The 576,716-nt window shown below is 36.8% G+C and overlaps 1 protein-coding gene across 2 annotated transcripts; it reads left to right on the plus strand.

Annotated features, from left to right (window-relative positions):
* Positions 1 to 63,679: 63,679 nt before the first annotated feature.
* PDZRN4 (PDZ domain containing ring finger 4) lies at positions 63,680 to 435,275 on the plus strand (the record flags this gene model as incomplete). Of its 2 annotated transcripts, XM_079715656.1 has the most annotated exons (10): positions 63,680 to 64,315; positions 66,665 to 66,751; positions 69,526 to 69,633; positions 362,088 to 362,344; positions 366,259 to 366,361; positions 415,841 to 415,939; positions 418,792 to 418,854; positions 425,688 to 425,789; positions 430,069 to 430,185; positions 433,755 to 435,275. In XM_079715656.1, 10 exons carry the CDS (start codon positions 63,680 to 63,682, stop codon positions 435,273 to 435,275), a joined length of 3,093 nt encoding a protein of 1,030 aa, XP_079571782.1. The 2 variants fall into 2 exon arrangements, with proteins under 2 accessions (XP_079571782.1, XP_079571783.1); XM_079715657.1 differs by lacking the exons at positions 63,680 to 64,315; positions 66,665 to 66,751; positions 69,526 to 69,633 and adding an exon at positions 285,367 to 285,435.
* Positions 435,276 to 576,716: the final 141,441 nt, after the last annotated feature.

Below are 576,716 nucleotides of genomic sequence, written 5' to 3' on the forward strand. Positions count from 1 at the left end.
AATGGTTTATCAATTTTGTTTATCTTCTCAAAGAACCAGCTTTTAGTTTTATTGATCTTTGCTATTGTTTTCTGTGTTTCTGTTTCATTTATTTCTGCTCTGATCTTTATGATTTCTTTCCTTCTCCTAACTTTGGGTTTTGTTTGTTCTTTTTTCTCTAGTTCTTTTAGGTGTAATGTTAGATTGTTTATTTGAGATTTTTCTTTTTTCTTGAGGTAGGATTGTATTGCTGTAGACTTCCCTCTTAGAACTGCTTTTGCTATATCCCATAGGTCTTGGATCATCATGTTTTCTTTGTCATTTGTCTCTAGGTATTTTTTTTATTTCTTCTTTGATTTCTTCAGTGATCTCTTGGTCATTTAGTAACGTATTGTTTAGCTTCCATGTTTTTTTTTTCCTGTAATTTATTTCTAATCTCATCACGTTGTGGTTGGAAATGATGCTTGATATGATTTCAATTTTCTTAAATTTACCAAGGCTTGATTTGTGACCCAAGATATGATCTATCCTGAAGAATGTTCCCTGTGCACTTGAGAAGAAAGTGTAATCTGGTGCTTTTGGATGGAATGTCTTATAATGTCAATTAAACCTACCTGGTCTATTGTGTCACTTAAAGCTTGCATTTCCTTATTAATTTTCTGTCTTGATGATCTTTCCATTGTGCTAATGTCAGTTTCCTCTTTTATAGCTATTAGCATTTACCATATGTACTGCGGTGCTCCTATGTTGGGTGCATATATATTTATAATTGTTTTATCTTCTTCTTGGATTGATCCCTTGATCATTATGTAGGGTCCTTCCTTGGCTCTTGTAACATTCTTTATTTTAAAGTCTATTTTATCTGATATGAGTATTGTTACTCCAGCTTTCTTTTGATTTCTGTTTGCATGGAATATCTTTTTCCATGCCCTCACTTTCAGTCTGTATGTGTCCCTAGGTCTGAAGTGGGTCTCTTGTAGACAGCATATATATGGGTTTTGTTTTTGTATCCATGCAGCAAGCCTGTGTCTTTTGGTTGGAGCATTTAATCTATTCACATTTAAGGTAATTAGTGATATGTATGTTCCTATTACCATTTTCTTAATTGTTTGTGTTTGTTTTTGTATGTCCTTCCTTCTCTGTGTTTCCAATTTAGAGAAGTTCCTTCAGCATTTGTTGTAGAGCTGGTTTAGTGGTGCTGAATTCTCTTAGCTTTTGCCTGTCTGTAAAGCTTTTGATTTCTCCACTGAATCAGAATGAGATCCTTGCCAGGTAGAGTAATCTTGCTTGTTGGTTCTTCCCTTTCATCACTTTAAGTATATCATGGCACTCTCTTCTGGCTTGTAGTGTTTCTGATCAAAAATCAGCTGTTAACCTTATGTGAGTTCCTTTGTATGTTATTTGTCATTTATCTCTTGTGGCTTTTAATAATTTTTCTTTGTTTTTAATTTTTGTCAATTTGATTACTATATGTCTCAGCCTGTTTCTCCTTGCGTTTATCTTGCCTGGGACTCTGTAAGTTTCCTGGACTTGGGTGGCTATTTCCTTTCCCATGTTAGGGAATTTTTCAACTGTAATGTCTTCAAATATTTTCTCAGGTACTTTCTCTCTCTCTTCTCCTTCGGGACCCTATAATGAGAATGTTGGTGCGGTTAATGTTGTGCTAGAGGTCTCTTAGGCTGTCTTCATTTCTTTTCATTCTTTTTTCTTTATTCTGTTCCATGGCAGTGAATTCCACCATTTTGTCTTCCAGGTTACTTATCCGTTCTTCTATCTCAGTTATTCTGCTAGTGATTCATTCTAGTGTATTTTTCATTTCAATTATTTTATTGTTCACCTATGTTTGTCTGTTCTTTAATTCTTCTAAGTGTTTGTTCTTTAGTTCTTCTTTGTCTTTCTTAAACATTTCTTGCCTCTTTTTAATCTTTGCCTCCATCCTTTCTCTGAGGTCTTGAATCATCTTCCCTATTATTATTCTGAATTCTTTTTCTGGAGGTTGCCTATCTTCACTTTGTTTAGTTTTTTTTCCTGGGGTTTTATCTTGTTCCTTCATCTGGTACATAGCCCTCTGCTTTTTCATTTTCCTATCTTTCTGTGAATGCAGTTTTCATTATACAGACTGCAGAATTGTCGTACTTCTTGCTTCTGCTGTCTGCCCTCTGGTGGATGAGGCTGTCTAAGAGGCTTGTGCAAGCTTCCTGATGGGAGGGACTCCTGGTGGGTAGAGCTGTGTGTTGCTCTGGTAGACAGAGCTCAGTAAAACTTTAATCTGCTTCTCTGCTGATGGGTGGGCCTGGGTTCCCTCCCTGTTGGTTGTTTGGCCTGAGGTGACCCAGCACTGGAGCCTAATGGGGTTAATGGTGGAGTCTGGGAGGGCTCACACCAAGGAGTGTTTCCCAGAACTTCTGCTGTCTGTGTCCATGTCCCTGCAGTGAGTCACAGCCACTCCCTGTCTCTGCAGGTGGCCCTCTAACACTAGCAGGTAGGTCACCTTCAGTGTCTCATGGGGTCATTCCCTCCCCAGGGTCCTAATGTTAGGACCTCCCTGGGGTCCTAATGCACACTACTTTGTGCGTGCCCTCCAAGAGTGGAGTCTCCACTTCCCCGAGTCCTGTGAAAGTCCTGCAATCAAATCCCACCAGGCTTCAAAGTCTGATTCTCTAGGAATTCCTCCTCCCTTTGCTGGACCCCCAGGTTTGGAAACCTGACATGGAGCTCAGAACCTTCAATCCAGTGGGTGGACCTCTGTGTTATAAGTGCTCTCCAGTTTTTGAGTCACCCACTCAGTGGCCATGGGATTTGATTTTATTGTTATTGTGCCCCTCCTACCATCTCATTGTGGCTTCTCCCCTGTCCTTGGATGTGGAGCATCTTTCTTGGTGAGTCCCAGTGTCTGCCTACTGATGATTGTTCAGAAGTTAATAGTGACTTTGGTGTTCTTGCAATAGGGAGTGAACGTACGTCCTTCTACTCTGCTGTCTTGAACCAATCTCCCTAATAGACTTAAAGAAAGACAAAGAAAAGAGACAGAAAAACATTACATAATTATCAGGGATCAATTCAAGAACAAGATATAACAATTATAAATATATATTCACCCAACATAAGAGCATCTAAATACCTAAAGCAAATATTAACAGAAAACAAATATTAACAGACATAATGGGAAATTGACAATAACACAATAATAGCAGGGGACTTTAACACTCCACTTACAACAATGGACAGCTTGTTCAGACAGTAAATCAATAAGAAAACTCTGGCCTTGAATGACATACCAGACTAAATGAATGGATGCACATATATATATATGTGCATATGACATTCCATCCAAATGCAGTAGAATACACATTCTTTCAAGTGCATATGGAACATTCTCCAGCACATGCTGGGCTAAAAAATAAGTCTCAGTAAATTTAGGAAAATTGAAATCATATCTAGCATATTTTCAGCCACAGTACTATGAGACTAGAAATTAATTACAAGGAAAACACTGCAGAAAACCACAACCACATGGAGGCTTATCAGTATACTGCTAAACAACAAATGAAGAAATCAAAGAAGAAATTTAAAAATACCTGGAAACTATTGCAAATGTAAACATAATAATCAAAAGTCTATGGAATGGACTGACAGAAAAACAAATACTGTGTGTTATCACTAATATGTGGAATCTGAAAAAAAAACAAAGGAATGAATACAACAAAACAGCAGACTCACAGATGTAGAGAACAAACTAGTGGTTACCAGTGGGGAGAGGGGAGGGGGAGGGCCAAGATTGGAGTAGGGGATTAAGAGGTACAAACTACTTTCTGTAAAATCAACAAGCTACAAGCTACAAGGATGCATTGCACAACACAGGGAATATAGCCAATATTTTATAATAACTTTAAATGGAGTATAATCTATAAAAATTTGAATCAGTATGCTATGCACATGAAACTAATATATTGTAAATCAACTTTGCCTTAGTTTTTTAAACAATAAGTCTTCAGGCCCCTACTCATTACCCAGTTCCAAAGCTGCTTCCACATTTTTAGGTAAATGTTACGCAGCATTCCCACATTTTGGTATCAATTTCTGGCTTAGTTCAGACTGCTATGACACAGCACAATAGACTGGGTGGTTTATAAACAATTGAAATTTATTTCTCACAGTTTTAGAGCATAGAAGTCCAAGATCAGGTTACTAGCATTTTCAAGTTCTGGTGAGTGCCCTCTTCCTGGTTTCATCCTGCCAACATCTTATTGTATCCTTACATGGCAAGAGCAGAGAGAGGAAGCAAGGTCTCACAGGACTCTTATAAAGGCACTAATCCCACTCATGAGGGCTCCACCCTCATGACTTCATCTAATCCTAATCCCTTCCCAAAAACCTCACCTTCTTATACCACCACATTGAGGGGTAGGGTAGGGTTTCAACACACCAATTTGGGACAGACGCAGTAAATCCATTACACCCTCACATGGAACTGTCCAGAAGAAATTATGAATCCTTTTGAATAACATACAATATGTTACCTTGCCCTTGCCTACCAGTTTCAACCATTGCTGCTATCTTTCCATTTCCCACTATCTTACAAAACACAAGACACCTTCTATCTCCCAATGTGTCTCACTTTATTGAAAGCCCATTTACTTTTACAAATAGCTCATTGTGACCATCACTTGCTTTCTCCCCTTCCCCTGATTAAACTTCTACTAATCTTGGCATCCACAGTAGTATCTCTCACAGTGCCATAAATAGCAAAATAAAAATTCTATAAGTTTTAATTGATACAAGTCACCAAAAAATGTACCTTCTTCTATTGATTCATAATAGTAGAGGGGGCACCTTCATCTAAGTGGGACTGTTTCATCATACTTTTTCTGTTAAGTTACTACTGAATACATATTTTTATTTAGGTAATTTATAGCCAACCATGGCAAGAATAGAAGAGAAAGGTAAAAGTCTCTCTGTCTCTCTCTCACAGACACACCACACAAATAATACTTTTCACCCATTATTACATGAAGCATGTTAACTGAATGTAAGCCACATGTCGCAAGCTGTTCTACAACCAACAAATTATTGAAAAATCACTTGAAATAAAATCTGGCAAAAAACCCCACAATTGGAATATTGTTGCTAGCCCATGAATCCAATTTTTTCTTATTTTTCCCACATTTTTGTTATGCCAGGTGTTGTCATTGCAACATGTGTGAACCTCAGAAAGGCTCTTTTCCTCAGTGTAGCCCCACAGCAGTCAGGAAATGTTCTTGTATGAATGGAAGAGCATAAAAATCTCAGAATTACAAATTTTATCCAATTGCAGATATACATCCATTCCCTGTCTTAAAATGACATTGCTCCTTTTACAGAACAGTAAGCCAAATGTGAATGTATTCACAAAGCAGTAGGCTGAAGAGCATGTGGAATGCTGAACAAATAATAAATAAGAATGTAAATGAAACTGGACTTTCTGCCTAGAAAACATAATCTATGTGCAAATAACAGTATTCAGTGCCAAATTTTAGACCATTTGAGAGGCTGTTCAACTATGTTCTCTCTAAGCATAGGGCCAAAGAGGAAACAGGTGAATTTTCCATCAATACACAGTATGGAGGTATAAGGTGTAAAGATCATAAATCTACTCTAGGAAAGACTGAACAAAAGGATGAAAAGTCAACCAATCATCCCTAATTTGACAAGTTGACATGTCAACATACTAATAGCTACCATCACCCATAGCAAGTCCTAGGAATCTCTTCATAGTTGAGCTCCATGTTTTATAATTTATTTAGGCTCATTAGAGGTTATATTTTTGTAGCACTATTAGATACCTCAAAGGCTAATACTGGTATCAAATGGCATGCATCTTATCTCAGATTACATGATAGGACAAATCACTTTATTCTGGTCACATCTTTAAAGCAAAGCTAACCATTTCCCAAACTCATAAGTATAAAACACTCTACAGGGTTTCCCTGGTGGCGCAGTGGTTAAAAATCCACCTGACAATGCAGGGGACACAGCTTCGAGCCCTGGTTCAGGAAGATCCCACATGCCGCGGAGCAACTAAGCCTGTGTGCCACAACTACTGAGGCTGCACTCTAGAGCCCACGAGCCACAACTACTGAGTCCACGTGCCACAACTACTGAAGCCTGCATGCCTAGAGCCCATGTTCCCCAACAAGAGAAGCCACTGCAATGAGAAGACCGTGCACCACAATGAAGAGTAGTCCCCACTTGCCACAACTAGAGAAAGCCCTCACACAGCAATGAAGAACCAACGCAGCCAAAAATAAATAAATTAATTAAAAAATAAACCACTCTGTAAATATCAGGTGCTATTATTTTTATAGATAACAAGGAAGAGTAAGTGCATTCCAAAGAAAATAATGCTCAATCAGTTTGCAGATCTTAAATATGGCAGTAGGAAGTAGCCAGGCCACATTTGGGAAACAGTATACATCTCTGGTTGGCTGATAAATTCCACAAATATTTTTGAAGCTTCCACTAGTCTGTAACTATTAGTTCAGAATAACTATACCTTCCTTTGATTTTGATGGCTTTTCCAACTTATCTCTCCGCAGGCAGTTAATTCTTTGCTATGATTATTATCTGAAAATTAGAAAAAAAACCCCAAGCTTCTACCTGATTTTAGGTCTTATGACCACAGTTTCTCTCCATTCCAATCCATGTCAAAATTTCTCATATAGTTTTCAGGTACCTGCTGAAAATTCTACAAAAATTGAGTGTAAAAAGCCCACTATTTTAGGTACATTCCCTACCAAGATTTCAAAGTCCTTTATTATCTACCTTCACTCAAACAGTCTAATTTCATTTTCTGTCAAATTCTGGTCAGAGAAATTCCTTCCATTCCTGGAGGATGTTCTTAACCAGATCCACCTCTCCTCCAAGGCTTAGTGTCTTTCTCCTGAAATCTCTTCCTTGTCTTCCTGCATCTTCATTCTTTGCCCACTCATCAAGGGCAGGCAGCCTTGAATTCTCTACCAATGTTGGCAGCCTGTTTACTCCTATGAATTCATTTAGCCCCTTCCAATTATATCACACCCCTTAACACTTGATTATATTTTGTCACATTTCAAGATGGCCCAATTAGATTATAATTAGGCACAGGAAATTTTGCTTTTCCCATACATTGTACATGCCTCAAAAGGGGGGCTGTTTGATGTATTAACTGATTAGAAGTGAATCTGGAAAGTGATTCACAGGTCTGAAAATACAACAAAACCGTTCCTATTTAACATTAAATTCATACACTTGCCCACTATCTCCCTTGACAAAAGGCTATTGGACTTGGGACTGTACCTCAAAATTACAATGAATGTCCATGGACATAAAGGAAAGTTTTTTGAATCAAATTCATAGGCTTAAGCCGCCAGTACAAAGGAAAGAATGCTTTGTTTAGAATAACAAATTGTCTCTTTTGAGTTTCATGACAGGATGTGCAATAAGTTTCCTCTAAGTGTTAAGATATGATTTAAATGTATTAGTGATACATACTACTCTAAAATCAGAAATGTACCTTTCTGAGATGGAAATTATCTGTTAAAGTGTAAACTATACGGTCAGCATTATTTATATTTAGTATTTAGATTTTACAAGGAATGAAAAAATGTCATACCACAGCTAGAAAGGGTGTGCACATTGAATGCAACACTCATGGAAAGGTCTGTGTCTTGACAGTATTTTGGTTTATTTTTGGTGGTGTTGTGTCTTCATTGCTGTATGCGGACGTTCTCTAGTTGAGGCGAGTGGGGGCTACTCTTCATTGCAGTGCACGGGCTTGTCACTGCGGTGGCTTCTCTTGTTGTGGAGCACGGGTGCTAGGTGTGTGGGCTTCAGTAGTTGTGGCACGCAGGCTTAGTTGCTCTGCAGCATGTGGGATCTTCCCGGACCAGGGCTCAAACCCATGTCCCCTGAATTGACAGGCGGATTCTTAACCACTGTGCCACCAGGGAAGCCCTTGACAGTGTTTTTGATCAAAGCTGTTTCCATAGTTACAATACTATTACCCAAATCACACACTGTGTGATAAGCCACTGTATTTTTTAATGTTACTTGGTTACTAAAATATGAAATTCAATTTAAATGATTGTTTAAAATTTATATGGACTATATGTCTAAATATAAAGGGGACAAATCTTCTATGCTTTTATCTGTTAATGAGGAAGACATTTTAAGGTTTCATATAATTTAGTCTTTTGGAGATAGATATGGCTAGATCTACTCTCAGAAATTATCCCTTCTATACAGCTTGATTTGAGGGACTACATTTATTATTAGTATTTGATTTTACTATTAACCTATTAAGTAAAATAATACTGTGCTTCAAAAGAATGAATCCATTCTCTGGATATGCAGAGTACATACTACTTACTGCCTCTTTCAAAGACAAATTAGGCCTAGTTTTTTATGGAGAAATACAGGGAGAAGATGAATAGAGGCTTCAGCCATGGACAGGAGTGACGTACTATTCCTTCTGACAGTTTCCAGTTTTACAGCTCTAATTTGATCTATTTTAAAGAGCTGTGGCCTGAAGTCAGACTAACAACTTTTATTATGTAACTGAAATATTGCATGCCTTGTGCCTTAAGTTTGGAGAATTCCTTCCTCAGATAAAATAATCTGAGTCTCAGCCTGGAGGAGTGCAACAGTTTGGGCAAGATCACATGGCATGCAGAGGTTCGCAAAAGGGAAGGGATAGGTGTTGGGGGAAGGAAAGGACAATATGGAAGAGCAGAGGGAAGAAGTGCTGGGAAGGCATGTTCTCTCTGAAGCCCCCACTCCCTGCAGGAGCTCTCCTGGGGAAGCCGGAAGATTCATCACATCCTGAAGCTGTCCCCTGGATTAGAGTTTCCTTGGTTATTTCCTCCTGCAAAGGACTTTTGTTACCATAGAGAAACGAAAGCACATTTATATCCAGAAGCTTCCAATACTCAAACCTCCCTGCATTTTATCTACTGACTGCATATTTACAGATTAAATATGATGGGTGTGAATATCAGGAAGTGGTTGAAATAACAGCAGCAGTGTAATATAAGTTAACACTAACTTCATCTCATCCATCTATCCATGCCAAGAACACCAAAGTAATTGCCATTTAACAATCCCTGCACCTGGGTTCTGTATTATATTTCAGGTGGGTTTTTATACAAATTTCACCTTAATTTAATACCAAAACCCTGAAAAGAAGTCACCCTAAATGCACTGGTGGACTCAGTCAAGTTAGATCCTTTGATATGATAGCTACAGTTACATATTATAAAAAGAAGTTTAGAGCTATTATATTTCCATGTTTATTCTCCAATTAGTCATATAAAATTTTAATGTTCACATAATTTTCCCAAAGGAAACTTGAATATCTCTTCATGGCATTATGATAGTCATGGCACTATTAGAAAAATAATGGTAATTGTACCTCTGATTTATGGATTTGGGTGAGTCATATATATATGATATTAATGGAACAGGATGAAATCCAGAAGAAAATACTAGTTTTCCCATCTCTGTACAAAAGTTCTGAATTCTGATCTGCCAGAAGCATTATTTATTAGCCCAGTAGATGCTTCAAGCTCTGAAATGCTCACAAGTCTGTCAGCACATTCTGCTTAAACATTTGAATGTCCCTATCCACTTTTGCTCTTTTGCCCTGTTTCTCTGTCTCTCTCTCTCTCTGTCTCTCTCTCTCTCTTTGTCTCTCTCTCTCTCCCTCTCTCTCACACACACACACACACACACACACACCACAGCTTACACTTCCTTTCTCAGTTTGTGATGCATTTGCTTTTGTAAATTTGAATACTCAAGGGAATTTGGAGACTGTTGATCATATTTATTTTTTACTATTTCATAAAAAAAAAAAGTTTGAATCAACAAACTTCCCACCAGCACTTTGTCTTTTCATAGAGCTAAATATCCCCCTCTCAATTTCTTTTAACACTAAGGGGAGAAGAAAGAAACTTTTAGCCAGTCCCTATGATGAAACAAGCACTGTTTTAGGTACTTGCTGTACTTATGTCATGTAATCCTCAAACTGCTCTAAAAGATTCACTCATTTTATTTCTATTTCTGTTCAAACATCACTCTATAAGGAAAGCCATACAGATAAAGTCTTTATAAACCTACCTAAATAGAAATTCCTCCTATCATCTCAGTCCCCTTTTCCTAAGTTGTTTTTCTTCTTAGCATTTATTATCATCTGACATATTATATAGATCTTGTTTGTTTTGTTCCCCCCCTACATCATAAGCATCATGTGACCATTTTTCCTGCTTTCATTCTGATCTCTGTCCTCATTTTAACTTACACTTAATAGATGTAAATAAATATCTGTAGAATGAATGATTAGATAAGTGATTGAACTAGGGGTAAATAACAAAGACAGTAATCTTAATGTCTGGGCTCAACTCCCCATAGAGTCAATGTAGGGTAGCTGTTAAAGCGTGTAACTTTGGAGTCAGACTGCTTGGGTTGGAAGCCCAGCTTTACCATTTACTTTACCATTCTTTGCTATGTGACCTTGGATGAGGTACTTCACTGCAACTGATTTCAACGTTCCTCATCTGAAAGACGGTGATCATAGTAGCAACCATCTCATAGGGTTATGTGAGAATTGTATTAATGAACACAATATACTTAGAAAAGTATCCGGTATTCCACGTTAAAAGTTGTCATTAACTTCAGTTCACAGATGAAGAAACAGAAGTTCAGAGAAGTCATAGTACATATTAGGTGAGAGGGTTTCAAACAGAGCTTCTGATGCCACAGATGACTTTTTAAACTATAGATAGTTATTCTTTTCCTCTAAACTGGATATTTTCTCCTCTTCTTCCTCTTTTTTCTTTATAATTTTAATAACACGATTATTAAAAGTAATAATTGGATTTTGAGGTATTACCCAAATGTAAGCATTGTATGTCATAAATAAAGTGTTCTTCTCTCTTTAAGGAAATAATCATGGAAAAAGATAATAGGGTGAGAAAAATACACTTATATATGTAAGAGGAATAATAACGCATGGTCTCATTTTTTTCTAAAATCTTTGAATACTAAATTTTCTACCTACAGAGATAGCTTTGACTTGTTATTTAAAAAATGCTTGACCATGAAGTGTTATGCTGTAACAGCACCACAAATATAGGTTCTTTTAAGTGTTAATAAGGCTCTTTGATTGCTAATTTTAGTAATTTTGTCTTAGGTATTTCATATGATGAAAGATATTTTTGGCTTTGCAGATTTTAAAAAATATGTAGTAGCATCTACCTTTTATCCTATCATAACAGTCATTTCTCTGATACTCTACAGTAGTTTTTTTTTTTTTTGTTTGTTTGTTTGTTTTAATACGCTTCTTTTCTCTTTTGTTCGGTGAATCCTTTCTTCATAAAGCAATTTACCAGGAATCCAATATGAAAGTAGAGTCACTCTTATTGAAATAAGATTGGGCATTGCAGAGTCCAGCTCACTCAATCCCTTCTCTACCTCAGCACAGAAATGCCCTAAAACACAGAGAAGATTCCAGGGTAGACTGTCATTTCAAAAGAAATACTGTGAAGCAGAACATATTTTCCAGACCCCACTTTGTCCTTTGGGAAACTAATCTAGACATTGCAATACCCAACTGGCCTTCAGGACAACGAACCCCTGGCCAGGCTATTCCATCCAGACCCCACCCTGGGTGCTGAATGACAGTCACCTCAGCTCAGGGGCTGTCTGCCTGCTTGGAAAATGATCATCTGTGAGATTATATTTAGGGACATTTCCCAGACAGGGAAGACACCAAAAGTTCTTAGATGTTGCCTACAATAATGATTAAACATCCATTTTTCACAGTTTCAATAGCATGGGAGTTTATTTAAAGCAGGTCAAGAAACTGATTTTTTTTCAGTGTTGTCTAAAATATATCTCAGCAACAAATAATTTAGATGTATTTCTTTAATTTTGGAATATTATTTCTAATAACTTCTAAATGTACAAAAATTATTTCATGTGATTTGGGTGTATAATTGTTTTTTGGATTTTGTTTTTCCCAAGGTGGGATATTAACTTGATGTGTTTGCCTAATAATATTTCCAAGTAGAACAGAGAGTCATCAAAAACTGATATTGAGTGAATGGTGATGGGATTGATTGCCTCTGACTGCACACCATATATGAGTGAATATTTTAAATTGCCTTGAGTGAATAGAGTCTCTTAAATATATTCAAGTTCCAACCTGATACTTGGGTTATAGTATTAATTTGCTAGCAAATACTTTTTAAGAATAAAATACTCAAGTTTGTTAAACACTAGTCCAGCTACAATCATATGGTGAATTATTACAAACTGTATTAAAGCTTTGTTGTATTGACAAAGCTGAGATTTCAACAACACAAAAGACACTGTTTAGCTCATGCATGTGAATAACAAAAAAACAAACAACCCAATTCAAAAATGGGCAGAAGACCTAAATAGACATTTCTCCAAAGAAGATATACAGATTGCCAACAAACACATGAAAGAATGCTCAACATCATTAATCATTAGAGAAATGCAAATCAAAACTACAATGAGATGTCATCTCACACCAGTCAGAATGGCCATCATCAAAAAATCTAGAAACAATAAATGCTGGAGAGGGTGTGCAGAAAAGGGAACACTCTTGCACTGCTGGTGGGAATGTGAATTGGTATAGCCACTATGGAGAACAGTATGGAGGTTCCTTAAAAAACTGCAAATAGAACTACCATATGACCCAGCAATCCCACTACTGGGCATATAACCTGAGAAAACCATAATTCAAAAAGAGTTATGTACCAAAATATTCATTGCATCTCTATTTACAATAGCCAGGAGATGGAAACAACCTAAGTGTCCATCATCAGATGAATGGATAAAGATGTGGCACATATATACAATGGAATATTACTCAGCCATAAAAAAGAAATGGAATTGAGGTATTTGTAGTGAGGTGGATGGACCTAGAGTCTGTCATACAGAGTGAAGTAAGTCAGAAAGAGAAAGAAAATACCGTATGTTAACACATATATATGGAATGTAAGAAAAACAAATGTCATGAAGAACCTAGGGGTAAGATGGGAATAAAGACACAGACCTACTAGAGAATGGATTTGAGGATATGGGGAGGGGGAAACGTAAGCTGTGCCAAAGTGAGAGAGTGGCATGGACATATATACACTACCAAACATAAAATAGCTAGCTAGTGGGAAGCAGCCGCATAGCACAGGGGGATCAGCTCAGTGCTTTGTGACCACCTGGATGGGTGGGATAGGGAGGGTGGGAGGGAGGGAGATGCACGAGGGAGGAGATATGGGAACATATGTATATGTATAACTAATTCACTTTGTTATAAAGCAGAAACTAACACACCATTGTAAAGCAATTATACCCCAATAAAGATGTAAAAAAATATATATGCTAAACAAAAGGACAAATACTGTATGATCCCACTTATATGAAGTACCTAGAGTAGTTGAACTCATGGAGACAGAAAGTTGAAGAGTGGTTGCCAAGGGATTGGTAGGGAAGCAAATGGGGAGTTGTTGCTTAATGTGCATAGGATTTCAGATTTGCAAGAAGAAAAAGATCTGGAGATTGGTTGTACAACAGTGTGAATATATTTACCACTACTGGACTGTGCACTTAGAAATGGTTAAGATGGTAAACTTTATATGTTTTTATTTTAATCACAATTTAATTTAAAATAAAAAATTTTTAAAACCTAAAAAAAAGACACTGTTTAACACTGATAGCAACAATTTTAATTTTATAAAAATTGAGAAAAGACAAACACAATGGAATGTCTGCACATCCTTTTAGAGGTATGTAATTTTCTTTCTAAGCATATCTCATGTTCTAATATAAGGCACAATCCTTTACTCAGCCCTACAAGTAAGGGCTTAATAACTGTTTTTTGTTGATGAGGGGGTGGAGAATGATTAATAATGGGGAGAATTTAACTTAATAAATATTCTGTATACTTTGTATTAAGAAGAATTAAACTAGTTGTGATCACTAGTTTTGCAGACGTCTGCAACTACAAAGTTCACCAGGTGACCAATAGCTTCAGTGCAGCCTCATAAAGATCACCCCTTGACTGGGATTAGAGCTGATAAATAGCTCTTTAAAAAAAAAAAAAGAAAAGAAAAGCTCCATTTTCTGCTTGGCTTCACTTCAGGTCCTTTTGTTACCACCTCATCCATCATAAAGCCTGGGCTGTCTCTTGTGATAGCAATTTCCCAAAGGGTTGTAATATGGCACACCATGTGGAATTTCCTTCTCTAGGTTCTTGAAGAATGTCTTTGGTCCGTCCCTCTTGTTTAGAGGTGCTCTATACCAGCTGTACCCTATTAGCTATTCTCTCAATAAAATATATTATTATATTAAAGTGGAGCTTAACATATATTGGATAATTAATATGCAAGGCATTTGCACTAAGCATCTTATGATCCCTAGCTTATCCCAATTATACAGATGTTGAAACTGAGAAAGATAAGGTCATTTTTCCATGGTTAATATTAGTTAATCAGTATCAAAAATGGAATTCCAATCTAGATCTGATTCTTCCATCTTGACAATATATTGCCTCTAAATACCCAGCTTGTATTATTGTGTTAGTTCATTCATTCATTGGTTTAACAAACATTTATTAAGTACCAACAGTAAGGTGTTGGAATATAAAATGCATAAAACAGAGTGCCTGGCCTCTTAGGTTTCTCCATATGATGAGAAATTTTAAAACTTCTAAATAATAATATAAATAAATAAATAATTGTCAAATGGGTAGGGAGGAAAACACAATTCAATAATTGTGGAAGCCAAGGATGAAGTTCTCAAATGGGGGTGATATTGGAATTGACTCTTGACAACTGAATAGGTATTGGGATATAAAAAAAGTAGGTTGAGGGCTTCCCTGGTGGCACAGTGGTTGAGAGTCCACCTGCTGATGCAGAGGACACGGGTTCGTGTCCCGGTCTGGGAAGATCCCACATGTCACGGAGCAGCTGGGCCCATGAGCCATGGTTGCTGAGCCTGCGCATCTGGAGCCTGTGCTTCGCAACAGGAGAGGCCACAACATGAGAGGGCCACGTACCGCAAAAAAAAAAAAAAAAAAGTAGGTTGACTTTGAAGAAGAACATCAAGGCTAAAGCACAAAAGTGGCAAAACTTGAGAGACAGACAAAGTCATAACTTGTTTACATTCTAATAAAAATAAATATTATTCTAGATGTAGATATAGAGTAAACATGAGAGTATTTTAAGCATCTCTATGACTATAGGGTATGCTCTCTAAGGATTCTCATCTCGGCATTCAGCACTGATCCTAGCCTTTTAGTAGGTGCTCAGTAAATGTTTTCTGATCCACTTAAATGGGTTACAAGAAAGGGATGTAAGGAAATTAAGTAAAAAATAATTTAAGGAAAAGCCTATGAAAGAGAAACATACAGGTAGCCTGGGTTGAGAAGAGCTTGAGCAAAAATGCACTAATTATTGAAAATTTGAAGAAAGTGGAAATTTGAATATGTGAATGTGAGAAAGCACTGTGGAGAGAGTAAGTGATCACACATAAAACTACATATGGATACAAAATATATAAGAGGATGTAAAACCTGCCACACAGTAAGCATTCAATATGCATTGGCTTAAAAAAAAATAAATGGATGAATATTTATCAGGTAACTGGAGGAAAAGTGAAAGGATAGGCAGTAGAGTGAATAGAAAGTTAGAAATACTAAGGATAAATTGAAGAGTGAATGGGTAAACCAATAATGAGAAAATGTTGCTGATTCTCCATATGATGAATTTCCAAATGATTACTCCCAGTGATAGATTTCTTAGACAGTATAATACTAGTATCTGGCTCTTCTGAATGATTTCCTGTTTTACTCCTCTTTAATAATAACTTACATTTGAATAGATTTCTATTTTGTAAAGTGCTTTCTTACCCATAATCCCACTTAATTGTACAATAATTATGTAAGGCACTCAAGGCAGTTATTACTCCCATTTTACAAATGAAGAAACAGAGGATAGGCTCAATCATTTGTCCAATGATACTTTCCAGTCCATGTAGGAACCAGAGCAGACTTGCAGATCATGGCAGCTGGACCCTTATTTTGCAGATAAAGAACATCCTAAGGTACATGTCTGGACAAGCTCCAGGGTAAAGAGGTGTCAGCCAGGCCTGCCTATCTCATATCTTCCAGTCAAGCACATTTCTAATTTATCCAAATTGTTTCTTTATTATTGTCTATATCATAGGCTTTTAAAATGTCAGAAATTTTCATTTATCTTTGTGCTACATTTTGAGATTGATAATATCCCTGTATTAAAAGATTGTACCTCATAACTTTGTGTCAAAGCAGTTTTAACTGCAGAAGCACTGACAGATAAGATTTTGTGAAGATTGTCTATCTAAGAAAGTGAGGTGATCCTGTTCTTTTTTGGTTCCTTAGCTGAACGAAGACAATGGGTAAGAATTTGCAAAAAAAAAAAAAAAAAAAGTATATAATACGTCATTCTTCCTGGCATGGCCCCAGTTTTGAAGCCCTTCCCTGTGGCTGCTAGTATCTGCCTTATTAAGGAGAAGGTGCAGAGAAAGGAATCAACATGCTCCCCAGATTTTATACAAACATATTTGAACAGCCACCAACCCCAGTACCATCCAACCACACACAGAAATCTAAGATTAGAATTCCTTCTGTTTATTGACTACCAGTATTTTATCTTTAAATATCTGAAGAAAGTCCTTGCTGATTATTCAGCAGAGATAATTCCATATCTAACAGTTTATTTTATTAAAAGGTTTATTTTATGAGTATTGCATGCAAAAAATATCCAGAAACAATGGGGAAAAAATGCACTTCAAGTCTGGGGGGTAAATATAGACTTCATAGAAGATAGAAAAACAAGAAAAAATTAAAAACCTTTCCTCAAAGGGCTTTTGTGATGGATAACAAGCTAATGTTTATATTCAATTAATGATGAGAATCTGTCTTACATTGCAAGCAAAAAGCTTTAATAATGTTGTCAGGTATTCCCGTATTACAAAGATTTAAAATTATAGGTTTAGGTCTGCACAGTGGAATGTTTACTGCTCAGTTTGAAGAGTTCTCAAGTAATACTCTTCCAGTTAAGGTCAAACTCAAGATGCCTAGTTCAATTCAGACAACATGCTCTTAGATCAGTCAGAAAAGAGCAAAAATCCCTGCTTCTGCTTTGCTTAATTTTGTCTTTTAGATCCAATAATCTCTAAATATTTTAAAGAGACAAATTATTGTAATGATTTCCCACCTAGCTGCTGGATTAAAGCAGGGATATTTGTAAATGTTAACACTATGACTATTGTGAGAAGAAATTATATTTATTAAACTTGACTTGTTTGGCTTCTGCAACTCAATTTCAGTTTTCCAGATACAAAGATGTGAATGCACCACAGAGATTTACCTCACCATCCTACTCCACAACTAGAATCACCATAACATTTCAGCCAGGATTTCATTTATCAAAGTTTGCCATAGAGAGATACGGAAGTAAAATGATTTCTCCGTAAAATGCAGTTTGACTAGAATAACCCAAGAGAAAATTTTGGAGAGTAGATAGAGGCAGGAAAGGAGAGGAGAAAGAGGGAAGAGGGGGAGAGAGAAAGAATGGTAATATTTTCTCCCTACTTGATATACATCCTCACTTAAAAGTCCTTTTTTTTTCTCATCGATAAGGCAATTTATTAAGTGGTGAATATTTTTGGTCTACCTTAGCACTTCCTTTAGGGAACCATCTTTTCTCTCTCCATATGTTCTTTGTGGAACTATCAGTTATCATGCTCCACCCATCCCTAAAGACATGTATAAGACTATTTAACCCACAGTTCTCTATTCTTCAGGATATAGTGATTAGTATAGGAGCAGGCATGTGACCTAGGCTAATCAGAATCTTTCTGAAAACTAATAGAGAAAATCTCAACTCTCTTTGGACTATGAGATATAAGAAGACAAGTTGGAGTCTGCCAGCATCCCTCTTTTTCATCCACGCAGAAAGAGGTTGCCTGAGGTTTAAGTTCACAGACAAACCGAGGGAATATTTTTCAAGTCTCTGGTTCTAACTGTGTCTAGACTTCCCAGTAACATGAGTCAGTATGTTCTTTTCTTTCCTCCTCTTTTCTTTTATTTTTTAATTAGGTTAACTTTATCGAGTTTGTTACAACCTCCCAAATTTGACAACTACAGTCTTTATATGATTTTTCCTCAATTAATCCTCTCAAAACCTAATTTTACAGATGAGAGGCTTAGCGAGGTTAAATAAACTATCCAAGTTCAAAAGTAGAAAATGTCACAGCTAGATTCAAATCCACATAGTCTGACTGGAGTTTCCTTGAACACACTTCCAGTGCCATTAAAAGGCTGGACCTTGTGGACCTGACATTCATGAGGGTCATATTTTTTCACTTTTCTTGGTTTTTATTTTTCATTTATTCTAGTATTTATTTTAATTAACATGACTTTATTTCTTTTTATTCTAATATATATCTCATAGATGTTCAACGTTTTTCAACAATTTGTCCTCTGCCAGTAGAAAAAACTCACTGTTAGCAAATATGAGAGCATGTTGCAAATATAACTTGATAATTTAGAATAATTTGCAGCAATGAAGAACAAATAAAACAATGGCTTATGATTCTCATTTTATATTATTTATATTGTGCACATTTTATAGTTCAACCTCATTTCTGGTATTTTTTCTAAGGTGTTTAAGGTAGATATTGAGAGAGAATTGCTAGGCAGCAAAAGATTGTCATGTCTCCTATATGTCCCTTTCTTCTGTCACTAAATCCAGCTTATTCTTCTCTATTCCACCCATGAAGTCTCTTTTCCAATGTCATGGTCACTAAATCTTTGCATACATAAATCAAAACTTCCTTTTCCTAGCCCTCTCTTATTCCTCCTTCCTTGGTCTCACTGTTCCATTCGCTGCTACCAAAATTATATGTAATTAATTTTCTACCTTCCTACTTGCTCTGTCACATGTGAAAAAATTGTATTAATTAGGGACTTTCACTCTGCTCAGCCATGAATATGCAAAACTTATGACATGATCTATTGCCTTAGAAGCAGTATGTTTAGTTGCAAAGATAGACATGTTAATAACATTCTATAGAGAAGCCATTAGTCTTATGTAATGGGTATATATAACTTTCAAAGGCAGTCCAGATATCAGACCAACTAACACAAACAAGACCCAGTGAGAATTTTAGATCTCAGTCATCAGGGTCAGACAAGGCTGTAGAGACATAGTTGGAGAAGGAGAAGTTGTGTCAAACAGAGGCATGCCAGACAGATGACACAACAGGCACAGAGACATGAGCCATAAAGGAATTTGCTTAGGTCACAGAGACATTTTTGGGATGTCTACCCTATTTATAATGCATCCTTTATCAGCAACTTCCTTCCCTGACACTTCTCATCTATAGTAGTTGGTGCTCTAGCAGCCATATTTATACTCTATGTCTGTAACTACACACTCCTGATTACAGTTCATTAGACCAGAGTGCTGCCTGATCCAAGTTGAATACATAAGCATGCCTCCCACCAGAATTTAGAATTTGGCTTAAAGAGAAAGAGAGATTTTAAGCTATTAAATCTATACTTTGTGAGTTTCTCTAGTAGACCTGCTATGTGGACGAGAGAGGCAAAAAAAGACGTGAAGCCATGAAGAGAACACAGATTAGACTGGAACAGGGAAAGTCTTGATCCATTCATTCATACAACAAAATATACTACAGAATTATGATATGGGAGACATTGTGAAGGTTCAGAGGGCAAAAGGGTAAGAAAAGAAATGCAGGCTCTGCTCTCATGAAACCAGAAGCCTAATGCAAAAAATAGCCAATCACTAAACAAGAAGACATCAGACAGTGATTAAGGCTGTAGTGCAATAAATCAAGGGAATGTGGAAAAGAATGTCTTGGGGACTAATTTAGACTGGAGGGTTTAGAGAAGATGTCTATGAGGAAGTTTAATCTAAACTAAGATTTAGTGACAAGAAAAACTCATGAAACTATGTGGAGGAACTTTCCAAGCTGAGAATACAGGAGAGAGTAAATTTAGCATGTTAAAGGCACAGAAAGAAGGTCAGTGTGATTGGAGCTTAGAGACTGAAGTCAAGAATATTAACAGTGAGATAGAGAAGAAACGGGGACCAGAGAAGGTAGGATTTTTTTTGACAGGTTAAGGATTTGGAATTCTATTTTAAATTCAATCATAACCCATTAAAGCATAGTAAGCAGGCCAATGGCATGCTCTGATTTAAGTGCTAAAAAATCAATTTAACTTGCAAAGTGGATTTTAGTAAGGAAAGAGGAAAGCAAGGAAGTCAGGTCATAGACAACCTGAAGAAACTCAAGTTAAAGAAAATGGAAACTCTTACCACCAAGCTAGGACTACTGTAGATGTAAGAAAGGGTGCACAGGGAGATAGAGAAAAGGCTTGTTAATAGAATAGAGATAGAAGATGGAGAAAAAGGAGAAAGCAAGAATAATTTCTTGACTTTTGGATTAAGCATTTAAGTAGATGAAGATGCAATTTTCTGAGATGGGTATGACTGTGAGGAAAACAAATTTGGAGTTTAGTGGGGTGACTTAAGAGCTCTGTTTCGACCATTCTGAATTTGAGTTGCCTATGATACATCAAGGTGGATAGGTCAAATGGGCAATTAGATATTTGAGCCTGCAGTCCAGAACAGTCTGCAGTAAAGATATAAATTGAGCGTCAATCATCAAATAGATAGTATTTAAAGTCCTGAGCTGGAGGATATCACCTAGATAAAAAGTATAGATAGAAGAAAAACCCCTAGCCAGTTATAGATTAGGACAAGGAGAAAAGTCTTCAAAGAAAACTGAGAAATTTGCCAGTGTGGTAGAATGAAAACACTGGAGTGTGATATTTCAGAATCCAAGAAAAGAAAGGGTTTCAGGAAGGATGGAGTATGTCCCTATGCTGAATAGTCTGGGAAGTTGAGTAAGATGAGGATGTGAGTCTGGAAATGCTGAAGACTCTGATTTGTTGACAGTATCAGTGTCAGGATAGTGATGGGGAGAGAGGCTGTACTGGGGCAAGTTGAGGAGAGAATCAGAAATGATTTAGTGGAGGAATTGAATTGACACAACTCTTTCAAGATTCTCTTGTGAAGGCCAGAAATATTCAGTAGGCTAGAGGAACTAAAGGAGTAAATTCCCACAATATGACTGCACTGTTGAGACAGTGGTAGGGGGTGGGACCAGGGAGTGAGTGAAGGAGGGACCTTTGTTTGAGTGAGAGCATCTCATCTATTGTAACGGGGGAACAAGCACAGGGTGCTGGTGTCCAGACCAGGAAAGTGGTAGAGTTGGGGCTATGAATGTGTGGGAGTCCCTGCCTCATTCTATTCTCTCCATGAGGACATTAGCTAAGAGTAGGAAAAGAAGGTAGTTTGAAATAACTGTTTTAGAGAACCGGAGACCAAACCATCTAGGGTAGAATGTAGGATTCCTGACCAAAGTTGAGTGCTAACTTGAGATCTGTGGTCATGAATATAAGGTGAGACCAACTGATTCAGTTGTCCAGCAACACTTATTGCGCAAGTATTAATAGCTTGGATTTATCAAAGGTAGAGCTTTCTCACCCAGGAATTAAATGAACGAGAGAGATGCACGATAGTTATGGGTTTTTTCAAGAAAGTGATTTTAATTATTGGACATGAAATCTACAGTGTATACCACAGCAATGAGAATTAGAGGGGTATGGTTGATATAAGAAAAAGAAGTAAGGAATTAAAAGTCTCAATAAGGACAAAGAATTACTGGAGTAGAAGAACTAGAATAAACAAGTTAAATGGGTAGGATGTGCTAGGTAGATTCTAGAGACTGAAAGAGAAATTCTGGCAGCGTTTGAGTTTTCGAAAATTAGAAATGTCAAGGGTAAAACTGTGGGTGTTGGTAAATGAGATAAGTTAAAGAAAAAAAAAGTGGAAGTGAGGCCAAAGAATTAAGAAGCCAAGGGATTAGATAGATATGTAAACAGATACTGAGTCAGCAAGAACTACCCCAGAGTAAATGTGGTGAAGATGAAAGGGAGCAAGGGCTCAAGTCATCTTGAATGAAAGGGGAGTGGCTGGAGGTTGGCAGGTGAAACTCAAAAGGAGGGTAAAGTTGATAAAATTTGTTGGCATAAACTTCAAAAAACCTGTGCATTTGAAAGGGAAGGATGAAGGCATTTTGGAAGCAGCATGAGGCAGGGCAAGTAAGATTCAGTCCTTCCTCTTCTCTGAGCTCCGAGGTATATGGAGGGAAAACACAACCTGTCCACTCTTGAGTTCTGCCTGGAGTACAGCATCAGTAGGAGATGGCCAGTTTCATTTAGGACAAGAAAGGAGAAAGAATGTTCAGAAAAGAAGTAACTGAAAAAGAGGAGTTGGCTACTAATCTGCCACATGCTCCAAAAGGCACAACGGAAGGTATCGGTGGGTGGAAGTTGGTGACAGACTGGGTCACATTAGCCTCTGCAGTGTTAGCTTGTAATCCATGTAGGGATAGAATTTAATGAAAGACCCAGCCCACATATGGGCCTGCATATGTGTAACTAAAAGCAGTTTCACAAAACAACACTTTCCTATTTAGTATGTGTGGTACACTGTGACCAGTTGCAATCAGTTATAAATGAAAATAATTCCATTTTGGAGCCACTAACTCACTTTCACAAGTGGCTGATCACCTGTACCTACCCAAGGTTGGAAAACACTGCATTGGGTCCTGCTTTTCCTTCAGGTTCTCTGAGAGGTTTCCCTGTGGTTTTCTAAAGTGGTTCAGTTATTCTCTATCTTCTTTCCTTGCTTATTTGCTTTGTGATGCTTCTAATTTTCCCGTTTATCTTTCTCGTTATTATTGCCCACATTCTCTAAAAAAGTAATGGGGGACAGGGGCCTGTCTGTCTTGTCTGTCTTTTCACCACCAGCACAGTACCTAGTACATAACACACTCCACATAAATACTGAATGGATGAATTCTTAAGCATACCAATTTTACATGTTCTGGACTAGAAAATATCTAAGTTGTCTCTAGCACTATGTTTTAGTCCTCAGCTATGCTCACTAAATAAATATCCTCTAGAAGGTGCCTAAAATGTTTTTCTTCATCCTTTTGCTTAGCCTATACATCAAACAATAAAGAAGAAAACTCAGGTAGGTATTGACCTCCTGTCCCTCCATATTCACTTTCTTGCCCTTTTCACTCTGTTCTGTGACCCTCTGTTGACTGCATGTCCTCTGGCTTCCAGCTGGCTCTGGCCTGTAAAGGCCCCAACAGTAGATCCAGAAGTAAGGGAGCGGGAGGCCAGGTGTTTCTTCACCAGACTCTCTGACTCTCTTCCTCCATGGACGCAGGTTGCAATGGCTGTGTTCCTTCCTGTGCCCCTTCTCTTTGTCCCTTGAGGCCTGGATGCGACAACCGTCCTCTCCCCACCCCAACCACAAACAAGCCAAAAAACCTTGTTTCATTCTCTTACCTCTGTCCAAGGTTTTCTAAATGCTTTCTTCTTTAAACTCTCCCCACTCATCTCATTTGAGTGTACCATTTGTCTCCTGCCTGGACCCTGATTGAAACAGAAATATATTCTATTTAAAATGTGACAGAACCATCCTAGGTGCCTCTGGGTTTAAAAGTCATGCCAAGGGCATTTCTGAACAAGTCTATAGATGCCTAGGAACACACATTCTGCACACCCCACATCTAAACTCATAGAATTAAGAGGGTGTTTTGTAGCTACAGGCAAACATTCCATTATAACCACAGTAGTGTCATTCCTTCAAACGAAAAACATTTACTAACCACCTACTATGTGCTGGCTATTGACACAACAACAAATAGGTCACAGTGCCTGCTGCCAAGGAACTCAAAATGTTCTTGTGGAAATCCTAACCTATGCTTGGTATTCAAAGTAAAACAAGGGTTGAGGGTAAGCGTTGAGAGCAATATTATGAAATATAAAATATTCAATGTGAAAGCTCAGGAAAGAGCAACTAAATATATCAATATTATAACATCTCAATTTGATAATTAGATACTTAGTGTTTTGACAGATAAGAAGTAAAAATACTAACTCTTTTTCTAACTAACACTTAGGTGTTATTTGATATGAATTTTAAAAATCAGGAAGAATATATGCACATGTATATTTCTTCCTTTGAGAAACAAAAGAGTAAAACACAGTTATAAAGCAGAAAGGAGTTACTTAGCTAAATTGAGACTAATTTTTTTAGGTTAGGTAAGAGGCTATCTTCAGTGTAACATTCAAATATGAAGCACTTGCACTTCTGTATTAAGATCTGTTACACAAAGAGATTTTTATTAGGGTCCATTGAATTTATTCTGTTGTATGCACATCATTTTGGTCTCAACCACTTAGCTGTAATAGACATTTTCATCCCACCTCAAGGGGATACTGAGAGTGACTCATGAATTGGGTTTTGAGATAAAAAGGTATTAGTGGGAGTCTCCAAAGTAAACCTTAGATTCAGTCCTTAGCAACCACCTTAGTTTTCATCATGAGTAAAGAAGTATAGATTGGTAATTTAGAGCTCTCTAACACATGTTAAAAGGTTTCTCCATATTTCTTTTCTGTAAAGTGAGGAGCCATTATTGATCCTTTGATACTTGTTCATAAATTGTTAACATAAATGAATCGACAAAATCAAAAAAGTACTCATGAAAATTAGTTAATATTCAATATCATGAAAAAAAGAAAAATCCTTTAAAAGTCACATTCAGATGACAGTAATGTTGGGTTTATTGAATTTCTGTTGACACTTTACAAAACCTTTTCTTTCCCTTACTTTTTTCTGGAAGTTAGAAAAACATACCAATTAAAATAAAATAGGAAGCTTGAAGTTAATTGTACAATATCTCAGGGAGGCTGAAATGCTTGGTATGAGATGTGTGTGAATTGTTTACCCCCAAAGATATGCTGAAGGTATCTGTGAATGTGACCTTATTTGGATACATGGGGTCTTTGCAGATGTCATCAAGTTAAGATGAGGTCATACTGGATTAGTCTGAGTCCTAAATCCAATGACTAGTTACTTTATAAGAAAAGATAAGTTTGGACACAGACACACACAGATTTCTATCATTTTAAACCACGCAGCTTGTGGTATTTTGCTATGGCTGCCTTAGGAAACTAACACGGTATATAAGGTTTTCACAAGTGATCAGATGTTTCTCATTCATAGATAAAAGCCAAATACACACATTAAGTTAAAACAACAAAGCAGAATGTAAATAATTATGAGAAAACCATAAATAAAACATGAAATCATAGTAGCTACAGTAAAGACTTTGGAAGTTCCAAGGCAAAACCTTTATTTCACATTCAGCAGAGACCTAAGGCTAAAATGATAAGAAACACACAATTCATCTTAAAATTTTATTATTATATATATATATAATAAAGATATATATATATATATATATATATATATATATATATATATGTACATCCTTGAAATCGACATACCATCAGAGACAACACTCAGAAGTAACTAGTGTATTGGCATCTCATTCATACTTCTGACATGTGAGGTATATTTTACTAATTACATTTTCCCTGATGTTTGCCAAACTTGAATAAAGGCATTGGTATGAACTCACAGAATGTATATATCAACTGAAAAAAAAATGTACAACATGAGTGTTGTGAGTTAAGTTTTATCTGGGGCCAAATGAGGACTATAGTCCAAGAGACAGCCTCTCAGAGAGCTCTGAGAACTGCTCTGAAGAGGTAGGGGGGAAGTCAGTATATATGTGATTTTAGTGCAGGGAGATATGTGCAATCAAGCACACATATTGGCAGAAGGTTGCTGCTAGTCACGAGGAGCAGATGTCTCTGTTAATGATTTCAGTGCCTTTTTAAATATGAGGAGATATAAGAAAGTGGACTCATAAAGACTCCTGAAAACATCTAACTATCTGAAGGCCTATTCTGCCAGTTTTTCCCAGAGCACAGACTGCCTCATTCCTGACCTCCACCCTGAACTCCTATCGGGGTGCGTTGAAGGTCAGCAACTGCAATGGCTAGTGACCTAATCCTTGTAGAGGCAGATGGCAAGTGACAATATTTAGTTGGCATGTAGAAAATGTTTTTGGCTTGAAAAATACACAAATATTTTATGACATACCACAACATACTCTGTCCAAACCAGCACCTTATCTATCTTTTCTGTTCTTTACGTCCCTATTGTCCACAACTTCTGCTTCATTTTTTTTGTTGTTGTTGTTGTAGCACAAATCTTCTGTAGCAACATTACAATTGCAACTCTATGACAACTGGACAATTAAAGCTTGGAAATTAACTGATATTAATAGCGTAGTAGTCACTAGTGTGCTACATTTACATTAGTAAATGCAAAATATACATTTTATAAAGGAAAAATTTTGTGTTATGTTTTTATTTTCATTGCACTGTATAATATTGTAAGATTATTGTATGTCTTAATTTGCATTGTAATTTTTTACTACATAAAAGGATCAATATAGCAACTTTGTATAAAAATCGTTTATTAGATTTTTAGGGTTTTTTTGTAAAAAATTAACAGTGGGACTACCACTGCCAATTGTATATGAAATACTAATTTTACTCCCTATGGATAATTTATTTTATAAACATTCCATATTTGTCTAATAAAAGACATGTGATACTGTACTATGCATAATTGTTATTCTAATTCTGTTTCATACCAGCATTTTAAACTTTGGACATTTTTAATATTGGAAAAATTTCCCACTGTTGACTAAAGTTTGTTGCATTTGTAACAACATCTTTTGCCTTCTATCTCTCCCCACTCTTGTTCTTTCTCCCTGTCAGTGCCAAATTCAAACACTTTGTAGCACGGAAATAAGAAAGTGAGTTACCTATGTACTAGTAAGCTATAGGGCTAGAATCTGAACCTACATCTAAGGTCAGATTTAGGTTTTATGGGCCTAAAGCTTATACAATATGTGGTGGTAGTTGTTATTTAAGCAAAAGTAAACAATATTATGAATACAAAATGCCTGCCTGGGGCAAGCAAGAGGTCCTGAAGCTTAAACTCATTTTGTCAGTTCTTGTCTGGGAATCTCTGACTTTAGGCATTTTCTTCCAGGTATTAGACACCTAATACAAGTTAGTTAAAGAAAAAATTTAAATACAAGCAATTATTTTTTACTCAAAATTCAACCACCCAAAGTTAACTACTGTTAACTAAAAATATTTATATATCCTTCCAGAGCTCTTTCCATACATATGCATTTATAAGTCTGCTTTTTTCCACTTAATATATTATTGATATTTAAAATGTAAACCAGATCACAACAGTCCCTGTTCATAACCATCTAATGGCTTCCATATACATTTGTATTACTTTTGTTTGTATCAAAATGACATGAGTTCTTAATTTAGAAAAGAAAACACAGCTAGAAAGCTTAAAGCTAATAACAAGAACTCCTTGTCACACTATCATCAAATTCCACATCTTAAATGCAACCCCTTTAAATTCTTTAGCTATTTTTTGTGGTTTATCTAAAATATAAATAACATATTTGTACAGACACCATTTAAGATATTATCTACTGAACTTCTGACATGGAATATATGAATTTAGTATTTTTAGAATCCCCTTCACCAATTTTCTCTCCTCTCACTTTCCAAGCTATTTTGGTCAACTCAATATTCAGGATACACCTTATGATGATTTTGTTAATGTTATTCATTGTAGAGATACAATGAAGAGATACATATTTTCTCCTTGTGCAACTGCACCTTTTCTTATGGAGTTAATAATTGTCTTTATTATTTGTTATTCCCTTATTACTGCAGATCAAAAATATTTGAAAAAAATACCAGAAATTTTAAAAAAACAAAACTTGAATTTGCTGCGCACAAGCAACAATTTACATAGCATTTACATTACATTTACAACTATTTACATAACATTTGCATTGTATTAGGTATTATAAGTAATCTAGAGATGAATTGAAGTATAAGGGAGAATGTATTATATCCAAATACTATGCCATTTTATATAAAGTACTTGAACATCTATGGATTTTGGTATCTGAGAGAGGTTCTGGAACCAATTCCCTGAGGATAGCAAGGGAAGACTGTATTCCTTCTGGAGTTCCAAACACACTGCTGTCCTCTTGACCTGCAACACAGCTGCTTCCCTGACATCTCTCAGGGCTTCTCTCATAGGCTGATCCCAACGTTTTCTTTATCTCATTATCTAACTTCAAGGTGGTTCTTTCTTATTTCTGCTCTCATAACAAGGCTCTTGCTTGTTTCTGCATATCCCCTTTCTCCCTTCAAGTCTCTTTTTTAAGGCATCATGCTCTTTGTTCAAGTATACAAAGTATTATCTTATTTTTCTGAGGATATTACCTACAGTGTTTTTTTTCTACTGCCTGCATCGTTTCTGTTTCCTCTAATATTTCTTTTTCTCTAATATTCTCAGAAAGCTTGTTTTGTTCTTTGTGTTTCATGTGAAAATCTCTCCACAAATATCTGAAAATCCTTGTCTATCTATTCAAAGTATTTAAGTGTGGGGCACTAAAATGCTAATTGAACGTTCTGTGTGCATGGGGGTAAACCTTATCAGTTGATAGGTTTCTCAGAGAGCGATTGAGTATTTCAATGTTTGGAGAGTGAGGGTGAAAGCAGGTTTAGTGGTGTGTATGCTTGTCTGTATTCTTCTTGAAGCCTTGTAATTATTTGTTTACTTTTACACAATTTCCTTGTTTCAGTACAAGAGCTGAGTTCCCAATTAAGTACTGCAAGTTATTTCACATGTTCCATGAGATATTGATTTCCTAAGTCTTTAAATGCCCAGTTGGAGCCTGGGTAGGGTCATTGTAAGGTAATCATATTTCCCATTAGGCTCAACAGCCTTGTTTACACCTGTTGCCCCAGTGTAATTAAATAGCACCCCCTTGTACACTTAAATGTGTCCTGGTTTGGATGATAAATTATAACTTGGTGTTTTTCCTAACAATTTACATTTTTAATTAAAAAATTCATGAAGTCATTTTAATGAAAAAAACTGATATAAAAATAGTCATTCAGAGTGAAAACCTCATTATTAAAAAATAAGATATTTTCTATGAAATCTTTATACAAATTTAATATTTAATATTTCCCAAACACTTTGTTTTCCTTATGATTATTAAATACAAGTAAAGATATTGATTGTTTCACCAAACTCATGTAGATGTTTTCCAGCCACTCTGAGGGCCATATACATTTTTATTTTATATCTTTAGCAAGATATATTAAAGGTATGAGAAGCACTTTCTAGCATCACTTGGTTTGTTAGCATGCTCATAACAAATTTCAACTTTTCCCATTTTTGTCCCTCAACTCACCCTGCTTCCTGGTACCTCCAATTCTAGAGCCTTTCCAGGGTTCTGTGGTGTTAATCAATTTGCTTTTCATTGACATTTGTACTCAACTTTCTTCTCCCTGGAAACAATTCCATCCTCTTTTAAATTTTAAAAATGTGTTCACATCTTTATATCACCGTTTCACTGTACCTTTCTCTCTGTATTGTGTGCTTGTACATTTTTATTACTTCACCTTAATTTTAGTGAAGTCTTTTATGAGAAAATAAAAGAGGTAAACATATATATTCATTGTGTGGTGCTTGACTGGATAGTCAATCCATTTTAAGTGTCTATACTTTCCATACAAAAAATAGCATAGCACTTGAGATCATTATTTGAAATCATACAGCCTGTTTGGCATTCCAGCTTCTTCTCTTTTTGGGTGATTCTAGGAAGGTTGCTTCAAATCTCTAAACCTCAGTCTCCTCATCTATAAATATTAATTCTTTCTTCTTAAGAATGTCATGAGAATTAAATAGTATAATGTATGTAACATACTTAGCACAGTGCTTGATAGCATAATAGGAACATAACATGTACAAGAATGCTAGTGGCTTTGCACTGCTTCATACTCTATTTTATTCCACATTAGTTGCTATTTGCCTTATGTTCTTTTGGGCATATTATGCTGTTTAACTCAGACACCTAGTTAATGCAGCTGACAATTTAAAATACACAACTAACTTTATGATTAAAATCTCAGGTAGCATATAGAATTATTTTTTGGTTAACTAAAACACTGCTTTCTTTCTATCTGTAAGCTTGATGCCAAGGAGAGAAAATGAAGAAAGATAATATAAGAATATATGAAAGAGAACGTAAGAAAAAGAACAGAGAGTAAGTGTGAGAGAGTATACCAAATAATCTACGCCAGTGGTTCTCAAATTTTAGTTGAATTTGTTCAACTTACATACAATATACTAGCTTATACAAATAATATTTTTTTCTGTTCCAACTCTGATAAATTATGATTAGACAGCTCTATGGGAGGACCCAGGAATGCATACAGTTAATAAGCACCATATATGGGCAGCAGGTGGCTAGTGGACCAAATTTTGAGACACAATAATCTTCCAAGAGCAAGGTATGAAAACTGAGGACAAAACACTACTGGACTTTTATTACATAACAATGTAGTGCATATGCTCCAAGTTGTGGATGAGAGAACATGGCCCCATAATACAAACACTGAAAGATAAAGATATATGAAAAAATGATATAGCAGTCCAAAATAAATTTAACACAATTATGTACTAACACCTCTCAGAAATAACATCACGACCTCATAAAATCATTTGGGAAACTTGGACTCAGTAAAAAGAAACAAGTAGAATGACAAACACTTTGAACTTTCAGTTTGTGCCAATAACTGATTTAAAAACTTAAGTGAGTTAGTCCTCACAACAACACTAAGAGGTAGGTGCTTTTAATAGTCTAAAGATGAGGGAACTGAGGCACAAAGAGTTATGCAATTAATTAGCTTGAGGACACACAGCTATTAAGTGGCAAATGTAGGCACTCTGTCTCCAGAGATATGTTCATGACGACATTATAACTAGCAAAAGGAATAAGGTACACTGACTCCAACTCTAATAGTTAGTCTTGAGCATTATATAGCTTTATGTATTTTACTGAAATTAAACTTTAGTTTTCCTTTAAATATCTTGTAATATTTTTTTCTGTTTCTTTCCGAACATTTCAAGTTTGCATATTTGAGTTCACGATGAACATCGAGGAACAAGTTAACAGAGGTTAACAAGGGGGAATGGATAAAGTTTGCTGCTTACGTAGATATTACAGCAAGAAAAACCCATGATATCCTAAGCTTTTTTTTTTTTTTTTTTGCGGTACGCGGGCCTCTCACTGTTGTGGCCTCTCCTGTTGCGGAGCACAGGCTCCGGACGCGCAGGTTCAGCGACCATGGCTCACGGGCCCAGCCACTCTGCGGCATGTGGGATCTTCCCAGACCGGGGCACGAACCTGTATCCCCTACATCAGCAGGCGGACTCTCAACCACTGCGCCACCAGGGAAGCCCTCTACTTTTTAATGGGAGAAAAAAGTTTTTATTTTTTGAAGATGTTTATCTCTATTATGATATACCAAAATAGTCACCAAACAATGATATCTGCAATGGTCATCTTTGTTTTAGAAAGAATAGGAGTGCTATCTGAATGCTTCCAGAATGTTCTAGATAATATGCAAACTCTCTTTTTATTCCACTATCCAACTTTTCCAAAGATTGATGATACTTTTAATTTCAACATATCCACTCATTCTGATCTTTGTTTCCTTTTCTAAAATGATACCAATGACTTACTGTTTGCTGATCCAATGTTACTTCCTATCTTGCTTAAGCTGCCTTGATAGTGTTAACGACTTACTACTTTTGGCACCTAAGATGAATGATTTTTCTGCATCTCTCAAAATCTATTGTTATATTTTACACAGGACTCCATCCTGGGTTCTCTGTTCCTGCCTGTGGGTCCTGTTATTTAAGTTTGTGTTGATAATTTCACAATTATCAATTATGTTCATAATTGTGTTCATAATTTCAATTGCCATTTAAGTGCTAATGGTTACAAAATGCATGACTACTTATATACTTTTTCATTGCATTGAACTTTTGTGTCCTAAACAGTTGGTGGGATACACAGCTGAATTTTTATATGCTTGTTTACCTAAGTTTTTATGTGCTCATTTAGAAAGTCAGCTTGTAGGGACAAAATGGACCACTGAAATGCCTTCCATTCACATGTCCTCTTGAAGTTTACCTTCTATGCAATGTTATTTTCTGATAATTCCAGCTCACAAAGTTCTGCTTATCCTTAGATGGCCTATTAACACTTCATTTTCAGCCATTGAGCTTTTGCTTTTTGTTCATTTTCTTTACCCAATCATATTGTAAATTCATGGGGAACAGAGATTATATCCTCTACCATTATATCTCCTCCAGTGTCCTTTATGGTCACTGTGTAGGTACTCATTAAATACTCATTGAAAGCTTTTTAATCATATTGGTGAGATTTTTAACCATACTTTGGAGTCAACTCTAACATAATTTAATACATATCTTTTCTTATTAAAAAAATTACTAACTAAGACATTTTATCTGGTTACTGGCCTTTAATTATGCTAACTGCCACTATTAAGTTGCATAACTGATCCAAAGAAAATACTGATTGTTGGTAATTTTCTGACTTGTGATCGATGAAATGTTATTGAGTAACATTAGTCATATTCTTTGTCAGAATATCACTTGGTATTTGGCAGCTATACCATCAATTAGCATTATGCTGATAACCTCTATTTATATAGCAAGTAATTTGTTTTCCCATATGAGCTGGGAGAAGGGGAGAGGAAATGATAGTGCTCATTGCCACAAGTAATCTGCAGTAAGAACAATAAATTAAAAATATTTTTTAAGCTTTTGTAAAAATCTCTTAAAATCTATGTTGTTAAGTACATGCAGCCATGCACACATGGTCATCTTGGTAGGATTTCTGTCTACCATTAAGTATTAGTTTATTTTTATTTCCCACTTTTAATCCAGCACTTTGATGCTTCATTTCTTACCTAGATTTTTGGATAAGTCAAATAATCCAAGTCTCCATACCAAGGTTCCACAAGCATTCACAATGCCAAACCAAAGAGTTTTTAACTTAGCTTATTTTTTCCCCTTTTCTGAAATGCATTTTAATGAAGCAAACTCAGATCTCAATGCTTTTACTCCACATTCCAAAAAAGGCGATAGGTATTTATTTAATGTCTACTATGTGCCAACCAATGTGGTAGGCATTTCTCATAAGTTTATAAGTGAGAAAATAATAAGCCCTGAATAACTTAGACCAAAATAAAGCATAGCTCTTTAGGTGCCAATCTGGCTTTTAATCTTCAATCTTTTTCACTCCCAAGTCCAATTTCCAACTATTGCTCTACCACTAACACAGACACAATCTTCCTTCTATACAATTCTGGAATAAAAATTGATATTGATATTCTAGGGAATGTATTAAGTAATAACTTTTATGATCTTGAACTAGTACAAGGCCATATTCTGTAATGTTGATTGACTAATATTACATTGGCATAGAGTTAACTTAAAAAGTTAATTTTCAGTGTGTTAAGTACCTTACAATTGACATGCAACCAATAAGAAGAATCATCTAGTTTGGAATTAGACAATCAAAATCATCTGCATTAGTAGTATTTTCTTAGTTCCTATTTTCCCTTAAAAATAAGAATTTTAGAGAGTTTTCCACAAATCCAACCTCTTTTTTATATTTACCAAGACTATCAGTTGGTGTGGGGAAATATAAATTCAAAATGGATTTCTAAAAAATGTAAAAACAAAACAATTCATTCTAAGCTCCATATATACATATATATACACATATGGAAACTGAAACACTACTTTGGGTAAGTAGTAAACACCAACAGTTTTTATCTAAGGAGCCATTATTTTTCAGATTTCCAAACTAAGTGAAAAGAAAATAAGGGATTAATAGCTTAAATTCAAATTTACAAAATCTAACACACTGTTCTAACTGATTTAATGCTTTCTACATACAAGTTAGCACATTTTAAAGATAAAGTTAAGCATTATTCCCACTAGCCTTCACTTCTTCATGCACTGTAGCCAATCAGTAAATACTGACTGACCGTTATAAGACCCATCCTTATCAGTAGCCCCCGCCTGCCATGCCTATAGATTCATATGTATTTTTATTGGTAATCTAGATATACATCCAACACATGGTGAGGTATATTCAGGCACACATGAATGTACAGAATATAAGTGCAAACTCTAAAGAGCAATGAGTATAAAGTGGAATGGAAACCAAGGCATTCTATGTAATTTGGAAAGCAAAGAACCACATTTTTCTGAATTATATCTGTGTTTAAATTCTAAATAATAATAGTTCTAAGAGTTATTTGAGAGTGGCAGTGAAAAACCACACCCAAACAGTAACATTTAAGAATGATGTGGAGACCTTTGCTGCATTTATTTCTAAACGAGCCCTTTATACAAGTACACCTATTTCTTTCTCAATAATTTTAATTTGTTCCTGAAAGCTCTTCTGCTAGGTGAAAAATTAGTAAATGAAAAAATGTTTTATTAATTTTAGTGGGAAAAATTATTAGATATTTCATTCCACCCAAAATACCCCAAACAACTTTCATAGATAGAATTATGTATCAGTTAACTGAAAACAAATTTGTATCATAAAAAATTGAAGTAAATAAATATATTTTGTGCATAAAAGTAAAGACAATAGAGGTTTGTTGTATTTGCCAAAGAAAAGAACATTAGTGGATTAAGGTTGGTGAAATTAGTGGAAGAAGGGTACAAAGAAGTCATTCTGTGGAAGATTGTGGACATCAGGTGATCACCTCCTGAGCAGGTCTTCAATATTAGAGTCACAAGTGTTTGATGATAACCATAGAGTAAACAGGCCCCTTGAAACACATGAAAATAGCATGCAGTCAAATAAACTGAAAGATTTAGAGGATGCTATCTTTTTATCTTTCTTATTGGTGTACATTTGCAAAGAAAAACATTTTAGTTTCATCCAATTATGACATTCAATCCAAATTTGTTCCAAATACAGGCATTGACTAGAAACTCTGTTTCATGTTAAATGATGAAAATAACATATTATAACATATTTAGTGTGTGTTTGAGTGAAAATAAAAAAGCATATATGGAATTATTGTCTAAAAAGTTTTTTCAAGATTGGACAAAAAATAATTAACTGAACAGCCCTTATGTGGAATAAGTCTATATAACTTACAGAGAAAAGATACAACAATCCAGATAAGAGGTGATAGGGCTCAAATCAGACTGGCAACTATGGCAATGTTGAGAAATGGCTGATTTTGAGTGTATTTTGATGTTATACCCAGTATTTCTGAAGAAGTTAAAATAGAGTATGAGAGAGAGAAATCAAGGATAACTACATGTTTTTTTAGCCTGAGCAACTGGAAGGATGATACTGAATGTTGGGAGTAGAGCAGATTCAGGTGAGAAAATAAGGAACTCTGATATGAGTTTGAAATGTTCTTTAGATACCCAATCGGAGATGCTGAAGATTGAGGAAGAGGCTTAGCCTGGAGATACAGATCTAGTAGTCTTTGGAAGGTAGATGCTATTTAAAGGTATGAGACTGAGCCCTGGGGTACTCAACCAATGAAGTCAGGGAGAAGAGAAGGAACCAACAGAGGAGATTGGGAAGATGCGACTAGCATGACAGAAAGACAATTTGGTGAGTGCATGATCTTGGAGGGAACCAAAACAACAAGGGAAAAAAAAGAGGAAGTGACCTACAGTGTCAAATGCTGATGATAAGTCAAGAAATATGAGGAATTAGAGCTAATCTTTGAATTTACCAACATGGGAGTCATAGATGACCTTTAAAGTATCAGTTCCTATGGAGATTAATAAAGTCTTATTTATTTATCTTTTTATTAATTTATTTTTGGTAGGTTCAAATTGTTCTTCTGGAGTATAACGAGTTAGGTTAATTATTTCAAATAAAATAAGCAAGATCCTTATTCAAAATAACTTGAGATATTGAATTTTACTGCTTTAGCACCAATATTTAACTACAAATTATTTTCCCTATTTCAACTAATTATTATTCATCTCCTCTATAAATTATTCACTTTTTAACATACAAAATTAAATTAGTTACATGTAAATAATGTTAGATCATAAATTTATTAAAATATTTTACTTAGTTCTTTGTCGTGATTAAATTTAAAATTATTTGTATTTAATCTTACTCTGAAAATATATTTTAAAATTATTTAGTAAATAAATAAAAACTCCTGCTTACAAGGCTAGATTTCTCATTGTATAATTCCTTCCATTAGACCCAAACACATATTCCTCTGCAATTTTCTTCATTCTACTATTCTACATCTGAGAAACATTTAAAATTCTACCTTCTGCTCTGTGATATATCATGGACCCTGGGTTGACTTTCTTTTTTTTAAGAAACACTGTTGCTTCCTTCTTTAAAACATTTTTACAATTTTTTAATGTGCACTGCTTACTTTTCTGAGCTATGTAGCTGACAAAAATAATACATTCAGTTGATTTGTAAGGTATTAATGGGTTATATAAGAATTTGAAAATAGAAATAATCTTCTGATAAGGATAATGAGGTATATGGCAATGTTGATGTAATTATATGATATTCTAGAGCATTTTCTGTAAAGAGCCTATAGGTGGTAAATATTTTAGGTCTTGGGAGACAGACAGTCTCTGCTGCCATTGTAGTGTGAAAGCATAGACAATACAAACACAAATGAGTGGAGCTTTATTCCAATAAAACTGTATTTACAAAATTGGTGGCAGGTCAAATTTGACCTAAGGCCATAATTTGCCAAAACTTCTCTAGAAAATCAAATTTTCAGCTATGCTATGACCTCCACATTAGATTGAGCGATTTTAGTGACACGTGCTCTTTTAACATTAATAGGTTTGAAACTGGAAGAATACAGGAAGTATATTCAACCTTATCCTCGAAGTGCATGTGGTAGATTATCTCATGAGTGTAAAACTATCTTATTAAAAGCTATTTTGGACTCCAAAAAACTAAACTAATTTGGATGTAATTCAAGAAATGTTTGCCTATAAAGAATTCTGTAGGGAGCAAAATTAAAACTTCATTTCACTATGAATCAGATAAGTTTAGTTTCACATCCTCATAAATTAATATATTTTATTTTAAATATTAAAATACTTGCGGTTTTGTTCAATTCAGGGTTATATAGGGAAGGAAAGGTGGCATGCAGAATTTTGAAGTTGCTGAGATATGATTTATTCAGGGATGTTTGTGAGATTGATTAAAAACATAATTTTAAAACGGCATTTTAGAAATGGAGTAGGGAGTATCTGTTTAAAAATAAATTATTCTACTAAAATGTAGGAATTAATGACTCATTTTAAAAACTAAAGGGAATGAGTGCATTCAGATATTTGAAAAATGATACAAAACCTATAGGTCTTGGGGAGAGATAAAAAGTTTAGTGCTGGAGTTGGGACATAAAGCAGAGGAATATATTCTCAAATAGTTAATAATGATATTTTGTTTTTATTATCAGTTATAGAAATTTGAGTGCAATTTAATGCCAACACAGAAAGAGTGTGCTATTGACCAATTTGCACATCAGAATAATCTATTTGAGAAAAAGGAGGTAGTGAGGTTTCCCTCCAAAATGTTCTCTGTTGTAAATCTGCTTCAGACAGGGTTATTAGATTAGGCTTTAAGCTCAAGCTGAACACTGCCAACTATAATATATAGAGAACAATTAAATTTGAGAGATATTATGAGGCAATGGACAAAAAGGCTACACAATTAAAACCATTCTGGTGTATTATTTTCTGAATACTAAATAATTTAAAGTATGTTTATCCACAAAGGCATAAAATGCATATTTTAATATGACTATTTAACCAATTTTTCTCTTTGATAATTTCCATAATTCATTTAGACATTGGAAAAAACTAAAGAACATTAATTTTGGAAAGTGCATACCAGTAGAACAAGACCTATGGAAATTTAGATGCTGAAGTTCACCAGACAGCAGCTTAAGTTTGCATACAAATGAGAACAGAATTTTTCAGAAACACAAAAGTTAACTTTCTTTTGGCAATTTGTTCGACATAATTAAATAAAGTAGAATTGCTAATATCTAGCAAAGAATGTTAACGTGAAGTTTAACAATAGGTATTCTGTTGTGATTGATATTTTATTGCATGTTATTTTTCATTTTAGATCATGTATATTAATTTAATATTTTGATAATTTCCTTGCAATTTTCACAAGACTGCTGCTAACTTTAGTAGCAGCTGTTCTAGAGAAATATGCCTGTCGGGGGTCCAACTGTTTACAGGAGGTAATGCAGTAAGTGCTTAGCTGACAAGAAGTCAATGTTAGTGTTTATCAGATTAATGGAAGGCAGTTAGAATAGGTGGTAGAAAAACGCCATCAGAGGTTAGTGAAAAGATGAAAGACTATGGAAAAGATAGGATTCCATCCTCACCTGACTACATCACTGAGTTTGAAGGCAGTAGGGATTATGCCAAATAAGTGGAGGCATCAGAGTTGAGGATAGGGTGAAGAACAGATGAGGAATAGATTTTAAAACTGCTATCGATGACCCAAATCCTGCCTACATATCCATGTTATTTAAAAGTAGATGGGAAACCAATTTCTTTACTAAATCTTTGCCTATGAATTTTCTTCATTTGTTCAACAAATATATGTAGAATATCTACCATGTGCCAGACATTGTTTTAGACATCAGAGTTACAACAGTGAACAAAGTTAGATAAAAATCTCCACCGTCATTCAGGCTTTTTATAGAATAGGTTAAATAATGAAAATGCATATTTTATGAAACAAAATATTTTTTAGAGGTCAAGATTCTCACAGGCTAGAACACAGGTATTTTATTAAATAGAAAGTTATACCCCTTCTTTACTTCCTAACTGAAGCTGAATTTATACACAGAGTCTAAGAATCGTTGGTAAGAGGATTGCAGGTGACTTGTTTCTGAATTAAACCCAATGGTCCAGTTTATTGTTCTGGCTGAAATGTTCCATCTCACTGAGTTGACTTAACTTTTTTACCTAGCACTGATATTAAAGAGAGACCAAGAGGTTTCTGGTCAAACGTATTTGAGTAAGTGGGGTTTTTTTGTTGGTTTTTATTTTTAATATTAGGGTGGGGAAAAAGTGTTTTAATAGTCTAATTGACATTTATATAAAAATAGGCTTTGTGAAAAAATAAGGTCAATAGGTATTATAAAGTTTTAAAATATAGCTATTTTGTGTAAAACCTCAACTTTGAGAAGATATTTAAGAAGCAGAAAGGCAATAGTTCTTGGTGCCAACCTTTTTAAAACTAAGGAGGGGGAAAGCTAAATAGTTTAAATATGGGAAAAAAAGCATCAATCAAATTCTAAAATTAGATGACCCCGGTTCAAATTCCAGCATGATTTTGAGCAATGCATTTAAAGGTCTGGCACTCAGTTTTCTCATCTCTATAACAGTGATAATAATAACTGTCCTTCCTTGTACAGTTGAGGTTAGAGAAGATCAATGACATATTGGATGTAAATGTGCTTTGTAAAAACTCAAATCCTACAGAAATTAGAAGAATCATTGTTACTAATCTATATAATACTATTGAGAATAATGTAATGAGACCAGTTTTAATTTATTCATTTTAAGAGTCAGATATTAAATGTATTGATTCCTTTAACTTTTATCACTTCCTCATTTCTTATGTCTAATGTGACTCCTGTCTAAACAGAAGAGAAAAATAAATATTATAAAATAAGGTCAAATTGACATTTCTCTCTCAAACACAGTTTTTCGTTTTTAACTTTTTTCTATTTTGCTTTTAAGAAGACATGCTGGATTATTTTCCCTGATTTTTAGGAATACATCTTGTGCCTAGGTCAAGCAGTAACACTTACTATGATTCTCTTCACAGATTCTTTTTTGCTTAAATTGAAGTATAGTTGATTTACAATATTGGTTAAGTTTCAGGTATGTAGGATGGTGATTCAGCATTTTGTAGATTATATTCCATTATAGGTTTTTAGAAGATATTGGGTATAATTCCCTATGTTATATAAAAAATCCTTTTGGCTTATCTATTTTATGTATAGCGGTTTGTATCTGTTAATCCCACAGCCCTGATTTGTCCCTCCCCCCTCCCTTTTAGTAGCCATAAGTTTGTCTCCTACTAATATAGTATTATTGCCAATTTCTCTATTTACATTTGTTAGTATTTACTTTATATATTTAAGTGCTCCTGTACTGAGTGCATATGTGTTAACAAGTGTAATATCTTCTTCTTGTATTGATCCCTTTATCAGTAAACAATAGTATTCTTTGTCTTTTGTTATAGCCTTTGTTTAAAGTCTATATTGTCTGGTATAAGTATTGCTACCCCAGCTTTCTCATCATTTACATTTGCACGAAATATCTTATTCCATTTCTTCACTTTCAGTTTGTGTCTTTTGCCTTGAAGTGAGTCTCTTGAGGGCAGCATATTGAAGAGTCTTGTTTTTTTTTAATCCAATTAGCCACCCTGTGTCTTTTTTTTAAATTTATTTATTTATTTTTTTTTTTGCGGTATGCGGGCCTCTCACTGTTGTGGCCTCTCCCATTGCGGAGCACAGGCTCCGGACGCACAGGCTCAGCGGCCATGGCTCACGGGCCCAGCCGCTCCACGGCATGTGGGAATCTTCCCAGACCGGGGCACAAACCCGCATCCCCTGCATCGGCAGGTGGACTCTCAACCACTGCGCCACCAGGGAAGCCCCACCCTGTGTCTTTTGATCAGAGCATTTAGTCCATTGATATTTAAAGTAATTTTTGATAGGCATGTACTTATTGCCATTCTTCCTTGTTTTCCAGTTGTTTTTTTTTTTAGTTCTTCTTTGTGCATTTCTTCTTCTTTTTGTTTTTCCTGTTGTGGTTTGATGATTTTCTTTTGTAGTATGCTTGAGTTTCTTTCTTTTTGGTTTTTACAAATCCATATTAGGTTTTTGATTTGTGGTTACCATGGGGCTCATGTATGCTGACTGATGATTATATCTACTTGTTTTAAACTGATAATTATTTAAGCTTAAACACGTTCTAAAGATCTACATTTTTTATTTCCCTCCCCAACATTTTGGGTTTTTGAGGTACTATTTTACATCTTCAAGCTTACCCTTTTACTCTTTATTGTAGTTATAGTCACTTTTATAATATGGTTTGGTTTTTTAATCTACATATTATCTTATTTAAGTGATCGTCAATCCTTACTATATATTTGCCTTTTCTGTTGCTATTTTTGCTTCCCTATAGATTCTTGTAGTATAGGCATTTTGACAATATTGAGTCTTCCAATCCAAAAACATGGTATATCTTTCCATCTGTTTATGTTGTCTTCGATTTTTTTCATCAGTGTCTCATAGTTTTCAGAGTACAGGTCTTTTGTTTCCTTAGGTATGTTTATTTCTAGGTTTGTCATATATGGCCTTTGTTATGTTGAGATATTTTCCCCCTATGCTCACTTTCTGGAGAATTTTTTCATGAATGGTGCTGAATTTTGTCAAAAGCTTTTTCTACATCTTTTGAGATGATCATATGGTTTTTATTCTTCAATCTGTTGATGTGGTGTATCACACTGATTGATTTGTGGATATTGAAAAATGCTTGCATCCTGGGATAAATCCTACTTGATCATGGTGTATGATCCTTTTAATGTGTTGCAGGATTCAGATTGCTATTTTGTTGAAGATTTTGCATCTATTTTCATTAGTGATTTTGGCCTGTAATTTTCTTTTTTGTGGTATCATTGTCTGGTTTTGATATCAGGGTGATGGCAGCCTCGTAAAATGAGTTTGGGAGTGTTCTATAAAATGAGTTTGGGAGTGTTCTTTCCTCTGCAATTTTTTTGGAATAATTTCAGGAGGATAGGTGTGAACTCTCCTGTAAATGTTTGATAGAATTCACCTGTGAAGCCATCTGGTCTGGGACTTTCATTTGTTGGGAGCTTTTAAATCATAGTTTCAATTCCAGTACTTGTGATTGATCTGTTCATATTTTCTATTTCTTCCTGGTTCAGACTTGGGAGATTGTACTTTTCTAAGAATTTGTTCTTTTCTTCCAGGTTGTCCATTTTATTGGTCTATAGTTACTTGTAGTAGTCTCTTAAGATCCTTTGTATTTCTGTGGTGTAAATTCTTTTTCATTTCTAATTTTATTGATTTGAGCCCTCTCCCTTATTTTTCTGATGAGTCTGACTTAGGGTTTATCAATTTTCTTTACCTTTTCAAAGAACCAGTTTTAGTTTCATTGATCTTTTCTATTGTTTGCTTTGTTTCTGTTTCTATTTCTATTTATTTCTGCTCTGATATTTATGATTTCTTTCCTCCTACTAACTTTGGGTTTTGTTTGTTCTTCTTTCTCTAGTTGCTTTAGGTGCAAGGTCAGTTTGTTCATTTGTGATTTTTCTTGTTTCCTGAGGTAAGACTGTACTGATATAAACTTCCCTCTTAGCAATGCTTTTGTTACTGAGTCCAAGCTCGCTTTGCTCACTGCATGACAGGCCAATGAATTGGAAGATGAGGTGTTGAGGCAAGGAATATGACTTTATTCAGAAAGCCGGCAGACCAAGAAGATGGCAGACTAGTGTCTCCAAAAAACCTTTTTATTGGGGTTTGGATCACAGTTTCTTTTATAGAACAGAGAGGGGGAAGAGATGAGGAAGTAAAGTAAAAAGGCCATAAGATTTTCAAATGTCCCCTGGAATGGCCAGCCTTGGGGAGGGGATGTGTTTATTTCTTCTTTCTTGCAACCATCCACACGTGGACAGGGTCAGGATGTTTCCCTGAACAAAGGCACTTTGGTTTAATATTCAGGCAGAGGGGCAGTGCTCCCTGAGGCAGGTCATTGTGTATAGACAGTATCCTTTTAGTGAATAAAAGCAACAGGAAGCAAAGGTTAAAGTAAAAGAAACAGATCCAACATGTAGTCAGATTTGGCTCTTCCCTGTTACAATTCCCCACTGTCAATGTCCATTCCACAATCTTGTGGAAAAAGGGGTGACAACTGTTCTAATTGCTTTGTCAGATGGATGTTTCTGGGAGTGTCCACCATCTGTAGCAGCGTTCCAAACGTTGTTTCTTTTGTTCCTCTCTGGAAAGTGTCTCCTTTACACCTGTAGACTTAAAAAAACATTCACAACCTAAAAGATGGAGTTATGATTTATTTGGCGGGAATTTTGAGGGCTTCAAGCCCAAGAGGCAGCATCTCAAGTTAAGGAGTTTAGTGCTTTTCTATGTATGGGAAGTTGCAAGAGTCTGGGCTCACTGAAATCATTCCCTTGATATGCATCTCAGCTATCTGGGACCTATATCCTGTATTCTCATATCCTGAGTTTCCCCAGGGCTCACCATAGGGAGTGGCTGCCGTCTGATGGCTACTAGATGGCAGATATTCTTCTCCTTCCTGAGTTTCCTCAGGGCTTTCTTCACATTGGAAGGCTATAATCTCTGATGACTGATATGCAGGAAATATTCCATTTCTCAGATCCTCTCCTCTTGATCAGGAATTTGACCAATATTTGGGAGACATTTCATGATCAAATTTTGTCCCATGGTTCTAGGAGGCTCATCCCAGATCAGTTGAAAATTCTTGATATGCCACTCCAGGTGCTAGTTTTTGGATTAGGCCTTATTGACAATTAAAAATTCTCTGTATCCTCTATCTAATTATAGTCCAGGAGACATTTTCCCTTGTTTCTTCTTCCCATACCTAGAATCAGACTATTGCAATTATTTTATGTTATAAAAGTGATCTATTTTCTCAAAATGTTTAGCCATAGAAGTTTTGTTGGAGGCCTGGTTACACATTAGGTACTGTAAGAGACAACAATCTTATAGAATAGACAGGATACAAGTAATATATCTAGTAATATTGACAAAGACATAGTGCAGCAGGGAGACACAAACAACTTGGAAACAAAGAACAAATTAAAACAATGATGAGTATAACTAGTTATAATCCAGTTGCAATAACGAGTGACCAAAGGTACCATAACTGATGTAATGAGCCATCTGCAGTTTTACTATACTGGCCATGCATACTTAGACATGCATGGCTTAATCTTCCAGACAAGCATATGCTACTGGCAGGATCAACCAGGAAGAGAGAAAAAGATAAATGTTTCAATTCTGCTTATGAAGGTATAATTTACCAAATTACTGTAAGTCATAATTAGTTTAAGGGGAAGGTTTTCCGTACACCTGGAAAACCCAGATTTAAACCAGTCATTTTTCAGATAGAAACCATAAAAATTATAACCATATTCATCATATCACTCAGTCCTATGTAACTAATTCTTTTTGTTAATAGCTTTATGAAGCCATCAGGTTTCCCACTAGAATTTTTCAATTTCTTACCCCATTCAACATTATGGTCTGAAAGTCAGAAACTTATATTTAGACAAAAGTCCTTTCTATAAATCTTCTTGAAGACGAAGCATTTTTGAAACCATAAAGGCATCAGAGTGAAACCATAACTTGTCTATAATGACAAAAGACTTAAGAAGGCACATTTAATTCTGATTACAATAGAATTGACAAAGTAACTTGGTTACTGCTGTGACATACAAAATTTTCAGATAATAACCAGAATTATGACTGATAACATTTTACCAGGACATATCAAATTTTAGGAACTGCATATAATCCCTCGAATACCTATATCATTTGCCATACTATATAACCTAAGAAGATTTATTACTTATTTGACAACATTTCCCATGTAATTCAATACATCAAGTCAACCTAATTAGTTAATATCTCTCTTTGGGGTGTTTCAGGGGCCCTTTGAATCATCCCAACGTTAGCTAGAGGTCAAAGGAACTTCATTAAAATTTGATTTGGGAAGATTTGTCCAAAAAAAAAGTCAAAAGTGTTTAAAACAATCAGTCAGATAGGATAACAGGTCACTGTGAAACAAGTTATTCACTTAGCCAAAGTAACAATAAAAGATTTCAAAGGCAAATACAGAACAGATCACTTAAAAGGTAAAGAAACTTAAAATCTGTTATCAAAGGCAGATCAACATCTTAAGAAAACGTGTCTTCTTAACAGAGATAAAAGCCAAATTCAAGTTTTGCATTGGCTTACTTTTAAAATTCACTTACTTGATTAAACTTATTTTAAACTTAGTCAATCCTGACCATGCACAAAACTCTTTTCTTGGGATCTACTTTCCATAAACCTTCCATCACATAATTTACTTTAGCACAGTTCTAACTTTCAAGTTGTCAAATATCTGGAGAGATTAATTTTAGGTAGACATTCCTAAAATATAATTATTTTTAAAAGTTCACTTAAAGCTCTTATCTCATTTGTATTTTCTTTCCTTAGAATTTTCTTCACATCAAGTTACTTTCCTTGCTGACAAATTTGCAACAGATACAACAAGATTTTATTTAGCTTATGTTAAACTTAGGCATAATAAAAGTTTTATACTTAATGTTGATGACTTTAAAGACATGTCTAGGTTAAACAATCATCGACAGGAAGACATTGGAACTCACCAAGAAAGATACCCCACATCCAAATACAAAGGAGAAGCTGCAATGAGATGGCAGGAGGGGGGCAATCACAATAAAATCAAATCCCATAACTGCTGGGTGGATGACTCACAAACTGGAGAACACTTATACCACAGAAGTCCACCCACTGGAGTGAAGGTTCTGAGCCCTACATCAGTCTTCCCAAACTGGGGGTCCAGCAACAGGAGGAGGAATTCCTAGAGAATCAGACTTTGAAGGCTAGCGGGATTTGATTGTGGTACTTCAACAGGACTGGGAGTACTGTGGTACTTCAACAGAAACAGAGATTCCACTCTTGGAGGGCACACACAAAGTAGTGTGCACACCAGGACCCAGAGGGGAAGGAGCAGTGACCCCAGAGGAGACTGAACCAGACCTACCTGCTGGTGTTGGAGGCTCTCCTGCCAAGGCAGGGGGTGGCTGTGGCTCACCACAGAGACAAGGACACTGGCAGCAGAAGTTCTGGGAAGTATTATATGGTGTGAGCCTTCCTGGAGTCCACCACTAGCCCCACCAACGAGAGTGTGGGCTCTGGTTCTGGGTCACCTCAGGCAAAACAACCAACAGGGAGGGAACTCATACCCACCCATCAGCAGACAAACAGATTAAAGTTTTACTGAGCTCTGTCTGCCAGAGCAACACTCAGCTCTACCCACCACCAGTCCCTCCCATCAGGAAGCTTGCAAAAGCCTCTTAGACAGCCTCATCCACCAGAGGACAGATAGACTAAGTAAGAAGAACTACAAACTTGCAGCCTGTGGAATGAAAAGCACATTCACAGAAAGATAGACAAAATGAAAAGGCAGAGGACTATGTACCAGACAAAGGAAGAAGATAAAACCCCAGGAAAACAGCTAAATGAAGTGGAGATAGGCAAACTTCCAGAAAAAGAATTCAGAATAACGATAGGCAAGATGATCCAGGACCTCAGAAAAAGGATGGAGGCAAAGATGGCGAAGATGCAAGAAATGTTTAACAAAGACATAGAAGAATTAAAGAACAAACACCTAGGAGAATTAAAGAATAAACAAACAGAGATGAACAATGCAATAACTGAAATGAAAAATACACTAGAGGGAATCAATAGCAGAATAACTGAGGCAGAAGAATGGATAAGTGACCTAGAAGACAGAATGGTGGAATTCACTGCTGTGGAACAGAATAAAGAAAAAAGAATGAAAAGAAATGAAGACAGCGTAAGAGACCTCTAGTGCAACATTAAATGTACCAACATTCGCATTATAGGGTCCCAGAAGGGGAAGAGAGAGAGAAACGACCCGAGAAAATATTTAAAGAGATTATAGTCTAAAACTCCCCTAACACGGGAAAGAAAATAGCCACCCAAGTCCAGGAAATGCACAGAGTCCCAGGCAGGATACACCCAAGGAGAAACACACTGAGACACATAGTAATCGAATTGACAAAAATGAAAAAAAAAAGAAAAATTATTAAAAGCCACAAAGGAAAAGCTACAAATAACATACAAGGAAACTCCCCTAAGGTTAACAGCAGCTTTCTCAGCAGAAACTCTACAAGCCAGAAGGCAGAGGCATGATATATTTAAAATGATGAAAGGGAAGAACCTATAACAAAGATTACTCTACCCAGAAAGGATCTCATTCGGATTTGATGGAGAAATCAAAAGCTTTTCAGGGAAGCAAAAGCTAAGAGAATTCAGCACCACCAAACCAGCTCTACAACAAATGCTAAAATAACTTTTCTAAGTGGGAAGCACAAGAAAAGAAAAGGGCCTACAAAAACAAACCCAAAACAATTAAGAAAATGGTAATAGGAACATACATATCAATAATTACCTTAAATGTGAATGATTTAAATGCCCCAACCAAAAGACACCTACACAGGCATGCTGAATGGGTACAAAAACAAATCTATACATATGCTGTCTACAAGTGATCCACTTCAGAACTAGGGACACATACAGACTGAAAGTGAAAGAATGGAAAAAGATATCCCATGCAAATGGAAATCAAAAGAAAGCTGGAGTAGCAATACTCATATCAGATAAAATAGACTTTAAGGGCTTCCCTGGTGGCACAGTGGTTGAGAGTCCACCTGCCGATGCAGGGGACACGAGTTCGTGCCCCTGTCTGGGAGGATCCCACATGCCGCAGAGCAGCTGGGCCCGTGAGCCATGGCCGCTGAGCCTGCACGTCCGGAGCCTGTGCTCCACAATGGGAGAGGCCACAACAGTGAGAGGCCCACGTACTGCAAAAGAAAGAAAAAAGACTTTAAAATAAAAATGTTACAAGAGCCAAGGAAGGACACTATATAATAATCAAGGGATCAATCCAAGAAGAAGACATAACAATTATAAATATATATGCACCCAACATAGGAGCACCTCAATACATATGGCAAATGCTAACAGCTATAAAAGAGGAATTTGACAGTAACACAGTAATAGTGGGGGACTTTTAATACCTCACTTACACCAATGGACAGACCATCCAGACAGAATATTAATAAGGAAACACAAGTTTTAAATGACAAAATAGACCAGATAGATTTAATTGATATTTATAGGACATTCTATCCCAAAACAGCAGATTACACTTTCTTCTTATGAGCACATGGAACATTCTCCAGGATAGGTCACACCTTGGGTCACATATGAAGCCTCAGTAACTTTAAGAAAATTGAAATCATATCAAGCATCTTTTCTGACCACAACACTATGAGGTTAGAAATAAATTACAAGGAAAAACATATAAAAAACACATACATATGGAAGCTAAAAGATACGCTACTAAATAACCAAGAGATCACTGAAGAAATCAAAGAGGAAATAAAAAAATACCTAGAGACAAATAACAAAGAAAAAACAACAATCCAAAACATTTGGGATGTAGCAAAAGCAGTTCTAAGAGGGAAGTTTAGAGCAATACAATCCTACCTCAAGAAACAAGAAAAATCTCAAACAATCTATCCTTACACCTAAAGGAACTAGAGAAAGAAGAACAAACAAAACCCAAAGTTAGCAGAAGGAAAGAAATCATAAAGATCAAAGCAGAAATAAATGAAATAGAAACGAGACTTGGAGAAGATGGAAGAAGAGTGAGACATGGAGATCACCTTCCTCCCCACAGATACATCAGAAATAAATCTACATGTTGAACAACTTCTACAGAACACCCACTGAATGCTGGCAGAAGACCTCAGACCTCCCAAAAGGCAAGAAACTCCCCACGTACCTGAGTAGGGCAAAAGAAAAAAGAAATAACAGAGAAAAAAGAAAAGGGATGGGACTTGCACCTCTGGGAGGGAGATGTGAAGGAGGAAAGGTTTCCACATACTAGTAAGCCCCTTCATGGGCGGAGACTGCGGGCAGCGGAGGGGGTAAGCTTTGGAGCCATGGAGGAGAGCACAGCCACCGGGGTGCGGAGGGCAAAACGGAGAGATTCCCACACAGAGGACTGGTGTTGACCAGCACTCACCAGCCCGAGAGGCTTGTCTGCTCACCTGCTGGGGCGGGCGGGGGGTAGGAGCTGAGGTTCGGGCTTCGGAGCTTAGATCCAAGGGAGAGAACTAGGGTTGTCAGCATGAACGCAGACTGAAGGGGGCTAGTGAGCCACGGCTAGCCGGGAGGGATTCCGGGAAAAGGTCTGGAGCTGCAGAAGAGGCAAGAGACTTTTTCTTCCATCTTTGTTTCCTGGTGAGCAAGGAGAGGGGATTAAGAGAGCCACTTAAAGGAGCTCCAGAGACAGGCGCGAGCCGTAGCTAACAGCGTGGACCCCAGAGACAGGCATGAGACGCTAAGGCTGCTGCTGCCACCACCAAGAAGCCTGTGTGCAAGCACAGGTCACTATCCACACCTCCCCTCCCGGGAGCCTGTGCAGCCTGCCACTGCCATGGTCCCGTGATCCAGGGACAACTTCCGTGGGAAAACACATGGTGCATCAGGCTAGTGCAATGTCACGCCGGCCTCTGCCACTGCAGGCTCGCATCACACTACGTACCCCTCCCTGCCTCCTGTCCTGAGTGAGCCAGAGCCGCCAAATCAGCTGCTCCTTTAACCCTGCCCTGTCTGAGCGAAGAACAGATGCCCTCAGGTGACCTACACGCAGAGGCAGGGCCAAATCCAAAGCTGAACCCCGAGAGTTGTGCGAACAAAGAAGAGAAAGGGAAATTTCTCCCAGCAGCCTCAGAAACAGTGGATTGAACCTCCACAATCAACGTGATGTACCCTGCATCTGTGGAATAAATGAGTAGACAATGAATCATCCCAAATTGAGGAGGTGGACTTTGGGAGCAGGATAGATTAATTTTTCCCCTTTCCTTCATTTTTGTGAGAGGGTATGTATATGCATGTGTGTGAGATTTTGTATGTATACCTTTGCTTTCACCATTTGTCCTAGGGTTCTGTCCATCCATTTTTTTTTTCTTTTTTTTTCTTGTTTTTTACTTTTCAAACTTTTATCTTAATAATTATTTTTTTATTTTAATACCTTTATTTTATTTTATCTTACTTTATTTTACTTTATTTTATCCTCTTTCTTTCTATTTTTTCTCCTTTTTATTTGGAGCCAGGTGGATGATAGGCTCTTGGTGCTCCAGCCAGGAGTCAGGGTTGTGCCTCTGAGGTAGGAGAGCCAACTTCAGAACACTGGTCCACAGGAGACCTCCCAGCTCCACATAATATCAAAAGGCAAAAATCTCCCAGAGATCTCCATCTCAACACCAAGACCCAGCTTCACTCAACGACCAGCAAGCTACAGTGCTGCACACCCTATGCCAAACAACTAGCAAGAAAGGAACACAGACCCATCCATTAGCAGAGAGGCTGCCTAAAACAATAATAAGACCACAGACACCACAAAACACACCACCAGACGTGGACCTGCCCACCAGGAAGACAAGATCCAGCCTCATCCACCAGAACAAAAGCACTAGTCCCCTCCACCAGGAAGCCTACACAACCCACTGAACCAAACTTAGGCACTGGGGACAGACACCAAAAACAACAGGAATTACGAACCTGCAGCCTGTGAAAAGGAGACCCCAAACACAGTAAGATAAGCAAAATGAGAAGACAGAAAAACACAAAGCAGATTAAGGAGCAAGGTAAAAACCCACCAGACCTAACAAATGAAGAGGTAATAGGTGGTCTACCTGAAAAAGAATTCAGAATAATGGTAGTAAAGACGATCCAAAATCTTGGAAATAGAAAAGAGAAAATGCAAGAAACATTTAACAAGGACCTAGAAGAACTAAAGCTGAAACAAGCAATGATGAACAACACAATAAATGAAATTAAAAATACTCTAGAAGGGATCAAGAGCAGAATAACTGAGGCAGAAGAACAGATAAGTGACCTGGAAGATGAAATAGTGGAAATAACTACTGCAGAGCAGAATAAAGAAAAAAAGAAAGAAAACAACTGAGGACAGTCTCAGAGACCTCTGACTCAACTTTAAATGCACCAGCATTCGAATTATAGGGGTCCCAGAAGAAGAAGAGAAAAAGAAAGGGACTGAGAAAATATTTGAAGAGATTATAGTTGAAAACTTCCCTAATATGGGAAAGGAAATAGTTAGTCAAGTCCAGGAGGCACAGAGAGTCCCACACAGGATAAATCCACAGAGAAACACACCAAGAAACATATTGATGAAACTAGCAAAAATTAAATACCAAGAAAACACATTAAAAGCAGCAAGGGAAAAACAACAAATAACACACAAGGGAATCCCCATAAGGTTAACAGGTGATTTTTCAGAAGAAACTCTGCAAGCCAGAAGGGAGTGGCAGGACATATTTAAAGTGATGAAGGAGAAAAACCTACAATCAAGATTACTCTACCCGGCAAGGATCTCATTCAGATTTGATGGAGAAATTAAAAACCTTACAGACAAGCAAAAGCTGAGAGAGTTCAGCATCACAAAACCAGCTTTACAACAAATGTTAAAGGAACTTCTCTAATCAAGAAACACAACGAAGGAAAAGACCTACAATAACAAACCCAAAACAATTAAGAAAATGGGAATAGGAACATACATATCGATAATTACCTTAAATGTAAATGGATTAAATGCTCCCATCAAAAGACACAGACTGCCTGAATGGATACAAAAACAAGACCCATATATATGCTGTCTACAAGAGACCCACTTCAGACCTAGGGACACATACAGACTAAAACTGAGGGGACGGAAAAAGATATGCCATGCAAATGGAAATCAGAAGAAAGCTGGAGTAGCAATTCTCATATGAGACAAAATAGACTTTAAAATAAAGATTATTACAAGAGACAAAGAAGGACACTACATAATGACCAAGGGATCTATCCAAGAAGAAGATATAACAATTGTAAATATTTATGCACCCAACATAGGAGCACCTCAATACATAAGGCAAATACTAACAGCCATAAAAGGGGAAATCGACAGTAACACACTCATAGTAGGGGACTCTAACACCCCACTTTCACCAATGGACAGATCATCCAAAATGAAAATAAATAAGAAAACACAAGCTTTAAATGATACATTAAACAAGATGGACTTAAATGATATTTATAGGACATTCCATCCAAAAACAACAGAATACACACTTTTTTCAAGTGCTCATGGAACATTCTCCAGGATAGATCATATCTTGGGTCACAAATCTAGCTTTGGTAAATATAAGAAAATTGAAATCATATCAAGTATCTTTTCTGACCACAACACTATGAGACTAGATGTCAATTACAGGAAAATATCTGTAAAAAATACAAACAAATGGAGGCTAAACAATACACTATTTAATAAGGAAGTGATCACTGAAGAAATCAAAGAGGAAATCAAAAAATACCTAGAAACAAATGACAATGGAGACACGACGACCCAAAACCTATGGGATGCAGCAAGAGCAGGGGGAAGTTTATAGCAATACAATCCTACCTTAAGAAACAGGAAACATCTTTAATAACAAACGTAACCTTGCACCTAAAGCAATTAGAGAAAGAAGAACAACAAAACAAAAAAAACCTCAAAGTTAGCAGAAGGAAAGAAATCATAAAGATCAGATCAGAAGTAAATTAAAAAGAAAGGAAGGAAGTGATAGCAAAGATCAGCAAAAGTAAAATCTGGTTCTTTGAGAAGATAAACAAAATTGATAAACCATTAGCCAGACTCATCAAGAAAAAAAGGGAGAAGACAGAAATCAATAGAAGTAGAAATGATAAAGGAGAAGTAACAACTGACACTGCAGAAATACAAAGGATCATGAGAGATTACTACAGGCAACTCTATGCCAATAAAATGGACAAACTGGAAGAAATGGACAAATTCTTAGAAATGCACAGCTTGCTGAGCCTGAACAGGGAAGAAATAGAAAATATGAACAGACTAATCACAAGCACTGAAATTGAAACTGTGATTAAAAATCCTCCAACAAACAGAAGCCCAGGACCAGATAGCTTCACAGGTGAATTCTATCAAACATTTAGTGAAGAGCTAACACCTATCCTTCTCAAACACTTCCAACATATAGCAGAGGGTGGAACATTCCCAAACTAATACTAAGAGACCACCATCACCCTGATACCAAACCCAGACAAAGATGTCACAAAGAAAGAAAACTACAGGCCAATATCACTGATGAACATAGATGCAAAAATCCTCAACAAAATACTAACAAACAGAATCCAACAGTACATTAAAAGGATCATACACCATGATCAAGTGGGGTTTATTCCAGGAATGCAAGGATTCTTCAATATATGCAAATCAATCAACGTGATACACCATATTAACAAATTGAAGGAGAAAAACTATATGATCATCTCAATACATGCAAAAAAAGCTTTCAACAAAATTCAACACCCATTTATGATAAAAGCCCTGCAGAAAGTAGGCATAGAGGGAAATTACGTCAACATAGTAAAGACCATATATGACAAACCCACAGCCAACATCGTCCTCAATGGTGAAAAACTGAAACCATTTCCACTAAGATCAGGAATAAGACAAGGCTGCCCACTCTCACCACTATTATTCAACATAGTTTTAGAAGTTTTAGCCACAGCAATCAGAGAAAATAGAGAAGAAAAAGATATAAAAGGAATCCAAATCGGAAAAGAAGAAGTAAAGCTGTCACTGTTTGCAGATGATATGAAACTATTCTTAGAGAATCCTAAAAATGCTACCAGAAAACTACAAGGACTAATCAATGAATTTGCTAAAGTAGCAGGATACAAAATTAATGCACAGAAGTCTCTTGCTTTCCTATACACTAATGATGAAAAATCTGAAAGTGAAATTAAGAAAGCACTCCCATTTACCATTGCAACAAAAAGAATAAAATATCTAGGAATAAACCTACCTAAGGAGACAAAAGACCTATATGCAGAAAATTATAAGACACTGATGAAAGAAATTAAAGATGAGAGAAATAGATGGACAGATATACTATGTTCTTGGATTGGATGAATCAATATTGTGAAAATGACTCTACTACCCAAAGCAATCTACAGATTCAATGCAATCCCTATCAAACTACCACTGGCATTTTTCACAGAACTAGAGCAAAAAATTTCACAATTTGTATGGAAACACAAAAGACCCTGAATAGCCAAAGCAATCTTGAGAACAAAAACTGTAGCTGTAAGAATCAGGCTCCCTTACTTCAGACTATTCAACAAAGCTACAGTAATCAAGACAGTATGGTACTGGCACAAAAATAGAAATATAGAGCAATGGAAGAGGATAGAAAGCCCAGAGATGAACCCACGCACATATGGTCACCTTATCTTTGATAAAGGAGGCAAGTATATACAGTGGAGAAAGGACAGCCTCTTCAATAAGTGGTGCTGTGAAAACTGGATAGGTACATATAAAAGTATGAAATTAGAAGACTCCCTAACACCATACACAAAAATAAACTCAAAATGGATTAAAAACCTAAATTGTCAATTCTAGCAAACATTTAGAGAACAGTTAACACCTATCCTTCTCAAAGTCTTCCAAAAAATTGTAAAGGAAAGAACACTCCCAAACTCATTCTATGAAGCCACCATCACCCGGATACCAAAACCAGACAAAGATACTACAAAAAAAGAAAATTACAGACCAATATCACTGGTGAATATAGATGCAAAAATCCTCAACAAAAGACTAGGAAACAGAATCCAACAACACATTAAAAGGATCATACAACATGATCAAGTGGGATTTATCCCAGGGCTGAAAGGATGGTTCAATATATGCAAATCAATCAATGTGATACCTCATATTAGCAAATTGAAGAATGAAAAACACATGATCATCTCAATAGATGCAGGAAAAGCTTTTGACAAAATTCAACAGCCATTTATGAAAAAAACTCTCCAGAAATTGGGCATAGAGGGAACCTACCTCAACATATTAAAGGCCATATATAACAAACCCAGAGCAAACATATTCTCAATGGTGAAAAACTGAAAACATTTCCTCTAAGATCAGAAACAAGACAAGGATGTCCATCCTCACCACAATTATTCAACATAGTTTTGGAAGTCCTAGCCATGGCAATCACAGAAGAAAAAGAAATAAAGGGAATACAAATTGGAAAAGAAGAAGTGAAACTGTCACTTTGGAGATGACATGATACTATACATAGGGAATCCTAAAGATGCCACCAGAAAACAACTAGAGCTAATCAATAAATTTGGTGAAGTTTCAGGATACAAAATTTATGCACAGAAATCTCTTGCATTCCTATACACTAACAACAAAAGACCAGAAAGTGAAATTAAGGGAAAAAACTCATTTACCATTGAAACAAAAAAATAATAAAATACTTACGAGTAAACCTACCTGAGGTGATAAAAGACCTACACTCAGAAAACTATAAAACACTGGTGAAAGAAATCAATGATGACACAAACAGATGGAGAGATATACCATGTTCTTGGCTTGGAAGAATCAATATTGTGAAAATGATTATGCTACCCAAAGCAATCTACTGATTCAATGTAATCTCTATCAAATTACCAATGACATTTTTCAGAGAACTGGAACTAAAATCTTAAAATTTGTATGGAGACACAAAAGACCCCAAATAGCCAAAACAATCTTGAGGGAAAAAAAACGGAGCTGGAGTAATCAGACTCCCTGACTTCAGACTATACTACAAAGCTACAGTAAGCAAGACAATATGGTGCTGACACAAAGACCGAAATATAGATCAATGGGACAGGATAGAAAGCCCAGAGGTAAACCCACACACCTATGTTCAACTAAGCTATGACAAAGGAGGCAAGGATATACAATGGAAAAAAGACCCCCTCTTCAATAAGTGGTGCTGGGAAAACTGGACAGCTACATGTAAAAGAATGGAATTAGAACACTCCCTAACACCATTCACAAAAATAAACTCAAAATGGATTAGAGACCTAAATGAAAGACTGGACACTATAAAACACTTAGAGGAAAGCAAAGGAAGAACACTCTGACATAAATCACAGCAAGATCTTTTTTGACCCACCTCCTAGAGTAATGGATATAAAAACAAAAATAAATAAATGGGACCTAATGAAACTTAAAAGCTTTTGCACAACAAAGGAAACTATAAACAAGATGAAAAGACAAACCCTCAGAATTGGAGAAAATACTTGCAAACAAATCAATGGACAAAGGAGTAATCTCCAAAATATATAAACAGCTCATGCAGCTCAATATTAAAAAAGCATACAACCCAATCCAAAAATGGGCAAAAGACCTAAATAGACATTTCTCCAAAGAAGACATACAGATGGCCAAGGAGCACATGAAAAGCTGCTCAACATCACTAATTATTAGAGAAATGTAGGTCAAAACTACAGTGAGGTATCACCTCACACCAGTTAGAATGGGCATCATCAGAAAATCTAGAACAAACAAATGCTGTATAGGATATGGAGAAAAGGGAACCCTTCTGCACTGTTGGTGGGAATGTAAATTGATACCACCACCATGGAGAACAGTATGGAAGTTCCTTAAAAAACTAAAAATAGAATTATGATATGATCCAGCAATCTGACTACTGGGCATATACCCAGAGAAAGCCATAATTCAAAAATACACATGCACCGCAGTGTTCATTGCAGCACTGTTTACAATAGCCAGGTCATGGGAGCAACCTAAATGCCCATCAACAGATAAGCAGATAAAGAAAATGTGGTAAGTATATACAATGGAATATTACTCAGCCATAAAAAGGAATGAAACTGGGTCATTTGTAGAGAGTGGATGGACCTAGAGACTGTCATACAGAGTGAAGTAAGTCAGAAAGAGAAAAATAAATGCCATATATTAACACATGTATGTGGAATCTAGAAAAATGGTACAGATGAACTGGTTTGCAAGGCAGAAATAGAGACACAGATGTAGAGAACAAACGTATGGACACAAAAAGGGGAAAGCAGGGGTCAGGGTGATGGTGGTGGCATGAATTGGGAGATTGGGATTGACCTATATACACTAATATGTATAAAATAGATAACTAATAAGAATGTGCTGTATAAAAAATAAATTAAAAAATTATGTTATCTGGTAATAAATTATTAATAGATAATATTAACTACTTATGGATTACCTTTGAGTTGTGGAAAATATGCAAACAAGTGGTTTCAGAAACCCAAAGGAGAGTTACAGTGGTCCCTCTTATCCACTGGGGATATGTTCCAAGATGCCCAGTGGATGCCTGAATGTGCAGATAGTACTGAATCTTGTATATATATCGCTTATAATTAGGCCCAGTAAGAGACTAACAATAATAACTAATAATAAAATAGAACAATTATGAGAATATACTGTAATAAAAGTTATGTAAATGTGGTCTGTCAAAATATCTTATTTTAATCATCCTTCTTTTCGTGATGATGTGAGATGATAAAAAGCCTATGTGGGCTTCCCTGGTGACGCAGTGGTTGGGAATCTGCCTGCTAATGCAGGAGACATGGGTTCGAGCCCTGGTCTGGGAGGATCCCACATGCCGCGGAGCAACTAGGCCCGTGAGCCACAACTACTGAGCCTGCGCGTCTGGAGCCTGTGCTCCGCAAAAAGAGAGGCCGCGATAGTGAGAGGCCCGCGCACTGTGATGAAGAGTGGCCCCCGCTTGCCACAACTAGGGAAAGCCCTTGCACAGAAACGAAGACGCAACACAGCAAAAAAAATAATTAATTAATAAACTACCCGCAACATCTAAAAAAAAAAAAAAAAAAAAGCCTACGTGATGAGATGAATGACATAAGCATTGTGATGTAGCATTAGGCTGCTATTGACCTTCTGATGACACCTCAGATGGAGGATCATCTGTTTCTGGTTAACGTGAATCATCAAGCCATGATGATGTTGATGGTTGGGGATTCCGAGTGGGTTAGAGTGGAATGCTGCTACACAGAATGCTGTGCAATTTATAATCTATGAATTGTTGATTTCCGGAATTTTCCATTTAGTATTTTCAGAATGCAGTTGACCATGGGTAACTGAAACCGTGCAAAGCAAAACCTCAGATAAAGGGGAGCTACTGTATGAGGGTAAATGTGATTAGTGACATTTTTCCTAGTGTTGTCTTCAAACCCTACTTACATTATTAATTTTACACTCTGGTCCCCACATCATTATAACAAGTAGTAAAAAACCAAAAATGACATTCAACAAAATAAGTTGTTGGCTTTCACTAAGCAACAAGTTTATTTAATGAATTTACCATATTTCAAAATTTTGCAACTTTGTGGAGAAACCACTAGAAGATATTCAGTTACAGAAAATTTTCACTGAAGAACTAAACAGAAAATAAGAGTTCAGTCAAAATATATAATGATTGATTAAGCTGGAATTTAAGGAACTGGGACAATGGATTATTATATAGAGAACTCCCAGCTATTTGAGACCAGTTATATAGGACAAAGTGATCTAAAAATAAAACCACATTGGTATTACACAGAACAGCTAATAACATAAATATTCCCATTCATGTCAATTACTTAAAGACCTCTAATACATATGACCCTAGGTTTTCCCTCCTTAAAGAAAGGAAAACAAAAAAGTGGTAGCCTTTGAACAATGGAATTCAAATAGACACAGTTATAGCTTCAATTCACAATCAGGTTTGATATGCACATTTTATCCTAAAATAACTCAGCAGTCAAGATGAAAAAAAAAAAAAGTCATTAAAGTGTAGTGTTTGAGTGAAAGGTCTTTAATGAGGCAGATCTTGGTTTAATCCCAGGTTCTGCCACTTTCTATTTGTGTAAACTTGGGCAACTTGTGGGAATAATAATAGTATATACCCAAAATGGTCATTGAGAGAATTGAAAGAGACTTTGCATGTAAAGATTGCCTGTCCTATAGTAAAGAGTTATTACACATTACCTCTTATAATTGTTTTTGATAACTTCCCTCTTTGTCAGTGACTGTGACTCACAGAGATATAGCAAAAATATCAAGGTTAATTAAATACAGGATTTATATATTTTCCTGTACAAACCATCTCTCACAACAGACCTCTCTTAAATAGGATAATAACATTACCTTAACTAATGTCTCAGTGATTTTAGAAAGTTAGGCCATAAGTGAATTGAAAGTTGCCAAAATTTTTAATTTAATATATCACTTTAACTCGGTTTTCTTTAAATTCTCCATTTCACTTTGTCTGACAATTCGTTTCCACAGAGACTGCACAGTTACTGTAAATCATTTACTGCACTTGGTGAGCATAACAGTTTTGTTCATATCACTTTATTCGTCTTAAAAATAGCATTCTGGGATTTCCCTGGTGGTGCAGTGGTTAAGAATTGGCCTGCCAATGTAGGGAACATGGGTTCGAGCCCTGGTCTGGGAAGATCCCACATGCTGTGGAGCAACTAAGCTCATGCACCACAACTACTGAGCCTGCGTGCCACAACTACTGAATCCCGTGTGCCTAGAGCCTGTGCTCCGCAACAAGAGAAGCCACCACAATGAGAAGCCCACAACCAAGAGTAGACTCTGCTTGCTGCAACTAGAGAAAGCCCGTGCACAGCAATGAAGACCCAACACAGACAAAAATAAGTAAGTAAATAAATAAATAAATTCATAAAAAAATAGCATTCTGTACTGTCATGATGCCCCTTCTAACTCTTCATTTTGCCAAAGGCAGTCAAACAGCAAGATAATAGCAAATAACTCCTAAAGACAGGGATTGTAAGGGGTGATACTGCTCTCTGTTCTCTGGGTGTAAGCACTTCGCTATTTGCCAAAGAGTAAAACACAAATCCTAAAGTGTCTCTTATTTGGCATAGTATGTTATCAACCTATCTTATAAAAATACCGCCTTGTTTTTAATAGGCTTTCAAAAACTCAACTTTAAAGCATCTTTCATTGTTTTTATCAAGTTTGGAATTTTTAAATAGTCTCAAGTTGACCTCCTTATTATCTTATGCTTTCTGAACATATTTATTTATGCTACTAGGTACAATTCTGATTCTAGATTATGATGCAAAAACTGTCAAGATAAGAACAAAAGTGAATGTTAGTTTCAATCATACAGATAAATATATTCCACAGGAACTATTTTAACCTGAAGCAGCTGGCTGTTTTTGTCTTACCTATCAGAGTAATATTGTATAGTTGTAGCTTAAATTTAGGGCACTTTGGGAAAATGTACTTGATTATAGCCCATAACATTAATTCATGATAAATGGTCAGGGAATCAGAGAAAAGAAAATATAAATGATATTTCAAGTTCTTATAACAAAAGATTTAAAAATTACTCTTGTATTAAAAGTACCAAATTATGCTATATGAACATATATGAAATAAAGAAATGACTTTTTTAAAGTCTTCTTTGAAAAAATTTCCCCAAGCTTCCTGATCTTATGATTCTTAATCAAATGCATGAGACAACATGACACAAATAACAAATGAGTTGGTTTAAAGTACTATCTATGCATGGGGTGGAAAAAAATATCTCTTCCTTATTTTTCATGTCTCCATTCATCATTTGTGAGTCTTGGAATATAGTATTTCAGTATTTGGTCTTTTAACATTTGACTTTTAGCAATAAGTAACTCTCTGATTCCCTATTCATCCTTGGCAGTAGGGATGACTCAGAACTGGGTTGGAACCCTGCCTCTTCTCACTCAAAACACACACAGGCATACTTCAGTTTCATTACTGCTTTAGAAATTAGCCCAAAGAATATAGCAAGTTAATTTTTAAATTTGTTTTCATGAATATATGATTCCTGACAGTGAATTGAAGCAAAAACTAGTTCCCAAGCTGAAAATTCCCACCCAAATACTGACTACTTAAAGATATTTTGAGTCAAGCCAGAGTCCGTGGCTTGGAGACGAACTAAGTCTATGTACCGTCTTTCTCTTGCCTCTCAGTTGGCCACGCATATTCTCAAGTTCAGTCTGAAGGAAAGCTTATAAGAAAGGGGACAGGCATGGTCTTGGCCACAACCAGCAGGACAGCTAGACAAGAACAAGAAGGAAGACAGCAGCTTACCTTTCAGCTCTTCCTCCAATATTGCTATTCAGCCTGAAAACTTCACTAACCAGGCATTCTTAAAAGAAAATTATGATCAGTGAAAACATAAGGATATGCCCAAGCTAATGATGCAAGGCGCTAATTTGTCTCATTTGACAAAAGACATTCAAATGTTACTGGATCTGTTTTGCTGAAATATTTTGCATATTTAAAACTTATTCCAAGTGCTTACATCAGCTAATTACCTCAATCTAATTAGGCTTCAAGTTTCCAGCTCACCCAAGCTTTTCCTAGATATTACTATTTTTTCCTTATACATAGAATAATATTTTATAGTCTGGCAAGTGAAATCAGACTATTTGGCTCAACTGATGTCACAGATTTTCAGATGGGAAGAGTCCATGGGGTTCACTTTAAGTGTGTCCATTCCCTTAGGGTTCAACTGTTGTAATATTTTTCTCCTGGTACTTAACTCTTTTGGACACGCTCAGGCTTGCATTTTCTCAGAATTAAACGATTTTTCCCTAGATCCTTTTGGCCTACTTCATTACTTGGCTTCACTTCACATGTTCTCATTTTTGAACTTGTTATTCTTTTTGGACAAGGTCTTTGACATCCATCTTCTCTTTAACAATCAAAATGTTATATATCCTGGAATAACTCATACCATAATCTGCTCACATTCCTAACTTTTGCTACAAGAATTGCATGGCTGGACCAAGGGCATCACACAACCCCTGGTTTATGTTTTCTTTTCAAGTAACTGCAAGTCTCATTTTCCTAATATCTCACTAGAATATTTTTAGATTCCATCTCTTCATGCTCTCTTTTAAAAAATGTTCTCACTGCCATTGCTTTTATTGTGAAACAATAATTGCCAAGCTCCATCTATAAAGTCATAGCTGTAAGTCGTAGCTTTTTCCAACAGCCTAAAAAGATGGAATAGATGCCTCTGGCTCCGAACTATTTGAATAAATTCAATAAGGTTCTGCTTTTCCTGATTTACCCAATTCCCAAGTATATGTACATGCTGTTCTTGTTAATGATTTCTTATTTATTCAGGAATTTATTGTTTATTTAGTTGGCCAAAGGGGAGGGTGAAATGTAGAGCATTGTGGCAAATGTTACTTTATCATATATCTGTATGTATCAAATATGAAATATAGCTTTTTCTTTTGAAACAAGTTTAAAAACATATCAAATATTTGGCAAGCCACCCCAGGATCCTCACTTGCTATTGAACTACTCTAATGAAATCTCCTCTTTCAAACAGAAAAAAGGCTCAGAAGATTCTTATTATCCTCTACTATTAGCGTCTGCTAATTCTTCAGTTAGTGCCAAGGATTTAAAGAACAAAGTCTGGAGCCTCTTTCATGTGTTTCAACTGATACATTTTGGCACTGCACCAAAGTACTTGATTTTCTGGGAACAATGAGGAATCTTCAATGACTAATTTAGGAAGCTCATCCTAAGTTATGTGGAAGTAGCTTCAGGATAATGGCAATAAGTGGTGTGTAGCCTGGCCATAGGGTTGCTTTGCATCCCTAAGGTTCAGAAGATGGTGAAGGAAGCTGGGGCCGGAGGGCTTGGAGGGTTCCCTTACTGCATGTTTTCTGTAAGGCCTGGCTGCTACACACTTTGAAGAGTCAAACTGGAGGGAGGGGCACTTTGACCTAAATTGTATATTCAAGACAAATAGAGGGAAGCGGTTCATTATTTTATTGCTATTATTTCACTTCTTTCTTTTATCATCCTTTCCTTTAATTCTCCTTTCCAGGTGCCCAAATGATCACATTCCCATTCCCAGTGGTAAAATGCCTTTGGAGGTAGAAGACGGATGGTGTGGCGATTGAACCTGCAGCCAGACTGCCAGGTAACAGAATCCTAGCGTCCTCCCGCCGTAGGAGATCTTGAAGGGAGGTTCAAGTTCTCCCTAAGAGGGTGGTGTCCTAAGGCGAGCACCTGGCCTTTTCCCGGTCTTTGCTGTCAGTCATCATCCCGCCTCGCTTACACTCACCCGATTTCTGGATCGTGATTTGAGAAGCCTGGCTCTGTAGATACCTCACAGTGATTTCCTTCGGTCGCAGACGCTTAGCTGATGATTTTGTAGTTGATTTGAAAAAACAGAAGTGCATCGATTTCAAACACGTTTATTGAAGAACGACTGAGTGCGGGACGATGATGATTCAGAGGAAAACCGAACAAAGATCCTGCTCTTCCGGAGAGAGCTTTCATTCTGGTGGAGTTGTGTTGTTTCTCAACACCCGCGCTGTGCCCATTACCAGCTCTGCCCAAGGACTGCTTGAATCTCACTGTTCAGGCAAACGGGCACACAGCTTTCCAAAGGACCACTGTAAGCTGCCCTCAGCTCTCCGCAGACAAAATTTGAAAGAACATAAATTGCAGAGCAGGAAGGTGTGGGCAGGTTGGGAGTGGGGGGGTTGGGGGGGAGGGAGGCCACCGGAGGTGGCGTCTATTCGTGTCAATACGGCAGAGTCAGGGGACTTAGTAGGAGCCAGAAAACTTCAAGCCAAACAAACTCTGAGATCACAGTCCCTCACCCTTCTCCTCCCCTCCGACGAGCTATCGCAGCGGGTGCACTGTCCCTGGGGTAGTTCGTGGGGGGACAAGGGGCTCGGAGAAAGTGGACTCCTCGTTCGCTCCCTTTCTCCCCCATCCCTACCATGGGCTTTGCCCTGGAGCGCTTCGCCGAAGCGGTGGACCCGGATTTCCAGTGCAGGCTGTGCGGCCAGGTGCTGGAGGAGCCCCTGTGCACGCCGTGTGGGCACGTCTTCTGCGCCCGCTGCCTGCTGCCCTGGGCGGCGCGGCGGCGCCGGTGCCCGCTGCAGTGCCAGCCCCTGGCGCCGCGCGATCTGTACCGGGTGCTGCCTCTGCGCAGCCTCGTCCAGAAGCTGCGCACCCAGTGCGACTACCGCGCCCGCAGCTGCGGCCACTCGGTCGGGCTGCGCGAGCTGGCGGCGCACGTCGAGCGCTGCGACTTTGGCCCTGCCCGCCGCCGCCGCCGGGGCTGCGTCTCCGGGCCGGGCGGCCGGGGCGGCGGGGACGCGTCCGCGCGGGGGGACTGCGGCTCAGCTCCCGGGGTCCGACGCGGCGGGACGCCGGGAGTCCGTGACGGGAGCGGGCGGGCGCCAGGGCCTCAAGTCCTTGCCTGGAGGCGGCGCGAGAAGGCGCTGCTGGCGCAGCTCTGGGCGCTGCAGGGGGAGGTGCTGCTCAAGGCCCGCAGGTACCAGGAGAAGTTCACCCAGTACATGGCTCACGTCCGCAACTTCGCCAGGGACCCAGGCGGCGGCCGCGGCCGGGTAAGCGCTGAGGGGTCGGCACCCGGGGAATTGTCGATCGGGGTGGAAAGGGGAACGGTTCTTTCTGGCACTTCAGAATTCCTTCGCAAGGTGACATCCTTCTTTATGTGGTAGGAAGAAGCATCCACCGCCCTGATCATCCTATACTATTACTGTCTTTCGAGTGTATTAGTATTGCAGTTTACAAGGATTGTCCCCTTTCCACTTATACTGGGATTGGAAAAGAGTTAAACAGATTAAATTCCAACTTTTCGTCGGAGAAGGAGGAATTAGGAAAACTCCTTTTCCCACCCAGACCCTTGCTTCCCATCTTTCACTCTCCTGCCTACCCTCTCTGCATATTTTTTGTACCTTCGGCCTCGGCCTGAAGCCAGAGAAGGAAAGCCAGGTAGCGAGGACCTCTCCTACCCTGCCTCCCCTCTCCCGCTGGCTAGCATCCCGGGGCGTGTCATTCCCACACCTTTAGCTCTGCATGACTTAGTTTCCCTACCAAATCACCCGTATCAGCCACTTTGTCCTCAGCACAGGGACTCAGGGATACGGGAAACCAGGATAACTTGGAGTTAAGAAATTAAGAGATGGGATTTCTTAGACCTGCAGGGTTCTTTTCATCACCCTGACCTTCCCTAAATAGTCCTTAAGTGCTTCCAGATGTCATTATTAGTGGAACGTGAGTGGGTGAGTGTGAGGCTTGGGGAACCTAGTCTGAGAGCTCACATCTATCTGTGCTCAGACTAGCTGTGTGAGCTCCTGGGATGTTTCCCTTCTTTGTCGAGGTTGCTGGCCCTGAACTGTGTTCCTGGACTGCCGGCTTTCTGACGGAATAAACAAGCCTCTTTGCAGCGGCTCGTGACAAGAGGCTTGTTTATAAAGATGTTCCTTCTCTTCTGAAGGACTTCTGCACAGTGTTTGACATTGTTGGCCGCTGCCATGGTGAGCAGGGATTTAGCAGAACTTACACTCCGTTCAAGGAGCTGTTTTCATTCCCCTGCCTCCTGGGGAGGAGCAACCCCGGGTGATGCCCATTTGGAACTGCTTTGCATTGCCTCCAACTCAGGCACCGAATTTAGAAGCTTCTGTCCTTGAACCTAAAAAGGATAATTGAAGTGTGAGGGGCTGAACTGTTTCTACTCTGATAAACGGAAGCACATGCTTATTAAAAGTTTGGATGCTCTCTATGATTCTTTCCCTCTCATATTTACATCCACATAAAGTTACAAAATGGGAGGACCAGAGAGAAGCACAGAAATATGGTCTGTAACACCAGGTCAGGGTTCAAGGTCTTGGGGAAGCAATGGTTGGTGGAAAGGAGCAAGGCTAGATTATATGACAGAGAAGTCCATGCAACAAGTCAAGAAGTCAAGCTGTGGTTCTGAGAAGTGAGGCAAAACTGGCCATGATCTGCAGACTGCTTAACAAGAGGCTTCTCCGTGCTGCTCAGAAATGTTTTCCCACTACCAGCAGGGGCTGCTGTGCACACTGCCTGGGAAAAGTTCCTGGGAAAAGGTGGTGATGATGGTAGCAGTGGTGATGATGTTTATGGAAATTTATCATTCTGAAGTAATTGCCAAATATGTAATTTCCTAGGATAGTTAATAATATGAATAACCATGAATAAAATTCATATAGCCTTGCACTGTTTCATCTTATGTTTAAATTGGTCTTTTTTAACAAGGAGGTTTGTAGATATAATTCCTGTTTGTTTAATTGTTATTTGGCCATCAGGAAAGCAATACATACTGATTTAGTTAGCATAAATCCTCTCTTTTTAAAATTCTGCAGAAATTATGGAAAACCAAATAAAAATACTATTTAAAACTATGATTACTGTAACCTACAAAAGCCTGTATTTCAGTAGCAATGTGAATATTAATGTTGAAATAAATTTATAAATAGCTCACTATTATTTGCATCCCTTAAGGTTTTCCAAAGTGAAATTATTACATAAAATAATTCTTAGATTCTTTAACAATTTATTTTACTCATCTGTATTGGAGGGAAAAAATAAGGATACCTGCATGGTTGAATCAGAAATCTGTTTAAGTTACAGTGGAGTCAGAATCAGATGCTGAGTTAGGATAAAAGCTGCATGTATAAACATGTAAAGCCATTTAGTCATTTTTGAAAATAGTTATTTTTCTCACATGCATGGTTGTTCCTTCAAATACATACTTTCAAAGTAAATTCAGGAAGAAATTAACCTCCCAAATTCAGCCATCCTTAATTTTAAGATTTTAAGGTTTTCTCTTTTTCAAATCAATGTACTTACCATTAAAAAACACCTTTGTTGTAGCATTTTTTTCTTTTATATTTTTTAACTAGTCAGTTATTTTATCCCTTTTCTTCTAGGATGGAGAACATAAGCCATTCACTATTGTGTTAGAAAGAGAAAATGACACTTTGGGATTCAATATTATAGGAGGTCGACCAAATCAGGTAACCCACCCTATTAATGCATAACTCACTCTTTGCTTAAAATAATAGAAGACTTAGCTTTCATTTGTGGATTTTAAGTAAAAAAATAAACAACAAAAAAAGAAGGTTTAATCTTTAAAATAGTGCTTGTCATCAAAATGCAAATGTTCCAGTATAAATATTCCAGAACAAACCGAGAATTTTTTTGAGAAAAATAAAACAAAACAACAGCTAACAAACTTTGCTACTTTAAAAAAAAGAGTACATTTCACACTTTACCTACATCATACAGTCCTGTTGGCAAATTTCTTAAATAAACCTATTTCACAATAACACATATAGGCAATTTCTACTTAATAATCTTAGACAGGTGTATTGCTTGCTTGTACCTCTTATTTATTATGTCAAATTGGTCAGTTTTCAGATGCTAACACAGACCAGGCAGTTTATAAAATATCTTGAATGAATGAATGAAGAGTTAAAATAAGTTGAAATGAGGGATAATTGTTTTCACAACTACATAGGTAATACCATGTCTAAAAAAGATAGTTGATTTGATAAATTTTTGGCTCCCCAAATCAAATTTTTTATTAAATTGAATGAATAATTTTTCTACATTGATGCCAATTGTTTCAAAATGCATGAGTTAATAAACTTATACCAAATACTGTAGTTGCAATGTTCTTTCATATCCTTCAAATAGTACATCAACTTAATTTTCATCCTAACTAGGAAAGGTAGTGAAGTTTTTAAAAAATCATGTTCTTTCATTTTCCAATCAGCTGCCATGAAAGTTTTGCATCCTGCATTGCAGATATTGGTCACACAAACTGTCTGAGTGTTGTTGGATGTATTGCTGTGTTCAGGCCAGGATGGCAATGACATATTTCCTCTTTGTATTTAGCATTTTGAAAACCTAGCAACTTATCAAGCATTTAGAGAAGAGCTAACACCTGTCCTTCTCAAACTCTTCCAAAATATAGCAGAGGGAGGAACACTCCCAAACTCATTCTATGAGGCCACCATCACCTTGATACCAAAACCAGACAAGGATGTCACAAAGAAAGAAAACTACAGGCCAATATCACTGATGAACATAGATGCAAAAATCCTCAACAAAATACTAGCAAACAGAATCCAACAGCACATTAATAGGATCATACACCATGATCAAGTGGGGTTTATTCCAGGAATGCAAGGATTCTTCAATATACGCAAATCAATCAACGTTATACACCATATTAACAAATTGAAGGAGAAAAACCATATGATCATCTCAATAGATGCAGAGAAAGCTTTCAACAAAATTCAACACCCATTTATGATAAAAACCCTGCAGAAAGTAGGCATAGAGGGAACTTTCCTCAACATAATAAAGGCCATATATGACAAACCCACAGCCAGCATCGTCCTCAAAGGTGAAAAACTGAAACCATTCCCACTAAGATCAGGAACAAGACAAGGTTGCCCACTCTCACCATTCTTATTCAACATAGTTTTGGAAGTTTTAGCCACAGCAATCAGAGAAGAAAAGGAAATAAAAGGAATCCAAATCGGAAAAGAAGAAGTAAAGCTGTCACTGTTTGCAGATGACATGATACTATACATAGAGAATCCTAAAGATGCTACCAGAAAACTACTAGAGCTAATCAATGAATTTGGTAAAGTAGCAGGATGCAAAATTAATGCACAGAAATCTCTGGCATTCCTATATACTAATGATGAAAAAGCTGAAAGTGAAATCAAGGAAACACTCCCATTTACCATTGCAACAAAAAGAATAAAATATCTAGGAATGAACCTACCTAAGGAGAAAACCTAGGAACTAATGACTGCTGTATTCTGTTTCTAGAACAGTTGCCATTTATTATGAAAAGATAAAAGTCTTTTCAGCATATATTTTTGTTTTCTTTTCCCCTAAGGAATATTTTTATAAATGCTAGTAGGGTGTTTGACATTTAGATGACACTAGACACTTTTAAGAGCCTCTTAAAATTCATGATAAAGAAGGATGATTAAGGAGAAATAATTTTGTTTAACTTGCTATAAAGCAAAGTGACATTTAAAATTATACAGTGTATTATTATAGAATGTTGGCCATTTTCCCAAAATAAGTTTTGCAGGGTAATTGGTTTTCTGTGACTTGCTAAAATGTCCTATATGTATGGTATTGGCTATGTGTTTGAGGTTTAATTAATCATTAGTCTCATTGTACCTGGAACTGTGTAAAGATTAGCTTCGAATGGGTTCTCCTACAATTTGGAGTTGATCTTTTGGGATTTTACACTTGAGTAAGCTCCTAGTCTCCCCTGTGAAGATATACAGTTAGAGCTATATTTCCAGATCTGTCACATCGTGAGGCTAAGTTATATTTTCAGAACTATGACCACATTTCAAACCAATTATATAGTTAGGCTGGATATGCTTTTTGTTTTCTTTAACTTATAGCCCTTTTTAATTGCTATACCTCTTTATACATGAGATGTTTTATAAATAGTACTTAGAAGCCCATTGTTATTACCTCGTTCATGCCCTTTCCCCATAGCTTTTATGTATACTGAAAAACATGAGGTAACTAGATAATCTTGTCAAAGATGTTCATTCATTAAAGCTGCCATCTTGATTAATGACTATTTGGTGTTAAGTAAGTTAAAATTCAGTACCAAATCTCCAGCTAAGAAAGAGAATTGCATGTTTAGAGAGGCTTGGCAATGTTACATTTACTAAATTGTTTTTTATCCAACTTAAAATTTTGTTTACATCTTTCTTACTGCTAAAGGTTTTATTTTTTAAAGGATAATCAAGAAGAAACACCAATGGAAGGAGTTTATGTTTCAAAGATTTTGGAAAATGGACCTGCTGATAGAGCAGATGGCTTGGAGATTCATGACAAAATCATTGAGGTAAGACAATAATAAAGCACAAATAGGATCTGTGGAAGAAATATTTGGACATTTAAATTTTCCAAACTTATTGCTTTTCCTTGGTGTGGTACTTATTAGAGTGTATATCTAACTAGAGTGTATAACTAACCTGTTTTAATGATTAGATATTGGAATAGAAGAATGAATCACCCAAAGTTTCCAAATGTGTTAATGAATATCTCCATTTTAATAAATTGCCTCTCCCCATGAATTATAAAGATAATTGTGTGATTATTAAGGGATTGATTTGTTATAACATCTCAAAAAAGGATGATAAATCTCTGCTGAAGAACATTTTGGACAAGTAAATATTACTATCTTTAAACTTGTAATTAGTATGTTATATGTAGAATTATTTATACATTCCCTTTTTACCATTTCTTAGTTTAATGTGGATATCTTGTTCATGTATCTTTCACATAAAAAAAAAAAAGAAGCAGCTATTGCAAAAACTTGGTGGGAACTCTTCATTTTCTCTAATGTACATCATGGCTGTATTGTTTGTATTTAGGGTTGACAAAGTAAATACTCACAAGTTAGTGAAACTTGAGCTGTGATAATAGAATTTTGGGTCACTGCCATTTACTGCCTCAGTGCTTTTGAAATTTTAACTGGTTGAGATAGTATTATTTGGCGTAACTGAAAATTAGGTTAGTTTTGTCAATGGAGTTATTTCCAACGTATTAGTAAAGACATAAATAGAAATTTGGAAGGTATACTTGACTCCACTATTCTTTTGGAAAAATTCTGTTTATTCTAGATTATATAATCATTTACACTATCTTTCTGAATGTCTATATAAACTATCTGGATGGAGACTGTTTTTCTTTATTAAACTTTGAATAAAGTTTTAGATGTTCATTTATCATTTGTGCATTAAAAAAGTCGAATTTCGAATAATTTGACCTAGGATGAGAGTAAAGAGCAGAGAAGAGCCTATAGTTTGTTGTTGACTCATAAGATTTAGAAATTAGCTGATTAGGCACTTTGGGCAAGAGAGAGGAGTCGACTTCGGGTGAAAAACTGTGGTTTTTATCTGAAGGGGTCTCTTGCATCAAGGTTTTCTCTTTCCATTTTTGTAGCCAAGAAAGTATGGGGCTACTTTCACTGATACTATCCAGTTTGTCACGACAATTTGCCTGGTGGAAACATTTACATGCCACAGTTTCTAAAGTTAGAATTTTTCTGTTTCTACTCATGTTTGTGCAGTATGATATAAAGGACATGATAACTTAAACAAAAAATTGTTCTTTTTACTTTCTGCCTTATTGCTAGCATTTTGGTTTTTCCAGTTAAATGGAAAACAAATGCCTACATATGCTACTATTAGAAGGGCTGATGGAACTGGATATGTATATTCAGCTAGCACACACACTCACATATACTCATAACAGAAACACATACTGGGGATTTAAAAATAATTTATTCCAGCTAGGTAACAATGTTATGTATGTTTCATTAATGTTGCATGGAAAACGAGGAAGAAGAATTTGTCTTTTATATTGTGATATAGCATATTTGTTAAAAATTTACTGGTTTTGTTAATGTATAGATGTACTTTTATAAAACTATGGTTGATTAATCAAGTGCATCTTTATATCTAATACTGTTACAAATATATGTTAAAATAACCTTATTTAAATAATATAAGATAAAGAGCAAAGAGATCAACCATGGAAATCTAAATTATAATTTATAACCAGCTGCAGTATTATTATTTCACCTTGATGTGCATATATTAGCTGCTAATGACAAGAGCTTGAAATTTGCCTCAATGATAGAGATTTATCAATGTATTCTTTATGCCAAGGTAAATTGGTATTATGCATATTTTTATTATAGTTCTGTAATGGATTCATGTGACCACATTTGCAGTTAAGAAATGAGTTAGGTGGTATACATATTTCTGGAATGTTGCCTGTTAAACAGCATGAAATATTTTGCAAGGAAGATTATTAGAAATAAATCTCTTATATTTAGTTGCTCAGGGACGCCATCAACTTCTTTAAAGTGATAGATATTTGTGTGACCTTATTTCATATATATATGTAAATAAGCATGCTTGTTCTTATGCATATATATGTGTAAATATCCCTATGTACCAATTAAAGTAAGAAATATTTGATTCTTGTCAATTATTTTAGTTCATCTACCATTATGGTACCAGTCAACTTTACAGAGTTTATAATAATGGGAAACTGATAAGAAATATACTGATTAATTTTAAATGTGCAGAGACAGAAAAACAGATTCTATATTAGAGGAATTTCTTTTCCATTTTTTTGTTCTCAGTGATTTGTTTAGTGAACTAATTTGATGGACTGTTTTTTTTTTTTTTCAGTTTTTGAATTTCAAATGGCCATGCTGATTAAAACCTAGTGCAACAAATAAATTTGTTTGCAGAATAAAGTACACAAATAGTTCAGATATTATAAACTATCCATATGACTTAACTCCCACAGTCTGACATATTACTAATGCCTTGAATTCAGTGATATGTAACTTAAATAAAAAATAGAAACTGTTAGATAATTTATTATTTACTTAAGTCAAGATATACTAAAATATTTTGTGTAGTTAATTGCTTAAAGCACTCATTACAGCAGGTTTATGAAATAAATTTATAAAATAAATTTTCATAAATCATTCATTTGAAGGAGGAAATAGATATGTTAAAAGTTTGGTTCTACTAATACTTAAAGAAATTTTTCTAATCCTAATAAAAATATTAGCTATAACAATTTTGTTAACATTTAACAGAAGACAAAAACTCCTAAAGTACTGCTTTTAGGTATTGCACATTCTACTGAAGCTGAATTCAAGAATTATAAAAGCAAAAAATCATAGTCATGAGGTAAATCCATGTCATATTTTTCACATAATACAAGGCAAATTTATTTTTGGAGCCAGTCTCCATGAGCAGTCATGTTTACCAGTTTCTAGATGTTTACACGTCCACATTTGTTAAAATATTTATGTGTGTAGATTCAGAAAAGACATCAGTTGTGATATTTCAGTTACATTAGGTGTCAAAGTATCACCGGAGACTAAAAGACAGAAGATGTTGCTAAAGACATTTTGAAACATCACAGAAGTTCACATAGACGAGGAATTCACCAGAGTGTACATCTGAATAAAAGCATCTTTTACAAGCTGTTTTTCACCCTTTCAAGGCTCAAAGGACCACAGAAGATCTTTGATACTATCAGAGACTTTGGCACAATTCTCTGCAGGCAATACCATTACAATCCTTATCATCATGTTAGGATGCCTGAAGGGTATGTGGGAGGGAGTTGAGAGTCAAAGTTCACTGCTACCGTCAGCAACTATTCCTCTATTATTATTTCTGTGATGCTGATAGTGGGCTACACAAGTATAACCCCTAAGTGAGAAAGTGAATAGAGGGGAGGGTAGTCATTCATGGCTCTTTGTTTACATTTTCTTCTCCCTCCCCCAACCCCCTTCCCGAGTTCCTACCAATGCCCTGTGACGGTGACAGGAAAGTCCATCTTTCTTTCAGCCTCTGGAGACCAGGGAGTCAGGGTGGAGTGCTGTGAAGTCTCTGAGAACAGTTTGGAGCAGAAAGCAGAGTTTTCTTTAGTGTATACATTAAAATCTATTCTGTTTATTTAGTTTGAAATTCATTATGAAATGCAACACACAAGACATTTCCATTTACTTTAGAAACAATTTCCACATGGAATAATGTCAGTGTAGCACTTTCTAGAAAGTGCTGAGTTTAGTACTAGCAGAAAGAACTTTACAAATGTCTCTACAAGAACTTCTTAACTATTCCAGACTGCCAACTACAATTTCTTTTAGTTCTGTAATTGTCGACATTCTGCATTCTCTATCACTACTTTCTCCTCCACTAAAGTGAAAATCTTTGGTGGTTATCATGTCTATTTGCCCAAGACTCTGCATAGTTTTGTTGTAACTATTAACACAGGAAATTTAAATGCAGATCAGAGCTAAACATTCAGGAATGCTTTTGAATCAGTTCTTCAGTGTGGCACCCCTGTATGTGCCTGATGGCACAGTGTAATTTACCACTTCATAAAGCAGCCATGCTAATTTGTTTATGCATTAGAAGCATTTACAAGTTTTGTAGGTCACTTGTAAATCTGGTGGGCAATTAGAATTTTTGACAAATTGCTATTTAATTCAAACATATTACTGAATTTGTCAATAAAATATTATCATCCTCACACATCTTTAAAGTGTATTTTAACTGTTCAAATAACATTGACTGATTGTCTGAAAGAATTAGGAAAGAAATAAAGCAATCCTGTTAATGCAAGTAAAGAAGTACATTGTAATGAGTTTTGTAATCATGATTACATTTGTAATACATGATTGTCATTATATAAATTGTATAATTTAATGTATCTTGAAAAGTACTGTGGTGCAGTAAGAGCATGAATTCTGAAATCAAGGAGATCTGGCTGGAATCCCTGTCCTGCCTTTTAAATTGTGTGGCCTTGAATAAGCCAGCTGTGCCTCAGTTTCTATGCCATTAATACTTATTGTGTGCACGTAGTGCCTGGCACAGGGCAGATTCTTGGAACCCACTATCAGGGCCTGATGATTCAGCTTATGCAAGTAGTTTGCTCTCCAAAGCAGATAGACAATACAGGGAGAGGAAGGGGAGTTGTATTTTTCTTTTTTGGAGAATTCAGATCACTCTCTCCAGCTCTCAGTCTTTCCCATTTCCATAGGCACCACAGTTTGAATGAGTAAATGTAGAAAGTTTTAAGTTGTATATAAAGTTGTATGTATATCTCACAGTTTCTTTATCCATTCATATATCCTTGGACATATAGATTGTTTACATGTCTTGGCCATTGTAAGTAATGCTGCAGTAAACATGGGGGTGCATACATCTTTTTGAATTAGTGTTTTTATTTTCTTTGGATAAATACCCAGAAGTGGAATTGTTGGATCATATGGTAGTTCTATTTTTAATTTTTTGAGGAAACTTCATAATGTTTTTCATAGTGACTGCACCATTTGCATTCCCATCAATAGTGCACAAGAGTTCACTTTCCTCTACATTTTGGCCAACATTTGTTATCTCTTATCTTTTTGATAACAGATGTGAGGTGATATCTCATTGTGGTTTGATTTACATTTCCCTGTTGTTTAGTGATGTTGAGCATCTTTTCATGTACTTGTTGGCTATCTGTATGTCTTCTTTGTAAAAAAACTGTGTTTACTTCTTCTGCCCATATTTTAATCAGATTGTTTGATTTTTAGCTGAGCTGTAGGCGTTTTATATATGTTTTGGATATTAACCCCTTATCAAGTATATGATTTGCAAATATTTTCTCCCATTCAGTAAGTTGCCTTTTTGCTTTTTCTTCTTTGCTGTGCAGAAGCATTTTAGTTTGATGTATTCCCACTTGTTTATTTTCACTTTTGTTCCCTTTGCTTTTGGTGTCAAATCCCCCAAAAATTGTTGCCAAGACCAGCATCAAGAACCATATTGCCTATGTTTTTGTCCTGGAGTTTTATGGTTTAAGATTTTACATTCAAGTCTTTACTCCATTTTGCATTAATCTGTGTGTATAGTGTAAGACAGTGGTCCAATTTTATACTTTTGCATGTGCTGTCCAGTTTTCCCAGAACCATTTACTGAAGAGACTGTCCTTTTCCCATTATATATTCTTGGCTCCTTTGTTGTAGAGTAATTGATTATATATGCATGGGTTTATTTCTGGGCTTTCTATTCCGTTAATCAATGTGACTGTTTTTTTGTTTGTTTGTTTATTTGTTTGTTTTTTTCTTTTGCGGTACGTGGGCCTCTCACTGTTGTGGCCTCTCCCATTGCGGAGCGCAGGCTCAGCGGCCATGGCTCACGGGCCCAGCCGCTCCACGGCATGTGGGATCTTCCTGGACTGGGGCACAAACCCATGTCCCCTGCATCGACAGGCGGACTCTCAACCACTGAGCCACCAGGGAAGCCCGTGACTGTTTTTTATATCAGTACCATACTGTTTTGATTACTATAGCTTTGTCATAGAGTTTTTAATCAGCAAGTGTGATGTCTTCACCTTTGCTCAAGCAAAGGTTAAGATCACTTAAGATTACTTTGGCTATTTGAGGTCTTTTGTGGTTCCATACAAATTTTAGGATTGATTTTTCTTTTTCTCTGAAAAATGCTGTTTGAATCTGTAGATTGCTTTGGGTAGTATGGACATTTTAATAACAGTAATTCTTCCAGTCCATGAGCACAGAATATCTTTCCATTTATTTGTGTTCTTCAATTTCTTTTCTCAATGTCTTATAGTTTTCAGTGTACAGGCCTTTCACTTGTTCAGTTAAATTTATTTCTAGGTATTTTATTCTTTTTGATGTAATTGTAAATAGGATTGTCTTCTTCATTTGTCTTTCAGATAGTTCATTAATACTGTGTAGAAATGCAACTGATTTCTTTGTATTGATTTTGTATCCTGCAACTTTAGTGAATTTATTTATTAGTTCTAACAATTTTTGGTGGTGTCTTTAGAATTTTCTATATACAATTGACTGTCTGTATACACCAGTTCTGTATCTGCTGATTCAACTGTGGATTGAAAATAAAAGAAAAAAAAAAAAGAAAATTCCAAAAAGCAAAGCTTAAGTGCGTCATGCACCCGCAACTATTTACATAGCATTTACATCATACTTAGAAGTATTTACATAGCATTTACATCATACTTAGAATTATTTACATAGCATTTACATTGTATTAGGTATTGTAAGTAATCTAGAGATGATTTAAATTATATGGGAGAATGTACATAGTTTACATGAAAATACCATGCCATTTTATATATGGGACTTGAGCAATCACAGATTTTTGTGAGGGCTGGAGCCTAGAACCAATGCTGCATGGATACCAAAAGATGACTGTATAAAATTATGTCATCTGAATATAGTGAGAGTTTTACTTTTTCCTTTCCAATTTGCATGCTTTTTATTTAATTTTCTTGTCTGATTGCTTTCTGATTAAATCTTCCAATACTATGTTGTACAAGAGGGGTGAGAGTGGGCATGCTTGTCTTGTTCCTGATCTTAGAAGAAAAGCTTTCCTGTTTTTACCATTGAATATGCCATTAGCTGTGGAATTGTCATATGTGATATTTATTATGTTGAGGTAGGTTCCCTCTGTACCTACTTGCTTGAGAGCTTTTATCATAAATATATGTTACATTTTGTCAAATGCTTTTTCTGCATTTACTGAGCTGATCATATGCTTTTATCCTTCATTTTGTTAAAGTGGTTTATCACATTGATTGACTTGTGGATACTGAATCATCCTTGCACCTCTGGAATTAAGTCCCACTTGATTATGGTGTATGATCCTTTTTTTTTTTTTTTTTTGCGGTACGTGGGCCTCTCACTGTTGTGGCCTCTCCCGTTGTGGAGCACAGGCTCTGGACATGCAGGCTCAGTGGCCATGGCTCATGGGTCTAGCCGCTCCGCGGCATGTGGGATCTTCCTGGACCAGGGCACAAACCCGTGTCCCCTGCATCGGCAGGCGGACTCTCAACCACTGCACCACCAGGGAAGCCCATGTATGATCCTTTCAATGTGTTGTTGAATTCAGTTTGCAAGTATTTTGTTGAGGATTTTTAGATCTGTGTTTATCAGGGATATTAGCCTATAATTTTCCTTTCTTTTGGTGTCTTTGTCTGGTTTTAGTATCAGGGTAATATTCTCCTCATGAAATGAGTTTAGAAGTGTTCCCTCCACTTCTGTTTTTTGGAAGAGTTTGAGAAAAATTAGTATTAATTTTTCTTTGAACATTTGTTAGAATTCACCAGTGAAGCAACCTGGTCCTGGACTTTTGTTTGTTGGGAGATTTTTGATTACTGATTCAATCTCCTTACTGGTAATCAGTCTTTTCAGATGTTCCATTTCTTTGTGATTCAGTCTTAGATGGTTGTATTTTAGGAATTTATCCATGACTTCTAGGTTATCCAGTTTGTTGGTATATAATTGTTCATAGTAGTCCCTTATAATACTTTGTTTTTCTGTGGTATCAGTTGTAATATCACCTCTTTCATTTCTGATTTTATATATTTGAGTCCTCTCAGTTTTAACTTTTCAAGAACTAATTCTTTGTTTCATTGATATTTTATATTGTCTTTTTGCTCTCTATTTTATTTATTTCTGCTCTGACTTTTGTTATTTCTTTCCTTCTGCTAAATTTTGTCCTTTTTCTAGTTTCTTGATTTGTAAAGTTAGGTTGTCTATTTAGGATATTTATTCTTTCTTGAGATGGGCATTTTTTGCTATGACCTTCATTTTAAAAACTTCTTTTGCTGCATCCCATAAGTTTTGGTATGTTGTATTTCCATTTTCATTTGTCTCAAGATATTTTTTTTAAATTTCTCTTTTGATTTCTTTTTTGACCCATTGATTGTTCAGTAGCTCGTTTTGTAATTTACACATATTTTTGAAATTTCTAGTTTTCTTCTTGTAATTGGTTTCTACTTCAATACCATTTTGGCGAGAAAAGATCCTTGATGTAATTTCAGTCTTCTTAAATTAGTTGACTTGTTGTGTGGCCCAATGTGATCTATCCTGGAGAATGTTCCATGTGCACTTGAGAGAATGGCTATTCTGCTGCTTTTGGATGTACTGTTCTGTGTAGATTTGTTAAGTTCATCTGATCTAATATGCCACTTAAGGCCAATGTTTCCTCATTGATTTTCTGTCTGGATGATCTTCCATTGTTGTAAGTGGGGTATTAAAGTTGCCTATTATTATTTTCTTCCTTTAGGTTTGTTAATATTTGCTTTATATATTTAGATGTTTCTAAGTTGGGTGCATAAATATTTACAAATATTTAATCCTCTTTGTGTGATTGACCCCTTTATCATTATCTAATGCCTTTCTTTTTTTTTTTTTTTTTTTTTTTTTTTTTTTTTTGCATTACGTGGGCTTCTCACTGCTGTGGCCTCTCCCGTTGCGGAGCACAGGCTCTGGACGCGCAGGCCCAGCAGCCATGGCTCACGGGCCTAGCCGCTCCGCGGCATGTGGGATCTTCCCAGACCGGGGCACGAACCCGTGTCCCCTGCATCGGCAGGCGGACTCTCAACCACTGCGCCACCAGGGAAGCCCTAATGCCTTTCTTTGTCTTTTATTTTAAAGTACATTTTGTCTGATATAAGTATAACTACCTTAGCTTTCTTTTGGTTTCCATTTGCATGGAATATCTTTTTCCATTCCTTCAGTTTCAGTTTGTGTGTTCTTAAGTGTGAAGTGAGTCTCTTGTAGGCAGGATACAGATAAGTCTTGTTTTTTAAATTTATTTTATTGAAGTATAGTTGATTTACAAAGTTGTATTAATTTCTACTGCACAGCAAAGTGATTCAGTTTTATACACACACACACACACACACACACACACACATTCATTTTCATATTCTTTTCCATTATGTTTTATCAGAGGGTGAGTCTTGTTTTTTTATTCATTTAACCACTCTATGTCTTTGATTGGAAAATCTAGTTCATTTACATTTAAAGTAATTATTGATAGTTATGTACCTATTTCCATTTTGTTAATTGGTTTCTGGCTGTTTTGTAGTTCCTCTGTTCCTTTTTTCTTCTCTTGCTCTCTTCCTTTGTGGTTTGATGACCTTCTTTAGTGTTATACTTTGATTACTTTCTAATTATCTTTTGTAAATTTACAATAGCTTTTTCCTTTGTGGTTACCATGAAGCTTAAATATAACAATTTATACTTACAACAGTTTATTTTAAGTTGATAAAAACTTGAGTTTGAATGCATTCTAAAGTTCTATATTTTTACACTCCCCCCACCCATGTTTTATATTTTTGATGTCACATCTTACATCTTTTTCTCTGGTGAATTCCTTAACAAATTATCATAGATAATTATAGTTATTTTTAGTACTTTGTCTTTTAAACTTCATACTAGTTTTACAGGTGATTAATTCACTATCTTTACTATATATTTACCTTTACCAGTGAGATTTATATTTTCATATTTTTTCTTGTTACTAATTAACACCTTTTTCTTTCAGTTTAAAGAAGTCACTTTAACATTTCCTGTAATTCCAGTTTAATGGTGATGAACTCATTTAGCTTTTGCTTGTCTGTGAAGCTATTTATTTCTCCTCTAATTCTGATTGATCATTTTGTTGGGTAAAGTATTCTTGGTTTGAAGTACTTTTTCTTTCAGCACTTTTAATATATCACATGACTCCCTTCTGGCCTGCAAAGTTTCTGCAGAAAAATCTGCTGATAGTCTTGTGTGTGTAACAAATTGTTTTTCTCTTGCTGCTTTTAAGATTCTCTGGTTGTCCTTAACATTTGACATTTTTAATTATAATGTTTCTTGGTGTAAGTCTGTTGGGGTTCATCTTATTTGGTACCATCTGGGTTTCCTGGATCTAGATGTCTGCTTCTTCACCAGATTAGGGAAGTTTTCAGCCATGATTTCATCCAATAAGTGTTCTGCTCTTTTCTCTCTCTTCTCCTCCTGGGACTCCTATAATACAAATGTCATTTCACTTGCTGTTGTCCCATAGGTCCCTTAAACTATCTTCACTTTCTTTCATTCTTTTTCCTTTTTGCTCCTCTGATTGTGTGAGTTTGTTTGTCCTGTCTTCAAGTTCATTGATTTTTTTCTTCTGTTTTATCTAGTCTGCTGTTGAACCATTCTAATGTATTTTTCAGTTCACTTATGGTATTCTTCAGTTCTTTTTAGTACTTGTATTTTCTATTTTTTTATCTGTTTGTGAATTTTTCACTGTGTTCCATCCAGTCTGCTCCCAAGTTTGCTAAGTGTCTTTATGATCATTACTTTGAACTCTTTATCTAGTAAGTTACTTATGTCTGTTTCATTAAGGGTTTTTTTTAGGTTTTATCTTATTCTTTCATTCTCTCTTTCTTCATTTTGCTTGATTCTCTGTGTTGGTTTCTGTGCATTAGATGAAACAGCCACCTCTCTCATTTTTGAAGTGTTGGCCTTGTGTAGATAAAACTTAGTGTTCAACTTTGCCGTAGCTCTTGGCTGTCTCCCAAACCTTTGTGATTGTCCAAGCATCCTATTTTATTTTTAATAGCTCCCAGTGTTGTGGGTGTGCCAAGACCAGTTATTGTCCCAAAGGGGAAGCTCTCAGTCATCACTTAGATTCAGGCTGATTGGAAGCCAGACCCTCAGGCAGCAGTTTTGAGAGTGCACAAATATATACAGTTCTGTTGGATGACAAGTGTAAACTCTGCTGGCCATCAATTTCAGGTGATGTATAGGTGTCCTTCGGCAGCAGCAGCAAAAATCAAGGCACCATACAAGGATATAAGCCCCTTTCTGGAAGATACCAGTGAACTGAAATGAAGCAGAGGGAGAGTGCAAAGATTACATCCACAGAATCAGTTCCCTGACAACATCGCCATTGGCCCCTTTAAGTATGCCAAACCAGAAGCCTGCCTCACAAGCCAAACTTCTGGATACACAACTAGGCCTCTTTCTCAGAAAGACTGGGCATGTTTCAGTCTGCTATCTGTGCAGTGCCCTGGGAATGGCAGCTTGCCAAGAACTGTCTCTCCAATTGTTACAGTCCCATGGGACCCAGGAACACAAGGCTCCCCGAGTCTCTAGAGCCAGGCAATCAAGAGGTGTTCTCTGGATGATAGCCACAAAAACTAGGTTACCTGATATAAAAACTGGGGCACCAAACATGTGTAGAAGCTTTCCTTCAGGAGTTATGGGCACCCCGGTGTGTTTCAGAAGGACAGTACAAAAATGGCACCCTCTGAAAAAAAAATAAATAAAGATGGCTCCCGCTGTTTTCAGTATAAAGATGGCACCTGCTCAAAAGGAAAAGAAAATAAGATGGCAACTGCTGGCTTTAGTGAGGCAGAAGGAGAGCAGAAGGATGGCACACACAACCTCTGTCCCTGGATAGTATCCCAGCAGGTCTCTGCCACTCAGACCAACATTTTAAAATTAGCAAATGAGTCTCTTTTAAATAAAAGCTGGGCATCTTTTTGCACAACAAAGGAAACCATAAACAAAATGAAAAGACAAACAATGGAATGGGAGAAAATATTTGCAAATTTTGAATGATAAAAGTTTGCCCTACTCAGGATATCTGAAATTAATGCAGATATAATGCCATCATGATTCTCAAGTGTTTATCATTTTCACCTGGACCAGCACAGTAGCTTGTTGAGTAAACTTTGCCCACACCCAGTCTCTACCATGTCAGCTCAACTTGCTTACTACTGGCAGAGTTGTTAATTTTTTACTCCTTTGCTGCAGGCCCTTCATTATCATTCTATTGTCAATAGGATAAAATCCTAATTTATCAGTGAAACAAAAATGGACCTTCAAAATCTTTACTTTTTTTTTCAATTTTCTTTCTTAGATGCTCTACTGTAGTGACATGAAACTCCTCCCATTTTTTCAGGTCTCTCTGCCTTTATTCCTTCTTTCCCTTTTACCTGGTATTCTGGACTTTCCCCCACTCCACATCTCTTCTTTCTCTGGCAAATTTCTGAGTATCTTCAAGAATCCTCCACTCCTTGAAGCCCTTCACAATTCACTAAGGGGAATTATTTTCTTCTCTCCATTGCCAGTAGATTTTTATACCTCTCACTTTCGTAGCACTCTTCATAGGCTTTGCTGTTTATTTATTATTCGGTGTTCTTCCCTGACAAATGTATGGATTTCTTACAAGTGGTTTAGAATTTTATTGGACTTAATAGTTCTAGCACCCTTCCTGCTCTCAGTATTGTGTCTGGCAAACCAAAGGTTCTTTGTTATTTATCTTTGAATTATGCATTATGGTCTAGATCTAAGGATTTTTCAGGTGCCAGGTGGGCAGCCCCTGAAGGCTATCCCTGTTACACCCTGTTCCTTCTCTTTGCATCTTTATCACAAGGTCAATTAGAAGTTGAAAGATTCACTGTTTCTTAAGTTTTAAAATCCCTAAGAACTAGTGTAAGTGGATTGAAGCAATTTTATTTTTCTAGACTGTTTTGTCTAGCCTGTAAATAGGAAAGAACTCAAGTCTGCAACACAATGTTTCAAATTCTGTTTATGTAAATGCTTGAATTGGATCTGAAGATGTGTATGTTTGCCTTCAGATGTTTTTGTCATTGAACTTGAAGAACACTGGTAAAGCTTACTAAATTCACATGCTTGCCTACAAAGCAGGTTTGCAGAAAATGGTACTGGACTGAACATGGACTCGAACAAAAACATGATTAACCACAGAGGAATTGAAAAGATGAAAGGTGTTATCAACGTTTCCAAACCTTGTAAATGGCTTGGTGAAAAGACAGACTTTGGAGCTTCCTAGAGTACTGGGGAGTGGCTGTCGAGACTCTCTGAAGTTCTCCTGATGAGAGCTGCTTGGAATAACTAACAGTAGCCCCAGCTGTGAGCTGCTCTGAGGAAGCTTAAGGAACAACTCACTAAGCTTGTTGTTCGGAACTATTTAAGGCAACTTTTATAAAGTTGTGCTTTTGTAGAATATGTGCTGTTGTACTCCTTGTAGATTCTGGTGCTTTTACAGAATTTTATACATATTTCTCCATATTTTTTCTAAAATTTTGTTTTTCCTACTTCCTTGAGAAAGCATCACAGAAGAGCAAAGGGCAGCTGGCATGTGTTGGGTGGATTTGATCCTCTTAACCTATGAATTACTGTGGCCACATCACAGTCCAATGGCTGTATGGACAGTTCCTTTAATCAGCTTCCCTCCTCTTAAGCAGTTAATAGTGTTCTTATGAAGCTTATCACTCCTTTAATAATAGCATCTCACAGGTGATTCATTATTATCTTCAAACAAAAAGTGCCCCAAAGGATAGACATTATTCATTATGTTTAAAATATTTTATATAATTCTATCTTGCTATAAAAGATGTAAGAATAAATCTCCAACTCATGAGATTAAGTGAGCAATTTAAATGAGCAATTGACTATTCTGCTCACTTTATAGGGAAATGATTATATTTCATGATATAGATTAGGATAAAATTTAGCACTGTATAGTTGGAAAATATATATAATTTTAAATTAAATTTTAAAGGGATTTTTTAGGTAAAATTAGGTAATTCAATATTATACTTACATAATCTGTCATAATGAAGTAAAAGAAAATAAATTTTCTTTATGAAATCATATTTAGAAAAGAAATCATTAGTTAACAAAAATTTGTTAGTGATATGAAAGATAATCTGTTTTCTACTCTGTTTCTATAAGTTTGACTTTTTTTTTAATATTCCATAAATAAGTGATACCATTCAGTATTTGTCTTTGTCTGGCCTATTTCACTTAGCATAATGCCCTCAAGGTCATCCATGTTGTCACAAATGCCACATTTTTTTCTTTTTCGTAGCTGAATAATATTCGTGTGTGTGTGTGTGTGTGTGTGTGCATTATATGTTCTTTATCCAGTCATCTGTTGATGGACACTTAGATTGTTTCCATATCTTGGCTATTGTGAGTAATGCTGAAGTGAACATGTGGGTACAGATGTTCACTCTTCAGTATCCTATTTTCAGTTTATTTTTGGATGTATATCCAGTAGTGGGATTGCTGGATCATATGGTAGTCCTATATTTATTTTTTTAGAAACTTCTATATTGTTTTCCATAGTAGCTACAGCAATTAACATTCCTACCAACAGTACACAGAGATTCCCTTTTTTCCACATCCTTACCAACATCTCTTACCTTTATGGTGATAGCCATTCTAACATGTGTGATGTCATATTTCACTGTGGATTTGATTTGCATTTCCTTGATGGTTAGTGATGTTGAGCACTTTTTCATGTACCTGTTTTTCTATTCAGTTCCTCTGACTATTTTTTTAATCAGATGGTTTGGGGATTTTTTCCTATTGAGTTATATAAGTTATATATTTTGGATATTAATCTTTTTTCATATATATGATTTTAAATATTTTTTCCATTCTATAGGTTGCCTTTTCATTTTGTTGATGGTTTCCTTTGCTGTGCAGAAGATTTTTAGTTTGATGTAGTTCCACCTGTTTATTTTTGCTGTTGTTGCCTTTGCTTTTAGTGTCAAATCCAAAAAATGATTCTCAATACTGATGTCAAGGAGCTTAACCCCTATGTTTTTTTTGGTGTTGTTGTTGTTTTTTCCTAGGAGTTTTGTGGTTTCAGGGCTTACTTTCAAATCTAATTCATTTTGAGTTTATTTTTCTGAGTGGTGTATGATAGGGGTGCAGTTTCATTCTTTTGTTTGTGGCTATTTGTTTTTCTTAACACCATATTGAAGAGACTGTCCTTTCCCCATTTAATATTCTTGGCTTTTTTGCCATAAATTAATTGACCATATATGTGTGGCTTTATTTTTGAGCTCTCTACTCTGTTCCATTGATCTGTTTTTATTCTAATGCCATACTGTTTTGATTACTGTAGCTTTGTAATATAGTTTGTAATCAGGAAATGTGATGCATCTAGCTTTGTCCTTCTGTTTTCAATATTTCTTTAGCTATTCAGAGGTCTTTTATGGTTCCATACAAATTTTAGTATTAATTTTTCTCTTTCTGTGAAAAACGCCTTTGGAATTTTGATAGGAATTGCATTAAATCTGTAGATAGCTTTGGGTAGTATGGACATTTTAGCAATAGTAATTCTTCCAAGCCATAAACACAGAATATCTGTCCATTTATTTGGGTCTTCTTCAATTTCTTTCATCAATGTTTTTTTATAATTTGTCTTTCACCTGTTCAGTTAAATTTATTCCTAGGTATTTTATCCTTTTTAATGTAACTGTAAGTGGAATTGTTTTCTTAATTTCTCTTTCTGATAGTTCGTTATTTATAGAAGTGCAGCTGATTTTTGTATATTGATTTTGGGGGTGGGGGTAATAGGGAAAGGTTGCCAAAAGGATATAAACTTTCATAGCTAAGGTGAATGAAGTATGAGGATCTAACATAGAACATGATGATTACAGTTGAAAACACTGTATTAAATAAGTGAAATTTGCTAAGAGAATAGAACTTAAGTGTTCTAAATAAATAAATAAATAAGGTGACAGATGTGTTAATTAACTAGATGGTGGGAATCATTTTACAATGTATACATATATCAAATCATCACAATGTACACTTTGTCTTACAATTTTCTTTTCAATTATAATTCAATAAAGTTGATTAAAAAAAGATAATCAGTTTTTACAGTGAAATTTACTATACACGTGATTTACTGAGTAATTAAACACACTTGAATCTCAATAGGCTTTTGTTACTGGAGGTAAAAAGACCAGTTAGTGATTGTACTTACTTCAAATACCTTAAAATCAAGACACAAAGACAGTGTATATTAAAAAACAAAAGCAAAAGAACACGTGATGAATGACTGGCACAGAGGGACTTCTAAAAAGACCTCCCTTTTATTATGGTGGCCAGAAGCTTTAAGAATGAAATGATAGTTTAAAGGAAATATGAGAGATTGGGAGGAAAGAGAGGATGGAGCAAGGGCTTTCCATATTTAGGAAGAATGCCATGAGTCAAGTGACAAGGCAGGATTGACTATGTCTTGTTTGGCAGCCATTTTGGCTGATTACATAATGAAAAAATAATAGTCAATAGCTATTGATTACTGTATGTCAAATACTCTTCAGATGCTCTATAGGTATTAACTCATTTCATCCCCACAAAAACTCTATGAGGTTGGTGTTATAGGTACTTGTAGTGTCCCCATTTTGCAGACAAGGAAACTGAGGCACAGAGAGATCAAGTAATTTGCCAAGGTCACAGAGTAAGATTTCTTGGGTCTGTGCCCTTAACCATAATTTGATACTGCTATTATTGAGTTATATAGGTGATTCAAGGTAGATAATGTATGAGAAGTCATTTGAATTCAGATTTTGGTGAAATTAATGGAAGGCATTTTATGTTTGGCTAAGGAGTTAGAGTTTACAGTACAGGCAATGAGGAGTAAGCAATCATTTTCGAACAGGGGGATGACATGTGTAAAGCAATGATTAAAAGATTAATCAAAAATAGGTTTCACCAGGATGTGTAAATAGATTGAAAAGTTAAGGAACTTGATCAGAAAGAGTAGGTGAGTACCACAGTTGTCCATATATGAAGTAATGAGGGCCTGTGGCAAACACAGTAGAAAACTGCCAGAAGGTAGGGACAACCTCATTACTCTATTCATCATACTTATTGTAATGTTTCCCCTTGTCTTCACTTGCCTACAGTATGCTCCTCTTCAATCAAAAATGGGGGCGCTCAGTGCAATTTACAAATTTTTAAGTAAATTTGTCACAGAAGAGTCACAAGTGATGTGTCTAGTGCAATAAAAGATCAGACAGTGAAGTCATCCATGTAGCCAGCTTCCTGATCAAGACACAGATCATTCCAAGCACACCAGGAGTCTCCTGTATTCCTCTCTTCCACCATTGCCTTCCTCCTAGTTTGCCTATTTTTGAATTGTGTTTAAATAGAATCACACAATAGGTATTCTTTAGAGTATAGCTTCTTTTTTATTTAACATTATGTTAATGAAATTCACTGATGTTGTTGCATCTGTCATTTGTTCATTCTCATGGCTGTTTAGCATTTCACTAAAGCACAATTTAGTTATCAATTGCATCATTAGTGGAATTGCTAACTCTGTGTTATTACAGTAACTTACTCTGAGTATTCTTGTGTGCATCTTTTGGTGAATATATGCCTGCATTTCTGACACACATGCCCCCCCCCACCCCATACATTTGTATGTTACAGAGTCAGAGGATGGACACACACACACACATACATGCCCACACACACACCAGGAGTACATTTGTATAATACATCACAGAGTCAGAGGATATATATGCGCTCAGCTTTAGTTACTACTGCCGAATAGATTTGTTAAAATGGTTGTAACAATTTACATTCTTACCAGCAGTGTCAGAGCTCCAATTACTCCACATCCTTGCAAGGACTTGGAATCCTGTGTCTTTTTAAATTTAATCCATCTAGTGAACTGGTATATGTACAATTCCTTGATGTCTTATGAAGTTAAACAAGTTTATATGTTTTTGGCCATTTCAATATCCTTTTTTGTGAAACACCTGTTGGCATTATGGTGAACACAGAAATCCTACCTTTTCCTGCACCTTTAACACCTTGCACACTGCCTGTAATGCAGTTGTTTGATGAATGGATTAATACATACAAGATTATAAGGGTAAAGCCAATCTAACGTTGCTATTAAATCCCTATGCTTAACATATATGAGGCATCCAATAAATATATACTAAATAGATGAAAAAAGCTTTCCTGTTTCTTTTAAACATATCTATCACAAAGCAATTATACTCTTCCTATTATACCCTTCTTCCTCTATTTTAGAAGAAGAAGTAATAATTGTGTTTCCTTTGACGTTATCACATTTGATCATCTTGGCATGCTCAATTTTTTTTTTTTTTTTTTTTGCATTACTTGGGCTTCTCACTGCCGTGGCCTCTCCCGTTGTGGAGCACAGGCTCCGGACGCGCAGGCCCAGCAGCCATGGCTCACGGGCCCAGCCTCTCTGCGGCATGTGGGATCTTCCCAGACCGGGCCACGAACCCGTGTCCCCTGCATCGGCAGGCGGACTCTCAACCACTGCGCCACCAGGGAAGCCCACATGCTCAATTTTTAATGTTACTCTTTTTGTAGAGCCAGTCTTAGATTCTTTGTTACAGTGTCACAAAGATTAATATGATCCTTAAATAAATACTTTTGGCCAAGATACACTGTGTTGCAAACTCTTTCACCTTGCTGAATGTGTGGGTGTTGTTTTTTCAGAGGCATAATCCTTTCCAACAGATAAGAATGATCAAAGAAAAGTCTTTGTTTTTCTGCTTACCCAAGCTTTCACCTAGAAGAGATTTCTTTTTATAATACAGAACTTTACAATGCATATCTCCTCCTAGAGAGGTATAATTTTTCTTTGAATCCAAATTAGAACTCTGGGACTGTCAGAGCCTACTGATTCAGAATTAGGTCATTGAGGCATACTATGTCAGCCCTAAGATAAAAGTAGGTTCCCGGACATACAGATGGTAATACTATAGAATCTTAGAGCTGAAAGAAATGGTTAGTTGAGGGTTGTTAAGTGAACAATTGAAAAGTGATTTTTATATAAAAGTAAACAATGCTGAATACTCTAGTGATATTTTATATATCTAAATATTTTATAAGGTAGACACATGAGCTGTCAAATAAATTATCTGACTATAATTTATACATATAAGTCCGATACAGAGAAAACTCATAAAATATATCTCAACACATAATTTAAATTATGTACAAAATGTCTATTTATACCTATCTAATAATGATAATTATAATGATTATAAAGGTTAACAATAGCCCTCACATTTTTAGAGTCCTTATTGTGTGCCAAATGCTCTGTTAACAGTAATATGTAATAAATATATTGGTGCTATTAAAGAATACCAGTGAATAATGATTTAAACTTGATAAGGTTCAGTTTTATCATAATCAACTTTATTACATCCAAGTTTATTTGGAGGACTATTAACCATGAACTAACATGTAATGGAGACCTGTGCAGTTGATAGTTCCAACAATTCTTTAAACCAGGAAATAAAGTTCAAGGTAATTATGATATTAACCAAGGTTATTGCTTAACAAAAAAATCAAGGAAATACAATGATCATTATGTCTTTCCTGTGTAATATATAAAGTTTTTAATAGCTTTTATTATTAAAAGATCCCAAAACATTTAGTGGAGCAGGTTACAGATAATTTTATACTTAGCTCTGAATTTCCTGTTTTTTGTTGGTTTTAAGCTTTGTACGCATTAAACTGATGTCCACAATTTTCTCTGTTCCCAAGATCCAACTGTTAAATCCCCAAATTCATAATGTATTAGAGATACCTGGCCTACTAAAATAAAGGTCTTTAAGTATGAGCTTTACAATAAAGATTTGACTATTTGGTTCAAGAGAAATGTTTTAATTCAATTCCAGGAATAACTTGAAGAGAGTTTTCTGCTTTGAAAATGTGATTCCCAAAGTTTAATATTCCTAATGCCTTTCCATATGAATTTTTTTCACTAAAGAAATGTCTGTTCCAATATATATGCCATTACATTTTTTCTAAGAGATTTGTACTGAATACGTCAGAAATATTTGTTTGAATCTTTTTAGGGATTTAGCTTTTGATCTTTGTCACTTACTTGACCAGTAGCAGCTGATGAAATTTGACCTTTCAGAATGATCACAGCCTAAGGTGTTTATCATTCTTCACCATATTCGGATTAATTCTTGACATGGAGGTGGTTTTGTAATGTAAAAAACTAAGAAGGATATATGATTTTTGTTGTTGTTTAATAAAAGCTTGAGCCTTGGATCTGTAGGAAACATGCTCTGTAATTCATTTTCCTCCTTAAAAAGAATTTGATAGTAAGATGCTTATTGTTTATTCTCTGGAAAAGAGGCCATATTACAAAAAGGAAGTGAACATTATTAATTTTTACAAATATATTTTCTTTTTTTTGTTTGTTTGTTTTTTTTTTGGGTTTTTTTTTTTTTTGCGGTACGCGGGCCTCTCACTGTTGTGGCCTCTCCCGTTGTGGAGCACAGGCTCCGGACGCGCAGGCTCAGCGGCCATGGCTCATGGGCCCAGCCGCTCCGCGCCATGTGGGATCCTCCTGGACCGGGGCACGAACCTGTGTCCCCTGCATCGGCAGGCGGACTCTCAACCACTGCGCCACCAGGGAAGCCCATACAAATATTTTTTCTTATTCTTTATGTTGTTGGAAAAAAATTTTTCAAAAGGTTTACATGTATAAGATCATGAATTCTTCACCTTCATTTTTCATACTCTAGATGTTTAGGAGTGTGAAGCTTAAATTACAGGAGGTTAAGAAGGTGTGTAAACCCTGTGAATTTCCCTAAGTTCATTTATTAGGGTCTGCATGCACATTTGTGTGTTTCCTCTCTCTTTGCCAAGTCTGAAAGTAATATGTCAGCACTTTGATTTATTATAAGGATAATTTTTTATCCTTATTTTGCAAAGAGCTCCAGGGATACAAATGAGTGTCTGAGTTAATGAACCATAAGAAGTAGTGGTTTATTTTGAGTGAGAATGAGCTAAAAAAAAAAAATCAGCAGTCACTTTGTTAGGCTTCTCAAAGGTTATTTGGATACAGATGAAAGACATCTTAAAATTAGACATCATTTTATCAACAAGCAAGTTATTAGTAGCAAGTTATCTGTTGAAAGTGTTCAGGAAACAATATTGTTTTACATTAGTATTGGTATCTTTTGAGGGGAAGTATTAAAATATACTTAAAATCTTACAACATTCTTAAAAATGCAATAAAAGCATTATACTTTGTATCTATTCCTCATTTCCAGCAATTGGTGGATTTTTTAAAATATTAACTATGTGTAAGAAATATTTCATAATATTTTATTTGTATACAGTTGTTGGAAAATGAAACCAGAGTGTAAAAAATGCACTTAAAATTACTTTTTTTTTTTTTTTGGAGGAGTATTCTTGGGAATTCAGAAAACCAAGTAGAAATGTGAACTTACAGAGTGCTCAAAATGGAAGGCTTATCATGTTCTTTGTGTAGTTCTTGGTATTGATTGGTACAGTGAATTTTGCTGAAGGTTTGAAGTCCCAGAACTGCTTAAATCATTTAAAGATTTCTAACTCTTTTTTTAAGAAGAAACTAAAGTCCAAAAATTAGTTAACTAATTTTCATTCTGAAACATTGAAATCTATTTCTTCTAATTATGTATAGTTCCTCTCTCTGTGCCAAGCTGTTATTCAAATATAATCTCGAAAACATTGTAAGTTTTATAGATAAGTTATGTTTGCACAATGTCAGGTAGTACAAACAATTCATAATTTAAAAGTAAGCCAACATTTTATTCCCTTAGCAAATACATACAATGTCATTGTCAATAGTCCCAACTGCCAGAGTTTTCACACAAGGGTACTTTACAGTCACTTTATTGAAAGAATTGTCAGTAGCCCTTTGGTTCTTGAGGGGAAAAAAATCACAGGGTGTAGAAAGCTTTTTGGATTCCAGATTGGGATTTATTACTATTTAAATTATTCAGAAGCCAGCCCAGTCCTGGGATTTTTCTTAGAAGTTAACTTCAGATTCTATTGCTTTGGTTCATTTTAGGAGAAAATCTGTTGTAGAGTATAAGAAGGTTGTTATGTCTTTTGTATTTGTCTATTATTTTTCTTTCTTTCTCTATGGTACTTATATCAACAGAAAGCCTGGGTAGATCTGTTTTCTCTAGTAATTCCTGCATTGTTGAAGAATCTTCTCTGACGTGCTTGTGTAATACCATTAGCATGAGAAGTGCCAATCATTTAAACAGAGAGAGATAATCTTAATAAAAAAAAACTATTATCCTGAAACTGCAACCCTAACAAAATCAAAAGAAATATACAAAGAAGGCCACCTGTGGATTCTTTCCACTGATTTGATAATTGGATGGTTTAGGCAGTAGACACAGAAGCCTGGATATGTGAAAATGCAATTGAATTTGATGAGCTGTTGGAAAATCAATGTAGGCAGAGTAAAAGCCATTTATTTCAGCCCAAATCAAAATGAAAATATAGTTTCAGGATTATAGTTTTTCATGAGACCAAAAACCCATAAGAATTACTTTAATCGTTTTTCTGTCAGGGCCTCGCTTTTTATTAATCTTTTTTTTTTAATTTGTATGTGACTCCTAAAATCAGTATATATGCCTTAAGTCTTTACGTTTTCTTTAAAGAAAACTTTATTTGCACTTTTTCTATTTTCTTGTATACTGCTGTATGCTGGAATAGAATAAACCTTTACTGGGCACTGTGTCAGTCCTCCTAATGTTGAGAGAAGCCCTATCTGATATTAATTGGATTTTGCCTTAAACCAGTATATGTTCCAGAATCTCTGTGGGTTGTAACTAGATTACACAGTTATGATGGGAACATAAGCTCCTTTATAGATATTTAAGCATTTGTGTTGTTCAGACCAAAATATTGCTGTCATGTAGATTTATTATGGTATCAGTGCAATGGTGTTTTTCTACCACCTATTTTTAGTGTTTTGCTTGCTTTTTGTTCTGTTTTGTTTTTTTTTCTTTGTTTGTTTTGGTGAACTAGTAGTTCTACAAGAAGGTTCTTGTTTAGGTTGGTGGATTTTTTCCTACTATGTGTATTTATTTTGTATCATTCCAAGTAGAGTACCTATGCCCTTTAAATATGGAAAGATTGGCATTCCCATGCTATTTTTGATGTGTTTTATATAAAAATAGTTGTCTGAAATCAAACCAATGCTTTCTGTGACAGTATTTATTCTATAATTCTCTTTTTTAAAATATTCATTTTCTCATTCATTCAATAAATATTTACTTAGCTTTTCCTATAAGCCAGCTCCTATGCTAGGTACTAGTTATACTGCACCTAAGGAACTGTAATTATGGTAAAAAGATAGAGGCAGAAGTTACAGATTACAAATTGTAGCAATATATAAAAGAAAAGTTTGAGCTGTCATCTGAGGAAATAATGATGGTAAGGTGAAGTTGGTTTTTATTTGAAGAATCAAGGAAATCTTCTTTGAGGAGTGTTATTTATTGCATAACTTGAAACATGAATAAGTGTTAGGCAAAGATTTGGAGACAGAGTTTTTTAAACAGACAGATGGGTATGCACAAAAGCTCTGAGGTGGGAAAAAACACAGTGTATTATAGGAATTGAAAGAAAACTGGGTAGAATAATGGCTCTTAGTGAGGGCTGGAGCATTTTGAGGGGGCTACTTCATGCAACATCTCTCAAGCAGGGTGACCATACATCTGGGTTGCCCTGGAAAGCCCTGTTGATCTGGCAAAATGATTAATAATGCCCCTACTGTCCAAAGTGCCCAAATTTGATGCAAAATTATATGGTCACCCTATTTATAAATCAGAGTTTCTTTTAATCCTAAGAAAAATAAGAACCTTTTAAGTATTTAAGTAGTGAAGTAAAAATATCATATTCACATTTTAAGAAAATTATTCTGGCTGCAAAGTTGTAGGTAGATTTGAAGAATCAAGATGGAGCTAGGGAGACCAGTTGGTCAGCCAGTGCAGTAGTTCAGATGTCAGATGGCAGTGGTTTGGATTAGGGGTTTAGCAGTGGAGGCAAAGAAAATTCATGGACTCAACATATATTTCAGGTCAGGCTCAGGAGGGCCATAAGCAGCAGGCATCCCCCATTGGTCTAGGTATAACAATACTACTTTTCTTCATTTCAGTAAGAATTCATAAGGGAATGCAGTGCCCACATTGAAATTACATTTGTTTATTGGGAGATTTTTGATTACTGATTCAATCTCCTTACTGGTAATGAGTCTCAGATTTTCTGTTTCTTCATGATTAGTCTTAGTATATGTTTCTAGGAATTTATCCCTGTCCTCTAGATTGTCAAATTTATCGGCAAAACAAATTCAGTTATTTTGAATAAAAATTTTATCTCTGGTACTAATAAGTGAGATCCATTTCCATGGGCCAGATTAATTAGATACAACTAATAATTATTAAGCATCTAGTATATGCAAAGTATTGTTCTGGACAATACTGGAGAAATAATGAAAAATTAAAAAGCAGTTCTTGATACTGTCATAGAGATTTTCTAAAGGAGGAAATAAGAAGAAATACAAACAACCATGATGCAAGTTACTATATAATCAGTAATAAGATAGAAAGTGCTGAGGATGGGAGTTTTTACAGAAAAAAGTAAAAGATGGAGTTTAAAGGACTCACAAATGACTCCATATGGACCTTAAAAAGATGGGTAGGATTTCAGAAGATTTTATCAGTGTTTGACTTGAATATAAGGTAGAAATAATTTCTGAAGTACATTTTAGCTTCAAATTTTTGAGATTTGAAACCAGGAAAAACTTTGAGTATATTTTTCTTTCATCTTTTTTTTTTAATTTTAAAAAATGCATTTTGCTAGATCACAAACCTGCATATTCAGAACTTTAAATTTATGTTGTGCCTTGCATTGAATTTTTTAATAGTAGACAATAACTGAGTAATTATTCTGGGTCTGCTAATCTTATCTGCCCATTTATGGGAAATATGGAATCATCAAGCATGAAATTTTTTAAAAAGTCATTGAGTCAACATGTTAAGTTTAAATTAATGCCCTTTTATTATTCATAAAAAGGAGTCACCAGCCTTACTAATATTCATGGTAAATGCTTTGCATGGAGGAGCCTGACTCAAATGGAAATCCATCTTTATATCATGAGGAAATTAACTCCCCAACATCCTCTCCTTCCCCAAACAAATAGGCTAATTTCAGTTTCTTCCCTTTGCCATGAATGATCCTTGCATTTTCCTTTCTCATTTACCTGGGCAAAATCTGCTGTATTGAAGCTAGTTTAAGTAGCAGATGAGGCACAGTGTTTCTCAGAGCTGTGCCTTGGCTTTCAGCTTAAGCTCAAGTGGCTCCCAAAGTCGAGGTCATTGACCCAAATCAGAGCAATTCAACGAATCATATTCTGTCTTTGTTTAAAGTTTATGCAGAGACGAGCAAGCCGCTCCGGCTGGGCTGGTGTCCTGGGCATGCACCTGTGCAATCACACAGGCCCTGCCTCAAAGGGCCCTGCACTCATTTCAGTGCTTTGCTGTCACCATCTTGAGATTCTGAACACTTTTGAGCTGGGAGCCCCATATTGTCAGGTTGTACTGGGTTCTGCTCTAAGACTTCTACCCCTGGGCTTCCCTGGTGGCGCAGTGGTTGAGAGTCCGCCTACCGTTGCAGAGGACACGGGTTCGTGCCCCGGTCCGGGAAGATCCCACATGCCGCGGGGCGGCTGGGCCCGTGAGCCATGGCCGCTAAGCCTGCGCGTCCGGAGCCTGTGCTCCGCAACGGGAGAGGCCACGACAGTGAGAGGCCCGCGTACCGCAAAAAAAAAAAAAAAAAAAAAATAGACTTCTACCCCTTACTATGGTGGCAATCTCAAAACTAGATGAAACTCCCAAATAGGTACCATCATTTTTTAACATGAAGAGGAAAATAACAGAATTTTGGAGACCCAATCAGTTGGCATGCCAAATGTTCCCTAGCCCATTCTAATTAAAAGAAAACCTTTACATGTGCAATAGTCAAGGAAGATACAGGTAAGCTTGATCAGTTTAACTTCTGGCAGCCTGAAGGAAAACTATTCTGTAAAACAAAGACCATTTTCCCAGCCCTACTCCAGGGTCCCCTTTTCTCTTGCTGTTTTTTATTTCATTTGCTTCTCTTTGATGATACACACAGGCCCCAGCCATCCTGGACATTCTTAGCATGGGCTGCCAAGAAGACAATCTGCGTATTAGCCTGTTTCCCAGTTTTCAGAGTTCATCTCCATGCCCCCAAGACTCTTCTAAATCCCATCCTCAACTTCCCTGAAGAAATGATGAAGGGGAACACCACATTATTTCTATAAACTTCCCACAGAGCACCACCTTCCCAGCCCAGATGAGAAAGGACTTGGGCAAGTCAGCTCCTGAAGGGCTGACATGCTGTGAAAAAGGATTCATTCCCCACCTTGAAACTTTTGATAGGGGTGAGTTTTAGAAGCAACTACCTTATCTTCCCACAATTCAGTTTGCTCCTCTGGCATAAGGAAGCTGTTGAAAGGATTAAGTCAGTTTTAGAAGAACAATCTTTCTTTTGTCTGAATTGTAGGAATAATTAGAACAAAAGCCTAATTTCCTTCTGTGTTGTTATATGAATCTACACTGTTTTGCTCTCTCACTGCTTCATTTGATTTGTACTTCAATTGATAGCTTTCCGCTTCATCAGAGGAGGGTAGGATGAAGTAGATGGGACACAGAAGAGAAATATGTTCTAAGAGAATTAAAACATGTCAAAGGCAGAACAGGAGTATTCTTTCAGAGCAGACCTGATCTCTGATTTTGAAAATGTTAAAGGTAGAAAAGTTCAGTCCACAGCATAAATCTGCTGTAGTCACAGATGGGGCACTTACTTCTGATGTTTGTCTGGCATCAAGGCACATTTGTTTCAACATATTTTTAAAGGGCTAGATAACAGCTTACAATACAAAAATCTGATACAGTAGTAGGTTTGAAAAACCTGACACACCCTCTGTATGGAACATTGTGCTCTCTCAGTAATAAGGATTCGAAGTAGGAGATCATTCCTCAACAAGGACTCACTCTCAGATGATTTGGTTGTGTATGCTGAAGTAAAATAATATAAAATGAATTTACTTTTATCATTAACTACAGCTCATTTCCAGCAAACATGTATCACATATAAAGTTTGAAGTATGCTCAAATATCTCTCATCCGCTGCTCCTTACGCATTTTAATTTAATTTCTACCCTTTTATGGCAAATTCAAATATTTGACTAAACAGTGAATAAACCTTAAATTAACTGTAGAAATATTTCTTAAACCTTAAGCAGGTATCTAGGAATAATAATACTATTCTGATGGGTGAAAATAAATGCTGCTTTATTCAGCGTACATTTACAGAGACTGCTTTGTATACCCAGATACAGCCTGTGGCTTGCAGGAGTCGAGGCCATCATAGAATTATAACGCTGCATCGTCAATGCTGTTATGGAAGCTGAGAGAGGGTGAAAACATTCCCTAGTTCTACTGGAAATAATGCAAAGAAGCTGGGAGAAGACTGAGGAAAGTTCCCGGAAGATGTGACCCCTGACCTGCATTTCCATGATTAAGTAGGAGTTCAGTCCAGGTTAGAGGGGGGAATGGCAAGGAGAAGAAAGCTGGGTAGTCTCAAAGCTCAGATCAGATTTATTCCAAATGGTATTTGTTTGTAGATATTTTACTTTTAAAGTAGAGATCAAGGAGAAGAAATAATCTAGTGGGATGCACTAGATGTTGAAACATGGTACTCTCAACAGTGGGAGTATAACTTCTTTGCTAATCAGTTGTAGCCTTGACAATGTCCTTGATAATCTGAATCTTAGATGGTGCAAATGCTTAAGAGAAATTAGTTTATATGTTAGGTGGGGTGTTAAAGTTGCTAACTGACAAACCTGAACTTGCCTTGAGGAGAGACAAGTTTACTGCTAGATAAGATATACAGTAATGCTTCAGGAGTTTACCAGTCTGGAAGTGACCTTGACATGATATTTAAAAATTAGCTGTAGGTATATGCTGTTTTTGCAGCAAATGGAATTTTTTTCTTTAAATGAATATTTGAAAGCTGTATAATGCCTTCCAAAAATTAGGAATTCCATATATGTCAGCACATTTTTAGACGCTGTTGTTAGCTGCTAATATAACCTACAACATTGACTGGGAAAATTTTAGAGGCTCTTCTGTGTCAGTTTGACCTAGACACCTGTCTGACTCTGCTCTCAAAGGGTGGATAAACCAGGGTGGGTACTTTCCTGAAAGGCTGCAAATACGGATCCTAAGGGACAGGACTAGTTGGGGGGGTGGGTGTTGCTGAGTGGAGGAGGAGTAATAAAGGAGAGCCACGAAGCCAAGCTCCAAGAATGCACAGGATTTTTATCTGTTTTTTTTCCTAGGTGAAATCTGTATAAGTTTGCTAGGGCTGCCATAACAAGGTACCACAGTCTGGGTGGCTTACAGACGAAATTTACCTTCTCACAGTTCTGTGGGCCAGAAGCCCAAAATCAAGGTATTAGCAAGATTATAGTTTTCTGAGGGTCTCTCCTCTTGGCTTGTAAATGGCCATCCTCCTTCTGTGTCTTCTTGTGGTCTTTCTTCTGTGTGTGTCTTTGTGTCCTGAACTCGTCTTCTTAGGACGCCAGCCATATTGAATAAGGGCCCTCACTAATGACCTTATTTAACCTCTGTTATCTCTTTAAACACCTTATCTCCAAATACATTCACTTTCTGAGGTACTATGGTTCAGGGTTTCAACATATGATTTAGAAGGGGAAGCAATTCAGCCCGTAACAGAATCCTTAGTGTCTAGAACAAGGATCTGGCACTCAGTAAACTTTGTTTTGAATAAATGTTTGAAAGAATAAATAAATAGCCAGAGAGAAGCTGATGTCAGAAGCTGACTGGGATCTTGTGTCCTAGACTATGGCAAGGAAATACGTAATACATTGGTCATCACTTCTGTAGTGCCCAAAGGTTAAGAGAGTGGAATGAGGAGGTAATGGACTACACCACGAGGTTCAGAAAAAAGTTGGGCTTGAGTCAAGAAAGTTGATCTGTAATGTTTCGGTCTTGACACTTTATATTTGAGTATTTTGGGCCACTATAACCATAATTTGGAAGGAAAACAAAATACTATCGAGAAAAGCATCTTTTTACCCAGCGGGTCCATCTTCCTTCATACTCTGCCTGGAACCTAATTATGGCTGCGGCAGTAGTGTGCATTTTCACATTGTTTTGCTTGTGGGTGCACTCGAAGCCTACATTTCACCACTTCCCTTGCATACAGGTGGACAATATGACCAAGGTGTAGCCAAAGGAATTTAAATGGGAGTAATACTACTTCTCGACCTGGCCATAAAACATCCATACCATGTTTGCCTTGTTCTCTCTCTCTCTCTCTCCCCACCCCCACCCCCCACCCCCGAGTTTGTGTTTAATTTAACCAGTCACACAGGAGAAAGAAAGATGAATAACCTCTTCCTCTCTAGAGGCTCACCCTCAATTTATAGAATATAGTACATGTGTGGTACTCTGTTTATTTTTAAAAGTATATATTTTTTGTATTCCATAAACTCCAAATCAGAACACTTTTTTGTTGTTAAAGTAAATGGTAAAAGTAAAATAATATTGACTCTGGGAGTTATTGAGCAATTAGATGTAGAGGTAGTCAATTCGGACAATGAGTCAAAGTAAGAATCAAACCTTTATTCATTTACTGCCACAGTACAAGCAAGAGGCAAGAAGAGCTGTCTGCCCCCCAGTGTCCCATGTTTTTCCGATGGAATGGCACTGGGTGAAGGTCAGTGGGTGCAGTGGTAGGGGAATCATCTCACTGTTGAGCAGCCCAGATAAGACTCCTGCCTCTTTATGGACCGGTGGGTCCCCAGGGCAAGGAGAGGGTGAAGGGCTATGGTCGGAAAGGTACTGAGTCAAAGTAGAGGAAAGTGCCTCAGCCAAGGCCCTCCAATAAGAAGGCCTCTGAGGAGGTCCCAGGGCTCGGGATGCAGATTTTTATATACACGTGGCTGGTCTGGGAGGAGGACTGAGTCCTTCACTGCAACTCTCCCCCAAAAACTACTAATTCTGATGTGATGAGGACAGTCCTCTCACCCTTACCCCTGCCATAAGGCCTGCTAGGCAAAGTTGTGGGTTTTTTTTTTTTCCTGAATATTTATTTATTTATTTGACTGTGCCGGGTCTTTGTTGCGGCGTGCAGGATCTTCTGTCTTCGTTGGGGCATGCGGGATCTTTAGTTGCGGCATGTGGGATCTTTTAGGTGTGGCACGCAGGATCTTTTTTTAGTTGCTGTATGCGGGGTCTTTTAGTTGTTGCATGTGGGATCTTTTTTTAGTTGTAGCACACAGGATCTTTAGTTGCACTATGCAAACTCTTAATTGCGGCATATGGGATCTAGTTCCCTGACCAGGGATGGAACCCGGGCCCCCTGCATTGTGAGCACGGAGACTTAGCCACTGGACCCCCAGAGAAGTCCCCGGCGAAGGTTTGCAGTTGGCTATGATTGGACCTGAAGGATCATTCATAGGGTTTTGGATGAGAGCTGGGGTCTTTGGGTGCCCACTATGTGCCAGACATTGAGGCATTCAGTTCCCATGAAAGTACATGGGAACTGAATGCCTTACTCCTAACTGATGGGTAAACTGATGTTCTGAAGATTAAGTTACTTACCCAGTATTGTGCCTTCGAATTTGTCAGCTAAAGTGTGCCAGGTTATACTTCATCTATTGACATATTCATAACATTATGTTTTGTTACCCTCTTCAAAGTTTATTGTATTAAATATTAATGCCAAGATTAATGAGTCAGTTATTTTCTGGGGGTGTGGTGGAACTCTTCCTAAGCAGGCACACAATAAAATTATAGGCTCAGATGGTTTTAATGAAGAGGTGACCAAGTGATAGTGCTTTCATTGGGATTAAAGAACAAAAGAAAGAGAAAGTCAAGAGAATTTCTGTTCCATGAAGCATAGAATTGCAGATCTTTTATGGTTATGGAGATCATCCCAATTTTATTGGTGAAGAGGATTTACGTTTGTTTCTTAGAGCAATATATCTAATAGTAAAGATGGGACAAGAGGTCAGAATTTCTGACTTAGCTCAATTCACATTTTACTATGTAATAATTTAATTCCCCTGTCTCTTCTTTCTGGATCAATATGGATGATTCCATGTTGTAGGGTGTTAAGAGACCACCGAGTATGGAATGGGGGACCTAGAAACTTCACCCCTTACCTCTGAGTCAGGAGTCAGTGCAAGCCCTTGCCATTCCTCTTATTGATTTTACTGGATCCATTGTCTCAGCTTGTTTTGCGTGTTAGGTGTAACAGCTCTTAAGGTGTTCTAGGATTTGGCATCTCATCTTCATTTGCATCATATGCCTTCTTCTCCTTTTCTGGGCTATAGCAGAGGCAGGTGACCCTTGTCAACAGCATACACATGCTTCCACTTGGATTCTTCTTCTGCTACTTTCACCTCTCCAGGCATTCCTGCTGGTCCTCAGTTTACCTGTTCTGGGTCTCTTTCTCTTAGGACCTGGTTAAATGCTGCCTTCAAATGCTCGAGCTGATCATTTGACATTATGGTTCTTAACATGAAAACCTTGAAATTTTCTGGAAAACACTGTGTGTTGTATGCCGTTATGTGCATTATGAAATGAAAACCTTTCTGTGGTCCACTCACTCATGAGCTTCATGGCTTTACTCAAATAGCATTTTCTTGGTGAGCACGTGTCTGACCACCTCCTTAATTGCAGCATCTCTCTACGCCAGACACTCCCTGCCCCCCTTACCTACTGATTCTCCCCAGAACACTAGCACCTCCTAATGGATTACATAATGTACTTTGCTATTTATCTTCTGTCTATTCCCTACTGGATCTAAAGTTCCTTGAAGGCATGTTTTGTTTTGTTTTGTTTTTTGTCCACTGCTAAGAACTCCAGAGCCTGAACCAGAGACTGTTACTTAGTAGCTGTTCAATAAAATTTGTTGAGGTAACTATATAATGATGGGGGCATGTAGCTTTCATTAGATTCCAAAGAGGGTCCATGGACTTAAAATAAAGGTAAAGAAACCTTGACTTAAGGTGTTATCTCATAAAGTAAAGCATAGACCTGCCTGATTTTAAGTGTTGTTTCAATGTATAAAACAGTGCAAGTCATAAAAATTTTGTCCATGTCTCAAATATTGGCCATGAGATTCCAGTTTGCAACCTATAGCTTGAAGTGTTACTCTTGCCAGGCATATTGGTATTTTGATAATGCTGAGGTTAGAAAAGTTAAGTTCCAAAAAAATACCAAATCATGAGTGGCTGACTACCATAATATCATGCACTGTGACTGACGAGGAAGGACCTTTGCCCTCCCTCACCCATCCTCCCAGACCTGTCTCCCTGTGGTGAAATCATCTCCTGCCTTTCAATCACACCATTTACCCCCGAAAGGCCTATGTATAGCATTCTTTCTCATTCTTCTTGTGTCAGTCAAACCAATCTTCCCTTGACCATTTTGTATTTGCTGTTTTGCTATTTTATACACAAGTAGCTTGCCTGTTTGTTATCATGCAGGTATAAAATATCCCAAATTGTAGATAGGTAGATGCATCTTAACTTTTCTCTATCCAAATTTGTAGATTCAAAACCTATAGACCATCTACATATTTAGAATGAGAGCTATTGTTATAGTAGTGTCAGATTACTTTTCATAGTTCGTTAATAAAATAAGCAAAATGGTGGATTTAAGAGATATCTGTGAGAAGTTTAGAGTATGAGATCCTTGTTCAGTAGTGGTAGAAGTAATTTTGATTTTGTATGTGGTTTGTTCTCTTTATCTCTCATCAAAGAGCTAGGATCCCTAGTGATTTTGAATAATCCTATTGCTTCTCCTTGTTTTGTCAAGACCAATATGGAATTTGCAAATGACCCATCAAGCTACAAATTGGTATATCAAAGTCAGCTAGATCTATAGTGTGAACATATGAGATATATGCTGTGTGGTGTTTAATGAACTATAACCTACTTCTCTTCTATGCAAAATATGATAATGAGAAACAAAATATCCAGAAGTAGAGACAAAAGGGAAAAGCAAAAATTATGTATTAAAAAAATAAACACAAATTATATCTTAAATAAGCAAAAATAATTCACACACACATACATACACAACATATATATATATCACATCATGTATTCATCACAAGAGTTGATTCTGTGTATTATCATACACTAAAAATATAGTAGCTTTCAGAGAAGATATTTACTACTAGTACTATTTAGATGACTGATTAAACTATACAAGAAAGGTATTTGATATTATTTATGATATAAATAAAATGATACAAGGAATGAGAGTCATCTAGATTGAATTAACATGGAGCCAGAAAGACTGAGCTCTATATCTACTTATTACCAACAGTTATGAACAGCTGTCTTCAGAATCTGCCAGAGCCCAGTGAAGATGTTTTCAAGTGTTTCTCCAATCTGATGAACAGTGGTAGACATTCATCAGTACCTCACCATTTATGTCATCATAATTATCTGAAAGCACAGAAGGGAAATTCATAAGGGTTTCTTTAGGCTGAAGGTTAATTTTAATTAAGTATTGGGGCATAAGTCAGACTTACTGACTACAAATAATTTTTGTACTACTCTGAGAATTTGTGAGTACCCAAGAAAGTTCACAACAGCATTAGTATTATATGAATAGCCTGTTTAACTTGGATATGATAGGTCAAAAAAAAACACAACAACAACAACAACAAAAGAAAACAAAAAACCTGACTCTAACCATACATTTTGAAAAGACTTTTGCCAGGAAAAGAAAAATAAAAGATTGTGCAGTGGGTTAGACTGTTAATTGAGGGGGTTAAAAAACCCCAGGAGAATTTTATCATCTTCCTAAATTAAAAGGCTACCTTTGTTCAGGCTCTGTCACACTCAAGGAACTATGATGCTCTGATTTTTATGAATCAAGCAACTGTAATGTCGTTGACAAGTATAAGCCCGAGTTTTCTTAAAGGGAAAACAAAGTTCCGGTTGAACTGCCTTTGAGTATGTCAACAAAACAATGTTCCTTAATGCTTCCTTGAACTCTTCCTACAAAAGTCAACGTATAAAATGAGATGATGTGATTTTCTTACTACCTGTGCTTTTATATGTAGAACAAATGAAATATTACCATGGAGATAATTTTATAGAGTTTAAAAATTATACAGAAGGACTGTTATGCTGGACTATCACCCCGATGGGATTTTTTTTTTAAACACCTTTATTGGAGTATAATTGCTTTACAATGTTGTGTTAGTTTCTGCTACATAACAAAGTAAATCAGCTATATGTATACATATATCCCCATGTCCTCTCCCTCTTGAGCCTCCCTATCCCACCCCTCTAGGTGCTCAAGAGCACCAAGCTGATCTCCTTGTGCTGTGCAGCTGCTTCCCACTAGCTATCTATTTTACATTTGGTAGTGTATATATGTCCATGCCACTCTCTCACTTCATCCCAGCTTACCCTTCCCCCATCCCATGTCCTCAACTCCAAACTCTACGTCTGCATCTTTATTCCTGTCCTGCACCTAGGTTCCTCAGAACCACTTTTTTTTTTTTTTAGATTCCATATATATGTGTTAGAATACAGTATTTGTTTTTCTCTTTCTGACTTACTTCACTCTGTATGAAAGACTCTAGGTCCACTCACCTCATTATAAATAACTCAATTTTGTTTCTTTTTATGGCTGAGTAATATTCCATTGTATATATATATATATATATATATGTCACATCTTCTTTATCCATTCATCTGTCAATGAACACAGGGTGCTTCCATGTCCTGGCTATTGTAAATAGTGCTGCAATGAACATTGTGGTGCATGACTCTTTTTGAATTATGGTTTTCTCTGGGTATATGCCCAGTAGTGGGATTGCTGGGTCATATGGTAGTTCTATTTTTAGTTTTTTCAGGAACCTCCATACTATTCTCCACAGTGACTGTATCAATTTACATTCCCACCAACAGTGCAAGAGGGTTCCCTTTTCTCCACACCCTCTCCAGCATTTATTGTTTGTAGACTTTTGATGATGGCCATTCTGATTGGTGTGAGGTGATACCTCATTGTAGTTTTGATTTGCATTTCTCTAATGATTAGTGATGTTGAGCATCCTTTCATGTGTTTGTTGGCAATCTGTATATCTTCTTTGGAGAAATGTCTATTTAGGTCTTCTGCCTATTTTTGGATTGGGTTGTTTGTTTTTTTGATATTGAGCTGCATGAGCTACTTGTAAATTTTGGAGATTAATGCTCTGTCAGTTGCTTCATTTACCAATATTTTCTCCCATTCTGAGGGTTGTATTTTCGTCTTGTTTATGGTTTCCTTTGCTGTGCAAAAGTTTTTAAGTTTCATTAGGTCCCATTTGTTTATCTTTGTTTTTATTTCCATTTCTCTAGGAGGTGGGTCAGAAAGGATATTGCTGTGATTTATGTGTTCTGCCTATGTTTTTCTCTAAGAGTTTTAGAGTGTCTGGCCTTATATTTAGGTCTTTAATCCATTTTGATTTTATTTTTGAGTATGGTTTTAGGAAGTCTTCTAATTCCATTCTTTTACATGTAGTTTTCCAGTTTACCCAGCACCACTTATTGAAGAGGCTGTCTTTTCTCCATTGTATAGTCTTCCCTCCTTTATCTCTCCATTTTTATCATCTTTAATTTCTTTCATCAGTGTCTTATAGTTTTCTGCATACAGGTCTTTTGTCTCCTTAGGTAGATTTATTCCTAGGTATTTTATTCTTTTTGTTGCAATGGTAAATGGGAGTGTTTCCTTAATTTTCCTTTCAGATATTTCATCATTAGTGTATACAAATGCAAGAGATTTCTGTGCATTAATTTTGTATCCTGCTACTTTACCAAATTCATTGATTAGTCCTTGTAGTTTTCTGGTAGCATCTATAGGATTCTCTATGTGTAGTATCATGTCATCTGCAAACAGTGACAATTTTATTTCTTCTTTTCCAATTTGGATTCCTTTTATTTCTTCTTCTTATCTGATTGCTCTGGCTAAAATTTCCAAAATTATGTTGAATAATAGTGGTGAGAGTGGGCAACCTTGTCTTATTCCTGATCTTAGTGGAAATGGTTTCAGTTTTTCACCACTGAGAACATGCTGGATGTGGGTTTGCCATATATGGCCTTTTTTATGTTGAGGTAAGTTCCCTCTATGCCTATTTTCTATAGGGTTTTTATCATAAATGGGTATTGAATTTTGTTGAAAGCTTTTTCTGTATCTATTGAGATTATCATATGGTTTTTATCCTTCAATTTGTTAATTTGGTCTATCACATTGATTGATTTGCATATATTGAAGAATCCTTGCATTCCTGGGAAAAAACCCACTTAATCATGGTGTATCATCCTTTTAATGTGCTGTTAGATTCTCTTTGCTAGTATTTTGTTGAGGATTTTACATCTATGTTCATTAGTGATATTGGCCTATAGTTTTCTTTTTTTGTGACATCTTTGTCTGGTTTTGGTGTCAGGGTGACTGTGGCCTCATAGAATGATTTTGGGAGTGTTCCCCTCTCTGCTATATTTTGGAAGAGTTTGAGAAAGATAGGTGTTAGCTCTTCTCTAAATGTTTGATAGAATCCCCTCTGTGAAGCCATCTGGTCCTGGGCTTTGTTTGTTGGAAGATTTTTAATCACCGTTTCAATTTCAGTGCTTGTGATTGGTCTGTTCATATTTTCTATTTCTTCCTGGTTCAGTCTCGGAAGGTTGTCCTTTTCTAAGAATTTGCCCATTTCTTCCAGGTTGTCCATTTTATTGCATAGAGTTCCTTGTAGTAATCTCTCATGATCCTTTGTATTTCTGCAATGTCAGTTGTTACTTCTCCTTTTTCATTTCTAATTCTGTTGATTTGAGTCATTTCCCTTTTTTCTTGATGAGTCTGGCTAATGGTTTATCAATTTTGTTTATCTTCTCAAAGAACCAGCTTTAGTTTATTGAGCTTTGCTATCATTTCCTTCATTTCTTTTTCATTTATTTCTGATCTGACTTTTATGATTTCTTTCCTTCTGCTAACTTTGGGTTTTTTTTTTCTTCTTCTTTCTCTAATTGCTTTAGTGTAAGGTTAGGTTGTTTATTTGAGATTTTTCTTGTTTCTTTAGGTAGGATTGTATTGCTATAGTCTTCCCTCTTAGAACTGCTTTTGCTGCAACCCATAGGTTTTGGGTCGTCGTGTTTTGATTGTCATTTGTTTCTTGGTATTTTTTTATTTCCTCTTTGGTTCCTTCAGTGATCTCTTGGTTATTCAGCAGTGTATTCTTTAGCCTCCAAGTGTTTGTATTTTTTCAGATTTTTTCCTGGAATTGATATCTAGTCTCATAGTGTTGTGGTTAGGAAACATACTTGATATGATTTTAATTTTTTTTAATTTATGAAGGCTTGATTTGTGACCCAAGATATGATCTATCCTGGAGAATGTTCCATGAGCACTTGGGAAGAAAATGTATTCTGTTGTTTTTGGATGGAATGTCCTATAAATATCAATTAAATCCATTTTGTTTAATGTATCATTTAAAGCTTGTGTTTCCGTATTTATTTTCACTTTGGGTGATCTGTCCATTGGTGAAAGTGGGGTGTTAAAGTCCCCTACTATTATTGTGTTACTGTTGATTTCCCCTTTTATGGCTGTTAACATTTGCCTCATGTATTGTGGTGCTTCTATGTTGGGTGCATAAATATTTACAATTGTTATATCTTCTTCTTTGATTGATGCTTTGATCATTATTTAGTGTCCTTCTTTGTCTCTTGTAATAGTCTTTATTTTAAAGTCTATCTTGTCTGATATGAGAATTGCTACTCCAACTTTCTTTTGATTTCCATTTGCATGGAATATCTTTTTCCATCCCTTTACTTTCAGTCTGTATGTGTCCCTAGGTCTGAAGCGGTCTCTTGTAGACAGCATATACATGGGTCTTGTTTTTGTATCCATTAAACCAGTCTGTCTTTTGGTTGGAGCATTCAAATCATTTACATTTAAGGTAATTATCAATATGTATGTTCCCATTACCATTTTCTTAATTGTTTTGGGTTTGTTTTTGTGGGTTTTTTTCTCCTCTTGTGTGTCCTGCCTAGAGATGCTCCCTGCGCGTTTGTTGTAGAGCTGGTTTGGTGGTGCTGAATTCTCTTAGCTTTTGCCTGTCTATAAAGGTTTTAATTTCTCCGTTGAATCTGAATGAGATCCTTGCTGGTTAGAGTAATCTTTGTTGTAGGTTTTTCCCTTTCATCAGTTTAAAGATGTCCTGCTACACCCTTCTGGCTGGCAGCATTTCTGGTGAAAAATCAGCTGTTATCTTTATGGGGATGCCCTTGTATGTTATTTGTTGCTTTTCCCTTGCTGCTTTTAATATTTTTTCTTTGTATTTAAGTTTTGATAGTTTGATTAATATGTGTCTTTGTGTGTTTCTTCTTGGATTTATCCTGTATGGGACTCTCTGTGCTTCCTTGTCTTGATTGACTATATCCTTTCCCATATTAGGGAAGTTTTCAACTATAGTCTCTTCAAATATTTTCTGTCCCTTTCTTTTTCTCTTCTTCTTCTGGGACCCCTATAAGTTGAATGTTGGTGTGTTTAATGTTGTCCCAGAGGTCTCTGAGACTGTCCTATAGTCTTTTCATTCCTTTTTCTTTGTTCTGTTCTGTGGTAGTTATTTCCACTATTTTATCTTCCAGGTCACTTATCCCTTCTTCTGCCTCAGTTATTCTCCTATTGATTCCTTCTAGAGAACTTTTAATTTCATTTATTGTGTTGGTCATCATTGTTTGTTTGCTCTTTAGTTCTTCTAGGTCCTTGTTAATCATTTCTTGTATTTACTCCATTCTATTTCCAAGATATTGGATCGTCTTTACCATCATTACTCTGAATTCTTTTTCAGGTAGACTGCCTATTTCCTCTTCATTTGTTTGGTCTGGTGGGTTTTTACTTTGCTCCTTCATCTGCTGCATATTTCTGCCTTCTCATTTTGCTTAACTTACTGTGTTTGGGGTCTCCTTTTCTCAGCCTGCATGTTCGTAGTTCCTGTTGTTTTTGATGTCTGCCCCCAGTGGTTGAGGTTGGTTCAGTGGGTTGTGTAAGCTTCCTGGTGGAGGGGACTGATTCCTGTGTTCTGGTGGATGAGGCTGGATCTTGCTTTCTGGTGGGTATGTTTTGGGTTCTCTGTGAACTTATTATCATTTTAGGCAGCCTCTCTGGTAATGGGTGGGTTTGTGTTCCTGTTTTGTCAGTTGTTTGGCATGGGTTGTCCAGCACTGGAGCTTGCTGGTCGTGGAGTGGAGCTGGGTCTTAGCGTTGAGATGGAGATCTCTGGGAGACCTCTTGCCAATTGATGTTATGTGGGGCCGGGAGGTCTCTGGTGGTCCAATGTCCTGAACTTGGCTCTCCCACCTCAGAGGTTCAGGCCTGACACCTTGCCGGAGTACCAAGACTCTATCAGCCACATGGCTTTGGGGAAGTCTGAGGTCTTCTGCTAGTGTTCAGTAGGTGTTCTGTTGGAGTTTTTCCATATGTAGATGTATTTTTGATGTATCTGTGGGTGGAAGGTGGTCTCCACATCTTACTTGTCTGCCATATTGAAGGTCCTCCTCAAGATATTTTAGACATGCCCATCTTTTTGGGCCGCCAACATAGGTGAATGTAAAGGTGGAGTCTGAGTATCTGAAATTGTGCAGGGTGCAGTCATGGCAGGGCCAAAGGTGCTTGAGGCATGGGGCAGCCCTACCACTTGGAGGAGATTTAATTCTTTAGAGTTCTGAACAATTTGGTATGACATTCTTCTCCTTTACAAAATATAATTTTCTACCCTGAATTGGAAATAAACCTATTACCTCAATCAACTACTGTGTCATGCAGGGCTTTATAATTTCCCCTACAGTATCTCATTTAATGTTTACCCTGATAAACTAAGAGAGATAATGTGTATTATTGTGCTCATTCAACTTGAAGATTATCACCTTGGGGTGAGTACTCAGAAATTTGTTCAATGAAAGATTGAAAAATTTGTGGTCACAGATCAAACAAGGAGTACCAACCAGGATTCTTAGACTGTTTCATAAACAAAAATGTCAGCAGCTTCAAGATCAGGAAATTCTGGTGCTTCGTAATTTCTATTATATCTGCTTTCCTATTTCAGAGCAGATCTTCTTTTCAAATAAGTGTGAGGTGTCTGTTAAGGTTGTACACTTTGTTAATATTGCTGGAACTAGGTTCCACTCTTTCAGATTGTGACCTTTTCCTTGTCTTATTTCCTACCTACTATATCAGAGCATAGGAATAGATGCAGCGCTGGTATCTACTTTCATCCAGTTTCACATCATTCTTTAAAAGAACTCCATGACCACTAGCACCATTGTTTTATTGGAATTTTCATTTGTGACCTTTCTTGTGCTGGCTTTAGAAGCCTTGGGAACTCTCAGAGCTTGAGGCCTGAGAGACTTCCCATTTTATTCACCAACTTTCTTTTCCTCAGGGTCCTAGGTGAGGTCAGTGACAGTCTTTGCATTTCTCACTAGGAGGATTGCTTTTTTTTTCAGACTGGATGTTCAGGCATGACCCAATTTACACTTTTATGCAAAGTTGGTGCACTTTGTGATTTTTCCCATTTCCACAAGTAGTTCTTGGCAATAACAGTTAGTGACTTGATTTTGATTGCTATGTCAGGGTTCCTCTATAACTGGACTGTAACTGATTTCAAAACCATCCCTCTCTCTTGTGGAGGCCAGAAATCGCAAACCTGATAATATTTTTAACAGAGTGGACATTGCTGCTGGTGATGCCGAATGCTAGGCCTCTGTGCACTGGTGCCAAATTGAATCTTGGAGACAGAGTTTTAGCTGAAGGAGAAATGAATAGCTTTATTGATTCGCCAGGCAAAGGGGGATACAGTGGGTTCCTGCCATCTGAAAACTTTGTGTCCCAACCCCGGGAGGATTTGATGAGGAGTTTTATAGCAAGGGTTCAAGGATGGTGTTGTTGTTAAGATTAGGGTGTGTACAGGGTCTGCACTCCTTTAATCTGGTCTCAGGTAATCTTCTTGCTGGCCTCAGGTGGTTTCTTAGCTGCTCCTCCCTTGATTAGCAACTGTTCGAATCTGCCCTTTGGAACTCAAGGAAGGTCATGGAGGCTGGATTCTGTTCCCTAAAATGAGAAAATGGGGGACAGAAAGGCTTCTGTGCCCTGAAGCCCCACAGGCTCCTGCTTGGTTTCACTGGGAAGACCATTATGTTGCACAGTTTAAAGTGGGAACCCCTCTGCTTTAATTTGACCAGGTAAAGTACATATGCCCAGCGTCCCTGGTGGCACAGTGGTTAAGAATCTGCCCGCCAATGCAGGGGACACGGGTTTGAGCCCTGGCCCGGGAAGATCCCACATGCCATGGAGCAGCTAAGCCTGTGCACCACAACTACTGAGCCTGTGCTTTAGAGCCCGGGAGCCACAACTACTGAGCCCGTGTGCCACAACTACTGAAACCTGCATACCTAGAGCCCGTGCTCCACAGCAAGAGAAGCCACCACAATGAGAAGGCTGGGCACCGCAATGAAGCGTAGCCCCCACTCACAACTACAACTAGAGAAAGCCCATGTGCAGCAACGAAGACCCATCACAGCCAAAAATTAATTAATTAATTAATTAATTTTAAAAAAATGTACATATGCCCTTCCAGTGTTTGTTAAGGGATGGTGCATCCCATGTACAAGTAGAAAGATTTATGCCATGTTGTGTTAAAGGACGCATGTATCTATGATTTTATCAACTGTGGATTTTTTTACCCCTGCCTGTCTTCTCAAACCCTCTCTTTATCACTGGATTTGTCCAGGCAATAGAGCTATAATAAATATTAATTAGCCTGAAGAAAGCATAGTTCGGAAGATGCATCTTCTGCTAAAATGTAAATCAAGATCATACAGTGCATTCCAAAGGAATTATTTGTGATTTCTGGGTTACCACTACACTGGATTATTTTTATTTCTGCTTCCCTCCATTGGCATATAGTCAAAATATTGACTGTATCATTACTAATAAGTTATAAATGCAGGCTATTATGAATTAGGATGGCATATTGTAATAATATGGTGGAATAAATAATGTCCTATTCTGCCATCCTTGGAAATGGTAGATTGCAAGTAAAGTATGTTTCATCTGTATCAGTATACTTGAAAATCCTTCATCTTTTTCAAAGTTATTTGTTACTTAAACAGTGTTTTGATTATTTTAGACATTTTCAGAAAAGTAAATTTTTGTCTTTCATTTCCAACTCTTGTACCTGGTTTTATTCGTAACAGCCGCATACATGGTAGTTCTTTTATTTTTACACACAGCTAATCTGTTTTCACCCAGGAGACAGGAAAACCTGTATTTCAGCCACATTAAAAGATAACAGTATACTCTTTGTTTTGTCTTTGAGCTGTCTAGGGTAAGATTAAAGTAATTTCTGACACCTCCTCCATGGTTTAATGGAGTGTGTAGGTGCCTGTGTGTTTTCAAAAAAAAATACTGAAGAGAATAGAACAGAAATCCATTCATGAGCTTGCATTGCTTCCATTAGTTGCACATTCATCTTAAAGGAAAAACACTGATTAGGGCTGAGTAGATACAGAGAATTGGGAGCTGATTTGCACTTGATAAGCCCTTGAGCAACCAGACTGCTCTATTATCATTAATGGGTTTTGTAAATTTCTCAATTGCTTTTTTCAAGGTTTTTATTAAGAAAAAAATATATGGACGTTGAAATTGCCTTTGTGTCATCACCTTTAAAAACTCACTTGTTGGCATGTACATTGCCTTATTTCCCAATGACACTACTTGTTGTAGAAAGAATTGGATTTACTCTGTTATGATCTAAATATAATAGCAAAAAAAAAAAAATGGCAAGGTAGTTAACTTGCTGATCTATTTAATTTGACTCATCTGATGTCAGAGTTATGGTGGCATGCAAATAGGTTTCCCTGGAGGTATAATTATTCCAGAGTGATGGTTTTTCCTGATCACGTACTGAAAGGTATGACATCTTTTCTTAGACTTTATAAGAATTTACTTAGTCATATTTCTGTTTAAAATTTTATTATTATTTTTTACTTGATAGTGTATGATGGAGAAGCCTGAAGCTATGATTACATGGACCCCCCAACCCTAGCTTTGCTGCATGACAATGAGCAATTCTCACAGTTTCTGAGCTGTGATTCCTTATTTGTCAATTGTAGTTGCTAGAATAAATTTTGAGTTATTCTACCAAAAAATTTATGATTCCATGAAAGGAAATGGAAAGTCTTAGTGTTGAAGTTATTCTGCAAAATGCAGGGTAATTTTATAGAAATGTTTTCAAAATACTGTGGTACTGCTTATCACTGAGTTAAAGAAGTTTATTACATTTGAAACTGTGGGAATTATAATTGTTTTAATAAGATATTTATTGAAAGGTGTATCTATATTAATTCTTTTTTTCTTAACATAGACATAAACATTTTGACTGTTTGTAAGAGGACGTTTTTAGAAAAACCCAGAGGGGTGTTATGTATCTGTAGCAGCAAGCCCACTTAGATTACAAATCTGCTCGAAAATTGCATTTTAAGAAGCATGTGTTCCAATTTAAATTCCTAGGTTTTGATGAAGTGCTGTCTTTACCTACTATTGCTAAATATTTACTTTTATAATAAAGCAGGTATAAATTGATGCCCACATAGCCTCTCCTGCCTCTCTGCATAAGGATGAGAAAGAGGGGGAGGGTGCATTATTATATACTCCTTGATGAACATTCAGTGTGAAAAAGATCCCTATGCAATTTTCCCATATACTGTGTTTGAATATGTAAGAGTGTGTTCAATAACTGTGTTATCAAGGCCTAGAATTTAGTAACACCTTACTACTAATTTAGTAAGCAATTTGCTTAGCTTCTAAATAAAGGTACTCCTGTCCTTACATGTTTGGCACATGAAGAGATTCATAGCCAAGAAATAATTTCAAGATCAAGCAAAGAACCCTTCTTGACTGGACTCCATGACAGAGCAATATTGGCCCTATGAAGAATATTCACTTTAGTGAAGTTGCTCCTCCTTTATTAATAGAATCCTCAAGAAGCCAAATATGGAACACCATAGGAAAGCATTTTAGATAATATATCCTATTAAAACTCCAGAATTCTAGGGCTGTCTGTAATTTCATAATATAATTAAACAAGTATTTTTAAATATTTTAAACAATATTAATAATTTTAATATTTGAATGAGAGGAAATGTGAATGAGCACAAGTGGATAAATATGAGTAAATATTTTAAACAAATTACATGAACATGTAATATAATATTAATTATGTTATAGATATCAATATTATAATTTTATTATTTAGGGGGACTTATAAGATCATGGTATTTTACAAAATTATTTTGGCAAGTATTTTGGCAAGTATTGAGACCTGTAATCTTCTTTATCTTCAAATGATGTAGAAAGAGAGTAACTTCTCTGAATTCATTCAGTTTGGATTCTTATGTAAATTATGAATATGAGCAGCCAGGATTAAGAGAGAAACTCAAGGGCTTCCCTGGTGGTGCAGTGTTTGAGAGTCCGCCTGCCGATGCAGGGGACACGGGTTTGTGCCCCAGTCCAGGAAGATCCCACATGCCGCAGAGCGGCTGGGCCCGTGACCCATGGCCGCTGAGCCTGCGCGTCCGGAGCCTGTGCTCCGCAACAGGAGGGGCCACAACAGTGAGAGGCCCGCGTACCGCAAAAAAAAAAAAAAAAAAAAAAAATCTAAAAAAAAAAAGAAAAAAAGAGAGAAACTCAAAACCTTTGGTCAGAAAACCATCTTAGAAAAGTTTAAATATACTTTTCAGAGCTTCAAAACAGAATCCCAGGTCCATGGCATAGGATATCAGTGAATATCATTCATGAAGTAGGACTTTCATAATCACAGTGTAAAAGAACTCTTGCAGAAAATAGTAAATTTCCATTTTATCCAACAAACGTAGGCATCTTACAAGAGAGTTCCTATAATGGTGGTTTCTGGATTGCTGGGATGAGGGAGTTGTAGTCACACATGAGTACATAGGAAGTCTTTGAGGTTCACCTGTACATGCATCTGTGTCTTAGACAAGATGGAATAATCACAACCACAAAAACCCTAATGGACAATGTTTTCTTTTCTGGATTCTTCTTTAGTTGTTATATAAATGTGTCCTTTAAAAGTTTCTTGGATCAGAGCTGTATTTTCTAGCTCATTGAATCTCCTGAAATTGGAGATGGTTATTTAACCCTATGACAGATGGAGACAGCCTGTCTCAGCCTTCAAAGATGAAATGTGAATGAGCACAAGTGAGTAAATATGAGACTAATCGAAGTGGACCGACTGAGAGACCAAGGAAGGGTGCATTCCTGGCACTCCTCAGACCCCAGCTTTGAAGCCAGCCACCAGTCTGTGTAAATGACCCCACTAACCTACAACGGAAGGGGTTAGAAGGTTACCTAAACACACAGTCCTTTATAAGTCTATTAGAAACACCTTTAGGCATTAGTATTCCTAAATATGTCTGGTCTGTCTTATCAATTATAAAGTAAGAATTAGAAGTACTGATTTTAAGAAGATCACTACAATTTTATGTTGTTCAGATAAAAACTTTTAGTGTAGTACAATTGAATATTAACTCTTTGACTTGACAACAATGGTAGTATTTCAGGCCCTACCACCTTCTCACCAGAAGTATCAATACACCATTTTGTTCCTTTTGCAACAATATTCCCTTCTTGGGAAAATAAGAAAATAGCCAAATAACGAAACAAAGTTGCCAGCAGTATGACTCAAAGTCTAACTTATAAATTGTAGCATTTCATAAATATGTGTTAAACCAATGAAGAAGAGAAACAGTTATGTTAACCAGGGCCACAAATTCAAAATGCCTAGAAGGGTCAGGAAGATTCCACTCAGGGAGTAAGTTGATTTGAACACACTGTGCATATGAATCGTGAGGACTGTGAGAAAGTGGACATGTACATTACTTTATATGTATGTGGGCCCAGAAATGCTAGACTTTCTGTTCTTTATCTAAATTTGTGTATAAAACATATCAGCTGTTAAATGTTGGTTCAGAATTTTTAAAAAACCCTCTGTGGGTCAAACCACACACGCACTTATATATATATGTATGTATATATATGTTTTCAAGGGCCATTTGACTCTGAGGCCACCAGCTTGCAAGCTCTGATCAGTGTATAAACACACACAGACATAAAGCTCTATGGGTAGCAGGCATGTGAGAGATACATGTTTAACTGAGTGGAGCATAATCCAGCATCAGAGGTACAGACTTTCATTTTCAAATGCATAATACTCATTTTTTCATTACTGAATTTTCAAAAGTCAAGTTAAAGCTATGTTAGATATATTCAACTATGTAAATTAGTAACTTAGCCATTTCAGGAATCAACATTGATCCTAGAGATAATAAACTCTAAATTAGTCTGAAATATTTTTTCACAGTCCAATTAAACTGCGTTTATTGAGTATTCAGATTAAAAGGCACTGAGGAGGTGATTGAAATAGAGTTCCTAACCAAAGTAGTTTGCAATCCAATGAATGAGAAAAACTAGTTTTAATATGGCACAGATAAAAGCAAATGTACAGATGTCATGAAAGAGAGAAAAAATTATCTTCTTTGTGCCTTCATAGTACAAAGAAAGGAAAGATCAATTCCTTGCAGAGGTCAAAGATCAAGGAAAGCATCCTGAAGGAGGTGGCATTTCAGATGCATCTGAGAGTATATCATTGTAAATGTCCAAATTCTTGGGCTGAGTGATGGTAAATGGTCTGGCCTGGCTGGAGCACTGAGGAACCAGAGTGGGGGGGGGGAGTGGGAGGCTAACTTGGAACAGGACTGCAGAGGGCCTTGAGTATCATATTGGCACGTTTGGGGATTTTATGCTGTAGAAAGAAGAGACCTAAGGACTTTTAGTAGGTACAGTCTCTGTGTTACAAGCTAGTGCTGGTACATTGTAAAACATGGATTAGAGAAGAAAGAAGAGACTGACAACAGAACTATCAGTTAGGAGGCTACTTCAATAGAGTAGACAACAGATAATGAGGACTTGAGCTGTGTGGGGACAGCAGGACCTGAGGGACCATGGATGTGGTGTCAAACTCTATGACAGTCCAGGGACTGTTTTTCTTTCTTGACAACACTGTCATTGAAATAATTTGACCTAGATATTAATTTTTTTTCTTCTCACTGTCAGCCCACCATTCTTTCTGAATTTCAGCATACCCAACTAAATAAGGAAGAAATGATAAGACTGTGGGTATTTGGATTTTCCTACATAGTCAAAAACAAGCTCTATTTTCAGCTTCTGGGCATATATTCTTTTATAAATGGGATTTATTGAGAAGGGTGGACAAAAAGAAAGTATTTTGTCCTCCTTTTATTATAGGCTCTAAAGTTGGAGAACTGATATTTTAAATGCACACACAGGTAAAAGTTAAAACACATAATATAGATTACAAAAACAAAGACAAGGATTAGAATTTCCAGAACTAACTTACATCATCAACAAAATGAAACATGAAAATGATTGCACAATAAGGCAATATCATTTTCTAATCACTATACCTTCTTGGTGATGGTTTCCCCTTGTAGATACTTCTTAGGAAAACTAGAAATCAAGACCTTACACATGAACAGAGTATACAGTCCAGAGACCGTTGAAGAAATGAAATATTATTTATAATAGTTTAAAAAGAAATCTAGTCCCTCCTTTTTCTTTATGAAATGGAAGTATAAATCACCTGGTAAAATTAAGATCACTAAATATAGTCATATTCAGAGTGAATATCTTTATGGAGCATGCTATAATTTGGCCATATTAATTGCTGTAGGTGTTCAAATAAATGTCTGAACTAAAATGTTTCATAACTTTATTACTGTTATTAGTATGTGTTGCTTTGTTATGAGTGGTAAAATAGTTTAATGCTTCAGGGCACAAAACTGTCACCTGTTGTTTCCCAATTTTGAAATAGTGTGATGACACAGGGAAATAGTTGCTTTATTTATCTACTGTGTTCAACTCATGCACCAAAAATTAATTTGAGCACATTTTAGGTAAAAGGTGCCACATGCTATTGAGGTTATGAAGGTGACAAAAGAAATACTGAATATGTGATTTTCAAGAATTTTGTGTTTCTTTGAAGCTTTAGAAAGTCAGGCTAGCCTCTCTTATAGCTTTTTGTTTTCTGCTAATTCACTGGGCAGCAAGGGTACTGGAAAGGCTACAGGAGTAAAAAGAGAAGGTTATATAACTTAGGATTTTGAAGAATATAAAGACATTCTTAAAAGGACAAATCTTAAAAATAAAGAACAATCATAAAGCTTATTATTGAGCTTAGAAGTTTCCAGAGGAAAAGACATCCAATAGTATTTTAAACCTCTATAAATCCATTATGGGGCTAATTTTTCCCTTTTAGAAAATTCTAAAGTGTATATTTGGGAGAAGGCACACACTGCACGCTAGCACACTGAGCAGGTGACAATTCCTCTTGCTGAAAATGTGGCAAATTGTACTTCACATTCTGTTCTTGCTCACTGCTTTGAAAATTTGTAAGTATTGCGATGATAGTTGAATTCAAATTAATTGAAAGCATCTGACAAGTTTCTAGCAGATGGTTGCAAGAGTATTTTTGTGGGTGATCATTCCTAAATATTTGTTTCTTGTTACCCCATCAGCAACATATAGAGATGCGATTCTCACATGTGCATCTGAGGACCATACCAGGCTGTGTTTCAAAAGTTAAGGGATATAATAACTGCAGTTCGTCAGCACCATCCTAAAAAGTAAGAAGCTAAAATCTAAATGTTGGAGGTGCTTTAACTGGAAGTAGCTAAAGAGCCAACTAATTCACATGTCGACTGTAGCTGCTTTAGGCTGCCAAGGGGCTGTAGTTATAGTGAAGACAGTAGTAACATCAACACAGGCTGCAGAGTCAACTAATTGCTCACCTACCAATTCTGTATAGATTATAGAGTGTTAGAATGGATGAAATTCAGTGTCTATGCCCTCGTCTCCCTCCCCAGTGCTTTTAATTCTTTCCTTTACATTATGCAGGTAGATGATATCTGGGTAGAGATCTGGAGCTCTCAAATATTCTACTTGGTTCTTATGACCTGCTTTTGCTCGCCACGCTTCTGACACCAAATATGTGCGTTTTTTCCTCACACCAACCAGCTCTTCAACTGTATGGACACCAACTGGGTGTCCTACACTAGAAATCAGTTCTAGACACTAACTTCCTGGAGTTAGTGCAGACCTCACAGGTTAAAGGCTCAGTTCCATGAGACTGCCCCCATTTCAAATGCCAATCGCAAGTCCAAGCCACCCTTACTTCTGACTGACCGATTATAAAGTCTTGGGGGATTCCCACAATCCCCTCCTCAGACTCAGTGATTTACTAAAATGGTTCACAGAACTCAAGAAGGTGCTTTATTTACTATTACTGGTTTATTATACAGGGTACAACTCAGGAACAGCCAAATGGAAGAGAGGCCATTGTCAAGGTAAGGGGCTGGGGTGGGGGGGAAGGGGGGCAGAAGCAGAGCTTCCATGCCTTCTCTGGGTGTGCCACTCCCCCTGCACCTCGATGATTCACCAATCTGGAAGTTCCCTGAACCCCATCCTTTAAGGTTTTTTAATGGAGATCTCACTTTTTAGGCATGATTGATTAAATCGTTGGTCATTGGTCACTAACTCAATCTCTTGCTCCTCTCCCCTCTCCAGAGATCCTGGGGGTAGGACCGAAAGTTCCAACCTTCTAATTGTCTAGTTTGTTCCTTTGGCGACCAACTCCCATCCTGAAACTATTTAGGGGCCCACCAGGAGTCACCTAATTAGCGTAATTTCACATGGTTGAAAGGGGCTTGTTATGAATAACAAAATAATGCTTCTACTACTCCTATCACTAAGGAAACTTCAAGAGGTTTAGAAACTGTGTGTCAGGAACCAGGATAAAGACCAAATATATATTTCTTATTATGCCAGTTGTTGATTTTGTTGTGCATCTGGATTTTGGATTCATTTAAAGAGGTTAAACTACTAAAACATATTAAAATCAAACTGTCTTAAAAATCAATGCTCAGTAGAAAGAGAATGGGCTTTTGTTAGCAGATTGGCTTGAATTGACCCTTTGGTAGCTAGTTCTACCACCTACTAGCTCAGTAATTATGGGTAAGTTACTTATCTTCTCTGAGTCTCAGTTTCCTCAACTGTAAAATGGGGGTAATAACTACATTGCAGTGTTGTTGTGAGGATTAAGTGATAAATAATAAGACACTTAGTATAGTCCAGGACATATACTAGGAGTTCCAGAAATTTCCTTTTTCTACTCTTATAAACTATTGGTGGTAAAAGCTTGTGTTTCACAAGACAAATGAAATAAGTATTTATTAGCATTCACTGACTTTACATCTTTGTATCTTGCTCAGATTTTTATAAGTAATATTTTCAGTTTTAAACATTTATATAGATATTACTCTTTAGGTTTGGATTAATTGTTAACATCTGGGTCAGCTTGCCTTATTGTTATGGTACTACAGTAAATAATTGTAATTTTAAAAATGAATAAGTACAGTTTTTGGTAAACTAAGAAAAAATATAGATCTTAAAATGTTTTAAATTTATGACCACATCTCCTGAGTCATGACAAAATCATGACAAAGCAACTAGTTCAAAAAAAAAAAAATCGTTCAAGCAAGTTATGTTACAGAATATGAGAAAATTAAAAATATTTTGACTTAGAGTTTACACTTAAAGCTAAATAGATTTATTGAAGCCACTTTATATTTACAACTGTGATCCAAGTAAAATTATCTTTCAGACTTTCATTTGGGGGGATGATTTTTCTTACTATGTGTTGCAGATTTAGTGCTTTTTAAATTTCCATATTGGATAGCATTGCCTTATATTTGACTCAAAAGAGAATAGAATAGAAATAGAATATGTTTTTATTTTGGTACATTAGATTATAGTATGGGATTTTACATGTAGAGAATATATCCCTATAACTGACAAAAAAGAAAGTATCTAATGTTCCCATTTTGTAACTTTAACTAAAATATCTACTCAAACATCGTACATTCCAATCTCATATTCTCGATCTATAATTGCACTCCTCAGTAATCTGACCAGAGGAGACCTTTTTTTATTTCGTCTCTAGCTTTAGATGATCTCAGCCAGGCCCAAGGCTGAAGGAGCCTTAATGGCTACTAATATTTTATATGCAGTTCTGACCTGTAACCTGGACTCCATCTGCTTTCCCAGCATTTCCAGTTGGACAGCTAATAGGCATCAAATTTTCCATATCTCAAAGCAAACTTTTGATTTCCAACTCTTGGTCCCCAAGCCATCTCAGTAAATAACAATTCTTTTCTTCTAGTTGCTGAGATCAAACGACTGGAGTCACTGTTGTCTCCTTTTCCCATACCTTACATGAAATTCTGTCTCACCATCTACACTAAGCCACTGTATCTCTCTCCTAGAGTATTGCAATAGCCTTCTAACTGGTCTTTCTCCTTCCTCTTCTGCCCCAGTATACTATATTCTCCATACCACAGCCAGAGTGATGCTCTTGATGTCAGAGGATCGTGATACTCCTCTGCTTGATGTTCTTCAATGAGTCCCATCCCAGTAAAATCCAGAGTTCTTTCCATGGCCATAGCGCTACATGATCCACATTCCACACCCCCACCACCACTGTTGCCTCTCTGATGTCATCTCCTACCCCTTGGCTTACTCTGCCTCTAGCAAACCAGCACCTTTCCCATTCCTTTCAGGTCAGGTCAACTCCCATCTCAGACCTGTGCTTGTCCTTCCCCTGGAAGGCTTTTTTCCCAGGTATACTTTTGACCTGACCCTCACTTTATATTGGTTTCTGATCAAATGTCTCCTTATCAAAGAGGTTTTCCTGGGTCATTCCATATAAAACAGCATCCCTACTTTCCACCTTGGGCACTCTCCTGCCTTGTGGCCTGTGTTATTTTATATCATAGCATCGTCACCACTTTAGCTATTATATATTTATCAATTTAGTACACCTCCCCAGGTTAGAGGAGAAGATTTCTGAGCACAGGAACTTGACCTGTTTTGTTCACTGCTATTTCCAGGACACAGAACAGTGCTGCCTCCTATTAAGTGTTTAATAAAAATTTGTTGAATGAATGAATGAACAAATGTATTATTTTGTCAAAAAGCATATTGACTGTATGCCTGGCACTATTTTAATTGGTTAGTATTCAAATATGACTACAGTATGGGCTCTGCCTTCAAGAGGGAGAGACAGACATGCAAAAAATTACTTCGGGTATGATGTGACAACTGTAGTAGAGCCTTGTGAGAAGTTCTGTGCACACTGAAATATTTATGGGTAACATGATAGTATATCTAGGATTAGCTTCAAAATGGTATGGAGGGAAGGGTTTGTTTATATATAGAACAATGTGTTCATAATTGTTAAACCTGGGTAGTGGATACGTGTGGATTCATTACACTATTCTCTCTACTTTAAAAAATACTTTACATTTTCAATAAGAAAATATTTTTTAATCCTGTGGTAATACAGTGGATGAGACAGTAACTTTTCCTATGGGGACAGGGAGTCTTTAAAGGGAAAATGCTATTTTGGCTGGCCTCTAAAGGAGATGATACAAAAAGAACTCATGAAAGTGGTGAGCAGACAGTTGGAAAGGCACTGCGCACCTTTGCCACCATCTGCTCTGCAAAAGAGAAGAAGAATGCAAGGGCTTGATGTTTTTGGGTGTGGCTCAAATCAAACAAGATGGATGATAAAGTGAATTAGAGGAGTGCTTGAGGGAAAATAGCCAAGGACTTTGTTTGCAATATGAAGGGATGTGGAATTATCCCATAAGGAGTCAAAAGCCAGCTGAGATTGTAAGACTTCAAAATTTAGGGAGGTAAATTTTAATTTAATACCACGCACTTTGAGCAGTGATTGGTAGCCAGAAGACATTTTACCAACTGCAGAGTTCATCCTCTGTCTAATAGAACGTCTTTGACAGTTTGCTTTGAGTGTTACTTGCCTGCTTCATTGCAATAGCTCTGTCTACAGAGAAATTTTAAAAATATAATAGCTGTTTTGTCACACTGGACATGTCAAAGTTTTAAAAGAATTTACAATTGGTAATGTATTTTGAAATTCACTCTAGATTGAAAAGCTTTCAAGACATGATAGCTAAGTTTTTGCAAAGAGATTGTTCTGTGTGGATAGATATGGATGGCTATTGATCTAAGTCTGATCCTCTTGAGGAAATTCTTTATATTCTGCATGGTATTGGGTTCTTTCCTTTTCAAAGGAAGTTTTCATCCTAAATATTTGGGGCGTGTTGTCTTGCTACATTTTATGATGTCAAGACTATATCTAAGCTTTTCGGTTTGTTCCTGTGTGGTTGGCTGATAGGTAGATCAGGTAACAAGATGCAGGCATTAGAATCACAACGAATTTCACTATGACGCTTGTTTCTCTTCTTATTTTAATCTTTACTCTGTAAACCTTCTCATTCAGTGAGGATTATAAAGCAGCAAGTTTGACTTGAACCCTACCCTATTATTTTTAATGCCTTGGGGCGTTGGCATAATCAGTCCCATTATGCCATTGAATGTGAAATACAGTGAGGATAATGACTTCTAAATTGCTTAAGAAGCTAGCAGCCTCGGTCTGTACAGAGATCCTACACAATTTCCCCTTTTACTCTGAAACATAAGTAGATAATTTTACATGGAGTGTTCAGCTAAGATATTTTGCCACACTTTGTTTGCATTCCTTCTGGAATGAATATGCCCTTCATCCATTCCTTCCTAAATTTAAAAAATTTTAACAAATATATTGAAAGCTAATATATCCAATGGTCTGTTCAAAGTACTATGAGGAATGTAATGTTGGTGAAACCCTAACCTCAAAGAATTTAAATTTAGTAAAGGGATTAACAGGTTCCCAAGTAATTATGGCCCAAGGTAGAATATGATAAGCAACAATGCTTTGAAAACACAGAGGAAGGATGTATCACGTCTGGTTGAGAGCTCTAGAAAGAAGATGCTAAACATATTGCCTTCTATCATTTCTAAGTGTGGTATGTGGATTTTCAGAATCAGCATTCTGTGAGAACTTGCTAGATATGCAAATTCTCAGGCCTCAACCACACTCATTGACTTAATCACAGTCTTCGGAAGTGCAGACTTGAAATCTGTGTCTTAACAAGCTGATTTTTACATAAATATAAGTAGATGAACTGTTGAATTTTGGGGGAGGTGGGGATTTCATTTAAGTATTTTGCATAATAAGCAAATGCCCCTTCTGTGAGGCAGAGTTCACTGAGCACTGCCTTTTGTCTTACTCTGGCCTTGGACTTGGCTTTGTTAATGACTAGTTTGCACAGTGTGATAAATCTCTAACATACTGATTGTTATGTGTTTCTTGACATAGTAGGCTTGCAGAGAAGATAGAAAGTAAATCGATGGAACAGATTTAAAACAAAATGTCCACTCATCTTCTATCCTTTTAAAAAATATATTTTTTTTTGAAAAATATTTTTAAAGATTTTAAAAAAGGAAACAAAATACCCTTTGTGCTCAGAATAGGCAATTTAAAATACTGGTATTGGAAACTGTTTTTAAAAGATCTAGTCTCAAACTAAGATTTTTAAAGATTCAGGTTTATTTTAGGATGATTAGGACATTTGTACAGTCATCAGGCATTTCAGCTACAGAAAGCACTGGCATTAGGCCATGTGCTGGGAGAGTTTATAGATGTGAAATTTACTGGACTGTTGTTATAGTCAGTCAGGGTGAAACAGGACAGGAACTGCACACAGCAGGCTGCAATGAATTGAAATGACGCTAGTTCCTGCAGGTTTACTTCACCAACTCATTATGATATTTAAAGTGATGTTGCCCAGAGGGTTAGCAACTATATTGGGTTTTGGTTTGTTTGTTTTGCTCCAGCAAATAATAGTTTGTGAAAATTATGGATGTGCTTCCAAAGGCATTTTGATGAGTTCTTTTAGAGTCCAGTGAGACAAAACCCAAAGTGCTGGATAAAATATATAAACCTAAGTCATGCGTTATCAAGGCTTTCTATAAGAGGATCAGAAATGTTTTGGCTTAGATTTCATCATCATGCACATGCACTATAGGTTTTATGAATTGCCCATGCTATGCTGAAAATTGGGATTTAATGCAAATGGCAAGAAAAGTAACATTTTCATTGCTTGAAAAGAAAAAAGTTTACTTAACATTCAGTGGCTAAATTCAGTAAGTTAGTGTATAATAGACAGTAATCGCTGAGATTTTATCCTCCTGCTCAGGAAATCCACTGTGAAATTGTGAGCTTAGAATGGCAGTAATTAATCATTATGGTAGACTGTCAAAAAAAAAGAGTTTTGGTCGTTTATGTTAATAATTGCAGTATGCAGTGTTTGACGTTTACTGTGCGGCCTAACATACTTCATATATAACAATTAACCATAAAGGCAAACATCTGGAAAGCAGTCTGAATTCTTAGAAGAAGTGGTTTAAAAAAATATATATATATATATATATATATATATATATATATATATATATATATATATGCACACACATGCCATTAGAAGATACCTTAGTGTAAATAATTGTAATATAAAAGAACATTTTTAAAATAAAGTGAAACACAGATAATTTACCTAACATAAAGTAATTTGCCCCAGAGCAATTTAAATAATGTTGCAGTAACTACAACACAGATTACATAGCAGTATTTGTTTGGTAATAACCAGAGAGCATTCATATACCTAGGTTATCACAGGAACCATGTATGCATTGCACTCTGGCAGATGAGTGAGCATTTCCAATTCCCCAATATTTGTTTTAGATTGCTTTGAAGTAAAAACTTCTTGGTTATTACCAAACAAAAATGACTATGTAATCCATTTTATACATGCGTACATGCAGAGAAACACTCACGCAGAATCAATTCCAAAAAAGGATAATTATTTTATAAGATTATATGCCTGAACACACAGATAGATATGAAAAGAGGGACTGTGAAATGTGTTATACCAGGAAAAGTACAACTCCACTGTTAGTATGGTGGGTACTAGGCACATTTCATGAAGAAGTACTTTGCTACCAGTTAAGAAATGTTTCTGTGTTGAGGGTGACTTTTCAAAATTGTATATAACATGTCAAAATAAGTTGTTTGGGGAAAAATAACTTTGTACATACACCCATTGAAGGCCCCTGGCAGATGGCAGTACTCCTATAAAACCTGTGGTCTGTCTTTAGTACCAAATTGTGGGGCCTTGGGTTAAAAGGGAGATGAATGAGTAGTTTTAAGGCTGGAGAGGTCATTAGAATTGTGACAGGAGCATAAATATGATGCTTTGAACACACGATTCCCTTGCTCATCCAGGTTCCTTTTAGCCTAAACTAAGAAACATAGCAGTGGACTCACCATCGTCCAAGAGTGCTTTATAGATGGGCTGCCTGAAGTAGTATGCAGCCTCCCTTTGCTTCTAAGACTTCTCACTTTTTGACATGTTCTATGATTTAGTCTGCACAAAGCTAAGAACAGCACAGGATAGTAAGGAGGTAAAGAGGAAGTAGAGGTCACCCACAGATACAGTATTTGTATTTGGTAACTGAAGCCCTTTCTTTATGTATAGGATAGGTGTGTGTGTGTGTGTGTGTGTCTAAATTTCCCCAACAAGTTTTATGGGGAATCAGCCAAATTTCCCCACAGTTTACCCCCAGCAAGCATAGTTGTGAGATATAAAGCTCATTTAAGGACAATTTTATTTAGACTAATCCCTTATAAAATTCTTCTAGATGGTATAGATAACAGTGGAGAAAATGGGTAGTGTGATGTGCATAATTTACTTACTTGCTTTTGACTCAGTTGTTCAGATTGTTATAGAAACGTTACAAAACAGCCTTCTAGCCACCCAAAACCCATAAAGCATTTTTTTGCAACTAGATTCTATTTCTGATTCATTCCATGTTCCAGCAAAGATGAACAACTGATTTTCAGTGAAATAGTTGGGTGGGATGGAAAGACAGTTGTTATCAGTATAGCCTTGGCCATTTGTTCACTTCCAAAAAACTTTTTCAGAGAAACTAGGATTTCTGTTTGAAATCCTGTGCTTAGAACATACTAAGATATTTCTTGATTATTTCACCATTAATTGTTTTCTTTTTACATAAATGCTGTATGATAAATCACTCAGAACTCCCCCCACCCCATTACCTGAGCTATTTATAACTGTCTTGTGTGGTCAGATTACAACATAGAGCAACAAATCCTTAAACAAAATTGTAAAATTTAGAAAACAAAGTAATTATAAATGTTATATTTAAGATAAGCATTGCAGTGCAACCACTTTGGAAACTTTTGGCAGTGTCTTATAAAGTTATGCATATGCTACTGTATGACCAGTAATTTCACCCTTAGGTATTTACCAGGAAAAAAAGGGATAAAAAAAAAAAAACAGGAGTTTTTTCCTAATAACAAAAACCTTGAAGTAATTCTAATGTTCACCAACAGGTAAATGGATAGGCACATTTTAGTATGTCCAAACAATGAAATAATACTCAACAATAAAAAAGAATGAACCACTGACACAGACCAATCATAAACACTAACCTAAATGAAAGAAGGCAGACGTGGAAGCTTTGTTTCATGAAACACTTAAACAAGCAAAACAAATCTGTAACAGAAAGCAGATCAGTGATTGCCTGGGGCTGGGAAGCAGGTAGGAAGTGTTTACTACAAAGGAGCATGAAGAAACCCTCTGGGGAGCTGGAAATATTTCAGATCTTGATTCTGGGTTGGTTACAGGGGTGTCTACATTTGACAGACTCATCAAACTATATACTTAAAATGGATGTATTTACTGTATGTAAATTTTACCTCAGTAAAGTTGATTTTGAAAGGAAAAATGGAAAATTGACATTGAATGTGTAAGAACAAATGAATACGTGGTGGAAGTCATGTTGCAATACAAAATGGTAGGAAATAACACCCCTAAAAGAGCTAGACCTGAAATTGTTTTGAAGTAGAGTAGAATTGAGATAAAAAAAATGAAAATTGAGTGCTGACTGTAGAAGTCAGCATTTTCTTTAAAACTGCCAGAGAGATCAGAAGAAGAAAAAGCACAGTGCAGACATTATACTGAGCGCTTTATAAGCCTAACATTATTTAATCCTCCCCAACCCCCCATGAGATAGATTGTAAAAAACAAAGCTTAGGGAAACAGTAAAGTACTCAAGGTCACATGGCTGATGAGTGGGAGGGCTAGGATTCAATCAGACTGACTCAAAACTGTACATGCTTAACAGTTATACTCAACTAAAACTTTCCAAATCATAGATTCTTACATCATTATGGACATACTAGTATTTAGGATTGTTCAAATGAGACATATAAAAAAGCATGTAGCAAACAAAGAGTAAACCATTATACTCATTTATTCAATAAATATTTGACTATCTGCTATGTGCCAGAAATTGTGCTATGTACTGGGCACATGACAGATCCCCTGTCCTTGTGAGTTTAAAGATGATAGCAAACAGAAAAGGTAAAATACTCTTCAAAGAGGGAGTCACAGTGCTGTGAGACCACGTTAGAAGTATGATACCTGAGCTGATGGATGAATGAGTTTGTTCTCTTGGTGTGGGAAGGGGGCAGGGTAGTAATTGCCCCAGAAGAGATTAATGGTATTGTCTAGAGGAGAGAAAAGTTCAGTAAGACAGGTTTAGTGGGCTGTAGTATAGAGTGCAAAGTGAGGAAATGGTGAAGGAGAGGGTTGAAGTGATCAGCACGGGCCAAACCTTTCAGATCCTTAATCTGTGATCCAAACCAGAATACTTGAGGGGGAAAAGGGCACTGTTGATAAGTATACTAAGACAACAGATCTGAACTGGGGCTGTCCATGGCCAGTGAGATACTCCACATGCCTTGAAAGGAAGTTCGAAGTTTTTAAGGGTAGTTGGCACAATTGGAGGGTTTTAAGCAGAGAAGTAAATGATTAGATGAAATTCTACCTTGCCTCGTGTCTATTGCTGTGCTTTGGGGAGGGGTTGAAGTACATTTTAACTTCCTGAAGTGTATGTATGATGCCTTTTATTTTATTTTATTTATTTATTTTTTATTGAAGTAGAGTTGATTTATGATGTTTTGTTAGTTTCAGGTGTACAGCAAACTGATTCAGCTTTTTTATGTGTGTGTGTGTGTGTATATTTTTTTTTCAGATTATTTTCCCATATAGGTTATTACAAATTAATGAGTATAGTTACCTGTGCTATACAGTATGATGCCTTTTAAATCTTCACATTCTCAAAGGAAATTATAGTCACTCAAGAAATAGTTAAGGAAAAAGAAATACTGAATTTAAAAAATGCATTAATAGCCAAAAGTGTAAAAATAATTTAAAAAATAAAATTATTTATTATTTCCTTTCCTAGTCATGTAAAAGGGCCTGAAAAATATTTTATATTTTTATTTGCTTAAAAATATTTATTTATTTTTATTTGCTTAAAAATATTTAAGCAAATATTCTAAATAAAAGGGCCTGAAAAATTAAAGAGAAAATAATTTTCCATAATGACATTTAAAAATGGGTAAAAGTTTGTTTCTTTTGTTTTGTTTTGTTTTGTTTTGTTTTGTTTTGCGGTACGCGGGCCTCTCACTGTTGTGGCCTCTCCCACTGCGGAGCACAGGCTCCGGACGCGCAGGCTCAGCGGCCATGGCTCACGTGCCCAGCCGCTCCGTGGCATGTGGGATCTTCCCGGACCTGGGCACGGACCCGTGTTCCCTGCATTGGCAGGCGGACTCTCAACCACTGCGCCACCAGGGAAGCCCCTGTCATGTTCTGTTTTGACTTGTATATTGGAGGTGTGAATTTCACACACCCTGTTTTCTAGGAGAACTTTGGTATAATTTCCAGCATGACAGCAGAGATGAGGATGTGTGTGTCTATTCTGCTACAATTTATATGAAAAAAATTAGTTTTGATTCCCTTTAAACAAAGGTCATAAGAAGTGTCTTATTCTGGTTGGTCTCTGATTAAACAAGCTAATGCTATTGAGTGGAATTGCCGTAGTTTATTTAATTTTGAATAAGGTAAACTCAAGCCTTAAGGAAATTCAGAATGTAGCAGATCCAAGTTATGACGTCAGTTATACACAAGTTCATGTAAGATTATATGTTTCCATTTTTATATAATAGCAATATGTAGCCATTGTTAGCTCATGTAATTATTGATAATTATAATTATCAATAATTCCTTAATACTAAAAATTACTATCTGCTACATTGTCAACAAATAGGAAGGAATAGTCAAGTATATTAGTTCCATCAAAATTTAACTGAAGGCCTGTTATATGAATTATGAGGCTAGACAAGGTGATACCATTATATTTTTTTTAAAGTAAGCCAGAGAATCTTACCAGAACTTGTGAACAGTTGAAGTTATAACTTGGATCTTCTGTAGTCTGCCTTTCCTTTGCTTCACCCACAGAGAAGCATTAGTATTTCTTATACTTTTCCACTTGAAATACCTCTAAGGACAGAAAATAATGAGTTTCTAATCCCAGGGTTCTGCCAATCTACAAAGTAGCCCCCTGCCATCAAGATATTTTTTAAATCTTGTGTTTTTTTTTTTAAATTAAACTCCATGGTATATCTCCTTTCTAATTACAAAAGCAATATGTTTCTATTGAGTAAAATTGATGATCCAGAACGATGCATCATGTTTTTGTTGCTTCAAGGATTCCATGGCATATCCTAGTTTGAACAGATAAATAATTCTCCTGTAGACTCATTAGAGCTGTACATAATGTCTAGTGGTTCTGGAATTCCCTAGAATTCCTCACACTAATTTAGGTGGTTTTTTAATCACAAACTAACTTTTTTTTAGCTTTTGAAAAAAAAATGTATTTGATATACTTGTGAAGAATGTAAATTGCAGTACTTAGCAAGGAACAATTACAGCTTTCTTTAGAAAACATCCAGGGAAAACTGGGCAAATCCCATTCCACATGGATTGTTTGCTGGAAATCTAATGACTTGTGATAAATTAATTATGCTACATCAAAAGTCATAGGCTTGATTAATCAAGATTTAGGAATTAAAGGAATCAGATCCCATTCTTCTACAAAAGCAGTCATAGCAGTTATATTTCCTTTGTTATTGTTTTGAAATCTCAGTTTGAGGAAACAACAAATTATAGTGAAGTGTAATGTGAGAAAGACAAACACGTACATGCATTAGCACATCCAAGGCAGACAGCATGAGAATGGGGAGGGCAGTATTTATTATGGTGGTGAGCAAGGGTGATAGGGTACAGTGATAAGGAGGGGCAGACTTCAGTGTTGAAGATGGACCTAATGGCTCCTCATTGAAATCTGTGTATTTATCCTGTAATTGCAGTTTCTTTTCCCGTCTTAATCCTCCCATTGTCACATCCCATGATTCCATTTGCGCTTCTTCAATTTTCTTAGATGTTTGGTCTGGTTCCCTAAATTAGTGTCTTTTCCAACTTCAGGACTTCTGTAACACTTTTTTTTTTTTTTGCTTCCAAATGGCACTGATGACACAGTGCTATAAGATGTAACAATTATTCCAGTTCTGCCTGCTGAAAACCATAGCCACACTCCATCCTATGGCAGAGCCTTGAGATAACCAGTCACCTGCATGTGCACAAAGCCATCTTGAGGTCCCTGTCAGATGTGCTCGTATATATTTGGTTCTGTTTAAGGAGATTCTATTGAGTGTCTTTATGAAATGTCCATGGGCTGGGTATACAAAATGAGTAAGATAAGGTTTGATCTTTAGGAATTCTTAGGTTAGTGAGAGAGAGGGACAAAAACAAAACAAAAAAACAATTTCAATATATTGTAACATGTACAATTCTTACAATAATATTTATGTAATAGAATGATAGTGGTCTTAGAACTGCTGGCTAGTACACATAGAAATAGATAGTAGATTGGTAGAAGGGATGAAGGGTGAGGTAAATGGGTAGATGTTGGTCTAAGTTTACAAAATCCCAGCTATATGATTAACAATATGATATTATATATTTGAAAGTTGTTAATAGAGTACACCTTAAATGTTATCACCACACACACATGCAAATGGTAATCGTATGAAAGGATAGAGGTATTAATTAACTTTATTGTGGTAATCATTTTGCAATGTATACATGTATCAAATCATCACTTTTTATACCTTAAACTTATATGTCATATGTCAATAATATCTCAATAAAGCTGGAAAAAGAAAGAATTACTAGCTAGAGCGTACTGGAGCTACACCTTTCCTTGAGGAAGTGGAATTTGAGATGGTTTTTGAAGGCTGCATTAGATTCTGAAAGAATGAAATTGCTGCTAGTTAATAACCAGCATTGAGTAAAACCGTAAGTGATCACTGGCATAAGAAACACAAGGGGAAACTCGTTCATAGACCGAATACTATTTTTTAGATGTTCTAAATCAAAGTAAAAACAAAGAAAAATAAGAGTAACTGAGAGAGCAGGGATAACAGAGACTACTTCACATGCTAGCTCGAATTGATAAGTAGTAACTGCTCAAAGCATTGCACAAGGTCTTAGGCTTCCTCCAGACCCTGTGAAAGGAACTCTTTCAATTTTCGAGGCCTGCCTTGGGCTTGAAACTCAGATGGAATGGCATTCACGCTATGGATGTTTAATCCCCGGTTTAGAGTGAAATTACCCTCCTAGACATGTGCTAAACATGTGCTAGATTATCTCAGTAATTAAACCTCATTTTAGATTGATTCTAGGTGAAACTGGTAGGAGGGAAATGTAGATCACTAAAGTAAGTAAGATAAAATGCTAGGGTTTTAGAATTAAAGACAAATCTTAAAGATTAATAAGTAAGTCAATTGAGTTGCTGTTATTAGCCTGATTTTTGAAGCAAGGATAAAAAGCACTATATAGGGCTTCCCTGGTGGTGCAGTGGTTGCGAGTCCGCCTGCCGATGGAGTAGATACAGGTCATGCCCCAGTCTGGGAGGATCCCACATGCCGCGGAGCGGCTGGGCCCGTGAGCCATGGCTGCTGAGCCTGCGCGTCCGGAGCCTGTGCTCCGCAACAGGAGGGGCCGCAACAGTGAGAGGCCTGAGTACCGAAAGAAAAAAAAAAAAAGCACTATATAGATATAGTGTATATATATATATATATATATATATATATATATATATATATATATACACACACACACACATTTAGCATTTTCTATTTCAGTAAAATTTACATAGTATTAGACGGTAACTTCATGTTACCAATGATAAACCACAAGGAACTATTGTTGTTTGTGAATATTGGGTAAATAAAATCATGGAAAGGGCTAATTTATTCAGTTTAACTATTCCTCAAAATTATAACTGATTTCTGTTAGTGACTCCCAAAAGCAAAAGGAATATGTATGTGTGTGTTTGCACACATAGGTATATCAATGAGACATATAAAGTAATTCAACCATCCTAATTCTTTTTTGAATGTACTAAAATAATCATCTTTATTGAGTTATATCTTATATTCATTTAAAAAAAGTGAAAATAGAGTCCATCAACTAGGTAAAAGCAAACTGCTGATGGAGAAGAAGAATTGGCAATCATATTAATTTTTGTGCCTATATTAAATTTTAAAACTATTAGTTCAAATTATACAAGACAAATGTTTGCCATATATAATCTCATATCTTAAAATACACGAAGGAGACTCCACCCCTCCCCCAGTACTGATAATAGGTTGCATGGATCCATAAACATGCTTTTACATGTGTGATCAAGGCCTATCCTGCATGGCAAGTCAAGCTGTAGCCCAAGAAATTAACTGCCCCTTTAAAACCTACACCTTTGGCGTAGCATCCTACTCCTTTGAATTCTCAGAACTATTTAAAAATACAGAACTATACTTAACAAGTGTCCATACTTACAAATATCCTGATTTAGAAGAAGGGAAAAAATCTAATTTAAGTTCTATCATTTCTCTGCTATATAACTATTTGAGGCTGTAGGTACAATGAATACATTAAATTTTTATATGATATAAAATAATGAAAAGATTTTATTTGCAAGACTAATCATAATCTCTAACTGCAAAGATCAAGTGACTGTGGCCTTACAAAAGTAAACCTCAAACTGAGCGCATATAATTTACAAGGTGACTATATTAATTGGCTTTAAATCATCATGAATAAAATATCATACCAAAGGGGGTAAGGCCACCCTATATTGGTTATAGCTCTTGGAAATTTGCTTATCACCAGTAAAATATATTCTTTGTGCCATTTCTTTTTATCCGCATAGTGGTTTGTAGTGGTTCAAAAAACCCATTAGAGGGCGATATAATATTACTCTGAAGCTGAGAAAGTAATGAAAGGGCAAAATTGCCTTGCCTCTCAGCATGAGAGTTTTGAAAATGGGCTTCTTAATAACAAAATAAATTACTTTTAGTCTTCCTTTATTAGTGTTTTATTTATCTGAAACACAAAGCCTCAGCTGATTTTAAGCTTTTTTAAAAAATTTAGTTTAATAAGATATTATTCTAAATTTGTATTTCTATCTGTGCGTTTTGATAGATAAAATAGCACAGTAAATGTCCTCAAGTTTTATTTTAAAAGATTTTTCACATAACATAATGTAAATTTTTTCTTAAAATTGAATAAAAAACTTGTTTGCAATTTTAAAACTCAGGTGTGTATATATATATATATATATACATACATACATACACACACACATATATATATGCATTCATATATATGTGAATAATGAAACAATTCTGGGCCTTTTAAAATTGATTATTTATATTAAGGAACATATATTTTACATATATGGTTTATAAATAAAGTTTAAACTTGTACTCAATTATGAATGCAAGTTGTATCTGTAAGTTTGAAAATACAGTCTTAACTCATGTAACCAAATAGTCTATATAATTTAATATATCTTTGTTTTAATTAATTGAAATGTAATTATGAGTATGTCATGAATTTGATTTTACTTTAAAAAACTGTTCTATGTGGCACCAGAGCACAGCAGGGACCTATCTCAAATCCTGTCTTAAATCCCATTGATTAAAGTGTATTGCACCAAAAAAAAAAAAAAAGAGAGACATTTAAAGAAAACACTAGGCATTAATTAAAGAACTATATTAGGACTTTTGTTTTCTTCTGAAACTGTAATGAATCAGTTCTGGATTCTTCTCGGCATAGGGGTAGTTGATGACTGGGCCAAGGGTGAGCATCTGAGTGACACAGACAGCCCTTTCGTATAAAGGCTGGTGACAGTCTGAACTTGATGAAGGAGGATGGTAATTAAGTAATCATTTAGACTGTTTTGGGGACTTAGACTAGACCAGTGCCCCTCAAACTTTTAGCTGTATCCATGTACGTCTTGTACTGTTTACTTCATTGAACCACTTTTTAAACTTAAATCAATGTATTGTAAAGGATGCCATTAGCATAAATTGAAAACCAAAATGATATGCCATAAATACCAGAGAGCAAGATAATTCTTTTTTTTTCCTTTGTGTTGATATTAAATGGAACTGAGATTCCCATTTCACTTGTGCACCTAGTTGGATATAATGGGCCAGATTGCAATTTACATTTTTAATTACAGACACAGGACCTGCGAGCCGTGGGAAGCAGGTGTGAAGCAGGAAGCTAGATCTCAGGCTACTATTTGACCCAGGTGAGATGCCCATATCAGGAATAGATATTTCAAGACTGAAATTATACAGCTTCCGTTTCACTCTACCCATTGCCAATACTCATTCTGTGCCCGAAGTGGAGAAGTCCCCGAATGGGGAAGGGCCTGTGGCTCACCTAGTACTCCTTTGTTCTCTGCATGGTCCAAGGCCCAGGAAATTATAAAAATCTGCATGCCTCCATCACCTTGCTGTGTATGAATCCACAGCAATCAGGCTACTAGCCTGAGATCCGAGGAGAAAAAAGTCCCCTCCAGCCTTCTCATCAATCTTAGGAAAAGGACAAATATTCATCCTTGTACCATTTAAAATTATTTTATTGGCATATATGTTCATATATGGAAGTTATGAGTCAGAGAAGAATCTTGCAAAGACCAACACTGGTGAAAAGAGAATTGTAAGTAGTGGGTGGTCCCTGTGACATTTCAGCTTTCTAGATCAGTTCATCCATCACCTTAGGCTGATCAGGTCTTTTCATCAGTGTTACCTGGGTAAATATCTAAAAATGTGCTTATTTGTTGGAAAAGAAAAGTTTCTTGATCAAAAATAGTAAAATAGTTTTGAGGGATGTATTCAAATCTTATATCATTAATAAATGATGTCATATTTTAATAATAATGTATCAGTAGTTTACGAATAGTTTTTAATATAATTCCATACAGCTGTGTTCTTTTGAATACGGTCACAAAATTTTTTATTAAGTGTTGTCAGAAATCTGTTAGTTTGTCCATCCATCTGTCCATCCGTACATTTAGACAAGCAGCCTGACATCTCCATGCATTAAAGCATTGTTGGCTCAAGGCATTCTTCAGCTGAGGTGCCAGACAAGCTGTTAATTAAAAATAATTCAGTGCTGGTCTATGAACTCTCTGAGACAAAGCTATCTAGCCTTTGGCTGTCATTTTAAGTAGATAATGTAAAAACTGCTTATGACTTTCAGCATATAATGAAGCAGAAATATAGCTGTAGTAGGATTCAGATAGAAATGACAAGTACTTGGCACGCATAATTTATTTGCCCCCTCCTGTGCCTTTAGCAGATATTGCTAATTGATCATTCCTACTGAACTTGATCAGAATCCATCTCTAGACAGCCATTACCAACCAACTGTAACAAACATGTTATTTGAAACCTTGATGCCATTCCTATATTTGGAGGAAGAAAAAGAAAAAAAGACAAAGCTAAGGATATGGAATGGAAGAAAGAGGAAAGGGAACCAGGGTTTCCCATTGAATCAGAAATTAGTAATGTCCTTTCTATGTGCTGCTCATAAAAATTGGAGTTGAGGCAAAGGGAAAGAAAAGAGATGGCTAAGAAAGTTATTCTGTCAATCCCTTTCAACAAAGAAAAAGAAGCCTACACAAAGTAGCCAGTTACCATGGTGAGCTGGGGGAAGCTAGAGACCTTTACTCTCCACTTCTCTGACTTTGTTAAATTAAACTTTTTTCTTTTTAAATTTTTTTTATTGAAATATAGTTGATGTACAAACTATGTTATATGTGTGCAATATAATGATTCACAATTTTTAAAGCCTATACTCCATTTATAGTTATTATAAAATATTGGCCATATTCCCTGTGTTGTACAATATATCCTTGTAACTTATTTTGGTTTATTTATTTAATAAATAAATTTATTTATTTTTAACATCTTTATTGGAGTATATTTGCTTTACAGTGGTGTGTTAGTTTCTGCTTTAAAACAAAGTGAATCAGCTATACATATACATATATCCCCATATCTCCTCCGTCTTGCGGCTCCCTCCCACCCTCCCTATCCCACCATGTTAAATTAAATTTAACAAATATTTGCTAAGGGACATTATGTATTCTATGCATATGTTCTTACTATGCTAGGTTCTATGGTAGATACAAAAAAGGAATTTTAAAAATTAGCTCCAGTTATGTGCTAGGCACCACGTCAGGTCATTAACATATGTTATTTTATTTAAATCCCCAAACATCTTTGAGGCCAAGTAGTATTGTATCAGCTTTACAGATGAGTAGACTTTAGGGGAAGTTAAGCCAACTTCCAAAAGTCAAACAGCTACCAAGTGAGGCCAGACCTTGCACAAAAATTCAGTCTTTTCACATGTGTTGCCTTGCATGGCCAGTAAGATAGTTGTACTGTTTTTACATATCTCTGGATTCACTGAAACAGCAGAGGAAGCAAAAGAACAGAGATGGCATCATTTTGCTTTCTGCATTATTTCCTTGGCCAAACCATATAGATTTTAAAGGATAAACGTAAAAGAAAAAATATCAGTTACCAGTGATAGACTTCCTATTCTGGTCTCGTTACTTGTGGTCTTTAATTTTTTCTAGGTTTGAAAAACTTTGATTTTTTTTTCCCTCAAAAACAGCCGCCTATTAAACTTTATTGTAAATAAGATTTAGTAACTTAAAGATAGCCACCACATTGGGAAATCACACTGTGATTTCCAGTTAAACACATCATTCTTTTCCAAAATAGTGTGAAGAATTTTGGAGTCAAAAATCATCTTTTAAGAAATGTTAATGTTTTAATGGAGCCATCCTTTATTTGAAGAGATTGGGTTATTTTAAAAAATCCAAATTAAATTGGAAGAATACACATAAGAGGAACATGATAAACGAATCATTGAGGGATAAAAACATGGGAAACTGCATGATTGAAACTAAGGCATTCCACTTTGTACTCTGCCTTATAAATTATCAACTGGATAATACAATTCAGTACAGGAACCCTCGGTCATTAATTTTTCATTTAAAATGTATTGTCTGCTTCGCCTAGCTGCTTGCCTTGAGCTTGGAGAGGACAAACAAGAATATTTGGGTTTAGCCTAGAGCAACATAAAAAGAAATGGAATAAAATCTTCTCCAGGTCTCTGTGTAGCTAGTGGCCTACAGCATACAGAGTTGGGGATATAATGGTTCCTAAGCTAAGAACAGTATTGCTGGTGTCCACGAAAATGGAGAGCAACTATAAAAATGATTGACACGTTCTATAAAGTAGACTTTCACTGTCAATCATCTAAATATGATTCATTAATCATACTATAAGCATTTGACAGCTGACTGACAGTAACAAATTCTCCCCAGAGAAAGCTATATAGAAACTTAAGAGCAGCTTATTAATGTTGATACTATTTAAGCCGGATGTTATGCATCGTACAGGAAGCAGATAGCTTCTTGCAGCCCAGCATAATTGATTCCAGCAGAACTTTTATTACCAGAGTGTGCATTACATGGCTTCTGATGCATTCTCAATTACAGAGGATTGATTGGTTTTATGAAAATCTTTTTTCAAAGAGAAGAAGAAAAGAGAGAGAGGGAGAGAAAACATCTCTGATCTAAATTAAACAAATTATTCAAAATACACTTTTTCTAAAAAGTGTGTTTTCCATTTATTTTAGCCATTTGAGAGTCTTAGTATTAACAAAACAAACATCATGTCAGGCCAGTGTCACTTCCTTCACGTAGCCTCACAGTGTGCCAGAGTTCAGGGCTTCATATGCTGTATGTTGAAATTTTTTAGGAACCAAAGGCTGTTTGCATCAGACTGTTGTTTCCTGATGACTGCAAAGAAAGATGCAAAGTCAAACTTTAAATCAAGTGCAAGATAGGAAGATTAAGGGTATAATAATAAAGACTTGCTATGCTTAGACCCAGGGGTTGTCCTTGGAGAAAACATCAGTTAACATTAGATTTTGAACCATGATAAGCATGCTGACACACACAAACACACACACACACATGCGCGCACACACACAACATTGCTATAAAATTTCTAGAAAGTTAATTAAATGTCTCGTAGAGGATAAAAAGCCTCTTTTTCTCCTCCCTTGCCGCCACCCACCTCTGCTCCATCTCTCTCTGGGGTTTTTTGAATGACTTCTCATGGGGCATTGTTGGAGAGTGGAAAGACAGGCATCACACAAACCTGGATGAATTCATGTTTCAGGTTTTGTCCATTTAATAGATATGGGTGAGTCAGTTATTCATCTCCAAAGTAGAAGTAATTATTTCTCCATCGCCAAGATTGTTATAAATTAAATGAGCTCATAGATGTAACAGCACCTAAGCTACTGTTCAGTTAATATTGCTATTATCCAGGTTAATTTTTTAATTGTAACTATTGTTTGTATGCATGAGTATGTGTTTGGAATTAAATTTTCAATGCATATAACCTGGCCATAATTTAAGCAATTTATAAAAATTTAGACTCAATAAATTTTCCAGCTAAATGAGTTGTTGAGATAATCTAATTCTCTAAGGGCAAGGAGAACTAAGTCACAAAAATACTTAAATCGTTTGCCTAACAAAAGGCTTATCTCTTTAATTTTTTTCAAAGGAATTGTGTCCTAGAGTTTTTGACTCTCTCAACGTCACAGCTTGTTTTCAGTAAAGATATGAGATCGGAATCTTTTCATTTGCTTCCATCTTGCCATCGTTGCAGTTTAAGGATTCATCATTCCAAACTAATCAATTCACTTCATAATAAATTCATTCACTTCTGTGGTAACTACTTCTTGATATTTTAGATCCTAATAGTATAGAATAAAGATGAATCTCATTGCAAAAAATGATACAGATTCCATGCAAAACTCAATCACTCTTTCATTCATTTGTTCAGATTAAGAAATCTCAAAATATTTGTTGTGTGCATACCACAACGAGGGTATAAAAACTCAGTATGTGCAGTGGGGAAGTAATATTTTTAATGAGAAGGGCTCATTAAAGTGTGACACACTAAAGTGTGTCTCATATTTTTCTTTAGATTTAGAGACAACTCTGTATTTAAAAACAATGCATATAGTAAAATTGATCATTAAAAGGTCAAACTGTGTTTATTATTTCAGGTTGAAATTATTATCATTTTAGAAATCTGAAATATAAAGCCTTTAAAACATCACATGTAGTTTCCCAGTACTATAAATAATTCTATTTGACTTACAGAATTTGCTTTTATATTATTTTTCCTCTTGTGTTTTATATTATTTATACTTCAAGGTATAAGATATAGTCTCATCTCATCAGATTAAAATAATATAGTTATTTGTTCTTGAGTAACTATATTTAGAGATTTTTTTATTAAAAAAGTGACATAATAAATCCACTCCCTCCTTCCCCAACAAACAGAAAGTAGAGACAGGACACATTAAATATCTTCAAAGTTTATTGTTTTGTGAATAGCTGATTCTCATTATACTTAGCTACTTTCCCTTGGGTATAAAAAATATGGGTCAAGTTCCATTTTCATGGCCTTATTAAATCACAACTGCAGGTAGCATTTTTCAGTATCCATGGAATTGTTTCAAAGATATCTTTCACATAAATATGTTTATTTTTAAGTCTGTCTTCTTCGTGTTTTGCATAATTGTTTTCTCTTCTTCCCAAACTCAGATTTTTCAGCCTATTCTGTTTTAAATATTTTGCATCTTGCCAATTAAAATGCTAGCCTCTTGGCCTTAACTTCCTTTCCCTTATTCCCAGCAAGCATCTGTTTTTCCACATTCTTTATAGTTTAGCTCAAAATGCCAGTCAGCGATGATTGATCACATTTTCAGACAACAGTCTGGACCCTGGTTCTGCACTCCACGTGCATTTGCCATTTTGATTAATGAACATAAATCAGGGGTGACAATTCACATTTGCAAGTGGATGCAAAGAATTATTAGAATACAGCATGTTAGTAAGCTAAAGCGTCCCTTCATTCTATTACAAGTGCATTGAAAACAAATACATACCCCTCAGAGAACCTTGTGGTTATCATTAGGGAATATCTGAAATATGGAAATAAAACACATGAGCCCAGCCTGTTTTCATTGTTTTGATCTCATAAAATATCTTATGGCATAAGCACCAAATGATCTTTAAAAATTTCTGTATCTACTTAAGCCTCTATTATTTAGAAAGTCTCCAAAAGGCAGTTTTTTTCTCTACTGTTTAATGAGTCCATAATTTTTTTGGTATGAAAGAGAGTATTAAGCAGACATTTAAACTTGTTGTCTTAACTCACGTAAACAATAAAAATTAATGATTTTTAAATGTCCATTCAGTGAATTATTTGCTTCTTTTTTTCTCTACCAATATTAACTTTCAAAACACAAAATTTGTAATAAACAGCCCCTTTTAAAGCCAAAGTGCCAATGGTATATGAAGAGACCTAAAATTATCTGGTGAAAGTACTTTGTTTTCTTTGACTATAAAAATTTCTGATCTAATTGCAAATTGCCAGTCTGAATCTTCACATAAAATATTCCTAAGTGGCAGACTTATAACGTGTAATTCACAGACCATATGTATCGATTCTAATAGTGACCTGAATGACATAATAATTTTAAAGCATTGTAACTATAATGGCTCATTCATGGTATTAAATGAGTATTAAATCTTTACAACTACTTAAACTCATTTTAAAGGGCCATGGATCTAATTACCTCACCAAACAGATACCTACACCAGTGGTTATTCCCATCTCCTCAAAAGGTGAAAGCACTACAGAGTTCAATAAAAAGTAACCCACTCTTCTGGTTAAAAAATTGATATGCTTTTAAAGCACATGTACCAGTTTGAATTTTTACAAACTTCATCACTGTTGGGAAAGTTTAAAAATATTTGTCATATTTGGATTGTCTCTATCTTTTATCACAACATATAATGTTTACTTAGGAAATACTCTGTTTTTATTCTCCTTTGTGGCAGTCAAATTTTCTTTTGAAGGCCTCTGGAGTAGACATGGTAAGAATTAGTTAAATTGTTATACATGTGAGGGAACAGCAAAATAGGTGCTGTTGAGTGTTAATCTCAATTTCCAGAAGTTACATTAAAGTCCTACTAATCAAAGCTTGTAGGAGGAAATAACTTCTGCAACCAGTGAGAACTATAGTCTTGGGAGTCCCTGAAAGCCTCACTTTCTTGGCATCTTACTTAAACTCATCTGGCTTAGTAGTAAGTGGTCTTTCATGTTAAATTTATATAATAATTGGCATGAAAAATTGAAGTGCCGAGTGTCCATTGGATTAATTTTATTCATGCAAAAGTATATATTTTATGAGGGAATGCGTTAAGTACTGCAGATAGAAATATCAAAGAGATTCAGTTTCTGCTTTCAAAGTATCTTAATCTAGAGAGGAAATATTCATGTAAGGAAAATGAGTTGTAGTCCAGTTTGATAAGTATGGTAATGAAAGTATGCTTAAGACAGAGTGCTAACAAGAGGAACAATGATCAAACCTGAAGGGGGGTGGGTCATGAAAGACATTACAGCTAAACCCTGAAAATGCAGTTCCCCTGACATATCAAGAAGGAAAGGGTATTATGAGAAGAAGAAATAGTGAATTCAAAACAGAGAAGAATGAAGTATGCGGATTCTTAGAAAACTACAAGTAGTCGTAACTACAAATTAAACATGGGGCATGAGGCAGAGATGGAGGAAATGATAAGGGATGATACTAGCAAAGAGCTTCAGAGTTTAGACATTATTGTAAAAGTGATGCAGAAACAAATGTATGAGGTATTTCACTGAAGAAAAACTGTGTTGAACCAGAAGTAGTCATTTTAGGACTTTTTGGAATACCTAAAAACAAAGACTGAATATAAAAGCATATTTTTAATTGATAAAATATTTTGTCAGTTCCACCAACAAAAATCTGGCTAATCTTAAGACATGTCTAATTGCAGTGAAAAACCACGAAAGGCATGCAATTTATCATTAAATTTACCTTCACTGCAGCAGATGCCAGAGAACTAGTTCAGCAGTTATTCCTAATGTCATTCCATTATCATTTATCATTTTTCTTAATGCATCTAGACCTAAAGTGTAAGTCCATGAAGGCAAAGCTTGGTCAGCAGCCACAGAAATATGGGGTTCTCTTTGCTTTTCCTCTCCTTTGTCATAAAAGGGGTCTTGCCTTCTTCTACATGAGAATGGCATTTAAGTTCATATAACCTTTTAATTGAGTACATTATTTTTTTTTCTCATTGTGAACTGGGATAACTACATCACCAGTAAGTGGTAGAATAAATTGTAACCACATGTCAAAAAGTAGGTCATCCTAATGAGTATGGCTAAAACTGGTGTTTTCCTTTAGGAAAAGTTGGTTTTATTCTTTCACAGAATATATTTTATTAATAACTGTTCTGTGTATTGTGTAGTTAAAATTATTGACTTTATACTCCCTTAATGTCAAATATTATTTAAAATAATCCATTAAACATTAAATTGACATGGCATCAAAGTGCAATTTGAATTAAAATATGTAGATCTGATATCTATAAATGGAAAACCTTTTAAGTGTTGAGCTTGTTTCTGTGTTTGTGAATACTTTGTAGTTGAAACTAGAAAGAAAGAAAGATTGCTTTGAATTAGTAAAAGGTCTGAATTAGAGAATACTTAGGAAGAAAATATAGTTGACCCTTGAACAATTCGGGAGTTGGAGATGCTGACCCTCCACACAGTCGAAAATTCATGTATAATCTACAGTCAGCCCTCCAAATCTGAAATTCCTCTGGATCTGAGGTTTCACATCCACGGATTCAAACAACCATGGATCGTGCAGTACCGTAGTATTAACCATTAAAAAAATTCTCTTATAAGTGTCAGTGCACAGTTCAAACCTGTGTTGTTCAAGGGTCAACTGTATAGTACCATAGTTTTTCGGGACATTAGAGATCATTTTTTAAACCACCACCTGAAGTCTATATGACATCCACATCATCTCTGCCTGTTGGCTCCCTGGACCTCATTCAAGCACCTGAGTCAGTGATGGAGCACAGATTTCCCCAGGCAGCCTGTTGCTTCTTCAGATGTCTCCATTAGAAAATGCTTCCTTATATGATTCCAAAACTGTTTCCCTGCAACCAGAATTCCCTGGCCTGAGTTCTGCCTGCTGGAGCCATATAGCTGTATAAATACCTGAAGACAACTGAAGATGAATTTCCTTTCCTTTTTATTAACTCACTAGATTGACTGGCCACCAGTGAAATATGGTAGACAAAATACTCTGAAATCAGCCAAATATTTGCAAAATCTCTCACTGGGTTGTTATAGACAGAAAAATATTGGCTGACAGTACAATTAAGTAGATTTGTAACTAGAAGCTAATGAATGGGTTGGCGTCAGCCTGGAGAGCTGAAGTACCCATGGAGCTTGGATGCTGAATGATCTGTGCTTAGACTAAGATGCTCAACATCTGAACTCATGACTAAGCTTGAGGACCTTGATTGACATAGGATCAAATAGACTTTTGAGGCAACTCTGAAAGGGAGAGTGATGTGCTTACGGACAGTTATCCCTGAGAACTGTGTGTCTCATTTCCTCATTTTATTCAAGTCCCTGATAAAAAAGTCCACATTTCCCATAGACCCTGTCTGATCACCTTATAGAAATTAGCATTCTCCCCTGATCATAAATCTGCACCTGCTTTATTTTTCTTCACTGTACTTATTACCACTTGATGTGTTGTGTATTTAGTAGTTGACTGGAAATTCTTCCACTAGAATGTAAGTTCCAAAATTTTTTAGTTTTCATCGCCAACAGTGCAAACATTCAGTTCTTTCCCATAAAATGGCTTAATGGTCAAGTCATTGGCATGAGCTGTGCAGTAGACTGAACAATAAAACTGGGAAAAGCAAGCTCACGGAGTGACACAGAAGGGAAGAGGAAACAGATTCCCTCTGGTACACATCCTTACCCAGTGCATGCTAGGGTCTATGCTAGAGTCTATGTTATTTATCTCCTCTGATAAAGGGCATGTTGTAGACATTTAAAAAAAAACAGAACCTGAGATATTATTTTATTTTATACAAGGCTATGGATATATAGTAAGTAAAGGAGAGAGCATTCAAACTCAGATATGATTGATCACAAAAGAGAGTTTTTAAATGTCTGACTATAAGGGTCACAGTGATATGTGTAAAGGGGGTTTTGTAGAACAAAAAGTGGAGCATAATTTATCCTCAGGAAATCATTTAGGAAAAAGGTAAGGCTTGATGTAAAGAATAAAGGTGATTCTGAGGGATGTGAGAGTAGGGAATGCTGAGAGCACTGTGGGTTTCAGAGTTGAGTAAAGTTTAGGTTACAGTCACGGGAAGCTCCAGATTTTATACCTCTATCTTGGTGAATGTAGTTGACCAGCAGTGATTTCATAGTTACTAAGAGGGTGAATGGTGTGATAGGCCCAAAATATTCTCAGTGGAGATGATTATCAGTCCCAAAGGAGCAAAATTGGTTCTTAGAGGACAAAAAACCAAAACAAAACCCAAAAAAACAGATGTTACGATGGTTCATGGCCCTCCAAAGGATCAGGATATATAAACAGATGTGTACCTCTGTATACCTGTGCTATTAAAATATTAGGGGGGAAGGAGGAATGATAATGAAAACAAGAGAGAGAGAGAAACACAGACCTACTGCAAGAGAGTAAGAGAGTAGAAACCGTAAGAGAAAATAGTTTATACAAAGGGAAAGCCAAGTAGGCAGTTATACAGTGTTTTAAGGACTCTCCTTAGTATATTATAGTGGCTTAAAGAGTAAAGTCTGTACTCAGGTAGACCTGGGGATCATGTTATACTTAATCTGCGCTATAGACTCTTCTAAATGTTTCCCATGTATTCACTGATTTAAAGCCTTGCAATAAATTTATAAAAAGTTCTATGAATAAAATTTGCCCACGGTCAAGTGTTACAATATTAGGGCTAGCATCACCACCAGCTTTACTTTCCTGATTAGAAAAATGGAGATAACAGGATAGTAATAGCTATTTTGTAGGTTGCTATGAGAATGACATGGGATAATGTATGTAAAGCAGTTAGCACAGTGCCAGGCAGGAGTGGTAGCTACTCTTATTACCCATCTGTGGTTGGTACCCTGCATCTGTCTGGATAACCACAGTCAGCAGCATTTGCTATTTTTAAAGATCCATTTCTACTTTAGTTAATAATAATGTACCAATATTCTTAGGTAGTGTGACAAATGTATCACACCAATTAATGTAGTATGTTAACAATGGGGGAAACTGGGCATGGGCGTGTGGGAAATCTTTGTACTATATTTACAACTTTTCTCTAAATCTAAATCTATTTGAAAATAAAAACTTATTTAAAATATTCACTTCTAGCAATGAATTGAGTATTTCTTTTAACTTGCAATTAAAAAAAATTCAACTTGATAAGTCCAGCTGAACAATGAAAAAGTCTGAAAAATCCTGTAATGAGAGCGCCCAAGAATTTTAAACATTCCGTATGTAAGCCAGCAGATGGCAGAGTACCCAAGCATCTGAATTTTGACCTAAAACTCTACTTCCCATCAGATGAAACCTTTGCTTTTTCCAGAGTTTTCGTTAATTTGTAATGTCAAAATATAAAACCTTATTGCCTGGAAATACAGGGCTGTTGCTGAAATGGGCATGAGTGGTGGGTGGACACTTTAGCTCAGAGATAGGACAAGAGAGTGGTGGTAAATTCCCCACTAAGGGGAGAGGCAGCTTGGATGCTGAACGATGTGAACTCAGGTGCTTATTCACAGTCGGATGTGATGTCCACAAACAGATGGTGAGCCTTCTTGTCCCAGTCTCTTCTTCACCTTATGTTAACTGTGGTGATTTCTCACCTGGTCCAGGTGGGTGGATGATCAACTCAGTAGACTAGAACAACTGGACTCATCAGTGATCTCCAGCTGTGCCGAAGCTAATCTAGTTACTGCTGGAACAAAAGTGTAACCTCCAGCTGAAATAAGGTTGGGGAATGGCTCTGGTTGCAACGACGGAGGATACTCCGCTGCTCTTCAGTGTGTAGGGAAAGCAATGTTTGTTATAAGAAATCAGTTTCTCTTTGGCAGATTAGTGACTATGGATGGAATTCACACACACAGGTTCACACACATATGGATATAAATGCATTTTTCTTATGTCTGAGAGAGAGGAAGATAATTTATGTGAGCAAGTGAAAGGTAATGTAGAATAAAAGGGATATTAGTTAGACATTTTAGTCCTCAGCAAAGAATTTAAGGCTAATGGCCTCCATCTGATCCAAAAGCCAATTATGTTAATGGCTCTCTTAGATGTAAAAGCCGTGGCCATAAGTCAGCAAGACCTTTGACACTCAGTATGTTTGCATGGACACTTGGGTGATTCTTTTCCTCCCTTTCCCTGGCTGTACACAGAGTTAAAATAATTTTTACCCTTTGATATATGCATGACCTGTAAGGGTAATAGGACTGAATGGAGTGGAGGCTTTAATAAGGCCGTGAATGAATACATCCTGCAAACTGAGTCTTATGGGATATTCAAAAGCCATGGAAGAAAAAATAGGCACAAGATGCAGTGAAAAGAAAAGTTGTCATCTTTCTATCCAGGATGATGTTTTTCACTAAATGCAAGGAGACTTTTTAATTTCTTTTGTGTAGAAGGTTAATTGTTGAGGTGGGTTAATGTACAGGCACTAGTTAATCTTAGCAGTCTGTTAAATGAACAGGTTTATTGACTTTACAAAAGGTTACTTTGTGTGACGATTACACTGAAAGAGCAGAACTCAATAGAGTGCAGTAGAAAGCAGTATTTTTCCTTCTGCTGTCCCTAAAACTGCTAGGTGGGCCAGTTATTTCCAGGAAATGTCAAAGCAGTCCCACAGCTTCAGCACTTCTAATTACAAAAATGGTCTCTTAATAATCAAAACTCCCCACTTTACTCAAAGTTAAACCTTCTCCACTGTGGTTCCCTTAAGATTCCTTTTACTCAGCTAGAAGTGAGGGAACGGCGGAGGCACTGCAGTGCCTAAGAAATTCTATCCCAAAGCATCCCATTTCCTGGCTTTTCTAATTCTAAATATCTTTAAAGCGTGGATTGAATTAAGGGTCTCAGTATTTGTTGTTGGAAATCATTTTTGCCAGTCCTGCCTGGTGATCTAGCATTCACTTGGGTTATGGGGATAATGGCTCTTATCTCAGCTGTTGGGCCTTCAGCCAAAAATGGAGAACAGGTCCCATTTAAATATAAAATAATAAATGTTATACTGGTAACTCTGGAGGTTTTCTGGGACATGAAAAATATGGCAGTGCAAATGTGAAAATAGTGATGTGCTAGGATTTTTGTTTAGTGAATTTAAAGGGGAGAAATCAGAGTCTCCTGCAGGGTTTGGGTACACACTGTTTTTCAAGTGTTTGGGTTGATAAAGTTTGAACCACTTTTCTTGTCACACTTTAAGCAAATCAAACATTCTTGACATAAAATAAGAATGTTGAACTAAAGAAACTTTTAAGGTTTCCTTTAGCTCAAAATTACTTATGAATGACAAATCAAACAATAAAAAAAAGAAATAAAACTGTCAAAATGTTGTCTAGTTATCTTAACTTTGATTTTATTTATACAAAGTAGGCAGTTATTAAACCTAAAAAGCTAAAACACCTTGGCACAATTTATGAACCTAAATGAGAAGCAACAAATCTTCATTGTGTAACAAATGATGGCTGTGGTGGTTAAAGATAAGGGCTAATTCCCAGTAATAGGTAGGAGCAACTATTATTGAATTAATTAGTTTCTATTTGGATTTCTCTAGAGAAAGCTTGTAATATTTTTTCTTAAGTCTTTATATCCTCAGGTGAGAATATAACTGAACCAGGGTCCAGTCTGTGTGAAAGGTGAATTTTTAAAACTGAAAATGTGGAAATCAAACATATTACCATGATATGTGAACACTAATGCTTTTGATGGAAGAAAAAGAGATGTGTTGAAACAAAGAAACAGAGTTGAAGATTATCTAATAGTGTTGAGGAGAGACTATAAAGAGATTATAATGATTCATAAAAGGGCACCTGCAGGGCTTCCCTGGTGGCGCAGTGGTTGAGAGTCTGCCTGCCGATGCAGGGGACACGGGTTCGTGCCCCGGGCCGGGAAGATCCCACATGCTGCGGAGCGGCTGGGCCCGTGAGCCATGGCCGCTGAGCCTGCGCGTCTGGAGCCTGTGCTCCGCAACGGGAGAGGCCACAACAGTGAGAGGCCCGCGTACCGCAATAAATAAATAAATAAATAAATAAATAAGGCACCTGCAAGGAACATACAAAAGTTTTTTAAAAAATTTGAAGACTTCCTCTATCACTGCGCAGGGCTAAGCATCCTACCTGGTAGAAAATAGCAACATAAAATCTGACTTAGGTCCAAGGTAGATACTAAATAAGGAATTTGATAGCTCAGAAGGCCCAATTCTCCTTTACAGGTAATGTTTTGTTTGCTGGGAGCTCATTGTAAACTTCAGCAGCCGTGGGAGAACTGCCTTTCCCCACTCCAACCCCCTTAGGAACTCTCTTTTTTTCCCAAAAGTTTCCCCAGCTTGTCCCTGACCTGTCTGATGATAAACTGGGCACAAATTCTAAGTTCTATAATGTACAGTAGCTGTTCTACGATTCCATTTCATTAAATGAAGGCAGGCTCTGTTTAAATAGTTTCTGGTTCTCTGTTCTTGGAGGCGAGTGGCTGGCTGGGTGTGCGCATGCGTCTTTGTAAATGTTTGGGCATCCAATAGGAGTCTGTTTTGGGGCATTGCTGTTGTTTGCAGAAGGCCCACAGGGCAGTGAGAGAGCACTGTGAGAGCGCCGATTTCATTGCAGCAGTTTAGGATTTCATGGTAAATGAGTCTGGTGATATATGATGAGACACCCCATATACACAAAACAATGACAATTTCCTTTTTTTCAAAAGATGTATTATTTATTTATTTTATTTTTGGCTGCATCGGGTCTTAGTTGTGGCACACGAGATCTTCCTTGAGGCATGCAGGCTCTACATTGTGGCGCACGGCTTCTCTCTAGTTGCAACGTGCAGGTTTTCTCTTCTCTAACTATGGCACGCAGGTTCCAGGCTGTGTGGGCTCTGTAGTAGTGGCACGGGTTTCAGAGAGCGTGGACTCTGTAGTTTGCGGCACATGGGCTCTCTAGTTGAGGCACCTGAGCTCAGTAGTTGTGGTGCGTGGGCTCAGTTGCCCTGTGGGCATGTGGGAATCTTGATTCCCTGACCAGTGATCGAACCTGCGTCCTCTGCATTGGAAGGCAGGTTCTTTACCACTGGACCACCAGGGAAGTCTGACAATTTACTTTTTAAAATATATGGCACATTGTTCCATATTAATCATTTAATGTTTTATACCTACTCTCTGTGGTCTTTATGTCATCTAGGTTTGGAAATAATGCATTTGTTTTTACTTTTCCAATCAGTAAAATGTTTCTCAGACGTAAAAACACATCTAAGGTAGCTTTTGTAGTCTCAGTCTAGCTAGCCTCTGCAGAAAACCCCAGGCAGCAACATAATTTGATGTTGTGATATGTAGAAATATATAATTGTATTCAAACATTATTTAAATCATTTAATAATATTATATATAAAATAGCATTTTAAACTCCAGTAAGGCCACTTGGAATAATAGAAAGACTAAATTAGAAGGAGACAAACTTGTGTTCTAATCTTAGCTCTGCTAGAGAAATAACCCAGAGAAGATCACTTGACTTATGACTTCAGATTTCTAATTTGTAAAATGAACTAAACTGATGAGCTCTAAGATCATTTTCAGCTCAAAACTGTATCAGTTGAATGCTTGATGTGTAAAAGTAACTTGCCCTTATTGAAAGTATCAGTTATCCCAAATTAGCTTTTATTCATTACATTTAAATTATTTCTTCATACATGGAACAAAAGAGGAAATTACTAAACTTATTTGCAAAGATCCAAATACCATTTGGCTATGCAGTCTAACTATTTTGAAAAAAACCTTGAAAACTTGAAAACTGCTAAGGAAGTCTGAGTTATTGGAAAATCTCTAGTCTTTTTTAAGAACCTCCTCAGAATGTGTTTTAGAATTAGGCACTTTACCATTTGAAGCAAGGAAAGAAAGATAAAGAAGCCAAGTAAAATAATAGCAAACTCTGATAGGAACTCTTCTTCATAAAGTAGACCTTCTGTTTTTTACTTGAGGACCTGCATTTCCCACAGAAGCCTTACTGTTTAACATAGAAGACCCTGTCCCCCCACAACCACAGTGAATTTGGGTAGAAAATTACAAATATCTCTCAGGCTTTTGCCAAATTTCTCCCTTATGTAGCGCTGACATTTCTGCAAATCCCCTCTAAATATTGTGAGAGAAAGAAGTGGCTTTTTATTTGGAATGCACGTTGTGACTCTGGATTATTGGTGAAGCCCCTTTGTTTGGGCTTTATTGAAGCATGTCAGCAGCTGTCAGCAATAATACTCCCTCCGCCTGCTGTAATGTGATGTATTGATATGTATACAACAATATGTTATAAATTGAAATAAAATATGCATTTTTTCATAATTTATCAGCATTATGATGGCACAAAAAAGGCAGTCTTATGAATAATACAAACTCTTCAGCAGGCATTATGCACTGTAGGTAATAAACGCAGCCTCTCCCCTCGACTGCCAGGAGAGTTCTAAAGCACAATGCATTAGTTCGGCTCTGTGATAATAAATCATTTTAGTGTGTCAGGAGGCTCTGGCTAACTTTTACTCCTGAGATCTGAAAGAATAGTGTGCCATACGGCTCTGGATGGTTTCTGAAGTGTTTAGACTGGCTCCGATTCTCCTGGGTAATGTTTTGAGTGAGCGATATGGTTAGATAACAAGTGGCAGTATTTCTCAGGTATCGATATTGTGATGCCTCCTGTTGTTTTATTGCCTGCAGTGGCTGATTTTGTCCTAATTGGAACTGTAGTTCTTCTTTGTGTCTCTATTTGCAATATGGCGCAATGTTTCTTTAGAAAATAAAAGTTGTTCTGTAATACGGTGGAGCCACTCTAAGTGGGACCACCTGGCCTCTCAGTTATCTTTGCATGGATAAGAAGTCAGTAAGGCCTTACTGTTCTTATTTATCCTCTTAAAAATATAAATACCCTTATGGGAACTGTTTTTCTTGGAGCTACAATGGCCATCAGTTCATCATTACTTCATGTCATTTGAAAGATGACAACCCAGCTTAGTTGGTAGCAAATCTTGATAGTATATGATTTCAGGAATCATGTTTATACAGACTTTGTTAGAATACCCAAGCCTTCGGTATGTATTAATTTCTTCTAGAATAACAGCAGAGGTGATGGTTGTTATACATATACAGATGATCCAATTTGAAATCATTCTTTTGGCTGAGAATATACACCTTTTTAAAAACATGTTACAATTTTCTCATACGGTAACAAAGTTCTGAAAAAAATTATAAGAAACACTAGATGGAAATTAACAGCTATTCTGAAGGAGGTTAGACTTATATTTTATTTTGCCATTATTTTCTTATGTTACAACTGTGTAAAGTAATTCTGAAAAGTACTTTAGCTCTTTTTGATGCATATGATTGCTTACCAAGCCTCTGCTGTCTTGATCTAAGCATCCATACATTAAGGTCATGATGATCTCTGAACAGTTAAGGAAACAGTGATTTGATGCATCCACACAGTACCATTTACTGCAGTGTAATAACATGGTTTATAACGTGTCTGTTTTGAACATTCAAACTAATTAGAGTCATAAAACTATAATAAAGGTGTATTTTAATCCGCTACCATATTCACCAATGTGGAGGGGACATGTTTTTCATACAAAAGATCATGAACTAGTCCTAAAGAGTATTTGGATTGAAACAGGTGGGAAATAAGAGTGCAGGCCCACTGCTCCTTCATATTCTGAAATAAAAATGCAGACACTATGAGCCGCAGCATACCAGCTGAGCTGCAGAGAGATGGCCAATCCCTAAGGAAACCAGCGTTTATGGAATACAAGGCCTTTTAGAACACATCAACTTGACTTCATTTGGAAGCAAATATGTAACTGGTGCAGCTTACAAGGCACGGCATGGCTCTCTCCTGTTTCAAATGGTTTCCGCAGCCTCTGTTCTGCACTAACATGTCCTCAAACCCGGCTCCCACAGTAAAGATTACTGCAGTCCAATATAGGAATTAGGAAAGCATGGAACACTATGGTGACAGCAATTTTGAAGACAGTTGCCTTCTGTCTGTCTCCCGATTGGGGATAGTAAAGAAAATACCTGGGCAAAGTCCTTTCCCATCAACTTGCCTCTTCCTTTTGCTTTGTGAGTGTACCCTAGAGAAGAAAGTGGAATTCTGGCTGCATGATGGAAGCTGGATTTCCAGTGATTGTTAAGAAATAGTTAAAAATTTTGACACCAAATAGGACATGCCTTCAAATATTAAGCTTAAGAGTGTCTACTTATTTGTGAAAAGCCACTGTAGTGTGTGGGAAAGGCTCATGAGGGGGCTTTCCTTTCAGTTCATGGGTAGCCAGAGATTTATTTGATGTTTGAGATCCACTGTACTTTGGAATAGAATCCTCTTAGCATCCATACCATTAGCTCAGATAAAAGATGATTTAAGTGCTGTGGTTGGCTAAGATGCATTATTGCTTCTACTTATGGGAGACATTTGTTTTTGATAAAAAAATTCAAAGCAAAATATCAAATATGCTTTAGTAGGGATATTTATACATCATGAACGGAGGCTTTTCTTAAAATGCTTTTACTCAAAAACATCTTTTTTTTAGAAAATAGAAATCCTGAAGCTGGTTACCCTGTGTCGTGACGCTTTAAAATAAAAGTAAATACATCACTGATCTATCACATTTTCTGTTAAATTCCTTTTTTGCCATTTTATTTCGGAAAATGTAAAAGAAACAGAAAATCCCTGCACATATACATGAAATAAATCACCCTTAGGGAAAAAGGCATATGCATTCATACACATGTGTTCTAGAACACAGACACACATTCTGACATATGGAGAAGCACTTTAACTGGGGGGAAAGATTTGAAAAATACAAAATCCAATATTGATATTATTTAATTAATTTTCATGAAATGGTAATTCTGAAGTAGCTCAAGACTAAATCTTTGAGGGATAATTTCATATACTTACCCTAATCCCAGGGAAATAGGCATCAAAATCTTTCAAAGAAATTATTACCTGTTGTTCCTTGTGGTCTTATCAGGGTCTTGCAAGGATGCCTCCTCTTGTACTTTCAGACTTTTCACCTTCATTTCTAAAAATTCATAATTTTCTAATTCTAAGTAATTTGATTCACTTCTTAAAGTTTTTTTAAATCCTATTTTTATCTCTCTCTAAATTTGACAACTCATAAAGCATAAATTTAAATGAGAGAATAAAAGACTTTTTTTAAGAAATGGGGTATATTTTGCTCTTTGCCAAAGTTGCTTTTTTTTTTTTTAACAAGCTAAAATTAACCCTGGGTAATGTAAATTCTGAGAGAATTTAGAGAATATTTTCAAGATATCCAAATATTGTTATCTATTGGATTATAAATCTTTTTGTACAGATCTAATTTGAAGACATTAAAGTTCCATTTTATTTGGTTACTAGGAATATTATGGACATTAAAAGTGTTGATTGATTTTTGAGATATTGGTGATCAGCGAAACTATAATTTGGTTTTTTTAATATTTATTTATTTTTATTGGGGTATAATTGCTTTACAATGTTGTGTTAGTTCCTGCTGCACAGAGAAGTGAACCAGCCATATGTATACACATATCCCCTCCCTTTTGGGTTTCCCTCACATCCAGGTCACCACAGAGCACTGGGTAGAGTTCCCCGTACTATATGGCAGGTCCTCACTGGTTATCTGTTTCATACCCATCGGCGTATGTAAGTCAATCCCAATCTCCCAATGTTCTAATTAAAAAATGCTTCTAAAGCATAAGGTTTAAATGGAAGAAACCAAGAAAGTCATAGCCTTGCCTTATTTGTTTTCCTAGGTGGGGGACTTTGTGAACCTTGCAAAATTTCTTGGACTATTGAACCCCCAGTCTTCTCATTTAGTAGCTATGCAAACCTGGTTATGTTGCCTAGACTCTGAATCTCGATTTTGTCACCTGTAAATTGAGAATAATGATTCTCAGAGTTTTCATAAGATTAAAAATGCTCAATAAATATTCTTTTCTCTATATATTGTGTAATTTAAAATATAGCACATCCTGATTCTGCCAAAGCCAAAAGTCAGCCTTGAAACACTGGAGGTGCTCCAAACATGGTAGTCATGTATGTTGATAGTTTTTGAGTAGGGCCAGATCTATATATGAGCATTGGTTTGTATGAACAATGGCTGTGGATGGAATAAAGAAATAGGTGACTTTGTGTACACCATGAGGAAGATCTGGTGCAGCGTAGGCAAATACTGGGATTACTCTTTCTCCATGGAGACCCCACTACATCAAACCTGGTACGTTAGATGCAGCCTCTCTAACAGTCTCATCGTGGGAACCCTGAGCACCAGTTGTGAGAGGAAGCCAGGGTTGGGATAGTCAGAAATCTGCTGGCATTGGGGAAATAAGCCAAAGAGGTCAGTATCAACTTAAGTGGTATTTGGTAGTCTTCAGCATATGTGAAACAATCAGCAGGCAGACAAGCAGAAATCAAAGCATGAGTACCAAGGGTTAGAGAAAAAAGTGGATCAGGTATAATGGTTCTTAGATAAAGAAGAGATGTCATCCATAATTGTGACCATGAAGTTATGAATTGCAATGAACAAAGGAACAGAGAAAATTGGGCAGAACAACAGATTTAAGGAACCAACCACAGAGAGTTGTTAATTCCTACCACAAGGCTCAAACATTCTTACCAAAGGGGCAAAAAACTGTTCCAGAGCTTGGCCTTCCTGGGGACCATATGTACAAAGAGCTAGTTCCATGTTGCTGGAGATTATGTATGTGTAGGAAGTGAGAATATCAAGTGCACAAGGGTCAGAAAGGAAGCAATAAATAGCCTAGTGAGAGATGCTCACTTACAACATTTCATTATATTTCTGAGGCCATCTGAGGGATTTTTTTTATGATTTGATTCTTACATTTCAGGATACCTTCTGACTGTGTTTGGGCTTCCTTTTGCCACTACTTTAATAGAATTATTAGTTCAAACCCCAAATGGTCCAGAAATTCACTTTTTAAGTGTACATGATAGCACCTTGGCTATCACTGGAAGCATGAGACTCCTTTTCAATTCTTAAAATGACTTTCCAAGTATGGAAGCATGATGCTTCCCTGTTACCTTCATTCCTTAAGGAGTTTGGAGAAGAATGTGGTACATTAAGTGTGACTTTAATTAGGTTCAACAACCTTGGAAAAAATGTCCCAGAGAGCTGTGGTTTGACAAGATCAGCTACAGGTTGGAATAAGCAACCTCCAAATCTCTGTGACTTACCCCAGTAAATGTTTATTTCTTGCTCATGAAAAGTCCAGTGTGAATGTTTCCAGTCAAACAGCTCTCCTTGGTGGCTCTTTACTGAGATATGGCTCAGAACTCTGAGGTCCTTGCATCTTGTGTCTCCACTACCATCTTGGAGTCTCTTGCTTCCAGCTGCTTAGTCTGGGTGGGTGGTGAGTGGGATATGGGAGAGACAGTGGAAAATGGAGGTTCACTTTGAATATTTTATGGCCAGGCCTGAAGAAAGCATTTATGACTTTCATCCACATTCAGTCACAGAAGTAAATGATGAGGTCCCATCAAGATGTAAAGTGTCCTGGGAAAGGTAGTCTTCCTAGTGCCGTCAAGGAAAAGAAACTGGTTCAGGGCACACATAGTGCTGTATATGTCATAGCCTCCACTCAAGTGACCAATCTGTTGTTCTTTCCCCCTCTCCATCACCTACAGTTTCTCCCCTACTGCCTGTGCTTCTGCTCTATAGCAGTTGAGAGCTATCACCAGGGATGTCTATGAAGCCAGAAGCTGATGGCCACTCTCTGCTACTATTTAGAATAAGTATCATGGCAAGGTGCTGGCATTTGGGGGAATTTCCTTAGAATTTTAAACTGCTCCCCTCCTGTTTTGAAAAAGTAAACTCACCATTAACACATATCCCTAGTATGTTGTACTCCATGTAGTAGCAGAAATAATTCATCCTGGCAAAAGGAAATCACCCTGGAAATTACCAGAGGATGCGACATGGATTATTTAGTGTAATGGCTGAAGGTGTTTTCAGTAAAATTCAGTGTATGCTGTGTTCCCTTATCCCATTTGTCCTCTTAAAATTAATTTCTGTAGTGTTTCACAGTTACCTGTTTAATTATTCATTCTGAATGTCATGAAGAATGATACAGTACTGCAAAATAAAGCCAATAAAACAAGTTTCTAATGCTAAATATTGAAGCTGGAAAATATGACCATTGCAGATAAGCAAGGATCTGTCTTCCCTTTTCATAAGTATTCTACAAAGATGTGCCATGCAATAAACAATAGTGTTGCTTGGATTAATTTGAAGATGTTTGTATAAATATGCTCAGAGTTTTATAGTTTTTTCCCCCACTACAGTTTGTATCACAAGAGTATGTGTTTCCAGGGCAAAATATTCACCTTAATCTTTCATGCCATTGAAACTTCCACTTCTTTCTGCAGTGTAGTGTTATGGGGAGAGGCATGAGGTTTTGGATTCAGACAGATCTGGGTGTGAGTCCTGGTTTTATCACACTTGATGTGTAGGTAACTTGCCATCTCTCAGACTATTCTCATTTGCAAAATATACTTTGCAAAGTTGTTGTGTGTATTAAACTGAATGGTAGCAAACAAAACCTGAATTTAATATCCTGACTTGCCTCTCTCTTAAAAAAGGATTAATTTCCACTAATAATTTTATATGAATTATAAATAACATGATTGATTTCAAAGGATAAGTATATAAATAAGAACAGTAGGAGAACTGTTATGACTTTATGAAGATTATTAAATGGTAAAGGGATTACTTTATTTTGAATATTTAACATTTAAAATTATTAAAAATGTTATGATATCAAATAGGGTGACTTTGAAACTAAATTTTTCAGTAAATAGAGATGATCAAAACTTAAATATTATATTGTTTCTAATATGAGCCTAAAGAATCACATTTCGCCAGGAGGAAATCTCAGAAATTAAAGCAGAGCCCTTGTGTATCAAAAACAGGATAACAAAAACATTTTTTAAAGTCTGTTATACCTGGAAGATAAAGTTGAAGAGATCTCTAAGAGCAAAAAGACAAACATAGATAATCTCAGGAGGTCAAATATCCTTAACAATAATTCTAAAAGTAGAGAAATGAGAAAACGGGAGGGAAGAACTTATCAAAGAAATGATAGAAGATGATTTCCTATAGCAGTACAAAGACATGAATTTTTTTCAAAGAGCTTCAAGTCTTCCAGAAAGGAAAAAGCGGACATCATCAAAAAGGTGTAAAAATCACAGTAGCATCTGATTTCTCATTAGTAACACTGCAAAGACAATGGAGCAAACCTTTAGAATTTTGAGAGGTAATGAGTTGCAAAGTAGAATCCCACACCCAATCAAACCTTTCATAAACTGTGAGGTCAAAATAAAGACAGCTGGGGCTTCCCTGGTGGCGCAGTGGTTGAGAGTCCGCCTGCCGATGCAGGGTACACGGGTTCGTGCCTCGGTCTGGGAAGATCCTACGTGCTGCGGAGCGGCTGGGCCCGTGAGCCATGGCCACTGAGCCTGTGCGTCCAGAGCCTGTGTTCCGCAACGGGAGAGGCCAAAACAGTGAGAGGCCCACATACCGCAAAACAAACAAACAAACAAACAAATAAATAAAAATAAATAAAGACAGCTGCCAAAATGCAAGAATCAAAAAGTTTACCTTCCACTCACCCTTCCTGAGGAAATTACTTCAATGTGTACTCTATCCAAACAGCCATGGAAACCAAAAAAGAGGAAAGTATGAAATATAAGAAGCATTGGAACCAACCCATTGAATTCAATTACCAAAAACATTCCTGTTTTGTCATCCATAAATCAAAAAATAGTCCTCAAGTCAACCAGAAAGCATAAAACAGAAGAGTAGAAACTGATTTAATTCAAAGATAAAATGACTAAGAAGCTAGAATCTGTTCACTCTAAAGGCATATGTTTTTTTTTTTCTCAGCAAGACAAAGAAAAAATGTACTTAGGAAAGCCAGAAAGAGCAAAAGAACAAATAAACAGAAATGTGGTACTCCTACACCCCTTGAAAACTAAAACACACAAACAAAAATATCAAAATCTCTATAAGAAAAGCATGGCCCAAAATATGTTAAAAAAACAAAGTGTAGCATACTTTTGAGTAGTTGATAGAATGTAAGAAAAAATTTGATCATAATGTTAGAATATTTGAATTCTAAACAGCACAGAAGTAGTAACATTGGAATAGAAGAAAAAAAAAATCCTTAGCCCAGGGGATAATGCATCCCAGTCCCTTGGTTCTGGCCCTGGCCTTGTCCTCACTCCAGATTCACTGTAGTGAAGTCTGTCATAGTGCCTTTGCTGTTGTTGTGACTTTTTGCCAACAAATGTACAAATTAAAGCCTGTTGTCTGAAGCTTATTTTAAACTCGTTCTCACACCATTAAAATTTGGGGCAGACAGTAAACTAGTGCTGGCTGGCTTAAAAGGTGGTAAGACATTGAAAAAATAATTTGTTAAGATGTACACTATTTACCCAGTGCCATTGGTGGGACACACAAAATAGTCCTCTTTAATGGGGAGGAAGGAATCCTTCCTTCCCCCTCATCCTCAAGCCAACCTCAATGGAAAACTGTGCCCCTGTAACTTGTGCCCTAAGCCATGTTCATGTGATACACAAATACAGCCATTTATTGGGAGTAAAACAATACAAAAGTTTTGACTAAATAGGTTAAAAAGGAAAATGTGATATTTAATTATAGTCAAACTTCAAGAGACATGGGAATCCGGAATGAGGAGGAAATTCCAAGAAGCATCTTCTAGGCAGCCTGGAAAATGCCCCACATTAGACTTCCTGCCACAATGAGATGATATGGTGACATCTTTGCAATCCCCCTAAAGTAGATTTGTTGCTGTTTTCCACTACACTTTCAGATGCTATTCCTGGTCTATCCTATAGAGCAGAGAAACCCAATACATATTTTCTAGTTCAAATATATATTTTAAACTTTAATGATTATTTTTATAATGTAGGAAATTAAAATTGCCAATAATTTCACCCCAGAGAACAGTACTGTTAACAGATGTATTCAAATGTAATTTTAAGAATTGAATTTCAAGATTGTTTCCAGTGACCATTTGGAGCTTAAAGGTTCTTTTTGTGTATTCACAGACTTTTACTATTTGTATCTTATACATTACTGTTTTCCTGGCTAAGAATGTGCTATTGTGGTTGAATAATCCTGAGTTAATATATTTGAAATTTTAACAATGTCATAGCTACATTGCCACTCAAGTTCATGTTTTAATTTGCTGTTTGCACGAACTATTGTATACATTTTAAGCTTAATATTATCTGTTGTCTTATGAATTTTTTTAAATGATGATATGTTTTTTTGTAGCAGATTTCTTTACAAATTACCTGATAAGAATTGTATGAGAAATGGTATCTCATGGAGCTAGAATATAAGTTAGAATGAGGTTTGAAAGATATTCAAATTGAACCAAACCAGTGAAATAGACTAGTATAATGTCTTCCAGAAAGGAACATAAATGTGTCAGATTAACATTTGAATTTCTATTATTTTTCAATTAAAAAGATAAGATTTGGGGGGAAATGTTTCTTTTTCTTTAAGAAGGCAGTCTATACCCCTCTGTCCTTTGAACTGCTTTAGTGGAGCTCAGTTCTCTGAGTGCCCATTCCTCACTCCCTTTCGAGCCCTACCAGTCGTTGTGTGATCATGCATCCCCCACCCTTCAGCCTTGATCCTAATTCCTGTTGTTTTGCAGCACTTTTTTTTTCTGACAATATCCAAATAGCATTCTCTCAGAGGTTAGTGCCAGATGATCCATGCATCCTTCAGTAAGAGCAATAAGCAGTTAATGGTACTGGATTTTTGGAGGAATTCTTCATTTTATATACCCGTCTAGGGCAAATGACCATTAAAATTGGATAAGCAGAGCTTGCCATCTTCTGTAGCTGCTTAAACCTCTAAATATAATTAAGCAAAAACTTTCTCTGAAATTTTCTTTGAGTTGGTTTCACAGTGGAAAAGTTTTAAAAATGAGAGAGAGATTGAAATTTTCTGCAATTAAAAAGTCTTGACCTGTACACTCATTTCTCAAGGCTTTTTGCTTGGGAGTCAATATTTTTCTCCTCTTTTGTAATCTATTAACCATCAAGATTTTTTGAATTTCAGGATGCTCCTGTTTGACACATATTTAACTTGTGAAGTTATTTTTGTTTGTTTGTTTTGTTTTGGAGTTTGATGAGTAGGTCTTTATTTTTTTTAACATCTTTATTGGAGTATAATTGCTTTACAATGGTGTGTTAGTTTCTGCTTTATAACAAAGTGCAGCAGCTATACATATACATACATCCCCATATCGCCTCCCTCTTGCGTCTCCCTCCCACCCTCCCCATCCCACCCCTCTAGATGGTCTCAAAGCACCGAGCTGATCTCCCTGTGCTATGTGGCTGCTTCCCACTAGCTATTTATTTTACATTCGGTAGTGTATATATGTCCATGCCACTCTCTCACTTTGTCCCAGTTTACCCTTCCCCCTCCCCGTGTCCTCAAGTCCATTCTCTACGTCTGCTTGTGAAGTTATTTTAATTATTGGTTCTGACTTCAGATTCAAACTGAATTTCCCAGAATTTGTTTACATATTTTATAATCCTCATGTTTTTGAGGTTTAGATGATATCCTTATAATCTCTGTTAGTAGCATATTATGCTTCATTATTCAGTGACAGATTTGCTATATTCTTTTATACGCTGGTTCTTAAAGAGTATAACTTTTAGAGCATATTTTCAGGTAATAAAATTATTTAATTTAATCTTATGGGAAACAATTATAAATAATCTTATTGTGCTTTTACATTTTCAAATTGAATTTGTTTTCAAAGCATATTTCACTGTGTATTTGTGTTTCATAATAACAGAGTCAGCAAGTTCAGCCACTAAAAGCCACTTAAGTATTTTTATATATTAAGATCTTGTACAATTTATAGTTTTCATCTTTATGAAGCAAGAATAATATTTGATAGAAAATACTATTTTATGATGCTTTCTTGAACAAAAGTATCTTTCAAAAATAGGTACACATCACCATACCTGTTAAAAACAGACTTGACGCATATATTTTGTTGAATTGTTTTGTCTATTTTGACCTCTGAGTAACCTCTACCAGTCTTATTCCAAGATAAAGTGTATATTATCTATTAATTTATATGTTTATTTGTATCATATTTTATATATTACATATTATGATATCATTTTTATATATGCATTACTAATAATATATTCCAGAAAGGAAAATACAATATAACAATAATAGCAATGCCACATTACTTTTGCATAGCTCTTTTAACTACTGTTTTATATGTATTTTCTTTTATCTTTTTAAAATCTTTTGAAATAAGTAGATATATAATCACATATATTAGTTTTAAGAAACGGAGATAGTATAACAAGAAATGATATGCCTGATAAACTCAGTACTAGAGTTCACATACAGTTTTCCTGAATCATATTTCAATAATGTTTCAAGTACAGATGGTCAACAGTAAGGATTAAAATAACTTTAACAATTCTATCTGAAGATATGTGTGTCTGTATGATATATTTATGTGAAATGGTTCAATAAGCTGCCTGGCACACCCAGAAATGCCTCTAATTAAAATCGAACATATACTAGAAATATTTCATAATATGTAGGTTTTATTTTTTCCCTTGTGATCATTATCTCTTCTTTGAGAAATGGCCTCTAATAAAGATATTCATTTGGCCCCAGGATATGTGTACATTAAGGAAATAAAACCCTCAAGAGTTCTCCTTTTCCTATTAAATCCATAAGATATTTGTCAAATATCCCTAGGGCCTTTCACATACCGGTCAGCTGTACACAGAGATCATTATGAAAACTTCATGTAGTTTTGCAGTACAACTTTGTGATCCTTCAGAGCTATTATGTCTTCTAAGACTTCCTTGTGCTTTATTGAAAGCTTCAGGGGAAATAAATATGTCTTTCTAGACCCAGTGGTCTAGAGACATTGGACTCAAGAGATCAAGGTTATGAAAACATGAGTTCTGTGTTATGGCTTCTGTTTATCTGAAGGAAAGCTGCCAAGGTGAAAGGGGTTGTTGTTTGTTATTTTTAAAGTATTGAATTATGTGGAAGAGGAATTTCTTATCAGTAGAGATGATTTTTGTTGCCAATTTTAAATGTTGACCTTATTTTTGATATAATCTCTGTCCTTTGACAGTTATTAGCTTATAGATGATCGCTGCAAAATAACTCCCAAACTTGTTCACCCAGGAGTTTACTGGGGATGTTGGGCTATGTGTTTGCTTTCAAAGAGGGGGAAAGAAAGGAGGTTGAAATGATGAGAAAGGAAACACGGACAGACATTATACCTGTCAGAATACACTGCCTTGCTTTCTAGACATCCACTTTCAGGATTTCTACTGTTTTGTATTTTATATACTTAGCTGTTCTCAAATCTTCAATATTTGTGGAGTTCCCTTTGTTCTGTGCAAGGGTGGAATCATTGTTTTAGTGCCACAATGAGGATTGTTGTTTCTGTCTTAGATATGATAAAAGAAAAATCTGACTATATATAGACTGCAGGATATTTATATCATTCTTATATAAAAGTGAAATCAAGTTATTTGGGCTCTATTCCTTCCTTACATAATTCAGAAGTTTTCAGTATCTCACTTAATCCAAGGGCTTATTGTAGTCATTCATGCTAAATACAATAGCAGTGCTATCAGTGATGGTTACCAAAATTCTTTTTTTTTTCTTTTTCACTGCAGCATAGCAATAGAAAACAAGGTTAAATAATGGTTAGCAGAATTTAGATATTAGGAGTTCTAACACCAAAATGTGGGTGGAAAGAGCCTGGGGTTAGTTTTGGCACCTAAGATACTAGGTTTGAAATCAAGCTTTGATATTTAGTAGCCATGTGGTCTTAGGCAAGTTATTTAACCTACTTAAAGCTCACATGGCTCATTTCTAAAAGTGGTCTACTACTAATTTTCAAATTAGTTGGCATCATTACTTGAAATGATGTATTTAAGATGCCCAACACAAGACTGTAGCACACTAAGTAACAATATCTGCTCGATGATTTTAGAACTTATTCTCTTTTCATTTTTTTCTTGTTTTGATTTTTAAATTTATAGACTGTTTCACATGATGTATGTGTGTTTATATGTGTATATATGTACATATATGTGTATATATGTTTGTGTATGAATATATGTTTGTGCATATACACGTAAATATTTGTTTATATATGTATATGTGTGTATGTTTTTGTGTGTACATATGGATATATATGAATATAATATATCTTATTCAGAATATTTGGACTAACCTCAAGAGTAATATTTCTTTGACGTTTCTTGTTTAATCTTAAAAATCCATATAAATTATATATTCCTTACATTACTATATATTTAATGTTAAAATAATATCTTTCATATTCATCACATTTTAAAGTAAAATTGTCTCCTCCAAAAGATACTCAATATTGATTTTGTGGTTTCTTTTGCCTTTTGTTCATCAGTGTATATCCAAGAGAAAGGATATATACTCCAGTTTTCAAAGCACAGCATTAGATGATATTTTGAGGATGATTTGTATGCAAAGCATTTTTAAAAGATGTAAGGATTAAAGATGTAAGAATGCTGTTAAGAGCTACTTGATCACTGCAGACCTCTTATGGACACTTAATTATCCCATAGGTAGTGAGTTTTTATAGGATCAGATTCATAATCCTCAAAGGAAGTTAAATCTGTTTCACTCCTGCTGACTTTTACACTGTGGGTTTTGGAAAAATTTCCTTTACAAAGTTAAAAGTTTTCCATGCATTCAGTGAGATATCACAGCCTTGCAGAAATAGTTTCTGTCTACAATTTTTATAACCCTGAGGTTATTAATTGTTCAGTTTCTGTCCTACCCCCATCCATAATGGATGACATAGGGTGCAGCTGAACTGAGTGAACCTTCATGTGTGTCCTAAAGGGTAAGCCATGTGTTTAGATATATTATAAATGTTCCTTCTCAAGGGGATGCTGCTTTATTGGGCCCAGAAGAATTATGGGCCTTGGCTTATTTATGTGAATCAGTATAATATGTATATAATTTTGTTTACTGAAAATTGAAAAGCTGTAAGTATTTAGCCCATGACACTGGCCTTGGTGCTGACAGTCATTGAGCCGTAACATACATGATCTGAGGAATTATCCACTGGAAGCACATGAACTCATGGCAACATAAAGGCGATCTTCAGGGAGACCTCCACGGTAGTTAGAATTACTGCTCCAAGTCTTCTATTTTCATAATGTTGTCAGTGTTGGCCAGTAAATCAGTAAAACAACCAGTCAGACCATGCCTTTGGCAAAATATGATACAGCATAATTACAAAGGAGATTTTTAGAGAAAACTCCCCAGGGTTCTTTGTGCTGAGTGCCAAAGGGGGTTTTCCTGCTGGCCTGCGATTTGATCACAGTCATGGGTGCATCACGTGCCTCCAGGCTTCCTAGGAGTTCTCTTTATCCACTAACCATATTCCAAAATTTTTACATCTCTACATAAGACAAAGGCTATATACATCCAAGTATAAAAAAGATGCTTATAAATAAAAATAGTAAAGAACCCACCTGTTTCCTCTGGAAATCTTACATTCAGTTAGGTTTCAACAAGAATTTGATCTAACTAATCACTTAAAATATTGTTTTTTATTTGAATGTTAGAGGAACCATGTGTAATTTCTCATCATCCTGCTTACTTGAAAATAATGCTAATACTGATATTATTTGAGCATTTGATTCAAAAGATTTTTGCAGAATTGTGACATGCATCTAGAATACCACACATCCGCTAAAGGCAGGTTTTATTAGGGGATGTGCTTTTGCTTTTTCAGATCAGCTCTTATTGAGCTTGGGGTTCTGGATAAGTTAGCTGGCAGGTTCTTTATTATCACTCTGTGTAGCAATGACAGGAGGACAGACATGCAAGTGCCTAACTTCACATTCTCTCATCAGCTTTTAGAATTCATATGGGTTTCATTTTGGTACCTACGATGAATAAGACACAAACTCTGCACTCAGAATTCTTTTACTCTAGGTAAGGAACAGGCATAAGGACATTATGTATATACATTAGAGCAGTCTTCCCTTAAAAAAATCAGGGCATACTTCACAAAAAAAATGAAAAATTCTGTTTTGAGGACTTGCTGGGTAGAGAAGAAAAAAATAAGGAATTTTGGTGACATAGTTCTGAAGCATGAAAGCGTACACTATTTACATATTTTTGAGTTTATGAATATATTATATGCTTTCATCTTTCACCAGCCTTGTATGATAGTAATACGTCAAGAGAAGTTAAATGACTTAGGCAAAGTCACCCAGATAAAAAGAATCAGAACTAGAGTTTGAATTTAATTTATTTCTTCATTTACTCAAAAATATTTACTGAATATTAACAAAAATAAAAATAAACCTTAACTTAGTGCTTACTTCAAAGAAGTATTTCTCAATTCTACCTTAGGAGACATTTTTAGACTTTTTTTTAAACCTAATTGCCCTTTCCCTAAGAAATTTTAATACCTTGGATATACTGTATATCCATTATGTATTGGAGCTCTTTGGAGAGCCACAAAGCATTGTAAGAGCTAAAGTTTTTTCAACCCCCTTCCTAAGTTTTGCCCCCTTGAACGTGATATCTTCCCCATTGAAAATGCATGTTTTAGAGACATTCTTCTAAATACTAAAGATATAAAAATGAATATGATAGGATCCTTTCTCTGGGTCACTTCAATACTAATGGATAAGTACAAGCAAACAAATAATTTCTACAGAAAGTAGTGAGTGCCACAACAGAAAAATGTACAAGGTACAGTAAACACACAGTAGAGTCTGTCTGCAACTTTGGCTGGGAGCAGTTATAACAAACTTCACAAACTCCCTTCATGGTTATGGCTTACTATAGGAAAAAGTGACCATCAGGCAGAAAAAAGGAGAAGGATTTTGCAGACAGACCAGAAACACAAAGGCAAAAGGGGTAAAACAACGTGGGCAGTTTTGGGGTCTTCAAAAACCTTAGGAGAAGAGGAGAGAGCTGTAGAAATGTCAGGATCATGTCATAAACTGGGAGCCTAAACTTTCTCATGGAAGCAGTGGAGGGGTGACATGATCAGTTCTGTGTCTTAGAAAGATCATTCGGGTGTTTCACGTCTGGTTCAGGGTGGCTGAGGAAAGCCAGAAAGTTTCTCTCTTCTCCTTACCACAAAAATCCCACTGAAATCACATGCACACATGAAAATCCACTGAATCATTGGAAATCTGGAAGGATGCCATCAGTAAACCAGAAATGGTGAGAAAATTTTGGAAGACTTGGGAGGATAAGTGGATTAAAGTACATGAACAGTGCCTGACATACAATAGTACTATTGTTAGCTATGATTTAATGGTAACAGCTAAGTGGCCATAGTTAAAGCAAGATATGATGAGATTTTTACCTGAGGCAGGAACTTAGGCCAGGGCAGAGGGGCTGGGTTTTTTAAAAAATAGCTTTTTGCATTGTACCATAGCTGCTTAACACAGTCCAGGAACTCATCTGTATTGTCTTTCTTATCATATTTCTTCCACAATAGCCTTTCCATGATATCTTAGAAATCCCCTCTTGGTTACATATTAAAACATCGTTTGTCAATATGTAACCATAATAGTTTACATGTATTGACAGGTTATGATGTGTCAAGCACTGGGGTAATTATTTTATAGACATAATTTCATTTAATCCATACAGTACTTCTGTAAGGTTATCACTGTTATTATGCCCACTTATATACGGAAAAACAAAATGGAAACAAAAAAAAAACTACCTAGGACTCTGGCAGGTTAAGTAATTTTCTCAAGTACCTGCAGTTATTAAGTGGTTAAATTTAAGATCGTGACTCCATAACCCCAGCTCTTAAACATCTGCTGTTCTGCTTTATGTATTATTATGTTCTGATAACATTCTTGTCTTAATCAGTTTGAGCTGCAGTAACAAAATACCACAAACTTGGTGGCTTATAAGCAGCATAAGTTTATTTCTCACAGCTCTGGATACCAGAACATCAAGATCAAGGCACCAGCAGATTTGGTGTCGGATGAGAGATCACTTCCTCGATGGCCATCTTTTTGGTGTAACCTCACCTGGCAGAAGGGCCTCAGAAACTCTCTCTGAGGCCTCTTTTATCAGGGCATTAATTCCATTTATGAGACCTCTGCCCACGTGATCTAATCACCCCAAAGGGCCCCACCTCCTAATACTATCATTTGGGATCTAGGATTCCAACGTATGAATTTTGAGGGAACACAGACATTCAAACAATAGCAACTCTCATGACTTTTTTAAAATAAGAATTTTCTACTTAAAAATTGACAATATTTCTAAATTCTTTTTAATTATTCATGTCATTATTTCAGTTTACTTTTCATTAAGCTCGAATTAAAGAGTATTTCTGGCCCATGTGAAATGTATGTGTTTTCAGGAAATGGAAAATATAAGGCATTAATATTTATTGTCTTTACTATGTACGAGACCCTATAATGGACCCTTTCTCATTTCCTCTCATTTCAGTCTCACCTTGATTTATGATGTAACATTAGGATACTCAAGTATCAGATGAGGAACCTTGAGATTTGGAGATTGATTATTCTCACTTCTTGTATACCACAGTATTTACATGTGCAAAAGGAAAATGCTTACCTTTAGTACTCACAGTTCAAAAAAGTGAATCATTTGTAAATTAGATTTTAATATCAGAAGCAGGAAATCTCAGGAAGTAATATCAAAGATGAAATTCTAAGGCAATCTTAAATTCCAAGCTAAGAACTAGAAATGAATCCCATATTGTCACCTTGATTGTCCTTATAAATGGGAGAAAGCAGAAGTTTAGACAATTTCAAATAGTAAATAATCCAAGTATATATCCATGTGATTTTAAAAGTTTTTGGGTGGGTGTTTGTGTTCTATAAAGAGCATCTACTTATATTTGAATATTTAAGTGACACATATTACAGATAATTTTCAAAGAAGAAAGTTGACCTAGTGAAATTAGATTCATATTCTCTTTTTATATTTCACACAATATTCTGGGAATAGAGAATGCGACTCATTAGTTTCTTTGTAAAAAAGCTGCTATACAGAATATGATTTGTCAGCCCATGAGCACATTTATAATAAAGCATTTCAAGGTATTTTAATGTTGACATTTTAATTGGGGGAAAAAGTTTATATTCTTATTTAAAGTGATACATAAGATTAAATTCCAGAAGGATTAAAGACCTAAATTTAACTGAAAAAACTCTCCTTAAAACAATACTATAAAAGTACTAAAAGAAAATATAGAATGTAATGTTTCATATTCTTTGAATAGGAATCTTTAAGCACCACAAGAAATCCGATTTAAAACTTGAAAATGAAAAAAATAACTATAAGCAAAATAAAGTTAAAAATATGGAAATATTTGCATCACGAGTAACAGAAAAGGTTAATGTCCTTAATATACAAAGAGCTGATACAAATAAGTAAAGTTAAAACAATCTTATAGAAAGATGAGCTAGGGCTAAGATCAGGTAACACTGCATAATGGTAAACATGCTTTTAAAAAATACCTCATACTGGGCTTCCCTGGTGGCGCAGTGGTTGAGAGTCCGCCTGCCGATGCAGGGGACACGGGTTCGTGCCCCGGTCCGGGAAAAGCCCGCATGCCGTGGAGAGGCTGGGCCCGTGAACCATAGCCGATGAGCCTGCGCGTCCGGAGCCTGTGCTCCGCAATGGGAGAGGCCACAACAGTGAGAGGCCCGCGTACAGCAAAAAAAAAAAAAAAAAAAAAAAAAAAAACCCTCATACTAATGATCAAGTAACTGCAAATTTTCCGTTATCAAACTGACAAACGTGTAAAAGAATGATAATATCCAACATTGCTGAAGATGCAAAGAAAAAGTAAGAGCTCCCTTTTCACTGTTTGAGAGACTATGAGGAACTTTCCTGCATATGTGTGTGTGTGTGTTTGAAGTGTTATTAAAATTTAACTGTCTGCCTATGGATTAAAAATAATACAGTGATGGACTTTACATATTAACGATATCTAGCATTTTTTAAAGATTGTGTCATGCTTTTAACCTCATCTTCCTTTTCCTCACCCTGTGACTTGCTGTTTTAAAGAGCTCTGTTCAGTGGCTCTTAACCCTTCCAGACTGGCAAAGAGGATTTAGCCTGGATCATAGTTACATTTGCAACCGCCATCCTCAGGACCTAAGTACATTATAACTGCATTGATGGTTCCATTATCACAGCTTGACCGTGCTAGGCTTTATATGGTTGCTAAGTAATCAGTGTCAATTGTTGCTCTTGAGGATGGAGGACAAAATATTTCTTAAGATAAGAAATAAATCTTAAGGTAAGCGTTATGAAAAAGCAAATGCTACTTTTCCCCCACAATATCCTATTTCTAAAGCACTACCATGTTTTAATGTTCTATTCATTAGACAAATTCTTAAAAATATCTTGTCACTTTCTTTAGCAACTTTACCTTGGAAACCATTTACATTTAGGGCACGTGGTTCTACAAACATAAAAGGTTTTTTGCATGTTCACAAAGTTCATATAGGATTAAGGGAAACAGAGATCTAGTGTTGAATCTCATGAGCATATGACTGTTCTACTACGAACTTCCTCTGATCTGGAATGTAAATGAGGCCTCCTGCTAATAATATATTTACTTCAGCACACATAACAACTATTTAAAATTCTTTTCATACATCTACAAAAGTTCTTATTGCACTGAATCATCAAAATTAGATGAAAGCATTGAAAAGTTTAAATATTCTTGTCAACAATTTAGGATGCTATATGACTTGGCTCCAAAACTAACTCTCCAATACATCATTGTATAGCTAAATATGGTTTCAGTAAATCTTTAAAAAATCACATCAGTTGACAAATATACATATTGAGTCTGCTGTACTCTGTTACAGGCAAGGAGAGATTTAAAAAAAGGCAAGACCCCTGTTATGTGGGGAAATTATACTCTTGCCTATGAAAGGTAATTAGCAACACAAAAGATATTATATTAGTTGTTTAGAATGGGTGGCAGGGCAGTGTTGTGTGCTGGCATTTTCAGGATATAGTAACACCTGTTTGGCTTCAGTAATTTGAGATGGATTTGAATATCTGAAATTTTAAAGGTCCACAGGTGATTTTGATATGCATCTGGGGTTGAGAACTACTTCACTAAAGCGTGTTAATACTGAAATATTAGGTATCACTGTGAAGGAATTATAATGATACATTAAACTTTTAGTGCTTCAGAGGCTTGACTTCCCAATTTACTACCTAGTCTTATAGAATACACGATGCCCTAATAAAAATTCAAAATTCATTGATTCTCTGGAAGCTTGTACAACCAATATTCAGATTCAGGAATTTGGATGAAACATTCCCTGATTTGTTTTACTTGTTATATGGGATATTTATGTCCTATAGTACCAGCAAATCTTTATCAGTTATCCAAGTCTTCTCATTAGACAAAGCCTCAAAAAGTATAGAGTGAATTTTAAAAGAAAATATATTAGGAAATGATTGTGTTCATTACAAAGGAATACTTAGCTTTATAAACATATTTCAATTTCTTTTAAACATAATACATATAAGAATATTTGATTTGAAAAAAATTGGCAGTTTTTATATTTGAAGAAGACATTTACTGCCCCTGATTCAGCATCGCACTTTTTATAGCACTCAGCCAGTCAGGTGAGAGCCACACTTGGGTTTATCCTGAAAATCAGATTTCCCTCAAACAGCATTAGGGTTCTTCTTCTACCGCATTCAAATACTAACAACTTAAATAGTATTACTTTAAATACAGTTGTTGTACAGTGCATCCAATTTTGTGTAAAATGTCTTCATAAACATGATACTTCATTTGTCATTTTTAACTTTTTCTGAGTATTTTCATATTATGGGCAATCTCTCCTCTATGTCAAATGTTTTTATGGAAAAATACACATACATACACACATACATTTTACATTTCTCTGTAGCAAAAAAGAACTTCCAAAGTCAAAGTTTAGGCTTTTTTTTTTTTTTTGAACAAATTCAGGTCTTGTCTGACCTTGTCAGCATCTTCGTCTACCTGCCTGTAAATACTTTGCCCTCTGTACATACTCTAACCCTGAGGCCAGGCATATGGCTCCTTTTCTTCTTCCTCTCTGTTCTGTTCCTGGGCAATTTAATTCATTCCTACAGCCCCTAGAGACAGGTGACTGCAGTGTGCATTACTGCCAAATCACACTGCTTTCTTTCATGTTAGACCCAGATACTCTGACTGCCTACCAGACATCTCCCAACTGGACGCCCCAAAGGCAAAGTAAATTCAGGGTATTAAAAAGGAAAAGTACTGCTTTATTTCCAGACATTTCCTCCCTCCTGTGTTATCCATCTAGGTAGACTAGACCACCACCTACACTCACTTCCAAATCAGAAATATGAAAATCATCCTATTAATTAAGGATTCCAGTCCTTAAATGCCTGTTGTATCCCCCATCTCGTATTCAATACTAACTCCCAAACCTTTCTTGAATATTCTTTCCTCATTATTCCCATTGTGCTACTACATTAGTTCACACTATCAGCAGCCTTTGTCTATTACAAAGGATTCAAAATTCTCCTTCCCAACTCCAGTTCTCCACCCCTCTGTTGCCAGAATGATCATAATACATGCAAATGTGTTTTTGTGATTTCCTTGCTTAAATTAAAGAACCCTCCTGCCTCAGACAATGTTCAAGCTCATGAGTTGGTCGTGTTCATAGGCCCTTCTTATCGCCAGTGGAGTCTCACCGTTGATAAGACCTGTATGGGTTCTTAATTCTACCTCTACCTTTGCTCATTCTGTTCCCTGTGCTGAGAAGGCCCTTTCTCTTTTACTGTCTTTATTTATCTTTGTTTATTGGGAAAAGAATCCTCTGAGACCACTCGCTACTTCTTGTCTCAGAAATTGCCATCTATTTTTCATAATTTGAAGGCCTTAAAATCAGGAAAATGACAATACAAATTACAATATAGCATAAGTAGTACAATTTAAGAATGTAGACTGTGGTGGTAACATAGTCAAGGAGGTGGTTATTTCTTGAGCAGTGAGGGTCTTTCACCAAAGAAGTGACGTTTTAACTGAATGTTGAGTGGGAATATTCCAAGTAGAAAGAAGGAAGAGGGCATTCCATGCATGAACAAAGACTTAGACATCAGAAAGAATGTGAAACATTTGGGGAAGACCGGAAAGTTTTTGTGGCTAAGAAGTTGTGCTTTGTAAAGATTTTGTTTGTGGGTTAGTTGCTCTCTGTATTGTGTCAATTACTTTTTTTGCATAAGATATTTTTTTGTTTATATTTCCCTTATTCAGATTCTCCCAGTATTGAGACACCCAGACTCTGTACTTTGTTTCATGTCTTTAAGTTTCATATGGTACTTGTCCAGGCTAAATCTTCTGAAAAGAAATAAAGTGCTTCATGGGAGATTTTACAGCTTAGATATCCATGAAAAATAGTTGAACACTACCATTAAGTCATTAAGAATGGTAGCTCATGCAGGCAGAGGTCACGAGGCAGAAATGATGATTCTCAGTGATCTCATTTGCTTGGTACCCAGTGGTGTACACCAAGCCAAAGCTGTGTTCCTGAGCGTTTGGGAGAATTCACACAATTCTTCACTCCTTTCTGAACACCATTCTGTTATATTATCCATATTTTTAGTCTGAAAGCATATGAAGCCAAACCCACAAGAAATGAGAGAGCATATATTTCATTGTGATCTGACATTCTATGAACTCTCCGTGTCCTTGTTCTCATGCATGCCTACTTCCTAACAATGAAAACCTCTTCTGCTGACCAGTATATAAAACCTAGTTTAGTTTATTCTTTCTACTGTCATGATCATGATAGTGAAAAAGCCAAATGACATTTGGTTTTTTTTCCACTCTTGTTTAATACATTTGATCCACACCACTGGCATTTGACCTTTGAATTAAATGAAAATGTATATGAAAGTTGTGAGAGCAAGTGAACATTATAACCCCTTTGCTTGAAGTGAAATATAAGCAATGAAATAAATATAAACATAAAGATTTCAATATTATGTGTTACCATTACCATTTGATTTTTAATCTTGGTTAATAAAGAGCTCTAATTTGTATGCTTTTCTTTATTTAATACATTGTAAGTGAAGTTTTCATGTGAATAAGTTTGTGATACTGGGAAAAATAAAGATCATCTAGTGATAGGATTTATAACAGTACTATGCAGGAGTTGTAAAATACAGTAATTATCCTGTAACCATATAAAGTCCTATTTAGGTAGATTGCCCTTATTCTAAGGTATTGTACTCATTTATATTACATTGCAGGTTGTTTTTCTTTTGTTGTAGTTCTTGCTTTTCGGATTGGAAAGGTAGAAAAGCCCTGGTCAGAACTTAAATTTGCAACCCAACATAAATCAAAGCTCCATTCCCCAGGCTGAAAACTCCTTCCCCTGCCTTCACTCCCGGTGACCCTGTGAATGTAATCTTTTCAGAGTCAACCTTGAATCTGGTCTAGACAGCATGTGACTTATGAAGTGAGGTAGGGTGAGGTGTCCAGGGAGAGAGGCAAATCCTTTAGAAATGAGTCTCAAAATAATGTATTTTCTTTCTTGGAACCCAAAAATAGGTAAACTGTAACCCACTTTCTGTTTTTCATAAGAAAGCTGTTTACTCAGATTTGAATGCTTTCTTTTCCTTCCAATATTCATGCCTATTGTTTGTAATCCATATTCCATTGTTTCTGTTTTTCATTTACTAACCCTGCTGGGTTAGAGAACAAGTCAATAAAAATAAGTACTCTTGGATAAGACTCAAGTTTTATTAAAAGTGAGATAAGATAGCAACGACTAAGAGAATTTGCTTTTTCCTTCCTAATAGTTTGAATGGTGCTTTCATTGTATACTAAGTAGCCACCATAAGGAGATAATCTGGGAAACATTTCTAATGAGAGTTCTGAGGCCAGTCTGAATCCTGGAGAAAAAAGGTAAAAAATATAAACTGTAATTCAGGACAGTGAATTTTCTACAAGGATAGGCTATACCTAAATAATACTTATTTCAACTTATGAAAGTAATGCAAATGTCAATTTCAAGAGTATTCCAACTACACGCCTCAATGAAAGTGATAGAATCACAAGAGCAGCTATATTTGTATGGCTCATAAGATCTCTAATATTCTATCTTTGTTAGTATTCTTTTTTTCTTTTTTTTTTTTTTGCGGTACGCGGGCCTCTCACTGTTGTGGCCTCTCCCGTTGCGTGGAGCACAGGCTCCGGACGCGCAGGCTCAGCGGCCATGGTTCACGCATGCCCAGCCTCTCCACAGCGTGTGGGATCCTCCCGGACCGGGGCACAAACCCGTGTCCCCTGCATCGGCAGGCGGACTCTCAACCACTGCGCCACCAGGGAAGCTCTTTGTTAGTATTCTTAAACAATTGAATCCAGTTGGTTCCTATAAAAGAGGTTGAAATCTTATTCCACGTGGCATTCAGGAATCCCGATTTGGCAATGTCATTTTAAATTCTGGAACCTTCAACCATTCATTAAGGTTCATTCATTGTTTAACCTTTGCCAGAAACACGGCTATCCACCTCGCCACCCTCCACAGGGTCTCTGTTAGTGCTGAGTGCTCTGCTACTGCAGCATATAAGGTCCAAAGCAGAAGCAATGACCATCTTACTACGGTGGAAAAACTTTTGTCATCCAACATCCAATATCATTTGTTCATTTTCTTTCTTTTGTTTGGGGACTGGAAGGTGGGTTGGAGAAGGTGGGCTTTTCCTTTGAGAAACAAAAGCAAAGCAAAGCAGAATAAACAAAAATACCTCTGAGATTTATACATATTGTCCCTAGTTGGCAGATAAACTGTCTCTCTCATGTTTTCAGTGTGACCCATTTGGACAGCTCTGCACAGCATCTGGGCTGGTGCTTCTCCACCGTTCTCAAATCTCACACACTGAGAGAATCAAACACATGAACATCAGGAACAGTGCCTCCCTATCAGAGATTTTTCAACCAAGTTTCCCATTTCAACCACTGGTTTATCTGAATCTAGGAAAAGATAGTAGCAGGTGGTGCAAAACGTTCATGCAAGTTTGTGGGTTTAAAATACTCCACAGGTGATTTTGATGTCCCCCATGGAGGCAGATATAACCCCTTTACCCTTCTTTTCCTCTTTCCCTTAAAACAATAAGTGGTTTGTTCATTAATGTATTTTTCATGGCATTGCTTTTTTTTTTTTGCGTGTATGCGGGCCTCTCACTGTTGTGGCCTCTCCCGTTGTGGAGCACAGGCTCCGGACGTGCAGGCTCAGCGACCATGGCTCACGGGCCTAGCCACTCCACGGCATGTGGGATCTTCCTGGACTGGGGCACGAACCTGTGTCCCCTGCATCGGCAGGAGGACTCTCAACCACTGTGCCACCAGGGAAGCCCTGGCATTGCTTATTTAATAAATATTGAATGTCCAAAAAGTTGATATAGCTGCAAGAAAACGATTGTTTAGATGGCTTATTAATACCTAGATTTGGGTACTGGGGGCAGTTTTTAAAGGACAATCAAAATGAGTTGGGATTTAGTGTATTTTCCTTCATTGTTTTTCTTATAGACATGTTTATGTAATTACCTATATATACTGCTGTTTACTACCTTTTCACTATGACTACTCAAAAATCATTTCCATATTATAATAAAGGTCTTAAATTTAAAAATTGAATCTGCATTTAATAACTGTTTTTATGATTAGGAAAGATGTAAGTTTATTGTGGAAAAATGGGAAAACAAAGAAGAAAATAAAAATCACCCATTATCCCAGTACCAAAAGAGAAATAAAAATGAACATTTTGATGTTCTCATTGTGCTGGGTCCCCTGGTAAGTCAGTGTGGGGAGATGTAGGGATTCACCAGCCATGTATCCCTGCAGTGTTTCTCAGGCTGTCGTTCAGGATCCCCACCAGCCAAGAGCATTTGTATTCAGCTTTAGTTTATTTTATTATTTTCTTGTTGAATATCATTTTATTTATTTATTTATTTATTTTTATTGAGTTATAGTTGATTTACAATGTTGTGTTAATTTTAGGTGTACAACAAAGTGATTCAGCTACATATACATATATATATATATTTTTTTTTCAGATTCTTTTCCCTTATAAGTTATTACAAAATATTGATTATAGTTTCCTGTGCTATACAGTAGGTCCTTGTTGGTTATCTATTTTATACATAGTAGAGTGTATACATTAATTCCAAACTCCTAGTTTACCCTTCCCCCAGCCTTACCCCTTTGGTAACTATAAGTTTGTTTTCTATGTCTGTGGGTCTGTTTCTGTTTTGTATATAAGTTCATTTGTATCTTTAAAAAAATGAAGCTTTACTTTCTATAATGTGTATAATGAAAACAACAGATGTATCGGTTATGCTTTCTCAAACTATGCAGACCCAGTTTCTAATTACCTCCTCCCTTACCTCCCCTCCCACTTCCATTTGTGAATTAGAACTCTAATCTGAAAAAAAAATAAATAAAAACAAAAACCCAGAAAAACAGGGAAACCTCTGATTGTTCTGACTTCATTACTTACAATTGTGTGATGTTGGGTAGATTACTACTTCCATGAAATTTATGTCAGAGACGTTAGTAATCATTATTTAATAATTTGTAAAGTGGCTATGAAGATTAAATTGGAAAATGCATGTAGAGCTCCTTGCAGTGCTTCTTGGAAAATATTAAGTAACTTCTTTATTCCAGGGCCTGCTTTGGGCCCTATCACATATTTTGTGTAATTAATCTCAGAACAACTATGACCTAGAACAAGTAAATGAATTTTTTAAAAAAATTATTAGAGTATAGTTGATTTACAGTGTTGTGTTAGTTTCAGGTGTACAGCAAAGTAAATCAATTTTATATATATATATATCTCCATTCTTTTTCAGATTCTTTTCCCATATGAGTTATTACAGTACATTGAGTAGAGTTCCCTGTCCTATACAGGAGGTCCTTGTTAGTTACCTATTTTATATATAGTAGTATTATATGTTAATCCCAATCTCCTAATTTACCACTTCCCCTCACGTTTCCCCTTTAGTAACTATAAATTTGATTTTGAGATCAGTGAGTCTGTTTCTGTTTTGCAAAAAAGTTCATTTGTGTCATTTTTATTAGATTCCACATATAAGTGATATCATATGATATTTGTCTTTCTCTGTCTGACTTACTTCACTTAATATGATAATCTCTAGGTCCATCCGCATTGCTGCAAAAGGCACTGTTTTGTTCTTTTATATGGCTGAGTAATATTCCATTGTATATATGTACCACATCATCTTTATCCATTCATCTGTCGATGGACATTTAGGTTGCTTCTATGTCTAGGCTATTGTCAATAGTGCTGCAGTGAAGAGTGGGGGTGTATGTATCTTTTAGAATTACGATTTTCTCTGGATATATGCCCAGGAGTTGGATTGCTGGATCATATGGTACTTCTATATTTAGTTTTTTAAGGAACCTCCATACTGTTCTCCATAATGGTTGTACCAATTTACATTCCCACCCACAGTGCAGGAGGGTTCCCTTTTCTCCCAGCACCCTCTCCAGCACTTATTGTTTGCAGATTTTTTGATGACAGCCATTCTGACTGGTGTGAGGTGATACTTCATTGTAGTTTTGATTTGTATTTCTCTAAAAATTAGTCATGTTAAACAAAACGGACCTAATTAAATTTTAAACCTTTTGCACAGTAAAGGAAAGCATAAACAAAACAAAAAGACAACCCGCAGAATGGGAGAAAATATTTGCAAAATAAATGACCAACAAGGGATTAATTTCCAAAATATACAAAAAGTTTATGCATCTCTTTTTAAAAAAAAAATCCAAACAACTCAATCAAAAAATGGGCAGGGGCTTCCCTGGTGGCACAGTGGTTGAGAGTCCGCCTGCCGGTGCAGGGGACACGGGTTTGTGCCCCGGTCCGGGAAGATCCCACATGCCATGGAGCGGCTGGACCCGTGAGCCATGGCTGCTGAGCCTGCACGTCCAGAGCCCGTGCTCCACAACAGGAGAGGCCACAACAGTGAGAGGCCCGCGTACAGCAAAAAAAAAAAAAAAAAAAAAAAAAGGGCAGACTATCTAAGTAGACATTTCTCCAAAGAAGACAGACAACTGGGCAAAAAGCACATGAAGCATTTGAATGTTTACATGTAAGCAGGATGCCCCAGGACTCACCATTCTATGAGAGCAAGTGAGATCACAGTCACATTACTGCCTAAATTAGGACATTTCTTCCAGCAGCCCGCATTCACAGAGCATCTCAGCCTCCCTTCCAAATCTTCCTAGTTACTCTGAGTCTGGAAGGTTATTCATGTTCACCAAAGTCGCCTTTGATGCTTTCCGTGGAAATCTACATCTCCCAGTGGAGGCTATAACAGTGAACGCCCAGGATGTTCACTATTATACTGCTCACTGTTATACTGCCGGCTGTGTTGGCTTGCAGAAAGGAGAGAGAGGAGGGCCCGTGATCTGCTCTCACTCTGCGATGAGCTAGGTCTCTGGGGCCTGGGTTCCCAGTGTATGTGGCCACGGTCCCACAGCCTCACATGAATACAGTCCCTTCCTCATCATTCTGCACAAACCACTTGCTCCAGGGCCACTCAAAATCAGCCACTTTCCTTCCTCAATGCCCACATCTGCTGTCTTTCCCCAGCAATGTGCCACAATTCTCTTTCCTCCTCCTTCCATCTAAAGACAAAAACCCAGAAGCATCTGTGCAGACCCTCCCATGAATAACCAGCCCATCAATTCCACAGTCAGCTGGCCTTTAAATTCCTGTTTTGTTTTCCTCTCAGATAGGACATGTTGATTCATTCAGAGAAGGAAACTGAGGCTGAAAAATAATTCCTAAGTATGTCTAAAGGTAAAAACAAATTCATCTCCCATGCGAGCCCATGATTCATTTGCAGGAGTCTGGCCCCTGCTTTTCAATCTGATGGTTGCCCTCCCCTTTTCTGCAAAAAGAGCCACTCAATCGTTGATGCTTGTCTCAGGTGGGTCCCTCCTGTTGCTTCCCAGCATCTGGCAGCTCTGCAGCATGGCTTTGGACTGTATGTCTGCATGTCCTTAGGCATAGACTCTGCCTCCTGGGCTTTGCAGCCACCCTACTCTCGCCTGTTGTACAGCTGCCGCCCGGGTGCCTAGGCATCTTCAGCAGTCCCACCTGGGGCCTGAGGTAGGGAGAACATCATTTCAGCACCAGGGCCTTGGCCGTGGTCCAGGGACTCACTGGTGGGTATTTCCATTGACACTTCCTGCGGCTCAAAGAGGATTCCGAGGAGGCTGCTCAATGCCCAGACCTGTGTGGTATGCTACCAGTTTCCTTAGATGTGTCACTGGAGCAAAATCAGATACAGTGTTGACACTACACTGTCATTTCATGTCCCATAATGTGTGCTGACTAAATAGATTCCAATTTTTCATTACATCTATCAACAAATACTCAGATTTCTTGCTGCTGAAAGCCAGTTATGGTTATCAGCTTTATATCAGAAATATTCAGGAAAAGCTTTTTTATCCAGGATGTTGTGGAAATGGAGGGTATCAGTTAGGCAAAAAATGCCATTCATGCTGCCTTGAGGTGTCTCCTTATCACTCCTTGCTTTCTCTGTGGTGACCAATAAATGGGTACCTGGTCAGAAGGGAGCAATGCTTATTTGCAGCTGACTCCAGGCTATCCTGCAGTCAGAGGCAGGTAGATATCAACAGTGAGATGGCTGGCTTTGACAGACTGAACGTGTGAAAATTTCGTTAAGTTGGAAGTGACACCACAAGGGAGAAATATCATCTCTCCACTTGAATGACAATCTGTGAATTAAAATTCGTAGGAGTATATGAGTAAAGTTCATTAGAATAAATAATCCTATAACTATGGAAGTGTCAAGAAGATATCGTACCAAAAAATTAACAATGGTTATTGCTAGGTGATTTAATTATATGTAATTTTAAATTTTCTTCTTATTCCTTGCATTTTCTAGCATTTCCACTATATATATGTGTATATATATATATATATATATATATATATATATATATATAATTTCCACTATATATTTACACATATATATGTCACTTCTGTAATATATATATATACATTTGTAATAAAAATGATATATATATATTAAAACTTTTAAAAGTTTAAATAATCATACCCAAAAAACTTAAAAATAAAAAAAATCCTCTTCACTTTTTGGCATGTTTCTAAGATTTTTCTCACATACTAGAAAATGTAGCATGAACAAAACAAACTCTCACATGTACCTTTCAAAAATAGTGTCTGCCATTATGAAAACCTAAACTTAGAAATTGTGTGAGTAGATCCCATATTTTAACATTTCTAAAATACACAAGAGGCTTTAAAAAAAAATAGTGTCTGCTGTTTATGTGACAAATGCTGTGCTATGCAGATATACAATAAATTGCCCTCCAGTGTTTGAGTTACCCAGAAAGCCATGTCCCTGGACCACATCACCTCAATGGCACAGAAACACCTTTACTGAGGGATGATTTAGTGGCATATTCTCTGCTTCTAAACTTAGAATCCTTTCAACATTATCTCTGGGTGAAATTTTTATACTCTAATTTAAAATATTGCCCAGACTCATCGTTCTTTACATTGCCCAGTCCTACCCAGAAATCTCTTTTGTGACATTAGTCTCAGGAAACAGTTCTTTTCTATAGACAGATTTTGTGTATCTTCTTATGGCAAAATGAAAACTACCTAACCCAAATCTGCTTTGCTTTAGTTCCTAAAAATCCAAGCCAATTCACTGTTCACTTATTTATCTGTATATTCACCTAATAGCATCTACTCCTTTGCTTTGTTTGCCTCTTTACTTGTTTTGGTTTTGGTATTTTGGATGGAGTCTAATATGCTTTAAGCACTGTGTTTTAAATAAATAGACTGTCATATTTTCTTAGAAGATAAATACATAGGAAGGCAGTGGTCACATGTATAAATGTGACATATTAACCTTTAATTTCTTTGAACAGATACAGTCTCATCACCAAGAACACTTTAGAATTGTTATAATTTTCTAATTTGAATAATTATATTGGGATTACTGGTTGGAAAGCTTACAATTTTATCTTCACATGGGTGGATATGGTTATAAACCAATTGAACTGCCTCTTCCTCCTGCAAGAGAATCCAAATTTATATATTTAAAACTGGTTCGTTGTAACATGCCTCATGGATGGGTTGGTCCACCAATGCTACCATTTACCAAAAACTTTTGTAACTAAACTTTGGGGATTGCATATTGGGCAATTTTATACTCATACTAGAAATGTACTCCAAAATGTATAGCTGAAGCTTATTTTATAAAAAGAAATGCATTTGTGAAATGTGTAAAAGTAATTTTGGTAATGTTAACTCTATGAGAGTCATTAGAAACATACTTATTTAAAGGAATCTGGCGTCTGATCACTTTCTTTTTCTTCTTTTGTAAATCTTGAAAAAAAAGGTTATTTTTTAAATCTTGAAAATAGTTATCTACTGCATTGCTAGGATAATGAAAAACATGGCAGAGGAAAAATAATGCCAGTCCAGTAAAGAAACGTGTTTCCTCATTCCGCTGTCTGAGTAGTGATGAAGGTGGCTAGATTAGTGGTTACATTACTTTTGTTTAGGACTTTCTGGATCTTATCAAAATATTGCATTTCTTTTAAGCCCAGCAGGATAAAGCACTATCCTTTACTCTCAACGTTTGCATCTCAGTTGCAGCTTCAAATTAACAAGAGTTAGATGATGCTCTTTTATGGATGGAGTATGCCTTAAAAAGGAAACATCTAAATAAAATAATTCCTCATTGTTATTAGAATGAAAGATCAAATTCAGTTTTTAAAATACAAATATTTTAGCTTCTTAGTATTATATGAAAATATTGATCCCATTCTTGAAATTTACATAAGACCTTTAGTTGAGTTTGATAGGCATCTAAAAAAGCATATGATAAAAGAACAGTAAAATAGAATAAAGTCAAAAGTAATGAAGCTATTGAAATTGAATGCTCCTAAGGTAAACAGAAGATGAAAAAGTAATATTTTTGGTCAGATGAAGAGATAGGTCTTCTTATTGTATTGTTCAGACAAATGAAAGCAAGAAATAATCATAACCAAGCTGTAGAATAAGATAAATTTTCATACAAATTGAAATGATAATATACTTTAAATCAGTCATAAAATTATTTGTTATCCAAAAAATGTCACTGATTCAGAAACAAATGTTATAGTTTATACATTTAAATTTTTCTTTTTCTAGTAAAGAGTTATAAAATGTCAGAATATTATCTGCACATTTTTATAGTGATACACATTAGTTTTATTTTATTAATAAATCTAGCTATAAAATGTCTCATAGAGGTGGATTTATATTAATTTATATTAATTTATTTTAATTTTCTAAAATTTTAAAGATAATACACTAAATGACAAGTTAACCTGTTACATTATAGCATATTATTAATCTTAAAGAGAAAGCATGCTGTAAAAACACTATGCAAAAATTTAGCTGCATGGCTGTTTACAAAACAAAACTGCTTGGGTTTATTTCTTTTGAATTCTAGGTATTTAGCTATTTTAGATATCCATATCCTTGTAATTAAACTTCCATGAATTATTTATTTATAAGACTACACTTTCAGTAATATATGAAAAATGATTTTTTTTTGGTTACAGCTAATGTTTTTAAAATGATGTCATAATATACTATAACATAGAAAGGTTGTTTAAATAAAAGTTGTCTCTAAATAGAAATGATCTAATTTTTCCTTCTTTTATTCATCAGCATGAGATTTTGCAAGTATCAGCATGTACTTATATATTTCTTTAATCATTATACTATTTATATCTCACTTTACACATATATTTTACAAAAAATATAGCTGTGCAAATTTATATATAAAACAATTTTTGAAAATTAGGCCATATTTTAAACTCAAGAAAGAGGTTACTGTTTAATCAGTAGTTGTTCAGTATGTTGGGCTCTTGAAATAACTGGATGCTCTAGAGCTTTTTGTGAAACAGGAAAGAACAGAAATGTTACAAATTATATGAAAAATACATTTTAATTGAGAAACAGTATATCCATTAACTACATTTTTTGTCTTATGACTTCATAAAGGTATTATTATTTTTCCATTGTAGACACCTGTTACTATAATCCAGCCACCAGTTTTCATAGGTACATCCATCAAGAATAGCTGGTTAAAGGAACTTTATGGTAAATATTCCTATAAATCAAAACATGTAGTCACCTTCCGGATCTGTAGTTTCTAATATGGTAGCATTAGCTACACATGGCTGTTTGCCTAATTAAAATAGTGCAGGTCTGAACTGAGATTTGCTGGATTTCAAGACATTAATTTTTATATTGATTACATATTGATATGACAATATTTTGAGTTAAATAAAATATATTGTTAGAATTAACTTCAACGTGTTCCTCTTTTTTTAATGTGGAAACTAGAAAATTTAACATTTGAAATTATATAATATGACTCTCACCTGTGCTCATATTATTTCTATTGGACAGCACTGGTCTAGGTACTCATCTCCAGTATATCTATTTTATAAATTAATATAGTAGAGCAAATATCTCTCTTTAAAGTGAGGATCAGCTGTGGGGATATTTAAATGTACTTTATTAATATTTGTGAAATGTTTCAAATATTATAACATGATCATTATTTTTATTTCTCTACTACATAGTAATCTTAAAAACTAAATATTTCAGTGTAAGATTAATATTTAATCTTAAAAATAAATAAATATATGCCATATAATGTGATGTTTCAGTGGCATTTGAATCCTTACTTTAAAAAATTAGAAAAACTAATGCTAGAAATTAACATTCCTTTGAGAGTTGTTTGTACCAATGTGTTTAAGCATGGTACAGTTTGGAGATTTTTCTGAAAAGGGAAGGATCCAAAATTAGTTTGTATGCATCAATGGTTATGATATCTTTATACATATTATTTTCTTTAACTGAAACCTCAGAAACAGTATAATAGTTGATTTTAAAAGTATATAACAATGACTCTCTGAGGAAATAAGATGAGATGGGCTGTACTAGGGAAGAGGAGATCAGGACTTGGTAAGTCATATTAACAAACTCATGTCAACAGGAGAAGGTTGACTGCTATGCTGAGCCAGAGAGGATAGAGGCTCCTTCTAGAGAAATTAGCTAAGGTTAGCTGATGAGCAATACTAAAGATACAAAATTTAGAGTTTCAGCCAAAGATCATTTGCAAGAGAGTCTAACCATTGATCTGTCTCAGTTAATGTTATTTTTGGAGTTTAGGTATTGTACATACAAATTGTCCAAGTGATCCAAAAAAAGATTTTAGCAAATGTTATCATTCCTAATACGGGACATAGACTATGATAATAAATAAGCAGTTTTAAAGTGTATGTGTCTTAGAGAAATTGAATACAGTATTTATTATTATCAGATAAATTGAAAAAGCTTTCTAAGATAATTCTATTGGGATGTTTTTGACGTTTTAGTTTCGTGGATAAGTATTCTTCTACCGTAGTGATTTTCAAAGTTTTTTGACAATTACCAACAGTAATACATTTACCACACAGCATACACACACAGTTTACCTAACCATATTTTGCCATTATTACAGCTGATAGACTTTAACATCTTCTATCTAGTCTATTCAATTTCATTTTCTGGTTATGATCCACTAAATTGACCTCACAACCACAACTCCTCATTTAAAACACCCCTCAATTTTGAAAAAAAAAAAATGTTCTATGTGTAGATGTCAGGCAACTGGAATAATACAGTCAAGCTGCAAGACTGAGCAGCAAAGGATTAAAAAGCAAGTAGAAGGTTTAAAATCAACAGACCCCATCCACAGCAAGGGCAAGGGCATCAGAAGGTTCTGATCACCAAACACCTGTGATTAGAGTCAAGCATAATTCTGATGCAGTTATCTTTTACCCAGTATTTTTTCCTTGGTGAAACCAAAACATCCCTAACAAGATGCATCAGTAAGGCAATATACCTTCCTGCCCTAGAGTTGAAAAATGAGAATGAAAAGAATTTCTCACAAAAGCAGGTTATAATTGAAAATTTTAAAGAAAGAACAGAATATCAATTGCTCAAATGAATGGCATTATATAATACTACAATTTACGATATTTAGGCACTCATAAAATACATGAAAAATAATTTTAATGTTTTAATTACATTCTGATTATAAGTGGGAAAATGAAAACAAATAAGACTGAATGATGTATTACTTGGTTATGAGTGTCTGAATTGAATTATTTATCTTCTCATCTTTTCAATCAGTTTCTTTCCAAAGGCATATGGTCATTTACAATTTCTATTTCTCTTAAAGGTGCAATCCCACTTTATTTTTTCTGCTTTCTTTCTATTAAAGAGAAGGCTTTTTTCCTTTCCAATTTTAGTACATATTCCACTTTGCTAAATTGGGGTGGTAGGTGCAGTATTGCTCTTGCATCATTCAGACTATTTTTAAATTTCTCTCTATTCCTAGCACCCCTGCTTTTTCCTCACTTTGGGGAAGTGGTTGTAGCTGTGAGCATCAATCAAACGGAGAGGTCTGTTCAATTTGAATAAAACCTTTGTGCAGCTTGTGAAGGAGAAGGGTAAACAGTGAAAAGCCTGTGAGTTCTTAGCCCATCCCTGAACCAGTGGATAAGGCCAGGGGTTTAAGGTTGAAATGGCCACTATCTTTTAGCTCCCTGTTGGTATGGAGCTCAAAATCTTTTCAATAACTACTACCTCTCAGTGGTATCATTTATGAAAATGAAAATCACATGGTATATAACTGGGATATAAAATAATGGTAAACTGCTCTCACTATATGTTGATATATATATATATATATATATATATATATATATATACACACACATACACACAATACCAATAAACATACATGCGTATATATGATACTTTACATATCCATTTTTATACATAGTTATGCATTCAGATATATTCGTTTAAGCTTACTGAAATAACCAAAATGCCTTTTCTTTTCTGTCTATGCTGGGGCATGGTTGATATTAAAAACAAACAAACAAACAAAAAAACCTATCCTATACAAGTCAAATATGAAAAAATCGGGTAAATATCATTATGAATCCAAACTGCATTTAATCTGGCTCAGAGGACAGGAAGAGAGTTTATCCAACTGTATTAACCATGCATTTAAAAAGAATACTGGAAAGTAAATCTAAATACAAAATCTAATTTCCAGTTATAAATATGGTTGTTTTTAATCTTTTATCAGAGCCACTAGTATTGTACACAATGCAGAGTAAGATTGCTTTGTGTTCCTTGACATTTGATGGTTGTGTGCTAGCTGAAATGTGTTTGGAAAAATATATTTGATATAGACACACACACATCATTTAAAAATATAGAACTACAGGTTTGGGGAGTTTGCTATAAAACAGCTCAACTTGTTTAAAAGGTTAGCTGTCAAACTTCTGCATATACCTAGCTGGATCTCCTCTAAAAAGCAGTGTCCAAGATGTTTCTAAAAGCCCACCAGCATAGAGAATGGGGCTTCTTTCACTGATGTACTTACTATTTCCATATAGCTATCCTCCCTCCAGGGAAAGGTAAAACGTATCTGGGATTGAAAACAGGCAAATGTTAGGAGTCTTATGAGACCCAGGAAGGTAAGAGACCATCATGGGGAGCATTAGGTAGAGCCAAGCGGATTTTATTTTGGAACTGAAAGTGAGGCTTTTCTTCTTTGTTACCTTATTTAGCCAGGAGGTGAAGACTTAGGGTATTATCACCAGTACCCCAGGGAGCAGCATTCATGGAAAGTTCACTAATGGTTGCAGCTCAAACAAATTTGGACACAGTAACACAGAATGGAACCACCTTGATGAACTTGAGATGACTGTTTTCCTTTTAGATACTGGACTTGCTCCTTACCTCCATTTCACCTTTCAAGTTCTTCATCCCAAGTAAATACATGGGATCTATTGCATATTCTTGATAGCACCCTCTGCTAGTTATTTAGTAGTACAGCTTGATGTTCATTCATTTAGGAGGCATCAGAGATGGGAACCTCCCTTGAAGCAATCCTAGTCGCCTATGTTTTGCCTATTCATTCTCCCAAAGCAGGTGGGAGTATATTTAATAGAGGATGGTGTTTTCAGTGTGCTCTTCCTTGACTAAAGCCAATGTTAACACCTACACATGCTATGCTAATACTTCATGTATGCTAATACACTAATACGTTTTTTCCACTTTGTACTTTTAAAAAGGAAAGTTCATCAAAGAGTATCTATTTGTTAGAGCATATATATACAAATCCCATGGTAGCTAGTGGAATGAATTCAGCCATCATAGTCACTTTTAATCAATCCTCTAATCATGTTTTTAAAAGTCAGTTCAGCATATTGTTCATGGCAATAAATATATCTGTTGTTATTTTTGGTGTGAGTATGTGTAGTAATGTAGTGTTGATGTGCTTTTTTTTTTCCTTTAATGTCATCATGGAGTAATGCTAACATAATGACTACTAAGAATAGGAAAAATGAGATTCTTAATTGCTGATTAAATTTCTTTTCTAGTTTCTTTAAGTAAATGTTGTTTCATCTGGCATTGTTTATACAAATTCAGTCCATTAAACTTATGAGAAAATATAACATAAATCATCATGCAAAGAAAATATTTTAGTAGATTAAAGTATCACTTAAGCTAAATACTGTTTGTACTCAAGTTGCTCAGACCTGACTCCTAAAGGTGAACCCACACTCCTTCCCTGAAATTTTTTATACCTGATTCTCTCCTGATAGCAACTGGCCAGTCCTTGCCTAGAGGCCAGAACTTTGATTAATCTTAGAATTATAGCACACAGAGACATAATGTGCTTTTTCATGTTTCCTCAGGAGATAAGCTAGACCATTTAAGGATCCTTTGTTATGTGATTTTCAGTAACAATGAATAATTTAGGATTAGTATGTATTGTTTAAAGAACTATTTTCCTTTCATGCTTCTAAGTTAGCATAGTGAGTATTATCAGGATGAGAAAGTATGAAGAATTATCTGATAAAATCTGAACAAGTTGAACCATTGATAACCCAATGTTGCAGAATTCTAGTTACATTGATGAAAGTTTCCCATTGTAAGAAAAAAAGGGTTATCTTGACGTTTCAAGTGTTGCTAAGATACCATTCTGAGTGTTAAGTCCAGTTCTTGAGCCATACAGACCTGGGTGTGACACAGGCCTTGAGTGATCAACTTCACCTCTCTGTACCTCAGTATCCTCATCTGTAAAATAGGGTAGTAAAGTTAGGTTAAATCATATAAAATTTCAAGTGTATAGGTCATATATGGTAAAAACAATAACACCAGACACTATGGTTTGCCCTAATAGTACCTATTTTATAAGGTTGATGAGAGAATTAAAAGAGCTAAAGCGTGTAAGCTCTTAGCACAATGCTAAGTATGCTGGAGTAAACTTCCATTTGTTCTAGTTACTATTCTTATTATTAGAAGAAGAAAAGCCAAGAAGCATTTGGTCCATCTGGGAGTGAAAAAAAAAAAAAAATATATATATATATATATATATATATATATATATATATTCAGGGTAATACTGTCTAATAAAAATGCTTATGATATGGTCATAGTTTTAATTTTAAGGGCTGCATATGATCTGTCATAATACACTAAACTCTTTCCTCATTTTGAATAGTTTCTAGTTTTTCCTCTCTATTTTGAGAAATACTACAATAAACATCTTGATGCAAAAAAAAAAAAAAAAAAAAAAGGTAATACTGCCAGCAGTCCAGAGTAATTCAGAATACATTCTTTTCTTACATTTCTCAAAGTAGGGATGATTAATGTCTGTATTTGCATTTCTAGAAAGGAAGTGTTGTTGCAGAGTATGCATCCACATGACTTGGTATGCATTCGGTGCAATCATCTTTCAACAAGTCACCTACCAAAATATTTTTGATACTGCATTTAGCTCATGTCATCAAAAGGTTTTAAGTATCCAGCTTTATATCATAGCATATTGTGTAGTTTTAAGGTAGCTATTTTCTTCCATTACAACTGTGACCAAAAAACTTGAAACAATTACTAAAGTGAAGTCAAACTTAAAACATCTGAAAACTGAATAGTCTTTGGGAAAGACCAATTCACATCACAAATTGCAAATTACCCCCAGTTGATGTGAGAAGTAAATCAATGCAGTGAACTAATTAGAGTGAATATAGGGGATATTTAGACTTTGAGAAATTGAATTTGATGATTATTAAAAGTAGAGAAGCAGCAGGTATGTTCGTACCATATTTCTTTTATTTTGCTTCATGAAGACCTGTCTCATAGTTTTAGAAATGTTAAATATTCTTAATTATTTCATATACTTTAGTTAGGATTATATATCTGTTTACAGATGAACATGACTCAATACAAATATATCAATGACCACATAAACCCAGAAGTAATTATACCCCACAAATCTCTGTGGACTTGAAGCGTGAAAACTATTGGATCTAAGTTAGAAGTGGGACTGAAAAGCTTGAAAGAGAAGCCAAAATTGAATCCGAGCATTTAAGAAAGGATTGGCCTTTATATTTCTTAGATATAACAGATGGGAAAAAGAGAAGGTATGTGGGTATGTAAGTGATATTAACAAAAATAATCAGTACACAACCTATAATAAGAGTAGGAAAAAGTTTTATTTGAGCCAGAGAGAGGACTGTAGCCCAGAAGTCAGCTTCCCAGATTACCCTGAGGAACTGCTCTGAAGAATCATGGTTTTCAGCACAGTTTCATATCTTGTCAGAAGAAAGAACATTAAACAAGTCAGGGACACATTTCTTCAAGATTTCAAACAAACAAACAAACATACCAGCACATACATAGCTAATCAATATGGCCTTGGCACCTAGTAAGGGAGTCTTATCATCAAAGAAGTACCAGCATTGGCGTCCCAGGAAGGGAGGCATTTAATCTTTATTTTTAACATGGGCATTCTTTACTTCTAGTCAATGTTCCCTTTTCTTTAATAACTAAAACAGATGTACTATGTATGTTTGATAGGCCACACACAGGCTGTTCTAATTCACATAAAATTCAAGTTAACTCATGTATAAGTCAGAATGACTTCCCCATACCTCAATAAGTGAAAATTTCTTTTATCAGTGAGTTTGCAGATATGTTTATAAGGAACTCTGCTCTGGTAATTATTATTTTCACAGTAAAATATGAGGTGGGGCCATTAGCTATGAGTGATTCAGAGTGAGTTTGGAAAGGAGAGAGGATAATATATAAAATAGTCATCTCAGGTATTGGAAAGTGAGCTGAATTGATAAACATCGAAGAATTGCTGAGTAGTATCGAGTCCATTTGAGATGTGAGGTCATGAAGTTAAAGTAAAAACAGTATGCCTGGAGACAGGAGAAGATGGCGCAAGAGTAGGACACAGAGATCACCTTCCTCCCCACAGATACGTCAGAAATACATCTACACGTGGAACTGCTCCTATAGAACACCCACTGAACACTGGCAGAAGACCTCTGACCTCCCAAAAGGCAAGAAACTCCCCATGTACCTGGGTAGGGCAAAAGAAAAAAGAATAAACAGAGAAAAAAGAATATGGATGGGACCTGTGCCAGTAGGAGGGAGCTGTGAAGGAGTAAAGGTTTCCACACACTAGGAAGCCCCTTCATGGGCGGAGACTGCGGGTGGACGAGGGGGGAAGCTTTGGAGCCACGGAGGAGAGCACAGCAACAGGGGTGCGGAGGGCAAAGCGAAGAGATTACCGCACAGAAGATCGGCGCCGACCGGCACTCACCAACCTGAGTCTTGTCTGCTCACCCGCCAGGTCGGGCGGGGGATGGGATCTGAGGCTTCGGCTTCGGAGCTTAGATCCCAGGGAGAGGACTGGGGTTGGCGGCATGAACACAACCTGAAGGGGTTAGTGCACCACAGCTAGCCGGGAGGGAGTCCAGGAAAATGTCTGGACCTGCCGAAGAGGCAAGAGACTTTTTCTTGCCTCTTTGTTTCCTGGTGCGCGAGGAGAGGGGATTAAGAGCGCCGCATAAAGGAGATCCAGAGATGGGCGCAAGCCGCGGCTAACAGCACGGACCCCAGAGATGGGCATGAGACGATAAGGCTGCTGCTGCCGCCACCAAGAAGCCTGTGTGTGAGCATAAGTCACTATCCCCACCTCCCCTCCCATAGCCTGTGCAGCCTGCCATTTCCAGGCTCCCGTGATCCAGGGAAAACTTTCCCGGGAGAACACACGCTGGCCTGTGCCACTGCAGGCCCACCCTGCATCCATACCCCGCCTTCCACCCGGCTTGAGTGAGCCAGAGGCCCCAAATCAGCGGCTCCTTTAACCCCGTCCTGTCTGAGCGAAGAACAGACGCCCTAAGGCGACCTACACATAGAGGCAGGGCCAAATCCAAGGCTGAACCCCGGGAGCTGTGTGAACAAAGAAGAGAAAGGGAAATCTCTCCCAGCAGCCTCAAAAGCAGCTGATTAAAGCTCCACAATCAACTTGATGTACCCTGCATCTGTGGAATACCTGAATAGAAAACAAATCATCCCAAATTGAGGGGGTGGACTTTGGCAGCAAGATAGATTATTTTTTCCCCTTTTACTCTTTTTGTGAGTATGTATGTGTATGCTTCTGTGTGAGACTTTGTCTGTGTAGCTTTGCTTTCACCATTTGTCCTAGGGCTCTGTCCATCCGTTTTTCTTTGTTTTTGTTTTTTGGGGTTTTTTTTTACTTTTTAAATTTTTTTTCTTAATAATTATTTTTTATTTTAATAACTTTATTTTATTTTATCTTTATTTTATCCTTTCTTTCTTCCTTCCTTCCTTTCTTTTTCTTTCTTTCTTTCTTTTTTTTTTATTTCTTTCTTTCTTTCTATTTTTTCTCCCTTTTATTCTGAGCTGTGTGGAGGACAGGCTCTTGGTGTTCCAGCCAGGAGTCAGTGCTGTGCCTCTGAGGTGGGAGAGCCAACAACAGGACACTGGTCCACAAGAGACCTCCCAGCTCCACATAATATCAAATGGTGAAAATCTCCCAGAGATCTACATCTCAACACCAACACCCAGCTTCACTCAACGACCAGCAAGGTACAGTGCTGGACACCCTATGCCAAACAACTAGCAAGACAGGAACACAGCCCCATCCATTAGCAGAGAGGCTGCCTAAAATCAAAATAAGGCCACAGACAACCCAAAACACACCACCAGACGTGGACCTGTCCACCAGAAAGACAAGATCCAGCCTCATCCACCAGAACACAGACACTAGTCCCCTCCACCAGGAAACCTACACAACCCACTGAACAAACCTTAGCCACTGGGCACAGACACCAAAAACAACGGGAACTACGAACCTGCAGCCTGCGAAAAGGGGACCCCAAACACAGTAAGATAAACAAAATGAGAAGACAGAAAAACACACAGCAGATGAAGGAGCAAGGTAAAAACCCACCAGAACTAACAAATGAAGAGGAAATAGGTAGTCTACCTAAAAAAGAATTCAGGATAATAATAGTAAAGATGATCCAAAATCTTGGAAATAGAATAGAGAAAATAAAAGAAACATTTGCCAAGGACCTAGAAGAACTAAAGAGGAAATAAACAATGATGAACAACACAATAAATGAAATTAAAAATACTCTAGAAGGGATCAATAACAGAATAACTGAGGCAGAAGAAGGGATAACTGACCTGGAAGATAAAATAGTGGAAATAACTACTTCAGAGCAGAATAAAGAAAAAAGAATGAAAAGAACTGAGGACAGTCTCAGAGACCTCTGACCAACATTAAATGCACCAGCATTCGAATTATAGGGGTTCCAGAAGAAGAAGAGAAAAAGAAAGGGACTGAGAAAATATTTGAAGAGATTATAGTTGAAAACTTCCCTAATATAGGAAAGGAAATAGTTAATCAAGTCCAGGAAGCACAGAGAGTCCCACACAGGATAAATCCAAGGAGAAACACACCAAGACACATATTAATGAAACTATCAAAAATTAAATACCAAGAAAACATATTAAAAGAAGCAAGGGAAAAACAACAAATAACACACAACGGAATCCCCATAAGGATAAAAGCTGATTTTTCAGCAGAAAATCTGCAAGCCAGGAGGGAGTGGCAGGACATATTTAAAGTGATGAAGGAGAAAAACCTACAACCAAGATCACTCTACCCAGCAAGGATCTCATTCAGATTTGATGGAGAAATTAAAACCTTTACAGACAAGCAAAAGCTGAGAGAGTTCAGCATCACCAAACCAGCTTTACAACAAATGTTAAAGGAACTTCTCTAGGCAAGAAACACAAGAGAAGGAAAAGACCTACAATAACAAACCCAAAAGAATTAAGAAAATGGGAATAGGAACATACATATCGATAATTACCTTAAATGTAAATGGATTAAATGCTCCCACCAAAAGACACAGACTGGCTGAATGGATACAAAAACAAGACCCGTATATATGCTGTCTACAAGAGACCCACTTCAGACCTACGGAAACATACAGACTAAAACTGAGGGGATGGAAAAAGATATTCCATGCAAATTGAAATCAGAAGAAAGCTGGAGTAACAATTCTCATATCAGACAAAATAGACTTTAAAATAAAGACTCTTAGAAGAGACAATGAAGGACACTACATAATGATCAAGGGATTGATCAAAGAAGAAGATATAACAATTGTAAATATTTATGCACCAAACATAGGAGCACCTCAATACATAAGGCAAATACTAACAGCCATAAAACGGGAAATCGACAGTAACACATTCATAGTAGGGGACTTTAACACCCCACTTTCACCAACAGACCATCCAAAATGAAAATAAATAAGGAAACACAAGCTTTAAATGATACATTAAACAAGACGAACTTAATTGATATTTACAGGATATTCCATCCAAAAACAACAGAATACACATTTTTCTCAAGTGCTCATGCAACATTCTCCAGGATAGGTCATATCTTGGGTCACAAATCTAACCTTGATAAACTTAAGAAAATTGAAATTGTATCAAGTATCTTTTCTGACCACAATACTATGAGACTAGATATGAATTACAGGCAAATATGTAAGAAATACAAACACATGGAGGCTAAACAATACACTACTTAATAAGGAAGTGATCACTAAGAAATCAAAGAGGAAATAAAAAAATACCTAGAAACAAATGACAATGGAGACATGTAGACCCAAAACCTATGGGATGCAGTAAAAGCAGTTCTAAGAGGGAAGTTTATAGCAATACAATCCTACCTTAAGGAACAGGAAACATCTCGAATAAACAACCTAACCTTGCCCCTAAAGCAATTAGAGAAAGAAGAACAAAAAAACCCCAAAGTTAGCATAAGGAAAGAAATCATAAAGTTCAGACCAGAAATAAATGAAAAAGAAATGAAGGAAACAATAGCAAAGATCAATAAAACTAAAAGTTGGTTCTTTGAGAAGATAAACTCATCAAGAAAAAAAGGGAGGGGACTCAAATCAATAGAATTAGAAATGAAAAAGGAGAAGTAACAACTGACACTGCAGAAATACAAAGGATCATGAGAGATTACTACAATCAACTCTATGCCAATAAAATGGACATCCTGGAAGAAATGGACAAATTCTTAGAAATGCGCAACCTGCATTTAGGTTAGACTGAACCAGGAAGAAATAGAAAATATCAACAGGCCAATCACAAGCACTGAAATTGAAACTGTGATTTAAAATCTTCCAACAAACAAAAGCCTGGGACCAGATGGCTTCACAGATGAATTCTATCAAACACTTAGAGAAGAGCTAACACCTATCCTTTTCAAACTCTTCCAAAATATAGCAGAGGGTGGAACACTCCCAAACTCATTCTATGAGGCCACCATCACCTTGATACCAAAACCAGACAAATATGTCACAAAGAAATAAAACTATGGCCAATATCACTGGTAAACATAGATGCAAAAATCCTCAACAAAATACTAGAAAACAGAATCCAACAGCACATTAACAGGATCATACACCATGATCAATTGGGGTTTATTCTAAGAATGCAAGGATTCTTCAATATACGCAAATCAATCAACGTGATACACCATATTAACAAACTGAAGGAGAAAAACCATATGATCATCTCAATAGATGCAGAGAAAGCTTTCAACAAAATTCAACACCCATTTATGATAAAAACCCTGCAGAAAGTAGGCATAGAGAGAACTTTCCTCAACATAATAAAGGCCATATGTGACAAACCCACAGCCAACATCATCCTCGATGGTGAAAAACTGAAACCATTCCCACTAAGATCAGGAACAAGACAAAGTTGCCCACTCTCACCACTCTTATTCAACATAGTTTTGGAAGTTCTAGCCACAGCAATCAGAGAAGAAAAGGAAATAAAAGGAATCCAAATCAGAAAAGATGAAGTAAAGCTGTTGCTGTTTGCAGCTGACATGATACTCTACATAGAGAATCCTAAAGATGCTACCAGAAAACTACTAGAGCTAATCAGTGAATTTGGTAATGTAGCAGGATACAAAATTAATGCACAGAAATCTCTGGCATTCTTACACACTAGTGATGAGAAATCTGAAAGTGAAATTTAGAAAACACTCTCATTTACCATTGCAACACAAAGAATAAAATATCTTGGAATAAACCTACCTAAGGGACAAAAGACCTGTGTGCAGAAAATTATAAGACACTGATGAAAGTGTCTTATAAGAAATTAAAGATGATACAAATAGATGGAGAGATATACCATGTTCTTGGATTGGAAGAATCAACATTGTGAAAATGACTCTACTACCCAAAGCAATCTACAGATTCAGTGCAATCCCTATCAAACTACCACTGGCATTTTTCACAGAACTAGAACAAAAAATTTCACAATTTGTATGGAAACACAAAAGATCCCGAATAGCCAAAGCAATCTTGAGAATGAAAAATGGAGCTGGAGGAATCAGGCTCCCTGACTTCAGACTATACTACAAAGCTACAGTAATCAAGACAGTATGGTACTGGCACAAACAGAAATATAGATCAAGGGAACAGGATAGAAAGCCCAGAGAAAAATCCACGCACATATGGTCACCTTATCTTTGATAAAGGAGGCAGGAATGTACAGTGGAGAAAGGACAGCCTCTTCAATAAGTGGTGTTGGGAAAACTGGACAGGGACATATAAAAGTATGAGATTAGATCACTCCCTAACACCATACACAAAAATAAGCTCAAAATGGATTAAAGACCTAAATGTAAGGCCAGAAACTATCAAACTCTTAGAGGAAAACATAAGCAGAACACTCTATGACATAAATCACAGCAAGATCCTTTTTGACCCATCTCCTAGAGAAAGGGAAATAAAAGCAAAAATAAACAAATGGGACCTAATGAAACTTCAAAGCTTTTGCACAGCAAAGGAAAACATAAACAAGACCAAAAGACAACCCTCAGAATGGGAGAAAATATTTGCAAATGAAGCAACTGACAAAAGACTCATCTCCAAAATTTACAAGCAGCTCATGCAGCTCAATAACTAAAAACCAAACAACCCAATCCAAAAATGGGCAGAAGGCCTAAATAGACATTTCTCCAAAGAAGATATACAGATTGCCAGCAAACACATGAAAGAATGCTCAACATTGTTCATCATTAGAGAAATGCAAATCCAAACTACAATGAGATATCATCTCACACTGGTCAGAATGGCCATCATCAAAAAATCTAGAAACAATAAATGCTGGAAAGGGTGTGGAGAAAAGTGAACACTCTTGCACTGCTGGTGGGAATGTGAATTGTTATAGCCACTATGGAGAACAGTATGGAGATTCCTTTAAAAACTACAAATAGAATTGCCATACGACCCAGCAATCTCACTACTGGGCATATACCCTGAGAAAACCATAATTCAAAAAGAGTCATGCACCAAAATATTCATTGCAGCTCTATTTACAATAGCCAGGATATGGAAGCAACCTTAGTGTCCATCAACAGATGAATGGATAAAGAAGATGTGGCACATATATACAATGGAATATTACTCAGCCATAAAAAGAAACACAATTGAATTATTTGTAGTGAGATGGATGGACCTAGAGTCTGTCATACAGAGTGAAGTCAGAAAGAGAAAAACAAATACTGTATGCTAACACATATATATGGAATGTAAGGGGAAAAAAAGTCATGAAGAACCTAGGGGTAAGATGGGAATAAAGACACAGACCTACTAGAGCATGGACTTGAGGATATGGGGAGGGGGAAGGGTAAGCTGTGAGAAAGTGAGAGAGTGTAATGGACATATATACACTACCAAAAGAAAAATAGATATCTAGTGGGAAGCAGCCGCATTGCACAGGGAGATCAGCTAGGTGGGTTGTGACCACCTAGAGGGGTGGGTTTCGGAGGGTGAGAGGGAGGGAGACACAAGAGGGAAGTGATATGGGAACATATGTATATGTATAACTGATTCACTTTGTTATAAACCAGAAACTAACACGCCATTGTAAAGTAATTATACTACAATAAAGATGTTAAAACAAACAAACAAACAAACAAAACAGTATGCCTGGTTATATAATTTTCTCCACCTACATTCAACTACTCAGGAAGGAATATTAAGAAAGCAGATGGTTGTGTTCATCTGGAATTTGAGTTTTGCAAAGAGAGTACAATCAAGGAGGAGAGAAACCATGTAGCTGAAAGTATGATTTTAACAATAAACTTTGGCTTGTAAGTTGGAGAATGAAGCCAGGGGGAAGTTGAGAGGAGATGAAAACTTGGTGAGTCCAGTACCCTGGGGACCATAACATTGTAAAGAGAGTACTATTTGAATAAGGAAGAGAAACGTATGGGAAGCTGTAATTCCACAGTGGAATGTTTGCATTTCAGAGGTGGAGACGGTGCAGATTCTGTTGATGATGAAATCTCGGGTATGATCCAGAGAAAGTATACTGAGGTACTGTGAAGGACAAGATCATCTGAGACAAGGAGGCCAAGAACTCGAGAGTCTATTAAATTGGATGGATAAGCCTGATTGCTGATCAAGTTATCAAGACTGAATAAAGTTTGTATGACAAGGAAGACAAGGCCCAGAGCTAAATACGTGAATCAAGGGAAATGACCAAGAAATGAGTAACAATGGCTCCAAAGAAGTGGTTAGGGCAGAATAGCAAATTTTGCAAGAGGCAGATGAAGAAATGGTCTGGAAGTGGAAATTGGAGTGGGTAGGGCTAAGAAGGAAAATTTCTCTACCTCATTGACCTGAAGTACATGAAATAACAACAACAACAAAAAATAACAACAATGAAATAGCTATCGAGAAGTTACTGTGAGTCAAGTTCCTGTTCGAAATGCTTTATGTGGATTCACTCATTTAATCATTACATAACCCTTTGAGAAGTAAGGGCTGTTAATAATATCCCCTTTTTAGTAAACTGAGGCAACAAAATTTTAAGTAACTTTGCCAAAGACAGACAACTAGTAAGTGAGGTAACCAGGGTTCGAATACTGGCAGCCTGACTTCAAAGCTAGTGCCTCTAAACCACTACATGGCTGCCTTAGTCCTTAATTGGGAAGGGAGAGAATTAACATTTCTGAAGGAGAATGTGTTCATTGGGTTTCAGGTTGCTCTGGGACCATTTGGTATCAGTAAGGTAAAGCTCTGAGATAGGAAAGCCTACGTCTCAGAGCCATGCTGCAGTCCAGGCCTCCCTGTAACCCTTTCTTTCTCGGCAGCCACAGGCTCCAGCGTCTCACACCCCCTCATCTACCGCCACCCAACCTTGAACCTGGGTGGGACTCCATCTGAACTTCTGCTTTGCCAGTTGTTGGAGCAGGCTGTTTGGTCCATGACTAGGGAGAGCTCTGCCCCTCAGTGGTCTGACAGCAGTTTCTGCCACTTGGTTCTCAGACCATTGCTTGTTGCTTGCATGCTGGATCCTGTTTTCCAGTCTTCCACTCTGCCTCCTGTCCTGTCTTCAGTCGATTCAGACTTTCTTCACTCTCATTCTTCTTTTACTCTGTCCTCCATGGCAAATCCCCAGTATGGCTTGCAATTTGATAAAAGACAAAAATAATTATGGAATATCTTGTTATCTTTTATTCCCATAGCATTCCACCAGAAAATCTCTCCAGTTCTCACTGGCTATTGAACATAAATTGTTTCCAAGTCCTATTAAATAGTTAATATTTGAGAAGAGCTATGTGAATGAAAGCATATCATTATTTGCGTAGTTTATAATATTTTACTTTGCTTTGATCTGACTATCATGGTACCCCAACAATCTTTGTTAGCTCAAGCTGGATACACTTCTCATATCTAGTTATTTTTCTGTAAGGTGCAAACTGACTGACAATTTGGACAATTAAGCATTCTACAACACTAGTCCAAAGTGAAATTTCCCTCTTTCTAATTCCACTGGGCTTTCAAGTTGCTGACAGGGACCTCTATTACTTAGCTTCATGTCTACCCTTCTATGGATAGTGTTTTTGTTATTGTTTTCACTTATGCACACCTCTTGGGCAGAGGCCATCCTTTCTCTGGAAGACTTCAGTAAACCTTTGCCTCTTAATTAGCATGTGAGTCTCTGGGAGCCTGTAATGCAGACTTTGCTAGCATTTCACCAATCTGAATCCACCAGAATAGTATCTTTCACAGACCTTCTTGCTGCTGCATTTTCATTATTCTCAGATCTTTTCCATGTTTTTGTTTGGTTTGGTTTTCTTTGCTCTTTAATACTGAGAGTCTGTGTTTGGTAGCACACAAAATGTAATGAAGCTTTGGAAGTATTCAGTGAAAAGTTAAAAAAAGAAAGAGAGAGAGGAAGAAAGAAAGAAGCCAAATTGATGAGTGTTGTTCTAAATGCAGATGGCACTGATTAGTTTGCTGAGATCCTTCTCTGAAATAAGCTCAGTATCATCACCTTCTTATCTCCGAATCAGCCTTCCTGCCAGAAGTGATGGCTGGGACAATGCAGATGGCTCTCAAATAGGAGCTTCTCTCAGAACCCAGTCCTTATCACAGCTTTGACTGGCAAAGGCTGTCATTCATGCTGTCACTCACAGTGGGTACACAATAGATCCTGTCTGCCTTGCACATCATAGATAACTAGACTAACAGGGGCTGTATTTAATTCCTTGGTTAAAGAAGAAGCGAAAAGATAAATCACTGATTATAGAACATCTGATTTTCCTTTAATTTACTTGTCACTGAAACTGTAACCTTGTGTTCTAGATCAGTTAAATTGGTCAGCATCCCTAATAGAAACCACCATTTTAATAAATTTTTCTCAAACTACCACATATTTAAAAGTCCATGTATGTGACTCTTTCAACCCTGTGTCTGTGTAACAGTCTTTCCTTGGAAAAACAGCACCGTCACTTTGATGTGCTTTGGAATTCTTATCCTAACGTTTTAAAATACAATGAGCACTAATGATCTTGATAGAGCATTCTTGAAAAAAAAATTGGTTAAGTAAAAACGAAAATATGAAGGTATTAAACATAAAGGTATTTTGTGTGAAAGTCTACTGTCTATACAGTACTCTGAATGGTGACAGCAGAGGATTCATTTACACATCTAAAGCAGCTTTGTATATTGACAAAGAAGGTGCTCAAGAAAGAACCATAAAATAAAAACTATGCCCATTTGCTACCATGTTATGTTATATGTCACAAATGTTGTACTCCTTATACTATATTAAAATAGTCTGATAAAAGGAGCAGTAACTCTTAGCTAGGTTAATTATGGAGTTTTTGAAAAACTAATTAATGATGTCTGACCTGATTTGTTTTTCTGTTGAAAGAAGGTATTGAAGATTTTAAGATAGGCAAACACTCCGTAGTATACAGTAAAATATATTTATAATGTTTGCCCAGGATATTAGTTTTTCACTGGATTACTACACTGAGAATGAAGAGGCTAATATTACTTTATGGATATTTCTTTGCTCAATGGTGGGAAAATAGCCACCATATTCAGGAAGATACATGAAGTTAATGTGCCCAAAATGTAGACATATGAATTTTACTGGAGAGCATGACTATGAACATGACTCTTGATATCCTAACCAAACTAATGTGGTAGCTTTACCTGGGTATCTAATTTCTAGTCATATTATTATAGCTTTATGCTTATGTTCATTTTTTTTCTTTCTTTTTTTCTTATGTTCATTTATACAGAGAATTTTAACTAAAAAAAAAAAGGCATTGCATGGTTTATTAAAATGTTAACTGGAATAAGAGTTCTTTTCGGAAATAGCATACACAAAACTACTTATTGGATAAGGCATTTTAAAAAGTATTCTTTTAGAAAGAATCATAGCTCTTTCAAAGATTTAAATATCTGCATGCAAATTAAGGAGAAATTTCTCCTTATTTAACAGTTCTCATTCAGAAATATTTATTGTGTGCCTATGAAAGACAAAATCTATTGCTCTTACTATTCAACAAATGTGGCCAATAATATGCTTGATTCTACACATTATCGCCTAGAATAATGTGTGTGTCAACTAAAGCCTGGTTCATTTTGGCATGTGAGATAGAGAGAAGAGGAAGAAAGAGTTGAAAAATAGAAGCTTTGGGAAAGGAGAATAATGCTCTTACAAGTGTATCAGCACTTGTAAAATCAAAAATGAAAAAAATGGTGTTATTCTGCCTGAAGCCCAGTAGTGCTCTTATACTGCTCTTGCGGTGACCATTATAGCTTACTGGTCAGCTCAGGGATTGGTTACCCTTGAGTCAAATACCACACCAATCCCCACCTAGTCCAATCAGTGTTCAACTCCACATAAAGACCAGGCTGGTACTACTTCCCAGGAAACAGGGCTATGTACAGGGAAGTGGCAGCCAGAAGAAGAATTTGAACTTGATAGTCATGTGACTAATATGTCCAGAGCATCATCTCTCTTATATATGTGAATCTGACTCTGAGAGAATTTGAGAATTTGTAAATTTGTACTCACTTCTGCACTGGAGAAATGTGATCTCTACTCTGCTTCTCTATCCCTGTCAAGTGTTTTCAGTTCCTTAACCAGTACCCAAAGTAGAGGCGGTCCAGGTCAGAGCTGCATCCCTCAAAGAAGAAGGGCAATATTACCAAAAATGGGTAAGGTGACTGGACTACCTAAAGCTAAGAAGTATGTGGTCTCCAACCTGGCCATGTCCTAGTTCTGTATAGTAACTTGCGAATTTAGGGATGGCATGTAGCATTCAGAACTCCAAGGGTGGGCAGGCTGCAGGAACAATGGAACCTTGCCCCTGGATTTTGATTTTATATGTAGGTGAGTTCTTCAGAGGAAGCTCAGAGGATTTTCATAGCCTGTCCAGTTTATCATATTACAATAATTATCATCTTGTGTCAGTTTTTACAGTTTCTGCTGTTCTTTGTCTGAGCCATGTCTTTGTTTACGTGAAAACCTCTCAGATGACCTTGATCCCAGGATTAAGCTTCCTTGGTTACCTGCCAGGATGAAAATGAAGTCATTCCTTGGAATCCAATAGAGTTAAATAATCTTTGACCCTGTCCTCTCCTGGAATAGACAATACCAAGACTATAATGGATGCTGGGCTACCAACATAGATGACTTAGTTGAGGCCTCAGGATTCATTCTCTTCCTAATGAATTCACTTTCTTACTAATATGACGTGTATGACTATTCACAATAAGAAAATAACTGGAGGAAAGGTTTTCTATAACCTTGTTCTCTTAGACATATACCATATCTAGATATGTGGCTACAGCCAGCATATAATTTTGTTATTTAAACAGGACTGATTGATGTTTGTTCTGATCATTTGTTTCCACATTCTACTTCAATAATAAAATAGAACCTAGTAGTACAGTAAATTAATCCATTCATTTATTCATCTAGTGTTTATCTAGTGCCAACTATTCCAGTTCTCATAAATCTCAAAATTATGAGGTCCACAAGCAATGTATGTAGGTTAGCGTTTTGAACTTATTTTAACAGAATGAAAATGTTAATGTGAAACTCTTATAGCATTAATTTTCCATTTTGAATATTATTCAAAGGATTCTTTGTAGTGTATGCAGCAAAAATGCCATGGGTCACAATAGATCAGTCATTTTTGTTTTGTTTTCTTTTGGTTTTAGTTATATAACTTATGCAGGCATAGTCCTGCATTGGGAAAAGGAGGGAATTATCCATACCCTGGCTCTATTAACCAGGTTGGACAAATTTTAGAGCACTAGACAGATAACATATCTTTGGCAATGGAAATGTATCATTCTCTTTAGCACTATACCTGTTCTTTTTGGTTGCAGAATGCTAGCAGGAACTGTGTTAGTTATCAATCACTGCATAACAAACTTAAAACAACAAAGACTTATTTATCTCACACAGTTCCTTAGGGTCAGGAATCTGAGAGCAGTTTAGCTGGGTAGTTCTGGTTCATTGTCTCCCGTGAGGCTGCAGTCAAGGTGTAGGCCAAGGCCGCAGTCATCTAAAGGCTTGACTGGGGGTAGAGAATCTGCTTTCTACCTCACTCCTACAGCTCTTGGCAGGATGCTTCTGTTCCTTCCTGGCTGTTGGTTGGAGGGCTCAGTTCCTTGCCACAAGTTCCTCTCCATAGGGCTGCTCATCACATGGAAACTGGCTCCACCCAGAGTAAATAATCCAAGAAAGAGAGTGATTGATTAGACAAATAAGAGCTACAGTGTTTTCATAAACCCATCTCAGAAAGCATATATCATCACTTCTGCCATATTCTGTGGTTAACACAGACAACCCTGGTACAGCGTGGGAAGAGATTACATAGGAGCTCACATACCAGGAGGCAGGGACCATTGGGGGCCATACTGGAGGCTGGGATCAAAGATTTCTGATCCAATTCCCAACTGTTTTCTGGAGAAGTCTGACCAAATTAGGCCTCTCTTTAAAGCAGTGATTCTCAAAAGAGATGATGAGGTACAGAGTTGGAAAAGCATGTTCACATTATAGTGTAATTTTATATTTTAAAGTGAGAAAACACACTGTTTTTAATATGGGCTACAGAAAATTAAATTTAACTATTATTCTTTGTTTGTGGAAATACACAAGTACATGCATGTTAGTGATTTTTTTAGGGGAAAAACTTGACTTAGAATCTTAGTGTGTGGAGGGGATTTTTATTTTTATTTCAAGGAGCAAGGTATTTTTGTAATGCTGAAACTAAAGCAAAATTGGAAACTCATGGTGAAAACATAGACCAATTATTAGACTTGTTATCAATTACTCTTATTAATCAATCATTTCATAGTGCTTTGGTTAATAAAGATTTGTTCAGGTTTATTAAAGAAGTTAAAATATTTGTATCAAGTCATGTAAAGATATCAAGGATTTCTGGGAGCCTTATGGTATATAGATCTAAAAATAAATTTTAAAATATTATTGTAAAATTTAATTATTCAGTCCTAAAATACACAAATACTGTAAGATAGTACATGTCTACTCATTATTAACACAGCCATTTTATATGTGATTGCTTCATGCTAAAGCAGCTTCCGTGAGTTGGAATCTATACCACAGATCAAGGAAGCTGATTATATTATTCTGTTATAGTAGAACAGCAGGAAGAGTTCAATGAGGCTTTTTATCTTAAATTATATTTTCAACTTGACCTCATTAAATGTTTTTCCTTCTGTTTGTCATTGTTAGGCTTACTATTTTTCATATTTCCTCTTGGCCCCTTATTAAATTGTCCTTTAGAAATATTTCTGCAATGGAGAGTTCATTATTTCTCTAGTGACAACATATTGAATGCCCTAATGCACTGATTTCATTGTGCCTCATGAACTACATTTAGAAAAATTCAGGTAGATTTCTTATTTGCTGACTATTTCTTAGAAAATCATTAAATGTCAAAAGCTATTTTTCTGTTTATTCATGTCTATTTTCAAATTTATTTGTAAAGTGTCCTTAGGAGAAAAGTTGCTGTCGTCTAACAAGTGAAAAAAGCTCTACTTTTTTGCATAGATTTTGTTTCTTAGAGTGGAAAAATAAATAGGAGATGGGGGAATTTATTTCTCTAACAGATGACCTAAATTTCTGTTGCAATGAAGCTGATCTGTTTTCTGTGAATTTTTGTAGTAATTAATCTATTTTTCAACTATTGTGTATGTAACATGGGAGTAAATATACACTTTAAATATTTCAAGTAAGTATCAATATGGGTATAATTTTGATTTGAAAATAAAGTTGATCTAAATGAAATGCAGTTTTCAAGCATCCCTAAAAAAGAAGGGAAACAATGAAATGTAATCAAATGAGCCAATGTTATTAGACACAATGACTGGAAAGACTAAAGCAACTCATAATGAATTAAAAAGAAAAGGGCCATTAAACTGGAGAATCCCAACAATCAAGTGGAGACATTTCAGGCTCTTCAGGTATCACTGCTGGAATAAGTACGTTATCACACTAAGCTTTTATGAAAGGCTGTTACATTTTACCAACTTTAATCTGTTTCATATTTGTGTTTAAAGGATGGGAGTTGCATTAAAATAAAAATTCCATTTGGGTTATTATCTCCCCAGCTGTCTGTACAGACCACGGGGCTGGCCAAAGAATATTCTCATTATGTGTGTGGAGCAGTTATCCAGTGATTGATGCTGCATTAATGCACAGTGCAGACGAGGTCCTTTTGTTACTGAATATTAGACAAATTAGTTCTTACAAATTCATGACCCACCATCCCCCTCCTGGTCGGTGTGTCTTCCTCCTCCTTCTCTCAGTTCCCTACCCATCTCCCCTGCCTTGCTGCTGGGCACCTGACTTGACTGCCATGGAGAGTTAATATTGTTAGTAACCTTCAGTGGAAATGAACCGAGGCAGCAGGAGGTGGAGTTTGACAAAGGAAGGGGAAGAAAACAGACGTTGGTCCTTCCAGTCACACAATGTACAACAAGGTTCTAGTCATTTTCCAAGATACCTCAATGTAGTCATGACAAATAGTGTTTTACTGTCATATTCCCAAATTAGTTTTCCTTCCCCCACTTTATGTGAGGAACCATTTATCTTCTCAATTGCTTTAAATTTACTTTTGTCAGGATAGGAAGAGAGGGGTCAAAAAAATTTTTAGACAGTTTTTTTTAACCATGAAACACAGTATGGGAATGGGTATACCTTCCTTCCTTTTGCCCAAAATGTTTGTATTGGAATTCTTCCTGGAATTGTTTTAAAAAGCAGTCCAGATACTAAAACTGAAAAGTAGATTTCTGGGCATGATCAATAGTTTCCCATTGGATTATGTGTCATATATATGTGTTTTGTTTTGAAAAGGTATGCCATTGATTATCAAATGTTTAGAGTTCTAAAAATATATCATCACATGTGTATTACTAGAAGAAAATATTTTGTGCTAAAGCTTACTGTTTTCACATTAAGTCTTGAACATGGCAAATTTCCAGTTGTTCAGATGATGAATCAAGCACAGAAAAGTTAACTTAGCCAATGTTACCTAGTTAAAATAGATCCTGAACCTGTCTCCTGAAAAAGTGGTCTATAGACTATATTTGATTTATGAATGAAAATGAATTAAAATTTATTTTATTTTCAGCTCAACAGTTTAGCTATCTCTGAGAATTTGTTTATGCAGCTTCTTAATGTTCTAAATTTTAGTTTCTAATACAGTAAATACCGATATGTAAATATTGTTATATTTATTTGATAAACATTGATTATAGTCCACTAACCAAAAGCTTGATGGGTCCTGCATGAATAATTTTTTTAAGTATACAATTCAGTGGTTTTTGGTATATTTAAAGGATTGTGCAATAACCTCTGCAATCTAATTATAGAACACTTTTGTTTTCCTAAAGGAAACCCCACACTGTTAGCAGTCATTCCCCACGTCCCTCCAACATCCTCCTACTAACCTACATTCTGTCTCTATAGATTTGCTTATTCTGCACATTTCATATCAATGGAATTACAAAACTCATACAGTATGTGGTCGTTTGTGTGTGGTTTCCTTCACTTAGCGTAATACTTTTAAGGTTTACCCATTTTCTTGCACATATTAGTACTTTATTTTTTTAATTGCAAAATAGTATTCCATTGTATGGATATATCACATGTTGTTTATTCACTTATTGGTTGATGAACATTTGGGTTGTTCCTACTTTTTGGCTATTATGAATTTTGCTACAGTGAATATATATGTATAAGGTTTTATATGGACATTTGATTTCATTTTTCTTTGGTATATACCTAGGAGTAGAATTTCTAGATCATATGGTATCTCTATATTTAACCTTTTGAGCAAATGCTAACCTGTTTCCCGTGGTAGCTGCACCATTTTACATTCACACCAACAGTGTGTGAGGATTTCAATTTCTCTATATCCTACCAATACTTGTTTTTGTGTGTCTTTCTGATTATAGCCATCCTAGTGAGTATCAACTTGTGTCTCATTGGAGTTTTGATTTGTATTTCCCCAATGATTAATGATGTTGAGCATTTTTCATGTGCCTATTTGCCATATGCATATCTTCTTTGGAGAAATGCCTATTCAAATCCTTGACATATGTTTAAATTAGGTTATTTTTCTTTTTATTGTTGAGATGTAAACTTCTTTATATATTTTGGATATAAGTATCTTATCAGATATATACTTTGCAAATATTTTGTTTCATTCTATGGATTGTCTTTCATTTTCTTGAAGGTATTGTTTGCAGCACAAAAGTTTTAAATTTTGAGTAGTCCAATTATATTATATTTGATCTTTTGCTGTTTGTACTTTAAACATTATTTCTAAGAAACTATTACCTAACTCAAGGTCACAAAGATATACTCCTCTTTTATTCTAAGTAGTTTTAGCTCTTAAATATATTGCCAAATTTTATTTGAAACACTCTTTAAAGGACACCTTGTGGTGTAGGCCTAATTCTTTTTGGCTTTTGGTTATTTTTTTTTTTCTCCGTGCAGCACAACTTGTGGGATTTTAGTTCCCCCACCAGGGATTGAACCCAGGCTCCCAGCTGTGAGAGCACGAAATCTTAACCACTGGACCACCAAGGAATTCCCTAATTCTTTTTGGCTTTGCCAATTACATAAGTCAATTCAAAAAACAAATATATGTGAGTGACTCTTATGTATTCAAGGCATGTAGTCAGAATTATTTCCTAGAATCTCATAAGTCTGTACTGAAGGTATTCTGCCTAACAAAGAGTAACAGACCTAACACAAATAACTAAAATTTAGGGTAAAATATGACAAGGACTACATGAAAGGGATTGAGTCCATATGTTGGGAATTCAAGGAAGATCATCTGTGGTTGTGGGAAATGATATTATTCATGTTTAACTTAAATTTTGAAATAAAAATTAAGATAAAGTTTTGACAGATTTTTCCTGATTTAATAAAGATCAGGGACATTACTGATTAGTCTCACTGGCATGGGGTTTCCAGAGTGGACTGTCTTGAGATCTTACCTGCTCTGTGTCATAGAGCAGTAGTTCTAAAAGCATTGACCCTTCTAGGTGGCCTGCCAAGTCAAGACAATTTCCCTAATAATATTCAGACATTATTTGCCTTTTTCATTGTATTGACATCGTGCTGATTATGCAGAAGCAATGGTGGATGAAACTGCTGTGCATTAACAGGAATCAAGGCAGTGGCACCAAACTGTGCTAATAGTCAATGTGTTCCTACTGCTACAGACTTGCAGTGAAAGCTAAAACTAAGTCAGTAAATAAATAAAATGCCAGTTTCACTTAAGAACATCCTTGATGAAGCATTAAAATTATTAATTTTATTAGATCTTGACCTTTGATTGCATGTCTTTTTAGCAGTCTGTATGATGAGAAGGAAAACCCACGGAAAGCACCCTGCTGTATGCTTAGATCACCAGGTGTGCTCCAAACCTTACTAATATAATTACTCTTAGTCGCTAATAGTATGGGCAACTGAAGCAATTCCAGAGTTTATTTTCAACAAACCTGCGATTGCTGTGACTTTGGTGCCTAGATAAGATGGCACAGAGAGTAAAAATTGTTCATAATTTATCTTGATTGGAAAACTAGATAGATAAGAAGTCCTTAAAGTGCTCAAAATAGATTAAAGATACTCTCAAGGGTTCAAAATAACATTATTTATATAAACTTACAAATTTGATAAATTTAATTGGAAAAATGCTACACAATGACAAAAATAATAGGATTCTGGAACAAATACATTTTAGTTTAATTTGAGCATAACTACCTAATTTTTTTTTACTTAATAAGTAGCCCCCAAAAGGAGATTTAGATAAAACATGGTTTTCTGGAAAGCATATAGGCAACAGTAATAACTTTTTAAAATGTAGTGTTAATAGCTTAGAACATTGTATACATTTTTGGAATCTATTCCCCCAGTCAGGTTAGATATGTTGTTATTATATCTACTTTATGAATGTGGGAGCAGAAGAACTGAAGCCAGCCCCAAACTGGGTCTGAGTTTGTCTGACCCAGAGCAGGTTAACTTCTCATCAGGGTGGAGACAGTGGTGCCACCTTCATCCCTTCATCTGCACCATACCTGGGATGGATCTATATGTATCACAACCATAATTTGGGGAGTGTCAAATCTTTATTCTGATTCTGGGAGGGATTCAATATTTGACAAAATTCCAATCTAAAGGAGGTGAAATAGGTGTATTTCTTCTGGAGTTTCGGATCTTGGACAAGATTCTGGTTGTCAACGGGCATTAAGCTTTTAACCAGGAATCAGCTGAATATATGATTCGGGCTCTAGAGAGAAATCTGGGCTAGAGATGTAGACCTGAGTCATTACACTACAGGTGATAGTCACTGTAAGACATGGCATTATATCAGAAATTCCAGAGAAGGGTAGTTATCAATTTCATTTTAACAAAACAAAACAAGTGAGGAGTGTTTTATGTTAGGTAGCAGTAAGCCTTGTAGGTAAACTAGCTGGAAATGAGTGGGGGATTGGGATATATAAATAGATGGGAAAGTACGAGGGGAAAAGGTGAGGAACAATAATTTGGGAAACATCCAATATTTGTATTCCATTGTTCCAGATTTACTGAGATATAATTGGCCTAGAGCATTTTGAAAGTTTAAGGTCTACAATGTGTTTATTTGACATGCTTATAAGATGAACAATTTGGGGGGACCTCATGGACATGATGGAGAACATCCACTATTAAACAGGTGGATTGAAGTAGGGGAGGTCTCTTAAAACTTTTTCAAGGAAGAGAGATGAAGAAAGAGAGCTGGGAAATAAATAGTATGAAAGCTAAGGAGGAGGCTTTTTTCAAAACAGTGGGGGTGGCCATTGGATCTGGTTACACATAATGGTCACGTTAACGGAAATTCTGAAAAAGGTGCACTGAGGTTAACAAATGAAAGCTACACGGTGAAGTCAATGTTAGCTTAACTGGAGTAGTGTTGCTAACTTGCACACTTTTGAGGATACAAAGACAGTGAGCACGGGCTCCACGTCTAAGAAGCATGGCTATGAAAGGAAAGAGGATGAGGGAGAGCGTCATCCTGCAAAAGGACAGACAGTCAAGAAAGAGCACTTGTTGATTTATACGGGACAGACTTAAGCATGTCAGAAGCTAACGGTAAGAGCCAGTAGCAAGGGAGTGATGGGTGATTTATTTGGGTGACTGGTAGCTCCTATTCTATTCGGGATAAGAGACCTTGAGTTCTTTTTATTTAAATAACATGGCATTTCTGCCCTGGATAAACTTATTTTTCTCAGTTCTTTACCTTTATGTCTTACAGAACTTTTGTTACATGGTTTAAAGTAAAAAAAAAAAAATTATTCGAGAACAAAATAAATTATTCTAGAGGCTTATTATGATAATGCCTCGATTAACAAAAAAATCAGTTAACTTATTAACCCATATTTTTTTTACACATTTCCTTTTATAGAATAGAAGTATGTGGAGGTGGGTGATTAAAATTTTAATTGAAAACCTACTTCAGCTGCAGACCAGCAATCAGTAAGCATTTATTATGTGCTTCTCTCCTCAAAATATGATGATGTGTTCAGAGCGCTGCAAAGTATTATAACACATGGTCTTATTTTCATGAAAGTTGTAATCTGTAGATATAAAACTACACACATGAGCATATAGTGAACAGTGTGACAGTATGAATGATAAACACCAAAATGAATGATACAGATTAAATGCAGTAGGAATTTAGAAAAAGCAGCTAACACTGAATTGAGTGTTCAGAGATAACTCCTTGGACAAGATGGAATTCACATAAATCCTTAGGTTAGGTAGATGTGAAGATAGAGAAAAAGGCATTTTGGTTGGAATGGAAGTAGTACTTATTCATGAATTAGGAACTACTATTTTTTTGTGATATACTAGATGTTTTAATCTGCAGAATCATAATTAATTCAATGATTTGTGAAGGTGAGGAGGAATAGGACTGAATATACCATAGATTAGTGGGTTAATGGTTTGGTTAGGACATTGGTTAGCCAAAAAGTTCTCTTGTCCTCTCTCTCTTTAATAATTTATTTTCTGTTCTCCTTGCCATCTGAGTTCCCGGTTGGGGAATTCCCCCCACATAAGCATTGGTAGCAAGCAGACTTACTTCTCACTCTATAACTTGGAAAGTCCAGATACTTGCACCTTACCCTTATGCCAAAAGATTGGGCACAGACATAGGTTTGTCGAAGCAGAAGGCTTGTCTGGGACTTGGGATCAGAAACGGGGCACCTTTGTAATGAGGTATCTATTCTGGTAGTAGAAGCGGCCACATCCATTTTCTGTGGCAGCAATGGCAGTGTACACAGTGTTGACGTCAGCAATGTTGGTGACAGGAGTGGCAAGCTATGGCATCCAGTGGTCAATGGTGGAAGCAGCAGTGTCCTCACCAGAATAGTTCGGTGGCATGATTTGGAGCTGGTTTGGGCTGCCTGGCCTCTCTTCTTCATTTCCGTTTTTTGACTCAGGTTCTTAGGTCTCCTCAACTATTACGTGAGCAACCCAATGAGTCTTCTAACAAACGCCTTTCTACTTTAAGTAGGTAGAGTAGATTTTGTGATGCTTAAAACTAAGAATTACGACAAGTGGAAGAGTTTAGGGTAAAATTATGAGAACTCTTAATGTCAGCCTAAGGAATTTAAACTTTATAGGAAATTCCCAGTGTCAAATGGTTTTGAGCAGTAGGATGGCATTACCTACTAAATGATGCTTTATGAAGATTAATGTCAGTGTTACGTAGGTTGAATAATTTGAGAGAGAGAGACTATAGTTGGAAAGGTAATATAGGAGAGATGGGTCATATTAACAGGGGAGCTGGTTTTCAGGGGAAGAAGTTAAACAGGTTGAATTTGAGTAGATGCAACAAATACATATTTAGGCAATAACAATATGGGACTGGGCATAGATTAGAAAAGTGAGTCAAAAGTTTAATAGTATAATAATGTGTATGTTACTGTTCTAAGTAAAGAGATTATTGCTCTGATAAAGAATTATAGAGCATTGGGCTTCTGTATAAGCTACTCTGACATGCCTGAGGGCTAACACATGGACCACACACAGGGACAGTGGTTCATTCTGACAGTGGTTCTCTGTTTTCGGCTTTGCCTCACTTGCAATATGTATTTGAATCTGGGGGCAGGAGACACGTGTCCATTAAGAAAGATCCAAAGATGAGTAAATAAGCCCCTCCCCCTGCAGTCCCCTACACTACTCCAAATGAGTTTACGTAGGAGTCTCTTTTTTAGACAGTGAAAAAAGAAAAAAAAAAGACAGAAACAAATACTGGCTATCCTTATGTTATGGGCTGATAGAAAGAAAATGAATTCATAAAAAAAGAATAAGAAGAATCATCCAAGAAGCATCAGGATTGCCAGAACCCTTGGCAGTCATATTCCACCTGTTTTCATATCTAGAAGTCTACTCAGAAAGTGAGACAGAGTTTTATAAAGAGTATGAAATATCAGGCTTAAAGTGATTTATTTATTTTGCATCTAAAATCCTTGCACTACTGAATAGGAGCTTTAACCCCTTTCAGTTAGGATATTAAAGGATGATACTGCTCATAAAGTATACTCTTCCATAGCACTCTAGTTAAAAAAAAAATTCAAAACACAACTTTCTGGCTCTTCCAGAACAAAGGGCAAGTGACCAGCATACCATTAAAAAGACTTCAAGATGTATTCCCCCATTACTGTAATATAGTAAATTGAAAACTAGATAAATTCCATGTTAGTAGATACAAAGCACAGAGAGTGGTGGGAAAAAGCATCATACTATTTAGTCAAGAGTCTTGTTTTCTACCAGTTGTTTGCTCTGAAGATTTTCTTGCCTTTTCTCTGCCTCAGTTTTCTTCTCTCATAAGTGATGAGGTCACAGAGGATCCTTGGGGAAAAGATTGAGAAATTGAAAGAAAATAAAATTGGCTACAAGAGGGAATGAACAGATGATGCTGCAAGATGAAACTGCAGCCTTCAGAGCAGAAGTTGAGAACAGTTGCTACTTTGCTTAAAGGTCATTGCTCACATTCCAATAGGAATGGGTGGCGATGGCACATCGAGAACCTGTCTTTGTCTAGGGTGGGCCCTACCCTTTTCTAGCAGTTATCTGTTTACCTTTTAATATAATTAGGCAGACCAGATTGGTATTTAGTCTTGTCCTGACAACAGCAAATTAGGCTTAACTCTTTAATTACGATGAGAAGGAAATCACCTTTCTGATATCCTTCAATTAGTTCAAGCAGCTGTTAAGTTATAATTAAAATTTCACATGGATCATTTGAGTTCTTGGAATGTTTCTATTTAACAACAAAACGTTTGCGTATATGCATTCAGTTTTCAACAACGTTTTCAAATCTGTCAATGGTAAACCAAGAACATTGATACAGTATTAAACAAAATCTTTGTAGTCTTTTAAGCAGACAGCTTGGGTCCTACAAAATGAAGAATGGAAATGGAAGAAGGTGATCAAAATATATTAGTTCCTCCAAGTTTTCTGGAGCTTGTTCAGGGAATTAAACTTTTGCTTAATTCATAGTTATCCAAGAGGGGAGAAAAACGCTAACCAGGAGAGTGTGGTTATTTGGTGCTTAACAAATGAATTTGCATTACATGCATCCCATAATTCAGTACAACAGTCATCCCACGATGTCTTTACAACTGGATTCTTGCCTCCATAGACTTTCAAAAATATAAATGTGAGGGGGAAGATTACATGTGAAAATTCAAATATCTCTTTTGTTTTGTTTCTATTCTGAGAATTTAGTTCACTAAAATAATTACTCTCTTTGAGTTGCTCTGGCCAATATCTCTGATACAGCTATGGATTCAACTATGTATGTAAGAAGAAGATGGAAGAATAAACATATATCACACATGTTTAGAAATTACATTTTAGATATCTTTGAAACACTAAATGCTGGATAAATTAAACTGAATCCAGTTGAAGCATCATAGGAATATTTTTTAAATTATGTTTAGAAATTTGAATTTATGACAATTGAATGGCAGAAAACTAATTAAAACAAGAGGACATAAAACTTTTCTCTATTTTTTTAGATATAATTTGTATTTTCTATTCTCTAACATTGGTAGGAGGAAGTGATAAAAAATTTTGTAGGCTAATAACAATGTTGGGCAGTGATAGCTTTTAGAATCTATGTCCAAGGCCCAAAAGCTATTTTTAATACGCCAGGATTCTATTCATGCTTACTCATTGATAACCTATATCAACAAGTAGAATTCTATATTGGTTAAGGACCTAATGATGTCTTCCCAACCATCAGTCTGTAATGTATATGATTGAATTTCTACCACCAAGATAACTGTGTCCCTGGGAATTAAAGAATGCATGTAGAGAAAGCAAAGAGATGAAAGAGCAATGTCTGCTATCACAATTGTACCAGTGTGAACACTGGGGGCTACCAGCTGTTATCTGCACATTTTCCATCTGCCTTTACTAATTTTATTATGACCTTTTAGAACTGACTTCATCTGGTAGAAAGTCGGCTCTAACACCTTAAGTTAGCCAATTTTATCCTTGAGCAACTAAAGGGAAGAATGAGTAAAAAGTGGGAGTCTATTCAGGAAAATGTCCCAAAGTAATATCTCATTATTCTTTTGTTAGGAAATAATGTTGTTGAGTGATTTTAAGATTCAGCTCAAATACTTACGATTACCAATCGGCAAATCCACAGGTTACCTTAGGGAGTCAGGGTGAGAGCTAAACTCTCAAGAAGTTTTCTGTTCAGGATTCTTTGGAAAATGTTTGTTAAAGGGTTTTTACATTTTATGCAGATGAAAAACAGAACCCTACAAGGTAATTTCATTTATTCTGACTCCAAATCTAGAAAGATTTACATTAACTTTTCTCTCCCCAACTTCTCCCTCTCATACATACACACACACACACACAAACACACACACACACACCCTCTAGACTAATATCAAGGTGTTTAGAGCACTTACTATGTGCTCTAGTTCACTTACTGTGAACAAACCACTTTATTCATCCCAACAACCCAACAAGCTAGTTTATATTACTGTACACATCATACATAAGAGAAAACCGAAGCCATAAAAGGTTGAATCTATGAACTTAAATCTACATGTGTTTTATTCTAAAGCCCATTCTCTGTTCTCCTAACCAGAATGGTATTATATTCATTTACTCATTATTTTGACAAGTTCGCATCTACTTGATCTCAAACTTTTCTAGAATCTAGGAATACAAAGGTGAGTGAAATGTACATGGACCCTGTCCTCAAGGTTTGACAATATGTGAATAGTATTCTCCTTGTAAATTGATCATATGTTAATGAGTAATTTCTGCACATTCATAGGCTTTAGTCCTAAACACATGCTGCATGTGGTGTTTAAGGATGACTCTGAGGCCGGCAACAGTGCTGGGAACTTTCTGAATTCTGTAAGGCAATATGTAGAGTCCACTCTTTGGTGGCTGTTTTTAGCCTTGGCTAGCTGTTTGGGTAGCAGCAATAGCCATGCAACCATAGAAATGTTTCAGGACCCAGCCATTAGACACAGGATCCGTTTCTAAGCTGCTCTTGGGATTTCCCTCAGTTGTCTAACAATCTGCATTCCACCTAGCCACCCTTTAAGGGAGGAATATCCTCTCTAGTTCCTGGTAAACTAAAGGCTGCATGAAACCCAAGAGGAAAGTTTTGATGTCTTTTGCTCCCACCAAGATAAAGGATGATACTTTTACCCTGACCCACGCCTTGGGGGCAATCAGGAGGAAGAGAAGATGTGAAACACCAGGGATCCAGATCTGAAAAAGTTCTGTTCTGAACAATGTGAATTTGCTGATTTGTGGTAATGTCTCAGATGGAGGCATGGTAAGCTCAGAGGAGCTCCATCGGTAGGATTTGATAATGAAGAGTCTGGGGAATAGCACAAAGAGGCAAAAAGCATAGCCTCTGAATTATAACTGTTTGCATACCATTTTTATTCCAGCTATTTGATACCAGCTGCCACTTCCATCCAGTTATATATGCTGAATAGAAGAATTATATTTAGGATTGCCAGAACTCATATACAATTCCGTGGCATAGGAAGAGTCTTCTGATTAAACACTATATTCCAGTGTGTAACCAATAATTTTCCTAATTATTCTTCTTATTAAAAACATCATTATTGTTATTATTCTTTTATTGAGGTTTTAAAATGTGCCAGGTAGTATCCCAGGCAGTCCCCATACACTCCATCCTCACTCACTTTTCTCCATTGTGTGGATGAGGAAACTCAAGCTGGGAGAGGTTGACTGGCTTGCAAATCTCCCTCTCAGGAAGGCTGTCCTGTCCCAGCTGCTGTAGGTCACCCATATGTGGAAACTGCATGTTCTTATTTATGGATTTTCTTATGTTTTTGTTAAGTTATATTTCTTTTTTTTTTTGATCAGCATATAGGTTTACTTTTATTTTTTTTATTAGTTTCTGCTTTATAACAAAGTGAATCAGTCATACATATACATCTGTTCCCACATCCCTTCCCTCATGCATCTCCCTCCCTCACACCCTCCCCATCCCACCCCTCCAGGCGGTCACAAAGCACCGAGCTGATCTCCCTGTGCTATGCGGCTGCTTCCCACTATCTATCTACCTTATGTTTGGTAGTGTATATATGTCCATGCCTCTCTTTCGCTTTGTCACAGCTTACCCTTCCCCCTCCCCATATCCTCAAGTCCATTCTCAAATAGGTCTGTATCTTTATTCCCGTTTTACCCCTAGGTTCTTCATGACATTTTTTTTTTTAATTCCATATATATGTGTTAGCATACGGTATTTGTCTTTCTCTTTCTGACTTACTTCACTCTGTATGACAGACTCTAGGTCTATCCACCTCATTACAAATAGCTCCGTTTCGTTTCTTTTTATGGCTGAGTAATATTCCATTGTATATATGTGCCACATCTTCTTTATCCATTCATCCGATGATGGACACTTAGGTTGTTTTCATCTCCAGGCTATTGTAAATAGAGCTGCAATGGACATTTTGGTACATGACTCTTTTTGAATTATGGTTTTCTCAGGGTATATGCCCAGTAGTGGTATTTCTGGGTCATATGGTAGTTCTATTTGTAGTTTTTTAAGGAACCTCCATACTGTTCTCCATAGTGTCTGTACCAGTTCACATTCCCACCAGCAGTGCAAGAGTGTTGCCTTTTCTGCACACCCTCTCCAGCATTTATTGTTTCTAGATTTCTTGATGATGGCCATTCTGACTGGTGTGAGATGATATCTCATTGTAGTTTTGATTTGCATTTCTCTAATGATTAATGATGTTGAGCATTCTTTCATGTGTTTGTTGGCAGTCTGGATATCTTCTTTGGAGAAATGCCTATTTAAGTCTTCTGCCCATTTTTGGATTGGGTTGTTTGTTTTTTTGCTATTGAGCTGCATGAGCTGTTAATAAATTTTGGAGATTAATCCTTTGTCAGTTGCTTCATTTGCAAATATTTTCTCCCATTCTGAGGGTTGTCTTTTGGTCTTCTTTATGGTTTCCTTTGCTGTGCAAAAGATTTGAGGTTTCATTAGGTCCCATTTGTTTATCTTTGTTTTTAGTTCCATTTCTCTAGGAGGTGGGTCCAAAGGATCTTGCTGTGATTTGTGTCATAGAGTGTTCTGCTTATGTTTTCCTCTAAGAGTTTGATAGTTTCTGGCCTTACATTTAGGTCTTTAATCCATTTTGAGCTTATTTTTGTGTATGGTGTCAGGGAATGATCTAATCTCATACTTTTACATGTCCCTGTCCAGTTTTCCCAGCACCACTTATTGAAAAGGCTGCCCTTTCTCCACTGTACATTCCTGCCTCCTTTATCAAAGATAAGTTGACCATATGTGCGTGGGTTTATCTCTGGGCTTTCTATCCTGTTCCATTGATCTATCTTTCTGTTTTTGTGCCAGTACCACACTGTCTTGATTACTGTAGCTTTGTAGTATAGTCTGAAGTCAGGGAGCCTGATTCCTCCAGCTCCGTTTTTCATTCTCAAGATTGCTTTGGCTATTTGGGGTCTTTTGTATTTCCAAACAAATTTTGAAATTTTTTGTTCTAGTTCTGTGAAAAATGCCAGTGGTAGTTTGATAAGGATTGCACTGAATCTGTAGATTGCTTTGGGTAGTAGAGTCATTTTCACAATATTGATTCTTCCAATCCAGGAGCATGGTATATCTCTCCATCTATTTGTATCATCTTTAATTTCTTTCATCAGTGTCTTATAATTTTCTGCATACAGGTCTTTTGTCTCCTTAGGTAGGTTTATTCCTAGATATTTTATTCTTTTTGTTGCAGTGGTAAATGGGAGTGTTTACTTGATTTCATTTTCAGATTTTTCATCATTAGGGTACAGGAATGCCAGAGATTTCTGTGCATTAATTTTGTATCCTGCTACTTTACCAAATTCATTGATTAGCTCTAGTAGTTTTCTGGTAGCATCTTTAGTATTCTCTATGTATAGTATCATGTCATCTGCAAACAGTGACAGCTTTACTTCTTCTTTTCCAATTTGGATTCCTTTTATTTCCTTTTCTTCTCTGATTGCTGTGGCTAAAACTTCCAAAACTAAGTTGAATAAGAGTGGTGAGAGTGGGCAGCCTTGTCTTGTTCCTGATCTTAGTGGAAATGGTTTCAGTTTTTCACCATTGAGGACGATGCTGGCTGTGGGTTTGTCATATATGGCCTTTATTATGTTGAGGAAAGTTCCCTCTATGCCTACTTTCTGCAGGGTTTTTATCATAAATGGGTGTTGAATTTTGTCGAAAGCTTTCTCTGCATCAATTGAGATGATCATATGGTTTTTCTCCTTCAACTTGTTAATATGGTGTATCACATTGATTGATTTGCGTATATTGAAGAATCCTTGCATTCCTGGAATAAACCCCACTTGATCATGGTGTATGATCGTTTTAATGTGTTGTTGGATTCTGTTTGCTAGTATTTTGTTGAGGATTTTTGCATCTATGTTCATCAGTGATATTGGCCTGTAGTTTTCTTTCTTTGTGACATCCTTGCCTGGTTTTGGTATCAAGGTGATGGTGGCCTCATAGAATGAGTTTGGGAGTGTTCCTTCCTCTGAAATTGTTTGGAAGAGTTTGAGAAGGATGGGTGTTAGCTCTTCTCTAAATGTTTGATAGAATTCGCCTTTGAAGCCATCTGGTCCTGGGCTTTTGTTTGTTGGAAGATTTTAAATCACAGTTTCAATTTCAGTGCTTGTGATTGGTCTATTCATATTTTCTATTTCTTCCTGATTCAGTCTTGGCAGGTTGTGAATTTCTAAGAATTTGTCCATTTCTTCCAGGTTGTCCATTTTATCGGCATAGAGTTTCTTGTAGTAATGTCTCATGATCTTTTGTATTTCTGCAGTGTCAGTTGTTACTTCTCCTTTTTCATTTCTATTTCTATTGATTTGAGTCTTCTCCCTTTTTTTCTTGATGAGTCTGGCTAATGGTTTGTCTATTTTGTTTATCTTCTCAAAGAACCAGCTTTTAGTTTTATTGATCTTTGCTATCGTTTCCTTCATTTCTTTTTCATTTCTTTCTGATCTGATCTTTATGATTTCTTTCCTTCTGCTAGCATTGGGGGTTTTTTGTTCTTCTTTCTCTAATTGCTTTAGATGCAGGGTCAGGTTGTTTGCTCAAGATGTTTCCTGTTTCTTAAGGTGGGATTGTATTGCTATAAACTTCCCCCTTAGAACTGCTTTTGCTGCGTCCCATAGGTTTTGGGTCGTCGTGTCTTCTCCATTGTCATTTGTTTCTAGGTATTTTTTAATTTCCTTTTTGATTTCTTCAGTGATCACTTCGTTATTAAGTAGTGTATTGTTTAGCCTCCATGTGTTTGTATTTTTTACAGCTCTTTTCCTGTAATTGATATCTAGTCTCATAGCATTGTGGTCAGAAAAGATACTTGATACAATTTCAATTTTCTTAAATTTACCAAGGCTTGATTTGTGACCCAAGATATGATCTATCCTGGAGAATGTTCCATGAGCACTTGAGAAAAATGTGTATTCTGTTGTTTTTGGATGGAATGTCCTATAAATATCAATTAAGTCCATCTTGTTTAATGTATCATTTAAAGCTTGTGTTTCCTTATTTATTTTCATTTTGGATGATCTGTCCATTGGTGAAAGTGGGGTGTTAAAGTCCCCTACTATGATTGTGTTACTGTCGATTTCCCCTTTTATGGCTGTTAGTATTTGCCTTATGTATTGAGGTGCTCCTATGTTTGGTGCATAAATATTTACAATTGTTATATCTTCTTCTGGGATCGATCCCTTGATCATTATGTAGTGTCCTTCTTTGTCTCTTCTAATAGTCTTTATTTTAAAGTCTATTTTGTCTGATATAAGAGTTGCTACTCCAGCTTTCTTTTGGTTTCCATTTGCATGGAATATCTTTTTCCATCCCCTTACTTTCAATCTGTATGTGTCTCTAGGTCTGAAGTGGGTCTCTTGTAGACAGCATATATATGGGTCTTGTTTTTGTATCCATTCAGCCAATCTGTGTCTTTTGGTGGGAGCATTTAGTCCATTTACATTTAAGGTAATTTTCAATATGTATGTTCCTATTCCCATTTCCTTAATTGCTTTGGTTTTTTTATTGTAGGTATATTCCTTCTGTTGTGTTTCTTGCCTAGAGAAGTTCCTTTAGCATTTGTTGTAAAGCTGGTTTGGTGGTGCTGAACTCTCTCAGCTTTTGCTTGTCTGTAAAGGTTTTAATTTCTCCATCAAATCTGAATGAGATCCTTGCTGGGTAGAGTAATCTTGGTTGCAGGTTTTTCTCCTTCATCACTTTAATTATGTCCTGCCACTCCCTTCTGGCTTGTAGAGTTTCTGCTGAGAGATCAGCTTTTAACCTGATGGGGATTCCCTTGTGTGTTATTTGTTTTTTTTTCCCTTGCTGCTTTTAATATGATTTCTTTGTGTTTAATTTTTGACAGTTTGATTAATATGTGTCTTGCTGTATTTCTCCTTGGATTTATTCTGTATGGGACTCTGTGCCTCCTGGACTTGATTAACTATTTCCTTTCCCATATTAGGGAAGTTTTCAACTATAATCTCTTCAAATATTTTCTCAGTCCCTTTCTTTTTCTCTTCTTCTTCTGGAACCCCTATAATTCGAATGTTGGTGCGTTTAATGTTGTCCCAGAGGTCTCTGAGACTGTCCTCTGTTCGTTTCATTCTTTTTTCTTTATTTTGCTCTGCATCACTTATTTCCACTATTTTATCTTCCACTTCACTTATCCGTTCTTCTGCCTCAGTTATTCTGCTATTGATCCCATCTAGAGTATTTTTCATTTCATTTATTGTGTTTTTAATCGATGCTTGATTCATCTTTAGTTCTTCTAGGTCCTTGTTAACTGTTTCTTGCATTTTGTCTATTCTATTTCCAAGATTTTGGATCTTGGAAATAGAATCTTGGATCATCTTTACCATCATTATTCTGAATTCTTTTTCAGGTAGACTGCCTATTACTTCTTCATTTGTTAGGTCTGGTGGGTTTTTATCTTGCTCCTTCTCCTGCTGTGTGTTTTTCTGTCTTCTCATTTTGCTTATGTTACTGTGTTTGGGATCTCCTTTTTGCAGGCTGCAGATTCGTAGTTCCCGTTGTTTTTAGTGTCTGTCCCCAGTGGCTAAGGTTGTTTCAGTAGGTTGTGTAGGCTTCCTGGTGGGGGGGACTAGAGGCTGTTTTCTGGTGGTTGAGGTTCGATCTTGTCTTTCTGGTGGACAGGTTCACGTCTGGTGGTGTGTTTTGGGGTGCCTGTGCCCTTATTATGTTTTTAGGCAGCCTCTCTGTTAATGGGTGGGGTTGTGTTCCTGCCTTGCTAGTTGCTTGGCATATGGTGTCCAGCACTGTAGCTTGCTGGTCGTTGACTGAAGCTGGGTGCTGGTGTTGAGATAGAGATCTCTGGGAGATTTTCGCTGCTTGATATTATGTGGAGCTGGGAGTTCTCTTGTGGACCAGTGTCCTGAAGTTGGCTCTCCCACTTCAGAGGCACAGCACTGACTCCTGGCTGCAGCACCAAGAACCTTTCATCTACCGAGCTCAGAATAAAAGGGAGAAAAGGTAGAAAGAAAGAATTAGTAGAAGAAAGAAAGAAAGAAAGAAAGAAAGGAAGAAGGAAAGAAAGGAAGGAAGGAAGAAAGAAAGAAAGAAAGGAGGGAGGGAGGGAGGAAGGATAGAAAGAAAGAAAGAAAGAAAGAAAGGAGGGAGAGAGGGAGGAATGAAAGAAAAAGGAAGAGTGAATGCAAGAAGGGAGGGAGGAAGGGAAGAAAGAAAGAAAGGAGGGAGGGAGGGAGGAAGGAAAGAAAAAGAAAGTGAAAGGAAGAGGGTTGGGAGGGAGGGAGGAAGGAAACAAAGACAGGAGGGAGGGAGGAAGGAAAGAAAAAGAAAGAGTGAAAGGAAGAAGGGAGGGAGGGAGGGAGGAAGGAAAGAAAGAGAGAAAGAAGGAAAGGAGGGGCGGAGGGAGGGAGGGAGGAAGGGAAGGTAGGAAAAAAAGAAAGAGCAGGTAAAGTAAAATAGAATAAAGTATGAAATATAGTAGCATTATTAAAATTAAAAAGTAATTATTGAAAAAAAAAAACGGACAGATAGAACCCTGGGACATATGGTGGAAGCAAAGCTATACAGAGAGAATCTTACACAGAACAATACACATACACATTCACAAAAAGAGAGCAGGGGGAAAAATCAAAAATCTTGCTCTCCAAGTCCACCTTCTCAATTTGGGATACTTCGTTGTAAAAAGAGGAAAAGGGCGAGAAGTCTGAAATCTTGCTCTCTACGTCCACCTCCTTAATTTGGGATAATTCGTTGTAAAAAGAGGAAACGGGGGGAAAGTCTTAAATCTTGTCCTCAAAGTCCACTTCCTCAATTTGGGATGATTCGCTGTCCATTCATGCACTCCACAGACGCAGGCACATCAAGTGGACCGTGGAGCTTTAATCCGCTGCCTCCGAGGCTGCACAGAGAGATTTCCCTGTCTCTTCTCTGCTCTCACAGCTCCCGGGTCTCAGCCTTGGACCTGGCCCCACCTTTGCGCGTAGGTCGCCGGAGGGCGTCCGTTCTTCGCTCAAACAGGACGGGTTTAAAGGAGCCGCTGATTCGGGGGCTCTGGCTCACTCAGGCAGAGGGTGGGGAGGGGCACGCAATGTGGGGCGGGCCTGCGGCGGCAGAGGCCAGCGTGACATTGCACCAGCCCGAGGCGCTCCGTGCGCTTTCCCGGGAAAGCCGTCCCCGGGTTCCGGGACCCCGGCAGTGGCGGGGTGCACAGGCCCCTCGGAAGGTGGGGCGGACAGTGACCCGCGCTCGCACACAGGCCCCGCGGCGGCGGCAGCAGCAGCAGCCCCAGCGTCCCACGCCCGTCTCCGGGGTCCGCGCCTTTAGCCGCAGCTCGCGCCCGCCTCCGGCGCTTCCCAAAGCAGCCCTCTTAATGCCCTCTCCTCGCGCACCAGGAAACAAAAGGGAAGAAAAAGCCTCTTGCCTCTTCGGCAGCTCCCGACCCTTTTCCCGGACTCCCTCCGGGCTAGCCGTGGTGCACTAACCCCTTCAGGCTCTCTTCCTGCCGCCAGCCCCAGTCCTCTCCCTGCGCTCCGACTGAAAGCCGATACCCGAGCCTCAGCTCCCAGCCCCGCCCGCCCCGGCGGCCGAGCAGACAAGCCTCTCGGGCTGGTGTGTGCCTGAGGGCACCGATCCTCTGTGCCGGAATCTCTCCGCTTTGCCCTCCACACCCCTGTTGCTGTGCTCTCCTCCACTACTCAGAAGCTTTCCCCCTCCGCCACCTGCAGTCTCTGCCCGCGAAGGGGCTTGTAGTGTGTGGAAACCTTTCCTCCTTCACGGCTCCCTCCCACTGGTGCAGGTCCCGTCCCTATCCTTTTGTCTCTGTTTATTCTTTTTTCTTTTGCCCTATCCAGGTATGTGGGGAGTTTCTTGCCTTTTGGGGGGTCTGAGGTCTTCTGTCAGCGTTCAGTAGGTGTTCTGTAGGAGTTGTTCCACGTGTAGATGAATTTCTGATGTATCTGTGGGGAGGAAGGTGATCTCCGCGTCTTACTCTTCCGCCATCTTCCCAGGGTCCCTCAAGTTATATTTCTATGTTATATGTTTCTTATGTTTTTCTTTGACTCTAAAGCACAAATCCATGGGTTAGCGTATTTTGTGTAGGTATTTTTATCTTATAGTTGTATGAGGGATTTTAATGCTAATTTACAGATTGTGAGCACATATCAAAGTGAGGTTATAATTTTGTCTTTTACAAATAGCCACTCAGTAGAGATTTTTTTCTTCTGGGTTTCATTACTTAATAGTTCTCAAATAACTATGCCTTTAATTATTTAATTTATTTAAATCATTTAATTTAATAATGGAGGCTCTGGGATTGATTTTTCTAAAAAAGTTTAGAGCATTGAACTAAATGGTGGTCCTTTAATGATACTGCCTAAAACATTTCTATCCCTCTCTAGTAGTTATTTATATTTTACTGATAACTAGGTGACATCACAAATCTGTCAATATCTCTGAGCTACATTTCTTATACAAAATAATGTTCCTGCTACTTTCTTCAAAGGCATTTTCAATCACCAAATCTCTGAAGTATTTTTTTAATTCTTTGAAGGAAAGACTGGTTAACTGTATTTTGGTGGAGAAGAGTTTGGAAATAAAATTGGAAGACTAGAAATGTATTAAATATCTACTTTAGGTTAGAAACGGGACACTTCCATATTCAAATTACTACATTTATATCTTAAATAAATAAATAAATAAATACACACACACACACAGACACACACACACACACACACACACGTTCCTAATACCTTTTTAGTTCTGTCTTCAAAAAGGCAATCTGTTATAAGCAATTCTCATTTGGGGTTAATAAACCAAACTTTTATCAAGCTAGGACCTATTGCAACTTAAGACTAACAGTTAAAATATAATTGATAAGGTATCTTGCTTTGTGCGATAGGTTTCTCCCAGAAGTTTTGTGTGACAAAAAAAAAAAAAAAAAATCATTTCTAAGAAGCAGCAGTGGATTTTGCTCTCTAAAGGAATATTTGATAAAGATTTCCATGGGCAATAATCAACACATGCCTGCACACTGGTACTTTCTAGGTCTACTGCCTTTTGGCATTTATTGTAAACATCATTCAATATGACAATTACTATATTTAGTTAATACTTAATATGGTGTATGTTTCCTACTGAGATGATTAACTCAATAAACATAAAAACTATGTCATACTTCTTTATATTACTATACAATACCTAGTATAGAGCTAAACATATCATAACATTATAATAAATATTTACAGGATTGTATAAATTTATATTAGAAATGTGATATCTTTTGCTTAAAGCAAGAAATGTCTGTAAATAATACAGTTATTCTAACGGTGCTGTATATTTCATATAGCTGCTAAATAATACATTTAAGGCAATGTTTAGATATAGGCCTCCATCTTTCATGTTCATTAGCTATCATCTGGGGAACCTTATAGCAGAATCTTATGCAGAAGTCTGGGCCCCAGTCTCAGAGATTCAGTTCCAGCATATTGGGGGTAAGTCATAGGCATCTTTATTTTTTTATTTTTTATTTTTTTGTGGTACGCGGGCCTCTCACTGTTGTGGCCTCTCCCGTTGCGGAGCACAGGCTCCGGATGCGCAGGCTCAGCAGCCATGGCTCACGGGCCCAGCCGCTCCGCGGCATATGGGATCCTCCCAGACCGGGGCACGAACCCGTATCCCCTGCATCGGCAGGCGGACTCTCAACCACTGCGCCACCAGGGAGGCCCAGGCATCTTTATTTTTAAAAACACCACAAGTGATACTAAGGTACAGCCAAAGTCGAAAGCCACTAGTATAAGGTGACTACAAAGAATTCTATAGAAATTGTCCTAAGACAGCATAGTGAGTTATAAGCTTATTTGGTTAAAAAATTAATGAATAACTGACTTGCTTTTTATACATTTTTCATAAACTGAATAGACTAAAGGCATAATTGTCACATTAGTAGACTACTTGAAAGAGGCTTGCTTAAAAATTACTCTTATGCATATGATAGACCATCAAAGACAGGGAAAGTGTGCAAAAGGCGACATCTGAAATATCTCATGTCCATTGATGATTATCTCCCTTATGTTACACAAGGTCTTCTACCTAACTTCAGGGTCAGAAAATTAATACAACAACAAAAAACCTGTCGATTTTTCCAAAGAATTATTTATATACCTAAATATGTATGTAACATATATCTACATATATGTAGATATATAATATGTACAAACACATATATTTATATGTTAAGGACTTTCAAGCATCTTACACAGGTTTTTCTTTGACTATAAAGTATAGGATATTTTGTTTGGTGTGAATACTTTCCTCTTTCAGTTGCATGAGAAATTTGCATGCTAGTTTACAGGTTTGCATACTAGTGTACGGTTTATTAAGTTTTTTATAAATTTATTTATTTTTTATTTTATTTTATATATTTTTGGCTGCGTTGGGTCTTCATTGCTGCACACAGATTTTCTCATTGCGGTGGCTTCTTTTGTTGCTGAGCATGAACTCTAGGCACACGGGCTTCAGTAGTTGTGACACACAGGCTTCAGTAGTTGTGGATCGCAGGCTTAGTGGCTCCACAGCATGTGAGATCTTCCTGGACCAGGGCTTGAACCGGTGTCCCCTGCATTGGCAGGCAGATTCTTAATCACTGCAACACCAGGGAAGCCCTGGTTTATTAATTTTGTCTTTTAAGAATAATCACTCAGGTGATTATTCACCTGAGTAAATAATTGCCTGGTGGCGCAGTGGTTGAGAGTCCTCCTGCCGATGCAGGGGACACGGGTTCGTGCCCCGGTCCGGGAAGATCCCACATGCCGTGGAACAGCTGGGCCCGTGAGCCATGGCCGCTGAGACTGCGCGTCCAGAGCCTGTGCTCCACAACGGGAGAGGCCACAACAGTGACAGGCCCGTGTAACGCAAAAAAAAAAAAAAAAAAAAAAAGAATAATCACTCAGTAGGGAAAAAGGTACATAACAAAAGTGTATAAATAATGAACAAATTATAGAATTCACTTTAAGTAACCTCATTCTGAAATTTAGGTGTTATTCCATTTAATTTTTTTTATTCCATTTAATGTTAATGGAAAGTCATTGGACATGCTAATGAAATATATTGGCAAGGTTTCCTTCTAATATAATAGAGCAAAACGGCAAAATTTTTGCACAAACTTCACTTTTCATTTTTACTAAAGACAGGTAAAAGAGGTGACTTGTCTGTGAATTGGTATTGAGCTTGCTTGTTATGAGTTATGGATGTTTTAGCAATAAAATTTGGCTCTCTGGAACGAATGGATGTTCAAACCTGATTTTATTAGTGTGGTTGAACATTGTGGAACTAAAACAAGGAAATTTCTGCATATTGCCACAATTTGAGGCCTCATGGATCATAAACTTTTCTATTTATATTTCACTCATGGACATAAATGGCATTTTCTCATCAGGAAAAGAAGGGAAGCAAGGAACACACAACTTTAGTTTAAAAACTGTACATCTTGTTGCTGAATGTCAGATAAGGGTGAAACTTTTAAATCAGAGGCTCCTTGATTTAGTATCTTTAATGTGCAGAGGAAGGGATGTACAGGGTGCATCATTAATGTGACAGGGTGAAGGGGCAACACGTTTCTTCTGTTGCTCTGGGAAGAGGATGGATCTGGCTCAGCTCTGATGTCAGAACCTCCATCACCTTTCTCACAGATGATGTAGATTTTAATTGTATTCGGGGCTGACTCACATCACACCAGCTCCTGCGTGACATTGAGATAGATGAAGCCATTTGTTGGCATTATCAGAGCCAGCTGTGTGCTTGGCTGCAGCTACAGTAGCATTTTATCTCATGCATAATCCTCTCATTGAGAGGGGATCACAAGCATCTGAACCATATGGCAAATAATTTTATTATGATCAAAAAAGGACTCTTGAAGCTAGTTAAACAGAAGAGTCCTTGAAATTCAATCAGAAGTTTTATTTTCATGCCGTGCCATCTTCCTAAATTAATTGTTAGTACTGCCACAGTAAAATAGTACCAAGACTCCCCCCAGTCCCTGCAAAGTGAGAATAAACTTAAAAATTACTTTATTTCACCTGCAATTTTTTTAGTCTTCTCAATCTTGGAGAATTTATTTGGATTTAGAGAATAGAATCTGAATTTCTAAAAGTGAAGGCAGCTTCTGATTTAAAATAATAATAAAAGTAGTAATGATTATAATAATACTAGCTCTTCAAATACGAGAACCTCATACCAAATGAGACAAGCTTGAATTCATAACCTCAGTGCTGCTATCCTAACAGCCACATAAGATGGAGTTTAATTATTTTTTCTTTAGGGGAAGTAAAGTTTTAAAAGAAAGAAAATCTGTTCTTTCTCAGGGTTGCCTAATGATCCCGTAAGTTTAGCGTACATCTTCAAAGGAAAGAAGCAAACTTGTCTTTTCCACATGGTGGGATTTCCTGCACATTGTCAAGGAGATGCATGGGTCTCCATAGCGAAGGCGTGTCCTCCACTGCCCTTATGTCTGGGGAAGTGAGGGGAAGCAGCTGTTACAGTCCAGGCTGGGCTCTGCTTATAGGGGGAACTGTGTGAGGCTGTGGGAAGCAGCTTAGCTGTTGCATCAAGAACCAGAACTGCTTCCAGCTGTCATATTCCTACGTTAATTGTGACTTTTATTAATCACAAAGGATGTTTCAGAACTCTAGTTCAAATGTTACAAAGCCATAAAACAGCTACTTGCCTAATCTTACCTTGTGTATAGTATGTATGTTCTGTTCTTTTATTATGGTCTTCCTTTCCAGAGGAAAGTGTGTAAGGTTTGGGCCTTAGGGCACCTGTTAGTGATGTAAAGGTATTATCAGCAACTGCCACACCACAGTCTGAGAACATAAAATATCACAAGGTCCAAATGGCAACAGCTGCCTTATCTGGAGACTAGTCTTTTATCTGGTATTTTATTGACAAACAATAAAGCTAGTGATTGGACTGGGAGAGGAATAGAGCCACCTAATTTACAGGAACCTTAATTTTCTACTACTACATGCCTGAAGCAGCTTTTTGTTCTTATCACCCCTTCATGACTAAATCAGAGTATCTGTCTGAACTGTTCAAGTGGTTTAAAATATGTCTTTTCCTCTTCATTGTTTAAGAGCATGTTTCAAAAAAATACAATTATTGTGAATTATGACAGAAATTCCTTAAAAAGACAAAAAACAAAAACAAAAAACAACAACATGTGATCCTGATTGTAAAGCCAGGATACATTTGTTTGGGAAGCTTTCCTAAGTCCCTGTTCCCAACTAAGGGATGTGCACCGGAGCTGGTAGAAAAAGCCGGCAGAAAAGCAAGACTACGAGTTTCCAGTAACTGCCAGAGGCAGGCTTTCCACACCAAGAAAGTGGTCAAGATGTACATCTCCTCATTCTTCCAACTTCTTTATCAACTTAGCAATTTAAAAAAAGAGGGAAAAAGAAAAAATGATTACATTGGGCCCTTAATCCACTTGCCTACTATTGAAGTGATGTTGTTATGAGCTCAGGCTTGCATTTTTGGAGGTCTCCCCAGTCCCTGTCACGATACAAGGAAGATCATGGAGATTTGATTGCTCTACAGCAAAGAAAAGGCATTTGGGGCCTTATGGTTTCACCCAAATGAACTTTGTTAGTATGGAACATCCACTGTATTCTCTGGCTAAATGAAATGTATGATTTTGTCTGGGATAATCCTGGTGCTTTTTAAATGTTTTGTTTTTTTCCCCCTCAGAAACAATTTACATGGTGTTGAACGATCATTATCCACTACACACTTTCCAAAAGTTTTCGCTAAGTATGTAGTGAAAATACTACATACTTCACAGAGATTTCGCTGGCAATGAAGGCTGTGGATAAATAATGGATGAAGAGGGGTGACAGGGCCTGAGCACTGGGGACTTGACAGATTATCCTGTGATGTATTACAATTAGATATGCATCTGTGTCACTTCATTTATTCAACTAGGAAGAGTGCATAACTCTTTGAAGGTAGATTTATTAAAAACTTTAGTCATGCCTTTTTAAAATTTAGAACTGATTTCTGAGCATCTCTAACAGCTTTCTAAATCACCTACCTTTTATGTTTTTTTTAAGTTGGAATTTTTTGAAAATCTTTACTAACTAGGTCAAATTTTTGATTGTGTATTTTATTTGTGCTCAAGGCAGTTGTTGATGACAGATCACCTTGTCACCAGCTGGTCAACAGACCGAATGGGCCTTTGGGAAGAGAGAGAATAGGATTGTTGTATGGGAATCATAGGTGCTGATCGATGGCAAAAAACAGACATCATAATAAAGAGCAGTTTTTTCCATTAGAAATTTTGTATGCATGCTTTCCAAGTAGACATTGGCTTATTCTTTTTGCAAAAGAGATGCCAGCGGGGGGAAAAATATATAAATCCTGGATGTTAAGAAGCCCTTTTAAATGGAACCCTCTTTCTAAATTATACAAATGAAGTTTTTCTAGCCCCCTAGGGTGAATTACGTAAATTAACAATGACCCACGTGTTTAGGCCCTGAAATTGTGAGGGCAGTTGAAACTGATCAGGATTTTAAATGTGTTACTTCTTGTCTCTGTTTCACATATTTTTTGCTTGAAAACTTAGATCTGTGACAGATGCTTCTGTTCTCTTAGAGCTCAGTGATATGAGAAATAGCAGAAGATATTGGGAATGGCTAACAAGAGAAAAATTGCTATTTTTAAATGTGAGTGAGGCCCATGATGATTTACAGTTATGGACCCAAAGTTTCTAGCAAACCGTTTTTCTACTTTATCCTAGATCATGTTAAATCAGGTCATTGAGAACTTAAGTATGCATAAGCACACATCATTTCTGCTACTACAATGTATTTTTAAATTGCATTTAAATAGACATTTCTAAAATAATCTATGATTGCAAAAACTCCCAACCTCTTTGTCCAGATTGAACCTCACCTTTGAGAAATTTAACTCTTAAATTCTTAACTTGATGAGGCCTCTTGGATAATCTATCATTAAAAAATAAATTATGTGGATGCCCTCTGAATGTTTATTTTTTGGCAAAGTGCATTGTGTGACAGACAGTAAGTGGTTAGAAAAACAGAAGGAACCCAGAATTATCAAAACTTCCCCTTCCCCCTTTTAGCTCAAATCAGTCTCTCCAGGGGGTCTGAATAAACAAACATCCTTGTCACTGTAGGACAACTTTTTCATTCTTCAGATAAGGGCAGCTCGGTTTGTGCTCAAATTATACTAGTAGCAAAACTGATCAGAGCAAACAAGGTTTCTGAGGATTCACTCACTCTTGTAAAACCTGATTATAATTGATGAACGACCAGCTTGCTAGACCCTGACAGGCTGGTTGCCTGGCCTTTGCTCTCTGCCAGTCCAAGCCTTACAAGTGTGAAATAGCCAATTACTGGAATACCTATTGAAAGTAATAGGCCAATGAGCAAATTGCTACTGTGGGACACCGTGGCAGTGTAGATGGAAGGAGGCCAAAATAAAGTTCTGCTCTGAGCAGCTGCTCCCAAGACAGATTGCTAATACTATTGGATGACCAAGAGATGAGAGCAAGGTATTTTCCCATTCAAACTGCAAGTGTCCTGCCTTGTATTGACTTAAAGTTTATGATGCATGATATCATCTTGTTACCCAGGTCCTAATTTGCTGAAATAAATCCTCCTTTTAAAAGGTAGTTAAATAGGTAATAAGGATAGTCATGGCCATAGATTTTGTGCAAAAACATTAAATACAATTTTTGCAGGGAATGAAAAGTCATATAGTGTGCAGAGTGTTAATACTTGCCAGCCATTTGCTATTGACAGAACAATTTATCTTGATAAAGGACAGTGAAAAATTCCAATCTATTCACTGACATCACATTATCAGCAGTAATATATGACTGCATCTAAATATAAGGTTGAGATCTGATACAGTTGAGAAGTTCCTGGTAATTTTCCTGTAAATATATTGTGTACTGGACAATGAACCAATGACATATTTACCATGTAATTCGATAACCTATTTTTATGTGAAATTTTAAGTTTTTCTGTGTTTAATAGAATATATGATAATATTTCCTTTTCAAGGTAACCTGTTTCCTTAGTAAGACTTTAGCAATAAAATGGGTATTACTGAGTTTGATAGAGAAGAAAGGATAGGCAAAGAAAAGTTAATTCTAAACATCTGCACAAGACAATAAGCCCTTTCAGTATTTACTACCATAAGAAAATTACCTTAATATTTATTATAATTTTAATTACATTGCAATTATTACTATATATATGTATATCTTTTGTGATATTAGGAAATTATGAACTGTTTTTGAAATAAATGTTTCTTTTCAAAATGCTCTAGCATAAGTCTGAATTATTTGAAATGTGCCTGAGTGGGTCAGAATGCAGTAAGGTCAAGGTGGGGTGACATGGAGCGTGAATGGTGTTGGGAAAGGTGATTTAGACCTATGTGGAGCTATTTGAGCTCCATTTCTCCCTAGGTTAGAGGGCATGCAAATTCAGCTCAGCAAGATGAGAAGAGGCCGAAACGTAGACACACACAAATCACCTCTATGTTCCTACGTACAACTTTGCCCCTACATCCCTGAGTACACAGGAGTCTCAAATAAGGAAGACTCAAGTCCATCATTGCTTAAAATATGAATCTTGAATTTATTGGTAAAAAATGCTACATTTGCTCGCTAGCCTGTGTAAACTTCCACAGTGTCTCATCATTGCCTTTTCCTCTTTCTATTTGTCTTTTACGAACACTTTCACAGAAGTAATGAAAATTTGCTGTTATTGACATAAAATAGCTTGGGTGTATGTAATATGTGTGAATATGTGTCTTCCTTTCCTCATCACTGTGGGAAAATCCAAAGAGTTTACTATTTTTAATATATGTCTTGCCTGTTTTCAAGAGGAACCTACAAACTATTGTGTTGGCCCAAAAGTTCATTCCGGTTTTTCTGTAGGATGTTACAGAAAAACCCAAACGAACTTTTTGGCCAACCCAATAAATTAAATTATAATATAAAATCTCTTATTTGGGTATTGAAAACAAGAAAAAAAAATCCCAAAGCAAGTCCATGAGGCAGAAGGGATGAGTGATACCAAGCCATTGAGAGAAATGTTTCACCATAATTGGCAGTGAGTTTGTGCTTGCTAAGACAAGAGAAGAAACCTGTACACACCATAGTGCAGGGAAAAAGTAAGGTGTCCTCTTTTTCTAATATTCTAATATAATATTCTAATAGTCACTGTAAGCACTTAAACTGCCTCCTGATCTAATAAACAAGACACTCAGTTTCCCACTTTCTCTCTCTCCTCTTGAAAAAAAAAAAAAGTCAAAAAGCCCAATCCTACTTTTAAAAAGAAGGTGAGGGAGGAAGGGAGATCTGAAGAGTCAGATCCACACTCACCATTTGACTGCTTTTATTTCTGTCTGCCACAAGGTGTCACTGTTGAAAACAGGACCTGCACAGTTTGTTGTCTCCCTGTCCACAGCTGTGGTTACATTCTTGTCGGTCCATATCCCTGCGCAGGACACAATGGCTTCCCTGGAAAAGATAGTCTCACTCCATCCAGCACTTTCCACTCTTGAGTTTATGCTTCTAACTCAACCATTTCCCCCCAAGCACACCAACAGTGCCCAAAGACAGGATAAGAAAGGGCTTCAGACTCATGCTACATGAGACAGCTAGAATATCGTACCTTCCTCAATGAGTTGTACAAGGGTAAGTATTTGGTGAGGTCTAATGAGTTATATGCACACACATACACTTGCACACTTAGAACAGAGTCTACTAGCTGTTATAATTATTATTCAAAGAACTCAATGCAAGACCACCTTGAAGTTGAGCACAGGGCCCAGTCCAGCCTTCTTTCTTTCCTTACCTGCAAGTTTTCTTTAGAGTCTTTTGGCATCTTTCTGGTCTGCAGATTTCAGTTGTATTATCTCAAGCCATTCAAAAGATTTTAATAATATTAGTCCTTAAAAAGGAAGGTTAGCTGTTTACATTTTCCATCCAGGTGCTTCTGTATTTTCTCATCTTCTCTCCAGTGGATGGCAATATAATTGAGGGCAAGGGGCTGCTCTTGTCCAGAATGTAGAGCCCCCTTTTCCTGGGTGTTTTTCTGGGACATAGAAGCCAGCTGGCATATATTTATATAACTGAGAGAGGTTATTCCAGATTGAATTACCAATCTCTCAGGTAACTTTCTATCTTGACTTTAAAGAAAGCCAGCTAACTGATTTCAAGTATCAGTGTCTCTGGCTAAAAAAAATACTACCCATATTGTATTCAATTCCTGTTATGACAAAATTTTCTGTAAAGATAATTCTTTTCTTGTAGTTAGATAATTATTAACGTGTCATATAAAAAGGATATTGAGTACTCTAATGACTCTATTTTTATTATGGCCCATGATATGAAATTTGTAGAGAAGGGAAAATAATGTTTCTAGATATTATAAACAAGATTTCATTTTATCTTCACAACCCTCAAGGGAAGTTGTATTATCTTAGTATTTCAGTTAGGAATCCATGTTCAAAGAGTTTGTTAAATGCTCAGAAATCACATGACCAAAGTAGCTTGTACTTATGGAAACCAGAACTTAAACACAGGTCACTGAATAATTTTCATAAATGGATTTTATATACAATGAATTTTGCTGAAATCTTTTAATAATCTGTGAATTTATAGATTCTTTTGGATTTTTCATTCATACAATTATACTGTCTGCAAATAATGACATTTTTGTTTCTCCCTTTCCAATTATTTTCCCTCTTATATATTTTTCTTTTTTACTGCACTGGCTAGGGCTTCTAGTGCAGTGTTAAATACTTTACAATTACAAAAGTAATGGCAAACATCCCTTTTTTATTCTTTTTTTTTTTTTTTTTTTTTTGTGGTACGTGGACCTCTCACTGTTGTGGCCTCTCCCGTTGCAGAGCACAGGCTCTGGACGTGCAGGCTCAGCAGCCATGGCTCACGGGCCCAGCCGCTCTGCGGCATGTGGGATCTTCCCAGACCGGGGCACAAACCTGTGTCCCCTGCATCGGCAGGCGGACTCCCAACCACTGTGCCACCAGGGAAGCCCCCTTTTTTATTCTTGATTTTAAAGAAAAACCGTTCAGCTTTCAACACTTTAATTCTAAGAATATGTGCTATTTATTTTCACAGCTAAGGAACTTATATTTTTTCCTCTTTTTAAAAGATTTTTTAATACAAATGAACATTGATTTTTATTTAAAGAATTTTATTATCCATTGAAATTAGCATGTAGTTTTACAATATTAACTTGCTAATAGTGGATATCATGTTAAAAGATCATTCTAATGTTAAATCAATTTGCATTTCAAGGGTAGACACTACTTGTTCATAATCTATAACTCTTTATGCATGACCAGGCTTGCTTTTTTTTTCTTGAATTTTATTTATTATTTTTTGTACAGCAGGATCTTATTAGTTATCTATTTTATACATATTAGTGTATATATGTCAATCCCAATGTCCAGGCTTGCTTTTGGTATCAGGTTGTACTAGACTATTTATCTATTTTCTGCACCAGTTTGTTAGAGATGGAGATTACCATCTTTGGTAAAAAAAGAAAAAAAAAATGCTCATGTAAAACCGGGGCTGGTGATGTTTGAGAGATTTTTTCTACCTACTGATTCGATTTTCTCATCTTTATAGTCTTAGTTAACATTTCTTCTTGCTGTTAAGCTAATCTAAGTGATTCATAGTTTCATTTCTTCAAGAATATGTCCACTATTTACAGTGTCTATACTGAACTGGTGTTTGTAAAATACCTACTCTATTAATTGCAAATAGAAATGTCCCCATCTTCCTTTCTACCATTCTGTATATATTTTTCTTTTTTTCTAGTCCAATGTCATCAACAGCTTGCTAGTCTCTTCATATTATTTTTATTGACTACTTGTAATCTTTCTTTGTTTCCTGTTTCAATAATTTCTACTCTTTATTTTCCACTAATTCTGTTTCTTTCAGGTTTACTTAGTGGTGTTTTCCTTAATTCATAAGTTAAATACTTATTCACGTATCAATTTTCCTTTCTTTTTCTCTGCCATCTATATATGCCTTTTAGACTATATATTTCCTTTTATATACTGCATTACCTTCATATCACATGCTTTAATATACAGAATTGTCATTGCTATGACAAGCAAATATTTATAATTTTTATAATTATTTCTTCATCATGAAGTTTTAAGAAGTATGCTTTTCTTGTCTCAAACATATGAATTGTGCCCTCATCTATTCAGATTTATCACATTTTTGTCAAAAAACCTGTTATATGCTCTGTTGATTCCTCTATATTTATTGATAACTACTTAATCACGAATGTAATGTACTTATAATCATTTGTGATTTTTTTAGTAAGTTTTAAAAGAATGTTTCTATAATTTGAGGGTACAAAGTTATTTCTTTTTCCTTCTCATTTGTGTACATGTGAACATAAATATGTGTGTATGTGTATATAATATACATGCATATTCATATATATACATGTGTACATTCACACATACACACTTACACATGCACTAATATGCACACACATATGGTAGCTCAAGCTTGTTAATTATGTAATTCTACTTTGTATTATTCACACTACTTCTCTGTTTTCAGCTTCTTAGAATGGTATGGTAAGGTCTTACAGTATGATTGTGGATTTATTAATTCTTCCTTGCAATTCCCTTAAAATTTTCCTTTATGCCTAGTGAGGAGATGTGGTTAAGTGCACATATGATCAATATGGTTACCTTTTACTCTTGCACTGTTCATTTAATTTATAAATCAAATTGCCCTTTTTTGTTAATGACCTTTTACTTTAAAGTCTATTTTGTATGCAATCAATACTGTTGTATCAGTTCCCTTTCAGTTTTTATTTCACTCATATCTCTTTATTATTTCCTTTTCAGTCAAACTTCTTATATCATTGAGTCTTTAAATGTGTATGTTCTAAACAATATATAGCTGGATTCTTATTTATTTTAAATGTAATTTTAGAATCCTCGTCTTTATTTTTTTATACTGTTTTAAAATTAAGTAAACCAAATGTCCAAAGCACAATTCTCAATGCTTTACATGTACTCACTCATTGAATATAGCTATCTGTCTTTTACAAATGATAAAATTTAAGACCTAGAGAAGATAAGCAACTTGATTATCATCACACAGCTAATTAGTGGTAGATGCTCCCTGCTCTAATCTCCTATGCTTTGAACTAGAGAATGGCACAAGCAAATGGGCAACCGAGGTAAGGAATTGCAAATTCAGGGAAGAGAAACTCATTGAGTTTTGCTGAAACAGAAGGTTATTTCATTCATTTGTCAAATATTTATTAAAGTCCAGTCCATATTCTCACCAAAATCTTGATTCTTCTTGGAGACCTACCTTGCAAATTAGGCTTAGCCCTTATACAGAAGAGAATAGTGAGACTTTAAATTACCTGGTAAAGTTCACATAGGGAGTATCAGCAGTCTCTTTACTTTTCAAAAGTGTACTTTTTCTGTTGTACTATTTGGCAGGTTTTTGGAAGCCTGGGCCAAAAATGGGGGAATTTATGTGTAAATATACTGTGTTTTTTTTTTTAATACAAGCAATGTTTTTCTACAACTGGCCTTTTAATTCATATCTTCATTTATAGCTTTATGTCACAAGAGCATGTTAAGAAAAGGCGAACACTAAAGAATAGTAAAAAGTACACAGTTCATTTGCTAACAAATACATTTATCCTGACACTGAATGAAACTCTTCTTGTTTTATCGGTTGTCATTTTGTAAACAAACAAAAAAAAGTGATTCATAACCTTTTCTTCTCATCTTTCCTCACTGGAGTTTCCCCCCAGAAAGACAGTAAATGAGCACAATATATTCACTTAGTTCCAACCTAAGTGAATTCCATTTTAATGTAGTGATTTTGTAACTCATTGAGTGTAATGCATTGAGCCTCAAATATGACTCCTTAGACACCTGATTATGCCTTCAGACCCTCAGATGTGTGGGGCCAATCAAACAGAGCCTTCTGTGCCCTTCTGCTCTTTACAGCACCAAATGAGGACTTTTGGCACCCAGCTTGGAAATTTGGAGCACACTATTTATTCAGCTTTTTCCATGTGGATACTCCAGAAATTTTCCTCCCTTCTGCCAAGGAAATAACTCCAGCAAAGCTGTTCTGTGGAGGCACTCCAGGGGAAAAAGGCAGAAAAGTGGGCTCTGAAAATATGCTGAGCATTTTAAAGTAGTTAGCTGATAGAAATAAACATTCTATATTTTATGATTAAAGCACCAACTGAAATATTTATGACTGTTCAGAATGCATTCATAAACACCAAGTCACACTGAGTTTTCATGATTAGCAAAGATACATATTCCAGAAAACTTTGGAGCCCAAAAAGATCTGGGAAAACTCCTTCTCTTCCTTCAAGATCAGCTCAAATAATCCCTGCTCTATAAAATTTTCTCTTTTCCCATGGATTAACCACTCTTTTATCAGTGTTTGCTATTACTTTGTGCATGTTTGTATTATAATACTTGTTGTGTTGTATTATAGGTAAATATCTCCTCATAGATTTTAATTTTGCCTAGAATATATTGAGCTGATTAATGCTAGCTCAGTTTTAAAAGACTGATACATTCACCAAGATGATACTTTATTTTCTGAAGGGTATTGGAGATGCATGGAAAAGGCTTTTTATGAAATGTGGTACTCAATTTCCAGTCATCAAAGTACCTCCTGGGAGGGTCCCTTAATAAACAGTGTTTCAAGCTGATGGAAGAATCAGAATTTTAAGTTATTAATATCAGTTTCAGCATGGGGACAGTTTTAAGGGATATTTTTTCCAAGCTGTGGAAAGACATGGTAAGAATTTCCTGTGCTACTCACACCAGAATAAACAATTTTATTAATCCCAGAAGTAACCTTCTACTGACAGTGTTTTTCTCCCTTTAACAAGGTTGGATTTAACACTGCCAAAAACTTTCTTTTGGAGACTTCCTATTTTTTTTGATTAAATGTAGGTGAAATCAATACTGGCTTCAGAAAGAATTGAATAGTTCTGGATAATTTTAAGTTGTTAAATATATTTTTCTAACTGTGTAAAATTAGTCTTGGAGGGGCCCTTATGTCCTGTGCTCTTGGAGTAAGCTACTCCTGAAGACAGCTCATCCTAGCTACTGTTTATTACAACAGTTGACCCTTATTTCTTGGCTTGAGGGGCTTTTCCTTAGCACCTAAAATAGTTTATAGTAAAGGTAAAGAGAACAGAGACTCCTAAGTGGATTAGAATCATACATCAAATTCAATTTTCTCACCTAGAAAAGGGAAATAGTAATACTAGAAGTAATAGCAACACTCAGCTGTAAAAGTTTCAGGAAGACTAAAGATGATGTGATATATCTAAGGACCTAAAACCCTGCCTGGTAAGTGTTCTTGTCATGTAACATACACCTGATTGCTTTAGAACATCATTATGCATCTTACATTGATTGATTCATTCATTCAGTCAGTCAGTCAGTCAGTCAGTCAATAGTGCCTATTTGATGCCAGACAAGATTATAACATTGATACTACAGCATTTAAAAAATAAAAAGTACATTCTGTCAAAGAATTGTGCCCTACACTCTCTAAGAAAAATAGATATTTTTTGCTGGTAACCTGGGGATTGTTAAGAGTTTCTGAGCCAAAAAAGGAAAAGCTTTTTTCATATTTCCAAATGGATGATTCATGAGGCTCAGACCACACACATCCTTCTAATTGAGCTAAGTAACATGTCGTTATCCCTTTGATACTTGGGATACTCTTATCTCCCAGTAAGTTGTTTGATAAGAATAATATAACAGTGGTCTACAGTTGGTGAAAATTTACAAACCCCTGTGGTGTAAGCAATTTCAGAAGCCTGTAAAACCAAGTAAATGACACAATCAGCTTGGCAATAATATTTATTGTCATTTATTTTAAAACAAGAGAACAAGATACCATGGACAGTCTTATTTTTTCTAATGCTAAACGTAAGTCACAGATGCAGAGAGGAAATATGATTCCATCATGAACAATAAAACAAACTTTGCAAGTTCTACACTGTAGCTACAATTATGGTTGTTCCCCAATATCAGCCCATAACTTGATGTGCAATTTCAAATGTTCTAGGACTATTGCAACTTCCATCCCTTCAAAAAGTCGAAAGACTTGGTTTCTTATTAAAGTTCCATACTTATATGCTTCATATTTCTTATGACTTCACCTGTTATGTCACCCTCACTCTTGATAGAAACTTATTTGGATAATGTCTGGAAGCAAAGCATTCCTCCACTGAAAATGGTTAGGGATGGAGGCACTCTGTCAATACCTGACAGGTGTAAATTTTTTAATGTATGAGCAGTATATGAAAATACAAATCACCACGGAGAGCCAGCCTAAAGCAGACTGAAAAGTTGTCATAAGCAATTTTCAAAAAGCATGACTTATTTGGTTCCCTTCCAGGGGGGAACAACTCCACAGGCATAAATTTGTGAATGGTACTTGACAATCTTAACAAGTCCTCCTCTCTCCCAGCTTACTGTATGGCAAGTATGTGATGTGGATGTTTTGCTCACCTGAATTCTAAGATCAAGGGAGAATTGACACGATAACTGGGAAGGGCTTGAGCCACCTTACGTACTTGAAACACATGTCAGGGAACAGATTAAATAACCTCATAATCTGGGACATTTTGAAGCAATTTATTTGCCTGCAGATTATTTGTGGGCCCTCCTGATAACATCAATTCACTGAGTTTCATAACACTGGGGGGAATGATAGCGTCTGGGAAATGGACCCCTCCCCCAATCACTAGTTTATAAGCTCTAACATTGTAAGATTTTTTTTTTTTTTTTTTTTGGCCCTGGGTTCATTGAAAAATCTTTACTAACTGAATAGCCTTCTCCTTGGTGTGAAAAGGCTGACTTTAGCAAAGGAGTGCATGATGGGCGAGTCACTTCTAATTGAATAAGTGTCAAGGTCAAAAACCAACAAGTGATGAAGATGAGGAAGCCCTGGAGTGATGTTTGTTTCAAATCATATTATATCTTTTATAGTAGCACAGGGCTTTAGGGAGAATATGTAAAATTGAAAAAATGGGAAAGTTATAGTACAGATTTATGTTATAGATCTTATATCCACTAAAATAAAGAAACCTGTATTATGTGATTCTTAATAAAATTAGGCCATATAAAATGTACTGATATCAGAATTCTTGAGAATTTAATGCTTAGGGATGAATTAAATCATGAATATGTCCTGAAGGATTTGCTTTGATTAAAGAGTAGAATAAAAGCTTTGGTTCCATAATTCCAGATCCCCCAGTAGCTTCTGCTGATGTTCCCCCTAGGACAGTGGTTCTCAAACTACTTCGATCATGACCCAGAGAAGGAAAGATTATTCACTGCAACTCAGTATACACAGAGATATATCATACACCCACAACTTAAATATTATTCAAAAAAGACCTACTCCTATTTTCTGTGATGCTCTTTGATACTTTATTCTATTTCAGTATTTCATTTAAAAGACTGGTTATATCACACTAACTTGATGGCACAGCTTGCCAATGGTTCACAAAAAGCTATTTGAAATGCATTGTACCTAAAGCCTCCTCATTCCCAAAATGTTCTCTGTGTGTTCCTCTCGTTGGATCTATGTTCACACCATTATTCCTTCCAGAATGCCCTCCCTTTACATAAATCCTAATCATCTTGGAAGTTACCAAGAAAGAGAACTATCTATCACCCTTTGAATAGTTGTAAGATTAATGGTGTATGGTCAGAAAATCCAGGAACACTGGAGCCTTATCCTTTACCAGCCATTTCTTTCAGCAAGATTCCTAATGGAGCTACAGGAATTGCAAAAGAAGAGTTTACTATTAGCTGTGGCTTTAACACCAAACCACAAGATGAGGTAGCCCGGATTGTGTAAAAAAATCCCTTTATGTATCTTTAGAGTTAGCCTGTAAACAAGAATCAAGGCAATACACTTAGTCACTGAATTCTACTAGCATGTGCTATATGCATTCATTCAAAATTCATTCAGATGTATTGAGTGCCTGCAGTGCCCTGGGCATCCTGTATTTACTGTGATAATACTAGGATAGTGGTTTCCTTACAACCAGTAACTGTGGAATGAAAACACTCTCTATTCTACTAAATCCTTTCAGCTCCTCTCTTTGGTTCCTTCACTGAGTGCTTATCTTAATTGATAGGATTTACCATATAGTAAGTAGCACTTTCCCTCTTTTTAAATCATGTTAGATTCTTGTAGTTGTATACAACACCTAGCACAAGTAATGGTTATGTAACAATTATTTTCTTTTCAACACTATAATTGGTCTGAGGCTAATAATTGTTTGTGGGGTAAATTCATGAACATATTAGATTCATTTAAAAGGCTTACTTCATTGTCATGGCTATTTGTAACTGTGGTGTAACCCAATTAGTTGTAGTAAGTATTACATATTTGGAAAACTGAATAGTGGGATGCCTACTCCTAATTAAAAAAGAAAAGTGGGGGCTTCCCTGGTGGTGCAGTGGTTGAGAGTCCGCCTGCCAATGCATGGGACGTGGGTTCGTGCCCCGGTCCGGGAAGATCCCACATGTCGTGGAGCGGCTGGGCCCGTGAGCCATGGCCGCTGAGCCTGTGCGTCCGGAGCCTGTGCTCCTCAACGGGAGAGGCCACAACAGTGAGAGACCCGTGTACTGCAAAAAGAAAAAAAAAAAAGAAAGAAAGAAAAAAAGAAAAAGAAAAGTGGGCTTCCAAGGGTCTAGGAGCTCAGCAAAGTGTTTGGAACTCTTCTGGTATGGAAATGGTGGCTTTTCTGATTATGTGTCACTGTGTAACTGAATGCTTATCCTAGAATAGAAATGGTAACTATACAGGTAGTTATATAGTAAGTCCTCCAAGCTTAGTGGCTTACCACAGCAACCATTTTATTATATGTCATGATTTTGTTGGGCTAAGAATTCACGCAAGGCCTGAAGAGTGAATGTTCTCTTTCTACTGGGTTAAGTAAGATTATGTAGTGATATTTGGATGGAAGATGGGCTGATCTGGAGGACCTAAGACCGCTTCCCTCCCATGTCTGGTGCCTTAGTGGGGGTGGTCATTTGGCTGGGCTCAGCTAGGACTGATAAACAGGCACCTACATGTGGCATCTTTATAGTGACAGTTTTAGGGCAGCCACATTTCTTATGTAGCAGATCAGGAGACTCCCAAAGACAGTGTTCCAAGAGTAAGCCTTCTGAGGGGAATAAGTGGAAGCTGTAAGACTTTATATAATCTTGACTCAGAGATCCCTGAATATACTGTCTCCATCTTCTAAGAACAGTGTATTGTTTTACTGTTATTATTATTATTAAACAACAAATTTCTCCAAAATGTAGCAGCTTAAAACTACAAGAATTATTTTCTCACTGTTTCTGTAGGTCAGGAATCTGGCAGTATTTTAGCTGGCTGATTCTGGTTTGGGGTCTCTTGAGATTGCAGCCAAGCTCTTGGCCAAAGCTGCAGTCTCACCTGAAGACTCAACTCGGGAGATTTTGCTTCCAATGTCACTCGCATGGTTGTTGGCAGGCCTTAGTTCCTCACTGACTGATGACCAAGCACTTCACTTCCTTACCAATGGGCTTCACTACAGGTTGCCTGAGTGACTTCATGATGTGGCAGCTGACTTCCCCCAGAGCAAGTGATCTGAAAGAGAGAGAGAGAGAGAGAGATGCACCCAAACCAGTAGCTATGGTCTTTTGTGACCTAATTTAAGAGTGGCATAACATCAGTTCTGCCATATTCTACCCATTAGAAGTGAATTAGTAAATTTGGCCCACACCCAAGGGGAGGTATAATACACTCCACCTCTTGAAGGGAAGAGTATCAAAAAATGTTTGTAACCACCACAGTCCACTTTCTGGATGTAAGTTTATTCACATTGCTCCCACAAGCAAAATACACTCACTTCTCCCAAGGCCCCCCAAGTGCTTCAAAGCATCAGCTCTAAATCCAGAATCTCATCATCTAAATCAAGTCTAGGTATGGATGAATCTCCTCCACTATGGATCTTAAACAAAGCTTCTTGAGTACAGTTCCTCTCAATATGTAGATCTATGAAACTAAAGAGACAAGTTATCTGCTCCCCACACATCCAATGTACAATAGTATCACAAGTATTAAGTAACTGACAGAGACATTCCTGTTCAAAAAATGGGGAAAATGGGAGACATAAAGGAGTCACTGGTCCATATCAATTCCAAAGTGCCTTGATTAGGTCTCAAGGTCTGGGAATGAGTCTTCATAGCTCTCAGCTCCACTTTCGGGCTCTGAGTCATCCTTCATTTTTCATGCAAGTTAGTACATGGCTGCAGCTGAGTAGTTTTCCTTGCCTGATTCCAGCAAACAGAACTTTGGAGGTCAAAAAGTCATATTCTATTTTGAACTATCTCTTTGTCCCTTTCAGTCTAAGCTGATGATGTATCCAAATATATAATTATTTCAAAACTTTGTGAATCTTACTGGTGTCTACTCTGTTAGACAAAGGTTACACTCAAAATTATCTTTGAGGTAAACCCTCCTTTACTTTGTGAACACTGAGGCACAACACTACACCCTTATCTTTCTAGAAGTCTTGTTTAGTTGGAAGAGTGGACACATCCCTGCTCTCTTTAGAGGCCTTTTGCTTGACTGAATAGTACATTGAGGCAATATCTCACAAGGATATCCTTTGCTTCATCTTTGGACCAGGTTTTCTTGGCAGTACCCTGGATTTCATCTTTTCTCAGAAGACTTCTCTTAATTTTAGTATCATGTGCCATATGGAAATGGTAAGAATTCTCAAAACTATCAATTCCCACCTCCTTTTTTTTTTTTTTTTTTTTTTTTTTGCGATACGAGGGCCTCTCACTGTTGTGGCCTCTCCCGTTTCAGAGCACAGGCTCCAGATGCGCAGGCTCAATGGCCATGGCTCACGGGCCCAGCCGCTCCATGGCATGTGGGATCCTCCTGGACCAGGGCACGAACCCGCGTCCCCTGCATGGGCAGGCGGACTCTCAACCACTGCACCACCAGGGAAGCCCCAATTCCCATCTCTTTTTAACAGTCCTTCCTTTAGTTCATCTTTATACTTTTGCAATTTACTCTAAGCAGGAATAAGAAACCAGAAAGCAACTTTAACACTTTGCTTGGACATGCCTTTAACTAGACCACCTAGTTTATTGGATAATTCATTTATTTCCAAGCTACTGAAGGTAACAGGGTTGCTACACTTTACTGCCACTACATAACAAGGATCTCCTTTTCTCCAATTTCCAGTAACATTTACTTCACTTTGCTGCAAATCCTCCCCTACAGTCCTATCAAAGACCACGAGACAGTTTTTTTAAGGCACTTTAGGCTCTTACTAGTACCCTCCTAAAAGCTCACTGCACGGTCTCAGTGCTGCCTCCACATTTGAGTTTGCTTTTCATGGCAGCACTCCACCTCCAGGCACCAAAATCTGTATTAGTTTTCTATTGTTATGTAAAAAAATAAACCCCAAATCTAGGGACTTCCCTGGTGGTGCAGTGGTTGAGAATCTGCCTGCCAATGCAGGGGACGAGGGTTCAAGCCTTGTATCCGGGAAGATCCCACATGCCGCAGAGAAAGTAAGCCCGTGTGCCACAACTGCTGAAGCCCATGCACCACAACTACTGAAGCCCACGTGCCTAGAGCCCGTGCTCCGCAACAAGAGAAGCCACAGCAATGAGAAGCACGTGCACCACAACGAAGAGTAACCTCTGCTCGCCTCAACTAGAGAAAGCTCACAGGCAGGAATGAAGACCCAACACAGTCATAAATAAATAAATAAATTTATTTATTTATTTATTTAAAAAACCCCCAAATCTTATCAGTTAAAAACAACAAACAAACAAAAAAATAAATAAATTCTAAAGAGACCTAAAAAAAAAAATACCAACAAACATTTATTATCTTACAGTCTTTGTGGGTCAAGAATTCAGAAGCAACATAGCTGGCTGTTTTCTGGCCCAAAGTCTCTTGTGAGGTTACAGTCATGGAGTTGGCAGGGCTGCAGTGTCATCAGAAAGCTGTCCTGGGGAAGATCTACTTCCCAGCTCGCCTCTGTAAGTAAATGAAAAAGTTCTTTACGTCCATGGCATTTTCCATTGTCTATTCATATGTTATCCTAGAGAATCTAGGACATATTTTAAGAAAGTTACAAAATAGAGTGCTCAGTGAGAAAGTCAGGTAATTAAGAGCAAGTTTTAGGGTCAGTCTTACTAATGTTATTTTATGAAGCATACTAATTAGAAAGCATTACAGTGTAATATAAATAAAAACTGCACAAATACAGTTTTTATGATAATTAGTTTTTACTCTTTTGCTCATGTGAGTCAGTTTTAAAGTGGCATGTGTAATTTGGCAGGTATATACATTCTACTGTAAGCAATAAATGCTTGTTTTAAAGTACCTTTTTTTTTGGCAAGTTCTACTTTTAAATCACTCTCATATTTGATTTTGTTAATTGAATGACTTTGTGGTAAAGTAACACACTCAGGAAATGTTAGAATCACTTTATTATCTTTCTTCTTCCTTCACCTTAGATAGAGCTGTGATTTCTAAGGGTGTGTTTAGCTTTGTACTCTACTGTATCTTCATCCTATTTTCAATCCCCAAATAGGCACAACAAAGGATTCTTTCTTTGTTCCATGCTTATAAATGACTGGCAAAATGAGTATATCTTCTGAAAGCAATTTCTACTATTATAACAAGCTAGAATCAAAATGGCCAATCAATAATAAGCCAACCCTTATTAACTTGCACTAAATTATTTTCATTTGGCAGATAAAATGACCACTTTTCTTAATTAGACTTTGGTCTAATAGGATTGACAATTCAAGCTGGGGGAAAAATGCTGTGTTTAATTATTTTAGAATTCAGTAATTTTTAATAGATTCAGTTTTGAGAAAGTGCCAGAGAAACTTGAAGAATCCACATTTTGTTTTCCAGGTTACTGCCACTCTTAAAAACCAAAACAACTCTAGCTGACGGACATTTTAAAATTCTGCTATTATATATTGATCTTTATGCCCTTACAGAATTTCGATTATTATTAAAAAGTGGTAGTTTATTTCATAAGCCACTTATATTCTCTTTTTACTCCTTTATTACATGAATATAAGTTATTCTGTCCCTTTGGACTGTGTCTTATGGTTAAGAGGTACACAAAATGGCCACTTAGAGAAAAGATGTGTATAGTAAAAAAAAACACACAAAAAACACAAGCTTTAGAGCCATAAATACTCAAATTCAAATCCTAACTCAGCTGCCAACTAGCTGGGTGACCTTGGGTATGTTATTAACCATGTCTGTGCCTCAGAGATGATGTAAAGAGTGGAGGTATAAATATAATGCTTCTAGCAAAGTACCTGGTACATAAGATATGATCTGTGAATTTAGATTTTTATTATCAACACTATTACTCTTCTGTTCTTAATATGACACTGAATTTTAAAATATACCCATGTTGGCGAAACCCCTTTGGTTCCCACATCAGGTCGCCCAAGGTCCCAAGTCTGGCTGGCATTGAGAAACAGTGAGTTAAGCAGTCATGAGACTAGAGATTTAAATTAGGTTAAATAGAACTTTTAATAACAGAAGGTGACTGGGAAACTACAGGATTTGCTGAAGGTGTCATAAAGGGTGGGATAGTGGGAGAAAGAATATGTGAAGTCAGTGATTGGGGAAAAATAACTATTTCAAATTTGGGAAGGAAGTAAAGGGAGAGAAATAAGAAGAACCTAGATCTGTTGTTCCTTTTCTAAGAAAATCTTAGACCACCATGTGAAGAATTGAACAGATCAAATCATAACAAAAAGATGCGTGATGTCTTGAGCTGTTCTAATTTGAATCAAGAATTATAATGAATTACAAATACCATAAGCTATAACTTTTGTATAACTTCCAGTTAGTAAACTTTTTGTGCTTTTATCAAATATCAAATGTTATATACTAGTTTAATTTATATTGAAATTGAAGCCTAGTCAATTTCCCTGGGGGTTAGTAATTCAAAGATATAGAGTTTTCTCCCCATTTATTTCATACAAATAAATTACAATATGAAAGTATTTATTCCAGAAATTACAACAGTGTCTGACACATAAGGTACTCAGTAAGTATTTTTTGGTTGCATGAAAGTTGACTTAACTAGTTTGAGAATCTTCCTTTACTGTCCTAATTCTAAGGTAATTTTATTAAGTTAAACTCAAAGAGACTATTTTCATCTCATCTGCACAAATATATCCATAAAACATTCTCAGCTATAAAACAAACAGTTGCAAAGACAAGCTCTTTCAGTATTTTTCCTTATTTGCATTATGTTTAAGGATTTGAGTCATTAGGTCTTAGGAAAAAGTAGAAAACAAGAAAGGTGCAAAAATAAAGTGTTTATTATATGTACTAGTATATATAATATATCTACTATAATAGTATTATATATAGTACATATAATGTTATGTAATATATATAATATATATCAGTATATACAAGAATACAGATATTTTATTTGATCTGTTAAAACTTATGAATTGTTTTTAGTACACAAATAAAGCTTTTCGATTGTCAAAAATAAAATTGACCAAGGTATGTAAAAAGAAGAAAGAAAAAACTATCATCATTAAAAAAAATTACTGTTAACAGTTGTTATAATGTAAAAACGTAGGCTCACATGAGAATGATAAAAGAATATCAAAATTCAAATGTTAAATTGTGTCCCTTTATTCTGTTTCTTATTTCTTCTGCCTATTTTACTAACTTTGGACAGTCATCTTCCTGGTTTTTTTCAATGCTATACACTTAAATTTTTACAGATCTGTAGGTTTTAAAATTATTCCAGCCCATGGTGATATACGATATTAATATCAACAGAAGAGGTAAAAAAGCAATAATTTCCCCCTTGCATTCCTTTCTTAATTGTTCCGTGGGCCTTTCAGTTTTAGGGTAAAATCCATTTATTCCTGTTTGGGTAGATGCTTCAGCTCCTTCAGCCTAAAAATGCAGATTCCGTGCATCCTAAAAAGGACCCGGCAAAGAGGAGGAGGCAAGCAGGGTAGAGGAATAGAAGGTCCTGGCGTCCTGTGTCAGCTTCATATGTAAAATGCCGCTCTCTTTTAAACTGGAGCTATTGTGCAACTTCTCTAAAGGGATATTGGAGCAGCCTTCAGTTATGAAGCTGTTACCAGATAACTCAGGTTCTGGTTGCAAGACTCTGAGAGCAATACACAGATACATTCTCTTTGTTTCTATATCTACTGAATCTGCTGTTTTCTGGCAGCCATTTTCCCCCCTGTTGTGCATTTAACTTAAATCTGACAGAAACCATAGATGAATTTTGTAATAGACACTGTTGGTACCTAAGTCCCAGAAAGACATTTTGGATAGGTTAATATCAGCAAAATTTTAGTGGGTAGTCAGGGAATGATATAGAAAACATGTAATTGGCCTTCATGTGAAATAGTTGACCAACACTCTTCTGATGAGCCTTCAGAGTCATCTAAATCTGAATAATTGGTCTTAAGTGATTTGCAACACATTCGAGGCACTGTCAAGGGTGTGCTCTGGGCAGAAGGCATACTTTAGAAATTAAGACCTCATGGGTTGTTTTTTTTTTTTCCATTTGAAAATATATTATTATATGTTCTGTTTTGTTCTGGGACTGTCACACAGCCCTAAAATGTTTACAGCTTTCAACCGGAGGTAGAGATTGGGGGGGGGGGGTGAGGGAGGGGTGTAGCCAGGGGAAGATAACTTCATAAGAGTTCCCTAGTGCATCATTTTATCCTTTCTTACAGTGAAATCTAAACTAATCCTCACTGAAAAATAATTTTATTAAGACCTGTTCTATAAAAGTGTCTTTAGGAACAGATGTTGCTTTACAAGTAGTATAAAACGATTTTTTAATAAAACTGTCTGAGAAGCTAAAATAGTTCTGAAGAAATATAGCTTCTTGGTTAAAATTATGCCTTCTTTGATTTACTTGCATCTATATCTTTTGTGTTTTTGAGGTAGATCTAAACCTGACCGTAGTTAGGCTTCTTTTTTATTGCGTTTTTGAGATTCTGGATTCTATAATAGAGTTTGCTTTCACATTTATTTAGGATATAAGCATTTAAAAAAATTCTCCCTAAGGACTTAAATGTGTACATTTGAAAAAGGTAGCTAGCCATAATGTGCTTTGGGTGTAGCAAAAATCCACTTACTGGCAATTCAGATTTTCTATGTAAATGATAAAAGTTTGTCCTTATAATTACTTGGATCTGCTTGCTAGATAAATTTAAAATGTCGATGAAGCCATAGATTGTCATCAACTTAACACTTTGCATGCTTATAGCCAAACAAATAAATATACAATTTCCCTTATTCAGGAAACATTTCATGAATGTCTACTGAGAACTAAGGGAAGCTGTTTGAAATGGAAAGCTTCTCTCCAGTAGCTCGTGGTAATAACATCAGTTTCTCTAACATCTGTAATAACCACGTTTCAGTTGTTTCTTTAACTTGCCCTTATATTGTGCCATGTGCTAAACTGATTAGTTTTATTATGAATGTGTAACTTACAAAATGCTTTCTTTACATGCATTCACTCTCCATTAGTCATCCCATCAGAAATCTCAGACTGTCCCTCAGCTTCTTCCTCCTTTGACTCAGCTTTCTTTACTGAGACAGATTGTTGCCTTCACCGGGCTTCTTAAATCCATCCCCACTTTGCCACTCCCTCTCCCCACTGTTAGGCAGGCTCTCCTCATACTTTATCTAGCTTGTTCTAGTAGCCTCTTTATGGATTATGTCCTCCAGTCTCTTCAGTATGGCAAGAATTTCTCCTTGCCAGCATAAACCCAAGCATGTTACTTTCCTTAATACCAACTGCATTATCTGCAAGATGAAGTCCAAAGTCTATAGGCTATCACAAAATGACTCTGTCTCTGATTTTCATCTTAAATCTAATCTCCTAAAGTTCACCCCAAACTATGCTTCAACCAGAAACAGTCCACCCTCTTCACTTTTTGAAACCTTAAATTCCTCAGGGCCCTTGCACATTTTGTGCCCTTCATCTATGGGGCCTATTCCTCCTTTCTCTCTCATGTAAAAAATTCTCTGCACCCCTTGAGGTCAGTATATAAGTTTTATGCCCAGTGGATGGGCCCCTCCATTATTACTACAGTCCTAGCTTCTTCCCATTCCTCTCACCCTGGGGCATCAAAAGTATTTGAACTTACTGAGCACTAATACTCTCTCAAAAATCAGAATTGTCGATGATTTTGATCACCAGGGATTAATCAGAGATGAAAAGATTATATTCTATTTTGTATAAGAAAAACATTAACAGAAAATACGAAGCCCTTTGAGGGCAGGGTCAGTATCTTATGTATTACTTATCTTTGCCCATTACAGCATTATTCACAGTAACCAAGGTATGGAAACAACCTAAGTGTCTGTCAATGGATGAATGGATCAAGAAAATGTGAGATAGATTAGATAGATAGATAGATAGATAGATAGATAGATACATACATACATACATACATATACACACACAGGGATATTATTCAACATTTAAAAAGAAGGAAATCCTTTCATTTGCCACAATATGGATGAACCTGGAGGGCATTATGCTAACTGAAATAAGCCAGACAGAAAAAGATAAATAATGCATGGTATCACTTACACATGGAATCTAAAGACAAAATCCAGCTCATAGAAACAGAGAGTAGAAAAAGAGTTGCCAGGGGATGGGGGAGTGAGGGAAATAGAAAGAATTTGGTAAAAGAGTACAGACTTTAAGCTCTAAGATTAATAAGGTCTCAGGATCTAATGTATAACATGGGGACTATGGTTTGTAATATTTAATTGAAATTTGTTAAGAGGGTAAAACTTAAATGTTCTCACCAAAGAAGATTTTTAAACGGTAAATATGTGAGGTGATAGATGTGTTAATTAACTTGATGGGGGAAATCCTTTCATAATCCTTTCATAATGTTTACATATTTAAATCATCATGTACACTTTAAATACCTTACAATTTTATTTGTCAATTATATTTCAATAAAACTGAAAAAAAAAAAGGGCTTCCCTGGTGGCGCAGTGGTTGAGAGTCCGCCTGCCGATGCAGGGGACACGGGTTCATGCCCCGGTCCGGGAAGATCCCACATGCCGCGGAGCCCGTGAGCCATGGATGCTGAGCCTGCACGTCCGGAGCCTGTGCTCCGCAACGGGAGGGGCCAAAGCAGTGAGAGGCCCCCGTGCCGCAAAAAAAAAAAAAAAAAAAAAAAAAAAACTGAAAAAAAAGAAAGTGGTATCGGATCTGATCTTCCATGTGTTCTTCTATCTACCTGTGATCTGCTGAGCACTCCTCATTCTGACCTGGTTTTCAGTTGACAGTTTAGGTGAGTCGTCGTTCCTAATATCCTCATTCGATGTGATGGACCATTTCAGGTGTAGCTCTCTTTCATTTACTTCTCTGCTGCTCTTCAAAGAATTCTCTTAAAATGCATTGTCTAGTTTATGACTTTTCCCCCACTGTTTACTGTCTGTCACATCCCCAAGATTAAACTTTTGAAATTTAAATGCCAAGAATATATTCTTTAATTTTTTTTAACTTCTTGACCTACTACTGTATCATTCCTTCCTAGAATAAAAAAAGGGAGCTCCCCACATTAATTGAAAGGTGGGGGCAACAAAGAGGTACAAGGGGTTGAGTATGCAAAGACCTCAAGAGTAAGCAAACTCTTGAGTATGCAAATAATATTTTGATATTTTAAAATATCCTACACCACAAAGAAAACAATACATGAAAAGGCTTGGAGGAAAAGAACTCATGTACTAATCAGGAACCTAAAAAATAGTTCAATTGGCCACTCATATGTCTACTTTGGAGAAATGTCTATTCCAGTCCTTTGCCCTTTTAAGTTGAGTTGTTTTATCTTTTTGTTGTTGAGTTGTAAGAGCGCTTTATATATTCTAGATACTAGACCTTGTCAAATATATGATTTTCCACACACACACACAAAAAAAGTTCAATCTTACCAGAGTTTAGAGAAAATACATTCTGAAGTGACCAAGAATAAGACTGAAATGTTAGTGAAATTTGGATCATGAAGGGTCTTGCATGCTATTTAAGATGATTAAACTGTGTCTTGAAGGCAATGGAGAAGCATTAGAATGTTTAAAGCAGAGAAGTGATGACCTGACCAGATTTATGCTTTATAAAGATTAATTTGATTGCCTTATAGAGTCTGTATTGGACAGTGAGACTGAGTCTATCATGACCTACCATGATCTAGGAAAGATCATGAAGGCCTTGGACTAGGATAGAAGAATTGAGAAATATGAGAGATTTTAATTCGATGGTATGATGGTAACTGATTGAATGTAGAGAGTGAGGCAAGGAGAGGTAACACAGATGACACCCCAGTTCTAGGATGGGCAGTTGGGTGAATGATGTTACCTTTTTTTAGGTTTAAAAAAGATGGTTTTTATTTCTTTCAAAGTACACGTTTATGGCTAAAAAATTGAAATATATGACAAGGTTTGTAGTGAAATAGAGGAGTCCCATGGTCTATCTCATCCCCACATCCCAGACCTCTACACATTTCTTCTGAGATTTACCTCCATGTTCCTAAATACTTTGCTTATATTGCTGCACATTGGTTTTTCTTGGGGGAAAATCTTGGGGGAAATCTATTGATTGCATACTGTGAGAGGCCAGGATTTAACCTCTTTGACGTATTCATGTACCAGCCCAAACCCCACCAGCTCTACACATAGAGAAACTTTGTTTTCTCCATCTTCTGAGAGTTATCACAATTTTCAGATAAACCAAAGTAAATAAAATGCAACAAAATACAATAGTCATCATACTATAAACCTACCATTTTGTAGTATAAAAGACAACTATTGGTATGGGGAAATGGTAAGGGCAAGGAAGAGAAATTCAATTAATTCAATGAGTTCAGGATGGAACATATTAAATTTGAAGTGTCTTTTTGGTCATCCCAGTAGAAATCCCAATAGAAACACCCAGTAGACCATTGGCTATGTTGGTTTGGAGCTCTGAGTAGAAATCTGTAGAGAGAGAGATTTGTTTGTTATCAGCATTTATGAATATAAAATTGAATTTCCTGTGATTCAGGTTAATTGAAATTTGTAATAGCAAACACTTTACCTAAATTGTGGTTTATTTAGACTTCTATTTTATTTTAAATCTCTACTGTAGATTAATAAATTTGATTAAAACTAATTAGTACAAAATGATCAGAAACATGACATACTATCATTACTTGCTTAAGTTTCCTCCATATAAGAAAAAAATGTTGAATGTGGCATTTTTTCTTAGCTTAAGATGAATTAAAATTAATTTTGTTTTGGATCTCTCTCCTTAAGATTATAAAATGTCATAAAACCAGTGTTGGGCATCTCTGGAGAATTTGGATAGGAACTTGAAGATGAGTTGCTACTACGTGTGAAGAATGTGATCTTTGGTATCCATTCCTGTGGAATTTTACCTATAAAACATTGAATGGATGTAAAATTCAATCTAACTGCTGTTCCCTTTGAGTGATGATACATTCTTCAGAAAAACTAAAATACAAGTGTTAGATAAGTCTAACAAAGTATTCCGGAGTAAGAATACTAAAGCTCCACATTTCCAGAATGTCTTTTTGAGAGCAAAGTTATATTTAGCAAGAAGAAAAGAAAATGAGGAAATGGAGCAGTTGAAAAGAAAAAAATCAAAGTTTACTTGTGGCAGCAGGGTAGCTCCCTTCATTTTGACCAAGCTATTATGATGTCCTTAATTTGTTGTTTTGATATGAAATTATGGTTTTACACTCACCCCGGGTAACTCATCTTAAAAATACCAGCATGTAAACCTCTCATGGCCAAAATGCCAAGTGTAAAGCCAAAAGTTAAGAAGAGACATGTCAACTAGAAAAATTACCTTTTAAAATATTTTCTTTAGAAAGACTATTTTCATCCGAAAATGTTATTTTATTTTATTTTCTGTATGTGTGACAACAAAAAAATAAAAGAGAAAAATGCAACCCCTACTCTGTCTTCACAGTGTGAATATTGCACTGACAAGAAATGCTACAACCTTTAGATGATGCAAAACTGCGTGATTTGTGAGCCTCGTTCCTCCTAATGAGTTGTGTGTTGTGATGCAGAACTTATATTCCCCATGGACCCTGTATTCTCAGAACCATTAATTTATCTTCTATGAATTAACACTGCCTTTGTTAATGGTACAGTGTCCAGCCCTTGGCAAAGTCCTCATCCACTTGGGAAAAAAAAACTGGGCTAAAATATCTCAGCTTGGTTTTAGGTTAGTACTTTGGACCAGAGTGGACTCACCCGGCAAGAAAAGCCTTCTTTTCTTTATATGAAAGCTTCTAAGTTCTGTGATATAACAGGAGCCTGTAGTAAGCGGAGAGCTATTTGATGCTGAATTCTGAGCAAAGGGTTCTTTGTGGGAAGGTCTGTCAAATAGCAGAGTTACCATGGCAACCCTGGCTAGATAACCCATTTGGGAAAATACTTGTAGGACCTAACACTCTATCATCTGTCATTCAATAATTTCATGTTCATAATAACTAGGAAATCAATGGCTGTCCTCTGAGACAGTTTGTGGAAAGGGCAGGCATGCTATTGGCAGCACACAGCTTACATCTGCGTCTACTTTGCGTCTACTTACATTTGTGATTCTCGTGCCAGGTTAGGAGTGTGAGAAAGAACTTGTTTGTTTGGCCTGGCACAAAGATTAAAGACAGGCTCAGTTTTGCAATCTAATTACCACTGTAGTGTTTAAATATACAAAAGAGAAAGAACCAATGACATACTAACAAAGCCTTTGCTAGACTATTAGGAAGTAAGGTTCATCTAATATTAACATTTTACATTTTAAAATTCTGCAAGAAAAGATGAGTCCAAGTTATCACGTGACTGGCATGAACAAATTCGTTAATGTAAAAGGCATTTTTCTTATCTTAGCTTTCTAATTAAACCGCTTATCATTGTAGAAGCTGTGTTACCTGGCTCTTATGTACAGAATACAAAGTGATATAGAAAAGTAATTAAAATTCTTAAACATGCAGCCCGTTGGCTTTACATACAATTAGTTTTTAGAGTGTGAGGTTTAATAATAAGGCCAGTTAGCTGAGTAAAGAAAAATACCCTTAATAATTACCTTGACAGTATTTATCAACTGGAAAAATACAGGAATAATTTTAGTAAATGGATATTATAAACAAGAAAGCATGATGAACTGAGACCATAAAGTGAGTAGAAGAGAAGAATTAAGCATTTTGTATTCTATGACGAAAGGGATATTTCACATTCACGGAAACTTTTGGAAGATACTGATTTGCACATATGAAAAACTGAGTGTTTTCAACTTAGAAGAATTTCAAAATATAAAGATAAAGCTGTTTGTAAATTGCTTTCTTTTCAGCACAACAGGTTTTTATTTTAAGCCATTTCCAGTGAAGTACTGTTATCATATGGGGAGCTGTGGTTCTGTAAGTTTACAGAGTTCAAGTTTTGTCAAAGTGGAAGTATGGGAGCTGATTAAAACATCATCTTTTCAACATAAGAGGTGAAGTCTTTGAAAGTGAACATGGTATTTTATCCAAAGGAGGAGTACTTCCCTAAAGAGCTGTGCTGAATATGAGCACATAAAATGGAAAGATTATAAGACCCTTTTAAGGTTTACTGAAGACTTTTTAAGTCAGAATTTTATACATTTTTCCCCATAAGCAATCTGGTATCTTTTGGAATTTTCAAAGATCTATTGAGCAAATTTACTGTTTGCTTCTCTTTTTCTCTTCCTTCCTTCTCACTCTTTCCTCCCTCATTCTATGTCTCCATATTTTCTCTCATTATTACTTTTGGGATGGAAGAATATTCATTTCTATTATTGATGCTTGCTTAATTTAAAACTGAAAACTTATGGTAGCTTTACTCGAAAAACTTCTGCAAATAAATGTTCCAAGCTACTTGAGTACATGAATGGAATCCAAGTGGTATCAAAAACAAACTATTTATGTTATGCAATAAATTTTGACTTCAAATAGTTTTCCTTTTAAAGGGGAATGGACATGTGGACACAGCGGGGTAAAGGGAGGGTGGGATGAACTGGGAGATTAGGATTGGCATATATACAATACCATGTGTAAAATAGATAGCTAGTGGGAACCTGCTGTATAGCACAGGGAGCTCAGCTTGCTGCTCTGTGATGACCTAGATGGGTGGGGGTGGGGGGAGAGGTCCAAGAGGGAGAGGATATACGTATACATATAGCTGATTCACTTCACTGTACAGCAGAAACTAACACAACATTGTAAAGCAATTATACTCCAATAAAGATGTTAAAAAAAAAAAAGTGGTACATATATACAATGGAATATTACGCAGCCATAAAAAAGAACAAAATAATGCAATTTGCAGCAACATGGATGGACCTAGAGATCGTCATACTGAGTGAAGTAAGTCAAAGACAGACGAATATCATATGATATCGCTTATATGTGGAATCTAAAAAAAATGGTACAAGTGAACTTATTTAAGAAACAGAAATAGAGTCACAGATGTAGAAAACAAATTTATGGTTACCAAGGAGGGAGAGGGATAAATTGGGAGATTGGGACTGACATATACACACTACTATATATAAAATTGATAACTAATAAGAACTTACTGTATAGCACAGGGAAATCTACTCAATACTCTGTAATGACCTATATGGGAAAAGAATCAAAAAAGAGTGGATATATGTATAACTCATTCACTTTGCTATATAGCAGAAACTAACACACATTGTAAATTAACTATACTCCAATAAAAATTAATTTAAAAAAGAAATATAATAAAAGTTGAAATTAGTAATATTAAGAAGAATCATCATTAACCTTTATATAAAGGGATTTACCATGCTTTTGTTTTAGGAAATACATTTTAAATACCTCTTATTTTTTTTAAAAATGTTAAAGTCTATGCTATTTTGTTATTTCTTTATTCATTTGTTTAGTACATCTGTTGAGTACTAAACTCAGGTCCCCAGGCACCTGGCTGAGTGCAGAAGTTACCAATAAACAAGACTTCTATCCTCAAGTACTTCTCAGTCCATTGGGGAACAAGAGAAGTAGACAGGGATTCATAGGGTGCTATGGGAGCACTGAGGAAAAGTGTTCCTTCTATTATTCTTAGACATATTTATTCCCCTTACTGTAGAAGTTATTTATATGATGTCATTCTGACAATTTTTTTTGGCATTTCAATTATTTACCACCTTATAAATGAGGATTCAGAAATATCAATATGTGAAAAGTTCCTTGATATTCCCAGTAAGATTCAGATATTTAAAAGGATATTTTTCAATATTCTCAATGAAACTCAGAGACAACCAGTATTAACATATGTATTAATTTTATAGGGCTGTCTTCACAAAATAATACCAATTGGGTGGTTTAAAACAACAGAAGTTTGTTGCCTCCTAGTTTTGGAGGCCAAAAGTCTGAAGTCAGGCTGTCAGCTTAGCCATGTTCTTACTGAAGCCTCCGAGGAAGGAACCTTCCTTGCCTCTTCTAGCTTTTGGTAGAGCCTCGTAATTCCTTAGCTTGTCGCAGCATAACTCCAATCTCCACCTCCGTCTTCACATGCTTTCTCCCTGTGTCTTTACATGACTGTCTTCTCCTCAGGACACCAGTCGTATTGGATTAGGGACCCACTCTACCCGATCTTAACTGATTACATCTGCAATGATCCTATCTCCAAATAAGGTCACATTCTGAGGTACTGGGGGCTAGGACTTCAACATAGTTTTGGGGGGGGACACAATTCAACCCATAACAGTGTAAAAACTTCCACTTCAACTTTCTACTTTCTTGAGAAAATTAAACACTGTAAAAATGTGAACAATGACACGTTTTCTTTCAGAAGAATTTCTAATCCTCTTTTTTCATGTTTTGTTGGGCATGATAATGTACAGCCTTCTTTAGTGTTTTTGCTTGAAAACCATAATCATAAGACTTCCTAAAAACCCTCTATATTCTCATATCCTGGAAAATACATACACACACACATAATTAAAAAGATAAAAATGGCTACTCTGAAACTTCTGCCTAATAACTCAGCCTTTATATACAAGCCACTACTTGGAATTCTTTATCATAGGCAGATATAGTTAACATATCTAGTGCTACACCATTTTACTATTGAGCATTCTGATGTATTCTTGGCCTAGCCTGAAGTGAAATGCTAAAATGTTGTCATATTCGTAATTTAATTGATACAGACTTTTCTTTAGCATTTAGGAGGTTAGAAAGTGTATTCTCTTTGGTACCCTAACTAGGAGGAAGAATGCTGCAGTGAGATGTAAAGGAAGACTGATTTAACTTGGAATCCTGTTTTGGCTTAAAGGCTCTGACTGTTGAATCTCTCTTGGCCTTAGTTTCCTCATCTTTAAAGAAGAGAAGGCTGTTGTCAGGATTAAATGATATAACATGAGAAAGTGCCTCTTTCACTGTTGCCCATAGAAGCTACCTGGGAAAGGGTTGGTCATATCCGGTTGGAAATGTCATGCAAGGGGAGCCTATGCTATCCCAATGTAACGCCTAGAAAATGACAACAAACAAAACCAGTGTTACCCCCTGATGTAAGTACAGCTATCCTATCTGCAGCACCAGTCTTCCTTTCTAGCCCCACTTCCTTCATCTTCCCATTTAAGACAGAAACGTGAAGATGAAGTAGAAAGATGGCAGTCCCACATGCCACATTAGAGATACACTACCTCCCCTGGTGTTTCTCTATTTTTAGTCATGGGTCAGATTAGTAAAACTCACACCTGTGAATGAGAAATAACATTGATCAGAATAACTTCTCTCACTGGCTGACAAAAAATCAATTGATTCCTCATTTATTGGGCACTCATCAACCAAAGCACAGACATTGCATCATGGTGTTGACTTTTTAGCATGTTAAAGAATTTGGAGGGTAAGCAAATTCTGGCTTATTTTATTCTCTTGGTTTATTGCTTCACTGGATACTGCTTCATTGAAGCAGGAATGCTATTTCAAGTAAAATACATCAAAAGACATTTATTTAAACCTAGTTAATTCTTCACAAGGCCCTATAGGTAAACAAAATAGAGTAGCTATGTTCTTCTAGTTTCACTTTCTTCCCCTATTAATTTCAGTTCTTAATGGGATCAACAGCTTTTCTCTCAGGTTATAATAGCTCAGAGGAACTCTGCTGGTTAACAGGAGACAAAGAAGTTGAGGAGAAAGTTAGAAAAGAAGGCCAAGAGCCTAAGATCTCAAGCTAGTCCAATACCTGCTATTTGTTTCTCTATGATCTTTTGGTAAGACAAGTTATCTCTCTGGGGGAGTTTCTTTAGTTGTAAAATAAAAAAGATTGCATTATACCAACTTTAATTGATATCTCTAGGGTTATAGTTCCCTCACTGAAAATCTAATAATTCCTACAGATATTTCCCACCATATCTGGGTATACAAAAATACAATTTTATGTGTAATGTAGCAATCACAGCAGACCCCCTTGAACCACATATATGGGCATACCTGGCTTCCATTCCCAAGGTCTTGTTATGGTTCAAATGACTGCTTCATCTCCAGTCATCATGTCCACTTTATTTCTGCTGGAAAGATGGCAGGAAGGAGAAAGGGATGATGAAGAAAAATGAACAAAGGGTATGAGCCAGCAGTGATTTTAGGAAGGTTCCTGGGAATTGCCATATGACATGTCACATACATAGCATTGATCAGAAACATGGCTACCCTTGAGAAATGGCTTTTGGGTAATCATGTACCAAGTTAGAAGTTGGAAGTTATTTTACTTTGGAAGAAGTGATGTGTGATAGCAAATGATAGCTAGCAGCCTCTGTTGTAGAGATTATATAGATACATACTAAGTAAACAAACAAAAAAGAGGAAAAACAAGACATTGTGTAAGAAAGGAAATGTAATCAGAATATACCACATGGCTCAGCTGTGATATATATGTGAAGTAATGACTAAATATTGACTTAAACAAAGAATGTGATATAACAATTAATATCAGAGAGTTGGAAGGGGAGTAAAGAGCTAAATATTCATTGTTCATTGTAAAATATTAAAACATAATATCTAAAACTTAAAAATCTAGAAGTAAGAGCTTACTTAGTTAGGAAGATAAGTATTAATTAAATTTCCACAAAAGTAACTAAAACTATGATAACTTCCATGGTGGAAAAATACAGAATGCTACAGTGATGTCTAATTGACAATAATCTCATTTTGAGCCTAAGGAGGTGTGTCCCAGAAGACATTGTGAGATGAGTAGGTATTCATGAGACAAAGAAAAGGGGTTTTCATTCAGGACTGGCAGAGTCAAAGGTCCTGAGGTTGCAGGGAACAGGGCAGAGCACTTGAAGACTTGAATGAAGGCTATGACTGAAGAGAACAGCAAGAACTGAGAATGTAAAAGCATAGAGTTAATCATGCTGGGCCTTGCAAAACACTGTTATGGATTTAGATATTTAGCCTTAAGACACCAGGCATTTACTGAAGTCTTAAGGTAAGGATGTGGTTTGATCCAGTTTGTATTTTAAAATCTACCTGTATTACAGATGAACTATGGAAGTTGTGTGAACTCTTGGAGTCAGGGCGTATGCAATGGGGCCAGTTTTGTACAGTTCAGATGATGATAATTTCATCTTTGTTGGTTGCAGTAAAAAGTGTAGACATGACATGTACCACAATGTTCATTGCAGTTCTATTTACAATAGCCAGGACATGGAAGCAACCTAAGTGTCCTTCGACAGATGAATGGATAAAAAAGATGTGGCACATATATACAATGGAATATTACTCAGCCATAGAAAGAAACAAAATTAAGTTATTTGTAGTGAGGTGGATGGACATAGAGTCTGTCATACAGAGTGAAGTAATTCAGAAAGAGAAAAAGCAAATACCGTATGCTAACACATATATATGGAATCTTAAAAAAAAATCAAAAGGTTATGAAGAACCTAGGGGCAGGACAGGAATAAAGACGCAGGTGTAGAGAATGGACTTGAGGACACGGGGAGGGGGAACGGTAAGCTGGGATGAAGTGAGAGAGTGGCATGGACGTATACACACTACCAAATGTAAAATAGATAGCTAGTGGGAAGCAGCTGCATAGCACAGGGAGATCAGCTCAGTGCTTTGTGACCACCTAGAGGGGTGGGATAGGGAGTGTGGGAGGGAGATGCAAGAGGAAAGAGATATGGGGATATATGTATATGTATAGCTGATTCACTTTGTTATAAAGCAGAAACTAGCACACCATTATAAAGCAATTATACTCCAATAAGGATGTTAAAAAAAAAAAAGAAAGAAAAATGTCGACATGAGAGTGGAACTGAGAGATATTCAGAAGGAAAAGTCAATGGGACTTTCTTCATATATATATGAAGAAAACTGTAAAATTTAGTTACTGGTTTGGAACTTTGCCTTTTCTTCCTAGAGTCCAGCAGTATACACAGTCCACATACAAATAAAAGTTAAATGAATAAATATCTTAGCCTGTATATAGGAAAATATAGACAACCACCAAATTTGTAAAAGCTAACATCCTTTGTTGTAAAGCATCCAACATTTCTGGTGAAATTTCAACTTTGCGAAAGTGTAGTTAAGTATAGATATGCTTTTTTTTTAAATGTATTTAAAGGAAGAAATTGGCTACCTTGTGGTAGATAAAACACAGTTATTTGGAAATGAGGAATTGTGTCCAGAAGGCATGCTTTACCATAGCAACATTAACACTGAGTTACAGTATGTCTTTCAGTTTTACAAAGGGTTATTTATCATGGGAGGAATTTGCTGAAAATGTCACATTTTACTATCTGCTTAGATAATCAAGATCTTGACTCTCAAAATAGAATTATTCTAAGTTTTGTCTATTTTCATGCTTGCAAGTATAATATGTGTATACTTTATATTCATTTTAAATTTTAAGTAGATTGAAAGGGACTAAGTCTGGCTGGCAGACATGGGACCTAGAAGCAAAGCCATTATTTTAGTTTTCTGCTAAGACTTTACAACTGTATGACTGATGGAGACCCAAATATTTCCTCTGAGATTGACAAATATATTTTTCCTAAGCTAAGCCATTAAAATTTGAGAGTTTAAACATAGTATAAATTGGAAAAGATTTGAATTTAAAATGCAAACAAATGTACTGCATTTATTTTCATAGTTACCCCTGCTTCTTCCACATACTTATATATCCCTATAGTTTAAAGTTTGGTAACTAAGTTTTTATTTTAGAGACACATTTTTCTTCTGTTGAAAATGAGAGAATCTTTGTCTTCTTTCTGAAGACCAAGAATGGCAAAAGAGGGAATTTCTTTCTGATTAAAAGCATTTTTTTGGTTTTTTTTTTCTTTTACTTTTCCAACATGTTTTTTTTTTTTTTTTAATATATATACAACTAGAAATTTGGACAGATTTAGCAACCGGAGAGGGTTACAATGCCTGGAATGAATTGTTTTTCTTCCCTGGGTAAATGTTCTAACTGGTCTGAAGGTGTGTGTTGGATTAGGCCTGCTCTTTTATATTGTAGCAGCTCTAGAAGTTGAGTCCAAATACGTGCAAACTTTTCCCAAAACACTACCATAATACCCTTACCTAAAAGCATCCTGTGCCTTGATGTTTAAACTTACTGATAAAAGTATCCTTCTTAGTCTGTTCTGGACTGCTGTAACAGAATACCATAGACTAAGTGGCTTAAAAACAACAGAAATTTATTTCTTACATTTCTGGAGGCTGGGAAGTCCAAGATCAAGACACCGACAGATTTGGTGTCTGGTAAAGCCCACTTCCTGGTTCACAGATGCTGTCTTCTCCCTGTGTCCTTACATGGTGGACTAGCTCTCTGGGATCTCTTTTACAAGGAACAGATCCCTCTCATGAGAGTTCTGCCCTCATGACCTAATCACCTCCCAAATGCCCCCATCACCAAATTCCAACACTTTGCACTTAGGTTTCAACATGTGAATTTGGGGGGATGGTAGAAACATTCAGCATCTAAAGAATGTGTTCTAAAAGAAACTGGGGGCTTCCCTGGTGGCGCAGTGGTTGAGAGTCCGCTTGCCGATGCAGCGGACACGGGTTCGTGCCCCGGTCTGGGAAGATCCCACATACCGCGGAGCGGCTAGGCCAGTGAGCCATGGCCGCTGAGCCTGCGCGTTCGGAGCCTGTGCTCTGCAACGGGAGAGGCCACACCAGTGAGAGGCCCGCGTACCGCAGAAAAATACAAATAAATAAATAAATAAAAGAAACTGGAATTTGACTTCTTGCCCTATAACCTTGTTTTGTCGTTTGATAAAAACAAGCGAGGATGCAACCTCTTTATCGCTTTCAGAGACAGAATATCAAGACGAATGCTATAGCCCAACCAAGGACGAGTTCCAAATATTCTTACTTGGAAAAGAAACTGCCATATTTACTTAATTCTAAAGACACACAATTTTTAAATGTTTTAACGTTTTTAAAAATGGTAAACAGGCCTGTAATTCATACATGCCTTTAACATTGTAGTATTTCCTTTCCTCCCCACACCAAAAATAAGCTGATGTTAAATTAGTGGTTATTTTATAGGCAATGCCATCTTTGACCACAAGAAATTTGGTAAGTGACATTGTCAACACAAACTGAATAACATTGGCTACTTTCATGGAAAGCAACTGGCAAAACATTGACAAGGCTAATAGTTTAAGAGATTTATGTATGATGTTCTTGCTTAATTTGGCCACTATTTTAGTTTCACACACTTCATTCAATCATGCATTAGTACATATTGTGTATCTGTTACGTGCCAGACGGTATTCAAGATGCCAGAAAGGCGGAGACGGTGTTTGTCCTCCAAGATGTCACAACCCAACAGGCAAGTAAGGAGGTAATGTTAGAATTCCTAGAATAGCAATAATTACAACATGGTATGGAGATACAGAGATAGAGGTACTGCGCTCAGCTTCAGAAAGAAGTAAAAAGCTCACAGAAGGGATAAAATTTGAATTCTCAGATGAGTAATTGTAATCAAGGTAGAGGAAATAATATCATCAAAAGTACACAGGGATAAAGGTACAGGAGAATGTTGTAGAATGGCAAGACTGTACAGTATTTGTTGAGTAAGTAAAGAGGGTTGAAAGTTGAAGCTGGATGGCACATTGTGTGGGTCTTAAGATTTAGCCACACTTTCAGATAATGTGTATGTGTGTGTGTACATGTATATATATATGTGTGTGTTTGTGTATATAAAAATACATATACATATATACATATACATATGTATATGTGTGTGTATATAGAAACATATATATATATATATATATATATAATGACAAGCTTAGTCCAACATGTTAACTCCCTTGATAGTTATTTAACACAAAACTCTATTGTTTAATTTCCTAATTATTCATCCTTGCAACAGATAATAAGCAGCCTTTGTCTTATATGTGTGACATATAACTTGTATAATTACAGGTTTGTGTATTTTTATTTAAAAACTAAACAATAAATGACAAAGTAGAATGTATACAGTTCTAATAAGGTTATTTTTTCCCTGCTTCTAGGAGCATCCTTCTGCAGCAGATTATCATTTATTTGAATTTTTAACTGACATTGACAAACAACAAAAGTACATTGATGTTTGCATGTATGAAATTTTTAAAAATAGAAACATGCTTTCAAATCTAAATTGAAAAACTTGGAAACATCGCTTTCATTCTATGGAACAGTAATGAAAGTGGAATGTCATCCTAAATGAAATGTTGGTATCATTTCTGCTGGTATATTATCAGGAAAGAGTAACTGGAAGAAAGATACTGTGGTATACACCTTCAAACACTAACAATTCTAGCTTGCATCAAAACAAGGAAGTAACTGTAGTTACTACATATGGATACCAACTTGGAAACTGCCCTTAAGGAATTTTATTCCTAGTAAAAAATCCTTGACTTTTAAAAAATTGTGTGATCATCGTTCATGCAGATCCAAAAGTAAGCTCTATAAATAGTCATGACTTTGTGCTATTTAAAATGGTTAAACCGAAGATTCTGTGAGATTCACTACATTTTGCCTGTGGTTACTTTTCTACCCCGAAATTTCAGAGTTGGCTGTTAGGTAAAACAAAGCAATTTCACTGCAGTCCACCTTGGAGGACAGCTCTGATATATGAAGGAAGCATTGATCTATTGCTGCTTCCCTGAGTGGATACAGCAGCAGCCAAAGGAAAAGGGCTTGGCTGGAGAAGAATAGTCGGGTGACCAGTGTAAGACGTAGGTGTCATTGGCAGGGTGACTGCTGTCTCTGATCAGCATCCAGCTGACAACCCACAGTCTGAGAACCAGTCAAATGTGACAAATTTCCCCTTGCAATTTGTTGGGATACCCTGCTTGGCTTCTTGTAGCCAGAAGAAAAGCAGATTTCAGATTAAGGCTATGTAACTCCATTCAGAGATAAAGCAGGATTTTCCATGCTAATTTGTACTCTTTTCCATAGGAAATGAGAATAAAAGAGAAACCCTTTGTTAAATGGGCTTGAGCAATAACCCTGTCATAAGAGCCTTTCTTTTCTCCTTGTCTTCTTGTCCTGAATGCTGGTTTTATATCTGGTGTTTTGGTTTTACGCTTTTTTAAAAAGTAGGATGGCTTCTGTGAGAGTCGCCATAAAGCTGTCATTGGAAGACAAAGTGCTCACTGCCAAACTAGTAGCTCCGTGTGCTGTAATCCTGTTAAGTACCTGTACAATCGTGGAACAGCTGGTGCAGGCTGCAGTCGGTGTGTTAGTGTGCTATGTTGGGACTTGGGATCCACACAGACGATGAGCCAGGTCAGCTTAGAACAGACCTAAGCACCCCTCAGACAGCTGGCCCAGTAACTATACACTAGCCAATCCTGGGAGAGAGACTCAGGGAATAACATTAATTTTCTTCTCTAGCAGACGGTGAGGTAACTGAAGGCAGGTTGATTATGCTGCCTTGGGATTTTTACCTAATGATCTTCTGGAAAGCAGGTGCATTGGCAGGGATTTTAAGCTTCTGAAAACTCAACTAGTATTACAGAGTAAACCTTTGCTGCCATGGGGGTTTTATAGGAGCGGGGTGCATTAATGTGAGATCATTACAAAGCATTTTGCTGACTACTACAGAATTAATGGCACTTTTATGACTTGCGGTTAATGACTGTCAAGAAATAAGAGTTTATATCTGTTCAAATTGTAATTTTAAATCAAACTAGCCAGCCGTCAGATGCATCCAGCATATGAGGACTCCTTCTTGGTAATATTTGGTGTTTCTCTACATCCGTCACAATTTTAGATCATTGCTTGGAACCTCAGTTGTTCTGCATATGCTTGATGTAAGTTTTATCATGACAAAAGCAAAGCAAGTTGTCACTTCTAAGAGGACAGTTTACATGTTCCTGTGGAAACTTAGTTTTCTTCGCATTGAAGTATGTTAAATTATTGCTATTTGTTGAGTACCTCCTGATTTTGTAAGTTAAGCTTACTATTTTTTTATGTTAAGTGCAAGAAAACTCTAACCTCACTTCCTACATCACCGAATGCAAAGGCATCTGCTGTGAACTTGTTCAACTCTTTTCCCTTCTCACACTTCTAAATTATCTAATCTTTACTCATCTCTGTCTTCTGCCTGAGGAAAAAAAAATCTTCCTCCAATCAATACCTATTGCTCTTACCATGCTCTCATCCTATTTACTCTGACTTCCTCTACTTTTGTATTCCATCTCTCTTTAGCATCTTCAATCTCTTCTTTCTTCCATTCATCCCTATTTTAAAACAAGCAAACAAACAAATCCTTTCTTCATCCTACCGTCTCCTACAATAACATTTTAGCTTCCTCTTCTTTCCATTACAAACTTCTTGAAAGAATAGTCTTCATCCACTATCAACACTGCATCACTTGCCCCATTCCTCATTCAACTCTCTGCAGATCCCTCTGACTTCCTCTAATCAGCCTCTCAAGAATGACTGATGCATTCCAATCCACCACACCCTGCACTGCACCCCTACCTGGAATCCTCAGCCATACTTGACCTATTAATGAGCCCGTCATTTTTGAAACTGTATTTCTGTGGATTCTCGACTCCCTTGACTCTTGACTTTCTTCTCTGTCCCGTCCTCTTCTGATTTCTTTAGAGGTTCAGTTCTGGACCCTTTTTGTTTTTTCTATATCTTTTTCTTTGATATTTTCCCAACTCACTACCTTCAGATACATATTGGTGACCTTCACATCTGTATCAGTATCATTATCTTTGTCCTCTCTAATCAAAATTTCAACTCCATTGAGGACATCTTATTCTAAGAAGTACCTCAATATCATCATATCCAACTCCAATCTGTTTCCACAGTAACTCTTCCTCCTGACCTCCTTATCTCTATCAGTGACATAGCCTTGGAATCAAACACCCAATCTTACACATGTATTCATTGTTGATTCCTTCCTATCCCTTGCCAATCACTTGGCAAAACAGCTTGGAACCTATGTCTGTAGCATTCCTCTCATTTACTCAGTATATCCCTTCTTTCCATTCCCATTTTTCATGACCATTTACATACTATTGTAAAAGGTTTATTTTTTATTATTAATACTGTTATTAGATTCCTCTTTGTTTCTTCCAGGTCAAGACTCTTGAGAGACTGAAATAATGGCCTATATGTTGGCACTCCCTTACACAAAATCTTCAGTAGCTCTTCATTACCCACTGTAGAAAGAACAAACACAGACCCTCAAGACTTTTCACCCAATAGTCAAGTTCATCTCTCCTGAGGAGTTTCCAAACTTTACCCTGCAGACTATATTATATGTCATTCCTTTAATGTTCCCATGCTTTCTTAAATATTCACCTTTTCACCGTTCCTTCCACTGACAATTTTTCTACAACTCCTCCATCTCTCCTCGCTAAATATATCCTACCTTATGTTTTTCTGAGAAATACTCAAAAATTACCAACAATGAAATACATATACATGCATCATATATTTATAAGTAAATAATATATATAAAATAGACCACTCAACCAGCTAATATCCCACAGTGATTATTATACTATATCTCTACTGAGAATTCTGTTTTAATGATTTATTTATTTAATTATTTAAGCTTAACAGAGGACCCATGTGTGTCAATAAATACTTGTTGAATGAATAAATGAACTTAACTGATGGTTTTTAATTAGAATCTCTTGGCTCATTACCTTGGTATTTCTTGAGCCTGACAGAGTTATTAATTTGCTTTTATTTGTACTTTTATTATACACCATTTTATGTGCTACACCTATGGAAATAGTTAAATAGGTTTATCATTAAACCAAAAAAAAAGAATCAACACAAATATAACTAACTTTCATTTTACTAATTAGTATTAGAAGAGAATATTGTATATCTGCCATTGCATGGCAAAAATTATGAAATAAATTCTCAAAGGAGCTATGTCTCACAGATACCTAACAGATTGTCTGGCACTTCAATGAACTTTTGCTGATTATCATTATTGTAATAAATTTCCAGTAATAAACTCCATTAGAAATCATTACTAGTGTCCAAAATTTTATGAATATACACATACACACAAAATATACATATACATCTCATTCTCCATCTCTGTGCATGTGTGCACACATAGTACATGCATAATGGGAATTTCATTTGTCAATATGACATTTATTCAAGTCATGATTAGCTAAGCTCCTATCCTCCAGTAGCTTCCCTCTTTTTACGTATGCTTATTCTGGTTTTCCTGAACTATTCCTCATTTCATTTGTTCAACAACTCCTCTTTGTTCACTAAAAATTAGCAACATAGGCTCAACTCTGGGCTTTGTTTTTTTTTGTTGTTTTGTTTTTTGCACTGCTCGGCAGTGAGTTAAGTTAGATAAATCTTTAAGCTTCATTCTACTACAAAAATTTTCCCAAAATTGTACTGAATTTGTGTAATCCTGTACCTCTGATCTTTTGCACATAATACTGTATATTCTTAAGAGACGTACTGCCATGAAAATGTTGCCTAACTTCTAACATTAGTTTCATAACATGAGTCTTTCCCAAAATCATAGGATTTTACTTTATCTTGCCATTAGATCCTCTCCACCCTCAGCAGTTAAAAAGTCGATATTTTAACATCCTTACCTGTTAAGATTTTGAACAAGTTAGTAATTGTAACCCATCCAAATCATTCAGAAAGCAGTAAGACCCTTAGGAGTTGTGATAGGAAAAGATGGTCTTATATGAGGAACAAGTTTTTCATGTAGTACTATCAACAATGCCACAAGGCAAAAGCTATTAACTCTGCTTCCCAAAGGGAAACTGAGACTCAGAAAGTTAAACATGCTACTGCAGCTCAAATTGTAGGGCTGGGCCTTAAGCCCATGATTTTTTGGTTTTGAAGCCCATGTTGTTTCATTACTCTCTGTTGAGAAGTTCATCATGCTCTGGAAATTCCTATTCCATACTAAAACCATTCTATCCTGTATCTGGTTTTCTTCAGGTCCTACTCTCCTTTATTCAAAAATAATTCATCACTTGATTAGAAATGAGCTTAACTTACTTATGCTACATTTGTTTGGTAATACAAAGTCGCTGTCTTAATGCAGTTAAGACGCAAAGCCACTCTGAACATCAGTATTTCTAAAATGGGCAGGGTTTTGCTCCAAGGGGTAATTAGTGCTGTATGATCACACTGTGCATATATTTAGTCTGCTTATATAAGACTGTCCTTATGTTGAATTTATTCTCCCTTCCTTCCAAAAAAAATATAGCTTATCTTTATGGTTAAGCAAATGATCTGATTAAAATCTGGATGGCTTATTGAGAAACCTGGCAATTTTTATACTGATATTTCTGAATATTCATTCAATTGTGCTAGGTAATGTTGCTATATTTCTTTACACAAAATTGCTTAAGAGGTCCCCAGAAGCCATCATGATTTGTTATTGAGTCATGATGAGTTGAGCTTTTTCATGCTAACTGTATTTATTTAAATACATGAACTCATTCGTGCTGTCTCTGAGTCTTAGTCATACTAAGCTATTTTGGGGTAACAAACAGTTTTCAAATCTTTAATGGTTTAATGAAGTAAAGATGCATCTCTCCTTCATACAGAGTTGGATGCAGGTCTGTAAGATCATCTGAATGTCTTTCTCCAAGTAGTGAGTCTGGGATCTAGGCTATATTCACCATGTGACTCCACTACACTGGTGAGTTTTGCTTGCAGGCATGTGGTGGATACACGTCGTCCCTTCTCACTGGATTTAATCATTAGACTCGTGGGTCTAATTCAGGCAAGCTAAGAAGGAGGCTTACACATAGCTGGATTAAAAACAAAAACAATTTTAAGAATTCCAACCTGAAACCACAATTTCCAAGGTATACCCTTCATTATCTTCTGATACCATTAGCTTTATAACCTCAGTAACCTTAAGTGTTTTGTCATCACTCTTTGAAAGAGATTTCAAATATGGAGCAACTAAGCTCCAGACAGGTTGAACTTGTTTTCTAGAGATACTGAAAATCAAAGAAGACTCATATCTTTCAGAAGAGTATATGGATTCATACTTTTACTTAATCGATTATGGTGCATGATGGAAAATCATCTCATTAACATAGAATCCAATAAGCAGTCACTTAATTCCCTTTGCCTGGAACCAATATCTCTAATTTGGGTCACTCACTGTCCCTCTAGGGGGTGGTGAGTTCTTCATGTTTAACCACATACCTGATTCCCAGAAGCTAAAACCCAGCCTTGCCACAGGTCTGGTAAGAATTGCTCATAGGCATAGCCCATAGTTAGGACATGTCTGGTAAACTGCAAAAAGAGGCAATGACTTTGATTCAAGCCTACTTCCCACAGCTCTTCATTCACAGCACATTCATCAAAGACACTGCACTATAGGAAGTGGGCTCTATTGCCTTACTTCCTGAAGGAAGTGAAATATCTTATTGGAAAAGACACAGTCTTAGAGTAAAGCCCATCTTGATTTAAATCTCAGCTTTGCCACTTACCAGCTGTGTGACTTTCATCAAATCACATAATATTCTGAGCCTGAGGTTTCTATGTAAAAAAATACCATATATATCTCATAAAATTTTTGTGAGACTTAAAGCACATTTGCCACAGTAGGTGCTTTGGAAATGTTAGTTACTTTTTAAAATTAGTAACAAAGCCCCAAAGATCTTCATAATCACATGAGTAACCATAATAGAAATTCTCCTGATGGAGGTATTCAAGAGAGTGTCTGGTTTAACACCTTACTTCTAGGTTTTGAGGAGGGAAAGGGATGCATATAACTGAATTTTCTGTGGATTGTTTGCAAATGTGTATTTCTAGGTCTCATCCCAGATTTGCTGACTCGAAGCCCTGGGACTAGAGCTTGTGCATGTGTCACTTGAGAAAGTCTCACAAAGGAGCCTACTTAAGTATAACACATTCTAGAGGCCTGCACAGGGCATGGTAAAGAGGAAGTGCTCAGCAAATATTTGTGGAACTCAGAGGGTCCACGTTTTGGCCCAGGTCCTACCTCCCATAACCAGGTAGTTCTTTTCTGCTCCTTCTTGGCTTCCAGACACTATGATATCAACCATTTTTTAATGGTAGAGGAATCCAACTTTTCCCCAGTGAAAACTGATGTTTCAAAGTGTCCTTCTAGTCATAGGCAAAAACAGTAGACAAAACAAAAATATAGCTGCCTCTCTTTTGGATATCTTCACAATAACAGAATTTAGACACTTCAGCAAGACGATATTGTAAGCTATAATAATGTTAGCCAATATTTATTGAGCAGCTACATGAAGCAGGCTGCAGGTAAAACACATGTTCACACAATCCCTTTGTGGTAGGTACTGTGAATATCCCTATTTCATAGTGAGGGCATCAAGGCATCTAAAGGGTATGTAACTTGTTCAAGTTTGTACCAGGAAGCTTTTTAGAGTGAGGTTGAAAGACATTTCTAGGTAAGTTCAAAGTATTAAAAGAACTCAGGTACTCATTCTTATGATAGGTGTTCTGAGCCAGAATTGTTATACAATCAAGCATGCTATATTATCAGTTTGACAGAAATTGATGTGGTATTAACATATTGATTTGTAATGCTAATGTTTTAAATAGCCATATTAAGGCCATTTTCATGATAGAAAAAGTGGCAATGGGATGAAGTAGGTCTGAAAATACCAGGACCACAATAGATAACTGATTTCCTAGGGTCCTGAAGGTGGAGAAAACTTCACACCCTGAAAATCCTATTAAAAGAACCTATCTCTTTACTTGCTATTCCCTTACCTGCCTTATTTTTCTTAATTTACATTTACTTGATTATATGTATGCATATATGTCAGCATGCAGTGAATAAAAGAGATATTCCAGGCTCTAGTGTAGCCAAGAAGGATGACCCAATTACTCACCATCACATCACTTTGTGATAACCCTTTTACTTGCCTGGATATTTTATGTAATGATTATCTATTTATTTATTTACTGCTTCCTCTCACTATAAAGTTTACTCCATGAGATCCAGAAGTAAAATTTACATATCTTGAATATTATTAAATGACTGAATAGGTGAGCAGAATCCAAGGATGAGAGAGTATATATCACAGTACTAGATAGAAAAGTAGAGTCTATAATCTGTTAAAGTCAAAAAAGAGAGATACCAAAAAGACCTAAAGAGTGGTGTTGACAGAATTGTACTCTCCACCCCTAGAGCAGCAATATTCTATTTTATACTTTCTTTTGTGTATGTGTGTGCATGTTGGAGGGGGAGAGAGAGATAGGTAGGTTAGGGTCCAGGGAACTGAGGGTAGCTCAATATCAAAAAAAAAAAAAAAAGAATCAAAAAATGGGCAGTAGATCTTAATAGACATTTCTCCAAAGAAGACATACAGATGGCCAAAAAGCACATGAAAAGATGCTCAACAACACTAATTATCAGAGAAATGTAAATCAAAACTACAATGAAGTATCACCTCATACCAGTCAGACTGGCCATCATCAAAAAGTCTACAAATAATAAATGCTAGAGAGGGTGTGGAGAAAAGGGAACCCTCTTGCACTGTTGGTGGGAATGTAAATTGGTACAGCCACTATGGAGAACAGTATGGAGGTTCCTTGAACAACTAAAAATAGAGTTACCATATGATCCTGCAATCACACTCCTGGGCATATATCCAAAGAAAACCATAATTCGAAAAAAGACAAGCACCCCAATGTTCATTACTCCGCCATAAAAATGAATGAAATAACGCCATTTGCAGCAACATGGATGGACCTGGAGATTATCATACTGAGAGAAGTAAGCCAGACAGAGAAAGACAAATATATGATATTGCTTATACGTGGAATCTACAAAAATGATACAGATGAACTTATATACAAAACAGAAACAGACCCACAGACATGGCAAACAAACTTATGGTTACCAAAGGGAAAGGGGGGAGGAGAGATAAATTAGGAGTTTGGGATCAACATCTACACACTACTATATATAAAGGAGATAACCAACAAGGACCTACTGTATAGCAGAGTGAACTATATTCAGTGTTTTGTAATAACCTATAAGGGAAAAGAAGCTGAAAAAAATATGTATGTATGTATAACGGAATTACTTTGCTGTACATCTGAAACTAACACAGCATTGTAAATCAACTATACTTCAATTTTTTAAAAAATTAATTAAAAATGAAGGGCTTATATATGTGTGTTTGCAGGCAGAGAGAAGCAAAAACCCATCAGGTCATTCCTTATATGATTCTAAACTCCAAATGCTCTTGAGTGAATGAAGGACCCAGCTGAGAAAAGGTAGTAGCCTGAACCTGGGAGAGTGGTCTGGGAAGGAAGGAAGAGAGATGTAGCAGTTAAAGTTGACAGTGCTTGGTCATTAGGTGTAGGGAGAGAGAAGAGCCAAGGCAGATGCTCAGACCTCAGACTTGAGCCCCTGGAGATGGTCAGGCCATTCTTTGATTCAGAGCACTTGTAAAGCAGCAGTTTTGGAGGGAGAGGATTATGGCTTAAGTTTTGATAAATTGAATTTAATGTGCTATGGACAACCCATATGTTAAGGTATTAGTCAATGAATAAGGGGTTCTGAAGCTTAAGAGAGAAATTAAACCTGGAGATTCAAATTTGGGGGTCATCAGCAAATCTGTATACCTTCACTTTTCTCAAAACCTCCAAATTTACTTAAGCAACTGTTGATAATTTTTAATATAGAGATATGACTGCCCTACTATTAATGCATTTAATATTTATTTATATTTATTACAGAAGGAAAGATATTCTACAGTTTTTGGTACATATTCAGTGCATCAATCCTCCATCACCAGTGGAGTGGAGTAAGGTTATGAAATTGCTTAGATTTATTCAATCTATTTTATGCAGCCATGCTTGAGGATACAACTTGGAACATGGGAGTTAAGTTTAGACTACACTTCTGGTCCTTGGGGAAATTATTCCATCTCAGTGTGCTACAAGCATCATCAGAATGCCTTGTTCTAACCATCTAGGAATTTGTCATAATGATGATTATCTCTGAGTGACAATCAGTATAAACTACTGATTAAGCAGTGGACCCAGACTGCTTGGGTTTGACTCCTAGCTCCCCCATTTACTACTAACGTGACCCATTTTCTACCCATGTCAAGAGGAGATATTAATAGTACTCACCTATGAGGGTTGACATGAGGATTAAACCAAATTAATAACAGTAGTGTCAGAATTATGACTGGTATATAAAAAATGCTATATAAGTGCTAAATGCTAAATGCTAAATGAGTGCTAGCTCTTATTTTCAAAAATGTGTAAGAATTATCACCATTCTCTACCCATCATGGTGTTCAAAAAATTCTGGTAAATGAAAGGATTTGCTGAGCATTTACTAGGTCACTTCTGTAGAACTAAAAACAGTGATGGTAGTGTGCTGGGAAACCCTACATACTATCCATGACGTTGCTAAACAGTGTGACATTACCAAAACATGATACCCTGGAATGTACATAGCCAATTGGCCTATAGATGATCAAATCAAGAAAGCCAATATTATACTGGGCTAGATTAGTCGTCGTTAAATTTCAAAGAACTACCTATTTCACAGTTATATGAATCTTGCTTCAGATGTGATCATCAGTTTCTTGTACACTTATGTTCACATTATTTACACATTATGCATTAAAAGAAGTAAATATAACATCAGGGTTATTACTCTGAATGTATTACATTACATTCTTTACACAGAAAAATTTTTTATGCATTTACAAAATGCACCACTATTTCTGTTATACAAGGGGCTGGGAAACAGCCTTTCAGAAGTTGTTGAATGACAAACATGCAAGTGTACAATAGCAAACAAGGTGGACAGAAGTATGGCTATGATGTTTCCATGAAGTAAGTTTGAACTAATGTAATAGGGATTTATTATGATAGAAAAATTAGAAATAGATAACCTGGAAATTGGAAACCGAGATCATTATTATCATTACCACACTACTTGTATGATTACTAGTAGCCAGTAGGGATGGGGGTACATCCTATGTGCCAGGTATACATGACACATTATCATCACAGTAACTTTAACTCTTGCAGTAATTGTTTGGTAGATGCTATTATTATCTTTGCTTTAGAGATGAGAAACAAAGAAACAGAGAAAGTTAAAAAATAATAACTTGCCTAACATCACATAGATAGAAATTAGGGGAGCTGGGACTTGACCCAGGGCAGAATGATTCTAGAACACATGTCGAGCCATTGCCCCAATATGGACCAAAAACTTCACAGTTAATGAATCCCTTCTCATGTATTTTATCTCATTCCATCTTCACAATCAGCCTGCAAATTAAGTATTATTTCAGAGTATGTAAGTTGCACAAAGTGACACAGGTAATAGTAACAAAGCTCAAATGGAACCCTAGTCCTATTCCTTGCAATCCACACCCTTCTTTCCATTGGAGTCTAGTCTAATAACTTGACATTCTTAGGAGTCCATAAGTTGGTAAAGCCCTCTTAGTTCTGCAAGCAGTAATTGTAGATACAAAATGAAGATGGTCACTTAGTGATTACAGTGTGAAAAGGATGATCCATTACACACTGGTCCTTGGAGCTGTAACTAAGCAAATGGATGTCACATGTGTACTATCAACAGGAGAATTTTTGTAAATTCATGATATTAGTTGATATTGCATAGTATTCTGGAGAAAACACTGGTTTAGAGCCAAAAGACAAAGGCTCTAGGTCTCCTGGCATTGGGAATTTCAATATCTAATAATTTCTTCATTAATAAATAAGGGATAATATCTGACATGTTTGCTTCAGAGAAATTGTAAACATCAAATGAGATGATGTATAATTTCAAACGCCTTACATTATTATACCACCAGACATAAGTGCCCAATAAACATTTGGGGAATAAATAGATGAATATGTGACTAATATGTGGAACAAAGTATAACTTGAAATGTATACATAGTATATATATATATTAAATAACTGATAAAACACATGTGATCATACTTTACTTATTTGTGTACCTGGCACAAAAAATTCTGTTTCATGGATTCCCGAATTTATGTTTATAGAATTGAACCAGATTAAATCTATCTTAATGCTTATGATTCTTCAGTCCTTTCACTTAATGTTCTTGAACCAGCCCTAATGGGGGAAAAATGTCACCTGGAAATTAGGTATAGAGTAGAAACACAAATATATGTCACTTTGCCAGAATCAGGTCTGTTCTCATATCCCAATAACTGTCACTCATTCACTATGCCTCTATTGCAGTGTGAAAGGCACCAGGCTAGTATTTTGAGGAAGTCAAAGATCAATTGACCAACTCATTTCAGGTTGCCCAGGACTTATGTTACTGCTGTCCTCACATGTCTCATAGTCCAATAAGAGGGGTAAGTTGTGTATGTAAAAATGATGTAAAGTAACAGTGTTATGTGTCTTGAGATGGATACAGATAAAATGCACTGAGAATTCACAAGTTGAAGAGATCACTACTTCAACTCCAAGAGTCCAGGAAGGAGAGAGCATTTAAACTGAACCACAATAGCTTGATTTGTGTTTCTGAAGAATAAGCAGGATGAAGTAAAATCTGGGCCAACAGTAGGAAGAGATGGGGACCCGTATACAGCTGTTTGGCTTTGCTGGAGCCTGAAAAAAGAGGTGTGCATTCCAGGGACCAGTTTGCCGAAACTGTAGGCCTTCCAGGATAGGGAACTTTGAGCTAAGAGCCAGGGAAATCCCAGGCAAACCGGGATGAGTTGTCCTTTCTTCTACTTTCTACTGCACACTCAGGGACCACATGCAATGAAAGCTGTGGAGGGGTTTTAGCCAACTGAAGTGATTTAGCTGTGACATATTAAAATTTTTTCAGTAGTTTGATAAAGTTTACATTTTTAACTACAAATCACTTTCATTATTTCAGGCTATATCTATCTTTTTAAAGGTTTGTTCATTCTCTCTCTCTCTCTCTCTCCTCTCTCTCTCTCACACTTCATTTCAGCACTTTGAAGGGCTAGCCTTCATTTCCTGTCATCAGGATCATGTAAAGGCATATTGATGTAGCTCTAGCTTCCTCTACAAGAGAGATAGCTCAGCAAACTAGCTATCAAATTCAACCACAGAATTTGTAATTGGAGAACTGAGTTCAGATCTCTTTACTCACTTTAACCTTGAGCAAATCCCTGTCTCTCTGAGCCTCAGTTCTTTGTGATTGAATATAAGATATTAACTTTAGAAAATGTTAGGCAGCTAAGTGTCTACTCAAAAGTGCCCAGATATATCCCTAAAATGAATTCAAGTTTGAGACTAAGGTGGAAATTTGTATACTAGGTGTCAAGATAGGTAGTCACAGCCTACTTAGAAGATCCACACATGACTGTGGCAAAGATAGAGAGAGGGTCAGAGAGTGGAGTTACTTACCGAACATCCACACCCACATAGGAGAAACAGCCCCAGTCATTGCAAAGGCAATAGAGAAAGAATCATATGCAACTGATGGCAGCTGTCACAGACTCAAGGAGATCAGTGGCTCAAAATAGGCATATTTGGACTGTTCATCTCTCTCTAGTAGGGCCTGCAACTGTGTACTGTATTGACCACCAGGGATGGAACCCAGGTACACCCTCTTTGTTAATTAGTTTTTAAAATATTTTCTTGTAAATGTAGCAAAAATATAGAAAACACATAAAACAAAGCTCAATTAAATGAATTATCACATGACCACCTAGTAAAACCACTACCCAGATCAGGAGTTAGAACTTTGTTAGCCACGCTGAAACTTTCTGGTGTCCCCTCCTAAACACAGCTCCCTCTCTACCCCTAAGGAGTAACCATCCTCTTGACTTTTTTGGTAATCATTTTCTTAGGTTTATTTATCATTTTATCACCCAAATGATTTGCATACCCAAACATATAGCTTAGTAATGTCTGTTTATAAAATGTCATTAAAGTCTCTTTTAATCTGTAGACTTTCTAGCCATCATATCTCCCTCTCTCTAGCTCCCTTCCCCTCTTCCCTCTCTCTTCCTTTCTCTGCCTCTCTCCCTCTCTCTCAGAAACTGGAATGTGTATCTATCGATGTTGAGTTGCCCACAGTCTGAATTTGGCTGACTGCATCTCCATGGCATAATTTAACATGCTCCTTGGTCCTCCACATTCCATGTAATTTGCTCAACTTTGGGAAAGACTCATTTTTGGAAAGGTGTCGTTTTCTTCTGTCAGGTGATACACAATGTCCAGTTATCTCCTGTGTGTGTGCATGAGTGTGTCATGTCAGCAGCCATTAATTCTCACTACTAGGTCCATTAAATAATTAAGGGCTGCTGGCATGGGCATGCTCTATCATTCCTTTTTTTTGTTTGTTAGCTGGCATAATTCTATAAAGAGAAACTTCCTCTCATCTACTATTTGGTTAGTCTAGCAGTACTGTTTATATAGGAAAAGCAAGATAAATGCTGGATTCCTTTCTTTCATTTACTTCTCACTGAGCCCTCTTATATAGCAGTCCAGATCTTGATGAACATCTCCTATTTTGAATGCCACTACGTTTGAGGGGAGTAAACTAACATAAATTAAAAGCAATTAAAATAAACAACTATATATTGAAATATATACCCAACCCAACATATGTTTTTACACTTTGATGAATTTGTTCCTAAGGATATTTGGGAAGATAAACATCTATTCTCTGTTTATTTTCAACTTATCTTAAAAATTTTTAAGAGTGTTTTTAATACTCTTCCATATTATTACTGTCCAAAACAGATAATATCTAATCTATTTGCATTGTTAAAACATTGTTCAGGTTAACTCATTTGTCTCTATTTGCTTCAAACTTTATATTCTAATACAAGATTTCACAGTTTAGTCATTGGAAAAATCTAACCCTCATTCTCTATTGAAATTTAGAGAAATTTGGAATTATAGTTCTTTTTTTTCAAATCACCTTTCAATTCTCCAGGATGAACCCATTAGGAGCAAAAGATGGAATCTTTCCAAGGTGCATGGGCCAAGGGCAGCATTTGATAAATGATTGGAGAAGCTGCCCTTGCTTCCTGAGATAGAAATTAGAGAATAGCAGAAATAGTAATGAGTAAAGAAAACAGCCAAGAAAACTATTGCTGAAAGAATAGCTTTAATTTGAAATTTCTTACTTCACTGTTCGTTCTTTACTTTTTTATGACTAAGAAAATATTTTAAAGCTGTGATTATTTAATTTTTCTTTACAAGCCAACTACAAAATATTATAAGAAAGCCCCAATAAGCAACCATAGCCTCAATAATTGTTTCCTACTTAGCTTTCAAAACCTGTTGCATAAAGACTTTTATCAGTGAGGGAAGCAAACACTTTCATTGATAGATGAGTGAACCATCCTTGCCTTACTGCATTCTAATTCCTTGATCTGACTTTTTAAAGCACAGAATTTAAACATCTGAGAGTCATTAATTCTATCACAGCTCAGCAATATAGAATCCTTCAAAAAACAGTCAATGCTTGCTTTGAGGATGTGATCTCTAGCATAAGAACACTTCATGGGAAGTGGGGTAGAGACTCAAAGAAAATTAAAATTTTAAAAAGCATCAAACATATATATTTTACAGCTGCACCTAAGGAGATTGCATCTGTTTGTAGCCACAACTGGTTTTCACAAAGGTCCCCTCAAATACTTCCTTGAAAATATCCTTTTCATAAAGGAATCAAAATAATTAATATTTACTACAAGTGGTTTCTAATTTGCAGGAAGTCCTGGTAAACTTTGTTCACATCAGGTCCTCAATTATGATGCCGCTTTCATCTAGTTCTCTTAGCTTGGCTTACATCCAGGCTGTTAGGTGAAATTAGGCCCAGAAAATCGGATTATTACATCCCAAGGGAAATGACTGATAAGCAGCAGATGATTGCTTATCTCCTGGCTCCTTGCTGGTGTTGAGGTGTTGCTAGTTGCAAAGCCAATTTGCTAACAATTAGTACTCATTAGAATCATTTCCTGTTATCGATTCTAAACATTTGACAAAGCACTTTTAGGAAATTGGACCCCCAAAATAGCTATCCATAAGTGTTGAGCAATTAAAAATCTTCAGGATCCAATGTAATTCCTAACCAGAGTCATCAGTTTCCAAGTCATTATTTTTGCTTTGGAACCCACCTGCTATCCTGTCCAGTTTAAAGATGTGCTGGTACAAGCACATACTTCTTAATTAGCAGAGGTTGTGGATAAGTCAGTACAGGAACAAAAGGAATTTTCTTTTATTATCTGCTTTAGCTGTTTGCAGCATATTTTTAAGGGACAAAAAATGCCAGCTTGCAATACAATATATATATTGCTAGAGTATGAAATTAAATTCATTACTTCTGTTATCTAAACATTTAAGTTTAGTTTTTAAGTCTGTGTTCACCTTTGTATATTATGAACTCTAAGTTTAGAATCATAAATGGAGTCAATGTGCATTACATTAGAATTTAAATATTACCAGTGTCAGCTTTCTGAAATATTATATATGACTTTAATAAAATTAGCATAAATACTATATGCATTTGAAATTTTTCTCAGAAAAGGCATTGTGTTTATCTAATTTTTAAATATAGACCTGCATGTATTACAGGGCTGCAAATTTACATTCAATAGGTATGCTCCATTATCTAATTAAAATATTTATTATCTGTACAAGTATATCTACTGATACTTGCTTAAATGTTCTTTATTTAGATTAAGAAAATATGCCTTATTTCCTCCCTAGTAAGTAATGGTCTTTACATATGAACTATTCAGTTATTTTTGAAGGATCAGGATTAAAACTCTGAATGACACCCCCCATCTTCTGTTCCTTTCCCACATCACTCCCCAAATTTTCCTTTGCCTCTGTGTTTATTTTATAGATTTAAATAATTGCTCCTATCCATATTCCCCTAGACTTAATAATACTGAAAATATTTCTTCTAATTGTGACAAAACATGGAGATGTGAACTAAGTATAATATTTCTGTTTCTGAATTTCTTACTCCCATATTAAAAGCTTACATTAATGGAGAAATTAAGTGTATGTTCTTCATTGAAATGCCCTATGCTCAACCCCTCTATCCTTAATAAACAGAGATGGTATTGACACAAGTGAATTTTGTTTAACCACACTACATTTGCTTCTTAATTAGTGAATATTCATCTGTCACCAGCAGCAGCTATGACACCCCTCCCTGCTAACATGTTCTGTCATAAATAATCAATGAGGTACTATTAATATTCATGAGCTGGAATCTGTGTAGTCATGTGCACTGATGCAGAGACAGGGGGAGTGTTGCCATGAACTGACTGGAAACTCTGTGTGTGTATCCGTGAGTGCAAGATACTTAGGGAAAGCGAAGAAGAGCATGCTGCTCTACAGCACCCTGGCTTGTGCTTCCAGCTAACAGCGGTTTGTCTGTGTTTCTGGACTGAAGTGACTGATGAAAAACAGTAGTCAAGTCTGGAGGGTGATTCCCTTTCAGTTCTCTTGCCTTTCAGTTCTGGGGAAATTAGAAGATTTGCTCTCTCTCTCTGCTTGTTAGAATGGGCTGCAATTTGTGCACTTTTCAGAAAAGAGAGGAACACTACAAACTGCTGTATGAAGTTTCCCAGGTGAGTGCAGGGTCTGTTACCAGCAACGAAATTGCCAGGCTTTGTGTTTGTCTGGAAAATGGTAAATGAACTGTGGCTAGCTTTAATTTTTCTTTCTGTAGATTTCAGAATGAAAGGTAGACTTGCTGGCTGGGGGCTTTTTATTTTGGTTTGGGGTGGCAGTTTTCAGCTTCCTTGCCACTCCCCCTTCAGATGACTTCCTGTGGGATTCTTTTTAACATTTTTTTGTATCTACTGCCAAGATGTCAGTTAAGTAAAAGGAGTAACACTGGGATCCATGTCTGTAATATTTTGAAGCCCCTCTTTCAGTTTGGAATAGAGTTGACATTTGAAAATCAAATGTATCATTGTCTGCATAAATATTGGGATTTAATAGGTCTGTGAGCTCAGTTATTTGGAATAGACAGGAAAAGTTTCTTGCCAAATCTTGTTAGTCAGAAGAATTATTTGACTAATTAGGAATTTGTGCTTTGGTTTTAAGAGGAAGACCTGGTATATTTGTATTTTATGAGAAAAAAAATACATGCTATGTCTCGGCTTCGATTAAAAAAGTAGATAAAGGAATTTTCTTATCATTTGTTCTTGGATCCTTTTTTATAATTTCTTTGTCTGTTTAGCAATAGAAATTAATTTCAAGAGCTTATTACAATATTTGTATTGTAATAAAAAGGAAAACTGTGCGTAAATTTGGATGTCCCTTTAATGTGTATCTGAGGGCTTTTCAGAATAAAAATAAGAAAATGATATTCCCAGGCTTCAGAGTTTTCATAGAATTCTATTAATTCACCATTTTATTTAGGCAGGTTTCCCTGGGGGTGTATGAAGTCCAAATTTCTTGTTTGGCAAAATAAAGTTTATTCCTCCCTTCTTCCAGTTTGTCCCAGATGTGACATACTACTACTTTTGTTTTTAGATGATATTGCTGATGAAAGACAATGTTTGGGATGTTGGTGGTCTGTGGGCACAGCAGTCGCCAAGTGCCCACTGCCTACTGGTTCCCTCAGATTTCCCCCTGACGTGATTCATTTCACAGTGGGCTAATTACAAAGTGGATTTGCTACACATGAAACAGCCTCCTTAGTTGCAATGTTAATGCACATTTTCATGGTAATGTGATCAGAGCCTCATTAGCCACTTTCCAAAATGATCCTCTGCATTAATTAAATATAAAAATGACTCCTTTATCACCATAGAGAGGAAAAAGAAGATTAACATTGTTAATTACACTAGGGGCAATACCTTTGGCTTCTCTTTTTACTACCAACTTGCGAGCCTAGGTTAAAATCATCTTCATTCCTAGATAAGCTCTCATCTGCTTGGACTGATGAAAACAGTCTCTAGGTGGAACACTTCCCTTTAGTTTGGTTTATAAGAGTTTGAGTTATACTATTGTTTTTCTTTGGGTGGTGGAGGAGCAGGGGAGTGGATTAATCAATCTAATTTTTCTCTGAATTACTAAATTGACATAAAAGTATAATATGGAGGAAGTAGTAGGTGGCATCTTCCCTGATTATGCCTCGGTTAAGCTGTTTATCTTCTGCTAAGAAATCAAGCCAGATTTCTGCATCCAGAAAGGACCACTGTATTTGTTAAGGAGCCTTTGTTGTAGAATTTTAGAGTGATTGTCTGTAGTTTTGCCTTTAAGTGCTTCCTAAATCTTGAGAAAATAGATAAGCCATACTCTTTATTGCTTCTACCTGGACTCCTTCATATATTTATTTTATTTTCTCTACTCCTGAATTGTAGTACTTATGATCTTTAATAAAGGGGGTGAAAATGAAGTATTAGCTTCCATTTAACTGGCTTTTATTCGATAAGTTAAAACCCCAGCTTAAAGGTCTTGTGTGTGTTTTCCAAGGGGAGCCCTCCTACAGTTTGTCCTTAACTTTGTGCTCTATTTTATTGAGTTAATGGAATAGATAAGATATCAAAGGAAACCAGTGATAGGCTCATATCATACACGGGAGCCCCGTGTGGTGTTGCAGACTAGTTTCTATTTTTATTGGGAGGAGCAGCAGCTCAGAGAACACATGAAAGTGAGCATGTTTTTAACCAGGTGTTCACGAGGGCACATAGCTGCCCCCAGAAGAGAGGATACTATATACAAAAGTGACTGGGGATTGGAAGCCTGCGTATTTCTAGCTGGTATATTAAAGCAAATTAGCTCACACGAACGTCAACACCTGATGGTCCAAATCATACGTATTTATTTATAGATGTAATTCTCAGGGCACCTGCCTTTTTGTTTCTTTTGTTATTATTTCTTACAAGCTAAGGCAAATTAAAGTTTATCAGGGGATGTGAAAATTTAAGACTAGCAGTGAATACTACCTACATGACCAAGAGCAAAAAGATTATTTCTCTATAACAGAATCATTATGACATTGAACTTTTAAAAATGTTCTTTCTATATTTCTAGATTTTGCTATCTGATAATATGGGCCAAGTAGAATACAGTTTCAGATTTGTAACAAAAGCAAATGTGCTCACTGAGGAGTCCAGTGAAACAATCAGAATAATGTACCTAAGTGTGAAATGAGGTCAAGTTTAAATTTGGTTGATATTTTTTCCTCCTACAGAGGAGTTAAGGCTTTCAGTTGGCAGAAGAAAAAGAATGTTGCTTCAAGAAAATTATTTTCAGCTGGAGTTGGGCCAATCCGGCTCCAGTATGAACACAGATGCAAGAATCTAGGGTTTGTGTAGATCCAGTAACCTTCATACCAAGCAATTTTCATGCATCTATTAACTCTTATATGTGCCAGGAACACAACTGTTATCTGCAGTGATTTATTTTATTCAAAGTAGGTTATTTATTAACCTCTTAAGAATTAATAAATGGGTAATTTGAACAAGGCCCTTCTATTGACACGAACTAAATTGCCTGTTTTGTACTAATCTGATTAAATAGCCAGCTGGACCAAGAGAGCTGCAGTAGCTTGTTAGGCATTTCTGACCTAAAAACAGATTTATTTATGAGGGAGATTGTATGGTAATATCTAAATCTGTTGACTTCTAAGTTTGATTTTTCATACATAAATCGAATGTAACTTTTTGATTGATTAAATAATGGAAATTTATCAATGGGGTGTTCATTGGAGTTGAATACCATGTTCCAAATGGGGGCAAATATTGACTGGTTTGGCACAACTGGAAGGTCTCCCCACAACCTGCACCCATGAATTAGTATCAAAACTGAAATGGAACCTTCATGGACAGTGACAACAATCACAGTATTGACAGCAGCTAACAGTGGGCACTTCCTTTGTTCTAGGCACTGTGCTAAGCACTGTTTCTCTAAGCATCATCTTATTAAATCCTCACAAAATCCCAACAAGGAGTTACAGGATAGCATCCTATAATTTTTAAATATGTTCAAGTCTCCTTTATTCTACAACTTTCTTTAATCTAGTGTAGTCTCCCTTCTCTAGTAACCATCCCATATCCCTCAGAAATTTATTTCGTTTCATACTATGTAAACCCAACTCATAATGTCTTAACTTCTTTACCCAAATGTCATCCTTCCCCCACACTCCTTGCTGCTAGCGAAGGTCTCACCATCATTCTTGCTATCAGTGAAACTCAGAAACACCGAATTAAAATAGGTACTTCTTCATCCACACAGTGACCTTCTGGTTATTTTATTTCTGCATGTTCCCCAGCATCAATTCCTGTCTTCCCATAATCACAATTCTTTTTATTAACTCTCTCTGATATCATGGTAACAACTTTTCCACTTAGAATTTGTCAGTGTGCCAGTCCACTCTGATTGCTGTTGCTAAAACAATATTTCTAGAAAGTATTCAATGACTTCCAATTACTATATACTATATAATGAAGTAGAACTTCTTATTCCAATATACTCAAGGACCTTCTGAGTTGGTGCTAGGTTCCTTTCTGGCTTTCTCTTTCACTGATCTTCCCCCAGGGCAATTTATAATCTCTCTAGACCAATCTTTTTGCTTTTCTCTTTAAGTTGACTTCCCAACTTAGACCCTTGTAATGTAGTTCTTTTCCTTCAGTCTCTGTGGAACGCCCTCTATATCCACTCCCATCACTGTCTATTTTCTTCCATCACTAGCTATTCAAACCTGCCCCATTGGCTTGAATGTCTCCTTGGGCAGAGAGCTTTTTGCAATTATTGATTTTTTAAAAATTGATGTCTTCCCACCTTGGAACTCTCATAGCATTTTGCTTGCACTTTTTGAGTTTCTTGTTTTTTACATTCATCTGTCTGAATTGTGCACTCCTTGAAGGCAGGTCAGGTGCTTGACTGTCCTTTAACCCCCACCCTGCCAGCAGACACTCACTGAGTCCCACCATGGTTCCTTGAAAGACCATAGCCTCTGCCCCATCCATAGCTTCTAGTGAAAGACCATATCACTCTGCCTTCCTCTCTGTCCCATATCTAACAGCTGATTAAACCAGGAGCTAAAGGGATTGGAATGCAGAGGGAGAAAGAGAGAGATCGAGAGAGGGAGAAGGCTTTAAGTAGATTGGGAAGCTTGAGGGTCTGTGGTCCACCAGATCTACGAGGATCAAATATATTAAGAATCAGAGACACTTTAGACAAAGTGTCTCTATGAGCACATGGGTCATGAGAAAGAGAAGCATAAATAATAAATAACAGGTCTTCAGAGAGGCCTCATTTCCCCAGTTCCAGTATGTTTCTATAATAAATTCTCCATTCATTTTAATTTTCTTGAATGAGGTTATCTATCCTTTACAATCAGAGGAAAAAATGAGGACACATCACAATAATGTCTTGCTTTTGTCAACCAATTAGCAGCTGCCTTAAACTCTAGCCATGCTGTTCAGTTCAATAAACTACTTTCAGTAAGCTTCGATTGTCCAATATGTACCAAGTCCTCATTTTTTCCATGGGGGATGCAAAGACAGATGTGACAGTCCTTGCTTTTGAGAAGCACACTATGGCAATAGAAGAAAGACACATAAGCGGAGAATTTTCATATGTGATAAGGAAAATGTTGAATTAACAGAGATGTTGACAGACTTCTAGAGGAGTGCAAAGGGACTTGATGGTTGGGGGGGCATTAGGGGAGATGAGAAGGGAGAGAGAATCAAAGAGATGGAAGGGTAAAGAAGTCCATGGAGGTGGCAAACAGGTGCTAGGTGTGAATGGACCTGGAGTAGGGGAACTACAAGTGACAAGTTTTACTAAAACCTCAAGTAGCAGGCAGGCTCTAGAGCATGGCCTGAGAGGTGGTGGGCAACACCAGGCTTTGGAGAGTATCCCATGTCCCAGGATTGTGCCTGTTTGTTGGTTTGTTTGTTTTTAAAGAGGGAGAAATCACTCTGTTAGGAGTTAAGAGTGTAGACTTGGCTGTGATGTGTGTCTGGGGACATTGGGCTTGGGTTGGGGATGGGGTAGGTACCACAGCAAAACTACAAGGGAGGCTAATTTGGAGGCTGTTGCAGAGTTAGTTAGTGATAGAAATCATGTAAAAGCGAGGACAGAATTGAGACCCTGAGGAGGCAAATTCATTAGGCTTCTGGCTTGTGAGACCAGGGAGGTATAGTGAAACTTACAGAGGAGAAATAAGATAAGGGAAGTGAGTTCTGGAAAGAGGAGAGAAGGCCACTGAGTTCATCATGGGCTATCTGAGCAATGCTGGCAGACAGTGAATATTCAAAATGAAGACCTGGCATATATGTGTTTGGTGGATGAGATCACCCAGAAGGATGTAAAAAGTGAGGAGAAAAACTGAACAGTGAGGAGAGCTGTGAACCAAGGACACAATATTAAGAAACACAAAAAGGAGAAGAAAGAAAAGGAGAAAAAGTGAAACTGTTATAGAGTGAGAAGGAAGAGGAGAAGAATAGTGGGAGAAGCCAAGCAGAGAAGGTGTTTAAAAAGGAGTGGTCAATGTGGTCAGACAGGATGAGAACTGCAGTGTCTTTGGATATGAAAATATGTGGTATGTTGCCCGGGTGCCTCTTCAGGAAGGACTTGTTGCCCCAGCTGCTGAGAGGACTGTCAACCCCTCAGGGACTGTCTTATCTGCAGAGAGCCCCTCACCCAAGGTTATTCCCCTCCCAGGAGGCTCAATCTCTCCAATGGCAGATGGATGCAAGTCTACACGGGCCTGGGCATCTCAGCCTGAATTGGGACCCTCTGAAAGGCAGCTCGAGCTCCAGAGCTCCCTGCAACTGTTGTTGGGCCTGCTTCATAGTTCAGTTCTCCTTCTGCCCAGTCCTGCTTCTTTCTCCTCCCTTCCACAAAGGGAATGCTTCTCAGCTCTTTCCCACTAAACTCTGTCTCAGAATTAGCTTCCTGAGGAACCTAACCTGGAGCGAGGTCAGTGGTGATAATTAACAGAGCATCTAAATAGAGAAATGTGGACAAAATCCAGAAAGTGGTGGATTCAAAGATGAGTCGACTGCACTTTCAAGAAGTTTCTCTGGGATAAGGCAGATTATAAAAAATGGAGTTACTACTAACATTGGAGTACGAATTATTTTAGCCCTGATTTTTTTAGAATGCAAAATTGCTTAAAATTGTGAATATTAAAAATGAAAGTCATCTTTACTTCTGCTTTGAAAAGTAAGATAAATTGATTTCACATTTGAACTATGATGTGCATAGGGTGGTGATAATATAGTGATTAAAAAATAAGACATGTACATTTAGTTAGACTTTACCTTATCCAAGTCTTTTGAAGAAAACCTTAAATGTTAGAGCATTTTTGATATGAATAAAAATAAATATCTTAATGATTTAGGTAGGTTTAATAAATGAAGTGCCTTTCTCTACTATAAGGATCAGAATATCACATATTTTTTTTAATGTATACCTTTAATTTCTTCAAATTTACTTTACTTATTGAATTGTTCTACACCCAGGAGAAGATCAGCTACCTCTAGTTGCATATCTTTCTATTTAGAGGAAATACTGGAGGAAAACATTTTCACTGGTTCCATGTTACACACAAAGGAGACATGTTGCTGAAAACTTAGCTAATAGATATGCTGAGATATTTGACTCTTCAACTCACCTGAATTTGCTAGTTAAGTGGGATAATCTGATTAGAAAATTCTTTAATTTCAATATTTGTTGAAAATATTTCTAAAATACATAATTTTATTTACATAATTACATAACATATGCACTTTTTTATTCACTTCCAATCCTGTTAGATAGTAGCAAATGGGCTGCTTATCTTTAGCAAACTGTGATTTCAGAACTTTACAAGAGGAACTATTTATGAAGATTAACTGAGAGTGAAAAATCTTTGCACAGCAGCCAATCACTGTTCAATAAATTCATTTTATGTGGGTATATTTTCATATATTGAATTTTTACAAGTCATTTACTAGGTATTCAATCAATCCTATTAAATGGTTAAGAAAGATACAAAAATTAAATCACTAGGTACTCAAGTAGAGGCCCTAGACTATAGTTCTATGAAGGATTCTGCCCTTGAAAAGTTTATCATTCGTGAAGGAAATGTGAGCAGGTTGCCCAGAACAGGCTCTGCCTCAATCACTGTTTTCTCTTATAACCCATTCTGCGGCATACAGCATAAGAATTTTAGGTGTTATTCTTAATAAATGTCTTCTTCTTGTGACTAATAAGGATTTAGGTACCACTGGGTGGTAATTTTGTCTTCAGATTTAGAATTCTAGGTAATTCAAATACAACTGTGATTTTCATATCTTAATGCAACATTTCCAAAGTCATCCATATAAGCTGCTCCATCCATCTCCATCTCCCTTCCAGCTATATTCATTCCTTCTCTCTTAATTCTTTCACTCCCAATGTGGAGTAACAGCTTTAAAGTTTATTATGAAGAGTTCTTTGTTTCTTTCAACAAAAAGCTTAAAAGGTAGCAGCCCCATATTCTCCTGTGTTCCAACATATAACATCTAATTGCTAATTTGTGCCATTTTGTAACACACTATAAATCTTGCTTAATGGTAGTTTGGGTCCTAGTGAAGAACATCCCCCCACTGTTGCTTTATGTAGCTTTTTAGGAATACTGTAGGAAATTTTTAGAAACTTGCTCTCATCTCAGTGGAAATTAGATTTTTTCTGAACTAACCTTTTACTTCTAAGGCTCTTAAGGGTCTGTCACAGGTACCTTTACTTAAATAATAAAAATTTAAGAAATTCTTTTCAAGGGTATATGAACAAAGAGAATTACTAAGTATGGCTTAAAAAATAATAAATCCACGGATTAAAGACCACTCTTGTAATCAGTGATAGTAATATTTTCCTATAATTGAATTATGGTAGAATTCAGATATTAATGTTTTTTGAAGTAAAGGAAAGTTTGGGAAACTTTGAATAACCACAAATAATTATTCTGTACCTGCTTTGTGCTCAGTACTGTGCTATATAGCAACAGAGGTTGCAAAAGGAGCATAAGCTAAGAAGTCAGTCTTCAAGGTGTTTAATTACAAAGCAATTAGAAGATAAATGTGGAAATGTACAACCCTAACACAGCAGACATTACAGAGAAAGGGCAGTTCTATATGGGTAAGGATAATCTAAGGGTCTTCATGGTTGTAGTCCTTATTTAGAGTGGCTTAGGTTAGGAGCCAAGGTTTATTTTTAAGTTCAGCATAATTATTGTATATCCAGTCAGTCAATGTAGTATATTTGATGTCCAGGATTCATTGTAAAAGCAAAGTCATAGGATATGACTAATTGGACATATTTAGGGAAAATGGGACAAACGGCCTGACCAAAGCAGGATATGGGATGAGGATAGTTGAGTATCTTGATCTTCCTGCAAAAAATGAATGGACTTGGTGCCAGGCATCACTGCAGGGCTCTATAAACCATAAGGATGCAATCAAATAGCGTCTCTGAAGTCAATTTAAATGATGGAATATGTGTAAATATTGTTTTCTTGGCACTTTATTTAAAAGAGCACAGCCATGCTAAGTTGATTTGCAATGGATAGATTTTGCAATTCACTCCTTAAGTGTGCTCTGTATTTCCTTAGCAGCTCATATTTTTGTTTGTTTGTTTGAAGTTAGTTCTGCCTATGCTGTTGTGAACCTCACTGTTAAGACAACATGGAAAATAGTGCCCAAGCACACTGTGATACATAGGAGAGGCACTGAGCACAGGAGAAAGAACAGAGCCTTTGTTTAATTAATATCAACCTTGAAGGGTTTTATTGAGGATTAAATGAGATATATTTAAAGGGCATAACACATTATGGGGATGCCATAAATGGTAACTTTTGAGGTTATGATCTCATTTCAGTGGCCCTGTGAGTTAGCTAATATTGTCCCCATTTTACAAATGAGAAAACTGAGGCACAAAGTAATCAAATGACAAATTCATATTGTCAGCAAGTAGAACGCCTGAGATTCAAACTGGGATTTGCCTAATGCCAAAGTCCATATTCATTTTATTATAAATATCAAATATTCTTCTCCCTTTGAGCTTTCCATACTTATTCACTAAACTGATCCATAAATACTGAGCTCCTGGCACATCATAGGTCCTCAATAAACGTCTGATAAAGGAAGAAGGAAAAAGAAATGGGAGAGAAGGAGGAAAGGATGAAGAAAGGCAGGGGGATAATAGATGGTATTTATATTTCTCCTCAGAGGGTTCTACAGAGATGGCCTTTTCAGTATAACAAAGAGAAGCAGGTCCTCTCTAGTACCACTTTCCCCATCTGTTTTAACAGCTTAAATCAAATTGTCTCACCTATGAGAGCCCATCAGTATGGGAAAGTGACTTGACACTCCTGCTTTTGAGAGCTTGAAAGTCTTTCCCCACTTTCCCATAAATCTATGCCTGGCATGAATAGTCCTTCACAATCTTCTGTCTTTCCTCATACATTCCTAACAGCCCAAATTTTCACCAAACCAAACTATAATTTCTTATTTGAAAACAACGTGATTTTCCCCATGTCTTTGCTTTTCATTGAAATGTCCCTTTTTCCTAGTGTGTTTTTCATACCCCTACACATATATTGATAAAAACCCTAATCCTTTGTAACTCAATTCAAAGCTCACCATCTGGGAAGTTCTCTCTGAACCCAAGACAGAGTAGGTTGTTCTTCCCAAAGCTCCTCCAGAATTTGAAATATAGTCAGATCCTTCTGTATTTATGTTTAGTTTTTCTGCATCTCTGCATTTCTACCATATCATACAGTGCCTGGTATTTAATACATATTGGGTCAAGGAATAGGAGTGGGGATATAGCTACAACTGCATTCACAAAAGAAAGCTTTTGTCTCCAGTATTCACTGAGTTCTCTTTGAAAACAAGATGATTTGAGAAACTACAAAATTATGTATTTTCTTGGTTTTGAAAATGTCATCTGTTTTACAGTATTGTTACTTGCAAGGCTCATCATCAAGTGTAAGGACAGCTGGGGGCATTCAGGGTTGACAAGCTACCACCTTTAATATCCGTATTGATTGCAAGTTGCATCCCCATTTCAGAAACAAGAAGATATTGGGGAGAACTCACATCTTAAAACTAAGGGAAAATTGTCATTGCTTTTCTAAATGAAACAAACAAACAAAAAACAAACAAGGTCTATCGGCCCTTCTTTCACCTCTACTGCACTCCTCTTCCCTGACCTTTCTCCCAAACTGAGGATTTTATTACCCAGGTGGATTCAGCATATCAGGTCCTTTTCTCAAAATTGTCAGTCGTGATGGATAATGATACAATTTTTATTCCTTAATTGTCAAACTGGCCAATATACCTTGCTGTTCTTTCTTCCTAGAATTTCCCCATTGCCCTTTAGCTCACTAAGTTGTAGCCCTCCTCAAAGCTTGGGTCAGGTACCACCTTTTCCAGGAAATCTTCCTGGAGTCCCTGAACTTAAGAATACCCCCTCCTTTTTCCTTCCAAGGTAACCAGTGCTTACCTCTGTCATAACATGTACCAATTGGTATCCTTTCTCAATTTACTTGTTTGTGATTTTCACTGGTCTCTGAATCTCTGGAGGGCAAAAACCCTGTTTTCAATCTAACTCATTACCCACATAGATGTTTCTTGAGTAAAGGATGAATGGCTAAATTCCAAGTGAATTCTGTGTACAGGGCAATTTGTTGAAGGTGATATAAAAGCAGAATAAGATGGGATCCCTGCCCTCAAGGTGTTTACTGTCCCACAGTCTCCAGTAATACACACTTGTTCACAAATAATTATAATGCAAGGTACAATATTAGTTCTATGAAGGAGAGAGAAAGAGGAACAAGGTATCATGAGATGTCATAGTGATAATGATTTACTATATTATAGATAAAAGTAAAGTGTCTAAAATATAATATGTATACTTCATATAAAGCAAAACAGTGTTTTGTGTGTGATGAGATTGTTTCTTGATTTAGTAACTGTCATGTTTCTTCATTTGCTGCTTTCCATGCTGTAAAATTTAATTAGCATTGGGATTGACATATATACACTAATATGTATAAAGCAGATAACTAATAAGAACTTGCTATATAAAAAAATAAATAAATAAATAAAATTCAAAAAACAAGAAAAAAATTGAATTAGCTATTTTGTGTAAAAATGGCTTAATTCATACTTCTTTTTATTTTACATGATTTATATCCATCACTGAAATAGTAAAATATGGCTAAATTTTTACAATATTCATTTTATCTTTGTCACTCCTTACTATAAAAAGAATTCAAAGTGATCATTATAAAATACGCTGCAAAATGCCTGAATTTTTCCTGATGATGTTGCCTTTGGTTTCATAATTACTCTAGCACCAATCTGAGAATTTGTCCAAGTGCAGCTATCCCAATAAAGGTCATATAAAGCAAAGAGTAGCCTAAGAAGATCATGAAAATCAGTTTTAAAACTTTAAGCTTTAAGTAAAACCTAGTCCAATTCAATAATATACTAAAAATAGATGATTTCAATAACTCAAAACCATATTTATTTTATTTATTAGACATTATTACTTGTAAACTGAGGATATTTTTTGAGCCATGAGGAATATAATGATAATAATGATAATGCCCCTCATATACCCAATATCAATGAAGCTTTTCAGGAAACTAACTCAGTGACCCCCAGATAACTTGAGATAGAAAACTCAGAAAGTGTAGAAGTTAAGATTTTGAATTTGAAAAACTCAGGATTTTAATCAAGATTAATTTTCTATTGCCACAAAATTAGTTCTAAACTGTAACAGAAATGCCCGACATATTCTAGGTCAGACCAGAGTCTTATCCAGATTCTAGGGTAATCTAAAGAGGGAGGCAAAGAAGAAGGAGATTTTACTGTCTTGTTTGTGGTGATCATATTAAGAACTAAATATAAGGGTGGTGTCTCTACTTGATGGTAAATTACTCTCAATTAACCTTCAAGAGTTTGTAAAAATAAAATAAAAATTAAAACATTTTTCAGAATTGTACTACATAATATTTAATGCAGTTGGTAGAACCTAGAGAAAGTAAGTCAATGACAGTACTCCATGCAATAGTCATATTTCACTGGATGTGAAATGTAGACTAAAAGGTGTTGGGAAGTATTTCCTCCTGAACTGGCATAGATTAGATGGCTTAATTCAGTCTTTTCCATTCCACCTTCTGAAATAAAACATCACCAATAAAAACCAGTTATCTTAGCAGATGCATAAAAATCACAGATTCATTTCTATGATGCTCATCTGCACAGTAGATTAGTCACAGATATAGTTCAGTGGAGCCTGTGACTGTTAATTCTTTTTCAGATGTGTGGGATCCACTTGGATACTAAGTATTCTAAAAAGTTCTTAAAACTAAGTTAAATATTAATTTAGAAAGAAGTGGCCTTGCTGTCATTTCAGTCACTTGAAAGCAAGGTAGCTAGGTCCTAAATCTCAGGAAAATGAAACTGTGGTTTCTTAACTGATTAAAAACAACAGTGATAAAAACATTTAAAGCAAATGCTATACATAAATAGCCTCCCCAGCAATGTCTATGTAAGGTCACATTCATCAGGTGATCTTCTTGATGGATTATCATTTTCTGGCTAATTGACACCTCGTCTGCGACTGATGAACTGACCATTGGCATCACTGAACTACCCAGTAACACTGTTATCAATGTGCTGATGACTGCTCCCCAGAGCTTCCCCATAAATACCTTTATTTATTTATTTATTTATTTATTTATTTATGCCCCATAAGTACCTGGTTCTCACTTTCCACAACAACCAGAAAATCATTTTAAAACTGGGCCCTTGCTTTGAAGTTTGCTTTGATGGCTTTGAAGTATTCACAACTCTCCAGCTAGTATTATCTGTGTTTCATAGATCACAGAAAATCCTGAGAGAGGGGAAAAAAACGCTATTAATTTGAGATGTAGAATCTTCCTCTGATATTTTTCAAATAGATTTAGTTTGAATTTTAGATATCTTGTTATAAAGTGTTGCTTTTAGACAGTGCATATGAGACAAATGTCTAACAGGACCTTAAAGAAATATCTACATAAATTTTACTAAAAACATCATAGTATTCATAAGTGGGAACCAATGGGTGGTCATATATACAATGCCTAGTGTTGCCTTGAATCCCTCAAAAAGGAAACTGTCAGGACTAGTAAATGGTACCTCAGCCCCTGAGTGTGTTTTAATACACTTTGATTAGTTCCTGGATTACATAAAGATACAGAGGCCCACAAGAATCAAACTGTATTTAAATTATTAAATATCATATGGTTTAAATTTTTTGTTATATAAAAGAACATCTTTTTGTCTGTGTAAATCCTAGCAAAGTAACAGTACATTATTTACCAATTGTGAATATGAATATCTGTGGTTATTTCATTCAGCCCAGTATTTAAATTACCTTAATGCTCTACAAAGAAAAATGGCTCTTTGATTATATATACTGTCAGGTTACATGGCCTGAGAAACAGGCTCTGAGACAAAGATTTGTACATGAGATGCTTAAGAGCTTTCTCAGGAACAACACCTGTGTGGGAGTGAAGGCAGTAGCATCAGGCCGAAGGAAAAGTAGACTGGAATGCAATCCCAACAGAGACCTCAGATAACGGCAAGGGTTGCTGTGAAGCTGGAATGACCCTTCAGAATTGTTCCCATAGCCTGGCTTTGCACTCTTGCATCATCTAATCTTTGGAGGTGGCTGCTTCTGGCGAGTGGGCATAGCTTTACACAAGGCCGTTGATTCCCTTTGGCTGAGTGCAGCACCCAGAGCAGGACAAAGCTCTGAGGCAGCAGCACCCAGCACCCCCAGGGGCGCGGTAAGTGAGTGCCTCGGTCCTGAAGGTGGGATCTCAGTGCTCAGCAAGCAACCACTGCATATACCAATTCATCTTGTAATATAGGGGCATAATTTCTAGGCTATAATAAAACCCCCCTTCCAAAGGAATTCTAATCACTTATAAGAGAAGGTCAGGTTCCTTAAGGTTAGATTGTCTTTCTTCTCTTTATCCACTTTTTTGCCAGATTAAATCATTTTCTGGAGTTAAGTCATTGGAGCATATTTTGAGAATGTGACTTTGAAAGTCTGACCTGTAGAAATGTGATAAATTGTGTTTGGAGATTGATTTTGTTGACTGCTAATACCAAATCATGGAGCAACGTAGTTTCACTTACTAAATATTGCCCAGGCTATATTGTGGAACTCTGGGCTGCCATGGTCACCTCATCAGGATATTTTCTGTCCTATGACTAGTGGCTTCAAATATGCTCATCCATCTTCTTGTCCTATTACATTTTGTGTGACTGATGTTCTGTACCCATTAAAATTGATGGGAAAGAACAAAGAGAAGAAAAATGTGCCCTTCAATTAATTACTTCTCTGAAGGAGCAAATGAGAATTCTCTAGTACCAACAAGAGATTTAGACTGGTGGGTTTTCCCCCATTTATTAAGTGCTTTAATTAGCTAGGTTTACTAAACAGTCTCCTATTTATAAGAGCACATTACTCAGTATGCTTTAAAATTCAACCTCCCTCTGAAATGTTTGATCTTTATAAGGCGAATTAATAGCTGTTACATTGTTTATAGTCAGGAGTCATTTTGGTGACTTCTCAGTACTAGAATCAATTAGATCAGATGCCTTCAATGTCAGATATTTTTCCCCTCTGATAAGCTATCGTAATGGCTCCTTTTATATTCTGTGCTAGCTGATAATTAAATTTACTATTATTGTAAACTGAAGCCAAAACCACAGTGATTTTGGAAGGCCCAATCATTCTAGGTTTTTCTTGGATCTGTTGAATTTTATCTTTGTTGTCAACAAATTGCAGATTAGCAAGGTATTTCTGCAGTGCTCGCAAAACATTTGTTTAATTACAACACCTAATGTGTTCAGGGGATGGAAACCTGCCCACCTGCAGTTACCAGGCTTTGGCCTCTACACCTCATTTCTCCTCGTGTTCCTGTGTTTGAGTTAGAGGAAATAGTGTGGACTTATTTCTTAAGTGACAGGAGAAATTCACACTTTTTAAAATAATTTGACCAAAGAAATTATTTTGGAATTACCTTAAGAGAATCCCACTGCCCAGGGATCAAAGGGGTTATTTGAATACTATGGATAATATGGTCCAAGGAAAGTCAGGAAAGTAAAAAACATTCTTCCATATTGACCTTGGTCACAAGGATGGCAGGAGTTATTCTGAGACTTTGACCATAGGAACATGTCTGTGAACAGCTGTCAAATTGGATGTGGCCTAGCTCGTTTACATTTTTTGCAATGTCAATGCTCATGTGCTATACAAATAATTGGACCAACTTTGGGGCAAATGGAACTAATCAGACTACAGTCAGCTCCTTTCACTTATGTAAAAAAATGGTCTCAACTAACACCATCCAAGAGAAATTTCTGTGTTGATGGGAGTATTCTACATCTGTGTTGTTGAGTAGTATGGTAGTCACTAACCCACTAACCACAGTTGGGTATCGATTGGTTAAAATGCGGCTAATGTAACTGAGGAACTGAATTTCTGATTTTATTAATTTTAGTTAGTTTAAGTTTCAGTAGCCACATGTGGCTAATGACTACTGCATTGGATAGTGCAGTGAGGCTATTGCACTGGATATGATTAAGGAATCATATCCAGTGCAATAGACTTTAAGATTTTATAGACTTAAAGTTTACAGTTCAATTTTTATTCTATCCTAGCATTTAAAAAAATCTTCTGTTGATTTCTTTTGTGAGGTGGGTATTTTGTTAAAACATGTACTTCTTCTTTAAAAACTGAAATAAAATATAAGCTCAGAAAACAAGCATTAAAAATAGGAATCTTATGGAGTAGCCTACAAAGAGGTGTCTTAGAAACTAGAACACTGAAAGAACCCCCTCACAGAAAAATGTTTAGTAAATATTTTGGTAGTAAAATTTCACACACACACACACACACACAAAAACACCAGTCTTGCCATTTTATAACTTACAGATCTTGAAAGCTGAAATCTGAGTCATTGTACATTAGTGGTGGAAATAAAGAATGAATTCATTTTAATCCAAGAGTTGTGTGTGAAACACAAAAGAGTTGTGTTTCTAGACCTCAAAAAATTATCATCACTTGGGGCATTCTGAGCATTCTGGGCATTCTGTTTCTTCCAAGGCCTCATTAGTTCATTTTGGATCTAATAATATTTTCTATTATGTGAGTATTATTTTATATATATATTCAATATTTACCCCAAGGTATGTGCGATTCAGACTCATCATTCAATAGTAAACCAATCTCCTTTGAATATAAGTGTACTCTTTTAACCTGGTAAGGGTATCACAAGCCATTCATTCACTTCAAATCCTAAGTTGAGTCATTGTCTACACACCTGTGTCCCACATTCTCTTCTCCCAACCAACATATTCAAATTGTCAAGTTCTGTGACTCTTCCTCTATAATATTTTTCACCTCCACTTCTCCTTTCCTTTAATGCCAATCTTCTCGATTTATTGAATCCACAATTTTCTCCACTCCTAACGTATCTCAATCCTGGTCTCTGCACTTCAAGTCATTTTCCACCTGCTGCCAGTACATTGTTCTTTAGGCTCCTTCGCTCAAAATTCTTTCCTGACAACTTTCCACTATCTGCAGGACACAGTCCTGTTATACCAGTTACACCTGGCTCGGAGAACACTGAATCCTGAAAGTCTTCCACAATCACCTCAACTGGAACCAGTTTCTCTCTTCCCTATGTTAGTTGACTGTATTTCTTTTCAGAATAACTCCGAAATTCATAAATTAATGGGATTAGTGGGGAATTATTATTTTAGATATTGCAAAGCATTTCAATGCCCTACGTTATGTTTAAGTTTCCCTAGTAATTCTGAGATCTAAGTAGGACAGGCAGGATTGTTTCCCCATTTTGTAAGGAAGGAAACCAGCTGAGGTTAGGAAAGTAAGAGAATAATTCAAGATTACACAGCCAGTAAGAGATCCAATTTCTGGATTCTTTCCATATTAATAAAATAAATGTTTCAATAAAAAGAATATATCCAGTGCCTAGAATAATGCCTCGCATATAATAACTGTTAAAAAAATATGTGTTGATTGATTGAATGAATGAAGGCCATTGCTGAGGGCCTTTTGAATATCATGACTGGTATTTGAACTGGCTTATCTAGGCAATGAGCAGGTGATCCAGTGATCATTGAGCAAGAGGTGTGCAGGTAAATTTGAGAAAACAATTAGGAAGTGAGATAAAAACTTCATGCAGTGAGACAGTGGGAACCGAGATAAACAGGGCAGAGTGAGAGACATTTTAAAGAATGAGTTAAGAATTATTGCTTCTTGACACTAATTGAACGTGAGGTCAAAAGAGCAGGCAGAGCCAAACATTCAGCCATTGTGTGGCAAGAGTGGTACCCATTCCAGAGAGAGATAGGCCTGGAGGAGGAACTGTTTCCCTTGAACATAGATGAGCCTTTATCTGCTAAGCCCTTTGGCATCTGATTATACTATATATTGTCTCATAATCTTTATGGATCCACGTCTAATTATTCACATGTGAAAATGTTGTTTTCCTCTATCTTTTAGTACTTTATTGTTCCCATGGCACCTAGGCCCCTGCTAGGCAAAAGATAGTCCCTCCAAGAGGAATGGAAATTGATTAATTTGAATATGATATCAACACTACGTAATTGAATTATGCTGCATCCTTTATTACAATATAACTTAGGCTCAAGTTGTACAATTGAATGTATTGTTTTTCAGAAAATTAGCTCATCTGTAAAATTCAGGCTGCATTTTTCTCAAATGTGTTTTGCTACTGATGCTTTTTGAAGTGGAATAGAAGTACAATGAAACACACAAACTAACTTGTCCATACAGGAAAAGGTGCTTGGATTTTAAAGATTATTTTTTTCAAGTTTTCTCCATGGAAAACTAAAATAAACATTTAAATTTCCTCAAGATTTATAAGAAAGAAACGTTCAAGTCATGAAGCAATGAATAATCTCTTCCCACCCTCCTCTTTTTAGCTGTAGTAGAATAAAATGGTTGGATTATTGTAGCCATTTGAGTCATGTGATTATAACTACAGTTTCTAGGGAACCAAGACTTTTTCCATCAGTGCTTATATTTGTTGTACCAATGTCAGAAACATGGCATTTGTTTTAAATTAAATTAATTTAATTTATGCTTTTTAAATCTATCTCTTATAAATAAGTGTATTAGTGACTTTTTGGTGTTATGACTAGTAAATTAACCCAGTGGTTGATAGTGACTATCCAATTAAATGCAATATAGATTTTAAGTGCATTCTTGGTGCAAGGCTGCTAGCACAGTGGGGCCTCCGCAGGTGAATAAGACAGGAAATGGACCCTCCAGCAGCTTCACATCCTTAGGATGAGTCATTGTAGTGAGACAAAATGCAACTGATGACCAGGAAAAGGAGGGGAATTGTAACTAAGGCAGCCACACACAGAAACCTCATGAAGAACATGTAATTCAAACTGTTTCTGGAACATCAAACAGATGGGGGTCAGCATTCTGGCCATAAGGACAGTGAAAGTTAAGGATCAGAATTCGGGGAATCTAGACTGTGCTGGTGTGTTGTGGGGGGAACACAGGGGACTTTGGGAAAGGCAAGAGGAGAAAGTGACCAAAAAACAAGACATTGGCAGGTGGTGGGAGATTCTGAGGGTCAAGCTGAGGAGGATGAGTTTTCTTTTATATGTAGTTAGAAACCTTCAAAAGATGTTGTTTTTTGAGAAAGCAGTGGCAAAACCAGATCTATGCTTGGCTAAAATTAGTGGAAGTTACTATTAGCAAGACAGGTGTAATTTTTGTACCAGTTTTTAGGAATCGAATCTTTTCATTTGTTTGTTTTCCAAATGAAATAAGGAGCTTCAAAATATAAAACGGAGTTGCCTGGCTGAGTCTGGGAAGTTAAGGAGGATGGACTGAGCGCTACTGTGAGCCCCAGGGAACCCCCTGAGGCTCCTACAAGTGGGAATGGTGAGGAAAGCAAAGGAGGGAGATGAGAGATTACAGAAAAATCAAGAGAACCCGAGAGGAGGAACTGGGGTTGGCTTGGAAAGGGTGGCTGCGAGAGGGAGCCAGGCCAAAGCATCATGATTCGGTGACTGAGTCCAGTGGAGGAAGTTAGGGAGAAAAAGGCGGCAGAGAAATTTCTGATGTTTCACAATAGAGGAACTGGGAAGAGGGCAGTGGCACCAAGAGGAAATACACGTCTTTAGGAATAAGTGAGGACTGGGCACGGGACCTGCGTTCAAAGAGTCTATAGAATAGCGTGTGTCAAAAAATCAGACAAATATTGGCAGCTTCGCTCACTGATTTGAACATGTTTGAACATGAACATCCGATTGCCCAAAATCATGTCAGCACAGTCCAGGTTTAAACGAGGTGATTTGTTTGTATTTATTACTTTTTTTCTTTAGTGTATCCTAGAGCTTTGTTGTCCTGATCTTTCACGTTAACATATCAAAACAACTTGAGAAATTACTAGAGGAAAGTCTTGACACCTGGCATATGATCCAGGCTGATGTAACAAATTTTAAAATGTCTTTTCATGGGCAAGTTAAAAATGTGCAGCTTAGACAGTCGTTGAAACTCCATATGCCTCTTTTGGCCAACACAGTAATGCAGCTTGTGGAAATAGAAATGAACATTCAGAAATTGGAAGCATGCCTTTGTCTAAAATCTGGGCAATGTTTAAGCCTTCTTACACACTGCAACCTTTCAATTAGCCATTACCAGACTTAAGTAAAGAAGCAAATAGCTGGTGCTGGATCCCTCATCCTGTCTGTAGCTGAATCAGATTCCCTGGCTAAAGAGATGCAATGTGTTTAATAGCCTTTATGAACAGATTTATGCACCCAAAGATTCTGTTATTTCAGGAAGCTGTTATGAACAACAAGGCTCTAAATTGTGAATGCTTATTAGACACTATAAATCATTTTCCCTTGCAATAAACATCAATTAAATGCACTTCACGAGCCACAATGCATGGAACAGATTGATTCTGGAGACAGCACAGCCCTGCGTTACCTACAGTCAGGGATGTAGAAAAAGAATACCCATTAAATTAACATTAGCTTAAGAAAAATGAAAACTTCTGGAACAATTACAGTTTTACTGTTTTGACTGAGGGGAATAAATGACCTTTGTTCCAAGAGATGTGACTTGAACAATGCTATTCTGCATGAAATTGAGAAATTGCCAACGTTCCCATGATCGTGTGCGTGAGATCTTAGTTCCACTTCATTAGGCTCTCGTGAATGAGTGGTACATTTTCCCTATTTATACATTTTCTGTCAGGATATCATAAACATAGCCTGCCTAGCACATGTTTTTACTGCTACCTTTTTATTTATATATTGGTTGCAGCTTTGACAAAGAGTTAATTCCTGAATTGAATAAATATCGTCCTTTTCAAATATTTAGATAGGCATTAGGAATAAGTTAAACTATATACACTTGCTACTTTTTATAACATTACACGTTAACTATGCAGTATTTCAAGATTTTAATTTTTCAATGAATGAAAATAAACATATTTAACTGGTTTCAAACTTTCTAATGCATAAATTTTAACACACTGGAAATGAAGCTTAATGGAGAGGCATTTCCTAAATGAAATTTTTTTCTTGTTCGATTTGAACAAGGCAAGTCTGGAGAAAGTGAATTGTTCACAGATGAATTCACTTGGATTTTATTTTGAGAAAAAAATTAAAGCAAGCTGTCTGTATGAATCTTCTTAGAGCCTATTTGAATACATTTTTGAAAGATCCAAATGTATCTTAGAAATTGTGCAGTGTTTTCCAAGTAACATGTTACTAATAATTGTATAAAAGTACTTAATGTTCACAAACCATATTTGTGTGCACGTGTATGTGTGTGTGTGTGTTTGTGTGTGGAGAAAGAGGGAGGGAGGGAGAGAAGTGTTATCCTATAACTGCATTGTTACTCCCTTGCATTCTGCTATGCTTTCTTGAGTGGGAAAGAAAAGAGTAGAGTTCCGTCTTGCTGTAAAATGCACACATAACCCTAGATGAATGGGGTCGTGGAGATGTGTCTGTCTGTCATGAGCAGATACCACCTTCTTGTTGCTGGACTGAGGAACAGCAAAGTGGATCTTTAGAGTTCATTGTAGTTTCAAATTGTGAGGTTGGATTCCTTCACCTACAGGGGGTCTCCTCAGGACAGCTGTATAGTGTCTCTTTACCCTGGATGATGTTCTGCAGAGTTTCTTGTGTAATAAAGTGGGAACTTTCCTGAGCCTTGGCTTTGAAGAGATCCCAGTCATTTGACTAGGGTCGCAGGGAGACAGCCCATGTCAACCAAACAAATGCCGAGCACAAAAGCAACTGCAAAAGCGACCACTGAGCTCCATGAATCCGGGAACGAGACTGAAATGGTCCTTCCCTTACTTCCTTACCTTTAAAAGTCCTATCTCATGTTCAAGACCCAATTTAAATGCCACCTGCTTCTTGATGTCTTCTCAGAGCTCTAAATAGAATCAATGGATTCTCCTCCCAAAATCCATAATATTGCCTGGGCCTTTCTTATGCAACTTTCACCAGGTGCTTTGTATTTTAATTGAGTGCATGCCTGTCTTTGTTCTCCAGAGCACGACCTATCTTTCTCATATTTGCTTCATTCCTGCACCCCACCCCAAATCCCACAGAAGACTGCTTTGCACACAGTAGGTGTTCATTAAAATGTCATTCATGCTCACGTTCAATGTTAACCTCACACTGTGCTCCCAAGGGTTAGATCTGGATAATGGCACTGATTATATTCAGTTCTATATGACTATACAATGTCTGTCTTTTCTGTCAAGCAGTAGGCAGCCTTCTAAACTTGATTTTCAAATCTGTTTAGGATTAAAAACAAATAAATTAACTTCTATACTGAAAGGTCCTTGAGGGATCTCTCACTTCATATATCACTTTTGTATCCCACCGACTTGCTTAATACAGGACTTTTAACAAAATAGATATTCAGTCAGTGTTTGTGGAACTAAATTGTTAAGTCAGGAATACCTATAAAACTCACATGAGTCTCTGGACTGCTGAGCATGCATTTCTTATGTATATTTCTCATAGAAAGTTAATGTACCAGGAAGACTTCATTAAGGTTTCATTATGCTTTAACTCTAAAAAGGTATTGACATGGTTTAGAAGTCATTGATCATTAGTCACAAGATGCTACTAATCTCTCTACCTAAGTAAAACAAATGAAGCTATCCAGGTTAAAAAAAAAAGTGGTCATCACTTAGTTATTCCTTCAGAAGATTCCTGGGCTGTATTTAAGGATATGCATACCTCTGCCTGAATTCCTAGCCAACCTGTGAGAAAAAGACACAGCTATTGATTGTCAAACTTTGCCAAATCAAGTAAAAAATAGCGAATTTTTGAGGGGGTTCTTTGCAATAGAGAGAATAAATCACACACACACAAAATGATGAACACAATTATGTGTCAGTAATTCTGTCATTTTTTTTTAGGAAACAGTCTTATAAAATAAGAAACCTCAGGAATTACAGTAATTCAGCAGTGATATCAGCAAGAGCAATTGGCTGAGTGTGAAAGTACTTGGGGGTCTGTCCACTTCCAGATCCTGGGCTGGGCACCTCCCAGTTTCCTTGCAGCCAAGTTGGGGTCATGTACCCTGAGTTCACTTCTAACATTAGTTAAGTGCAGCCAGTGAGTCCTTGTCACGCCATTGCCAAATACATACTCTTAAAGAATATCTTACTGTATCATTCCTTTGCTCAAGAAAACTTTAGTAGCTCTCACTTGCCTATAAAATTACAAAACCAGGTATGATTAACAAGTGTTTTAAGATTTCAGTGCTATGATCAAAACCACTTTTCTCTTAAGGCATATATTCCAATTCTCCCTAATATACAGTGGCAAACTAGGCAGGTGGCTGACTTCTGACTTTATTTTGCACTTTGCCCATTCCATGTTCTCTGCTGGATACATTTTTCCACCTCAGGAATGCCTCCCCAGCTCTGAAGTCTTTCTTGAGCCCCTCAACTATACTTTCCTAGTTAATAATGAAGTTCATCACACTCTGACCTGTATTAGAGTTATTCAGATTTGGGGAACACATCCTTATATTTCCTTGAAAGAGGGGCCCTGTCATGGATTCTTCACTCCTTCTACAATATATAGCCTTATTCATTGTGGCTATAATTTTTAAGTAAACAAATGAGAACCCACAGTGCCTTGGAAAGCACAGTACACACAATAGGTGTATAGAACCATAGAATTATATAGAATATTATATGGTCAAGGCCACATTTATATCCAACATATGAATCCCTTGATAAATCAGTGTAGGGTACACTGTCATATATTTAAATTTAAACAGAAATTGTAGGTTACTCACACCCATTTGGCATTAAAGTAAATTTTTGTTTCCTACTCCTATAGAATTGACCATCAGAAAGCAACTGGACTTAGACACAGCCTCTGATAAGATGGAGGACCGTATACTTTCCCTCCAGTACTTAAAGATCTTGTGTCAGTAAGATATAGATTAGCCATTTCCATCTAACACAAGGCTCCAATCTGGCCAAACATAAGGGGAATTCTGGGAGCTCAGCTAACCTGGAAGAAGGCACCATGGTCCTGGGGCATGGAGACAACCCGGGCTTGCATGGCTTCCACAGTGAATCTATGGTGAAGGTTGTATTGGCATCTCCAGGGACATTATGGGAATAGAATTCAGTTACTTCCAGAAGTGGCTGCTTCGTCCTCCACACTCCATAACACCAACCACATTCAACTAGCAGAGTTAAGCCAGCACAGTCTTGAATGAACACAGGAGCAAAACTTGTTCAATGGATGATGCCCAGCTGAAGGCCAAGAGAATCAACCCAGTTCTGGGCTTCCACTGCACTAGCTTCCAGAAAAAATAGCATGTGGCTTTCATATGTTGGTCAATTCTATAAAACAGAAGAGCACAAGTAGAGTGAACAGAATGGCCACCTGTGCCTACTCACCATTCCCTTTATGATGCCATTCAGTGGAGCCACTTGTTCAGTCAACAGTGTCTTGGGAGGTGCCAGTTCAGACCTGGGATTAAAATACTTAGAAAATCATAAACACAATTAAGATGCATTCTGAAATATTTGCCATGGGCTTTTTCCTTAAGATTTTTTTTGGTATATATCATTACTTTTTCTCTTCTGAATTAAAGACATATTTTGCTGTAGAATTTTGCTGTAGATAATTTGTAAATAAGAACAACAAAGTACTGACTTCCATATTTTTCTCTTTAACTAACTTACCTGGTGAATTCATTCATCACTCTTAAAAAAAGGAAAGACAGCATGTGATAATGAAGATATTATGTGGTAACTGTAGCCTGTGTAGAACCACTTGGGTTGAACTTCATTGTTAAATAAGTGAATGAATGTTATGGTGTCTCTTTTACTTCTTGTCCACTAAGATAGTGAGTGTGAATGGACAACTGTCATGCCCCCAAATTATACTTTTTTTTCTTTAAGGGCATGAGAGCGACCTATAAAAATCTCCCTACATGGTTTGCCTCTGTGTTGTGGGGTGAAGAGGGACCATATACTGGATCAATGTAGCAGAGACAGATATGGTGATATTATGACACCCAAGCACATCAATGAACAACCACAGAGACTCCACTTATAACTAACTACACCTGATAACTAAAGTTACTTTTTTTTCTAAACCAAGAAACTTAAGTAAATGTACATGTTTCCAAAAAATTGGCCAGAGAAAAGCTATGAAAAACTATTATTTAACAAACTTAGAAATGGAAAGCTTCTGTGTTGAAAAAGATCGCAAATATGCTTGTTTGCTTACTGTTAGATTAGTATGATAATAGCATCATTTAGAGACTCTTTCTGTGTTTTAGCACCTGATCCTCCTTCAATAGTCCCCGTCCTTCCCCTTTCTTTAGCCCACTGCCATAGTCGTGTTTTACATCTGGACAATTGTAGCACTAACTGGTCTCTCCCTGCCTCTAGCTCATTGCGGCATTGGGGAGGAAGTAGAGGAGGATGCGAAAAGTATCTACTTAAGACGATCTCAATTTCTTGCCAACTGTTAATTTATAGAATCTCACCCAGTGACACTTAAATATAGCTGAAGTTATAATGCCACCGTGTTTTCACAAAGCACATGCAGGGCCGTTTTTGGTGTTCTTTTAAAAATAGCCTTGGTTTCAATGTCCTTATCAGTTCATTATCAGTGAATTGTTTGTTTCATTGTCCAACACAACTGTCTGATAAAATCCTTAATTATTAAGTATCTGATACTACTAGCCAAACTGCTTTAATTACAGCACATTTTGTGTCTTGTTTTATTACGTTTCATGCCAGAATGCCCTGGCCAGGATCTTTAATAAGGCCATATTAAATCTAGGCTAGAGGTTAAAACTCATGAGGCAGCCTTGATTCTCTTTCTATTGTGTAGAGAATCTTATCAGAAAAGCCCCAAACTTCATTAAAGACCGCTGGATGCGGGCCCTCCTATATTGCCATTTACTTTAAGGGCTATCACTCAGGGGCAATTATTGGTGTGCTCCTCATGAGCCCTGTTATATTAAGGCAATTTCTACACCTAGGTTAGGCATTAATACCGCCATTATCTCCAACACAAATCCCCTGACAGTTAGAAAAGCAGGAGAAATTACAGAAGGATTAATCTCTAGTGCCTGTCCAAAAAGAAAACCTTCCCCCCGAGGATAGAGACGGCTGTGTTGAACTCAGTTAAGCTGTGTTAGATGTAATGAGAAAGAGCCCCCTGTGCCTGCCTCTGTCGGAGACGTTAGATGACCCTTTCTCCACTTGTCAATATCCCTTTTGGGCTTTCCTTCTCTCCACTCCTCCTAGGCTTCTCTGAGTCTTAGGGCATCTTTAAATAATTATGTTTGTGCTTAAAAAATAAAAGAGAGAGAGAGAAAACAACTAAGCTTATCCATGTGGGAAGGCTGGACAAAGTAATCCATTTCATCCAAAAAGAAGTAAAAGATAAAAAAAGAGCCTGGTGTTTTCACAAATCCTTTCAATTTCCAGTGTGTTTTTCCAGATGTGTTTGTGGGGATCGCACCATGAACCATGCTGAGAAAAGCTGATCATAGAATAAGGACAAAGAATCCCACTATGCACAAAGGAGCCGGAAGACAGGAGGCTGCGGTGACTTGGCAGGTCATTCCCCAAGCACCCTGCCTCGCCTGATAAGGATACCTTTGACAGTGGCTGATGCTGCTGTTGATGCACCTCTGTGCTTGCCACAGAATCGCTGGGGTTTGGGAATGGAATGATAAGGAACACAATGAATAACTAACAAAGCTCCTTGGACGAATGCAGTCATTTGCATTACAGCACAAAATAGCTTTGCTCCTGATGGGAGAGTGGCATACCTAACCACAAATATTATTTGTGTCCTTCGCTGACATATAAGGGCAGTAGTAGACAGAGTGAGTGTTTGGTGGGTGGGAAGTTTTCATTCTTTACATCATAACTGTGCCAAAAATGTTGACCCAGCAAAGAATTTTTTAGATGTCATTGACCTCAAAAACTAATGAGGGGCTTCCCTGGTGGTGCAGTGGTTGAGAATCCGCCTGCCGATGCAGGGGACACGGGTTCGTGCCCCGGTCCAGAAAGATCCCACATGCCGCGGAGCGGCTGGGCCCGTGAGCCATGGCCGCTGAGCCTGCGCGTCTGGAGCCTGTGCTCCACAACGGGAGAGGCCACAACAGTGAGAGGCCCACGTACTGCAAAAAAAAAAAAAACTGAGTTTTTTTGGTTTAAGGGAAAATATTTTTAATAATAATATACTTTCAAAAACCATTATTGTTGAAATTAATATCTCATATATCCTTTGCATAACGGTGTTAAAGGATGATTCACAGTTGAACTGTCTGCCCCAGTGCTACAAAAATGCTATTTTAACTCATTTTTTCCCCTATCCTATTCAATAGGACGAAACAGAAGGAGGTTTTGAGTGTATGAGGTTGAACGTAAGAGAATTTCTGGGTTGTAAACTTTTTCAGAGGAAGCAGTTGAATATATTTGTCACTTTCAGGTGGTGTAGCCGTTTGCCCAGAATACAGCAGAGATTATTGAATTTATCCACTCTTGGGTTACCACAAACTAGAAAATAGAAGATTGTGACCCAGAGCAGTTACCCTTCATCCCTTGTCTGGATCTGCTGCCTGGTGATGACTGGTGACTCCCAATTCATAATGCAGAATGCCCCAGGGACTCAACACTTGCTGGCCAAGTAAAAGCTAATATAAAGTGAGAAATCACTTATTCCACAAATCACTCCTAATTCATTGTATGCTCCCCTTTTTAGTCGGTAAATTAGTTGCTATTCTCACTGAAAGTTTCTTTGCTCCTTTAAATTGCTTAAGTAGCATATACCTTCTGTAACCTTTGATATTCTAACATTCACTCAACAAACATATAGTGAACATATACTAAGTGCCAAGCATTACATTTCATCAATGGAAAAATACAAATTTCTCCTTTAATAGAGGAGGAAACAGTATATATATATATATTTGTAATGGACCATACTTTGATACTTCATGTGCACCATGAGAGCACAGAGAATAAAGGGACAATTTCAGAGAAATTGCAGCTCATCTCCAGAAATGTGAAAACCAAAAATGAGTCAGTGAATATTTAGAAAGACTTCCTAATGTAATCATCTATCCCTTGGACAGAGTGATTGAATCATATAAACTATTCAGTAAAATCATTCATGGAGACATGTGGGCATTAGAAGGAAACTTTCTCACCCATAGGAAATGAGGGAATTTTTCTTTTTAAAATACTCCAGAGTATTGCTGCCCTCTGTGCACAAAGCCCCAAAACAGTTAAATATGAACTAATTTAACATCAAGGACAGACATTCTTGACTGAATTTTAAGTAAAAGGGAAACTACCAGAAAGACTAAAATGTCAATTTCCTCTGCTAAAAATATATCTTCTTTGCTCACTGCCATTTATCCACTGAAAATATATATTCTTAAATAATAGACACACTTTCCCAAGTAAATTCTTTTTCTGCTGCTTCCTTTTGAGTTGTAAGAACTATGATTGAATTTTAAACTTTCTGGGTCTTCCCCCCCACATACATAACTGTAACATACACTTATCAGAATGTAACCTTTGCAAAAATGTATAGCATACAAACTAAATGTATTCCATAATCTCTTTCCCTCATCTACAGTGACTAATTAGAAACAATCAGAATCAATTCTATCACAAACCATCTAGTAAACAACTTTTTCTCCCTTTTGGTTTTTGTCTTCAAGTTTTGTTACTTAAATCATTCAACCTTTCCCCTAGTCATAGCCATCCTTTTCTCAGTTACTTTGTGGTACTAGTTTCCCTGAACGTTACAGCAAATGAATACTAGGTGAAGAAGTACTTCTCTTTAGAATTAGGGGCAGTGTTTAGAAAACTGACTTTTCTTATAAATATTTAACTAACATTGTTTGGCCTGAATAGCCAGCTAAAGATTAATGTCTTTGAAATGTGAACTAAAAATGCCACCTGCCAAATCAGTAAACAAAGGATGCTGCAGCCATCAAGCCATCGCATTACAGCCAACCCGATGGTGAACCCTGAGGGAACTCAGGATGGAGGCAGGATTTGCCCCCATCTAGCTGTCAGCCACTTCAATCGCCCCCGGCAGTGCACCCTGAGGAGACTCAGGGTAAGAAGCACAGGATACTGGCCTCAGAGTGCTGAAGTGCAGATCAAAGAAATGATTTCAATGAGCCCAGACTTTGCATCTTCCCATACATAGAAAAGTGCTAAATTCCTCAACCTGAGATGGTTTTCTTTAACTGACAATAATCTTTTGATGTTCTGGCTACCTGGTCTTTTGTGGCAGAAAGTCCTGTATATACTGGTTCCCCCCAACCCTTGCTCTTTGGAGCAGTCTCTCAGAGTTATCTGAGATTCTGTGTCCCAGGCTTAAGTCCTCAATTTTGTCCACTGAATAAAATATAACTCTCAACTAACTTTTAGGTCACGCATTTTTTTTTTCAGTCGACAGAAAAAAAGTATGCCTAGAATAGTTGGGAAATTACAAAAGGAATACTATAATTAGTGAAAAATCTATTAACCAAATGTATAAAATCAAAGAATATCAACTTACCTTATTGATAGTGGCCTTAATTGATGTGCATCTTACTCGATATGTGCATAATTATTTTCTAAATTCCAACTTGGCTGTAAGTGAAAATAAACAGAATTAAGTGATTTGTATCATTGTGTTCCCTTTACTAAGTAGACTCTGTAATTGTTTTTGAAAAATTGCTGCCTAAACTGAATTTTTTTCTTTTTCCTACACATTAATCAAACCAGATCCATTTTTTGTTGCTCTTAGGGTATCTGCTAATTCTTTTGTGCCACAGACTGAAAAATCAGATAAAAAGCTTGCTAGGCTATTTTAAAATAAGAGTAGACTCAGAATTAGATCTTATAGATTCCCTTTTCCATTATTGCATCACTTGATACTAGGAGATTTTGACATTTGACTACTTGAAGGCCTTTATAGATTTATTTCTGGGTCTCTAGTGAGCTTTGTTTAGATTAATTTGCCAGAAAATTTCCAAATTCCTTCTAGATTTTTGGCCACAATTGAGATCTCTACCTACAACATTTCAACAAGGGACATAAATAAATCATCCTCACTCTTAATAAATTTGTGATAGTGGTGATAAGAAAGGTAAAAATTATCCTTATAAAGAGCCTCTGCAGGAGAGAAAGAAAATTAACTTGGGACTGGTCACTCTCTTGTATTGGCAGGACATTCGTCCCTGGGATTCAGGGGCTCAGGCTCCTTCCATTCTGTGTCTCTGTCATCCCCTGTGGCTTCAGAATCCTCTACTTCTGGCCAGCAGAAAGAGAAAAGGCAGAGAGTAGAAAACCCCATCCACTTCTTAAAAAAAGTCCTGACAAGAAATGATATAGATCATTTCTGCTCTTACCCTTTTGGCAAGAGCAAGCCATATGGCCACACCTGGACACCAGGGGAGAGTCAGGAAATACAGACTCTGGCTCAGCAGCACCCGCAACAACAACCCCCCTCTGGGACAGCATGACTTTATGGTAGATAACCAGCCACCTCAGCTAGCAGCTGGGAAGATGAGGGAAGATGCACAAATAGATAAGAATATGCATATACACAGATAAAATCATCTAGCTCCGCCAATGTGCAAATTACCTTCCTAACGACACTCCCTATCGAGTTAATCATGTGCTCTGAATATTGTTTTCAGTGACAGTGGTGGTTTGAAATGCTCCCTCTCCTCCCAAAAAAGTTGCACATGCAGAACTACAGTGACAAAGAAACTGTCTTAGTGACAAAGTGTACCCCATGGCAGCCTGTATTAAACAACTCAAGTGTTGTTAAAATATAAAAAATTGCCAAAGAATAAGAGTAAGTTTTTAAACCAATGCCATGTTCTTTTTTTTCTCACTTTTGCTGAAGTTATTTAAATATGTTTCATTGGTTTATTTGGTTCAGCTATTTACTGTCACATCTAACAAGTGATGTCAAGGAGAAATGTGAAACTCAGTTTCTACAGTTTATTGTTTCTGATGCTATATCTGTAGGGTAGCTTAATTTAGCTTTAAAAAAAAAAGATTTATTCTTTACTTTGGCAGAGAGGAGGATTTATCTTTTGCTTTGTCTTTTGAATCATTCCCCTTTAGATAATAGGTATTTAATAAATATTTGATGAATTTAAATAGGCTTTAGATGATGTTGATCATGATGATTGTGATGACTTTTATATAGAAACACAGAGATAGTTGTATGTATTAATGAATGCAGGTTGAAATTGTTTTAGCTCTTATGATGTTTTGTATCATAGTCATAATCTTCATTATTATGATTGTTATAGAGTGATGATTATAAACATAAGTCATTGATAAGATATGCCAAGAGTATACTTCATTTATTAGAGAATGTTCTGCTTTTATAAAAATTTCTCTATAGAGGTCAATTTGCTTTTTTAAGAATATATTTTAATACTTAAGATTCCCCTTGAGCGCAATTAATTGTATTTCTAATAAATGTTAATATAATTGATAAGTGACAAATGATATCATCAATATGTCAACTCAAGTAATAAAATGTACATACATTTAACAACTATTATTCTGTGAAACATTAAAAACACCCAATTTTCTTAAAGATATCTCATATCACACAGCACTATTTGTTGATCACCTGTGACAAAAGATGATAGATACACTTTCCTGGATAGATATCTTTGCTAGGGCACATCTTACCTCCTCAGGAATATTAAAAAGTAATTCACTTTCTTCAAAATATTTTGAAAAGAGTATGCTAGGCCCATTGCCTCCCTTTTTAAAAAAATTTTTATTGAAATATAGTTGAATTACAATGTTGCATTAGCTTCAAGTGTACAGCAAAGTGATTGTTATACATATATGTGTATGTGTATATATATATATATATATATATATATATATATATATATATATATATATTCTCTTTTTACATTCTCTTCCATTATAAGTTATTACAAGATATTGAGTATAGCTCCCTGTGCTATACAGTAGGTCCTTGCTGGTTATCTATTTTATATATATTAGTGTGTATATTTTAATCCCAAACTCCTAATTTACCCCTCCTCCACTTCCCCTTTGGTAACCATAAGTTTCTTTTCTATGTCTGTGAGTCTATTTCTGTTTTGTACATGAGTTCATTTGTATCATTTTTTTAGATTCCACATATAAGTGACATCATATGATGTTTGTCTTTGTCTGGTTTGCTTCACTTGGTATGATAATCTCTAGGTCTCCTTTTTACCATGATTTATGTTAAGATAACATTAGCTAAGATTTATTGAGTTTTTACTAAGTACCAAGTGTCATTCTAAGAGTTTGAAGCATATCAACTCACTTGGTCTTCCTGATAGATGTATGAGATGGTAGTAATATTATTTCCATTTTAACAGTGAGGAAGCTGAAGCATAGAATAGTTAAATAACTTGCCCATAGTCATCATACTGCTAACTAGAGGAGTAGGATTTGAACCCACGAAGCTGACCAACAGAGAACTTGCTCTGAGCCACACTAAAGCTGCTTCTCTACTAACAACAACCAAAATGTAGATTTTGCGGTACTTTTTACAGAATAGTTTTTGCAATGTATCTAAGTAAACCTGATATCACTGAGCAACCAATAATCAAATGGAATGCATATGTAGTTCATTACTACATTTAAAAGACAAATTATAGTAACCATTATTTATCTTGATTTGAAAAATATGTTGATTTTAGATCATTTTTGTAACAGGTAATATTTGAGGAAAGGGAAAAATGTTGAGTGTTATTTTAATCTGCCTTATAAATTAATTAAAATGACAGAGTTTGGGTTTTTTTTCAGTAAAGTAACCTGGAAAACACTAAAAATGTATTTAATTGAACCATATGAAATTGCCATTTTGAGGGTAAAGGGTCACATATTGGCAGTTCTATAAGATTCAAGCTATTGCCAACTGAATACCACAGGTATTTGTTATAGAGTAGGTCAGAAATTATGATGGGGGGCTTCCCTGTTGGCACAGTGGTTGAGAGTCCGCCTGCCGATGCAGGGGACACGGGTTCATGCCCCGGTCCAGGAAGATCCCACATGCCGTGGAGTGGCTGGGCCCGTGAGCCATGGCTGCTGAGCCTGCGCGTCCGGAGCCTGTGCTCCGCAACGGGAGAGGCCACAACAGTGAGAGCCCTGTGTACCGCAAAAAAAAAAAAAAAAAAGAAATTATGATAGGAAGGTGAAAGGATTCCAAAGGAGTAAGACATGGTCTTCACGAGGGCTTACGACGCGAGTATAGGAAAAAGACAGACACACCTGTAAATGTATGACGTCCCTCGGCGGATCTTACAGAGTGAAGTCGTGTCCAGTTGCCAACTCAGAGAGTTTTCTCCATAAAACCAATAGATGCACAAGGGCAGGAATGAGCACCCAAGCTTTCGAAAAGGGCCCAGCGACTTCACTGTACCTCCCACGGACACGTTGAATGCTCCTGCCTAACTGCAGTAACTTCTGCCCGTGGGCCCTGCAGGAACTGCACACACTCTGATTTTTCATCCAGATTTAGGCTTGCACTCCAGCTAAAGTCTGTAGTTATATACTTACCTTCTCCAGGCCAGGCACCTGCACCCACCCCAATCCCCAGACACTATGCCCGCCTCCAGCATCTGACTTTTGTCTCTATCATTCAGGGGAGTGAGCTCCCATGTCCATGCTGATACCCTGATAGGGCTCAACCTGCTCCATGGCCAACTTATTAATGTTACATAATAAAGTCCTTCAAAGTGACCAAAACAGGATTGTAATTTGAAGGAAAGATAGTCTTTGAGAATCAGGGTATCTAGAGAAAACTTCACTGACATGGGTAAGCCTTGAATGGAAATTTGAACAACAGAATTTGGATGAATGCAAAAGTAAAAGGTTATTCAGGCTGTGGAAATAGTGGAGTGAAAAGAACAACACAGAGGGCCCATGGCATGTGGAGGAGATAAGGGATCATCCAGTGAGAGTGAAGATTTCATGTAGTTAGAGATAAGAAAGATGAATTAAAACAGTTTGTGTCAAGTCCTCAGTGTTGGACTGAAGGCCTGGAGTCACAACCAGTAATAGCCACCATGTACCGAACACCTACTATGTGCCAGGTACTGACACCTTCTATTTTAGCAGATTAGAGAAATCAAAGATCAACTAAACAGATAAGAAGCTGAGATCCAGAGAGGGGGTGTTATCAAAGGCTACATTTTAAAATCACTTTTGAAGCAATTACTATTTAACAGGCTCCGATCTAAGTGCTTAACAAAAATTAATTCATTTAAACTGCACAGCAACCCAGTGAAGCCAGTACTGTTATCATTATTCTCAGAGTTAAATGAGGTGCCCAGGGGTTACCTAACTCACTCAAGGTCTTACAGTCTATAAATGGTGGAGCCAGGGTTCAAACACAGGAAGCCTTGCTGATTCAGGATCTATGCTCTTGCATGCTCTTTTGTTTAGAAAAAAAAAAAAGGAAGGTGGGGAGCAGCAGGGCACTAAAACATTTTAAGCAGGATAATTACATAACAAGTGGCATGTAAGTATTCTTAGATACTTAACTGGGAGGTCAGGTGGAAGATTATATCTACATTTTTTAAATATTTATTTATTGTTTATTTATTTTGGCTGCTCCGGGTCTTAGTTACAGTGCATGGGTTCTTCGTTGCAGCATGCGAACTCTTAACTGCATGTGGGATCTAGTTCCCTGACCAGGGATCAAACCCAGGCTGCCTGCAATGGGAGCACGGAGTCTTAGCCACTGGACCACCAGGGAAGTCCCTATATCTATAATTTTAAACTGAGATAATTGAGGCCTGGATTAGGGAAGGGTTGTGAGGGCAGAAAGATAAAAAGTATGAGATATTATGCAGGCAGAATAAAGCAGATGTGGGAACTAATTAGACATGAAAGGTAAGTGTGAAGGAGTGAATTGTGAGGATGTACACCTGACTAGCAAGAATTATGATACAACTATCTGAAAAAGGAAAAAGTTGCAAGAAATATTTTGAGACAGATTTTGTGTCTGGGCTGGAAAATACAAGAGGAAATATCCAGTAAACGTTTGCAGATAGATACCTGGAGTTCCCATTTTATATGGGATGTACTCATGTCATATTCAATACCATGTTTCTGTATCTTTTTCTCCTGCCTAAAAGGGATTTCCAGGCCTCACGCCTTTGAATCCTCAGTGCCAAGCGCTGGACCTGGAAACATAGTAGATGCTCAAAAAAATATGATTGAATGAATAACAATTGCCCAGATAATAATAATAGCTGCGGTCTTGTGTCTCTAAAAATATTGTAACGAAATGAGAACCAGATGTCAGTTTTCTTTCTTCTGGAGATTCTGGTTGCAGCGCTCTTTTCTTAATAGAATCTAAACTTGCAATCTGTGATACTGTAGAGTAAAATGTATTACCAGACTTTTTTTTTTAAATGTTGAGCCTTCTTTTTTAATTTATTTTTTTTTATTTTTGGCTGTGTTGAGTCTTTGTTTCTGTGCGAGGGCTTTCTCTAGTTGTGGCAAGCGGGGGCCACTCTTCATCGCGGTGCGTGGGCCTCTCACTGTCGTGGCCTCTCTTGTTGCGGAGCACAGGCTCCAGACGCACAGGCTCAGTAGTTGTGGCTCACGGGCCCAGTTGCTCCGCAGCATGTGGGATCTTCCCAGACCAGGGCTCGAACCCGTGTCCCCTGCATTAGCAGGCAGATTCTCAACCACTGTGCCACCACGGAAGCCCTATTACCAGATGTTTAACAAAATATTACCTTAGAATTATCTTAATGGTTTACTAGTTGGAATCAATACATGTCTATTACTTTTGTGTCTTTAATTATGTTTATCTAGAGTACTTGATTGCCAGGCTGTAAGTGGTGTGGAGAAACAAATTCTTTGCAGCTCTAAATGATATTGTAGTAAATTTTCATAAGAACATTCATGTACTGAGAGTGACTTTTATTTTTTGATTATAAATAATAATGCATTTTGACACTATGACCTTCTGAATCTAAAACCACCCTGAAAAGCAGACTGATGGCACAGTATTTGCAGTTCATATTTTAGGGGGTTTTCTTCATACATAATATCATGAAAGGTATGATTCTTCTCCTATGCTTATAATGTTTGAGATGCATCAGGAACCTGGAGTTCTTGCCTGATGTCTTGAACTGAATACTTACAGAGCCCTTTCTCCTTATTCCCTTCTCTCTCTTCTCCCTCTGTTTTCTTCGTTTGGCCTCTAGGAATATATGTTGTCTATACCATTCATTTGCTGCATGCTACTTGGTATTTTAAGCTATACTTTCATGCATAGAGAATGTCAGTTCCTTGAGGATGTTGTGTTTCATGCTTCCAAGGATTCTCCTTAGCACCTGCAACCCCTCATACACACCACAAGTCTGCGTGTGCAGAGCATGGCCAAATGCCGATTACGGCTGACAGCCTTTTGTGATCCCATATCTCAGAAATAGTCTTTTAGTATCCCCTATAAATCCAACATTTTTCTATAATTATTATGATCATGAAAACATTATACGTGAAGAAGGAAATAAGATAGTGAAATAAAAATTACCTGTAGAAATGTGGTTGTAAAATGAAGCCAGTCTTTTTAGGGGTTGGTCCAACACAATTTCTATGCCTGATTTGTTTCTCTTTCCTAGGCTGACTTCAAATTTGTAATAGGTGTTGTTCTTTACAAAATTGATGGAAACCATTCATTTTCATAGTATGTATGCATTGCTAAAGAACCATCATAGCAAACCAGGAGTAGAATTACAATTAGAAATTAAAATTAGGAGATTCGAATCTCATTTTTATTTCACATTGTTAGATGAGACCCCAAATGAACTAGTAGTTAAGTGCCATTCGTTATAAAAACTGAATTAGGGGACCACTCAAATCTGAAACAGATGACCCTTTTGCTTAATTATTGCTTCACCCACTTGGTCCTCTTCTATTGTTTGTTTTCCCCAGGCAAAAAGACCTATACTGCCTGCTCTTCAGACTACTGCTACCGCAAGGACACCCTGAAACCTTTGGTGTACTCAAAGAGCTCTGTTTGTCTTATTTATAAAAAGCTCCTCTTATTTGGGTGTTTCACTCTTACAGGAAGGTGGCACCTTGTTGACATCTCTGATAGCAAAGGGAAATTGACAAGCCTGAGCACCTAGTGTCCTCATCTACCTGCTAATGGTAGTGGTGCCCAGGCCTGCCTGGCAGCCTTGATCTCCAATTAAGCCTCTGTGGAAGCTAGGAAGCAGGCCTCTTAAATGGGAAGCTGAAGATACAAGGCAGGTTACAATTTCTGCCAAGACATGTTTCAGTCAGGCCAAGCTTCCCTTCCTTCATCCTCATTCTTGCGTTTGTATTTTGTTACCCTGCAGGACCCCTGCCCAGCCCACACTGAAAGACATGGAGGTTATTTGGTGAACAATCTGAATACACAAAAGTCATTTTGCTTGAGGAACTTTGAGCTCCATAAGTAACCACCCACTGAACCAGGATCTGTGACGAATTTAGTCCTAATTGCACCTTTTTCTCACCCCGCCTCCCACCTCCCATTAAGATACATTGTCTAGGACACATGCAAGGGATCTGTTTGCAGCTATCTTTTACATAGAACTGATTGTTTAATTGCAGATTAAAGATTAATGCAAGTATAATGATTCCAGGAGGACACTTCAGACAAAAGCATCCTGCATCAGGCTGCTTGCCTCCATTTTTCAATTTGACCATAAATTTGGCTGGGAATTAAATAGTAAGTAGCCGTGATTGCAACTTTGGTCTCTGAAGGCACTCACGGGAATGAAAATAAATGAACAGGCTCTCACACAAAGCATGTTTCATTATGGTCATTAGTGGGCAGATTCTCAGCAGTACTGAAGGTGAAATTGTCTAGCAGAGATGTTGGCACATATCTGTTAAGAATAGCTGAGTCTTTATCTTTATTCCTAGATGCAGACGTAGAGAATGGACTTGAAGACATGGGGAAGGGGAAGGGTAAGCTGGGATGAAGTGAGAGAGTGACATGGACATATATATACTACCAAATGTAAAATAGATAGCTAGTGGGAAGTAGCCGCATAGCACAGGGAGATCAGCTCAGTGCTTTGTGTCCACCTAGAGGAGTGGGATAGGGAGGGTGGGAGGGAGATGCAAGAGGGAGGGGATATGGTGGTATATGTATACATATAACTGATTCATTTTGTATACAGCAGAAACTAACATACCATTGTAAAGCAATTATACTCCAATAAAGATACTTAAAAAAAAAAGAATAGATGAAAAGTATGGTAAAATGTATGGAAGTGGGCTTGGTTGGAGAGGCATTGCAGCATACGTTTTGAATTTTAATTCCTTTTGTTTATTATTATTGTTTAAAAAAATTTAGGCATCAGATATTTATGCTACAGAATCACATAAATGTATACGTATTTCATACAGGTTCAGAATTGGCATGGTGTAGAATATGAATATAAGTATAAATGAGGGTTAGTTGCTAAATATACCAACTCTGCATAAAACAGACAAATAAAATATATTAGTGATAAATGCGACATCATGAAAAGCCCCCAGGGACTTTTACCATATTCGTGATAATGACTTTGATTGAGAAATGCTTATCTTTGAATTGCTCTTGTGTTTTTCAAGTAAGAAAGGGTTTTTCCTTAAACTTTTGGTTTTGTGACATGTTGGCCCTCCATTGTGAGCATGAGATTAAATTTATTTCATCATTTCTCTTGCTTATCAGTGAGCAAATTAACCTACATGATTATAAATAAGAGGACAAATCTGGTTGCTCTGGTCTTTTTTTCTTTGCCACTGGTTTTATGCCCCCAAATAAAATATTTCATCCACAGGTACCTTGAATGTTATTACAGTAATAAATATGTTAATTTAAAGAGCCCTACACATACTCTAGCTTATTTAAGTTATGTTGTTATTTGGGAATCTGGTTTTTACTCTTTACAAAAGAATAAAAGTCCAGAGGCTATTCCTATTATGATATGTTAATGCATTTTCAAACATTCTCACCTGTTGATAATTTATATGAAAGACATAAACTAGTCTGACAAGACACAAACTTTCCTTCATGTTCTCCACAGACGTATGGAAAACCTCTTATTGAACAAATACAACTGTATTAACAATAATGACCCAATAATGATTGGGTCAAAAAATCTAAACTGTTGTATAATCAAAATGAGTTTGTTCTCTTATATAAGAAACACACACACACACAGAGTTTCTTACCATCAATGATATCTAGGGAGCTCTCCTGGGAAAAACTGATGGAGCTTTGCTAAAGCTTGATAAACTTTTTGTTAAAACCATATTGCCTCAGAAACACACTTCAGTGCCAAGGCTTAGCTATTAGTAGTGATGTTCCAAGTCAAAATTCTAAGGGAAGATACTAGTGTTTTTAGTTTCTAACGGGTTAAGAAAATAAGGACCAAAATAATACCTACCTCCCTTCCCAAAATAAAATCAAGCTGTTATAAAAAAAAGTTTTGTTTCTGTTATGAAATCCATTCAAATATTTAACATCACAATTGACATGAAGATTTAAGGCTAAGAAATAATGACTTTTACCAATGGCATATTAATGAGATACAATGAGGACACTGGCAGATGAAAAGAATGTGATTACATCCTGACTTGAACATGGGTATATGTTTTCAACTGATACACAGAAGGAAAATCTGTCTTCCTCTTGAGACTGGGGCAATATTTATTTCTCAGGAAACTGAAGTAGATGACACAATATTTTTTCTTTTTTTTTTTTTTTACAGTCTAATAGATCAGTGAATATAGTTATGATAGTATTATGATAATATATAACTATCTACTTTGACTTGATTCCATTATCATTTCAAAATTCTTATATGGCTGAGAGAATGATTGTGTAACTCCTCATGTGCACGAGATTATTTTATGAAAGAGGTTAACTAGCTGCTCACCATTTTCACTGAACAGTGAGCAGGAAGAAATAGTTTCAACTGAAGTAGCAGGTCCCTAAGTTGCATGGGAATCATGATCATTGAAATTATCCTATCATCTGTCCAGAGCCTCCCTACACGTGAGATTTTGCTGGACACAGAGAAGAATGCCTCCTCTCTGGAATGGTGCTTAGATGCAACAAAGGCTTGACAAAAGAAATTCTGGAACAGCCATTTGTATAGATCTCTTTAAAGAAACATAGATATAGACAGGTCCCTTTGTTCAAGATAGCAATAACAATTTTACATTTAAAAAAATGAGAAATTGTGAGAAACGTGGAAATTAACATATGCACATACTAAAATACTTTTTCTATCCTTAAAACCATTCATTTGATCCACCTGACTGTTTATCTACTCTGAATAACTCTTCTATTAAATGTGAGTGAACATCACTGGTCCATTACTTTGTAAAACAAGATCAAATGGATAGAGTAATTTCCATGAAACAAAATGGTTTGTCTCTTGGGACCATGAAGTTCTTTGCATATTTCAAGTCTGTATGTTTTATGCTCATGATATATTGGTACAGGAACTTTTCTTCTCTAAATTACCTATTGTGATTAGAAGGTCAAGGGCATGGTTTTGAATATGTCAGCAGTTTCTTCTCCACTCACAACAGCCATCTCCTTCACCAGCCACCTGTTGAGAGAGCAGCTGGCCTATTTATTGCATCAGTGCCCTTGGTGTCCTTCCGAGGTGAGGTTAGTTTATCAACCCCATCCTAGTATTGATACTGTTCACAAGACATGTGTGGCTGACATTAGCTCACTGCTAAGTCACTAGATGGCTGGGATATTTTCCACAGTCAAGTTAAGTTGGAACTGAGATTTGGAATTCTTGGATAAAGAATTCCTACCCCTTTTTTTAATGTATGCTTATTGTACTAAGAATATAGATTTTCAATGGCTTAAGAGATCTTGCTGAGATTTTGATCTTTTTGAGACATTCTAGATTGAATATCAAAACATAACATGCTATGAAGATATAAAGTTGTTAGTAGTAGGTTTTATTTCTCATCCCAGAAATAACCAGAAACCTTCTGTGGGAAGGTTTCTACTGTGTTTGTTCCTCTGCACAATGTAGCTTTAATGAAGGTAATAAACAAAAACAAGCTTACAAAAACATCATTGTTATCTAAGTGTTTCCCAGTGTCAGGCTCAATTACCAAATAGAAGCTCTTATATAAATATTTTATAATTTCTTAACTCTTCCCCTAGAAGATATTCTTTTCAGATAGTGAGCACAGAGCAAGATAAAGGAGAAGAAATAGAAAGGGACACTCTGATCAACTCCAGTGAGAGCTCTATGTGGGCACTGCTGATATTGTGTAGAATGGGGGACAGATAAAATTTCAACAGGGGGTAAAATGGAGAAGGTAAGAGATTTCAAAACATGACTAAATAGTCATTGTGTTTGATAGACTGAGAAGCCTCATGATGTCAGGCAAATAAAATATAAAAACAAAAACATAATCTTAAATTACAGATAGTATTTTTCTAAATAAGCCATATTTCAGAATTATCTCCATTTTGTTCCTCTCTGTGTAAATGAAGGTGAGCTACACATAAAGAAGTATGTGATGGTGAAAGAATGCAGCCAAGCACATGTACCCCCAAAATATCTACCCCACGACTTCCCATAATGCCTCATATTTCCACCATGGCAGTTGTTCTCCTGTGAGCTAAGTCATGATCTGTTTGTTCTTACCAATGTCACCCATCAAAGCACATCCAGTCATCTGTTCATTTCTCCTCCACTCTAACCATCCATATTTAGACATTCAGCTCAACAGCTAGGTTCTCTAACCCTCAGATTCTCTTCCTGCCAAGGTAGCCTATAGAGTACTGCCAAATTAAACTCCCTAAAGCATGAAGAAAGTTACTATTTTACTCAAAACCGTATTACCTACACAACCAAATCTAACTCATTAACTTGGTGTTTAAACCATTGCGATCTGCTGCTTGCTACCTCTCCCTGTTCATCTACATGAAAACTTGAGTCTGGCAAATTGGTCTTATCATATCAAAAATCTTCCATCTTGTGTGCCATTGATCCAGCATCTTCCCTTAGCTTTTCCTTTATTTTCCATTTGAAAGCATTCTCTTTAAAGCCTCCTTTAAAACAAGCTCAAACCCAAGGCTTCCACAAACTTTTCCCTGCTTATCAGTAATCCTGAGACTTAAGTTCCATAGCACTGATCATTTGCATCATTAATGCAGCACTTTTTTATTTATCATTTTTATGTACACACCCTATCTCTCCAAGTAAATTAAGAGCCTCTCCAGGACAGAAACCATTTTTATTCATTTTTTTGTTTTTTTAAACATATTTCTTGAGTATAATTGATTTACAGTGGTGTGTCAGTTTCTGCTTTATAACAAAGTGAATCAGCTATACATATACATATGTTCCCATATCTTCTCCCTCTTGCGTCTCCCTCCCACCCTCCCTATCCCACCCCTCTAGGTGGTTACAAAGCACTGAGCTGATCTCCCTGTGCTATGTGGCTGCTTCCCCCTAGCTATCAGCTTTACATTTGGTAGTATATATAAGTCCATGCCACTCTCTCACTTCGTCCCAGCTTACCCATCCCCCTCCCCATGTCCTCAAGTCCATTCTCTACATCTGTGTCTTTATTCCAGTCCTGCCCCTAGGTTCTTCAGAACCTTTTTTTTTTTTTAGATTCCATATAAATGTTTTAGCATACGGTATTTGTTTTTGTCTTTCTGACTTACTTCACTCTGTATGACACACTCTAGGTCCATCCACCTCACTACAAATAACTCAATTTCGTTTCTTTTAATGGTTGAGTAATATTCCATTATATATATGTGCCACATCATCTTTATCCATTCATCTGTCGAAGGACACTTAGGTTCCTTCCATGTCCTGGCTATTATGAATAGAGCTGCAATGAGCATTGTGGTGCATGACTCTTTTTGAATTATGGTTTTCGCAGGGTATATGACCAGTAGTGAGATTGCTGGGTCACATGGTAGTTCTATGTTTAGTTTTTTAAGGAACCTCCATACTGTTCTCCATAGTGGCTGTATCAATTTACATTCACACCACTAGTGCAAGAGTGTTCCCTTTTCTCCACACGCTCTCCAGCATTTATTGTTTGTAGATTTTTTGATGCTGGCCATTCTGACTGTTGTGAGATGATATCTCATCGTAGTTTTGATTTGCATTTCTCTAATGATTAGTGATGTTGAGCATCCTTTCATGTGTTTGTTGGCAATGTGTGTATCTTCTTTGGAGAAATGTCTGTTTAGGTCTTCTGCCCATTTTTGAATTGGGTTGTTTGTTTTTTTGATATTGAGCTACATGAGCTGCTTGTAAATTTTGGAGATTAATCCTTTGCCAGTTGCTTCATTTGCAAATATTTTCTCCCATTCTGAGGGTTGCCTTTCATCTAGTTTATGGTATCCTTTGCTGTGCAAAAGCTTTTAAATTTCATTAGGTCCCATTTGTTTATTTTTGTTTTTATTTCCATTTCTCTAGGAGGTAGGTCAAAAAGCATCTTGCTGTGACTTATGTCATAAAATGTTCTGCCTATGTTTTCCTCTAAGAGTTTATAGTGTCTGGATTTACATTTCAGTCTTTAATCCATTTTGAGGTTTTTTTTGTGTGTGTATGGTGTTAGGGAGTGTTCTAATTTCATTCTTTTACATGTGGCTCTCCAGTTTTCCCAGCACCACTTATTAAAGAAGCTGTCTTTTCTCCATTTTATATTCTTGCCTCCTTTATCAAAAATAAGGTGACCATATGTGCATGGGCTTATCTCTGGGCTTTCTATCCTGTTCCATTGATCTATATTTCTGTTTTTGTGCCAGTACCATACTGCACCTTTTTAGTATTCTCTGAAGTCACAGAGGCTGATTCCTCCAGAGGAACTTTACTTTTTTTTTAACATCTTTATTGGAGTATAATTGCTTTACAATGAATGGTGTGTTAGTTTCTGCTTTATAACAAAGTGAATCAGCTATACATATACATATATCTCCATATCTCTTCCCTCTTGCATCTCCCTCCCACCCTCCCTATCCTATCCCTCTAGGTGGGCACAAAGCACTGATCTGATCTCCCTGTGCTATGCAGCTGCTTCCCACTAGCTACCAGTTTTACATTTGGTAGTGTATATATGTCCATGCCACTCTCTCACTTTATCCCAGCTACTCTTCCCCCTCCCTGTGTCCTCAAGTCCATTCTCTAGTAGGTCTGCGTTTTTATTCCCGTCCTGCCCCTAAGTTCTTCATGACCATTTTTTTTTTTAGGTTCCATATATATGTGTTAGCATATGGTATTTGTTTTTGTCTTTCTGACTTACTTCACTCTGTATGACATGCTCTAGGTCCATCAACCTCACTACAAATAACTCAATTTCGTTTCTTTTTATGGCTGAATAATATTCCATTGTATATATGTGCCACATCTTCTTTATCTATTCATCTGTCGATGGACACTTAGATTGCTTCCATGTCATGGCTATTGTAAATGGAGCTGCAATGAACATTATGGTACATGACTCTTTTTGAATTATGTTTTTCTCAGGGTATATGCCCAGTAGTGGGATTACTGGGTCATATGGTAGTTCTATTTTTAGTTTTTTAAGGAACTCCCATACTGTTCTCTGTAGTGGCTGTATCAATTTACATTCCCACCAACAGTGCAAGAGGGTTCCCTTTTCTCCATACCCTCTCCAGCATTTATTGTTTGTAGATTTTTTTTTCTTTGTGGTTTGCGGGCCTCTCACTGTTGTGGCCTCTCCCATTGTGGAGCACAGGCTCCGGATGCACAGGCTCAGCAGCCATGGCTCAAGGGCCTAGCCGCTCCATGGCATGTGGTATCTTCCCGGACCAAGGCACAAACCCGTGTCCCCTGCATCGGCAGGCAGATTCTCAACCTCTGTGCCACCAGGGAAGCCCCCGTATTATCTTGATTAATGTAGCTTTGTAGTATAGTCTGAAGTCCAGGAGCCTGATTCCTCCAGCTCTGTTTTTCTTTCTCAAGATTGCTTTGCCTATTCGGGGTCTTTTGTGTTGCTATACAAATTGTGAAATTTTTTGTTCTAGTTCTGTGAAAAAGCCATTGGTAGTTTGATAGGGATTGCATTGAATTTGTAGATTGCTTTGGGTAGTATAGTCATTTTCACAATGTTGATTCTTCCAAGCTAAGAACATGGCATATCTCTGCATCTGTTTGTATCATCTCTGATTTCTTTCATCAGTGTTTTATAATTTTCTGCATACAGGTCTTTTGTCTCCTTAGGTAGGTTTATTCCTAGGTATTTTATTCTTTTTGTTGCAGTGGTAAATGGGAGTGTTTCCTTAATTTCTTTTTCAGATTTTTCATCATTAGTGTATAGGAATGCAAGAGATTTCTGTGCACTAAGTTTGTATCCTGCTACTTTACCAAATTCATTGATGAGCTCTAGTCCTTTTCTGGTAGCATCTTTAGCATTCTCTATGTATAGTATCATGTCATCAACAATGACAGCTTTACTTCTTCTTTTCCAGTTTGGATTCTGTTTATTTCTTTTTCTTCTCTGATTGCTGTGGCTAAAACTTCCAAAATTATATTGAATAATAGTGGTGAGAGTGGACAACCTTGTCTTTTTCCTGATTCTAGAGGAAATGGTTTCAGTTTTTCACCATTGAGAATGATGTTGGCTGTGGGTATGTCATGGCCTTTATTATGTTGAGGTAAGTTCCCTCTATGCCTACTTTCTGGAGGGTTTTAATCATAAATGGGGGTTGAATTTTTTCAAAAGCTTTTTCTGCACCTATTGAGATGATCATATGGTTTTTCTCCTTCAGTTTGTTAATATGGTTTAACACATTGTTTGATTTTGCATGTATTGAAGAATCCTTGCATTCCTGCAATAAACTCCACTTGATCATTGTGTATCATCCTTTAATGTGCTTTTGGATTCTTTTTGCTAGTAATTTGTTGAGGATTCTTGTATCTATGTTCATCAGTGATATTGGCCTGTAGTTTTCTTTCTTTGTGACATCTTTGGTTTTGGTATCAGGGTGATGGTGGCCTTGTAGAATGAGTTTGAGAGTGTTTCTCCTTCTAGTATATTTGGGAAGAGTTTGAGAAGGATAGGTGTTAGCTCTTCTCTAAATGTTTGACAGAATTCACCTGTGAAGCCATCTGGTCCTGGGCTTTTGTTTGTTGGAAGATTTTAAATCACAGTCTCAATTTCAGTGCTTGTGATTGGTCTCTTTATATTTTCTATTTCTCCCTTGTTCAGTCTCAGAAGGTTGTGCTTTTCTAAGAATGTGTCCATTTCTTCCAGGTTGTCCATTTTATCGGCATAGAGTTGCTTGTAGTAATCTCTCATGATTCTTTGTATTTCTACAGTGTCAGTTGTTACTTCTCCTTTTTCATTTCTAATTCTATTGATTTGAGTCTTCTCCCTTTTTTTCTTGATGAGTTTGGCTAAGGGTTTTTCAATTTTGTTTATCTTCTCAAAGAACCAGCTTTTAGTTTTATTGATCTTTCCTATCGTTTCCTTCATTTCTTTTTCATTTATCTCTGATCTGATCTTTATGATTTCTTTCCCTCTGCTAAATTTGTTTTTTTTTTTTTCTGCTTTCTCTAATTGCTTTAGGTGTAAGTTTAGGTTGTATATTTGAGACATTGCTTGTTTCTTGAGGTAGGATTGTTTTGCTATAAACTTCCCTCTTAGAACTGCTTTTGCTGCAACCATAGGTTTTGTGTCATCATGTATTCATTGTTATCTGTTTCTAGGTATTTTTTGATTTCCTCTTTGATTTCTTCAGTGATCTCTTGGTAATTAAGTAATGTATTGTTTAGCCTCCATGTTTTTGTATTTTTTACAGATTTTTTCCTGGAATTGATATCTAGTGTCTTAGTGTTGTGGTCAGAAAAGATACTTGATACAATTTCAATTTCCTTAAATTTACTAAGGCATGCTTTGTGACCCAATATATGATCTATCCTGGAGAATGTTCTATGAGCACGTGAGAAGAACGTATATTCTGTTGTTTTGGGATGGAATATCACACAAATATCAACAAAGTCCAACTTGTTTAATGTATCATTTAAAGCTTGTGTTTCCTTATTTATTTTCATTTTGGTTGATCTGTCCGTTGGTGAAAGTGGGGTGTTGAAGTCCCCTACTATGATTGTGTTACTGTCGATTTTCCCTTTTATGGCTGTTAGCATTTGCCTTATGTATTGAAGTGCTTCTATGTTGGGTGCATAAATATTTACAATTTTTATGCCTTCTTCTGAGATTGATCCCTTGATCATTATATAGTGTCCTTTTTTGTGGCTTATAATAGTCTTTATTTTAAAGTCTATTTTGTCTGATATGAGAATTGCTGATCCAGCTTTCTTTTGATTTCCATTTGCATGGAATATCTTTATCCATGCCCTCACTTTCAGTCAGTATGTATCCCTAGGTCTGAAATGGGTCTCCTGTAGACAGCATATATACAGGTCCTTTTTTTGTGTCCATTCAGCCAGTCTATGCCTTTTGGTTGGAGTATTTAATCCATTTACATTTAAGGTAATTAGCAATATGTATTTTCCTATGACCATTTTCTTAATTGTTTTGGGTTTGTTATTGTAGGTCTTTTGCTTCTCTTGTGTTTCCTGCCTAGAGAAGTTCCTTTAGCATTTGTCGTATAGCTGGTTTGGTGGTGCTAAATTCTCTTAACTTTTGCTTGTCTGTAAAGGTTTTAATTTCTCCATCGAATCTGAATGAGATCCTTGCTGGGTAGAGTAATCTTTGTTATAGGTTTTTCCCTTTCATTACTTTAAATATGTCTTGCCACTCTCTTCTGGCTTGCAGAGTTTCTGCTGAAAGATCAGTTGTTAACCTTATGGGGATTTCCTTGTATATTATTTGTTGCTTTACCCTTTCTGCTCTTAATATTTTTTCTTTGTATTTAATTTTTGATAGTTTGATTAATATGTGTCTTTTGTGTTTCTCCTTGAATTTATCCTGTATGGGACTCTACACTACCTGGACTTGATTGATTATTTCCTTTCCCATTTTAGGGAATTTTTCAACTATAATCTCTTCAAATATTTTCTCAGTCCCTTCCTTTTTCTGTTCTTCTTCTGGGATCCATATAATTCGCATGTTGGTTTATTCAATGTTGTCCCAGAGGTCTCTAAGACTGTCCTCAAGTCTTTTCATTCTTTTTTCTTTATTCTGCTCTGCAGTAGTTATTTCTACTCTTTTATCTTACAGGTCACTTTTCCATTCTTCTGCCTCAGTTATTCTGCTATTGATTCCTTCTAGAGAATTTTTAATTTCATCTATTGTGTTGTTCATCATTGTTTCTTGGCTCTTTATTTCTTCTAGGTCCTTATTAAATGTTCCTTTTATTTTCTCCATTCTATTTCCAAGATTTTGGATTTTCTTTACCATCATTACTCTGAATTCTTTTTCAGGTAGCCTGCCTATTTCCTCTTTATTTTTTTGGTCTGGTGGGTTTTTACTTTGCTCCTTCATCTGCTGTGTGTTTCTGTTTCTCATTTTGCTTAACTTACTGTGTTTGGGGTCTCCTTTTCTCAGGCTGAAGGTTCATATTTCCCGTTGTTTTTGGTGTCTGTCCCCAGTGACTAATGTTGGTTCAGTGTGTTGTGTAGGCTTCCTGGTGGAGGGGACTGTTGTCTGTGTTCTGTGGATGATGCTGGATCTTCTCATGGACAGGACTACGTCTAGTGGTGTGTTTGGGGTGTCTGTGACCTTATGATTTTAGTCAGCCTCTCTGTTAATGGATGGGGTTGTGTTCCTGTCTTACTAGTTGTTTGGCATGGGGTGTCCAGCACTGTAGCTTGCTGGTCATTGAGTGGAGCTGGTCTTAGCATTGAGATGGAGATCTCTGGGAGGGCTTTCACTGTTTGATATTATGTGAAGCTGGGAGGTCTCTGGTGGACCAATGTCCTAAACTCGGCTCTCCCACTTTGCTGGCACAAGCTTGACACCTGGCCGGAGCACCAAGACCCTGTCAGCCATGTGACTCAGAAGAAAATGGATAAAGAAAGAAAGAGAGGAAGAGAGAAAGAGCGAAAGGAAGAAAGGAAGGAAATAAAATATTTATTAACATAAAAAATTTTTTAAAGTATGAAACATTTTTTTAAGTAATAAAAAAGAGAAAGAATAGAGCAACCAAACCAAAAAACAAATCCACCAAGGATAACAAGCACTAAAAACTATACTTAAAAAAAAAAAAAACGAATATACAGAACCCTACAACAAATGCTAAAAGCAAAGCTATACAGACAAAATCACACAAAGAAGCATGCACATACACACTCCCAAAAATAGAAAAAGGAAAAAATATATATTTTTTTTTAAAAAGGAGGAAGAGAGTAAACAAATCAATAAACAAATCTACCAATGATAATAAACTCTAAATACTGAACTAAGATAAACTTAAAACCAGAAACAAATTAGTTGCAGAAAGCAATCCCCAAATCTACAGTTGCTCCCAAAGTCCACTGTTCAATTTTGGGATGATTCATTGTCTATTCAGGTATTTCAGAGATGCAGGATACATCAAGTTGATTATGGAGATTTAATCCAATTCTCCTGTGGCTGCTGGGAGAAATTTCCCTTTCTCTTCTTTGTTCGCACAGCTCCTGGGGTTCAGCTTTGGATTTGGCCCCACCTCTGCGTGTAGGTCGCCTGAGGGCATTTGTTCTTCACTCAGACAGGACAGGGTTAAAGTAGCAGCTGATTAAGGGGCTCTGGCTCACTCAGGCAGTGGGGAGGGAGGGGTACAGAGTGTTGGGCGAGCCTGAGGCGGCAGAGGCCTGGGTGATGTTGCACCAGCCTGAGGCACGCCATGCATTCTCCTGGGGAAGTTCTCCCTGGATCACGGGACCCTGGCCATGGTGGGCTGCACAGGCTCCCATGAGGGGTGGTGTGGATAGTGACGTGTGCTTGCACACAGGCTTCTTGGTGGCTGCAGCAGCAGCCTTAGCATCTCATGCCCATCTCTGGTGTCCGCACTGATAGCCGCAGCTCACACCCATCTCTGGAGTTAGTTTAGGCGGTGCTCTGAATCCCCTCTCCTGCACACCCGGAAACAATGGTCTCTTGCCTCTTAGGTAGTTCCAGACTTTTTCCAGACTCCCTCCTGGCTAGCTGTGGTGCACTAGCCCTCTTCAGGCTGTGTTCACGCAGCCAACCCCTGTCCTCTCCCTGGGGTCTGACCTCTGAAGCCCGAGCCTCAGCTCCCAGCTCCCACCTGCCCCAGTGGGTGAGCAGAAAAGCCTCTCAGGCTGGTGAGTGCTGATTGGCACTGATCCTCTGTGCGGGAATCTCTCTGCTTTGCCCTCTGCACCCCTACTGCTGTGCTCTTCTCTGTGGCTCTGAAGCTTCCCCCCGCTGCCACCCCCTGTCTCCACTAGTGAAGGGGCTTCCTAGTGTGTGGAAACCTTCCCCCCTTCAGAGTTCCCTCCCAGAGGTGCAGGTCCTGTCTCTATTCTTTTGTCTCTGTTTTTTCTTTTTGTTTTGCCCTACCCAGGTATGTGGGGGAGTTTCTTGCCTTTTGCAAAGTCTGAGGTCTTCTGCCAGCGTTCGGTAGGTGTTCTGTAGGAGTTGTTCCACGTGTAGATGTAATTCTGATGTATGTGTGGGGAGGAAGATGATCTCCACGTCTTACTCTTCTGCCATCTTGAAGGTCTCCAGAAACCATATTTTAGGCCTATGATCTCACTAGTATCTATCACATTGCCCTACTCAGATTAGCCACTTACTTGGTGTTCATGGATGCTAAAGATCAATTTACCAGGTTAAGAAGAATGAATTAATTTTCATAATACTTCATATCTATAGATATAAAACTGAAAAGTTTTATTAGTTTTTATGCTTTTTGGCTGCAATTAACACAATATCTCACTAAAGGTGGGTTAAATATCGGAGTTCAACTTCATTTTGATCACATGAAAACATTTCAGGAATAATTGTTCCCAGCCTAGATCAGTGGGTCAATGATGCCTAGGCCTTGGGTTGGCTTCCTGTCTTTATCTTAGCCTTCTCTTCATTGTCAAAAATGTCTACTGTAGCTCCAAGTATCGCATCCTCCCATAGCTAAACTTCAGCTGGGAAGGCAGTTAAGGTGTTTTTCCTTGCATCTTTCTCTTTTCTCAAGAAGAAAAATCCAAGAAATACTTCAGTAGACTTCCCCAGAAATAGTTTAGGCCAGTGTGTTATTATATGCCTGTCTCTTAGCTATTAAGAAAGCTGGAAAAGAAGTATCTGAAATATTTAGCTTCCATTATGGGAGCTGGGGTTCTACAAAAAGGAAGAAGGGAATGACTTTTGGGCAGGCAATCAATCATATCTATAACCAGTAATATTCAGTGTCAAGAAACAGTGGTTAAGTACCTACCATACTAGCCACTTTCACATATGTTGAGTTATTTATTTCTCAAAGCAATTCTGTGAGACTGGTAGTATTTTCCAATTTACAGATGAAGAAACTGAAGCTCAGAGAGGTTACAGAGTTATCAAAGTTAACTAAGTAGGAGAGATGAATTTTTAAGTCCTTCTTATAAGGCCAAGGCCAGGGTGTTTTCTACTGTGTCTCTGAGTCTCAAAGCAAAAAATTTTGATGATAGATGGAGAAGAAAAAATATAACCAGAATAGGAAAGGGAGTGTACCTAGCATATAGTAAGAGGGGAACTAGAGACAGAACAAATAAGTTGGCTTTCTAACAGTGAGGCTTCCTATAAGGGATGGAGGAAGTTTAGCCAAGGATCAACTCTATTTAAGAGTTTTAAGAACTTTTCAAAATTATACAATTATTTCTATTTATATAAATGGAAAAAATATTTAACCTTTTGAGAAAATTCATCCTGACATTATGTATTATGTATGTACAGTTGACCCTTGAACAACACAGGTTTGACTGCAAGTGTCTGCTTATACGCAGATATTTTTCAATAATAAGTACTGCAATACTATACAATCCATGGTTGGTGAAACCCACGGATGCAGAGAAACCACAAATGTGGAGGACCAACTATAAGTTATATGCAGATTAACCCCCATGGTTGTTCAAGGTTCAACTGAATAGCATTTGAGGAGCTGTCACAAAGTGGAATTTTTCAGAAGATACAGTGTATGGAGAATCTAAAGGATAGCCTGTATTTCAGCTGAGCTTTTAAATATTCTCAATATTTTGTATTTTATCCTCTTAGTCCAAGAGTAGATAGTAGGAGTCCTCCATAACCAAGGATTATGGTTTTTCTTTATTTTTAAATTTCATTGTTTAAGGTTTTCCAAAAAGTGGCAATTTATTTTCATTTTCTCAGTAAGTTTACACAAGATTTCAAAGGGAAGAATCTCAAAAAGAATAAGAAACAATATATGTCTCTTTTGAGATTTCTTTAGATTTTTATGGTGTCTTAGGACTTCTGGAAAACAGCATCCTAAACATCTTTTTGTTATTGTTGTTGAAGCAGTTGTGGAGGAGAAAGGAGAGGGTGGCTGGAGTTACCCCCAGACACCATCTAGAGCTTCAGAGCAGTGTGTACAATTGATGTATGGTATACTGTTCCTTTGTAAAAGCACCAAGAATATTAAAATACTCCTATTATCTGTGCTTAGCCTCAAGCTTCTTCTAATGATCCTCCCAGATCCTGCAAGAACTCAGACTAATTCGACTCTACGAGTTCAACTGGGAGCATCACATTGACAATTAATGGTTTTCATCAGGATCCCTAAATTATGACATCTAGCTGCAAGTCATTTATTCTTTCAAAGGTTCTTGGGCAGCTTATTGAAATATCTAACCTTTGCTCTGACCTTCCCTCTCAAAGGAAAAAAATAAACAACCAATCAATTAGAAATTCTTTGTGACTTATTCAGGATCCAGTAGTATGCACGTTACATTTATGCAAATGAAACCCTCTTTGTTTGTCATTTGAACTTGTATTATTTTCATCTAAATTTATTGTGCTTATTTTTTTTTCTTTTAAGTTTTATTCTGCATCCCACTGAAAAAAATGCATTTTTTAAAGTAGCTAAGTAGCTGAAAATATGTTAAGAGTTTATGAGTAAGATCCTGCTCTTCCTGTTTGGCCCATCAAAAAAGTTCAACAACTTATTTGTAAAAGAAAGAGAAGAATGATCTGCATTACATAGATGACTTTTGAGTGTCCTATAGCAAAATTGAAGGAGTGCTATTCCTCACAACTGAGTTTTCTTGCTCTATCATAATGTGAAATTGAGAAGATATATTTGGAAATACATAATCCTAAGAGATCAAAGCAAATCCATGTGAACTTTTGAACCTGAACCTACCTTAATCAAAATTGCAGGACTGGCTTCTTCCCACTACAACCAATTGACTAACTTGATTTTGCCAATGTCAGTGCCATTTCTCATTTCAGTACAGTAATTAAGAATTTTGGTTCAAAACCTGACTTCATAAACTAGTTGTGTGAATTGAGATCAGCCACTTAAAATCACTCCATTTGTTTCTCACCCATTCAAATAGTATAATAGAGGGGTCATTCTCCCACAATGAGTTTTTTTTAATTTTTATTTTATGTGGGAATATAGTTGATTTACAATGTTGTGTTAGTTTCAGGTGCACAGCAAAGTGATTCAGTTGAACATATGCATATATCTATTCTTTTTCAAATTCTTTCCACATTTAAGTTATTACAGAATATTGAGCAGAGTTCCCTGTGCTATACAGTAGGTCCTTGTTGGTCACCTATTTTAAATATAGTAGTGTGTATATGTCTATCCCAAACTCCCAATTTACCCCTCCCTCCCCCCACCTTTCCCCTTTGGTAACCATAAGTTCATTCTCTAAGTTTGTGTCTGTTTCTGTTTTGTAAATAAGTTCATTTCTATCAAAATAAGTTCATTTGTATCATTTTTTTAAGATTCTGCATATGAGCCATATCATATTTGTTTTTCTCTGTCTGCCTTACCTCACTTAGTATGATAATCTCCAGGTCCATGCAGGTTGCTGCAAATGGTATTATTTAATTATTTTTAATGGCTGAGTAATATTCCACCATATATATATATATATATATATATATATATATACCACATCTTCTTTATCCATTCATCTGTTGATAGACATTTAGGTTGCTTCTATGTTCTGGCTATTGTAAATAGTGCTGCAATGAACATTGGGGTGCATGTATCCTTTTGAACCATGGTTTTCTCTGGATATATGTCCAGGAGTGGGATTGTAGGATCACATGGTAGGTCTATTTTTAGTTTGATTAGGACCCTCCATACTGTTCTTCATAGTGGCTGTACCAGTCTACATTCCTACCAACAGTGTAGGAGGGTTCCCTTTTCTCCACACCCTCTCCAGCATTTATTGTTTGTAGACTTTTTGATGATGGCCATTCTCACCTGTGTGAGGTGATATCTCATTGTAGTTTTGCTAGATTACATGCTGAATACATATGAGGAAAATATTTAACACTTGGTGACTAGTAAGTGCTAAATGAATGTGAGCTATTAAAATTATTATTTTCCCTATTTTCATCTCACCTAATATAACCCTGACCGAGCCAAGGAGTCCAAAGACCAGACAGATTTCAGTTCCCCAGATTTGCTACAAACTGTGACTTTGCACTACTCACTTAGCCCTTATGATTCTGTTTCCTAACTCTTAAGGTGAAGTTTCAGGTCCAAATATTCTTTGAGAACACATTAGTATTTTACTCTGAAATCATCACTGTATATATGTACCACATCTTCTTTATCCATCCATCTGTTGATAGACATTTAGGGTGACAAACACCAGAAGAAAAACATGCAGTAGGTCAGGTGTGCCTACACACCAGTCCACCCACTGACTTTTTGTGTTCATTCAAACCTCAACCTCCCTCTGGCCTCTATGACTGGTCCCTACCATGCTCCCCAGTCTGACTCCCTAATCATCCATATCAAGTTTCAAAAATGGCCTCCCTCTCCAACCCCAACCTCTTCCTAGAAAAATATACTTGCTCTGGACCCAGTTTTCTTAAAATCGTAGTGTTGACACAAGTTGGCTTGATTAACTCATCTACAGTAAAGTGCAGTGAATGTTAATCTGTTACTTTTCCCAGACAAAACATGTGTTGTTTTTATTTTTTAATTGGAGTTGGGGGTGGGGAGGATAAGGAAAAAGAGGAATGTCAGACACCATGGCAGAAGAGGCTACAGAGGGAGCTGGAAGAAGCCTATCTCTGGGCAGGCAGCACTTGCATTATCCTGTCCTTGGCACAAGCCACATCAGACAACTTGAACCCCTTACTTATCCTGAGATGACTAGATCCTTGAGATTGACTATTCCTGTGTGTTAATTCCAGTACGGAAATGACATGCCGGGAAATTCCCAGAATGCCAGGACTCACTGGAAGTGTTACTATTTTTACTGCCACCTGTTTCCTACATTACTATTTGTGTTTATTTTGAAATATAATTAGAGGCAAGGCAGCTTAACCATCTTTATGTCTGCCTTGGCTACAACTTAACCTCAAAAACAAAATTTAACCAGAATATACCTAAAATATTTTTCAAATTTAATGCTTAAAGAGATAAACTAAGATGAAATACCATTTAGAAGAAAGAAGAGAAAACTAAAAGGCAACAGTAACTTTTCAATATTAATATGTGAAAAATCACAGCCAATAGTTTCCAGTTTTATGTAAGGCAAAACAATGGAATAGCATGGACCTATGTTATAACAGTGCTATTTTTAAAACATTTTGATACTTTATTGCCAAAAGTTTTCATATACAGCCTAGATGACCACTTGGCATAGACACTATAAAAGAGATTCAGATACTGAGGGGAGGTTAGACAGTATGACTTCCAAGGCCTCTTCTAACACTGAAAAATAAATTTGATAAGACTCCTACTCTGTTAAATCCACTGTTTGAAATACTTCTTGAATTGAGTTGGGGATAGAAAAGCCAGAAAAAACAGGATAAACATCTTAGAGTTGGAATCAACCCAACTGAGGTTCAAATCCTATTGCTTATGAATCTTTATTGTGCAAAATAAGCAGAAATATGTAACATTTAAGTGCAGTAATCTAAAAGAGTAATTGTAAAAATTGAATTACACAAGATTGCATCTAATACATCATGCTGGACACAGAGTAAGAGATGAATGAATGAGGCCTCATTATTTGTGTGTACAGTCCACCGGGAGATGGCAAGAGAAATGACAATAGGAGGAAAAGGCAACAGCTGGGAGAATATGTGTGATGATAGAGAATGAAGGCGGCAGATTGACTAAGATGGGAAAGTGGAGAATGAAAATAGGGAAAAGAAGCCAAAGTGAGAAAAGTGGAGAAAGCTTTCCCGGAAAGACAACCAAGAGTCAAAGCCACATCCATACAGTGGACTAGTATGTGTCCAGTTACTGTGAGTTCAGCCATCACTCCTCTCCCCACTCACTCTTCTCCAGTCTCCTTTCTTCTCTGCTGCCCACAGATGCACAGAACGCTCCCTCTTCTGGGCCTTTGGAATGGCTGTTTTTCTCCTCAAGCTCCTCCAGATAGACACATGAGCATCCCTTTTTCTTTTAATTAGGTCTCTGTTCAAACGTCAGCACCTTCTCAATGAGACCTACATGGACCACAAAAAGAAAAATTACAACTCCCCTCTCCCACTCTCAATTCTCCTCATGCTGCTCTATTTTCTGCTTAGCAAGTAACAGATAATTGTCTTTTCATAGCACTTAACAAATAGATGAAGTATTTACTATATTTATTGTATGCTTGTTTCATTAAAATGTCAACTCCATGAGGTCAGGGATTTTGTCTGACTTGTTCACTTATATTACCTCAGTGCCTAAAACTGTCTAGCACGTGGCAGGTGGTCAGTAATTTCTTTTTTGTGAATTCATGAATGAAAATTGAAGGGAAAAAAAGGAAGAGGAAACTAATCACAGACTCAGGAAAATTATTTTCTAATTTTTCATTTTAATTAGTATTCCCAGTGCTGTGACAGGAGAATAACATTACACACTAGAAAGGTCTCAACACCTAATTATATTTTAAATTATAATTGTTAGCTTTGAGCTTTAATAACATCATTTGCCTTCTATTCTACTGTAACTGACTCTAAATAGCCCTAGAACTTGAAAGACTATAAGCAGGGAACCTCAACTATACGTATTAAAATGTTTAATATTGGGCTTCCCTGGTGGCGCAATGGTTGAGAGTCCATCTGCCAATGCAAGGGACACGGGTTCATGCCCCGGTCCGGGAAGATCCCACATGCTGTGGAGCGGCTAGGCCCATGAGCCATGGCCACTGAGCCTGCACGTCCAGAGCCTGTGCTCTACAACGGAAGAGGCCACAACAGTGAGAGGCCCACGTACCGCAAAAAAAAAAAAAAGTTTAATATTGTAAACTCTAAAAATATGCTGGTTTCCAAAAATTAGCTAATTATGCAAAATATCTATTTACATGTTTGGTTATATACCAACAATATTCTTTAATATATAAGGCTTGTCTCTTGATATCTAGTAGAAATATTTGAAGCTCTGATATCTAACAATTAAAATTATAGTGAAAGCAACTAGTGTAGACAGAGCACAGGTTTTGTCACACTTGATCACCCTTTTCTTTATCATGCTCAACCACCCTAATGAGGTAAGATGGAAAATGTCTCCTAGCTGAGAGGTGAGCATTTTCTCAAATTAGAGTTCTAAAGTTGAAAAAGTAGTTCCTTGTTGGGTAAACATAATAATTGACTTTTGTAGCCTTTTAGAAAATACATATGTATGCAGCCTTTTTAAATCTAGAAAGAAATGTATTATATATGAATGAATGAATAAGAAATGAGTCAGCTATATTTCTTTCCATTAACATCCAAAAAAACAGTACATAGTCATGCCAAAGGCTCCAAATAGTTAACTACTATTTCCATAGTAAATGTCACCAGGTATTATTGTTAATCTGGTGATGCTTCACAGCCTTTTAGTCCTGCAAAAGTACATTCTGTTATCCCTTCCACGTTTCTTTATCCAGCATCCTAAATCCTGTCCCAAGTCATCAATGCCATGAAGTGTTCAGATAATCAATGTGGAGCAGAGCATTTCTAAAAAGAGTACATGGAATCTCAAACAATTTTTCGATTCATATTAACAATGCTTAAGCTATTATTTATTAAGGTGCATATTACAAGCATATGTGGGTCTCACTACTTGGGGAGGATGTGGAAAACAAGTTTAGAGGAAATTATACATTGAATAAAATATAGAAAATAAAACCTATAATGAAAAATTGTTGAAACACAATATTTGTTGGAATAAATATTGCAGGTCACCTGGAATGCAGGGATCCTTGTCATCTTAATCCTTGTCATATGGCCATCACCAACAAAGTGTGATCTTACCACTTTAATGATAACTCAAAGAATCCAACATATAGTAGCTGATGGACAAGTGACAACTTCTGGGTCTCTATACCAGGACAACACCATGATGAAAGAACCCTGACAATCACATTTAACTTTTCTTGACTGGCAGAAAAAAAACGAACATAATGAGACCCCCCCCTTTTTTGGGACCCCATGGCATGGCATGTGAAACATCCCTGACCAGAGATCATCAAACCCATGCCCCCTGCAGTGGAAGAACAGAGTCTAAACCACTGGAACACCAGGGAAGTCCCAGAGACCTTTTTATAAGTACTATTGCTTACTCTTTTACTCAGGTATTTTCCAGGTCAATTTTTCCCCTTAAAAAATGACTATATATAATTATAAAATTTTAAAAATCCATGAAATAGAGGTTAATTTCTGCCCGTTAACTTCTATGTTAAGCAGTGTTTCAACAGTCTTATAATAAACCCAGGTGTCTATTAGAGCCAGCATTCTTCAATCTTAATGGAGTAAAATGTCATTAAAATGAAGCTTACAGCTGGGCATGATCTTACTCTCTAGGAGACATTTTTGGTTGTCACAATTGGTGGTGTGTGTGTGGTGGTGGTGGGAGGGGTGAGGCTACTAGCATCTAGTAGGTAGAAGACGGGGATTCTGCTCATCGTCTTTAAGGCACAAGAAAGCTTCCGCAAGGAAGAATTCCCCAGCCTGAAATGCCAGCAGCACCACTGTTGAGAAAGCCCAGCCTAAAGGCGATTGTGCTATTCAGCAATCCAGTCACCTGGGAAATCATTTCCACCAGCTGCTCCTCTCATGCTTCCTGTATTAAAGTAATTGCAGGGGTAATGGAGCAGTAGATGTGAATGGAACTTACCTCCATGTTTGGAATCCCATCAATTTACTCACTGTTTAAGCAACAAGAGGAAGTCAACTTGCCATTCTTTAAACTAAATTTGTTATTTTACTTTATTTTGAAAGATTTAGACTTCATAAATTTTGAATATTTTACTGAGACTTTTCTTCTAAACAGAACTCTTAACTTTCTGAAGCTGTCATTTGTTAAGTTTAGGAAATTAGTAAAAATGTCATGGTGACATCAGTTGACCATGATCCTCAGCTTTCTAAAAGTTATCAAATTGTACATTTCACAAGAGCCCAGTTCAGCCAATAGTTCTGTGCTCTAGTTTCTAGTTAACTCAGAAATACTTATCAGAACTAGGAAATCAATAATAGAATCTCTCTTCTTGTTTTCATTGCCTTATTTGATAAGCAGTTTTGCTAAGAATGTAATATTTGGATTTAAATTAACAACCATTTCCTATATGCTGTACAGGGATTAATTAACTAATCCAGGGAACAGGTTGAGAATGAAGGAGAGATGCCTCATGGTGGCATAACAAGAATGCTGAGAGCCAGCCCAGGCTTTAATCCCAGCTTTACCACTTGTTGTATGACCTTGGCAAAGATCAATTAAACCAATATTTACCTCTGATTTAAGATGTGGATCATCTTTAAATCTCCTGTGAGTAGGGAGATGAATATTGGTGAGGCAATTAACTTATAAGTTGCTAAATAGATTGCAAATATCAGGCACTAACTTATCGGTACTGACTTCACATGTATTTGAAACTTATAATGAACTGAGGTTTTGAGGGCTTAAGTGACTTTCCAAGTGTACATTGGTAACAAATGGTCTAGAATAAGGATTCAGGTCTTCTGACCACTAATCCAATGCTCTCTCTCTGTATAACATTTTACTTCTTTAAATTTTTACCATCCAAAAATCTCCGGAGCATGCTTTCTCAACATGTCTAAATGTGCCATAATTATCACTCTCTGATAAACATTGGATAGAGAACCCTTTTGAATGCCATGCAGATAAGAAAATAATATAAATAATTTCCATATTTTGTTGAATTCCTACTCTATCTCACATACTGGTTGTTTTATTTATTTTCTCATTACTTTGTCATAACGTTTAGAGATCAGCATTATTATCCCCAGTTATATAGATGGGTAAACCAAAGTTTGCAAAAGTCATTTGATCAACCTGAAGTCACACAGCTGCCAAGGGTCAAAGCTTGGAATCAAACCTAGGGCTGAACAGTCATACTTTTTCCCTTTACTTTACTTTGCCTTTGTGCATTATGATGGCACATTGATGAATATCTTGTCATGTACTGTTTAAGCAACTTAAACCCTCAAAATAGTACTGTCTCTGGGTTAGGGTTAGGGTTAGTTTTAGGGTTAGGGTTAGGGTTAGGGAAATAGTACTTTCCTTTCTTTACAAGGATGTCATGTGCAGCATTGGACGTAAACAAAAGCTAAGTACATAAGTATAGCTCAGGCCTCTCCCTCTCTCTCTCTTTCTCATTCTCTCTTGCTTTCACTCTTTCCTCCCTTTCTCTTCCCCTTCCCTTTCTCTCTTCTCATGACAAGAAGGTTTAAAGAAAAGTAAATAACTTATGACGAATACACATAAAATGAAGAATACTTTTAAATATGGCATCTTTATATAGTCTAAAAAAAAGATGTTCAAGTTCCTCAGGAGCATCCTCTCATGAGTTCACCTGAGGACCCTGTCTTTAGGATTGTCTGTCCTCTAAGATCCTTTACTTTGAACTTCTGTTTTGCAAATCTCCCCACACATTTCAAGAAATTCCTACCATCTACCTCTTGGTGGAATTGCATTTCTTCAGTTTCATCTTCTCAACCCTAATAGTACATAATCTCAGGTCTGAGTTATTAGAATAGTCTTCTGAGGGTTCCAACAGGACAGAGCAGAGTAGGCTTTTGTACTGTGAGGGGCACAGAATATTCCAGGGTGAGTGTGGGCGCAGCCGGGATCTTTTTTTTTTTTTGCAGGCCTCTCACTGTTGTGGCCTCTCCCGTTGCGGAGCACAGGCTCTGGACACTCAGGCTCAGAGGCCATGGCTCACGGGCCCAGCCGCTCCACGGCATGGGGATCTTCCCGGACTGGGGCACGAACCTGGGTCCCCTGCATTGGCAGGCAGACTCTCAACCACTGTGCCACCAGGGAAGCCCATGCCGGGATCTTTGAGGTTGCTCTCCAGATGGCGCAGCACATCTGCCACTTTACTTTTCTTAGTGTCCAGTGGGTAACTCTTAACTCATACACACACATGCTCACTCACACACACATACGCACCACATGCCTAAGTTATCCCAGTGCCATATGAATCCTCAGAGAAAGTTGGTTCAATCAGTAAGGGAAAATTTAGGCAAATAAAGTAATAGTGAATAATGCTGCCTTTCACTGTCCAAGTGAGCTATTTTCCCCTGTTGCTTCATATATAATTTTAGTGGGACATTGGGAGAGCCTGTGTCGTGAGTCGCCAACTAGTCCTAATTCTAAAAGGAAAAGGCTACCTGTGCAGTTTTTTTAAATTGTCTTTAACACTTTTGTTCTCTTTAGAAATTGCATGTTATATTATAAACTGATTAGGCCCTGAAGACATTTTCATGTATTTAATAAGAGCTACTTTTGATCATATGATGTTAATGGTGGCCTTCGGGAGACCAGCAAATTTTTACCTCTGTGCTTTATTCTCTTGGTCTGGTTCCTAGAAGTTTATTAATGCCCACTATAGACTGAATAAAGATATTTTCACTTGATATAATTTTAATTATCTAATTCATATCTGTTTCATTCATATATATTCATATGAAAACCACATAACCCCCAGAAAAATGGAATGTATGCTATGAATTGATTAGTGTGTCAAGCAATTGTATCAGATGCATACAAAAATGTGTGTTCTCCATGATGTTAAAAGATGCTTTTTAAGTTAAAGATTTATTTATTCAACCACCCGTAACTCCTACATGCTACCATTAAAATCTTAAAAATATGAAACAATAATAGTTAATTTTCACATATTAAAACATCTTAAAAGATAGGAAAAACCCATCATCTAAGATTAAATTTTTTTTCTTATGCCATCTGTAATCATAATTTAATTTAGAATGTCTATAGTCATAAGATTAATTTTTATGTTATCTCCTTACTTACGCAAAACTCTTGGAATTTATATCTCACTTGCAAGAAGAAAAGAAGAAAGAAATCTTAGATCATATGAAAAGCATGTGACTATTAGAGAGTTTCTCTCCCCCAAATTAATGAAAGGGTCATAAGAACAAAACTATACTATGCTTAGCAGGGAATCTTGAAGAGCAGAGAGGAGTGTGTGTGTGTGTGTGTGTGTGTGTGTGTGTGTGTGTGTGTCACTCAGAGTAAAATCTATCATGAGGAAAGGGTGTTTCAACTTGGCTCTGTGATTTGAGCATTTTACCGGGATGCAGGTGGTAGAAATCTCTGAGTCCTGCTCTGCCATTTAAAAGGAAATGAAGGGAAGGAACTGTTTAATGCTGTTTCACCATCCTAGCAGTCATATTAAAATGGAACTACTTCAAGTTCTCTCAAATGTGAGATCTTTGTGGTGCAAAAAAAATCAGACTTCATTTAGCATTCTACTAGTCACTCCTTTTGGATTATTCTTTACACCTTTGAAATGTCCAAGTCACTCTGGGACAGCTATTTGTAAGCTGCTACTGCAAGATGACATTTAAAACGAATGAAAGAGATATAGACAGCATCCTCTCTAAATAAACAAAATCAAGCTCAGCTCGAAAGCTGGTGTGGAAATGCTTGTTTCTGTCCCACTCTTCTGTGCATATGGCATTCTGGAAATTATAAACTCTGTTTTTACAGAACTACAATATTTATTACCAGAGGAAAATAGATTATTAATTACAGCCAAAGGCTGCTTTGATTAAATATACAATTAATTAGCTATGCTAAGCTCATCCATCCCAGAGCTCCTAATATTTTCAGCCCGATGAATCTTCTAGTACTTTTAATTAAAATTGTTTTAAAAAGCCACAAGTTAGTTGCATGTGCACTTAGACTGCAGTTATCTCTTCAGTGTTTCACTGGTTTCCGTATGCCATGTAATTAATCTTTAGTGATTAAATGTACATAAAATCATTGGAGATGCAGTGTAATTTGTGCAGACATGGAGCAATGGAGAGCTTCTTACCAGGACTTGGCAGGATTGTTTTATCTGCTGAAAATTATTTGAAAACCGTACATATGTTAATTGTTTGAAGGAACTAAAATTACAAAAATATGCCCGTCTCCCCCACTCTTCCAAACAGAGCAAAATAAAAATCAACAGTGTTAGTACAGAAAAATGTTTGTGGCAGGTTAAATTTAAGAATATAATGACTCTATCTGCAATTACATTCGCTCTGGTCCTCAGTCTTGTTTGCTTCCTGAAGGAGAGTTAGGGCCATGTAAAACACAGTTTTCAAAAAGTGCCCTCAAAAGTGTTGTCTAATTTTACATGCATGCCATTAGAGAGACCCAAAGCCTTGAGTTGGTTACAGTTTTTCATACAGCCCAGCTGCTGTTTTGGAGAAGTTCTTTCTGTTTGAACCACTTCTTGTAATATGTCCAATGAAGTAAAAACACAAGAGAACCCAGGTGGTCTTTTCTCTGGCAACTTTATCCATCACACCTCAGTGGGCCACTGAACTGCTGCGAGGAAGTAACAAAACTGTGTCACACCTGTTCGAGCCTGGGCCTTGAACTGGGCACCTCAAGGTAAAAGTTCAATGGCAGATTGATGGGTCCTTGAGTCACCTTCATGTCTGAGCTTTACTTGATTCACTTATAGAAAACAAATAGGTGGGGGGTTCTTTTGAACAAAATTTTAAATGACTTCAGTGTTGCATAAGAGTAGTGCATATTCATGCTTATATATACTTTTATAAATTTTCTTAGGACTGTGAAGGTCTTTGAATAGCATCTCGTCTAAACTATTCATTTTACAGAAACATTTTTTCACTGTTCAACTGGAGTTTTCTTGTCCTAGATGTTGAGACAATTATCTACACCTGTGACTGCCTACAGTTGATTACTTAATTGTAGTCTTATGAATTATTTACTAAAAGAAAATAGAAGAATAAACCCACCAATCCTCTTGTCCAGTTTTTAGAGCCTCTGTACTTCTATTGATGTGTAAAAAGAATTAATAGGAATTTTAAGAAAAATCTTGGGATTTTTTTTCACTCAGGAACTATGTGATCTTGTGGAAATTGCTTAAGCTGTTAAAGTTTAGTTTCTTTATCTAGAAGATGAGTTTAATAATAATTCCTTCACCTCTAGGAGCAGAGAGTATGAGTGGAGTATGTGGCACACAGTAAGCACTCAAGAAATTTTTATTATTGTTATTATCTTTATTATCCATTTCAAGGTACACATAGAGACAATGAAGTTAATGAAATTACTGGGGTAAATTCCAGCTATTTTATATAAAATAGCATCAGTTGCTATTTTAAATGCATTTACTTTGTCTTTTGCCTCAGGCAGCTATCTATTTTTTTATAAATATAGAACAAAATATCACTTTTCAAAGTTCTTGAATTTGAGGAACTTGGAAGCATGGTGTTAGGAAGGTTATGGGCACAAATTCAGGTGGCTTTACTTCTGGATATAAAAGCTTGTGAATTTCCCTGGGGAAATTCCCTTTTTACCGTAGTTTCATGTCATCAGTTGAGCTCAACAAGTGTCAGAATGAATTCAAATGGCAGAATTGATTGCTGAAAATGAATTAAACCTCCCACTTCTAATAGGGTGATGGCTGTTTGTTCAGATTTTTGTCCTATCCTTTCAAACTGGTGTGAAAAACCTTTCATCTTCCAAGCACTAGGTTAGAGATACTGGTAGTGAAGAGGCAGTTATATATCATGCAAGCTCTACTTTCTTGGGTTAATCCCCATGTTCTAAAACTCCTATATATCCACTTGGGTAAAATATCTTTCTAAGTTTGTATCCCACAGAAAGCTATAAATGATTCAGGTGGAGGACTATAGAAAGTATAAAAGTGTTGGTATGTGTGTGAGTTTGTGAGTTTATATGAGTGTGAGTGAGAGAGAGAGAGAGAGAGAAAGAGAGTGAGTGCGTGTGGTGTTTATAGTGAGAAAGTTACCCACTTTGCTAGGTGGGTACTAAGCAGAAAGGCAGTTTCAGAACATTGGAAGAGTAGTTTTTGATTTCTACAATAATCACTGAAAATATAAATCCATAGGAGATGAATAACATCTACTTAGAATGTCTTTATACCTTTATACTTAAAAAATCAACTTCTACAGCGTGTATTTCTTTACAGGGTAGATTTAGTCAATTAGAGTAGAAAATCTGCCACTCTGATAGGTCCCATTGGAATATGCATGAATGAGAGTATCAGAGTACCATTTTACATCCCTATCCATCCTCCTTCATTTGGGCCATCCACACTGTCCCCATTTTGATTCAGGCACTGATCATTTTCTCCAAGTAACTTCCTAAATGGTTTCCTTGTTTTCATTTAGTTACTTCTCACCATAGACTTCAGAGTTACCATCCCCAAACCCAAATGAGATCATGCTACCTTTCAGATGAAATGTGTTGTTTAAAACAAATACCTCGCCATGGCCTATTGAAGACACTGGGATCTTGTCAAAGCCACCTTTCCAGCCTCTTTGTCCTGCACTTAGCCAAATGCCTCTGTACTCAGTCACACCAGATCTCTTACCGGTTCCCAGAGCACTTTCTCATTTACACCTTTGCCCTGGGATTCCCTTCCTTACTCTCGTCTTTGCAACTTATGAAACTCTGCATCGTTTAAGACTACCCCAAATATCAAGTCCTGGAGTGAAATCACAATACTCCCAAGTATAGTTGGCCCTTGGAGCTTCCATAGCACTCTATTAGTTCCTTTATGTCAGCTCTTTACAAGTTTACTTACAATTACAGATGTATATGTTGTTTTGTCCTAGCAGATTGTGAGAGCAGGTGCCTTTCCTTATACCTTCTGCTCTTCAGCTTCCACAGCTTTCAGTTGGGGATAAAGTTCTTTTTTTTTTTTTTTTTTTTTTTTTTTTTTTTGTGGTACACGGGCCTCTCACTGTTGGGGCCTCTCACTGTTGTGTCCTCTCCCGTTGCGGAGCACAGGCTCCGGACGTGTGCAGGCTCAGAGGCCGTGGCTCACGGGCCCAGCAGCTCAGCAGCATGTGGGATCTTCTCGGACCGGGGCATGAACCCATGTCCCCTGCATCGACAGGCGGACTCTCAACCACTGCGCCACCAGGGAAGCCCGGGGATAAAGTTCTTACCTCACACAATTGTTCTCGGGTGTGAACAAGAGAGTAAAGGCCAAGGACTTTGCTCAGCTCCTGGCATTTTGTGAGGAATGCTCAGTGCTAACCGGTAGTATTGTTATTATCGCTGCCAGGCCTTTAAGCACAGGTATTCTCTTCTATCCTCAGAGAATCACCTGGTCTCTGTCACTCAAGAGTTACTCAGGAAGGAAGAGAGGGAAGGAAGGAAGCATGAATCAACATCACAGCATGTCAGCTGCCTTAGCTGTACTATTTATGTGATCCCATCCACAACTCTCTGAGTAGGTATTATCATCTCCTGTTCCAGATGAATTAACTGAGGCTCAGAGAGTTTACATAACTTACTCAAACCCACACAACTGATATTGAGAACTCTGCTCAGACCCCAGTCCTGAATGATTCCCACGTCCTTGTTCTTTTGTACTATAACACTGAATGGTAGGTGGGGCTCTTGAGCAGAGCAGTTGATGCCTTTCCTTGCCACTCAAATCCATTTTTATGGTAGATTTAAGTAAAAGGAATAATATGGATAACTGGGTTACAAAATAGAACTGGGCAGTGAAAGGCATGTAGTTTGCACATAAACACAAGTAACTTTAATGACAAATCCAATCACATTTCTTTTAACATGAATCTTGATAGAGAAATATATGAAAATTTATTTAACACATTGTTTTGACTGTCAAGTACGTGCCAAGCATGTTTGGGGCCCTTAAACTACAGTACTAGACAAAACAGTCAGCTTCTTGTCATTTAATGTTTATTCCATAGAAGCATTTAAATAGCTAAGCATTAGACCACTCTTACAGATAGGGGGCAGCAAACCTCCGGTGAAGATTTCCTCAGCATCTTTGATGTTTCCATGACTGATGCCCTGTTACAAATAATTCACTATTTCATCCCTCATTAGTAACTATATAGAGCACTAATATTCTTTTCATTTCACTGATAGTTATTTTTAGAACTTCTTTGGCACTGTGCTAGTGTGGCTGAGACCCAAAGTTACATTCTTGATATCCATATGTGCTCTCATCACAAAAATGGGACAAAGAGATGTTGTCCAAGCACTAAGAGCACATTTTCTCTTGTTCAGGGAACATGAAAGATGAAGAGCTCTGTTCGAATCCTCAGTTGCTGATGCTGTTTATAGTAATTTTTAAAGAAAATCTGGGTCATTTAATGACAATGAAGTTTCTACCCAATGAAATAATTTGAGTTCATTTTAACAGCCTTTGCCCTATCTATGCCTTATGTCTTTACACCCTGAGGCCTGCTGCAGGAAATTTTATGTCTCCATCAGAATTTCTCATTAAGTTTAACATACTTGGATCTGATGTGTCAAAACTCAATGGATAGGTTTATTAATAATCAACTACATCAGCTTAGTATTATCTTAGGAAGTAAAAGGTCAGTAAGTAGTTGTTATCCTACCATTTCATCAGTGGACTCTTCTCCAAAGACTTCAAGTCATTATTCACTGCTTATAGAGTCCCTTGAGATATAAAAAGTCTTTTTATAGTAATGAAAGAACTCCTACAATTAGCCAGAAGGCAGTCATCTATCTTTTTAAATAGCTCAGCTTGGAGGAGAACAGGATTTCAGGTGATACTCAGTAGATGAATTGTTATGACAGTGATAAAGTTGGTGATAGCAATCTGTGTTTTTCACTGTAGGGGTGTGTGTGTGTGTCTGTGTGTGTGTGCCCAAGAAAAAAGACATTCAGTTCAGAGCAAGAATTTATTCCTCTTAAAGATATGCAAATACAGAAACAAACTCTGTAGGAAGCTAGGTATCCATCAGTTTCTTATTTGCTAACTCTAAATGATTATAGCATAAATCCCTTCGTAGCTAATAACAATATAACAATATTTTGAGACATTTTATTTTCACGTAACTTCAGTCTCATCAAAAAGTTATGAGTAGTACAAAGAATTCTCAAATACCATTCATCTAGAATTTTAACATTTTAAAATTTAACATTAACCTCTTATGTGTACTTTAGATTCATTCTCTCTCCCTCCTCTCCTCCCCACCCCATCTCTTGCTCCCTCTCTCTGTCTCATCAAGTCATAAAGGTTAATATCACCAATAATATGGAATCTAAAAAAAAAAGGGTACTAATGAACTTATCTACAAAACAGAAATAGAGTTACAGATGTAGAAAACAAACATGTTTACCAGGGGGTAAGGTGGGGGAGGAATAAACTGGAAGATTAGGATAGACATATATACACTACTATATAAATAATAGATAACTAATAAGGATGTACTGTATAGCACAGGGAACTCCATACTTTGTAATGGCCTATATGAGAAAAGAATCTAAGAGTGGATATATGTATATGTATAACTGATTCACTTTGCTGTACACTTGAAATTAATACAACATTGTAAATCAACTGTACTCCAATAACAATTTTTTTAAAAAGGGAAAAACCATTGCTTCCTGATAGAATAGACTGAGAAAGACACTTCTGGGCCTTGCTGACAAAAGTATACAACATGAATCTAATCAAGAAGCAACACTAGTCAAAGCCAAACTGAGGGATTGTCTACAAAATAACTGTATACCTATAATACACAAATACTTTACATCTGCTATATGATCTCAATAAAAGTTACATTTTTCGTTCTCCCTTAAAAATGTGTGACTTTTGCTGAATCTGAGAAACTAGAAATTGTATTTTTCAATGCAACTTATTTTGATAGTAAAGTTAATTTGCAAAGGTGGTAAATTTTAGCTTTTACCATATTTTTGTTGTTGTTATTGTTTAAATCAGAGGAGTTTCATGCCTAGTTAGTCAGAAGGAAACAGAAGGCACACTCAAAGGGTTTCATTGAAGAAGGCTGTATGAAGGAACACTTACAGAGTTATGAGCAGAGCTAAGAGAACACAAGGAGTAGCAATAGAAAGAGAACCCCTTACTACCTGCAGACATGAAGGTGGAATGTAAGCCAGGGTGCGAACCAAACCTGGCAAGAGCTGCCATCCTGAAAACCAGGTGGGGAGGGGCTGGATAAAGACAGAACATTACCTCTCCTGCTATTGGCCAAACCAAACACAGTAAGTAAACTAAGGGAGCCTGGTGACATGGAGTACGGTTATCAGCATCCCAGAGTATACAGAGCTGGGTAGAAAACAGTAGACTGTGGATCTCAGGGACAAACCAAGAAACACCAACTCATGTGCCAAAGCGGAGAAGCTTCCATTTCTTTCATTGAGGGGAGGGAAAATAAATTCATTTATAATGAGGTAAATAAAACTATGTTGTATATATTTTAATTTATTTCCCCCAGTAAGAATCAAAACTATCATAACCTGTTCCTTAAAAACAGGAATAATTTTTATAGAAAACCACTCTTGATTTGATTTGTTAAATCCCAAATGAGAAGGCCTGGAAGAGAAGTGTGACAATGAGAATAAAGACAGAAACAAAATACAGCAGAAGGGATACAAAAATTAGGACAGAGAAAAGATTATAGAGGAAAAGCAATTATGAAAGATGCATCCCCAAGATTTCCCATAACCAAAATTATAAATTGGTTCAAGAACGGCTCTGACAAATTCACAAATAACGGGTCTATAACATCTTAATAAGAAAAATTGAAGATGAGTCTTGCTTGCATTCAAGAACACCTCGCCATCAAAAGGTACTCTGAAAGGGACCAGGAAACAGCATACTGTCCTACCGTAGTGACCTCACAGTGTCACAGTCAATGAACTAAACCTAATATTAGGCTTTTAAAATATCTCATTGAAGTCTGCAATTCATTAATGTTACATATGGAAGCATTTTGAATAAATTCAATTCTTTAGGTTGTAAATGTGTATTATGTCACACAGGGTCCACAAAGGCAAATCCTACAATGTCACGAGTTATACGTTAGGTTACAGTCTCTACTGGGGGAACATGCAAATCAGGAGTCAGTAGCACAGAGGGAACCTGAAACTGTTGGACATGCATTGGGTCTGTATTCCAGTGGAGGGACCCCACCCCACTGTTGTTCTCTTATAGGCACACTGTCAGTAAGGAAACACAGAAGGTTCAGGCTCTCTGAGTTATAAGTCAGTTATTTCCAGTTTTCTGGGAAAGCCAGCTATGCAGCACTGGGTGCCTTTGGAGCTCAAGGGAAGCTGCAACACCCCACACACCAGGAAAATGAAGCTACCAACCCTGTAGTCCAGACAAGCCAGAAGGAGCCCCAGGATCACTTCTGAATAAGTTTGCTCATTAGATCCTGTGTGATAATTACCATATTCTCTTCCCAAAATCTAGTAACAGCACTGTCAAAAGAACACTGAACTATGCAGACTTTTTGGTTTAATACCATCTAACATTTCTTACATTCTCAACTTCTAAAATTATGTGATTATCACAAACCTACCAGTGATTGTTTTGTTCATTGATAATGTTTTTAAAATGGTCAAAATTAATTTTAGTCAATCTCTCACCAGGTTTTCTTCACAACATTTTGCACAATTCCTATTCTGTGAGCTCTTTTTACTATAAATATTTTTTATGCTGTGCTGCCCTCAATTTACATAACAGATGTCCACCTAGAATCAAGCATACCAAGTTTAGAAAAAAGCAATATGCTTTAATTCCTTAAAATTGTTTTATAGTTTGTATATGACAAGTGTTTTCATGAATACAGAGTTCAGAGTATTTTAAATTCTTTTCATACCAAACATTTTAGTAGCAATTTAAATATTGCTTCTTCCTTATATAAACTGTTATTAGGCCATGTTTTTCAAAACCTTTGTAATTATCAAGTAGAGAATTTGATCAGCATTCACATAGGGACTCTAATCAAAATTAATTTCACAGTTATTCATGAGGGTGGGAGTTCTTGTAAACTGTCATGCCCAATCAGAATTACAATACTCAGGTCTGAGGATCTAATGTAAAACATGGGACTGTAGTTGATAACACTGTATTATAGAATTAAAATTTGCTAAACGAGTAGAACATAAATGTTCTCACTTAAATAAAACTTAAGTAATTAATTGAAGTGATAGATGTGTTAATTAACTAGTTGTTTGGAATCCTTTCACAATATATACATATATCAAATCACCACCATGTACATGTTAAATATCTTAGAATTTTGTCATCTATACCTCCATAAAGCTGAAAATAAATGAATGAATGAAACAATAATGTTTTATTAACATTAAAAAAACAATATTCAAGTGTTTTATGCTTGCTTATTTTCAACTTGAAATTGTACACAATCCTTGGTATTCTATACTTCTTCTATTGAGTATTCCCATATGTATTCTCCCATGAAAGGCAGAGATGCTTAAACACCCTTATTTTTTACCAGAGGCACAGAGATTTGGAAACCCTAATCATCCCAAACAGCTGACTCTGGAAATGGAAATTCACCAGGGTGACTTGGTCGTTTATGCACTTGTTTGCACTACAAAAGGAAAAGAGAAAAGCCTGTTTGCTTTCTGATACTCAAGAAAATTTTGCATGTGTATGGATTTGGAGGACTAATCCAAGTAGAGGAGCTCATATCCAAGCTGAGGCCACCAGTCACACTGGGAGGTTGTTGACAAGTAGCCCAGATTTTGCAATTTATCCCAAAGGGTAAATTGATTGTTCATTAAACAGAAGCTTCATCAAATGATGCTATGATTTGGTTTACATATGAAAAGCTATATTCTTTACTTAACATTCACAAGTTGCTTATGGATTAATTAGCCCATCTGCCACAACAAATGTATTCATACTTTTTTTGCATTAATTGTTGAAAAGTTACTAGTTTTCTCCTATTCACTTCTCTCTATCAATAAAATGGAAAATAATTTTTTAGAAACAAGACACTTTTTTCATAGCAGTAAAAATGTGTATATTTTTCAACTTATCAACTAAGTTGATAAAGTAAGTGCAGGGGTGAGAGGAGGACCTTCTCTGGAAATGGCTTCCCACGATTAGTTCTTCTTTTAGTCACTTACCATCCATTTATATTTTAGTTTGTCTGAATGTCTTAGAACTGCTTCAGGTTTGGCATGATTAAGGCTACTCTTTCCACTTGCTTCCAATCCCAAATCTAGTTTTTATGAGGATAACCACGTCTCTATTTCTCCTCAACTTCTATCATTGGCATCTTCCTTTCCTCTTTTATGCTGCTACCAATTCTGATAACCTCTTTATCAATAATGTGCCTGATTTCTCATTTACCTCAAATCAGGTAACTTAATCACCATTTCAGAGTCCAGTCACCCCATTCTGGGGCCACAAGCCTCTTATCAAACAGCAATTCCATGAGTCTTTTCAGTTATACTCTAGTTGCTAGGTAGCTTTAGAACCAAATCAGTTTTGGCCACAGTTCTCAAAAAGCCAGATGTTAGAGTAATAGAGGGAATTATCTCATATACTTCTCTTGTTTATTATGACACTCTAACCTCTCACTCATTCCATTTAACAAAAAGAAAAAGGTCTTTTTCTCTACACCCTGCTTAAATCAAATCACCAGGCTTCTTGAAACCCTTCCACATGTACACTTTAAAGCACACCCCATAATATATTGGTATATCTTTTTTAATTTTCAAATGACCTTTCATTTCCTCCCATCAGTTTTGCTCCCAACACCCTTCGTCCAGTTTTTTTCTCCTGAAAATCAACTTCCAGCACTTCTGCTTCCTTCAAGTTTACTAGGCACCTAGAACAGTTTGGATCGACACTCTTAACTACCTGTATTAACTGGAACACATTTAATAGGCGGCTTCTCCTTCTCCAGTTTCATTTCATATATGTTGTCCACACAAAACCAAGATTGAGACAGGGAGGAAGGAAGAGGGAAGGAGGAGTAAAGGGAGGGATGGAGAGAATATGATGGAAAATAAATAGAATGATAAGGATATGGCACCATGAAATACCAAATACCTTGTTGGTTTAGGATCTAATCATTTGGAAAAAAACAAAGTTTTGCTATTCATTTATTTGTTAGTTTACTACAGAATTTTTCTATAGGATTAAAACCTCAGGTATTCTTCCAACATTATTCTTCTCCCTAGCTGAAACTGATGATAACTGAGCAAAGCAACTGCCAGAAAATCCCAATTAAAGCTAATCTTTTTTCTGTTGTGAAAGGCATAATTTATAAAAGGGTGACCTTTTGGTAGGCTAACAGTATGTTGATGAACTTCAAGTGAAGTGAAAAAAAAAAGTGTTTTGTATCATCAGTGCTTACATTTTCTAAGGGATCACATGGGGCAGCAGAGCCTTTAAAGGTCATAGACTTCTTTACTTCGAGAGATATTAAATAGCTTATGAAAATAGAGGTCAGCTACATGATAACTGGAAGAAAAGAGCGTTCCCAATGGGGAAGTAAGATACTTGAGATTATATTGACTGTCCTTTTTTAAGACTGTATTTGATTATCTTAAAGGAAAAAAAAATGAAATTTGCATATAAATGCCATGATTGTAAATGAATGAATGTACAGTTCTTAGAATCAATAGCTATTGATCTTGCTGTATGAAAGCTAATATCTGCATATACTAAGCATTACAATAAGAACTAATAATTTCACAGCCTAAAATACTCTCCAGCAATTTTTATGTTTCTGCAGAACTTTTTATACTTTTCTGAACTTTGCAAAAATAATCTTATTTACCTTATTGGAACATAAAATAAATAATCATTATCAGTAAGGAACTCACTTTTTAAAAATTATTCTTGCTTTGAAGATCACTAAAACAAATAAGAAACAAAGGAATATCAAGACTAGATTGTAGACAAGGTACTGAGCCACCTTGGGGAAGAAATAGAATAATGGCATTTGTCTGTTCATTATTTAATGACACACAATTTATGCATTAGTAGGATTTAATGTATGACTGGAAGAAACCATGGCCACAAATTATTTTCCCCTTACCCTCAGATATTGCTTGAAGTTCCTTCAAAAAGGGCTCTGTCTTCTTTCATTCTGCCATTGTTAAGAGTTACTCCAGATGCAAGGTTTATAGGAAAAGGTAACATTATTGACATAATTCCAGTAGATTTTAAATAGTTGATAACAGATTGTGACCGGGAGTTCTTTTCAGAGAAGGAAGGGTATGAAATCTTGTACGAGTGAATATTCACTAAGTTGAAGGGACACCATGAAGCAGGAAACATGTGGACAAAAGGGCAATTCTTCCCTAACACATAGATACTGACAGAGCAGTATTATCTATCACGGGATCATCATCCATAACCCTGGGATTTATAAATACTGACCACAATATGAGACACAAAGGATGACGCTATTCATCATGAGAGGCCAGATTTTAGGTTGTGCTTTCCATCCTGGAACTTCTCTTATCATTTGCTGACTGCAGGTCTTCAGGAGTGGTGGCCTCAGCCCAGAGTGCCTGTCATCCAACAGCAGCTCAAGGAATGAATGCTGGTCAGTAGGTGTCCCGCGTTCACATCCTCCTGTATGCCCAAAGTCATCAAGCCATTCCAAGGTTGTGCCAGAGAAAACTCAGTGGGAATGTTTAAGTTTAGTTTGTGGAGAAAAGAATGAGAGAGTAAATGCACAGATTAGTGAGTGTGCACATTGGTAGGTACACACCCAAATCTCCAACTGGTGTTTCTTACTAGTTATTCGAGAACTGTACTGGGTCATATGGTGCTGGTGAGGAAACTTAATTGCTCAATTTCTGAAGGCACATTAACTCTTTCAGGGTCGATTGAGCAAATTAGCTCCTCCAGGTCATTAAGCCTATCTCTACAGGACATGATGATTTCTACCTGGCATTGTATCATTTACCCCCAAATGCCCCACATTTGCTTTGAGCATGCACATATTCTTTGTCTATTCAGGGAGAGAAAATGTGCTCATTTGAATGTCAGCCAATCACTCTCTGGCTGCAACTCAGTGATTCCCTTTGCTTCTTTTGAAGGCACCCAGGGATCTCTAAGGATTTATTGGTGCATAGCAGTTATCAGAGCCTCACCAACAGGCGGGTAGTTTAATTGTCTAGAAATGGTATAATTTCAGGGGTTTTGAGCACAGTACTGTACTCCCAAGTATGTCTTCCTATTTGCAAAAGCCAATATTATTGATTCATTGTGGGTGGGAGTTTTGAAGTTCTTTCAGGATTCTGTAGTCCTTTATGAAAACACAACTTCCACTAAGAGGCTGTTATCAGGACCTATTTTAGGGAAATAAATTGATGACAACTTGAGAGAAGTCTCTGTACTGCCTCTCAAGAGGGTGATCAGAAAAGAGTGTGGCTGTTTTGAGTGCCAAAAATGTGGGGGAACATCAATGGCCCTAAATAAGCAGGTGTGGGAGAGCATCACTAAAAGAATAATTTTTATCTCCCAAATGCCAATGGTTGGCCCAACTGAGAAACAGTGATGGAGGGCAAAGACAAACATCACCTCTTCCTTTGTTATGTCCAGGGCTACGCTGGAGAGTCATAAACTGGTATAAATGAAAACAAGCAAGGAGGCAAGGGACATGGTATGCTCACTCAGAGGTGTTTTAGAGCAGTGCTACTTTCTTGTGCGTATAAATCAATGGGAATCTTGTTGAAATGCCAGTTCTCCTTTAGTAGGTCTGGGATAGGGCCAGGGATTCCGCATTTCTAATCTCTTATGCTGCTGGCCTATGGACCTCACTTTGAATAGCAAAGATTTAGGATAATATGCATGTGAGCAATAATTTGGTCTTGGATAAAAATGATGAATATGAAAGAAATTTGACAATATCACCCAACATTAGATTGCAAGTCAGTAAGACTGATTAAATATTGAAAATACCACCAAGAGATTGATAGATCATTTTTTAAAAAGGATATACTTAACATTTCTACCTAGCTGAAGATTTTGAACATTTGCTGAGGCTTGTGTGCTGTTTAAGTTTTGAAATCTTTACTAATAATTCTGACGATGTGCTTCCTAAAGGTACAAGAAATAACTGTTTTCCTAGTATCCTTCACTTTCTCCTGCTGATGAAGAGTTCAATAAATGTCAATGTCTGATTAAATATTCCTTTACAAAATTCATAGCAGAGCTGGTGTAAGCCTCCCCTGCCCACCTTTTTTTAATCTATCATGACAGTCTCTCTGTTCTTCCCTCTGAGATGAGCAATGTCCTTTTATCTTTTCAGGTCAATGGGAAGGATCTCTCAAAGGCCACCCATGAAGAGGCAGTGGAAGCTTTTCGAAATGCCAAGGAGCCCATTGTGGTCCAGGTGCTAAGGCGAACACCTCTCAGTAAACCAGCCTATGGGACGGCCCCAGAAGTGAGGCTCGTGAATGCCAGCACTCAGACGGACATCACCTTTGAACATATCATGGCCCTGGCCAAACTTAGGCCACCCACCCCTCCAGTGCCCGACATCTGTCCATTTCTGCTCTCAGACAGGTATTTTTCTGTCATTTCTCCCAAAGCCATATTTGTTGTCATTCGTCCTTGAAAGTAGGTGTTGGGAAGAAACAGTCACTGTAGCAAGTTGACAATTATGGAGACAAGCTCCCAGTTCTGTATGGAAAGTGTCTGTAACTGTGTCTCCATCCAATTAGTTCTCAGCTGTCCTGCTCTTACTTTTCCTGACCTACACAGTTGTTTCAGCTCAGGAATCATACTTGCTGAGATGCTGAGTGAAAAAGTCTGGCTCTGACTCGTTCATCTTCATATTTCCAGTCATCACAAGCCTCACACAGCTCATGAGAACTGGTCAGGGAAATAGCTTTTCTCACCGAAGCTGCCAAAAACCTTGTTAAGACAGACCCAGAAGTGGCATGTTGGCACTATATTCTTCTCTGTGGGTCGCCTCTCTCTCTTTTTCTCTTTTGCTTTTCTCTTCTTTAAAGGATAAGCTAGGAAATTTATTAAAGTGCAATTCTCCAAAGGAAGCAATTACCTATATATTGAGACGTGAACCAAAGATCCTGGCTGTCCAAGAGGAAGTATAGAGCTACAGAATAAGGAATTATTAAAGGAATATTTCTTTTCAATTTTTACCTGAGTTAAAGGCAGTTAGAGATAGTTTATTCAAATAATGCTACCCTTGCAGCTTTGGAAGTCTGTTTTGCTCCACACACTTTGTTCTGTGAACTTTTAAGCAAATATTCAAACATTATTGAGAGCTTGATTTATAAGAGCAGTAGTCTCTTTAGCCTGCATTTTCACTGCCTAATGCAATCCATGCTCCATTTAGTAAAATGTACACTTGGTCATGACACCCGCCTGTCCTTTATTGGCTTCTGTTAAGTCCATCTCAGTGGTCCACACGTGTACATTAGAATCACCTGGGAACTTTGAAAAGCAATATCAATGCAATGCCCAGATCAATCTCACCTCAGGCCAAAACCCAGGCATTAGAATTTTTAAAAAATTTCCCTAGGCAATTTTAATGTGCAGCCATGCTTAGGAAACCACTCTTTGAAACTTCAAGTTCCAGGAGGACAGGGGCTCTGTTTGTCTGACCTACGATTCTAGTCATCTATCCCTTACTTATTAAATAGCCCCTTGTGTCAGGCACTGGAACTAGGTACTGGGCATAAAACTGGGAACAAAAGATAAATCCACTGCCTCCTAGAGCTTATATTCTACAGGGGAGATGAAAAATACACAAGCAAACAAATATACAATATTCATTAGTAGAGTGTGACACAGAGTAGCCATCCAATAAATACTTTCTTGAATGAATAATAGCTAACATTTATTAGCTAACTTAACATGTTTTAGGGAGTATTCCAAGTGTTTTACAATTATTAACTCATTTATTCCTCATAAAAACATTCTGAAGGCGTACATTATATTATTACCATCCCCATGTCACAGATGAGGAAACAAATGTAATCGGCAAGGTCATACAGCAAGGAAGCAAATAGGGCCAGGCTCCTGAGCCCAAGAGGTCTGACTCCACTGCCCACTCCCTTAACCAGTATGCTGTGTCCTTCCCAAGTCCTACAGATCATAGCTGAAAGGTAACCTCTTCTAGCAGACTTCTTAGGACTGTAGTAGGTACTCTCGAGGTGTCCCCTCACTATATTAAAATTCCCACTTTGCTGCTCTACCCAATTAAAAAGACACCAACCGATTTCCAGCAATTGGCATAGGGCCTGGCATCTGGTAGATACTTGGTAAATGTTTACTGAATTAATAAGATGTTCTTCACAGCAGGACTTCCTACTTACTAAGCCAAAGACCAGGGAAACACATCAGATGCCCCACATAGCAGGCACTGATGTTTTACCAGTCCAAATGGGCTTCTCAACAGGGAACTCTGCTTATATTATGTAACAACCTAAATGGGAAAAGAATTTGAAAAAGAATAGATACATGTATATGTATAACTGAATCACTTTTCTGTACACCTGAAACCAACACAACATTGTTAATCAACTATACTCCAATATAAAAAAAAAAGTTAAAAAAAAAAAGCCAGTCCAGCTTTAAGCTAGGAGTGTTCACCTGTTAGACCAGCAAGCAAGATACTAACTGTACTGCTTTTGCTATTTGCGTGAAAATTAAAGAATATTAGAGTATAGTGAGAAGAGGCTGGTAGAGTATTTACACTGACTGTGTGAGGGCACCAGGATGAATCTCTCTGGCATTTCAGCTAGTGATGAGGGAACTAATTTATGCTACTAACTCCAGTTTTTTCATAATGTCCAAAATGGCTGAGCTTAGAGGTCTCACCTGAAACCAGCTTGGTTAATTGCACTTAAGCCTTTTCACTGACTTGGAAATTCTAATAGAGGACCTCATGCCCTTTGCTGTTCAACTGTGTTTAGCTTTCATATTGTATAATCTATAGTGTCTCTATCATGGCATATAGCAATTTGAAAGGACTTCTATAAATTATGTAAAACATTTCCCAAAAGTTAAAGGATACATAGAAGTAATATACAATGCCTTGGGTCCTCTTCATTTCCTTCACTCCATCAGTTCTCTTTGTCCTGAGAAATTTTCTAAAGGGATTATGAAAACCTGTGGCTTATAGGAGTTTCCAGTGAGTTATCACCATAAACGTTCTTTAATATTTGTGGACATGCCCTTTATCAAAGAGGGAAAGACGCGGGTTATGAGGGAGAATGAGGAAGGAAATCTTAAGAAATGGGGGCAATGTGAGTACGATTTACAATCTGAAAACCCCAGTGCCCACCCTACCTGCACATCCACGGGTTCCTCATTCAAGGATTCAACCAACCTCAGATTCGACTTTTTTTGGGGGGGGTACAGATAACAACTTTATTTGTCCATGCCAGGATTAAGTTGCTTAACAGAGAGACAGAGGTGGTGGGAGGTTGGCATACACAGCACCATTTACGTCGAGAAGGCAGAGCATCACTCCTACCACGGTACCACGGCCTTCATCCTCCTCCCTCCTGAAGTGCCCCTCACAGTCAGCAGGCCCCTGCCCCACACCCACCAGCATCACGTGCTACCACGCTTCTTCCCCCCACTGTCCCAGTACACAGCCCACCACGTCTGGAAACGTCTGTCTTTACATTCATCTATCCACTGGGCCCCTCACATGGCTCCTGCGAGGTAGCTGGGATAGCCTCAAGGTTGGAAATAAAACTAAAGTTTCGATGTTTTGATCTGGGGTTGGTTGAATACTCGGATGCAGAACCCAAGGACACGGAGGGTCGACTGTGCATTTAAAATCAGACTTCAGGGGCTTCCCTGGTGGCGCAGTGGTTGAGAGTCCGCCTGCCGATGCAGGGGACACGGGTTCGTTCCCCGGTCCGGGAGGATCCCACATGCCGCGGAGCGGCTGGGCCCGTGAGCCATGGCCGCTGAGCCTGCGCGTCCGGAGCCTGTGCTCCGCAGCGGGAGAGGCCACGACAGTGAGAGGCCCGCGTACTGCAAAAAAAAAAAAAAAAAAAATCAGACTTCAGAACCGGTTTGAGGCTGTAATTAGGAAATTGGGAGTACTTTGTTATAAAATACCCACCTTTGGGTAGACTTCAGTCTCAAATGCCACACACCAACGCATGGCGCAAGTCCATTCGATGGAATGGAAGGAGGCCAGAGCATCAATATAGCACCACGGCGGGGGGAGGTCGCACATCCGCCCCTTCACAGAATGAAGCTCGACCGTGAGCCATTATCTTAGTATCCTCTCAGAAAATCAAATTGATGGACTTCATATAGGGGGAGAAAGAAAAGCAGTTGCTCTTTCTGCGGTGTAGTTCATTTAAAGGCTAGATCACTAAAGGTCTTATTGGCGAGCAGTGAAAACTAAAGTGAAATTCTAAAATTAGTTTTAATCTTGGGAACAACGCTTTTGATCCATTCCTATCATATTGCTACATTCCCCATAGCTGCCATTCTCTTCATCCGATGGAGCATGAATTTTATGAGGACAATGAGTATCTTTCCAGCTTGCCTGCTGATGCAGACAGAACAGAGGACTTTGAATATGAGGTAAGATCATTTTCACATCACTTCACATTTCTTCATGAAGTTATGGTTGAGGCGTTTTGCATAACAAAGAAAAAATTAATTTATTACTGTGAGAACTCTATTGTCTATTATATATCTAAGGTAAGAGCTTTTAAATATTTGTTTCAGCTATTTGGCACTAGTATTTTAAGTATATTGGAAAACATTTTTATAATACAAGCCTGAAAATAATTTGCTCACATTTTTGTTGCTTTGTATAAATAATATTATGGCATCTATATTTTTTTTCTTCTTTTTGTAATATAAGAGAATTTCCAAGTAGAGTTTGGAAAAGAAATTATATTTAAAACCGAGACTGTATTTACTATTTTCATTCATTGTGTAGTATTTTGATTTTAACTGATAAACTAAATCTTATATTATTTTTATTCCCCTTCACAAATTCAATTTTTTTTTTAATGACTCAAGTACTCTAAAGAGCAGTTTCCCTGACTTTCTAGATTGAGAGATGACCTCATGTCCTTTGTTGTTAAACCATGTTTAGCCTTCACACGGTACATGTCAGAGTATCTGTACCGTGTTATGAAACAACTCCAAAAGCCCATCTATTAATTACTTAAAAGCTTTCACAAAAGTTAAAGAATTTATCCTAATATTTCCTTTGCTTCTGCAGTCTATAAATCTTTGAAAGGTTTCAGACTACTCTGACATTTGGAAATAAAGTAGATTGAGGAGGTAAAGAAGCTCTGGTAAACAGGCAAAGAACCTGTGATTACCTGCCCTTTTAATGCTTTCGATGGTATCATACAAGTTCAGCAAAATGTTCTTTTCCATTTTACAACCAGGAAATCCTGAAATCTCTTCCCTTAGGAGTATCTGAAATCAAATAAGGCCGATTCAGTGAAGCTCACCTAAAGCAAATAGATGTTTATTTGAAATCTTGCCCCTGCAAAAGTCATTGCTGGGGATTACAGAAATCATTACTTCTTTCCAGCCAGAATTTGGAAGGGTGTGCGATGATACCTAGTATCTGAGTTGATGGTTTTGTTGCTGTTGTTCATGTTAATTTCTTATCCCCTCCTCTCCATTAATTTGATTGAAAATTTTATTTTATAAATCTGCTTAAGTAGTAGTATACACTGAAATAGCCATTAAGTTTTGCCCATTCATGCAAAATAAATTACAAAGTTGAGTCACTTATCCAAATAATTCAAGATTAAATGATGTTTTTCTTTCAGTTAATTAATTGCTTTGGGTTTGGGGAATGGATTTATCTAGATCACTTCAGCTTTTTATTTCGTTTGTGCCTTAAAGCTTTATTGAAATACATTTGTGGGGCTTCCCTGGTGGCACAGTGGTTGAGAGTCCACCTGCTGATGCAGAGAACATGGGTTCGTGCCGCGGTCCGGGAAGATCCCACATGCCGCGGAGCAGCTGGGCCCATGAGCCACAGCCGCTGGGCCTGTGTGTCTGGACCCTGTGCTCTGGCAACGGGAGAGGCCACAACAGTGAGAGGCCTGTGTACCGCAAAAAAAAAAATAATAATAATACATCTGTGTGCTAGGGGAGGACATGGGAGAAAGACTTGCTTAGGCTAAGCAGATTCACAGTAAAAATTCTTTAATTAATTAGCATATCTTTGACTATTACAATACAGACAGATTCTATAGTGATGACTATTGCTGAACTACATCCTCTTTTCTGACCAATGTCAGTCCTTAGTAGAGGCCAGCATCAGTGTGATGACAGTGGTAGATGCTCAGACAGGCCTTCTGTAGCCTGCAACCTCTACTAATCACACTGCCATAGTCATTGCTTTGCTGTCAGCTGTGATTCTCTTGCCAAAGTCACCTTTCTGAGTTATTGAAATAAAGAATATTTCCATGAAATTTAAATAAGGAAGAAGTTACTGTGACAGGCTTCAGTCTTGAGAAGGGATACATTTGAGAATATCTGCATGGCTAATAGTAGGGGTGGAGGCACTGGGGAATACCCCAAGGATTACTGACCAAGCTTAGGAGAGAATGGCTCTACCCAGTACACCTCAGTCTGTGATGCTAACATGGCAGAGTGCCACATGCCATCCCTCTTGTTTGCATCAGATGATACTGTGAGATTTAGTCAGTCCACTGCTATCACCAGAGCTGACTGTGGACAGGGAGATTTAGAAATACTGCCTTTACACAGTATTACACTTAGAAGCACGCTGGTCAAGTGTTTCTGTGACAGGCTCAGATGACCCCAGCTTCTCCAGGAACTCTGTTATAACCCAGTAGCTGTGGGAAGGCAGTGAATGCAGTGGTCTTTCAGGAAGGACCTGTTTTGTGCCACTTAGAGAGTATTATGGAAAACAGATGTCTAATGGCCAGAGGACTTCATCTCAGAAAGAGATACTCATTCCTCTTCAACCTAAACATGAAAACACATCAATAGGCAATCGAAAAAGTAGAGACAGGACTCCTTTCCATCTGCTTTCATTCAGTTGTACCATAAATATTTAATAAGCAGTTTAAAAAAATATGCCAGGTTCTTATCTAAGTTTGTGATTGATGAAGCCTCTGCCCCAATGGAGTTTAACCTTTAGGAGAAAGAGAAGGACAAGAAACAAGTAAGTAAAGACATATTATATCAGATGGTGATTAACTGCTAGTGGACAACAGCAGTGTGGGTAACAGAGGAAGGAAATGCATGGTGTTGGGATGAGGTGTTGCCCTCTTATACAGGGTGGTCAGGGAGGGCCTCTCTCTTAAAAGACCTAAAGAGAGTAAAAGAGCTAGCCGTGTGGATTCTGAGAGAGGAGCTTTCCAGAGAGAGGGAAGGGATAGTACAGGGGACCAGAAGCAGGACCACAGCGGGTGGGCTCCAGGAACAGCAGAGGCCGGTGTGCTCTGGGGGCAAGGGTGACGGGCAGTGGTAGGTGGTGAACTCAGCATGAGTAGCTGGTGGAGAGCAGGGCCGGGTTCTGCAGCCCTCGTAAGATCCCTCTGTTGCTGAAATGAGCTCTAAGATGGGCAAGCAGAGCCTCCAGCAGAGTCTCCAGCAGAGCAGTCGGAGGTGGGTGGGGAGGCTGGAAGCTGACCGGTGACAGAGGCAGGGGTAAGACATAGTCTGAAAACACAGCATTCATCCTGGCCCGGAGGGCTTTGCCTGTGTGTCTGCACTTCCATTCCTTGCCTCGTAGCTTTAATATAGTTTGTGCTAGGGTGGGTTTTTTCTTCTGACTTTTCGAAAGCAAAATATCATAGACCAGAGTGAAACTCAGCTTCTGGCATCCACTGGAACTAGCATAATAAACCTACTCTTAAAAGACAAAAAAGAGTACAGAACTGAATTTCTGAACTTGCTGAAAAACAAACTATGCAACTATTTAGGCACCTTTTTAAAGGCCTACTTACTATTGACTCAGTGAACCAAAGGTGATCTGTCTATCTTGTGAATACATATTTAGGGACTTTTAGTGTGTGGCTTATTGACCCAATAGACCAAAACAGATCTGACTATCTTGTAAATACATATTTAGGGACTCTTTAACATGCAGATTATTGCATTGATAGATGGTAACAGCTCCCTTCAGAGCCATGATAGACAGCAAATGCTTCTTTGGAGATATTATACTCAATGTGTCAATGCTATGGTGACTCTGGTGTGTTAGGGACCACTATGAAATTTTTATGACACCCATATCTCACCATGGCCTATCACCACTTTGCCTCAGAAAATTATTTGACCGGGTTTTAAATTTCCCCCCAGTGCTTCAGAAAAGTCTCAGCAGACCAGCCTGTATTAAAAGACTCACAGCTTGAAATTTGATCTTTTTAAAAAATGATGGCACTGTTTTCTAATTAAAAATGTAAAGGATTTTAATTTCATTTTTGAGGGAAAAAATAAAAATATCAAAATTTACACAATGCAGCCATCATAAGAGTCAGGGTGCCGACTCATTTCCACTGAAATACCGAAGATTAAGCACTCCTTTTTCTGTATTTTCAACTTTGTTCATTTTTTTCTTTTTATTCCTAGAGCCAGCTAAAGGTTGAAATAAATCATAAATAGCCTTTAGCAAGTCAGAGGCAAATCTCAAATCCGGCCTTTACCAGAAATAATTTAAAGGGAAAGGCTTTGAGAAAACAGAGCTCTTTTGTCCAACTCCTAATAAAGGTATGTTTGCTACTGCCGGAATGCAAGGAAGACGTTGAATTTTCTGCACTATTTGCCATCAGCTCTCAAAACTCAGTGTTGATAGAGGAGAGTCAGAAAATTAATAAGTACAACATTTGGATAGTATAAAACATCATGTTAGCCAAGACAAGCAAGGAATTTAAGCAACATTTCTGGGCTTGGTGATTTTTATCATTTAGAAATGCTGCTTGAAGTTGTTTTTATTCCTCCCCCTAAGATTAAGTTGAAGAAACATATCCAATAGCCTGAGTTAAGTGCACATAGAGTTGCCCTTGTGTGTACATTGTCATCACTATGAAAGAGAATTTAGAAGTTTGCTTGGAGAGGTATTAAAGGTAGAAAAGAGAGAAAGACAAGTATGTGTCAGAGTTCTATATAATGTTAACTGAAACCCAAACTTGGGCTAGTATCTACAAACAAGAAAGAGCATTTAGCATATTAATTAGCTTCCTCTTGGCAATTCTTATGCAAAGCATAAGTAAACCCTTGTGCTATGCTGAGAAGTGTCATTTTGCAAAATTTATTTCCCAGAGCTGGATTCCTGTGAATATGTGCAGAATATTTGTGAGAATTTAAGTATATAATCCCTCTCTTACATAGTTAAAGAAAAGAGAATTATGAATCAGGAAGATGTTCATTCAAAAAAGTAGTTAACAAGAGGATAAGCATTAGTGAGATTTTAATCATATCTTTTTGAGCAGCTTCATGATTTGTGAGCCAACTTTCAGAAAAGTTTCCTTAGTGTGCACATATAGAGCTGTGTGGCTCCTTTCTAGGCTGTGAGGGCAGAGGCCTCACCTGTGTGTTCATCATTGCCTGACATCACCTGTCTCATAGTGGATGCTCAATATTTGATGCAGGAATATATGAGGATTCTCATTATTGTCTGCATGGACCAACATTTGAGCAGCACAATCCCTTTCCACCTTTTGCACAAGGGAATTGGAAAGGAGCTTTAGACCACCATGCAGTTATAACAGATATCCTCTCCCTTTCTAATAGCTGTGTGTTCTTTTTTTCTTTTAAAATTTGTACTGTTTTACTGTCCTCTCCCTATTTACCTCACCCCTCTATCCCTGAAAACTATTTTTCTACTCTCTGTTTCTAAGAGTTTGACTTTATTTTGTTTTCTTTATGTTCCAGGTGAGTGATATCATGCATATTTTTTTCTCTATCTAGCTTATTTAACTTAGCATAATGTCCTCAAGGTCCATCCCTGTTGTCACAAATGACAGAATTTCCTTCTTTCTCATGGCTGAATAATATTCCATTGTATGTATATACATACACATACAATGGACTATTATATATTATATATATGTGTGTGTGTGTGTGTATATATATATATATACATATATGTATATATATATATATATATACCACATCTTCTTTATCTATTCATCTATTGACAAACACTTAGGTTGTTTCCATATCTTGGCTATTCTGAACAAAGGTGTTTGTTCTTTATGTCAGGGGTTCAAATTCTAGTGCCATTTTTGTTTCAGTTAAACATTTTTAAGGAAAGGGTTAAAATAGGGAGAAATAAAAAGAAATATGCAGTGAGATAGATTTTTTAATGGTATCCATGAAAATTTACTTCTGCTAATCATATCTTATAAACTCATAGAATCTCATATTTGATATGAATTTGACATGTCTCTAATCCACTCCTATACCCAGTTTGTAAATTCCTCATCAAGGGATCATTCAGCAAATCTGTGAAACACTATAATGGACAGAGAACTGAGAGTCTCCCCAAGTAGACAGCTCTTACTCTTACAATCTCTGAGGAATATATCAAGGAGTTTGAAAAGCAGTGGTAGCAGGAATATGTTTGGGTATGCAACATAACTCATAAAGAGACTATATGTTATCCATACACTGGTAGATATTAGGGAAAAGAGAAAATAGTGTGCAGCGTGTGATAGTGTAGAATCTTCAGAATTCTTAAAATCAGTGGATGCTTTATAGTTCACCAATCCCTTTCCTTCCCCTTATTAGTCCCATTTTAGAATTATTAATAAAATATTTTAAATAACTTTGTACCACTTACCACTGGGGCAATAAAATCATCCATTTAAAAAAATCATCTTAATAAGTTTCATTCTTTGGGGAAATGTATTGAATTGAAAACTAATCTAGATGAAGTGTAAACATATTTTTATTACTTTGAACATTTAAGATAAGATGCTGTTCTGTCAGTTTGGAGTTGGTTTAGCAAAGTGTCTAGTAATGTGACACCAGCATCTTCACTTCAGTTCACCATATCAGTTATATCAGATTAAAATCCTAATCATGGAGGCCAAACCAGTCAGGTTGTCATATACTGGGGCTTATATGTCCAGACTTTCTGTGGCATGTTTCTCCTTTATATCATGACTGTTTCCTCCCTTGTCTAGGACATTCCTCTATCTCTAGGCTATGTCTTGGTCTCTGGGGGCCAGTCCCTAGTCTGCCGTCCATCCCATTTCCCATGCCAGACCAGTACTTCTCAAATGCACTTCTCATTGGATCACTCCCCTGTCCATCATGTTGTAGAACTCTATTCCTTGAATTAACTCTAGCATTCTCTGACTGGCATTGAAGATCCTTTGTAGTCTGTCATCACCCTATTTTTCCAGGCATCTTGGGGTCAAACTCTAGCAGTGTGCTTTCCTTCCTCTGTGCCTTTACTTATGGACCTTTTTGCTCCTGAAACACCTTTCTCACTATCGCTTTCCCACCACTGAACTCCCCTACTACATTCTATAAATATTTTTGTCGCGATTTCCTGGGTTACAGTTATTTATGTACTTATCTTTTTCTTCTAAATAGTTTTTATTTTTTTACAGAAGTGACCACTTCTAATTACCTTTATATAGTTTTTATTTTTTTACAGAAGTGACCACTTCTAATTACCTTTATATCACCTGGAAAGCCTAGCACATGCTCTACTTCATGGGGGGCACTCAGCAGCATTTGCTTGATAAGTGAACAAAATATTGACCATTGCTTCTACTGTTCTTATTTTATGAGTCCTGAAAACAAATACAAAGGGTTACATGAAGGGAAGGAAGAAGAGAGCTGATGTAGAAGAGAAATTTGAAATAAAGTGTGAAAGTCTTTGGTTTTTTTTCCCCATAATAATTCAGCTAACAGCCCTGTTGTTAAACAGTTAACATACACTTGTGCCAGATCATGAAAGAAGAAAATCTGGATGTTTTCGGTTGCCTTTCTAACAAAGAAGATGTGCATGTTTTACCCCAAACTTATAAGCTGGAGGACCCTAGTAAATAAACATGCTAATTTACGTAGGTAAAGAATGACTGGGGTTCAGTTTGTGTTAGGATAATCATATGCCCTGGTTTGCCCTAAACTGTCTCCATATACAAATACTGTTCAATTTTTTTTTTTTTTTGCGATATGAGGGCCTCTCACTGTTGTGGCCTCTCCCGGTGTGGAGCACAGGCTCCGGATGCGCAGGCTCAGCAGCCATGGCTCATGGGCCTAGCCGCTCCACGGCATGTGGGATCTTCCCGGACCGGGACACGAACCCGTGTCCCCTGCATCGGCAGGCGGACTCTCAACCACTACGCGACCAGGGAAGCCCATGTTCAAATTTAATTATGAATAGCATCCTCTTCCATTTTCAAAAATGTCCTTTTGCACAATACCTTGTATGGTTGTCCTAGATTTTATATCTGTTGAGCCTTAATGGAGTCTGAGATTTTGTAACCCCATTTTATATAATCCTAATAGTACAAGCAGAGATGACTCAGAAGTTCCTAATATGAATACCCATGTTTACTAAATTGAACAATTTTCCTAAGTCATGACTTTCTATTTAAAAAAAAAAAAAGGCCTTCTTAAGAAGTGACTAGAAAGAAAATGTCACAAATTTGGAAATAGTCATCAAAGTTATTGTAATTCTTTTAGGTTTCTTACTGAAAGAAATGAGATTAGTATGGCTGTTAATTTGGTCATGTAATTTCATAAAACAAATATGAGGCAAATCTGTCTTTTGCCTCACTGATTATGACAACACTAAACTTTATTTCCTAAGAAAACAATGAAAAGCAAATTGAACCTTCCAAGTTGGTGATTAAACAATGTAACCAAGGGCACATTTCTTTGACTAGGAATCTAGATATAAAATGAAGATTCCTTACACTACGTATATGAATTTTATCAAAATGCTGACATTCACTTTTTGTTTGAAGATACTCAGTGATACACATTCAGATGATTTCCTTGCATTACTGAAAGGTGTTCGTGAAAGGTTGGGTTTAAGGTGAACATTTGCATATGAAATCATATTTTCCCAATGACTTCTATTCTGCTTTCAAAGAACAGTTTTCATAAGGACAAAGAAAGAAGAGCTATCTTTTCCAATATAAAGCAAATCACTAATAAGCATTCCAATGTTCCTTTCAGAGGCAATGTAATCAAGTGAAAGGAATCCAAACTAGGAGTCTGGTCCCAGTTCTAGCTCTGTTTCTTGAAGGGACCACTTCAATCACAACATCCTCACATGTGAGCTCTGTGAAGCCACTAGTGTTGGTTATGGAATGATCAACATCTAGTTCTTCCATGTAATACACAAGCAAAGTGACACAAATGCATAGTCAAATCCTTAAAAAGTTTACAAATATTTTAACATTTCAAACATATCAACTGACACTTTATGGGTTTTTATAAAGAGAGCACACACACATGTAAGGCTACACATTGTGAGTAGTTGTTCTGGTCTGTACAGACTGTACAATAGTCTGGTCTGTCGTACCAACTGTAGCAAGCAGCGCGCCCTCTCATCCTGGCTTTAGCTTTAGTGTTTAGAACAAGTTAACTCATACACATTTGCCAATTCAGAATGTCAGATGCAGTCTGTAGGCACTAGAAACAAATGGTTTTATTTAAATACAGTGTTTGTTTTTTAATTAGAAAAATACAGGAAATAATTCTAGTTTGGATTTTTTTCCCACCAATTTATTATCTCTGAAAAAAATGTTGGAATCTTTAAAGAGGATATGTTTTGTATTGGCATATCGTTCTACCTTTTCTCCCTTAAGACATAAGCTATCGGTGATGCCCGAGTTCTCAGTTACGTGGTGAGCCCACCGGTATTCACTATGTATTAAATAATCTAATTTAATATAGGTAAAGGGGAAACTTGCATGTACAATACAGATGGGCCAAGAATTATGGTAAATCTGATCTATGTGTTTGAAGTCCAAAATAAAAAATTTAAATATCATTATCCGTAATTGTATTACCTGAGTTAACCACAGTCAACATTTACTGTGTTTCCCTCTTTATGTACATTGTTTTTTTTCTATAACTGAAAATTTACCTTTTTGTTGGGTATTTATTTTTCCAGATTTTCTTGGCTATCATAAAAAGCTACAGTGAAGTGCTTTATCATAAATCTATCTGTATTTTTTCCAGCTTTATTGAAATATTGAATTGGCCAAAAAGTTTGTTTGGATTTTTCTGTAAGATATGGAAAAACCCAAATGAACTTTTTGGCCAGCCCAATATAACTGCGATATAACATTGTATAAATTAAAGATATACAACATAATGATTTATACATGCATATGTTGCAAAATGATTACCACAATAAGGCTAGTTCATACATCCATCCCCTCACATGATCACCATGTTTATGTGTGTGATGAGAACATTTAAGATCTACTCTCTTAGCAACTTTCAAGTATATAACACAGTACTGTTAACTATAATCAAAATGCTGTGCATTAGATCCCCGGAACTTACTCACCTTATCGCTGGCAGTTTGTACCTTTGACCCACATCTCCTCATACCCCACAACCCCAGCCCCTGGCAACCACCATTCTACTCTCTGGTTTTGAGTTTGGATTTTTTAGATTCCACATGTAAGTGAGAACACAGTATAGCCTTTCTCTGTCTGGCTTATTTCACTTAACATAACGCCCTCAGGGTCCATCTACGTTGTGGGAAATGGCAGGATTTCCTTCTTTTTATGGCTGAATAATATTTCATTGTGTGTGTGCATATCATGTGTATGTATGATATATATATATACACATATATATCACATTTTATGTTTCCATTTGTGGATTGATGGACACTTAGGTAGTTTCCATATCTTAGCTATTGTGAATAATGGTGTAATGAACATGGGGGTGCTGATATATATCTCTTTGATATCGTGTTTTTGTTTCCTTCAGGATTGCTGGATCATTTGGTAGTTCTATTTTTAATTTTTTGAGGTGCCTCCATACTGGTTTTCATAGTGGCTGCACCAATTTACATTCCCACTAATAGTGCACTACGTTCCCTTTTCTTCCCATCCTCACCAACACGTTAGTTATCATTTTGACGATAGCCATTCTAACAGGTATGAAGTGATTGATATTTCATTGTGGGTTTGATTTGCATTTTCTTGATGATTAGTGAATTTGAGTGCTTTTTCATGTACTTGTTGGCCATTGTATCTCTTCTTTAGGAAAATGTCTATTCAAGTCCTCTACCCCCATTTTTTTTTTTTTTTTTTTTTTTTGAGGCACGCAGGTCTCTCACTGTTGTGGCCTCTCCTCTTGCGGAGCACAGGCTCTGGACGTGCAGGCTCAGCGGCCATGGCTTATGGGTCTAGCCGCTCCGCGGCATGTGGGATCTTCCCAGACCGGGGCACGAACCCGTGTCCCCTGCATTGGCAGGCGGACTCTCAACCACTGCGCCACCAGGGAAGCCCATACCCCCATTTTTAATCAGATTATTTGTGGTTTTGTTGTTGTCTTTGCTGTTGAACTGTAAGAGTTTCTTACGTATTTTGGATACTAACCCTTTATGTGATGTGTGATTTGCAAATATTTTCTCCCATTCTGTGCATTGCCTCTTTATTCTGTTGATTGTTTCTTATTCTGTGTAGAAAGTTTTTAGTTTGATGTAGTCCCACTTAATTATTTTTGCTTTTGTTGCTTGTGCTTTCGGTGTCATACCCAAAAAATAGTTGCCAAGACCAATGTCAAGGGGCTTTGTCCTCATATTTTCTTCTAAGAGTTTTATAGTTTCAGGTCTTATATTTAAGTATTTAATCTGTTTGAAGTTAATTTTGTAAGTGGTATAAGATAAGGACCCAATTTCATTCTTGTGCATGTAATAACCAGTTTTCCCAGTACCACTTATCAAAGAGACTATCTTTTCCCTATTGATTATTCTTGGCTCCCCTGTCAAATAATAGTTGACCATAAATGCTTGGGTTTATTTCTAGGCTCTTCACTCTGTTCCACTGGTCTATGTGTCTGTTTTTATAGCAGCATCATACTATTTTGATCACTATAACTTTGTAATATGGTTTGAAATCAGGAAGTGTGATGCCTCCAGCTTTGTTCTTCTTTCTCAAGGTTGATTTGGCTATTTGGGACCTTTCTGCATCCATACAGATTTTAAGTTTTTTTTTAATTTCTGTGAAAAATACCATTGGAATTTTGATAGTGATTGCATTAAATTTATATATGGCTTTGGATAATATGGACATAACAATATTAATTCTTCTGCTCCATGAACATGAGATATTTTTCCGCCTATTTTTGTCTTTTTCAATTTCTTTCATGAAAGTCTTACGGTTTTCAGTGTACAGATCTTTCATCCCCTTGGTTAACTTTACTCCTAAGAATTTTACTCTTTTTGATGTTATTGTGAATAGGATATTCTTTATTTCTTTTTCAGCTATTTCATTGTTAGTGTAGAGAAACGGAACTGATTACTCTATGTTGATTTTGTATCCAGCAAATTCACTGAATTCACTGATTAATTCTAATAGTTTTCAGTGGGATCTTTAGGATTTTCTGTATATGAGATCATATCTTCCACAAACAGAGACAACTTTACTTTTTCCTTTCTGCTTTTTATTTCTTCTTTTTGACTAATTACTTGGGCTAGGATTTCCAGTGCTGTGTTGAGTAGGAGTGATGAGAGAGGACACACTTGTCTTGTTCTTGATCTTAGAGGAAAAGCTTTCAACCCTTCACCATTGAATATGTTAGCTGTAGGCTAGTGATATTTGGCCTGTATTATATTGAAGTACATTCCTTCTATACCCAATTTGTTGAGAGCTTTTAATCATGAAAAGATGTTGAATTTTGTCTAATGCTTTTTCTGCATCTATTGAGATGATCATATGATTTTTATCTTTATTTCTATTAATATGGTGTATACAGTTATTGATTTGAGTATGCTGAACCACTCTTGCATCTGAGGGATAAATTCCACTTGATCATGGTGTATGATTCTTTTAATGTGCTGTTGAATTTGGTTTGCTAGTATTTTGTTAAGAATTCTTGTGCCTACATTCATCAGGGATATTGACTTGTAGTTTTCTTATTTTGTAGTGGCTTTATCTGATTTTGGTTTTAGGGTAATGCTGGCCTTATAAAATGAGTTTGGAAGTGTTCTTTCCTCTTCAATTTTTTGGAAGATTCTGAGAAGTATTGACATTAATTCTTCTTCAACTGTTTGGTAGAATTCACCAGAAGAACCATCTGGTCCTGGGCTTTTCTTTGTTGGGAAGTTTTTGATTACTGATTCAATCTCCTACTTATTATTGGTTTGTTCAGATTTTCTATATTTTCATGATTAAGTCTTGGTAGATTGCATGTTTCCAGGAGCTTATCTGTATTTTCAAGGTTATCCAATTTGTTGAGTGTAATTGTTCATAGTAGTCTTATGATCCTTTGTATTTCTGTGATCTCAATTATAATGTGTTGTCTTTCATTTCTGATTTTATTTATTTGACTTTTCCTTCCTTTTATTCTTAGTCTAGCTAAAAGTTTGTCCATTTTTTATCTTCTAAAAAAATCACCTCCTACTTTCACCGATAATTTCTTGTTTTCCTGGACTCTATTTTATTTATTTCTGTTCTGATCTTTGTTATGTGCTTCCTTCTGCTAACTTCAGGCTTAGTTTGCTCTTCTTTTTCTAGTGTAAAATTGGGTGGGTTTTTTTTTTTTTTTTTAGGTTTTTTTTTTTCCCCTTAGTGTCAGCATTTATCACTAACTTTCCTCTTAGGACTGCTTTTGCTGCATCCTGTAAGTTTGGGCATGTGGTGTTTCCTTTTTCATTTGTTTCAAGAAATTTTTTTATTTCCTCTTTTATTTTTTCATTATTGGTTGTTCAGCAGTACGTTCTTTAATTTCCATATATCTGTATATTCTCCAGCTTTCCTCCTATTATTGATTTCTACATTTATACAATTGTGGTCAGAAAAGATACTTGGTATGGTATCAGTCTTCTGAATTTGCCAAACTTGGTTTGTGATCTGACATATGTTCTACTCTGGACAATGTTCTGTATGTGCTTGAGATGAAAGTGTATTCTGCTGCAGCTGCTGGATTGAATGTTCTGTATATGTGCATTAGGTTCATTTGGTCTAAAGTATACAGTTCCCCCTTCAACAGTGGGAGGTGGGGTAGGTACACCAACTGCCCCCATGCAGTCAAATATATATAAAAGTGTGTAACTGTACAATCAGCCCTCCATAGCCATGGTTCCACATCCACAGATTCAACCAGCCATAGATTGTGTAGTATTGTAATACACATTAATTTTTTTTAAAAAATACACATGTAAGTAGGCCCCTGTAGTTCAAAACTGTGTTGTTCAAAGGTCAATTGTATTTCAAGTTCAGTGTTGCTTTATTGATTTTCAACATATCCTTACTGATTTTCAATGTTTCCTTATTGATTTCTTGTTGATGATCTGTCCATTGTTGAAAGTGGAGTATTGACCCCTCTATTATTATTGTATTGTTCTCTATTCTTCCTTTCAGGCCTTTTAGTATTTGCTTAATAAATGTAGTTGCTCTGATGCTACATATGTATATTTTTACAAGTGTTATATCCTCTTGACAAATTGACCCCATTATCATTATATAATGAGCTGCTTTGTCTATTTTAATGGCTTTTGACTTACAGTCTATTTTGTCTGATCTAAACATAGCTCTTCTTGGTCTCTTTTGGTTTCCACTTATATGGAGCATCTTTGACATGGTGGAATTTGAACCACAGGAAGGCAGTAGAAGCACATCTGATTTACTTAACAGAGAAAACTAAAGCCCATGAAGGTTAAAGATTCACCTAGCACAGTTACTTATTAGAAGATGCTGGACAAAAATTTCCTCTTTTTCTTAAAAAAAATAGCAAAACATTTATTATAACAAAAGTAATAGATATTCATTATTTTGTTTCCTTATTCATACTCCCCTTTAGCATATATTATACTCTTGAAAATTATACACTCTAGAAAAGAACACATACTCAATAATTCACTTTTCTTTTATAAACAAACCCAAACTAACACATCCTAAAAAGTGATCACTTGTAATTTATCTTCTGAGAGAGGTCTAAAAGTCCTAAATAACCTTTGGAAGGATACTGTGTTTTGAGGGGATGTTTATGAGTAACTAGAGAATCCGCAAACAGCTACTGAGCCTTTTTGCAGCCAGGGAGTTCATAATCCTTAAAGAATTTTTTCTTCCGTTCACTTATACATGAGTACCTGCCAAATAAAGGCAGTTGTGAATTCCCTTAAGCAAAAGTTTTAAATTCTTTTAATGTTTTAAAGTTCTTTAAGTTCTTTTAATAAAAAAAAGAACATGAGATAATTTAGTTGGGAAATTCATAAGAAAACTGTGATTTCCCTAAGTGAAGACACTACTGTTTGTAGTTAAGAATGATTTAATCACTTCCTGTCTGATAGGCACAGAAATTAATATAATCTCTTCCTCCTAAATGAAAGTGAAAGGGACTCAAACCTTTTTTCTCTCTTTCAGATATCCCAGATGATCATCGAGTCCCATTACTGACTTTCTTCTGTGTTAACTTAAAGGTCCAAAAATTTCCAATGATATGCTTTTATTCACCTTAAACAGTTTTTAGTAATGCAATAAAACCTGATGTAGGATAGGTAAACTATAGGACTCATAGTAATTCACAGAGGTGGCAGCACATGTGAATATTCAGTTAGTTTTACTCTCTGATTCTCAGAGGAGGAAATGCATTAACATTATACCAACTCAAAACCAGACTCGCCATTCCATATGCAGGTTGTATTCTTTATGTCTGTCAAAAGAAGAGGAAGCCAGATATTCTCTCAGGGACTTCTCTCAGGTGTGAGGAAGTTATTTTTAGTGTCATTTCTGATCCCTTTTCTTATAGGTCTTGAACACATGTGTAACTATAGTAGCCATATAACAAAGTATAGACTTCTGTAATATAGTAATGAAGATGATCAATGTCTTATAGATATCAGATCAATCACCTGAAAAAGATTCTAGAAGATTTTCTGACACCCAAATTATTTTGTTTATATTCTAACTGTATAAAATAAATTACCTTCATTAGGTCCTCGTTTTTGTCCCTTATAAATAACCTATCCATTAATTTGGAAGAAAAACCTTAAAAATTGTATTACTCACAAATGAAGGCCTAATTATATCACTCTGATTGGAGGAAAAATTATATTTAGATATATTAGGAATCAGCCTGAACTGGGCTCAAGTCAAACTCCACTGCTTAGTGCTTGTGTGACCTCTTGCTGCCTAAGGTTCCTCATCTGTGTGAAGAAAAGAATATTAACAATAAGTATTTCTTAAGATTAAATGACATAATATATGAGAAGCTATAGTACAGTGACTGGGATATATATTCATATTTATATTTTGAGTGTGCATATTTTTATGTATTTTCCATCATTTAACGATTGTAAGTCTCAATTTCATCACCTTGAGTGAAGAATAGTTAAGAAGGAAGGAGAGAGAGTTGATGTCTCCTCACAACTAGGGCACCTGCCAGATGCTGGTGAGGGACCTCGGCACCCAAGGGGATGGGAGGAATCCCCGAGTGACTGGGTAGGATGTGGGGGGAGCGAGGGGGGAGGAGAAGTGGAGGTGGGATGCGACCAGCACCCCTGAGGGGTGGCTGGGGGAAGGGAGGGGTTCCCATGGCTGGAGAGTCCCACTCACCACAAGGGGATCAACAGGGATATGGAAAGACCCTCGGGGGTTCACAAGATTGGAGGGGAGTGGGGCTAGTGTTTTGCACACCCACTCAGGCCCCAGGGAGCCTGCTGGTGTCCCAGGCCTAGTCTTCTGCACTCCTGGGCCCCCTCTGGCAGTGTGGGTCCTGGGGGCAAGGGGGGGAGGAGGGGAAGAAGAGTAGAGGCGAATGGGGAGGAATCCTAGGGGATTACAGGATGGGGGAGGAACATGGCTAGTGTTTTCCCCACCCAGTCGGGCCCCAGTGAGCCTGCTGAGGTCCCAGGCCTGATCCTCCACACTCCGATGCCAAAGGCACTTCAGGGCCCCCTCCTGCCTCTCTCAGCTTAAGCCCCGCCCCCCACACCCCAGTGCCTTTTCCTGCCATGTAAGTCCTGAGTCTAGACCCCACCCCCCACCTAAACCCAGCCCCCAACTAAGCCCCCCAGCCTAAGATCCACCCCTCACAGCCAAAGCCTTTTCTGGCCTTTTTTTTTTTTTTTTTTTTTTGCTACTGCAGTTCCGTCTTACTTTCCAGTAGTTGTTTCACTTATATATTTATTTTTTCCTAATACATATGCTAGTTTCTAATCTTATTTTGTTTTTTATTCTTTGTTATTGTTCTGCTCCAGTTTTTTTTTTTTTTTTTTTTGGCCACACTGCGTGGCTTGCAGGATCTTGGTTCACAGGCCAGGGGTCAGGCCTGAGCTCCTGTGGTGGGAGAACCGAATATGAACCACCACTGGACTGACAGAGAACCTCAGCCCCCAGGGAATATAAATTGGAGTGTGGTCTCCTGGAGGTCCTCATCTTGGCACCAAGACTCAGCTGTACCCAACTGCCTGCCAACTCCAGTGCTGGAAGCCTAAGCCCAAACAACCAGTAAGACAGGGAAACAGTCCCACTCAATGAAATAAATGAGACAACAAAAAAATACAGATGAAGGAGCAAGGTAAAAACCTACAAAACCAAATAAATGAAGAGGAAATAGGCAACCTACCTGAAAAAGAATTCAGAATAATGATACTAAAGATGATCCAAAATCTCAGAAACAGAATGGAGGCATAGATTGAGAAAATACAAGAAATGTTTGACAAAGACCTAGACAGACTAAAGAACAAACAGAGATGAACAACACAATACCTGAAATGAAAAATGCACTAGAAGGAATCAAAAGCAGAATAACTGAAGAAGAAGAACAAATAAGTAAGCTGGAAGATAGAATAGTGGAAATAACTACTGAAGGGAAGAATAAAGAAAAAAGAATGAAAAGAAATGAAGACAGTCTCAGAGACCTCTGGGACAATGTTAAACACACCAATACTCGAATTGTAAGGGTCCCAGAAGAAGAAGAGAAAAAGAAAGGGTCTGAGAAAATATTCAAAGAGATTACAGTACAAAACTTCCCTAACATGGGAAAAGAAATAGCCACCCAAGTCCAGGAAGTGCAGAGAGTCCCATACAGGATAAACCCTAAGAGAACCACACCAAGGGCTTCCCTGGTGGTGCAGTGGTTGAGAGTCTGCCTGCCGATGCAGGGGACACGGGTTCATGCCCCGGTCCGGGAAGATCCCACATGCCACAGAGCAGCTAGGCCCATGAGCCATGGCTGCTGAGCCTGCGCATCCAGAGCCTGTGCTCTGCAACGGGAGAGGCCACAACAGTGAGAGGCCCGCATACCGCAAAAAAAAAAAAAAGGGAGAGGATAGAAATCAGTAAAATTAGAAATAAAAAAGGAGAAATTACAACTGACACCTCAGAAATACAAAGGATCATAAGAGATTACTACACCAATTATATGCCAATAAAATGGACAACCTGGAAGAAATGGACAAATTCTTGCAAAGATACAATGGGAGTGTTTCCTTAATTTCTCTTTCAGATTTTTCATCGTTAGCATATAGGACTGCAAGAGATGTATGTGCATTAATTTTGTATCCTGCAACTTTACCAAATTCATTGATTAGCTCTAGTAGTTTTCTGGTGGCATTTTTAGGATTCTCTATGTATAGTATCATATCATCTGCAAACACTAACAGTTTTACTTCTTCTTTTCCAATTTGTATTCCTTTTATTTCTTTTTCTTCTCTGAGTGCCATGGCTAGGACTTCCATAACTATGTTGAATAATAGTGGTGAGAGTGGATATCCTTGTCTCGTTCCTGATCTTAGAGGAAATACTTTCAGTTTTTCAACATTGAGAATGATGTTTGCTGTGGGTTTGTCATATATGGCCTTTATTATGTTTAAGTAGGTTCCCTCTATGCCCACTTTCTGGAGAGTTTTTATCATAAATGGGTGTTGAATTTTGTCCAAAGCTTTTTCTGCATCTATTGAGATGATCATATGGTTTTTATTCTTCAATTTGTTAATATGGTGTATCACATTGATTGATTTGTGTGTATTGAAGAATCCTTGCATCCCTGGGATAAATCCCACCTGATCATGGTGTATGATCCTTTTAATGTGTTGTTGGATTCTGTTTGCTAGTATTTTGTTGAGGATTTTTGCATGTATATTCATCAGTGATATTGGTCTGTAATTTTCTTCTTTTGTAGTATCTCTGGTTTTGGTGTCAGGGTGATGGTGGGCTCATAGAATGAATTTGGGAGTTTTCCTTCCTCTGCAATTTTTTGGAAGAGTTTGAGAAGGATGGGTGTTAGCTCTTCTCTAAATGTTTGATAGAATTCACCTGTGAAGACATCTGGTCCTGGACTTTTGTTGTTGGAAGATTTTTAATCACAGTTTCAATTTCATTACTTGTGATTGCTCTGTTCATATTTTCTATTGCTTCCTGGTTCAGTCTTGGAAGGTTACACCTTTCTAAGAATTTGTCCACTTCTTCCAGGTTGTCCATTTTATTGGCATAGTGTTGTTTGTAGTAGTCTCTTAGGATGCTCTGTATTTCTCAGGTGTCTGTTGTATCTTCTCCTTTTTCATTTCTAATTTTATTGATTTGAGTCCTCTCCCTCTTTTTCTTACTGAGTCTGGCTAATAGTTTATCAATTTTCTTTATCTTCTCAAAGAACCAGCTTTTAGTTTTATTGATCTTTGCTATTGTTTTCTTGGTTTCTATTTCATTTATTTCTGCTCTGATCTTTATGATTTCTTTCCTTCTGCTAACTTTGGGTTTTGTTGTTCCTCTTTCTCTAGTTCCTTTAGGTGTAAGGTTAGGTTTTTTGTTTGAGATTTTTCTTGTTTCTTGAGGTAGACTTCTATAGCTATAAAATCTCTCTTAGACCTGCTTTTGCCAGATCTCATAGGTTTTGGATTGTCGTGTTTTCATTGCCATTTGTCTCTAGGTATTCTTTGATTTCCTCTTTGATTTTTTCAGTGATCTCTTGGTTATTTAGTAATGTATTTTTTAGCCTCCATGAGTTTGTGTTTTTTACGTTTTTTTCCCTGTAATTGATTTGTAATCCCATAGAGTTGTGGTCAGAAAAGATGCTTGATATGATTTCAATTTTCTTAAATTTACTGTGGCTTGATTTGTGACCCAAGATATGATATTTCCTGGGGAATGTCTGTGTGCACTTGAGAAGAAAGTGTAATCTGCTGGTTTTGCATGGAATGTCCTATAAATATCAATTAAATCTATCTGGTCTATTGTGTCATTTAAAGCTTCTGTTTCCTTATTTATTTTCATTTTGGATGATCTGTCCATTGGTGTAACTGAGGTGTTAAAGTCCCCCACTATTATTGTGTTACTGTCGATTTCCTCTTTTATAGCTGATAGCAGTTGCTTTATGTATTGAGGTGTTCCTATGTTGGGTGCATATATATTTATAATTGTTATATCTTCTTCTTGGATTGATCCTTTGATCCTTATGTAGTGTCCTTCCCTGTCTTTTCTAACATTCTTTATTTTAAAGCCTATTTTATCTGTTATGAATATTGCTACTCCAGCTTTCTTTTGATTTCCATTTGCATGGAATATATTTTTCCATCCCCTCACTTTCAGTCTGTATGTGTCCCTAGGTCTGAAGTGGGTCTGTTGTAGACAGCATATATATGGGTCTTGTTTTTCTATCCATTTAGCAAGCCTGTGTCTTTTGGTTGGAGCATTTAATCCATTCATGTTTAAGGTAATTATCGATATGTATGTTCCTATTATCATCTTCTTAATTGTTTTGGGTTTGTTTTTGTAGGTCCTTTTCTTCTCTTGTTTTTCTGGCTTAGGGAAGTTTCTTTAGCATTTGTTGTAGAGCTGGTTTGGTGGTGCTGAATTCTCTTACCTTTTGCTTGTCTGTACAGCTTTTGATTTCTCCATCGAATCTGAATGATATCCTTGCTGGATAGAGTAATCTTGGTTGTAGGTTCTTCCCTTTCATCACTTTAAGTATACCATGCCACTCCCTTCTGGTTTGTAGGGTTTCTGCTGAGAAATCAGCTATTAACCTTATGGGAGTTCCCTTGTATGTTATTTGTTGTTTTTCCCTTGCTGCTTTCAATAATTTTCTTTGTCTTTAATTTTTGCCAATTTGATTACTCTGTGTCTTGGCTTGTTTCTCCTTGGGTTTATCCTGTATGGGACTCTCAGAACTTCCTGGACTTTGATTGCTATATCCTTTCCCATGTTAGGGAAGTTTTTGACTATAATCTCTTCAAATATTTTCTCGGGTACTTTCTCTCTCTCTTCTCCTTTTGGGACCCCTATAAGGCGAATGTTGTTGCATTTAATGTTGTCCCAGAGGTCTCTTAGGCTGTCTTCATTTCTTTTCATTCTGTTTTCTTTATTCTGTTCCACAGCAGTGAATTCCACCATTCTGTCTTCCAGGTTACTTAACAGTTCTTCTGCCTCAGTTATTCTGCTATTGATTCCTTCTAATGTATTTTTCATTTAAGTTATTGTATTGTTCATCTCTGTTTGTTTGTTCTTTAATTCTTCTAGATATTTGTTGAACATTTCTTGCATGTTCTCGGTCTTTGCCTCCATTCTTTTTGTGTGAACATTTCTTGCATCTTCTTTTTTTTTTTTTTTTTTTTTGCAGTACGTTGGCCTCTCACTGTTGTGGCCTCTCCTATTGCAGAACACAGGCTCCAGATGTGCAGGCTCAGCATCCATGGCTCACGGGCCCAGCTGCTCCGTGGCATGTGGGATCTTCTTGGACTGGGGCACGATCCCATGTCCCTTGCATCAGCAGGCAGACTCTCAACCACTGTGCCACCAGGGAAGCCCTCTTGCATCTTCTTGATCTTTGCCTCCATTCTTTTTCCGTGCTCCTGGATCACCTTCACTATCATTATTCTGAATTCTTTTTCTGCAAGGTTGCCTATCTCCACTTCGTTTAGTTGTTTTTGGGGGGTTTTATCTTGTTCCTTCATCTGACACATAGCCCTCTGCCTTTTCATCTTGTCTATCTTTCTGTGAATGCGGTTTTTGTTCCACAGGCTCCAGGATTGTACTTCTTGCTTCTGCTGTCTGCCTTCTGGTGGATTAGGCTATCTAAGAGGCTTGTGGAAGTTGCAGGATGCAAATTTAATGCACAGAAATCTCTTTCATTCCTATACACTAACAACAAAAGATCAGAAAGAGAAAGTAAGGAAGCAATTCCATTTACCATTGCAATAAAAAGAGTAGAATACCTAGAAATAAACCTACCTAAGGAGGCAAAAGACCTATACTCAGAAAACTATAAAGCACTGCTGAAAGAAATCAAAGATGACACAAAGAGATGGAAAAATATACCATGTTCTTGGATTGGAAGAATCAATATTGTAAAAATGACTATACTACCCAAAGCAATCTACAGATTCAATGCAATCCTGATCAAACTACCAATGGCATTCTTCACAGAATTAGAACAAAACATTTTACAGTTCACATGGAAACACAAAAGACCCTGAATAGCCAAAGCAATCTTCATAAAGAAACACAGAGCTGCAGGAATCAGGCTCCCCACCTGACTATAATACAAACTATAGTAGAAAGTACAATACAAACTATAATACAAAGCTACAGTAATCAAGACAATATGGTACTGGCACAAAAACAGAAATATAGATCAATGGTACAGGATAGAAAGCCCAGATATAAACCCATGCATCTATGGTCACCTAATCTATGACAGAGGTGGCAAGAATATACAATGGAGAAAAGACAGCTTCTTCAATAAGTGGTGCTGGGAAAACTGGACAATTACATATAAAGGAATGAATTTAGAACGTTACCTAACACCATACACAAGAAGAAACTAAAAATGGGTTAAAGACCTAAAAGTAAGTCTGGACACTATAAAACTCTTAGAGGAAAACATAGGAAAAATACTCTTAGACGTAAACCACAGCAAGATCTTTTTTGACCCACCTCCTAGAGTAATGAAAATAAAAACAAACATAAACAAATGGAACCAAATGAAACTTAAAGGCTTTTGCACAGCAAAGGAAACCATAAACAAGCCAAAAAGACAACCCTCAGAATGGGAGGAAATATTTGCAAATGAAGCAATGGACAAAGGATTAATGTCCAATATGTACAAACAGCTCAAACAGCTCAACATCAATAAAACAAACAACCCAATCAATAAATGGGCAGAAGACCTAAATAGACATCTTTCCAAAACAGAAATACATATGGCCAAGAGGCACATGAAAAGATGCTCAACATCACTAATTATTAGAGAAATGCAAATTAAAACTACAATGAGGTATCACCTCACACTGTTCAGAATGGCCATCATCAAAAAATCTACAAACAATTAATGCTGGAGAGGGTGTGGAGAAAAGGGAACCCTCTTGCACTGTTGGTGGGAATGTAAATTGATACAACCACTATGGAGAACAGTATGGAGGTTCCTTTAAAAACTAAAAATTGAACTACCATATGACCCAGCAATCCCACTACTGGGTATATACCCTGGGAAAACCATCACTCAAAAGGACACATGTACCCCAATGTTCATTATAGCACTATTAACAGTAACCAGGACATGGAAACAACATAAATGTCCAAGGACAGATGAATGGATAAAGAAAATGTGGTACATATATACAATGGGCTATTACTCATCCATAAAAAGGAACGAAATTGGGTCATTTGTAGAGATGTGGATGGACCTAGAGTCTGTCATGCAGAATGAGGTAACCCAGAAAGAGAAAAACAAATATTGTTTATTAACACATATATGTGGAATCTAGAAAAATGTTACCAATGAGCCTATTTGCAGGGCACAAATAAAGACAGAGGCATAGAGAACCGATATGTGGACATGGCGTAAGGAAGGGAGAGTGGGATGAATTGGGAGATTCAGATTGACATATATACACTACCATGTGTAAAATAGATAGCTAGCGGGAACCTGCTCTATAGCACAGGGAGCTCAGCTCAGTGCTCTGTGATGACCTAGATGGGTGGGATGGGGGTGGTGGGAGGGAGGTCCAAGAAGGAGGGGTTATATGTATACATATAGCTGATTCACTTCATTGTACAGCAGAAACTAACACATCATTGTAAAGCAATTATACTCCAATAAAAAAATAAAAATAAAAAGAGAAGGAAGGAGAAAATGAACCTTCAGAAAAGAAACCCCACATCTTATGGATGATAGGGTCTGCAAGCCCTTGAAACATGAGTTATGAACTGCACACAAAGAGAGATGCTCTGAGTGTCACAGTGGACCCAAGCACATTCAAAAGTCCTTTATGTAAAAGCAAAAAAAAAAGAAAAAAGACTTTTAACGAAGCCTGTTTGGATCTCTGACTTTCATCTTCTCTATTCTTTTTCTTCAACATGTTAAAAGAGGAGTTTGACTCTCTGCCACTTTTTAAAAATCTCATTTATTTCTCAGTCCATTAAAATGTGATATGAGGATGACAAATAATAACAGAATGACCAAATCCAGTTATACCATCTACTTCCCTAACCTTTCAGCTGCATTTGGTGCTATTGCCCATGTGTATCTCCTTGAAATGCTCTTCTTCCTTTGTCTCCATAATACCACATTGCCTTTCCTCCTAATCCCAGAACAGCTCCACCTGGGTTTAATTCAGTTTCCTATCTCTAAGTTTGGAGCTACTACAATCTTACTTCTTAGAGCTTTGGGGAGAGTTAAGCAAACTGCCCAGTGGCTCTTGGTGTTCCAAGCTGGCAGGGAGAATGGAGCTGGAGGAATCCTTAGCATGCAGTGCACCACCACCCTCCTGTGTGTCTGGAGGCTCCCAGCCCAGAGCCTTGCTAGTTCACTGTTACTTTACAATCGAACCGTTGGTTCTCATTCTCCCTTGTTGGAGCTTCAGGCTTTTATATGATCCCTTCTGCTTTTCATCCTTCAGAGATTTCTCACAGTTTCTAATCCATCAAGGGTTTCCCCTCTTATTTTAAAGCATGATTATGATTCTTTTCAATATATACTTTTTTATACATTCTGGGGTTTTGCAACAGGAAAGGAGATGCTAGTCTATGCCAGCATCAATGTAGGGTAGTTTCTCCCATTCAGTTTTTGGCCCTTTACTTCCAACTTTGCATGTCTCTCATAATTATTTATGTGTTGAATGTTTTTTTGTGTGTGTGTATTTTAAAAGTAAAATGAAAAGTATAAGTTTTCTTTTCAGAATAGGGTAAGGACAACACTAGTAGTAGTAGTAGCAGTGGAAAATGAAAGTCAGGGATGGAAGCATATATATCAGAAGCAAATTTGAAGACTTGGTAATTATTAGAATGTAGCAGATTAAGGAAAGGCCTGGCACAATATTAGATGTTCTTATTAAACTTAAATTACAACAAATTAACGAAAAATTTGCCAAATTTACTAAATTACTTAAGTGTTTCATTGCTTTTTAAGTTTCACAAAAACCCGACATCAGAAAATTATCCCAGTCCTTAGTTTTACAATTTCACGCACATGGTAGTCAGTGATTTTAAATTGCACCCTAATAACTGCCACATGATCCAGCCATTCCACTTTTGGGTATATATCCAAAGGAAATGAAATCATTATCTCAAGAGATATCTACACCTCCATGTTCATTGTACCATTATTTACAATAGCCAAGACATGAAAATAACCTAAGTGTCCATCAAGGGATAAATGGATAAAGGAAACGTGGTGTATACATACAATGAAATGTTTTTCAGCCATAAAAAGAAGGAAATTCTGCCACTTGTAAAACATGGATGGGCCTTGAGGATATTATGCTAAGTGAAATAAGTCAGACAGAGAAAGGCAAACACTGTGTTCTCACTTATATGTGTAATCTAAAAATGCCATACTCAAATAAATAGAGTAGAATGGCAGCTGCCAGTGGCTGGGAGGTGGGGGAAATAGGGAGATGTTGGTCAAGGGGTACAAACTTCCAGCTACAAGATGACTAAGTTCTGGGGATCTAATGGTGATGATAATTAATAGCACCGTATTATACAATTGAAAATTGTTAACAGAATAGATATTATATGTTCTCCCCACAAAAAAGGTAATTATGTGACAGAATGAAAGTGTTAAGGAACATTATTGTGGTAATCATTTCACTATATATATATATATATATATATATATATATATCAAATCATTACATTGCACACCTTAAACTTATACATGTTATATGCCAATAATATCTCAACAAAGCTGGAAAAAAATCAGAAAATAAAATAAAATTGCACTTTAAGGTCTCAGTCCTTCTGCATACAACACAGATCATGGTATTCCCATAATACATAACTAAACCTGCAGGTTTTTTACATTTTATTTTTCATATGCCATTAAATTTTGCTTTTAAACCCAAAGATGTTTTAATGACTCCGCTTCTATGATATAAAGATGTTTTCTTTTCAGCTTCTGGTAACCATGGTGACCCAGTTAAGTTCAGAAATAAATATTTTTGAGCAATGTGTGCAATCTTAGATTCTATGCTGAGTATAGGTAAGCCAAAAATAAATGAGATACTGTGTTCCATCAAGGAGCTCACAGTCTAGATGTCGAAATGTTACTGAATCAGGTCTGGCCGCTTGCCGCTCGAAAATCAATACACGAGGGCGAAACAAATGTTGGTAGAAAGGAAAGTTGCCTGTAATCAGAATGTTGGCAATCTGGGGAAATGATAGTCTCTGGTGTCCCCCAGAAACCACCTCCAAAGATTCTGATTGGCCATGAAATCTTTTAAAAGGAAAAAAGGAAGTAAGCTCAGTTAATCATTGAGATGCAAGTCAGAGTCGTTGCCATCCCCCACTGTGTGCAGGCTTGTCAACCTCTTGTGATCTTTCTTTAGATGCTATGTTGTCCACAGAGTTTGTTCACACAGTTTGTTCACAGTTTGAGACTACTGAAGGGGAGGCTAGGGAAAAGATCTGGCCATCTGTTAATTACTTATTCTTCATTTCTACTTCTTTGATCTCCGAGAAGAACAAACAAGTTAGGCAAAGTACTGTGTGATCACAAGATTTGAAAGGTGTGCTCCGGCTGGAGATAAGTAGTGCTTGGGGGTGCCTGGTTAAAGGTTAGTGACAAGACAAAGGGGCCTCCTGCAGAGAGCTCTTTCCTGCAAAAGCTGCTTACAGAAATAGGAAGATATATATAATTACACTACTCTGAGACATACACAATAATAAAATACAGAAGGGGTACAGAGAAACCAGTGGCTAACTCTTTGGGAAATAGTCAGAGAGGAAATGGTACCTGAGGAGAATTTGGAGCAAGCCAATGTTTAAGGCAACAAATGTGTGATGGCATCAACAAACACAGCAGGTTCATAATAGTTCAGTCTAACTGGAGAGTGTTTGGGGAAGTGAAGAAAGACACAGGATAAGGCTGGACAGGTATGCAGGGGCTGGACAAGGAAACAACTTTTATGTAACAACCGGGAACTTGGACTTTATACTACAGGCAACTTTATACTACAAGCAATGGGAAGACACCTCCATGTTACAAGAGGCCTGAGGGAGTCAGATTGTTTCCCAGATTGACCCTTTTTTTTTTTTTTTTTTTGCGGTACGCGGGCCTCTCACTGTTGTGGCCTCTCCCGTTGCGGAGCACAGGCTCTGGACACGCAGGCTCAGTGGCCATGGCTCACGGGCCCAGCTGCTCCGTGGCATGTGGGATCTTCCTGGACCGGGGCATGAACCCGTGTCCCCTGCATCGGCAGGCAGACTCTCAACCACTGTGCCACCAGGGAAGCCCTCGACCCATTTTTATAGGAGTGTGGAGGACAAATTTGAAGGAACAAAACCCAAATAAGAGACCCAAATTTTTAGTCTATGTGTGAAATGAAAGGGCCTTGAACTAAGATGGTGGGAATGGTAGATTCAAATAAATAAATAGTTGTCTTTTTAAAAATAAATAAAAATTATTTAGGTAGAGTGTTCTCCTTCCCCTGCATGACAGATAGGTGGTTATGAGCCCTATTTTCTTTACAGTCAACTATTAACCAAAGTCATTCTGGCAAACTTGACATTCATCACGATTTGACCTCTTTGATAAATGTTCTGGGGAGTCAATGGACTTCCCTGGTGGCGCAGTGGTTGAGAGTCCGCCTGCCGATGCAGGGGACACGGGTTCGTGCCCCGGTCTGGGAAGATCCCACATGCCGCGGAGCAGCTGGGCCCGTGAGCCATGGCCGCTGAGCCTGCGCGTCCGGAGCCTGTGCTCCACAACGGGAGAGGCCACAACAGTGAGAGGCCCGTGTACGGAAAAAAAAAAAAAAAAATGTTCTGGGGAGTCAAGACAGTCACCTGTCAAAATTGATAAGTGAGACCACATTGGGGAATGCAGTTTTCTCTGTAACAGCACAGCTGCCAGCACTGGCAGCCTGTTTACCTCTAGACTGGTCTGTCTCGCTTCAAGACTTTTCTATTTCCACCCAGATAGCCCCCAAACGCATCGAGGCTATGCCTACCTATGTGATATATTCATTCCAGAGTAGTCTGCAAGTGCAGGAGGAGGATAAAGAGGCCACTTTCATTAGGCTGTTTTCACAACTGAAGAGTTTCAATAGCTTTAAAAGGAAAAGCATGAACTTGACCAATTCTCTGTAGGCATGTAGCAAAATAAGTAGTAAATTCTGTGAAACAGAAAAGCCCAAGAGATTACTGTGAAGCATCCTTCTAAGATCCTAAAATGCTCATTACCTCATGCATGGAAGGTATCTGAGGAACAAGAAGCCATTTTTTGATTAAAAGGACTTAGTTCCAAACAATAGAGTGGCTGGTATTTTTAAATTAAATACACAGGAAGGCACTTAAACTTCATCTTCTGCTTTTCTGAAGGAAAGAAATGAAAGTCTCAGAGGACCACCCCAGCGCTGATGAGAAGTCCGTTCTGTACAATAAACGTTTTCTTTCTTTCCTCTTTACAAATGGGATTGTGATTATCTCTGTACATGAACACATTGCTCAAAAATCTAGGAAGGAAAGAGCCAAAATCTGAATAGAGTAACAGCGGACTGTGGTCTAGCCATAGTGTGGTCATTAATAAAACTTGCATTCACAGTGGAAACAGAAAAAATTCTTAAAGTGAACTTTCTCTTTAAATGAGATGCTAGCAGCAGTTAGTAAAACTCTAATTATGGTAGGTGTCCACTGCTTCTCATTTACCAGACCATCCTGTCTCATACTGTTTACTTCAGGAAACCATATTTTGGAGATTAAATGGATTTTTTCCTTAGAAAGCGAGTAAAGATTTTTTGAAACTACAATGCCCTTGACCTTCCTGTACACAGCAGTGAATTGCAAGGTTTTCTCTGTCACACATAAGTTTTCAACAATAGTTGTAACACTGGTAATGTTCTAAAGGTACTGCCTTTCCTCTGCTGCAGAAGTTTGCCCAGTTGAAACAGTTGAAATCAAATTTTTCCTTGATATTTTTAAGTCCTTCCTATGATACAGCCTTCATATCTCCTGTTGAGATTACCCCAAAGCCTAACAGACTCCATTATTAGAAAACATTTTATAGTACTTAAATTGGCTTTTCCTATGTTGAGTTTCATCCAGTTTTTCCTCTCCATTGCCCATTATAGAAGTAATTTGCAGAATTTCTGCATTTTAGCCAGGAGCATTCAGAAGGCGTGACTACCTGGGGTGCTGGATGACACTGGCATAGCCAAGCTGGAAAGGACAGAGCCTTTTAGGGCTGGTATATATTCCAGAGGGGTGTGTTTGTGTGTCTGTGAATATCTGGATTTCCATCTGTACATAAATTACTATCTCTTTCTATTACACATTTCTTGTTCCCTTTATAGATTCATGGACATGCTTGCACAGGCCCCTTCCCAAACCCACATACTTGTCCTAAATTAGCTATTGAGTTAAATTTGGGTACACCTAATGGTATTAGGAGACTAATAGAATGGCACTTTTTTCTGCAAAAAATCATGTGCCTTCTTTTGTTTTTAAAAATGGTATCCCTAATATCTAGTATCAGATATACTTAAAAGTTGCTTTATTAGGAGTTCTGATGGATTTTTGCATTCATTCATGATTTTTTATATCATATAAGATATTATTATGATAAAAATATATACAATCTCTGCCCTCAGCAAATTAATATCTATTATTCATTTTAAGTGCATAGATAACAGTTACCCACTTTCCTTAGAAAATGCCTGTGTTTAGAAAAAAGCACAGGCAGAAATAAAACAGTATTTTTCTGGCTATACCCTCTCCTCTAGTTTTTTGGGTTCTTCAAATCACCCATCAAAATCCTTCCAGAAGCTATTGGGAATCCTCATGCTATGGCACATATGTACTCTCAAACTGCCAAGATGCTACCCCATAAAATCTGGCATTTTCCTTCTTTCTGACTTCAACTGTGATGATCGTATCCCCTGCTGAACCTGACGTTCTGGGGCCTGGTCTCTCTCCCTCTCTCCATTTCTTACTGGCCCAGGCAGATTGTCAGATCACTGTGTACCTGCCACACCGTGTTCCAAGAGTTACCTCCAGGAGAAAAAGTAACCAGTGCCTATCTTTATACTTTTGGTGTTACAAAGAGCTAAAATCTACCTTTTATTTTCACTTGTTCTCATTGCACTTTTAGGACAATGGCATAAAATTGTAATGTCAGTTCTAAAAATAGTCTGAGTAATACTATGCTAGAGTGTCAACTTTCCTTCAAACAGAGATGCAATAAATACCTGTCTGCTCAGTACTCAGTTCTAGAAAAAGAACATTACCATGATATTGCATGCCTCCTCCCAATCCTGTCTCTGTACTTTCTCCCTCAGAAGTACCCACTGTCCTGAACGAAGGAGAGCTCAGAATTGAGACAATTCCAACTCCTGCCAACAGCCTGGCAGTGCTTCTGGGTGCATGGCAGATAAGAGCACAGACTCTAATCCCAGCTCTTCTATTTTCTAGTTGTTACCTTGAGAAAATCACTTAACCTCTTTGTGTCTCAGTTTTCTCATATATAAAATGGGGATATTTATATACCAAACCCTTAGGACTGTGAGGATTAAATGTATTCTAGGACTTCCCTGGTGGTGTGGTGGTTGAGAGTCTGCCTTCTGATGCGGGGGACACGGGTTCGGGCCGTGAACCACAACTGCTGAGCCTGAGCATCTGGAGCCTATGCTCCGCAACGGGAGAGGCCGCAATGTTGAGAGGCCCGCGCACCGCGGTGAAGGGTGGCCCCCGATTGCCGCGACTGGAGAGGGCCCTCGCGCAGAAACAGGGACCCAACACAGCCAAAAATAAATAAATAAGTAACTTTAAAAATATATATATTCTAAAGTGGTTAAAACACTGCCTAGCACAAATTGAATTTAATGTGTTTATTATTATTATGCTAAAGTGAATCTTTTCATAAAAGGTCAATTCATGCCTGAAAATAATATATATTCTGCATTTATTGAGAATTATATTCTATAGCTATACATTAAATCAAGCTTGTTAATCATACTGTTCGAATCTTCTTTATCCTTAAAATTACATTGACTGATTTATCTATCAATTGTCATTACAGTGATAGATCTGTCAAATTCTATCTATAATTCTGTAATTTTTGTTTTCTACAATTTTAGGTCATGATTTGAGGTGCAACTGAGCCCAGAATGTTTATCCCTTCCTGGTCAATTTAATTTTTCTTTTAAAAAAATGTAGTGACATTTATTGCGATTATCTTTGTTCTACAATACATTCTACTATACTAATAACATAGCTACACCAGCTTAGTCTTAGTATTTTGTGGCATAACTTTTGCCAACTTTTACTTTCAACTTTTCTGAATTGTTATGTTTTGCATGCCTTTTTGACAATATCTTGTTGCAAGCCTTTCTTGTACACTTTTTATATAGCTGGTATGTTGTTCTTTTGTGCTAGTGGCAGTGGTGGTCTGTTTGCATTTATATTTTGTCATTTTTTTGTCTTTTAACTACACGATTTTGTCTGTTTACACTCATAATTATTTATAAATTTGGATATAATTATATTTTCTTATACTGTGCTTTGTTTTCACTTTTCTGTTTCTTTTTCTATCCTTTCTTGTCTTTAATGTAAATTGATTGTCTATCTTTCTCATTCCAATTTTTCCCCTCTGCTGGATTACAATATGGTAATATGAACTATTTCTGTTGTTTTAGTGCTTATCTTATAAAACTTAGTGTATTGATTTTTTTTTTTTGTAATTAACAATATCTTTACCCTCATCCTTAACAGGAATACTGTATAGAGACTCAAGAACACTTAAGCAAACCACACCCTTCCTGACTTATACGATACCTTTATAAGCATTTTAATTTTTCCTGGCCTTCTTTTAACCCCTTAAGCCATTATATAGTATGAGTTGTTATATACACTTCATATTTGTTTAGATTTTCTTTATTCTTCATTTCTTTTTGCATCTAAGACCTTCCATCTGAGTTTTCCTTCTGAACTTAACACACATCTTTTAGCTTTCTTTAGCGAGAGTCTGCTACTGGCAAAATAGTTTGGTTTTTTTGTTTATCTGAAAATATCTTTATTTTACTCTCGTAAAAAAACATTTTCCCAAGTATAGATCTCTAGGTCAGCAGATGTTTTATCTCAGCACAACAAAATTACCATTCCACTGTATCTTTACTGATACACAATACAGATACAGGTATGGTACACAATAAAGGTACTGATTCCTGATTCCAGTGGATTAGTGGTTTTCATCAGTTCTGGAGTATTTTCAGCCTTTATCTCCATATTTCTTAACTCCTGTTTCCTATTTTTCATTTCCTTGTCTCTTTGTGTGCATTCTAGATAATTTTGTCAAATCTATCTTCTAGTCCACTAATTTCTAGTTGAATGATTCCTCAGGTCTGTCTAATCTGCTCTTAAACACATCCTTTAAATTTTAACTCCAATTATTATAATTTTCATTTCTATAAGTTCTTATTCTTTTTTATTGGTTATTTTTATACTCATTACTCATATTTACCATCCTTGCTCCTATTTCTTTCATTATGTTAAATCTCTCTGTATATATTCGCAATGTCTTTCCAGTTATGATCCCTATTTAATTTTTTTTTTTTCTCCTGCTGGGTCTCACTCATGGTGCACTGTTTCTTTGTGTACTTTGTGAAATTTGACTCTAAGCACATTTTAATTCCAACTTTGTCCCTGGCACACTTTGAGGCCTGGGTTTCTCCAGTCAGAAAGCATGAGTTTGTTTCTGCTGGACTCCTGGGGATATCACCCTCCCAGGACTACTTTAAACTTAATTATCAGCTTGAACTGTCGTAGATACCACCGTTACCCCTCCAGGTAGTCTGAATTGGAGGTGCAAACATCCATAAAGTTTGCGTAGGGGCCGGCTTGTTATTGCTTATTCTCAGGTGAGACTTTTCTCCCTTTCATTCAGGACCAAAATTCGTGATAGACAGTTCTCTTTGCAATGCCCTGGGAGAGAGGTGTTGTGTTTCTTTTTCACCATAACACTAAGTCAATAGCTCTTGGGCCTCCCAGTTTCCTTCCTGTGGTCTCCTGTTAGACTCTTTATCTTGGATAGGCTCTGGACATTGTCTCCTATTCTTTGTGCTCTGTGAAACTGTGGACATTGAGGCCTAGCTTCACTTAAATCAGTAAATACTCTCAAGGATAAAATCTGATTCCTTATTATTCTTTGCCAAATTCTCACCTTCACTCATTTGTTTTGTCCTCTGAGTATCTACTGTTATTTTGTCATCCTAGTAATACTTTAAAAATAAATAAAAGAAGTAGGTCAGCCTCATTAGTTGTTTTCAGCAGGAAGGCTCTTCGAAGTACCTAGCACAACATAACTGTCAAACACAGAAGTCTTACTTTTTGAGTCCTATTCTTTGAGTCTTTGTATCCTTTTTCACAGGGAGATTCTTAAGCCTTCTTACAAAAAGGTCCTAGCAGTTCATCTATATTAGTCTTCTAGACATAGCCAGATGCAAGGAAATCCTAATGCCTATAAACTGGGAATGTCCCTGTCTTCCATAATGACATGTAAGGCCAAGTATGATTTGTATTGAACTAGAGATGCAGAGACCACTGTGTACCCAGAGGGATGAAGAGTACTTCTGGGTGATAAAGAGACTGTGATACAGGTGTGTTTTGAAATGGATTCATTTATTTAGCAAACAGGCACAAACATTTACTACTTGCAAGTTCCTACTCTCAACACTGAGATACAAAGTTGAATACATTTCCTCCACCTTTCAGAAGTTCATAATTTATTAGATATTAAATATAGGCAGAATTTTAATAGGGATAGTAAATGAAGTGCCATACATTTTGGTAAGAAGGAAGAAAGTCTGACAGATCTGGGAAATGACTTCTACTCCAGTTTAGCCAGGTCATCAGATCTTTAAGCAGAAGAATAAGAGATGTTGTACAGATGTCATTTGGGGGCAGATTACAGACAGTCTGGAGAGTCAGTCTGAGAACTTTTGACTTAATTCAGTAATCAGTGGGAACCATTATGCTTTTGAGCATGAAATAATGTGTTAAAGACATATTAATAAGATTAATCAAGCAGTAATCTTCCAGATGATTCAAGGGGATTGAACAGGTAGAGAAGAAAAGTTACAAGACTGAACCAGAGCAACAACAAAGGGAGTAGAAAGAAAAGGAGATAGGAGAATCATTTTATAGGCAATGTTTATTATCTGTAAAAGGCCACAGTTGGAGAATACAAGATAACAGTGAAGACCTAAATGGGGCTGACTGACACAATGGTAATGTCATTAAGCAAGTTGGAAAAGAAGATCAGAATTGTGGAGGGTCGATAAGTCTGACGTGTTCATGTAGATTTGGCCCTAGTACGAACACAAAGAACTTCAGGCTCTGGAGCTCCATAACTGAAAAGCTTGGCTAAATTTGGGGCATTAAAAGACAACCAAGGTTTAGTGTCTGTGTCTCCTTTAGATGAAGATAATGCCCATAGTACTGCCATTGAGCTTCTTACCCTTACACAGTGTTTCTTTGATGTTTATGTTTCGTTTCTTCTCACTTCACTGAATTGATCAAATTACTTTTTTTCCCTTGCTTTTTAATTAGTATTTTCTAGTAAATAAGATGATTATGTAGAAGGAAAGGAATCGAGATCTGCCGGCTACCATGATGTACAGAGCACCCATTTGTTTTCAATGATTAATATTTGTTTTTTTAAAATAATGCTTATTTTTCTGATTCTAGGTAAGTATATACTCACAGAAAATATGCTTGGAAATACAAGGATATATTAAAAAGAAAGGAATCATGATCATAATAACAGCAACTAGAGCTAACTACTCATATTTTCTTCCAGGAATTTTTCTTTGAATATAAGACTAAAAAAACACTCAAAAGATGGGCTTCCCTGGTGGTGCAGTGGTTGAGAGTCCGCTTGCCAATGCAGGGGATGCAGGTTCGTGCCCCGGTCCGGGAAGATCCCACATGCCGCGGAGCAGCTGGGCCTGTGAGCCATGGCGACTGAGCCTGCGCGTCCAGAGCCTGTGCTCCGCAACGGGAAAGGCCACAACAGTGAGAGGCCTGTGTACCAAAAAAAGAAACACACACACACACACACAAAAGGGAGATGGTTATATGTTATATAAATTTGTGTCCTGCTTTAGTATTTAGTGTTTATAATGATCATTTCCCGTGTTATGAAAGTTCTCCAGAGTCTTAATATTCCATCATTCAGATATTCCCTTATTTATTTAAGAAGTCCCATATTGTGGACATTGAGGACATTTATGATACTTTGCTATTATAAATTATGCGGTAGTGAACAGATGCTGATATACTTCAGATTAATTTTGATGATCCATGTTTTTGTATGTAGTTATCAAATCAGGCTGTAGAATACATAATGCAATGGTGGAAATTAATTTTCAAGTGGTCAAAATATTCAGACTGATCTCATTAACAACAAATAGAGAAACATGTCTATTCTTCAAATGCCTAAGGAAAAAGCAGTTCATAAAGCATTTAGGCAAATAACCATAAAATAATTTTAATAACTAAATATGTAAAATAAATAAATAATTTAATCTGATCATTATTTATTTAATTGTCTATCCAATATAATAAATTACTACTACTTTAAATGCCACAAACTGGCATCATGGTTATACAAACATACAATTATATACCTATGCACTAGTCACTGGAGAAATTGTACCATCTAGAATAAAAATTGATACATATATGTAAGAATATGTGCATTCTTATGAAACTTTACAAGCTCTGAAAAATCCATCCCATTACTTATTTTCCATTTTTAAAAAATAGATCATAGGATAATATGTGATAAACTTTACAGGTCATTGTTAATTATGAATCGTATAGGTACAGACAAGGAGCTATGACCAAACTTAGAAAATATGTATACATGAAATTATACCTGTAAATAATGTTATGTACATTTTGAGAAAGCTGCTCCAATGTTTAAAATGCACATACCTCTCCCAAATGAACTTTCTCCCTTCTAAGAATGGTTATATTTCAAATGCATACAGTGCTTCTTTTTTGAAGAAACTACAGTTATTTTTATTGAAAAATGTGAAAGTGAAATATTATATTTATTGCATTTTTAACATCTTTATTGCAGTATAATTGCTTTACAATGTTGTGTTAGTTTCTGCTGTATAGCAAAGTGAATCAGCTATACTTACACATATATCCCAATATCCCCTCCCTCTTGCATCTCCCTCCCACCCTCCCTATCCCACCCCTCTAGGTGGTCACAAAGCACCGAGTTGATCTCCCTGTGCTATGCGGCTGCTTCCCACTAGCTAGCTATTTTATGTTTGGTAGTGTATATATGTCCATGCCACTCTCTCACTTCGTCCCAGCTTACACTTCCCCCTCTCCGTGTCCTCAAGTTCATTCTCTATGTCTGCGTCTTTATTCCTGTCCTGCCCCTAGGTTCATCAGAACCTTTTTTTTTTTTTTAGATTCTATATATATGTGTTAGCATACAGTATTTGTTTTTCTCTTTCTGACTTAGTTCACTCTGTATAACAGACTCTAGGCCCATCCACCTCACCAGAAATAGTTCAATTTCGTTTCTTTTTATGGCTGAGCAATATTCCATTGTATATATATATGTCACATCTTCTTTATCCATGTCCATCTGTCGATGGACACTTAGGTTGCTTCCATGTCCTGGCTATTGTAAATAGAGCTGCAATGAACATTGTAGTACATGACTCTTTTTGAATTATGGTTTTCTCAGGGTAGATGCCTAGTAGTGGGATTGCTGGGTCATATGGTAGTTCTATTTTTAGGTTATTTTTGTTTTGTTTTGTTTTGTTTAATTTTATTTATTTATTTACTTATGCCTGGGTTGGGTCTTAGTTTCTGTGAGAGGGCTTTCTCTCGTTGCGGCAAGCGGGGTCCACTCTTCATCACGGTGCACTGGCCTCTCACTATCACGGCCTCTCTTGTTGCGGAGCACAGGCTCCAGACGCGCAGGCTCAGTAATTGTGGCTCACAAGTCTAGTTGCTCCGTGGCATGTGAGATCTTCCCAGACCAGGGCTCGAACCCGTGTCCCCTGCATTGGCAGGCAGATTCTCAACCACTGCACCGCCAGGGAAGCCCCCTATTTTTAGTTTTTTAAGGAACCTCTATACTGTTCTCCATAATGGCTGTATCAATTTACATTCCCACCAACAGTGCAAGAGGGTTCCCTTTGCTCCACACCCTTTCCAGCATTTTTTGTTTGTAGATTTTTTGATGGTGGTCATTCTGACCGGTGTGAGTTAATACCTCATTGTAGTTTTTTTTTTTTCTTTTTGCGGTACGCGGGCCTCTCACTGTCGGGGCCTCTCCTGTTGCGGAGCACAGGCTCCGGACGCGCAGGCCCAGCGACCATGACTCACGGGCCCAGCCACTCCACGGCATGTGGGATCCTCCCAGACCGGGGCATGAACCGGCATCCCCTGCATCGGCAGGCGGACTCCCAACCACTTCATTGTAGTTTTGATTTGCATTTCTCTAATGATTAATGATGTTGAGCAACCTTTCATGTGTTTGTTGGCAATCTGTATATCTTCTTTGGAGAAATGTCTATTTAGGTCTTCTGCCCATTTTTTAGATTGGGTTGTTTGTTTTTTTGATATTGAGCTGCATGAGCTGCTTGTATATTTTGGAGATTAATCCTTTGTCAGTTGCTTTATTCGCATTGCTTCTTGATTTAAGAAAAAAAATAACTCACCAACTATCTTGAGCTTTTGGAGAAAATGTAAAAACGTTGAATAAAATGCAAAGCTTTAACTTCCAGATTTTTAACCTTTTGTTGTATTTTGTAAGAGAAATGTTTTTAGGATTTGTCTTCCTTGGTTAGATCAGAAATATCTATGGTGATAATGTAAACAAATTTGATTATATGAAAGTGCTATTTTACCAAACAAGAAAAAGAACAGGGAAAAAATAATTTGGGAATAATTATTATAACTTTTATGGGATCTTGACAGGTTTAAAAGTCTTGTACCTTTTCCTGTTATGATGACCACAGGAAACCTCCCTAGCCCCCACTATAAAATGGCTTAGAAGAAAACTCGCCATCATAGCCCAATGCCTCATTAGAAAAGCCTGTATTTCCTGCTCCAATAACCAGTTGATGGAAGTAAAGTTCATTTTGTCAATAGGTTTATTTATTTCTCCTCTTCTTCTGCTTTGTTAATCTTCCTTTTATGTTTCCTTAATAACATATGCTGGAAAAGTTCATAAATGCTTTTCAAATAAAGAGAAGTTCTGAAAAGGATTGACAAATTTCTGTTGTGTCAACAGAGACACGGGCGTCTCTCAGTCTAGAATTCAATGTATAATATCTGAAATAGATAAATGTAGGCCGTCCTTTTCTCATTCATTAGATCAGGAGATATTCAGGTCTACTAATTGGTTTTAATGCATGTTATTAGAATTTTATTGCCAGTACAATAAAGATGCAGTGCATTTCATGTATCATAACAGACTGGCCTTAAAAAATAACTAGCAGCGCTGGCTCCATAAAGATGGGATAGAAAAGAAAAATCTAGAATCTGTGCTATCAGTTGAGTTCTTTGAACACTTTGGATAATGGCCGGTGGCATAACATAGAATCTACCAAATATGAAATAATGCATGAATTCAGGATCAGCCTGTTACCTACAATTAATCACTATGTATTTACAAAGAAATTTATTATTATTATTATCATACACTGTGGTACTAATCTGGAGATGTGGGATACCAAACATCTTTTCATAACAAATCTTGTGGAACAAATTACTTACTGACCATGAGATGCTTGAATAAAATACCGTATTTCTGAATGATCATGGTAAGACAGATGATATTTTGGATTTTTGTAGTTAGAAAAAAATTTAATTCATTATTTGATCGTATTTTCAACCAAGGTCTTAAATATTAGGTATATAAATATAATAACATAAAAGACTTCTTCCTCTGATCCACTTCCAGGAACACAAATTTATTCTACGTAATGTTTTACAATGTAAAATCTTTGTAGTTTCTGTGTAAGTTTTACACCTAATTTCCCTACCTATGAAGAACACAGTGGGTTTGCACTATTTTTAGCAAAAAAATTTCCATTGCATATCAACGTATTGACCCAACATGGAGCATGATAAATGGAATATTATCTGATGAATTTAGATTACTATCTCCATTCAAGTTCAAAAAAGTCATTTTGCTATCATGCCCCAGATTCTTTCCTTTCTTTAACTTTGGTTCACAGTAAATCTACCATCTCTACTAAACTCTGGGACCTTTGGAGCAATCTTTTAGTCCTACCCACCAAACATAAATATATTCCTTCTTGGGTTTATCTTAGATCACAGCCCTGTAGCTCTTCATTCTGCCTTCTTTGCCACGTTGTTCTTATCTATATATCCTACCTGTCAAGGGATAGGCTGCATATCAACTTCTGTGCCAAATATTTAACAGGGCTTCCAATATTCCAAAAGGTTAGCTTCCAAATGATGTTGTTTTCTCTTAGATAAAGCAGTGATAACTCTGTCTCCCAGTGTTGATATTTATAACCTATTTCAGTCCTAGTTTACTCAATTCCCTTGTAGGTGCTCCTGAGGATCATTTTGTGAATGTGTAGATTTTACTTTTATTCCTCTACTATGCTCACTCTGCCACCCAGAGTTGTCTTTTATTTAAGTAAAAGATATTTTTTCTTTCTCAAGTAAATGTCTGCTCTTCAAAAATGATTGTTTTTTTTCACTTTAAAACAACACCCCAAATAGTAAATGGTATCTCTTTAGCTGGTCTCCTTTACGGAAAACATGGCCAAGCTCAAAAGCATGACGGTGAATGGAACCAAGAATTACAATCACTGAATCAAGGACTACCACAACACAAAGGGTCGCCCTGTCATTTTCGACTATTTACTTTTCAGAATGCACATGACCAATATCAAAGAAATGCTGTTAACACTTTCTTTTGAAAAAGCTAGTTTCCGTAATTCAAAGAGAAGAGAGCTTACAAATGGCAGGAGTAGAGATACAATAAAAACAGCAGGACCAGGTGAAATGCGGTACTGTGAGAATGACAATAGGTGTTTGAGCCTCTCAGAGAATGGACAATACTTTTATATAAAAGTTTAGTGTGCTATTTCTTCTTTTTAAGTCTGCTATAGACACAAAGGGTTGAAAGAACAGTGAAAAAAAAATGTCAACTCAAGCCCTTTTCTCCTCGAGTCCTGTATCATCACCCTGATTCAGTTTACCTCACAGCTAACATCACTTGTCAACCTTGTTCCTGCTTCCACACATTTCACCTAGGTAAACCACTTCCATCAGCTTCTCTCATTTCCTGCAGTGATTTTCCCATTCCCATCACACTCTCCTCCCTGCACACTCCAACTGACCATCCCAGGTGAGAATTATGTAAAGAATAATATAAGAACCAGTGAGATAACAGTAAAAAAGATCGATTGAATGAAAGTCAGGAGACTTGGCTTCTATCTTAGCTCTGCCACTAAATTACCAGGTAAAAGTGGGAAAGTCATTTCTATTGATAAAAGTTGGAGGACAAGTTAAATTGTGTCTAAAATTTCCTTCCAAGTAATCCTATGAAGGAACTTATGATTATATTAATTTTCTTAAAATTTAATAAATATTAAAAATAAAATAGAAGAAATTTATGCTTCTGCCTCAGTTGAATACCAGAAAATCAAGTCCTTGCTTTCTCTCAGCAGTCCTAGTTTCATAACTCTTTGTAGTTTATAGAAGCTGGAATGCCCCAAATTTTGCATATTGACCTCCCTCTCCCTTTTCTGCCCAGGACTTTGGTTATGAGATCTTTTAGACTTTGGTCCTAACTCACCTCTCTAGCATCATCTCTTAATACTCCCCTCAGCAACCCTTTGCTATAGCTGCAATGAACTTCTCACCCACTGTGTAAAAGTAGCTTCTCTCTGGAACTTTCCCTCTTTTGAGTCATCCCTTGACTCATCTATTTTCTACCATGTAGCCCATTTCACTTTTCTGAGTTCTTTAAGTGTTTAAGCCTCGGTCTAATAATGAGCTCTTAAATCATCGTTGGACTAGAAGAGTGTATTGAGTGAAAAAACAATCTTTGGAGTGAAAGGAAAAACAAACAAACAAACCTATATTCAATTTCTGACTCAGACAAATAGTTGCTAAGTAACCTTAGGTAAATTACTTAATGCTGGTCCTGAATTGTTTTATCTATAAAATGCAATTTATACTATCTACCAAAATCAATTGGGACTGATCCAAAAAACAGAAGACTCAAAACAAATACTTACGGAGAAAAGGAAGGTGTATTGACTCTCTGAATTGAAAATTCCAGACGTTTATTATTTCAGGTATAACTTGATGCAGGGGCTCAAACAATGCCACTAAATTTTAGTCTTTCTCCATCTTTTGGCTTTTATCCCCTCTTTGTTGCATTTACCCCCCCAGGCTCTATATATTGTGGGAAGATGAAGATTTGAGCTGCTCCTATAGTCTTGCAGGTTCAAGTACAACAGGGAAGGCAAGTGTTCTTTTCCCAATAGTTTCAACAAAACTCTCAGTCAATCCTGATGTTTATGGGCTTGAACCATATCAAATATCCATCCTTGAAATGATCACTGCAACTAAGGAAATAAAATACATTCATTGGCTGATACCTAGGTCACATGACTGCCCCTAAAGCTGAAATCAGTGTTGAGCAGACATATAGACAAGGAAAGAAGAAGGTGTGATTCTGCACAAGGGATTTAGGGTCATGTTTTCAAAAAGAGAGGGAATGAACGCTGGTTAGACCATAAATAACTGTGATACACTATATTAGCCTGTCATATTTTTATAAAATGAAATGTGACAGTATTCCCAAAACATTTATCACAATGGTTGGTACATAAAAGTTTTCAGTGCTAAATGAGGGCCTTAGCACATAGCAGGTACTAAGAAAGTGTCAGGTGAATAAAAACTAAATGTGCTAGAAGAATTCTTAGAATGAGTACTTTATAGTTAATTTTGCTTGATTTTTCTAGTTCACTGTGATTAATTATCTTGTTGGCAGAAATTATAAGAGAGTCAGTCACATTTATTGTTTGAACAGCTTTCTGAATCTATTCTACTTAATCTAATACAATTATTCTGAGGTACAAACATAGCCAAAACAATTATAACCTAAATCCAACTTCACTATAGTAGTTAACTCATCCAGCAGATGCCTGGGGGGCTTCTCATAAATCCCCAGATTCTGCTGGTATTAGGAATGTAAAGAAGATGGCATGGCACTGTCCTCAAGAGCTGAGTTTCCTTCTTTCATACCTAAGGCTTGTGGGATATAATAAACATAAGATAAAATATCTGCTTAAAGAATAGTAAAGGAAACCAACAATAAAAATAAGCAACAATAAAATACAAATTTGCTAATAAAAAAGAATAAATAATCATAGTTGTCAAGAAGTTACTAAGCATTGGTGAAATTTCTGTAGAAAATTTTGGAGACCCTGCTTCAGAAAGAGTGATGGAGAGGGATACTACCCAGGATATTATTTAAGCTGAAAACTGAAAAATGAGAAAGAGCTGTAAATGGAACCAGTGCAAGGAGCTGTTGAGAATTCAGGATGAGTTCTTTAGTTAGGACTTGAATCCCAGCTCTGCTTCTGACTTGCTGTGTGACTCTGGGCAAGTTACTTATCTCTATGCCTCATTTTCTTCATCAATAAAGTAGAAATAATAGTAACGTTGTTTAAGGACTTATATGACACGGTTTACATTCAAGCTCCTACCTTCTCTTGCATGAACTGGTAACATTCCCAACTTGTCTCCCCATCTCTTAACACTCCAACTCACCCACCATGCTACTGCTGAAGCCATTTTCCAAACTGCAAATCAGACAATGTTATTTCCCTTTCAGTGATACTTTTTTACAGAGTTCAAATTATTCAGTATAGTGCAGTCATTCTTCTATGATCTTGCCACTTCTCCAGTTTTATTCTTCACCATGCCCACTCACCCACTCCAATCTTCAACCCTTAGCTTCACACACATTAATTACTTAAGGCTCCTCTAACATGATATGTTGTTCCCTATCTCTGTGCCTTTGCACGATCAGTGTTCTCTGCTTGGAAATTTGGCCTTGGTAAGCACCAAGTCAATTCCATTATGTCTTCCAAGGCATTTTTATTTGATTCTTCCAGCAGCCCTCAACCTAGAGCTGACCATCATCTTTGTGGGGTTTCCTCCTGCCCCATCCCATATGGATGATATTGTTCCTTTGTGTGTGTGTGTCTGGCAATGGGAATGATCTCATAGGGGGGAAAGAGAAACTGATAATGCAGGAGAAAGAGAAGGAATAATTCCAGGAGGGAAACAATTTGAAAAGGAAAAAAAAGGAATGGTTTACCAAGTGTGAGTGGAAGCATTGGCCTTTGAGAGAATTGGTCATCTTTCTTCCACTGTAACAGAATTATTGCCTACAGAGTGGATACAGATAAACTCAGATTAATATGCTGAGTGGAGGGAAGATACAGTGGTTTCCATTTCATGGCTTCTTTTTTCTCCATGAAGTGTGGAATAGAATGATTGGCTATGAGTGAAGAGAGAGAAGGCACCATAGCAGAGTTGCAGAGAAAAGGGGTGTGAAATACTCATCTGGGAGAGCGGAAAGTTGAGGTAATAAAAATCTCTTAGCATCCAATGAGTTCAGAGGGGAGGTCATCAACTAAGAGTGGGCAGGTTGTGTTGGAAAATTGAGGAAAGAGGAGCAGCTTGACGAGGGAAGCATGTGCAATTGTTGGGCAGTGTTGATGGCCCATCTGAGGTTTGTGGGAATTAGTTTACAGTGAAAGCAGTCCGTGTAGTTAGCATGGCTGTGCCTTTTCCTCCAGGACCATACAGCCGCTTAGGTGGGAACACAGGAAGTGAATATTTGGGCTTAGCAGTGATTGACCTTTGCTGGGTGATATGGTGAAGGCAGAGAACAGTGTGGATTTTTATAAGAGTATCATGACTAACTGCAGTTCCAAGCTGGGCAAGGAGAGAGGGGAGGGTGTGAGGGAATTATTGATAGTGAAAACTGGAAGGGTCAACAGGTTCAGGGTCCAGTGAGAGAGCACAAATTATGGAGTGGGAATGGAAGCTGATCAGAGCATGGAGTGCTTAAAGTGGATATTTTAGAAGTAAAGCAACTATGGAAATGACATCATGTGAGTAGTCTTTTCTGTACATTGCTATGATATGTTGAAGTATCTTGATGTAGACCCACCAACAACTAACATATAAATCACAGAATCTAGACACAGATGACTATGGATATTTAGCAGTGCCATTCGTAAGCTAATAAATGATCATTTTAGGTTTTGTTCAAATCTCAAGAGTCAACTGTGAAAAACCCTGAATTTCTAGATTCTTACAAAGGTAAACCACATGATCCTAATACTTAATAACAAGTGCAGCTTTCTCAAAAGATACAATATCAAAATAGGAAGGAAGGAATAAAACATGTCTGATGTAAACAGCACGTTTTTCTGGTTTCCTGCCTTGCCTTTGCACTTTGGTATTGACAGAGCAGGACTGGGTGAAAGCCCATTAAAGGGCAGGTGCCCATGCTACTGGCCTGATTCTCTAGTCGACACAGCAGAAGTAATGATACAAAATACAAACCACTTCTCACACTCACCTTGATTTTAAGTTACCCATTTCTACTCCTGACATGGACTCTTAATTACTGGCCTTGTGAATCCATTCCCTTCCCCAGTTAAAAGTATAAACAAAATTAACATCTTTTTCTTTGTTAGGCTGTAAAATTGATTACAAATGGGTAATTTAAGACTTCCTAAGGCAATTCAGAGTCCACAGTGAGAAGCAGACAACCTGGATCTAGAAAAATGTGGCAGTTTTATTTCTCAAAGGATTCAGAAAGAGAAAGTCACTAAGAATAGGATAAGATTAAACACTGCCTATATTTCACAACAATATCATTGAAAAGGGAAAGTGGTTGAGTGAGGAGGTGAGGTTAGGGGTGTTAGTGTAAAGACAGGACCACATGCTTTCGCTTTTACCTTAATGTCTCTATAAAATGTAATTTATTTACTAGTTGCAGCAACTTGTTTTGAATGTTTGGAGTTGGGGTGTCTGAGCCTGAAATGTTGTAGTCATAGCAATTTGGGTATTCCAGGAGTTTTGTCGTTTATTTTTTACTGAGTTTTATACCTGATTTCCACTATCCAGGAGAGAGTGAATTGAAGCAACGTTTTCACAGTAGAGTATCTAGGCTTCTCTTAGCTGGGAGGCTTAAAGTTTTCATATTTCCTACTTAATTCATTTTTAATAAAGGTTTTGTTGGAACAATTAAGCATGGTATTTCACTAGTTACTAATCAACATTACAAAATTTAAGACAATGATATATGATTAATACTAAGCTTGTGTAGTAATAGATATGCTATCTGATAAATAACAACCAAAAAACAAATAAAATTTAAAAAAAGATATGGACACAATAGACCCCTCTCTCGGGATTGTCAGTTGATATCAGTGACCACCTTGTTTAGCCCTGGTTTTTATTCTGACTTGTGTAGTACTGATTGCCTCTGAATTTTCTCACTCATGCCATGGGCCTCAGAGCTCTTTAGAGTGTGGAAACAATTTGCTTAAAAAACCATTGCAGGGCTTCCCTGGTGACGCAGTGGTTGAGAGTCCGCCTGCCGATGCAGGGGACACAGGTTCGTGCCCTGGTCCGGGAAGATCCCACATGCCGCGGAGTGGCTGGGCCCGTGAGCCATGGCCACTGAGCCTGCGTGACTGGAGCCTGTGCTCCGCAACGGGAGAGGCCACAACAGTGAGAGGCCCGTGTACTGCAAAAAAAAAAAAAAAAAAAAAAAAACCGTTGCAGGCAACTTCAAGCCTCAGTTCTTCTTCCAGCAAGAGAATTCTATCTAAAAAGCAAAAGTGTGTTTTTTTTCTTTTTAAGTTCCTTGTTCCACCTTAGACCCAATCATAAAAAAATACAAAATATTCACAGCACTGTAGTGCAACCAATTTATGTAAAAATCCCATTCTTTCTATAATTCAAAGGATATTTCACAGCAAACTTTACTAACAAACTTTAATTTCCTACTCTACCTTCAATCTCAATAATCAGTTTCTCACAGGATTAGATACTGTGATTTGATTTTTTTTAAGGGACTGTACATATTCCCAGAACATAGCATCTTAAAGCACATTTAAGCCAAAATGAATGTGGTTTCATCGGGTATATGAAGTGATTCTTCCACTCCAGTCACAAATGACTTATGGATGGTTAGCAGTGCCATCCGTGCGGACTTGCCTTTGATTTGTAGATACCCAAGAATTGTCTCCGCAGAGAAAATGTACAGAGGTAGCATTTCACTTTTATGTTTTTCATCAAACAGCTTCCTCGTGACAGAGGGAAAGGTATGAAAGTTGTTAGGGAAAACATTCTCTATTACCAGAAGGTTGTTTCTTCAGAAGTCAGAGGCTTGTGTGCACTGTGAAGGGAATACTAAGTTAAACCTGGGCTAGAGGATTCTTTTTAGATAAGTAGCCTTTAGAAAGCCACCTTTACCTCATACAAACAAAATTGTCAACAGGTAACTGCTTATAAGTTATTTTGTCCTAGAATTAAAGAAACTTTGATTCTAAAATGTATGCTTTTGTGTACCAATATGAAATCTGTAGTATCTGAAACATTCTCAACCAAAGAAAGAATTGCAAGTTCGCACTTGGGGCTGGTGCTCGGTGGTTTGTGGGACCCAAGAAACCTCACTTGCACCACCTCTGGAGCCTGGTATCTTACTTCCATAAGTTCAGTCCTTTGAATTAAGGTTTGTAATAAAAATTGTATTTTCAGTCTTTATTGGTGTGAACCAAACCCTGGATGGGGCCACATTTTAAATAATTACTAATGATGATCCCTTTAAGAAACATTTATTTATCAATTATCTTTATATCTCAAGAGCTACTTGTGAGAGAATGGAAGACTACACCAAATACCAGGTTTTTCTAGGAGATAATTAGGATGGCAAGCCTGAAATCCCAATGGCTTCCTAGGTAGGCAGTCTTAGGAACTCCAGGAAGCAAAAGAAATAGTAGGAGGATGACCAGTATCTTAAAAGGGGGAAGGGGTGATGTTGAAAACAAAGATGCTGTGGGTAACTTTGAGACCTGCTTCACAGTTTTGCTTAGGTTCAATAAGATGACAATATTGAAGAGTTATTTTGACCTCAGGATCTCAGATTTCTGTTTCCCTGTGATTCTTGGTGATATTGGTGTTGTATGGGTGGTTCTACCCTTTTTATTTTAATAGATTGGTTCCATTTTACCACAAAATATTTAAGTATGCATCTTCTAAACAAACACCAAACCACAGTACAGCATGGAGAGTGTAGAGAAAACATTCAGGAAAGGAATGCTTCCCTCTGGAAACAACTTCCCACAGGATGAGGTGTTTTCTCCGGTGCTATTAGAAGGACATCGAAAGTCAATGGATTTCAGCTCCGAATACAGCTCATTTGCTTTAATTTAAAGGTCTCACTTTCAATTTTGTATGGGGTGTTTAAGTTTCCTTGTAGGCCTCTTAGGAATCACAAGCTTCTTTACTCCTTAACTGTATACCTCATTGCTGTAATCGAAGCTCTTTTGTTGCTATAATTCCTTCCTAATGTTACAGTTTTAGTCAAGCATTCTTTCCCTCTAGAGGCATTAATTGTTGCCAATTTTGAAAATGCCCTTGATTGGTGTATACTTTTTGCTTCTGGTGCCAAAACATGTCACTGTTTGCTGTTCTTCCTCTAGGTGAAAAGACTTTTTTTCTTCTTGTTCAACATACACCATGCCCTTTTAAAGCTCTGTAGTGTAATTTAGAGTATCTTTGTCCACCAGGTGGAAAATCAGCATTCTTCACGGTTTCATGTACTTCACCAATTTGCAGTACATGTCTCAGGATAGAAGATTTAAATTTTCTTTTGTTTGCTATTAGCTGGGAAATTATTGGTCACTGGAGCTTATGACAGTCTATCTTTGTTAAGGATTTACCTTTGGTTTATAGTATGTCACTAAAATAAATGGTTATTTTCCAATGACAAGACCTCCACTGAAATACAAAGTTAAAAGGGAAGGTACTTCTTCAAATGTAGCAGAGTGTACTGGAAAATATCCTCTAGTTTGAAATTAAGTGAGTTTCTGTTTATTTAGTCCTGGTAACTATTTCAGATCATATACAGTTAAACGGATACTTTATTAACAAACTTTATTCCCTTCATTCATACACACACGTGCGTGCATGCATGCACACACACACACACAGAAACACAAAATCTACCTCCAGTTAAAGAGGAAATGTTACTTAATTATTGTTTTACAAAAAGGTATAAACACTAGGATATATTTTGAAATAAAAGCCATCACCCTTCAACCAGCATTAACTGAGTCCCCACACTGAACAGTCCCCCTGTTCCAGGCACTAGAGAAAGAGCATTAAGCAAGACAGACAAATTCGTAACTCCCACAAAGCCTCAGTTTTAGAAAGATGGTCTAGATTTCATTTCCAATTTAAATTTATTCTGTTCTTCCTCATCTGATTCTTTACTAAAGGGCCTTATAAGCTCCATCCAATGGGAACACGTTCTCCATGATGAGAGCACCACTTTGTGTTTCAGTGCTTGGAATTATGCAGTTTATTCTAAAAGTCATCTGCTTCTGAGAGTAGTACAAGTCTATTTTATTATATAAAAATGAAATACACTGAAATGTATTATTATTTTACTGAATATAAATCAAGAAATAGATTCAATATACATTACCTAAGGACTGACCTTTCAAGCCCCTTAGCCATGTGTTTCGGTAAATGTGTTTCCTTGTTCATTTACTGCTACATTTTTGAATCATTGCCTCTGCCCATATGACTGTTGATGTCTCTCCCTACAGCCTGGATGAACCCATTTCTTTCCAAGGGTGAGAGCTGCTACAAGATAATAGAAAGCCTTGGCCTGAGCTACACAGAGCTCTTGCTTATTATAATGTTGTATAGAACTCAAAAGAAGAATTGATGTACAGTTTAGTCTTTTTTTATTTGAATTTAATTTTGTTTTATTAAAATACAAATAAAAACACAGTACTCTCAGTAGTTTCATAAACATTTGTCTACCTACTTTAACATTCTCAAATATTTTCTTGATTCCACATTTTTTATTTATACACATTTTATTTAATCTTCATTTGTGGTTTTGTAAAGTTTTATGATTTAATACAAAAAAACTGCACATCTCCAACTTTACAATGAAAAGTTAAAACACTGGCCTGAATATACAGATATACATGTTGAGAGTAAATTGTGAGGATTCTGGTAAGATGGGTTAATTTCAGATGTTGGGCAATAATTATGAAGACTTCCCAGGATGGCCTAGAGAATATCAGTGAGTTCTCCATCCTGCTGCGGGATTTGATTTCTCTCTGAGATAAATGTCGTTCTGTGTGTGTTTTTCTCTCAGGAGGTCGAGTTGTGTCGTGTTAACAGTCAAGAGAAGCTGGGCCTGACAGTCTGTTACCGAACGGATGATGAAGAAGACACCGGCATTTATGTCAGCGAGGTGAGAAATGCCATGGAGGAGAGGTTAGGGGAGGCAGACAGCGAGCAGTGGAGTGAAATGACTCACGATCAGAAAATCCCTGGGAGGCTGGAATGGGAAGAATTGGCAATGTGCCAGTAGCTGTCACTTTCAATTAGGAAAGTAAATTATGTTGCCCAAGTAATGGAATTATTATCAGCCTATTTAATGTGGTTGCTTTCACCACAGAATCCCAGTAAGGAGAAGTGCAAAAATTGTAACATTGTCTAAATCTGAATAAAGTCCCTTAAGTACGCAGGAAGCCGAGCAAAGTTTTTGATCAGCAAACGTTTGTCCTTCTGTTCCCGTTGTGTCTTTTATCTGTCCTGTTAACAATAGCATTGACTTTTAAATCTAATATTCACAATAATCAGATATTTTACTCTGCTGACAGAACTGATAAATTTAAATATCGTATCCAAGAAGTGCATCCATTTGTTTGTTTTATTCAGCCCCATAATCACGTTCAAGAAGTGAGGTACTTACGCAGGGAACTGTATTTAATATCCTGTAATAAGCCACAATAGAAAAGAGTATGAAAAAGAATATGTACATACATGTATAACTGAATCACTTTGCTGTACACCAGAAACTAACACAACATTGTAAATCAACTATACTTCAATTAAAAAAAGTAAGTTACGTAAATGTGAAATGCCCTCAGTGTTAATAACTCTGAAAAAATGTGAAGCAAAATTTATTATTATAGGTGATTTTTTGAAACTCCCAAAAGAATAATTTTATGAGAAGTAGTAAGGTATTATGTGTGTGTGTGTGAGATATATATACATATAAACATACAAACATATTTATAATTACACATATACATTCAAACACATATATACATATACAAGTATATATAGATATGTTATCTAACTCCTGCGTATATGTATGTATACACACATATATGTGTGTGAAACCATGTATGTATATATGTATGTGTATGAACCCAAACTAAATACTAATTGCTGTTCTGTGCTGTTCCAAAGTTTCTTGGCCATGACTTTGAAAACATTACCTAACTTACTGAGCTTCGGCTTCCTCACCTAGAAACTTAGTACGACAATGCTTATCACATTACTTTTATAGAGGTGTTTAGACTCTGGCAGAGATAATATAATTAATGAACTTAGAAAACTACGCAGCTCTATAAATGTATCAGTTTACCAAAGAATCTACTGACTGGCTCTCACTATGGAAAAATCTCCAGAGAATACTTCACTTATATACTTCTTTTAAATTAACAACTATGATAACCCCTCTGCTTATGGTGAGGAAGTATAAGGAAACACCTGCAGCATTATCTTTTGTAGTATGTATGGAGGTACAAATGCAGAATTTTAATATTAGTTTGATTACTGTTCTGAAGACAAAGTTTTAGATTGTGTATGTCTTCTAAATAGGATACAATTGATTAATCATCCCTTATTTCCTTCAAGTAAGTCTCTGTTTACTATTTAAACATGTCAGCTTTGGAACTTTACTTTTCAGGGATAATAAAAAAGCCACAGGAACAGAACAAAATTACTTGGAAACAATATTTCCCTATACATCTTACATGTAATTATAGTGTCTTTTGTTCTTGATTGATCACTTAAAACTCATTTATTGGCTGGCACCACCTAATTAAAAAGTAATATCTAACATCTGGATAGGATGGATCAACCTTACCCTACACTTGAAATACTTTGCTTTAAAAAAAAAAAAAAAAAAAAAGGCTTTGCTAGAATAAGCTCCAATAAATGGTTTGAAGCCTTCATGTGAAATGTGATAGATGGAATTACCCCCAGTGAACAGTAAGTCATCACTCAAGTTTGGCCCATTAAAATGTTGATAAACTCTTAATAGAGCTTTAAATATCTATTTATTCTAAAATAAGTGACAGTTAATATACTTCACCCTATATGTAAAGTAGTGTCTAGTAATAATCTACATGGATAGGATTTTTTTTCACTTCTTGAGCTACATAGATTATAAATCTCTTTATAAATTAATGTGCTCATAACACAGAAATCCCTTTAATAAGTATGGACTTAGGGTATAGCTATCAGGTTTTCTCAGACAGCTAAGACAGGATTTAAAAATCACCCTAGCAGAAAGTAAATTTCCTGGGTCCTAGTATTAACATCAGCTGAGGATCATGTCAGCTGAAGACCATGTCTGACAGTTGGGATACAGAAATGAGTGAACAGATATAAAAAAAATAAAATGAAATAAAATAAAATAAAAAGGGGGGAAAGGATAAAAGGAAGGAAGAAACAAAAAGAGGCAGGGAGAGAAAAGTGGTCTACAAATCAAGATGTGCTCTAGTACTCTTTAATTTTATTGTAATTAATTCTAAAATAGTTCATTTACATTTTTAGAATCAGTTGACAAAAAAATTTGGCATGCACTCTATAAATCAATAGAAAAACTTGAAATACTTTTTTAAAATATTTTTTATTTTTTTAATTTTTAATTTTTTTTAAATTTTATTCATTTATTTATCGCTGTGTTGGGTCTTCGTTTCTGTGCGAGGGCTTTCTCTAGTTGCGGCAAGTGGGGGCCACTCTTCATCGCGGTGTGCGGGCCTGTCACTATTGCGGCCTCTCTTGTTGCGGAGCACAGGCTCCAGACGCGCAGGCTCAGTAATTGTGGCTCACGGGGCCAGCCGCTCCGCGGCATGTGGGATCTTCCCAGACCAGGGCTCAAACCCGTGTCCCCTGCGTTGGCAGGCAGATTCCCAACCACTGCACCACCAGGGAAGCCCTTTAAATATTTTTTAAAACCATATTTTTAAGTTCCTGGGAGGATATTGCATATCCAGTTGAAGCTGTGTGTCCTCTCCCTTACAGGTAGATCCAAACAGCATTGCTGCCAAAGATGGCCGGATTCGAGAAGGGGATCGTATTTTGCAAGTATGTGGTGTGGTTATTTCCTTTAATTTCCTACTATCTGTCCAATAGTTTTAATTTTCTTTTGTTCCTTGAAAAATGTTAGAGGAAATTATTTGTCTTTGTTTCTGGATAGTAACATCTACAAAACCAGAAGTGATCATTTAAACCTTTTTAAAAATAAGGATAGTGCCATTTATTAAGGATTATTAGCTAATAATTAGTGAGTAAGACATAATCTCTGTACTCAGATACCTCGACTTCAGCTTCCAGCTCAATCACTTACTTGGGCACTTTACTTAACCTCTCATTGTAAGCCTGTTTCTTCATCTTAAAGAATGGTAATAGTAAAATATATTGTTGCAAAGGTTAGATATGATTAAGCATGTGATGTGCTTAGCACACAGTGCATGGTGAGTAATAAGCATTAACTGCTGTTGTTACTAGCATCAGCAGCAGTTATTGCTGCCTTTTCCACAATAAATTAGGTAAACAGGGATCCCAGTGTTCCATTACTATGAAAGTTTAGAAGACTGAAGACGTCTTAATTATTTATAAATGAGTTGCTGGGGACATGTGGAAGACGGAATGTGAACACATAGAGGCTGACTGAATTTCAGTTTAAAAATAGAGATGGTAAGCCCCTTATAGGGGGTGTGTAGACTGGAAAGTTCCCGGCCCAACCAGGGAAAACTGCAAAAGCCAAAGTTTCTGTCCTAAATCTTCCTTGACCTGCTCTATCCCTTCTGATTCCTTTCTCATAAAGGGTGGCTGGAGGAAGACACACAGCGCCCCAGCTCTTATGTCCAGTTTAACCCAAAATAAGAACAGAGGTCCTTGGGGGTTGAGTTTCACTGCAGATCACAACTGCAAGACAGGAAGGAGGACTCAAATGACAAATTGAAGAAGTTACAAACTGTTAAACATTCTGCAAAACTTTTAATTGTTATGACAGATCTGTTGTTCCCATTCTCCTTTCTAGATATGAACCCCTAATGAATGTTTTTTCAATTCAATACATATGGATTCAACACTCTACCTGGAACCAGGGCTTTAAAAATAGACAAGATGCCATGGCAGCCTTTGGGGCATTCCCTGTGTAATTAGGAAGACAGCTGCTTACGCAGATGATTACAGTACAATGCGACGTTGTCGTGAGAAAGTTGTGCCACACGAGAGCTCTTCTGCCCAGCCTTCTGCTGGTCTTCTTTCCTTTCTTTAGGGGGGGTACTCACTGAATCACACCACTTCTCCATACCCCTTCCCTTCTCTAGTGAGAGGCCTCAGAACTCCTTTTTCATCAAGGACCCTCTACTAAGGCTCCAACGAGGAAAGAATAAAAGTATGAATTAGAGGTTATGGTCCCACTAGTCTTCAGAAAACTTGAAGAATACATAATTCCTACTTTAATGAGCTCCCTAAGTAATGACCTGTAGTTAAACAAAATGGGATGTGTCTATCACTGGATAACTCAGGGACAGGAAAAGTGAATCAAGAAACCAAGACTTAGTCTTGTTTGCCACCATATTTTCAATGTTTTTCTCACACTCGTGTGAGCAAACGAGTGAATGAAACACGGGTATTCAGTAGAGAGAGTGATAGGATAGATGGAAGAATAAAATCTGCAGTAAAGCTTTACTTATACACCCTCATTAATAAAAAGGGATACCATCTTCGTGTGTCATCCAGATAATGAAAGCTTCAAAAATATTTCATTGAGATTTTGATTTAGAAATCATTTTAAATGTGTTGTTCACTTTGTTAACATCTCCAATTAAATATACTGAAAAGAATGTAACCTTCCTTTGATGCTGAGGGTCACGTCACACCCAGCAGTCATCACACAATGCTATATATAATAGAGTAAAATGCTCAATGGCTGAAAGATCTGTAAGATTGTGTGCCCTGATATTAAATGACCCCAGTTGGCTACTTTTTCTGATGCATTGGGTCTATGTTTTGTCATTTTCCTCTTGCTGTTTCCATCTGTCACTTCTTCCTCTCACCATCTACTCACCACGCCCCATACCCACTACTGTGCACTCACTGGCTCCCTTCCTAGTTTCCAGGTCACCACCTCCCATAGGCTAGATACAAAAATACAGTTAGTAAAATGGTGTCTATTAGTTCTGTGGGTAGAGTTTGATAGAAATAAAATACATGTGTTTCCACAGATGCATACTATGTATTTTGACACTTCCTTATTCTTGGCTATATCGTGGGCAGGTAAAGTTTTCAGATAAGATATTTTCTGGATAACAAGGCATTCCTTAATGGACTTGATTCATTGAAAAAACAACAGCAGGATTGATAAAGTGCTGTGGTTTGCCTGATTAGTTTATGTCTAGTGACAAATATGTCACATCTAATGAATAAATACCTGTCACATTAAAAAGACTAGAATTCAATTCTATCTGCACACACAGGAAACAAAGAATCTTGAGGGTGATAGTAAAATTATATAAAAGAAAACTTTGACAAAATTGCACCGATAGACAAATAGCTCCCGTGTGGCTGGTAAGGAGATTATGGGATACCCTGTAATGAACAATTAATGACTCCTTTCCCAGGGAGATGAGAGTGGGAGAAAGAGAGGATTTCTTCTCATCCTTTAAGTTTCCTGGCTGGCTTTGATTTAAACGAATCTCATTAGAGCAATCGTGATTTTAATTTCCTGTTCACAATGACCTAAGTAGAGTATATCTATGGTCCTGCCTTCATTGTGTAGCTAAAATTTTCTAACTGTAGTGCTCCACGGTTCTGTCAGAGAACCTCACCTAATGGCACCACACACACAGGTAATCACACGATATTGTTAGAAGGTAGGGATCATGCAGAAGAGAAACCATGACCCACCTTCATGAGAACACATTCTAGCTCTCATGTGTTTTTTCTCTGCAAGTGCTTGACAGTTCTATTTGCTGTGTTTTTGCCACAAACTGGTGGTATCAGATGTGTTCCCAGGAATTAATATGGGGAAGTTCTTTTACAAAATTGCCGTGCTGAGTCAGGAGAAAAATTAAAGACATACATGATCAGCCGTCTAAAGTAAAGAGTGCTCTAGTCTCACGTTCTCTTTGGCATATACTCTTCCATGTAAGCAATCTAATCTCATGTTGGCCAGAAAAGTCAGTCATGTTTCTAAGGATTATTCCTGACAAAACCCTGCAGAAGCTCAAACAGTGGAACAATAAGACTTCTAATCAGCTCTCTTTCTTTCTCTGCCCTAAACTGGTCCTCACCGTTTCTTTCTACTCTTACTTTCTTCCCTTTGGATAACTGCTTTGCCCCTATTTCTGTTCTTTTCACCTCTGTATTTCTATTCTTCACTTACCTTATTTCTCTCCACACTAAAATATAAACACATTTGAAATAAATCTTTTTTTTCTTGCCTAAGACTCCTGGGTTTTCAAATAAATTCTATAAGTGGCTGAATGCCAAGAAGCGTAGTTGCCTACCTGCCTATGGCACACTGATACAGGAAACCTAAAAATTAGCATATTCAAGCAAAAAAAGCTATATAAATATATGTCTAGACTTTTTGGGTTTTACACACACACACACACACACACACACACACACACACACACACACACACACACACACACACATTCATATGCCCATACAGGAGATTAGGCCTAAAGTGGAATTTCGGCTGATTTCTTTTTGTAATTGCCACAAATCTCTCCTAAGCCAAGAAAATATCCACTTTGAAACTAATATTTGCATATACCATGCACAGAAAATGAGACAGATATATTATCTATCAGTTTTTCCTCATTTATAACAAAGGTTAAATATTGCCTTCCTCCTTGCTCTCTTTCCCTCTCTTTTCTTGAAATGGAAGTCTTCCACTAAATTGTGCTGACTCCAATTCTCATCTATGCCCTCCCCTTGTTTCTGGGTCCTTCACCTTTCTGTCTGCATGATGTTTCCAGGCACAGCAAGCTGCTTTCCCACAAGCAATCCTGTAGCTATGAGCTATCATTCAGGAACCAGAGCAAATGAAGGTGGAAATCTCTCTCTGATTCCATTCCTCAAGTCTTGTCATTCCTTGAAAGGCATCTTTGATGAAACCTATGGCTGCATTTTTTGCCTCAATATCAATCTGGGTATCAAACTAATGTCCCGAGTGCAACGGGATCTATCAACTAAGTGGGTAAGGTAGCCTTTATTTTGAAAAATAAACAAAGATTACATTTTAATGCCAGTTTTCTGTGACAGATTTCTTTCATTCCACATATGATTCTGGATGTAAAACTGTTTCTACAATGTATGATCTGTCCTCCCAAAATAAGAACATAATGCCAGGACTGGAGACCATGGCTCTCGTCAGTATGAGTTCACAGAGGAGAGAGAAGAACACCAACTATAAAGGAAATCAAATGCAGCCATATTGTTTCTTGATGGCCCTCTAAAAATTAAAAATATATATGAGATAGATATCTTTGAAACTAGAACCACGTTTCCTGCTATGGATTTCAATGTTATGCATGAATTTTATTCTATTTTTTTAAATTTAATTTAATTTAATTTTTTATACAGCAGGTTCTTATTAGTTATCCATTTTATACATATTAGTGTCCATATGTCAGTCCCAATCTCCCAATTCATCCCACCACCACCACCCCCCACATGAATTTTAATATATTTACTTTGTTTAGAAGAAAAGAGTCTTTCTGAGGGATTAAAATATAAATAATCATAGTAATGATAATAACAATAATAGCATTAACAGTAATATGTGCAAGCCTGAGCACTTTCTGTATAACAGGCACTTATTTAAACTGTTCACGTATATTAACTCTTTTAATCCTATAACAGTTCTCTGAGAAAGGCACTATTATCTGCATTTTAATAGAGGAAATGAACAATAACATTAACATGACTGAAGAGTGTTTAGATTAATGGTAAGTAAAGTTTAGATGAAGAATTTGGAAGTATGCATATACTCAAGTGAAAAAGTAGTAGTGAGAATTGTATTTCAAACAGAAAAGTTTAAGTTGTGTGAGATCATCCAACTCAGTCTCCTTAGGATCAATGCCTACAATGGAGGGAAGGTGAACGATTAGGTCCATAATTGATAGACAAATAGATGCATCGCAGATATACTACTAAGAATTACTATGAAATGGATAAAAGCTCTCAAAATTGAAAAAAAATCATTATTTTTAAACTACACGAAATTGAGGTGGGGGAGGTGTAGTGGAATCCATCGCTGCCAATTTATGTTTATTTGAAGAAAAAATGGCCTTGGACTCAGTACAAAATTTTCAGATACATATTTACCAAAAAAAAACAAAAAACAAAAAACAAAAAAACCCACAACATATCCCTCTTGGTCATTAGTCCCCAGTTTGGAATCAAAGTTTTCATTTTCTATTTTGGTGAATTTTATTTGAGAATTGTCCCCCCCCCCCCAAAAAAAAGGGAATGTACTTTATAAAAGCTGAATTTCCTGTCCACACATACAAGTGAAAAACTAAGGAGCTATTCATTTGATCACAGTAAGAAAATACAGCATGAGGTTGTATGATTCCCCCCCCCTTTGACTATCATTGTCTGCTTTCTTTGTGCTAAGTATGAGTCTAGGAATAATAATCATTTATTGTGGTCCACAGTTGAGATTCCTGAGCTTGTCTTCAGATAATTATGTCTGTCTTCATGAATCAGCCAGAATCCCAGAGACCCACAAGGAGAAAATGTCAGGAGTCTACTTCATGCTTTTAAGCAGAAATTCTCAGTGAAAGATGTTAGATTAATTATTGAAAAAAAAAAAGGGCAATGCAGCCACACTTTCTGAAATAATACTTATTTTAGATAGAATTACTTGACCTCTTCAATTGAAATTTCTTCCCACATTTTTGATTATGTGTTATGGATTAAAAATCTCATCTCTATGGAATTGAGCAATCAATAAAATAAAATAAATTTAAAATGTCCAAAGAAAAAAGTGTATCAATAAGAGCTAAATACATTTGAACATGAAATGTAGTTTAAAATACAAACTTTAGGAACCTTCTTTTCCCTGTAGAGCTTAGAAAAAAGAAAAAGGTACATTTCAAACACCACTAGAATCTTTTGTTTTAATCGAAAGTTTACTCAAGCTTGGCTTCTTTCAGTAAGCATTCTTATTTTAAAATGTTTTTTCTTATTTATGTTAATTTAAAAAAATTTTACTTAAGTGTACTCAACAGATGAGCCTTAAGATATTTCATTAGTTTTGTTGTTTTAGGGAAGCGGATAGATCCGAGAAAGGAGCTGGAGTAGATGACAATGATACTGGTTCTTCATTTGATTAGTTAAGCACTGAAAGATATCCCGAGAGTGATTTGGGGCAACTGAGTCAGACCCACACGCAAATACGAAATGATTAAATGAAAATGCAAACAACAGCAGCCCGGGAGCATCGCCCGGTGAGAGATAACGCGGCAGCTCGCTAATTGGCTCACAGCAAGCACGCAGGATGACGGATTTCAGTTGTGGTATTGCTGGTCTTACTTCCCCCAGCACCATTATCTCAGAGTGACACTTCCATTACTCTGAGCGGAGAAAGATGAACGTCACCTGTCAGGGGCTGGTTAATTGTGTTGCTAGATGTATGTTGCCAGGGCGCAGGTTGGACATTTATGAACATAACTGCTTCCTCTGATGTCCGCCATCCTTCAGGGATCGATAGGGCTCTTACAGTAAGCGCGTAATTGAGTGAAGGCACTTACCACTGAGGGGCTGAAGACGAGCCCATTGTGTGAGCTTCATTGTCCATACATTTACCATAAATGAGCTGATATTTGCCATTTATTGTGTGCAGCATTGTGGAAATGGAAACTAATGCGCCACTTTCATCTGTTTTCTAGATAAATGGGGAAGACGCCCAGGATCGGGAGGCGGCAGTGGCCCTGCTGTCTAGTGATGAGTGCCGGAGAATCGTGCTGCTGGTCGCAAGGCCGGGGAGTCAGGTCAGAACAGAGAGAGCAAAAGTCTTGAGACTGCACTTTAGGTTCACTGTCTGCTATTCTCTAACAGATCAGTGCCACTTACGTTTGTAAAACCAGGCATACAAAATATAATTGAGTCATCTTTCCCAACTGGCCAACCTTATCAAAACAATTATAAGTAAAGACTCCTTAATATGGCTTCACAGAAAGGCAGCTAATCATCTTATTTTTTTGAAAACACAAAATTGAATCATTACTCTCTCCTTCCACTTGCCAGTTATTTAGATTAATTCATAAATGAAAAATGATTGACTTTACGTGATATTTAATTCTGTGTGGATCCTTGCTTTAGGTTTTCATCTAAAAATACTTAATTGGCATATTAAGGTATCTTGAAAGAATCTCTAATGAGAGAAACATTAGCATATCTAGCTATCAACTTAAATCTTTTTAGAGTAACTTTATCCAATAAAATACCTTAAGTAGTACAGTGTAGTTCCATGTGTAGTAAATGAAGTTTACTTGTGACAAGTTTAGTGTGACAAAAACAAATTGATAGCTTTTAAAGAATTTTTTTATATCTTTACAGAGGGAGATGTCATGAAAGTAAAGGAGAGGTAATGGTGGAAGAAAAGTACTATTGGTACTTCTTTTTATATCCTTTTTATCCCCCACCACAATGCAGAAAGGACATTACATTGTCACCATTCTATCCATCTGTCAGTGCTGGATAACCAACTTCAGTGAGTGAAGTTGGTTATATCACCATTTGTCTTTCAGGTTATTGATTTGATATATTTCAGACTCAATAACTACATACTATCTATAAATTACATTGAGTAAGTGTATGTCAGTGTCAGACCGAATCCTGTCCTGAATATAGTGGTTTTAAAAGATCACCCTTTCTGCATATATTTCCATTATGCCCTTGACCATTCTGAATGGTTCCCATGAAGCCTGCTATAGCCTAGGGCAGACTAAAGTTACACACCTGAGGTCCTAGGTGTGGGAAAGGAAACTCCACAACTGGCTGTGCTGCCTATGTGGGAGTGAATTATTAAAATACATATGAAATTGCACTAATTACCTGGAAATTTTGCAAACCGGTTAATCTTAATGACCCCATTTTCTTGAAAAATAACAGAATAAAGGGGTTAAATACATATTAGATAAATTAATGGTAAATTGAAGAGTACTCAATAGTCATCCTTGTTGTAGAAAAGATATTTCAACTTTATAATGTAGTTTCCCTGCCCTTTCCATGTAACTGCTAGAGAACCTCATTAATTTAGAATTAAATCATTTCCTTTACTATGCCACATAACAGCTATAACATACTGTGGAAAAAATAGAAATTAATAACATAAAACCAGATCTTGTTAATCTTTGATGGCGTACATATGCTTGGTGAAACCACTGGCATTTTTGAATATCTGGTTACGCTCCTGACCCAAGAGTCAATGTTGGAGGATGAATTTTCAAACAAGACTTTCTTTCCACAGTTGATAAAAGATGGTTGTCTGACTCTGTAGCCTATCATCCTGTCTGTCAAAATCAAGATCTGGGGCTTCCCTGGTGGCGCAGTGGTTGAGAGTCCGCCTGCCGATGCAGGGGACACGGGTTCGTGCCCCGGTCCGGGAGGATCCCACATGCCGCGTAGCAGCTGGGCCCGTGAGCCATGGCCGCTGAGCCTGCACGTCCGGAGCCTGTGCTCTGCAACGGGAGAGGCCACAACAGTGAGAGGCACGCGTACTGCAAAAAAAAAAAAAAAAAAAAAAAAAAAAATCAAGAACTGCCCTAGCCCTTTGATCCTGAAGAAGCTGTCATGACACTGGAAGGCAGCTAATTGCCTTTAGAAAATCAGATCTCTAGAAAAATAAGGAAAGAAAATGCATTTTAATACCATAATTTTAAAATGTAATTTAAGCAATACATGCTATAAGGTGGCAAAAACAACACAAAACTTGTATTTATATCACCATATTTTCCCATCAGTTTCAGTATATCTCATTATTGCATTTTTTGCATGTGTATTTTATTTAGGGATAGTATAGAAGTTTTAGTGTGCTTTTTCTAGCCTTTTTTTTTTTTTTTTTTTTTTTTAATGTTTCAAATTCTCTCTACATTCTCGGAAATGATCAGAGTTGCTGGGGGCAGTATTGTGCAACCATGCAATATTTTGAAATAACTCAGTTCTTTCATTCCCTGTCAACTTACTTTCATTTTCTGCCCATTTTCTTCCTCAGACCATTAAAGATATTGCTATTCTGTCCTATTCCCCTTGGGACATTGGGGCAGAGAGGAGTCTTGTAAGAACTGTAGAGAACTTTTGAGACAGTGCAGGTTGTTTCTTTCTCGGAAATGCCACGTGTGAGCCTCTACTGTGAAAACAGATCCCCCTGTGTAATTATGACAGCCCCCCTGTTTTCCCACGGCTCAACTCAAGGGAAAAGTTTGTCTCTGCCACAGCACTGAACTCAGATTGCCATGAATGTGTGTGTAGGGGGAAGGGAAATGCGACAGGGAAGGGAGGTGAGCCAGAAGAATCTCTCCTGACTTAGTGTGTTGTGTATTCCTCCAGCCTAGAGGGAAGCCTTAATCAAAGTAGACATACACTATGTAGTAGTTACACATGGCAACTCAGGGATCTGTGGGGTTAGTTAATAAGGAAAGAGTTATAGGAAAGCATTAATTTCTATCATTTGCTCTCTTTGTCTTCCCCATCCCTTCATTTCAATTGCAAAAGACTCTGTTCCATCATTCACTGTATCAGTGTTGGCAGATATTTTGTTTTGACCTGATTAAAGAAAAAGTCCTTGCTGTGCTTATAAAAAATAAACATTTCTAGCTTTAAGTAATTTCTTTTGGAGCCTGGCATTTGCAGCTTTGGGAAACTTAAAAGGGATTAAAAAATGTAAAACTTGGACAATTATGAATTGGACTGAATTTAAATTTTTAGTCAGCTTAATCTTCATAGCTCATCTGCATATCAAAGTCACTGGGGTGGAACTTGGTCAAGTTATTCAGGCCACAATGAGATAAATGAGGATGAATAAATGCGATGCTTTTGGCCCAGTCAAGTTTGAAATAATTTAAGGTCTAGGTAGCCTTTAGTAAATAAAAAGAAACCTATGATTGCCTTCATTTAATGAATGTGATACATATACACTAATGCCTCTTCTGGTGCAATTTAATGTCCTCTCAGGTTCGTTTGTTTTTAAGTTTTAGAAGTTCAGTTCTCTTAAAGACAAGCTTATTTTTTGTGTTTGTTTGGTGGTTACCCATTTGTGCGGTGGTGAAAACATCTCCCACTGTTGTCAATTTTGACTCACTAGAAAGTTGCTGTTTCTTTGTAACACAGAGTAAAGGGGAGCTTTGACAATAATTCAGTTAATTCAATCAGCACAGACAGCTAATTTATGTAATCCAGCTCCAAAAACCCACTTTGAGGCAAATTATCTGAATTGACCGTCAACACTTATCATATTAGCAAGGTAACCACCAGTTTTCCACTTCCTTTCGTATTGAGAAGCCAAAAGGATTTGTTTGGTTTAGTTTGTGTAAGACTACCACAAGAATACCTACCTTCAGCACCCACAAAGAAAACCCTGCATGCTTCACACGGTTCCCTCACCCTTACATGCACATTTAAGGTCTTTTTCCTTGGAACTGGGTCTGAGAAATGAATCACAGTAGTCACGGCACAGCATCACTCTTTATTGAGAGTAACTTAGAATTTTCCCTTTTTTTTTTTTTTGAGATGAAATAAATGTTGTCCGTATTTGTGGCAAGCAGCCATCTTGTTAACTTGAAAGTCAGCCGCCTAAAAATAAAAAAACAGAATGAGGGTAGCATCAGTATGTGTGTGTGTGTTGGTGGGGGGTGCTTTGTGTGGAGTTGCTTTGGGGGTTGTTAAGGAAAAAGGCCCGATTGTCTCATAGCCCTATTAGGACCATTGCAGTTCTTTAACACGGGGACTGTTGGGGGTAATGAGCGTGACAGCTGTGGATTATGTAGTATGCTTTTCATACACTTTGAAAGACGGTGATGTTCTGTGCTGTGAGGTCTACTCAGTTATGAGAGAAAATCTGTAGCTCTGTTTCAGGGAAGGATAAAAGACATGAGTCCAATTTTTTTTATCACCTTTTCTTCCTTCTGAGAGGTGAACTATAGGAGGCTGTTATTTTGAAGAGAATCATTATGATAACAGGAACTGGTCAGGAGTCACCATTTAAGTTTACCCTATTTTAGCTTGAGTTCTCATTAACCGAATGTAATGTACTAATGTATGCTTTTGCAGCTGGATGAAGGCTGGCTGGAAGATGAAAGGAATGAATATTTAGAGGAGTTAAACTTGTCGATGTTGGAAGAACAGCATAATGAAGCAATGCAGCGCACTGCCAGTGAGGTGGAGCAGGTAGAGCCACAATCTGAACTCCAGCATTTGAAACGATGCTAGTTCTTTTTTAAATGTGTAACCATAAATGGAATAAAAAAAACAAAATCAAAGGGTTTGACCAAACATCTCTGTGATGGTAATTTTTGAAAGCAAATGATCATCTCAAATGAAGCAGAGGGAATAAATACAATTTTTTTCTATGAAGAATACTTCTACTTTGGGAAGCTTAGGGGCCATTGTGGAAAGTACAGTAGTATTCAAATGCTGACCCAGGCACTGTTCAACCTAATTTGGAAATTTAGTAGTAAAAATGCATGTTGCTTCTCAATATACCAGCTAGAGATAAACGATATCTCATGAGGTAACCCCTCCCCCCAAAAAAAGTAATTTTGTATTTTAAAATATTAATGTATGTGTTTGAATATTTAGGCAACTTTAGGAAGATGATGACATGATGTAAGCCATCAACCTTATTTGGGTATTTGGTATCATGATTACACCTTTATACTCCTGAATTAAGAGTAGTTCAACTTGAGATTATTGACATCATTTTGTCTTAAGGTCATATATTCATTCAACAAAAAATTCTCAGCCCCTAATATGTTTCAAGTGCCACGTTTGACCCTGAGAATACAAAGAAAATGAGCAAAGTTCCTGCCTTTAAGTAATTCATAACTAGTGAAAGATCACAGTGTGGTTTGTGGCAAACCGAGTCTTAGTATTCTTTTCATTTTTGTTGTTGTTGTTTTTCTACTAGACAAAATCAAGATCAATATAGCCTAGATTTTTTTATGTCAGATTCATGTCATTCATTTGCCTGATATAATTTTATTAACACTTCCGCTGTCAATCCTCTTATTTGTTTAATTATCATCCTATTCTCAACATTAATTCTTAATTCACCCTAAAAGGTAATTTAAAAAGAATCCTGGCAGTTAGGCTTAGCAATATAAAACACAAACATCCTATCACTTTACCAAACTGAATGATGAGATGCATTGACATGCTGGCATCCCATAACAAGGGTGTGTGTGTGTGCATGTGTGTGTCTGTGCATGCGTGCTCATGTGTATATGCTAATAAATTATTAGGTTGCAAACTACAGTTGACAGAGCCATGTGTGCTACACTCTGTGCTCACCATGGATGCTCAGTGGCCACTTCACAAACCAGAGTTCATGCTCAAAAGCAAAGCTGCTACTGTAGCAATTGCTTTTCAATATAAAGAGGACAGGTTGAAATTTTAATGTATGACTTCAACACTGGCCACAAATAAAGATATTTTTTGGTGGCAGCTGCAAGCAAGAAAGTCCTTGCTCCAGGCTTTTTCTCTCTTAGATAAAAAATGTGACCTGATACAAAATTGACAGGAGGATGTTGGAATAAAGAAAGAAGGGAGAAATCCTGTCCAGGTGAAGTGATATGGTGTCAGATGCTGCCTACTCATCAGATGTAATACAAATGCTAGGTCTTTTGAGGTAACACAAGATGTCCCTGAGGTGAGATTTTCATTGTGTAGAAATTTCTCTTCACCATGAGACTGAAAAATGATGAGAAGTACAGAAACCTTTAAAAGTCCTTTGCCCTTATAAACAATAATACTACATTAGAAATGCCTTGGTAGAAACATTGCCTGTCACTATAATAATTCCATAGGGAAATGATAAATTATAGAGTAGCATTATATCAGAAACCAGGAATTCTAGGTTTGAGAATAGAAAACTGTTTTCACATGTGCTCATAAACCAGTGACAAAAGAAAGGGAAATTCAATTAAAAATTGCATATCCATATTTAAAAACTAAAATACATATCCATCTGAAGGTTTACTTCACATGCTGTCCTTGGTCCTGTAACTGTTGTTAACACACATTTTGCTAATTAATTTGTCTGTATCATTTATTGCATGAAAAATAAGAAAAAATACTGCCTTCCTGTATTTTTTCAGCTTACCATTAGATAGGAGAAAAAATATAAATGTAAGTTATATGGTATATAAACTCAAATGTCCAATATCAATAATATCCTCTGGGAGTTTTATGGCGCAGTGTGCAGATGTCACCACATTTGATGCTGTTGTCAGCTTATAACAAGGGACATAAGGATGTATCAAGCTTTCCATTGTTAGTTACAGTTACTTATGTATAATATTATTTTTTATCAATAAGACATTTTAAATCAATCTCAATATGTTGTTAAGAAATGAGGAAAAATATTTTAGGGAAAGATGGAGGATCCTAGACTAACCTGATACGTGCTCATGTTCTCCCCCCCACCCCCGTTCATTACACTTTGTTCTGCCATTACTTAGGTGGAAGAAAACAACAATTATCTTAACCTTCCAGACATGTTTTACATTTTATCACCCATTCTGTCTTTCTTTGACACTAACAAGCTTGATTATATTTAATTATATAATTTCCTGCTAAAGGAAAAAAATTATATATATATATATATATAAAATAGTGAGTAAACTGAGACATAAGGAGAATACAATCTAGAAACTGCCATGTAGACTTTTATAAGAGAAGTGATGGAAGAAAGAGTAACTTTATCCTATTCACAGAGAAACAATTAGATGTGCACTTCCCTAGGGCAGTGACAGTTAATTGTTCTGCATGAAAAGCCAAAAATTACCAGGGAGTGAAGTTCACATATATTTACATACCTATCTCAAAATATGTTTTTTGACATTATGCCCATGTCTGGCAATCAGTGCTGCTCAGATTTTCAGGGGAGCTGTCATTTTACTCTCAGTAGAATAAAACTCACCTCTGAAGGAAATTACTGGTTAAGAGTAGAAAAATCTTTTAAAGTAACCCAAGTGAGTCTGAAGACATTACTGTTGCTTTTGAACAACGTGATTTGGAGATGCACTGAGGTCAAAGTACATGTATGCAAGAATACAGCATCTTGGACATGTAAGAAATCCTGGCCCTGGGTGATGGCATTGGCCCCCTTGACCTCTAGCCTAAGAAGCTACATCCATCTGGGATTAAGTTTCCTCATCTATAGATGGAAGGTCCTGGGCTCCAGTAACGAACCTATTCCTGAAATTTTGTGATGTTTGGCTTATCATTATCAGTGTATTACTAGATCCAATTAAGTCTTCTCTGAACTTGAGAAAAGTTCAGGAAAAGAAAATAGTAACAAAATGATGTGGCTTCTGAACTCTAGGCCTTCCTATTTCTGAAGACTATTTCAGCACTCTGTCTTACTCATCCTTTTGTGTGTTATCACCACAGAAATTCATAAAGTCACCTCATTTACACACCTTCCCTCCAGTTTCCCAACTGAGAGAAAACCTTAAGACAAGAATCACTTATTTAAATGTTTCCTGTTTTATTTATCCTCAAGTGAGTAGCATAGCCATATTCAAGCAGCTTTTGTTTTCTTTATATTCAAGCATAAAAAGCTGCCATGAGCTAATTGCCTTTATTTCTAAAATTGTTATGGATACTAAAATGAGGGCAGCTTTCTAGGAACTGCACTTTTGCCAAGAAGCACTGTTTTTTCAAGCAAGTTTTCCAACAATTGGTGTTTTTCAAAATAATTGGCTTTCTTTCTTCTCTCAACTTTATTTTCTTAGCCAAAAAAACAAGAAGAAGAAGAAGGCACAACAGACACGGCAACATCCTCATCCAACAACCATGAGAAGGACAGTGGAGTGGGGCGCACAGATGAAAGCTTGCAGAACGACGAGAGCTCAGAGCAGGAGAATGCAGGTGAGGATCCCAATGGCACATCTTTGAAGAGCAAGACAGAACTGGGGCAGAGCCAAGACACTCTGGGAAGCACTGAACTTCAGTGTAATGAGAGCTTCGTGTCTGGTGAATACATCTACTCAGACTGTACTGGCAACCAAGATGAGGAGTGTGAAAGGTTTCGGCAGCTCTTGGAGCTCAAATGCAAGATTCGGAAGCATGGAGAGTATGACCTGTATTACTCAAGCAGCACAATAGAATGCAATCAAGGGGGACGAGAGGGAGTGGAGCACGAACTACAGTTGCTTAATGAAGAACTAAGAAATATTGAACTTGAGTGCCAAAATATCATGCAGGCTCACAGGCTCCGGAAATTAACAGACCAGTATGGAGACATCTGGGCATTGCACGATGGAGGATTCCGAAATTATAACACCAGCATAGCTACGCAGAGGGGAAAACTAGATGACATCCTTGAACACCCAGAAAAGTCAGACAAAGACAGTTCTAGTGCTTACAATACAGCTGAAAGCTGCAGAAGCACTCCACTCACTGTGGACCGTTCCCCTGACAGTTCCCTTCCAAGAATGATCAACCTCACCAATACGAAAAACCTGAGAAGCACAATGGCAGCCAATCAGTCCTCTTCTGGACAGAGTAGTAAAGAGTCAACCAAAGCCAAAACCACTGAACAAGCTTGCGGCATTGAAGGCAAAGAGAAGACTTCAGAAAGCAGCAAGCTTTCTGATCCAGAGAAGACCAGCGGTGAACAAATCCCTTACCTCTCTCCTTACCACAGCTCCTCCTATAGATATGCAAACATTCCAGCACATGCCCGGCATTATCAAAGCTACATGCAGTTAATTCAACAGAAGTCCGCAGTCGAGTATGCTCAGAGCCAGCTCAGCTTGGTGAGCGTGTGCAAGGAGTCTCAGAAGTGCTCAGAACCCAAGATGGAATGGAAGGTGAAAATCAGGAGTGACGGGACAAGGTACATCACCAAGAGACCCGTGAGGGACCGCATTCTGAAGGAGCGTGCCTTAAAGATCAAGGAGGAGCGGAGTGGCATGACGACAGACGATGATACCATGAGTGAGATGAAAATGGGGCGCTACTGGAGCAAAGAGGAGAGGAAGCAACACCTGGTGCGGGCCAAGGAGCAGCGGCGCCGCCGAGAGTTCATGATGCGGAGCCGGTTGGAGTGTCTCAAGGAGAGTCCCCAGAGCAGCAGCGAGGGCAAGAAGGAGGTCAACATCATTGAACTGAGTCACAAAAAGATGATGAAGAAGAGAAACAAGAAAATTTTAGACAACTGGATGACAATCCAAGAACTGATGACCCATGGGGCCAAGTCCCCTGATGGCACACGAGTTCCTAATGCCTTTTTGTCAGTCACCGCGGTATGACCGAATGGATGGAAGGCAGCTGACTTTCAGAGTGTGCTACCAGTTTGGGTAGAGGATGCTTGCCTCGTTCAATGTGGCGTTTTTATATATATTTTGTGACTCTTTATAGTTTAAAGTTTTTGTAAGCAAAAATACCTGCTAATTTTTCATTTGTTTTTCATATACTGGTACCTTCTTTTTGGCTGAGATTTTTCTTTAACTTGTGATATATTCGTATTACTCATTTATATATAAAAACAAACAAAAGGAAAGAAAACAAAAAAAACTAACAAAAACACTGAGGAGCTAATTAATTTCCTATTTTAATGTATCTATTGTAGATCTGGATTTATTTCTCTAGTTTACTTATTTTCTACTTTAATAACAACTTAATGCCGAAACATTTCTCTGCTTGCTTCTTAGCATAATACATATGAAATCAAACCTGTTGATAAATCATGTGCCACATCTTGTCTTATACATAAAAGCCACTTCTTTTTAACATCCCGTTGTACATTTAACACATAAATGGCCATTGTCTTTGTCTCAGTAAAGTGTAGGTGGACAATCTTTCTGTGGTATGTAGTGACATTGGTCATGTAGCTAGATAGTTGTGGTAATTGTGACAATAAAAGAGAAATAAATTATTGATTATCCCTGAGAAAAGCTATCAAGGAGTGTTTTATTTCCATTGTTCACTGTAGTTACCAGATATAAATTAATTATATATATATATATATATATATATATATATATATATATATATATATATATATATATATACTATTTAGAAGACTCCTAATTGTGGATTATAAAATGCATACATTTTCTATCCCTTTTTTTCAAGAAATTGTCCTGAAATACTTCCCACAGATTATTGTGTCCTATATTCTTACCAGGATTGAGTTAGATAATGTGTGTAGAGCATCTAACAGATGCTGACTAAGCATTCAATAAGCATGAGTTCATGCTCTCCTTGACTGCCACCCATGTAAGGAAAAGCCAAGAACAATTTAGGGGATGACATGGACAGAGAAGATCAGTGAAATATCTGAGATTGTTTGTATGGACACTGTATTAGTCAGCTCAAATTACCATAACAACATACCATAGAATGTGTGGCTTGAACAACAGGAATTTCTCACAGCTCTCAAGTCTGGAAGTCCAAAATCAAGGCACCAACCAATTCAGCTCCCTGATGAGGGCTCTGTTCCTGTTTTGCTCATGGCCTCCTTGCTGTATCCTCACATGGTAGAGAGAAAAAGAGAAAAAAGCTCTCTGCTGTCACTTCTTTTAAGGACACTAATCCCATCATGAGGGTCTCACCCTCATGACCTCATCTAAACATGATTACCACACAAAGGCCCCATTTTCAACTACCATCACATTAGGGGTTAGAGCTTCATCATATGAATTTGTTGGGGGAGGGTGACACAGTTCAGTCCACAGCTCTATGTGCATTTGTTTAGTTCATGTTTCGGAAATAAATTTTTGGAAACTATCTTTTGAATCATTTTCAGCATAGTCAACTACAAACACCTTATTAAAAAGTGAGCTTGTTAGATTATCAGATAGGTTTTTTAATATGGTTTTTTATCATATAAACATCAACCATATTATATATCAATCATAATGCCTCCAGAGTGAAAGGCCAGATCAATGCATGCATGAGTTTGATCAAATTTTCATTCAATGCAAGAGATTGTTTTAACATAATGGAGACACAACATCCAAACATATTTGGAGCTACTTTCCTGTTTAAAAACATACAGTGGCTCCTTACTAGCTCTTGAATCAGACTCTGATGCCTCAGCCTTATATTCCTGGTCCTCCATTAACTTGCCCACCTTGCCTATTGCCCCACTTCTTTAGGTTTTCTCTGAGTTATTCTGGCTCCTGAGTAGCTTGCCCCTTTTCACTGAGGTTATCTAATGCTACTCTCCCGTCTGGGGTTTCTATGCCAAATCCTACACCCCTCTTAGAAGGTAATCACATATACATTTTCTCTTTGGAGCCTGTTTTGATGACACCGGGCTTTCTCAGCATTTTGGCATACACTATGATGCACCTGCAGTTTATTTTACCTTGGAAATTTTATTCTTCTGTTATTTGAATCACATAGACAGAACTTATTGTCTCCCTGCACGGATATTATGTTCATGGAGTTTGGCCCTTGCATCACCCCTGTCTTTATAAACCTTTGGTAGAATGCCATTTAAACAATTATGAATGCTATTTAAGTTGTTTTATTCACTTATCTCACAGATTGGTCCTTTTGTTACTGTTTTCTGTACTCACCTACCCTTCTAAGTTCTTACCTTTTAAAGGGCTATTACATAGATGGAAAGAAACGAATCTTATTTATATATAACAAAAAGCTGGACCCCAAAATTTTAAGATAGTGATAGTAATAGCAACTTAAGACAATTGAAAATTTCACCACTTCTAACTTTAGCTATTGCTAATCCAATCGATAAAACTACTCTGAGTGCACCTAGAGTTAATTTTTGACCAGATGGTTTTAAATAAGAATGCCTGTCTATCTTAAAAGCTCAGTTCCTCCCTGATCTAATACCTATGGTTATGGTTTATCTTCTTGGTACAACTGGGTTTAAATATTCATTGAATTCAAATTACTCCTATAGATAAATGGGATTTGGAACCAACATGTAGATTTTTTTCCAGAAGAAACATGTACACATCTCACAGAATGCAGTGTTTCCAAAGTCAGCAGTTTAATTTTATTTTTATTAAGGCCAAGTGTGCTTGCCAATTTTTTAAAAATGTGCTGTTGGTGTTTTTCATGTCTGTGTTTATACAATTCTATGAGTTGAGAAATGTCTTTTTCAAAAATCAGTGAAAATCTGAGAAGTGTTATGTTTTACCTTTCTATATAACATATCTTTGTGCTAAAAATGTTTTTTTTTAGTAAGTGAATAATAAATCTGCTGCTCAGCAAAGAAAAGTAATTGGCTGTATGTGAGATATTTTATTTTAATTCAGAAGACATATGTGAATGTGAAGAGGAAAAATATTTTACTTAGGCTTAAGTAATTAGAAATTCCATCTTTTTCTTTAATTTTTGCATTTTATTCATTTTTTATACAGCAGGTTCCTATTAGTTATCCATTTTATACATATTAGTGTATACATGTCAATCCCAATCTCCCAGTTCATCCCACCACCACCACCCCCCGCCACTTTCCCCCCTTGGTGTCCATATCTTTGTTCTCTACATCTGTGTCTATATTTCTGCCCTGAAATTCCATATTTTTTATTGACAAAAATTGGTGTTAGGATCCATATGTGAACGACCTAAGGAGGGGGAAAACAATGTATATTCTACGGGCTTTTCTTCACTGTGTGCCATGAAGAAGTTTATTGTTGCCATCTTATTTTGTGCAGACTGTCCCTTTAGGAGCACATAATATGGACTCCTCTAACATAACCTTTCCATAGCTACATACTGATTTAATCCATGTCTTGTTGGTGTGTCTAAATCTTCCATCTAAACACATTTTTATGCTTCCAGTAAGCTGCTGCTCTCTACTTCAAATTCTTTATTTTGCGTTGGTGCCACTGTTGGCCTGCTCTGTCATGCTTATCACCTGAGTCTTCTTGAATTTCTCTTTTATCTAGTAAGGCAAAAAAGCAGTGTGAATTTTTCTTCAAAGTACTTCAGGTTGTCTTCGATACCCTTACCCAGTCACCTTTTGGGCTAGACTGTCTCTGTCTCATACATAATTACCACCACAGATCTAGACCTGCTCTCCCTGGGCACTCTTTCCAGTCTCTCCTACGTGTGACAGCAACATGGGCCTCCTAATATTACTTTCCTCACTGTGCTCGGATATCTTCAGGAGTCTTGTCCTGAGCATGGGATAAAATCTGGGTGCCTGAGACATTTATCAAGGACTTCATAATTTAACCTCAACCTTTTTTTCCACCTGATTTCACACCTCTCCAGGAAGAATTTCTAACTCAGACCTCAAGAAACCTGTGTCTTAGGTAGATGAATAATTTGATGCACCTTCAAACTAATATTCTTCCAATTTTAATTAAAATTTAATTAAACTTTATTTTCTATTGATTTGTGCTCTATTAATTAGTTAATTTCCATTATTTTTCTATTTCTATGAATAATCATTAATAGAATTGGTATGATATCATAACACAATAATTATTGCTAAATAATTTCTATTAATTTTTTATTAATAAAGTTGTACACTGCAATAGGTTCACCAACTAATTCACTTCTTAAAAAATAAAGTAAAATAAATTTTTTCCAGCAAATTATTTTCCACTTACCTGAAGTCTGTTCTCTCTACAGTTTCTCGTCATTATTTTCCAAATGTATATCTTTGGAGGTATATTAAAAGGACTTAAAATCTAGATAAAACAAACCATTTGCTCCTGTAAATATGCATGAAATGGCTTCAGAGCAGAATTTCAGTGAATAGTAGCTACAGCAAACTACTGACAAAAATAATTGACCAAAATAGTCCTCAATGAAGTAGTATTTTGAGATTTTTTTTTGTCCTTTTGTTTTTTGCTGTTTCTGCTCAAGTATGCTCCCCTTTTCAGCAGGACCAGTTTACACTGTAGCAGGTTTGTAAGAAGTCTCCTTGTAGAACTGAGTAAATGGGCCCATAAAGCTGATTATTTGGGGTATGTTTTGTGCTACTTCTAGCATCCCACTCAGATTCTGCTTTAGTCAGACAGGACTCCCTACAGTTTTTCAAACATGGCCATTCTCATTTCCAGTGCCACACTGCTTGTGGTGCTTTCCATGTCAAATAAACCCTTCTCCTTTCTCTTTGTCCACGTCTTCCCATCTTTCCAGGAGACTTTTGTTAACTCTTGCTAACAGCCACTTATTTCTGAACACACATAGGTGGTATTATCTTATCACTCCCTTGGCTTTCTACCCAATAGTGTCTAATATTTTTTTTCCATAATGTGTCTCTCATGAGTGCAGTGTGTTGCACAGTTAATAACCAATGCCACATATATCCTTCTGGCATTTCTTCTGTTTTACCAACAAACAGCTGCTCAGGATTTTTAGTGTCATGTATTTTTTACCTGTCCCAGTCAACAGTGTTGTGTTGCAACAAGCATTGCTCCTGGGTTCACTGGCCAGCTATAAACTAGGGTCCCACTTATTTTTCAGTACCCTACCACAAGTTTTTAAGTTATTAGTAACCACTACTTACTTACTGCCTTCAGCTCTGCCACTTACAAGGTGTGTATTCTTGGGAAAGTTGCTTAAGCTTGCTGCTGCTGGGTACAGGGGAGATAATTGTAGACTTTTTCATTGGTTGGGAATTAATTGAGTTAATACATATAAAGAAGCTAGATGAGTGTGGGCACAGAGTGGGCACTCAGTAGATATTAGAGATTATTTTTATTTACACATGAGCAAGCTGTGGCTAATATAATTTTAGTCATCTGCCACAAATTCCAGAACTAGTAGGCCATAGATTAGGGATTCAAATCTGTGATGGTCTGCCCCCCAAATTTATCTTCTTTCTACTACTTGTAGCATCTAAGTTAATTAAGAATGGACATGAGAGTTAACAGCAACTTGTTCACTAAACTCCATCTGCTTCTGCTTCAAACAGAAGTCCAGACACTGCCACCATTTTTCCTGTCATCAGAGGTGCTGATGAAACAGGAGGGAAGGGGGCAGGGCACAAGCTTTAAAAGAATGACATAGCCATTGAGGATATGACAAAAACTGGTTAGAACCAACTAGGTCCAAGATGGTGGAAGATTCAACTTCCAGTAGACCTTGAGCCTCATTATATGTTCATTGTAATACATCAGCATGCTAAATGACACACCCACCAGCATCATGACTGTTCCAAGGCCGACAATAAAAGGCCAAAAAGTGGGCGGTGACCCAATTCCTGGAAATCTCACCCTTTCCCCCAAAATAGTTGGGATAATCCTCCCACTCATTAGCCTATGATATTACGCAGCACATAAAAACTAACCACCCCATATTTCGGAGCCTCTCGCCTTTTGAGATGGCCCACACTCAGTCTGTGTATTGTGTTTCTCTCAAGGCCATTCTCACCTTTTAAGATGGACCATATTCTATCTATGGAATGCGTACCTCTCTAAATAAAGCCACTTCTTACCTGTCACTCTGTCTCCCACTGAATTCTTTCTGCAATGAGACATTGCAGAAGAATAAAGAACCTGAGCTTCATCAAGTCCTGGGACCAGGTGTGTGATTTCAATTAAAAGACCATGGGTTGAAGTCCCAATCTGTGTTTAGGGTGGGTTCGAGTCCCAGCCCATGTGTTCGAGTCCCAATCTAAGTTCGAGTTCCAGCCCATGTGTTCGAGTCCCAATCTAAGTTGCACAGTTTCACTGACTTTCTTCATTTTGCTATGTTTTACCAGTCAGCCTATTTTTTGAAGTGTGTGTTGTCTATGATGAGGATTACGGTGGTAGATTTTGATTTTGATCAATAAGCCTATGATTGTTTCTCTAGAGCTAACCAGTATATAACTACATTCTGCCTCAAATTTATTATCACCTCTTTGCATTATGCTGCCTGCCATTTACATGATCAGAAAAGTGACACTTGTAAAGAACCTATTGGATATTCATTTATAGAACTGTCACAAATTCTTAAAGCCTGGTATTTTAATACGAAACACTGTCAATGCTAGATATTCAATCCTAAAATGTGTTTGAATAAGCAATTTAATAAACCAAGACATTTATTCAACTTTACGTCGTTGACGGTGATAAGAATAGATTAGTTGGGATGCAACTTGCCAACACATCTTGGAAAATTTGTGAGGTACTCTGTGAAGCAAAATATACTCAAATGTTTCCAGAAACTAGCTCTACCCTGATGTTCTTATTATGGTAGTGTCAGTGGGTAGAGCATAGATTTCTATTTGTGTCCATTTAATTTAGTCTGACTTCATTTTTGAAATAGAATGTTAATTAGAAAATCAATCAGATGGAGGACACAAAAAAAAATAGAAATGGTACAAAACAGTAAAGAGAAGGAAACATATTTGAGAGCCTACAATGTTCACTGTGTTAGATACTTTACATGGGGCATTAATAAAATTCTTGTCTTGGGAAGATGAAATGTGAGCATGTGAAAAGAAATCTAACTGTATAAAGCTATTAGTGTAGGTTGACAGAGTAAGGAACACAGGAAGGCTAAAGGGAGTGGGAATTTATGGGTTATCACTATCTTTGGGAAGCCTTCCCTGGTCTCACAACCTTGAGTAATGACTCACGCATAGAACAATTCTCATCAATTCTGTGATCTTGAACCAGTATGTCCCTTCTATGAGCCTCCATTTTCTCATCTGTAAAATGAGAATATTGGAATAAGTGCTTTCCAACACCCATTTTATTTCTAACACTCTAAAAATTGGCAATAAATAATGAAACATTTTATTCCAAATTTCCTTTTGTTGCAGCCATACCACAATTTCTTATGGAGCTAAGTAAATTCATCATCTACCAGTGAAGAAAATAAAGATTTTTCAAAAGAAAAATAAGAAAGCAATCCATCCACCTCATTACCAATAACTCAATTTTGTTTCTTTTTATGGCTGAGTAATATTCCATTGTATATATGTGCCTCATCTTCTTTATCCATTCATCTGTTGATGGACACTTAGCTTGCTTCCATGTCCTGGCTATTGTAAATAGTGCTGCAATGAACATTGTGGTACATGACTCTTTTTGAATTATGGTTTTCTCCAGGTATAATAAACTCAAAATTGATTAAAGACCTAAATGTAAGGCCAGATACTATAAAACTCTTAGAGGAAAACATAGGTAGAGCATTATATGACATAAATCACAGCAAGATCCTTTTTGACCCATCTCCTAGAGAAAGGGAAATAAAAGCAAAAAGAAACAAATGGGACCTAATGAAACTTAAAAGCTTTTGCACAACAAAGGAAACCATAAACAAGACGAAAAGACAACCCTCAGAATGGGAGAACAAATTTGCAAACAAAGCAACTGACAAAGGATTAATCTCCAAAATATACAAGCAGCTCATGCAGCTCAATATCAAAAAAACAAACAGCCCAATCTAGAAATGGACAGAAGACCTAAATAGACATTTCTCCAAGGAAGATACACAGATTGACAACAAATACATGAAAGGATGCTCAACATCACTAATCATTAGAGAAATGCAAATCAAAACTACAATGAGGTAACACCTAACATTAGTCAGAATGGCCATCATCAAAAAATCTACAAACAATAAATGCTGGAGAGGGTGTGGAGGAAAGGGAGCCTTCTTGCACTGTTGGTGGGAATGTAAATTGATACAGCCACTATGGAGAACAGTATGGAGGTTCCTTAAAAACACTAAAATTAGAACTACCATACGACCCAACAATCCCACTACTGGGCATATACCCGGACACTTGCATATTTATAGAGAAGATGAAAAGGGAAAGGAATCATCCTCCAACTGGATAACTCTTAGCTTTGCAGTCAGGGTTACAGCCCTCCTAGTATGAGAAAGCTTGTTGCTGGGCTACATGAGGGAGAGCCTCTGTGGTCATCTAGCAGACATATTGGCTACTTTCTCCACATAACGTGTAGAATTAAATTAGAAGAAGGATAGGACAGTTAGGCAGGAGCCAAGTCATGAAGGGTTTCATGTGCAAAGAAGTGGGAGAGTTAAAGTGATCAAATGTATGTTTTAGAAAGATCAGTCTGTTAGCTATTTATATTGGGTGGGGAAATATTTGGAAGGAGGACAACCAGTTAGGAGGTTGTTCCAATGATACAGAAGAGAAGAGACAAGAGCTTGAACAAAGAAAGAATCAGTGAGGGCTTCCCTGGTGGCACAGTGGTTGAGAGTCCGCCTGTCGATGTAGGGGACACGGGTTCGTGCCCCGGTCCAGAAGGATCCCACATGCCGCAGAGCGGCTGGGCCCGTGAGCCGTGGCTGCTGAGCCTGCGCGTCCAGAGCCTGTGCTCTGCAACGGGAGAGGCCACAACAGTGAGAGGTCCGCGTACTGCAGGAAAAAAAAAGAAAAAGAAAAAAAAGAAACAGTCAGTGAGTACAGAGAGAGGATTTGACAGATGTTAGGGACTAGGGTTACAGATTTAGAAAATAAAATACAGGATGCCCAGTTAAATTTGAATTTCAGAAAGAAAAAAGTCGATCTTTTTTCGATGTAAGTATACATTGGGGATATACTTATATTAAAGTTACTTGTTTCTCTGAAACTTTCATTTAATTAGACATCTTAAATTTTATCTGGCCATCCTGCTAGGGAAGTAGAAGAGCTGAATCTTGGGAACTGATAGGAAAATAGAATGGAAGATAAGCAGATGGAGGAAGAGTCTGAGGATGTTGTCCAGGTTTCTGGTTGGGGACTAAGTGAATAATGGTACCACTCAGCAGGACATGCCTAACATGAGAAAGATATTCTGGCAAAAAAGGTGAATAATTCAGTCTCAGGTATGTTGATTTTAGGGTGCCAATAGGACAATACAGGGAAAATTGTCTAATGGGCAATTTAAAAAGCAGATATGGAATTCAGAATAGGAGATGGGAACTCGAGGAACACATGTTGGGGGCGCCCATAGTACCATCCACTGGTTCTTTGTCTTTTACCAAGGCCCTTCCATGGCTACAGAGGTCTGGTTACCAGGAGAGGAACAGTGAACAGGAAACTGTTGGTGTCAAGGAGGTGACGGGTATGTCAAATTGCCATTGTCCTTCCTCCTCCTGTGCCCTGTCCTGCTTATATGGGGGACGTGGTTTGCAAATATCACATCTCTGCCTCATTGAGAATGGATGGTTAGATCATCCCATTCACATGCCCTCCCAGCTCCACACATTCTTTAGAGCCACCTTCAAGTCTAGAGAACAGGTTTTAGAAACATTCCCAGTAGCATCTGAGAAAGCACCCCAAAACCAAATACATTAATATATTTTACTGAAACATATGACTATTTAAGTTATAAATATCCCCTTGCAAGTTCAGTTCAAGTTTTGCAACCCAATTATTTATGAAAAAAAGTTCTGTTTTCAGAAACATAAATTTTAGAATTTCAGTTGAAGGATTATGAACCTTATTTACATCAATGACAGCAAAGCTGAACAACCACTTTTTACTTAGCATCATTCCGTATTAGTCCATAAAGAGTCTCCTCATTCCTTTTGATTGTCCTCCTTTTTTTTTTTTTTTTTTTTTTTTTTGTGGTACGTGAGCCTCTCACTGTTGTGGCCTCTCCCGTTGCAGAGCACAGGCTCCGGACACGCAGGCTCAGTGGCCATGGCTCACGGACCCAACTGCTCCACGGCATGTGGGATCTTCCCGGACTGGGGCACGAACCTGTGTCCCCTTCATCGGCAGGCAGACTCTCAACCACTGCGCCACCAGGGAAGCCCCTGTCCTCCTTTTTAAAGAGAATAATATTCCATTGTATTGATGTACCATAAATATATTAATCTATCACCCCTTTATATATACTTTGTCTCTAATTTTAACTATTGCAATCAATGTCTTAATTAATAAACTTATAAATATATCATTTCATGATAAGTTTCTAGAGGTGGAATTACTATGGCTGTGATCATAAATACTACCCCTCCACAGAGGTAGCACAATTTTTATTTCAACTGCTATCAGCAGAGTATGAAAGGACCCTTTTCACCTACTTCCTTGCTGTGACATTTTGGCCCTATTTCTCTTCACCTACTCCTCAAATTCTCATGGACTGTATGTCCTAAAGCTGTCAGGTCAGCTGGTCTTAGTCAATGGAGGCAATGACAGAAGAATAGAGGACAAAAGGAAGGAAAAGTCATGGCATTTTCCTTCTTTCAGGAGACTATTTCAGGTTTTGTGGGACCTGTGGCTTAAACACTCAAAAGTTCTAATTAGAAAGATGAATTTTAAAATTCTGAATTCAAAATTAGGCACAAAACCAAATATGTATTTAGAATGTGGAAAGAAAATGCAAACAGCTACAAATTTAGAAAAGTTTATAAATGTCACATCAGAAAATTTTTAATTAATTTTTATTAATTATCTGTCAAACAGGTTTAATATCCATTCCACCCATGCTTTTGGCTGCCTACTTTAAAATTTTCTCTTTGTATGACAATTATTTTGTGATTACCTGTATGGTGAGAATAAAAAGATAATATTTCCTTTATCATAGTTGATCAACATTATTTGATTCCTGATAGTTTAAAATATTTCATTTTCTCAACTCATTATTGATAATGTCATCTAAATTTTTAGGATTGTTGTGAATTTAAAGAAAGCCTCTTTTAAGTTTCTTTCTTACATAAGCTGAAAACTATTTTTAAAGTTTGACCCTAGATTCACTTCTAACTGTATATTTTAAAGCTTGTTTCTCACCCACGACTCATATATTTTCACTGCTAGGAAGTGAAGAACAAATTCACAGCCCAATAGGAGTTCTGGCCCTCCTCTTTTGTATAATGTCACACAGTGAGTTAGGACAAAGAATATTTCTATAAATTATTCCTATGCCAAGACAGCTAGAAATAACCTAATTATACACATAAGTAACTGCAAAACATGAAAACATATCCCAATAAACCAAAAATAAATATATTGTCAACTCACCTTCTCTTTAGTCTGAGCCCCAAAATGTCCATGGCTATTCTATTACCACCTGACAGGAAGGGAAATGTGACAAGGAGAAAGCTGAGTGAAAAAAAAGCAGCAGTCTTAACTGATTACAGTATAATCTTTATTTTACAAATTTTACATAAACATGTAACCATGTGAACACATTGACCGAGTCCCTCCCAGGAACTTACAGAGCAAATGAGGCTGAAACTCAACCCTCCCTGTGCTCTACCCTCCACCTCCTCTGGCTCTTCCTTCTCTCCTGGGACAACATCTCTAGCAGAAGCTGCACCTCCTCCATGGCCACATCTCCCACCAGACAAGGCCAACCAAGCTTCCAGATTCCGAGGGTCCCTAGCCCCTAAATGCCTGTAACACTTGCCTGGGAATGACAGTGGCTTCCCACTGTTTCTAATCTATGGATTGTCTCATTCACACTTTTTCATCTTCCCTTGATGAATTCCTTTTATTAAACTCTCTTATTTTAAGCAATTTCTATTCTCCTGCTTTAACTAACTAATACGGCTCTTGGTACTAGATATGGTTCCAGTAAACAAACCCCCAAATAAGATTCTAGAATAGAGTTACTCTCTTGTTTGTGTGTGAACATATTCATAGCCTCCTTGAAGATGGAAAATGAGACCTTAATAATGTAGGAATGAAATATATCACCTATAGTTGCTTAGCATTAAGTACCTGTTGAAATAATTATTTTAGGAAACCAAATAGTTACTAGGTTGTTATACTTGCCCAGTAAGGAAGTATTGATGATTACAAAGAATGTGGAATGAGGTAAATATTTTTGACAGCACTAGGGAACTTATAAGGGGAAAAACACTAGGGAAAAGTCTTGTTTTTAATAGAGACTCATCAATGGGCCATCAGAAATAACCACTGTCAGTCTTACAGTGCATCTCTCCTAGACAAGCTAAGCTTCAGAATGCCTAAAGCATCCATAGTTCCCTTCTAAGTAGGTTTTTAAAAATTATTTACTAATGATTTACATTTTAAACTTTTGTGTCAAAATAAAACACACATAGAAAAGTCTATAGAAAATTATCGCAAAATGGACACACCTGTATAACCAGTATCCAGGTCATGAAATAACACTTGGCCGGCATTCCAGAATCCACCTCCCAAATATTACCCCTCCATCCTTTCCAGCTGTAAAAACTATTCAGCCTTCTAAGGCAACAGATTAATTTTGCCTATTTTAAAGCTTGTATAAATGGGATCCTACAGTGTGTATTCTTTGGACCTGGCTTCTTTTATTTAACTTTTTTTTCGTGAGGTTGATCGATGGTGTTATATGTATTTGTAGTTTGTTTATTTTCATCACTATGCAGTATTCTGTTGTGAGATGACCACAATTCCTATATCTATTCTATAGCTGACGAACATTTGGTTTGTTTTCAATTATTGATTATTATACTTAATATTTTGAACATTCTTCTATACATGGTACACACTTGTTCATTGGGCATATACCTAGAAGTTGAATTACTGGGTCTTAGATTATGCATATGTTCAACTTTAGAGATATGAAACAATGATTATAACAATTTATATTATTACCACTAGCAGTGTGTGAGTTCTCAGTATTCCACGTAATTACTAATACTTGATATTTTTTTAAAATGGGGGGGCAGAATTTATTTTCTTACAGTATTAATTATTCATGCCAACTCAGAACATCCAAAGACTATAAGAAATATTTATTTTTAGTATGCAAACAATCCAGTTTATTGAAACAATTGACACAGTTTAGTAGAACATCCTTTATTTTTCTTTCCTTATTTAAATTTTTACCAGTTCTATTGATCTATAACTGGCATATAACACTAAATTTAAAGTGTACAACATTTTAATTTGATACATGTATACATAGCAAAATGATTACCACAATAAGGCTAATTAACACCTCACATAATCACCAATTTTTGTGTGTGGTGAAAACATTAAGATCTACTCCCTTAGCAACTTTCAAGAATACAATACAGTACTGTTAACTATAGTCACCATGCTGTACCTTAGATTCCCAGAACATATTTATCTTATAGCTGGCAGTTTATACGCTTTCAACAATATCTTCCCATTTTTCTCCACCCCGCAGGACCTGGGAGCCACTAGTTTACTCGCTGTTTCTATTAGTTCAACTTTTTTAGATTCTACATATAAATGAGATCATACAGTATTTGTCTTTCTCTGGCTGGCTTATTTCACTTAGCATAATACCCTCCAAGTCCATTCATGTTGTCACAAATGACAGGACTTTCTTCTTTATTGCTGAAAAATATTCCATTGTATACATACTTATATACATTTTCTTTATCCACTCATCTGTCAGTGGATACTTAGGTTGTTTCCATGTTTTGGTTACTGTGAATAATACTGCAGTAAACATGGGGGTGAAAATATCTCCTTGAGATAATGATTTTTTTCTCCTTCAGATATATACCAGGTATGATTCAGGTTGCTAGAACATGTGGTAGTCATATCTTTAATTTTTTTAGGAGCTTCCATCCTGTTTTCCATGTGGCTGAACCAGTTTACATTCTCCCCCAACAGTGTAGGAGGGCTTCCTTTTGTCCACATTCTTGCCAGGACTTGTTATCTCTTGTTTTTTAAATAGCCATTCTAACACGTTTGAGACGATAACTCACTGTGATTTTGATTTGCATTTCTCTCATGATTAGTTATGTTGAGCACTTTTTCATGTACTTGTTGGCCATTCATATAACTTCTTTGAAAAAATGCCTATTCAAGTTCTTTGCCCATTTTTAATTGGATTATTTATTGTTTTGCTATTGAGTTATAGTAGTCCATCTTTTTTTAAACATCTTTATTGGAGTATAATTGCTTTACAATGTTGTGTTAGTTTCTGCTGTATAACAAAGTGAATCAGCTATATCTATACATATATCCCTATATCCCCTCCCTCTTGTATCTCCCTCCCACCCTCCCTATCCCATCCCTCTAGGTGGTCACAAAGCACATAGCTGATCTCCCTGTGCTATGCAGCTGCTTTCCACTAGCTATCTATTTTACATTTGGTAGCATATATATGTCAATGTTACTCTCTCACTTTGTCCCAGCTTACCCTTCTCCCTCCCTGTGTCCTCAAGTCCATTCTCTACAACTCCGTCTTTATTCCTGTCCTGCCCCTAGGTTCTTCAGAACCTTTTTTTTTAGATTCCATATATATGTGTCAGCCTACGGTATTTGTTTTTCTCTTTCTGACTTACTTCACTCTGTATGACAGACTCTACGTCCACCCACCTCACTACAAATGACTCAGTTTCATTTCTTATTATGGCTGAGTAATATTCCATTGTATATATGTGCCTCATCTTTATCTATTCATCTGTCGATGGACACTTAGGTTGCTTCCATGTCCTGGCTATTGTAAATAGTGCTGCAATGAACATGGTGGTACATGACTCTTTTTGAATTATGGTTTTCTCAGGGTATATGCCCAGTAGTGGGATTGCTGGAGTCATATGGTAGCTCTATTTTTAGTTTTTTAAGGAGCCTCCATACTGTTCTCCATAGTGGCTGTATCAATTTACATTCCCACCAACAGTGGAAAGAGTTCCCTTTTCTCCACACCCTCTCCAGCATTTATTGTTTGTAGATTTTTTGATGATGGCCATTCTGACCAGTGTGAGGTGATACCTCACTGTAGTTTTGATTTGCATTTCTCTAATGATTAGTGATGTTGGGCACCCTTTATAAAGTGATCCATCTTTATAGGTCACCTCTAACCATACTGATTGCACCAGAGGGTGGGCATCTAACCCAAAATTATCCAAACTTCAGGCCAGCCATCTGTCTAAGAAGTAACCTAGAATATAAACATTGTCCAAACAAGAATAGTGATCAAGTGGACCAATCAAATTTCAACTGGAGCTTTGAGGAGGTCATCAGTTAATTACTAGCTGATGTTCAAGCCAATAGACACTCAGAGAAAAAAAAGGAGTCTCCATAATGGTGAAGAACTATAGTAGGGATACATGTGTTCTCAAAGAAGGACAATCCTGTGAGTGGTTATCTAGTTTCTGTCTCCATAAAGCTTGACCCGTGCAGTTTATGCTTTTTTAGTAATAACTGGTATAAAGTTAATTCTGTTTTAACATGAGGTCTGAATGTGTGATTGAGATTCCTATATTCCCTATGTTCATGTGTATATTCGTGATGGGTCACCATTATATTAATCTGAAGAAGTTTCCATTAACTGCAACCAGAAGAACCCACCTAAAACAATGTCCTTCTAAACCTTTCTATGCATATGTATAACATTTTTTTTTTACAAAATCAGATCATATGATACAAATGTTCATGTCCTAATGTTTGACTTAACAATATATTTTAAATATCCACCTATAACAATAAATGTTTATATGTAGTACGTTCAGTGTTTAAAGTATCCATTATATGGCTGAACCATAACATTTAACAATCACCCTTTTTCCTTTCTCTTACTATTTGCTGCTGGCATATAACGATTCAATAAGCATACTTGTTCACACATCTATGTATGTATTCTATATATGTCTATATTCTGAGTGTGTATTCTATATATACTTTGTATGTATGTATTCTATGTGTGTATTGGATTATTTTTTTTGGATAAATAACCAGGAGTAAGCCTGCTGGACTAAAGAATAAGATCATTTAAAAGACTTTTCAATCATGTTCTTAAAATGACCTCCCAAAAGTTATTAACAATTGCATTCTCAAAAGCAATGCATGAGAATATCTATTTGCATGAAAAAATAAATATTTACCTTAGGATCTCACTATCTCTGAGGAATATCCCCAGTTGCAGTGACTACACATGCCAAGGGAGGCCTATTATTGAGGGAGGGATTTGGCGGTGAATAGGTCTATTGAACATAAACATGCTAAGTGGCTAGTCACATTTTCAATAATTTGGTGGATGAAAAGTTGCTGGAGACACAGCTTTCGAAACACTTTTTAGGAAAAATAGTATATACTTCATGGAGGGTTAACCAGAATTTCTTTCATATATGAGTTTTGCTTTCCTTACATAGGAAAGTTTAAAAGTTCTAGTAACTATTTACTTTCCTCTTGAAGTATATTTCTAAGTAATGAAAGACAAAATGAGGCATTTTAACATATGGATATTTCAATTGTGTAAATAAATATATATGGAAAAATACATATTTGTATAAATAGTATGTGTGTATGAAAGAGTGTTTATTTGATATATCTAAGAGGCAGTGTGATATGGTGGAAAGAGTACTGAACTAGCAATCAAAATACTAGACACAACTCTCTACAAACTGTGAACTTGAGCAAATTACTTGAACTTTTAGAGGCAATAAAATAAAAGAATTAAGCAATAGGATACTTTCTAGCTTTTAAATTATAAGAAATGAATCAGACAATGCATATTATCAATAGAAGGTGATTAGAGCTATGAATTTCTTGAGTGGACTCAAAAAAGCTTCAGTGATTTAATTTGTGACCTGTGTAAGTTGTCAATCAAGGTAACCTGACAAGAGCCCTATGTGGTGACTGACAATGAGCTAGAAGACTGAGGCTTCACTCTGTGTTCCCCAATGACACTGGCATCACACAGGCATTGCTAAAAACCCATGGCTTCTCAGTGAGAATCCTGCCAAGAAGGCTGCATGAATCCTTGAGTCCACTGTTTGAATTTAGTCCTGAAAGCATTGAGAAGCATGTAAATAGAAGAGCCATTCATCTTCTTCCTAAATGAGAAGTCATACACTGTGACTTAAATTTTTATGCTAGAAGACAAAAAGGTTGACATCATATTTATGATGGCTGGACCTTCATTGGTGGTAACTGTAGAAAAAATTCAAGTAGGAAGTTGAGCAGTCAGCAAGCTCGTGAAATTCACTAGAGATCAAAACTGTCCCTTTGGCACTTTAAAGGTTTTCCTCTTATTTTCTGAGGTTATTTAACCTTGCTGCCAATCTCAACTGTGCATAAATATTTTTGTTGCTTTGAAATCACCATCTTAATGGCATATCGATGCTATACAATGAACAATATGAGGTGTATAAATATTCATATCAGTCAAGATGCTGTCACACCTTAGGATGGGATCTCCAAAATTAAAATATAAAAGGGATAATTCCATTTCCCCTCCCTTTTTGTCTTTGACTTCATACTTAAATGAACAGTGAGGATAAAAAAATGGACTCTGAAATTCATATCAAGGTGTAAGAAATTAAAACTAAAGACCAGTTCAACCCGACAGTTTAATTTACTTCTCTTAAGATCTTTAATACCAAACTTATCAGTTCTCTCTGTTAGGCATTAACTTGTTAAATGAGTCTTAATTATACATAAGCAGATGGAGATTTGAATTAAAATTACCTTACACTCGAGTGGCTTTAGTTCATTATAACATATCTTCCTCTTAATCATTTAGGCAGTCTCATCATCTTTCATATAGAAAGTTATTAAAATATTCCAATTTCCATATTTCTTCAGATAGAGCCACTATTAAATGGCAAGTAATGCACATTGGTAGGTGACTTATACCATCTAAGAATTGGTGAATTATTCATGTCAGGACAATTTTTGTGCTTTTCTGTCATCTGTAGCATTTTCTTTTAAATACTTTATATTTACTTGGAACCTCACCTCATTTAATTTTTTTTTTTTTTTTTTTTTTTTTTTGCGGTAGGCGGGCCTCTCACTGTTGTGGCCTCTCCCCCTGCGGAGCACAGGCTCCGGAGCACAGGCTCAGTGGCCATGGCTCACGGGCCCAGCCGCTCTGCGGCATGTGGGATCTTCCCAGACCGGGGCACGAACCAATGTCCCCTGCATCGGCAGGCGGACTCTCAACCACTGCGCCACCAGGGAAGCCCACCTCATTTAATTTTAAGTACCAATTTTAATTCCATTCCATTTTCAAAAGGATGATGAAAAAGGACTCCATCAACTTTATTTCGTAGTTTGGATCAGCAGTCTCCGGAGAGTCGAGGTATAGGAGCATGTTCCTTGAAAACTCATAAAATGATCAAAATTAAGTACCTCTTAACCACATTAGCCTTCAAAAAGACTGCTGCATTCCAATGCATCACACGCATAAAAAAAACACAATGCTTAAAATTAGCTCACGTACTGCAAAATATTGAGAAGTAACTCAGTAGTAATTTTACCACTGGAAATTAATATTTCTTGACTAAACAACGAAACCTAAGATTTGTTCTTCTTCAAAGTTGCTGAGAATGCTGAGACCAGGTTCCACCCAGATCTTGTTCTAAGGTCAAAAACTCCAGTGTGCAATGAAGCTAACTTAGGACAAGTACTAGCATTTTAGTATTCCTGAAAGTGAGGAATTACAGCTATTCCCACAGGAACCCTCTTGAGAAAATTTCAAAGCCCGACACTGCCCTACCTTCCTTCAGAAGTCGAATTCCCCGTAGGCTGTTATTTTATCCAAGTAATCAATCCACATCCAGTAATGTTCTGTTCCTGAGGCATCACTGGATTTACAGGCAGTAATGACAGTGGCAAAACAATCAAACTAGACAGCTGACAAGAGTAGAAGATCCTGAGTCTTGGCTGAGTCATCAAAAGTTGTCAGTCTTGTCAAGCATCGTCATATTTTATTTATAAAATGAAGCACAATAGCATCCTTGACATTTGACAAAACTCAATATTCAGCACAACGCTTTCTGCACTGCTTAGACTGTGTGAGTGAAGACAAATGATGTATCTCAAACCCATGAGTAACTTAAAAAGCAGAGTAAACTGGGTCTGAGTTACGATGAGCTGTAATAACGTCAAGTGGGATCTCAGTAATACTGTTTAGAACAGTGATTCTGAGAGATTACTCCTTGAGTGAAAGGAGACTTTAACCAGCAAGCAAGAGTTATGTTAATTTTTAAATGCCGCACATTAGCAGTTTGACATCACAGCGTGCTAATGCGGGTTTCCATAGGAATGTAAAGTAAAAAGTATAAACATATTTACACCTTGAAAGCAAATATTGAGAATATAAGATGTGATAGAGAGGAGACCTTCAAGATGGCGGAGGAGTAAGACATGGAGATCACCTTCTTCCCTGCAAATACATCAGAACTACATCTACATGTGGAACAACTGCTACAGAACACCTACTGAACACTGGCAGAAGACCTCAGACCTCCCAAAAGGTAAGAAACTCCCCACGTACCTGGGTAAGACAAAAGAAAAAAGAAAAAATGAGACAAAAGAATAGGGATGGGACCTGAACCTCTGGGAGGGAGCTGTGAAGAAGGAAAGGTTTCCACACACTAGGAAGCCACTTTGCGGGAGGAGACTGTGGGTGGCGGAGGTGGAATCTTCGGAGCCACGGAGGATAGCGCAGCAACATGGGTGCAGAGGTCAAAGTGGAGAGATTCCCGCACAGAGGATCGGTGCCGACCAGCGCTCACCAGCCAGAGAGTCTTATCTGCTCACCTGTCGGGGCAGGTGGGGGCTGGGAGCTGAGGCTCAGGCTTCAGAGGTCGGATCCTAGGGAGAGGACTGGGGTTGGCTGCATGAACACAGCCTGAAGGGGGCTACTGAGCCACAGCTAGCTGGGAGGGAGTCCAGGAAAATGTCTGGAACTGCCTAAGAGGCAAGAGACCATTGTTTTGGGGTGCATAAGGAGAGGGGATTCAGAGCACTGCCTAAACAAGCTCCAGAGACAGGCGCAAGCTGCGGCTATCAGTGCGGACACCAAAGACAGGCATGAGACACTAAGGCTGCTGCTGCAGCCACCAAGAAGCCTGTGTGCAAGCACAGGTCACTCTCCACACCTCCCCTCCCAGGAGTCTGTGCAGCCCACCACTGCCAGGGTCCCATGATCCAGGGACAACTTCCCTGGGAGAACTCAGTCTATTGCAACATCATGTGGGCCTCTGCCACCACAGGCTCAGCCTGCGGTCCATACCCCTCCCTCCCTCTGGCCTGAGTGAACCAGAGCCCCCTAATCAGCTGTTACCTTAACCCCATCCTCTCTGAGGTAAAAACAAAAACGTCTACCCTCAGGCGATGTACACGCAGAGGCGGGACCAAATCCAAAGCTGAAACCCAGGAGCTGTGCAAAAAAAGAAGAGAAAGGGAAATCTCTCCCAGCAGCTTCAGAAGCAGAAGATTAAATTTCCACAATCAATTTGATGTACCTTGCATCTCTGGAATACCTGAATAGACAGCAAATCATCCCAAAATTGAGGCACTGGACTTTGGGAGCAACTGTAGACTTGGGGTTTGCTTTCTGCATCAAATTTGTTTCTGGTTTTACATTTATTTTAGTTTAGTATTTAAAGTTTATTATCATTGGTAGCTTTGTTTATTGATTTGGCTGCTCTCTTCCTTTTGTATATATATATAGATATATATTTTTTTCCCTTTTTTCTTTATGTGAGTGTGTATGGTCCTTTGTGTGATTTTGTCTGTATAGCTTTGATTTTACCATTTGTCCAAGGGCTCTGTCTGTCCGTTATTTATTTATTTATTTATTTATTTATTTATTTAGTATAGTTTTTAGCACTTGTTATCACTGGTGGATTTCTTCTGAGTTTGGTGGCTCTCTTCTTTCTTTCCTTTTTTTTCTTTTTTGTATTACTTTTTAATTTTTAATAATTTTTCTATCTTTTATTTTAATAATTTTATTTATCTCTCTCTCTTTCTTTCTTTCTTTCTCCCTTTTCCTCTCAGTTGTGTGGCTGACAGGGTCTAGGTGCCCCTGCCGGGTGTCAGGCCCGTGCCTCTGAGGTGGGAGAGCCAACTTCAGGACATTGGACCACCAGAGACCTCCCAGCTCCACGTAATATCAAATGGTGAAGTCTTTCCCAGAGATCTCCATCTCATCACTAAAACCCAGCACCACTCATCAACCAGCAAGCTCCAGTGCTGGACACCCTATGTCAAACAACTAGCAAGACAGGAATGCAACCCCACCAATTAGGAGAGAGGCTGCCTAAAATCATAATAAGGTCACAGACACCCCAAAACACACCACAACACGTGGTCCTGCCCACCACAAAGACAAGATCCAGCCTCAACGACCAGAACACAGACACCAGTCCCCTCCACCAGGAAGCATACACAGACCACTGAACCAACCTTAGCCCCTGAGGGCAGACATCAAAAGCAATGGGAAATATGAACCTGGAGCCTGCAAAAAGGAGAACCCAAAAACAGTAAGATAAGCGAAATGAAAAGACAGAGAAACACACAGCAGATGAAGGAGTAAGGTAAAAACCCACCAGACCGAACAAATGAAGAGGAAATAGGCAGTCTACCTGAAAAAGAATTCAGAGTAATGATAATAAAGGTAATCAAAAATCTTGGAAATAGAATGGAGAAAATACAAGAAACGTTTAACAAGGACCTAGAAGAACTAAAAAGCAAACAAACAATGAGGAACAACACAATAAATGAAATTAAATATTCTCTAGAAGGAATCAATAGCAGAATAACTGAGGCAGAAGAACGGATCAGTGACCTGGAATATAAAATAGTGAAAATAACTACTGTGGGGCAGAATAAAGAAAAAAGAATTGAGGAAAATCTCAGAGACCTCTGGGACAACATTAAACACACCAACAGTTGAATTAGAGGGGTCCCAGAAAAAGAAGAGAAAAAGAAAGTGACTGAGAAAATATTTGAAGAGATTATAGTTGAAAACTTCCCTTATGTGGGAAAGGAAACAGTTAATCAAGTCCAGGAAGCACAGAGAGTCCCATACAGGAAATCCCAAAGAGAAACACACCAAGACACATCCTAATCAAACTATCAAAAATTAAATACAAAGAGCATATATTAAAAACAACAAGGTAAAAACAACAAATAACATAGAAGAGAATCCCCATAACATTAACAGCCGATTTTTCAGCAGAAACTGTGCAAGCCAGAATGGAGTGGCAGGACATATTTAAAAGGATGAAAGGGAAAAACCTACAACCAAGATTACTCTACCCAGCCAGGATCTCATTCAGATTCGACGAAGAAATTAAAACCTTTACAGACAAGCAAAAGCCAAGAGAATTCAGCATCACCAAATGAGCTTTATGACAAATGCTAAGGGAACATTTCTAGGCAGGAAACACAAGAGAAGGAAAAGATCTACAAAAACAAACCCAAAACAATTAAGGAAATGATAGTAGGAACATACATATTGATAACTACCCTAAATGTGAATGGATTAAATGCTCCAACCAAAAGACATAAAATGGCTGAATGGATGCAAAACAAGACCTGTATATATGCTGTCTACAAGACACCCACTTCAGACCTAGAGATACGTACAGATTTAAAGTAAGGGGAGGGAAAAAGATATTCCATGCAAATGAAAATCAAAAGAAACCTGGAGTAGCAATTCTCATATCAGAAAAAAAAGACTTTAAAATAAAGACTATTACAAAAGACAAAGAAGGACACTACATAATGATCAATGGATCAATCCAAGAAGAAGATACAACAATTGTAAATATTTATGCACCCAACATAGGAGCACCTCAATACAGAAGGCAAATTCTCACAGCCATAAAAGGGGAAGTTGACAATAACACAATCATAGTAGGGGATTTTAACACCCCACTTTCACCAATAGACAGATCATCCAAAATGAGAATAAATAAGGAAACACAAGCTTTAAATGATACATTAAAAAAGATAGAATTAATTGATATTTACAGGACATTCCATCCAAAAACAAAAGAATAAACTTTCTTCTCAAGTGCTCATGGACTATTTTCCAGGATAGATAAAATCAAGCCTTGGTAAATTTAAGAAAATTGAAATCAGATCAAGTATCTTTTCTGACCACAATGCTATGAGATTAGATATCAATTACAGGAAAAAATCTGTAAGAAATACAAACATATGGAGGCTATACAATACACTACTAAATAACCAGGAGATCACTGCAGAAATCAAAGAGGAAATCAAAAAATACCTAGAAACAAATGACAATGAAAACACGATGACTCAAAACCTATGGGATGCAGCAAAAGCAGTTCCAAGAGGGAAGTTTATAGAAATAAATTCCTACTTCAAGAAACAAGAAACATCTCAAATAAACAACCTAACCTTACACCTAAAACAATTAGAGAAAGAAGAACAAAAAACCCCCAAAGTTAGCAGAAGGAAAGAAATCATAAAGATCAGATCAGAAATAAATGAAAAAGAAATGAAGGAAACAATAGCAAAGATCAGTAAAACTAAAAGCTGGTTCTTTGAGGAGATAAACAAAATTGATAAACCATTAGCCAGACTCATCAAGAAGAAATGGTAGAAGACTCAAATCAGTAGAATTAGAAATGAAAAAGAAGAAGTAACAAATGACACTCTAGAAATACAAAAGATCATGAGAGATTACTACAATCAACTATATGCCAATAAAATGGACAACCTGGAAGAAATGGACAAATTCTTAGACAAACACAACCTTCCAAGACTGAACCAGAAAGAAATAGAAAATATAAACTGACCAATAACAATCACTGAAATTGAGACTGTGATTAAAATTTTTCAACAAACAAAAGTCCAGGACCAGATGGCTTCACAGGCAAATTCTATCAAATATTTAGAGAAGAGCTAATACCCATCCTTCTCAAACTCTTCCCAAATATATTAGAGGGAGAAACACTCCCAAACTCATTCTATGAGACCACCATCACCCTGATACCAAAACCAGAAAAAGACATCACAAAGAAAGAAAACTATAGGCTAATATCACTGATGAACATAGATGCAAGAATCCTCAACAAAATACTAGCAAACAGAATCCAACAGCACATTAAAAGGATCATACACCATGATCAAGTGGGGTTTATTTCAGGAATGCACAGATTCTTCAATATACATAAATCAATCTATGTGATAAACCATATAAACAATTTGAGGGAGAAAAACCATATGATCATGTCAATAGATGCAGAAAAAGTTTTGGACAAAATTCAACACCCATTTTGATAAAAACTCTCCAGAAAATAGGCATAGAGGGAACTTACTTCAACATAATAAAGGTCATATATGACAGACCCACAGCCAACATTGCTCTCAATGGTGAAAAACTAAAACCTTTTCCTCTAAGATCAGGAAGAAGACAAGGTTTTCCTCAAAACTATTATTCAACATAGTTTTGGAAGTTTTAGCCACAGCAGTCAGAGAAGAAAAAGAAATAAAAGGAATACAAATTGGAAAAGAAGAAGTAAATGTGTCACTGTTTGCAGATGACATGTTACTACACATGGAGAATCCTAAAGATGCTACCAGAAAACTACCAGAGCTAATCAATGAATTTGGTAAAGTAGTAGGATACAAAATTAATGCACAGAAATCTCTTGCATTCCTATACACTAATGATGAAAAATCTGAAAGAGAAATTAAGGAAGCACTCCCATTTACCATTACAACAAAAAGAATAAAATACCTAGGAATAAACATACCTAAGAAAACAAAATACCTGTATGCAGAAAACTATAAGACACTGATGAAATAAATTAAAGATGATACAAACAGATGGAGAAAGCAATCTACAGATTCAATGCAATCCCTATCAAACTACCAATGGCATTTTTCACAGAACAGAAATTTGCACAATGTGTATGGAAAAACAAAAGACCCTGAATAACCTAAGCAATCTTTAAAAAGAAAAACAGAGTTAGAGGAATCAGGCTCCCGGACTTCAGAGTATGCTGTAAAGCTATAGTAATCAAGACAGTATGGTACTGGCATGAAAACAGAAATATAGAGCAATGGAACAGGATAGAAAGCCCAGAGATAAACCCATGCACATATGGTCACCTTATTTTTGATAAAGGAGGCAAGAATATACAATGGAGAAAAGACAGCCTCTTCAGTAGCGGTGCTGGGAAAACTGGATAGCTACATGTAAAAAATGAAATTAGAACACTCCTTAACACCATACACAAAAATAAACTCAAAATGGATTAAAGACCTAAATATAAGGCCAGACACTATCAAACTCTTAGAGGAAAACATAGGGAGAATACTCTATGACATAAATCACAGAAAGATCCCTTTAGACCCACCTCCTAGAGAAAAGGAAATAAAAATGAAAATAAACAAATGGGACCTGATGAAACTTAAAAGCTTTGGCATAACAAAGGAAACCATAAACAAGAGGAAAAGACACCCCTCAGAATGGGAGGAAATATTTTCAAATGAAGCAACTGACAAAGGATTAATCTCCAAAATTTACAAGAAGCTCATGCAGCCCAATATCGAAAAAACAAACAGCCCAATCCAAAAATGGGCAGAAGACCTAAATAGACATTTCTCCAAAGAAGATATATAGATTGTCAACAAACACATGAAAGAATACTCAACATCACTAATCATTAGAGAAATGCAAATCAAAACTACAATGAGGTATCACCTCATACCAGTCAGATGGCAAACATCAAAAAATCTACAAACAGTAAATGCTGGAGAGGTGTGGAGTAAAGGGAACCCTCTTGCACTGTTGGTGGGAACGTAAATTGATACAGCCACTATGGAGAACAGTATGGAGGTTCCTGAAGAAACTAAAAGTAGAACTACCGTACAACCCAGCAATCCCATTACTGGGCATATACTGTGAGAAAACCATAATTCAAAAAGAGTCATGTACCACAATGTTCATTGAAGCACTATTTACAATAGCCAGGTCATGGAAACAACCTAAGTGTCCATCAACAGATGAATAGATAAAGAAGATGTGGTATTTATATACAATGGAATATTACTCAGCCATAAAAAGAAATGAAATTGAGTTATTTGTAGTGAGGTGGATGGACATAGAGTCTGTCAAACAGAGTGAAGTAAGTCAGAAAGAGAGAAACAAATACTGTATGCTAACACATATATATGGAATCTAAAAAAAAAGAAAAATGGTTCTGAAGAACCTAGGGGCAGGACAGGAATAACGACGTAGGGAATAGACCAGAGGACACGTGGAGGGGGAAGGGTAAGCTGGGACAAATTGAAAGAGTAGCATGGACAAATATACACTATCAAATGTAAAATAGATAGCTAGTGGAAAGCAGCTGCATTGCACAGGGAGCTCAACTAGGTGCTTTGTGACCACCTAGAGGGGTGGGATAGGGAGAGTGGGAGGGAGACCCAAGAGGGAGGTGATATGGGGATATATGTATATGTATAGCTGATTCACTTTGCTATAAAGCAGAAATTAACACACCATTGTAAAGCAATAATACTCCAATAAAGATGTTTTAAAAATGTGATAGAGGTATTATCTCCAAACTGCTTTGTTTTCTTGAACAGAGCATCCACCTACATATATATATATATATATATATATATATATATATATATATATTCCTTTTGCCAGACCTCATGGAAATAAAGAGTTTCTAAACGGGCCTTATTCCTTTTCCTTTTTGTATTTGTTTATTTCACCTACTGTCATATACTACTGAGGGAGATGAAATGTATAAATGTAATAAATATAATGTGCTCTCAAAAGCAATTTAAATTCATCAATAATCTTTAGAGGCTTTGAAAACTGTCCAGCCAGAACAGCTTCCTGCCAAGGGTGGTGGATTTCAGCATGGTCACTTCTCCACTGAAAGCCCATATATTGTTTGGGAATCCTCCAGCCAGCTCAGGCTCTAACTCCAAGTAATTAAGTTTTCTGCTTGCTGCCATTGGAAGCTTCAGTCAGGTATAATTAAAACTGAGCCAATGACAGCAGTGGCATTTGTCAGAATCATCCAGTGGTTCAAATACCAGTTCTGACAGAAATGTCAAACTGATAGCACTCCCATCTTCCCAGTGCATGCAAGGGAAGAGCAGAAGGACTTTTATTATAAATGCTTGGCTGATAACCTTTTTGAATCCCAGAACACCAAATGTCTCACATGAAATTTCATTATCCTGGAAGAAAATTCATCTCATAAATGCTCCCTTCCCATGAAGTAAAGTTCAATCTAACTCGATGGTCTTTACTTCTATCAGGGCTTTTAGGGAATTTTGAAATTAAAAAGAAAAAATGTCAAATAGTTATGTGGAAAGGAATGCTCTAGTTGTAGATACATCAATCTCTAAGTGAAAATTTTCTCAGACATAAAACTGTGGTTATCAATCAAATTTCTAGGTACATTATTAGATTTGAGCTTTGTCTTTTGTTTCAGTAATAAAAGATCACCCAAAATTATTGAAGGCACCATCCTGAAAGTGGAAAAGCCACAATCCCGTGGCACAGACCATCACTGACTGATTTTATGATCTATTGCCTCACATAGTTCCTGGTGTTGCTCAAGGTATGTTTTGTGAGTTAAACAGTGAATGAATGAACCAATGAATGAATCTCACACACATTCTCAGGAAGATAATTTCTAAATCACAAAATGAAAGTGGTCATAGTGAAAAGACAACTTTGTGATTATTTATTTTTAGAGGTGAGAAAGATGGGTGATGGAAAGAAGTGATTTGCCTTCCTTCCCTTTCTGTGTGAGTGCACGGTATTGAAGATTGGATAAAGTAATAAATATAAAACCCTTCTGTCAGCCTTATGGCCAAGAAAAACATTACTATGTCCAGAAGCCAAACAATAACACATAAGAAATGGTTGAATTAAAACACTTGAGCTATTGTATCTTAAAGAAAGATTTAACATTATACACAGGGAATGTCATGACTGCATATTTTTGTCCATATTTTGTCCATATGTTTTAGTTATATCCCAAGAAAAAGTGTCTTGTTCTATGAAAAAGATTTATAAATACCTACCTGTGTGTGTGCATGTAAAACTATAGAGTTAGGAAACAGAAATCAGAGAAAGCTGCAATGACACCGAGCTACAACTCAAATAAAAAGTCAAAAAATACCAATATGCCTGGTACATGGGAGATACTCAAAAAATACTTGTTGACTGATGAGAAAGAAAAAATAAAAACAGAAACGAGGAATTTATTTAGAACAGAGCTCAGAAAGCCCTTCAAGAGTAAAAGATGAGATCCTAGGTCATAGATAGAAAAAGGCAGGTGATGACTACATCACTCTCCATAGTTTAAAAACAGGGAACATGAATTGGAGAGAGAAAATCTCTCGACACACGGGAGGAAGGGAGATAATGGTCAGAGTCACATGGTAGCAAGTAGGAGACTTTGGCAAGAGGTGGCTAGCTAGAAAATTTTTAGTGAACAAGAGGATGAAAGACTTTTGAGACCAAGGATCTCAAGAGGTTTTAAGATGTTTGCTTTTCTATGCCTTAAACTCCTCAGTCAGTGCAACCAAACATCAGGAAGGTCTACTATACACACTGACTAGGAATTGGATTTCTTAAAACCAGAGAGGATTGTTGAGTCAACTGTGTATAAACGAGAGCTGGATGATTTCAACTAATGCCTGGGTTTTGCACTCAGTAGCTTAATTAATTGAGTCATCTCTCAATTATGCACTTTTTTTTTTTTTTTTGCGGTACGCGGGCCTCTCACTGTTGTGGCCTCTCCCGTTGCGGAGCACAGGCTCTAGATGTGCAGGCTCAGTGGCCATGGCTCACGGGCCTAGCCGCTCCACAGGATGTGGGATCTTCCTGGACTGGGGCACGAACCCGTGTCCCCTGCATCGGCAGGCGGACTCTCAACCACTGCGCCACTAGGGAAGCCCTCAATTATGCACTTTTTATAAAGTCTTTCATTTAATTACCTCACACCCAGAATTGCTATACATCAATGTTTTTCCAAAATATTTCGCAAGAAAGACCAGTCCACTGGGATATCAGATATCTTTCCAAAACGACAAACAAACAAATAAACAAATAAAAACAGTCAGAAGAAGGGGATTTCAATTCCTTTGTCAAACTAGTTTGTGGATACTAAAATGACGAAAGTAATACATGATTCTTCACAGCAGGATTTCTATGAAAGCCTTAAGTATGCTAATCTCCAAAATGTTTAGCAGTGTTACCTAAACATTTTGATCATGGGCTTCTATTTCCATTGAACATCTTAAAACACTCATCAGTATTCTTTGAGAAACACTAGCCCGTGCTCATTGGATTAACCCATGAAATGGAAATTAGCCTCTTTGGGGCCACAGATACCTTTGAGAATACCTTAAAAGCTTTACACTCTCTCTCCTCCCATTTATACACATATGACTTTGAAATATTCATATGACTTTGAAAAAGGAATAGGGAGTCCTGAAATTCAGAGGGTTTTTAGATATTCAAAGGTTATTTATTATATAAGTATGCCATAATTTATTTATCCATTCTATTTTAATGAACATTTGGGATGTTTCCAGTTTTTGTTTATTGAGAATAATGTTTAAATATCCTGTGATAAACCATAATGGAAAAGAATATGTAAAAGAATATATATATATATATATACACATATATATATATATATATATGTATATATATATGTATAACTGAGTCATTTTGCTGTACAGCAGAAATTAAACACAACATTGTAAATCAGCTATACTTCAATAAAATTTAAAGATATTTAAAAAAGAATAATGTTGCTATGAATATCTTTTAGGTCACAAACATACATATTTCTGTTATAAAAATGAAGCATAGAATTATTGGGTTATAGAGTGTGCATATGTTCAACTATAGAAGATATTGCCAAATAGTTTTTCAAAGTAATTTAACCAGTTAACATTTATACCATCAGTGATAAGAGTATCATATACAGTTGTCCCTTGGTATCCACAGGGGATTGGTTCCAGCACCCCCATGTGGATACCAAAATCCACGAATGCTTACATAAAATGGCAAAGTACAGTCAGCCCTTCCTGCCTGTGGATGTGGAACCCACTGATATGAAGGCTTGACTGTATCCTCCTTGCCAATTATTTTTAATATCAACCATAGCCCACTTGGTAATGACAGGTATTTTGATTTTAGCCATTCTGGTGGGGATATAGAAGTGTATCACTGTGGATTTAATTTTTATTTTCTCAATGAATAATAAAGTTCGGCACTTATCATGTGTTTATCAGCCAGTTGGATATCCTCTTTAGTGATGGTCCTGTTCAGTAATTTTGCCTGTGTTTCTCTTGGGTTGTCTGTAGTTCTCTTATTCAGATATGAACCTTTTGTTGATATGTGTATTACAGATATCTTCTAGTTATGGCTTACCTTTTTTTCTCTTTCGGTAGTGTCTTGTAAATTTGCAGATGTGATCAATGATCTCCTCAACTGCTTGGAACTGAAAACCTTCAATGGCTCCCAATGCCCTTTTAAAAATCTTCTTGGCTGAAGTGTAGGGAAGAGGGAAGAGGGGCTGCAGTGAGTTGAGGGAGACAAATGAGAAGTCCACTGGATGGTGCCAAACTGACAGAGAGATGGACAAGGACCAATATTTGAACTGAAAACCACAGTGGTCAGGGTCCTGGCCAGAGGAAGACAGTCTTGAATGGAAAAGGCACTCAAGGGGCATCCCCTGTGTGGGCTGCATGAACCTGCCAGGTTTAGTGAGGCAGTGGGAGAGCACAAGACTGAGGCATGCCCTCCGGCTTTAGCAACACTGGGAGACATTTTGGGTGCTGATATCTCTGATGCAGGTTCCAAGTGTTGGGGTGCCTGATGTGAGGCACAAATCCCTTATTCCTCAGGGAGAATCTCCATATTGTGAGATCTTTCCCAACTGTGGGTCAAGGTTCCAGGGGTGGGGTTTTTGGCAAGACCATGACTGATTCTCCTACTCATCTCAATGTAGCCCTCTTATCCTTTGTTGCAGAGGAGCTGTTAGCTAGTTTTCAGGTCTTTTTCAGAGGAATTGTTCTATATGTAGCTATAGATTTGGTGTGTTTGTGGGAAAAGGTGAGTTCAAGATCTTCCTACACTACCATCTTGAACCTCCTCTCTACCAGCAGTTTTTAGTTATAAATAGATGTTCAATTTTATCAAGTGCATTTTCTGCATGTATTGAAATAATTGTATGATTTTTCTCATTTATTCTATTAACATGTTATATCAAGTAAATTTCATATGTCAAAGGAAACTTGCCTTGCTGAAATAATCTCAGCTTGGTCTTAAATATTATCATTTCTAGACTTGGTCTTGTAATACTTTATGAGGATTTCTTACATCTATATTTTAAAAGATTGTTCTGTAATTGTCTCTTCTTATAATGTTATTTACAGGATTTGATATGAAAGTTATGCAGCCTTCATAAAATGAGTTGTATTGCCACTTTTTTGTTCTCTGGAATATTTTTGTTTAAAACTGAAAGTATTTCTTTCTCAAATATTTGATAGAATTCAACAATTAATATATTTGGACTTGGAGTTCTCATTGTGAGAGAGAGGGCTTTTATTTATAGTTTCAATTTATTTAATAAATATGGTATTATTTCTTCTTGAATATGTGCAAACTTTTTCTAGGAATTTGTCTACATTTAAATTTTCAAATATATTTGTTTAAAGGGCTTTAGAACATCTTAATATCTTTTTTAATGTCTGTAGGACCTATAGCAATGTTCCCCTTCATGTTTCTGTTTTTGATAACTTTAACTTTCTTTATTTTTTTCCTCATCAGTCTTGCCAGAGATTTATCAGTTTTATTATTCTTTTCAAGAAACCAAGTTTGTCATTTTTAATAATCTCTATTATACATTGATTTCCTTTACCCTCTTATTTTGTGTTAGTTTTCACATCTACATGTGGCCTTTCCAGGTGGCTAGTTTGAGCTTTCTTGCCACATGGCAGTGGGTTCCAAAAGCAAGTGTCCTATGAGAACCAGGTGGAAACCATTGCCTTTTTACAAAAAGAGCTTTATTGAGATAAAATTCACATAATATACAATGGAGCCCCTTAAAGGTGAAATTCAATGGTTTTTAGTATATTTACAGTTGTGCAACTATTACCATAATTAATTTTAGAACATTTTTGTCTCTGCAGAAAAAAAAAGTTTATATTTCCCCAATCTTCCCATCCATAGGCAACAGCTAATTTATTTTTTGTCTCTATAGATTTGCCTATTCCAGACATCATCTAAATTGAATCATACAATATGCAGTCTTTTGGGTCTGGCTTCTTTCACTTAACATACTTTTCTTTGATTCATCCATGCTGTAGCGTGTACTAGAACTCGATTCCTTTTTTATGACCAAATAACACCTCATTGTGTGATATACCACATTTTATGTACCAGTTCATCTTTTGATGGACATCTGAGTTGTTTCCAATTTGAGGCCATTATGAATACTGCTGCTATGAACAATCATATGTAAGTTTTTCTGTGGGTTATATTTTTGTTTCTCTTGATTATATACCTAGGAATAAAATTTCTGGGACATATGGTATTCTATGTGTAAACTTTAGAGGAAATTTGGACTGGTTTTTAAAGTGTTTTCACAATTTTACATTCCTACTAGCTGTGTATAAAGGTTACAATTTCTCTACATTCTTGCTATCTCTTGTTTTTATTAATCATTTTGCTGCTTGTTCTATCACTTACAAAGAGAAAGAGAAGTATGTTAAATTTCTCTCCATGATTGCATTTACAACTTTTTCTGCTTTTAGTTCTTTCAATTTTTGTTTCACATATCTTGAGGCTATATTATTAGATCCATACAAACTTAGAATTGTGATAATTTTGGGTAGAATGGCACTTTTTGTCTCTCTGTATCATTAGTATTTCTTCCTACCTTAACATTTACTTTGTTTTTTATTATTAAAATGAACCTAGCCTGCTTTGGTTAGTGTATGTAAAGTTATCTTTTTCCATTCCTTTACTTTAATCTTTACATAATCTACACCAAACAGTCTATAGCTAAGTTCTGTTGTTTTATCCAGACTATAATAGACCAATATTACCTTTGATTTTTAATAGAAATATTTAGTCCTATTAAATTAAATATAATTACTGACATATGTGGCATTAAATCTACCATCTTGTTACTTGTTTTCTGCTTGTTCTGGTTGTGCTATGTCCCATTTTTTCTCTTTTCTTGCCTTCATTAGAATAATTTATTATTGTTGTGATTATTTCCTTCTATATAAGTTTTATTATTGTATTTACTATTTTATTCCATATGCATCACTGACTTACTAAAGTCTAATATAATTTACAACTTCCCAAACAATGGAGGGAACTTAGAACATTTTAACTCCATTTACCCATCTCCCATCTTTATGTTACAGTTTATATGTATTACTACATACATTTTTAATGGCAATTAACATATTTTTTGTTATTTTAATCAATCATTATTCATCTAGACTTACCCACATATTTACACATTTTATCATTCTTCATTCTTTTTTACATCTGTCTGTTCCATCTGGGATAATTTTCCTTTCACCTGAATAAATCACTTTTGTGTTTTCTTTAGTTCAATTATATTGATGAAGAATTATCTCATTATTGTATTTTAATATATTTCCATTTTCCTTTATTTTTAGTGTCTTCATTGAAGTATAATTGACAAAAAAGCTGAAGATATTCAGTTTATATTATGCAGTTTCATAAGTTTTGACATACATATGCACCCATGAAACTATACCACAGTCAAGAGAGTGAACATATCCATAAATCCCAAAAGTTTCCATACGACCCTTGTATTATATCCCTCCTGCCCCTAACTGCTCTCCCATTCCAAACAATCACTAATCTGCTCTTTGTCACATTTGCTTGCATTTTCTAGATTTTTTTTTTTTTTTTTTTTTTGCGGTATGCGGGCCTCCCACTGCCGTGGCCTCTCCCATTGTGGAGCACAGGCTCCAGACGCGCAGGCTCAGCGGCCATGGCTCACGGGCCCAGCCGCTCCACGGCACGCGGGATCCTCCCAGACCGGGGCACGAACCAGCGTCCCCTGCATCGGCAGGCGGACTCCCAACCACCGCGCCACCAGGGAAGCCTTAGATTTTAATATACATAGAATCATGCAAGTATGTATTCTTTTCTGTCCTGCCTTTTTCACTCAGCATAATTATTTTAAGATCATCTATTTTGTTATGTGTTTCAATAGTTCATTATTTTGAATTGCTGAGTAGTATTTCATTGTATGGATATATCACAAAGTATCTATCCATTTTTCTTTTAATGGACACTTGGGCTGTTTCCAGTTTAAAGCTAAAAAAAATAAAATTGCTTTGAAAATGTGTGTACAAATATTTGTATGGGCACATGCTTTCATTTTTATTAGGTAAATATCTAGGAATAGCATGTTTGATTCATATGGTTGGCATATGTCAACTTTTTGAGAAACTGCCAAACTTTTCCAAAGGCTTATGACATTTTACACTCTCAGCAGAAGTATATGAGCGCTCCAATCTCTCCACATCCTTGCCAACACTTGGTATGATCTGCTGGTTTAATTTCAGCCTTTCCAATAGTTTTGTAGTCAGATAAAAATTGTGGTTTTAATAGTCTCTCCTCTAATGATTAGTGATGGTAAGCTCTTTTGTGTTCTTATTTGCAGTTTCTATATATTCTTTAGTGAAAAGTCTATTCAAATATTTTGCTCATTCCTTATTGGATTATTTGTTTTTTTTATCAGTAACTTTTGAGGGTTTCTCCTCCCTGTGCTCTCAGCTGGAAAATCTTTCAAGTCATTAAGCTGGGGTAACTATAGTGTTTACTTCATTTGTTTTACATCTCTCAGGGATCACTCTTTCTTTGCCTTTATGTCCAGTGTCTGCAAAACTTTTGTTTTATTTATCTTTTCCAATTTGGGGGATTTTTTTGTTTGCTTGTTTATTTCAGACAGGAGGGTAAATATGGTCCCTGATACTTCATATTGACTGGAAGCAGAGGCCCATATCTGTTTTGCCCTATTTTAATCCTACTTTTGCTGCACATAAAAATCTTCAGCACTTTGAAAATAACATCCTGTGTTCTGACTTCAATCATTTCTGTTGATGAGTAATCTCTCAGCCCTATTTTTGTTCCTTAAAATGTATTATAACATTTTTCTCTGGCTTATTTTAACATTATTTTCTTAGTCTTTTGTATTCAGCAGTATTATTATATGTCTCTATGTAGTTCTCTTTGTATTTATTCTGCTTTGAGATTATAGCACCTCTTGAATCTATTGCTTGATGCCTTTTTTTCATTTGGACAATTTTCAGACATTGATTCTTCAAATATTTCTTTTCTTCCATTCATTTATTCTCTCTCTGCCTCCCTTTCCTTCACTCTTTTTCCCTCTCCTTTCCTTCTTCCCTCTATAATCCCAATTACTTATATGTTAGACTTTTTTGGGACATCCCATGACTCCAATGCTTTTTCCTGAACTTTCCAATCTATTGTCCCTTTTTGATTTAGTCAAGATATTTTCTCCTAACCTGTACTTTACTTATATGAATAATTCTCTCTCCAGCTGAATCTAATCTGCCATTAAACACACCAGCTGACCTCTTATTTGGGGGTATATATTTGTCAGTTCTAGATTTTCCATTTTAGTAAGGGAAGATGTGTTACTACTCTCTTCTAAAATTCTTCAATTGTCATATAATTTTTGGAACTTGTATTAATCATACTCACTTTAACTCTACTCCAATATCCATATTTCTTGTGGACTTGTTTCAATGGTTTTGTTTGTTTGTTTTTGTCTCTTGATTTCTGGCTAGTTTTTACCTTTTTTATCTTATTATTTTTAAAGTCTGTCATACCTTTTGTGTGTGTGAAAAACTACAAAAGAACTTGAGGCTATGGATGATGTTATATCCTCCAGAGTATGTTTAGTTTCTTGAAGAAAGTTATTTGAGAGGATTACCTTAATATAATCATAGATTGAACTTATTCAAAGCTGAGTTTTTACCCTTTATTCCCATTCTATGCAGGAATTTTAATTAATTCCATGTATTCTCAAAATCTAAGAAGGGGGTTCAGATTCTGGGAAACTAAAAAAGAATGACAAATGCTCACCTAGCATGTTATCTAAAAAGTTTAAAATCTAGGAAAGTATGGATTTTAACAAGTTTTAAATACCTGTCTAGTTGAGTATATAAATAACTAATTTGATCTGTTCAGAAACAACTTACTAATTATTGCCCTGATTACCTGACACATTCTTCAAATGTGGGACTCTAGATTTTATGCTAAGGGAGTGATAGAAGAGCTCCTTGTCATTTTAATTTTTCTGTGAACTTCAAGTGACACAGATGAAACAGAGAAAATGTACTTTTTTCCTGGAACATAATAGTTGAAGATTATCAATAGGATCTAGAGCAGCAGATACTAATCTTTTGTCGGGTAGATATGAACTCCTTTTGGGAGCCAGTGAAAGCTATGGACTCTCCCTCCAAAAATGGAAGTGCACAATCCACATTTACATTCAACATTTTGTGTACCATGTCAGAGAGCTTAGAGCCCAGCTGAAGCTCATGAGTGAGCCCAGTATTAAGAATTCCTGCTCTACAACAAAGAACATTTGTTCTTTAAGAATGAATAAAAGATACAACATTGAAGTTTCAACATTGTTTTCTCATTCAGCACTTCAGTTTTGTGTGTCACAGAACCCATTTGCCACATTTTGCCTTTTATTTTACCTGAGAATTGACAATTGAGAGTCACTAATCATAGAGGGAAAATTCATTTAACCTTTAGATTTAAAAATATAATAGGGCTTCCCTGGTAGCACAGTGGTTGAGAGTCCGCATGCCGATGCAGGGGACACGGGTTTGTGCCCCAGTCCAGGAGGATCCCACATGCCGCGGAGCGGCTGGGCCTATGAGCCATGGATGCTGAGCCTGTGCATCTGGAGCCTGTGCTCCACAATAGGAGAGGCCACAGCAGTGAGAGGCCCGTGTACCACAAAATAAATAAATAAATAAATAAATAAATAAATACATTAAAAAATATAATAATATATAATAATAATGAACAGCAATTCTGCAAGCACATACACTGAAGGACAGACATCTATCTTCCAGCAAATAGATTTCAAAGAATGAGAGGTTCGGGGTCCAGCCCCTTGTACCACAGTGGCAAACTGTGAACCTAAAGCTGTGTCTTGCTCACAGACAGTCTTTGTTAGTTCCACACAGTAATTTTAATTTAAATTAATTGTACACACTTAGAAATTGGGAAATTACATGTAAATTTTTCTCTTTCTGTCTCCTCTTGAAAAGTCAGAAGATACAGGCACAGTTGGCCCATACTTCTGTGTAGCAACAAACCACAGGGGTAAGTAGCCACTACCTGTTTCTCCAGCTCATTGCAATCTGCAGGAGCACCTACTTCACTCTTACTCATTTCTAGTAGGTAGAGTTGGCATTGGAGCTTGTGACCCATTGTAGTCAGCCCCTGGACATATGGGCAGCCTTTGAAAAAGTGGCTTTCAACGCAGTGTCACAGAACACTCTCAGCCTGCTTCTCCCATTTCCTTCCAGCCTCTAATATTACACCTCATTCCTTGACAGGAGATTCCAAATTCATCCCATTCTCTCTGAATTCATCTCTACTCAATTTTTTCCAGATAATTTCCAGCTGAACTCCCACCATGCTCATCCAAAGAACAAAGCTTCCTTCCTGCAAGATGAAGGCGAAAGGACTAGGCCTGGAATGGTAACCTCCCAGTTAACAATCTCCATGGTGTTCATATTTCTCTATACCACTTTTTCTTTCCTCGTTTTGCTTTTTGTTTTTTTTAATTTTGACCTTCATTGGAAAGGTTAGTACACTTCATGGGGATACTTAGTGCTTAAAGCCATGTCTGAAAGGACTATATTTTTTAGTAAAAATGTCTAAGAGATCATGGTTAGTATTTGTAGCAGAGCTGGGTCAAAATTAACATATTACAACAGCTTATGTCAACCTGGGTTGCAAACTTTCCCAAAGAAAGGGCACGCTGAAAGGTTACATTCGTCAGCTTGTACCACAGAGAACTGCGGAATTCTAAAAGATGATTTCTTCTCCTTATAAATAAAAGTTACTGCTTTCCTGTTGCTCTGGCCACCACCCTCTCCTGCCTATACACTGGACTTACACACACACCACGCTCCCCACTGTCCAGCTACAGGAACAGCTACTTTCTCTCCTGTTTCTATGAATTTAAGTCTTTGAGCCAGTTACTAGCTTTATTAAATAGGTGTTCCACTGTTCTACCTTTTCTGTTTGTCTGTTTGTTTGTTTGCCGTGATGGAAATGCTTATTTAACTCATTAATGAGCCACCAGCCCAGATATGGACAATGCCTAGTTAACAACGCAGAGCTCTCACTGTCACTACACACAGCGTGTGGTCTGTGTCTGTGCCTGTTCTCCTAGCCCTGAAACTTCTTTAACACCTTGTCCCATTCTGCCAATACCACAGACGCCCTATTTCAGCTGCTGACGTGCAGGTTGTGGGCCGGGTTGCACAGCCCAGCCCACAGCCCATCAGCGGGACTGGCAGAGTGTGCTGGGCCATGGGTTGCTGCAGAGATGGATGCTCAGTGGATTCTGCTCTCAACTAGAAGGCTGAGCTTGACTTGGCTGCTCAGTCAGCATGATGGCAAAATGACAGGTTATTTTTCTGTTATTTGTCCTCCACTATTGGCTTTATTAACCCTTGTTTTTTTAAGGTTGGTGAACCTTAATAAAAGATGAAAAAAAAAAGTGAAAGATGCCTTTACTTTACCACTAATGCTGTTGCACTAATCTGTCCAGGTGAGAGCTGAGTCTCTGAGAGCCAAGCTGTGTCCTCCAAGAACAAATGGTGAAGAGAACTTAAAGCACCTGCTGGGATTTTCCTTTTCTCCACTGGCTCCGGCATTACCACCAGAGAGCAAGCCAGTGTCTTCAGTTAGAAGACAGTGGCTAAAAGGTGCAGTAATTGGAAAACATTTCAATTTCCAGGCATCTCAGAAAGTCTCAAAGTTTAATGTCACCAGGCATAATATTTGTTTAGACTACCCAAAGAGAGACCTCTGATTTTGCAAAAGCCTATCTTTTTCACTGAGGTTCCATCCTTTCTATGCCTTTCATCCCATACCACCACCTACTCATATTACATCCTGTGCCACTAAAATAATCTCTCTCTTTCTCTCTTCTTCTCTTTCTCTTTCTCTTTCTCCCTCCCCTTTATAAAGTGTGCTGTCTTTCAATTAACATAGTGATGACCTATTGTCACCCATTACAATGCTAATCCTGAGCTGGTGTGAAATTACTTTATAATAAACACTATGGAGTTCTGACTTTCAATTAATTTTTCACATGCTGCACTAAATCAGATTAACTCTCCCCCCACCACCACTACTTTTGACCACAGATGTAATTCTTTTCTTATAATGAAATGGAAGATTAATTTATATGAAGCATATCTGTACACATTGGCAAATAAATGTAAAGATAGACTTTGTGCCATATTTGCATTATGCAGCATTGGGTCTAATGCAGACTCTCTGAGATGATTAATTTTTTGTGTTCACTGGGGTGGGGAAAGACATTTCTAGTTGTTGTTGTTTTTGTTTCTCTGTTAAATTCAAACTAAATATTTCCATGAAGAAGAGGCAAAGAAATGCTCACATATGCTGAAAGAGTGGTGACTTCTCCCATAAATCGTACAATACCACACTAGGAGAAGCTGGAGGAAAATGTAAACACTCTGAAATGGAAACAATAATCATTAACTATTAAATTGATTGGTGCTCTCCCTGGATAGGTACCTTCACATTCATCCCGAATAAAGGGGGTGATGGCTTTTTAAATGATCATTAAAAGGAAGGATTTTGATGACAATTGCAAGCAGATGATGGCTCATGCCTCTTGAAAACTAATATAGCCCCTGCACTAAAGTATATTTTTGGTGAAATAATTATTTTCATCTTTGAAACTCATTATTAGAATGGAGTGATGGAAGATGAACGTAGGCACACACTAAATGAACAAATTTGTGTTAAAAAAATTCATCATGCCACCCAGATGCTGGGCTATATTTTTTCTTCTGTCAGTCTCCAATGTATTTCATTCAGCTTTTTTTATTGCTACAAAATATTGATAGAAAAATTTGTGCAATACATATATTTTTTGACACCAAATGAGAAAAACTGCCAGAAGAACTAAAGGTATGGCACATATAAGAGATAAATGTGTATTTATCAAATCCTTTTAAACCAATCTTTTATTAATCATAGAAGAAATAAAATCTTGCTCAGTGTTGCAATAATGAAAATACTTACCATTGAGTTATTTTAAGACAGACTAAGCAAATCATGTCTGGCAAATACTAGAAATTTCTTCATTCATTCAACAGGTATTTATTCTATGCCTGCTATGTGCTAACCACTACTTTAAGTATAACTGATAAATCAGTGAACAAGACAAAGTCCCGTGCCCTCGTGGAGATTCCCATTGAGGGGGATGCAAACTTGAAATTATAGAGTCTGTCACCATCTTCCTGATCATTTATTGAACTCTTACTGTGTGCTCACCACTGTGCTAAATGCTTTCCATTTACATATTTCAATCCTCATGTTTAACACTTTCCTTCTAGGTTATTATCATACACATTTTATAGATAAACTTGTTACGGACCCTCCCCCATTTGGACCCCAAGAAAGGTCCTTCTTCTGTTCCGTAGCAAAGGAAAGCTTTATTCTTTGATCAGAGAATGATGGAGATGTGAGCTCAGGCTATGAGGCCCATGTTCTCCCAGGCAGGCCGTGAGCGGGGCTGCTTTATAGGGATCTCATCAGGTGGGGAGGGAGGGAGTGGAGTTCTCTCTGGGCATGTGCATCCGTACGGCTCCTCTCAGTGCTGGCGAGACCTCTGCACATGTTCCCCTATGAGTAAGTAAAACTAGGTTAAGCACAAAGGGAAAAAAGCTTAGATATCATTTTATTACCCAGATTCTGTTTTTATTCCCCAGGAATTGTTAATGGGCTTTGCCACTGACAGAATAAATAAAACTTAGAAGTTAATTTGTCCTAAACCCACAGATACAAAGTGGCAGGAGTAGAATTCAAAACTAAGTTTTTTGGACTAAAACTCCTGTGTTATACTGCTTCTGCTGTTTATTCCCTCAAAAGCACATATCATCATCTTGTATTTGTTCAAATTTTAGTTTTTACACTATGGTGGGTGTAAAATAGGTGTGAGGTGTAAAATAGGGTGTGAAAATAGGAACAGAAGGCACACCCCTCACCTAAGATTTCCAGTCTATTGGGAGAAAATTACACACTTATGAAACAACTAGTTTTAAATTTTCTTTGGACAGCTAAGTTTATAGTCCATGGACATGAAGTGTGCATGTTGAGGGGGAAAGGGACAGGATTACTTGCAGACATTTATCTCTGTTTGAATAGCATATTCAACTTTTATGAATTTACCCACTGTAGAGTACATTATTAATTTAATAGAAGCTTTTAAATAAAAATTGAAATAAGACAACATTAAATGTAGCCATTATATGCTATACAATGTGTCCTGATTTCAAGTGTATGGAACTGTGAGAAGCTTGATTCTTAGAGTAGAGGATGTACAGCAGCATAAGAACAATCTGTACCTTGAAGGTTGAAAAGACTTCACTTTGAAACTGTATGGACCCAGAACATTTTAAAAAAGGATCTTTTGGCTCACTCTGGTAATCTCTTTCATGATATTATTAAATTTTGCTATTTTCCTAGATATTTCTTCCAAGTTTTCAAAATATATTATCATAAATGCAATCAAAATATATCTTTATAAACAAATTAATCTTGACATCTGCAATTATTTCTAACTTTTAATGCTTATTTTTTATTTGTTTTTTCTTTTTTCACTTGATCAGATTCATTAGTATCTTAACTCCCTTATTGTTTTCTGGTTATCTTCTTTATGGTTCTTCAAAGAACCATTTTGTCCAAACTGTCAATTCTTACATTTGTTTTTCAATGTTCTTTCTTTATTAATTCAATCATTACTGCTTTTATGCCCATTCATTGTTCTACTTGCTCTACATAGGTATATTTTTCTTCTTTTTATAATTTCTTGAGTTAAATAGTAATTTGTAATTGTAATTTTTCCTCTTTAAATCCTGTGAATTTTCTTTCTTGGCTGTGTCTCATGATCATTTTCCTAGATATTCTGTTTCTTAAGCAGTTTTGAGATCCTTCTTTACCTAAGAATTTTTTAGAATAATGTTTCCCAAATGATTCAGGTTTTTCTCTGTTCATACTTTCAATATCCATTCCAGTTTCAATAGAATGCAGTTCAGAATGTTGTCTAATATTTCATCACATAGGTGCTTGAAATAAAATGCCTTTGCTGTTCATATAGTATAAAGTTTGATGAGTATCAATTTAAACAAGTTTAGTTATCATTCAGATTATCCATGCCCTAGTTATTCCTTGAGCATTTTATTGGAAAATAACTGAGAACATTGTGTAAGATCTTCTAATGCTATCATATTTCTGTTCATTTCTTTTTTATAGTTGCAGTAGTTCTACTTTTAAATTTTAATACTGTGATATTCAGGATGTAAATATTCATAATCATTGTGTCTTCAGCAGCAAAACTGAGCCTCTGGTTTCATGTAATAAACCAATATACTGGGATACTTAATGAGATGTTGTTTGTGACAGAAAAGATTTGAGGCAGACTAAAGGTCCATCAGTAAGGGCTTAGTTAAATAATTTATATACATCCATACAATCAAACATGTATACTCATTGAAAATAATAAGAAAACCCTATATGTACTAATTAGCAACAATCTCAAAGATCTAGTTCTAAGTGAACAAAGCAAGGTTCAGAATAATGAATAGAGTATATGTTATCAGGTCCATGGGAAGCAGAGTACCACAGTGGTAAGAACTCAAGTTCTCATGTTAGTCTGCTTGAATGAATCCTGGCTAAAACTCCTACTAATTGGTTGACCTTAACATAAGTTACTTAACATCTCTTCATCTTCACTTGTAAAATGCGAACAAGAATTAAGTACCTATCTCTTAGAGTTTTTGAAAGGATTAAATGAATGAATACAAGAAAAGTGCCTAAAATACTGTCAGGCACCATGTGCTCATAAATGTTTATTTGTTAACATTTAAAGCAAAAAAAAAAAAGAAAAGACAAAATTAAAAAACCCTCACATACATAAATATGTATGTGTGTGTGTGTGTGTGTGTGTGTGTATCTCATAACATATAGTTTGGAGGTACAGTGGAGTGATAGCAAAAGCATCTCTGATCCTTTACCCTTCCCTGTATCTGTGTCTTTTCAAGGCGATTTACAGCTCCTCCCATCAAGACATGGAATCTATTTCCTCAGCTCTTGAATCTGGGCTGGCCCTAAATATTAGAAGGTAGCAGGAGTGGCAGTTTGCCAGTTCAGAACCTAGGCCTCATGAGGCCTTTTGTGCTTCTGCTGTGTTTCTCTCAGACCCCTGCCATTGCCACCATGGGAACAAGCCTGGGTTAGCCCACTGATTAAGGAGAGGCTACATTGGGGTACTCATCATCCTACCTGTCCCAGCCATGGTCATCACAGGCCAGCCACAAACTGACCAACCACCCCCCTGCAACCGATGCATGACTGAGCCCAGCTGAGACCAGAAAACTGCCCAGCTGGCTCATAAAACTATAAATGCTTACTATTTTATGTGACTGGGTTTGGGATGGTTTGTTATATATCAATAGCTAGCTGATAAAGAAGAATATATGACAACTAACAGCAAGGATTATCTTGGGGTATGAATTTTGGTTCATATGAATCAGGATGGACTGAGAAATAGACTTCACTGTAGACCTTCTAGATTTTTTTATGATATACAGGTATTGCCAATTTTTAAATATCATTTTTAAGAGAATGAACCATGCACTCACTAATTCTCAATATAGGAGATCAACTAGATCTAAACTAGATATTTGGTGTGATTCTAAACCAAAAAAGATGATATAGAATTGAAAGATGATTCTGCAGTGATAAAGATGTGTGTCATGAAGGCTTACATTCCTGCCACAGCCATACAGATGATTCATGAAAGATACCTTGAAGAGGCATAAAGAGTTTGTTTGACTCCTTGAACATCAAGGAATGAAATTAGAATGTTGTCTAACACCATGTACAAAACTAAACTCAAAATGGGTTAAAAAACCTAAATGTGATACCAGATATGATAAAACTCCTAGAGGAAAACATAGGCAGAACACTCTTTGACATAAATCACAGCAATTTTTTTTGGATCCTTCTCCTAAAGTAAAGGAAGTAGAGGCAAAAATGAACAAATAGGATCTAATTAAACTTAGATGCTTTTGCACAGCAAAAGAAAAAAAACACAAAAACAAAAAAGACAACTTACTGAATGGGAGAAAATATTTGTAAATAATATGACTGATAAAGGATTAATATCCAACATATATAAATAGCATATACAATTCAACATCAAAAAAACAAACAACTCAATTAAAAAGAGGGTAGAAGAACTGAATAGACATTTTTCCCCAACTATTGCAGACGGCCAACAGAAACATGAAAAGATGCTCAATATTGCTAATCATCAGGGAAATGCAGATCAAAATCACAATGAGATATCACCTCACACCTGTCAGAATGGGTATTATCAAAAACTCTACAGGGAGACCTTCAAGATGGCAGAAGACTGAGACATGGAGAAAACCTTCCCCCCACAAATACACTAGAAATACATCTGCATGTGGAACAACCTACAGAACACCTACTGAAGGCTGGCAGAAGACTTCAGACTGCCCAAAGGCAAGAAACTCCCCACGTACCTGGGTAGGGCAAAAGAAAAAAGAATAAACAGAGACAAAAGAATAGGGATGGGACCTGCACTTCTGGGAAGGAGCTGTGATGGAGGAAAAGTTTCCACACATTAGGAAGCCCCTTCACTGGCAGAGACGGGAGCAGGGGGTGGGTGGCAGTGGGAGAAGCTTCAGAGCCACCAAGGAGAGCTCAGGAACAGGGGTGCAGAGGACAAAGCAGAGAGATTCCTACTCAGAGGATCAGGGCCAACCAGCACTCACCAGACTGAGAGGTTTGTCTGCTCACCTGCCGGGGAAGGTGGGGGCTGGGAGCTGAAGCTCGGGCTTCAGAGGTCAGACCCCCAGGAGAGGACTGGGGTTGGCTGCGTTAACACAGCCTGAAGGGGGCTAGTGCGCCACAGCTAGCCGGGAGGGAGCCCGGGAAAAAGTCTGGACCTGCCGAAGAGGCAAGAGACAATTGTTTCTGGGTGAGCAAGGAGAGGGGATTCAGAGCACCGCCTAAACAAGCTCCAGAAATGGGCGAAAGCCACGGCTATCAGAGCGGACCCCAGAGATGGGCATGAGACGCTAAGGCTGCTGCTGCAGCCATAAAGGAGCCTATGTGCAAGCACAGGTCACTATCCCCACCTCCCCTCCCGGAAACCTGTGCAGCCCGCCACAGCCAGGGTCACGTGATCCAGGGACAACTTCCCTGAGAGAGTGCAGGGCGCGCCTCAGGCTGGTGCAACGTCACGCTGGCCTCTGCCGCCGCAGGCTCGCCCTGCATCCGTACCCCTCCCTCCCCCACTCCTGAGTGAGCCAGAGCCCGCGAATCAGCTGCTACATTAACCCCATCCTGTCTGAGCAGGGAAAAGATGCCAAAGGGCAACCTACATGCAGAGGCAGGGTCAAATCCAAAGCTGAACCCCACGAGCTGTGAGAACAAAGAAGAGAAAGGGAAATTTCTTCCAGCAGCTTCAGGAGCAACAGATTAAATCTTCACAATCAACTTGATGTACCCTGCATCTCTGCAATACCTGAATAGACAACGAATCATCCCAAAATTGAGGCGGTGGACTTTGTATGATTTTGTTTGTATGGTTTTGCTTTTAAATTTGTCCTAGGGTTCTCTCTGTCCATTTTTTGGAGGTTTTTTTAAGTATAGTTTTTAGCGCTTGTTATCATTGGTGAATTTGTTTTTTGGTTTGGTTGCTCTCTTCTTTCTTTCTTTCCTCTTTTTTTATTACTTTCTAATTTTTTAATTTTTAATAATATTTATTTTTTAATAACTTTCTTTTCTTTTCTTTCTTTCTTTCTTTCTCTTTCTTTCTTTCTTTCTTTCTTTCTCACTTTCTTTCTTTCTTTCTTTCATTCTCCCTTTTCTTCTGAGCCGTGTGGCTAACAGGGTCTTGGTGCTCTGGCCAGGTGTCAGGCCTGTGCCTCTGATGTGGGAGAGCCGAGTTAAGGACAATCATCCACCAGAGACCTCCTGGCTCTACGTAATATCAAACAGCAAAAGCTCTCCCAGAGATCTCCATCTCAATGCTAAAACCGAGCCCCACTCAACGATCAACAAGCTATAGTGCTAGACACCCTATGCCAACAACTACCAAGACAGGAACAGAACCCCACTCATTAGCAGAGAGGCTTCCAAAAATCATAATAAGGTCACAGACACCTCAAAACACACCACCAGATGCGGTCCTGCCCACCAGAAGGACAAAATCCAGCCTCATCCACCAGAACACAGGCATCAGTCTCGTCCACCAGGAAGCCTACACAACCTACTGACCAAACATAGCCACTGGGGGTAGGCACCAAAAACGACAGGAACTACAAACATGCAGCCTGTGAAAAGGAGACCTCAAACACAGTAAGATAAGCAAAATGAGAAGACAGAGAAACACACAGCAGATGAAGGAGCAGGGCAAAAACCCACTAGACCAAACAAATGAAGAGGAAATAGGCAGTCTACCTGAAAAAGAATTCAGATTAATGATAGTAAAGATGATCCAAAACCTTGGAAATAGAATGGAGAAAATAAAAGAAGCGTTTAACAAGGACTTAAAAGAACTAAAGAGCAAACAAACAGTGATGAACAGCACAATAAATGAAATTAAAAATTCTCTAGAAGGAACCAGTAGCAGAATAACTGAGGCAGAAGAACGGAAAAGTGACCTGGAAGATAAAATAGTGAAAATAACTACCACAGAGCAGAATAAAGAAGAAAGAATGACAAAAATTGAGGACAGTCTCAGAGACTTCTGTCACAACATTAAATGCACCAACATTCGAATTATAGGGGTCCCAGAAGAAGAAGAGTAAAAAAAAGGGACAGAGAAAATATTTGAAGAGGATATAGTTGAAAAATTCCCTAATATGGGAAAGAAAACAGTTAATCAACTCCAGGAAGCACAGAGAGTCCCAGACAGGATAAATCCAAGGAGAAACACACCAAGACACATATTAATCAAACTAACAAAAATTAAAAACAGAGAAAAAATATTAAAAGCAGCAAGGGAAAAACAATAAAAAACATACATCAGAATCCCCCTAAGGTTAACAGCTGATCTTTCAACAGAAACTCTTCAAGACAGAAGGGAGTGGCAGGACATATTTAAAGTGATGAAAGGGAAAAATGTGCAACCAAGATTACTCTACCCAGCAAGGATCTCATTCAGATTCAATGGAGAAATTAAAATCTTAACAGACAAGCAAAAGCTAAGAGAATTCAGCACCACCAAACCAGCTTTACAATAAATGCCAAAGTAAATTCTCTAGGCAGGAAACAAAAAAGAAGGAAAAGATCTACAATAACAAACCCAAAACAATTAAGAAAATGGTAATAGGAACATACATATCAATAACTACCTTAAATGTAAATGGATTAAACACTCCAACCAAAAGACATACACTGGCTGAATGGATACAAAAACAAGACCCATATATATGCTGTCTACAAGAGACCCACTTCAGACATAGGGACACATACAGACTGAAAGTGAGGGGATGGAAAAAGATAGTCAATGCAAACGGAAATCAAAAGAAAGCTGGAGTAGCAATTCTCGGGCTTCCCTGGTGGGGCAGTGGTTGAGAGTCCACCTGCCGATACAGGGGACAGGGGTTTGTGCCCCAGTCCAAGAAGATCCCATATGCCGTGGAGCGGCAGGGCCCGTGAGCCACGGCCACTAAGCCTGCACGTCCGGAGCCTGTGCTCCACAATGGGAGAGGCCACAACAGTGAGAGGCCGGCGTACTGGAAAAAAAAAAAAAAAAAAAGAAAGCTGGAGTAGCAATTCTCATATCAGACAAAATAGACTTTAAAATAAAGACAATTACAAGAGACAAAGGAGGACACTACATAATGACCAAGGGATCAATCCAAGAAGAAGATAGAACAATTGTAAATATTTATGCATCTCAATACATAAGGAAAATGCTAACAGCCATAAAAGGGAAAATCAACAGTAACACAATCGTAGTAGCAGACTTTAACATCCCATTTTCACCAATGGACTGATGACCCCAAATGAAAGTAAATAAGAAAACACAAGCTTTAAATGACACAGTAAACAAGATGGACTTAGTTGATATTTATAAGACATTCCATCCAAAAACAACAGAATACACTTTCTTCTCAAGTGTGGATGGAACATTCTCCAGGATAGATCATATCATGGGTCACAAATCACGCCTTGGTAAATTTAAGAAAATTGAATTTGCATCAAGTATCTTTTCCAACCACAATGCTATGAGACTAGATATCAATTACCAAAAAAATCTGTAAGAAATAGAAACACATGGAGGCTAAACAATATGCTATTAAATAAACAAGAGATCACTGAAGAAATCAAAGGGGAAATAAAAAAATACCTAGAATAAAATGACAATGAAAACATGATGACCCAAAACCTATGGGATGCAACAAAAGCTGTTCTAAGAGGGAAGTTGATAGCAATAAAATCCTACATCAAGAAACAAGAAACATCTCAAATAAACTACCTAACCTTACACGTAAAGCAATTAGAGAAAGGAGAACAAAAAAATAACCCAAAGTTAGCAGAAGGAAAGAAATCATAAAACACAGATAGAAATAAATGAAAAAGAAGTCAAGGAAAAATAGCAAAGAACAATAAAACTAAAAGCTGATTCTTTAAGAAGATAAACAAATTTGATAAACCATTAGTCAGACTCATCAAGAAAAAAAGGGAGAAGACACAAATCAATAGAAATAGAAATGAAAAAGGAGAAGTAACAACTGACACTGCAGAAATACAAAAGATCATGAGAGATTACTGCAATCAACTATTTGCCAATAGAGTGGACAACCTGAAAGAAATGGACAAATTCTTAGCAAAGCACAACCTTCCGAGACTGAACCACGAAGAAATAGAAAATATAAACAGACCAATCAAAAGCACTGAAATTGAGACTGTGATTAAAAATCTTCCAACAAACAAAAACCAAGGGCCAGAAGGCTTCACAAGCGAATTCTATCAAACATCTAGAGAAGAGCTAACACCTATCCTTCTCAAGCTCTTCCAAAATATAGCAGAGGGAGGAACACTCCCAAACTCATTCTACGAGACCATCGTCACCCTGACACCAAAACCAGATAAAGATGTCACAAATAACGAAAACTACAGGCTAATATCACTGATGAACATAGATTCAAGAATCCTCAAACAGCAAACAGAATCCAGCAGCACATTAAAAGGATCATACATCATGATCAAAAGGGGTTTATTCCAGGAATGCAAGGATTCTTCAATACACACAAATCAATCAATGTGATAAACCGTATTAACGGTTTTTTCTCCTTCAATTAAATTGAAGGAGAAAAATCAAATGATCATCTCAACAAATGCAGGAAAACCTTTGGACAAAATTCAACACCCATTTATGATAAAAACTCTCCAGAAAGTCGGCATAGAGGGAACTTACCTCAACATAATAAAGGCCATATATGACAAACCCACAGCCAACATCGTTCTCAATGGTGAGAAATTGAAATCATTTCCCCTAACATCAGGAACAAGACAAAGTTGTCCACTCTCACCACTATTATTTAGCATAGTTTTGGAAGTTTTAGCCACAGCAATCAGAGAAGAAAAAGAAATAAAATGAATCCAAATAAGAAAAGAAGTAAAGCTGTCACTGTTTGCAGATCACGATACTATACGTAGAAAATCCTAAAGACTTTAACAGAAAACTACTAGAGCTAATCAATGAATTTGGTAAAGTAGCGGGATACAAAATTAATGCACAGAAATCTCTGGCATTCCTATACACTAATGATGAAAAATCTGAAAGAGAAATTAAGGAAACACCCCCATTTACCATTGCAAAAAATAAAATAAAATACCTAGGAATAAACCTACTAAGGAGACAGAAGACCTGTATGCAGAAAACTATAAGACACTGATGAAAGAAATTAAAGATGATACAAATAGATGGAGAGATATACCATTTTCTTGGATTGGAAGAATCAACATTGTGAAAATGACTCTACTACTCAAAGCAATCTACAAATTCAATGCAATCCCTATCAAACAACCAATGGCATTTTTCACAGAACTGGAACAAAAAATTGCACAATTTGTATGGAAACACAAAAGACCCTGAATAGCCAAAGCAATCTTGAGAAAGAAAAATGGAGCTGGAGGAATCAGGCTCTCAGATTTCAGACTCTACTATAAATCTACAGTAATCAAGACAGTATGGTACTGGCACAAAAACAGAAAAATCTATCAATAGAACAGGATATAAAGTCCAGAGATAAACCCACACACATATGGTCACCTTATTTTTGATAAAGAAGGCAAGAATATACAATGGAGAAAGGACAGCCTCTTCAATAAGTGTTGCCGGGGAAACTGGGCAGCTACATGTAAAAGAATGAAATTAAAACACTCCCTAACACCATACACAAAAATAAACTCAAAATGTATTAAAGACCTAAATGTAAGGCCAGACACTATAAAACTCTTAGAGGAAAACATAGGGAGAATACTCTATGACATAAATCACAGAAAGATCCTTTTTGACCCACCTCCTAGAGAAATGGAAATAAAAGCAAAAATAAACAAATGGGACGTAATTAAACTTCAACGCTTTTGCACAGCAAAGGAGACCATAAACAAGACAAAAAGACAACCCTCAGAATGGGAGAAAATATTTGCAAACAAAACAACTGACAAAGGATTAATCTCCAAAATTTACAAGCAGCTCATGCAGCTCAATATCAAAAAACAAAACAACCCAATCCAAAAATGGGCAGAAGACCTAAATAGATATTTCTCCAAAGAAGATATACAGATTGGCAACAAACACATGAAAGGATATTCAGCATCACTAATCATTAGAGAAATGTAAATCAAAACTACAATGAGGTATCACCTCACAGCGGTCAGAATGGTCATCATCAAAAAATCTACAAACAATAAATGCTCGACAGAGTGTGTAGAAAAGGTAACCCTCTTGCACTGTTAGTGGGAATGTAAATTGATACAGCCACTATAGAGGACAGTATGGAGATTTCTTAAAAAACTAAAAATAAAACTACCATATGACCCAGTAATCCCACTACTGGTCATATACCCTGAGAGAACCGTAATTCAAAAAGAGTCATGTACCACAATGTTCATTTCTTCTCTATTTACAATAGCCAGGACATGGAAGCAACCTACGTGTCCATCAACAGATGAATGGATAATGAAGATGTGACACATAGATACAATGGTACATTACTCAGCCATAAAAAGAAACAAAATTGAGTTGTTTGTAGGAGGTGGATGGTCCTAGAGTCTATCATATAGAGTGAAGTAAGTCAGAAAGAGAAAAACAAATACCATATGCTAACACATATATATGGAATCTAAAAAAAAAAAAAAAAAAGGTTCTGCAGAACGTAGGGGCAAGACAGGAATAAAGATGTAGATGTAGGGAATGGACATGAGGACACGGGGAGGGGGAAGGGTAAGCTGGGACAAAGTGAGAGAGTGGCATTGACATATATACACTACCAAATGTAAAACAGATAGCTAGTGGGAAGCAGCAGCATAGCGCAGGGAGATCAGCTCGGTGCTTTGTGACCACCTAGAGGGGTGGGATAGGGAAGGTGGGAGGGAGACGCAAGAGAGAGGAGATATGGGGATATATGTATATGTATAGCTGATTCACTTTGTTATAAAGCAGAAACTAACACACCATTGTAGAGCAATTATACTCCAATAAAGATGTTAAAAAATATATACCTACAGATAACAAATATTGGTGAGGATGTAGAGAAAACAGAATCCTTGTATACTCTTGGTGGGAATGTAAATTGGTGCAACCACTGTGGAAAACAGTGTGGAGGTTTCTTAAGAAACTAAAATAGAATTACCGTATGCCTCAGCAATTCCACTCCTGAGTATATATCTGAAAATTTCAAAAACACTAATTCAAAAAGATACATGAACCCCAATGTTCTTAGCAACATTATTTACAATTGCCAAGATATGGAAGCAACCTAAGTGTCCATCAACAGAAGAATGGATGAAGAAGATGTGGTATATATATATATATATATATATATATATATATATATATATATATATATATACACACACACACACACACACACACACATACACACAATGGAATACTACACAGCCAAAAAACAAAAGAATGATATTTTGCCATTTGTAGGAACATGGATGGACTTGGAAGGCATTATGCTAGATGAAATATGTCTGACAGAGAAAGACAAATACCATATGCTGTCACTTATATGTGGAATCTAAGAAATACAACAGACTAGTGAATATTACCAGTGAGAGTGGGGAGGGGCAATATAGGGGTGGGGGAGTGTGAGGTACAAACTGTTGGGTGTAAGATAGGCTCAAGGTTGTATTGTACAACATGGGGTATATAGCCAATATTTTATAATAACTGTAAGTGGAAAGCAACCTTTAAAAATTGTATAAAGAAAAATTTCAGAAAATAAAGCAAACATTTAAAATTTTCTATTTAAAAAAATTTTTAAGTAGTAAAGGAACAGGACATAAAATATAAGGCTCATTTTAAAATGACATAATGCAAGGAAGATCTTCCTGTTACATTTTTTTTCTTTTTTGTCTCTTTCTTGTACTATGTGGTTGAGTATAATAATGAAAAACTTGAATTGTGAAAAATAATGTCTCTAATATTTATTTTTCAACTATTGGACTGTGTGATTACTACATAAGAGTACGATGGGTACTCTGAATTAAACAGGGTATAAAACATGGTTGGATTTTCAAGGAACAGTAATAGAATGGATATCAAATGGATAATCATTAAAACAACATCTTATTTAAACTATGTTTCATTATGGTTTCTTTAACATTTGTCATTTGTAATCTATAGTTTTAAGTTCTTTTTCAGGTTTATTGAGGTTTAATTGACAAATAAGACTGTAATAGATTGAAAATGTGTAATGTTATCATTTGATAAACATATACATTGTGAGAGCTTTCCACAATTGAGTAACCAACACCTAATCCATAACCTCACATATATACTTATTTTTTCTTTTTTGGTGAGAACACTTATGTCCTACTGTCTTAGCAAATTTCATTTATATAATACAATATTATGAACTATAGTCACCATGTTATACATTAGCTCCTCAGACCTTATTCACTTTATAACTGAAAGTTTGTACCCTTTTATCATCCTCTCCCCATGTCCCCTACCCACCTGCCCCTGCTAACCACCATTCTACTCTCTGTTTCTATGAGTTCACCTCATCATATAAATACTGTAACTTGTGAGCAAAAATACCATTTAACTGAAAACTAATGAATAATAAAAAAGAGATCACAGAATATCTGAGTTAGTGTTAGACCACATTATATAATGTTTAAAAACTAAAAATAATATGGTCATTGTTGGTTAATATGACTGAGCTTCTTCTAAATGTAATGAACTATATTTCAAAAATATGAGACATTATCCCTCCCCTAAAAAGATTAAGAATCATCAAAAAAGAAGTAATAACCTTTTCAGCATTTTCTATGTGTCTGATGAATGGTGCACAAAATAAGCAGGAACAAAAGAAGAAAGAGCATTTACTCAGTTTGGAGGGAAAGGAAAAGTCTTGGTGCAGAAAAGTGGGGTAGAATTAGGCAAGGAAAGAGATGAGGGTAGGATATTGCAGTCTGAAGGGAAAATGTGAACCAAAGGCCTCAGGTAGGAAAGTGTGTGTGTGTATACACATATACGTGTGTGTGTGTTATGAAACATGTATCTGTGTATCCATGATACTTAAATGTATGCATACATATAAATATATTGATATGTGCATCCGTTTAAGGTAAGTCATTTAGTTCACCCAACAATCCACTAGACTCAACTCCTTGATACCTGAAACCTCATATTTGTCAGCAACTGTCATAATGTCTGATATATATTAGGTGTTCAATAAATATTTGTTGAATGAATTAAAAAATGAATGAATGAATGGACACTGTAGGATAGGTATGAAAAACCTGAGAGTCAAGGTGTGGCTTTCCCAAATTAAGGAATTAGTAAAATGTATTTCTGACAGTGTTTTCACCTCTATTTCCTTTTTACTCAAAGTCATCCATGGACCAACAGCAGCAGTATCACCTGGGAGTTTATTAGAGATCCGGAATCTCAGACCCCACCCCAGACCTACTGATTCAGAATCTGCACTGTAACCAGATCCCTAAGTGATTTGTATGCACTTTAAAGTTGGAGAAGCACAGCACTATCTTCACTGTATCCTGGAAGAAGAAGGTAAATTAGAGAATTCTGGAGAGTTGTGAAAGAGAAAAATGAAAAATAAATGTGGAGATGTGAGTGGGAAGCACTTTGAGGAATACTATGAATTCAAAGCTAAGGAACTTCTCTTATAAACCAGGGTTTCCAGAGTGTCTTGACCCCCAGCGGTGCCCTAGGCAATCAATCCACTAGGATGTGGGAAGTAAACTTTAGAACTCATTAATATTTAATTTTTATCTAAAAACAGGAAAGGAATTTGACTTTACTGATATTTAATATTCAAACAGACCACCGTACGCTCACCAGGTCTGTTACTCAGGTTTCAATTCAGGTATGACACAGGGAAAACCACAATTTTATTGGCCATGTTCATACACTGGGTATTGAAATATAGGCATGCTTTACCTAAGAAAACACTTGTATTAATTATATCATTTTAATTAAAATAACATTCACAAAGTGGACAAGTGGTTCTAAGTGATTCCTGACTAAAAACTGTGCAGGTACACATGTGCACATACCAGTACACACACATACACTCACATCGGATAGAGGATTAAAAATGCAGCACAAATGAAAAAGAAAATAGTAGAGCTAATCCTCCCCTTAGCATCTGATAAAAGCTCTTAGCCACATCACAAGGGGAAAATTATGACAACTTACCAACTCTGACAAGAAGGCAGCCAACAAATGAAAAATATAACTGTTTCTCAAAAGAGACTCATGTCATGAAGTTCGCATGTCGAAAATGGATGTCAGGAAATATTGATTGTGCTTTTGTTGATAATAATAATGTAAGTATGTCTTCTATAAAAATTTGCATATATTCATATTTGAAATTCTTGCAAACAAATTTCTAACTTTAAAAAAATCTTCTAAATAGAATGAATTACACTGAGTTTAAATCAATGTAAAAATTCAGCATCTTCTATTTAGTTTGCAAAAACAACTGATTGACATAAGGAAAGATGAAAATTTATGAGCTGGCTTTAAGCAAAAATGTTGACTTTACTGTTGGTTGGGATTAAATAATGAATATTGTGATTTAGTAAGTGTAGCTCATCTTTACTAAACTTCTTTAGTTTAGATGTACATATCCTTGTGAAGTATCTTTCTCAATTATGACATAATACCAAGTACTTAAATAAACTGAATTTAGTACTTAAATAAACAAATTTTTTTTAAATAATGAAACATATTCAACCACATTGTTCTAAATATATTATGAGAGCTAAGAAGTTTTATGCCACCAATAAATTTTTAATTAACATATTTAAATATTTACTTTCTTTACATAAAAATTTGTTTTTATCTTGTGTATATTTTACAATGGTATTATGTTACAATATGCCACCTTATTTCATCAAATATAAACTGCCATCAATTAAAATAGGTTACATAATTATATGTTCCACTAAGAAAGGCAAGAACACTGTAATTATTATAAGATATCATTAGTTGTAGGAAGCATTCAGATTTTAGAGATGTTAAAAAATCTGGTGGGGTGGGGGAGAAGGGCATTTAGAGTAATTATGATTAAGTTTGGCAGCTAATAACAACAACAAAACAAAAACAGCAGTGGTCTTAATAATAAAGGAGTCTTTCTCTTTCTCATATAAAAGTCTGGAGATGTGCAGTCCAGGTACATAATGCACTGATCACTTTACTACTTTGGGGTCTGCACCCCTACATCCCTATTCCTTTTGTCTGTGGAGCATGCCTCTCACCTACTCTGGATTAATTTCTTCTCAACCATCAGGTATCAATTTAAATATCATTCTTCAAGGACATCTCGCTTGACTCATAATCCAAGTTAGGTTGTCCTCCCTATTACCTCCCATGTTCTTTTCTTTCCTGGCACTCATCACAACTTGTCATTATACTTGTGTGTGTGTGTGTTTGCTGTCTGTGCCCCTCCCTCCCCCTGGAAGGCAAGGACTGTGTATGCTTGTTTGTTTCACTCTCATGTACTCACTGTCCAACATGGTGCCTGGCAGGAAGTACATGCATGATGAACAGTTGCTGAAGAGCTACAGAGCTAACAGTTATTGAGCCCTTATTCTGTGCCAGACACTCTTCTAAGCTTTCCATCCTCAACTAAGGCTCAAACTCTATTAGGGAGAAACTTCTTCTACAGATGAAGACACCAAGGAAGAGGGGTCAAGTTACAACCCAAATTCAGTTCTTTCTTCAAATACTCTTTGCACATTTATCGAAGACCTACTGTTTCAGTCACTTAGGCTACATCAGTGAGTGAAACAGAGACAATCACTCCCCTCAGAAATCATACCATCTCTCAGATAGTAAATGACAAGCTAGGGTACGGACACTGCAGTGACTCAGGAGTCTGAGGGCTTGGTCCCTACTCCACACTCCTCCCCCATTCTTCCAGAAGGAATGTTGTGGGGAGACTATAACAGACATTTCATTTTGAAAACCACACTTACCTTACTTAACTTCAGGTTATTCATTCATTCCACTTTCAATTTGTTTGTTCTTAAGTTTCTCCTGATTTCTCAAAGAAAAATGATATGTAAAACTCATTTAATCTCCCGTAGAACCTTATTCTTCTTTATATCACCAGTACCTTCATCTGTTAAGCACAGAGTGATACTAAAACACACAATTATTGAATGAATGAATGAGGAGCAGTAAATTGTTCTCTCCTATGTGCATCAACCACCCATCTGTAACTGTGAAGAGCTTCTCTTATTTTTTGTTTTGATTTTTTTAGGCAATAGACTCCGTACTCAGCTCACTAAGACCATGTCTTATCAAATACATGAATATTTAGAGTGATAACTGGTGTCGTTTTCACCCCTGCAGGGAAGACAAGAGCATCGCGGAAAGTCTCAGGAGAGGACAGAGTCATTAATCTGCAACTGTATTTGACAACAGGAAGCAGGCCAGGCAATGGGGCTTGTGAAGAAGGGGAAAACCAGAAAGGAGAGAGTGAGGAAAGAGGGAAGGACAGAGAATAAAGGCACCAGTGAGAGTGAATACATGTAACAATACATAGTGGTAGTTTTATAAATGAAAATATTATTTACAGAATATATTCCTTGCCTCCCTCCTTTCCCTGATCCTTTTTCATTAACAAACATAAGTATTTACATTTAATTTCTTGTCGGTTCAATGTTTAATTTTTTATGCCTAATGAAGTATTGCCACTTGAATAAATAATATTTAATATATATTAACAAGGATTCAAAAAGCAGAAACCATTCACTTGCTTGATACAATAACCATGTTTTTTCATAAGATGAAGAAAAACATTTCCTAAAAGAAGCTTCACACTGTGACCATATGCCCATCATACCCAATATATCTGACTATCACTGTATTCTAAAAAAAATGTCCTGGCAAATTTGTCAGATAGTCTGAAAGGTAGGGAAGGGGGCGGTGATGAAAAGTGATTTTGCATCTCAGGAATTCCTTCAAGACACATCATTTCATCACTCTCACACCCAGGAGCTTAATCTGCATGGTTGAGTTATATAAAATATAACACAGTAATTCTAAGTCAATTTGTTTCACTCTGGACTCTCTCCTGACATTCCCATGGTGGTGTTAACTGTGAGATGGGCTAATCTGCTATCACATCCTAGAAAAATGGAATAGTTTTGTGCACTGATGAAATATAATTCCCTTGATTATTGATTGTATTTTCCGATTTTGAACATTAATTGGTATATAACATGCATGTCATAATGACATATTGGTGACTATTGATTAAAATCAGGGTTCTGGAATACTGTATGCATTTGCATAATTCTAAAGCAGTGTTTTGTAACACTATTCTGGTGAATCTCTCCACCCATGGTTACATTTTCAGGTTCTACCCACTTTCACTGTTAGACACTAGAAAGAATTGTAGCACCAAATTCCAAGCTGGACTGTAAATCTCAAAACCAAAACTACGAGGTTGACTCTTTCATGCGGCATACGATTCCCCATTCTTAAGGAAACAGTAAGAAATCAGGGAGAGGATTGAAGATAGGAGAACCTTGTATAATAATAATATCACTTAGCAGCCATCAGAAACTGCAAAGGTCATTCTTCTCCAGATCCTCTTGAATACAGAAAACTGACCAAACAAAAACAGCCAGGGTAATCCTGGCTTTTCCATGTTCCCATAGTTACTAAGATGCCACAATGGAATATACATAGCTTTGATAAAATAGAAAGTAAATGCATGTAACAATCTTCCTCAAAGGGAGGTCAAGTCATTTTTTCCTGAACAAGAGGTCTTCAAAAAATAAGAAGAAACAAGAGCCTTAAATATTTCAGAATAAAGCCTATAACCTTCACAGAGATATTTATTCCAGCTGTGTTCACATTCATTATAATGACTCTGGAGAACAGCACTGACTCATTTTAGATGATGACTACATAACAATTCATTTATAATTAATGAGTTTATTCCACCAGGTATATGATGAACTTTAAACAAATAGTGTCATTGAATCACACATGTCAATAAATTTGCGTACTAATCTGATTCCACCTAACAAAGGTAATGATAAACTAGAAGGAAAGAAAGCTGTGTCTAATTAAGGAAAATGTCCTTTGTATTTTCTAATGGTTGAAACATTACTTGAAAATGGCTTTCCCTGTAATAATTTACAGACAGGCATTCTTTAATGGGAAAACAATTCAAATTTATGTGCAATTGAACCACAATTATTTGATTAACTTTATTAAATTCTTGTTGATTCTAGAGTCTGGGTGAAGTGTATCATTTTTTATGAGTTTCATACATTGCATTTTCAAGTTTTTCAACCTGAAGATTCAGTTGATCCTGAGAATGTCCTTAAGTACCTGTTTCCGTGACTAGCGGACAGAACCGAGGTGGCTAGGATTCATTTTACTTGTCTCTTTCCATAACGGTCATCTTATTTTTGTATTCAAGTAGCACTTGAATAAATTTAGTAGCAGCATTTACATGACTCTTTGCTGCTTTGTGTGTATTTGAAACTATGGGAAGCAGTGTTTCCCATTGACTGAAACTCCATTCAAATTAAATGAAATCCATATCCAAATGCTTAGTTTTAACTAGATACTACTGAAAACTTTTCATGTAGTATGAAAGGCTTATATTGAAAAAAGAGAGAGAAAGGTCCCAAATCAATAACCTAAATATTATATTAATAAATTAGAAAAAGAAGAGCAAATCCAACCCAAAGTCAGCAGGAGAAAGGAAATAATAAAGGTAAAATGGGGGGGGGAACCCCTATAAACAGAAAAACAATAAAGAAATAAATTAAACCAAAAAAAGTTTCTTTGAAAAGAGCAATACAATTTATTAATCCCTACCTGAAGTGGCCAAGAAAAGGAGAATACATAAATTACCAATATCAGGAATTAAAGAGGATACATTTTTATAAGTATAACAGTAGGAAAAGATAATCAGGGAATATTATGAATAACTTTATGTCCATAAATTCAACAACTTAAAGTGAATGAACCACTTGAAAGATGCAAACTATCAAAACTCACTCAAGAAGAAATAGGTGACTTGAATAGTCCTAAATCTATTAAAGCAATTGATTTTTTAGTTAAAAGCTGTACAACAAAGAAAACTCCATGCCCAGATGAATTTACTGGAAAATTTTACTGAACATTTAAACAAGAATTAATATAAATTTTACACAATCTTTCACAGAAAATAGAAGAGAATACTTACTAATCTTGTGAGACCAGAATTACCTTGATTTAAAAAAAAAGATAAAAACATTACAAGAATATTACTGATCAATATTCCTCATGAAAATAAGCAAAAATCTTTAACAAAATGCTATCAAAATTGAATCCACCAATATGTAAAAAGGATAACACGTGATACCAAAATAGGGTTTATGCTGGGAATGCAAGCTTGGTTCCACATTTGAAAATCAATGAAATTCAGGATATTAACAGTTTAAAGAAGAAAAGCCACATGATCATCTCAATATATATAATAAAAACATTTGACAAAAATGCAAAGAGTTTTTAGATATGACTCTAAAATCATGATCCATAAAAGAAAAAATTGATAAACTGGCTATCATCAAAATTTAAAACTCTGGGTCTGAGAAAGACACTGTTGTGGGAATGAAAAGACAAGCCACATACTGGCTTAGCAATTCACATATCTGACAAATGATTTATTAGCAGATTATATAAAGAACTCTCAAAACTCAACATTAAGAAAACAACCTCATAGGGACTTCCCTGGTGGCGCAGTGGTTGAGAGTCCGCCTGCTGATGCAGGGGACACGGGTTCGTGCCCCGGTCCGGGAAGATCCCACATGCTGCGGAGCGGCTGGGCCCGTGAGCCATGGCCACTGAGACTGCGCATCCAGAGCCTGTGCTCCACAATGGGAGAGGCCACAACAGTGAGAGGCCCGCGTACGGAAAAAAAAGAAAACAACCTCATAAAAAAAATGGAAATGATTTAAACAGACACTTTACCAAAGAAGATATGAGGATGATAATTAAGCTCATGAAAAGATGTTCAACATAGATCACCACTAGAAAAATACAAATTAAAACCACGGTTAAATAGATACTACCACATATCTATTTGAATGACTAATGAAAACAAAACAGAAAATTCCAAATGCTGCCAAGGTTGCAAAGCAATTGGAACTCTCATACATTGCTGGAGGAAATGCAAAATGAGGTAACCATTCTGCGGTTTGATGGTTTCTTATAAAGTTAAATATTCACTTACGGTATGACCCAGAAATTCCACTCCTAGATATTTACCCAGGAGAAAAGAACACTATATGGTCATATAGTAAAACCTGTATGCAAATGTTTAAAATAGCCTCATTTACAATAATTTAAAGCTGGAAACAATATCAAAATCCTTCAACTCGTGAATGGATAAGCAAACTATTCAGTAATATTAAGGAATGAACTGATGTTACAACAAGATGGATGAATTTCAAATGCCTCATGCATGATGGAAAAAGACAGGCTCAAAATGCGACCTACTGTATGTTGCCATTTTGAAAAGTCACAACTGTATGGGCAAAGAACCAATCAGTAGTTTCCAAAGATTAGGACTGTGTAGAGGTGTCAAATGCGTAGAGGCAGAATGCATAGAGGCAGGATGAGGGAATCTGTGGGGCGTGAGGCTGAGGTGGTGATATTTACATGATCTGTGCACTTGTCAAAACTCATAGCACTGTATACCAAGAAGTGTGAATTGTGTGGTGTGCAAATTAAAAAGAAAATAAATCCATAGAGATCTAGACTCACTGAATTTCACCTTATCTGATATTTACATTTGTCTTATTTTGCCCCTAAATAAAAACTCTTTACTAATTAATCCATCATAATCAGTGGAATCACCTTTCTTCTGATCCTTGATTATCATTATCTCCCTATCCTTGACTTAACTTCTTACATTCTGCAACATTGCATTTCTAATCAATTACCAAGTTCTGCCAAATTTTCCTATGTAATATCTTTCATATTCACTTTCTCTTTCGCATTTTTTTAGCTACCATGCTTTCCCCTTTTCACCAATCAATCACTATGTCCTACTAGCTAGTTTGCCTGCCTATAGCAAGTAGTTTGTCTCTTTGTAATATCATCTTTAAATATCATTTTCTTTCCTCTGATAAGAAATCTTCAGTGGTTTCCCATTTTTTATCATATCTGTTTCCAATGCCTCAAAATTTTTGACTATCCTACATACTGTTTTCATCTTCATGACTTAGAAATCTCCATTCATTCCAAACTAATACTAATAAACCTAGTATTTTCTCTTTATTTTTATTATATTTTATACCCCATGCTAAATTATCTCTTATTATTTCTATTTAATCCTGACAGCAATTCTATGATGTAGATTTATCCCCATTTTACAAATGAGAAAACCGAGGCCCAAAGAAGTAATTAAGTTTCCTAAGATCAGACATCAATCAAGGCTAAAATGGAATTTAAACCTAGTCTCCAAGCCCTGTTCTTTTAACTTCTAAACTCTTTAAAGTCCTTCAAATTTTACTTCACTTGATCCTCGACTGTCTTCTCAAATTATTTCTTCTCCTGAAAGATTCTTTTCCTCCGGGCTGATCTTTGCCAAATTCTTTAAGAAGAGTTCCTGACTACCCCACACTACCATTTAATTGCCCTCAGCAAAAGTTTTAAAGATATGTATTCTTGCCACAAATCACACATTGTTCCATAATTACTCTCTAAGATACTTCACATGTATATGTTTTATTTTCTCCCACCTCACAATCTTATTCATTCATTCACAAGAGAAAGTAACACAGATTTAATGAGCACCTATTATATGACTAGCAATGAGCAGGATAGGTCACTGATTCAAGGAGCTCACAACAAATTCTTGAGAGCTTGAATCATGTCTTTTCCCTTTTATATTTCTGCCTTCCTTCAACCTTCCCAAGAACCTATTATGCTGCATTCCATATGCTTTCAGGGCGGATGAGTGAATGCACTGTTTTGCCTTGGTCACAAATACACAACATCGGAGAGCCAGGAAGGGCTATCACAGCCCTGTGAAATTTTATGTTGAAAAACTGCTAATGATGCCATCAGGCCCAGTGTCCTTCAGGGGAGAAAATGAGCTCTTGAGGCAAACATGTAGAAGCTGCAAACCTTTTGTAATCAGAAAGTGAAGTATGCAACAGGGGAAGCTTGCCAAGCTCAAGGACTCAGTGGCTTTAATGATGGGATGGTATTACCAGTGGAAATCAAAGTTGCCTACCAGCTGGATTAGCTCATCTTCACAATGAGCTTTGCTGGCTGATAACCACAGGGTCCTGAGAAATTAAGCAGACCCACAAATTACCTGCATAACATTCTGGCTAGATGTCAGAAAGTTGAATTAATTGCCTGAAAATAAATGAATGGGATAGGGCCAAGAATAGCCTCATTAGTATTCAGCAGCACTGCTGTTTTAGGAAGAAAAGAAGAGGAGGTGGGGGAGGAGAGCAAAACAATGGGAAGTAGGGAGGGAAGGGGAACTGGGAAGGCTAATGAGAAAAATCATTATTTTACAAGTGCATTATGGGCACCCTGTTTTTTCAAAGTAGTTACAGAATTTCCTAAGCTAGCCCAATTCACAATTTCTAGGAGGACTCTACTCATACTTTCCGATAGAACAGACGCTCTCTGCAGCCCAGCAATTGATACATGTGCAAAATACAAATCAGGCACATGGACCCTTTCCCTTTATCTTCTGAATGAGAGTTAGCAGCATTCAGGTGTTTTTCTTTGGCAAGAAAGTGGGGAAATAGAGAGAAACAGTGCCCATCATGTAAACCACTGAAACATTTTCATCAGTGGCTTACTTCCAGCAAACGCTAGAGCTAAAACCTGGATCCTTCAAGCATGAGTACACTTTCTCTTACAGCATGTTTAATTTCTTCAATTAATAATTCTGCTCACTCTTAAAAACCACAGTTGCAAAGCCATGTCTTGTGATGCTCATGTGCACAGCAAGTTTCTCCAAAACTTCCTGTTAATGCATCATTAGAGGACGCTGCTCCTGTGCAGCCCCTTGGGAAAAAAAGCCATGCAAAGGTCATAATATGAAGGGGATGGTGAGGCCACCTTGGTGGCCAGGCCCTGACATTGGCAAGCAGCTTCCTCCCTAAAAATGGCAGTTTACCAGTAACTTACCAACTATTTCTTCCTGAAAACCTATGGAAACTTCTGTTTGATCTTTGCAGTACAATCATTGCCTAAAGTCAGTTTTTTTCAGGATCACTGACATCCTTATGAAATCAAAGCCCTGCACTGATTTTATGAAGCCTAAAGGTAAAAGTGCTACAATTCGGCTTCATTCATTTGTGAACTGCTTTCCTTTGTTGTCAGGAGTGATATCTCTTTGTATGATGTGTGTGCTTTGAGTAATTTATAACTAAATGCTTTTCTTCATTTTGAGTGCTGAGAATACACCTGTCCAGGAGACTTAAACCTGCATTTCTCTTTACACATCAAGGAAGATTTCATCTAATTGTCCTCACCACATCTTTTAGACTGTATAGCACCATAAGAGTATGCAAAATAAAAATCATTCTTTTTTATGTTCCCTGTAAGTTCCTTTGTCTTTCAAACATCAAATTGGCTATTTTGTTCATATTTTTCTTTTATACCCCTAAAATTCTGCTATATGCTGGCAATAATCTTAAAAAGCAAAAATATTCTCTCTGACCTATGATTTATCTTGGTAAGGATGTTTGCTTTACTTTCTTTATATCCAGTAACAGAAAAGTGAATATATTTTTTTATCATACATAGATAGCAAAAATATTTTAACCTCATTTCAAAAAAACAAAGGAGATTTCGAAGTGAGAAATCAATCATCACCAAGTATATGTTGAGAATCTATTTGGGGCACTGGCTTATGCACTCTGAGGTATGTATTTATGTAGAAGAACTGGGAATCCAACTTGTTTTATGGATGTTTTCTTCTTCTGCTTAGTTCAAGAAGCTGGGTGCAAATGATTACACAAGTGATTCATAAATTGCCACATATTTTTTTTTCCCGAGTAAGAATCTCTTGTGACTCTATGCATATTTCACTTGTCTCAGGCTCAGCCTAAACATTCTCATTTTAGGAAGAGTCTGTCAGTCCCAGGAGATAAGTTTATGCTTTCATGTTTGCCCTTAAGTTTTCATATTATTTTGGACTTGATGAATTCCTTTATCAGTGAGAGTCCTTTGGCTTGTAAACACAAGAAAATCCATCCCAAACCAACTTGAATAATAAAGAGGACTTACTGACTAAAGTAACTGAAAAAGTCCAAAGTTAGAGTTATAACTAGTCATGGTTTGAGTGGAGCCACAGCCTATTTTCTGTTTTCTTCATCCCTGTCCACTGAGTGTCAGCTTCATCCTCAGAATGGAAGAAAGAACATCTTCTCACATCTTATGTCAGGGGTTAACAAACTATACCCCGTGAGCTAAATCCAGCCTGTCCCATGTTTGTATAAAGGAATGTACTCTCATCCATTTACGTAGTGTCTATGGCTGCCTTCTCGCTGTGAGGGCAGAGTTGAGTAGTTGCAACAGATACTGCATGGCCCACAAAGCCTGAAGTAGGCACTGTCTGCCCCTTTACAAACAAATCTGGCCTTTCAACTCTTCTTGTGGCTCTTTCTTGAGAGCTAAGAAACTTCTTTCCTACAATGTCAGTAAATCTCTTGCCACCTCATTGGGCCACATAGCTGTAAATATAGCAATCTGTGGCCATATAATGCCAAACTGGTAGGCTTAAACCCACCATGGCCCAGAGCATGGGATTGTCTGTAGATTAATCAGATTAGTGGTCTGCATTCATAGGAGTAGATATGATTGCTCTATCATTAGGACAGAGTAAAGAGAAAATATACACAGTGTTATGGGTTGCATCCCCACCAAATTCATATGTTGAAGTTCTAGTTCCCAGTACCTCAGAATGTGAGTGTATTTGAAGATGTGGTCTTTACAGAGGAAACCAAGTTTAAAATGAGATTATTAAGGTGGACCTTAATCCAATATGACCAGTGTTCTTATTAAAAGGGAAAAGTTGGAGAGAGACTCACACATAGGGAGAATACCATATGAAGATGAAGGCAAAGATTGGGATGATGCTTCTAGAAGCCAAGGAAAGCCAAAGACTGCCAGCAAACCACCAGAAACATGAGGAGAAGCATGGGACAGATTTGTTGTCACAGCCCTCAGAAGGAACCAACCCTGCCAAAGACCTTGATCTCATACTTCTATCCGATGAGATAATAAATCACTGTTGTTTAAGCCACTCAGTTTGTGGTGCTTTGTTACAACAGCCTTAGAAAACAAATACACATGGCAAGACAATTAATAATGTCCATGACCTTACCATAAATTTCCTATCTGGAAAGTGATCTGAAAGACCACAAGAAACAAAAATCTCTTCAATCTTTCTGTGAACGACTTTCATGGTTACAACAGCCTAGTGGTACCATGATAGCAAACAGTACATGTCAGGAGGAAAAGGATGCAGCATGGGACAGACACAACCCCTAGACAAAGAATAAATATAACTTTGGGATAAAATTAAATAGTCTGACAAGACTCCCCACCCAATGGATCACTCAACTGCCTTCTCCTTAACCTTTGGGCATTGTCTGATTCTTTTTTAACTATCCTTTCTTACACTGTCTAAATCCATCACTCAGAGATTTGTCTGAGTTTAAAAGCACTCTGTTTTTAAAACATAAATATCCTGAAAGGGCTTCTATCCATTCCTATTCACACTGTTGGCATTTAGAGAGATTTGGCAGTGAGAAGGAGTTAAAGTGAACAAGAAAACCAAGCATTATTTCTGTATTGCAGACTCAAGTAAGAAGAGTTAAAAACACCAGCCATTGATATTGTAGTCCTGAGATTTATTCATTCAGTCACTCAACAAGTATTTATGGTGTTCCTATTTCCATATTAAATGTTAAGAATACAAGAATGAACAAAACAAACATGCTGTCTGTCCTCATAGGGCTTAGAGGTTAATGGGGGAGAAAGGTACAGAAAGTAAGAAGAATATTACAATATGGTGTGACAAGTGCTAGCATATAAAAACTAGGGGAAGTTTATGATTCATGGATACATATTAGGGCATGTAATCTGATTTAGAGCGGGTCTGGGGCAGTTTTCTAGAAGAAGCATTGTATAAACTGAGACTTGACAAATAATTAGGATACCTTCAAGCCAAAAGGAAGGGTATGAGGGAGAATAGGGGAAATCATGGGTAGTGATAAAAGCCATATTAAAAATTATAGTCTTTATCCAGAAGAAAATGTGGAGCCATGAGAAGAAATATAATCAGACAGTCAATTTAAAATGATGGTGTCATCTCAGAGCAGTAAGTATGTCGTGCTTGGTTTGGCTTTGCTCTCACAAGAAATTATTTCTGAGTCAAGTAAAGATACATGACCCTACCTATGGAGATTTATCCCTTAGTTAACTCAAGCTAAAACTATCAATTAAAAATTATCCAAAGATTTACCCACCCAAAATAGTCAAATTACCAGTCATTATATGCAAGCCAAAGTAACCAGAGTAAAGTTAAAAAGTATTAAAAAGGAGTTTTCTTCAGATATGGAAACACCATGCTACAACCTTTAGACAAAATGATTTAACTTGTTAGTGATAATCATTAAAAAAGATCACAGCTATTTAAAACATGATATTAGAAATAGCACTACAGAGGGCAGATAGCAGTAGTAAGAACTACAATCCTGCAACCTGTGGAACAAAAACCACATTCACAGAAAGATAGACAAGATGAAAAGGCAGAGAGGGCTATGTACAAGATGAAGGAACAACATAAAACCCCAGAAAAACAACTAAATGAAGTGGAGATAGGTAACCTTCGAGAAAAAGAATTCAGAATAATGATAGTAAAGATGATCCAGGACCCCGGAAAAAGAATGGAGACAAAGATTGAGAAGATGCAAGAAATGTTTAACAAAGACCTAGAAGAATTAAAGAACAAACAAACAGAGATGAACAAGGCGATATCTGAAATGAAAACTACACTGGAAGGAATCAATAGAAGAATAACTGAGGCAGAAGAACAGATAAGTGACCTGGAATACAGAATGGTGGGATTCACTGCTGTGGAACAGAATAAAGAAAAATGAATGAAAAGAAATGAAGACAGCCTAAGAGACCTCTGGGACAACATTAAACACAACAACATTGCATTATAGGGGTCCCAGAAGGAGAAGAGAGAGAGGAATGACCAGAGAAAATATTTGAAGAGATTATAGTCAAAAACTTCCCTAACATGGGAAAAGAAATAGCCACCCAAGTCCAGGAAGTGCAGCAAGTTCCACACAGGATAAACCCAAGGAGAAACACACCGAGACACATAGTAATCAAATTGGCAAAAATTAAAGACAAAGAAAAATTATTGAAAGCAGCGAGGGAAAAATGACAAATAACATACAAGGGAACTCCCATAATGTTAACAGCTGATTTCTCAGCAGAAACTCTACAAGCCAGAAGAGAGTGGCATGATATACTTAAACTGATGAAAGGGAAGAACCTACAACCAAGATTACTCTACACGGCAAGGATCTCATTCAGATTGGATGGAGAAATCAAAAGTTTTACAGACAAGTAAAAGCTAAGAGATTTCAGCACCACCAAACCAGCTCTACAACAAATGCTAAAGGAACTTCTCTAAGTGGGAAACACAAGAGAAGAAAAGGATCTACAAAACCAAACCCAAAACAATTAAGAAAATTGTCATAGGAACATACATATCGATAATTACCTTAAACGTGAAAGGATTAAATGCTCCAACCAAAAGACACAGGCTTGCTGAATGGATAAAAAAACAAGACCCATATATATGCTGTCTACAAGAGACCCACTTCAGAGCTAGGGACACATAAAGACTGAAAGTGAGGGAATGGAAAAAGGTATTCCATGTAAATGGAAATCAAAAGAAAGCTGAAGTAGCAATTCTCATATCAGATAAAATAGACTTTAAAATAAAGAATGTTACAAGAGACAAGGAAGGTCACTACATAATGATCAAGGGATCAATCCAAGAAGAAGATACAACAAATATAAATATATATGCACCCAACATAGGAGTACCTCAATACATAAGACAACTGCTAACAGCTACAAAAGAGGAAATCGAAAGTAACACAATAATAGTGAGGGACATTAACACCTCACTTACACCAATGGACAGATCATCCAAAATGAAAATAAAGAAGGAAAGAAGCTTTAAATGAAACAATAGACCAGATAGATTTAATTGATATATATAGAACATTCCATCCAAAAACAGCAGATTACACTTTCTTCTCTACTGCGCATGGAACATTCTCCAGGATAGATCACATCTTGGGTCACAAATGAAGCTTCAGTAAATTTAAGAAAATTGAAATCATATCAAGCATCTCTTCTGACCACAACTCTATGAGATTAGAAATCAATTACAGGGAAAAACCATAAAAAACACAAACACATTGAGGCCAAACAGTATGTTACTAAATAAACAAGAGATCACTAAAGAAATCAAAGAGGAAATCAAAAAATACCTAGAGACACATGACAATGAAAACACGACTATCCAAAACCTATGGGATGCAGCAAAAGCATTCTAAGAGGGAAGTTTATAGGTATACAGGCCTACCTCCAGAAACAAGAAAAATCTCAAATAAACAATCTAATGTTACACCTAAAGGAACTAGAGAAAGAAGAACAAACAAAACCCAAAGTTAGCAAAGTTAGTGGAAGGAAAGTAATCACAAAGATCAGAGCAGAAATAAATGAAATAGAAACAAAGAAAACAATAGCAAAGATCAATAAAATTAAAAGCTGGTTCTTTGGGAAGATAAACAAAATTGATAAACCATTAGTCAGACTCATCAAGAAAAAGAGGGAGAGGACTCAAATCAATAAAATTAGAAATGAAAAAGGAGAAGTTACAACAGACACTGCAGAAATACAAAGCATAAGAGACTACTACAAGCTACTCTGTGCCAATAAAATGGACAACCTGGAAGAAATGGACAAATTCTTAGAAAGGTATAACCTTCCAAGACTGAACCAGGAAGAAATAGAAAATATGAACAGACAAATCATAAGTAATGAAATTGAAACTGTGATTAAAAATCTTCCCACAAGCAAAAGTCCAGGACCAGACGGCTTCACAGGTGAATTCTACCAAACATTTAGAGAAGAGCTAACACCCATCCTTCTCAAACTCTTCCAAAAAATTGCAGAGGAAGGAACACTCCCAAACTCTTTCTATGAGTCCATCATCACCCTGATACCAATAACAGTCAAATATACTAGAAAAAAGAAAATTACAGGCCAATATCACTGATGAATATAGATGAAAAAATCCTCAACAAAATACTAGCAAACAGAATCGAACAACACATTAAAAGGAACATACACCATGATCAAGTGGTATTTATCCCAGCTCTGCAAGGATTCTTCAATCTATGCAAATCAATCAATGTGATACACCATATTAACAAATTGAAGAATAAAAACCATATGACCATCTCAATAGATGCAGAAAAAGATTTGGACAAAATTCAACACCCTTTTATGATAAAAACTCTCCAGAATGTGGGCATAGAGGGAACCTACCTCAACATAATAAAGGCCATATACGACAAACTCACAGCAAACATCATTCTCAATGGTGAAAAACTGAAAGCATTTCCTCTAAGATTAGGAATGAGACAAGGATATCCACTCTCACCACTCTTATTCAACATAGTTTTGGAAGTCCTAGCCATGGCAATCAGAGAAGAAAAAGAAATAAAAGTAATCCAAATCAGAAAAGAAGAAGTAAAACTGTCACTATTTGCAGATGACATGATACTATACATAGAGAATCCTAAAAATGCCACCAGAAAACTACTAGAGCTAATCAATGAATTTGGTAAAGTTGTAGGATGCAAAATTAATTCACAGAAATCTCTTGCATTCCTATATACTAATGATGAAAAATCTGAAAGAGAAATTAAGGAAACACTCCCATTTACCATTGCAAGAAAAAGAATAAAATACTAGGAATAAACCTACCTAGTGGGATAAAAGACCTGTATGCAGAAAACTATAAGACACTGATGAAGGAAATTAAATATGATACCAACAGATGGAGAGATATACCATGTTCTTGGATTGGAAGAATCAACACTGTGAAAATGACTATACTACCCAAAGCAATCTACAGATTCAGTGCAATCCCTATCAATTTACCAATGGCATTTTTTATGGAACTAGAATAAAAAATCTTAAAATTTGTATGGAGATACAAAAGACCCCAAATAGCCAAAGCAGTCTTGAGGGAAAAAAAACTGAGCTGGAGGGATCAAACTCCCTGACTTCAGACTATACTACAAAGCTACAGTAATCAAGACAATATGGTACTGGCACAAAAACAGAAACATAGATCAATGGAACAAGATAGAAAGCCCAGAGATAAACTCTCACACCTATGGTCAACTAACATATGACAAAGGAGGCAAGGATATACAATGGAGAAAAGACAGTCTCTTCAATAAGTGGTGCTGGGAAAACTGGACAGCTAGTTGTAAAAGAATGAAATTAGAACACTCCCTAACACCATACACAAAAATAAACTCAAAATGGATTCAAGACCTCAATGTAAGACCAGACACTATAAAACCCTTAGAGGAAAACATAGGAAGAACACTCTTTGACATAAATCACAGCAAGATCTTTTTTGATCCACCTCCTAGAGTAATGGAAATAAAAACAAAAATAAACAAATGGGACCTAATGAAATTTAAAAGCTTTTGCACAACAAAGGAGTCCATAAACACGATGAAAAGACAACCCTCAGAATGGGAGAAAATATTCGCAAGCGAATCAATGGACAAAGGATTAATCTCCAAATTATATAAACAGCTCATGCAGCTCAATATTAAAGAAACCAACAACCCAATCCAAAAATGGGCAGAAGACCTAAATAGACATTTCTCCAAAGAACACATACAGATGGCCAAGAAGCACATGAAAAGCTGCTCAACATCACTAATTATTAGAGAAATGCAAATCAAAAGTACAATGAGGTGTTATTTCACACCAGTTAGAATGGGCATCATCAGAAAGTCTACAAACAACTAATGCTGGAGAGGGTGTGGAGAAAAGGGAACCCTCTTGCACTGTTGGTGGGAATTTAAATTGATACAGCCACTATGGAGAACAGTATGGAGGCTCCTTAACAAACTAAAAATAGAATTATCATATGGTCCAGCAATCCCACTACTGGGCATATACCCTGAGAAAACCATAATTCAAAAAGACACATGCACCCCAATGTTCATTGCAGCACTATTTAGAATAACCAAGTCATGGAAGCAACCTAAATGCCCATCAACAGACAAATGGATAAAGAAGTTTTGGTACATATATACAATGGAATATTACTCAGCCATAAAAAGGAAAAAAATTGAGTCATTTGTTGAGACATGGATGGATCTAGAGACTGTCATGCAGAGTGAAGTAAGTCAGAAAGAGAAAAACAAATATCATTTATTAACACATGTATGTGGAACCTAGAAAAAATGGTACAGGTGAACCGGTTTGCAGGGCAGAAGTTGAGACACCGATGTAGAGAACAAACGTATGGACACCAAGGGGGGAAAGCCACGGGGAGGTGAGGATGGTGGTGTGATGAATTGGGTGATTTGGATTGACATATATACACTTATGTGTATACAATTGATGACTAATAAGAACCTGCTGTATAAAAAAATAAATAAAATTAAATTAAAAAATATATAAAGAAAAAGAAAGAAAGAAAGAAAGAAAGAAAGAAAGAAAGAAAGAAAGAAAGAAAGAAAGAAAGAAATGGCACTACATGTAGAAGGTGTAGGTACTAAACCAGCAGGACATTGTCTAAGTTTACCGAGGTAGTCAGTTACATTGGGAGCCCCCAGTGAATCACATCCTTCATGTTTACACCCTTGTAGCATCTCCTCCCTTGAATTTGAAAGAAAACTATGGTTTGGCTTTAGCCAAGAGAATTTGGCAAATATGTTACTGTACAAATTCTGACAGGCTTGGTGTCTATGGTCCTGGAAACCTTGAGCTACCTCATAAGATGTCCAGCTACTCTGCTTAAGAGACCATGGTGAACAGACCATGCAGGGAGGCCATCTCGGGAGGAGTCTTGCGATTACATGAAGAGAGAGTCCCAGCTGCTCCAACATCTTAGCCAAGCCTAACCCCAGGTGGTCCACACTGAGTGCAGCTGCCTGAGAGGCCGCTGGAGTGGGCTCAGTAAAGATTGCTGGATAGTCACAAATAAAATGCTTGTTTGAAGCCACAAAGTTTTGTTATACAGCAATATATAACTGAAGCACTCCCCATCATCCTTTTAGAGGCAGAAATAATAAAGATTATAACTACCATAAGAGGAAAATGGAAAAGATCCAGAATAAGTGAGGCGATAGTGAGTCTAACAAATCAAGGACACTGGACACCAAGTCTGGCATCTGACCCTGGGGTGAATAGAGTACTCTCTGCTCTCTTACTGTATTGCATTGTGTAACATGTATGTACTCATAAGACCAAGAGGTTTGGGAAATCTTTACTAAAGTGCTACTTTACTACTAACGACTGAAAATCCTTTCTACTGATTGCGTGTCACTCACAGTGTGAAATGAGTGTGTTTCACACTGTGTGTTTCTGAGAAAATATTTCTCAAGTCTTACAGGAGCCGATCAGCTTACAGAGTCAATTGACATCAACAGGCACCCAGTTGACTCCCCACAAGGTTGCACAAAAAGATAACAGTACTTCAAGATTCTCGAGTGGATTAGTTTTCCCACGTGAGGCTTTCCTCGAGGTGCCTAATAATAAGGCCTCTTGGGTTCTTTCACATTGGCCCAGGACTCATGCCTTCAGAGGCATTTTATAAATAAGTTACCCTATTCTCAAAAGACTCTAGATGGAAACACTTTAATAGAGCAGACCTAATTTTTCAATCTCACCTTTTGTAACTGAGTATGAATGAGCTATTCTTCATGTTCTTGTAGTTGACAGGAACAAGAAAGTGTACCAAATCATTAATTCTCTAATTTGCCCACATAACATAAAACCAGCTGCCTTTTAATATTTAATTAAATTAGTGTGCTCCCCGACTGAGTTCTAATATTCCAATTTCAATTTTCAGCACAAAGCTAATATAAAACCAAAGAAGCACTGAGTGATGTGGAAAGGGAAAATGTGAGCTTGGTAGGATAATGTGAAGGCGTCTACAGATGAAAAGAATCTTTTTTTTTCTTAAGAATCTTTTTTTTCCCTTTAACAGTATGTATAAGATGTCCAACTAAAAATATTGCATTCTCTTTTAAGTAGCATCATGTGGTAAAAATATGTGCGAATTGGGGGACCGTTTCTTTTTTCATTAGTTAATTCCTTTGTCCACTCGTTGGACATATCTTTTGCCTGTTGTGTGTGTGTCAGGTATTGTACCGAGAGTTCAAGGATGAGGGTGAATCACACTGCCCCTACTCCCAGGGGGACTTACCATCCCTACTTCTTGCTAGGGACCTGTATATCACTTCATGTAATTTATTTAACGACTTGCCTACTGTTAGATGCCAATTTCTCTTCATTTAAAACAGTATTGTGATGTATACCTTCATAAAGAATTTTTTTCAGATTGACTATGTCCTTAGAAAATCTTTAAAATATATCCCAGTACAAAATAACATAAATTTATTTAGAAAATTTTAGAAAACACAGAAAAAAAATAACATAATGCCATTATTCAAATAAAAACATGGTTATATTTATTAATTTCCCTCCAGTCTTTTTTTTTTTTTTTCTCTCTTATTTAGGTGTTTTTTAAATGGTTTTAATTATGACCTTGGTTTTGTTTTTTCATAGAACAAGCATTTTTTCATACCATTTTATGCTTAAAAGGTGTTTTAATGGCTTCATAATAAATAGGTTCATTAAGAAAAGAAAAACAGAGACTTCCTTGACAACTCCTTTCCTTGTGTTTGGTGTTTAGACTTTGTAATAGAGTACAGCCTAAGTTGCTGGAAAGAAAGAAAAGAAGGAAGGGCGGAAGGAAGGGAGGGAAAAGAAAAATAAAAAAGATAAGACAGCAGCTTAACCTAGCTGGAAGTTTATCTATCACATGACAGTCCACAGGTAGACAGGGGTCTGAGACTGGTAGGGTGCCCCTTCCTTCCTCATCATGGCTTCCACTTGTGTGTCCCAGTTGGTTAGTGTAGCTCTCATTATCTTTCAGTCAACAAGTGGGGAGAGGACCAGAGAAGTGCCCTCATAATCCCTTTGATGGCAAGACCTAGGAGTGGTACACATCACTTCCACCTTGTACTTTTGGCATTAACTCAGCCTTACGGCCACATCAGGAACAATGGAGGCTGAACACCTTACTTTCTTTAAAAATAAAAAACTGTATTGAATTAAATGACACTGATTCAATAGGCATTGTGTGCTCAGGACATTCAGCAGTTACTTCATTTTGTATTCCCTTACTAGATATTATCAGCAGCATGGTACCTGGGGATTACAGAGACTACAGATAGATAAAATAAGCTGACCAAGGTCACTGCCACCTGTCACACACCAGAATCTAAATCCAAATCTACTGCTCTCTGACTACATTATTATTGCACTTCCTTATTAACCTAAAAAATTGAAATTTAAAAACATGTACAAGGTTTTCTTCTAAGATGTCTGAATTTTTAAAAGTAACTCTTGTTGAATAGTTTCTGTCATACATCCAAATACTAGTTTAGTAGAAAATATTTAGGTGGTTTTAGAATAAGTGAAGTCTCTGGGTTTCTGAAATGGGTCAAATAAATAACTGGTGTTTATAATCCTTCAGTTTGTTCCTATGTAAATTATGACAGTGATAGTTATTGTTTTTCAAATCATTCTAGATCTTAGGGAAAAGATGTTTTGGTGACAAAATGAACTGGAAAAACACTCTCCCAATACACTAGCACAATAACAGTGATATTATTGTTTTGCTAGAGGCAAGTTCAAAGTCATAATCATAGGAATTCTGCCCTTTCTTCATAAGATGAGAAAATAAATAGAAACGTGGCAAAATGGACTTGCTTTTTTTAAGGAAAGTTAATGAGCCAATAAGCTGTGCCACTTTCTAACCGGGAGACTGGTCTGGTATTGGAGCACCTCCTTTCAGCTGCACTTACAGGACTGACGCCTTCACATTTAACTTGCAACTTTGCAGGACACAAGAAGGGACGGAAAGGAGGAATAACTTCCTTCAGGGCATAACAGAGTTCCTCAAAAAGTGGGTGGGGTCTCTCAACTAGGATAGGGGAATGAGGCCAGAGAAGAAGGCCTACGGAGTATTCTCCTTTTGGGAGGATTAAGCCATAAACAAAACCTTCCCTTATGTAGTTCAAGAACATGACTCAGAGTAAATTACAACCTCTGTGCTCCCATAGACCGTATTGCATTTTTTTAAACGTCTTTATTAGACTATAATTGCTTTACATTGTCGTGTTAGGTGCTGCTGTATAACAAAGTGAATCAGCTATATGTATACATATATCCTCATATCCCCTCCCTCTTGCATCTCCCTCCCACCCTCCCTATCCCACCCCTCTACATGGTCACAAAGCACCGAGCTGATCTCCCTGTGCTATGCAGCTGCTTCCCACTAGCTATCTATTTTACATTTGGTAGTGTATAAAACTTTGTACACTTCCATTATAGAAGGTTTGGTCTCGGGAAGACAGTCAATACAGTAATTACTCAAAGAAAAGATGGCAGCTGCTCTCCAATCAACTTGGCTACTCTTGACAGGGGAGGCTGGAGATTAATTCTTTGATTGCAACCCCCCAGACCTGCCTCACCCCCTCCCCTCCACCACCACCCAAGTTAAGCAAGGAACTTCTTTCAGATTAGAAAAGAAGGAACACTTTTACAAAAGGCTACATATGCATATGGTAAACCCAACTGAAAATGATAGACACTGGAGCAAAATGTTGAGGATTTACAATTCCTATTGCCTCTCAGTGAGAATAGCAATGGTTAATTGAAGGGAATAAACAATCATTAAATAATATGAGGGGTTTTTGTAATATTCAACATTAGCTTCTAAAAGCCTTCTACCGATTATGTTTTATTACCTGGTTTGTAAAGCATCTATTGTAAAGTGCTGTTAAATTATAATGAATTAGCTTTCCTTCCACAGAAGTGTCACCTGAACATACTTAGCTGCTCATCAGTGCCACAGATGTGTAATTATTTATTTTATTAGGCTGTTTTGTTGCCTTTTACACAGTATGAAGTGCTTTTTCATTAGTTTTACTTAAAAAAAAAAAAGATTACTGTAAAGTGCAGAGTTCTTAGCTAGAGTTATATACTCACAAAATTCCAAAGTTCTTAAAGTTTCTTGGCCCTCTGATACTACATAGAATTTTACTTTTGATCTATAGATCAAAGACCATAATGAGAATCTTATTAAAGCTATGAAACTTCTCCCAAGAAAATGAACGTAAACAGAGAATGTTACCTAAAGCTTCAGGGTTTTTGTGGATCCCCAGAAAGCTATTCTCTGGATGCCCAGCCCAGGTTAAGAAATTCTGAGTTAAAGGATTTTGAAATTCTTGATAAATTATGTAAACAATGGATTTTCTGATATTCTACGCTTGACTTTTCAGGTATTTATGCATTAAAGAAGCAGACGACAAACACATATCACCGTAATGGCAGGGACAACAAAGATCACTTCAGTCTGGATTTTGTTGCTTAAAAAAATAATGCTCCATTCCCTTAATTTTCCCTATCAACCAAGAATACATTGTCCAGCACCTTCTCTCATTTGAAACTTACATGAAAAAGAGGAAAATTCCTTCAGTCATTTCAACTGTCAAGTCTTAAAGAATTGAGAAAACATGTCTTGGTCTAAAATCACTGAGTTCTTAATGAAATAGTACCATGGACCTAGAGATTGTCATACAGACTGAAGTCAGAAAGAGAAAAACAAATATCATATAATTTCACTTATATGTGGAATCTAGAAAAATGGTACAGGTGAACTTATTTGCAAAGCAGAAATAGAGTCATAGATGTAGAGAACACACTTATGGTAACCAAGGTGGGGGGGGGGACAAATTGGGAGATTGGAATTGATATATAGGCACTACTATGTATAAAATAGATAACTAATGAGAACCTACTGTATAGCACAGGGAAATCTACTCAATGTTCTGTGGTGAACTAATGGGAGGGAAATCTAAAAAAGAGTGGATATATTATGTATACATATAACTGATTCACTTTGCTGTACAGCAGAGACTAACACAATATTGTAAAGCAACTATACTCCAATAAATGTTAATTTAAAAAATAGATAACAGTTAAAATAAAAAGTGTCATTGAATTAAAAAAAAAAAAGATAACCAACAAAGACCTACTGTATAGCACAGGGAACTACACTCAATATCTTGTTATAACCTATAAGGGAAGAGAATCTGACAAAGAATGTGTATATATATATATATATATATATATATATATATATATATATATAACTGAATCACTGTGCTGTACACCTGAAACTAACATGATATTGTGAATCAACTATACTCCAATTAAAAAAAGAAAGTTATAAAAGACACAGACCTACTTGAGAATGGACTTGAGGATATGGGGAGGGGGAAGGGTAAGCTGTGACAAAGGGAAAGAGAGGCATGGACATATATACACTACCAAACGTAAGGTAGATAGATAGTGGGAAGCAGCCGCAGAGCACAGGGAGATCAGCTCGGTACTTTGTGACCACCTGGAGGGGTGGGAGGGGGAGGGTGGGAGGGAGGGAGATGCATGAGGGAAGGGATGTGGGAATAGATGTATATGTATAACTGATTCACTTTGTTATAAAGCAGAAACTAATTAAAAAATTAAAAAAATAAAAAAGAAAGTTATAAAAAATAAAAAAATTTTGAAAAAATAAAATTATTGAGTTCTTACTTTTGCTAGACATTGTGCCAAGCGCCTCCCATGCATTATTGCATTAATTCTTACAGCAAGCATATGAGAAAGCTACTGTTTTTTATCTCCATCTTACTTATAAGGAAACTGTAAGAAGCACAGTAACTTGGCTGAGGTCACATGGTTGGTGATAAATGATGGGGTTGGGACTTAATTTTTCTTTTCCAATTTGGCAGTCAGGCAAAACCCATCAGAAACAGGTGTCTTTTATCTGAAGTTCTGTGAAGGAGGAACAGTTTTATTTCATTTCAAAGAAACAAATGACCTAAATCAATTTGCTCCTGCCCTTGATTTTGTGCAAATTTATTTATAAGAAATTGTGAAGGAAAGGAAGATAGTACTAAATTCAGAAAAATTTAAATAGTCTTAAATCAAGCAGGTAACATGCAATGCCATTTGTCCAGAAAAGAGGCAAAAGGCAGAACAGTAAATCTTTCCATAGCAAAATTATCACAAGTCTATGCAGACTCTTCCAATCTCACTTTTCCCCTTTGAATGGAAACAGCATATCACTGGGTTATCATGTGTTCTAAGTAGTGAGTCTATTAATCTCTTTCTCTCTTCATTTGTCTCAGATCTGATTTGACTTTGTGATAATGCATCACTCTGGTCACGCTGTGCCCTCCTTGTTACAGAGTCTCCAGAGAAAGCTACAAATAGACAGAGAAAGAAGGCTGGAGGCTCAATCCCCGCAGGGTCTCAGGATGAGGAATGGCCATGTTTGGAAGCATCTTCAACATAATTGTGGTACCCAAGGGAACTTTCAAGATATAAACCAGCAGTAAAATACTTGTAGAAGTGAATGGTAAAGTAGAAACTGAAAATGAATTATTATAACCACTCCAATTCAGTGTAAACTTTTGCTCCTAAGAATATAATATTCAGATACCTGCTGAGCATACAAATGTGCATCTAAAAAGTCACCACAGCGGTTAATTAAGAGAAAATGCAAGATTAGGGGTTTTCACATGAGAAAGTAGGGTTTGGAATACTTGAATTACTTGAAATCTCACTGAACATTGTTGGTGATAAGGATTATTCCAATGTCTGCTCACTATACTTCATTCCTACACTAGTCTACTCTAGACCAGGTGTGGGCAAGCTTTCTCTTGGGAGGTCAGGTAGTAATATTTTACACTTTGCAGGCCATTCTGTTTCTGTAGCAACTACTAAACTCTGCCATTGGAACACAGAAGCAACCACAGACAATAAAAAAATGTGCACATGTTCCAGTAAGACTGTATTTACAGATTTGGCCAGCAGATGGTAATTTACTGACCCCAGATCTAGATGACAATTTCCAGTTCTGCCATTTATTAATTATGGGCTTTGATTTAGTGTTTAGTCTTTCTCAACTTCAGTTTCTTCCCGCAGTGAAATACATTGTTTTCCCAGTAAGGAAACACTTTTTCTCAGATAAGTTTATCGAAAGTAGTTTCCATAGAATATGTCCTGGGAAATACCACTGTTAAGGTTTATAAAATCACATATAAATATGTGGTGTGTATGTGTATAATTTATTGAATACTATTATGTGCTAAACATACATTTAATACTTTACATCTGCTGTCAAATTCAATCCTCATAACTGCCTTCCATGTAGACGTAAGGTGGTTCAGAGACAGTAGAGTCCTTGGCAAAGTTGCACAGCTCACAATTGGTAGAACTGCAGTCAGTTGCTTTGGAAGCTTCACTATGCTAAGCTGTCTTTTTACTGTCTTATTTTATTTTAAATTTTATTTTATTTCATTTTATTGTGAAAAGAACACAATATAAGATCTACCCTACTAAGTTTTTAAGTGTACAATACATTGTGCTGCATAGTGTTGTCCCAAAGATCTCAAGGGCTATCATCTTGCTTAACTGAAACTTTATGCCCATTGGTTAGTAACTCACCATTTCTCCCTTCTCCCAGCCCCTGGAAACCACCATTCTACCAATCTTTTCTTCTGTGAATTTGGCTATTTTAGATACCTCATATAAGGGGGATCATGCAACATTTGTCTTTCTGCAACTGGTTTATGCACTTAGTATATTGTCTCGTGATAAGGACATACTGGTGATCTTGAAAAGTCATGAGAGGCAGAAAGTGTCATGTACATTGAATATAAGTTATTTTTGTGGGGAATAGCCTTCTGTCCAGATCCAAACATTCCTTGGGTCATGTTTTACTAACGAGTAAAGTGACAGTACTGAAGTTTAGAGTTCAGATACTTTCTCATCCTGTTCCTGCTTCCTTTTCTTCTTTTAGCTACAGGGACCCCGACTCTTAAAGAGAAAAGTACAGATCATCTCCTCTCCAATCTCTCAAAGGAATAGGCCATTTTCCCACCATAGACTATGCAGCCAGTCATTGGGGCAAAATTTTACTCTCCTGCAATCTTGTTCCTTTTACCCTTGGAAAGGTGGATAAACTTCAGACTCACTTTTTCTTGCAATGCAATGGTAAAATCCTATCCTCAAATCTGAGATGTATAATAGGCATAGACACAAGGAAAGAAAAGTAGAAAGCTCCAATTTGGCATTAGACCTAAACTGTATGCTATAATGCAGTTGTTAATTTAAGCTCTGCATTAAGAGGTTTGGGAAGTTCTCTCAGGTTAATGAAAACACTAATTTTTCTACCATTTGACCACAATCTTTGTGATTGAGATTCCCTTTGTAAGTTTATTATTCCCCAGAGGAAGAGGGATAGTGGCCCGAAGACTCATGTAGCCCTTCTACATTTAAAACAAACAATCAAAACAAAACCAAAAAACCTTCCACTGAAACCCTTCATTAAGCATTTCTCATGGGTTCTAGTTCCTTCATCACTTTTTCATCTTCCTCAATCATTGCCTTCCACTCTCATATTCCACGGGAACTTTTACCATTACATTTACCAATGGCCTCTAAATATTCAAGTCCAATGGCCATTTTTCAATCCTCTTAACCCACTTGATCTTTCTAGGATGATACTTGTTTTTGGAAATCCTCTCCTCCCTTTGACTCCCTGAGAGCACTTTCCTTGTTCTCTTACAGCATGAGTCAAACTCGAATGCTTACAGGGGCCAAGCAGAAGACATAAATGACTGAAGTGGTCTCTTATGTTACATTCTTTCAAAACAGTTGCATTTGTACATCTATCAAACATGTAAGAGTATTCTTATCTCCTGCAGCTAACATGGTCTTGCCCATTGTTCTTGAAATTTGTGACCCGCATGTCTGTCCTTAATTTTCCCATTTTTGATGGAAACATGGATACAAGAAAAGTTTCACTTTCCTCTTACCTATACTGTAAGAAAAACAGCTGTCACCCTGATGATAATTAGCTCCAGACACTTGGTCACAAGAAAACAGATTATGGTGAGACTATGGCAACCTAGAGTCCACAAATTCTACCTAAAGAGGAAGTTTCTATCCAGCTTCAGGTTATTGTTCACAAGTCTTGTTATTTGCAACAGGTACTAGAAAGCCAGATTTTATGTAATCTTTGAATTTTTAAATGTTGGCAACACTGTGTAGGTCAAACTCAAACCCTCTAAGTGTGAGGGTTAGGATGCTAGTTTGCACATTTGTGGTCAGAACCAGATGCTTTCTTCACTCACTCCGTTTCCACCAGTGTATCTCCTGGTTCCTCCTTGAGCCATGTTCTTATTCCAATTGCTCTTCTTTTGAGAAAGTACATCCCTTCTGCCACATCTTCACCCCACAGCACTTTGTTGTAACTTTATTCTCACACATTATATTCCTCCTCATATTATATTTATTTATGAAATTGTCTTATGAGTCTCATGTGCTTGAAGTTTATTAAGGGTAGTAACAAATTGTATTTGTATGTGCATTCCATGTAGCACCTAGATCCATTGTTTTGCACAGGAAAGTTTTGTCATAAATATATCTTGATTCATTAATATTTACAGTCTCAATTTCTATAAAGAAAATGTTAAAAAAAAAAAAAAAGGCCTGCTAAATTCAAATGGTTCCAAGATTATTCAGGTATCCCACTCTGTAGATCTCCATTTATATAGGGGAATAGTTCCTTCCTCAAATTCCTGCAAAATCTATATAGGGCCTAAGGCAGATTTGTTCCCTAGGACAGTAGTTTTGCTAAAGGTAAATTGTATTCTGAGGGGGAAAAAAAAGGGCGTGTTCCATGGTCAAAAAAGTCTGAGAATTTCTGGGTTAAACAATGTTTAACAGATTTCTTTATTGCAGCACTTCTCAGAACTTTTACTGCGCTAAAATGCACTGTGAGTATCTAAAAGAGTAATAGAGTGCTTTTCAGACATTTTAACTCTGGAACCATTTTGTGAGAATCGTTATTAAGATCTCATGGGATGGGACCACAGTTTGACTGGAACACAGTTTGGTCTAAGAGTCTAAATGCTTGCAATACGAGGTCTTCTATGAATCATCTCTCAACACTATTTTCAGTGTTGTTTCCTACTTAACAAATCCTTCATCCATTCCGAAATTCAACTTATTCTTTGTTTCCCATACATATATGTTCCTACTTCACATTGTCTCCCCAAATTTCCATGGCCTGAAGTATGATTCTGCCTTCACTAAACCTAAAGTGTTATCTGTCCTTCAAAACCCAGTTAGATACATACTTTTCTAAGAACTCATCAGAAACCACTCCTGCCCTCGCTGACCTCTCTTTCCTCTAAGCAGCAGCTACACTAATTTTCTTTATCGGGCCTTTGATATATAAGACAGCCTATGCTAACTTCATTTGTTATATTCATCTGCACGTATCTCCTCTCTCCTCTTTAGATTAGTATCTTCTTAGGAGCTCTCTCCTTTTACCCAATGCCTTGTTCATAGAGGAAATTCGATCAGTGACTTTCATGATAAAAAACAAAACAAAATAACTTGGCAACCTAAAATGAATGTGATTACAGATTCTGAGAAGTGAAGGGGAGGAAGTGACTGCCAGTGTAGCTGAAGTTTCAGTGTAGCACAGCACTTCCAGCAACCATGTGTACAAGAGAGCTTTTTATCTCTCCTATAGAAACAGTGGAGGCCTGGAATTCAGACTTTCCAAATAACAAAGACAGACCAAAGAACCCCCTACAAGGGGAAAGAAAATACCCTACCTAGAGGGCAGGAAGTGTTCTCTCAGGGAGAAAACATGTGTCCAGATGTGAGTGATTGTTGAGAAGGCAGAGACTGTGACACAGTGTAGAGTCACACAATTAACTCTTGCTGCCATCCAACCTGTTTCTTGGGGGGATTTAGGATATGTTCTTTAAAAGAGAGTCAGAAGCTGGAAGAGTACTTCCTGAGGTTTCAAAAAGACCAGGCAGACAAAAAGAATGTTTGAAAGGGCTCTCATGTTTAGAAAAATTTTCCTTTTACCTACAAGATTTGGGGGTCTATCCAGAATGAAACACCTGGGTGCTACAACTGAGGACTAGGAATGCAAATGGACCCAGCGAGGATCATGAAGACCCCATAGAAGGGACACAGTCAGGGAGGGAATCTCTGGGTCCGAGATGGGAGAGGTACCAGGGAGCTGGTACCCACAGGAACAAACTGAAGACCACCTCGAGCCAAGGTCTGTAAGTGAAACCCTTATTGTCGTTCTCCTCGCCATAATATCCTGAGGAAAGAAGGTTATACTAGAATGCAGCACTTTATTTATCCCAATAAAGTAAATGTGTGGAGTCTAGAAATTTATTTTGCTTGCCGTTTCATTTCCTGGCCTGTTACTTTCTCAGAAAGAAAAAAAGGAATTCGAAAGTGAGAAGTATTTACTTATGTGGGAATAAATATGCATGAAAATGCTAAACAAAAGTGCAAAACCAGTATTTATGCCCATTTGCATGAATTTTAAAGCAATGTAAATCAAGAGAGCTTCTAATATTATCATTCTGACTCTCTATAATGTAACAGAGAATAAAGTAATATATACATTTAAAATGTATTCTATGTAGGAATAGATAAATATTATGTGGATAAATTTCTTTATGAAATAATTGACTATTTTTTTCTTGTAAACCTAATAACAACAGTTTGAGATTATCAAAATTAAGAGATCAAGCTAGTGCAAAACAAAGTGAAGCATTTTAATCTGCATATGTAAATGAGATAACAGCAGCACGTTCAACATCTGTCAGGCTCACAGTAAGTAGTGTTCTTTTCATGAGGTTTGAAATACAGGCAGGAGTGTTATGAAGGAGAATATATGAGGGGTTCTCTCACATAGAGAACCCTATGTGACTTTTTTTCATTTCATATTTACACTCTGCTGTGTGTATAAATAAGCAGGTATTTTAATATCTGTACCAAATGAAAAAATATATCACACTACTTTGAATTCTGATGCACATGGTTTATATATGTAGTTTAATTTTGAAGAAGAAAATGATGGAGCACCTGGAGATTATCAAAGTTACACCAAGAGAAATGAGAAATTATCACCCTAGCCAGCTTTCCTGTTGAATAGAAGTTCACCTGGAAATGCATTCATTTTTATATAAACAGAAAACACTCCGTTGTCTGGTAAATAGTTGCATATTATAATATGTAGATTATTTCTAATTAACAAAAAGAAAGACTGTCTTTTAAAGCCTAGGAAAATTATCTTATGGTTTTTGTCACAAATGATCTTTATTTAATTGTTCCATTTTAAGGATTATTTATCTTGTTTTAGCCTCTTTGATTGCTTCCTTCTAGTGCCTTATAAATTGGAACCACTATTAGCAACATCACTAATTTCCCCTAAAGATCATCTGAGCTTTCAAGCTGAAACATTGCACTCAGTTTTATTTTTCATAAAATTGAAATGGTTTTAGATGGCTAATTTTTATCATCTTTAATTTAAGCCTCAAATGTAGCCAATTTTTTTTACAAATAAGTAATTGCTTGGACTGAAAAATTAACTGCAATATTTCAAAGGGAAGATAATACTGAAATGGTGTTGGTTATAATAATTAAACCCTTTGTTCAATCAAAAATAGACTCTAGCTAAAGGCCACTAAACTTTATGAGGTATATAACAAATCATGTTTCAATTTATTGAACACAGATTTTTTTCCTTCCCTGTGTTTAGTATGTCATTTAGATACATAAATAAAGAACTAGATTCTGAATAAATTAAGCATAGCAATAATTTGTGGCAGCTCTGATAAATCACATATATATACATTGTGATTACATGAACTGAGAGGGCCATCACACATCAGGCTGATAAATTGCTCTAAGTCCAGAAAGGGTTGGTCTGCAGACCAGCTCTCTTTTCTTTCTCACTCAGGTAAAGACATTAGCTGTTTAACTAGAAAACCTTTGCCTAATACTTGAAATAAACTTCAAAATATTACCAGACCTAGGCGGTATTCACCTATTAGGATTAAACACAACGAGATAAAAAGTATCATTCCAAAGACAGAACTGAAAACTAAAGTTGTGTGACACATTTCATTGAGAGCAAGGAGGCATGCCTGGCTGATGTGGAGAAAAAATAATATGATGTAAATGATGATAAAATTGGAACAGAAAGCTATGGCTACGTTGTAAGAGGGATAAGGATGAGACATTTAATTTATAAGTAATGGGGAGCTGCCTTAGTCAGTTCAGGCTTCTATAACAAAGTACCATATGCTGGGTGGTTTATAAACAACATAAATTTATTTCTTATAGAAGTCCAAGATCAGGATGGTCACGTTCTGTTGAGAACTCTCTTTCTGGGTTGCAAATTGCCGACATCCTCATGTGGCTGTCAGCAGAGAGGAAGCAATCTCTCTCGTGACTCTTTGAGGGCACTGATCCCATTCATGAGGGCTTCACCCTCATGCCTTGATATAATCCTAACTACCTCCCAAAGGCTCCACCTCCTAATACTATAACACTTGGGGAGAGGGCAGTTCAACATATGAATTTGGAGGGTACACATTCAATCCAGAGTAGGCCACTGTGAATTTTGCATGGGGTGGTGTGTAAGGTAGGCAGCATTTTCTGAAGAGTGATCTGGCTGCTGTTAGCAGGAGATACCTTACAGAGAAGGGTCTGAATGTAGGGACATACTTTAACTGTAGTGGTTCAAGAGTGAAATGAGAAGTTGCTGAACACAGGTGTTGGCAGTGGTCATGGCTAGAAAAGGATATTTTGAGAGATATTGTGGAAGAAACATGGACAGGGCTTTCTATCTAATATATATGAATGCTTGAGATGATTCTAGAATTAAAAACTGGAGGTGGATTTGGGGACAAGAAAGGCTATTTCTGCATATCAGTTGAGATGGTCTAAATTGTGCTACAGTAATGGAGTCACCAAATCTTATGCTTGAAACACCAAAACTGTTGTTGTTTGTGTTTCCTGCTCACACTCCATGTCTATGGTGGGCAGCGGGGTCCCTGCTCTTCACTGTCAGCCTCATTTGGGGACATAGAGCACTGCTAGTAAGTCCTGCAAAAGGAAGAGAGAAAGAGGAAGTAAATACTGTCTCTTAAGCTTCCTCATGGGAGGGACACATGAGACCTCTTGGCACATGTCATTAATTAAAGCAAGTCACATGGCTTTGCCTGATTTCAAGGGGATAGATATTGGAGATCTGTAGTGCAATCTACCACTTTCTCTTTTGCAATGGGCCTGCACACTTGATGTGTAAAAACATTTTTTCTAGATTATATTCTACAAAACACAACAAACAATGCTCTTTTCTTCTTCTCTTAGATGACAAATAAGTACACATGGACCAATTTGGAAGGAAATGGAAATGTAATTAAGTGATAAAGAATGTCCCCAGCTATGCACAGTTGGTTTTATCAATATCCGATCTCCAAAATATTTGGTTTGCCACTTACTAGGACTTTCTGTATACAAATTAGTTTCTTACTGCCCCTGCCACAAATTTCCACAAACCCAGTGGCTTAAAAACAACATTCATAGGACTTCCCCAGTGACACAGTGGTTAAGAATCTGTCTTCCAATGCAGGAGACACGGATCGATCCCTGGTCCGGGAAGATCCCACATGCCGCAGAGCAACTAAGCCCATGTGCCACAACTACCGAGCCTGTGCTCTAGAGCCTGCAAGCCGCAACTACTGAGCCTGCATGCCACAACTACTGAAGCCCATATGCCTAAAGCCCTGCTCCATTACAAGAGAAGCCATCACAATGAGAAGCCTGCACACCACAACGAAGAGTAACCCCTGCTCTACACAACTAAAGAAAACCCGCATGCAGCAGCGAAGACCCAATGCAACCAAAAATAAATAAATAGATTAAAAAAATTTTTTTAATTCATTCCCTTTGAGTTCTGGAGGTCAGAAGTTCAAAATCAGTTTTACTGGGCTAAATTCAAGGTGTCAGCAGAGACACACTCCCTTGAGAGTTTCTGAAGGAGAAGAGGTTGCTTGCCTCTACCCACTTCTGGTGGCTGCCAGCATTCCTGAGATCTTGGTTGCATCATTCCAGGCTCCATCTCCATGGTCTCATTGCCTTCTCCTCTTCTGTGTGAATTCTCCCTCTGCCTCCTTCTTGTAAAGACACTTGTGAGTACATTGGGTCCACCCAGATAATCCAAGATAATTTCCACATCTCAAGATCCTTAACCTAATCACACCTGCAAAGTCTCTTTTGCCATATAAAGCAATAGTCACCAGTGCCGGGGATTAGGACCTCAATATATTTGGAGGCCATTATTCAGCCCACCAAACTCATTACAGAACAGTACATTACTTCTTGTGGCTCCCACTCTTTTTGGATAAGCATATGGAAGAAAATCAACCAAAGCACCATTAGCATAAGCCTGTTTGCAAAAATGCCAGGCATGAGAAGACTCTAAAGGAATATTCTAACTCAGGGCAAGACGGTGTAACTTTATATAAGGCTTAAGGTGGAAGGGTCAACTAAAGCTCATCTACCTTTGGGAACAGTTGGTCAATGAAGGTTCTTGGAAGAGGCAGGATTGATCCTGTGGCTTAGCAGCCAACAGTATAAACTTTATTCCAATAGGTGGGAGGGAACAGTTAGGGGCTAAAATCACACACAACATTTGCAAATGAAGAACATCTGCAGGGAAAGAGGTTAGGTGTGAGGGCCACAATAAAAAATTCTCAGGTTTTCTGTATCTCTTATAAACATAGTAGGGAAAAAAATTAATCTGTATTTGTTTATAGACATCCAGTTGTAGAAGGGCCTTTGTCTAGGTAATGGAGCAGCTTCTCCTACTATATGGGAAGTTTCTATGTAAACTTGACTCTTTGCTCTCTAAGCCTTTTGTCATATTGGTCTGAAGAGGACAAAAAGAAACCCAGAAAAACCAGACATTTATACATTAGAAAATGCAAAGAGCTTTCTATGCGAGAAAATAATAGATCTAGAAAAGCAGTGAGTAAAGGGAAGAATTAAGACAGGTTGAAGAACAAATAGGAGAAATGGGGAAAGATCACTTTTAATAATTGTTCGTGTTGTTAGGAATGTAATTTTTATTTACTTTTTCTAAAAACTTCAGAAAATACACAGATTGCCAAGACTAGATGCATATTCCCTACAGAGAAACTTCCTACGAATTATCTAGCCTTATACACCAAAATCCAGCAACTCTTGTCTTGAATATTTTTATGTGACATTTTGGAGGTTATATTCTTTCTCATTTGGTAGGCATTTTCCAGTTATAATCTTACCTTAGATTTTCTTCACATGTAGAAACCTGATAATGCTTGTTGTGTAAAACCACTTTGGTTACTTAAGCATATCTGAATGACCACATCAGAAAAACCAAGCAAGGATCTTAATGATTGCTCAGCAAGCAGCCATAATTAGAGAGCCAACAAGAAATGAACAAAAGATCAAATGATAAATTTGTTCATGTAATAAACAAACTATAAGATTTCATTTGTTCTTAGACATCATATCTGTCCTGAATCCAAAGGATGATACTGAATATTATATTCTAATCATATTCTAAACAATCTCTTTCTTTCTCTCTAAATCATCCCACAAACTATTGTGCATGGAGTAAAGATGATCAGATTCTGCCTAGGTTTGGAGGGAAAGTCCACTCTGGAAAGTGACCAGAATCTTCAACTATAAATGACAACATATACTTTCATTTTGGATTTTTCTAGAGAGTTGTTTATAGCCTTTAATATTTGTTATCTTCTTCGGAACTCACAAAATCCCTAAGAGTTAGTAAAAATAGCTATTGTATCCTGTTTGGTAAAGAAACTGCTTAAAAATTTTATGTCATTTTTGTTTACTGCAGAACAAGTTCTAGAACACAGGTGTCCTTCTACTACTCCCACACTGTCTCATAATTAATTCTAAAAAAACCCCAGGCATTGTCTTTTTTGGCTGGCAAATAGCTCATATTTACAAAATCCCAAGGGCATAGATCAATTTAACAATCCTTATACCCCGAAAAATGCAGCTGAAAATTGGTCTCTGAATATAAAGGCAGTGTTGGTCAGAAGTAACTTCTGGGCTGTTAGGCTGGAGAAACCCCGTCTCATTTGCTAGGCAGAAGGCCCTTATGTTATTTGGTCTGATTTTCCATTCAATTCAAGTGCATATTCTTACCTCTTAGGTTCTAAATCCAAATAAAACCCAAGAAAAAAGTTCTTCCCCAATGGTTCATTATAGCAGCCTGTTTATATACTACAGAAACCCTTTAGCAGACTTCATTAAATATTTTTAGGAAAATTGCAATTAAAAATATTTTTAAGAAAAATCTTTGTATAATAACATTTGCATTTTTGGCAATATGTTGTATCCCCAAGAACTTTCTTGGTCATTTTTCACATTAAAGTCTTGAATTTTCCCAATTAAACTGCAGATGTGAAAATAACTCTGTGTAAATAGCAAAAAACTTCAATGGGTGACAGCTTTAACATGAAGGGGACATTCATTACCACTTACTGACCGCCCACTTACATGCGCACATATCACACACATACTCTCCACCTCATTCCCTACTCTATTTATTGTGCAATATATTTTCTGCATGATTATTATATACTAATGGGCTGTATAATATCCTTTCCAGATTTCATTGTAGGTATATTATAAAAATGAATAGATTCAATTATAGAAAAAAATATTAAGTCCTTGCCTACTGCTGTTTATTTGAATTGTAAGTAGTTAAGAATTTACAACTTGCACTCTTTGGCTTGGATCTAAATTATATGAAGGGTCGGATTCTCATTTAGAACTCTTTGTGCATTACCTTTGCCTTATAGGTAGGCCAGGATGTGAACTTCTGCTATTATGTTGAACCCATTCTAATCAAAGCACATAAATAAGCATTTGTCATCTTCAGATGTTGCAGTTGGAAAAAGGTTTCATTTATTTATTCATCCATTTCACAAACATTTATTGCCTGCCTACTATGTACCAGGCACTATTTTAGGCACTGATGAAAGATCATTAGAAAAAAAAAAAAGATAACTATTCCTGCTGTGATGAAACATTCATTCTAATTGGGGAAGATAGACAATAAATAAACAAACTAGTGAAATATATAATATGCCACACAGCTAAACATACTAAAGAGGAAACTAAGGCACAGAAAGTGCTGGGGAGTTCTAAGCTGTTGCGATTTTAAATAAATTGTGGCCTTTCTGAGAAGTCATCATTTCTGAATAGACCCAAGGAAGATGAAGAAGCAAGCAATACAGATATCTTGGGAACATGGCAGGTAGAGGAAACAGCAAGAGCAAAGGTCTCGAGGCAAAATTGTGCATGGTGTCCTAAGGCTAACCCAGAGGCAGTGTGCCTGGAACAGAGTGAACAAAGGGAAGAGTAGTAGGAGATAAGGGCAGAGAACTAATGGTGAAAATTATACAGGTTTTGTAGGCTACTCTAAGGACTTTGGTTTTCACTCTGAGTGAAATACAGAGACATGATTTAACTGACATTCATTTGAAATATGAAGTAAGTTGTCCGGTGATGCTCCAGCTGGCTGTCCTCTGCATGGTGATTCAGCTGGATCCACGATGATCCAGCCTCTACTTGTGGCTTTATTATTTTAACACAGCTGACATATTCATTAAGAAGGAGAAAGTGAACTGGAAAGTCCACAGATGGCTTTTTCTTCTACTCACACTCCATTGCAAAGAGCTAGTCAGAAGACCCAAGAAATACAGTCCTCCCAGGAGGAAAGGAAAACCAGATTTCAATGAGCACTAGGAATGTCTACCCCTGAGACAAATGTAGAAGCAGCAAAGCCAGTAAAAGAATATTGCAATTATCCAGGAAAGGAGATGACAATTATTTGAACCGTTTTGGTAGCAGGAGTCAGATTCTGGATACATTTTGAAGGTAGGAACATTGGGTATACTGATGGTTTAAATGAGGGATTTTAGATAGGAAGAAAATTGAAAGCATGAAGTTACTATTTACTGATTAGAGAAGAATTCAGGAGTAACATGTTCAGGGGGCATAGCAAGAGTTTGGTTTTACAACACTAAATTTTTTATGAGATATCCAAGTTGAGATGTTGAATAGACAGTTGGGTATATGCGTCTAGAGTTCAAGAGAGAAATAATTTTAGGAACCATCAACATAGTGATAGCATTTACAACAATGTGACACAAGAGACCTAAAGAGTGAGTGCAGGTAGAAAAGAGGAAATTGCCAAGGACTGAACTCTGAGGCACTCCAATGTTTATAAGGGATAAATAAGATAAATAAATATGATAAATAAGAAGGGCAGACAAAGGAGCTTGAGAAGAACAGCTATGAATTGTAGAAAAATCAGCAGTGTACAGTGTTCCAGAAACCAAGCAAAAAGGATACTGCAAAGTGAGAGTCAAATCCACACTGTCAAATCCTGCTGATAGACCAAGTTAGATAAGGATTGATAATTGACCATTGGATTTAGCAACATGGAGGTCATTGCTGACCTTGACAGGAGCCATTTTGTGGAATGGGGAAGACTAAAGCCAAAAGTTTTTTGGGAGCAGCAAAATGAGGCGGTAGTTGGAGTGGGATATGGAGAAATTCATAGTGGATGTATGCTGATGAGGATGATCCATCAGAATGAGAACAAAGGAATACCCAGGAAGGGCAGGGGGGAATGCCTGGGATGATGTATCAGGTAGATTAGAAGAAATAGGATCTGATGCATTGGTGGGAGGGTGGGAGGGGTTCATCTCTGAGTGGAAAATAATAGTTTCATCTACTGAAGTAGAAAGAAGACAAAGTGTCTGGGCGCAAACGCAGGTGGGTAGGAAGGGGTGATGGTGGGAACATGTGGAACAATCCTCTGATTGCTTCTATTTTCTCAGTGAAATAGGAATAAAAGTTATCATCTAGAACTAGAATGAAGAGAGAAGAGATGATGACTTATCACCTAGAGTGTGGATGAGTAAATGGACAGGGGGTAGAATATTACATCCATGCTGCTCCGAGGAGCCACTTGAGCTCATGAACTTAAAACAGTTAGCCTGTTTGTATGTTTTTCTCAAGCCATGGTCAGCTGAGTAGATACAAGGGCAGGTGTGAAATAGACAGAAAGTTGGGTTTTAAGAAATCTCATTTTCATTGATCATGATCTTGCCATTAAAGTCTTGATTATTTGAATGGTCTCCTTTCCCACAGATGCTCTTGAGACTGATGAATCTCTGTGGATTCGGCCTCCCACAGTCCACTCTAAATTCACATGCTCTCACTCTTTTGGTTCCAAACCCATTATCTATACCTGGTTCCCCCATAGCACTCACCTCCTTTGTCAAGATTTCATCTTAATCCCACTTGGCCTCTGAAGGATATGGTTCCAATTTTCCTCAAGTGCAAATGAAACTGAGCAGGACTTTGTGGGGCCTTCCCAGGTACAAAAGCCTTTCTGTGTCCCCTGTTTCTTGTTTGAAGGAAAAAGGCTTCAACCTCCTAGGCCTTCCCTGAGTTCCAAAGGGCAGATTCAAACAACCAATAATTAAGGAAGTGTGGGAATGCAGAAACAGAGGAAAGGCAGTCAAGAAACAATCATACAGCAATGGGCAGGGTCCTGGGTCCTCCTTAGGGGATGTGCATAGCAATCTGATACATAACTTCTGCAGGATCTGGGGCCCCCACTCAGGTGGAGGATGGTAATCTCAGGCTAAGCACAAGCTTGTGGACCCCAGACTGGTTGGAACCAGAAGCCTGATGATTGAGATTCCTGGAACACCCCCTCTTACCTCTCCACCAACCAAACAGAAGAAAGTCACACACTCTGCAGCCCTCCCTCTGTCAATTGTGCCTTTAAAAACTCTTTGCTGAAGCCCATCAGGGAGTTTGGGCTTTTTGAGCATAAGCCACCCATTCTCCTTGCTTAGCCCTGCAGTAAATTTTCTCTGCTCCAAGCTCAGGTGTTTCCGTTTGTTTGGCCTCACTGTTCATTGGGCACACAAACTTGGTTTCAACAACACAAGCCCAGCAGCCTCTGAGCCAGCTTCCCAGTTCTCTGTCTCTCCCCAGTCCTCCTGTTAAACCCTGTCTGCAGCCACTAGTCTGGATCATACCCGGATTCAGGGAGTTCAGAATATGGATTTGAGCAGAGTCGTACTGCAGAGACCTGTTCTCAAATAAAATAAGAATGAACGGAATACCACTGAGGGATGAAGCCAGAGGTACTGGAACCCCATCTATACCACCCTGCTTTCTGAGTCTGCCTTTTTCCTTCATCCAGAAGCCAATTTGGAGGCAGTTTCGGCTGTGAGTGACATGAGGTGACAGACTGCATCATGGAGTCTGTGCTCCTCACCTCAAATTGGACCACTTCTTTCACAGTCCAGATGGTTAATGGTGCTGTAAAGACCTAGTCAACATGTTGAGTTTACCATCTTGAGTAAGTCACTCCCAAGGAAATGTGAGAAATGGTTATCTAAACAAATGGGAGGTCAGCTTGTTTAGTTTGAAAAAAAAAAAGTCTCTCTACAGAAACATTTGGGCAGGTTTCAATTCAAGCAAAAAGCATTTTATTCATTTCATTTTAACGGTCTCTGTTGAATAAGCATGAAAAATGGTTTTCATTAGTCCTTCTTCCATATTATACTTGACAAGATGGAGGAAAACGTGAATTTTTCCTGTACTTAACAAATATTCTGTAGTGATATGGAGTAGCAGGAGAGATGCAAAAGGAATCGTAATTTTGCAAAATGAAAGGCTTGTGCCGAAACAGATCATTTATTCCCAGGAAGGAGCAAGAATATGCTAGCACATGATAAAAATAAACTGATGAAATTTCTAATATTGAAGATTATGATCAAAGATAATTTATAATTGGTCTGAAAATGAGGTGAGGAGGAAGGCTTCATTTTCATTATTTTCCTCAGCCTTATTTATTTTCCCAAGCCCCATTCATTCAGCAGGGGACCCCTAACACTCTCCATAGGTAGAACTTTTTGCCTCATGCCCTGGCTAAAGCTCGCTACCACACAGCTTATTTCACAAGCTACTTTTCTTGCTGGATCTAGGATTCTAACACTCATGTGATTTTTTCTTTCTTTTTAATGCTCTGAGATTAATTGTAATTGTGGAATGTCTAGTTTTGAAATGTAAATGCCTTTAACATTTTACTTTAATTCCAATTTGGATAGTAATTTAAGGGTTCAATTAACAATAAAGATGAATCAACCAATAAAATGAATACATAAACAGGGAAGAGCAATACACAAAATTGAAAAAAAAATTTCTGATGCATTCTCTATAGATTCATATTGGTGTGAGAGAGTAGTGTGTGTTTCTGTACTTCATCACACAATTTAGAATAGAGACAACAAAGCATGAAATGTTGCCTATTCAAATAACATTTTAGGCCAGTTAGTGGCTGTGAATACAAGTAATAATAAATAGGAAAAAATGGCTATTTTGAAGAAAGAGTTACTAAAGCAAATAAGCAGTAAAAGTCTAAAAACAAAACAAAACCACCTCCCTTGTTTACATATGCAAAAATGAATAACTCAGTAAAGTATGACAGAATTTGTATTGAACTCTAACTATGAGCCCAGGAATGTGCTACTTCACTTGTATTGCTCATTTAACGTCATAGAGCTCTATGAGATAGATCCTATTATTATTCCTAGTCTACAGATGAAGAGTCTAAAGTTCAGAGAGGTGAAGTAACTTGCATAAGATCACACAGCTAGTAAGCAGCCTTGGCAGGATATAAATTCAAGTCAGTCTGATGCCAGACTTATTTAATACAAAGATCATTTCTTAAAATCTATTTTTCTTTATTAAAATATCCTCTTGAAATATATAGAATAGTATTAAGTCTGAACATGAAACTGCATACCCATTAAAATCAGATATATATTGGCACAATTTGGGCACAATTTGAAAAGAATTTTCCCAGAGGCTGTGATACCAATTCTTGTACCACCTTTACCTTCTAGAAGCTCTCAGGAAAGTGTCAGAAGTGGTTACTAGCCTGCAACATTCAAAGGCTACAACTTTCTTACAAAAACAAGGTGGAGTACCCACTCTGGAACTGCATCCTATAAGGTGCACAAAGGAAACTGGACTCATCTCCTCACTGTGGGAACACAACATGCTCCAGCTCATTAAGGATGATCTGGCAGAATGTATTCCTTTAGGTTGTTTTGGTAAAGGGGGAGCTAGAATAATATTTTCAGTGCACACAAGTCAAATGGCATTTTTCTTTGCAGAAACTGACATGTCAACAAAAGATTCAGTCTTTTTCCTTAGAAAAGCAGGAAATAGAAAGGAGTTATTTTTTAATGTGGAACATAAATAGGGAAAACTAAGTAGATAGTATGTTAAGTATTTATAAGCTCTTACATTACTATAGCACTTGACAGTTTATACAGAGCTTTCAGATAAAATTCACGTATTTTGGTAAAGATCCCTTGAGTTGGGTGGGGCAGATTTTATCCTGCTCATTTAATAGAAAAGATAGAGGCTCAAGAAGGTCTAGGTGCTTGCCCAAGGTTACCTGGATTTTAAGTGATAATACTGGGCTCCAGCACAGGTATATTGATTCCATCAAGATTTAATATTGATAAAATGTTTATTATCTGGAGGCTTCTATGGGCAATTATTTCTCTAAACAGAAAGCTCCCTTGGGGTTTTTCCTGAAGATTAATGCTTCTCACTACATACTACCCATGCCACAACATTTCACAGTACGAAATTCCAAGGATAAGACATCGTCAACATCTTCATCCCCAGATCACAACAAATTTCTCTTCCTGGGTTCCCCTGTGTCAGACATTTTCAAATTTTAACTTTTTCAGTCATCACAAAAACCCTAATGAGGTAGAGGCTGAGAGAAGAAGTAATTATCTTAGCAATGCTATTAAGTAACTAAATCATCAGACTATGCTGCAGTTAAAAACAAAAAATAAAAACAATCAGACAATAAACACTCCATGGCTCTTCACTACAGAGATGCACTTATTATTTGTTGGCAGCGGCTCTGGTGTGGCTCTGCTCTCTGCCCTGCTCACCCCAGGATCCCACCCGTTGAGGCAGCCCTCTCTGGGACCTTATGACCTGCTCAGAAGTTCATATCCCTTCTTCTCACAGCCTGAAGCAAGCCACCTGAGCAAGTCTGACCTCAGTGGGGTGGGGATGTATCATCCCTCCATAGAGAGGCAGCACGTAGTTTGCACACAATCACACTTTACCAAAGTCTATAATCTGGGTTACAACTATTTGCTTCTTCCTTTATTGGAGTCAACTCCCAAATGTTATCTTGACATAAGACCAGACTGAAAGTCTAGGATTTTGTGAGGGTCTGTACCTAGTCTGGGTATTGCTCCTGTGGTTGTTGAGACCTATGAACAATCAATCAATCGGTCAGTCAAATTAAATATGTCTGCTTCATCCTCACACCAGTGGTGTGCTGGAACTAGCTTATCCTTAGGAGAGTCGATTGTTAAAATGTTCAGGAATTTTGCAAACACACTGGTAGTTTAAAATTGGTCGTCATTGGAGTATTTACACCACAGAAAGAGGCAAATGCTATACAATGCAGCTTTTTTCACTAGAGAAAATTGTACCACATTTATCAGCCTATCACTGCATATTTGGCATAGACTGATGGCATAGGAACAGGATAATGGCAATAAATTTTCCCGTTTGGAAAGAAGACAAAGGAAAACCACACAGCGGTCCTTGGCCCACAAGAATTCTGGAATGACGCTGGGCAGTTTTTGCAAGAGTTCCTCACCCTAGAGGGAGGGAACATTCCTCTATTAACTGTTTCTGTTCCCTGGAAGTAGCTCTCCAGGAGACTGCTCTCAATGTTCTCAGTCGCCTTGTCTCTGCCCTCTGAGTGATCCTTTATTTTCCTTTTCCTCCTTGGTTTCATCTAAAAAATACATTGGAAATGGTGCTCCTTAGAGGTCCTGTAGCTCAGGCTGCCTGCTTCTTGCCCACAGAAGATTAGCTCTGTATCTGTTTAATTCCAGTCAGTTCCATATGCCAGTAGTCACACCACCAGTTCTTTTCCAGATATGTCCCCTTTAATGGCTAATAATTTGAGCCTATCGGGCTTCTGTGGGATAGTCTGGAAGTCTCTTTACCTTAAGCCATGTTTTCTGTTTGAAAGAATTTCCTGAAGACCAACTGAATTGATTCAGATTTCACCAAAAACATGGAAGCCACACTCTTGATTTGGTTTTTGCCAAGAACTGGGGTTTTAATCAGTCCTTGTAGCTCAAAGCTTTTCTCAGTTTTGTCATTTTTGGTTTTTAACACAAGTCCCAGAATTTCTGGATTCTCTCTATTCCTTTTTACTTCTTCTTATAAATCAGTTGATTCTTTCTTGAGCTCATCTCTTTCTTCAAGTACCTTATCAAGTACAACCAATAGTGACCAGTTTATGCTACAAACATTCTATTTTCCTATCTCATCACCTAAAGTTACAAGTTAATTAAATACATTATCTGCTTTCCAAGCTACTGTGAGCAACGGGTTTGCTAATTGTTTCACTTACTGCATTCAATGTCTTCCCGCCTGCAATGACAGTCTCTTTGCCACCATCTGACCAGTCCCAAAACAAGTCACATATTTCAGGCATTTTTTAACGGCAGAGATTCTACTTCCAGGACAATTTTCTGTATCATTCTGAACAGGCTAGTTTAATGGTAAGAATATCTCCAGATCTCAGTGGATTACACTAACAAAGTTTATTAAAGTTTATTTCTCACTTATGTTAATGTTGGTTACAAGGGAATTGTGACCCTGCTTCACTCCCCCTTCATTCAGGGATTAGAGCTGAAGGAGTAGTCTTTATCTGGGACATCACTTGTCCCAAGGCAGAGGAGAAAGAGCACAGGTGGTTGACCATGAAATGGATCACTCCTTCTCACATTCCACTGACCAAGAAAGTGATAGGATTTGCATATTCCCCATGGGCAGAGACGGTAGGGGGCAAATATTTTGGAATAATAATACAGTGTCCTGTGGCAGTAGTCTGTCTGACTCCAAAGCCTTTGTTCTTAACCACTATATCATACTCTAAGCTCCCCAAACTATGGCTTAGCTTCATTTTGTTATTTGATTAGTAACAAAAGTTCAAAGAGTGCTTTGTGACCCAGAGCGATTACTGTTGTGCTTTTTCTTTTTAATTCAACAGAATTTTATTTTGTTATAAACTATGAGGTTATATCCAACTTTTTTTTTTCAGATGGTTTCCCACATTGTCACAATGCTATTCAGTGTATGATACATATTTTCTTCACTGACTTGAAATGTCATTCTTTTTATATATATGACAATGATGATTTGCTCGGCTTTCATATGTGATTTATTTATAGGGTTTTGATTTGATTCAATTTTTTTCTCTTTCTTTTTTTTTTAACATATACATGTATCTACTCTTTTTCAAATTCTTTTTCATTTAGGTTTTTACAGAATATTGAGCAGAGTTCCTTGTGCTATATAGTAGGTCCTTGTTGGCTATCTATTTTAAATAAAGTAATGAAGTCGTGTGTATATGTCAATCCCAAACTCCCAATTTATCCTTCCCCCCTGACCTTTCCCTTTTGGTGAACTTCCCGATAAGTTTGATTTCTAAGTCTATGAGTCTGTTTCTGTTTTGTAAATAAGTTCACTTGTATCTTTCTTTTCTTTTTTTTTTTTTTTTTTGCTACAGTTTCCTTTCTTAAGTGACACAAAGGTAGTAACAGTCAAGGTTACCAGTCAAGGCTGAACTTTCCTCAAACTAGACTGAGACAAAGTTTATTTCAAACAGTGAGACTTAAGGAAAGGGGTTTGCCCACAGTAATAGAAGGTATATATCTGCACCCTCTTTAGAGCAATGAAAAAGTTAAATCATAAAAAATTATGTTTTTAAATGATGTTTTTCATCTTGAGAGATTACTTGTAATTACTTATCATTAGCCATGATTTAAAGCCCTTAGAAAAATAAATACTTTATCCCTCCTATTTTATGTTAGGAAATGTAAACCACGTCTGTCATTTATATATTGGCACAAGGAATTTGGAGTCTAAAGCAATTATACAGATGATACATATATCACACACACACATATATACACACACACACACACACACACACACACACACACTTTGAAAATATATATATAGCTTTTTTTCCCCTCATCTTTATTTAGCTGTGGTAAATGTAGCCCCAAGATCCTGACTCTTAAAAGAATATTTTAAAAGAAAGAAGTTTGGATTGTACGTTGGAGCATCATTTTTACTGAAGACTTGGTTTGGAAGTGGAGTGCCTCAAATGTCTCCTTCTATTTCCAGTGTGTCTAGGGTATACGGTGTAATGTGGGACTCAAGAGGCTACAGGCAACAGGGAGTTGCAGTGTCAAGATTAGAGTCAAATGTGTAGGCAACAGGTTTAGGTAATGATTATCAGTGTGCAATTTTATAGTTTTCTAAAGCTATCAGAACCAGGGTCATGCAGGGTCTCCAATCAAGATGGGAGTAGTAGGATGTGGAACTCACCTCCTCCTACAAATATATCAAAAATAAATCTACAAATGGAACAATTTTCACAGAACACCTACTGAACACCAGCAGACGACCTCAAACACATGAAAGGACAAGAAAGATCTTCACATGTCCAGGTAGGAAAGTAGGAAAAAGAACCAGGGTCATGCAGGAACTAAAGTCATATCTGGGCAGTGGAGGTTGAATATGTCCCAAAAGGGTCTTTGACCATTGTTTTTAAGCCTGTGAGATAGACTGGGGAGGAAATTGTTATTTAGCTTGATGGAAGTACTGACGTCCTGGAAACAAAATCAACCTAATTGATCACATAACAGTCACTGGTTCTTTGGTCCTATTTTTCTCTTCTGATTTCCAGACTGAATTTTCTATTGACTTCCCAAATTTGCCTACTGCCTTCCTAGTACTGACCCCCCTGAAAAACAGTGAGGTCCCAAGGGCAACGATGCAGACATCTTATATAATGACATTTAATAATGGCTTCATTCTTATTTAAACAATTTCTAAATCATAATGAACTAATTACTAATGTATATTCTACTAATGAACAATAGATATTTGGAACTCGACACTGTCAATAGGCTATTTAAGTCCCACACTTGGTACATTTAGATCATAGATTGAAATAGTTTATTAGTCAGAAACAAAAGATATTTAGGAACAACAAGAACTTTTGATGATTATGCCCTGGAAGATACCTCTTCCCTCTCAAAAGCCCTCCCTTCATGTGATTTTAAGTGGTCTAACCTTGAGGTATATGGGCAATTAGCTGAATTCAAGGGACCTTGCTTTATATTCTTCCTAGATTAGAAAATCACAATGAATTAACATTTCCGATTTTTTGGCTTCTACATGGCTCACCATAAACTGAAGTAGAGATCTGGGTTAATTATCCAGAAACATAAAATCCTACCTTTCTTAGATGTATTAGGATGAAAATATTTTCTACTATTAAAAGCATTAGCATAAAAAGTAACTGAAAATTTTAATCAACAATAAGCTCATTATGTGAAAATATTAAACACACTGGCCTCACAGATCCTTGGCCTTGTGATTTCCAAATTCGTTTCAAATATGTTTCCAAGTGGTGTTCCCTCATTCTTTCCACAGGCCTCATCATCACTCAATCACTTATTCTGCTTCTCACAAGGGAAAGATTCTTTTCTAACCATTACCTCTTCCATTCACTTTGAAACACTTAGCCCTTCCCTTTTCTCTAAGTTCATTATCCAGCTTGGATCCTCTGATCATTTCTTCCTAGTATGGTTTCCATAGCACCTCAAAACACCTTTCCTCCTTTCACCAAAATTGCAGTGTATTATGGGTCTAGACTGAGACATCTTGTAAGCCACCTTGTCTTGATGGTGGCAGCATGAATGGTGACAATCCATTCTGCATGAGTACCTGAAGTTCTCACCAGGAGAGAAAGTGTCCCTCAAGAAAATATTTTAAAAGCTATGGCCTTCAAGGATATATGTCCTGAAGACTTTAAGAAAGAGAAAGAGAGAGAGATAATATATGTGTACGCCAGTAAGGTGGCCTGAATAAGGAGTAAATGAAACCTGAGCTGGTCTGGAATATTTCGGATCTTTGGCAGTAGATTGCAGTACCAGATGATGACTTTATTAAAACCTCAAAGCCTTGGCTCACCAGTCTTCCTTTACACAAATAAGACAGGTTTTCCAAAAGTGAAGTGGAAGATCTAATACACCACTCCATAGGTTGTTGATCTAGTATCTTGAGAAGCATACCAGGCTGGGTTACAATACCTTACCTTGATGTTCAAGGTAACGTGCTTGTTCATGATTGGGTTTACCCTCCCCCCCCCCTTTATAGCCAGAACTGTTTCCTTCCACTGGATCTTCCACATACTTCTGTTTCCACAGCTTGAATTTATTCTCAAACTGACCATGACAGTGTAGCTGTTATCAAAGTTTCATCTTGTAATTAAAGAGCATGTATACTAGTAAAATGTGAGTGTGGGAAGAAAGAAAAGTGTTTTTATGAGTAATTGAATGCTTTGGAAAGACAGGGTTATAAAGAATAATTAATTGCTAAAAATTCAGACATCTGTATTAGTCAGAGTTCTCTGGAGAAACAGAACCAGTAGTGTATGTATACATTACATATATAGAAAGATATTTAGGAAATTGGCTCAGAGAATTATGAAAGCTGAGAAGTCCCAGGATCTGCAGTTGGCAAGCTGGAGACACAGGAGGGCTGATGTGTAGTTCCAGTCTGAAAGCCAGGAGGGTTAAGACCCAAGAGGAGTCAATGCTTCAGTTGGAGACCAGAGATCAGAATATACCAGTGTCTTATCTCAAACAGTCGGGCAGGAGGAATTCCCTTTTACAGCAAGTCCCCTACATATGAACCTCAAATTGCGAACTTTCAAAGATGCGAAAGTGCATTCGCATGTCCAATCACATAAATTAGTTCATGTGTCTGGCGTACATTGTCACATGCATGCATCCTTTCCAAGTGGTTGTGCTTTGTGTACTTTACTGTACAGTACTGTATAGAGTACAGTAGTACAGTATCTTTATTTCAAGCTAGATCTGCAGAGTTCATTGAACTCCTTGCTGTGCAACACGAGGAGCTTACTAATGAAGACCTGATGGAATTGGAGGCCCAGAGAAAGGACGAGAAGAGACAAGATGAAGAAGAAGTAACTGAAGAACTGAAGACATTCACAACACAGGAAATGGCAAGGGGATTTTCTTTATTTGAGGAGGCACTGTTAGTTTTTGAGGCACAACATCCAAATGTAGAATGGTACACTGAGGTTGCAGCAGCTGTTCAGAATGCAATCCAGTGCTACTGTGTCATATATGAGGAGAAAAAAAGAGTTACTATCCAGACATCACTGGATTGTTTCTTCAAGAGGGTAGATCGAACTGAACCCAGCAAGGAGCAAGAACCTGTGCCATCAATGTCAGGTGTGAGTGAAACTGCAGCTTGCCCTCTGTCCCCTACTGCTGACAATCCTTCAGCTCTACCATCTCCCACTTCCTCTCCTTCCTCCAGTCAGTAACTCTTCTTGCCTGTTCACTTGATGCCAGTCCCTGGATGCCAGCTGTTGTACTGTACTATTGTACTTTTCAAGGTACTGTACTGTAAGATTAAAAATGTTTTCTTTATTTTTTGTTTGTTTTTTATGTATTATTTGTGTGAAAGTATTATAAACCTATTACAGGCTAACTTTGTTGGACTTACGAACAAATTGAACTTACAAACAATTCTCAGAATGGAACTGGTTCCTATGTCGGGGACTTACTGTACTCAGCCTTTTTGTTCTATTCAAGACTTCAATTGATTGGATGAGGCCCACCCACATTAGGGAGGGACATCTGCTTTACTTAAGTCTACCAATTCAAATGTTAATCTCATCCAGAAACATCCTCACAGATATATCCAGAATAATGTTTGACCAAATGTCTGGGCTCTCTGTGGCCCAGTCAAGCTGACACCTAAAATTAACCATCACCTCATCATCATTGTGGCATTTATTTTAAAATTAGAGAAAACCACAAGAATTTTGAACTCAGATGCAGTGTATGGAAATTATAGATGATATATTATGGGTATGGTTTATGTAAAAGAGGGGATAAAAGATCTTATGAATATGATTAGATTTATATCCTAAAAAAAATCTATGTCCTACATTAAACATTTTGGAGAAAAAACGTGTTTTAAGGTAAAATAAAACGATGTTTTATACTCTAATTTTTTTATGATTCTTCACTTTAATAGAATTTTTTTAAATTACCCACCAAATGGCTATTCCAGATGACATTAGTTAAGAGTAGTTCTACTGTATAAGACTGTAAAATTGACAAGTACAGTCAAGAAAAAGAGACACATGACTGTCAGAGCTGTTTATGAGGACAGCTTGATTTTGCCTAAATCTTTTTACCCTGTACATCCTACATATATGTTAACTCTTGCTATTTGGTGTTTTAAAGGTCACTCCAAACCTGAAAATATCCATCATGGCCATTTCCAGCCTTGGGTAATGTCAATCATCAGATCACTCTTCTCTTACTATTGACAGCTGAGCATTGTTAGAAAAAAACCACACAATCGTGCCAGCTGCCGTTACAACCAACCCATGTTACCCAACATCTGCAGACCTATCAAGACTGCTGGGCAATCCTTTAGCTCTAGCTGGCTCTAACTTCATGCAATTTTTGTTAAACAGCTTTCCTGCTTTTTCCATTCATATAGAGTTCCCAAATGCACGTGCATCTCGTCACTTTCAGCAAATGGGCATCTTGCCTCCTACTTGAGAAGATAAAGACCATATTACATGGATTGCCTCCACTTCCCTCAATTCAGCCACAGTGAATATCACCCCTCTTTCTCTCTTACTTTCCTCTGCCTTCAGGATTTTCCTCACTCTGTCCCTTGGCAATCTCACTCATTCCTACGCTATAATGGCACAAGCTGTCATTTGACTACTGGGTGTCCCCAGCTAGACTTTCTGCTTATGCTTTAAACTGAGTGCCCTTAAGTTCTTTAAGATTCCTTCCAATTCTATAAAATGTCATGGGATCTATAAAATTATCTGGATGGTAGTCTTTATCTTCCAATTCATTTATTCAGGTCAAGATAGGTGAGAGGGTTTGTTTGTTTTTTTTTTAATCTCTGGCACTAGAATTCCATAATCCTTTTATTGTGTAGAATCCAATACCCTATCAAATTCTTCCTCCAGGACTTAGTCACATAATGCATTCACTTTGGCCATCTCAATTATGAGTTTATTCTTGTTCTAAAGTGAGTTTGTATTTCCCTGCTTCTCCAAACGACAAGCTAAATGAAAGATACTTGCCAATAGATTTCTTAAATGATAACTTAAAGTTGCCAAAATGCTCTCCTGAGAATTCTCCCTTCACTCAAATAGGATCTAAGTGTGATAGACACGAGCTCCCTGAAGGCCATACCTGCCAGCTGTCACCGAGTGCTTCCAGGTGGGCATCTCAGCTAATCGTCAGTGCTGTTGGAGGAATCGAAATCCAATTACAGTGACTCATGGCAAAGGCAATTTACCTTTCTTTCACAAATGGAAGGAGAGTGCCAAATGCAGCAGGTTGCATATTTTTGCTCACAAAATACATAATTTGTCAAATTATTTTTCTCTAAACATTTTTAATGGAAATCCTTGGCAGGCCTATACACTAATGATTTCCATGTTAATTTAGACTCAGGTCTTTCATTTTATCCTCAAACTCTTTGCATCTCTCAGGTAGTGCTATTATGCTTTTATTATAATCACATACAGACCATTTTCCAAGGAAGAGGACATCTCTGTTACATTTAAAGTGCTCTGTGATTCTCCTTGGATGACTTGTGCTGAAATTAGTAATTAGAGGCTGGATCAACTGCAGGGCAACACTGAATAACTTCTTGCATGTTGAATTATGTGGACCCAGAATAATGAAGATAAACAAGGGAAAGGGGAAAGAGAGTTTTCAAAGTTATGAAATCTCTTCTGTCAAATTTACCTTATTAAAAGTAATTTCCAGATTTCAAAAATATTAGAATATCATGCATTTTACTGATAAGTTTGATTTTCTTTAGCAATTTCAAAAACTTTCCTCAAATAAAATTTAAAAATTTTACCTCACCCCCTAATGACAGGGACATTTGGCTGCCAACTTGATAAAGGAATAGAAAGGGAGAGGAGATGTGCTTTAAGAGAAAAAATCATCACCTTCCATTATATAATAATAGACCAAGAGTGAAGGTTCTTGGGCTCTGAAGTCTATGTGAGCTGCATCAGTGGTCTTATTAAAATTCATATCACATTGCAAGTTTGTTTCTGCTGAAAACTGCTCTGCTTAATCTATGTTATCAGTCAGATTTTAAGCAGCACTCCTCTTACCTTTAAGAATGTGATAATGTGTCCTACTAAGCCATCAAATTAATTTTGTATTTTGTTTAGTTTAACCCTTCAAGACACTGTTGCCAGAAGGGTAGGGAGCCCAGGGGAGGCCATTCTGTTTGCTACACAAGTGCTGGCTGCCCACCCTCCAGGTATGCAACTTCTATGTTTTCCTTGTCAAAGCTAAGCTATTCAAATTTCACAGCTCTAACAGTTTTTCTTCTCTTTTTCTCTCTTTGCCCTCAAGATATTCTCAGAGGGGCTTTACTCAATGCCATATGATGCTGAAGCTGTACAGGAGGATATGGTAATTGCATGCAAGCTACAGTTAAGGCCTAATGAACATTATGTTTATGAAGAATGTAGCTCTGATTTCTAAAAGCTCTTTGGTAAATTATACAAATTAAATATTCATTACTTTGTACTTCATTAGTTCACATTTGTAACACTTTTTCTTCATTATAATAGCCTGGAGAAAAAGCTTTTTGGTTTTTTTTTAATATATTTTGTTCTGTTATTTTTTAGAAACTCTTCACTTACAATATTAGGGGAAAGCTGTATTTTTCCATGGGGAGGCCATAATATTCAGATTTTCCTTTTTTAAAAAAAACTACGTATTTATTTCATACAAAGAAAGTGAATATGTGTGTGTTTGCCGTTCTTATTTCAATAGTCAGCATAAAAATATGTAAACTTTTCATTCTAATTTTCACTCAGAGTTTACTTACTACACTTATTCCTATAAAAAATTTTTATTTCATTAGGGAGAACCCTTGGTATTAAGTTAAAAATACTTCAGAGTTATAAATGATCTGCCTGACTTGAAATGAAATGATATTTAAATTTTAAGGAGCAGTGATAGGACAGGAGACAAAAGACCTGACCTTGAGCTCTGGATGCATCATGTAGTTTTGCAGTCTTCATAAAACCCCGTAATCTCTTTAGACATCAGTGACCTAACCTGGTAAATGGGAATCATAATACTTGTTTTGCCCACTCCTCTGGTTTATGGTGAACTTACAGTGAGATTATGAAACATTAAAAAATTCCTCTTAAAACATAAAATATTCTATAGCTTAGTGATATTAAAAAACCAAATCTTGGGCTCCATAATTTCATATACAAAGATATCAATAATAAAATATTAACTCCATTTTAAAGCTTGCAAAGTGAAGAGAGAACTGTGGTCCAGCCAATTAATGAGATGCTATCTCCTCTTGAGTGCTAGCCATATCCTACTCTATGAGCAAGCTTCAGAGGGTCATCATTACATCTTTTAGGTGAGAGCTTATTCATTATTCTTTTTGCTTCTAGAATTTTTTTAACTGACTTTTATCTCTTAGGGAATTTAAAGAAAATAATAGGGTCATAAGAATAAGCTTTCAGTAGGAACTTGAAACAAAAGACAATGGGTGGCTTTGTAGGTGTTAAACCTACTTATTTCAAAATTGAAAGAATCCAGAGAATGTCATGGAGTGAGGAAAGGAGCAATGAGATGACTCAAGCTAGAGAACAAAACAGCAACTAGAACACAGGCTAGGAAAAACGTGTTGACTGATTGTTTTGTTTTTGCATAAATTGGGAAAGAAGCTCTTGAAGTCAACTGAGAAAGAAGAAAGGTAAAAGTAAAGACCCTACTTCAGAAAACTATGTGAAGCTTTGATTGAGATAGAAGTATTTTGCCTGTATCAAAGAAAACATTACTAAAAGGAAGAGAGTCTTAGAATCCAGAAAAGCAATCTACAAATAGATTCTGATATGTTATAAAGAAACAGAATCTGAATTTGTCAGCAAGATTCCTTTGAGGAGACAATGGTAATTGGATAGAGTCAAACACAATAGGGAAATTGCAAGTTAAAGCAATGGGCTGGATAGGGAACTTCCTACAGGTTAGAATGACAGACTAGGATAAATATTAAGACTAGCAAACAGTTAAGCTATAATCCTGTTCTCTATTGATCTAAGTTCATTCTTGACATTAAAACTTGTTTAAAATTCACTTTACTCAGTATGCCTTTTTTTTTTTTTCAGAAAAATCACAGAACCATGATACATATTTCAAGTAGTTCATTTAGCCATCCACTCCTTCAATCCTTTCAACAGCATTCCAGCCAATGGAATGTCTGGCTTACATATAGACACCTCCAGGGATGAGATAGTCATGGTTTTCTGAAGCAAGATATGCCACATTTGGTGACTTTGCATGTGATAAAAGTCTTACATTAAGCAGAAATCAATCTGATACAGCTTCTTCCCATTGTGCCTGTTCTACTCTCTTAGGGTCGCACAGCCTCCCAGCTCTGCTCAGTTCTGTATTTTTTACTTTCTCATACGAATGTATGGAACAAATACACAAACACTATATATTGTGTTATTATAATCCATCTCCCCTTTTATCTCTACAATGGGGCAGAGACCCCACCAAGCTCCATGTCTTGACATCACCACAGGTCCAAGGTTCTGTGACAAACCCATTTCCTCAATTTCCCAGGAGGAAGAAAACTTACATTTGATAAATCCTGTGATGTCCCAGGGGTATGACATAGATTGTCATTCATCAACTCTATAAAACAGGTAATGTTATTAACCACTTTAAACAGATAAAGTAGTCAGTTTTATCCTTTTACACGTAGAGACTGACTATAAGATTACTTTCCCAGGCACTAAGTTTCCATGTGTACTCTTTTTTTTTTTTTTTTTTTTTTTTTTTTTTTTTTTGCTATACACGGGTCTCTCACTGTTGTGGCCTCTCCGGCAGGCTCAGCGGCCATGGCTCACGGGCCCAGCCGCTTTGCGGCATGTGGAATCTTCCCGGACCGGGGCACGAACCCGCGTCCCCTGCATCGGCAGGCGGACTCTCAACCACTGCGCCACCAGGGAAGCCCTCCATGTGTACTCTTGAATTCCCTAATATATATTCTTTTTCAGTATTCGTATTTTTATTCTTTTTTATATTTGCTCTTCTAGAAGTGTTTTCCGATGAGGCAAGATATAAATAAAACAGATAGTATTTAAAATTACCATTTCACAGACAGAGTGCTGAGGCTCAAAGAGGTTGAATAACTTGACCAAGAGATGATCAGACTCTGGAAAATGGATTCTCAGTAACTGAACTCTTGAGAATCTAATTTATAAATGTAAAGTTTCATTTACTACTTTTAGTGGAAGATCTCTTGTGGAAGGACTACTGATGCCCACCATTGATTGCACAAACACTGGAAGACCAGGTCACAAATAAAATCACTGAAAAAAGAGTCTATGATGCCAAAATGATATTTACATAAATATAAAATAGCTTAACTTTTAGTCTTTGTCTAGAGATATTTCAAACTAAGAAGTTTTTTTTTTTTAATGCACACTAAGATTATAGCATTAAACCTCAGATATTTTTGAAGCAGACTATCCAGGCTTTATTTTTCAAATTTCTTTTCTCAACGTTACCAATGAACCACCTACATTTTCAGCCACAGGGTTTCTTAATATTGTAATTTCAAATCTCATGGTAAATTAAATATACTTTAAATATTTAGGGAGAAACTATTGTTAATATTTAAAAATACCACATTTATTTCGGTAAAAAAATTTTTTTTCCATATCAGGGTACAACATTTTATGACCTCGTTCCTACATAGTAGGGATATGCTCTGTCTGAGACATGGAGGCCTGGCCACATCCTGTGAAACGAGTGGGATGTTTCCCTTGAAGGAAATGGATGATAACTAATGATGGGAAAAGATCTAGGACCAGGAGGAATGGATTCTGAAGTCCAGGGATGGAGGACTCTTTCAAAGAGCCCAGGTTCAGAGAATAGGCCACAGTCATAAGGACACAGGCCTGGGGCTGAGAAGGAGCCAGTCTGGGGGACCCCTAAGATGAGAAGGGCAGGGTGATGAACTCTAGGACTCCCTATTTCTCTCATAGAACTCTAAATTTTCATATTCTGGTGTATAATCTTATCATGGAATCCTCAGGTCTTCAGGGAAATTTTCTTAAAATGTCACTTCTAAGTGTTGTGTTTGGTGGATTTAAGGGAGACGCAAACTTGGATTTCCTTAGGAGGAAGGAAGGGGATAATGAAAATTACACAAGTGACTAACAATATTTGCCTCAGAAAGTGAGCCACAGAATTGGGAAAAAAGCAGTGTTTCTCCTGATGGTATCTATAAATATTGTCTTGAATTTTAAATTTTGACAGTCTCCCTTGAATTTTCCAAATTATGATCATAATAAACCAAACTCCCAAATGGATATATAAAATCAGGGACACATGGTTTTATTTTATTTTTAATATTCATTTATTTACTTGGCTGTGCCAGGTCTTAGTTGTAGCACTTGGGATCTTTGTTGAGGTGTGTGGGATATAGTTCCCTGACCAGGGATGGAACCTGGGCCCCCTGCATTGGGAGGGTGGAGTCTTAACTGCTGGACCACCAGGGAAGTCCCCAGGGACACACGGTTTTAGAGAGATAAGTATGGCAATTTGTTGTACTTACACTGATAATACAATTAATAGAAAACATACTCCTCTTCTTGTTTTATAATTATGCAAATGAATAATAAATGATCATCAAAGGGAACTTATAATGATTTTAAATTCATTATAAAACTAGCTGTTACATATTTTGAGATTTTTTCAACTAAGGCATCTTTTATATTTGGAACCAGATTTTTTAGCCTCTCAAAAATCAATAAAGATTTCATGTTTCTAAACGTCATTCACTAAAATTGATTTGAAATAATTTTAAAAGTTTTCTGCTATCAGAGACTTCAGAAGCACATAACTCATATTAGCTTATATTACTCTTTAACCTACAGGAATTAGGAAATTAAAATTTGAAGTAAGCTCAGTTCAATTATATTTTAAAAGCTAATCGGTGCTTTCAACTCTTTTATCTTTCTTAGTCCTGTTATATAAATATACGTTATCAAGAGTATTAAGCTCATCTGAGAGGAATACAGATTTCTTAGGCTATGGACTCAAATGTGAAAAAAATGTCAATTTAATTTTCTATAATTGCACTTACTTTCTGTCTTGAACCTCTGTTCTACCTAATATCTACTTAATCTTTGTCAATTCAGAGTAAAAAAATAATACAGAGTTTTCTCAGTCAATTTACACATTTTCTGAGTCAACTTTTACTTCCCTTTCAGCTCCTACCATTGTGTACACGTTTTGAGAAGGCTCACACAATGAGTCTTACATAGACTCATGCCAACTCCCCTGACTGTCCTTGTGCATGGCTGGTCTCCAGTTTTTAGAACCTGGAGGCCATCTGATTTCTCATTCAGTCTCCATTCACAGATTGCAGTCAAACTTGCTGCTGCATTATTCTCCCAAGTAATGTAATGCTACTTCTGGTCTATAAGATCTTTATCAACTACTGCTGTGTTCTTCTCTTATGCATGGGTAATATTCAGATGCTGTCCAAAACCCGTCCAGACCTATGCAAAACACACTGGGCTATGTCCATCCTTCTCTGATCAGATACCTGGAGGGGCAGTCCTATGACTTAGGTTAGGGCTCTTGGTGTGACTTCCTAAGATGTCTGGGTAATTGACTGATCTTATTCCACCAAGACTGGTCGAGGAATGTGCTCACAGCAGGCTGCATGAGCATGGGGAGGCTGAGAGTGATGGCCAAGAAGTAGCAGTCCTCAGGGCATTGTGTTCTGTTCTTCAATAACTGTAAATTCATTGTGTACACCAGATTCCTGTGAGTCCAGGTGAATGGTTAATTTTCTTGTACATAGGAAAACACCAAGCTCATCTTAGATATTTATTAGCATCTAAGCTCCCTCTTGTTCCGAACTTGCCCCATAGTCCTTCCCTGTGGAATTTTTATCTTCTTGACAACATCATGCACTTCTCTTACAAGACGTTTATGGAAAAAAACCCTTGGCCATAAGTCCTCCAGGGCCATGGATTTTGAGATAAAAAAAGAAAGGCATTGTAATTATTTCACAATGTATATGTATATCAAATCATCACATTTTACATTTTAAATATATACAGTTATATTTGTCAGTTATTCCCCAATAAAGTTGTGGAGGGAAGGTATTGAGACTCAAAAATGTTCTCTGTAAACTTTTATCTCTGCCATGAATTTTAAAAATCATTATATGATTCAAGGATGTATTAGATCATTTAAAAATACTTTGGAATTTAAAAGACTATAATTTATATAATTAAACATATAAATCCATCCAATTTTATTATCAGATAAACTCTTACCTTAATAACCAGCAACTGTATAATTTTCTCTGAATTATAAATAATTTCAACTTAAATATGACATTGTGCTTTCTTTTTTTTTTTTTTTTTTTTGTGGTACGCGGGCCTCGCACTGTTGTGGCCTCTCCCGTTGCGGAGCACAGGTTCCGGACGTGCAGGCTCAATGGCCATGGCTCACGGGCCCAGCCGCTCCGTGGCATGTGGGATCTGCCCCAGTCGGCAGGTGGACTCTCAACCACTGCGCCACCAGGGAAGCCCCATTGTGCTTTCTTGATTGGAAAAAGTGTTCTCTTGTTTAAAAAATTTTTTTCTAAGTCTGTTTTCTAACTCTTTCTCAGCATCAGCTCTTTACCAGTATTTAGAAGAATTTTTTTTCTCATGCTAGTCTGGTTTTAACTATAGAACTCAGTCTTATAACACAACTTCAAAAATACTCTCTGGAATCCAATTTTTAGACTATTTTCTTTCAATTTTCAATTTATCATGGCATTAAATTTGTACCCTCATTTGATAATGTATTATTTCTAGTATTTTTGTATCACCTCTGATTTTATTTCTTTAAAGGTTTGGCTTTATTTTATTTCGGTCAAACTAACCTACATAGGGAAGGACTGAGCTCAGCTTTTCCTACTTATTAAGGCTGGGAGTTAAGATTTCTGTCCCATAATATAAAAATGACTTTCTTAGTCACTTTCTAGAATGTAGATCTTGGGTCATTCTTTAGTAAATCAGTAAAAACTCCAGATTTACTTTTGTCAAAGTGCTCTTCACATAAATACTCTCCTCCGTGCAAAACATAAAAACATGAATTCTGACATATGTCAATGTCAAATATACGTCAAAGTCAAATATATGACTGTAGTCTATAGATACTTTCTAAGTAGAAATCACTGCTGATGGGAGTATCAAACAGTATGATCACTAGAGTAAATAATTCAGCAGCATTTAGAAAATTGAAACGGAGTTATCTAGCAAACCCATATCTAGGTAAATACCTTAAAGAGACTTAAATATGTGCATAGGAGACACTTACAAGGGTGTCATTACAGCATTCTTCCAGTGGTTAAAATCTGATATATTCTGAATGACTTTCAGTGGAGGAATCAATAAATAAAATATCAGTACTTTAAAGCAGCTAAAAATAAATGTGATCTATATCTACCAGCACTACTAGATCTCAAAAACAATGCTGAGAAGAAAAAGCAAGCTGCAGTTTCAGATTAGTACATAGAGTGTGAGATAAACTGCATGCATTTAAAAGCACACAGAAATAGAAACAACATGTTATTCATTTGCATATATACTTATAGGCATCATACAAATTAAAACTGGATACACATCAAATGCTTCATCTAAAATGTAAAATATTCTTGGTCAGAAATGTTAGTCTTTTTTTTTTTTAACGATGTCTTTCAATCATCTAGAATTCCCTCTGACACATAGTAGGGGTTCACTAAATACTTACCAGAAAGTGCATTTATGATAGTGATTGCCTGGGAGTTGGTCTGGGAGGGAAATTAAATGGGGAGTGAGAAACAAGAGCATCAACTTAATCTGTAATGAAATATTCCTCTTATCTGGAAAGAAAGAACAAAAGAGAGTGAGAAAGAGAGGAAAGGAAGGAGGGGAAAAAAGACTTGTAAATATTAGTAAGTTAACATGTTTCAGTTGTTAATTGGTCCATGGTTGTCTTTTATAGCTTCCATCTGCTTTCTGTGTTGTTTAGCTTTAAAAAAAAATGCAATCTCATAAACTGCAACACATAATTTTAGAAGCCATGGGATTTGAAAATTAATAAGGAATTTTAAAGGAAATTCAGCAGGAACACCTTCATCCTTAATTCTAAGCCCTTGACATTTTATAATTGTATTCTAGTTGTCTCATGTGTATTCATTTTGTTTTCTTCTTTAAATTGTGAGCAACTAATGTAGAACCTCTCCATCTTTAATTTGCCATGTTTCTCTTAATCTCCTGATTCAAAAGTCAGAATATTTGGCTTCTAGCCTCAGTTCCACATGTAACTAGCTGTGTGACCTCCATCAAGTTGCTTAATCACTGTGTAACTTTGTTTCCTCCCTTGAAAAGTAGAGTCATTGTCAGTGATCTCTCTCTGAGCCCCTCTCATATTTAAGATTTTACTTTACAATCTATACTTCCTTTTAGTTCTAAAATTTGATATTGATTTTCCTACTAAATTCTTATTACACATTTTGTAACTTTGCTATAGAAATAAGCACACTCTCTACCCTGCAATGACTACACAGTACATGGGAGGACACAGTAAAGATTTGCTGTTTTAGGGTGAATAAGTCCTGGAATGCCAATTAAAATTGTTGAAAGAATCAAATCTAATGTTAGTTTTATGTATTCATAAATGTTGCATTAATTCAAGCCACAAGGCTATGAGAGAAGAGGCTGTTTATTGGATTGTTTGCTTAGGGCAAGTCGGTGGTGGAATACATATTATTTCGTCTTAATTTTACAACATATTGATATGAACATGCATATTGCCCATATCTTTCCCCCATGCCTTTGAGCAATCATAGATCAAATGGCATGTAATCTATGACTGAATCTCTGCCTTTCTCCGGCATGATGTTTTTGAAGCCAGTGCAAGGTAGAACTGTTTCTGTGTGACTTTTAAGTTCCATTTCAACAGCCCTGCTTGAAAATCCAGTTACTATGGTGATATGTACCACTGCAAATAATCTCCTTCTCAACGACTGAAGTTATACCCTATTCAGTAAAAAGTGGTATCTATGGCTTAATGGTTCAGCAAAAGGCCAACAGATCTATGGTCTTATTTCCAACTGAGAGGTTTTTAATAGGCAGTTTGAGCTCCTGAAATCTGAGAAGACTGAACAGACTCTGTCTAAATTTAGCAGGGTCAATCTTTACACTTCCTCCACAGACTAAATACTGTATAAATTGGCATATGCTGAATCAGCATGCTAATATTTGACTCTTTATGGAGGCGATGGAAGAGAAACAAACCGAATAATCCCTGGGTCTTTGAAAAGAAAAGAAAACTGACTTACAGGGAGTGGACACCTCTCCCCCAGAGTGACATTCCTGCCAGGAGCCCCAGCTCAGCCCAAACTCACCTAGCGGGTCACCCACCAGCCTCCTGGAGCTTCGATTCTAGCTCTCACTCTCTCAGAAGATAAGGAGAGGGGCTTCCCTGGTGGCACAGTGGTTAAGAATCCACCTACCAATGCAGGGGACATGGTTTCAAGCCCTGGTCTGGGAAGATCCCACATGCTGCGGAGCAACTAAGCCAGCACACCACAACTACTAAGCTTGCGCTCTAGAGTATGTCACAGCTACTAAGCCCGCGCACCACAACTACTGAAGCCCACGCGCCTAGGGCCCATGTTCCGCAACAAGAGAAGCCACCACAATGAGAAGCCCGTGCACTGCAACAAAGAGTAGCCCCCACTTGCCGCAACTAAAGAAAGCCTGCACGCAGCAACGAAGACCCAATGCAGCCAAAAATAAATAAATAAAATTTTTTACAAAAAGATAAGGAGGGTGCAAGAAGGGAAAGTTTCCTATCACTGCAGAGAAGTGATCTTCTTGTCACTCTGAGTGGCATCTCTGAGTGCATTTTTCTTAAACATATTATTTTACATAAGGATTAGATTCAGTAACAGCATATGTCATGGGTTATGTAGTACTGTGGTTGATTTGTTGCATTAACACCTCCTATGTCCTATTTATATGACAAACTACATGCTATGGTAGATAACTTTGTAAACTGCTACCCTATGAATACCTCAAAGGACAGAAACTGCTTTCTTCATCTTCATACACATCCAGCAATCAGCACATGCCTGACTAGCATAATGACAGGCACGTGGCACCTCATAGTGTTTTGGTGTGAATAAGATAAGTGGGTAAGACAAGAATAAATTTAATCAGAAAGTCTTCTGATATGGGAAACGTTTCCACATATATTCTATCTGTTTATCACAGTTTATTTTTAGCTGTTTTTAGGAGAGATTTTTCTAAAGATTAGGTAAAACTACCAGTCAAACCATCCCGTGAAGGTACCAGCAAGTAAGGAAAGCAAAGAAGCTATGTGTTCATAAAATGAACCAATAAAAATTACAATTTTAATCAAGGACTGCAAATTAACAGGGTCGCATTCTATAAATAAGAACATCTGATGACATAAGCAATTAATATCTTAAATTAATATCTGCTCTGAGATAACTACACAGCTTGAGGCAAAATGCAGGCTGCTCTAAACACTCTAGTGTGCACTATTGGTGATAAGGCCTGAGTCAGCAAATATTTTTATCATTAGATGGTACTTCTACCTTGGAGACTATGGTTTTAATTGTGATTTCTATTTATAATTACTAATCAAAATTCTATGAACCAAAAAAAAATCCTCTTAATAATATGGCACTATATTTTCACTGAGAAAAGATTAATTCTTCACTTCATGTGGTGTGTGTGTGTGTGTGTGTGTGTGTGTGTTTTCCAAGTTTGGCTACTACACAGTCTCAGTCAGCCACGAGTCCATGTTTATTTGAAACCCTTCCTAGGTGGCTAGATTGTAAATAACTCCAGATCAAAATGCTGAGAAACTTGTTACCTAAGCTCAGTGGCCATTTTCCCAGCTTACTTAGAGATAATCACAGTTTCTTTGAATCCAACTTTTAAAAAGATCTTTCTGAACATTAAATTCATGAATTGTATGGTTTTTGATCAAATCATTTTGCAAAACATATTAAAAATAGGTTTCTAAAGCATCCGATTGATGTGGTTTCTCTCCTTCCTTAGCTTCCCAAGGAGTCCACAATCCTAATTGTCTTTCTTTTTTTTTCTCTGCTGACTCTTGCTGTGGTCCCCTTTCCTCCAGTTTTATAAATATAAATGCTGTTTAATTTACTGTCTTAGAGCTTGGCAATTACATTTTATTTCCTCTGTCATCTCAACAATTCCCCACCTCTTCAACTATACTGCTATGGATGTGACTTCCTAAATCTACATTCCAATCCTAAATTCTCTTCTAATTCCAGGCCTGCCATCTAGAACTCTTTATTAAAATAACATATCTGAACAATATGTATGTGCTTCCCCTCCCCCCAAGTAATCTCCTCTTGACATCTCTTTGCCTTATAAATATCTTTTCCAGACACTATTGCCCCAAATCTCAAATCATTGTTAATTCTTTTCCTTCCGTGAACCCCACATCAAATTAGTTCCATCCTGTAGTTTATGTCTACATTATTCTATTTCTTTCTTCTTGATCATTCCTAGCCCAGCTGTCTTTGTTCAAGTTCTCATTACCTTTCAGGTATACTATTACTCGAGTCACCTAACTGGCCACCGGATTCCTTGCTCCAAGTAACGAAGGTAGCACTGCCTAAAGTGACTCAAGTACATAACATATAACATTATATAAACAGCTGAATTTTTAAGTCATTCCCCCTGTTGTGTGTGTGTGTGTGTGTGTGTGTGTGTGTGTGTGTACATCTCCATTTATATCATTTGACCATTTAAAGTTTCTGTGTCATTTGCTCTAGTACACTGCTGGTGGGGATGTAAAATGGCACAATCACTAAGAAACTTGTTTGGCAGTTTCTTATAAAGTTAAATGTGAACTTACCATATGTCTCAGTCTTTCCATTCCTGGGTATTTATCCAAGAGAAATTATTTAAGTCATTTTGATAATCACCCTAATGCAGTAGATTAACCAGTTTTTAAACCAGTATTTTTCAACATATAATGATAGCGCACAAGTGTGCTTTTGTAATGTTTCACAGCACCCTAAATCAAGCACATTAAAGTGCTTGGAAGCTACAGAACTTCTCAGAGAATGGAATGTTTGGGGAAAACATCCTCTCTAATTACATTAAAGAAACAAGCAGGAATATGGTGTTAACTTCATTATTTCTCCCCCAAAGAAATTGAACTTGTCTTCAGTTTTACTGGCAGACTTGATATGTGTGAGTTTATTCACCAGCTCATTGATGTGAGCAATTGCATTTACAGTAGACAAAACTAATGAATACAGGGAAGAGGTGACTGTTGGGAAGTAGCAAACAGGACCTCTTAGTCGTTAAACCTGTATAGACTCTGTCAAGCTCCTTTCCCTGAATACCTCCAAGGACTTTACAACTGTTATTTATTAAATCTGTCTGATCCTGATGCAAGAAGAATAATGGCATCACCACCTCCTTTTTGGAGTTAGAAAAAGAAATACCTCTAACAGAAAAAAAGGAAGACATCTCTTTACTAAATGAGCCAAGGACAGGGAAGAGTACAGAGCCTTGTTCCAAGGCTGTGGTCTCTGAACTTCAGACATCATCAGCTAGGTGACTTCAAGTAGGCCAATTACATGAGAGAAAGGAGAGGGATTTAGCTAACCATTCACCCAACTTTTGACTTTCTCAATTATCACATGTAACACCATATCTTCCTTTGTATCCCCCATATGTGACACATGATAGGTACTCCACATTTTTTTTGCATTTTAACACTTTTGTTGAGGCATACATGACATATTATGAAATTCACCCATTTAAAATATGCAGAATGATTTTTAGTAAATTTACAAAGTGACACACTATTATCACATTCCAGATTAGAACATTTCTATCATCCCCAAAAGTTCCATCGTGTCCTTTTGTAGTCAATTTCCTTTCCCTCCCTTAGTCCCAAGAAACACTGACCTGTTTTCTGTCCTTATAGTTTTGCATTTTCTAGAAATTTCATATAAATTGAATGATACACTATATAATATTTTACATCTGAATTTTTTAACCTAGTATGTTCTTTAGTTTCATTCATGTTTTTGCATGGAACTGTTTTTTTTTTTCTCATTTTTATCGTTGGGTAGTATTTGATCGTATGAATATGCCACATTGTGTTTATCCCTTCACCAGTTGGTGAACTGTGGACTGTTTTCACTCTTTTTCTATTATGAATGAAGTTCCAATGAACATTTGCATTACAAGTCTCAGGAACATATGTTATTTTTCTCCAAGATATGTACCAAGGAATGAAATTTCTAGGTCAAATGATAAAGGAATGAAATTACTAGGTCAAACGATAATCATATGTTTCACATTTTATGGAACTGCCAAATTGTTTTCCAAAGTAACTGTAACATTTTGCACTACCACAAGCCATGTACGAGGGTTCTGGTTTCTACACATTTTCTCCAACATTTAGTATTTTCAATGTTTTTTATTATAATTAATTTAGTGGGTATATATTTAGCTGTATCTCACTGTGTGGGTGTTTTATTGGTAGCTCTCTGGACATATCATTAAGAAACGATAAATTGAGTATGTTTAAAGTATATAATTTGTTAAGTTTTGACATATGTATACAACCATGAAATAATCACCACAATCAAGATAACAAAGATATCCATCGCCAACAAAAGTTTAATTTTGCCTCTGGGTAATTCCTCCATCCCACATTGCCATCTCTACTCCATGCCCAGGAAACCACTGATCTGCTTTCTGTTACTGTGAGTTAGTTGCGTTTTCTAGAATTTTATATTAAAAAATTCATACAATATACGTTCTTTTTTATCTGGCTAATTTCACTCAGCATAACTATTTTGAGATTCATCTATGTTATTGAGGCTCTCATAATTCAGTCTTCTTTATTGCTAAATAATAGTGCATTGTAAGGACTATGGTTTACCAATTTACAAGTTGAAAAGCATTTTGGGTGATTTTTTCCCTAATTTTTGGCTATTACAAATAAAGCTTCTATGAACATTCATGTCTAAGACTTTGTATGTTCATATGTTTGCATTTCTCAAGAGTAAACACCTAGGTGTTGAATAGGTAAGTGTATGTTTAACTCTTTAAGAAACTGCCAAATTGCCCCCAAAATGGCTATATTTTATGTTCTCACCCAAGGTATTAGAATTCTAGTAACTCCATTCTTACCAACACTTGGTATAATCAATCTTTTTTTTTTTTTTTTTTTTGCGGTACACGGGCTCTCACTCTTGTGGCCTCTCTCATTGTGGAGCACAGGCTCCGGACGCTCAGGCTTAGTGGCCATGGCCCACGGGCCCAGCCGCTCCACGGCATGTGGGATCTTCCCGGACTGGGGCACGAACCCGTGTCCCCTGCATCGGCAGGCAGACTCTCAACCACTGCGCCACCAGGTAAGCCCTAATCAATCTTTTTAACTGAAGGCATTCCTGTAAGTGTGTAGTGGTATATGACTGTGGTTCTATTCACATTTCCTAATGACTAATGATGTTGAACATCTTTTCATTTCCCTTTATGAAAAATACTTGCAAACCAATATCTGAAGGAATTATAAAAAGAATTCTCAAAACCCAATAATAAGGAAACAATCCAATAAAAAGTAGGCAAAATATTTGAACAGACTCTTAGCCAAAGAAGGTATACAGAGAGCAAATAAGCATATGATCAGAGCTCACTTAGATAATCTCCTCACCTCAAAATCCTCAAATTAATCCCAACTGCAAAGTCCTTTTTGCCATGTAAGGTAACATATTTCCAGGTTCTGGGGACTAGGATATGTACATATTTTGGGAGGCTGTTATTCTAACACAAGTGGCATCCCATACATTTTGGTATGTTATATTTTAATTTTCATTCTATTCTAAATACTTTCGTATTTCCTTTTTGAAGTCTTCTTTGACCTACAGGTTATTTAAAAGTGTGCAGTTATGTTCCAAATATTTATAACTTGTATAATATCTTTCTGTTATTGATTTTTATTTAATTACCTGTCATTAATAACATTCTTTATATGATCTAATCCTAAAATTTTTGAGACTTTTTTTGTGACCCAGAATTTGGTCTGTCTGTAAATGTTCTAAGTGTGCTTGAAAAGAATGTGTATTCTGTTGTTGTTGGGTTCAGTGTCCTATAAATTAGGTCAAGTTGATTGACAGTGTTTGATATTCTTACTGATTTTCTGTCCACTTGTTTGATCAACTATTGCTATTGGGTGTTGAAATCTCCAACTGTAAATGTAAACTTGTCTATTTCTCCTTGCAATTTTTATATCAAGTATTCTGAAGCTCTGTTATTAGGTACATAATATATTTAGGATTGTTATATGCTCTTAATTAACTGATCCTTTTATAATCTTCAAGAGACACTTTTTATCTTTTATAATATATTTGTCTTAAAATCTATTTCATCTGATAGTGATATAACCACTCTGGCTTTCTTTTGCTTCATGTTAGAATGGCATATCTTTTTTTCATTTTTTTACCTTAACCTATTTACATCTTTATATTAAAGTGTATTTCTTATAAGCAGCATATAGTTGGCTATTCTGTTTTATCCAACATTACATTCACTGCCTTTTTATTGGAATATTTAGACCATTTACATTCCATTTTATTATTGATATAGCTGTGCTTAGATCTGTCATCTTGATATTTGTCTTTCATTTATCCCATCTTTCCTTTGTTCCCTTCTCCTCTTTAATTGCCTTTCTTTTGGATCAAGTCATTTTTATAACTCCATTTTATCTCTTCTGGTGGCATATTAGCTAGAATTCTTGTGTTAACATTAATGATTACTTCAGGATTTATAATACATTTTTAACTTATTAAAATCTACTGTCACGTGATATTATATTACTTTACACTTTGATATAAGAACAATAAAACAGTATACTTATGTTTTCCCTCCTTGTTTTTGTGCAAGCATTGTCATACATTTCACTTTTATGTATGCTATAAATATTATAGTAAGTATATTATTGCTATTTTGGTTTTAAACTATAGATTACCTATTAAAGAGCTTCTTTGTGTAGATCCATCTTTTTGACTAATTATATTTTTCTTGTGCTTAAAGGACTTCCATTAACATTTCTGGAAGTGAATATCTGCTGTTGAATTCTTTCAGCTTCTGTATGTCTGAAAAGATCTTTATTTCACCTTCATTTTTTAAACAGATTTATTGAGGTATAATATACATAGTATAAAGTTCACCCTTTTGTAAGTATACAAGTCAATATATTTATAATTCAGTACATTTATAAAATTGTGTAAGCATTCTAAAATCAAGTTTTGAACATTTCCATCATCCAAAAAATTCTATCATTCCTTTTTTCAGTTAATCCCTGCTCTAGGTCTCAGCCCCAGGCAACCACGAATTTTTTTCTGTCTATAAATTTGCCCCTTCTAAGCATTTCATATAAATAGGATTCTACAATACTGTCTTTTGTATTTCCCTTCTCTGAAGTAATATAATGTTTTTGTGGCTCATCCATACTGCAGTAAGTGTAAGTAGTTCATAATTTTTATTGTTAATATTACTTCATTAGATGGATATACCACATTTCATTTTTCCTTTCAACAGTTGATGAGCATTTGGGGTGTTTACAGTTTTTGGTGATGATGAAGAATGTTTCTATGGATATTTGTGCATGTGACTTTGTGTTGACATATGTGTTATTTCTCTTATGAGTGATTACCTTCATTTTTGAAAGAGATTTTTACTGGGTGAAGAATTCTAATTTGACAGGTTTTTTTTCTTTCATTATTTTAATGATATTGCACCACTGTCTTCTAACTTGTATTCTTTCACATGAAACATCTACTGTCATCCTTATTTTTGTTTCTCTCTACATAAAGTGTTCTTTTTTCCCTCTGGCTCCTTCTTAGGTTTTCTATTTGTCACTGGTGTCAAGCAATTTGATTTTGAAGTGTCAGTGTAGTTTTCTTCATGTTTCTTTGTGTTTCATGTCTGATAAGCTTCCTCAATCTGTCAGTTTATACTTTTCATTAAATTTGGAAATTTGGGGCTATTATTTCTTCAAATGTTTTTTTTTTTTTCATCCACATCTCTCTCTCATCCCCATCAGTTCTGCTTCTCAATAGTCCTAATCACTACTTTCATTCCTCCTCATTTTCAGGTACAGCCTTTCACTAACTGTCCTCTCATCACAGACACTTACACCTACCAGATGGTGGTTTGTTCCTTTTCTTCACACTTTCTACACTGTGCACTGCATTGATGTTGAGTGCAATAAACATTTCAGCTGTTCAAAAACTGTTCTAAAATTTATGACATAGTTAGCTTTGTTAACCATTGTTAACCATGCTGGTTGTCATGAGAGACTGAGCCTTGGTTAACCCCAATGACTTCTCCAAATGATAATAAGTGACACATTTTTAAAAAGAAGTATCTTAAGAGAGTACTAAACACAGTGGAATGAGTAACTCTGGGCATGGAGGTGTGTAGGATTTTCTTAAGAAAGCATCATGGAAGAGGTGATGTTTGAATTGCATCATGAAGGAAGAGTAAGAGTTTGTCAGACAAATAAGAAGGGAAATAACATTCTAGGTAGAGAAAACACTGCATTCAAGACACAGAAAGGGAAAGAACTAAATATCTTTTGTGTACAGTGAAAAGTTAAAAAATTCTGTAACATGTGGAGAGGTTATAAGGTCAAGTTGTTGAAGGACTATTCCAAAGATAACAGTCCTATTAAATCCTTTTAGAAAGTTTGTTCAGTAAATGGTGTGCTAAAAATATAAAAACAAACAAACAAACAAAAATAAACACTGTTGGCTTTGTTTTTGCATCTGGAATTTCTCTAATTGTCCACCACAGATAATTGTTCCAAGGCCAGGAAAGCCCAGTCTTTCCCTAGCTCCCTCTCTGACTGCCCTTAGTATAGACAACTTTAATGGACTGATGACTCAACCTCCACACTGATCTCCCTCCAGAACTTGACTTTTGTATATGCCTTCTGGTTCTATTGACCATGATCTCTGGAGAGAACTTTATGCCCTCCTCTTCCCACCCCCATCCCCCCCCGACACACACACACACTCTGCCTTGGGTTACATAACAGTTACCTGCTGGGTCTCCACTCCCCCAGCCTTCCTCATCAGACACTGGGATCAGGCAATTAACAAAACAAAGTCAAAGAGTGGTTTCAAGCAAAGAAAAAATGTGTTAGAGTCATCAAGAGTATTAATATTGGACTTTTCCCCCTTATTAAATATAAAAGCAACAGTCATTAAAATATTAGAGATCAAAGAAAGCCAGGTAATGAAACTTCAACAAATTTTCTCAAGTGATAGGCCTATGAATGGCAAGTTTTTACAAGTTAATTATGGGTATAAGAACACACTCAAACACAATAAAAATAGTAAACTGTACAGGTTTTTTTCAGAATTAAATATTTGTCTAATATCCATTTTCTCCACTGCCATGAATTTCACTAACCAAAATAACATGAGAAGCCAAGAAAAGAGACAGAGAAGGAAGAGTGTGCTATAAGATAACAAACATGAGTACTCATTATTGGACTGTAATGCAAAGTAATATTAAAATGTAAATCCCCATAGCAAGAATTTAGAGAGATTTGCATGATATCAATGTCATTTATTATTAGTTTTTCTGCACTTAGAGATAAACGTAGCCAAGAAAATCTCCATTTTCCTGGCTGAAAATTTTCTGACTATGGTGTAATATTAAGCTATTGAATTGAAGAGTGTTGTCTGCTTTAACTACTAGTTTTGAATATAACATAAGTAATCAGCATGAAATAGTATTCTTAGACCCCTCATTGTAATCAGCATGTCATTGTTACAATATTATGGTACCCAAATAAAGTAGAGTCTCCTCATTCTTTATTTTTGAATAAGTGTTTAAGGCATAAATTATAATAATTTCCAAACACATGAAGGACAGCTTTGTAAGAGTGCATCTTTCTCCTAAAAATGATAAGAAATTCACTAATGAGTCCATTAGACAGAGTCCATTAAAGGTGACAAGACAAAGATCTCTTGGAGACCTCATCAAGCGGAGACAATATGCAGGATTAATTCAATGTCCATTCAGCGTTCTACGCTCAGACAGGAAACGAGATTTGAGTGACAACTTTATTTAGCAAGTCAAAGACTGCTGAAAATTTTATGAAATGGTGCAATTCACATGCAAAACAGGGCAGAGTTTTATTAGGAGAGTTTGATATGATACTGTGAAAAATGTGAATAATTCTCATTAGATATAAGTTAATAAAAGTCATGAAATATAAATTAGTTTCAGGCTTGACTTGCATAAAGTTGAATTTGTGTTTGTGATAGTGGTGTTATCACTGCACGTTTATTAAACGGGATCTCAGTTATTGTTCTGTCTCCTTTTATACTCAACTCATTTGAAATCATAATGGTTCCTATTAGTAAGGCTTCATTTAAAACTATCATTGATTGTTTAAACTTCCATCCTTAGAAATTTATTTATAATTGCCATTTTTGGTTCTCAGAGATTTTGCTTCATTCAATAACAAATTTTTAAATTAAGAAAATGTCTTATGTACACAGATATACAAAGCAAGGGTTACTTATATTTCAACAACTGGAAGATTGAATTCTAAATTTTTAAGGGGTTAGTGGAAATATTCCCATCTGAAAAAGCATAAAGCTGTATGAACTAAAAGCCACTGGGAACAATAATGCACATGTATAAATTTTATAATAAATATAAAACTTATTAAACTATATTGTTATTTTACATATTATCATAAAAGAAGCTAAATTTTTTTTTTTTTTTTTTTTTTTTTTTTTGCGGTACGCGGGCCTCTCACTGCTGTGGCCTCTCCCGTTGCGGAGCACAGGCTCCGGACGCACAGGCTCAGCGGCCATGGCTCACGGGCCCAGCCGCTCCGCGGCATGCAGGATCCTCCCAGACCGGGGCATGAACCCGTGTCCCCTGCATCGGCAGGCGGACTCCCAACCACTGCGCCACCAGGGAAACCCAAAAGAAGTTAAATTTTAAACATAGAATATGGAGACAAAGCCTAACGTTATTCTATTATATTCTATTGTAATCATGATAACACAACTCAGTGTTCACAGAATTGTAAACATAAAACATTCACTAAAAGTTTACATTTTTAATATCTTAACAATATATAAGTTCAACAGATATTTGTGTATGTTTAAGGATGTTTTGACAAAATAACCATTTCTAAATTGTTAATTCATTAACCAAAATAGCACTATTTAAAAAAAAAAACAAGATATGGCTGGCAAATTCAGTTTATGCTGATTTCTATTATTTCAAACAATGAAATTCTTAGTGTTAGGTCCATTTTTGGGGTATTTTAAGGGTATTAATATACCACTATGTCCCAGGACAGAAGCCAAGATACATAAGCCTGAAAATTCAAATGAGATCACTTTCACAATAGTACTCCAATCATGGAGTCTCTGGCTCCCCACCACCTCTTTAACCATCAAAAAGTTGGCATCAGGATAGTTGTCTGATGAATGTCTCACAGCACAGATGTGTTCATTTCCTGTGATATCATTTTACTGGTTCCTCTGAGCCCTATGTCTTCTGTAGATAGGTAGTGAATTCAAGTTAAATATGTTTGGCAAGACTATTTTCTAAGGGATGAAGTGTACTTTGTATTATATCACATCAGGAGGACCCTGATGTTTGGTTTTCCCACTAGTGCTGTAAGTTTGATCACTGGATTAAGATGGTGACACTAGGATCTCTCTATTATCAAGATAAGTTTTTCCATTTGAGGTTAGCAAACAATCAATAGGGTGGTACATTGGCATCATATGAAGTCTTTTGCCTAATGGTTTAGCATCAAGTGATAATACTTGCTTGAATCAAATATTATGTTAGGGGTTAAAAATGATTTGTTTAATTGCATCATTCCTTCTGCATTTAAGTTGGCATTCTGCTATGAAGTTCTTGAGAGAACTTCAACATGAGTTATTTGCTTACCCTGAACTATAATCCAGCAAAAAGATAGGATAAATACTTAATTCTCTCTTTTTAATTACCAACTTCTAAAGTAAGGAGTTCATTTAATAGTACTTGCCAATGGTGACAAATGAGAGTTTAGTGTACTGTTTTATTGTAGTTGTTAAAAATCAATATAAATTCATGATTTTGATATATTCAATGACTTTCAATTAATTGCATTATTTATGATGATCAAATTTGGTAAGTTGGTGTCCTTTCAAATTGGTTCCCATATCCATTTGATATGATTTCTTTGATTACTTTTTTACTTTCTGGCACAAAATATATCAAAACTGGAAACAGCTATTTTTCCAAGAATTTTTTCTATGTAAAGTGTTTAGAAATCATGGCTTGGACACCAAGAGTTTCTTTGTTCCTGGGGTATCAGTGATTCTAGGCTTTCTCAGTGGACGGAGTTAGAAAAAATATATATTGTAATATCATGAGTCCATATGGATAGTTCCCATTCAGATATAACATTTCAGAGTTTTACTTCATTTCTTGGATTCTGTACTTATATTTCTTTTCTCTTATACTTAAAATTTGTTTCCTACTAAAGTTAGTATTCATTCTTGCTCTATCCTACAATATTAACAAAAATAAATTCTAAATAACTGTACCAGTATTATCAATACTAATGGTGAAACTACTGGCTGTAGTTTAATATTTTTCACAGTTGTTTTTTGTCCTTAGAATATATACCAGTAAATGTATTCAGAGTCTAAAGCCATTAGAAATACTTTTCTTTGCGTGTGGTTGTTTCCAACTTGGCATAGAGTTAAATTCATTCTCACTCAGAAGGCTTCCTTTAGTTACAGCTCTGCAGTGTTTCATTAAAGGCACATACCATAGTTGACTCAACCATCCCCCTATGAATGTCCCTTTGTGTTGTTTCCAATCTTTTGTTATTACAGTTTGCCTTTAATTCAAATCTCACCACCACCTCTGATACTATGACCTCTATTTAAATATGAAACTGAGGTTCAGAGAAATTGAGTACTTTTCCCAAGTTTGGATAGCTGTCTGACACCAAAATCTTGCTGTTCATTTCCAAGTACAGTGCCCCTCAGGCATCCCCATCACCATAATCGTTAACCGTTTTCTGTGCTTTATTGTTTCCAGGCATCTCTGTGAAAATGAACAAACAAATGAACAAAAGAAAAAAAGCAATTCTCCACAGGCACATTTGGATCCAAATGAATATGTGAAGAAGGCCTGGGCGGGAGGGGTATTATCTAACACCTACGGCTAGAACTAGCTCAATACCACCCCTACCAAGCCACCTCCTAAGGCATAGATAATTCACTATACACCCTCACTTTTGCTTAACCAAATGCCATATCTAATTGCCAGCAAAGTGGAGTGGAATGCACAAATCCTTTGTGACAGTGGATACTGATCCTATCTGCTTTGGTATCCGTGTACAGAGTTACATTGAAATAATACAGTTTTATTAAAATTTCTCTCTATTCAACAGTATGAGATCCACCGATAAAATACCTGATATGAGTCTAGGTGTAATATATGAAGAAACAGTACATGATTAAGAATTTGTTTTAGAAGCCCTAATGAATTTCCTGACCATAGACTGTTTTCACATGACAGAAATTAGCCACAGCTTCAAAATGGCCTCTAAGATGTCATTGTTTCAAAAATAGCAGAAGCCCACACACTCTACAGGAGTGGCTTGATTTCCTGTAAGGGTGAGTGTCAGAGATTCAAGGGAAAGATTCTGCAGGCCCTTTTCCACTGATGCTTTGTGGTAGAAGTAGGGGGAGGTAGTGAACTGATTGTTCCTTTGCATATAGAAAAAAAAAATAGAAACTCCTCTTGGTTTGAATTTATATTTCATTTTCTTCAAGCTTACTTTGTCCTAGAAGATAGTGTATTACAAAGTTTCACCTCTGGGATTCATGATGGCAATCCATCTCTTTCCCACATCTAAAGCTAGAATTGGCAGTATTCTCCTTATTCTGTGAACTAATTTTAAATGACATGCAGGAGAAGAAAGGCACTGTAGTTAAATATATAAAAATAAATTTTCTTGGCCTACTGGAGTAGCAAACAAATATCTATGAGTAATGCCCCTATATCGCCAGCTAGCAGGGCACTTAATAAAAACCAAACAACTGTCACACACAGGTTATAAGGTCATTTCTCACATGTAAGATAAACTAGAAATCTATCCAAAGGATAGAATCACACAGAACGTTATGAAGTTTGCTGGAAAATAAAAAATGAGTTTCACATGTTATTTCATTTCCCAAGGCCACTTTGATAAGCATACACACATATTGTCAATGCATGTTATGGACACAGAAACAAGCAAGTTCAAAATAGTAAATGTCATTTAGTAACAAATTAAATATTTGCCACAGGTGACAGGAAAGCAAATAAGTAAAATAAAGCTGTATTTTTTCTGGTTGCCAGCAATGTGGAGAAAGACATAAATGTAAAATATAAAGACACTGTCCTTCAGAAAGGTAATGATAATGTTTATATTTATAACATTTCCATTTAAAATAGTCACAGAGGCTTGCACCTGTCCATGTTTGTTGAATGAATGAATGAATGAATGAGCGAATGAAAATAAGTGTTTGGGGAAGTGAGTTTATACTCACTTGTAAGGAGAAAAGGGAGTTCATGGACATTGTTTCAGAATGGTTTAAGAAGCAACAGATTTCCAAATAAAATCTAAGACTAAAGAAACCATTAGTTTTCAACACTTTCCAATACTGTGCACACATGCACAACAAAAATTCTAACCTAGTGGTGTTTAAACTTCTGTTACACTAAGATTCCCCTGGGGCATTTAACCAAAATGGAGATTCTGATGCAGGCCCAGGAATTCGCATTTAAATGCAGCCCATGTGATTCTGAGACAACGTTGCCCAAAGACAGTACTTTGAGAAACACTGTTCTATATCAAGTGGCAGGCCTGAGGAGAGGTTTGGGTTTCCCCTCTCTCCTCTGTGGGTTTTCTTTGATAGCAGTTTTTATTTTGTTTGTTTTTATTGTCCACACCACACCTCACTGTCCAATACCATACAGCCTTCTTATTGTGAAATACTACTTCTTAAGCTCAGAGTTCATATTTGGAATGTATTTTAAATTAGAACCATTCCCACAAAAGCCAACATTTAAACAGAGAAAATTAGTGAATCAAGAGTTTTGATTCTGTGTTAACTAAATAGAATTTGTAGTGGAAAATGTAACACATAAAAATTGTTTTCTTTATATTAAAAATTAATTAAAAGTAATTAAAATACATATAAGGGCTGCCTGATAAAATACAGGATGGTCAGTTAATTTTGAATTTCAGATATACAATGATTACTTTTCTAGTATAAATATCATCCTGTATTTTTATTTGTTAAATATGGTAACTCTAATACTTCCCATGCAAAACTATTGTTAAAAACTACTTCTCTGGCAGCCATAGAGTGAAGAGCATGAGTGATGTATCTTTGAATGGATCCCTGATATAACTGAGATCTGACTTCCACTTGAAGGAAACTTTACAAGACATTTCCCCTACCTTGGGAACTACCATTTATATCAAACGTCTGAGAAATTTCCGCAAAGACTATTTTACTCAATCAATAGAATTCTCTACCAGCAAGATCCTCTTAATACCCCCACAGACCTTTTTAATGAAAGTGTGTAGGGGGCAGTTCAATGCACATTCATTTTTAAATGTATATAATTATCTAATAACAATGTTGTATACATTAGGCTTTCTCTTCTTTCCCATGGAAAATTCATTTGTGCATTCCTGTTTTAAACATTCTTAAGTTCTGAGTTTTTTGTGTGTGTCTATGGTTTCCTCAAGGCATCCTATTTACTTCTTTAGACAACAAGATTTTTTTTCAGTTCAGCGCTGTTGACATTTTGGGTCAGATAATTCTTTGTTGTTGGGGGCTGTTTTGTGTATTGTAGGATGTTTAGCAGCGTCTCTGGCTTCTACAACTAGGCAACATTTTGAGCATTCGCCCATCAATAACTTTTCACATTTACTTTATTGCAGAAAACAAAATCAAAATGCATCTGCAATTGTTTCCAGGGTATTTTTCTTTAAGCAAGATAGAATTTGTTTTCAATATGAGGGCAAAAAATCCTTCTCAATATTTACAATGTCTTTCAGTATGTTGCAATTATCTATACCACTCTAAATTTAAAAGTATTTTTCACTTAACAATTAATCTTTATTCTGTCTTTCTGAAACATTCAACTTAATTTTCATAGAAATACCACTCTTCGACACTCATATTTTGCTGTTTTAAATAATATGAAGTTGAACATTAATTATATAATACATATAAATTTCAAGTTGCATGAATGAGTGTGGGAAGAGCACAGTTGACTCTTGGTAAGAATACGATAAATACACTTTAAATAAAACTGTACAATTGGCAGGAGATCCTCTAACACTAGCAGGACCCTAATTGCAAACTAAGAAAATACACTAGTGCATCTCAGGAGCTTTCTGGCCATAAAGATTGAAAGATAAATCCTCAGGTATAAGAATGAGTGAGCTCTATAGTGCTCAAATGGGTTGATGTTTGGACTGTACATTGTTGTATTATAAAGAGGAAGGAGGAGACCTTCAAGATGGTGGAGGAGTAAGATGTAGAGATCAACTTCCTCTGCACAAATACATTAGAAATACATCTACATGTGGAGCAACTCCTACAGAACACCTACTGAATGCTGGCGGAAGACCTGTGACTTCTCAAAAGGCAAGAAACTCCCCACATACCTGGCCGTGTAGCTGACAGGGTCTTGGTGCTCCAGTTGGGTGTCAGGCCTGTGTCTCTGAGGTGGGAAAGCCAAGTTCAGGACACTGGTCTACCAGAGACCCCCCCAGCTCCACATAATATCAAAAAGCGAAAATTCTCCCAGAGATCTTCATTTTAATGCAAAGACCCACCTCCACTCAACCACCAGCAAGCTACAGTGCTAGAAACCCTATGCCAAGAGGGAGCAAGATAGGAACACAACCACACCCATTAGCAGAGAGGATGCCTAAAATCATACAAAGGTAACAGACACCACAAAAAACACCACCAGACACAGTCCTTCACACCAGAAAGACAACATCCAGCCTCATCCACCAGAACACAGGCACTAGTCCCCTCCACTAAGAAGCCTACACAACTCACTGAATCAAAATTAGCCACTAGGGGCAGACACCAAAAACAAAGGGAACTACGAACCTGCAACCTGGGAAAAGGAGAATGCAAACACAGTAATTAAGCAAAATGAGAAGACAAAGAAACACACAGCAGATGAAGGAGCAGGTAAAAACCCACCAGACCAAACAAATGAAGAGGAAATAGGGAGTCTACCTGAAAAAGAATTCAGAGTAATGATAGTAAAGATGATCCCAAATCTTGGAAATACAATGGAGAAAATACAAGAAACGTTAAACAAGGACCTAGAAGAACTAAAGAGCAAACAAACAATGATGGACAACACAACAAATGAAATTGAATATACTATAGGAAGAATCAATAGCAGAATAACTGAGTCAGAAGAATGAATAAGTGACTTGGAAGATAAAATAGTGGAAATAACTACTGCAGAGCAGAATAAAGAAAAAAGAATGAAAAGAATTGAGGACAGTCCCAGAGACCTCTGGGACAACATTAAATGCGACAATTTTCAAAATATGGGGGGCCCAGAAGAAGAAGAGAAACAGAAAGGGACTGAGAAAATATTTGAAGAGATTACAGTGGAAAACTGCCCTAATATGGGAAATGAAATAGTCAATCAAGTCCCGGAAATGCAGAGAGTCCCATACAGGATAAATCCAAGGAAAAACATGTCAAGACACATATTAATCAAACTCTCAAAAATTGAATTCAAAGAAAATATATTAAAAGCAAGAAGAGAAAAACAACAAATAACATACAAAGGAATCCCCATAAGGTTAACAGCTGATCTTTCAGCAGAAACTCTGCAAGCCCGAGGGAGTGGCAAGACATATTTAAAGTGATGAAAGGGAAAAACCTACAACCAAGATTACGCTACCCAGCAAGGATCTCATTCAGATTCAATGGAGAAATTAAAAACTTAGCAGACAAGCAAAAGCTAAGAGAATTCAGCACCAAAACACCAGCTTTACAACAAATGCTAAAGGAACTTCTCTAGGCAGGAAACACAAGAGAAGGAAAAGACCTACAATAACAAACCCAAAACAATTAAGAAAATGTTAATAGAAACATACATATCAACAATTACCTTAAATGTAAATGGATTAAATTCTCCCACCAAAAGACATAGACTAGCTGAATGGATACAAAAACAAGACCCATATATATGCTATCCACAAGAGACCCACTTCAGACCTAGGGGCACATACAGACTGAAAATGAGGAGATGGAAAAAGATATTCCATGCAAATGGAAATCAAAAGAAAGCTGAAGTAACAATTCTCATATCAGACAAAATAGGTTTAAAAATAAAGAATATTACAAGAGACAAAGAAGGATACTACATAATGATCAAGGGATCAATCCAAGAAGAAGTTATAACAATTGTAAATATTTATGCCCCCAATATAGGAGCACCTCAATACATAAATGAGGCAAATGTTAACAGCCATAAAAGGGAAAATCAACAGTAACACAGTCGTAGAAGTGAACTTTAACCTGACTTTCACCAATGGACAGATCATCCAAAATGATACTAAATAAGGAAACACCAGCTTTAACTGGTATATTAAACAAGGTAGACTTAATTGATATTTATAAGACATTGCATCCAAAAACAACAGAATACACTTTCTTCTCAAGAGCTCATGCAACATTTTCCAGGATAGATCATACTTGGGTCACAAATCAAGCCTTGGTAAATTTAAGAAAATGGAAATCATATCAAGGATCTTTTCCAACCACAATGCTATGAGACTAGATATCAATTATAGGAAAAAATCTGTAAAAAATGCAAACACATAGAGGCTAAACAATACACTACTAAATAACCAAGAGGTCACTGAAGAAATCAAAGGGGAAATCAAAAAATACTTAGAAACAAATGACAATGAAAACATGACAACCCAAAACCTATGGGATGCATCAAAAGCAGTTTTAAGAAGAAGTTTATAGCAATACAATCCTACCTAAAGAAACAAGAAACATCTCAAATAAACAACTTAAACTTAAACCTAAAGCAATTAAAGAAAGAAGAACAAAAAAAAAAACCCCAAAGTTAGCAGAAAGAAAGAAATAATAAAGAAAAGATCAAAAATAAATGAAAAAGAAGTGAAGGAAACAATAGCAAAGATCAATAAAACTAAAAGCTGATTCTTTGAGAAGATAAACAAAATTGATAAAACATTAGCTAGACTCATCAAGAAAAAAAGGGAGAAGACTCAAATCAACAGAATTAGAAATGAAAAAGGAGAAGTAACAACTGACAATGCAGAAATACAAAGGATCATGAAAGATTACTAAAAGCAACTATATGCCAGTAAAATGGACAAGCTGGAAGAAATGGACAAATTTTTAGAAAAGCACAACATTCTGAAACTGAACCAGGATGAAATAGAAAATATAAACAGACCAATCAAAAGCACTGAAATTGAGACTGTGATTAAAAATCTTCCAACAACAGCCACATACACTGGGAGATCAGCTTGGTGCTTTGTGACCACCTAGAGGGGTGGGATAGGGAGGGTAGAAGGGAGACACAAGAGGGCGGAGATATGGGGATATATGTATATGTATAGCTGATTCACTTTGTTATAAAGCAAACATTAACACACAATAATAAAGCAATTATACTGCAATAAAAGTGTTAAAAAATATATTCCAAAAAACAAAACCAGGACCAGATGGCTACACAGGTGAATTCTATCAAACATTTAGAGAAAAGCTAAAACCTATCCTTCTCAAACTCTTCCAAAATATAGCAGAGGGGGCTTCCCTGGTGGCACAGTGGTTGAGAGTCCACCTGCCGATGCAGGGGACACGGGTTCGTGCCCCAGTCTGGGAAGATCCCACATGCCGCAGAGCAGCTGCGCCCATGAGCCATGGCTGCTGAGCCTGCGCATCCGGAGCCTGTGCTCCGCAACAGGAGAGGCCACAACAGTGAGAGGCGCGCATACTGCAAAAAAAATATATATATATACATATATATATATATATGTATATATATACATATATATATACATATATATATACATATATATATATATGTATATATATATGTATATATATATATATAGCAGAGGGAGGAACACTCCCAAACTCCTTCTACAAGGCCACCATCACCCTGATACCAAAACCAGACAAAGATGTCAGAGAGAAAGAAAACTACACGCCAATATCACTGACGAACATAGATGCAAAAATCCTGAACAAAATACTATCAAACAGAATCCAACAGCACAATAAAAGGAGCATACACCATGATCAAGTGGGGTTTAAACCAGGAATGCAAGAATTTTTCAAAATATGCAAATCAATCAATGTGATACACCATATTAAAAACCATATGATCATCTCAATAGGTGCAGAAAAAGATTTTGACAAAGTTCAGCACCGATTTATGACAAAAACCCTCCAGAAAGTAGGCATACAGGGAACTTACCTCAAAATAATAAAGGCCATATATGACAAACCCACAGCCAACATTGTTCTCAACGGTGAAAAACTGAAACCATTTCCACTATGATCAGGAACAAGACAAGGTTGTCCAATCTCACCACTATTATTCAGCATAGTTTTGGAAGTTTTAGCCACAGCAATCAGAGAAGAAAAAAGAAATAAAAGGAATCCAAATTAGAAAAGAAGAAGTAAAACTCTCACTGTTGGCAGATGACATGATACTAAACATAGAGAATCCTAAAGATGCTACCAGAAAACTACTAGAGCTAATCAATGAATTTGGTAAAGTAGCAGGATGCAAAGTTAATGCCCAGAAATCTCTTGCATTCCTATACACTAATGATGAAAAATCTGAAAGAGAAATTAAGGAAACACCCCCATTTACCATTGCAACACAAAGAGTAAAATACCTAGGAATAAACCTACCTAAAGAGACAAAAGACCTGTATGCAGAAAACTATAAGACACTGATGAAAGAAATTAAAGACGATACAAACAAATGGAGAGATATACCATGTTCTTGGATTGGAAGAATCAACATTGTGAAAATGACTTTACTACCCAAAGCAATCTACAGATTCAATGCAATTCCTATCAAACTACCACTGGCATTTTTCACAGATCTAGAACAAAAAATTGTGCAATTTGTAGTGAAACACAAAAGACCCCGAATAGCCAAAGCAATCTTGAGAAAGAAAAACGGAGCTGGAGGAATCAGGCTCCCTCACTTCAGACTATACTACAAAGCTACAGTAATCAAGACAGTATGGTACTGGCACAAAAACAGAAATATAGAGCAATGGAACAGGATAGAAAGCCCAGAGATAAACCCACACACATGTGGTCACCTTATTTTTGATAAAGGAGGCAAGAATATACAATGGAGAAAGGACAGCCTCTTCAATAAGTGTTGCTGGGAAAACTGGACAGCTACATGTAAAAGAATGAAATTAGCACACTCCCTAACACCATACACAAAAATAAACTCAAAATGGATTAAAGACATAAATGTAAGGCCAGACAATATAAGACTCATAGAGGAAAATATAGGGGGAACCCTCTATGACATAAATCACAGAAAGATCCTTTTTGACCCATCTCCCAGAGAAATGGAAATAAAAACAAATATAAACAAGAGGGACCTAATGAAACTTAAAAGCTCTTGCACAGCAAAGGAAACCATAAACAAGACGAAAAGGGAACACTCAGAATGGGAGAAAATATTTGCATATGAAGCAACTGACAAAGGATTAGTCTCCAAAATTTACAAGCAGCTCATGCAGCTGAATATCAAAAAAACAAACAATCCAAAAAAGGGCAGAAGTTCTAAATAGACATTTCTCTACAGAAGATATACAGATTGCCAACAAACACAGGAAAGGATCCTCAGCATCACTAATCATTAGAGAAATGCAAATCAAAACTACAATGAGGTAACACCTAACATTAGTCAGAATGGCCATCATCAAAAAATCTAGAAACAATAAATGCTGGAGAGGGTGTGGAGAAAAGGGAACACTCTTGCACTGTTGGTCGGAATGTAAATTGATACAGCCACTATGGAGAACAGTATAGAGGTTCCTTAAAAAACTAAAAATAGAACTACTATATGATCCAGCAATCGCACTACTGGGCATATACCTTGAGAAAACCATAATTCAAAAAGAGTCATGTACCACAATGTTCATTTCTTCTCTATTTACAATAGTCAGGACATGGAAGCAACGTAAGTGTCCATCGATAGATGATTGGATAAGAAGATGTGGCACATATATACAATGGAATATTACTCAACCATAAAAAGAAACAGAACTGAGTTATTTGTAGTGAGGTGGATGGACCTAGAGACTGTCATGCAGAGTGAAGTAAGTCAGAAAGAGAAAAATAAATACCTTATGCTAACACATATGTATGGAATCTAAAAAAAAAAAAGTGATTCTGAAGAACCTAGGGGCAGGAGAGGAATAAAGCCACAGACGTAGAGAATGTACTTGAAGACACAAAGAAGGGGAAAGTTAAGCTGGGATGAAGTGAGAGAATGGCATGGACTTATATATACTACCAAATGTAAAATAAATAGGTAGTAGGAAGCAGCTGGATAGCACAGGGAGATCAGCTCCATGCTTTGTGACCACCTAGAGGAGTGGGATAGGGAAGGTGTGAGGGAGACGCAAGAGGGAGGAGATATGGGGATATATGTGTATGTATAGCTGATTCACTTTGTTATAAAGCAGAAACTAACACACCATTGCAAAGCAGTTATACTCCAATAAAGATGTTAAGAAAATAAAAAATAAAAAAGAGGAAGAAGCATGCACAATTTCACACTTAAAGAAATTAGAATCAGTTACATCTAATATTTTCAATTATTTCCTCCACAATAAACCGTTTCCAACTTCATAGATAAAATACAGTAGAATATCTTTATAGTAAAGGTTATTTTTCTTCTAAAATTTGGAATTTAAAATGTTTAATGCAATATACTTTACATTCACAAAAATATCCAGAACTGAAGAGCACTGACATTATTTAAACACTTTGTTATGTAACTTTTAAAACTGATTGAAATAAATCCATATTTAACTTTCAAAAAAACTGTACAATTATCAATTTTTTCTTTATGTATTGTACTTTTGGCATCATATCTATGAAACCTGTGTCTAACCCAAAGCCACCTTTTCTTTTATATTACCTTCTAGATTTTTTATAGTTCTCATTTTTACACACTGATCTATTATCCAGTCTGAGTTATTTTTATACACAAATATTAATAGTGCAAAGAACAGATTGGATTAGAATTTTCTGCTACTCAAAACACACTGTTAAGAGCATGAAAAGACAAGCTACAATTGATGCAACTTAATTTTAAATCCACCTTGTCAAGTTCTACACAGGAAAAAACAAACAAACAAATGAGATTTTTATTTGAATTGTATTGATTCTATAGGTCAGTTGGAGAAGAACTGACAGTTCTAATATGTTGAGACTTCCAAACAATAAACCCTCAATTTATTTAGATCTTATTTATTTGTTTATTTATTTATTTAATTTTTGGCTGCGTTGGGTCTGCATTGCTGCACGCGGGCTTTCTCTAGTTGCAACAAGCAGGGGCTACTCTTTATTGTGGCATGCAGGCTTCTCATCACAGTGGCTTCTCATGTTGCGGAGCATGAGTTCTCGGCACGCGGGCTTCAGTAGTTGTAGCACACGGGCTTAGTTGCTCCGCAGCATGTGGGATCTTCCCAGACAAGGGGTTGAACCTGTGTCCCCTGCATTGGCAGGCGGATTCTTAACCACTGTACCACCAGGGAAATCCTAGATCTTTTATTTATCTCAATAATGTTTTGCAGCTTTCTGGGTAGAGGCCTTACAAGTACTTTCTGTTTTACTCATAGGCATTTCATATTTGTTATTTTATAAGTAGCACCTTTTAAATTCTTTTCTCTTTATATTTCTGTAATTTGGTATATGTTTTCTCTATGTTAATTTTGCCCCCTTTTTCTAATGTTGTGAATTATACAGATTTTTTTCATGCTGAACTCAAGCTGCATTCCTTTAATAAACCCAACTTACATACTTTCTTATAGACCTAGTTTCAATCTGACTATATGTTGGTTAGAATTTGTACATCTGTGTTTATGAATAAGATCGGCCTGTAATATTCTTTCTAATAATGTCCTTGCCAGGTTTTGATATCAAGAATATGCTAGTCTAAAAAATAAACAAATGGAACCTAATCAAACTTAAAAGCTTTTGCACAGCAAAGGGAAACCATCAACCAAAACAAAAAGACAACCTACGTAATGGGAGAAAATCTTGGCAAACAATGAGACTGATAAGCGGTTACTATCCAAAATATATGAACAGCTCATACAACTCAATATCAAACAAACAAACAATCCAATCAAAAAATGGGCAGAAGACCTAAAGAAGACATACAGATGCCAAACAGGTACATGAAAAGATGCTCAACATTGCTAACTATTAGAGAAATGCAAATCAAAACTACAATGAGGTACCAGCTCACACCAGTCAGAATGGCCATCATTAAAAAGTCTACAAATAACAAAGGCTGGCAAGGGTGTGGAGAAAAGGGAACACTCCTACACAATTTGTGGGAATGTAAACTGGTGCAGCCACTATGGAAAATAGTATGGAGCTTTGTTTAAAATCTAAAAATAGAGTTACCATATGACCCAGCAATCCCACTCCAGGGTATATATCCAGAAGGGATGAAAACTCTAGATACATGTACCCCAATGTTCAGAGCAGCACTAGTTACAATAGCCAAGACATGGAAACAAGCCAAGTGCCATTAACAGACTTAAGAAGATGTGATATATCTATTTATCTGTATACACACATACACACACATATATACACACAGAGTGAAATATTACTCAGCCATAAAGAAGAATGAAATATTGCATTTGCAGCAACATGGATGGACCATGTTTAGATTATCATACTAAATGAAATTAGTCTGACAGAGGAAGACAAATATATTATATCACTTATATGTGGAATCTAAAATATGACACAAATGAATCTGTATGAAACAGAAACAGACTCACAGACACAGAAAAAAAAACTTTTGATTACTGAAGGGGGGGCATAAATTAGGAATATGGGATTAACAGATGGAAACTAGTATA

This window comes from Hyperoodon ampullatus (assembly GCF_949752795.1).
Source record: "Hyperoodon ampullatus genome assembly, chromosome: 11".
NCBI classification, from domain to species: domain Eukaryota; kingdom Metazoa; phylum Chordata; class Mammalia; order Artiodactyla; family Ziphiidae; genus Hyperoodon; species Hyperoodon ampullatus.